This window comes from Miniopterus schreibersii (assembly GCF_964146895.1).
Source record: "Miniopterus schreibersii genome assembly, chromosome: 4".
Classification (NCBI taxonomy): Eukaryota; Metazoa; Chordata; class Mammalia; order Chiroptera; family Miniopteridae; genus Miniopterus; species Miniopterus schreibersii.
The window spans coordinates 55,410,486-55,987,201 of NC_138105.1; the positions used below are offsets into that span (position 1 = coordinate 55,410,486).

The following is a 576,716-nucleotide window of genomic DNA, read 5'->3' on the forward strand; positions in this document are numbered from 1 at the left end:
AAAGGCTACATACTATATGATTCTAGTTATATAGATCATGAAATGGAAAAATTACAGAAATGGGAACAGCTAGTGGTTGCTAGAGCTTAGGGATAGTCTGAGGGTGAAGGGTGTGGAATCAGGTTAAGTAGGAGAAAGGGGTAGTCAGGAGAGGGTGAGGGAGGTGGTTATAAAAAGACAGTAAGAGCCCTGGCCAGTTTGGCTCAGTGGTTAGAGCATCAGCCTGTGGACTGAAGGGTCCTGGGTTCAATTGCAGCCAAGGGCACGTACCTCGGTTGCAGGCTCGATCCCCAGCCCGTCGGGGTGCGAGCAGCAGGCAACCAACCTATGTGTCTCTCTCACATGGATGTTTCTCTCTCTCTCTCTCTCTCTCTCTCTCTCTCCCCCCTTCCCACTCTGTCTGAAAAGCAATGGAAAAAATATCCTCAAATGAGGATTAAAAAAAAAAAAAAAAGACAAGAGGATTCTTGATGATAATAGAACTGTTCTGTATCTTGACTATGGTGGTGGATATACAATCCTACACATGCAATTAAACTTCAGAGAAGTAAATACAAGTGAATGCATGTGAAACTAATAAAGTCTGAACAATAGATTATATTTATATCAATTTCTGAGTTCTGATACTGTACTATACTTCAATTATGCAAGATGTTCCCATTTGGGAAACCAGGTAAAGGCTATATGAGATATCTGTATTATTTTTTACATTACTTTTTCATTTGGGATATAATTGATATTTTAGGAATAGGTATACAATATAATGGTTTAATATTTGCATATAGTGTGAAATGATCACCACAACAAGTCTCGTTAACATCCATCACCACACATAGTTACAACTTTTTTCCTGTGATGGAAACTTATAAGACTTATTATCTTAGCAACTTTTAACGATGCAATACAGTATTATCAACTATAGTCACCACGCATTTTCACAGTCACATTATGAATTCTCTATTACATACACTTGCCTTATGCTTCTGTAAGGATAGGCTATCTCTGTCCATACAAGCCATGCAGATGATGTTACACATGTTGAATACACAGGCGAAGATGATGATGACACAAAAACATATCCTACAGTTCTTGCTGTACAGTTATTATTACACAAAGACACACATACACAGCATCACATGACTGTAGAGCAGGATGGTTATTTGCATCGTCAAGTGGAAGTGGATCATCATAGAAGTCTTCATCTTTGTTTTTGTCACATTGAGTAGGCTGGGGGGGGGGGGGTCTTACTGGCCCTGCAGCGGCAGAAGAGAAAGAGGAGGAAGAGGTGGCAGGGGAGGTGGGGGAGGCAGGCACACTCAGTGTAACTTTCTGGAAATACATCTTATTTTCTGTCTGACTTTTTTGCTTTTTCATTTTTCTAAAACTGTTTTTATATACTACCAATCCTGCTTCCACCATTTGTTTCAGTGCCCATATCCAGAAGGGCCCATGTTGTAAAAGAAGTCAAAGCTGTCTTGAATAATCACAATCCTCCTGCATAATTGCCTGACGTCAATTTGTTTTCTGGCTCCACTTCTTTTTTTTCTTTTTTTAACCCTCACCCGAGGATATTTTTTCCTTGCTTTTTAGAGAGAGTGGAAGGGAGAGAGAGAGATCGATGGGAGAGAGACACATCGATTGGTTGCCTTGTGCATGTGCCCCGACCAGGGCCAGGGATCGAGCCTGCAACCGAAGTATGTGCCCTTGGCTGGAATCGAACCCCAGACCCTTCAGTCTGCAGGCTGACGCGCTAACCACTGAGCCAAACCGGCTAGGGCTAGCTCCACGTCTTCTCTGTCTTCTTCCTCATCATGTGGCACTGATTCGAAAGCACTCTTCTCGATCAAGTCTTCTTCTGTTAATTCCTCTGGTATGATGTCTATCAGCTCTTGAATTTCTCCAAGGTCCATATCTTTAAACCCTTTACCAGCAGCACCTTTTTTGCCATATCCACAGTCTCTTTCCTAATTTCCTTGATTGGTTCTGTCATATTTTATGATAGTAAATAATAAAACAGACAAGTATTTACATATATTTTATGCATTCATGACATACATAACCTTCTCTTAATTTTTTTGGTATTCTAGGCTACATGGTTCATCTGCTAGTTTTTTCAAATTGTGACAAATCTCAAAAACAATATGCAATGTATTTATTGAAAAAATCCACGTGTAAGTGGACCCACACAGTTCAAACCCAATGTTCAAGGGTTAAACGTATGCATAAACTATTACATAAAATGCATATGTGTGTGCAAAAGGATTGACAGATGCATAGATTTAACATAAAGAGACACCAATGGTATGTATATTAAACCGACTTTATTTCTTTGTAGTTTTTAAGCCACTTATATACAATTTAAATCAAGCCAAATCCTTGGCTACATTTAATTTTCAAACATCAGAGAATGTATACAAAAACTCTCATTTATAATTTTAAATTAGTTGTTTAAGATTATTGGGAGACACTATTTTAATGGCCATGTATCTAAGCCATGTAACCACATTTAGGTCAGTTAGAGAGAATATATTTTAACTTCAGGATAGTGTAATCATTTATTTTAATAGGCTTTTTGCAAACTATGACATTCAGGAAAAAAATGTTGGGAATGTAATGTTTGTTTAAGTCTCACAGAGTAAAAATTGTTTTTCAGTCACATACACAGTCCTTGCATTTCCTCAATCTGAAATTAGCTGAGACATAAGCACTATTACTCAACTATATAAAGAAACCAAAGCTCAGAAATATTAAGTAATTTGACGGTATTCATGAGAGCACATGGCAGGGTTGATCACTCTGACGCCAAAGCGCTTGCTGCTTCTACTCGATCACGTATGTATTCCTGACAGAAAGCATGAAAATCATAAAATATGACTTGAAAATTCCTGTGGAAATATTTTAAATGGTTTGGGTAGACTTTTTTTTTCAGACTTTCTTAAGTTTTTCAGAAAAGGTTTTACTCAGTTGTTCAAATGCTAAGACCACATCGTCTTCTTCATCTTCACACAGTTCACGCAAGGAAACACTGCAAAGAAAAACAAACGTAGATGAAGCACCCATTTTAGAGGAGTCAGTATTATAAGGAGGGATTTCCCCAGGTAGGCTGAATTAATAAAATCTCACTACATGATGAAATGTTAGCAAAATATGAAGACTAATGATGAGAAGCATATTCACCTCAAAAACCGTGCACAAAAAACAAAAATAATAAGACAACTAGCAGTCTATTACTATGGCCCATGTCTATTACTAAGAGGATTTTAAAGCCACCAAATTCCATGTAACCTGCTCCCTACTCTCTTCAATAGCAGCCACACAAATTCCCTTTCTTTTCTACACGTCTCCTGCGCAGCCACAGGCAACTACCTCTATAAAGAGCAAAATATTCCTTCCTTTACTAGATGTGTGAGAAAGTAAAGAAAACATGGTGTGGTAAACAGAATAATGGCCCTCCAAAGATATCCACATTGTAATCCCCAGAAATTTATGAATTTGTTTGGTTATATGGCAAAGGAGAATAAAGGTTGTAGATAAAACTGAAGCTGATAATCAGCTGACCTTGAGATGGGAACATTGCGCTGGATTATCTCCGTAGGCCCAATGTAGTCTCAAAGGTCCTTATTAGTAGAAGAGGGAGGTAGAGGAGAATTAATGCCGGAGAGATGCAATGTGAGACTCTACCTCCCAATGCTGGCTTTGAACATAGAAGGGGGCCATGACTGAGGTAATGCCAGCAGCCTCTAGAAGCTGGAATAAATAAAAAAACAGATTGTCTGAAAGCCTCCAGAAAGAAATGCAAGCCTGCCTATACCTTGATTTTAGCTCGTGAGACCCATTTTGAACTTCTGACCCCAGAATTGTAAGAATAAATTTGTGTTGGTTTAAACCACTAAGTTTGTGGTAGTTTGTTACAGCAGCAATGAGAAATTAATATACAGGTGACGAGAGAGGAGATTCAAGAATGAACACTGTGGCTGAGCTGATCAAGAACTGAAAACAACTGAGATCAGATTTTTCTCACCCTTCTATAATCATATCTACTTTAGTTTCACTAGAATTCCACTTTTTTCCTAGTGTCTTCATTGACCTACCAAAATGAATGACCAGATCTATAGTTACAACTTTGAATTTCCTCCTAGTCACAGACCCATAATTATGACTACTGGACATTTCCACCTGAATATCCCACAGGTATCACAGCACACTATTTTTGGTTGTCAGTCCCCAAATCTCTTCTGCACTCCTGTGTTTCCTATGTATCATTAACTAAAATAGAAACCTTGGTATCTTCACCAACTGTATTGACAATTTCTTTGAATTCTATGTTTAATTTTTATTTTACTTAAGTATAGTTGGTATACAATATTATATTAGTTTTAGGTGTTCAATATAGTGATTTGACATTTATATTCCTTACAATGTGACCACCACACTAAGTCTAGTAATCATCTATCATTATGCAAACTTACCACAATATAGTTGACTCTACTCTTATTTCTTTCACCCAACATGCCACATCCCCCATTCCTCTCCCCTCTGGCAATCATCAGTTTGATCTCTGTTTCTACGAGTCTGTTTTTGTTTTTTGTGTTTTTTTATTCCACTCTCTCATCAGTATTTCTCTAACCACTCTTCTTCAACTTTACTTCTACTTCCTTAGTTCCGACCCTCACTCATTCTCACCTGTATGACTGCTATAGCCTTTGAGTGTCTACCATATACATAAATCATACATATTCTGTCACAGACATAAACCATAGACTCATCACACTCATTCTTACGCATTGCCTACACATTGCTCAAAACAGTAAGCTCAAACTCCATAATGTAATGAAGACCCTTCCCAATACATATTCAAATTGCTTTTAAAGCTGTTTTAAGCAGCTCAGCATCTTCCCCATCCTTATCACAGCCCCCATCTTCTACATGCCACCATACTGAGCTTGAAGCCTATGCCTGACACATCAGGCCCTTTCTCATTTCTGTCCTTTGAAAACACTATTCCCTCTGTCCCATCCTTTAAGACTTAGTCAAAATATTACTTTATTTGAGAATCATTTTCTGAATTCATGGGAGTGTGGGTCACCTTCTATCCATCATCCCAGCACTTAGTACCTTTGTAATGTCTAAAAGTCAGTTTTGTCTCACTATACTGTAAGATTTTTTAAAGCAGGAATAGATATAATAATTCTCTATATCTCAAATGTTTAGACTACACCCCAAACCAATAATATTCCAATACTTTTATAGAAATTAATGAATGAGTGATTTTCCTCGGCTCAACCTTTGAGACAGCTCCAAAGTCTCTGAAGTTTCTTGGGCTGCTCTGGAGACTCTAATGTGGATCACCATGAACACTTAAGGAATACTCAATCTGGAGCAGTTCCTTCTGCTTCACCACCCTAAAAGTTTCATTCTCCATATAAAAAGTCCAAACATGTCTGATTAATTTCAGATAAAAGAAATAAAATGACCTGATTAGCAAAAAACCCATAATGAAGGGATTCATGGAGAATCATATGTACGTATGTGTACAATTTTTAAAGTAAGTGACAGAAAAGGGAACCTTCATAAAGTATTAAAGTACATGCAGATTGGAGGCTTTAGGAAGATGAATATTTAACCAGGCAACACTAGATGGTCCTAAGGATGGACCTTTTAGTGGAGCCTAAGAATGGGGGGTATCCACACAAAATTTGGAATTACTTGGGTCCCCACTGGGCTCTGTTAAAGATGAAAAAAGAAGCCAGCATGAAAGATCAGAGTTGGATGAGGCCTGGAGAAGACACTAGATAAAGCAAGAGTCAATAATATGTAAGTGGATATAAACCAGAAACCTGATGGAGCCCTAAAGCGCCTTCTGGAGTATCATGTATCTGACTTACACTGATTATGGAAACTGAGATAAGGGGATTATTGAGGCTTTGGAATATTGCTGCCTGTTAGTGCACAGGGCCTGGGGCTGAGGGTGGCCTGGATGATACTTTATGTCAAATGGATTTTGGAATTAACTCTAATGTAGAAATAATTAAACAGGATGTTGAGAAGTTCTGCAAAGTTTTGGGGAATTGAAATGTACCTAAAAGGTTCAATGACACCTTTAAGTATGAGTTCAACATTTTTCAAATTACCACTAAATTATTGGAAAATTCAAAATCAGTATTTAAAATATATAACAAACCTGATAGATTGAATGGTGAGTGAAAAATCTTTCAACAACTCATAAGCGTCTCCTTCATTCATCCTAAACAAAACAATATTTAGAAAATCAATGGTGTAAAAACATTAAAGAACTTATTTCATATTGAAATGTTACATTTGTCAATAACAATGGATTACTTTTGTAAACCAAGACATATTTACAGGAATCATTTCTGCCACAGACTCCCAGTGGATGATTTAATCTGTGGGAAATTCAAGGGTCACAAGTAACAGAGCCACAGATGACCAATAAACACTGGATGTTGACCATCTTGGGAGAAAACCAAAGCAGGAAAATGAAGCTCAAGAGGGTGAGTGACAGAGAATCAGAAAGGAAGAATCAAATAAATTATTTACTAATATCAAAACTGTTTTATTCACAATAGTGAATCATATTTTTTTAAATGATCAATATTTCTCAAGAGTGTTAGAAGTTTTAAATGCTTTAATCCAATAAGGACTGTTCAACTTTTCATGTAAAATGACCACTGAATTCTAGTCGGTGTGACAGAATGCTATTCCCCACATCTGTGTGCTCAGTGCCAGGGCCAATTTTCCTGTTACTTGGTAAACTCAAGAGGATGTATTCCTGCTTACTATTTTTAAAAATAGTTTCCCTGCCAAAGAGCTAAAGCAATTGTCATTTTTTTCATTCCTCAGATGTCTCAATTATATACTTTCTATATAGTTCTCTCATAATGTAGAGCATGGTATCATTTGTTATTGTTACTCAGTTTTAAAATATCTAATAATGAATAAATAGGATACTTGATAAGTAAAAATATATTTGTATGTGACAATATTTATATCTGTAGAGTAAATCTTTATGTCAAGTGAGTCAGCATAGTCCCAAGATTTGGCTGCAACAAATAAAAATAACAAAGAAATTTTATTTTCTATTGCCATTAGTCTGTGTAAGAATAAAATTCCAGTGTGTTTAGCAGAATTAACCTGTACTTGAAACTGTAAAAAGGCTTTACCCTAAAATTCATTAAGTTCACTGATTTAATATACAGATATGGAGACAGAGGATCAACATAGAGATGGAGATGGATATAGAGATAGAAACAGAGGTAGAGATAGAGATGGAAGAGAGATATAAGCTGATGGAAGAGAGATATAAGCCATGCACATGGATGTGGACATAGAGACAGCGATGTATATGGAGACAAATAAAACACACCTGTTGTCCTGGGCTAATCCTACCAATGAACCATGTTTATAGAAATCAAGTGCATAAGCATTAAGCGGCATTCGTCTTCCTTGGCTATCAAACTTGTGTGGCCAAAGCAAAGGAGCCTGAGCGTGACTGATACCGACGGTGCGCAGAATGACCTGAAGAAATAGAATTTTCCTTAACTTGTTATTTATGCATAAAGAAAGTTTGTAATTTCTCACATTGTGCTTTTCAGTTACTTCCTTCAACCAACATTTCTAAAGCACACTGTTTTGGTGAGGGAAGAGTGTGTTTCACACACCGGGGCGGTGCCATCCTAAGCAGCCTAGAGATGGCTTGGCTCCACCTATGAACATTATTGCCTCACAGCCTACTGATGGCAATTTCAACCATCCAGCCTAGACTACAGCAAGACTCACCAGGAAAGGAAAGCTAATTTAAAATTTTATGCCCAGCCAGGCATGGCTCAGTGGTTGAGCTTGGGCCTAGGATCCAGAAGATTGCGGTTCGATTCCCAGGCAGGGCACATGCCCGGGTTGCGGGCTCCATCCCCAGTCGGGGGCCTGCAGGAGGCAGCCGATCAATGACTCTCTCTCATCATTGATGTTTCTATCTCTCTCCCTCTCCCTTCCTCTCTCTGAAATCAATAAAGATATATTTAAAAAATAAATAAATAATATAATATAAAATAAAAATTTTATCATTATCCCAATTGGTACAAGAGAAATATCTTTATAAACACAGGATCAGGGAGTTGGTATCTTGTTTGTCTCAGGAGGAGAGTTCAACTGAACCATGCTAACAATTTTTACCATCCAATTATCAGAATAAAAAGGAAGGGGAGAAGGAAGGAGGGAAGAAAAGAAGGAAACTAAGAAAAGGAAGGAAGCAAATCAAGAGTTTCCCCATGTCTGCTCTTTTTTTGAAAACTACACTTTGCGGGGCCAACAGGAACTCTAGTACATTGCTAATGAGAGTGTAAATTGGTACAACTTCATTCTAAAATGACTTGGGAATACCTTGGAAATTACTATTAGTAACATCTCTTGTGTTATTTTTACTCCATAATGATCCAGAAAATCATTTGGACCCTGAAGATCCAGAAAATTTATACTTAAAGGAAACTGTTCCACATGTGTACCAGATGTTCACCTTGACCCCGTGAATTATAAAGACTAGAAACAAACACGAACACTTATTAACAGGAGAACAGATCAACAGGTTGTTTTACTTTCGCACTATGAAATATTATGAAGTAGTAAAAATAAAATAGAACTGCATGTCACAACAGGAATGAATCTTATGGGCATAGTGCTGGGTGTAAAAAAGCAACTTCCAGGAGACCACAGTAAGTATTTCTTCACTTTCTATAAAATTCAAAAGCAGCAAAAATGAAATGTGATTTTTGGAATCTGACATTTTTAAAGAATAAAAACACAATGTTTAGGGCAGTTGGTATCATGGGGAAAGAGGAGAGAGATAAGTGAATGAAATAGAGGAGGATGCCCAGCCAGGTGTGGCTCAGTGGTTGAGTGTCGACCTAGCATCCAGGAGATCGGGGTTCGATTTCCCGGTCAGGGCACATGCCCGGGTTGCGGGCTCCATCCCCAGTCGGGGGTGTGCAAGAGGCAGCTGATCAATGACTCTCACCATTGATGTTTCTATCTCTCTCCCTTCCTCTCTCTAAAATCCATAAATAAAATATTTAATAAAAAAAAAAAGAAATGGAGGAGCACATGGGTGTTCTTATTAGTTTTATGCCTTATAGCTTATCTATACACCATTTAAAGATATGTATGTATGCATATTTAGTGTTGCACTAGAATGTAACAAACAATATAGCAAAATATATTTTAAGAGATTATAACTTACACTAGTAAAGTAAATTTGTATAAAGCGACTTGGAAAAGGCAAAGGGCATGTTACCATCAAGCAGTACTCTGGAAATATTCACAAGAGCAAAATGCTTCAAAATAAATGAAACAGACCCACCCCCTTTCCTCTAGCATATCAAGAACAACTATGAGTCTCAATCACTACATGCCTTGTACCTAAAAGGTCACTGCTAACTGATGGTGGCTGCATGGCAGTAAGACATAGACATTATATCCTATTATAAATGTATCAGTGCCTCTACAAAAACCATGGAAACACTCATACATGGAAAGGAAACAAAAGTGAATGGTACATACTGTCTATAAGTTGAATTAACTGCATGATAAAAGGGAAATTATAATACTTAACAATATCTTTTTTTCAATGTGAAAGAAAATTATTTGTAATTTTTTGTGATCATACAAATAAAATACAGGGGGGAAAAAACCTTCATAAAATTATTGGTCTTATAAGCTAAAGTGCACTCCTTTATTATTTCTATGCTAGAAATCCTCATTTTTTTTTTTTTTTTAATGTTTAGGTTTTCTTTCCTTTTTTTAATATATCTTTATTGATTTCAGAGGAAGGGAGAGGGAGAGAGAGAGATAGAAACATCAATGATGAGAGAGTCATTGATCAAGCCCGCAACCCAGGCATGTGCCCTGACTGGGAATCGAACCCTGATCGCCTAGATCCTAGGCCGATGCTCAACCGCTGAGCCACACCCGGCTGGGTGAAATCCTTATTCTTTAAGGGCAGTTTATTATAAGACCCTACTCAGTTAGGGAAAAGCTCTACAGAGCTATCCACTTAGAGCTTCACACAGGATCTGGAGCAGAGGTCTCCAATTTGTTCTGTTTTTTTTAGTTGTTCTTTTGCCTTGGACACCACTTCCTTTATTTTTTATTTTCTTTTTCTTTTTTTAAATATATCTTTATTGATTTCAGAGAGAGGAAGGGAGAGGGAGAGAGAGAGATAGAAACATCAATAGTGAGAGAGTTGTCATTGATCAGCTGCCTCCCGCACGCCCCTGACTGGGAATGGAGCCCACAGCCCGGGCATGTGCCCTGACTGGGAATCGAACCGAGATCTCCTGGATCCTAGGTCGAAGTTCAACCGCTGAGCCACGCCTGGCCGGGCTATTTTATTTTTCAATTACAGTTTACATTCAATATTATTTTATATTAGTTTCAGGTGTACAGCACAGTGATTAGACAATCATATACTTCACAGTGTTCCCTTGATATTTCCAGTATCCACCTGTCACCATGCACAGTTATTACAATATTATCGACTACATTCCCTATGGTGTACTTTATATCCCATAATGATTTTGTAACTACCAATTTGTACTTCTCAGTCTCTTCACCTATTTCACCTATTTCACCTGGTCCCCTAACCCTGTCCAATTTGTTTTTAAATCATGTTCCTTATCAATAAAAAGTTTCTTTCTTGCCTCTTTTTCCATAAATGCTTTATTCTCATTATATAAAACAAATAGTTTCCCCAACTTACTAGGGTACATTTCCTTGGGGTTTTAAAATGTACAGAGCAGTAACAAATGACACATTTGCTTTCCTATTGAGAAAGTGAATGACTTTAAAAATTAAGTCAAAAAGTCTTTAAAAAATTAGGTAGTTTCCAATTATTTGAATTCAACAAAATTGAAGATGGATCTAATCAAGTTGTTAATTAAGAGAACATTAAAATATATTTTGATAATAGACTGTTAAGTGATTTGGGGAATACAAGTCAAGATTTTAGAAGAATTGTGTATTATTGTTTTAACAAAAGCTATTCCATTTCCACTACTTATTTAAATAAGGGTCCTCAGAATTCAAGTTTAGATTTGATGCTGAAACCCTGCCTCATTTGGAAAATAAGTAAATATTTATTCATAGTTACATGGACTAATTAAAAAAGAAATAGCCCCATTCATATCATTTATATATATACATTTCTAATACAATATTACTTTAGTTTTAGTAATTACTTCTCAAAATTTGTATTACATTTATTTGAGTTTTTGTGATCAACTGAAAATAACCATTAAATTTGAAATGGCATACTAATTGAGCTAAGAAATAGGATAGATTAGGTGACTTCATTAGGGTGAAAGTTGGAAACTATATCATTAGAAATTATTTAAATGTATGATAAAAGTGTATGTGTCCATTTAAAATGCATGTGGGTCTATAGTTTTTAAAAATTATTTTAAGTAACACTAGACTATTTTACATGATAGAGGACTATCTAATTTTGGAATCGAACAGAGCTGAGACATCAGTGTCATTCCATAATGTAACAAAACTTTTCTTTCTCAAAATTTGTATGAAGATATAAATTAAATTTCTGAAAGTTTATTCCAACATTCAAATGAATTATTCAGCATATTCCAAGTGTGTCAAGTTCTTTGTACCCCATTTTGGACATCAGCAATCCAGACTATACGTGGGACTTACAGCATCTATAGCAATACTGGGAGAGCCTGAAGGTAGCTTTATGTGCTTTTTTCACAGCAAGACTCTGTCTGTGTCCCCTAGTCTTCAAAGATGGAAGAAAGGTGGTGGTCTTGGAAGTTTTATACAGCGGAGCAGGGTCCCCCAGGCCAATACTGAGAAACAAATGATACTGGCCCCAAGATATCCTGTTGATACACCCGGATTTTTTTTTCAGTTTGGAAAATTTAAAGTCCTTTTTAAGCTGCCTGGAAGTATAACTCCTTTTTATTTTCTTTCTTAAAGACCACTTATTTATAAACCCCATTTTCTACTTACATGGTTTGGAGTTTCTGGTTGAAGCAAATCACCATCAGAGTTCCCAGAGAGACAAACAAATGGAGAAATAGCGACTCTTCCTTCCTTGCAGCTCATCAAGTGAGACACAAGTTGGGAGTCTTCACATTCTTTACCTGTGAAATCTGGTCATAATAGGTTGGGATAGATTCATTTTTAAAAATTAGCCAAATTATCAAGCCTTATGTACCTGCTCTAGAGCATGCAACCTTCCAGGATCTACATCATATGGAGACTAAGATATATCACATAAAGTGAGTAGCACATCTTGGCTACTATTGAATATATTCAATAAATGTTAGCTATTAAAATTATTATCTATTATAATAATATTATAATAATACTAATATAAAATTTTGTTTTATATTTTAGTCGCTTTTATCTATAGGCAATAAAAGAATAAATTTAAATTGTGTGATCTTTTAACACAGAATTATTGTTATTACCTTGGTATTTTTTTCCACCAAACTCAGACTTGGCCTCAAAATCTTTCTAGACAGGGTGTTCCAAGTAACCACTATCAGTGGGTTTGGAAATGGCATATGAGAAGAAATATTTTTTCTATTCCTACTCTTACAAAGTACCAGATCATGCATTCAAAATTGGCTCTAATTTGTAATGGAGGCAAGATATTCACACACTCCTACTTTGCCATGGTGCTCCACTGTTATTATCTGCTTTCGTTCATGTTGTTTCCCATTTGAATAAGGGTCAGGAAGCTACAAGCTCCACCTCCCTAACATTTTCAATTGAGGATGATAGGATATAACGTAACCAGGAAATTACTACCCACTTCTCAATCCATTTCCTTTATCCCAGTAATCTATTTCCTCTCCTCTTTACTTTCCCCTAGAAGAGTTCCATTTAATAGCTTATGAAAAACAATAGCAAAGATTAATAGTGTCTGCCTATGTGCTACACACAGTTTTAAGATGTTCATATATATTAACTTAATTATTTAAACCTCACTCAAACTAAGTTATCTGTTGAGAAAGTTGAGACATGGATATGGAATCATTTGTCCAAGGACTCACTGCTAATAAGTAGCAGAGCCAAAGTTTGGACCCAGGTATGTGCTTAGAGTCGATGTTCATGAACACTATGCATATTTCCTCTCAAGAAAAAAGGTAACAGAACAGTCTCTAGTTTCTCTTCATCTCATATAGGTCCTTACTCCATTTCCAAGCTTGACTCAAAAGCAACCTTTAGTCAAGATGGTTTATAAATGACTATTGAGTTTCATTCTCCATTGCCCCTTTAACTTCTAAAAATCAGTTTCTCTCTTTGGAAAGCAGAAGGAATCCCCTCATTCTAAGATGGTCTGATATTTTCAGGGCACTGTTCTTCTTGGATAAAACACACTCAGGCAAGACTACTGATGCTTTAAATTGTTCCACAATGAAGATAAGATATACTTACTTATTTTTGACAGTGGGAGTTCATATTCCTGTTTCATATCAGCCAATTTGGAAACAATTAGTAGGAAGGAGGCAAAGTCCTCTGTAACGTGCATGTTATACTTGTGTAAAGCAGCATTAAAATCCTCAGGTAGATCCTCAAGGAACACCTAAATCATCAAGGAGATCATCAAGGAGATCATCAAGAACTCCAAATGGCCAAATATTGTTCAGAGCGATCTATATAATTTCCTTGCAAACTGAAACTTTGGAAGAAGGGCAAAGCACATTGCAATATAATTCTACAGTTATCTATTTATTTAATAATATAATGTTTTGTTTCTTCATCTATGAAATAAGGGAAAATTCAGTTTTGTTTCTATTTGCATTTAAAAACACCAATAACTTTACTCCTAAAAATGTGCTTTTATACTACTTAATCAAAACTACCTTTTAAGTAAAAGCATGGCTTCAAATGGCATTAGACCTGCAAATAGTTCAAAAAAATCTAGTGCTACATTTGGAGACCAAGCAACAATACAATATATACTAGCATGCCTGGAATAAACCTTACTTGTTTGTGAGTGTTATTGAAACCTCACTGGATTCATTTTATTAATATTTTGTTAATCACTCTACCACATTACAATATTAGAACTAATAAACAAAAATCAACCAAGTTGCAGGATATAAAATCAACATTAAAAAATCAGTTGTGTTCCTATACACTTAGTATCTGAAAAGGAAATTAAGGCAATCTCATTCACAACAGCATCAAAAAGAATAAAATACTTATGAATAAGTTTAACCAAGGAGGTGAAACATCTCCACATTGAAAAGTATAAAATGCTGATGAAAGAAGTTACAGCAGACATGAAAATGGAAAGACATGGCATGTTCATGTATTGGAACAATGAATACTGTTATGATGGCAATACTTCCCAAACTGATCTGCAGATTCAATGCAATTCCTAACAAAATCTTAATGGCATTTTTCACAGAAGTAGAAAAAACAATCATAAATTCATATGGAATCACTAAAGATCCTGTTCTTCTTGAGAAAGAAAAACAAAGCTGGAGGCATCACACTTCCAGTTTTCGGAAGACATTACACAGCTAAAGTAATTAAAACAGTCTGGTACCAGCATCATGACTGACATATAGATCAATGTAACAGAACAGAGAGTCCAGAATCAAATCCATGGATATATAGTCAATAGATCTTTAATAAGGGTGCCAAGAACACACAATGGGGAAAGGAGAGTATCTTCAACAAGTGGTGTTGGCAAAACTTGATATACACATGTAAAAGAATGAAATTGGACCCTTACCATATACTGTACATAAAAATAAACTCAAAATGAATTAAAGACTTAAATGTAAAATCTGAAACTGCAAAACTTGTAGAAGAAAATATAGGGATATTGGTCTTAGCAGTGATTTTTTTGATATAACACCAAAAGTGTAGGCAACAAAAATGAAAATAAACAAATAGGACTATATCAAACTAAAAAGCTCTGTATAGAAAAGGAAATAATCAACAAAGTGAAAAGGTATTTCTGGAATGGGAGAAAATATTCTAAACTATCTACATAACAAGGGCAAAGGACTTGAATAGACATTGCTCCAAAGAAGGCATACAAACAGCCACCTATTTATTATATTCATTATATTATATATTAAAGTTGCTCAGCATCATTAATCATAAGAGAAATTCAGATCAAAACCACAATGAGATAACCTCATATCTGTTAGGATGGCTATTACCAAAAAAAAAAAAAAAAAGTTAAGGATGTAGAAAAATCAGAACTGTTGTTGAACTGTTGTTGGGAATATAAATTGGTACAGTCACTATGGGAAATATATGGATGTTTCTTCAAAAATTAAAAATAGACCTATCATATGATCTAACAATCTCATTTCTGAGTATATATCCAAAGGAATTGAAATCAGGATCTTGAATAGATATCTTTCATCCCTATGTTTGCTGCAACATTATTCACAATAGTCAAGCAACCCAAATGTCCATCAGCAGATGAACAGATAAGATCAAGCGGTACATACATACACTAGAATATCATTCAGTCTTTAATTAAAGGAAATCTTACCATTTACAACAACATAGATGAACCTAGAGGACATATGCTAAGTAAAATAAGCCAATCACGAAAGGTCAAATGCTGTATGATTTCATTTATTAAAATAATCATTCATTGAAGTAGAGAATAGAATGCTAGTTGCAAGGGGCTGGGTGGAAAAGGAAATGGGAACTGTTTTTCATTGTATATAAAGTTTCTATTATACAAGATAAATAAATTCTAGATATCTGTCGTACAACACAGTACCTGGAGTTAACAATACAGTATAGTATACTCTAAAATACATTAAGAGGATAAATCTCATGTTGTATTCCTATCAAAAAAAACAAACCAAAGAAACTACAAGGAAATTTTTGGAGGTGACAGATATGTTTAGTACCTAGGTTATGGTGATGATATCATGAGTGTATGTATATTTCATATTTTCAAATTCATTAAAGTCCATTAATTATTTGGTGAAATTCTCCATCCTTTCACCACTGTTATCTATCTCTTCCCCTATTTTCTTGAACATATTAATCGTACTCAAAGTCCTTTCATGTTAACTCCAGTATCTGGATCATCTGTGTGTCTATTACTATTGCCTGCTTTTTTTCCTGCTAAGTTTATATATTCTTGCTTTCCGAGCTTTTTTTAGTTTTGAGGATTTGGGGAGGGGTTGTTGCACGAGAAAATGTTTATAGAAGAACATGAAAGGCTTTAACTTATGTTATCTTCCACCAGAATGAGTTCCCCCACTTTTCTGTTTGACCAAGTGAGTGAAGATGTGATCACCTCAGTCCAAGTATAGCTTGAAGTGGGTTGGTCCTGTTTTCCAGTTTTAATATGTCTCAGTCTATATCTGATTTATCTCTGTTCTTACGTCATGGTCCTCCTATGAGTTTAGTATGTGGATGGTGGATATCAGTCTTCTCGGCCCTAAAAGACTGCAAAAAGTCCACCTCTTTCCTAACTTACTTTTATATCTTCCAGCCCTAAATGGCTTCAAATATGTCTTGAAGGGGATACAAACCTATAAATAAATGCAGACCCTTCCCTCCAATGGGTTTTTATTTAATAAATGCTATAAAACTACAAGAAATTTGGTGTAGTGCCCCAACATTACTGGTACCCAGTAAATGTTCTATGGTTAAAACTCACTAAATCTCTCAAGTTTCTAGTCTGTCACTCCAACCCCATGTGATAACTAATAGTGTTATTGGTTGATTATTTTGTTTTGTGTGTGTATGTTTTGTTTGTTTATTTTATCGCATAGCAGAGGTTCTCTGCATATGCTAAGTACAATTTTCAACCCATTTCCAGAATAGGTAAATTATTTGGGAGAAAAACCATAGATGGAAATTCCTATCACACCTTGGGTAAGCTCTTGCCATTTTATCATTTTAGCCAACATAATCCTCATTTCATTCATAGCTCTCTGTTGCAATAGGACTGATGGCCACCTACTATATCCTATCTGAAAGTACACAAATTTACAATAATCTTTCAGGAAAAAAGAGAGAGACAGGAGGCCTCCACTCAAAATCTTCTTTTATTTGTATCTTTTTTATGATGACCTTCTTTGTAAGAATAGAGATACTAAATTTTCTTTTATAAGTTAAATATAAATTTATTTATACAAAAAATTAAATAGTAGTTCAAGAATGTACATGTGATTATAAAAATGTGAAGATGATATAGTTCAATACCTAAAGTTGTGTTCACTGGTCTAGAGAACATTCTGTGAGGGCTAAGATTTGTAATTGGACATTAGAGGTTAGACAATATAGATGAACTCTTCTCTTTTTGTTCCTTGTCACCTTTTACTAAGGTTATCTGGTATAACCAGCCTATCCCACTTTCTCAGATTCTAGTGGAGTACATTAGTACTAATATTTAATGTTGATTTAATGATAGGAAATCATGATCAAAGAAAATGTTGCAATTAAAATTGTAAAAGGGTTTTCCTGCTTTTAGTCTATGTGAGTCAAGAGATGATTTCTTAGAAACTATTCTAATATTTTTTCAGTAAAGACATTAAAGCTCATAACATATAGGGTGGGACAGAAGTAGGTTTACAGTTGTGTGTACACAAAATACAGTTTATCCTTGTATTATTATTTATTAATTATTGTAACCTACATTTTTGTTGTTGTTAAACCTTACCCAAGGACTTTTTCCACTGATTTTTAGAGAGAGTGGATGGGAGGAAGGGGAAGATATGGAGAGAGAGGGAGGGAGAGAGAGAGAGAGAGAGAGAGAGAGAGAGAGAGAGAGAGAGAAGGAGAGAGAGAGAAACATCAATGTGACAGAAACACATTGATTAGTTGCCTCCCGCATGCTCCCTGATCAGGCGGGATTGACACTGCACCACAGGTATGTGCCCTTGACCAGGAATTGAACTTGAGACACTTTGGTGTGAGGGCTGATGCTCTAACCAGTGAGAACACTGGTCAGCTCTCTAAACCTACTTTTGCCCCACCTTGTATACTTCCTGTCCACAGCCCTACCTCAAGGTAAAAAATATCCTAAAAGAACTATAGCTTCAACAATGGGAACTATTAGTTTATTTAATGTATAATTACTTACATTTTGTCTTTAGCCACTAAATGCTATAATTTGGCATTTTAAAATAGAAAACATGAGCAAATTTTTTTATTCTATTTTTCCTCAAGGCATTTAATCTTTTGATAGATTTATAAGGGGAAATTTATGAATTACAGGTTAAGAACAACAATGATTACAGAAAGAACAAATTATTAGTATATAAAACAAATGAATCCTACATTTAATAAAATTCTGCTGTTGAATCATTTGTAGTGGAATTTATTGATCTTGATTTTTTAGTGTTATCAGAATCATAAATTTTACCTTTGATTGATAAAACTTGACATTAGCATCTTGAAACTTTGCTGGAATATATCTTCTTCCAAATAGATGTGCTAACACTAACACAAGCTCTTCCATAACATCTTGAGAAAAATATTTTGAGCCTACATAAAACAAAGTAGTTTGTTAACAAATGTAAACAATATGTTAATCTCATATTTAATGTTTAAACTGAATATTACTTTGCATTTCATTTCATGTAAACTAAAACTTTTTGGCAAATATAGCAACTAAGGAACGACTCTATCTGCTGGCAGTTTTACATCTGTGTCTTCTTTGTCATCCTTGCTACTCCCATTCTACTTGTGACCTCAGTTATTCCAAACACAAATTACTTATCTCCTTACCTGGATTCTCCCCTCTTTAGTCTATGATCAGTTTTACTAAAGCATTGTATGATCACATCTTTCACCTATTCAACAATCTCCGATTATATCTCAATGTATCATAAACACAATCCAATCTCCTTAGCCTAGCATTTAAGGCTTTACAAAATTCAGCCCACAAATAACCTCTCCCTACCTTGTCTTCCTGCCACTCATATTAAGATATGGTCAACTTGACTTACTCTCTACCCATCACACACATGAGAATTCTGTTGTAGTGGTTTAAGAGGTGCTACATTTTATAACTTGGGCTCTAGAGTCAGACTACTTACGTTTGAATCTTGGCTCTGACACTAAAATTTTGTGACTCTGGCAATTTATTTAACTTCTCTGTGTCTCAATTTCCTCATTTAAAAATAGTGATAGCCATATTATCTGCCTTATAAAGTTACCAAATTTTCTATCTCTGTGTTTGTGACCACATACACCGCCCTCTCCACATACACTCACAGCAATAAACACAGACTGCAGAGCCTGTTGCCTGAAATTATTTCTCCTTTTGCAGAGCTTTTGGAAAGACAGAGTTTCTCGAGTATCCTTGTTTCACAAAACAATGCATGTTCAGAACATAGTGACTAGAACTATTGTGCAAAATAGAGTATTTCTATCAAATCATGATAGAAGATAAAGTAACGTTATAAAAGGCAGACTTCACCAGGCATTAGGAACTCTAAAAAATTGTAAGGACAAAGTGGGAAACATTTCTCCCAGGGACACTGTTTAAGGGATCTATTTAATTATAAAAATAAAAAACTCTGTTAAATGTAATATTACATGGGCATTGCAAATGGAGTTAACAAAAATTTACATAATATTGGTAAAAACATATTTAGGGGAAAACAAGAACTCATCTGAATATTATCTTGTATTTTCTTGGTAGAAAAATATTCCTGAAATGCTAACTTCACTACAGCTTCTGTTGCTAATTTTAGACTATACACAGAAACATCAAGCTTACCTTTATGGGTTGGCTGACAGAGATCATGGAAAAGGCCACTTACAAGAAAATTGACAAAAACAAAATTAGAAGGCTCATGATAATGCAAGTGTGCTGCAAGTCCAGCAAACCCCATCGGGTTAGCTTCCTGATCTAAATAGCCCTAAAGAACAAAAATAATCTATTAGTTTGATTCAACTTACCATATATATTAATCAGTAAGTAATATGTTAAGTGCTAGTTTAAAACAGTAAAATAAGAGAGATTGATAATCATTACCTGGCCCAATTTTGATAATTATATCAATTATAAATAATGTTAATCATTTAATATTTCTAAAGTCTACAATTAGTTCAGCATGGTAAGAAACAGAGATAGTACCAATCTTATTTCACAAAAAGATGAAGTACAATCATACCTCTTTCACCAGGAACTGCAAAGAAAATAAGAAGTAAAGTTTTAACATCTCCATGGCTCTGGGTTGTTTGAAGGACAGCAACGAATGCTTTAGCACTGACAGCACCTTTCAAGAAGAATACTTCACGTTACACCATGTCAGTGATTCAAAATACATTTGTAAATGATCATATAGGTGTAATGTAATTTTTTAAATTGTTCTGTATATTATGTTTTGACATCTTAAAAAACCATTCTGGCTGGGGAAAGACTACCCCTCCCAGGGCTGGTGAACACAGAAAGATAACAACTTGCCTAAAAGTATGGATATCCTATGCAAACCAGCCCTACTCAAGTTTATACCCCCAACTAATCCCTTGCCTAACTATCACACACCAAGCCAATATTCCTCTTGCCCTACGTCGCCCCAGAGCCAGAGCCAGACTCCAGGAACCTAGAGGCATTTACATAGCCCAAAGTTCTCTGGAATTATTCAAATTAGCAAAGCCTAAAGTGTTTACTCTGACCTGTCTTGCCTTTCCTTTGGAAATTCACATAAAGGCAGTGGCCTAAACTTAGCCCCTGCTCCTGCTGTCCGCCTCCTGACCACCCTGGTGTGTTTTGTATGTAGCCCTGCGTGGCACGCTGTGCCTCCTGTCTCTAGGACTTTAAGAATAATACTTTGCTTTTCTGAGTCTCTCCTTTGTCTCCCGCTGTGTGGTTTTGTTAGCAAAGGTAGACAGCTAGGTATCTACAAAGGAGAAGGGAGTAAAACTGGAGAAGCCTCATCAACTAGGAAGCTACAGCTTCCAGACACTCCAGGGGACAGCCGCATCTTCTCCCAAAGGGATGCTCATCCTGACCATGGAGAAAAGATCAGTTTTCCAATCTCCACGGGGGACAACTGGCCCATTTTTGCCAGATTACCAGGAAGGGGTAAACAATAAGGGGGAAATTCCTTTGCTGGGTGCATTAGCAGTAGAAGTCAAATGATGAGGCAGAACTATGAGGCATGTGCAGCAGGAGCAAGAATGGTGACCATATGGGGAGGAGTCTAACCTGAGAAAATCTGAGGAAAGGGTTGGGTAGGATAAGGGCACGAACACCCGGAAGATCCAGGAAAGGACTGGATCGGGGAGGGCCCAGCACAGCCTCAGGAAAACCCAGGAAGCAGGCTGGACAGTCTGAAAGACAGCCTGCTTGTTTCCCAAACCAAGAAAATACATGGACGGTCAGCAGGACCTTGGGGCAGCTGCTACTAGAGCCTGCCTGCCCTCTACATTCCCAAGGGCATATTACCTCTTTTAACCCTAATAAATCTTGCCACTATGCTTAAATTTCCACACCTGTGTCCCTGAAATTGTTTTCTCGTGACATCGCAAGAGCCCATTTCCTCTGGCAATAGCCTCACCTGACTGACCATCACATAAAAGAATATAAAATATGATAGATATTACCCATATCTATTATATCACACATACCAGCACTATATAAGATTCAGTTAGATTCCATATTATTTGTTTTACCATGTTCTTACATGGCAGATCTGTCCTTTCACAAACAGAACACATAAAACAGAATCATCAGAAAGGAAAGATATTGCCAAATAATCTGATAATAAATGCAAATCGAGTTTAAAATGTTATAGCTCTTGGGTTGTTCTGGAAGAAAATAAGAAACTGTATTATTCCATGTCCTATAGTATTGTACAATATACAGAGTGGAGGGGTCCCTTTCACACTACATATTCACAAAGGTGAAAATAAATTTATTTAATTATGAATTTTAAATCTCTCATTTTGGATTGCACACAAAATATCTGGGGGAAAAAACCTTCAGGAAATTTATAACTATATTCTAAAGTCCAATTTAATATAAATATAAAATGGTGTTTATAAACCAAATGCAAAAAAAAACCCCAAGCCCCAAAAAACAAATGCACATATATGCCTAGAAAAATGACTTTAGCCTGGCCGGGCGTGGCTCAGTGGTTGAGCGTGGATCTAGGATCCAGGCAATCAGGGTTCGATTCCTGGTCAGGGCACATGCCCGGGTTGCGGGCTCGATCAATGACTCTCTCATCATTGATGTTTCTATCTTTCTCTCTCCCTCTCCTTTCCACTCTCTGAAATCAATAAAGATATATTAAAAAAAAAAAAAAAAAAAGACTTTAAAATGACCATGGGGAAAGCCTGGGGTGGAATGGATGTGGGGTGGAGAGGATCACAGGTGATAAAAAGGGGACATCTATAATATTCTCAACAATAAAGAAACATTAAAAAAATAATAAAAAATAAATAAATAAATACATAAATAAATAAATAAAATGACCAAAATGATAATGTAATTGTCTTTGAATAGTAGAACTAGGTATAGGTGTTTTTTTTTTCTTTCAACTTTCTTCATTATCCAAATATTATTGGATGAACTTGGGTTAATTTGTATAAAAAGTAATCTTTTATTACAAAATCATAAAAACAAATCTTTTTGTTTCTTATGGTGGAAACAGGAGTCTAACCCAGGTCTTTTAAATCCATAGCCAGCACCCCTTAACTACTACAGAACAATGTCTATCACATGAAAATCATAATCTTGGGTGATTTCCAGCCACAAAGCTTATGATTGGTAGAAGAGACAAACAAAACTAATAGACCCTCCACTCCCAATTCTACATTATTCAAGATAGTACAAAGCATTAAAGACTGATGAAACGGAAAGTTATTGCTCTGGACTTCTAAGAGAACAGCAGCCCTGACAGCAGTCAGGCTAGCAATGAACGCTCTGCCTTAGAAAATATCAAGCACAGTACCTTTGCCTGGGCGTCCTCTGGGTCATCTCCCTTCGAAGCCAGGAGCATGAGTCGCAGAACCAGGGTTATGTTGAAGGGAAACTGTCCTCTCAGCTCAGGAACATTGGATTTTATGAGTTTTTCTATTTTGGGCAATGGAATATCAAAGAAATATACATCTCCCAGCAGGTCTTGACCTCGTCTTCCAGCACGTCCAGACATCTGGAAACAGAATAACAGTGTAAAATAACAGTGTAAAACTTACTTAAATATGTTTAACATCACGTTTAGAATCAAGCCAGTTGGGTTGGAACAAGGAAATTGAGCCTATGTACCACCATTAAGTAACTGAAAGTAAAATCCAATGATGTAGCCCTTAGGAAATTTACCAAAGCTGAGACAGAGCTAAAAACAGACATTTATCATTATTATATACTTATTTCATGTCAAAAACTGTGCTAGATGTTTGCATAATATATAGAAGAAACAAAATGCAACAAGAAAAAAGACTAGACGCTCGCTCATTTCAAATTTATTTACAGTCTAACTTATACCAATTCTCTGTCTTCTTCTCTCCCCATCCCTGCTCTTTTCTCTCTCACTCTCTCTCTCACAGACAAGTTTGTTGACTTACAAGTCACCATAAAAACTGGGCACAAATTGAAAATATATGAGTGAGATAAAAGACAGAAATACTACTTGTAAAAAAGCAAGTTAAGAACATACTCTTTATAGAAGTTATATTACTTCTGCATTTTAAGTGCTTAAAACATGCTAAGTCCTTGAAACATCTTCTATACAAACCTCACAACTATATGAGGTAAATCTAATCATTACCCCCATTTTACAATGCAGAAACTGGGACGTGGGGAATATACGAAACTTGCCCATAGGCAAACAACCAGGATGTTGCTTGGGACATCCAGGATTCAAATCCTGACATTTTGACTCCCAAGTTCATTATCTGAAATATCTGAACACCCTGGCTGCAGAGCCCTAAGTATGAGACTCTCAAAGTTGATATGGGAGGAGAGTTTATGTATAGCATAGAAGCAGGAGGAGAAGCTAAAAGACGGGGCTTGGTACAGTGGGGGAAACAAGGAACAAGGGCTATAGGGAGATTAGAAGTGTTTAGAGAGGAAGGGAGGTGGGGCACTTTGATAAAAACTTGAATGTTGGCTGATATATCTAAATTTGATGCCTCCAGCAAAAATATGCATCCAATGTTCCTGAGCAGGGAAACCGTCTGAAGACAAACTACACCACATACAGGACATATTTGAGTAAGGAGAAGTGAAAGTTAGGAAAAGTGTTTGAATAATACAAGGTGAAGAATGTCTGATGAACGATGGTGGAAAATAAATTGCAAGGCAAAAATTAAATACCATTATAGGAGACTAAGGAAATGGGCTTGGTAATTGATTTGTATCAGCAGCAAAGAAGAAAGAAGCATTAAAGATAGCTGCACAGAACAAAATCATGTGTACAGTCAATGAGCAAGTAAATGCTCACGGAGCACCTTCAATGTGTCTCTTCCCTGTACATCAATTCATTTAATTCCTGCAAATGCTATGAAATAGTAATTATCATTCTTATTCTGGAGATAAGAAGGATCAGGCAGTTTGCATGTCTCACCCGAGGTCATATATCTGGTTATGATGGTCACGTAATCCCAAATTCATGAGCTTTTGGTTATACTACAGCTAAAACTGGCAGTCAGGCATGAAGACATGTCATGGTGCGCTAGCCCATAAATTGCAGCATGTTTGTAAACTAAAGGCTAATTTTTATTTATTTTATTTTTTACTATCTTATGGCCATATTTTAGTAATGCCATAGAGAATTAATGCATATCACAATACCTGTCTGTAATTTAAAGCATCGAGATAGATAGAGTTTTGAGCAAAAACCACAGATTTGCAAGGCATATTGATTCCTAAAGCAAGTGTCCCGGTAGCTGTCACCACCTAGAAAGAGAATAAAACAATTACCTCACAAAATAGGATTTCTAAAAAATGCCATGTAGTTACGGAACTTTGAACTTCAATGAAACCACAGTGGTGTTCTTGCTATTTCACAAAAACATCAAGCACATTCCCAGTTCAGGGCCATCGTACTGGTCACTTTTGGCTGGGCACATGACATTTTTTTCCAAATAGTCTTTCATCTGGTTTATTCAGTTCTCTGCTCAAATGTAAAGGGAAATGCATGGCCTACAATATTCAAAATAACTATCCTTGTCATCATTATTTCTCTCCCTATCCTACAATGTTTCTCTTCATAGCATTAATGACTAACTCGAGCAATATTATTTGTTTACTTGTCCTGCACCAGACTTCCCAAGCCCCATCTAGCACTATATCCCTACACTGAGGACCTGCACAGGAGAAGTATTTCTTTAACAAATGACTAAAAGGGAAGGGGAATTTCCCTATGAGAAGGTAACAATGTTTTTACAAACCCTGGGCAACTGCCTACTTCATCACTACAATTTATTTGTGAAGGTTATTTCTAAGGCAATAACATACCCAAATAATAAGAGGAAAGTGAAGTTCCATTTCTTCCCTGAATTGCCATAACTGACCAGGAAAATTGTAGAGCAAACTTTAAAGTTTACTACACAATCCACTTTTGCTTATTTTTTCATATTATGCTTGATATTTCTAATTGCCCTCTCTTTCCCTTTGTATTGATTATCAAATGTGCCATGGTTAATGTTAATGCTTAAGTATATGAGGCAATTTTCTCTAATTATTCTGTAACAGAGATCTATATGTATGTTTAAATGCAACAAAGTATTAATAAAAATGAAAAAAGTAAGAATACTAAATTTAGAATATAACTAGATAAAATACCTTTTTAAAAATGTGTTCTTTTTAAAACTATCACTATTTCTTCATCACTTTTCTATCAGGATCTAGCAACTACTATTTAACAGGTACTATTTTAGACACAGGATATACTGATCAAAATAACTGTGCCTCTTTCCCTCAATTCATAATCATGCAGAACATTTTTGTCCCCAGTTATTGACTTTTAAAATAAATCAATAGCCCTAGCTAGTATTGCTCAATGATTAGAGGATCGGCCTGCCCACCAAAGGGTCTCGGGTTTGATTCCAGTCAAGGTTCGATCCTGGCCTGGTCTGGGTTCATGCTGGAGGCAACTAATTGATGTATCTCTTTCACATTGATGTTTCTCATTCTCTCCCTCCCCCCCCCTTTCCCCCTTCCACCTTCCACTCTCATTAAAGAATCAATGGGAAAAAAATACCCTTGGGTGAAGATAAAAAATAAAATAAAGATAAAAAAATAAAATAAATAAATAACTTGTTATTGTTAAAGAGAAAAGCTAAGGAAAGTTGTTAATGCTATATTTTGGAGTTTTTTTCCAATTACAAATTTGCCCTTTAATTATGGTGTCAGATTTTCCTCACATTTATTTATTAATATTAAAAGATACTACCCAGAGTAGGAAAATCAATTTCAAACTCAATCTTTCTCTCTCTCTTTCAGTCTCTCTCTCTGTCAGTCTCTCTCTCTCTCTCAACACACACATATAAATGTAAAGTACATCATATAAAAAATTAATATGAATAATTTGAAAAGTGGTCTATTTTTAAATATTGTTAAAGATCTAAATTACTAGGCAATTATACAAACCCTCTTTGTGAATTTATCCATACTGTCCCCATGCATCTTCATGGGACATAAATAAAACATAACAACAGTTTGGTTTGCAAGCTATTTCAGGAAATCTTCCTCTTGTCCACTATCAGTAATAAGAGAGAGCATTTAGGAGTGACACATCTAAGAACTCTGCCAAGATATGCACTGGGCCAGCAGGAAGTGACACATTCTTGCTCTTTTTTTAGCTAACTTGAGAAAAGATCTGATTAAAGCACTATCAAAAATGTTGTCCAAGCTCATGAGAGAATGTCTATAGCTAAAATTATATGAACAGCTGACAAAATTCCCTAGACACTATGAATGAAAAAGGAAGGGGTTGTTCTAAGATCAGCATAGGCAATTTAATTATAGAAATATTTGGAAAAGTATCTTTTTAGGGACTATTTTAACTTCATGAAAGAGATAAACTGAATGATAAATTTCAAACCTTCTCCCTCAATTTAATGAGATGGGTCATATCAAGGGTTACTTAAAAAGACATAACTGGATGAGAAAAAAAGCGGTTATTTCCCACTTTTCATGGGTATTCAGTTGTATGTAGGCACAGCTTCAAATTTAAGAATGAAAATATTTACCTACCCTAATATATCCTTTCCTAAAAAGAATTTCAACTAACTGTTTTTCTTTGGCGTTCAAACATCTGTGATGATATCCGATACCCCTTTCTGCCAAATCCTTCAGTTCTGCACCTTTTCTTGAGAATTTTACTCGATCAAACACCATCTGCAAAAACTGAAAGAAGCAAGAGTTTTAAGTATTTTGATAATTTTTATCTAATTTTCATTTAAATCAATAAAAAGTGTTAAATGAAAATAGCAGGCATATCATGCAATAACTTGGCTACATGATGCAACTGTTTGAAAATGACTCAACATGAGTACAAAGAACATTTTATGGCAGTCACAGTAACTATAGGACACATTTCCAAATCTCTGAGCAGAAAATCTTACACTGTTTCACCCCACCCCCACCCCCCTACTGCTTCAGGGGTGGGAAGTACTGACAAAGCGGTAGATGAAAGACTCAGGGGATGCGTGAATGCGTGACCTGCTCCTGCCTGAGAGAGGTCAGCTCTCTAGTGGAGTCCTAGGAGTTCTCAGGGAGGGAGGGAGGGAGAGAGAGATCCCAAAAGACCAGGTTCCTTACCCTATATGGTCTAGGAATGCTTACTTCTCACTGTAAATTGGTCACAAATGGCCTTAAAACTATTTATGCCCTAAGGAGGAAATCCGCTTGTGTACAGAGCTATATATACAAAGATAAACATTGCTTATGATGAGAAAAAGAATCCCTAAAGCACTTTAGTTGTATAGTCAGTCATCCATACAATAGGATCTATTAAAAATAATGATGTAAATACATGGTTCTTAAAAAGGAAGAGACCATGTAGTTTACAGAAGAATGTATACAATGGAATAGATATACATACACTGTATAAATATCCATACTTTTTGTGCGTATGTATTTGTGTGTAGTCACAAATAAAACATACAAAAGGTTCATCTGGTAGAGCAATGATTAATTCTGATTGATGGCATTGCTTCTATTGTTCCTAATTTGTCTACCAAAACAATGAATTATTTTATTTTTAAAAATGTTTTAAAGAAGAAATGGCATACCACTTGTAGATATTTTAATGCTTTTAGGTGGAATATTTTGATTATAATATAAAAAGCCTCTGATTTTGAGAGATTCTGCGTATATTATTTAAAGTATACTGGGCCACAGGTACCCAAATATTTATATGAGGCATGTAAGACTGAAGTCCAGAATTCAAGCTGTGAAAAAGGTTATCACAGAAACAAATCATGGAAAGGCAGGCACTCTCAGGGGTTAATGTTAACAAACAAGAAATAATCTATAGATCCTAATCCTGTCCTTTTTAGACATGTCCTGCAGAGCCCTTAAGAATTATGTATAGCCAGGAGGTCATACACAGAGATACTTAATCTGGTAGAGATTTCTTTTAGTTATTACTTTCCACACAGTCTGTCACTGAGAAGTAATGGATGGTGAGTGACATAATTTCCTAGAGAACTGTTTCATTGGAAGTGCTCACCTTGGAATCCACTGTTTTTCGGTCAGCATATGTGAACTCCTGAGGGATTTCCAGGTTCTTCTCTAGACTCTTGAGTAGATTATCATGTTCAGCTTCGTATATTAGGCTTTTATCCATTTTTCTGGACTTCTTCTGTTTTTTTTCATCTCTGTTCATAAAAATAAATTTTAAGTAAATGATAGCATTGTAATTAACCCAGTTATTAATTAATTAACAGGAAGGGAGAAGGGGGAAGGCCAGGTAATATAGGCATGCCATTTGTGCCAGGAAGCTGCAGTTTAACATTCTTCAGGCCTATTCCCTGCAGAGCAGTGAGGGAAGGGACTGGATAATAGATGCGTGCCCAGTAAGGTCTGGGTGGCATGGGAAGGTGCTTACTTATCAGTCACACCTGGGAGCTAGTCATTGGCCAGAATAGGCTAGAATAGGTAGGCATGGCCACTGCAAGGGTGCGAAATCTGAGATACTTAACTCCTAAACAAAGGGAGTTCCCGCTCTTGGCTCTCTTGTTGCGGGGGCACAGTCCCCTGCATTTGCCCACATAGCTCTTGGACATGTGGTCCCCGTACAATGGACTAATGGATGACAACTAGCCTGATGCTCTGCCAGACTGAACTCCACCATGGAATGGAAACTTTGCTTTTAGCTCTGCTGAACCCCCAACTGCACCTTTTCCAGGGAAATGGGACTTTAGAAACCAAGGGATATAATTTCACGTGAATAAACCTTTCTACCACATCTCATTCTCCCGTGCAAGTCTTAGAAAATTCTTTTTCTCAAGATATTGTAAGAACCCCACTTCCACGAGCAGCGGAGAAATTCCACCTGCACAATTCTCCGATGACATAACGAATAGTTAGATTTGACCACTATATGAAGCCCAAAACTTCCCAAATCTTCCTTATGACCCAGATATTCACTCCGATATATATCTGCACTATCCTGACTCAATCATCATCCTCTAATGTACTCCTCATTGGCCTTTGAAATTTGTTGTCCCTATCAAAAAATTTGCTGAATGTACCCATATTTTCTCTGAATGTTTCCTTCCCTCTTTCTAAAAGGAGCCTCTTGCCAAACCCACTTCTTCTACATGACCCCGCGCCCCCTTGCTAAAGTGGTCTATTTGCTAGTGATGATCATTTTCTTTCTCAGCCTTCACAGCGCTAGGCTTGTAGGTAAGGTAGGTGTCCTTGCTCCGCACTGCCAACTGTAGGCCATTCTCCTTCTCTCCTTGTGGTGGATGCTACAGCTGCTATGAGTTTGGTTGCTAAGGGCTCTTGGCTGCTCCATTCCCTAGAGAACTGCCCTCGATTGACAAGTCTCCTGGAAATTCCTGGAAGGTTATAACCTCTCTTGGTAATGGGGAAGTGGCCCACAGCCAGTGACGGACTAATAGGATGTACAAAAGTCAGCCACCTTTGACTCATATTGGGACAGTTCTATGGTGCCCCCAGATCTCTCTGTTGGACCCGGCTCAGGAAATATCTAGCAAAACCCACACCCTGGCTAATCTTCTTCACCTTCCCTCTTTTGCTCGCCTCACTTTTTCACAGTCCCTCGTGAGCACACCACTTCAATAAATCTCTTACACAGATACTCCCCTCAGCGGGTGCTACTGGGGACTCTGACCTACGCCATCACTCCATGAGCCCTGGTTTAGATAACTCTGTGACATCAGGCTGAATTATCCTTTACTCCAGGGTAATAGCCTTTTAGAGATACCCAGATCGCTTATCCTTCCTTAGATTTTTTGGTTTGTCTCTTACCTGTGCACATAAGACAACTCCAAATATGAGGAGATGGGTTCACTTGTACACCATCATCAAATGTTCTCACTTCCAAGTAACATTACCCTTAACCCAGGAGAGAAGGCCAAGACTCTGGAAAGGCCCGGCCCTAATGTTTGTGGAGTGTGGAACGAGTACTAATGGAGGCCCATTATAAGTTTCAAATCAAGGTTATAAACTGTCAAATAATACAGCCCATCCTCCTACCTTGACAAATATAGCTCCATAACAACTTGGAATTTAAAAGGGTGAGAGGGAGCTCCAGGTGACATGCCTTCTAAGCTCCACTGACACAGTTTTATGGGGACGGACACAGATGGAGGAGGCCCAGAGAGGCGCTCTCCAAAGCACAGGGCCCAGGGCAGGGCCCCCACACACTCTCAGTAGAATGATGAGGCTAAACAAGGCGTTAAAACATTCTTTATATTTTTATAGCTTCAATTATTTGTCAGTAATTCAACTTGAAAATGGTGGCTTCCAGCGACCTGAAGAAAAGTTGCCTAATCAGGAGTTCAGCTAATGAAAAGGCTGACACCTCCTATGGTGTCTCTGTCTGGACGTCCTAAGCAAGGAAGAAGGCAGACAGCATGGAGTGTGAGATGATTTAATCAGTTTGGTATTAGCAAGATCCTTGGTTCGCTAGAGGGCTCTGGGGCCCAAGAACGATCTCTGTAAGGAAGGCGTGATGAGCATCTAAACCAGACAGTGACTAAAGGTGGAGAAGATAATGAAGAGAATAAAGATTTTGGACAGGAGGTGTCAGAATTAGACACCGAGAACAAGAAAGAGGAGTCAAAAGAGCAAAGTTCTACCATGCATAAAATTGGCATTTTAATCCACTCTCAAGCTCAGTCTTTGCTACTTACTGTGCTGGTACCTCAGTGACACTTCTATGATGTGGCCCAAAGCACTGTGGGTAGACTGTTTAAGCCTTCTAAGGACTGACTGAGAGGAAGTCACTGGGTATCAAAGAGGGGCTTCTTTTGAAAAATGATCATGTCAGGTATATAGTCTAACTATACTCCAGGCTGTGATCCTGCCTTTCCCAAGCCCTCAAGGACACTGATCCGTGCGACTTAGAAATATATAAGTATCATTGCCATTTATCTTCACCCTGTTCTCTCACCTAAATTTACCTAATTGGCAAACACGCCCAAACAATAACTAGAACTTCTTTGTAACACCTGCAACGTATGTTGCCTACTGGGACTTGTGAAGTACTTTCACCTTTCCACCGCCACTTGGCTTAGTTAAACGCTTACATTATCCTCTGCTTCTCAATGGATTTTTTGACCTTCTGCAGTTTGTTAGCCATGTCATAGGCTTCTTTATCGGCGCTGGGGGGCCTTTCTCTCTCTTGTTTCGTCTTCAAAAAACTGCTCGCACTTAGGGCACTCTTCTCCACATCTCCTAACTTGAATCTGGAAACAAACGAAGAGAATGTTTGCCTTGAAAATAATACGTAACGACAATGCAGTCATAGTTCCATCTACTGCGATCATCCTGTCATAGACCTACTGAGTTTTTAACATCCATCTTTATCAGTTTTATCCTAAATAGGTGCAGAAGGTGTACTGGGTCAGCAGACTCCCTAGTAACTAGCTACCTTATAACACGTAAGAAGTTGGCCTCTGTGGCCCCTCTGGGCGACAGCAATGAGAGCCCGTGGAAACTTCTCCTGTGCAGTCGTCAGACACTCCAGAGGCAAGGGACAGAAGACAATGCATTTTCTCTATTTATATGTGGAAGAGTGATGCCTCCTTACCCTCATGAAAAATGAGGGGGGAAAATTTTTAAACAAAAAATTTTTGCTATTTTATTTATTTTTATTGTTGTTGTAGTTCTTGTATTTAATTGTACTGATCTTTAGGTCTACCCATAACAGAGTCAAAGGCTCCTACTATTAAGTAAATATTTTTAAGTTCAGATTCCTTGATAGCCAAATCTTTTGTGAATTTTAGTGCCTTCTTTGTTTTTTTCCAGTTTTATCGAGGTATAATTGACATACAACATTGTATAAGTTTGAGATATAAAACACTATGACTTGATACATGTATACATAGCAAAATGACCACAATTAGATTAGTTCACACATCCATCACCTTACAGTTACCCTGTGTGTGCACACATGTGCGTGTGGTAAGAATATTTAAGATCTACTCTTAGCAACTTTGAAGTACACAATATAGTATTGTTAACTACAGTCACCATGCGGAGCACTAGATCTCCAGAACATATTCATCTTATCGCAGGAAGTTTGCACCTTTGATCACATCTTCTCATTTCTTTTCCATCACTCCACCCCACCCCTTCCCTAGTCCCTCACCATCATTAATCTACTCTCTTTTTCTAGGAGTTGGGCTTTTTTAGGTTCCACATAGAAGTGAGATCATACAGTAAAATTTTGCTCTTTTAGGCAGGATGGAGAGAATCTTAGGTTCTAGAATCTTAGTTTCTTCCCTGAACTTCTAGAATGTCACTACTTCTGTCCAGAGAGCAGATGAACCCCAGAGGCTGCTGGCCTTTACAATCCACAAATGAATCAAGGGTCTGGGCTTTATATCTTTTGAAATGTAAATGCCAAGGGAGATAGTGGTCCAGACTTCCTGGCACTTTGGTATTTAAACTAGACACTAGTCCCCTTGTAGCCATTTGGCCCATTCAGACCTGAACAATTAACTAGGCAAACTGCTACAGATGAAATTCTCCTGTGTGTGAAGAGGACAATGTTTCTAGGGCAAGTAAAACCAACATTCTTTACCTTCATATCACATACATTGCTCTGTTTCAGGCAGCTACGGCTTTTGACAAGAAGACTGAAACATACTCACTTAAGATTTCTTCCCTGATAATGCTTTATTAGAAAAATGCCAGGAAGAAGCCAACAGGCATTATCGCTATACTAACCACGGCTCATCATAGGTTGGGTCTACACAGTAAAGTTTTTCAAATGTGAATTGTAAGACAAAGGGCTTTTCTAAAGTCTTTACAGAACTAGCCTGAAGAGGAAATATTAGCTGGTGGAGAGTAAATAAATCGATACACTGGTGAAGGAGGGATTAAGAAAGTGGCAGTCTATGCCACATGGCAAGACATTTCATGTAGTAGACAAAATAATAAATACAGTAAACATTATCCTGACTATTGTTAGACGCTATTCTAAATGTCTTAAATATATGAACTCATTTAGTACAACGTCTCTATGAGGAAGGCACTATGATGACCCCTATTTTTCACATGAGAAAATGGAGACATAAAGAGATTAAGTGACCTGCTCAAAATCCCACAGCGTGTACGCAGCAGAGCCTGGCCTCCAAGCCGATGTTCTTCACCTTGACATTATGGTGCTTCTCTTTTTACATAAATACAAGCTACTGTGATCTGGGCACATATTGTGTATTAAGCAATGTCCTTTTCATCATAGTACTTCATTTCTTATAATGGATCACTTGGAAATAATTTTTCCTCTTAAATCTCTCTGATAACCTATACAGAACAAATGTGATCTAGAGATTGGACCTTAGCCAATAATATGTTAAAGTACTGAGTGATTTCATAATTTATTTTTATTTAATTCTCGCCCGACCCTATGTATTATTTTTATCATCTCATTTTGCAAACGAGGAAACTAAGGCTCCAAGCTATTAAGGAACTGTCTAGAAGTGACAGAGCGAAGAGGGAGCCGAGGTAAGCTCCAGACTTGGGCCTGACCATGAAGAATGTGCTCTTAAGCACATGCTAATACTACCACTAAATACTAACCATGCTCCATGCATTTTTTCCCCCCAGAAACCAGAGTGGAGAAGGTTGACAGGTATGCTACTATATGAAAAGCTCCCAGAGGTACAGACTGAGCCCTGACAAAGCCTCGAATTTGCTGACGGCCTCGACTTAGGACTAAATAAAACTGTACAAGACCAAGTGGTACCGTTGTCATTAACCTAGTTATTAATAACTGGAAAGGAGCAAAGGGAAGGCCAAATATTAGAGGCATGTCAATTGTGCAGCTTTGCCAGGAAGCTGCAGTTTAACATTCCCCAGGGAGCCACCAGTCTATTCCCAGCAGATCTCTGGGGGAAGGAACTGGACAGGGGAAAAAGAGATGCATGTCCAGCAAAGTTGGGGGACAGGGGAACCAGAGGGGTGCTTGTGTCCATCACACCTGGTAACAGAGGTCATTGGCCAGAATGGGCATGGCCACTGCAAGGGTGGGAAGATTTGGAATATTTAATCCTTTAAACAAAGAAGTTCACTCTCTTGGTTTGCTCCCTTGGCCTCTCTCGGTTCTCTTGGGACTCTAGGTGCAGGCGGCACACTCCCTTGGCTCCCCTGCACTCGCCCACGTGGCCCACAGCCATGCGGACCCCACACAATGGACTGATGGACAGCAACTAGCCTGATGCTAAACTGGACCCAGTCCCAACATGGAACGGAAATTCTGGACACTGGCTTTGCTTCTACAATATCTCAGCACTGGTGAAGAAAGCAATACCCCACTTTCACCAATAACACAAGGATTTACACAGTATGCCTTTTAGAGATCCTAAAATTCCATAAAGATGTGCCAAGATTCAGGTCCTCAAGCAGAATTAAACCTTTGATGTTTTTGTGAAATACTGTACTTTCAAATATTTTAATTTTGTATATCTATATAAATAATGAATCCAGCTACTTTTGGATTTCTATTTTGCAATTAGGCTTTTAGAAATATCCCAAAGGTACTGAATTATGTTTGTTTCTAACTAAAACCTGTAGCCATGTTTGAAAGTAAAGTACGTGAGCTTGTAACTTCTTGGTGGTTCAAATTTTTATTTTTCTTGTCTCTATAACAAAGGTAAAGGAACAATTTAATTGCATTCTCCAAATGCAACTATACATTCAATTATCATCATTATTTTAAATACACATCACCAATTATGATTCATTACTATATGTCTGTTTATGTGTGAACAAACTTCATTAAACTTTGCCAGCTGAGCAAGATTCTGTAGCCTTATTTATCTAAAGCTCCCATGGCTTAAAGTAGTTTGAAATTGTCTAAAGTAAATAAAACATTCTATTCTGATCCCAAAATGTATGATCAATATGCAGGATATAGTGTTATTTAATTAATAAATTATACTTTGGTATAATTTATACTTTATCAAAACTAGACTATTATATTCAATTTTAAGCTGTTTCATGCTATAGCAATATAACATTTATCCAAGTATCAGTGCTTGCAAGTTATAGTTCTCGTAACTATAAATTAAAAACAATAAAAATATCCCACCAATAAATATTCTAGCTCCTTGTAAGGATGTTTTAATTTTGTGGGATACTTGTGCACATAAACATTCAATTTGTTTTGCAAAGAACCTAGGTATTTACTAAACTTAGGTATTTACTCAACCCAGGTATTTAACAAGATCTAGATAAAAATACAACAGTAAAAAGAAAACAAGAAATGGAGAAGGGAACTAAATAAAGGTAACTTTTAATAGCACAAGTAAAAATATTTTATTAATTATTAACCTAGAGAGGTATGTTTTTAAATATTCATTCTGATAACAAATGGGCCCCCAAAATAGTAATGAATATTATATTACAACAGTAAAGTTACTAAAACTTTCCTCAACTTAAAGTAATGAGTATAATACCAATTACAAATAACAACAATTTATTTTAAATGACTTATACCCAATAAATTTAATTTAAAATTACATATTAAAAACATGACTTACAAAAAAAATAGCGCTGGTAACTTCTCCATTTCCCTTAGCTTTTCAACAAGAAGTGGAAACATTTTTATCATGTTTTCTGAACTAGAAGCCGGACTGGGATTAAGATTCATCAGGACCATTTTGGCCTGCAGCAATAAAGAAAGAAATAATTTGTTTGAAGTTCTGCATAATAATGAAAGGAATTATTATTTTTGACTAAAATATTTTCATTGCTGTCTAATCTATGTTGCTATGATTCTTTAAAATGACATATGATAAAAATAATAATAATTAATTATATATATTATAAACTTTTGCAAAAAACCCTCAAAGAAATACACAAATCAATACACTAGAGAACAAAATGATAGACAGTAACATATATGTACACAGGCATATGTGCAATACAACACGCAATTTTTTAAGGCAACACAAATCAGTCAGGTTAGTAAATGATGCTGGTTTCACTATGACAGAAGGTGGGGTGAAACTGTTTTTCTCCATGTCACATAGAAAAATCATTTCCAAATACATTTTAAAGACTTTTAATGACAAAATAAGCAGAAGAAAAATGTAAGTAAATTAGCCCTGGCCTGGTGGCCCAGTTGCTTGGAGCAGCGTCCCCTACACCAAAAGGTTATGGGTTCAATTCCCAGTCAGGGCACATACCTAAGTTGTGGTTTGATCCCTCTCATATCGATGTTTTTCTCTCTCTTTGTTTCGTCCTCTCTCTCAAAAATCAATTAAAACAAAAAAACACACACAAAAAACCCCACATGTCATCGGATGAAGATTAAAAAAAAAAAAAAGGTAAATTATATGTTTATAATTTAACAGAAGAATGGGGGAAGATAATCTAAGTTAAAATATAATAGAAAAAAAATCACACGAGAAAAGTGTAACATATGTCACTCCCCCAAATCAGAAACTTCAATATATGGCAATAAAGCAAACTTCAAACTATAAAGACCAGCGACTTACTTTAAATATGCATAACTTATATGACCTTGGGTGGTTTTATTATACAAATATGTTATACAAATTAAAATTAAAATCATTAAAAATGTCCAAGACAAAAAACAAACAACAGAGTAAAATATTCTTCTCAGCTACTATTAATTGTGACTCCAATATCTATATTGCCACAGCACCAAGAATACTCTGTGGATAGTGACACCTCTGTTCTTATGTTATAACACCTATCAGGAACTAGTAGACTTTGGCACATATTTTAGGAGGCACAAAGAATGAGACAAAGACCAATTTCCTTTCTCTATTTTTATTCTATCTCAGAATCACTAAACTTCATGTTCAGCTTAAAATCCTAAAATGAAAGTTAAAGATAAAAAAGAAACACAGACAATAGTAATGACTGAACAATGCAACTCAAGAACACAAAGAAGATAGCATGCTTCACCAAAAATATGTATGAAAATTACCTCCTCTACATTGCCATTTTTAATCCAACTTGTAAATTCTGCCTTTAAGCTCTCTTCGTACTTTCTAGCATCCATCTTCTTAATGACTATTTTATTCTTAAAGTGAATGAAGTTCTCTGGACAAAACTCCTTAAAAGAAATACCACAACATTAGATAAAATCATGCAAGAAAATCCAAAGATGTTTCTCAATTATGCATTTCATTAACAGAATTACAAACTTCTCAAAAGCACAGGCTGTTGAAGTTTCCCCCCCCCATAGTTTCTAGTACATAAACCTAATTAAATGAAAGAACTATTCAAAGAAAAAATGCAAAGCCAAATAGATGAAAACAGTAAGCAACTAGGGCACAGAGGGAGAAGGGGAGTGCAATGAAAGGAAATGGAGGTTTATAAATCCAAGATGGAAAAGGGCACTAAAATATCTCAGAAAATAAAAGAACAAATATTTTCAGGAATTCAGTGACATTCCATCTCATTGAAGTAAAACATTTAATGTTAGAAAGAAGAATGTCTGAGAAGGGGCAGTTATATTTCATCTTTTTTTTTTTTTTTAATATGTCTTTACTGATTTTGGAGAGAGGAAGGGAGAGGGAGAGAGAGAGAGAGAAACATCAATGATGAGAGTCATTGATCGGCTGCCTCCTGCACTCCCCCGCCTAGGGATCCAGCCTGCAACCCGGGCATGTGCCCTGACCGGGAATCAAAAGGCAATCATAGATGGATGCTCAACCACCTATCAGTTGCAAGTGATTAGAAAGGGTAAGAGTTTGTCTTTCTGAACAGCAATGTTACCACCTACTATAGTAGAATTCAAATTAATTGCATAATTATTATTTACCTGGGCCCTGGGCCAACTTTCCCAGAATTCAACCATGGCATCATAAAGCTGGATGGTTTCTCGAGGTGAAAGGGTAAGATCAGAAGGGAATCCATATCTTTCAATCTACAATTAAAATAAAATTGATATTTTTTATATTCCTTTTATCTTATGTTCAAATCTTTGCCTTGTAATCACTATCATGAACCCAAAGACATTGGAAATAACACTTAGCTAAAATGTTCAAATGCCGATAAGTGCTAAATGCAAACAAGATACTAGCCAAGAGTGTTCCTGATTTACTGAAATAAAAGGGGGGGGAAGGCCTCACAAAAGTTTTTGTATTATTTTCTAAGACGTTTTAATTCACATCAGAGTACTAGGAAGCTAAAATATTTGTGGACTCAGTTTGGACAAAAAAAACAACAAGACCTCTACCCAGCAGCTGAAACTGAAATTGGTTTAACTATGAACATGATTATTTGCTTTGAGTACCAACCCAGGCTAAAAATGGCCAAGTTGATTGGCTTAAGTTCTAAGATCAGAGCTGAGTCTACTTTAAAATGAAGCTTATCAGAGCCCAGATATAAACCCATGCCTCTATAGTCAATTAATAGTTGACAAAGGGCTAAAAATAGTATATTCGATAAATGGTGTTGGGAATATTGGACAGATACGTACAAAAAATAAAAATAAAACTTGACCACCTTCTTATACCATACACAAGAAAAAACTAAAAACGGATTAAAGACTTAAATAACAGACTTGAAACCATAAAAATGCTAGAAGAAAACATAGGCAGTAAAATCTCGGACATTTCTCAAAGCAATATTTTTTTCTGATATATCTCTTCAGGAAAGGGAAACAAAAGAAAAAATAAACAAATGGGACTACATCAAACTAAAGAGTTTTTGCACAGCAAAGGAAACCATCAACAAAATGAAAAGACAACCCATTAAATGGGAGAACATACTTGCAAATTATACATCTGATAAGGGTTTAATATTCAAAATTTATAAAGAACTTATACGACGCAACACCAGAAAAACAAACAATCCAATTAAAAAATGAGCAAGGGACCTGAACAGACACTCCTCCAAAGAGGACTTAGAGATGACCAAAAACATATGAAAAGATGTTCTATGTCACTAATCATCAGAGAAATGCAAATTAAAACCACAATGAGGTATTACCTCACATCTGTCAGAATGGCTATTATTGATAAATCAACAAACTACAAGTGCTGGTGAGGGTGTGGAGAAAAGGGAACCCCTATGCGCTGCTGGTGGGAATGCAGACTGGTACAGTCACTGTGGAAAGCAGTATGGAGGTTCCTCAAAACTCCATAAAAATGGACCTGCCTTACGACCCAGCAATTCCACTTGTGGGAATTTATCCAAAGAAATCCAAAACAGTAATGCAAAAAAATATATGAACCCCTATGTTCATTGCAGCCTTATTTACAAAAGCCAATATTTAGAAGCAGCCCAAGTGCCCACCAGTAGATGAGTGGATAAAAAAGCTGTGGTGTATTTACACAGTGGAATACTACGAGGCAGTAAAAAAGAAATAATACCTTTTGCGACAGCATGGATGCTCCTGGAGAGCATTATGTTAAGTGAAATAAGCCAGTCAGAGAAAGACAACTACCATATGATTTCATTCATACGTGGAATCTAATGAACAAAATGAACTAACAAGCAAAATAGAGACTTATAGATAGAAAACAGGCTGACAGCTGTCAGGGTGGTGGGAGGGGTAGAGGGATAGAGCAAAAAAGAGAAAAAACTCATGGACATGGACAACAATGTGGTGATTCCTGGGGGAGGGGTGGGGGAGATGGAGGAGGGTATGGGGAGATAAATGGTGATGGATAGAGACTTGACTTGGGGTGGTGAACACACAATACAATGTACAGATGATATATTGCAGAATTGTGCACCTGAAACTTGCATAATTTTGTTAACCAGTGTCACCCCAATAAATTCAAAAAATAAAAATAAGGCTATCAGATCACTTTTAAGACACTAAGGACACTTCTCAGGTCACTGACTTAGTTCTACTTTAAGCCTTCTGGATATGTACACCATTAATTTTTCCACAAATATTTTAAAAGTATAAATAAAAAAATTCCTGCTCTTAAAAAGTTTGCATTGTAGTATTTTCTACTGGTTTCAACCACTATTGCTATGACTTAATTGCCTGTGGGACCATGATACCCAAGATGTTGACAGGTATTCAAAAGAAAAGGGGGGACATCAGTAATAGGGTCAACGATAAAAATAAAACAATTTTTAAATAAAATAAAAACGTAAGCCCCTTCCAAAAAAAAATGAAAAAAGAAAAGGAGGGGTTGTGTTTTCACAAGTGTCTTAATCAAAGAACTTACATGCATATATGCATGACCCATGCACACAGACAATAATGTGGAGAAGGCCTGGGGAGGATGCCAGGTGGACAGGATAAATGGGAATAAAAGGGGACATCTGTAAGACTTTCAACAATAAAGATAAATTTTAAAAAACGAAAAAAGAAATATACTTCAATATTTTGCATTGGAAAAGTTAAATCCCAAAGAAGGGACTATAGCATGCAGATTTCTCCAAAATTATTTGAAAATAGGATACTTGTTTTTGTAAATAGCTGTTAACATGTTATGAAATTCAGGTTTGGAAGCTCTGGGCTAAAAATGCCATTTCAAATATAACATGGTTGAAAAAATATTGTTTGGTAGAATGGAAAGCTGGTAGATTTTGAATTAGATCTAGTTCTAATTCCACCTATAAATGCTAGTTTCTCGTCCATACACAGGAATTAAAATATCTGTACTCCCACCTTTCACACTGTAGTAAAATCAGACAGGATAAATGTATCAGCACATGTTTTTAAACTTTTAAAAGTAGCAAATAAATAAATCCTGAAGATCTAATGTACACTATAATGATTATAGACAACAATACTGTATTATAAACATCAAACATGCTAAGAGATGAGATCTAATCATTCCCACCACAAAAAGAAATGATAATTACCGTGACTTGACTGAGGTTTTAGCTAAGGCTGCAATGACAATTACACTGCAATATATAAATGAATCAAATCAACATGTTGTACACCTTAAATTTACACAGTTTTATATGTAAATATATTACTACCCAAAAGTGGTAACTTATTTTGTCTAAATTAAAATAAAAACATAAAATAAATCCAAGAATGATCATAACTTTCAAGATTTAAATCTATTGTGGTCACTAGAGTGCTCATGATTGCTTAAATCTCTTAGCCTTGTACAAAAGTCTGAGTTTCCTCATTTCTAAATGAAGGACAATTCTGCCTATGACATAGATTTGTTGTAGGAATTAAGTTAAATAATATATGGAATAGGCCTAGTAAAATACCTAGCACATAGTTGATCCCTCAACTGTGAATGTGATTGATTAATCAACTTATGGTTCTTAATTTTAAAAATCATTTTACCAATTCTATGGCCATAGGCTGGGAACTGAATTTGGTTGTTTTCCATCATAAAATAACTAATGAGCTGGCAGACACTGAGCCAGTCTAGAAAAGGAAGAAAAGGTTGAGAAATAAAAGGTCATTGTGTATTACAGAACTGTACACTTGTAACTTATATAATGTTATGCACCAATGTCACTGTGCAAATTTAATTCTTTTTTTTAATCATAGACTTGGGTCATTCTTCACTGATAAACACATAGTACTGTACCATGATGTTATTTTTGCAAATCACATTGCCTCTAACTCTATTGGTGATGGTAAACATTGATCCAGGCTGAACAGAGCGAGGCGACAGTTCTTTCAAGGACTTCCTGGAGCTAGGAGCCGCTCCAGGAGCCAGCAGCTGTTCCTGTGTGGCATAATTGGTGGCAAAGGCCAAACTCTGCTCTGCCAGAAGCAAGCCTGATATGGATTGAAGGCAATCTCTCACCTCAGCTGGATTAAGGTCAGCTCACTCATTCTGCCCCACACCTTCCCTTGCGAAACCACTTCTATGGCAGAGCTATAGAGGAAACAACCAAGGTGCATGGTTCTTCTCCCTATGTTGCCACGATTTATTATGCTTTTTCTTGCCACTCAGTTCTTTCTGAAGTACAATACGCAATAATTTGCTCATTTGGAAGGTTCTACTTGCTTTTTATCACTGCTACTTTAGGAAGCACAGTATATAAACACATGCTCCATACACAGCTGTCCAACATAGTTAATAAGGTCTAAGCCTTATTCCTGTTGCAAAGGTTTAGAAGTCTTAAGGAGATTCATTCAGCAGCATGACCTTTGCAGAAGTCATATGGGGTCAGAGCACACGGTAGCAGTTCCACTGCTTTCCAGTTATTCTATTAATAGCTACTGAAAATAGAGGAAAGGCACTTGAACCAAAATGCCAAGCTTGTCTAGTACTCCAAACCCCTGGACTCATTGCCACTTCAAGATAACCTGCCTTGAACCATCTTACCCAAAATAAATCATTTTAAAAAATACTATGCTATTTTTAAAATGTCAGGTAATGATGGGGGGAAAGAAAAAAGAGAAAGAAATCTTTTATTATTTATGTGTGGCTTGTCATCTATATTCTAGTTTTGGGGTCTGAGTGAGGTTACTGAAATGTTGTCAGTATTTCTCTTTTGCAACACAAAAGAGAAACATTCATAATAAAATCCAATTAGAAAATCACTGTCCTTAGGATTCATTCAGTTGCTGTTAGAAGTCATTGCATCACAGCCCAAATGCTATATGGTGATTCTCATACATTCCCTCATTCAGGTAGTTGTTCAATAGACCATTCAGAACACTGGGCTACACAGAGCTGGGATGGCCATTCTTGGGAAGCAGATGAGAGAGTAGGCTCTGAAATCAATCTGAGATTGCACCCCAGCCCCACCACTTAGTGTAACAGTGAGTTATTTAGTTGAATTATCTATGCTTCACCTTCCTCATATGTAAAATGGGAATATTAATATGGCTAAAATTGTTGTGATTGTTAAAAGAGAGAAAATACATAAAATTTTTAGTAATTGCTTGATTTAGGCTGGCTGTCTTTATTTAACATAAAGTTATTGAACACTTTTATATACATAGCAACTTATTAGGAACTCTAAGGACACAAAAATCTGTCTTCAAGGAGTTATTCTAGTAAGATGATGAAGACATGCATTGTAAACAACTTTAGCAGCAAGCTGGCCATGATTATTGTCATATAAGAAATACAGAGAAGGTGCTATGGAGAGATTACATCCAGCTAAGAAAGTCACAGGATTCTAAAGTGATTTCACATTAGAAGAGTCATAAAAGATAAACAGGTTCTAGACAACTGTCATTTGGCATCTGGGGTGAAATATTCCAGGAACAATGTAAATCATGAGGACATCTAGGAAAGATACATCAAGTGGCTGAACAGAAAGGACTTTGGAGTCAGGTCATAGGAGACCTTGGAAGCCAAGCTAGGAGATGTGCATTTAGCCATTTCCAAAGGAAAGCCACTAAAGACTTAGCAAAATCAGAATTATCTTTATAACTTATTTGTCTAAATTAGCTTTGTGGATCTAGAAATACCATGTACGCAGAACATGGAACTAATTCCTATGACATCTAAAGTTTTATGTGCCTTAAAAATTGTCACATTACAAGGCTTCATAAGACAACAAAATTTAGAATATATTTAATTTGCCAGGTCTTGGAAGGAAGACAAGCTAGTTATCACTTTGAGAAGCAACCAGAGCTTGAATAGTTCATTCCAGGGAATAGGATGAGAAAGGAAGAAAATGATGCAACAAAAATTAAGAAATCGTCCCCCACCCAAATCCTAGTGCCCCAAATGAAGTCCTCTTAAGACCTCCATTTTATTGCTTCACTACCAAAAAAACCATGTTGTGATTAGTGAGTTAGTGAAAAGTCTCTTTTCCTTGTTTAACTTAATTCATGGTGCTCAGATTCTCACATGTGCTAGGTATTGTCCACATGTATTTGTTGCTGCACTAAGAGAAGAATTAGTTTCAGAGAAGTGGATAGATAGACATGGGCACTAGAAGAAAGAAAATAGGCAAAGACAATGTCTAAGAATAAATAAAATTAACCAAAATAGTTCAGGTTAAAAATTTCAGTCATTTTTTAGATTTGTGGATGCAGACACCACTGAGGAACCAATAAAAACTAAAGTTAAATATCTGTTATACAGTATCTATACCTCGATTCTGGTAAGTATCAATGAGGCATCTTTTCAACTGTGATATATACTTTATATCACTCAGACCAAATATGGCTGAAGTATTACTTACGTGATCTGTCGTGAGTGCGGCACAGGGGTGAAAATGATGAAAACAAATGTCACCGTGCCTTACTGAACATATATGCTTCTCTAAGTCATTGTATCTCTCTCCATAGAGCACTACGAATGAAGGGCAAGAATATCCAAGTAAACGAACACACAGTGGCTGGAATAATTTTACAGTAAAGAAAGAAACTCGCATGAATACATCGGACATACCAAGTCTAACTTTATATGACTGCTTCCTTTGAAAGTAGTCTTTGTGAAAATTGCCGCGATGGCCATCAGTTCTTTTAGAAGAAATATTTTTTTCTATTATATTGTCTGCTTGTTTCCAGTACCGTTTTACTGTTTGTAGCCACCTTAAAAAATAAATTTGCATATTATTTAGGCAGAACATGAAACTACTTTCTGTGACATAAAATATTTTTAATAAAGAAAAATGTCATGTGCTTTAAAAATTGTACTTAAGGGAATAGGACCTGAAACCTGACAAATTGAGACTGAATCCCAAGCTCCTTACTACTGGCTATGACTCTTGTTATATCACTTAATTTCTCTATGCCTATTTCCTACTTTTTAAAATGGAAATAATAATAGTAGTGTTGGAAATTCTATTTAATATTAGTAATAGAAGTAGTAAGTCGTAAGGGTTGTTGGCATTTAAAATAAATTGATCCATGCAAAACACTTGGCACAGTACCTGGTACATTGCAGTCTTTGCTCTAATTGTTATTATTAGTGGGCAAAAGAATAGCCCCAAGACAAAATGATATGGGGCTTTCAACTACTGAGGCTTTGCTATCTTTCTACAAAGTGGGACAATATAAGAAATCCCAACGTCCATGAGACTGTGTCATTCCATTTTATTTTTATTTCTTGATGAAGGACAAAAAAAGGAACATAAATGAATTAGTTCTGGGGAACATTTTTGAGGTGTGGGGAAATTTCTTATTCAATTGCAGATCTGGCTGGGAGAGTCCCTGATTTTCCCTTATAGAGTGTGGCCTAGATCAGCACTTGCCAGGAGGTGCTAGAGAGACTCTTTCCATAAATACCCTAAGATAAGTTAACAAATTCACCAGAAAGTTATGAAATATTTCAGAACCCATATAGAAAGTCTGATATTCAAACGTTCAAAATAGATAACCATTCTATCCAAACTGCAACCTAATGCCTACTCAGTGAGACGTTCAGGGTTGCTTATTGTAGCCGAAAGAGCCAGAAAGGGACATCGAATCATGACAAGGAGATGTTCCCAAACTTCGGCTCCAATTTCTCCACCAAGACAATGGACCTATTAAGGACAAAAAATTTTCCATTAAAAAGTTAATTTAAAAATAGCACATGAAAATAAGACATGGAAGTCTGAATTGTCATACGTAGTTTCCTGTTACCTTTAAAAAACAGTGCCAAATTTATATAAATACTGTCAAATTCAGGCAATAAAAAACCTTGACACAAATTTTCCCTAATCCCCATAACAAATTCATCAGTAATTCCTCTCTATCTTACTTTCAAAAATTTATTTGGGATCTATGCATTTCTCTCCATGCCTACGGGCAGTCAGGTCACCATGACATCTCCGCAGCACTACCACAATAGCCTCTTGATTATACTCCTAGGCCCCCCTTCCTGCCCCTCACATTGCAGCCGAAACGATGCCTCTAAAAGAGAAATTAGAGTAGGCCATCTCCCTAATTAACTCCCTTCAATATCTTCCCATTACATATGGAACAAAAAGAACCTCCTTAACAAGGTGGATAATGCCGATCATACTCTGGCCCCTGCTTGTCTCTCTAGCTTCATCTCAAGCCCCTCTTACCCATCTTGCTCCCAACTTTGCTCCAGACGTACCGGCCTTTTCTTTATTCCTTGAACAGAACTTTCCTACTCCAGAGCTTTCACATGTTTGTTCCTTCTGCTTAAAAAGCTATTACTCCCTCTATTCAACCTGTTTAGAGTTCAGCTTAATGTCACCCTATTAGAAAGACTTTTCCAACTGTCCACTCCAGAGTTGTCCTCCTACCGCCTCCCTGCCATTATTACAGTTGTGACAGCCCCCTCTTTTTCTTCCCAACATGAACCAATGTGAGCCGGCATAGTCATCTGTGTGCTTAATTGTTTAATTCCCTTTTGTCAGTTACTCTTGTGACTTTAGACCTGGGCATCCCCAGCACCAATAGTGCCTGGTATTGTGGAGGCACTCCTTAAATATTTGCTGAATAAACAAATGAATGTATCTTGACCAAATAAAACAAGTTGAACTAGATTTAGTGAAGATTCTCAAGTGTGGTCCCCTTTAAGCAGATTAAAGTATGGCACCTGGCAATCAACTGGAAAGGACTTATCATCAGAACCAGATAATTAAAAAACGTTTTTCCACTGCCCATTTGTCTTTTCCCTGGTCAGATAATATACCACTCTGCTGAATATGAACTTTGTGCTTTGTACTAGATAGCACATTTTCCTGACCCTACCAGACTAGATATTAGGCTTCAAAACCTTTCAGCTTTACCCTTATATAAAACTATCATATCATTTCATAGTTTTGAGGTTCAAGTACAATTCAAAGTTCTAGATTACAGGGATGAAATTGTCAGATATTTTTTGAACAGAAATATTCAAGGCCCTTATGATGCAATACACACATATTAATCAAAAGCACAGCCTGATTGGTGTCTCCAAATTTACAACAGGAAAAGTTAAGTTAAATACAGATATCATCTTTCTCCCCTTTAAGTTGAAATTTCCTTGGAGCAATAGAATATATCCTTTTATAAAGTTTTAAGTTTTTTTGAATAAATATTTCTAATAATAATGCTATAAAAATTTTCTAAATATCTTCCATTTGCCCCTATAAATTTCCATTGTTTTCTACCCTGGTCTCTATGCCAAGTAAACCAGCCTATAGAGACTACTTCAAAAGGGCTTCATTACTCCCTAGTTTCTTTGTATTTGGCCAATGGAGAGAGCTTTGGCAAAAGGTTACCTTGAGCTGGCTATGTCCTTCAACTAAGGTAATTGCTCCTTACAATGTGGCCAACTCAATAATAATCTCCTTTCGGGTCTCAGTAACTGCTTCTTTGCCTTGTCCCTTTGAATCTAGGGGTAAGCTTCTAGCTCTAACTTATTGCACTAGTCTTAATAGTGTCTCTCCTACACACTTTTGGAAAATACTCTTCTTGACTTTATTTTTAAGTGTGCCACTTGTTTTCAGCTGGGACCATGACTGATAAGATAATTTATGTAAGTAACATCTTGGTTAGAGGCCAACTTCTTTGCTTTAGGGATTAAAAATTTAATTTTGACCTCTCTGTTCAAAATTTTTGCCATGGTGGTTATTTCTGCTCCTCTGAAATTGTAGTCACCAAGGACAGGTTCCTCTCCCATACAGTGCTCTGCAGCATACACTGATATACTTTATTGAGTCGCAACAGGAAAATGAAGCCAAAAGATTGCTTAGGATTCACTGGGAAAACCATTCAGAAGGAAGTTCCTTCCCAACCTGAACTCTATATAAAGGGACAAATATCCTGAAGTACCAAAGATCTTCATTATATGTTGATGTACACTAGGAAATTAACCCAGAGAAGTAATACCAAACCTACCTCATCGAATATAACATATCTGATCCTTTTCACCCATCTTTGGCGATGAGGAGCTAACAGCAGAATTTCAAGGCAGGCAGGCACTGTAATAAGTACCTAAAAATAAGAACATTGTATAAACAAACGTTTTGAGCATTTAATATGTACAAACATAGTTATAAGAATACAAGGGAGAGAGTTATAGCTCCTGGATGTACCAGCTGATAAACAGGATACGGTATTGCTTCTGAGAGTATTTCATTAACAGTGTGGTGTATCGGTTGGAACCTTATGAAACTGCAATTTTACAGTCAAAATGGTAAATTGTTGGAATTTAAATTTAAATTCTTCTTTATAAGTATATGAAGTAATACAAGTAGAAAAAGTTAATTGCCACAAGTTTATTTCTTCAATATTTAACCTAAGATACAGTTTAGGTTAAAAAATGTTTATGAAGAATCAATAGCTGTGGATGTGGGATGAAGTAGGGAGAAGCTAAACTTCAAAACAGGCCTGATGAAGTCTTAACCAACCTGGCTCAAAGTTCTGGAGTGAATATTGGCTGTCAGAGCAACTCCACATGAAGCCCAAATGGCCCAGTGTTTATACCCCCACCTAGCTCAGTCACAGGATACGAACTATGCAGGCAGAACCGGGGGGAACGGACAGCTGGCATTTGTCTAGACCACATTCCCACATCTGGGCAGCAAGGTCATCCTTGAAAGGTGATCTGGGCGGTACATCTCCATGTCTGTCATGCTATGCTCTATAATCATGTTTTCACCTTTTGTTTAGTCTTAATTGTTTATCTATGAGTTTAATAAGGAGGAAAACTGTCTATAGTTTACTTAACACCTAACTTTCTAACCATAATACAACATTTAAAAGCTACAATGAGCATCATACTCATCAAGAAAAGTAAGAGAATCCTACTTATCAAGAAAAAGTAATTCTAATTGGAAATTGGTGTTTGTTAATTTTTTCATAACATTGGGTTTTTCAGGTGATTTTGAATCAAGTTATAAACCAAGATGATGCAATGACCTATAACTAAAATCTGAAATCAAAATGTAAGTGTCCTCCTATTATCTCCATTCTTTGGAATGAAACAATATTAGATTTTCTCAAAGCCATTTCATCTTTTGTAAATTCAATAAACTTATTTCCATAAGGCCTTGAGAAGATGTTGAATTTCTGGTGAAAAAGACATATAAGTACGATTATATAATATGATAACAAAGCATTAATTTATATATCCTACCTGACAGTTCAGGGCATCATGACGATAATCCCTTGTAAAAACACCACATAAACATTCACCCTTTGGCATATTTTTGGTATAACGACTCTGAACAGTTGCTGCCACTTGATTAACAAGGGCCTAATTGACAAGGAAAGAGGTTCATTAATCTCATAATAAAGCACAGGTAAAATCTCAGAGAACAACAGGAGCTGTAAAAAGATATATCCTGCTACGAGTGTAGAAAGCTTAATAACTCCTTTCTTATACGCATCTACTCTAAAGACACTAATGCGCTCTCTTTAATATATTTTACTAAGCGTGTGAACCTCATTGATAAACCTCAACATAAAGTACAATGGGGGAAAATGGCTTCATTCGAAGGCAAAAACGGAAAATGCTGCTCACACATCAAGAAAAAAAAAGCAGTTGATATCTGAATGACAGAGGTTTACAGATACTTGTGAGTCTGCTATAGAAGAAAGGTCAAGTGGGGAATTGTCAAGGTCACTTTGTGATTCTTATAGTTGGGGACGTCCCCCAGACATCTTAGGTTTGAATATAGACATTAATAAGTAAAGCCACGCTCTGGATCAGCCACGTAGCCTGGTCAGTAGAATCAGTGTGTGGAAACCTCTGAACATCTCTCTATTTCACACTTTATGCCAAAATAAATAAATAAATAAAACAGATTAACATGTACATTTTAAAACATAAGCATAAAAATAATAGAAATACACATTTCATATATTTTATATATTTGAGCACACATGGAAAAGCTAAATGAAAATATTGGTAGACAGGACTATACAAAGACATTAGCAAAATATTGTTATGATTAATATGGCCATAATATATTAAAAAGACAAAATGGTAATTAAAAGTATATTCATTCTAATTTAAAGAGAAATAGTATACTAACTATACAAAGTTCTGATAAATTAATAAAAAGACATTGCTTTCCCCTCCCAAAAAAGAAAAATGGGCAAATGCATCCATAAGTGGTTCATGAACAAAGAAATATCAATACCCAAAAATCACACAAAAAGGGGCCCAAATCACTAGTAATCACAAAAATGCTAATTTAAAAATGAGATAAAAGTTTTCACCTATCAGTATGGCCAAAACTTTTTATTTATTTTTTATTTTTATTTATTTATTTTTTTAAATATATCTTTATTGGTTTCAGAGAGAGGAAGGGAGAGGGGAGAGAGAGATAAAAACATCAATGACGAGAGAGTCATTGGTTGAGCCCGCAACCCGGGTATGTGCCCTGACCGGAATTGAACCCCGATTGCCTGGATCCTAAGTCAACGCTCAACCGCTGAGCCACGCCTGGCTGGGCGTCCAAAACTTTTTAAATGATTATAGGAACATTGGAAAATATGAGAAAATGTACACTACCACATACTGCAAGTAGGAATAAAAATAGATTTAAACTTTTAAAAGAGTAATTTGGCAATATGTATTGTGTTGACTTACCACTTCCACTTCTAGTCAGCTTAATTTTTCTTGACATATTTTATTAACTTCCAACAATGAGCACTTATTGCTTTCGTAAACATGAAAAACAAAAAAACCCTAAAAATAATAAAATAAAATAAAATAAAATACCAGCCCCAGCCAGGTGGCCCAGTTGGTTAGAGCATACCCTGTCCACCAAAAGGTTTCGGATTAATTCCTGGTCAGGGCACATACCTCCGTTGTGGGTTTAATCCCCGGTCAGAGTGAGGAAGCAACTGGTGGATATAGTTTCTCTCTCTCTCTTCCCCTCTCTCATTCTCTCTCTCTCCCCCCTTCTTCTCAAAAATAAATAATAAATAAATAAAAATAAAGTGCTAATTTCAACTAATATATTGGTCAATTTGGTTCTGAATATAACCACTGTGTATTTTCCTAGAAAATAAAATAGAGTCTGAATTCACACTAATCCACAGAATTAAAGTTACCCCAACTAAATTTGCCTTTTTGCTGACTGGTCACAAGTATACACGTTTCCGCGTCCAAACGTTGCTGACTGGTCACGAGATAACTCATGTCTGCACTTACATTAACTTAAGCAATTTTAAACACCTTGCTAACCAAAGTAGCTGGCCACATGGGTGAGTTCTGACTCAAAACAGCCAGTCAGCAATCTGTTAATTGTAATCACATTTAAAACAAAGGGTTGTGAATGAGAATTGGCAAGCTTACACTTCCTGCAAATCAAACTTTCTCCTAAATGACAAAAATCATACTTTCTGTTTTTAATTTCAACATTATGAGTTCTAAGCATAAAAGAAATATGACACAACAACCTGGCTTGAGAAATGGGGCAGTCACTAAGGCCCAACAGCAGTTTAAATATATCCTATAAACTCTGCAGAGGCCCTAGCATGTTAAGTGACTCAGCATTGCCCAGCCAAGTGTGTGCACTTCTCTCAATTTAAGCACAATGCTGAATGACAAGATCACAAGACCGGACTTTTTCCTCACAATGGTGCTAAGGAAAATATTATTTGGCCTCTGAAACTAAAACAGAGAAAATGCAGGTTAAAATAAGTTAAATCATGGAAACAGAGAACAGATTTAGTTACCAGAGGCAGGGGTGGGAGTTGGACGAAGGTGGGCAAAAGGTGTACACTTTCAGATGAATGACAAATGCGTTCTGGGGCTGCAATGCACAGCATGGGGACCACAGTCAGCAATACTGTACTGTATACTTGAAAGTTTCCAAGAGAGTAGATCTTAAACGTTTACATCACAAGAAAAAAATTGTAACTATTCGAGACGATGGACGTTAACTAAACTTATTGTGGTCATCATTTCACAACATATACGTATGTCAAATCATTATGCGGTCTGTCAATTATATCTCAATAAAACTGGAAAAGGAGTAAATGAAAAGTGAAACAGATTCACATGACTATCTGCATTATTTTAAAAGAAGAGGTTCAGGAATGAAGCGCAACTGAAAGTCACTTGAGCACTAACCTTTGTTGGTGAGACATACACAACCACCCCTTCATTGCTCTCCTTCAGCACTTTCTCCATGCAGTAGTAGGAAGCATAGGTTTTGCCTGAGGACGTTGGGGCAACAATCACAGCTGATTCATTATTGTCCACAACATCTAGGAGCTCTCGCTGCAGGGTTCAGAGCACCATTTGGGTCAATAATGTGAAGAGCGTGTTACCAAAACAAATACATTAATATGCCTTCAGTATAATTTTCTGAACCTCAAGAGGAAACTGGGAGTTGCAAACACATAAAGGGATGATAGAAAAATCTGAAGAATTCATGATATTCTCCCAGAAGAGAGAACTATTATGCTTTTCAGCAACCAGAGGTGTGTTTTTGTGTGAAAAATGAGGAATGGGTCTGAATAAAATATCTTGTTATTGAAAAGACTTTTTGTCTAATTATTTGTCATTGATTAAGTGCAGAATGGTTTTGAGAAATCCTATTCTAAGAAGTAGCCAATATATATTTTATGATGGTGAGAAAGTAGCTGAGGAGAAAAAAAAAATCAATTATTCATTATTTTATTACTTATCTTCTAATTTCTCTAAGGAATAATGCCGGGTACCTACTTTGGAGGGCATGTGGGATCTTTATCCCTTCAGCCAATACTTTTATTCATCAAAATAATGACTACCCAAAGAATCATAAGTCCGTACGATGGGAGGTATGTGAAAAAAATCCAGAGTCCCAATCTGCACATTCTCTTAATTTAGGTCCACTCTGGGCCACACCTCAGAGTGAAAGGAGCATCAAAAGAATTGCAATGTCTGTGGGATCAATGAAGAGTACTTGGCTGCCTTGTGTCCTGCACTGAAGTAAGCACTGGTTCTCCTGCTCCTGAAAAAGAGGCAGGAATTTTTTTAAGATACCCCCACCATCAATGTAAGAAAGATGAAGTAATATCAAACATGACCAACCAAAGTGGTATGAAGCTAGAGATCAATTACACAAAGTGGAAAATTCACACATATGGAAAGATTAAACAACATGTTACTCAACAACCAATGGATCAAAGAATAAATCCAAAGAAAAATTTAAAAAATACTTAGAGACAAATGAAAATAGAAATCTAACATACCAAATTCATGGGATATAGCAAAAGCAGTTCTAAGAGGGAAGTATGTAGCAATAATGACTCCATACAAAAATTGCTAGAACTAATAAATGAATTAAGTTGCAGGACACAAAAATCAATACACAAAAATCTGTTGCATTTCTGTATACTAACAACAAATTATTAGACAGAGAAATTAAGATAACAAAAGAACAAAATACTGAAAAATAAATTTAACCAAGAAGGAGAAATATCTGGACACTTACAACTACAAGGCATTCATGAAAAAAATTGAAGAACACACAAATAAATGTAAAGATATTCAATGCTTATAGATTGGAAGAATTAATATTGTTAAAATGTTCATATTACCCAAAGCAATCTACAAATTCCATTGTCAAAATTACAGTGGTATTTTTCACAGAAATAAAATATACAATCTTAAAATTTGTATGCAACCACAAAGGACCCTGAAGCAACCTTGAGAAAGAACATAGCTGGAGGCATCATGCTCCTTTTTTTCAAACTATATTACAAAGCTATAGGGATCAAAAGAGTACGACATTGGCAGAATAACACATAGGTCAGTGGACCAGAATGGAGAGCCCAAGAATAAACCCATGCATATATGGTCTATGAATTTATGACAAAGGAGTCAAGAATGTACAATGTACAATGGGGAAAGGACAGTCTCTTCCATAAATGGCGTTGGGAAAACCAGACAGCCATATGCAAAAGACTGAAATTGAATCAGTATCTTTCACTGTACACAAAAAATGAACTCAAAATGAATTAAAGACTTAAATGTAAGACCTAAAACCATAAAATTCCTTGAAGAAAACATAGGTGTTAAACTCTTTGATATAGGACTTGGCAATGATTTTCTAAATCTGACACCAAAAATAGTCAACAAAAGCAAATTAAGTCAGACCACATAAAACTAAAAAGTTGCACAGCAAAGGAAACCATCAACAAAATGAAAAGGCAATCTACCGAATGGGAGAAAATATTTGCAAATTATATATCTGATAAGGGGTTAATATCCAAAATAACAAAGAAATCATACAACTTAATAGAAAAAAGCAAACAATCCAATTACAAAATGGGCAGAGAATCTGAATAGACATTTTTCAAAAGAGACTTACAGATGGCCAACAGATACATGAAGAAAATTTCAACATCATCAATGATCAGGGCAATACAAATCAAAACTACAGTGAATATCTCCTCACACCTGTTAGAATGACTATTAAAAAAAAGACAACAGCCTGGCCAGGCGTGGCTCAGTGGCTGAGCATTGACCTAGGATCCAGGAGATCACGGTTCAATTCTGGGCTAGGGCACATGCCCAGGTTGCAGACTCAATCCCCAGTTGGGGGCATGCAGGAGGCAGCAGATCAATGACAACTCTCTCTTCATTGATGTTTCTCTGTCTCTCTCTCCCTCTCCCTCCTTTTCTCTGAAGTTAATAAAGATATATTTTTTAAAAAGACAAGAAAAAAAAGACAACAAATAACATGTATTGGCGAGAATGTGGAGAAAAGGAAACCTTTCTGCTGTGTTGGTTAGAATGTATATTTATGCAGCCACTATGAAAAACTGCATGGAAGTTTCTTAAAAATTAAAAATACAACTATCCTATGATCCAGCAATTCCACTTCTGGGTATTTACTGGAAAAAAACAATAACACTAACTCGACAAGATATACGCACTCCCATGTTCATTGCAGCATTACTTCCAACAGCCAAGAGATAAAAATAAACTTTAAGTGTCTATCAATGATTAAGTGGATAAAAAAATTGTTATATATATATATATATGCACATAAATATGTATATACACAATAGAATATTATTCAGCCATAAAAAATGAAATCTAGCCATTTGCAGCTTCATGGATAGACCTTGAGACATTATGCTTAGTAACATAAGTCAGTCAGAGAAAAATAAATACTGTATTCTCTCTCTCATATGTGGAATCTAAAAAAAGAAAGAAAGAAAAACAAAAACAAAAACCTAAGCTCAGATTGTTGGTTGCCAAAGAACCAGAGATGGGGTGTGAGGAATTGGACAAAAATGGGTGAAGGGGGTATTAAAAATAAGTTAATTTAAAATAAATGAATAAAAACCACTACAAGGAAAAAAAATGGAGCCCCACAATTATGATTAGCATTAGATTGGCCTATATCAGAAGGAACCATGGGAGATTAAACTTTCTTGGTGTATCAGAGCATAATATGTACTACTATCTAGGCTCTGAATGTGAAATCTCTGTGTCAGGGAAAAAATGCCTAAACACAAAAATGTAAACCTAAAGTCATTATTCCAGGAAAACTGTATGTCACTGGGAGGTAGGCCTGGGTCTTGGGGCTGACTGCAGTATTGGTGCTGAATAAAGTCTCTCAGCTCATTCTGAATTCTTCTGATTCTCCAAAGCAAAGTCCTTGGGCCACACTCCTTAGAGATAAAGTTTTTCATTTTGGTGCTAAGTTTAAAAAAAAATCAACACTGAATTGTTCCAGAAAGAAAATGCTATATAAAATAAATGTTTCTGATATCTTCCTCAAAATAAAACAAACAAAAAATGAAGTCAGATTCTGAATAGGACTGTCCATTAGATTGAACCTATGTAATTGCACTTTTGTAGGTAAATATGTTCAATTTATCAGTAATTTTATATGGTTCAATCTATGCAGAAACACATTTCATTCTAAATTTTAGATCCATAAATATTAATTTTACCTTTATTTATAGAATTGGCTACTATGATGACAGATGAGGCATGTAAGTATATAAACAATTACCTATACAGTTTAAGCTAGCAAATTTCTCTGTGCACATTTATATATTTGCATATGAAATCCTACTGACACGGGGAAAACATGGAGACGCTGCTCCATAATGATACAACTGGATGACACACAACTTCAAAAATATGCATGTGAATTCATCAGAGTACACCCAAGGAAACGGTCTATTAGTAAAAAAGGAATGGAATGAAAATTTCACTTTCTTTAAGTTGAAAAACAGTCTACATTTGACATTTCCAATGACAAATAATTTTAATGATATGATTCAATACTAAGAAGTTAATAGCTAAGATCTGGAGACAGCACAAGTGCTCATCAGTAGATGAGTGGATAAAAAAGAAGCAGTTCATTTACACCAAGGAATACTATGCAGCTGTAAAAAAGAAGGATCTATTATTCCCTCTGAGACAGCATGGAGGGATCTGGAGATTATTACGCTAAGCAAAATAAGCCAGTCAGAGAAATACAAATATCACATGATCTTACTTATATGTGGAATCTAATGAACAAAATAAACTGACGAATAAAATAGAACTAGAGGCATGGAAACATAGAGCAAACTGACGAATCTCAGAGGGAAGGGGATGGGGGTATTGGGAAGAGATTAACCGAAGAATTTATATGCATATATGCATTGACCAGGGACACTGACAATAGGGTGGTAAAGGCCTGGGGCAGGGAGGGAACTGAGTGGAGGGGGTCAATAAAGGGGACATTTGTAATACTCTCAACAATAAAGATTAAAAAAGATAAAATTTTTAAAAAGAAGTTACCAATGAATATAAATTGTAGAGGCACAATAATGAGAAGCTCCTGAGATCACTCATATTTAATAATAAAATACAAAAATGTCTGTTTCATTCGATCATTACCTGCCATGTGTCAGGAATAAAATCCTGAACTCTGGTATCTGGATCTTTTCTCTCATCTCGTATCAAATAATGGCCCATGTGTTGTAGCTGAAACCGAGCCGGCCCAATGCCAATTGAATAATTATTCTTTTTCTTTTTCTCCTTTCTGCCATCTCCTGCAACCTGTATTATTTTGAAAGTGATTTTAAATTATATCATTTAAATAATTAAAATGCTTATTACTAGCACTTTTTTTGAGACAATTATTTTACCACTTTTTAAATTTTGTAATATATTTACTGACGTCATTTACCACCTAATCATCACCTTAACTATGAGTAAATTAGCAGACATCAAAATTTTCAAATATCCAGTACAGTGTTTACAGTTACAATCTGATATATTTAAAGACGATTGAAGAATCATGATATAGTGTTTAAATTTTTTGCTAGAATTATGCATAGGATTAGTTTTAAGGGTCTGCAGAGATTATCTGGCATTTAATGTTTGTCCAGACAAGCACTTGTACAAGCTTTCTAATTCTAGATTACTTCAAATGTGGGCAGCTGGATTAATAATAATGATTATGAATTCAGAGTAAATATTTTCAGTTAAAAAAATCTAGAAGAGGTGACTGTATTTGCAAGACACTTAATGTATACCTAATAATTACTCTATTAAAATAGAGCTATTCTGAAAACATTACCTCAACTGGATATACAGAACTTCCCAACTCATCAAATCCTAAATAGTTAAGGCATCTGGCTATGAGTTGCCGATCTGCCTCTTGCAAGAGTTCTGGGTATTTTTCCATCAAGGAGTGGATCCTTTTCATCATTTGAACAGCTATACTTAAATCTTTTGTGGTTTCACCTTGGCAAAGAACAATAAAGTTGTTATAAAGATCACCAAAAATAATAATTTTTTTATTATCCAAGAGTAGTCATCCAGGCTATCAATCTGACCTAATTAAATTCACTCTTACTTAACATTAATGGAGGTTTTGGAACACAAAGTACTAAATAAAATAATGTGTAACTATACACACTTCATCATCTCCATGGGTAATTGATTTGGAGAAAAAGAAAAATCTTGTAGATCATGAAAGAAATAAGATCATTAAAGCTCAAGTTTATACAAGTTCTGGGGAACAACAAATATTTTCTCCACCTATTATTTTCATGCTTTCTCTATTATGTTGAATGAAAAATATTCTGATGATTTAAAATATCTGGTTAAAAACTTAGCAACATTTATTGAGATCTACTGTTGACCATAGATAAGTATTTGGCATAATTAGAGCCTCTCAATTCAATCAGCCTAATACAACTGCTAACACAGGCTTTGCTAATTTCTCTTTATTTATTTACAGTCATATATGTATAACCTTTTTATTCCTCCTCACTGCTAATCTTTCCATACTTAACATCTAAGGCTGTTTTTTCATTTCACCTGTCTTCCAATCTATCTGTACTTAGCAAACATTATCAAACACCTGCTAAATGCTATGAGAAGCTACAAAAGAAATTGAGTACAGAATTCTTAGCTTCCAGGAGAATAAGCCACTGTGAATTCTCATCTCTCTTAGTAACACTCAGCTTAGATCTTGATACAACATGTTGTTGGTTCAGGAGAAACACATAAGCCAAGTCTTAGGCCTTTCACAGTAATGGAATCCACAGTGTAAGGATGACCTTGCTAGAGCAGATTGAAGTTAGCAGAGTGAGAGTGTGGAAAAAAGACCGTGGTGACCACGTGTTAAATGGATTCAAGTGTGAAAAAGCTCAAGACTGACCTCAACTAGGTTTACTCAGAATTGTCAGTTTGGAGGTATGGCACGCCATCATTTCACCTCCTATCAATTTTCATATCTCTACCTAGTCTTATTTCTCCTTTATCTTCCTGTTCCTGCCTGTTCTTTTCTTTTCCACTCTACTATAGAAATTGTAAAGTAGAGTGCATGGAACCACAGCAACTTCTGGAAGAACTCAGCATGATAACAAACATGACCCCAGTTTCACCCAGAAAGAAAATGTTTATACTTCAGATCTCAAAGATGAATGACAGATTCTCCCAAGGTGCCTCAACTTCTTTCTGGGTTCCCTTAACCATTCCCACAACTTTGTAAGTAATTTTTTCAAACCTCTCTTTGTGATTTAATTTCAATTTGCTCATGAATGCGCTGAATATATGCTACTGGGACCCTGTCTGAGATTTTGTGGATGACTGATAAAACAGAGGTAAGAATACTTGGAGGAATTTTGTAAGGACAAAATCAGATAATGCATCTAAGGCTTCGAACACAAATTTCTAGTTAATGAGCAACAGCTATCATCATTCTATTTTTTTATTAATTCTCCAATTCATCAAAATAAAAAACATAGAATCACATACCTTTTCCTTGGCTTCTACAATGTTCTTTCCATGCTTTCAAGCAGGCAGTTAACCCTGCCACTTCAACTCGGTATTTCACCAAGTTACTTTTACATAATTTCAAAAAATCTTCCAGGTTCTGTATTCCAGAGTTTAAATTCTTTTTCATTTCCTCTTCAATGGAATATGACAGAACATTCCATTTATTTTCTTCTTTTTGTTCTTCCTTGGCAAATAACCTCTTCTTATTCTCTCTAGTAATTATTTCAGCCTTTGTCTCCTGCCCAATAAGGAAAGAAACATATCATGAATCAAGTTGGAAACATTCCCAGATGATATTTCATGAATGAGACAATATTTTTAAGTGTATATTGATTATTTTGACCATAATCCCATTCTTGAATAAGCACAATTTTACTCTGTGTCTGTTACTTAAAATTAAAGCCTCTTTTAATTGAAAACTTATGACAATTTAATTTAATGAGCATAAAGACTCTAGATAATTGTATAGGTTTCTGAGTGGCCTGTATTATAAATCAAAGATTAAATATGACAAGATCAAAAACACCAGGTCATTATTTTTTCATGTCTCCATGCACTGGTTCCTGCAGCTGTCTCTAGAATTACCTCTTCCATTCCTCCACGGTCACCTCTCTACCGCCTACTTGTCCTTCAAGATAGTTCCTATATGAAGCCTTTCCTAACTCTCTTCCTAGGCACTATCAAAGCACTATTCACATGTTTTATAGCTGTGATTTCACTTGTCATACTTCCTCTCTAGATTAATTTCCTTAAAACTGTACACATGAAAGTTGTCTGTATGTCCCAAGCCAAAATATTTAGTTCATAATGTTTGACTGAATGAAGAAAAAGAAAGGAAATGAAGGAAAGGAGTGGATAGAAAAAACAACATTAAGTACAACTGATTTGCTCTATCCAGCTACACATTTCCTATTGACTTAAACACAATATGGAGCCACATTTACCAATCTGGTTTATTAATATACAAAGGCAAGCTAGAAAATTGTTGTATTCATAAGAGAATTGTTACATATCTTCCACTCTTCTAGTCAGTCATGAAATTAATATCTAAACTTTGCCTATAATGAAGTCAATTTTAGTTGCTATCACTTTCTCGGTGTTTCATTCTAATCAATAAATACTGAAGTTTCCCAGTGTTTCAGTCTTCCAAATGTATTGTCTTGGGTTAACTCAGCATAGTTTTATCTCAGCAGGACAAGGATGACCCTTAGCTCTTTGCCATGGAAAATGCTTTTATCTTGAATATGCAGAAGAGCACACTTCTATAGTGCTAAGGGTGTTCAGTTCCCATTTAATTGTTAGATTATTTAATTCCTAACAATGCAGAAGAATAAAGCATGAAATTTTTTTCAGTCTTTATAACTTGTACTATGTAATGAGGATTTTTGCAAACTTAACATTTTATAACCTCTCCCAAAAAAATGCAGAAGAAACATCTTGATAGCCCTAAATGAAATAGGAAAAGCTGTACTTGGATGATCTCCTAACATTAAAACTGGCTATAAAAAAAAGGTCATCACGACAAAGAGAAAAATAATGACCACCTAGTTGGGCTTGGGGAAACTGTTTTTTCACTATAAGAATAAATGCCCCTATTTCTTCATGGACTTCCTTTTTCAATTTCAGCTTTGCTGAGGCACATTTGGTAAATAAAATTGTAAGATATTTAAAGTGTACATCATGATGATTGATATATATACATTTTGGAAGGATTCCCCACATTAAGTCAATTTACCCATTCATCACTTTCTTTCTTTTTCCTTCCTTCCTTATTTATTTATTTATTTATTTATTTATTTATTTATTTATATTTATTTTTGGTGAGATCATTTAACATCTACTCTCTTAGCAAATTTCAATGATACAATACAGTTGCTATCAACTATAGTCACCATGTTTTAAATTAGCTCCTCCAACATTATTTCTTTTAGAGCTGAAAGTTTGTACTTTTTACTAACCTCTCCCGATTTCCTCCAACTCCCAGCCCCTGGCAACTTTTCTGCTGTTTCTAGCAGTTTGACTTTTTTTTTTTTTTTTAGATTTCACATATAAGAATTGTTTGTTCTATGTCTGAAAAATGCCATTTGTATTTTGATAGTGATTACACTGATTCTGTAGATTGTTTTTGGTAGTATGGACATTTTAGCAATACTAATTCTTCTACTTCATAAGCATGGAACATCTTTCCATTTCTTTGTTTCTTCTTTAGTTTCTTCAGTGTCTTATAATTTACCTCCTTGGTTAAATTTATTTCTCAGCATTTTATTTTTTATTAAGTCCTAACCCAAGGATATGATTTTTCATTGATTTTTTAGAGAAAGAGAAGATGGGAGAAGTAGAGAAGAAGGAGGGAGAGAGAAAGAGAGAGAGAGAGAGAGAGGTGAGAAACTTAGATCAGTTGTTTCCTGTATGCACCCCAACTGAGGATCAAACCCACAACCTAGGAATATGCCCTGACCAGGAATGGAACCCACAACCTTTTGGTGTATGGGATGACACTCCAACCAACTGAACAACCCAGCCAGGGCACTATTGTATTCTTTTTAATGAAATTGTAAATGGGACTGTTTTCTTAATTTCTCTTTCTGATAGTTCATTATTAGTGTACAGAAATGTAAGATTTTTGTACATTGATTTGTACCTGCAACTTTACTGAATTTATTTATTGATTCTAACCGTTTTTTTGGTGGAGTCTTTAGGGTTTTTACATATACTATCATATCATTTGCAAAGAGAGACAGTTTTAGTTTTTTTCTTTTCATTTGGGATGCCTTTTACTTCTTTTTCTTGCCCAATTGTTCTAGCTGGGACTTGGACTTCCAGTACTATTTTGAATAAAAGTGGAAAGAGTGGGCTTTCAGTCTTATTCCTGATCTTAGAGAAAAAGCTTCCAGGTTTCTACCTTTACCACTACACAACGGCCTTCTTTCTCTCTTATTATAGTCTTTGACTTAAAGTCTATTTTCTCTAGTATAAGTACAAATACCCTGTTTTCTTTTGGTTTCCATTCACATAGGGTACCTTTTTCCATCCTTGTACTTTTAGTCTGTGTGTATCCTTAAACAGAAGTGAGTCTCTTGTAGGCAGCATGTAGTTGGGTCTTTTGCTATTATTCATTCAGTCAGTCTATGTCTTTTGATTGGATAATTCAGTCCATTTACCTTTAAAATAATTATTGACAGGTACTGACTTATAATTACCATTTTGTTAATTCTTTTTTCTGGCTGATTTTATAATTCCTTTGTTTTTTTCTTCTCTTTGTCTCTTCTTCTGTGATTCAGTAATTTTCTATAGTGGTATGCTTAGACTTCTTTCTCTTTTGTCTGTGTATTGCAGGTTTTAGCTTTGTGGTTACCGTTTGGCTAATGCAAAACATGTTGCATTTATTTACATTATTATATTATCTACCTGGAGCAGACCAGAGGGAGAATATAGAGATGAGAAGACTAACCACAAGGTAGCAGCATTTAAAGTATGAAAATTGGATTCTTTCAGGGAAAGAATGGGAGATGGGTGTTTTAGTCGGCTGCCTCTGGCTGAGTCCTGGTAGGGCTAGCTAGGCAAATACGGTGCAAGCCTGTTAAGAACTATGTCTTCGTTTTGTATAATCTTTTTTTTTTAAATATATCTTTATTGACTTCAGAGAAAGGAAAGGAGGGGGAGAAAGAGAGAGAGATAGAAACATCAATGATGAGAGAGTCATTGATCAAGCCCACAACCGGGCATGTGCCCTGACCGGGAATCGAACCCTGATCGCCTGGATCCTAGGTCGATGCTCAACTGCTGAGCCATGCCCAGCCAGGCTGTTTTGCATAATTTATGGGTCTTGTGGAAGCAAGCCCCACTGGCATTCAGAGTAGATGTTTTGGGGGCCCATTAAAAGTTGGGGTACTAAATGTCGGATCCAAACTCTTCCCTTCTGAGGGAGAGATGAGAACTGTGAGTTCCTTCTTAATTTTACTATGTCTCTGTGCCAGGGGGTTGGGTTTACTGCAAGAGTATGTCTCAACTTCTTCCTGTTTTGTTAGTTGTTTTTTTTCATTCACCAAACGTGTAGGAGTCATTCATCTAGTTTCTGGATTTCCTTCAGTAGGAAGTTTAAAAGGAATAACTAAGCTAGCTATAAATTCACCATGTCCATGGGAGGAGGTGAGTTCAGGAACCTCTTATATTGCCACCTTGAACCAGAACTCCCAAAGGGCTACATACATTTTAACTGTTACCTCAACGTTTCTATATCGAAGCCTTTAGTCGCTTAATATCTTATTTTTTTAAAAAGATATATTTTATCATGTATAGATATGCAGGTTAGAATATCTTAGCAAGTAAATAAAATAATAGGTGATCATATGGGAAAAAACTATCAGAGACTCAACAAATATCAGCTTAAGAAGAGACAAAAAAAGTAAAATATTTTGATAGAATTTATAGACCGTACATTCTTTTTGCTCTTGCGTTCACTGAAATTCTTCTTTGGCTTGGTATCTTGAGTTACAATGATTTTGGAAGAGACTGATTCTAATGAACTTCCATAAAATCGTTGAAAAACATGATACTTTTGCACAGATTTAAGATAATAAGGATCTCTAGATTTTTCTGAAAAAGAAAAGAGACTTAACTGCAACACAACTACATTTATTCAATAGCATTCTCACGACTTATTCACATCATCCTACTCAAACACGCACTTTCCTGTTTTGTTTGGAACAGTAATTTACTGTTCAAGTTTGTTAAAGAGGGAAACTTTAACTCAGACTATCTCTTGTCTAAAGAATAATTCCTTACTTTAGTTAAAGGATATGACAAAGCACTCCTTCATTGTCTACCTCTCAAAACAAATATCAGGATGCCATAAAGAATTACAGATTCTGGGCATTTCCTCTGCCATGTGCTCTGTGAATAAAGTTAAGAAGAGGAAGTTAAAGGCAGAGTCAAAAAGATATCCATTTAGGATATTCTGGCTTTTTGCATCACTTGATTGAAAAATCATTACTCCAGGCCATAGCCACAGAGTCAAGAGCTTAGCAGCTGAGAAAAACTTGCACTATGGTAAAATCCAATAACAAAGGAAATCTTAACAATCAAGATGTGACTTACTTCCTTACCCAAGAAAAACTACAATACTCACTTAAAGGGAATAACTAAGCTAGTTAATTTTTCTGCTTCTATCTACTTATATCAAATCAAACCACTTTGAAGGATGTTAATGGTTAATCTAAAAGATCCCGTCGAATCTTGCAAGATCTTGGTAGCTGTTTGTATGAACAGGCTGATAAGCATGCTTATTGTGCACACTCTTAGATTCTTCTCAAAGGAAGTTTTGTCAACTTGAAGGAGGGTGGGAGTGAGCACAGGGTTAGACAAAGATGAAATGAAGACAAGGAATGAACCAAAGACACCAGATCCCTAATTCAATCTCTGGTGATCCACTGTTAGTAGTTTCATGGGCCTCTTTTTGCAGTTCCTACCATCCTAAGCATGAAGGCAGATAAAATGCTAGCACTTGTTTACACACAGTCAACTGGGTGGCATGAAAGCAGCTGCAATTGGCTGAAAGACTATGGCCTCATTATTTCTGACATCAAGGAATACACTGATTTCTTCGACTACAAACTATCTTTGCTTAAGACAGCTTCTCATTTTTGTTTGACAAATGCCATATTTGTGTACTTCCTCCTAAGACACCTGCATACCTAAGTATATGTGACTGTTAGTAAATGAAATGGGACTTTTTCATTATCATCTTTACTGACATTCACCTAAATATCTTCTAGACTAGTCTTATTCAAGAAATATAATTTGTGGTACATAATATGCTAATATTTCATTATGAGATAAAAGGCAGAGAGTGAAATTGATTTTAATTGATTTCACCAGTGTCACACAGCTCACCGTCAAACTGGCACTTTGTCCTGTCATAGTCATCACTAAGCGGTCTGTGCGAATGCCAGTGTACAAGTTCATCAAATTCCTTATGTTTAACCAGGGAAGTTATGACAGGATCATCCCTATGAGATAAAAAGAAATATATTCATATTTTAAAGTACATGCTTTCAAATGTGACATAACACAGATTATACTTTGTAATAATATTTTTATAAATCATAGCCCCCTTTTGCTCTTTCTGATATGATATAAATGGTTGAACACAAAAAGCAGTTTTTTAGAGGCTCAATAACACAGAATCTACTCCATGTTTTAAACAGTCCCATCAACATCAACAAATATTAGTTAATTCATTAATTAAAAACATGCAGCTGGAGTAATTTTACTCTAAGATTAAAACCATGTTGATTTTCACCTAGTATCAATCAAAGGACATTGATAAATTTGATATTAAACTCATTATGTATTACAAACATGTATTATATCTAATATATTCTAATCTGTTACATTTCAAAGAATCTTTAATGATTAATTCTTCCATTCGACACAAGTGTTTATAGATGCACTTATGGCCCTATACCTCTTCAAGAAAGGCAAATCTTTCAAAATGTCTCCAGTGAATTTATCAACCACCTCAGATGACACTGGAATAAAACCCAAATTGGGTATCTTTTCCTTGGAGGTGTCTGTGAACAAATAAAATGTTAAGACAAGGTCAAATGTGAAACTTTCATACAGGACTATTACACATTATTTTCTAAAACTTTACATTAAAAAACATTTTTCATTGATCTTATTTATATTTATCAAATTCCTGCTCTTCCTATAAAACTATTTCCCACATTAAAACATTCTGGAAAACAGCAGAGTATTAAAAAATAGACACCATTTAAGTAGGTAGGTAGGTAGGTAGGCAGATAGATATCATACATATTACATATGTCATATATAAGATAGTTGACTAATAAAAGCTTTTATTTAGCATCTGGTTCATAATTCTAGGTAACCTGCCATTGCTCTGCCCGTTACCCCTTGGTGTTCACTGTTTCTATCTTTGCCCAATACCTTCCTACTACAAGCTCTACAACTCTCTGCCTGAGCACTATTTATCTTACAGCCCACGCGGAGCACTGCTAAGAATTTAATGCTCCAGAGACAGCCCTCAGTCAAAGACTGAGATTCCCAGGACAATTTACCTGCAGTTGCCCACAGTGGAAGCCTCTCAGTAACTTGTCCTGCATTTCCTTTTCTTATCTTCCTTACCTAATCTCACCTCCACCTTATTTGATCTTTCTGGGATCAACAGACTACTTGCACTTGAGTTTCTCTCTGGTGGAATTTACCCTGACAGAAGGAAAGAGGGGAGATATATATATTCTTTCTCCATATTATGAAAAATATCCTTATATCAATACACCCTAAATTCTCAGTAGGTTTTCTTCTCATATTCCTTCTGGGATCATTTTCTCCTTCCTGAAATTCATCATGGAGAAATATCTTCAGTGATGCCTTGATAAGGGGTAAATCAGTTTTGTATTTCTGAAAATACCCACATTACTCCTTCATTCTTAAATTATATTTTAAGAGTTATATATAATGTTGCTCTATTCTGACTTCTATTATTATTATTGCAAAAGTCTATTATTATACTTTGTTCTTTCATAAGATATTTATTTTTTATATTCTACAGTTTTACTCTCTTGTGTCTAGTGAGTATATCTGTCTAAGAGTGTGACTATGCACATGTTTAATCTATTCCACTTGGGATTCATAATACATCCTGAATGTGTAAAGTCTTGTCTTTCATCAGTGCAGGCAAATGCCCAACCTTGGTCTCTTCAATTACTGCCCAACCCACATTGGCCCAATCTCTCCAAATGAATGAAAGGTTGATTTCTTCATTCTATCCTTCATATATATACATATATATATGTATGTATATGTATATATGTGTGTGTGTGTATATATATACTGTGTGTGTGTGTTTATACACACACACACACACATATATATATATTTTATTTTTTTTAAATCCTCACCTGAGGACATGCTTATTGATTTTGGAGAAAGTGGAAGAGAGAGAGAAAGGTGTACAATGTGATAATCTCTATTTTGGTGTCTTTCTCTTGATCAATTTCTAGTTCACAAATTCTCTTTAGCAATATCCAATCAGCTTCTTAACTCATCTGTTGATAATACTTTCATTTCTGCAAATTTGGTTATTTTAAAATGTAAATGATGTCTGATAGTATTTTGTTATTTTCTCATATTTCAAATCTCCTATTTTATTTCTTGAAGCATTTTTAAACATATGTATAGTATTTCACATTTGATAATTACAAAACCTGAAGTTCTTAAGAGTTCTAGTTCTTTAGCTTATTGTTTCTCTTAAAGCTTATTTCCTTTGTTGTTTTATAAATTTGTATTTGCACTAATATTTGGCAGAAAATCCTGTAAAACCAGGGTTTATGTTATGTTCCTCTACAGAGAATTTGCCAGACTGCTTTGATCACTCAAAGTTAATTTGTGGCTTAGAGTTGTCTTGGCCCTGCTAATAGAGTAAACTGGAACCCCAGATTCTTGGGAGGGCAGATCAATAACCAGAAGCTCTCAGAGTGATTTACTTGGCATTACCCAGAGAGCAGGCTCTTTCTTTACTTTTGGCCCCTGGGATTTCTCTTTTGTTTTTTCTTGTTTTGGGTTTCTGGGTTTTGTGGGTTTGTTTGAGCTTAGCTATAACTATATAAAAAGATATTTGGTATCTCTTATCCAGCAATTCAATGGTTGCCCACAAGAGATTATCACTTGATCTATACTGCCAAATTGATGAAAATGGAAGTCACATATATCTCACTTTTTTTTTTTTTAATCACAGCATTAGTTACAAGCAAAACATATAAGACTTCAAAGCTATAATCATAGCACAATACCCTGATGATATGACAATAAAAGTCATTTATTATTTAATTGTACAGTGCCAGAAAATTATTTGTACTTGCAGCATTTAGTTAGTGGTACTTTCAAAACATTATCAGAGAAATGATGCTTTATTTCAGATTAATTTAGAGATTTATTATCTTTGATTGGTAATGGATTCTTTTCAAGAAAATTAAGTTTTGTTGTTCTCAGAGGAAATGGCTTTCCAACATCAAACTTTCTGACCACCTTTGATACAGCATTCCAGAGATATTCATAATCCTTCATAATGGCATTTCCCAAATCCAAATGTAGGCCTAAGTAATCATTAAAAATACTAAATGTTAAAAGGCATTCACACCTATGCAGAAACACACATTTTGACTAAATTCATAGAGCTCTTAAATACTTGTCAAACAGTAAAATTTTCAGTGGGTTCCCCACTGCACCTAAATGAAAATGGTCCCTAGTGTTGACTAGGAGATTGTAGATTTAAAATGTTATCTTGTTTTCCTAGTTTATAACTAAGTATTAAAACTGTAACTATCTTAACTAACAATAACAGATGGTGAACATCTAATTATCATTTAAGCTAATAAAAAATGTTAGGTCACACATAACTTTACAACCAATAAAACTAAATAAAAACTATGGTTTTTCATAAAATTTATAGAGGATTGCTAAACTTATATGCAGCCAACTCATTTCAATGCTTGCAATATGAAAGAATCAAATCCTAGGGGTCAAAGAAGCTTCAATAATTCCCAGTTGTAGTTCTCTTAAAATGTTTATTTTTTACTCCTAAGAAGCAACAGATAAGTTATTCTAAGAAAGTAACTCAAAGGAAGTAAAACAAATTAGATATGACAAATGCCTAAATCAGCTGTATCTTTTGAAAAATATTCCCTAAATATCTAATAGTAGTAGATGATTACATTAGAGTAAATATTATGGAACAATGTTATGCATATATTTAAATGAAAAATTCAATTGTTAAATTAACATTATTTTTTCAAAAATATCTGTGGCATAATATTAAAAGAAGTTCTAAAATACAATGCTCACTTTAAGTGCAACTAAATAAAACATATACATGTGTAAGCAACGATTGGAAGGAGATTGCTATGTTATATATTGGAAAAACAGGAAAATGATTTTTGAAGTTTTAAATTCTTTATATTGTTTATCTCTGAATGAAAGTATAATTATTACAATGTACTAAGGTAGTACCTTGAACATTTTCATTTTCGTAGTAAAAAGCAACATTCTTCAACAAAAGCTCATCACTTAAGTCGCAAAGGTGAATTAAATTCAGGTTCCAAAATTCAAAAATGTTTATGCTATTTAGGATGAAATATTCACACCACTTTTTCTGAAAATTGGAAATAAAACTAAGTTATTGACAATTTCTATATTAGCAATAAGCTATAATATGACTTTAAAAATATCTATAATCCAACTGACAGGCAAGTTGGCAGGACTAGCCCGACCGGGTGTGGCTCAGCTGTTGAGCATCGACCTAGGATCCAGGTGATCCGGATTCGATTCCCGGTCAGGGCACATGCCCGGGTTGTGGGCTCGGTCCCCAGTAGGGGGCCTGCAGGAGGCAGCCGATCAATGACTCTCTCATCATTGATGTTTCTATCTCTCTTTCTCTCCCTCTCCCTTCTTCTCTCTGAAATCAATAAAGATACATTTAAAAAACAAATAAACAAACAAACAAATTGGCAGGACTCTTTCCAATTCTTATTAGTGTAAGCCATTTCAATCTGGGTATTTATGAATAATTTATACCTTAAAAGATGAAAGAATAAAATAAAATTAAACTGTCCAAAAAATGTACTCAGTGTAGTTCTTTATTCTGAAGCAGAGAAATCCATATTTGACTCTTAATACCATTTTTTTCTCACACAGATATAGCCCCAAGGCTTCAGAAATATTTTTGCTTTCATATGTGCTTCTGTTCTTTACATAGGTTTTAAAGTTTTCCAATTTTACTTTCAGGTCAAAAGAGCATAAAAATAAAGAGCATTTGATTGTTCAGGGATCTAGAAGATGCTGAATCCTACAAACTCAAAGATTCTCAACTATCTACACTGATGTGCACCTCCCAGTTTTATGATATGAGGCTATCTCCCCACCTGACACAGACAGAATGTCTTCACTGACCACATTTGGTTCAGAGGAGTGTAGACATGAGGAAGCAAGCTCAGCAAGTGAGAGCCTAGTCATCCTCTCAGGCAATACCAGCGTTTGGGGAGTTCAGTTCAAAGGAGGAAAATCGAGGCTTCTCGCCCCAGACTCCCTTAATGATAAAACATAAACGCTTTCCAAACATGAACAATTTATCTATATTGATGTGGAACTTTAACCCAGCATTATCCATGGGCAATCTGCACGTTATTTTAAATTTTCTGAAGTCACGGTAAAAAAAAAAGTTAATATTAATTTAACCCAGCATATCCAAAATATTTTTGTTTTAACATAAAAATGTTGATAGAATAGTTTACATACTAAATTTTTGAAATCTGGTATTTCTTTTAAATATACAACGCACCTCAATTCAAACTACCCACATTTCAAGTGCTGAGAACGCTGTGGCTATGGAACAGCCTAGCTCTAACCAAACGAGTTAGGGAAGCTGCTCAAGATTCAGGATGAAGTCAGAAATAGCAAAGAACCAGGGACCTCCTGCTTGAGTATAGTTTTTTCTACAAATCGAGTCAAGGGCCCAATAACAACATCCATGACGGACATATACGACTGAAAAATTCCCATCACCTAGTGACCTGGTAAGCTGTGTACGGTACACTGTCCTGAATTTGTAACGGTGCAGCACTGCAGCGTAAGGCGTTACTGTGTGTGCCCACCTCAGTCCATCAGTGATAACGCCGTCGGCCGGTAATCCCTGGGATGCTCATTTGGGCCTGTAAGCTTCCCACAGACATCTCCCCTTTCCAAACCACTGTTCCAACTGGCCCGACCCTTGTGGTTCTTACTGTGATTGCAAGACACCCTTCAAAGATAATTATTAGGAAACTTTGGAGAAAGAAAGAGTTTATTACTTAAGCGCCCTGGAGTATACAAAGCAGGTTGTTGGAATTAGAAAGCGATTGAGTGAGGCCATTAAACTTTTCAAGCCCCCAAAGGGCTGACATTGTTCTTATATAAATCTATTTTTGAAGGCAACTGCGGTTTTTATATAGATGAAACAGTTGAAACAAAAAATAAGTAAACTAATAAAGAACAGATTTACCATTTTTAGGAGAGTCTGAATGTCCTTAATCCAACGGGAAGTGATGAATCTAATACAAGCTCTTTGGGAAAGAGGTAAGTGGAGTAGAAGAACCACACTGAGACAATGCAGTTTACACAAATCTTCCATCCATTGCAGACTTAAGCAATTATTTTCCACCTGAATAAAATAGAGAAGGTAAGCCAGAGAACAGCTGGCGGTGAGATACACATGCAGCTCCCCGGAGGTCGGCGGCACATTGGGCTGTGCAGGAATCACATTCTCCATTCGACGTTTTTCAGAAAGTCCTTTTCTTCCTACATAAACTTGACTGAGTTTATACTGACTGAGGTAAGGGGGACAGGGAACGGACAGTTCAATAGCAGTTAACCTAAAACATTTTTCAGTATTTTTAGTTAAGCCAGTTTTTACACGAGCTGACCAAGCAGTTAATGAAGTCATGAGCCCACAGGACTCAGTGCTGATAGAGGCACATTAAATGCTCTATTCCGTCCAATGCATCATATTTTAAAAGTTATATTGAAAATTACCAGAGTGAGGAAACCAGGACATTTCTAAAACACCCAATCAGAAAAAGCGTTAAGTGGGCACATTTAATATGCTAGGACAAAGGCCTCATAGCCATCTTCAAATGTTACAAGACTAAGACTTGTTTCAGAGTAACTCCAAAGGGCCAAATAGGGCCTAATGTTAGAAGTTCCAGAGAGACACATTTGGTTTAGTATTGTTTTTCTGAAGACAATTGAAAATGGCATGCCTAATCATGTACAAATATTTTACTAAGAATATATTCAAGCAGATATTGAAAAGCTGAATATTATATAGAGGATGCTAGATAAAAGATGATGAGCCCTGCTCATTTCTAAAATTGTAGAACAGAGACAAACTTCATTTTTCCTTAATATGAATGTTTAGCCAAGAATCCTCCAGCATTCCAATTGTATACAAAATAGTATGTGTACGAATATGTGTGTCTGAGAGGGGGTGTCTATGTGCGTGTGCAACTATATAGGGATGACTATTTCGTTGAGAGAAAACCCATATTGGTCAACATATTGTTAATAAAATCTACCAACCATCAAAAAGGTTAAGATTTTTAGGATCTCTCCAGCTAGGATGGCACTAAGACACTACAGCAGGAATATTCTTTCAAAGTACAGTTTGGTATTGTGGAACTTGAACCAGACAGACCCAGGTTCAATCCACATTGCTCTTTAATACCTTTGTTTTGAGGAATGTTACCTGGAATATCTGAGCCTCAGTGTTCTCATATGTGAAATAGGGATACTAATACCACCTCCCTTGAAATGCTGTTGTGAGAATTTAACTGCATGAGGCATATAAAGAACCCCAAACATTGCAACATTGTAAGCCAAGGGTGGGGAACCTTTTTTCTGCCAAGGGCCATTTAGATACTTATAACATCATTTGCAGGCCATAAAAAATTATCAACTTAAATATTAGCTATGAAAAAAGCTCCTAGATTTATTGAATTTTGAGTCCCGCCCGCATTTGCCTTGGCAGGGACAGACCAAATTATTTCTCAGGCTGTATAAGGCCCACGGGCCAGATGTTCCCCATCCCTATAAATGTAAGCTCTCACCAAGAGCTAATTTTCTTTCTCATTTCCCCTTCCTCTGGATGGTTGGACAAATTTGATTAAATATGTACTAAGGGAAGCATCTGCATAGAAAAACACTACATCTTATAACAGCACAATGAGTGTTTTTTGTAAACAAATTCCTAGACTTTGTTTACAAAAAACAAAGTTTTGGAAGTTTATATAAATAAATTAGGGAAATAAACGAATACCAAATGGAAGACATAGTAGATGAAAATAAATAAACTTTGAAAAGCTGAGAGCAATGGTGTTTCACAATGAAGTTATTACAGTCACACCTGTTGGATGTTATTTTCCTCGTCAGAGGTAGTCTTCTTCTTTTCTAAAAAGCGATGGTACATTCTCAAGGACAACGAGCATGAAGTAACGCAAAGAACACGCCGAATGTCAGATCCTTCTGGCCAGAGCTGCTTAAGTAGGGAAATAGTTTCACATGCCTATCACAGAAGGAAATTGTAAAATGTCATGATATTTACAAAAATATTTTTATTCACAAGTGATCTTACTAGAAGAAATCATACAGAAAAGAAAAATAGATAAGGCCACATAAAACTATAAATATTTCTTTTAAAAACCATAAATATTTTTAGCATTTGCCCCAACTCAAGACTTCATAGTGAGCAAAGAGAGATTGAGAAAAACTGCAGAAAACAAAGGAGAAATATTAGTGAAAAGTAAATTGGAAGAACCACTAGAATTAAATCTTCCCTCAATCTGAAAATACTGCCCTCTGTCTGAAATACAATAAAAGTCATCAAGCAGAATAGAGCACAGACTACAGAAAACAAATTTCAAACTCTGCAGAACTTAAAGCATCAGGTGGCATATAAAAGAGCCAAGGATGTGATTTAAAGAGAGAGGCTCAGTTTATAAGGACAAATATGACTTAAAAGGATAGGACCTACTTACAGAATAGGAACTACTTAAAGGAACAACTTTCTAAAAATATAGCTCTGAGAGAGAAAATAAAGCTAAAAGGAAGAAAGAAGCATTCTATCGCAATTAAGTGGTGAAGGGGACCAGGGGACAAGCAGAATACATAGGGCGCTGGAAGATAAAAGAAAACCACAGAATCCTGGGACTCACAACCCCTCACAGTCCCCACTAACATTGCCTTGACTCTGCTAGGCTGACAGAAAGGGGCATCATTAAATTAAATTATTAATTAGGACTCTTGTAACACACCTCAATATCATAAAAATGAAGAAAAGGAAAGGAAGCACATAGGAAACTATTGCAAACAATGACAGCAGGAACAAAATTCCACACAAATTAACTAAGGAAAATCTCATTATCACCACCAAAATAACAACAACAATAATGATCACAAGTGTAAAGCAGAAGAGATATATGAATCTATATTTTAAATATGACTAAAGAAAAATTATCTTTATTCAGGAACTCATAAACCAGAAACAGAATTCGAAAGAAAGGAGAAAGTGAACAAAATAATTAATTTAATTCACAAAAATAACCTTAGAAAAGGCAAAGCTATGTCAGAAATGAAGAATAAATTACAAAGTGCCCAAAGAAGAGTAACCTCAATAAAAATTTAATAAGAGGAACTGAAGAAAGGTAAGAAAACAACATATGACATTTAAAAAGTAAAAAAGGCCAGAAAGAAAAGTAGTAGAAATGAAAGAAGCAAAGATGGAACAATATTTGTATTATCAGACACCTTAAAAATTAAAACAATAAAACAGGTTAATCATGAAAATGATAATGTAAGAAAACCCACCACAGGCAACAGGTGGGTGCTAAGGGATGGTGAAAAACAACCAACCAAATATAACCCTCATAAACCAAAGAGTAAAACATAAAATAAGAAAACAGAAGATAAATTAAAAATACACTAAATAAACATGTAAAGGGAAAATAACCATTGAAACAAGAAATTGTTTAAGTCATAAAAGCCTACTTCGAAACTTTTATGCAAAGAAATTTGAAACATAAATGAAGTGAAAATATTCTCATAAGAACAAATTACTAAAATTGACCCCATTAGAGTTAGTAAGCTATAAATTTCCCCTCTCAGGACTGCTTTTGTGCTGTGTCCCATATGTTTTGGGTTGTTGTGTTATTTGGTAAGCTTAAAGATACCAATTTCCGTAGAGAGAGAAAAAAAAACACAGAGAAAATTATTAAGAAACTACCCCACAAAAGAGCAACAGGCCCATATGGCTTTACGGGAAAATTCTAGCAAGACTTCAAAGACCAGAGAATCCTAATGATCTATAAATCATTTCAGAATATGAAGCATGTATAACACTGATACCTAACCAAATAAATACAATGGACAAAAAGAAAACTTTAGAAAAGTACCCTTCAAGCATACTGGTACAAATCTTATAAACAAAATATTAGCAAACAGAACCCAACATCATATTAAGGAAATAATACACCATGACCAAATGGGATCTAAATATAAAACAACAACAACATGAATTAATTTAACTCAGCAGGAATGCAGTGTTGGTTCAATATTAAAAACCCATTGATATCAAAATACCATATTAATAAATCTAAGGGAATAAATCATGATAGTATCCACACTTTTAATACACATTCATGATAAAAATACTAAAAATATATAAGTTGAGGGCTACATTTATATATACATATAGAAATTTATTAAATGATAAAGGTGGCATCTGAAATCACTTGGATAAAGACTGACTTTTTAGTACATGACAGTATAACTTTGAAAAAGATAAAAATTATATGTATATCTCACACTGTACACAAGAATAAATTCCAAATGGATTAGGGATCTAAATGTTAAAATATATATATAACTATACGAGGAAACCTCAGGCAAATTCCTCTTTAACCTTGATGTGTGTAGGGAAAGGTTATTTAACAGTGACCAAAATCTAGAGACTACAACAACAAAAATAGGTTAATCAGATATGAAATATTTTTTTAAATGTACATGACAAAAAACACCATAAACAAAGTCAAAAGTAAAAAGACAACTGACAAATCGGAAGAAAATACTCATAAAATATATCACACTTAAAAACTGAAAGACAAAAAATTGATATAAGCCTTTTAGAAAAAAAATTGACAACCTAATTAGGCTACATATACACTTAAGTTTTGACTCATGGATCCCATTTCTGAAATCTACTCTGAAGATACACCTCCAATAATACAAAATTACATACACATGTGGTTATTCATTACATCATTGATTGTAATTGCAAAATGTCGGAAACAGGATGGATCTATAATAGGAATGGTTAAAGAAACCATAGTGCATCCACACAAGGGAGTACTATGCAGCTATATAACAATGAGGAAGATATCTATAAACTGCTTTAAAAATGATTTCTAAGACATGCCGTTAAATGCAAAAAGAAAAATACTAAAAAAATACCTATAATATGCTATCCTTTAAGAAAGGAGGGGATTGCCCTGACTGGTGTTGCTCAGTGGTTAGAGCACCGGCCCAAAGTACCAAAGGGTCTCGGGTTCAATTCCCAGTCAAGGGTGCATACCTGGGGTGCAGGTTCAATCCCGGCCCCAGTCAGGGTGCATGCGGGTGGCAACCAATCGATGCGTCCCTCTCACATCGATGTTTCTCTCTCTCTCCCTTCCTCTCTCTCCTCCTCCTCTCTCTGAAATCAGTAAACATGTCCTCTGGTAAGGATAAAAACAAAACAAAACCAAACAAAAAACAACAGATGGGGAGCTTGTAAAAGAACACAGGTGCAAACCTGAAGGAGTTCCTAATGTTCAAACCTGGAACAATTTGAGCACCAAAATAATTATAACAGTGGACTTAAACCTATAATATAAACTAGATATCCATTAATCCATACTGACATAAACAAACAAGTAAATGGCAGAGGTAGAGCAACTCTTCCTCACAGAATTCTAGTTAATAAATGTAGAATGAAAGAGTGAAATAGAAAATAACAATAGGTAAAAACATCAGTAATAACTATTACAAAGGCCACTGGTAGGTTCTAAAATTAACTGGCAAAAGCTTGAGAAGAAACAGGATTTGCACAGTCGGAAAGAGTAACTTTACAGTGGAGAAAGCTGGCAGGCACCAGCGTAATCCATGCTAAGACATATCAACATTATGAACCCTTTGATACGCTGCAGAGGACACAACATCAATTCAGTGGCATTCTTGACAAAACACATAACCTCACTCCAATGACAAAACATCAGACAAGCCCAAATTGAGGGACATAAACAAAATAACTGATCAATACTTTTCAAAGATGTCAAGATTATGATAGACAAGGAAAGAAAAAATATATTAGTGGGAAAGTAAGTGAAATTCAACTAAGGTCTGAAGCTTAATAGTATTATTCTGATGTTAATTTTCTGGTTTTGATCAATGTACTATGGTTACATAAGATGTAAACATTAGGGGAAGCTGTTTGAGAGGTATATGGGAATTTTTAAAAATAATTAAACAATTAGTTCAAATAAAAGGTTTTTTTTAAATAAGTTTCAGTACCTCTTCAGTCATACCGTTCCACCTTAAATTTCCAAAAAGAGGTTCCAATGCCAAAACTCTACATTCTTCCAATTGTTCAGTCAGGGCTTTATAAGCATTCTCAATCTTCCTTTTATTCTGTAAAAGGAAAACAACTATCAAAAATAAAATATCTCCTTTCTGATATAGAAAAATCAGATATTGAAGATATAATTATTATAATGTATTTCTAAGCAAAAAAATTTTACACTAATGTAATTATAGATCATCAACACTGCTTTTAAAGCCTACCAGCAGCATTATTTTGTCTTTGCCAAATAAATTTTTGTCTGGGAACTTAGTGCATTTAATTTTTTTAACAACCTTATGAAGGTATAATTATCATAACATAAAATTCACTCATTTCAGGGTACAATTCTATGGTTTTTGGAAAATTTACAGAGTTGTGCAACTATTATGATAGTCTAATTTTACAACATTTCCAACATCTCAAAAAGAAATATTGTGTCCATTTAATGCATTCTATTTTATTATGAAAAATTTCAAACATACACATAAATAAAGAATAGCATAACTTCCTCCCAGGTACCTATCATTCAGCAAAGGACCATAGCAACATACGTTGCAGTTTTATTTGCATATCATGCAATCTTCAAATTGATAAATAAAATAATATTTTTAAGGTGATTGTTTAATAAATTAGAAAATAAGCCTGGCCAGCTTGGCTCAGCAGTTGAGCATCAACCTATGATCCAGGAGATCGAGGTTCGATTCCCGGTCAGGGCACATGCCTGGGTTGAGGGCTCGATCTCCAGCAGGGGGCGTGCAAGAGGCAGCCGATCAATGACTCTCTCATCATTGATGTTTCTCTCTCTCTCTCTCCCTCTCCCTTCCTCTCTCTGAAATCAATAAAAATATATTTCAAAAAAAATAATAATAATAAAAGAAAAGAAAGAAAATAATTTTATCAAAATTAAAATCCTCCATTAAGCCCTGGCCCATGTAGCTCAGTTGGTCAAGCATCGTCCCATGCACCGAAAGGTCACTGGTTCGATTCCCGGTCAGGGTATATGCCTGGGTTTCGGGCTCAATCCCCAGTGGGGGGGGGGGGTGCAGGAGGCAGCTAATGAATGTTTCTCACATCAATGTTTCTCTCTCTCTCCCTCACCTTTCTTCTCTCTCTAAAATCAATAAAAACATATTTTTAAAAATTCCTCTTCAACAAGAGATTGGGAAGAATGTTTGTAGGGCACTCTTTAAACCCAGCTTCCAAAATTGCTCTAACAGAATAAAATGAGATCAATTGATTACAGTACCTCCTTCCCATACAAAAATGAATCCCAGGACTTCTCTGCTCACAGTACACAACTAGAGTTTAATGACTGGAGTTCTAACTAAAGTAAAATAAACTATCTTATCAGATTCTATGATAACCACCTGGTGTCTCCAAAACCATGAGGGGGATGTGTGACACTATTTTCAATCAGTAAAAAGTTAACTGACTCAAAAATCATATAGAAATATCTTCATATTCAGAATTCACTTAAATAGTGAAAATTAAACAGAAATTAGATTTCTTTATAAAATCAGTACACATTTATGACTCCCAAGAGTTCAATATAGTAATTCTCAAATATCCTAATACAACAAAATAATAAGATCATGCAATCAAAATTCTAAATACTTTTAAATTCCATTAATGATTTAATGTTAAGAAATAAACATATTTCAGTTATTTTCCTTTGTCATCAACCTTCTCCATGATTTTCTTATTAAAATCTACTGTTTTAACTATCATTTTGCTAATATGTCTCAGCAACGGAGGCATGTATTTTACCTCCTGTTTAATGCATTGCTGACCTTCATTAACTCAAAGGCAGTATACCACACAGTAATTACACAAAAAAAGGCTGGAGGCAGACTGCCTCTTTGCAAATCCATACTCTGTTGTTAATTTGGTGTTGATGTTGAGCAGATTGCTTATTCAAGTATCTATTTCCTTATCTGCAAAACATAGATGATAACTAACACCTACCCTACAGGGTGTTGTGAGGGTTAAATAAAATGGTTCATGGGGAGAACCAAGCACTATTGTTATGACAGTAAGTGCTCAATAAAAGGCTACATTTGTACTATTATTATTATTATTAATGTTCTTTTCCTCTCTGTTAAATCTATGATAATTCCCATAGAAGAGGTAAAAAAAGAACTGAGTCAAGTAATTTAGGAAATGAAATAAAATTATAGAATTTTGAAATAAGTTACCTGCTTGAAAAACACTTGGTTACTGTACTTGCTTGGCATAAAGTACGCATAAAGGCGAAGAATGTTAGATGCTTGCCCTGAGGAAAGCACAGCATTGACCTTCATCGCCCAAGACTGAATGATTAAAAAGTTGAAAAGATGTGTCTGTAAATCGTTCAAGCCTTCATCTGCAACTATCAGGAAATATGGGTAACTCTCATCCAAAAAACTTTTCCATTCTTGTGATAAGCATCCAGAAAATTCTGTTCGAACATCAAGGGTTTTATTACGCTGAAGATGAAGAATTAAAGCAGTTCTCAAAGAAAGAAGTTCGGGGAAGTTGAAATATGCACACTCAGCATCCTGTGTGGGAGGGGCAAAGTATGTTATTTTGAAATTATAATTTAGTAGTTCTCAGTTTAGTTGATAAACACATATCATTAAAGTCATTAAAGGAATAGGTTCCAACACATTTCTGTTCTGTTTTATAATAAGGGAATAGACCTTTCAATCCTGACTGTCCTTTCATAAATACATGCCATAAACCACAACTTGGATTTAAATCCGTGTATCCATTTTAAGCAGGAACACAATATTCAGGATTTATCACACTTTCCCTTCCCACTCTAACGCTTTTCCTTTCCAATTTCATCGCAAAAGGAAAAAAAGGCACAAAAATATGTCAAAGCAAATGGTGGATATAAATTATCCAGGAAAAGGAAGCTACGGGGACCACTTTGTTTGAGAGGACTGCCCCAGGTCACTGTGACCCTCCTGAAGCAGCAGGGTTTTTATCAACAGACCAAACTTAGTGCAATAAACTGACTGTGAGCCTTAGGCTAGTCTGCAGTGTTCAAAAATCTAACAATGATGTGAATTGCAAAATGACTGAACAAACATACACCCAAATCCTTGAGATTAACATGCTGGTTACCTTCAGGGATAGGATGAGGAAGGAAGGGGTGGTAGTGGTTATACATATCTGTATTTGAAATTGTTAAAATTTTATTAATTATATTCATAATTAAAAAAATAGCACACCAAATATATTCCCTTGGAGGTATTTACTATACAGCAAATAACTTAAAACAAGCAGCATTAGTGAGTTTGACATTCTCCTGGGATCAAATAAATTGACCGCTGAGTTTTGAAGACTAGAATCCAGACATCAATTAGACCACTGTTCAGGAGATTTATCATACTCTTTCATGATCCTGTGTGTCCTTACAGTAAAGTATCATTATTGTGAATAAAATATAATCTTAACTGTGATCATTTCTGAATACTGGGATTATGGGGAATTGTTTTCTGTTCTTCCTTTTAACTTTTCTAAATATTTATAGATAAATTTCAATTTGCAATAAGAAACAACTTTTATAGCAGAATAAACTTTACTTTCAGTTCTCAAATCATAGAAAAGAGCTCAACTGTCACATGGTACCTTGAAGAAAACTATGGAAAATTGTCCTCCTTTACTAATGAGATCCACAAGATAGCGTTCAACCAGATAGAAGAAGTGGAGCTCCTGCCCCTGCTTTAACGATTTCTCACATATGCACATGACAAGCAGTGAATCTCCATCAATCAGGAAAAATTCAGATTCAACAAAATCATTGAATATACTGGAATATCTAAAATGAAAACAGTAAAAACAAAATTACATGTAAATTAAATAAGGTCCAGAAAAAGGCAGCAGCCTTGATATATTAGCTCAGTATCACTATCATCAATAGCTGAATTTACTGAGTAATTATTTTATGTCAGGCTCAATGCTAAAACATTTCAAATATATCCATATATATGATTACCTTTCATAAAAAGAAGGCAGGATCAGTCCATTCTATAGAGAAGGGAACTTAGGCTCAAAGTGATAGGGAAAATAACCTAAGGCCATATGGTAAAATCTAGATTGGACTCAGGAATTGAACACCCATATTCTGAATATAGACCTGTATTACATTTCCTTCCTGCTTAATCAATCTCATTCCTTTATAAAACAATGGGTTCATTGATAGATTCAGACAAAGAATGCAAGAAAAACCTGTTTCCATTCACCATCAAATAGCTCTAAAAGTTCTGTGTTACATAATCTATATACAACTATATATAGGGTGTCACCAAAAAATGTATATACACTTTAACAGCTGATAACTCACTTAATTTTCATTCCTTTTCAGGTTTAACTGATTTGAAATAATGTGAAAAGCCCAGACTAAGCTTTGCACAAAGAAAATTTATCCTAAAGTGCCACTAGACTTTTTTTTACGGGGATATATATAAAAGATAAAGTTTCTGGTACAAAACCAGCAACAGTCAACAAATTGAGGGAACACAAATACTGAACGAAATGATTCTTGATGCGTGCAATTCCATTGCTTCGCGTTATCAGTAGTGCCTGGACCAGAATGGTCATCACTATGAAAACAGGCATTGACAAAAAAAATGATTCATTTATGTAGATTCTTTAAATTTTGAAAACAGACTGTATCTTAATAAACACTGATTTCATAATCATTCAAAGTGTGTATACATTTTTTGTGACACCCTATACATATTTAATATACTATAATATATACTAAGATAGATGACAAGATCAATAAATAAATATCACTTTAAGGTTAAATAGATGTATAGGAATATAATATAGAATTTTACATCTCTTTATTAACACATTACTCACTCAGCTTTTGGCATTTCACTCAAAATTAACTGTGAAATTTCCTCTAAAAACATCATATATTCTTCTGAACCTAAAAAAAAGAAGAAAGAAAAAAGAGAAAGAAAGAAAGAAAGAAAGAAAGAAAGAAAGAAAGAAAGAAAGAAAGAAAGAAAGAAAGAAAGAAAGAAAGAAAGAAAGAAGAGAGAGGGAGAGGGAGAGAGAGGAAGGAAGGGAGAGAAAGAAAGAAAATGGGTTATTTTCAATCAATATTTTTTTTAAAGAAAAAAACAGAAATAAAGCTATTTTAATTCTATTAAAACTGCAACATACACAATCAGTTTTATAAGTTATGAATATTTTAAATTAAAAATTACCCATTCTTGCTGCCACCTGTCCTCCAACTTCATATAGTGAATATGCTTTACTTGGGTAGCTTTAAGTGGCAGTTATTAATGAAAATGGCAGACCTACAAAAAAGAAAAGAAAAATTAGAAATTTATTTATTCCATCAACAAATAGTATTAAATGACTACTGTGTATTAAACAAAATCTACAGCACTGGGAATACAAGAACAGAAAAAAGTCAACATGCTGTCAGTTCTCATGAAGCTCAAAATCTTTGAGGAAAGACAAATATTATTCATAATCATATAAAGAGTGGAAAATAAAAAATGTGAAAAAGTCAAAGGGGTCAGAAGATGTGAGGGCTGCAGCATTTCAGGCCAAGAGAATGCTTGAATACCATGTGCAAAAGCCCTGTGGCCTGACAAAGTGTGGATGGAACTAGGTACTGAAAAGAAGTCAGCCAGGCTGGCGTGGAGAGAGTGAGGGAAGAGTTAGCTGTGCTAGAGAGCACTACATAAATACAAGGGCACTCAAAGCCTTGAGGGCATGTTTTTGATCCTAAAATCCACTGATAGATTTTAAGCAGGTAGTATTATAATTAGGGTTGTACTTTGAAAGATTACACTGGGTACAGTACAGAGAATAGATAGGATGGAAGCATAGACCCAGTTAGTAGAGGAGAGAGAAAGCCACTGTTTAGAAGAGTCATGATAGTAGTTTGATCTAACAGAGCTTGATGGTAGTTTAAAGCACATACCGATGTTAAATATTTAGAAGGTGAGTTTGACAAGAGATGGTTAAGAAGCAGGTTATGGATGGAGAAGGGAGAGTGAGGGTTGTCAGGATAACTCCCTAGGATTCTACCTGATGCAACAGGACGGATAACTAGGCCATTCCCTAGGCAGGAAACCCTGGAACAAGGTCACATCTCAGGGAAAGACCATGAGTTCCTCTGTAGTCAACCTGAGTTTGACTTGCTTTTGAGACGTAACACAGAAATATCACGTAAGTACATAAATATACAGTTCTAGAAGTCAAACATAAGGTCTGGGCTAGACCTGAATATGTAATTTGAATACTATGATAAGTGAGTCCAGTGATGTAGATACATCTACTTGACCAGAAAGACACAGTATCATGCAAGAAAAGAAAATGACTGAAAATTTAGTTTTGCAGACCATTAATATTTAATAAATATTGAGAGAGGAGGAAGAGCCTGCAAAGGTAACTGAGAAAAAACTACGAAAGTGGCAGAAGAAAATGTACTTGAGCATTTTGTCCCAGAAAACAAATATTAGGGCTTTTCTCAAATATGCACACAGTGTGTTAGAGCCATGAAACTTAATGATAGATGATAGATGATAGATAGATAGATGGATGATAGATATTATATGACATTATGGTAAGGTACACATTGATATTAAATATTAAACTAATAATGCAGGAAAGTACATGGCTGTAAAAATGAGTATATTTGAAGAAAGAAGAAATTACTGTGGGCTGGAATGTTTCGGAGACCACAGAGACAGGGGCAGAAGCATGGTCTCTCACTCAACCAGGTATTCCATCATTTTTCAGACACACAGAGCATCTACCCCTCACCAAGCATTGTACTTGCTGCAACTTATCCAAACATGCTGAAATATGGTCCCCTTACCTTACAACCTGGTAAGGGTTTAAAGATAATTAAATCAAACAGTATCATGTGCTGAGTGATTGAGCAGAAATGGCACAAGAAGCCATCAGAGAATTGAAAAGTTCCTCAATCAACTAGAGTGGTCAGGGTCCTGTGATCTGAGGTTTCAAGGACACATTGAAAAGATGATGAATTTTAGCATGTTGGGGAAGGTGAGAGAGACAGAAGATCACATTGCAAGTAGCAAAACAGCACTGGTTTAATGCACAGAGATGTGAAACATGACAAGTTTGAGCTTCCACAGGTCACTCTACATGGCCTAACACCGGGTAACTTGATTGTAGATGAAAATTAGATAAGGACCAGATTATGAGGATCTTTTGCCCAAAGAAGAAGTTTAGGCATTTTCCTAAAAACTCTCTGCCATCCATTTCATGCAGTCCTCAACCTCACTAATTGCGCATTTGCCATACTGTCTTTCTTCAGTTCTCCAAGTGGTACTCGCTCAAAAGGAAAAGTAAGTCAGTGAGAACCAAGTATGAAAGAGAAAATTAACCCCAATACGTTAAAGGGGAATATGACAATAAAGGGAAACTTCAGAAAAGATAATGCCAGGTTCTACAAGATTAAAAACAGTTAATTCATAAGTCCCCAGATGTTCAGTGCCCTTCATGCCTCAGGAATTTTTTATGGTACTCCTAGGAAAAAATAAACATCTAATAGTTCATTTGTTAAGTCATTAGCTCCAAACAAATTAATAAGTCCTAACAACCTCATTTGAAAACATTTATAATACACGTAAATTGAGAGAATACAGTTTTTAAAATTAAATAACAATTACTAATGAAATATGCATGCCTGTTGGACACTGTACAACTTTTCAACGACAGCCATAGTGGCAGAATAACACCCTCCTTAATTTGACAGCTAAAGCATTCCGTAGCCTCCTGCCTACTCTCCTCTCACACATCCTATTGGAAACTTTCCCTGTTAAATTTTGCACCAAACTCATATCTGCCTTAACATTTACACAGAATGTACAATCATATGCCTAGCTCGCTCTCATTTAAGGAAGAGGCATGATAGGGGAAATAAAACCAGCTACTTACCATAATAACTGCTAAATGAATATGTATTTTAAAAACTTAGAATCACTAGACATTTGAGGGGAGGGAAATGAGAAGCCAGATGAATAAACATAATTCAAGGACAAAATGGTCCTTTAAAAAGCCCTAATTAGAGTTCTCAATAATCACAACGATATTATCTAATAAAATAACAGGCTGTTACAGCAAAAAACTAAATGCTCATAAAAATTTTAAATATCATTTCAGAAAAAATTCACATATAGAACAATAAAATGGACATGCTAAAATCTCAAGTTAGTGATGTAGGGGTGAAAAATCTAGAAAATTTCGCCCAGCTGGTGTGGTTCCCCGAACCTGTGAACCCGGAGGTCAGGGTTGGATTCCTGGTCAGGGCACATGCCCGAAGCCTCGATCCCCGGCAGGGGGCGTGCAGGAGGCAGCCCATCAATGGCTCTCATCATTGATGCTTCTGTCTCTCTCTCATTCTTCCTTCCTCTCTCTCTGAAATCAATAAACACATGTCTTTTAAAATCTAGAAAATTTCTTATAGAGGACAGAAGGAAAAAACAAAGAGAGGGAAAAGAAAAAATACTAAGAAATATAGAGAATAAACCAAAAGGTTTTAAATACATCTCATAGCAATCCCAGTAGGAGAGAACTAAGATTCCAAAATGGAGCGGGGATAAAAAATAATCAAAGGTATAATAAAGTAATATAATAGTATTAAGCCAGCGTTAAAGAAAAGTATACTTTTTTTTTAGGTTTTATAAAAGTTATTTTCTTTCATTTTTTCATCACCATTTATCCCCTCGATGCCCTGTCACCTCCCCCACTCCCCTCCCCCACTCCCCTCCCCCCAACCACCACACTTTTGTCCATGCCCCCATGAGTTTTTCTTTTTTTTTTCTTTTTTGCTCAATCCGTCTACCGCCCCCCCCCCCCAGAGCTGTTTGCCTGCTCTCTATCTATGGGTCTGATTGAAAAGATTTTTACAAATACTGAGCAGAAATAAGGACAAAAGAGAAAACCACACTTAGACACAGCTCATTGCAGAGCTCCAAGAATAAAGAAAAAGACAAGCATGTGCTACAAAAATTGTTAAGTCAAAGAAACCACATGTGAAATGGTTGAAGGCATGAGAACTGCTGGCAGACTGCCTGGGTTTTATTCCTAGTGATGAAACATACTATAGTTTTATAAACTCAGGCAAGTTATTTACTCTATGTCTCAGTTTACTGTCAATAAAATTGGGATTGGGATGGACGGTAATCTTACTCTCCGCTGGTTGTAATTCCAAGTTATTTAAATGTATGAGCTGATGGATACTTATTGATTAAAATAGTGCCTGGCACACAGTTAGAACTCATTAAAATGAGCAGTATTATTGGATGTTTTAATAAAAGAAAATAATGTTTTCAAAGTTCTGAGAGGAAATTAATCTGAATTTAGAATTCTGTATCCAGGCATTCAATCTATTGAGAGGGCAAGTATTACTAGACATCTAAGAAGTCATAAATTTCACCAAAATAATTGTATTTAAAGAGATAGTATAGAAAACTGAAAAAAAAATCAAGAATGAGACAATCAAAAAGCAGTAAAACTATGGATGATCCAGAAGAATTAAAGGGAGCTATAAAGAAAAATAAGTGTATCTATATTTTTTAAAAATGCATGTTAACTAAACTTTTTGTGGTAATCGTTTCACAATATATGTAAATCAAACCATTAAGCTGTAAGCCGTAAACTGATACAATGATGTATGTGAACTATTTCCCCTTAAATGCTGGCGAGGAGATGGAGAAACTGGATCACTCGTACACTGTTGGTTGGAATGCAAAATGGTACACACACTCTGGTAAACAGTTTGGCAGCTTTTTACAAAGCTAAACCAGCTACTGCCATACAAACCAGCAATTGCCTTCCGAAGCATATATGTCTGAAAAAAATGGAGACACGTTCACACAAAATCCTGAGCACAAATGCTCATAGCAAATTTATTTATAATTGCCCCAAAGTGTAAACAACCCAGATAATTTTCAAAGTGTGAATGGTTAAACAAACTGGTATATTTGTACCATGGATTATTCCTCAACAATTAAAAAAAAAAAAAAAGTGGACTACTGATGAATACAACAAGTGAGGTGAATCTCCAAAGAATTTTAATGAGTGAAAAGAAAAAAAATCCCAAAAGAATATAAACTGTATGATTCTATTTATATAATAGTCTTGAAATGTCAAAATTATAGAAATAGAGCCACTATGTTATGTTTCTGCACCACTAGAAATGCTGTTCTTCTATTGATGTAACTGTTCCTCTTCTCTTTCTCATAAATACCTTTGCCTTTGTTTCCTACTCAGAATATTATTTGGGCTTCTGCCTAAATCAATTCTTCCCTAATAGCTCTTCTTACTGATCTCAAATAAATTCTGGTTTCCTGTCACTTTGAAAGGTCTTTTATTTTTAGGTTAACAGTATCAATTTCTATTGGTAGTCTTAATGATCTAGTGCTACATTTCCCAAATATATAGATTGCTTCTACAATGCCTCCCAAAGACTCTCACCCCCTCCTTAACCTCTGGCAACCACTAATGTGTACAGAATCATAATTTTCTAACTATTATTTACTGGTTTCCCATTTTTTGGCTCGACAGAGAAACAAATCACAAGAATGAAAGTCATAAAATACTATAAATTATGATTAACCCTAACAATATAAAAATAACATAGCCAAATTGTGAAGTTCAGAAGGGGATGAATAGTAGAAAAAGAAGAGTATATACTAAGTTCCTCATTTTTCCTAACAAAAAGTCTATAGGTGGCATCTAAAGGTAATATATCAAAAATTAAGGATTTTTGAAATCAAGAAGTTAACATGCCTTTCATATAACTACTGCACCATTGGGTTACCAAAAATAAAAATGGGAAATTTCATTTCCAATAGTTGGAGGGAATCCAGCAAATACAGAGATGGAATAATAGAATATCACCATTTTACAACTCTTAAAGAATTACTAGATCTTGGCATTTTCAGGTGATAGCAGAAAAATATGCAGGCAAATATCTGCTTCCGTAGAGAATAACTAACTGCACCATTGTTGAAATACTCTAGAAGAAAAAAAAAATTAAACCTGAATTTGATCAAAGCTCTAGCAGCAATGACAAAACATTTAGAAGACAGTACATGTTAAAAGATATCAGGAGAACTAGAAGAATCTCTACAAGACCAAGGGGGTGGGGCATTATTAACAAATAAATTACAAGAGGATGAAAGAGGTTATAACAAATTTGGAGACATCATCATCCAATCACAGCAGTGTCATCACTTTATTTGCATTCTGATTTCAACAGTCTCTAAAAGGAAGAGAAGGGAAGGGGGGGAAGAGAGAGAAACTGTGGATTATGTATTAGAGGGGGAACGGTGGAGCCATCTGATGGAAGGGGTCAAGTTCCTGAAACACTGTCTGGAGAAGAGCTGACCAGCCATGGGGGCTCCCTGACTCCAGCGGCCCTGGTCCACCGGCCCACACAGTGTCCTCTCCTGAGTCTGGGCAGGACCTGTGAATTTAATGGGACAGCCTCTCCCATGGTTAGTTTACATTATGTAAGACTCTTGCCGCAGCAGATAGGAGACAGATTCTCCTGCTGGCTTCTTAAGACATAAACCACCCTGTTGTGAGAGGGCCACATGGCTAGGACCTGAGGGTGGAATCTAAAGGTTGAGAGTAATGACCCCCCCCCCCCCCAACAGCCTGCAAGAAAAGAGGAAGCCTCAATCCCAGGGCTGTAAGGCCCTGGATACTTCCAACAACCTGCATGAGCCCCCAGAGCCTTGGTGAGATGGCAGCCCCAGCAGACACCTTTATTTCAACCTGGTGAGATGCCAGGACTTCCGATCCACGGGCACTATAAAATAATACATTTCTATTGACGTAAGCCACTAAATTTGTGGTCATTTGTAATGCATCATGAGAAAGCTAATGCATACCCCTTGACCACGAATATGCTTTTAACTTTTTACGTAAGAAAGAAATTCTTGCTGCGGTAAGCCCCTGCTATTTAAGGATGCATAGGAACCACCTGGGAGATCTTACTAAGATGTAAACTCTAATATTCTGATTCTGCAAGTTTGGAGTTGGGCCCGAGATTCTGCCCAGAGGAAGAAGCTTCTTGCCGCCGCCCATGGCCAACGTCCAGGCTTTTTTGGCTGTGACGTCTCTTGGTTGTCCTCAATACCTCGATTTTCAACTGCCTGACACTCCGCGCCCCTTCAGACTCCAGCCTCCGCGCCCGGCTCAGGTGTCCCTTCCTTCCGCCTCTCCCACCCCTCATCCCAGCGCCCGCGGGGGGGCGCAGCGCAGCGGTCCCGCAGCTCCCCGCACCCGCGCCGCGCCCCGCAGCGGCTCCCCGGCCGCCTCCGCTGGGTCCGAGACCTGGAGCCCCGGGGGACACAGCCTCGGCCCCGGGTCCCGTCCCAGAGGCACCCTTCACCTGGAAAGGCACAGCGCCCCAGCCCTGCATCGGCCGCCAGAGCATCACCCATGCCTCACCCCGGACTCCGCGGGACTGGGACTCGGACCCGGACCCGGACCCGCCGCGCGCGCACAGCCTCCGACGGCGCGCGCACGGGCAGGGAGCGGCCGCGAGGGGACGCGCGGAGCCCGGCGCAGCTCGGGCGGGAGACTGCGGGAGACTGCGCGGAGCCGCCCGCGCGCCTTTATCCGCTGCCGGGGAGTTTCGGTTTCCTTTCTCGCTGGGCGGCCTGTGAAGTAAGTTTCGTTTCTCAGGGGCACGAACAGGAAGACAGACTTAGGATCTCTCCCCTCAGTCTGCGCCGCGCGAAAGAGGGAGCGGGGGCAAGTTATACATTAAATAGGGGGAGAGGGAACTTATGCCTAAAATAGAGGGAGGTGATGCCTAAAGTAGAGGGAGGTGATGCCTAAAATAGAGGGAGGTATGCATAAAATAGAGGGAGCTATGCATAAAATAGAGGGAGGTGATGCCTAAAATAGAGGGAGTTATGCATAAAATAAAGGGAGCTATGCATAAAATAGAGGGAGGTATGCATAAAATAGAGGGAGCTATGCCTAAAATAGAGGGAGGTGATGCCTAAAATAGAGGGAGGTGATGCAGAGAAATCTGGGACACCTAAGCAAGGTAAAATCAAGTAAAGATGGGATTTAGAAACAGATGAAATAGGAGACACCGGAATCTGAAATTTCACAGTCAGGTGGGGGTGTGGCTGCTCCACCTTTATCCAAAAAGAAAAAAACAAAGCAAAAAAACACGGACATAACAGTACATGAACTTGGAGTTTCTACTATGAGAAGCTGATAATTACTGTTCTGTGTGAACTATGTTTGGAACTTTCATGGGCCAAGAAACACCATTAAAAAGTAAATTGAAAATGCAACACGCTCCCTTTTATTGATGCCATGTCCACTTCCTTTCTGCCTGTTGATGGTTGCAATTTGGGTTTCAACCGTAGCCTCGAAAGTTTCCTAGTGTGCTTCATTTCATGAATGCTATAAATGTACAAATATATGAGAATTCCAGCAAGTGGGAGGTGGGAACAGCAGTGAATTTTGAGTAGTCTTAGCGATAGTGGGAAGCCACAGCCGCGGTGTCTGCAGAAATGGTAAGAGCAGAGGTACAGGCCCTGATCCGCAGGAAAAACAGAGAACGGAGAACACAGCGAATGACATACTGGCTGGTGATAAATCGGAGAAACAAGTTGTTTGTTACTGGGTTTTTTTAGTTAATTCTCGCCAGAGGATGTTTTTTCCATTGATTTTTTGAGAGTGGAAGGGAGGGAGGAGGAGAGAGAAAGAGAGAAGGAGGGAGGTATGGATGTGAGAGAGATACTTGGATTGGTTGCTTCCCTCAGGCTCCGGGACCATGGCAGTGGATTGAACTGCAAGCCTGATACGTGCCCTTAACCTTGACCAGGAATCGAACCCATGACCCTTGGGTGAGCTGGCCAATGCACTAACCACTTAGCCATACTGGCCAAGGCAGAGAGTCAAGTTGTTAAAGAAGGTGGGGTTGGAGAGGATGGCCATTTTCCATATCTTATCAGGCTTTCATTTATTTATTTGCAAAGTTGTGGTACGATTGTTGATGATGAAGTTGAGAAAGGAAATAAAGGAACTTGGAACTTGACACAGGGCTGGACTAAAGTTACACTGTGTTGATACCCATCCCTCACAAACATCTCTAATGTGCTTGCCTGTGGTAAGCTGAGTAATGCCCTCCCACACCCTCCAGCCAATAAGTTAGTGTCCTAATTCCTGGAACCTGTGGACATGTTAGTTTTCATATCAAAAGGTACTTTGCAGAATAAACCAAATTAAGAATTTGAGATGAATCCATTACGATGGATTTCCCAAGCGGGCTCAAAGGGTCTTTATAAGAGGGTGGCAGGAGCAAAGGGTCAGAGGAGGTAATGTGATGACAGAAGCAGTCAGTGACAGAATGTGATGAGTTTGAAGATGGAGGACGGGGCCACAAGGTAAGGAGTCAAGTGGTCTCTAGAAGCTGGCAACGGCAAGGAAACAGATTCTCTTGTAGAGCTTCTAGAAGGAATGAGCCCTGTTGATATCTTGACTTCAGCCGAGTGAGATTGATTTTGGACTTCTGACCTTCCGAACTGTAAGAGTAAGTTTGTGTTGTTTTAAGACACTGAATTTGTTGTAATTGCAGCAAAAGGAAACTAATACACTATTGTAAACTAATAGAGAAAACTAATAAAATTTTTGCTAGCGGCAAATAATAAAAAGTAGCAATTTCATGATAGCTGTGCTATTATTTTTGTCATTTTATAGATGAAACAAATGAGGCTTAGAGGGATAACACAACTAGTGAATGGTGCCAAGATTCAAAACTGGTCTAACCCAAAGTCTATACCTATAATCTTTTCTATTTCATGATCTCAGACAAATGCTTCACATTCTATAACTGAAAGTCACTAACGGACAAGTAAACTTGTTTTGCTTTCTTTTTTGTTAAATTATTGAGATGCTAATTTTTTAGTGTACATAATGTTTATGCTTGTTTTTCAATTTTTAGTGACAAGTGAAAACTCAATAAACCTTGACCCAGTCTTTTTCAATTTCTCACCCCACTGTATTTAACCAACACACAAAAGCTCTAGTTTAGATCTCTTTTCCATTTCAACAACCTAATCTCATGAGCACACCCTGGAGTTTGTCCAAATCTTGATAACCACAAATTCTATTTCTTTTCAGACCCTTCCCTTTTACTTGCTACGCTTCAGCCTCTGGGGATTCCTGAATGTTTTTCTTATCAGAATGACAGCTGTGAGTCAACAATTCAACCTTCACCTAATTAACATGTTGAACCACTTGAGCTTATAGACTGTCCTCTACGTTTTTGCCTGCAATTTGATCATTTGGATCAATTCTTTTTTCCCCTCTCCCTTCCTCTTCCTCCCCCTCCCTTCCTCCTTCTTCCTCTGAACACTGAGAGAAATGACCCTACCTGGCTTGTGTCCCATTTAACTATTTAAAATGCATCTGATATGTTTTTCCCCCCAAGCCTTTGAAATAGTTTATAATAATGGTTACAACCCTATATAACTATATTCACTTCAAGTCCTTTCTAATTGCAGAAGGTCTCTTTTTTCAGTTCTCTCTTAATTTTATGATAACTCCATATAACATCCTTATTTGGAGTTGGAGAAGACTAAGCCAGACACCACCCACACCCAACATAACTTCCTATGATCCGGATTTGGCTCCCTCCTCAAGCATCTCAGTCTGTTGTTCTTCAGTAGGTTGCATCTTCAACTTCACCCTGTCAGTGAAAATGTACTGTTCATTCCACTGACAGCCTCAAGTCACTTCCGTTTTAAAACACTAACAAAAAGGACCCCCTGCTCTATTTCACCCCTGCTCTTTTTGGCACAGTACCCTTTAGTGGTCTACACCCATACTCTACACTTTTTCACCGTACTCCAAATCCTCAGGCCCCTTTGTCCAGATCTTCTGTGAAACTGTTCTGTCAAAGATCACCAATGATGCCCCGTGGCTGGCATGGCTCAGTTGGTTGAGCATTGTCTCATGCACCAAAAGGTCACTGGTGTCCGCGCACACAGCCAGTTGTAGACTTGATCCCTAGTAGGGAGTGTGCAGGAGGCAGCCAATCAGTGTTTCTCTCTCTCCCTCCCTCTCCCTTCCTCTCTCTCTTAAATCAATAGAAACATACTTTTTTTTAAAAGGTCACCAGTGATGATCCAGGGATTGATCTCTGCAAGCAATGCTTGTTAGGTCTATGATCTGTTTACTTCTCTCTAAACTGCCTGAGAGACTTTTAAAAATCTCTCTCTTTTCTAACAAGCCTCTTCTCCCTTGGTTTCAGATACAGTATTCTTTTTAAATCTATTTCTCTTCCTACCTTCTCTATCAGCATTAATGGAACATCATACAACAAGTGATCAAATTAGAAGCCTGGGAAACTTTGTTCACTTCCCTTAAATCCCAGTGAACTTGAATTCCTAACACTTACGGAAATCTAGAATCTCTTCTCTCTATATTTATTTATTTATTTATTTATTTATTTATTTATTTATTTATTTATGTATTTATTTATTAAAGTTATCTTTATTGTTGAAAATATTACCCGTGTCTCATTTTTCCTCCCAATTGACCCCCTCCACCTCACTCCCACCTCCTCCCCAGGCCTTTACCCCATTATTGACTGTGTCCATGGGTTATGCTTATATGCATATAACTTCTTTGGTTAATCTCTTCCCACCCTTTAACCCCCTTCCCTCTTTCCTCTGGAATATGATCGTCTGTTGCATGTGTCAATGTCTTTGGATCTATTAGTTCGTCGGATTCTTTTGTTCATTAGCTTCTTCTTAAAGAAGACCCTTCAACATTTCCTGTAGTGCTGGTCTGGTGGTGATGAACTCCTTTACCTTTTTCTTATCTGTGAAACTCTTTATCTGACCTTCAGTTCTAAATGATAGCTTTGCTGGGTAGAGCAATCTTGGTTGTAGTTCCATGTGTTTCATCACCTTGAGTATTTCTTGCCACTCCCTTCTGGCCTGCAAGTCTGTTGAGAAATCAGCAGACAGTGGTATGGGTGCTCCCTTGTAGGTAACTAATTGCTTTTCTCTTGCTGCTTTTAAGATTCTCTCTTTGTCTTTAACCTCTGGCACTTTAATTATGATGTGTCTTGCTGTGGGCCTCTTTGGGTTCCTCTTCTTTGGGACCCTCTGTGCTTCCTGGACTTGTAAGTCTTTCTTTCCCTGGGTAGGAGAAGTTTTCTGTAATTATTTTTTCAAATAGGTTTTCAATTTCTTGGTCTCTTTCTTCCCCTTCTGGGACGCCAATAATACTAATGTTGGGCCTCTTGAAATGGTCCCAGAGGCTCCTTATACTATCTTCATATTTCTGGATTCTTTTTTCTCTTTGCTCTTCTGGTTTTTTGTTTCCTCATGTTCCAAATTGATGATTTGATTCTCAGCGTCCTCTACTCTCCTGTTGATGCCCTGTAAATTAGTCTTCATTTCAGTTCATGTAGCCTTCATTTCAAATTGGTACTTTATTAGGTCATCGATTTTTTCAGTTGTTTTCATAATACTCTTACTGATATGGTTGAGCATCCTTATAAACAAAATTCTGAACTCTGTATCTGTTAGCTTGCTTGAATCTATTTCACTTAGTTCCTCTTCTAGAGATTTCTTCTGTTCTTTCCTTTGTGACATGTTTCTTTGCCTCCACCTTTTGGCTGCTTCCAGGTGTTTGTTTCTATGTATTAGGTAGAGCTGCTATGTCTCCTGGAATTTGTAGAGTGGCTTTTTGTAGTAGGTGTCCTGTAGGGTCCAGTGGCTCAGCCTCCCCTGTCATCTGAGCTGGGCCTTCTAAGTGCTCCCCTGTATGGGCTGTGTGCACTGTCCTGTTGTAGTTGAGCCTTGGTTGCTTTTGGTGTCACAGGGAGGAATTAACCCCCCAGCCAATCAGCTGTGAGGACCAGCTGCAACTACAGCCAAAGAACTGCTGTGCTGGAGACACCCCTATGGAGCAGGATTTACTTCCGTGGGGCTTTGGTGTTCACCAAGTGAGCCCCTTGAGTGTGTCACTCATGGATGTGGTGGGGTTGTAATCCAGCGTGGCCAAGTCTGACTACCAGGTGCACTGTCTCTGCAGCCTCCCGGGAGGTGCAAAATCAGCCTCTGCCAGTGCCTTGCCCAGGGCCACTCAGCCTGAGCTACACAGCAAACCGTAGTTGGCTGCTACTTGTGCTGGGCTTGGAGGAGCCCAGGAGAGGCCAAGCTATGAGCCAATGCAGCTGCCGCTAGTGCCAGGCCTGGGGCCGCTTATCAAGCCCTATGGGGCCCGCTGCTGCTTGTTTGAGAGATTTTAGGAAAGTCCTAAGCATGGGGCTCAAGAGGCCACTTGCACAGAAAAGCCCCTGGAAATGGCCTGGATGAGCCTGCAGGTGGGGAGGGGCGTGGCCTCCGGGAATCACGGGGCGGGGCCAAAGGTGTGAGTCAAGTGCTGGCGATTCAATCATGGCGCCTGCCTGCCGGCTGTGTGCGGGGAGGACTCGCCAAAGGAGCAATGGCCTCTGCCAGCCCTTCTGCCTGGGAGGAAGCGGCCCCTCCACCTCTCGCCCGGATCTCAGGCAGGTTAGTTCCTCCCCGAGTGTCCCGGGTCCTTTCAGGCTGCTGCCCGGCGCTGGGCTCAGAGGGAGCGTCCGAGTGAGTCCGTGCCGGGCCCTTTAGGAGGAGCTGCTGGGGCTCCCGCAGCCTCAGCGAACCTCAGGGACAGTCCCCGCTGGTTTCACAGCCCGGAGTTGTGGGGACGTCTCTTCCAGGCCCTGGAGCCCTGGGCTGGGGGCCCAATGTGGGGCAGGGACCCCTCACTCCTCTGGGGAACCTCCGCCGCCGAGATGCCCTCCCGGGTTTCAACTGCGGCAGCAGGTGTGAGCCCTCGGCCGCGTCTCCCTAATTTAGCCCTGATCCGCCCGTGTCTCCGCCCCTCCTACCGGTCTCGGTGTTTCTTCAGGTCCCTGGTTGTGGGGCTTCTGTTCAGCCAGATCTCAGGAGGCTCTGAGTGACGGTGGTTCTGTATTTTAGTTGTAATTTTGATGTGGTTGCGGGAGGCGGCGGGTGCAGCTGTTACCTACGCCGCCATCTTGATTCCTCTCCCTTTTTTTAAGGGATGGAGCAAGTGTCACCATTTGTCATGTGGATTACTGTAACAGCCTATTCCCTTCCTGACTTCAGTCTATCCCTCTATGCCATTGTCCACTCTGCTGCCAGGGTTACACTTTAGCATGTAAAACTGAGCATGTCAAGTCCGTTAAAAGACACTTAGACAACTTCCTCATTGCTTCTGCATTAAATCTACCTATTAGCATTTCCTCTCTTTTTAGAACCCTCCAACTATCTAATATGCCTCCTTTTACCCCATTGGTGAGGGAATGATTCCTGCCCTAGAATTATGGGGACACCTGATGCTGAACTGATATGATTTACAGCAGTTTATTAGTCACATATACCCATAGCCCAGGGCAAGCGGAGCCTGAAAACCATGCAGGGCCACACAGGGCTTTAACTAGGGAGCAAAGTGAACAAATGGGACTGTGGGAAACAGACTTTGTAATAACTAGATGGTGGGGTGACTCCAGGATTGAGCAGGATGGCTCGGGATTTCATCGAGGTACTTAGAATGGTGCACAATTGAAAATTAATGAATGGTTTATTTCTGGAATTTTCTTTTTAATTTTTTGGTCCACAGTTGACCATGGGTAACTGAAACCACAGAAAGTGAAACCACAGATAAGGGGAGACTACTGTACTAGTCATTTATATAATAGCAAATTATTTAGCTGCTGCTGGAACCAATAATTTTAATAACATTGAGTATTGGGTATGAGGGCCTTAATGGGGTCCACAGCATTAAGGTTGTGATAATCCACTGTGAAGAGCCATTCATTCATTTCAGGTTTAGAAACGTGCCGAAGTGGACTGTTAAATGAAGAAGCAGTGAGAAAAATCACCCCCTCATTCATTAGGTCATATGTAATTTAGGTCTTATGGTTAAATTCTGGAAAGTTATTTGTCAAGAGTGTAGCAATCTAGTATTATACTGTTTTGTTTTGTTGCTTTTTCTCTGATTATGATTTAATGGTTGTTTCAGAAGCTTACTCAGCATGTAGCTTTGTAAGGCATTTCAATATGACTTGTTTTTCCAGATATAATAGATTTTTTAAAGCCAAGATTGTTCACCACACTATTGTCTGTGTCCATGGGTTATGCATATATGCATGTAAGTTCTTTGGTTAATCTCTTAGGGTGTGGCAGCTGGGTGGAGGAGGTCAATGGTGGGCGGGAAGGGGAGACATCTGTAAACTTTCAACAATAAAGATAAATTTGAAAAATAAATAAAAAATAAAGCCAAGATTGTTGCATGCTTTCTAAAAACCATAAAACCAACATCTTTCATTACAAAAAGAGTTCATTCTCTACTAAATTTGTTTAGGTTTGAATTGTATGATCATAACCACAATATTAAATTTACAAATCATAAATAAACATATGGTATTAATAAATTTATATGAATACCCATGGAAAAGTAATTATGTCAGCAATAATTTATTTACCTCTTCATCCTGAAAAAACAAAACATTCAAATGAAATCACAGATGCACAAGGGAGGAGGATGTGAGGGTGCATGGAGGTGGGCAAAGATGGGAGGAAAGGGGGACACCTGCAATAATGTCAACCTTAAAAAGGTTTGATAAAAAAAAGAGAGAAAGAAAAATCACAGATGCAGGTATAAAATTAAAATGAGCACACTGGGTCTGTGATATTTCTGCCACAGGCTTTTCAACACCTGCTGATTAGCCAATGAGAGAAAACGTAACAGGCTGAAGATATGCCAGTTCTGTGAAAATTCTTTCTCAAAATAGTGCTGCGTACATTGCTAGTCCTACAGAAGTAGACAGTGAACAGGCCTCAGAATTTTGTGTGGCATAGCAACTGTCTTCAACTGTTGGCATTTTAAAAATATTTACATCCCACTTTGGTCCAACAGCTGATTTCCTCCTTTACTGTACTCTTCCTTCCTTTCTGTTTGCCCAGGGAGTGGCAGCACGCCCTCCCACGTTTGACTTTCTGTTTTCTCTGATAAGCAGCTTCTGAAATTGATAGGCGGCTGTTCCTAGTTATCGGGCAGTGACCACTTCACTTGCAAGTCTGGCAGTCCCTTGCTAAGTATCTTTATGAAGCATGCATGCAAAATGCAAACTTTAAGAGAAACAAAAGGCTGTGAGTTTTGTGTGAGTTCAAATAAGTCTCAAAGTCATTTTTAGATATCCAATTATTTTGTTAGAATGGCCTTTCCCCTCTAGTGAACAAAATAATAAAAAAATAAACTGTCTCATTCAGTCAAGCCTTTATTCCTCATTATATCAACTCAGTTTAAAACATTAATATCTTCAGCCATAAAAAATGCTTACATTTTTAATAATTCATTCATATTATAAATACAAATGATTTCTTATTCTTTCCACTATCATTCTATAAGGAGTTTTTCTAGGCTATTATAAACATTTCATAAACATCGCTTTCTGTGACCACTTTAAAATTCCACACGTTTACTTAACCATTGGAGATTTAGATTGTTACCAATTTTTTGCTATTATAGATAATGGTGGGGTAAACATGATATCATATATGTCCTCAGAGAAGAGTAGGATAGGACAGGTCAAAGGATATGAACTTTTTAAAGCAGATGCTAAACCACTTATAAATAGATCTAAAGATTTGGAAATTCACAGACAAGAGCTGGCCTGGAGTAGAAGACACTTTGTTTCAGGGCTTTAAAATCATTGAGAGTCATTTTTAATGGTCTGAATAAAAACATAGTAGGTTTGCCTGTATTGCTTTAAGCCTCTAAGTTCCGGAGTGATTTGCTTGCTATCTAACGATGCATAACTGATTCACATTTTGATTTAGGATTTGTGGAGTGGAGCACATCCCAGTGTAGCTGTAGAACCAGGGGGTTGGAGATAAATAGAGGTGAAGATATACAGCTATAAGCAGGCCAAACAAATACAAAGCAATATGCCAGAGTGTGGAATAAATAGGCAAACGTGTGCTGAGGTCATCCAGGATAATTATGGGGGGACTTGGGGTGAAGAAGAAAACCAAGACTCCATCTAGATCCAAAGTGTTGATTAAATGAGGTAGAGTGGAGGGTGATCCACCAACCCAAATGGCAAGAGCTTCAAAAGAGCAGGACTTTTTATAAGAAGAAGAAATAATTATTTGGAAGCTGGACTGGGACCCTGTGAAAGGCCACTGACGCCACTTTTCAACCTCAGATACACCTGGGAATGGGTTCTGTTGGTAAATGTGAACGTGCTTGGTAAACTTGCTTTCACTGTACTACTTTGGGTGAGGTATGATGCAGACAAATGCAGACCAAGAGAGAGACGGAAAGAGTTTCACAGTTGTTATTCACAGTTTCCCAGGGAGGGTCCCTCAGAGGAAGCATCAGGGTCAAAGAGCAGGCAGAAAAAGGACTGTGGGCACCAGCCTTGTTTTTGGTTTCCCTGGGAAGGAATTCGTGAGGGAGGGTAAGCAGATTTATGACTGTCTAATTTGAATAACTTAAGTGGGCTCTGGGGTACAGGGACTGCCCCTGGTTGTCTGGTACCTAGCCCTGGGGCAATTAGTGTGAGCGTATAGTAGCCTGGAGTGTGAGAGCCCAATATAGGAGGTGGTTGCTGGTATAGACTTAAAGGGTTGACCAGCTTCTAGCCAGAGCCTCAAAACTGAGTAATATTTTATTAAAGAAAATATTAAAATAAGTGCACGTTTCCCAGCACACACATGGAGATGGGGTTGTAAAGTTTACCTGGAATTTCCAAAAGTCATTGCCCGAGTGCATAGTTTGGGGTGGGACAGGGTGGTGATGGTGGGACTCTTTACCATGTACTATTAATTCAACAATAAAACATTTACAAACATTGGTGTGATGGTGGATTTATATAGTTATAGGTCTATTAAAAATTAGCATTTGTTTTATTTGAAAATCAATAATACTTTGCTCATGTGGTATTATTCACCATTTACCTGATTAATCTTGATATTTCATTCCCTAACACACCACCACCATGGTTTTCCAAATGCTAACATTTTTATATATTTGCATCATATCTTGTAGAAGAAATAAAATCACAGGTACATCTGGAATTCTTATCCTTCCCTCTCTAACCCAATGTCCCCAGAACACATCCCATGATTCACCTGCTGGCCTCTGGGCTTGGTGTCTTAGGTCTGAAGTTTTGCTGGTTTTGTTTTTCTTTTTTTTTTTCTTTTTTACATATTCATGAACATTGTTATTTTTATTTTTTTTAAGTTTCTTTATCTTTATTGTTGAGAATATTACAGATGTCCCCTTTTTACCCCCATTGATCCCCTCCACCCCATATCCATTCCACCCCCAGGCTTTCCCCATACCAATGTCTGTGTCCACGGATTATGCGTATAAACATGTAAGTTCTTTGATTAATCTCTTCCCACCTCCATCCCCCACCCCACCTTCCCTCTGAGATCCCTCTGTCTGTTCCATGCTTTTATGTCTCTGGATCCACTTTGGTCCTCAGTTTATTTTGTTTATTATATTCCACATATGAGTGAGATCATGTGGTATTTGTCTTTCTCTGACTGGCTTATTTCACTTAGCATAATACTCTCCAGTTCCCTCCATGCTGCGCCAAAGGATAAAATATCCTCCTTTTTTACAGCTGCATAGTACTCCATGGTGTAATTGGGCCACAGCTTTTTTATCCACTCATCTACTGATGGGCACTTGGGCTGTTTCCAGGTTTTAGCTATTGTGAATTGTGCTGCTATGAACATAGGGGTGCCTAAGTTCTTTCTGATTGGTGTTTCGGGTTCCTTAGGATATATTCCTAGCAGTGGGATCACTGGGTCAAATGGCAGCTCCATTTTTAATCTTTTGAGGAAACTCCATACTGTTTTCCACAGTGGCTGCACCAGTCTGCATTCCCACCAGCAGTGCACTAGGGTGCCCTTTCTCCACACCCTCGCCAGCACTTGTAGTTCGCTGACTTGTTGATGGAGCCATTCTGACAGGTGTGAAGTGATACCTCACTGTGGTTTTAATTTACATCTCTCTGATGATTAGTGACGTTAAGCATTTTTTCATTTGCCTCTTAGCCGCTTGTATGTCCTCTTTGGAGAAGTGTCTATTTTGGTCCTTTGCCCATTTTTTAATTGGATTGTTTGTCTTCCTTTTGTTTTTCTAGAGAAAAATGGGAATGGGAAAGTAGAGTCCAACTGCTCCATAGGGATACTTTTGACTCAGTTTTCAGCTCCTATCTCAACCCCAAATGTACCTATAGTTTGCCAATTAAAAGCATTTGCAAAGAAGCAGCTGGTGCCTTTAATTCCTGCATCTCTCTGGCCCTCTGCGGGACTGCTTGCTTCTCATCAGCATCTCTTTCTGAAGGGGTCTAAGTTCTGACCTTCTCTGCTCTCTAATTTAGTTAGACCACTGCTTCATCTGTTTATCATTTTCCAACATTTTGCTGATTTCTGGTATCTTCTACCATCTCCTACCCCAATCTCTGTCCTTTTAGGTTTGTACGACTATATTTGGTGATTTTGCTTTCATTTGGAGAAGAAAGGTAATAGGAATATTATAGTCTTTCCAAATTTGATAACACATAAGATGTGTAATTGAAAGCAGGCTATATTGGTGTTATCAATCACAAAAGGGTTAACTGTATTTATGGAGCCCACTTGTGTAAAGATTGGAAATTGTGGATTATACTTACAAAGGATTTAAAAAAAAAATAACTCACTATAATAACTCAATTGAGACACTAGTGTAGGTAACTTGTTATATTAATTCATGAAATTTATATATTTGTTTTTCAAAACATTAAAACTTACTACAAAAAACTACATATGGCCTCTGGCTTCCAGTTCAATCAAAACATTAACAGTATAACACATCGTGTTTTTTTAAGTCATACTGCACTCGTTATAGGTTGGGTCCACCCAAGAAATTTTTAGAGCATTACTTGTGAGGCCATAGATTTACTACCATGTTCAGAAAGCAGGCTTTGAAAACGAATGTTTAGCTGATCAAGATTAAATCAGTGCCTTGGAAAAATAAAGACTAGGAAAATCATATGTTAATTATATCTCAATTTTAAAAAGGAGGAAAGTCACAGTCTAATGTACATAGTAAGAAAATTTGGTATGTAAGCAAGGCAAAAATAATAATAGCCAACAATTACAAAATGCTTTACCAAGTTCCAGGCACTGTTCTATGTTGCTGAACTATATTAACTCATTTAATCCCCACTGTTACCTTATAAAGAAGGTAGTATTATCTCTGTGTTGTAGATGAGGAAATAGATTTCAAAGGAAACTTAAAAACTCATCCAGGGTCACACAGTCTAGTGACTGGTTGGTTTGGGACCAGAACCCAGGCAACTCCATTCCAGAGGCCATGTTTGTTTGTTTGTTTGTTTATCTCCATACTAAATTTGCCTCCCTGTTCATAGCAATACAAGTTAATATATTGCTGGTTGCAAATGACATCTTACATAATGGCATTAAATGTGTTTATCCTACTGCTTTAAAGCAACAAACAAACCAACTTAGGTCAGCTAGAAATAATTTCAGGACTCCTATCATATTACTGTGCACTGTGAATCTCTAAGAATATAGCACTACAATTCTCCCCAACTTATTCGAAGGAATTCTTATTTTAAAAAATACCTATTACTGTTTCATAGAAGATTAGAAATACCGAGCTAAATGAGACACTCCAAACACAGTTTAGAAGAATTGATGTTTGGTGCAGCAGAAAGTGTAGCATAGTTGGAGTTCTAATCACGGCTCTAATGACTAACTCCCCAGGTTTGGGTTTTGTTCGACTATGAGAATGACAGAACTCGCACTCTTTTCTTTCAGGATTGCGGTGAGATTCAAAGAAGTTAAATATATTAGGATTTTATTTTTATACTATGCTATGCAACATAAAGTATCATCATTTAACAATGTATCAGCCAGCTAGATAGTAAACACTATATTCAGACTGGTAAATGTGTACATTGGATTTTGTATACCATAAATTATTTATTATAGGTGGTCACGTTGTCTTTCTATGAATGAGAGTATCCCTCACTTAAGGAATTGGTTTTATAAGAATTATCAAGTTCTTACTGACTTTATGCTTCTATTTTGGTTTATAGAATAATAGTGATGCAATTTACAAAGTGTCTCTTATCCTTTTATAAGTGCTTCCGTTTCCTCTTCTTTAAAATGGAAATAACGATTCCTATGCCACAGATTTGTTATGAGGATTGAATGAGATAATGTACATAATTCACTATTAAAATAGCTGGTGCTTTCTTAGTACCCCCTGTAAAGTTGATTATCAACTTACAGATATTGTTTTTCAGCTTACCAACTCTGTGTATCACTAAAAGGCAAAGGAAACTCACCTGTTCTCCTCGACACATGTAATTAGCTGATATGACTTAAAACGACCTAAGTCAGTGATTTCCAACTGGTGTACCACAAGGATTTTAAAAACATGCAATACCTGACTATTAATACCTGACAATTAAGTTAGGGACACTGACCTCTTTTCCCTTAGATTGTCAAATTTAAAAAATGACAAGAGCCAACACAACAATAGCTGTCCATTGTGAATTAATCAAAATTATGCCTATTTTTTTTGTCAGATAGGCAAAAAATTTATTTTTTGGTGTGCCAGAGAAACTTAGTGATTAGCTTATGAGTGCTGTGGGATGAAAATAATTGAAAATCGCTAACCTAGGTAATATAAAAGATGATATAGGAAAATGCTAAATCAAAGATCATTGGTTTCTACTACATCTTCATTCATAAACAATCATAATTCTACATGGATTTTTTGCAAAAATCAAAATGAAATAAAATAGATAAATAAATAATGAGTCAAAGCCATAGGTGCTGGTGAGCATATATCTGAACCAAGTGGAAAGAGGCTGAGAGCAGTTCTCTCCAGGACGGCCTGGTGCTCACGGCCTCTCAGGGAGCCTAGCAGCTGTTCCTTGATGGCAGATAATTCGAGGTGAAGACTGTGCAGCTCTTCTCTTTGCCCAGGAACAAGCCACATGTGGGTTGTAGGCAATATGTTACCACAGCTGGATTAAGAACAGCTCATCCATCCTGTCCCAACCCTTCCTTTCTGAAATGATTTCCATGATAGAATAACAGAGAGGACCACCACTGGCTGTTCCCTTTCATGCTTCTCTTGCTGCCTCAGTTTAACCTGCTTCCCCTCATGATTGAGCAATTTCAGTTTAATCTTATGTAAATCTTATGTAAATGCACACCTCAGAAACTTAATCACAGTTGTCTAAACATTTTTTAAAGTGTAAGTCTCTGTATCTATCCCTGGGCACAATGTAAAAGAGTCCAAATTTAAGAAGACTCGTACAACAGCATAGCCATGCCGAAATCATTTGGGGTCAGAGTACCCTGTAGTAGATGTGTTGCTTTCCAGTTACTCCATTAATAGCTACTGAGAACAGAGGAAGGGACTAGTCCCAAAATGATAATCTTGTCAAGTACTCCTAGCCACTACATTCACAGCTGATTAAAGACAATCCATTTGGAACTATCCTATGCAGAGTAAACCATAAAAAAAAAAAATTATAAAATGCTATACAATTAGAAAATGACTGGGAATTCTATAATAAAATGTCAAAAATTATTTTTAAATGATGGGTCTTAATCATATATCTATTCTCTAGGCCAAGAATTGGTGAATAGAGACACATGAGGGCAGGACTATGTTCTACAGCATTTGGTTTGGGTCAGTACAAAGCAAATGAAAAGTTTTTCGAAGTCAAATAAAATTCTAGTTGAAAACCTCCATGACACAGAATAACTTCAGCCGGGTTTTACACACCCCTGATCATTACAGCTCACAGTTGATGAAGTCATTTCCTTTCAGTCACTCACTCAGGCATTCAATCTACAAATCACTCAGTGTAACAGGTAGTTAAGAGCATTAGGCCTGAGGAGATTAAAGACGATGGTGGACTGAGTGGAAGCTACACTGACACTCTCCTGGGACCAAATTGGAATTACAACTAAAATATGGAAAAACCATCCTGAATAATCAACTGCAACTGAAGACGAGCTGGAGAGCACCCTCATAGCCAAGGAGGAAAAGTGGAGACCACAGAGACTGGTAGGAAGTGCGGAGGCATAAGAGGGCTGGCTGGGCTCCCACAGGCAGCAGGTGAAGGTCTGGAGAGAGATCTCAGCTGGGGGGATTCCCACTGAGGACTCTGGGGTCTAAACCCCAGGCTGGGCTCCCCAGCCAAGAGCACCAGACCTGAGAAAAGTGCCCACATAACATCTGGCTGTGAAAAGCTGCCAGGTTTCTGTCTGCCAGGGAGAGAGGGCTGGAACTGCAGGCACCCTCTTAAAGAGCCAACACACAAAGTTTTGGATGCAGTCACTTACCTTGGGCTCCAGCAGAGGGAGGGCAGAGTGGACTGGAGCTCTGTGAGGAGAACCTAGAGTTGTGGGCCCTGGAGATTGAGATCAGAAGGTGCCCCTCTGGATTCCTGCACCCAGTCATTCCCCCATACTGCAGAGGACATCTTTCTTAGGCAAAAAATTTGCTGCTTTTGCCTGAAGGGGGAAGCAATTGCCCAACCCTGCTGGAAAACCCAGGGGAGTTTCTATAGCTGGATGCTGGTTAACAGACTGACAACAACCAGCCACCCCACCTTGTGGAGTTTCTACAGCCTGAGGCTCATTGAGAGAATCAGATTAATCAGCTTGCAGCCAGAGGCAGACTTCAAAGTGTTTTGAGTCTTTGACTGATCTGCTTCTGGACCTGGGCCTTGGAAAAGCAGACTTTGGTGTGCATCTTGGTCCTATCCAAACACACCCAGCCCCAGCAGAGGGGACCTCAAGCCAAGGGTTGTCGATAGCTCCAAACAGGGTACTCAGGGCCAATTATGAACTGCATCTGACATTGGCCTGCACCTAAGACTGTCCAAAAAGACTGAGAGTCCTAGAAGATCTACATAATACATAGAAACAAACCCAAATGGGCAGCCAAAATGGGGAGACAAAAAAAAAAAAAAAAGCCCCAAATGAAAGAACAAGAGAAGTCTCCAGAAAAAAAGCTAAGTGAAATGGAGATAAGCAATCTATCAGATACAGAGTTCAGAATACTGATTGTTAGCATGCTCAACAGCATGGGAAAAGCTATAGAAACTATGAAGGAAATTAAGAATGACATAGCAGAAATAAAGAATACATTGGAAGGAATAAACAGCAGATTAGAGGAAGCTGAGGACAGGATCATCAAATTAAAAGACAAGGTAGAAAAAAATCATTCAATCAGAGATCCAAAAAGAAAAAATAATTAAAATACAGGACAGTTTAAGGGAGCTGTGGGGCAATATGAAATATAACAATATTCACATCATAGGAGTGCCAGAAGAGGTCGAAAGTAAGCAAGGGTTGGAGGACCTGTTTGAAGAAATAATGGCAGAAAACTTTCCTAACCTGGTGAAGGAAAAAGTCACACAGTTCAGGAGACACAGAGAATCCCAAGCAAGAAGAATCCAAAGAGACCCATGCCCAGACACGTCATAATTAAAATGCCAAGAATTCAAGACAAAGCTTAAAGGCAGCAAGAGAAAAGCAATCTGTAACCTACAAAGGAGCTCCCATAAGGCTGTCAACTGACTTCTCATCGGAAACTCTATTGGCCAGAAGGGAATGGCATGAAGTATTCAAGATAATGAAAAGCAAGGATCTGAAACCAAGACTACTCTATCCAGCAAGACTATCATTCAAGATTGATGGTGAAATAAAGAGCTTCCCAGACAAAAAAAAGGCTAAAGGAGTTTATCACTACCAAACCAGTATTGCAGGAAATGTTAAAGGAACTGCTATAATTAGAAGTAGAAATAGAGAGAAAGAGAAACATAGACATATAGAATTAAAATGACAATAGATAAGTATGTATTAATAATAACCTTAAATGTAAATGGATCAAATGCTCCAATAAAAAGACATAGGGTGGCTGAATGGATAAGGAAACATGACCCAAATATATGCTGTCTACAAGAGACCCACCTCAAAACAAAAGACTCACACAAGATGAGAGTGAAGGAATGAAAAGAAATTTTCCACGCAAATAGAAATGAAAAAAAAGCTGGGGTAGTCTTATAAGACATATAAGACAAAATAGTCTTATACTCATATAAGACAAAATAGACTTCAAACTGAAGACCACTATGAGAGACAAGAAAGGTCACTACATAATACTAAAGGGATCGATCCAACAAGAAGATATAACTCTGATAAACAGATAAGCACCCAATATAGGAGCACCTACATTTATAAAAAAAAAACTTTTAAAGGACTTTAAGGGAGAGATGGACAGCAAGACAGTCATACTAGGGGACTTTAACACCCCACTGATTTCACTGGATAGGTCTTCCAGACCAAAAAATCAACAATGCAACAGTGACCCTAAATGACACACTGCATCAGTTGGATTTAATTGACATTTATAGAACATTCTGCCCCAAAGCTGCAGAATATACATTCTTCTCAAGTGCACATCAGTAGATGAGTGGGTAAAAAACTGTGGTGTATTTACACCATGGAATACTACGCAGCTGTAAAAAAAAAAAAAGAAGGAACATTTATCCTTTGGGACAGCACAGAAGGAGCTGGAGAGTATTATGCTTAGTGAAATAAGCCAGAGAAAGACAAGTACCACATGATCTCACTCATATGTGGAATGTAATAAACAAAATAAAATGATGAACAAAATAGATCCAGAGACATAGAAGCATGGAATAGATTGAGGGATCTCAGAGGGATGGGGGGGGGAGAGGGGGGGAAGTGGGTGGGGAGAGATTAACCAAAGAACTTATATGTCTATAAGCATAACCCATGGACACAGACATTGTTATGGGGAAGGCCTGGGAGTGGGGTGGATGCGGGGTGGAGCAGATCAATGGGGTAAAAATGGGACATCTGTAATACTTTCAACAATAAAGATAAATTTTAAAAAAATAAAAGAGCATTAGGCCTTGGGGTCAGACCATCTGAATTTATATCTGAGCCCGACAATTACTACCTATGAGTCCTCGGCCTACTTAACCCTCTCTCTTTCTCTTTCCTCATCTATAAACTATGAATAATCACTGTATTTATTATAAAGACATTGAGAAGGTACAAAGAGAAATACATATAAATGCTTAGCAAGTGTCTTCCACGTAGTTAAATGCTCAACATATGTTGGTCATTGTCATTCCACACATAATTATCGAGCAGCTTTCAGATCTAAGGCCCTATGAGCTAGCTAGAAAGCTTAAATTATTTGCCCATGGTTCTATAGCTAATAAATGGTCTCTAATTCCACCTACCTTTGCCAAAGCACAATATCTGTATCTATTGAATTATTTTATATAAGTGCTTTAAATGCTACAGTGTTAGTGCTCTACCCCAAAGCACAGAAGATTTAATTTTGATTTCTTTTGTTGCTGAAATTGATACCATTGTAATAACCTGGTTATCATTTAATAGAAAAGGAGTGAAAGGAGAAACCAAAAGATATAGGCATGTCATTTACACAGCTTTGCCAAAAAGCTGCATTTAACATTCCCCAAGTCTGTTCCCCACTCATTAATGGGGAAGGAACTAGACAAGCAATTTAGGCACATGCCCAGTAAGGTCTGAGTGAGGTGGGAGGCTAATTGCCTGTCAGTCACACCTGGAAACACCTAATTGGCCAGGATGGGTGTGGCCACTGCAAACTCAAGTAATCTAACTATATAAACTTCCAGACAAAAGAACTCCTCCCTTCTTCTCGCTCACTGGCCCTCTTGGGAGCCCTGCTGCAGGGGGCTGCGCTGTACCCACATGGTGCACAGCCATGTTGGGCTCCACACATGGACTGATAAACTTTAATCTGGCCTGAATGCTGAACCACACCAGCTGCAACATGGAACAGAAACTCTGGATGCTGGCCCTCTTTCTAGCTCTGCTGAATTCCCAGCTGCCCCTCTTTCAGTACTGGTTTGGGGGAAATGGGACATTGCAACCCGAGGAATGTAAGTCTACACCAATAAAACCTGCTTCCACATTCCATCGTCGCGTGAGAGCCTCAGAAAATTCATTTTCTGAAGATATCTTAAGAGCCTGATTCCCACTCATATCTTGGAAGTCTGGCCCTTTAATTTCTCCGGAGTCAAAATGGGTCCAACAAGTTCTTAATGTAAAGACAGACTCTTGTTGTTTTGTCTTTCAATGATACAGATTTATCAGGTGGGGTTTCCCTAGATGTTCCCCACCTTTCACCCCAAAGCACATATACAACACACATAGGCAAACTCTACTACAAATTGATACCTGGCTCTCTTTCACTTTAACAATCTATTCCCACAGCTCCACCCTGCACTGTATTCAGAAACTTGAGAATCATAAACTCCATTTCCACTTTTCAGAGCCCTCTCCTTTCTGGCAGACTCTTGGCCTCCTGGCAGCCTCCTGCTTTTGTCTCCCTAGGTTCATCTGCATGAGCAGTCACTTAATCTTTCTCATTAACACTCTCAACTACTTCAACCACTGACTTTCCTCTGTATCTACCCTACAGTTTTGTAACCTGGATCAATTAAACAATCCTTTTCCTGTGCCATAAAATTGTCTAATATTTATCACCTCCAATGTGTTGCTTTTGACCACCTTTCCCTATTTCTTTTATAGTGGCCCTGAAAACTCTACATCATTTTACTGTTCTCTTCAATCCCTTCAGCATGGATATTTGCTATTTCAAAGAGAATCATCTCAACTGCCTGATACCACCTATATCATTACTTATAGCCTACATGGACTATTTGCTGCTCCATAAACAATACAACAAACCCCCTTTGATTTGGATTTGATTACCTCCAGCTTCCTGAACAAGCTCACCCCATTTTTTCTTTAATTTCCTATATCATTAACCTTTTCCTGTCTACCAATGTGGTAGGCTAAATAATGGTCTCCCCAAAATGCCCATGTCCTAATCCTCAGATTTGTGAATATGTCACCTTACAAAGTAAAAAGAACTTTATAGATGTGATTAAGCTGAGACTCTTGAGATGGGGGGATTACCTTGGCTTATCTATGTGGAACTGTTTAATCATAAGGGTCCTTATAAGAGGGAAGAACTGTTAAGCAAAAGGAACAAGGACTTGATTTGGGAAATTCTCAGCCTATCCAGATTGCAAAAGATACTAAAATTAGAAGATTCACTGCCAGGAAATCATTCTGGCAAGTAAGCCAAGAGTATGGTTGGACAACCTCTTGCTAGTCCCTCAAAAAATTCAAAATGTAAGAGTAATTACACAGAGTGCTTATGAAGAGATTAAGAATGTGGCTCATGAATCCCTTCAGGCTTCTCGGCAAAAATCAGGAATATAAATGGAATTTTCAAGAAAGACTCTTATCCAATCAAGTGGATCAATGTGACTACATAGGAGATCCATAAGAAATGAAAGAAGGCTGTAGGATTCCCCAAAATCTACAAAGAAAAAGTCTGTTAAACTACTCAGCTGCAAACATGTACTACCTTTTCCCAGAACTACAAAGGATTACTCCCAAGCCTTGAAATCTAATGGAGTTTGCTTTGCAAAATTTCAAAATTTCTTGGGACCAGTGACACGTTTTTTTCCTTCTATTTCCTTCCTTCTTGAAAAAGTATGTCTATGACTGGTATGTCCCATTATTGTATTTTAGGAGCAGATAACTTGTTTTCTAGGTCTAAAGATACACACAGATGGAGAGGAATTTTGCCTCAGGATGATTCATTCATACCTTAAGTTTCAACCATACCTGATCTAAATAATTTAGATGATGATATTTGTGACTTTTGATCTGATGAGATTTAGATGGAAGTTTAGACTTGAGTTGATACTGTAATGGGTTGAGGCTTTGGGGGAATTGGGAATGGAGTAAATATATTTTGCATATGAAATAGATGTGTATCATTGGGGACACAGAGAGAACTGTGGTAGACAAATAAGTGGCCCCCAATGATGTCCATATTTTAATCCCCAGAACCTGTGAATATTACCTTACATGGCAAAAGAAAATTTCCGTATGTGATTAATTTAAAGATTTTGAGATTGTGGATTATCCTTGATTATCCCAATGTAATCTCAAGAATCCTTATAAGAGAGGCACGGGGTCAGAAAGGAGAAAGGATGCTATGTTACTGACTTATAGATGGAACAGGGTGCTGCAAGCCAAGTAATCCAGGCATCTTCCAGAATCCAGAAAAGGGAAGAAAACATATTTCTCCTCTTAAAGGCCCCAGAAGTAATGCAGCCCTGCTAACACCTTGATTTTAGAGTTTTGACTTCCAAAATTGTAAGGGAACAAATTTGTGTGTTTTGAGCCACTAAGTTTGTGGTAATTTATTACAAAGGCAACAGAAATCCAACACAACTGGCATTTAAAATCCTTTCCACTAAAATATTCAAGTCACTTCCATCTTTAAAACAATAAAAAGAGTGAACGTCTGCCATTTTTCATCTCTTCCTTTTCAATATGATATCTTGTAGGGGTATACACTCATCACTTCCACTTCTTACCCTTCATACTCCTAAAGATGATTAATCTGGTCTACCTTTAGACCAGAATCTGCCCTGCAGCTCATCTGCCAAATATCACCAATGATGATCTATTGATTGCCTAATCCAAGCAACACTGTTTAGTCCTTGACTGATTGACCTCTTTTGAGATTTTTTACTAGTCTCTCCTTTTGAAAGGTACTCTTCTCCCTTGATTTCAGCTACATTATTCTTTTCCAAATCTACTTTTCTTCTTATGTTCCTAATCATGACTAACAACACCATCATGTTTCTAACTGCCCAAGTAAGAAACCTGGAAGCCACTGTTGATTCCTCACTTCCCTCAATCCTCAGTAAATTCTAGCTCGTGACATATCTAAATTCTTTTTTTATGTCACCTCTTTCACTGACTAGAATGAGCTTCATGTTTTGCCATCTGGTTTATTGCAATGACCTATTTACTTCCTGGCTCCAGCTGGTTCTCTCTGTTCCATTTTCTACTCTACTGCCAGAGTAATTTCTCTAATATGTAAACCTAATCATGTCACTCCCTGGTTTAAAATCCATTAACATTTCTTCATGGCTTTCAGATTAGAACTGCCTATTCATATTTCATCTCTTTTTAGATCTCCCAAACATCATAGCTTCATGATGACAAATAAGTATTTTAATTCAGATGACCTATCTAACAACAATCCCACCACATATTAGCTTCAATATAATGGATAAGTTAGTTAACTAGCCTCAATTTTTCATCTATGAAATGCAAGTAATATGACCTAACTCACAGCATTGTTAAAGGATTAAATGAATTAGTTTTTGTAAAGAGGCCAAGTGCAAAGCAATAGGATGAACGTATCATCATCATCATCATCATCATCATCATCATCATCGGGAAATGCTGGGAACCCTGAACGGAGCACTAGAAAACATATCCTTCTCTAAGTTACAAGTCTTAAAAGTCTTATGGTGAGTGATAACAATATTATCAAACAAATTGTACTCAAACGCCATATTTTCTAGTCATTCCTTTCTAGTCCTATACTAAACATGTTCTGATAGCTTTTGTAACAATTTGCTTTTGAAACAAAATTAAGTCAAGATAGTTTAATATATTTTAGGATTATAATGTCAAATATATATCTTCTATGTCCCAGGTACTTTTTATACAGTGAGGATGCAAAAGTAGACAAAATACAAAACTCCTTCTTCAGAGCCTGCATTCTAGAGGAGAATGTAAACAATACTAAAAGAAGTAAAAAGAACATTGTGTTAAAGATAACCATTAGAAAAAAATACACAAAGAAGAGGGAATATGAAATACAGTATTGCAGGAAAAAGAAAATTCTAGATAGGATAACCAGGGAAAGCCCCACCAACAAGGTGACTTTTTGACTGATGATCTGAGGAAGTGATGGGCCCTGCTATTCTGTTCTCTGGTAGATCCCACGGGTGACTGAGATATGGCAAAGCCCTGAGGTAGAGGGAGCCGCATGGGTTCAAGGAACAGCAGAAAGCTCTGTTTGGCTGAAGCTCAAAGACTAGGGTAAGAATGGGAGAACATTAAATCACAAAGATAAAGTGAGGAGGCAGTTTATGTGTGACCCCTGAGACCTAAAAAGGACTTTGGCTTTTACTCTGAATACAACAGGAATGTATGGCATGATAAATATGTTGGTAATTTTGGCCTTATTTAAAATTTTAATGAAAATTTGAATAATTCATATACACGTTTCTTTTGCTTTGAATAATATTTTTAAATCAAGAAATAAAATTTAGTATAAAAAGAGTATAACACTATATTCCTTAAGTGTTTGATAATCTAACACTTTATGCTTTTTCTTTGTTTTTTTCCCCCTCTAATACATTGTTCTAATAGCTTTTGTGACAATTTGCTTTTGAAACAAAATTCAGTCAAGATAGTTTAATATATTTTAGGATTATAATGTCAACAACATTTCTTTGAAAAGTTCATTCTATATCATATTCATTTAGGTTTCAGTTGTGTAATCATTCATACAATATTCAGTTTTTAAATCATAAATAAGCATGGTATTAACTAATGCATATGCTATATCTATGGAAAAGCAATTACCTATAAATGTTGTAAGTAATCTGGTTAGCCTTTCTCCTGCAGAAAGACTCCTTGATTCAGAAACAATACACTCCAGTGAAACTACAGCCACAGTTCCAGAAGTTAGATGAGAGCACTGGGTCTGCAATATTTCTGTCACAGGCGTTTTCAACACCTGTTGATCAGTCAATCAGAGGAAACCTCTGGGGCTGAAGATATGCCAGCTCTGTGAAAATTCCTTCCCAAAATAGCAATAGCTGAGCAAATCGCTAGGCCAACAGAAGTAGACGATGGACTGATCTCAGGATTTTGTGTGGCGGGCAACTGTCTTCCATGGTTGGCATTTTTTCAATGTTTAAATCCTTCTTTGGTCCAACAGCTGATTTCCTCCTTTACTGCATTCTTCTTTCATTTCTCTTTTCCCAGGGAGTGACATCCACATCATTCCACATTTGACTTTCTTTGGTCAGCAGCTTCTGAAATTGTTATACAGCTGTCCCCAGTTGTCTGGCAGTAACCACTCCACTTGCAGGTTTGATCTTTCCTAAGTATCTCCATGAGGCATGTAAAATGCAGACTTTAAGAGAAACAAAAGGCTATGAGTTTTGATTTAGGTCAAATAAGTCTCAAAGATATTTTTAAATATACAATTATTTTGGAAGATTTGCCTTTCCCTTCTAATGGGAAAACAAAAACAAAAAATCACAAATGGCCTCATACAGTTTAGTGACATCTTCATACTTTTAAAAATATCAAACCAACTCCATTTAAACCATTAACTTTCAGCCATGCAACGATTAAGTTTTTTTTAAGTTATATTCAAACTAACACTATTGGTTTCCTTCCTATTTCCCTTAGCACAAGATAATGAGCTTTTTTCTATGCTAATATAAACACCGGAAAGACACTTTTTATGACTACTTCAAAATTCCACGCATTTACTCAGTCATTCCATAACTTGTATTTAAGTTGCTTCAATTTTTGGCTATTTTAAATAATGTGGAATTGAATAGGTTTTTACACAAGGCTTTTCCTGTAGTAAGGATTATGTCCTCAGAGCAGATCTAGGATAGAGTAGGTCAAAGGATATGACATTTTAAAGTTAGCCAGACGAAGATGAATGCTCACATGAAGAATGTGTCCACCTATAAGTGGGTCTTATGATTTGCAAATTAGCAGGCAATAGCTGACCCACAGTAGTGGAAACCTTGTTTAATATATTAAAATCAATGAAGTTTATTTCAGTTCTCTGAATTGAAACATACTGAATTCAAAATTGCTTTAATTAATTATTCTCTATTTTGTACCTGAAGGACTTCAAACAATGTTACTCTCTAGTAAGTTTGTCATTCAAGAAAGGATTGTGAAAGATCAAAATGACTTTAGGCTCATTGTGTGGTAATTTTTTGGGCAGGTTCATATTTTTACAGTAAGGGTAATGCAAGCACAACAAATTTCAAATACAAAAAGGAAAATAATTGAAAGTTTTCTTTAATCTTATGGATATAATAACTCATATACAACGTGCTTATTTCATTTAACAGTACATTTAGGGTATGTTTTCCATATCACTTCTTATAATACTATATTAGAAAGTACATTTTAAAAATTATTAATATTAATAAGGACTTTTCACTTTAAGGAGTGAAAAGAGTAATAGTCAAGCCCTGGCTGGGTGGCTAAGTTGGTTGTGGTGTCGTCCCATACACCAATAGGTTGTGGATTTGATTTCCAGTCAGGGCACAAACACAGGTTGCACCAGGTTTGACCCTGGCTGGGGCACGTATGGGAGGCAACTCATCAGTTTATCTCTCACATCAGTGTTTCTCTTTTTCTTCCTCTCTCTCTAAAATCAATCAAAAAAATTTCCTCGAGTGAGGATAAATTTTTTAAAAGAGTAATAGTCAAGATGCCATTTCCCTCTCTGATGCCATTTTTCAAAGTAGCAATACAACATCCACCTTTGAGTAAAGCCTTCCACCCAACCCTATTCACATCCCCAATCAGAGTGCATTTGCTCTCCCAGATTAGCCACTTTTACCTTCCAGGAAAACTTTAAGCTTCTTAATTCATATTCCAGGAAAAAGAAATTAGACATACATAACAATATGTAGATTTAATTATACATACCTATATATGATGATGTTACACACACAGTTATGTATAATACTCTTATCCTAATCTTATCTAGTCTCATAAGTGCATACTCATTTACTAATTCCTACCCCTCCCCCCCCAATTTGTGTGAGCCTAAAGAACTTCTATTTTGCTTTGAAGTATATGAAGTGAAACAGGGATCCAGTTTTTTAAGGTCAGTGGAATTGAATGAGGCCAAGAAATAGACCAAAATATATGTAGTTTATTTAACATATGGTGCCATTTCAATGTAATGTTCTTCCTATACAAGCATAAGATGTAATTTCATTTAATTCATGATTCCATTTCTTGTTTTTCCTCCATAAGGAATTGTTAATACTTAAGTGCTACTTCTCCTCCAATAATAATTGTGTGAATAAATGTGTGTATGAATACACATGCACACAGAAACACATATACTTTAATATATCTTAATATCATTGTAAGGTAGAACCCATCTCTTCCCATCCCACAAAGATGGAAATTGACAGTAGATGTTAAAGTTTGTCCAAAGACTCATTAATAATCTATGGAGAAAGCCATATAGCTTTTCTCTTTTGACTTATTAATATGGCAAATTAAGTATTAGATCTCTTGATGTTAATTAAGCCAACCTTTATTACTTGGATACAACTCAATTGTTCATGATGTATTCTTTTTTTAATATACTGTTGACTTCTATTTACTAATAATTTTTCCAGACTTTATATTACTATTCAAAACAGAAGTTGGTATGTTTCTCCTTTTATTCAATTTGATATCCATGTTATTCTGTCTTTGTAAAGAAATGTTAAACTTATTCTGCTTAAATTCAATAAAACCTGCTTTTGAAATTAATGTGACTGGCTCTTAAACCCAGAGGAATAAAACTTTTCTACAATTGCCCGGCCGGGCGTGGCTCAGCTGTTGAGCATCGACCTAGGATCCAGGTGATCGGGGTTCGATTCCCGGTCAGGGCACGTGCCCGGGTTGTGGGCTCAATCAATGACTCTTTCATCATTGATGTTTCTGTCTCTCTTTCTCCCTCTCCTTTCCTCTCTCTGAAATCAATAAAGATATATTTTAAAAACAACAACAACAAACTTTTCTACAATTGAGCCCTATAAGCCAAATTGAAAATAAGATGATTTCTGATTAAGAGTCATAATACCTAACTGTGCTCAAAATACCCATATTTAAACACGGGTTATGGAATCTATTCTCAGACAACTTCAACTCTACTTTTATTACTGTTGTGGTAAAATCATTTTTGTGCACATACACAAATTGGCAAACATCCCAAGCAGCAGAAGCATGTGATCCAGAGGCCACCCACTAGCTTGGGCTACACATGTGCAGCAGATATAACCACAGTTCATAAAATATAGCTCATGAGGGACAAATCTGAAGTTTACTGCTACATGCAAGTGGATATAACCAGTTTAATCAAACAAGTCTTTGGGGCATACCTGATTCTGTCATGTCTCCAAGCCAGATACAAAGTAAGAGGGAAAAGTAGGAAGACTGGCCATGATTTGAAAGACACGTATTGCCAGATGGGCCATTAAAGTGGCTCATTAGGACAATTCTGTAAGCATTTATGCCTCTATTTTTAGGGTTTTTTCTTTCTTTTTTTAAATTGAATTTACTGGAGTAACATTGGTTTGCAAAACCATACAGGTTTCAAGTGTACAACTCAATAAAACATCATCTGTACATTGTATCATGCACCCATCACCCCAAGCAAAGTCTTTTTCCATCCCTTCCCCCACCTTTCCTACCTCCACCTAACCCCCACCCCCCTTTCCCTCTGGCTATCATTACACTGTTGTCTGTGTCTGTGTTACTTATATATGTTTTTCTTGATCAGATTTTTCAGTTACTATTTTATTTAGTGCCCTCTGATCCCTGTTTGTTGGTAGACCATGCCAGGAATAGAGGGAAAAGAAAAAATATTCAGAAAGGGAGTTATTAGGCCAGCTCCTTGAGATTCAGAATATTTTCAGGGCTTCCTGGACCACCACCAGGGAGAAAAGATCAAAGAAGGATAAATGAGCAAGTCTGTACACTCCTTTTTATACTGCTTTGATCAAAAAAGCTTTGATGACTTGTACCTATTATTTGTCTGAACAACCAGAATTCTCATCATCTAAAAGGTAAACCAGTGCACCAAAATATACTATGTCTTTAATAAAATATACTATAAGGCAAACTAATAGATAATATGAAAATAGAGTGATCTATAGCCTGGTAGTCTCGATGAAAAAGAAGAATCAGTGTAGTCATAGAGTAATGAGATGTTTGAGTTTGCAATTTTGAAAATGGAGCATGCTATAGGAGCAGGTCTAAGTGGCCATTGGAATAAATGTGTGGTAAATAGCTTCTGACATGACCACCAACGATCTTGCCAACTGATACTCATGCCCCTGTGAAGTCTCCTCCCCCATTGAATAGTGCTGACCCTGTGTAACCAAGGAATATTGCAGAAAAATGGAATGCGATCTTCAAGTCTGGGTCATAAAAGACATTGTGGCTTGTGACTTGCTCTTGTTTGAATCACTCACTCTGGAAAAATCTAGCTGCCATGATGTGAGAAGACTCAAGCAGTGATATGAAGAAGTCCATAAGGCTCCTGCCAACAACAGCACTAAATTTCTAGGCACAGGAGTGAGCCACCTTGAAAGGAGATCCTCCAGTCCCAGCCTTGCTTTCAGATGAAAGAAGCTGTGGACAACATCTTGACATCTCATGATACCCTGATCCAGAATCACCCAGCTAAGATCCTACTGGATTCCTGGCACACAGAAATAATGTTTATTGTTTTAAGACATTAATTTTTAAAATAATTTTTTATAAAACAGTAGGTAACTAATACATGATCTGAGGGATGGAGCAGGTCCATTTATGTCACCTGTAAGAAGAATGGAAATAAAGATTACTACAAATAAGCAGCTCAAAGGACCAAAATGCCAAGGTGTGGAGTATAGACAAATAGATTCTCACATCACCCAGGATACTGGAAGCACTTGGCATGAGGAGACTCAAGAACCCACTAGATCCAAAGTCTTGAGAAAGAGTGAATGGAGGATGGGCAGCTGAAACATAAGCAATTCAAAGGAGCAGAAATTTTTATAAGAGTAAGTAATCATTTGGAAGATGAACTGAGACCCAGTGAAGGGATCACTGACCTTACTTCCTAACCTTGGATGCACAAAAACCGGCTCTAGGGGTAGGAGGGAAAATGCATAACAAACTGTAATACTGCGCTAATTTCATCTTTAATAGCAATTGGACCTTGTTATAATAACCTAAGAGCCTTGGCCAAGAAACTTTTCTAAGGAAAATAACTTGTTTTTCAGATTCTTATATTTTTTAAACAAGCATGGTTTGCTGCACTGCTCACAATATACAAGAAAAGTCGCATTTCTTTATCTTTTTGAATAAAACTGTATCTAGCTTTAAGGCCTTTCTCAGGACCACAGGCTATTTTTTTTTCTTCTTTTTTCTTCTTACAACTTTTATCAATTTCCTGGTAATTTAGCAAGACTTGGGAACCAGGCATTCCAGAGAAATATGGGAGACGCCTCCTTCTAGTCAGGCCAAATAATCACCATAAGATTCATTGTGAGGTTTCTTGCTCTAACCCCACGGCCCACTAGAAAGTAGAGGTGCCCACCTCTTTCACTGCAGCTCCCAAGGCCATGATGCTTAATGCCCAGCACCAGGCATCTTTGCCCAGACCCTGCTCAGTGTCATGGCCAATTACAAAACCCTCCGCTCCTCTGTCCTTCCTGGTTCCAAGAACCGCATTCTCTCCCAGGCTGGAACCAGCTTCGTCCTGTAGAACCACCAGCTCCCATCTCCAACAGATAATCCAATATGATTTCAATCATACATACAAATCAATGTCACATGCTACTTTCAATTTTTTATTTCTATAAAAGGTATCAATTTTCTCCTGTAACAAAAGAACACTAAAGATAGTAAAACTTGGCTGCATTTCCTGGAAAGAGAAAGGGGAAATGTATTTTCATTCATTTGTGGAAGACACAACCACAAAAATGGATGAGTTACTAATGTCAAGAATATTTATCTTCCTGGGAATGTTTTAGTAAGAGAAAATATCAGCATGAGTGCACATGTCCTCATGACACAATTTAGGTGAGGTTGTAAAATGAACCTGGGATTTACAAGTTATTGCCTGGATGCAGTCTGGTCCAGAGGGGGGAGAAAAATAAACCTGATGGCTCCTACATAATTTTCCATTAATACAACAATGAAATCTGTTATAACATTGAGATGAATGTTGAGTCATATGCTTAGCATTTATTTATCTTAAATTTAATAATGATAATATATTCATTATATATGGTATTTTTAACCACTTGTCTAGTTAATCTCAGCAATGCTGTCCATAACAAAGGTAATATCATGGAGAGGTTACAACATATTTATTCCTATAATCTCTTCCACATTTATTTTGGCTTAAGATGCAACAGATGTTCTTGTTTAATTTTTGATTATGGCATTTTTAAACAAAAAATACATAGATATTAATATAACAGACATTCACAACAATACCAAGATGTATCAAATGTTACTATATTTCCATATTCCCATCATTACCATTTTTTAGAAATACAGCACTAGATACAGTTGAAGCCTCTGGTCCCTTCCCTGATCCAGGTCCCAGAAACTTCTTCCAGGGCCTCATCTTTTTCATCTTCTGTGTTCTTTAGATTAGAAACTGGAATGACTATAATGGTATTATCTAAACAAAGGAAGATGCAGCACTTCATTTTCAAGTGAACTTAACAGGAAGGTTTTGTGTGATTATTTTCTGCCCCTTAGATTTGGCTCTGCTGCCTGACCTGTTCTTGTCACAGCTACTTGTTATTTGAAAGTTCAAAATGTTAGAGTATGTTACCATGAGATTCTACAGAATAATAAAATGGTTGTGAACAATTTCTCACAACTGTAAGAGGGTCCATAGTTGTCCTGAATAATACTCATTCAACATTTATTTATTTCTTCAACAAATATTTGTTGGATGCTCATGATGTGATAGACATTGGGCTAAGAACTCAGTGTTGCAATGTGTATAAAATTCATTCCCTGTATCTTTGTCTATTTAATCCTACTATGAACTATGTCTTTAATACACATCATAGTCATATAATAATGTTTCATTAACAACTTGAAGTAAGAGAACAGTGGACTCTGCACTCAATTTGACAGGTGGCTAAATTTTTAATAGTTGCTGGATTTACTATTTTAAGATAATCTATAAAATGACTAAAAGTTAAGTGTACTGAGCAGAAGATTATAGTAAGAAGAGCATTCCTTATGAGTGTCACTTTTTCTCCTTAGAATCACTTACCATATTTCTAATTGATTAAGAATATGTTAAAAAGAAAGGTGATGAATTTCAGCCACAAAGTCAGTGTGTAGAGAAATAAGTGCAAATCCTGTGTTTATTAGATCCATAAAAAAAATTCTTTCTACACTAAGCCCCTTCAATGTCTAAGAACCCAGCCCTCAGGCCTGGGGTTGCCTCCCAGCTCACTGCTGGAATTCCTGATGGTGGCAGTCTGAGGAAACATGAGTTCAGTTACCAAATATAGTTGAGTGGAGTAAGAGGACAGATGCGATTCTGAGGCCACAGTTGCCTCAAAGTGACCACGAACCAAGCAGTCTGTAATGAATAGGCAAGGCCAACCTCCGCTCCCCCAGAAAAGAGGAAACACTCATCTGAACTACATCACCTTTTTGGAGTCTTCAAAGTAACCAAGGATTGAAAAGGTCTGTAAGATATATCTTAATATACTAACTTGTAGGGCAACACTTGTTAATTTTTTTCAAAAAGCTAAAACTATAATAGTAGTTTGCCTGAAGGTATAATACTACTCAGAAGGTGCCTTGATTTTCCTTTTCTTTGGAGAGGCAAAGTAATGGGAGTGTTGTCGTCTTTTCAAAAACAGAATATATAAGATTTATCTCATGCTTTATTTCTACCTATGCTGTCAAATAACTGCATTTTCTATTATTAATCTTAAGCATGCTAAATTGCTGCTACCAATTCCAAAAGGATTAAAGGTAGTTATGGAACCAACATTTGTCAAGATTGTGTATGTTTTGTTTTACAGAAAATAAGAATGAAGTTAATCTGAACCTCACCCATATTTAAGCTAACTACTGATGGCTTAAATGATATACTTTAGGTTTTAGTAACATTTTAAGTTGTTAATTACACTTTTAAAGGATTTCTTTTTAATCTCTTGACAGAGTAATAGCAGAAATTTAAAATTATATCTATGCATAAAATTCACACACTTTCCTAAAAAGATAAAACTTACTAAGGGAAACTGCATCCCAGTTAAATTTAAACATCACAGTATAATTTTATAACATGTTGTTTTAAGTTACACATGAAATAGTCTTGAAGCCAATACATGAGGTTAATACGAAATGATTCGAGGCTCATATTGCTTTTTCAGATTTGCTAAAAATACTAATTGCCTTTTAGTATAAATAATGTGAATACATATAGAGCACTTTACCTGACAATATAATATTTTCAAAATCTATTCAATCATGTATGTGCAGAAATTCAGTTCTTATTACTCGTACTTGATAAATACACTTTCCAATATTTTCTCCTCAAAGAAATAATGTGAAGGTTTACCTCAATTATTCGGATTTTAAAAATCCGAGTAGAGCCTATTTGACAAATTATTGCTAACGGTAGACAAAGCCTAAGAGATTTATCAAGCCAACAATTTCGTAAATGCGTGATTAGATATTCCTAGAAAACAAATTAGTTCTCTCACATTCTAGCATCCGGTATGGATTAGGGTCTGTATCCTGGTGACTCTATGCCAGTTCTCTGTCTGAGCTTCTCTGTTTTATTGCTAAAACTGAGGATTAAAAAAGGTCCTATAGCAGACTTCACAACAGAGTAAGATCTAAATTACACTGGACAATTACAATCGCTTAGATTTCTTTACCTCATTTTTTAAAAATGTAGAGAGGAAACATTAATCAGGTTTCAAAATAAATGTGGCATGTTCTTAAAGATATACCAACTGAAATCTTCCAAGACAAGAGCCTCCACTCCATTAAGGGTATCAAAGGCTATCATGATAACAGCTCCAGTCAGGAATTCAGGTCATCTAAAGTTCATGGCGTGTCCTGTTAAATTCCAGCAAAGAAAACAGACATTGAGTAAAACAGCTCTGACTGTAATTAGTAACTCTTAAATCGTATTAGAAAATATAGAAACAAATTTAGTAAATAGGTTTTGAATTTAGGTGAGAGGAATGAAGCCCTGAATGAGGACAGTGGAAATGGAAATGGATGATTTAGAAGTAAAAATCTAGGTATTTGCAACTGATTCAATATGGTGGATAAAGATGATAATATGAAGAAGCTCCCAGGAATAACTCCAGATATTCTCTCTGTAAAATACTTTATGAGGCATTCATTGAGCTATTATATTATGCCCCTGAAATTGAGATAAAATATACTGTTTGGAGGGTATTGAAAACTGTAGAATAAATATGACATATCTTCCTGTAATAACAATTTACTTAAAGATTAATGAAAAAAGAAACCCACATGCATTATTAAGAAATAAATTACAAAATTGTGCATTTATTGCATCAAATAAGATTTTAGAAATTTTTCATGTTTGACTTTTGCTCTATAGGGCCCTTAGTGAAAGGAACATTACAAAGAAAAGAAAAGAGGAAGGAAGGAAGGAAGGAAGGAAGGAAGGAAGGAAGGAAGGAAGGAAGGAAGGAAGGAAGGGAGGGAGGGAGGGAGGGAGGGAGGGAGGGAGGGAGGGAGGGAGGGAGGGAAAGGAAAGGAGGGGAAGGGGAGAAGGAAGTAAAAAAGGAAGGAGGGAGGGAAGGAATAAAGACAATTTAGGTGATACAAACAAACACTTTATGAAGCAATCTCTTTTTGGAAAACTGTCAAATAGGGCAAAAGGCAGGAAGCTTTCATAGGATAAAAAATAAAGGACATGGAAGAGAAAATTAGAAAAGCTATGATTGGCTTGGGCCACCTATTTGGGGTGAGAGGGAACAAGAAGGTCAGTGTAGAGCCCCGGTGGCCGAGCATTTGGGGACTGGCTGACTGGGTAGACTGTGTTTCTGGTCAAGCAGAGCATTTACAAGGACACAAGGATTATCTACGTTACAGTTTGCTGATGTAGCATCACCGGCAAGAGTAGCTCCATCTTGGGCCTAGAAAGTTATTTCAGCAAAAGGAAGAAATTTCGACTAGAGACGGCCTGCAATTCCAAAACACGAAGGGAAAAAAATGTTTTAAAGTTTCCAACTTTGGTTTTCATAGTTTAGGTTTTATTTTTAAATATTTTTAGTATTGAATCATTGTACCAACAGTTTTTACTACTATTTTAGTTACTCTTTGAATATGAAAATAAATAAAAATACTAAATTTAAATTTTAAAATCAGTCATGATTTTAACTTTTTTTAAAAATCAAATAATAATGTGAAATAAGCAACAAAAGATTCCCCTAAATGTCCCACCCCTCAACCCTGTCCCTGTCTAAGCCCTACCACAGAGGTAATAAACATTCATTGTTTGGTGCATGTTCTTCCAACCGTTTTCCTGTATTTATTCCTAACCATATATACATTTTTAAATGCTTATTGAAACATTACTGTCTAGATTCTTTAAACTGCCTGGTCGATGTGGTATGGGATATTGTGTGATCCTTGGTGCCTGTCAGCTTTTTTGTAACATCAAACATTTTTTCTTTTATAATTGTCAACATCTCCACAAAGTATTTCATAAGCAGATGGCAAAAATCCCCACTTATCTAAATTCTTAAGTAAATATCCTTAATATTCCCAATGGGAAAAGAAAACTTTGTGGTTAAATGCACATTTCCAACCCTAAGTCCACCATTCCCTGACGGTTCAACTTTGGCCAAATAATAGAACATTTTTATGCTATACTTTGGGCAATAGGAATAATAAAAATAAAAATAATGTCTACCCCATCAGTTATTCTGAGAATCAAACAATTTATTATATGAAAGCAGGCAATTCATAATTTGGAAGATATTGTATAGTAAGTCCTCAGGGAGGCTAGCTTATATTGTTGGTAACTGAGTTCTTTCTACTAGACAGCTATTTCTTGTGCATACTCTTATCTTCCCCAAGTTTCTCCCAACTCAGGGAAATAGTATACATTTCAACAGCCTATAGTGTGCCCTGCCTCCCAGAGGGCATGGCCCACAGTATATTTTCACTGACAAAAGAGGATTATCCTGAATATCATAGATCTGATTTTTATAATTATCTTCAAAAGTCACCTACTCTAAAAACAAATGTTATTCATCATTTCAAAATTTGCCCATCTTTTCTAGTATTTGTATATTTGCACATGTATGTGAATTTTATAAATTTATATGGTATATTACATATTCAGGAATTCAAAATTAAATGTTTTTCCCAAATACTAGGATAATAATGCCAAGACAATTTGTGATAAAAATTTCATGTCATCATGTATGATATGCATACCAAATATAAAATATCCAGTGAAAACTTACATGTCCTATATTTCATAGTAGAACTTGAGTCCAATAAAATTCAGATGATGTTAACATAGGGAGAAGTTGTGAAAATCACTTAAAATTACAATTAGAAATACTGTATAAATTAAGTGGCATAAAACGCCTTAAGAATTAATAAAATATGTACAGTGACTTAACAAAATAGGTGACTGTTAAAGTTTACATTTGAAAGCAATATTTGCTTGGGTTAAGCCAAGATACTGATAAGCTACCTGTTGAAGGTCAAAGTAGGAGGGAATCTGAACTGCCTCAGAGTATTTACTGACCCTCCCAAACCTTTGCTTCACTACTTGTTTGCAGGGAATATAGTCAATTATATCATAATAACTTTATATAGCAATGGATAGTACTAGACCTGTGGTGATCACATCGTAAGGTACACAAATGTTGAATGGCTATGTTATACACCTGAAACTAATATAATATTGTATGTTAACTGTACTTAAAAAAAAGATTGAGCTTAGCATTATGCATAAATGTCAAAATTCACCTACAATAATTTGCCTTCAGAACAGCATGACACATGCAACTGCCTCCATGATACCACTTGAGAGACCCTACAGCAGGTGTAATTCTCAACACCAAGAACCAAATACCAGTTATATTTTTCTCCACCATCTGCCATGATTCTGGCACTGTGCTAAACACTAGCCGTACAATGACTGTCAGCTGCAGCTCTTGTTTTCAGGATTTTCACAAAAGGAGAAAGGGTTCTCTAAACTCATATTTATAATTTAGTAAGATGAATGCTATAATAAATACTGGGCAAGTGTCATTTTCTGAAGAAGGAGAGAATTCATACTTACTTGGGAATCATAGAAAGCACCAAAAAGAAGTGAAATTACTACTTTTCAAGGATGAACTGGGATTTGAAACACAGAAACAGAAGGGAAGGACAAGAGAAACAGTATGTGCAAAGCACGCGGACATGAAAGAACATGCCATGTTCAAGGCATGCTGAGCAGGCCAGTGAGGCGTGACTGCAGGGTGGGTGGGAATGACGATGGAGCAGGAGGCCTGAGAGCTCACATCGGAGCAGACTGCCCTGAGGCACGCACGTAACCTGCATACGATGCTCCAGACCTTCTCTCATCAGCCCGGGGGATCATCGGCGGAAAAAATACTAAAGGAGTGGCATGACCAAATTTGTAAATATGATCATTCCTGCCATCTTAGATCTCCTATAGCTATTTGTTTAAACTATTTTAATAGCAATTATCATGTTTGTCCTGTGTTTAAGTCATTTTTACTCTTGTCTAATCCTTCTAATCTCTCCTACTGGGTAACAACATCATTAAAGGAGACGAAGGATACCTGGCTCACCTTTGCCCTCTTGGAAGCCTCCCTTCCACGTAGTAAGTGATAAAACAGTTATTCAATTGAGTTCGTGTCTCACTTATCATTCCAGGAAGGGCAAATGGGAGAAAGAAAGAATGACTATAAAATGAGCAGGGCCAAATAAGAGCCATTTCTCCCATAGAGAAGAAGCTAGAACTACACAAATTTTAAGAAAGTAGAAAATAGTTGTGGTTTATGAGAGTTTTAGGGGAAGTGACAATTAGGCCAAATTATTAATGATGGAGATGAAGAAGAAGACACAAAGGAGAAAAGACTGAGAAAGAAGTTTCCAAGCAATTCAAATTCCTTAAGAGAAGATGATAGGGGGATGTGCAGAAAAGACTTAAAGATGTAGGTGAGCCCGGCCGGGCGTGGCTCAGCGGTTGAGCATCGACCTAGGATCCAGGAGACTGCGGTTCGATTCCCAGTCAGGGCACATGCCCGGGTCGTGGGCTAGATCTTCAGTAGGGGGCGTGCAGGGGGCAGCCGATCAATGACTCATCATTGATGTTTCTATCTCTCTCTCTCCTTCTCCCTTCTTCTCTCTGAAATCAATAAAGATATATGTTTTTTTAAATTTAAAAAAAGTTGTAGGAAAATATTCCTCAAAATTTCAAAATCTTACCATTCTACTTGCTGAAATGGAACACTTTAATGTTTTTGGCATTTACCTCTCTTCCTCTTTACTCATTAAAGACTGTATAATTAGTTCTTTTTAATGTATTTCATTTTGGCGTCTGTCACACCAGCATAGAATTGCCAAAAGCACTGTTTGAAATAAAACACGAAATCTCAGGGAAATAATGATGATGTTTGCAGTTGTATTTCTTTTGATTACAACCTTTTTACTTCGGGGTGTTGACTGACACGGAAATCTCTGAAGCATACTTTTCCAGTGAGTTTGGGCCACCTGGAAACCTCCCTTGTTCATCAACGTTGAAGGAGCACTTTCCCTAGAAGACGTGCATGTTCTAGCAGCAATAACTGGGTTGTAAATTAAACCCGAACGATATATGCCATAGAGCTATTATTTTCTTTTTCACCATGCAAGCAGTTTTAAAGCTACACCTAATCCTGACAACTGGATCCCGTCAGATGGCACCTCTTTAAAACCAAAATATAAGTTAATAAGCAGGTGATTTAATCTGCCTCCGGCAAACACTTCCTACTTAAAAAAAAAAGAACTGGAAATTGCTTCATCATTCAGAAGTTTGCTTTAAGCATCCTCATACAATGTTTTGGGTGAAGTTTTAAAATGTATCATATTATCTTCACTTTAACTAAATATAATTAAATTAGTAGCAGAACTCTGATTTCTGCTCCACAGTTTTATTAATCTGATACGTTGCTTAGGATGCTCAGTTGTTGAAACTATAATATAATGGCAGTAAAGTGTATGGTCAAGATCATGAGCTCTGGAGTCATGGGCTGGGTTTGAATCATGGCTCCCTTATGTTTCCTGCCTCAGTTTCCTTTTTTCTAAACTGGGGCGTGGTGTGAGAATTTGAAATGAAATCATCTACATAATGGTTCTTGGCACAATGCCTGCCTCACGGTGAGCTGTGCGTCGTTAGCCATTGCTGTTATCACGGTCATCGTTGGTAGTGCGTATGTGTGTCATATGAATTCATTAAGAAGCCATTAGCCCTGAAACAAGTCCCTGCACCCCATCCTAATGCTGTCCACTGTGTACCTTAGTAGCAAGCATTCCATGCTGTGGTCCAGCTGCACTGACTCGCCTCCTTTCTATGAGCTTCTCCAGAGTCAACCGCACTTGCAATCTATACTCTTTCCTTCCATAATTTCTCAGCATATCTGGAATCTGGTTTATATCTTTGTCGCATACACCAAAACTGCTATTGCCAATTATGCTAAATTTCCGAGTTGCTAAATCAAAAGCGCACACCCTCCTTCATGGGTCGTTTCCATGACACCCCACTCTCCTGGTTTCCTCCTAACTCCCTGGAGGATTCTTTCCTTTTTCTCTCTTGATGACCTTATCCACTCCCATGCTTATGGTGCCACCTATGGGCTAATAATCCCCAAACGAGCTCTGCTTTCCCTTCTCTGGGCTGTGGACCACTATCTCAAATTGCCTTCCAGACATCAGCAGCAGAGGTCCCAGAGTTCCCTCAGATGCAAAAAGTGCAAGTCAAAATTAAGCTTTTTTTTTTCCTCTCAAAACTTGCTCCCTCACTTGTGTTAATTGGGTTAATGGCACCATCCATCCCATTGTTTGAATAAGTAATCTATAATCCTGCCTTTGCGTCATCTCATTTAATCAATCGTCAATTTCTGTTCTTTCTATCATCTACCCAAAGGTTCAGTTCACTGTTTTCCACCTCAGTGTCACTTGTTCACACTTCTATCATCTTTTTTTTTAAATCTACTGTCCATTGTGCACCTTAGTAACAAGCAACGCAAACATTCTTTGGTCCACTTGAGTGCAAAGAGATTTATTAATAGGAGTTGTGGCAACCCACAGAATGAAGCCAGGTGTCTATGAAGAGGCAAAACCACAATAAGAACTATGCCAGAGAAGGGGCCCTGTGTGGCTATCCCTGTGCTGCAGCTGAATAGTTCACACCACAGCTTCCATCTCCAGCGCGGGATACTCCCCTGCATAGCTACCACTGCTGCCCTGAACACTCCATGGTCTGCCTCTTCTGTCACTGTCCATGTCCAGCTGTCAGAATGGTTTCACCATGGACCCTGCTTCCAAGTCCAAAATGGATGCATCTAATTGCCAAGTCCAGGCCACGTGCCAAGATTTGTGCCCAGGCTCCAAGATGCTGGGAAAGCAAATATTTGGATGTTTTATATCCCAATATGATAAGTAAACTCAGTTCTCACTGAGGCTCATAATATGAGGAATTAGCCAAAACTAAGAAGGAGCTTCAGAAATGGGCAACCAAAAATGAAACAATGAGAAACACACATAACCCCTAACTTCTATAGAAGCCTTCTCAGTGACTTTCCTCTTTCATCCTGACTCATCCCCTGACTGTCCCCAACCCAGGCTGCAATCAGTAATATCTCTAAATTGCAACTCTGGGATGTTTCTCACTTACTTAACAGCCTTCTTTTGTCTCCCAACTGCACATAAGATAAAATGCAAGCTCTTGGAATGGCCTCAGGCCCTCTCTGACCCCACTCCTGTTTTCTAAAGTTTATCTATTTTCCCCATCTCCGGATGGATTTCTGTTGAATGGAAACTCTCTGAGTTACCTGAGTCCGGCTGACTTTCACGGGGATGTAAGACTTTGTACAGTGATGTGCTGCATAAAAGCATTTTGATCATTGACAGACCGCATATGAGATGGTGGTCCCATAGGACTATAATGGAGTTAAAAAATGTTTATCGCCTAGTGATGACCTATGCTGTCGCTGTCGTAAAGTCCTAGTGTTGCAGCCAGCGTAAGGCATTACTGCTTTTTGCAAATCTCAGACAATTGATAGTAACCAGCTAGAAATGCCTGGGGCACTCACCTGGGCTCCATAAACTTCCCACAGACATCTCTTCTTTCCAAGCTGATGTTACAACTGGCCCAAGCCTGTGATTCTTATTATGATTGCAAGACACCCTTCTGTGATAACTATTAGGAAAGTAGGAAGGGAAAAAGAGTTCATGACTTACAGGGGCACAGAGCCAGTTCTTAACTAGGAGGGCGTGGAGGGAGCATGCTTTGAGGGTAGGGGCCTAGAATTGGATGGGCTCTCTTTATTTGTGACTTTAAAACATAAGAGCAAGAATTTAAAGTGTGGGAAGGAGAAAAAGTAAAAACAAGCAACCCAAACAGTTATCGAAATCAACCAACATCCGAAACAAAGGAGCCACTGTCACAGGAGGCACCCTGGCTTTTTACCTACTCCTGCAACAGCTGTTTATTCCAGATAGCCTTTGTTGAGGCAAATGCCTCTTGAAAAGGATGACTCTTTGAGGACAAAGGCATCCTCAGTGACTTCCACAAGTATACATACAGGTTTTCCCCAAAAAATGTATACACACTTTAACAGCTGATAGCTCAATTTTGAAAATGAAATGTATTTTAAAACACACTGCCTTTATAATTATTCAGTGTGTGTATACATTTTTGGGTGGACATCATATACAAGGAAAGGTCTGCTTCTTTAACAACTTTTAATGGAACATCAAGAAACATCACAAACATGTGATTCATCAAGGAGCCCGCACCAAATAAAACTGAACAAGAGTCTTGGAGGTTGGTGGAAGAGGACTGCCTCATGGCAGTGTACTGTGTGGCATGGTGGACACCAATCTTCATGGCAGCAGGCTCTCAGTGGGAAAATCAGAAATTTTCAAGGCATGGATGGAACTTCACCGACCTCCTCAATAACACAGGGTCACCTTGGTGCTGTGCCTGGAGTGAAAACTCCCCAGCTAAGTATTGACATGGCCTTTTCTATCTCATGCTGGACTCAAGACCAAATCACCTTCCTATATTTACTACTTACACACTGGTGCTGACTGCATGTAGTATTGCATCGCTGCTGAGGAAGAGAAAAAGCTCCAGGACGCGGTGCACAACCTGCTGCAAACCAACAGGACCCCAGAGCTGCAGACGCTGGAAAGCAAAGTCATGACCTCCCCAGATGTGCTATGCAAAGAAGGGATCAAGGTGCGCAGCTCATCATCTGCTCCCAGGGATCCTTTGTATCCAAAGTGTGCTGCAGCTACAACGTCTCTGAGACTGGGCACTTTGCCACCACCCAGTGGACAAGTACGTACTTCCAGATGGCCAAGGAAATGAAGCCTTACCTTATAGCTAAGCCATTTTCCATGGAGAAATTACGAGATTGCACAAGCAGAAGCAAAAAGGGAAAATAGCCCCACTCTTCATACCATCTTGGACCTTCTGGATGAGCTCAGGGATACAGAGCTTCAGCAGGAGAGGCAGCTTCTGGAGGCCAGCCTCCACTCCTCTGGCAGCCACCATAGCAACAACGCCACGGCAGGTGGGAAGAAAAGGCCTTGAAGGAAAGAGCTGCAGGTGGAGACCTCGGACAGGTGGCGTCAGATCTACCAGCACTTGTCGTACCTGTCCACGGCCGTACAGAATGAAACTGTGGTGTCCTGCCAGGAGTGTGCTCCGCTCCCTGTTGTCCCTTCTAGATGCTAACATAGCACTTTGTTCTTTGCTCATCACGGCACTTGACGTGCTAAATTATATATGTGTATTACTTATTTGTATCTTTTACAGACTATTAAGTTCAATGAGGGCAGAAACCTTGTTTTTTCCAAATTATATCCCGGTGCCTAGCATGCTGAGTGGCATGTCCTAGATACTCCATAAATATACATTTTGAATGGGGAATTCTCTTCTATGTAGTATATCTATCCCTGAGTCTGTTTCAAAAGTTAGTCACTTCAGAATGAAAGGTATTGTTTCCATTGTCTACCTGGACTTTCAGCATAACCTACTCCAGGTGTCGTTAACACAAAATTGTTAGATAGGACAAGGATCTCAAGGTCTGAGCCATTCTTACTAAATGCTATTCTTGCTAAATGTTAAAATGTAGCCCAGTATTTGCAGACCAGCTGTAAACAGGATAAGCTTGACAGGAACACAACCTGATAAGTGTAGACAACTGCAAAAAGAAGAAATCAACATGTAATTGACCAAATATTGTATATAAGCAATGGCTAAGACTCCCTTGGGGAGGTAGAGCTTTGGGTATGAACCTCCTGTCTCCTTTACTTGCTGCAAGAAAATAAAAATACCTTGTGACAACCACATCTTGATTTTTAATAGAGCACTCCAAGTGGTGAACCCCTTGAGTTGGTAATAAAATGTTCCCCAAGCTCTATCAGCACTGAGTTCAATACAAAAAGTGAACTAAAACTAAACATATTCAAATATTCGAAATACACTGAATATAGCTATTCTCCATATATGGGCTACATTTAAAGAATTATTGAGCAATCAGAATGGTTCCCTCCTGGAGTACAGGCTAAACAAAGGATTTAGAGTAATGTTTGGGTTGATAAAGATGGGACAATGACAAGACCACGCTAGAGGATTTGTAAGATTTACTTGGACAACAGGGGGGAATATGGCTCAGTAGGTAGAGCAGGACTAGAATGTAGAGAATCTCATAATTCAGGCTCAACAAAGTGAGTAATCTCTCTAAGAGAACATCTAAGACACAAGTGTAACCTTCAACTAAAGAAAATAGGGTGGGTTCCTATTGAGCTTTAGGATCTCTGGTTACAAATCTTCTGTTGAATTAGCAGATTCTGTGGATCACCACATCCTATGTGGCAGCAGATTCTTGAGGTGCATTTCTGGAACTCTCTACATAATGCTTTTTGAGATTAGAGACTTTCAGGGGTGAGAAAATGCAAGCTAGCTCTTTGGGCTCATATGAGAGAAAATAACATTTCAATTAAAAGAAAATCTCATTACTCTAGGCAGAATCCCTAGATGGGAAACTGCTTGTAAACAAGCAGCTCAATTCTGTCCTCATAAGACATACTTACCTTCCAGAGAATGAATGTGTCACCAAGTTTACTCCTGATCCAACTTATAAAGTTGAGCTTCACAAGACCCAGCAAGCCTCCTTTATTGACTTCCAGACTCAATTGTGAGGCAAAATCACTTAAGATGTTTTCTAGATCTTTTTTTAAAGAATAGTTTATTAATTTTTAGAGAGAGGGAGGGAGAAGAGAGAAACATTGATGCAACATCAATTGGCTGCCTCCTGTACGGCCCCTGCAAGGAACTGACCCCACAACTTGAGCATGTACCCTAACTGGGAATTGAACTAGCAACCTCTTGGTGCACAGGATGGCACCTAACCAACTGAACCACACCGGCCAGAGCAAGTTTTCTAGATCTTCCCTTTATCATTCTATGAGCAATATATAGAAAAAAAGCAGCACACTTAGAGAGTCACTGGCTCACAATATTTAGTTCAAAATGCAGTGGAATTTAAATTGATGCCCAATTGTTTGGCAGATAATGAAACACCTTTTCTTTAATGCTGGTAATATTCCTATATAAATGTCCTATTCAGGGCACATAGTTATCTCACACGTCTATGAAGTTTAGATAAGGCTCTCATAGCAACCAAGTTCTTTTCCCTTTCCTTTGACACCCTATCCAAATTCTAGATTATTTGTATATTATTTGTTTAATGTATTCTCCACTCCCCCCTCTTTATCTCACCACATGACTTTTACTTCCTTAAACATAAGGATCGTGTCAACAGTCTGGACCAAAAGTCTACAAACTTCAGCCACTATGCCAAAGCCATCCTGCCATATGTTTTTGCATGGCCTGCAAACTAAGAATATTTTTACAATTGTCAACTGCTGTAAAAAATCAAATTCAAAAGAAAAATAATGTGTTTGACATGTAAAACATATAAAATTCAAATATCAGTGTCCATAAAGTTTTGTTGGCACACAGACATGCTTGTTTACTTATGTATTTCTGTGGTTGGTTTGATGTTCCAATGGCAAATTTGAGTAAATATGATAGAGACCATATAGCCCACAGTCAAAAGTATTTACTATCTGGCCTTTTATAAAATAGTTGCCAATCTCGGTCTAGAGCATGACTTACACCTCTAGCATCTGAAACCTTGTAAGTGATTATTAACTATGTTTTTAAATTAACCTGTTGAATGAATATGAATGAACATGGCTGGACACAAGAAAGAATGAGACAATAAGGTTTCAGGTAGTTCATTGAAAGCTTAAAACAAATGAAGATTGGAATCAAAACATATTTTGTGGTTATTTTATAAGCAAGGTCAGATTTATTAAAAATATCAATAAGGTACTAATTACATAACATTAATGAAATTAGAGCTTTCATAAGGTGTTTTGGGTAGAGGGAAGGGAAGGAGGCTCTGAGAAGGGCAGAATGCCCTGCCACACCCATAGTCACTGAGTGCCTACTCCAGATATCTTTTTTAATTATTCAGTGCTGGTTAGTAACATATTTAATATCCACTCACAGGGCAAATATTAAATTAATATGAAAATTCAAGTATACTTAATGCTTCTTCCAACTCATATAATAGATAAAAAATTTTTTTTTTAAAGTACAATTGAGCCCTAGCCAGTTTGGCTCAGTGGTTGGAGCCTCAGCCAGCGGACTGAAGGGTCCAGGGTTCAATTCCGGCCCAGGGCACCTTCCTCAGTTGCAGGCTTGATCTATGGGACAGGATGGGTGTGGGAGGCAACCAATCGATGTGCCTCTCTCACGTCAGTGTTTCTCTCTCTCCCACTCTCTGAAAAGCAATAAAAAAAAACAAAAACCTCGGGTAAGGATTGAAAAAAAAAAAAAAGTACAGTTGACCCTTGAACAGGGGGGCTTTGGGAGCCAACACCCCTCCCTCCTCCTTTGGAGCTGAGAATTCATGTATAACTTTTGACTTCCCCAAAACTTAACTACAGTTGGCCCTTTGCAGCTTGGGACTCAGCCAATCATGGATAGAAAACAGTCTTTTCCAATCTGTAGTTGCCAATCTGCATCTGGCAATCTGCAGTTGGGAACGTGAAAAAGCTGTTTTCCACCATAGGTTTGTTCAATCCGCAGATGTGAAACTGAGAATAGGTAGAGCAGGCCGTTTTTACTAAAAGAAAAAAATATACAGTTCAAACCTGTGTCGTTCAAGGGCCAACTATATACCTGTTGACCTTAATGTTTCTCCCAATCTGTAAATTAGTAGTATTAGGGTAATACACACACACACACACACACACACACACACACACACACACACTCACACACACACACACACTCACACACACACACACACAGTGCTGCTCATAGCAATTCTGTTTGTGTTGTCTTTCAGAACAGAAATAAACTGATTTCCAGCGCCTCTAGCTTTCCTGTTGAAAGCAGACAGAGTGTATGAAGACCATTCAAGTATGTCAGAGACCTCCTCCCATGACTCCTTCTATGATTCCCTATCAGACATGCAGGAAGAAAGCAAAAATGCTGACTTCTTTCCCGAGCTATCTGCTTTTCTCAGCCAGGAAGAGATAAACAAGAGCCTCGACCTGGCCCGGAGAGCTATAGCCACGTCCGAGACAGAAGATTTTGACTCAGAAAAGGAGATCTCACAGATTTTCAACACCTGTCCTGTCAGCCTCTGTGAAAACCCTTCCTGTAAGGAGACCAAACCGGGTGAGCCAACCTCCTCCGGAAGGCCGCCGGACAACAGGCCCGAAGAACAGCCCGAGTGCATCTCCTCGCCGGGTTCAAAGAGGAAACCTGGCCTCTCACCCCTCCTTGCCAGACCCAGCTACATCCGGAGCCTCCGAAAGGCTGAGAAACGCGGAGCCAAAACTCCCACCACACCTGGAAAGCCCAAAGCGGCGTGTCCAGGTAAGGCTGGCCCCCAGAGCCAGCTGTGTGACAAGGCAGCTAATTTCATCGAGGAGCTGACATCCATATTTAGAGAAGCAGCAAAGCCAAGAAACAGAAGCGCAGATGGGGAATCCTCGTCGCCAGACAGCGGGTACCTGTCCCCTAAAAGTCAGCCGTCAGGCCTGAGGAGCGCCTCAGCCAGCCAGAGCCCCACCGGAGACCAACAAGAAATGCAAGCGGAGGGCAAGCTGCCCGAGGCCGGGCGCCGCTGCCAGGCGGCCCAGGACGGGGCAGTGCCAGGCGGCAGCATCTCTCGGCCGCAGCCCCAGAACACCCTCCACTTCCCCTCGGCCCCTCGGTTCATCCAGAAGCTGCGGAGCCAAGAAGTGGCAGAAGGAAGCAGAGTTTATTTGGAGTGTAGAGTCACTGGAAACCCACCTCCTCGAGTCAGGTAAAAAAAAATTTAATTACGAATTATCAAATGATTTGTGTTGAGTTTGGGTTTTGCTTTGAGGTGGGAGAAGAGATTTCCTCTATAGTTAGCCCTCTGGAGCCTGAAGTAGTGTTTTCAAGTACCTGCAAGGCGAAAGCATCCCAGAATTGCAAATGCTAGTTGACCTTCTTGTCCCTGGTGGGATATATTTGTTGTCATGAACCACCTAATACTGGGTGTACTGTAGGAGCTCCAGTCCTGGGGGCACCGTGCTGTTCTTCGCTAGTCTGAAAAAAGCCACAGGGGGGGACCAGAGGGGAAAGACATAGCCTTTATTACGTACATCTGGGGAAGACAGGATGGCGGCTGGCAGCTGGCCTGTAGGGGGTTTTCGCACTCAGGGGGCTGGGCTAGGGGCTTATCTAGCAGAGAAAAGAGGGAGAGGGAGAGAGGGAGGGAGCGGTGCTGGGAAAGGCCCGTGCGCAGGCCAAGGACAGAGAGCCTGGTGAAGCTTGTTAGCCATCAAGGACGTGGGAAACACTTGTGTCTGTGCTGCTCTGCTCCTCGTGGCCGCTGGCCAGGCAGACATCGCTCCGCTGACTGGGAGGAGGAACCGGGCTATATCCTCATATGACCCTACACGGTGGGAAGGCAAAGGACCAGACAGGCACAGAGGAGTGCAAACAGGTTGTTATGGTGGACTCCGGAATTAATAACAGCCAGGGAAACTTAAAATGCGCAACTGAGTTATTCAAAGTACTGTGAAAAGTGTGTGCCTAATTTGAATATGAGTTGCTGAAGGCGGCTGAAAGCGTGGCTAAAACTAGAAGCTGCCTGGCAGCACACGGACGAAAGGCACAGGTGTGCCCAGGCCAACCACAAGGATGGCCACCAGATAGATAATTTGGTCTAAGGCCCGGGCGCACTCGGCGCATAGTCACCGAAGGTAAGCACACCCACAAGCCTCCCACGCTGAGCAGCCAAAGGGCGCGGACTTTCCTACCAAAAGTCAACCCAAGTGGGAGCGCTACAGGTCTGCCACTCAGGCACCGGCCGCAGCCACGGGCATGGGGAGCCAAAGAGTAACAATGACATGAGTGTGTACTTAGTTGGAGTCAACAAACACATCACCATGGCCGTTACAATTTCTATAGATTCTTCCTCCTTAATTGCAGAGTTTATACTTTCTGTGCCAAAGGTTAAGAGCAGGGACCCTGGAGTCAGACTGCAGGGTTTCCCGTCACGGCCCCACCTTTGTACCAAGTAGGCAAGTTACTCTGTGACCCAGTTTCTTCACCTGTGAAATGGAAATCATAATGATACTGCCCTCGTTCTACTTTATGAAGACTAAATAAAATAACATGTGAAAGAGTAAAACAAGGCCTTGTGCCTAGTGACTGCTACATCAGCATCACCTATTATTCTTCTTCTTCAGGTTTTAATTTCATATGCCAAAATGAAAATAACATTTCAAGTCAGGATTATACTATTAAAAAAACAAGCCGTTCATTTAGAAAGTTTTGCTTTTATTAATGAAACATGTTTTACCTAAATTATGTAGATATAAAAGAGCAAATTCAAAATTATGAAATTTGGAGAAATGATAAAGTACATCATTGGCTACAAAACACTGGTACTTTTTATTAATACAGAATTTCACAAACTTTACCCATCACCTTATATCCATTAACACACACTTTGCTAGAGTTGGTTTTTTTAGTTGGACGAATCATTGTTCATAAGCATGGAGTAAGCATTAGCATTACTGACTAAAAAGTGGTGTAATTAGAGGCAGGGAATTTTTTTCCCAACCAATTCATTCAACTAATTCACCTTAAGTCAGTTTATACAGTAATTTTACTATATTTCTTTTAGAAACTGACAGCAGGGGGCAGTAATAAACTTCTTAATGGGTTTATTCAATTAAATATAGCATCCTAAATTCTGTCATCTTAATAGCTATCTTTTCCATAAATACTTTTTCTTGTAGTTTTGCCTATAATAGAAATAAAATTGAGTCTTTCTTTTGGATTCTATTTAAATTTTTTTAAACCCATTAATCTTGGAAACAAATCATTCTTCATTAGAAATATAGTCACATGTTACTCAAACAGTTCCACAGGTTATCAAACTACATAGGGCTCCACTTACATTTACCTGCAAAATAGGCCCCTTCTAAATGTATTACTGTGGCAAGTAAGTATACCATACCCCTTCAAAACTGACAAAAATCTATTTAACATCAAATAATTAATTCAACTGAACCAAAGTTCACTTAACCATTTGGTAATTTGTGGGGCCACCAAATTCATGCTTCTGCCTCTTTTTCTTTATGGAAACAGGGAGGTGTTAATTTAATTAATAGCTACAGAATTATTAACAACTTTTCTCTGGTCATCTCTCTGTTCACCAAAGCCCATTAGCAATGTTCATAAGTCATCACAAGTTGTGGCCTTCTTGAGTAATTAAGTCTTTGATGAGAATGCTCCATTGTTTAAATGACCATAGTTACCTGGTCATTTTTGTATCTTTTTTATTTTGGATTTTGGGGGGGAGGGGGGGTTTGGGTTAATTTTGTTTGTTTTTTTGAGGGGCAAAGTAAATGGGTATTGGATTCTGTTAATTTCTGTTCTAAAGATCCTGGTCCTTGCCTGGCTGGCTTGGCTCAGCAGTAGAGCATTAACCCATGATCCAGGAGATTGAAGTCTGATTCCCTCCCAGTCAGGGCACATGCCTGGGTTTCGGGCTGGACCCCCGGTAGGGGATGGGTGCAGGAGGCAGCCGATCAATGACTCTCTCTCATCATTGATGTTTCTATCTCTCCCCCTCTCCCTTTCCCTCTCTGAAATCAATAAAGATATATTTTTTTAAAAAAAGATTTTGGTCCACTCTGCCATGGATTGGTAAGTGTACCAAATGTATAAGAACATTCACTGAGCTCCTTTTCCACATGAGACATATGACAGTCTAAAGAGAAAATAGTCTTTTAGGGAAATTTTATATAAGAAAGAAAACCTTTAATAAAGAGTTCCCTGCACTGGGACATTTTAGAACTTGACTCATACTGACGAGTCCAGGGGACTCAGAAGCAGAGATTAGGTGGACCTATTGATTGGTAGGCCACCTACATAGGTCCAGAAGCAGGTGACAGAACTTGTGGGGAGAGGCCTCTATAAGCAGAGGCCCAGCAGACACCAGCTGGTAAGTGTAGGGACATTCAGTGTCGAGGAGTTGGCAGCTAGCTGTACAGGAGGTGAGTGGGATGTGGTACAGTTGCCAATGGTAAGATCCCGACTTACTTAAAAGTAATGTACCACAGAAAAATATGGAAGCAGGTATCAGGTTCCAGATACAGGGGACTGGAGCACAGGGAGAAAATTCTACCTTTTAAGAACTTAGGTTAGGAAAAGGCAAGGCTACTTACTGCTTCACAAGGACAAAAGGACAGAGCAGGAAGTAGAGACTTGGACATGATTACATGAGGTAGGACTTTAGTGACTAAACTTGTGCTGGGTTCCGAACAGGGAAACAAATTGCTGGACTGACAAGGCTGGGCTACTATGCTGCTGGATTGGAGCTTCTTAAATTTGGCCTAAATAGAAAGCATTTGGCCTGGGAACCTGGATATAGTGAAACTTACAGATGTAGATGAAGTAGCCCCAGCTAAAGGAAGGATTGATGGGAACAGTAGTATCAAAGCCAGGCCAGTAATTTCAAGACATTTCTACTTTATGTATACTCACTACTCCTTCCCACAAACGTATAACTGGTACAATATACCAGTTGTCACCATAAATAGGAATGAAAAAGTTCTATATTCCTCCCCTATTCTTGCACAGTTCCAACAAAAACTCAACCAAAGAGAGAAAAGTTGATGGAGGAAAGCTTATGTGTAATAAGTGAAGTCATATACAATTTAGATAATACTCAGTTACATACAATTTAGACACTACTCAAATTATATGCAAATTATTTGTTGACAATTTGAATTATTACATTAAATTTTTAATAGTCAGAATTTCCTGGCTGGCCGGCTTGACTCAGTGGTTCAACATTGACCTATGAACCAGGAGGTCATGGTTCGATTCCCAGTCAGGGCACATGCCCAGGTTTTGGGATTAATCCCCAGTGGGGGATGTGCAGCATTCAGCTGATCAATAACTCTCTCTCATCATTGATGTTTCTATCTCTCTCCCTCTCCCCTCCTCTCTCTGAAATCAATAAAAACATATTTTTTTTAAAAAAAAAAAAGAAAAAAACACCCATTCTTTGCAGTAAAAATGGAATCCAGCAATATAGTCCAAGGATGTTTAATATTCTAAGTATAATTATTCATATCTAATTGTAACATGCCTATTAAGTCATCATTATTAGCCTAGGGAAGTTTCAATTAATGTATATAATTAAAAGCAATTAAATTCTTTCTTTTTATAATCAAAACTTGGCATCTCCAATGCCTCCAATTAGTTAACGTTAGTGAGACTTTGATCTTTCACCAAAAGCCAAAGCAAAATGATTAGCCGTATCAAAACTGCAATGCTGTCTGTAGAAAATTCCACCTCCCCAAAAGAAAATAGAAATATAAGCAGGTTGCCGATTCACTTCTCTTACTAAGGATATGTGGAATATCCCACTTATTGCCCTTTGGTTTAGGAAAATGTAATAATAGTGCCACCAGCTAGTAGGTTATGAGTGCACATGCAGTGCTTGTAACACTAAGAATTGGGTGGCTCAGCCCAGGAGTTTTGTTTTGTTAAATAATATTGTCAACAATGAGATACCAGATAGTTCTATTAGATTACCAATGTGAAAATTGACAATACAAATGTTGTTATTGCACATGAAATGTAAATAGGTACAAACAATTTGGGGAACAATTTTGTAATACACAATAAAGTTAAAGATGTACATCTCCTAAACTTTCAGGTAATACCCAATTGCCTACTTGAATATCAAACAGATATATCAGATTTAATATATCTAAAACTGAACTTCTGATTCTCCTCTTCTCCAATAACCTTCTCTTTCTAAGTCTTACCCATGTCAACAAATGACAGTCCTCCATCCAGCTTCCAACTGTTCAAGGAAAAAAACCCTGGAATCATCTTCAACTCCTCCTTTTCTCACACCTCACATCATCCAATCCATCCAGCTAATCCATGTGGCTCTACCTCTGATATATCCAGAATCAGACCACTTCTCACCACCTCCACTAATGAGGCTCTGGTCCAAGCCACTGTGATCTTTCTCTTGGACATTTGCATTCCTTCCTCATCTGTCTCCTTGTTTCCATCCTTGCTCATCACAGTCTATATAGCACCCCGGCACGATTCTTTTTCATGCAATTGTGATCAGAACACAGTGCAAAGCTACCCAGTGCCTTCTCATCTCAGAGTAAAATCTATAGTCCTTAGAGGCATTGCTAAGGCCCATCTCTCTGACTTCATTTCCTACTACTCGCTCACCCCTGTTCGTCCGCTCCAGCCACAATGGTGGCCTTGCTGTGCTCCAACATGCCAGGCGTGCTCCTGTCTCTGGGCTCATGCACTTGCTCTTTCCCCTACTTGGAATGTTCTTCCCCTGAATAGATGCAGGATCGGATTCTTCATCTCCTTCACGTCCCTCCTTAAATGTCACCTTCAGAGTATAGCCTTCCATAACCACCCTGTGTAAAAGAACAGGTCCTGCCCACTCCACTGTCCATTCCACTCTCCGGCTTTGTTTTTCTCCATAGAATTTACCTGATACATACTATATTCTACTTGTTTGATTTTTTTTGGTATTGTCTGACTCCCTCGGTAGAATATAAATTCCTTGAGTATAAGGATTTCCATGGGATTCTTACTGTTGTGTCCCCTAGGCCTAGAATGATGCCTGGAGTGTAATAGGTGCTCCATAAATATTCATTGAATAAATAAATGAATAACTTCCACTCCTAGGTATATACCTGGAAGAAATTTTTGTTCATGTGTACAAGGGTACATGTATAAGAATGTTCATAGCATTGTTTCAAAAAACCTGGAAAGAACCTAAACATTCATCAAAAAGAAAATAGGTCTCTTTGAGAGAGCGATTTCATTTCCTTTGGATGTATAACCAGAAGTGGGATTGCTGGATCATATGGTAGTCCTATTTTTAATTTTTTGAGGAAACTTCATACTGAGTTCCATAGTAGCTGCACCAATTTACATTTTTACCCAAATATTAAGATACTATTATAAAGTGTTCACTTTATTGTTTATTGTCATCAATTTGGTATAAACTCCCTACACCCTACCTTCTCAAACACCTTTGAATCTGTTTCCTTTCTTGAAAACCTACATCCTACAATTCTCTTTTGTGTTGCTAAAAATTCACAATGGTATAGAGCTTATCGAAAGAGCACACTTCAACATTATAGGCTAACCAAAAAAATCTATAAAGAACACAATATATCTTAAATGGTGTTTCTGACCCTATTTGGACAGTGAGTCCTTCATTTGTATCTCGAGGTCAAAGTCGTGGCTGCCATGGAATATAGTGGGATACTTTCCCCTTGTTTCTGTCTATTGTCATTCTCTAGAAACTTTTACCTCACTTGGCTCTCTGTTCCTTCACTGCAGGGGATGGGATCGAAGCCAAAGAAAAGTCATTCCTTTCCATCTCTGCCCCTCCCACCTACGACTAATTATCTCCCCATCTTCTCTTTCTAAACCTCAAAACTGTGAAGGTGGATTACAGTCAATTTAAAAAGCCTTCCAAAAAATCAAATCTCTTTGATTCTTGTTTCCTTGTTGCTTTTTAAATGGTTTAGCATTTTTCCTGAGTTTACTTGGTGGTTCTTTGTCAAATATTTGCTAAAGCCATAACAAACTGATGAACAAAATAGATTCAGTGACACAGAGGCATGGGACAGACTGATGAATCTCAGTGGGAAGGTGGGGGTGGGTGGGTGGGTGGGGAGAGATTAACCAGAGAATTTATATGCATGTGTGCATAACCCAGGGACACAGACAATAGTGTGGTGGAGGCCTGGGGGGTGGGGAGGTGGGGGCAGGTACAGAGTGGAAGGGGTCAATAGGGGAAAATGGGGACATCTGCAATACTTTGAACAATTGGGGAAAAAAAAGTGATTCCCCAACACTTTAGCCACTCCCTGGGTTTGTATTCTAATAATTACAGCAGGAAGAAAACTAAAAATAATTTAAGTAACAAATGCAGGCTTTCCCCTCAGCTAGATTAAACTGGCTTTGATTTGTATTTTCTTCCTAAGTATTATATCAAACAGCTAAGCTCTCAGAAGGAAAATAATATGCTTTTTGCAAGTTTAATTTATTGTTATGCAAACTACTGTGAACCAGTTGTTTTGAAAGAATTTGACTCTGAAGTTTCAGATACTTTCACAGTCAAAACTACTCAATGTCACAAATCTTTTCTGTTGAGTTAGTTACTTTTAAGTACTTCTTAACATGTTTCTTCATTTGCCTTGGGGCAGTACCGCATTACGGATCACTGAATGTGTTTAGGCATAATTACAGCAATTTAGGAACTCCACTTAGACGTTGAATTCTTTTGGTGGTTACAAGGAGTTACTTTATAATACCTCTGTACCCAGTACAATTATAAGTCTGAAATCTGATACAGCTTACCATGCTGACCAAGATGCAGAAAGTTCCCACAGTTGGTGTATTCAAATGATGTGTAGCAATAGAAATTATTTTTTCCTGTTTAATTTTCATTTGAGCCAAGAAATAGTGTCATATTTAATATCTGCTGGAATAGGAGTAAACTGCTAGCCACCTGAGCACCGCTAGCGGAAACCCAATCAAAGCCTTTCCTGGAAGAAAGATTGCTAATTGCAAGTGGAAACTTTGCCCTCTTGGTTATGAGTTCTAACAGCGAAGTCTGGTTCCGTACAACAGCATGTGGTAAATTAGGCCACAGGAACGGTTTCCAATCACTGGTTATACAATCCACATGTGGGCCAGGAAACTCAAATAAAAGTACACTAAGGAATAAGGATTTTTTTTCCTAAGGCGACGGCTCTTAGCCTTGGTTGCTGGAATTGGAGAGGTATTTTCTAATGGAAAAAGGGAAAACAAGTATAGGGGAAAGGATTTCCAAATAATAGAGAAGAATTTTCAAGGAAGGAAAAGGAGGTGGGGAGAGAAGGAAGGTGGAAGAGAAAGGGAAAGAGAAGTAGAGAGGAAGGAAGGAAGGAAGGAAGGAAGGAAGGAAGGAAGGAAGGAAGGAAGGAAGGAAGGAAGGAAGGAAGGAAGGAGGGAGGAAGAAAAACCACATTTGCAGATAATTGGCAAAGAGATCTTCAAAATCATTTTTACCATGAAAGAAGGTGTCACAGATCAATTGCACTAGCAGAGAATGTTCCCACTGTGCTTATGCACAGAGAGGGCGATATATAAGTGTAGTTGGGGTCTAGGGAGATGAGGCGGAAACGTTGCAGTTTCAGTTTTGGATTTTGAACCAAAGGACGGAGACTGAGAATTTTCCACATCATTATCCGAACTTGGTTTTGGTGAAGGGGCCCAAGTGGACCGAACCAGCAAGCTTTCTAGAGCAATACTGCTACTGAAGTATTAGTCACAAATAAGAGGCTTGATCAAGTGTAAGAGCTCAGCTAGGCCTAGTCACACTTGTCTAGGGGCCTTGTCATCCCCTAATGAAGAGACTTTGACAGTTGACACCAGAAACTTAACTGTAGCAGTATGTCTGTGCAGTCATGGAGCAGAATTATACATATAACTAACCTGTAGGAAGTTTATGCTAAAATGTCACTTCCTTTCTTCTCAACCCTGAGCTGATTATTCTAAAGTCATCAGTTAAAATAATTCCTCTTTATTTTTCTTACAGAGCTACGGAAGTTAAAATCTGGGGAAAGTTATTGTCATTCTCCTAGTAATGATAGATATAATAATATTAATAGCCACCATTTCTTGAGTACTTAGCATGTGCCAGACATTCTTCAAAGATGTTTCCATTTATAAACTCACTTATTCCTAGAGGTAGATCCTACCATATTTCTTGGATTCTAAGAGTTCACCCTTTAGTAAAGAGCATTTTACAGTCGCTGTCAGACCACTGTCATGATGTGGTTTTCATTGCCTGTGCACATCCAGATTTGGTCAGAACTGTTTATTTTGTCATTTTGGTTGAGTTATTACACTATTGGTACTACATGCTGTTTTTTCTTTCTTAATGGTTCATTAAAAAATGGTGTCATGCTGGGCCAGTGTGGCTCAATGGTTGAGCGTCGACCCATGCACCAAGAGGTGCTGGTTCGATTCCCCGTCAGGGCACATGTTCAGGTTGCAGGCTCAATCCCCAGTAGGGGGCGTGCAGGAGGCAGCTGATCCATGTTTCTTTCTCATCTTTGCTTCTATCTCTCTACCCCTCTCCCTTCTTCTCTCTCTCTAAAAATAAAATCAATAAATAAAACCATATTTATTTAAAAAATGGTGTTATGTAGTCAGTGGCATGTTAGAGTCAATAAATGGAGTATTATTGTCTCCATTTGTTTTTAAAAAAGGAACTAAGGCATGAATTGTTTAGGAAAATTGCCCAATTGTCCACTACACTATACTGCCAAACAAAACCAAGTGGGGTGCACAGGCTTTCTTACAGAATGGTGCTCCAACAGAAAATTAGGGTGATCCCCAGCTTACCCTTACAAACACCTAAGGCAGTAGTCGTATTTCTCTAAAAGCAAAATGCCCACGAATGACTTCCTTCCATTGCCCCATGCAATGTTAGGAAAATCTGGAAAAGAAAAGAGCCATGCTCAATGATTTACTGGCCCGTGTGAGAAAACCTTGCACTGCGCACACGCCCAGCCCACTCTGCCGTGTTGATGTGAGGGAGAGCCAGCATCTTTATTAGCAGGAACGATCTCCTTTGATGTGGCTTGTGAGGGCATGGACTGCAACTTCCACTATCAAAGCCACTTAGCCAGGTCTCTTTCTTTCTCTCGTAAACAGAGCCGTAATCCCAAGCAGAACATAATAGATATGATTTGTGATCTAGTATGGTACCATTTAATTTTTATGTTTGGTGGCCAGCATTTTAATTAAGAATGTGTTGTCATATGTTGGCCAGAATCCTGATACATGCGATCATTCCATACTCCAAGAACACGGGCAAAACCCGTGCTGCCTGAAAGAAAGGGGGAGCGGGCCCAGCAACACCAACAACATGTTAGTTCAATCAATTTCTGATAGACCTTTTCTACAAAAGGCCATTATAAAATACAATACAGGAAGGTTGGCTTTTACAGAATAAAGTATTTTAACTTTGAAAAAGCAGCTATTTAAGAGGGAAGTATTAGTATTGAAGAAATCAAATTGACTTTTGGACGATATCTAGGATGAGTGTCATTATTGCATTAAAAGCCCATGTGCACATCAAAATAACAGATATTCCTCAGCCCAGCGTCACTAACACTCAGCAGGAGCCATGCTGTGTGATGAAGGTAGGGAGGCAGGTGTTACATGTGTAGTCAGGGCAGGGGGTGCTCAACAAAAACGACATCTTACCTCAGGTTGGGGTTAGTTCCATTTAGAGGAAATAGGTGCTGCCTAATAGTACATGCTCCTTTCCACAAATATCTTGACCAACTCGTTTGTATCCCAGGTTTTAATATTAGAGATAAAAAAAATTAATTGGAGGTTTCTAGAGCATACGATTTAAAGACCCCGTTTGTTTTTACTATTTGTTGCTGCAGCATGCCAATATGCTACCTCAAGTTAGAGATGCCATCACTTTTAGTTTAAACAACTGAAATTCCACAGAAAACCAACAGTAAATCACTTTAGTACAAGAAATGTTGTGTGTTTGGATTGTTTTGTTTTGTTTTTTTTCAATTTCTAACAGGCCATGAAGGTAGAATGATGAATCCATTAATAAGATGTGCCTATCCTACTCCAAATCAAAGTAACTTTACTACCACTGTATAATATATAATATATACCTATAATACTTACATTGCCAATTTATTTTTCTCTTTTTGTTAATTAAATTTATTGGGGTGACACTGGTTAATAAGATCATATAGGTTTCAAGCATGCATTTCTATGATACGTGATCTGTATATTGCATTGTGTGCCCACCCCCCAAAGTCAAATCATCTTCCATCACCATATATTTGGCTTCCTTTACTACAGTCCCCCACCCCCTTCCTTCTGGTAACCACCACACTGTTGTCTGTGTTTATGAGTTTCAGTTTTATATCCCACAAATGAGTGAAATCATATGGTTCTTAGCTTTTTCTTATTGACTTATTTCACTTAGTGTACTCTCCTCAACATCAATCCATGTTTTTGCAAATGGCAGTATTTCTTTTTTTCTTATGGCTGAGCAGTATTCCATTATATATATGTACCACATCTTCTTTATTCAATCATCTATCAAAGGACACATCGGTTGTTTCCATGTCTTGGCCAGCATGAATAATACTGCAATGAACATAGGGGTGCATATATCTTTGCAAATAAATGTTTTCAAGTTGTTCAGATAGATACCCAGAAGAAGGATTGCTGGGTCATAGGATAACTCTATTCTTAATTTTTTGAGGAACTGCCATACTGTTTTCCATAGTGGCTGTACCAGTTTACATTCATTAGCAGTGAATGAGGGCTCTTTTTTCTCCACAACCTCTCCAACACTTGTTATTACTTGTCTTGTTGATAATAGCCATTCTAACAGGTGTGAAGTGGTATCTCATTGTAACTTTGATTTGTATTTGCCTAATAACTAGTGAAGTTGAACATCTTTTTATATATCTGTTGGCCTTTTGTATGTCTTGGGAGAAGTGTCTGTTTAGGTCCTCTGCCCATTTTTTAATTGGATTGTTTGTTTGGTGTTGAGTTGAATGAGTTATTTATATATTTTGGATATTAATGCCTTGTTGGAGCTATTGTTTGCAAATATCATCTCCCATTTGGTTGATTACTTTTTTGTATGGTTGGTGGTTTATTTTGCTGTGTAGAAGCTTTTCAGTTTGATATAGTCCCATTCATTTATTTTTGCCTTTACTTCCTTTGCCTTTGGGGTCAGATTCATAAAATCTTCTCTAAGACCAAGGTCCATAAGTTTAGTACCTATGTTTTCTTCTATGTAATTTTTTGTTTCAGATCTTATATTTAGGTCTTTGATCCATTTTGAGTTAATTTTTATACATGGGAACAAATTGTGATCTAGTTTCATTCTTTTGCATGTGGCTTTCCAATTTTCCCAGCACCATCTATTGAAGAGGCTTTCTTTTATCCATTGTGTTTTTGGCTCCTTTGTCAAAAATTATTTGCCCATATACATGTGTTTTTATTTGTGGGCTCTCACGTCTGTTCCATTGGTCTGTGTGTCTGTTTTTCTGCCAATATCCTGCTGTTTTGGTTATCGTAGCACTGTAGTACACTTTGAAGTCAGGTAGTGTGGTACCTCTGGCTTCATTATTTTTTCTCTGGATTGCTTTGCTATTCATGGTCTTTTGCAATTTCATACAAATCTAAATCTAATGATTTTTTTCCTATTTCTTTACAAAAATGGCATTAGAATTTTGATGAGATTGTGCTAAATCGCTATATTGCTTTGGGTAATTTAAAATTTCATATTGACCTTGTCCCTTTCATGTGTAAATCTTAAAATCTTTTTTAAATTTATCTTTATTGTTGAAAGTATTACACATGTCCCCCTTTTTCCCCCCATTGATCCCCTTCACCCTGCATCCGCCCTCCCCCCAAGCCTTCCTGATACTATTGTCTGTGTCCATGGGTTATGCATTTATGCATATAAGTTCTTTGGTTAATCTCTCCCCACCCACCCACCCCCACCTTCCCTCTGAGATTCATCAGTCTGTTCCATGCTTCTAAGTCTCTGGATCTATTTTGTTCATCAGTTTATTTTGTTCATTATATTCCACATATGTAAATCTTAAAATTTTAACATTTATTCATCTAATATGGTCTGTAAAATGGCTTTAGCTCTTTGGAGTTTAAAGGTGTGTCTTCAAACAAGAACTAGAAAAAAACCTGTTGTCTTCCAGCACAAAGGTCAGCTTCCCACTCACACCTCATGAGCTCACAAAGCCATGTTTTTCTCAGAACATAAGACTAGCTCTTAGCTACCTACAATTCAGAATGTACTATGTGGTCTCAGCAGATTCTTGACTCCATGGGGTCTTCCTCAAGTTCTCCACTGTCACACATGTGTTTCTTCTCTTCTCCTTTTGATGGTTGTCTGGCTTTCAGATTTTGACAAATCAGGAAAAGATCAAACCCAGCCAAAACCTGTCTTTCATTAGTTTGCTCTGGTTGAAATGTTAAATTTTCTCGCACCCATGGATTAAGAGTAAATTATGATCCAAACTGAAAGATGAGTTGGGTTCATCTCTCTCACTCATATCCACATTGAGGATCAGTTCTTTTTCACTCACCACACTGAGTGCTATCTTTTGCCCTCTTGCCTCACTTTCATCTAGGAAGCCTGCTTACCCTTCAGATGGACTTATAGAAACACAACTTAGTTTGCCTTTTAGCATTCCAACATAATGCCATACCTGTACTAATGACCTCTGCTTAATGCCCACGGGATGATGGGTGACAAGTATTAGATATTATCCGAAGCTCTTGGCATGTAGAATATTTCTCAAACCCTCACCTTCATGGCTATGTTTAGTCAACCAAATGCTTGAAGTCAGGGGTTAAAAAATTACAGAGAGGCAAATGAAGGCTCAAAACAGAGAATCAGAAAGAGGCCAGGTGAAGGATTAGAAGCAGATGGCCTCAGAAACTGTTCCAAGAAGAAATGAGAAAAGGCAGAGCTAGAGATAGTTGAGTGCTAGAGACCATCACCACAGCCATACACCAAATTAGATCTCCAGGGAAAATAAGTTAACATGCAAGAGTCTCTTGCTTTGCTGACCAGTTGTGGAATTTGTCTCAGCTGTTTATAAGGAAATAGTTGTTTGCTCACCACATTTATGCGACAACAATCCTAAGGTGACTTGAGTCATTGCTGAAAAGAGTAATGTTCACGGGTGGCTTCCTTATGACTTAACAGTATAGGCATGGAAGGAAATGAAGACAGTACCTCCTTTGGGTTCCCTATGCCTTCACAAAGTTTTCTTAATGGATCAGAAAAGAAACGTGCAAATATTCCTTTGGACCAGGCTGATACAAGATTGTATTAAAGCTATGAAAATACAAGTATTTAAATATGAGTTTGCTCTTGAAACTTTTGCTGCCCCCCCCCCATATCCTCTGACTGGTTATCTTTCATGAGCCCCAATGGATCCTCTCTCCACTCTTCTCCATCCACCTCTCTTGCCCATGGAAGCTCACCTAGGTGGACCACAACAGATTTCTTCAGGCTCTGGTTGGGTTCTGCCCCCAGGGAACCCTGGTAGATCAGAATAAAGAAGGAGAGGAATTCAGGATACTTAGTCCCCTACCTTCATTCTTGGTTTGTCTTGTCTCCAACCATCAAATGAAGTTCTTCTCTCAACATGATACTCTCTTCTGTGTTCAGGAAGCTGCTTCCTCCCTTGGTGCTGCAGGCTTAGGGTGGTAACAATCTGCTTTATAGCCACAGGTAACGCATTGTCGCTGTGGGTTACTTATACCCCAGCACCACCTTTGGATCTCCTTCTGTCATGGAACCCTCCTTGTGTTGTCTGATATTTACTGCATCCTCTCTTTCTATCTGAGACTACAGCATCCTTCTTCTGATTGCCTATATCTATGTAGAGAGATGACCCAAAATTCTTATAACCTATATGTGGCATCATGCCCAATTCCTAAATGCTTTACCCTGAAATCGTTAAGAAAAATTCCAGATTACTCACAGGCAAGTTATCCAGCTTGGAAATTATTTTTCCAGCTCTATGTTCCCTTTTACTTCTTATTGTTTGCTTTTAGGCTTTTTAAGTAAACTTCAACTTCAGTTCTGATGTTTGGTAAAAGAATCACATTGATGTGAAGGTGGAAAACACATTTTATGTCATTGGTGGAATTTCCTTATTTATGCATTCTCTGTTAGTGAGAAAAATAATAAATAACACTTAATTGAGCATGATATATGCCTGGTGTTTTCCTAAGGACCTTATATCCATTCTCTCATCCAGTCCTCATGAGAGCCCTTCAGGGTGAGCTCTATTATTACTGTACAGTATCACCACTTTACATGGCAGAAAACTGAGGATCAAAGAGGTGAAGTGAAGTGCCCAAAGACATGCCTTTGGTTAGTGGTATATCGGGGATCATTGGTACATTATGTATTTGAAGTGGTGTTTTGCATTTTTTAAAATGATGCATAAAAAACAGTCCAAAACTCAGTGACTTCAAACAATTTTTATTATTTTTATTCACTTACTAGTCTATTTGAGGACTGACTACCACAGGTGTATTCTCAGGCATTTTTTGCATGTCTATTACGTGGACTGAGTAGACTCTAATGAGAATCCAGGACACAGGATACCACGGGGTAAGGGTGAGAAGGGTGGTAAAACAGGGTCATAGTTTGGATTAGAAGTCAAAATGGAGGTAGGCAGAGGGGTCCAAATTAATGGTAAGGAGGACATGCCCAGCCTATGAATCAGGGGTACCTTTAAGAATTGTACTCTGCACACAGACTGAAAGTAAAGGAATGGAAAAAGATATTTCATGAAAATGGAAACCAAAATAAAGTTGAGCTAGCAATAGTTATCTCAGACAAAAGAGACTTTAAAACAAAGACTATAACAAGAGATAAGAAAGGACCCAACAATTCTACTTCTGGCTATTTATCTGAAGAAACCCAAAGCACTACATTGAAAAGGCATATACATCCATATGTTCATTGCAGCATTATTTACAATAGGCAAGATATGGAAGCTAAGTGTCCATCACAGATGAATGGGTAAAGAAGTGGTGCATGTATATACAATGAAATATGACTCAGCCATAAAAAAAATTTTTTTTAAACCTCCCTATCTGCAACAACATGGATGGATCTAGAGGGTATTGTGCTGAGTGAAATAAGTCAGACAGGGAAAGACAAATACCATATGATTTCACTTATATGTGGAATCTTAAGAAATAGAAAAAATAGAACAAGCTGACCTAAAACAGGCCCAGCAGTACAGAGAACATTTCGGTGGTTGCCAGATGAAAAGGGGCTTGGGGAGATGGATAAAAGAAGTGAAGGGATTAAGAAGTACAAATTGGTAGTTACAGAATAGTCATGGGGCTGTAACATATAGCACAGGGAATATAGTGAATAATATTCTGATAACTGTGTGGTGCCAGGTGGGTACTAGATTTATTAGGGTGAGCACTTCATAAGTTATACAAATAACTCATCACTGGGTTGTATACCTGAAAGTAATATAATATTGTACATCAACTGTAATTGAAAAATTAAAAATTATTAAAATTTTAAAAAGGAAAAGACAAAAATAAAGAATTGTGCTCTCTGCCCTTCAAAGCTTGGCTCCCTTCCTCAGTCATGTAACCTACAGCATAGTGTGAGCACAGGTGTGAGGGCCAGAAGAAGGAGAGCAGGACATCACACAGTTGAGAAGGGCATGGCCTCCTCAGACCCTCACTGAGCTGCATATCCAAGTCACAGATGGAAAAGCCATAGCCAGTTTTCCCCTCCAAAATATTAAGCTGGCAAATTGCTGCATTTAACTTGTGTCTCTTTTATTAAAACTAGGGAATAATCATTTACTATGAAAAAAATTTTTTGAGACATTTCATTTTCAAAAACTAAGATCTGATTCAACAACAGCTTCTCTAGTAGGAGGTCTCAAAGGACAGTAGAAGACTATTATAAATTCAAATAAAGCAGGTGTAATTTTAAATCACATAATTATACACAAAAGTACTCAATATTGACATTTTGTTTTGCAGAATGCAAACCAGATTAAATTAATGAAACGAAATGTTGTAAGACATCAAAGCAAAATATATACCTTCTTCACCTAAAATATTAGTTCAAACATTTCTTTTCATTTCACAGTATGTGTAAATTTTGAACTAGTTTTATATTTTTCAACCAGGCTTCCCCCACTCTAGATGGTACACATTTTTAAAATATTTTATCTCATAAACCCGCTGTATTCCTCAGGTCCTGTGTAGGAATTATTGCACACTGAGATAGTTGGAATAAATCCTTCAGGACAATTTACAATCCAAAATAGTGAATGTATATAATTGACCGAAATGGAATAACAGTAGCTAACTCTAATTTATCCACTGCAACTGGCAACAGAGAAAGAGAATTCATAAGATCTCAAAGACTGGAAGTACAGCATTTTTTTTTTAAATTTTCTTTTTGTTTAAAATATTACAGATGTCCCCTTTTCTCCCCAATGACCCGTTCCACCCCATCCCATCCCTCTCCCCACCATTGTCCGTGTCCTTGGGTTGTGCATATATGCTTATGAATTCTTTGATTGCTCTCTCCCCCTCCACCCACCCGCCCTCCTCCATCCCTCTGACATTCTTCAGTCTCATCTATGGGAAGTACAGCATTTTACCTGATAATCTCAACCTTCTCACTAAACTAAATATGTCACTGTAAGTGGGTTCTCTGCCCTTTCTCTTTCATGTTATTGAATGTTTATTGCATGAATTTGGAATATGTTATTCATATAATGAATATTTATGGAATATTCTCCAAAGGTAGAGTTATGCCAGGTGTCAGAGGGCTCAGTGCTTGGGTCCATCATTTCAGGAAACCTGGAATCGCAGGAGGGAGACAGACAACACAGTTATTTGTAATTGAAATTTCCTGTCTCTCAAGATAGGGATATAACTGTTGCCTGCTCTTGCCAATTTATGGATTGTGGAAGTTCAAAATATATCCTAGGATTTCTTCCATTTCCTTCCTCGCCTTCTGGGCTCCTGTTCCCGTACGTGCTGCTTCTGTGCTGCACTGAGTGGACTCAGATGTGTAAGTGCAGCATCTCTTTAAGTTTCACATTTAAATTTTTTAATTTGCATTTGTGAGCCTAATGAACTTCACAGAAAATGGTGTGAAAAGAAACAGATGAGAGATCAGGAATGCCCACAATATATGTGAGCTAAGAAGGCAAATAATCTGGGGAGACATGCATGTGCACCCGTAACAATCAAGGACCACCATGCCTAGTCCTTGCCTCTCCCCATCTTGTTCTCACGTCTCTCCCCAACCCACCTCCACTTCTTCAGCCTTCCCTTCTCTCTTGGATAGCAATAGAAGTTCCAAATTATTTTTCTTCTAATAGACAGGGCAGCATTCCCCTCCTCTGTAGTCTTGGAATCATCTCACACCTAGATATTTCCAACAGAGAATTATCTCCATGAAAGAAATTCTTGTGCAAACTATAAATAATTTTTAAAAATATTCTCCCTCTTATCACATATCCCTAATTCAAGGCATGGATAAAAAGGGAAATAATATAGTCTATTATTAGTGATTGCTTATAGTAGCAAGATTTATTGATTTTATATGTATATGAATATGTATGAATATATGAATATGTATAATTGTGGGATACGTGATGATTTTTGTAACACTATTTGGTAATAAAGCCATTTTAAAGTAACAAACAACATTGCTTAAAAAGACGAATATAATTTTTAAGCTGATGATGATGAATCCCAAATCCATGGTTAGGCCCAGAATCTTATGATAATTTTGCTTAAACAAATTACATGGACAAGTGGCTGCCTTCAAATCTCAGGAGTGTATACTCCAGGTATGGATGTAATTCGTCTTAAAGCAGAGGAATGATAAAGTACCAATGTTTCAATCTGGAGCAAAGCTGCTAAGTCAGAAGGAGTGAATGACTGGATGTGACACTGGGTAATGCCAGTCACATATCTTCTGCCTCGGTTCTAATGAACTTGGCTTAAGAAACTCATGCTATAAAATTTATAAATAAATCAAAACGGCCAGATCACACGTAAGGAAAAAAATTATGAATGCTGATGGAAAACCCTCCCTTAGATTGATGCTAATGCAATGCAGATACAAGGCAGATACAAATGCTGTCTTCATAAAGATGATGGCTGTCAGGTGGACAGAAACAGCTGCCCTCCTGAAGGCATGTTAAACAGAAAATCACTCTGTCCTTGGAGTAAATTTTTTCCTGCCTTGACAGTATGGGGTTGGGGGTAGGGTGTCTTATGGGGGAAACTTCCCATCCACAGGCCCTACTCCTATTAAAAAAAAATCACAAGGAAATAAGATCTTTGCTACAGCAGAGGAAACATAACACATTATTTATACCAGCCATCCTAGGTCTTGATTCATAAATATGATCTAACTACCAAAAATCACCAGGTGTTATAGGAAAATAAATAGCATAAAAGGACTTTGCTTCTCTCTCTTTGTCAGGATGAACAAATAGAACTGATCCCATGAAGAAGCCAAGGTATCTTAAGAAAAAGTTTAAAAGAGAAGGTTTGGGTTTGTTTTGTTGTTTTTTTTACTCCTATTTAACATCAGGAAGATATAGTGTTGATAAAATAAAAATGTGTTGTTTTGGGTGGGGGGAGAACAGGACATAGTGAAATTTAAAATAGAACTTTGAAAATAAAAATTTTAGTGGATAGTCTGAATAATCAAAGGAGAGGGCTAATTATCTCATATAGAAAGGAAAGTTTCTATGAGGTTTCTTAGAATGTAGATCACAAAGAAAAAGAGATGAAAAATATGGGGAAAGGATAGAGACTTAAGGGAGATTTGTGAGGCCAAATAGAATTCCATAAGGGGAAAACAGAGATAATGGAGGGGAAGGAAATCATTGAAAGAAATAATAGGAGAAGATTAGTCTTTGCTGAAGAAATGCAGGCATCTTCAGACAGAATTTGTCTGGGCAGAATAAATGTTAAAGGACTTACAGAGCTCTTCATTAAATATCAAGATGAAGAGAAAATTCTAAATGCTTCTAAGCATCAAAATGGGTCACACAAATGAAGAGTCAGACAAACACCTGACATTTCAACACAAGTACTCAACCCGTGAGGACAATAATGCAGATCATATTTGTGTGCATATGTTTCAGAATAATGTCTGGAGGACATACGTCAACCTTTCAGGAGTTCAGGAAAGTAGAAGGGGAGACTCACTTTTTCCTTTCTACTCTGCTATTGTTTAAATTTTTAAAATGATATTTTATTATCTTTATAATTAAATTATTTAAAAAGAAAATATTAAGTCTGGCAGCAGTGAGTAGAAATAATTGCCAGGGAAAGAGACTAGAGGCTGTTAATTCAATTAGAAGGTTATTACAATAGTTTCCAGAAACTGAGGGAGAAAAAAGCTATAGCAATAGAAATGAGAAGCCAGGCTCAAGGAACATTTTGAAGATACATTTGATGATTTTGTGAGTTATGGAAATTAAGACTATAAGAGAAAGAAATGATAAAGGGGATTCCTGAAACTCCTAGCCTGAATGACTAGGTGAATGATTATGTCATTCAGATAGGAAAGACCAAAAGAGGAATAGATTTATTTTTGATGTTAGGGAAAAGGTGATAGATAATATGTTTATTTTGATTTTGAGCTGCAGGTAGAGAATACACATAAAATGTCTTGACTGTGATCTGAAATAGAGGCCGGAGCTTGGGAGGGATGTCCGGTGTAGACATAGCTGGGCCATGGGATGAGTGGACAAGAGACAAAGATTGATGACTGATCCTTGTGGGAAGCCCTGCATTTAGGGCAGCTGACAGAAGCCAGTGTCACCTGACAAGGAGTGTTCAGAGAGGAAAAGGAATCTGGAGAGTTCAATATCACAGCTAAAGAAAGACATCTTCAACAAAGGGGGGAGGGTTTGCCACAGCAAAAGATACAAGAAAGAAGAGTAGAAATGCAAGTTTTGGCAACTGACAATGTCATTCTCTTTGAGAAAGTTCAGGTTAATAAATATTTGAATGATCAAATGATTTTACATAATATATTACATGTCTCATCATGTTGTTGAAATATAGGAATCTCTTCATTACTGAGGTCTTTTAACAACTTAAGAAAGACAAGGGTAGAAATTTCTTTCCAGGTAATGCATTAACTAGATTTCTGGAGGAAAGCTGACATCAGAGGGTCAGGATGGATTTCCATGGTTCTAAGCTGAGTTCGAACTATATATCTGGGAATGCCAATTCCAAGTAGAAGAGTGGGACTGATGCCAGGGCCCAGCGACCAAAGCCAATAGGAGTAAGACCAGAGCCTGAGAAAGGACAGAGACTATGAGGACTCCAAGAGCACAGGTGTCAGCCCCAGAGTCCATCAGAGGACATTTCAACTGCCTGCCATATGTTTTTGAAAATAATTGCCTTTCTTTAACCACTTCTTCTCTGTCTTATTAAAGCCAACAGGCAAATGGGTTGTCATCTGATAATATTTCCCAAAAAGAAAGTTTTAATCATTTATATTCCCAAGATCTATGACCTACAAAAAAAAATCCATATGGAGAAGACTGATACTTTTCTAATGTGTATTATGATGAAAGAGAACCAGCATCTCAAATGGTGTAATAGGGGAGGCGGTTCCCTCACAGTTTTTAGCTCTTTACATCTTCCACTGAACACATCCTCTCTTCCAAACTTCTCTAGTACATATTGCTAACTTCAGATGCCTGGTTCTAATCACTTACTACCTTTGTATTGTCATCTTTCTAACCACATACATTTTATCTTCCTCTCTGTGGTGTAAGATCCACTCACACCATTCGTGCCTTAGTCTCCTTTTAATTCTCTACATGTCCCAGAACAGTGTCTAAAACATTAATAGTTCCTTTCATGCTCATTAATTGTCATTTGTTACATTACTCAAAGATAATGACTGCTGAGGGTTATTTATATTATATCCTTATGTAGATTTTTATACTTTTAAAAGCACTTTAATGTACATAAGATATTTTGATTTTTCAAAATTTTTCTTAAATGGGAAAGTTTATTACCAGTCAATAGGTGGGTAAACTGAAGTTCAAGAAAATCAATGATTTTCCAAAAGATTCAGTGTTACAGCTAGAATCCAGATGTCTTGATTCTTAATTGGGTTCTCCTTCTACTATCAGAACTGCTATTTATTTTCTGTAATGACTGAGATTCAGAGAACTAAACCTACATATCCTAGGCCAGAGGTTCTCAGGTAGTGCTGGAAGGGGTGGGGAACAGCATTGGAGTGTGTATGCATATATCATTCATCATTCTCCAAGAAATGTTTGAAAATGTACAGGGTTATCACATTGCGGGTATCACAGTAGATAGAAAATGATGCTTGTGGCATTTAGTGTTAAACATCTTGCAATACTAGAGACAGCACAGTGAGAATTAACCCGTCTGAATACCAACTGACCCCCAATTGGGCAACTCAGCAAGTTGAGGCAAACTAAGGGTATTTTAGTCATCTCTTTAAACAACTGATAAATAATCTTCCCTTAGTATAGCTATACCAAGAATCTACAAAACAATCATTTAAAACTTTTTGCCATTATTCTTTAAAAGAAAGAAAGAAAACATATGAATGGCAAGTGTCCAAAAATTAGTCTTAGGAGGTAACTGAGCAAAAGCAGAAATCTGGGCTCATGTTCTTTCTACATAAAAATACAGCTATTACATCATCGCATAAAAAAATCATATAAGCAACATGGTGTGTAATGTACAACAAGATTTAAAGAATTCCAAGGTGCCTGTTAGAAACCTCACTTAATAAACTGTAATTTTTCAGTCACTCTTTACTTGTCTTAATTCAAAGAGTTAAGTAGGAGTGTCCTGAATCTTAAAGTGACAACCTTTCTGTTCCTCTTCTTTCAAGTATCAGCTTTAATAATCAAATCACCCCAGAGCTAGGACCCTCTCATGCTTCTCAGGGCTTCCACTGAAGACTCCTGATTCATCCTTTAGCCCAAATGGATTCCCTTTGACCTTTCAGCAAAACAAAATGAGCGCAAATGACATGCTAAGGAAGCCTCTTTCTCTCAGATTGCAACAAGTTCTGTAACGAGTTTCCCCCCAAACTCTGTAAAGAAGATAAAGCTCTCTTGGCATTTAAGGCATTAATGAACCACTCACTTTATTCCCTCTCCCATTACCTCCCCCATATTACCTTTGAAAATATTTAGCATTGAAAAAAATTTCCTAGACCTTAACATTTACAAGTTATCTTGACTAGAGACACATTTCTTAAAATGCTATGCCTGTGGGGTACTTGTTACGTTGTTTAGGTGGAGAATATAAAACTGAGGAAGATTTCAGGAACAACAACCAAAAAAACCCCAGTCCTCACCTATAGTGTTTTAATTATGACAACAAACAAATGTTTTAAACCATAAATAATAAAATCTTTTCAAATATTGAAGCAATCCTTAGCATAATTGTCACTTAACAATTCTAAGAATGTGTTAATTTGTTTTCTGCTCAACTGGTACACTGGAGCAAATTGTTTACCTGCCATGTTTTATAAGCTAACATGCATCACTTTGTATTTCCAATTAAATCCCGATTAAGAAACCTTATAATTATCTCAGATCAAGCAGCCAAGGATAGAAATACCTCATATTGAATCATACTCACAGTAATAATGAGACCCTCAAGGTTTGGCATTTATATTTACCTCAGATAGGCGTCCAAAAATTGTGATGATTATCCAAACTCTCCAAACATCTTGAGTCTGCAAAATTTGGCTGGCAATCTTGTGGGAACAAGGGGTTTTTTTTGCAAAAGCCCAGTATGTCTGCTTCAAATCCTGGCTCAAAGTCAGACTCCAAAAGCAGATGAAAATAAGAGAGAAAATTTTATCTAAATATTTGAAAGCTTCACAATGGGTGAAGATTCATGGGAAGGAAAAGTTTATTTTCTTTAAAACCAGTTCAACAAAATTTATACCTATTGCTACACTCACATTTAACCTGTTACTAATGTCATAAATTGGACACTCTCCCAGTTAAAGTGAGAATAACCATTCAGGAGACTTTCTGTGTGGTATTTTATATTCTTGGATCCTTTCCCCCATTTTAACACACAAGAGTGGCAACACAAAACAAGCTGTTTTTATTTCTATTGTTCTAGTATATAGACATTATAAGTAAACACTTAGCAAAGTATTTCCTTAAGCAAGTAGGGTATTAAGTTAAAGGAAAAAATCTGAGTTGAAACAAAGTGGAAGTTATGGGTAATGTATATAATTATAAATTGTGCCTCGTGATTGGAAGAATAAGGTCAGTTATTCTGAGTAAGTTCACAATCCCTTTTTTCCACCTAGAATACAGTAAAATATTTGACATCCTTGCTTTTAAAATGAAAAGGTAAGCATAAAAAGAGAGTCTAAAGATGTAATAGAATGAGAAGTGAGTGGCTAAAGTCATGACATTCCAAGTTCAGATTTGTTTTAAATTTCAATAAAAATATGAAAATAATTTAATTTAATTAATTAGCCCTAGACACTAATGGTTTTTGGTTTGTTGTTTTTTTCTAGATTAATTTATGTTACCGTTCTCCCGGTACTCATTCCGTTTAGCTTGTTCTCACTCTCTGGAACAGGGGCCACCATGCAAAGTTGAACATAAAATCAATCTTGGTTTCAGATTAAATTGCAAATTACACTGGGAATACTTTTGGAATAATTCCGGGTCTTGGGGGTAAGGGGGTGGGTGGAGGGAATCTTCCCAACTCTAAAGTCCCTCCTTAGTCTTTGCAGCAATCCCAATTTTTGGAAGCTATGATTTCATGCTCACATTGTTTGGAACTTAGCACTTCCCCCACCCCTACAATAAATGATTAATCTTATGGACTATAGAAAACAGACATTTTCCACAGATCTAGATAAGGTTATAATGTGTAATAGAGCTAGCTTCCAGAACTATAACTTGGGATTTAGTTTTTAAACATCCTAACGGCAGACCTAATTTTACTTTAATCTTCATAGCAGCTGTGCTATCCCATTTTACAAGTGAGGAAAACTGAGGCTCAGAGATATTAAATGACTTTCCACAGTTTATCAGCTAGAAAATTATAAAATCTAAGTTCAAATCTAAGTTTTCAGCCCCCAAGTCATGTTGTTTCACTGTTGCTGTTTAAATTAGGATTCATTGGAATACCTAAGGTTCTGCAAAGGCCTCTCACAATTTCTTTCCATAGTTGCCCAGCCAGCGTGGCTCAGTGGTTGAGCGTCGACCTATGAACCAGAAGGTCACGGTCTGATTCCCGGTCCGGGCACATGCCCAGGTTGCGGGCTCCATCCCCAGTCGGGGGCATGCAGGAGGCAGCCGATCAGTGACTCTCTCTCTCTCTCCCCCTTCCTCTCTCTGAAATCAATAAAAACATATTTTTAAAAAAACTTTCCATAGTTAATTTACGTGAAATGCAGCATTCAGTCTCATCACCAAATTGCTCAGAATAACCTTTGTTGTCCTTTTTGATTCCCTGGTGATTCCTCTGACCTGAAACACAGCTGCAATACTCAGATTTGTCATACTTTTTATGAAAGAAACCATACTGTACTCCAAGAATCTTAATGGCACCTAAAGCTAAAAAAGAACATTAATTGTGACACTATCATGACCAGGTCACTCCAATCTTGGTGCTGGAACATGAGCCCTTATGATTTTCTCCTTAGCAGATGCTTTAGCTGGTTTCCATGAAGCCTTTGCACAATTACTGACGATAATAGGCTGCTACTATCAGGTTTCTTCTCAACTTTTCACTTTCACAGGCGGAGTCTCCAAAGATAAATTACAGACAAGCTTAAGAGATCAGAAAGGCTTTCACATCATAAGAGTGGGTAATTAAGTTTGATTTGTGTCTGTTACAGTAATTTTGCCTTTCTCCAGGCTTCCTTCTCTGCTTCTGATACACAAAGCTGCAGAAATCATCTCACACCCTTCATGTTCTTAGAGGTTGCCCTAATGACGGTTTTGTCCTGAAATGGGCTTTAAAGTAAAGCGTCATGCCGAATGGTGACAATTCTACTTCAGCTAGACAGGAGCCTGAGTGCTGGCTAAAGTGACAAGAGCTATTAAAAATGAGTTTCAGTCCTTCTTTACGTTGTCCATTTTTGACAGACAAGCAGAAGGTATGTTTGTGTTTGTTTTTACATTCTTCCTTCCCTTTTTGTTTTATGTCTTCCTGTTTTATGTTTTAGTGACTCATTGGCATCGAAAGATGATACACAAATTCCTCCCTAGCCAAGAAACGTTGTGGGTATTATTAACAAAAGTTCCCCAAAAAGGTGTGGAAAGGAGAAACTTTGTTTAGGCGCACAGCTCGCCACCCGGGAGATGCAGCCTCTGGTGGAAGCAAAGTGTGCTTCACCCAGACCAAGGGGAGGCTCTTTTATAAGGTTTCCACCCAAGTACCCAATTTGGTCCGTTTTATGCAAATGCGGTTTGCAAATCATGCAGTTCTGACTGGTTTGTCCAGATGCAAGTGAGGATACAATCGTGCAGTTCTGACTGGATGGGACATTGGTCTAAAGACAAAACCAAGAGCTCCCTTAGTGGCTGACTCAGGTGCAGAAGCGCTGTACAGGAGGTGAAAAGCTTAGCCTGTGGCTTTTCCCATCACGCAGAGTGCGTGCGAGGCCTGTCAGCACAGGCCACTAGACTCTAGTGATGAGTTTGGGCTCAGTGAACCACAAGAAGCCCGTTTTGACAGATATATTTCTTCTGGGTTCACAGTATTGCACATTCTACTATATCTCCAATGACTCTCTGAGCCCCTCCCTGAACAGAAAGAGTTTCCAGGAGGTGGGAAGAGAAAAATCACTTGTTGCTGGAATGATAAAGGGCCATTTTGCACCATAACATTATTGAATTAACTGCAACGAGCTGGAGTTTTGTTTGGCATTGCTTTGCACCCCACCCCAGCCTTCATCTCCCGTTACATTTTTGTGAAAAGACTCTAGATATACTTTAAATTGGTTGACTTATCTTGGAAACTGTAGTTTGCCTCAGAATTCCCTAGCGGCAGTTTGTTTCAATGAAATTTATACTTAAAAGAAAACAATGGAAAATATACAAACACACTGCACTGTTTATGCAGATATGTTGACTCATTGTTACTTAGGACTCACTAAGCTGAGCAGTTGATTCTTTAATTCAGCAGGACTTAAGAAGGAGATAAATATTCAGGGAGGCAACTACATTCCTTCTTCATCCACTTGTATGCTATTTAGGTTTTTATAGTTTTTCTTTATTTTTGCTCTTCTCTCATGTGAATTGTTCAGACAACAGCATTCCCAAGAACAAAATCCAGACTCCTCTCTTAGAAAAATGTCTTCTCTTCATTGTCTCATTAGTTGTGATTCAAATTTTGTTGTAAACTAAAAGATCTTGGAATTGAATTTTTATGTATTTTATTCTCTCACACACATTTTATAGTATATATTGTCTTTAAAGAAATACAAGCTGTTTGATTACCTAATTCATTTGCTGCAAAATGTTAAAAAGGGACCCTTTAATCAACAGATTTCATTGATCAACTACTATGTGTAGACACTCTTCAGGGTGCCTGGAAGATAGCAGTGAACAAAACAAAATTTCTGCCCTCTGGAGCTGACATTTTAGTTACAGGAGTGAGAGGGAAATGGTGGTGGATATAATATATGCTCGAATTCTTAAGCTCATAAAACCATCACACTCGCAGGTATACACACAGATACACACACTCTTTTTCTAAAATGTATTTTTATTGATTTCAGAGAAAGAGAGAGAATCATCAATAACGAGAGAGTCATTGACTGGCTGCCTCTGCAGGCCCCCTCCTGGGGACTGAGCCCCCATCCTGGGCATGTGCCTGACCGGAATTGAACCGTGATCACCTGGATCATAGGTCAATGCTCAACCGCGGAGCTACGCTGGCCAGGCCACACATACACCTTTAAGATTATACTGTTATCCATATTTTACAAATGAGAAAACTGAGGCACAGAGAGAGTAAATATTGTGTCCTGCATCACACAGGCTGTGCACGACAAGGCCAGGATTCTACCCCAGGGAGTTTGGCTCTGGAGTTTGTGCTTTCATACTGAATAAAACTGTCCTTCCCTGATGAACCCCACTGTGTCAGGTTTTTAGCGACATAGAATATCTTTAAGCAGTTTATTCAGAGCTCTCACCTGAGAAACCATTCTTTTACCTATCTTGACACATCACGTCGGACGTAATCCAGCAGTTTCTATAAATAAAGAAAATAAACTCATGACTGTGTAAAGCTACTTCTTTTTATTTTATATATGGAAAACTTAGGCAGAAACCAACCTTGGGTATGTAACGTTCACATTCTCAGAAAAGTCTGGACTTTTATAACAGCCTCCCAACTTGCATCATTGCCCCAGACACGGCCTGACCGGGACTCTGGCTACAGCCTTGGAATTTATTAGCAGCACAGGGTGGTCATTTTTTTTCTCATCTGGAAAATACAGAGATAAAAATACCTCTGGGATTCTTTTGCATATCAAATAAGAATTCATAGGTTTTATTCAAATAGTTAAGCAAAAGGACTTTGTACTCTGCACAAGGGGAGGTAAACGCTTTCATGCATCCTGAACACATTCACTAAGTCACGGACAAATGCAGCTTCACTCTTTCACCTGTCTTCAGGACCCAGGACCAGGGCCAGAAAGCCTGCACCAGCCCCCTCCACTCGCCTGCCTCCTCGGACCTCTCCTGCCTACCATTTTCACATTGCGTAATTATACAGTATTTTGTTCTACTAAGATTCTGTGCTGCATCTACTGAAATAGATCCTAAATCCTTGTGAGCTGACGTTACCTCTGGAAGCCTGGTACTGAAGAGCCCCTGGAGCTGTCAGCTAGGACTCAGTTCCCAGCTCCACCATTTACCAGCCATGTGACACAGAGAAGGTCACTTGCTCTGTCTGTGCCTCATCTTCCTCATTTGTAAAATAGAGCTGATAGTATTGTTGAGAGGAATAAACGAGTTAATAGATGAAAAAGCGATCAGGATGACACATGAGTCACAGTAGGTGCTATGTAAATCTTCTTTTTCTTCTTTTTTATAACACCTTCCTTCTCCACAGAGTCTTCTCTCCATTGTCCGGGGGCTATAGTTGAGTTTAGCTGAACTAAGGAGCAAGACGTGCTACTAAGTGGAGCATCTAGTTTAGTGTAGAAACCATGATTTCAGGAAGTTTTCTTACTCTGCCTCTGCTGCTGTTACAAGGAATCGACATTTCCACAGCCCTAATAAGGTTGATTAAGTGAACTAAAGCATTAATTTTATTAATCATTGTATATGGAACCTATTACACTGTGTCCCCCGAGCCTGAGCCGTTATTTGAGGGGTGCCTTCCCACACCCAGCCCGATGGGGAAGGGTACCCTGCCCCTCCCACCTTTCAGGCAGCCTTGACAAATAATAAGTCTGCAGATTGCATTTGTCAGTCAGCCCTAAAAGAAAAGAGACTCTCCTTGTTATTACCAGGACACTGTTAACCTTGCTAACCTTGCTGATCCAGCTAACCTTGCTCTCTGAGATCCCCAGGGCTAGAGGGCACAGGTTACTTCACACTTAGGGGGCTGTTAGGGCCCAAACACCATACATGTGCCTTTAAATGACCATCACTCAGCTTGGGTAGAGGCCAGCATTATCTGGATAAATTCAAGTCTGATTTCTTAGATTCAGCTACTCCAGTCTGGACAATTAGGCGAATTCTCTCAGTCATTGAGAAGAAAGCAGATGGTGGTTTCCAGAAACAACCCGAATTCAGGCTGGAACTAATTTCCCCATGAGCTTTTTTCCCCCCATCCTCTCTGGTTTCCAAAACTCAAATTCCTTACCTAGTCTGTCTCTAAAGCCTGAGTGCCCAGCTATCAACGACTATTTTTTTTACTTTCTTTTAACTAAACTCAAGATTATTCAATTTCTTTTTCTCTTTTGCTTCTTCCAGCTAATGTGTAGCACATTGTGTACAAACTAATGCTCACCTTCCTCACTGTTTTAGTCTGAGCCTTTTGTTAACCCTGTTTCCACGTCTGCCCTAGATCCATTCCATACGCACAACGTTGCACTGTTCTTCCCCTATCTCAAAGGTGATATTGTTATAATGGCCAGTATTCATTTATAATGACAAGGCAGCTGAGTTTACATAATACGCACTTTCTACATTCAAGAAGAATAGTTTCTATTCATATATGATTATGGAGGGAAAGATGGAATGATTCCTCACACAGCAATTTTAAATGATTTAATTATTTTAGTTAAAATAAGTGCTAGGAAGATGCCCTTAGTTCAGGCCCATCATTTTCCTGAATTAACAGAAAAATAGAATGCTACTTAAATGCACAATTCCATCCTAGGATGAAAACTTAAAGTGGGCCTTTTGTTTAACTGAGCATCTTAATGGTTGTACAGGCACAGGTTGGCTGGAACTGAGCTTGAGAGTAAGGAACCGAGGAAGGTGGATTGCTGTAGGTAGTAATCTGAAAAACATGTGGAATTTCTGCAGGAAATCTGAGAGGAAATGAATGCAGAACAAAAGTGAGAGGGCAGAGCAGCCAGTAAGAGTGCTGAGAACATATCAGCAGACAGAAAGAAATTCCCAGGAGCAGGAGGGCCAACCAAAAAATAATAATAATAAAGAAGGGGGATGTCTGCTTTTCAGTTTAAAATTTTTATTGTTCATGTTCCACAAACCTTTCTTGTCTCCCCAAATTATCAGTAAAACCTCTTAGCACCCAAAAGCCTTGTGTGAATGGAATTCTATGGAAACCAGAACAAGAAGCCTAGATAGCTGGGTCCGTAAAGAGTACAATAGGTTCGTATAATCCAGGCAGGATATTGTAATTTTTAAAAAATATATCTTTATTGATTTCAGAGAGAGGAAAGGAGGAGAGAGAGAGACAGAAACATCAATGATGAGAGAGTCATTGATCGGCTGCCTCCTGCATGCCCCCGACTGGGGATCGAGCCCGCAACCCGGGCATGTGCCCTGACCGGGAATCAAACCCCAATCGCCTGGATCCTAGGTTGACACTCAACCGCTGAGCCACGCCTGGCCGGGCAGGACAATGTAATTTAAATTTAAAGAAGCAGGAGCATAGGACCAGAGAATTTAAGCCCCAGCAAATTCACAGAGGTTTCTCAAGGTCCTTAAACCCCCTATAGGTCCTGGAAGGGGAGGAGGCAGCCCAATGTGACGTGGGGTTTGAGGATGCCAGCTGACACGTGGACGACCGTGGTCACCCTCCTTCAAACCAGGGTCAGTTTGTCACTATCCCCTTAAGATGTGATGGCTAAGCCATAGTACAAAATCCCAAATGGTTTACTTCGGGCACAGAGAACACAGGGCCCTTCTCATTTCCTGGACTGTACTATACTTCTATCGATGCTGCAAAAGCAACCTGCACTTACATCACCTGTTTCATCTCAGAGCCAGAGATGCTGCTTCCTGGGAACAAGCGAGGTTCCCTCGTCTTCTCCCAAGTCTGCACTAAAGAATTTTATTTTATAATCTCAATCTAGGACCTTGTATTTTCTCTATTAAATTTCATCTTTGGGGTTTTCTTGGCCAGCATTCCCACCTGGTGGAATATTTTGGGGTCCTAATTCTGTTGCCCCTTGAGTCACCTGCAGATGTGACCCATAGGCCTTCACCCTGCAAGGAGTTAGTTGTAAGGTGCTGTGGAAAAAGGAAAGGAGTAGGAATCTCAAGCCCTGGATTGTCCGCCCATATTTACCACTCACTGGGTGTCCTAGGAGCTGGGCCAGTTGCTTAACCTTTCTGAACTTCAGTTTCCCCACTTATAAAATAGAAAAACCAATCTCTGGCAAATTTGACTCGGATCATTACGAAAGTCAAGAGGTATGTGTGTGTGTCTGTGTACACACACTTGCAAACTCAGCTTTTTAAACTAAGATAATTGTTATGTAAATGTCTGTATCATTGACATGCTTAGCATCCCTGTATTCTGTGAGGACAGGATGACCCTGTCAACAAGGCCTCGAAGAGTGTAGAGCCTGCTGGGACACCCACGACCGTATCTCCTTCCCGGTGAACACTTGACACATACAGTGATGCCGCGTTTGCTCCTTGAGCATCTACTATGTACCAGACCGAATGCACCGGGTGCTTAATGTACAAAAACTAATGAGATACAACAACTATCTTATCTGAAGCTGCTGATGAGAAGTTCTATAAGATGACAGGGGAGTGGGGAGCTCGGCCACTAAGAGCTAACCTTTACAATCATTGCTCTACTTTAAAGAGGGAAAGGGCTATTTTTCTGCTCTTATCAGATAAAAAAAGAGGAAAAGGTTCATTTCCTTTTTACTCAGGAAAAAGGGAAAAGTGAAAAGGCTTGAATGTGCTCAGCAGATCTTACTCTTTTTGATCAATCTTTGTCTTCTCCTGTACACAGAGAAAAGAAGCAGTCGGTGGAGATGATCTTTTCGAGGACTCATTTCTTTCCAGTGATTAGTTTGATTTAAAGAGATTCCCTGAGATTGAGTCTCAGAAATGTTAGATAAAGTCCTGATCAGTGATTCCAACCCCCAAAGGTTCCTAGTGAAATGGTCTGGGTGACCCCTGGGCATCCTCGGGGAAATGTGATGTGTAGTCCCAGCTGGAATCACTGTCTGAGATACTGAAGCCCCAGCAAACCTTTAAATGGAAAGCTCTATGGAGGGGGGTCCCATGATATAATAAAGGGCAACAAATATACAAGAAGTTTCTTATAAAACTAATTTACATGATGGTTGGTTTTAAAGTTTCTTTGAAATTATTACCTTAAATATTTTTATTCGTGCAATTCACTTTTTAAATACAATTTGGGGACAGTGATAAGTAAATGAAAGTTCCTTTTAAAGCTTAAGGAGAGGGTAACTACCTCAGAAAAGACACCCACCTTCTGTGTGTTTCATTAAACTGCCACATAGTATCCCTTTCGAGTGATGAATTTTCTCCTTTTACAAAGGTTTTACTGTAGTAATTAAAATTGTCAAGTGATTGTGATGTCACACCCCTAAAATAAAAAGTCAGTGCTGCAGCCTCTGAACCAAAAGCATAAGAGCAGTCAATGGAAAACAGATGTTCATCCTGGTGGGTGTTCAAAACCATTCTTTAAAAAAAAATCAGATGTCTCTGTATAAGAGCTTGTACAGTCTCAAAACACAGGCTTAAGCTAACAGTTTAAATATTTAAATGTTCACCTATTTGATATGCTAATGTTAAGTAAACAACATATTGTTAAAATCAACTACTTAATTAATTGATCTTTTCCACCTATTCTATGGATTTTTTTTAAACATCTAGCACCACAGGATCTTGACATATTTAACACAGGATCTCCTTCTCATTAAAGACTTCACCCAACTATTTCCAAAAAAGGAGAGTGGTATTCCATTTCTAGGGAAAATATATCTCACAATTTATTTCAGTATTTTGGTGAGAAATGCAAAACCAAAGATATCCATCAAATGGTTATTCTGTTTTAGAGAAGGTAACTATTAGACATCTGTGGCCATTCATTGGAGGAAAAATATGCGTGTTGGGATTTAAAAAAAACAACACACTTTCTAACACTAAGAAAACCAAGAGATTTTTAAATATCTTATTTTTAAGTAGCAGTTGGCAAAAGACAATGAAATTCTATCCCCAAAACGAAGTTGCTGATGATAATCTATTTATGTAGAATTACATTATTTACAAAACACTTTCATACATGTATTTCTCCCAATATCCTTGTGTAATCATTTTATAAATAGAGAATATAAATCTGAGTAATTAAAGAACTTATCTGTTAACCATAGAGAATACAAGACATTGAGGATAAAACCCAGGCTCATTTCTCTCGAAACACAGTGTCATTCCTCTGGTATCAAAACATCTTATTAAAGGCCTAAGATGAATGTGGGCCTAGGATTCAAGAGGGGTGGGGGAGAGGGCATAGATGATGGAAGGGAAAGAGGAGGTCCACAGGGATACTCCTAACTTAAAAAGGATGGCTTTCCCATGTCTGAGTCAGCGTGAAACTATAAAATCTTCATCAAAATAGAAAATGAAAACAAAGAAAAACATAAAATCCATACTCCAATCACATCATTTAATGGAGAGATTTACCAAATCCAAGCCATCTGAGCTCCCACAAATGTACAAATATTTTAGTTATTATAGTTCTATGTTCTTCTGGGACAAAATAGAATAAAACCCTATAAAACTCACAGGGAAAGCCAAATGTGGAACTGAAGCAAAATTGGCTTCTTTGGCAAAATGACAAAACACAGTAAGTCCCTAGAACCAATCTGGACTCCAAGCGAGAGATATTTATGAGCTTCTAAAGAGCCACTAGTAGAGTCTCTCTGTGCCAGACACTCACCTGGACTTCTGGGTTCACATTCATCACTCACTATGTAGTACACTCTTCTGTAACTTTACTAATCACACTGGGCTCTCAAAATCACATATTTGCTATGCAAGCAAATTATTCTCATTTATAGGGGGTCAGTATTTTTGTCTGCTTAGAGGCACAAGTCATGAATTCTTCACATATTAATTTGGCTTTGATTTTCAGTTAGATACTCTGTCCCAAATACATGTTCTTTCATTAAACTAATGTTTAATCTACATGCCACCATTGTGTTGTGGAATAAATGGTTTATAACAACGTATCTTGTTATCAATGCTAATGCACACATTTTGAATTAATGGAGAATTTGCCAGTACTGGTATGTAGCTGCTACAAACTTCTCAAATGCTTCAGCAAGTTTTACATTTTATAAGTCTGGTGACAAAAGCTTAGAGTTATCTATGCACTATAACTTGTGACTTTGTTACATATTACAAATTTTTGTACCTCTTATAGACTTATTGCAAACATGTTTTCCAAAAGGTTATGCATAGATATTCTTATACTGGCCTGTATAGGAGAAAGTCGATTATTGCATTCTTGCCTGAACTGGATAATCTATTTTTTTTCCAATCTCTGTTAATTTAATGATAAACATAAATCTATTTTTATTTGCATTCTTGAATATTAATTACATTTTAAAATGTTTGTCATCTTTTGATTTTTTTTTTTCTTTTGTGAATTGTTTGCTTGTGTTCTTGGCCCATCATTTCAGCAATTAAAAGAAACTTCAGGCTAAAATTAGGAAACTATTAGCTATATTTTTAACTTGCTTAAGAACTGGCAATGTGACCTCATTAATAAGAAAGATTCCATGAGTGTACCTCATAATTACAAACTTGGGAGTCACACTTTCTTGTGTGCAAGCAGTAGAATTCTTGAGTACCATGTACATTAGTTAAAAGAAATAGAGTAAAGTTTCAAAAATACTAACTATGGCTGACTAATTTGTTATCTACCCTTTGGAGGGGGAGATATGCATATGGATGAAAGTAAAACTGAAGACGAGTTTGTTAAGATTTTCAAAGGGTCCTGAATAAGAATAGTTTTGTTTTTTCATTGTTTTCTTTTGTTTTAATTGAATCAGGAAGCTGCGAGACACATTTGTAACTTGCTAAAAAAAAAAAAAAACCAATCATACGTATCCTACATTTAAAGCAGTCTATCCACAGACAATGAACTGATTTGGAGGTGGGGAACCAAGGACACGTTTACATTAAGTGAAGTAGAATTAGACAGCAGTGTTCTCCTATGACCAGTGCTCGAAATGTATGTTTTTAATATTGTAACAATGATTTGGAAAAGGAAGTATGCCGTGGCATTTCCAATTTGCAGATAACATTAAGCTCCTATGAGTTTTCTTTTTGAGTGGGGAGGAGTTGAGAAGTTTGCTTTTTGAGCAAACTGTTTGCTTTTTGAGTTGGCAGAAAAGAGGCAAGCAGATTAAAGTGTGGACAAGTGGGAGATTATGTGTTTAAGGAAGTTTCCTACAAAATAAGGAATCACTGGAACTTTATACCAGGGGTATCTTACACCACCTATTTGGTACATGAGCTCTGAATACAAACTGGCTAGCAAAAAATTCATCCAGCCGGGTAGCTCAGTTGGTTGGAGTGTCATCTAGTACACCAAAAGGTTGTGGGTTCAGTTCCCGGTCAGGGCACATACCTAGGTTTTGGGATTAATTCCTGGTTAGGGTGTGTATGAGAGGCAACCAATCAATGCTTCTCTCTCACATTGATATTTCTCTCTCTCTCTCTCTCTCTCTCTCAAATCAATAAACATATCCTCTGGTGAAGATTAAAAAAATCCATCCAATTCATTACCTTAGTTTTCCTGTTTGGAAACTCAGTGACAAACATTAGCCTTGCTAGTACAAGATCACAGCACATCTAGAAAGCTGTGGAAATCTTGAGAGAAATTTTAAAAGCTAATAATCATTATGTATTTAACACACGTTAGATATCATGCTAATACCTTGCATGTTGTGTGGAATTATTAAAGCCACACAACATCTTTAGGAGGTCAGTCTCTAGTATCATTGGCCCATTTTAAAGATGTGAACATTGAGTCTCAGAGACATTAAGTGATAACACTCAAGCTTACCCACCAGTAAGTGAGGAATTTGGAATTGAAACCAGTCGAAGAGCCTATCCTTTACTGCCCCCATATGTGATGAAAGGAAAAACCATTTCCATGAAGGGACTTAAAGGGACTGTGAAGAGGGCAAGTCCATCTGGAAAGAAAGCGTCACATAAGGGCTCTTATAAAAATCTACAAAAAGTAGGGATGGACAAAGTTAAGGCAAATAGAGTGTACTAACTCTAAAAGGAGGTAATTCCTTTATGAGAGTCATTAAGGTAAGCGAAAACGGTGCTTGCCTCTAGGTAGCATGATTTCGAGTGATTTTTTTGTATATGTTTCTATAGTTTTAATTATATGCAATGAGATACATTTATCATGAGAAAAACCTTAACAATGAAAATACTTCGTTTCTTTTTCTGGAGTCCAGTCTTCTAGTGAGTTGTATAAGATAAGGCAAAACAAATATCTTTATTTCGGGTTTCCCCATTTCTTGTCACTTCGCTGAGTTGAACTTGATGCACCCTAAAGGCCTGCGCGATTTGCTAAGCGGATGTATGTGGATGCTGCTGAGGAGCAGAGCACAGGGAAAGGAACTGCGGAATGCGAAGGCCGCTGAAGCTGCTCCAGGGGGTGGGAGCCTGCGGGACACCCGCAGCAGGTCGCACCGTTTCCGTGACCCACGAGGAGGGAGATAAGCTGGATCTGCTTCGTGAGGAGGGGACGTGCGGCTGGGGCTGGAGCCGCTTCGCCCAGGCCTGTGCACGTGGGCCAGCCTTCTGCCGACTCCGACTGCTGGGAAAACTTGCTTCCCCCTGGGTTTCTTCCAGAGCAGCCACAAGGCAATGTTCAATTTTTTTTTAGAAGTCTGGATCTGACTATTAGAAGGAAGGATTCAATATTAGCAGATCAATCATCCCTCTCTCTGCTTTCTGTTATACAATTAAGTCAGGGGGCGAGGAGGGTCGCCACGAGAGCAAGCAGGCCAGCTGTTCCATTTCTAAACAGACCTGCCAAGTGTAACAGATTCGAAAACAGATGCAGTTCATTCCAAGGCAGTTGATTTAATCCTTCATTATCCATCGACGTATTCAGCATCATGGCCTGTCTTGACACCTTATTAATAATTTATTCCAAAGCTTAGCCCTGTAGAGTACAGTGGTTAAGAGCTATGTGTTAAGAAACCCGGTCAAAAAGACGGGATCGGTTCCAGGCTCAGATGCAAACTGGTCACGGGACGTAAGACACATTATTTAACCTTCTCAGACCTCCGTTTCCTTTCTTGTAAAGTGTAGATGGAACAACCTTAAAGGCCAGTACTACAGATTCAAGAGAAACTGCTTAGAAAACCTCTTAGGAGAGTTCCTAATACATATTATGTGCTCATAAATGATGGTTCATATTTTTAGTACTTCTTAAAGTAGGGAGCTTCCAAGAGAGTGAAGTATTTTCCATCTTCTGTTCACATACATTTTCCATTCCTCAAAAAATGGGCTTTCTGGATGGAGAATTCCTGGATGAGAGAAAGCAGAGCGCAGCAGGATGCTTCCAATGTGTGCAAATTAATCTCTTGGTAGCATGAGTTGAAAAAGCCAAAAATATCTGTCCCACACACAAGCTTGAAACCCTTACCCTCTGCTATTCTTTAGGCATGTAAATCGTATCTAAGAGGAAGATCATTGTTAATATCAGACTTCACATCCTATTTGAAAGTAGCTTAACAAAAATGATCCGGGAAAGTGCAGAAATTTGTGCTGGAGAGAAAGTAGCGCTTGGAAAAGTGCTAAGGTTTGGGCCACTCCCTTGATGCTCTCTTGCGCCTAAAGTGTAAGGTGCTCCATGCTCCTTTGTGACTAAGGTGCAAAGTCTTAAAGAAGTGAGCCGCTCCTTCCCATAGTTTGCAGCCCTGTCTAATTCCTTGCACAGATTAGAAGTCATCCTCATGGGGGAAGCACTGATGCTCAGTGGGCTCTCAACTCCTATTTCCATTTGCTATTTGTTCACCATATGCTGCCCTATAAAGTCCCATGTATTGAGGATGTTCCAGTAGCTCTAAGTTCATGCCAAAACAGAAATACTGTCAAACTCTATTTTTTTGTGTGTTTCTCTATATGAGTGCTAACCTTTAAAACCTATAGCCATTAAACATATCCATTCATTCATTCTCGACACAACCAACATGTTGAACTAGCACGCCACAGAAAGGGAGCAAATCTCAATGTATTCATCTCTTCCGCTGTCCCTTTAAGTTTATTCCATTGTTCCGAGTCATCTTCTCTTTTCCCTGGATGCAGTGTCCACTCTTAAATAAGACTCCCTACATTCGCTGGAACTCACAAGCACAGCTGCCATGAGTAATAGAAATGCTGAATCCCAGGGGAGGTGAGAGAGCAGGATAGTCCCCAGTTGGCTAGGTGGCTTTGCTCTCGCTGGAGCTGTGATGGCTAAAGTCAGCCCTTTATCTCCTTGGGCACGTGTGTGAGCTCCACAGAGTTTTTCTGCGGAGCCCCTCTTCTCCAGTTCCAGCGACCTGCCAGAGGCACTCTCATTCCCAACGGCTATCTGTGACTCCCCTGTCCCCTGCAAAGCAGTGCTTCGTCTCCAGCCCCTTTCAGACGAGGTCCCCTCTCATGCCTCCAAGCTGCCCTGCTGGGCCTACCGCAGCTCTGCCCTCTGTCCCGCATGTACATGCTCCGTATCCCTGGCTCCGCAAACTGGGAGGGAAAACATATCAGCTCTTCCCTGACTCCTCCATTCACAGGGATCCAGAGCTTCTCTCTCTGCAAAATTTTCTAGCACAGAATAAACCCCAGTCCACAGTACGCTTCAGTTTCCTCGGGCACAGTTAAGCACCAATCCTCTGTGTATCCCAAAGGCAAGGGACACATGTCAGAGTTCCAGGGGTGGCCCTTCCCCCATCACCGGGCTCCTGGTTTGGAGGCAGCACCCTCTCTCAACCCCCTCACAAAGCAGGGCATGCTTGGCAACAGTGGTCTCCAAATGAACCTCCTGACCAGTTTTTCCTTTCTCTCCAAACTCTGACCACTGTGTATCTCTTTCATAACCTCAAGGGCTCAAGACTCTGAAAACTAGTTCTTAATTATTTTCTTTGAAAACCCACATGTGTGGATTTGTCTCTCACACACATGGGACCCTGACATCTTCCACACTTGTGCTCCAGTTGAAGCAGAGGCCGGAAGAGCCCCATTCTAACATCCTGTTACATAAGTGAAAATGGAATTTCTCTGGAATGGTCTTTACTGTCATGGTGCCAGGAGTTCATCATAGTCAGCGTTACAAAGGAAATACCAAAGGAAGCAATAATGATCTGCCACTTATTGTAAAGCATGACCTAGGTGTGTCTGCCTTTTGTGTTTACAAAATGACAAGGTTAACATTGTAATGTAATTTTCCACATAGCGATTGAAATCGCAGGCTGAGGTTACTACAGGACTAAGGTTAGCATGGTGAGACTATCCACATAATTTAATTTATCTAAAATAGCTCCTTGTAGTTCCGACGTGACACTAGAAATTCCCCCTTTAACTCACCCGGAATCACAAATGCCTTTGGCAACAAAAGCAGAAATATTTTCTTAGGAAGAATGCAGTAAAGTGCAAAGGAACCCTGGATTTTTAGCCATAACAAGCTTTTCACAACATTTTATATTTGCCCACAGAATATCTGCCTTCAGGTGATTTTCATATGAAGTCTTTAATCTCTAAGAGCTCAAATTAGTTTAACAAGTTAGCCAGCCAATGCCATAGCAAGACTACAAAAAAAATGGAGAAGTTCACCTTTGCTGAAAAGAGGGGTCTTTAAGTGAACAGAGCATGGGGTATTGACCCAACCTTTCCGATCAATGATTCAAAAACTGTTTTCTTTTGAAATGGGTAAAGTGTGACCTAACCTTGACACTGGATTTTGATCATTAGACAATAGAATTTATCAAAATTCAAACATAGTTGAAATATTTTAAGATAACATGTTTAAATATGCATGTTTCTAACGAACGAACGTTATTGTAGTGATAACAGCCACTTTTAGAGAAACTTGAGTCTCTTAAATAAAGCGATATATAAACTGACGAATGTTACCTACTTATTAAAGAAATATTAGAGTCCATGTGAAATTTAAATGGCAATATATTTTTATAAATATTTTTACACATTTTTACAATCTTTACACATTTCAACATATATTTCGTCTATAAAAGTTACCCTCAAAATACAGGTTCAGGTGGAATATGAAGGGGTGTGATTATCAATACAGTTACTTCATGACGGGCATGAACTCAAACAGATGAAAGAATATTCCTGCTGAGGACCAATAACTAGATTTGCAGCTGGCTTTGAAGCAAAGTAGTTAAGGTGTCCGAAATGCACTGCATGACCTAAAACACAATCCCCTCTCCTCTACAAAGCCATTCACTTGCTCTCCACAATGACACCCATCCCCTTACACAATCCTTTAAGCATGAAGTCCTTCTCATCCAGTAAAACTGCAGCTGGAAAGGAGGCAGACAGTAGAAAATACTAGCTCTGTACACAATGTTGACAGTGTAATCTGAAACTACTCAGCAATTTCTAGCGTCAGGTTCACACATAATTTGAAACAGACACATTACTTTTGAAACGTTCTCTAAAAGTTTTACCTCAACTGGAAGACAAAGAGTACAATTATCAGGAAAAGAAATTCTTCTGAGTAATCAAAATGAATTAAATGATAGTAAAATAATGTAAGTGATTCCTAGTACCTCCCCAGGTAGTATCTGTCCCCGTAGTACCTGTTTCTGTGATTGAGCCATCGAGGGATCAGAGAAGAATCTCATTAAACCATTCAGACATTCATGTAACCACCACATATTGAGTATCTAACAAGTGCCAGGTACTATATTAAAAACTAGGTATATTAACATTATGGAAAGCAGATCCAATCTTATCCTCACAGAACTTTAACCCTTAAATATATTTTCACAGAAAGCTGATTTGCCGTTTGGATGGCCATGCTAGAAATGGACAAAGATTGTATTCTATTGAAAAATGGTAACACACAAAAATATTCTAGCCTAAGTAGGCTGTTGATTATTTTGCTTGTTAATTATTTGTGTCCACTTGATTGGGCTTGGGGAGGCCCAGATAGCTGGTAAAACATTATTTCTGGATGTGTCTGTGAGATTGTTTCCAGGAGAGATTAGCATTTGAGTCAGTAGACTGAGTGCAAAAGATCCAATCGGCTCAGGGCCAGAGTAGAACAAACACGTGGAGGAAGGGTGAATTCTCTCTCTCTCTTCTTGAGCTGGGACATTCATCTTCTCCTGCCTCGGGACATGGGACTTCTTGGTTCTCAAGCCTTGGATCCCAGGATGACACCAACATATCACTCCACCCTTCAGCCTCCAATAGGTAGTTCTAGGCTCCCCTGGTTCTCAGACCTTCATTCTTGGGTTGAATTATACAACCAACTTTCTTTGTTCTCCAGATTGCACACAGTACATCGGCATACTGTGGCCTATCTCAGCGTCAATAATCGCATGAGCCAATTCCCATAATTAATTTCCACATATGTATGTTCTATTCATTCTTTTTCTCTGGAGACCCCTGACTACTAGATACAGAATGCTAGAGTCTGAATGTTTATGTTCTCTCAAAATTCATATGTTGAAAAGTTAATGGCCAAGGTATTAAGATGTGGGGTTTTTGAGGACTTGATTAGGTCATGAAGGCAAAGTCCTCAAGCATGGAATAAATGTCACTATTAAAGAAACCCCAGAGAGATCTCTTTCCTGTCCACCATGTAAAGATACAGAGAGAAATCTGAAGTCTGCAACCTGGAAGAGGGCTCTCACCAGAATCTGGCCATGCTGCCACCCTGATCTTGGACTTCCAGCCTCCAGAACTTTATTTCTCATAAAGTTTATTATGAGAAATAAACTTCTGTTCTATATAAGCCGAAGTCTGTGGTATTTTGTTATAACAGCCCGAACTGACTAAGACAGTTATGATTCATTTGCTTTACAAAGCAGTGTTACTTGCAATAGCAGAGGAAGCACCATCAGTAGAAAAGTAAGAAAACACATCTGCAGTTGAGGGGGAGGCATTTCAGATGCCAGTTAATCTGCCCTGGAGCCAGGAAGATGATAGTGAGATCCATGCAGGCCCTGCTGAGGACCCAGTCCTGTAGGGTCCTGTGTCCCTAGGCCTCCCTAAATACAGTCTGAGATGAGCCAGTAAAGCTCATGCCAACTCTGGAATCCTTTTTCCCAAAGTTGCCACAGACAGGTGCTGGAAAAGGCTACTCATAAATAAGCAGGCCACCTGGTAAGAGATGATAACTCTTTTTCAGTTAGGAAAAGAAAGTCCAAAACATATTCATAAACTTCTTTCTTATGTAAAAGTTTCATTCATGCCAATGATTCACAGATTATTCAGTGTTATTATTTTTCCAAGCCCTTAAAAGGGATTACCAAAGTTTACCTTTACTTGGACTAGAGGAGATCCCATCCATTGTTTTTTGGAAGGACTAGTCCATCCGAAATGAAATCAGTGTTGAAGTTCAACATATATGTACTTAACTATTTTTCAGGAGAAATGTTAGTGCAAAGAATAAAAGCTACCATAACTCCCTCCTTCCATTATTCAACAGACATTTCCACATCATAGCAACATTTAAATTACGTGTCTTTGATCAGCACTTTAGACTTTACATACCACTTTTGCAGACATTGCCTAAGCACTTACTCTCTTTACAACTGATTTATTATTTTATAGATGAAAAAACTAAGACTCAGAAAAGTAAAAAGACTGGGTCTTTTATTTAGATAATAAAATAAACAAGAGCTCAAACTCAGAACTTCTAACTTCAAGATTCTTTTCCACTCTATCAAACTACCCCCCAGTGTATGCTAAGAACCTTCTTCCTATAGTCACTAAATATCTGTTCAGTGTGTTTCATGTTTCTGACACTGTACTAGGTGATTATATATATATATATATATATATATATATATATATATATATATATTCTCTAAACATCACAATACTTAAAGTAGAAAACAAAGGCATAGGAGTTAAAGTAATGCCTGAATTCATTTAACCATCCATCCATCATTAAAGGGGACTTAGAGATGCGTCAGTGTTCTGGGTATTAGGGATATAATTATGAACAAGGTAAGTTCCTGCCTTCAGGTAGTTTATGTTCTGGCAAGAGGAACAAGAGAGTAAATAAATAAACAAATAAGTAATATAACTTCAAATGGTGTTAAGTGCTTGAGAAAGATCGAGGATGCAGGCTAGAGAGTAACCAGAACACCATTGGAGGTAGGTCCTGAAATGGACCTAGAGTGGCATGTGTGAAGAGCAGAAAGGCCAGCATGGCTAGAGCATGGACAGAACCAAACCGTATGGGGCCTGAGCCATGGAAAGGAGCTGGCTCTTGTTTAATTGCAATGGAAAGCCACTACGTGATTGTAAGAGAGGAAATGACTAAGCTTTGTTTTCAGAAGATACATGTGGCTCCAATGCCCTTTGTGCAGAATGAACTGGAGAGTGTGTGCAAGGAGAGAGATGGGTTCAACAGGAAAATAGGAGTGGCTTGTTGGAGTCACGGAAATGGTGGAAAGAAGTAGAATTTACTATCTATTTTTGGAGGTAGAGCTGGAAAAACATTCTGACAGATTGGTTGTGGGAACTGAGAAACGGAGGAATGAAAGAAAATTTGAGGATTGTTCAGTTGAGTGCTTAGTGGGTCTATTAACCGAAATGGGAACAACTGGTGGATGGAAAGGCTTCACAGGTAGGCGATTGAGAAGAGGGTTGGAATCGATTTCTGTTTCAGATGTGTTAAGTTGGAGAGCCTATCAGTTACCTGATTACTGATCTCAAAACAGTTGGATATAAGAATCTGGAGCTCAGTGGAAAAGATGGAGATAAAAGGTTGGAAAGTGGCATATATAGAGACATTTAAAGCCATGGAACCACATTAATCCGACCTGCTAGAAAATGAAATAAAATAGCACCTGAGGGTCTTATTGACGTAAGAAACATCTAAACTTGTAGAGAACTTTATGAGTTTATTTGAGCCAAACTGACAACATATGCCAGGGAGCAAGATCTCAAATGCTCCAGAGGACAACAGTTTTTCAGCTGCTTTTATTTATTTGAAATTAAGGAGGGAACATAAGGAAGATTACATAAAGGTGGTAGAAAGCAAAGCGGGGATCAGATTGTAGGATAGTTAAGATCATGTGCTTTCTTAGGGGCGGTTATACCTTGCAGAGGTATTACTACTGGCCATCTCAAAGGTGTTAACCTGGATGCACAAGCACAGTGGACAGGGTTTGCTTAAAAACCCTTCACTATAGAAGTTATGTGCCTGGGGCATGACTACCCACCATGACCTGCCCAGTTAGGAATTTATGATTTATTACATCAGTCTCTTTTGGTCTACAGTCTCTATTAATTAAAGGACACATAAATTATAATCTGAGGCGTCATGTTATCATTCAGATATCTTTCACCACCCATCTCAATGGCTAAAGCCAAGTCTCAATACAACTGAGCACATTGAGAAACTCCCAAAATATCACATATGAAACTATTAATTTCCCCCCTCAGGTTTTGTTTATGTTGGTAATTTTAATATATGTCTTTTAAATGAATATATATTTTGAGGTCTGAAGTTTTAGCAAGAAAAACTACACATCCTCAGCTAAAGTGCTTGTAAGGAAGTGGTGGGGTTCCCCATTTATAGATATAATACATTATAAAAATTTTGCCTAATGCGATGTCAATTACAAACTAAGGTCTTCCAGCAACTAGGCTCTCTCTTACAGCCTCTCTTTCCCAACGTGCTGATTTTCAGTCTCTGTTCAATAGAAGCAAAGGAACTGTGAGGCAATTCTAGAAGTGCTATGAAAGAAAACTTGTCTGGGCCTCACTAGGTTGGGGAGGGTGAAAGCTCCATTCTGAGCCTAGCTGTCCTTTGCTATGACATTATCATAGTTCACACTATTCAAATGTGACTCACGGAGAATTCTCTCAACATTTACTGAGATACCTGAATTAGCATTTCCAGGTCTCTTGTTTAAATGTTAATAAAGCCAGTATTTCTTAGTAAGGTGAGATTAGATAAAGCCATATGTAGATTCCAACATAACCAGTGTTACAACTGAGGTGACCTCTTCTCCCTCAGTCTGCTCTCAGTTCTCACATTTAATCTCTTTATAATTCTTTCTGTAAAAATATAACTGCTTATCATTCTATTCGTTTGTCTATATTCATAGAAGAATATGAGGAGTTTCTATAGCATAAAACTGTGCTTTAGGCACAGATAGAAATACAAATGAAATAGACTGCTCTTCACCTGGCCGGCATGGCTCAGGGTTGAGCCTTGACCCATGAACTGGTCAGGGCACATGCCCAGGTTGTGGGCTTGGTCCCCAGTAGGTGGCATGCTGGAAGCAGCAGATCAATGTTTCCCTCTCTCTAAAAATCAATACACTGCTCTTCAAGAGCTTATTAGAAAAGATGAAATAATCTAAAATTGTGGGTAGGGGAAATAAGATATTAACTGTATATGGCCAATAAAGGATATACAACACCTATTAAAATTCTAGACAGAGACTAATGATAGAAATCTGTGGAGAAATTCAGAGTTTGGGGACTGAATCTAGAAATGGAAATAAATGAAAACAACAGCCTAGATCACAATTTGTACTACACATTCTAAATTAATCTAAGATTCCAAGGTAATTTATGTAATTATTAACTTTAGGACTGCATCTTCATGTTTTTAGAGAAAATCCCTGCAGATTAAAATTAAGCCATAAGTCTCTAGGTTGATCAAAAGCAGAACCATCCTCATTATTTTTGCTCCAAAAAAGAAGCCACATATTTTCCTAAAGTCAATATTATATTACCCTTGAGAAAACTTTAATCCTTTACTTTGTTTCTGACCAAGCTGCCACCAACATAAGCAACTATTCCAGCTCAAACTCATGTTCATGAAACAAATATTTATTGGTCACTGTATGCCAGCTAGACATTGCAATGGGCTCTGAGGACATAGCAGGGGACATTTAAAGCCAGTTCCTGCCCTTTGCAAACATGTGATGAGTGCTACAAAAAAGGGAAACCTGAGTGCTGTGGCAATATAGAGCAAGGGGACAGACAATGCATCGCCAAAGCTGAGCCCTGGAGGAGGCTTAGGGATGAGTCAGGAGAAGCAAGGAAGGACCAAGAGAAGCATAAGCATAAAAGCTGGAGGTGAGAAAGATACTGTGCATTCATTCATCCAAGACCAATCAAACTTGATGGAAACAGGGTGAGCTCCAGAGAGAGGGGCAGGGTGAGCCTGGAGAGGCAGGGTGGCCAGTTCTCACGTCATCTGGACAGCAAGGGAAAGCCATGAAGGACTCGAGCAGGAAAGCAAGCCTTCAGGCTGATGCTCTGGAAAGACCCTTCCTAGACACAAGAGTTTGTTGTTTCATAGCATTTCTAGTTTGTTGCTGATCATGTATTTTACCTTGTCATCGTCACCCCACTTCATGGGAAAAAAGAAAAGCTCATTGAAAAGAATCTGTTTTGAATTGGGGGGAAGATACCTGTCATAATCAAAAAGTTGATTCCTTTTCATATTTTTGTATGCTCCATGAAATTTTATAGCCTTGAGAAAATGTTGTCTTCTAAATCTCACCAAATAATGCTGGTATCTGTTGAAAAATTAGTGTGTTTTGTGTTATATAGTGCTTTTTTTTTTTCTTTCTTTCTTAAAATACCCATAGAATTTTTGACTTATCCTGTGACCAAACTCTGGACACAAAGGGGCATTTTGATTATAATAGTGTGAAATAGATCAGAGATAACGTAAGAGAAAGGATATGGCCTCTTAGCATTTAGCTAATCTCTTTGGCGATCATTCAACAGAAAATTCTCTCTGGGAGTGCTTGGAGTATCAGTTACTAAAAAGTAATATATTTTTAGAAACGCCAACTTCAGCTCACACTCTTTTCTAGATTTAGACCATGTTATAAGGAATAAAATTCTTCCAGTTTTTATGGGGAAACACCTATAATTACCAATTCTAAGTACTTACATTTTGGAAATTGTATTGATTCCATGTGTCTGTTCAATAGACATATTGCTTCTTAGCATGTTTCTTCTCACAGTAACATAAGGAATATCAATCTCCTTATTTTCTTCTAGCCTTAGTTTCAATGAAAATAGATACTGAATTAAAGTGCTGAGCAAAAAAATCTGTATATTGATATAAACAGTGGGATCATTTGTGTGTGGTTTTGTTTTGTTTTTTTGTTAATCCCCACCAGAGGACATTTTTTTTCCATTGCTTTTCAGAGAGACTGGAAAGGATTGGAAGGGAGGGAGGGGGAGAGAGACAGAGAGAAAGATCGATGTGAGAGAGACACATGGGCTGGTTGCCTCCCGCACTCATCCAGCCCTTGACCGTGGAGATGGGGAGCGAACCCGCAACCCAGGTACATGCCTTTGCCCAGGAATCAAACCCTTGACCCATAGGTCCTCGGGCCGATGCTCTGACCACTGAGCAACACCGGCCAGGGCTATGCGTGTGTTTTTTACGGGCACAAAATGAAGGGTCTCCACATAGCTTAGAATGCTTGGCTCAGCAGAGATCAGCAAATGCCCCGAGGTTGGGGATTCGCCAGGTTTTTCCTTCAAAACATCTTGTCTTAATTGGGAAGGCAACACAGAAAAACAACGGGAATCGCATTCTGCAGTACCCTTCCTAGTGATGACCATGACTCCCTCCCTTGCCCTGTCAGTTGTCTATTGTAGAAATAAACAAAGCTTAGTAGCATCACGTGGTCCTCATATGTTTGAGTTCAAGAAATTATTTATTTTAGATGCCAAAAACATCACCTGTTGGGTTGTCCATGGAGGCTCTTTTCAATTACCTAAAAATGTTATCATTTTAATTTTGAAAAATACTCAAGATGAAAGTTGAAATTCCTCGGTCTTAGTACAGAATTTAAAGCACCATGGTCCCTTCTGGTTCTATGAGAAATTTTGTCAATCTATTATTATAAATCTATTATTTTATTAGTTTTTATTTCTATTAATAACCAATAAGCAAATATATAGCCAAAAAATATATTGTGCTTTACTTAACTAGCAATAAAGAGCAAATTAGAGGTACACAGAGAACTAAAAAGCACCCGACTTGTTAAGATAAGTAATTTATTCCGTTTTTTTCTTAGTATTTGGCACATGAAAACCATTACTAAAAATTATTTTTTAAAGGCATATCTAATATGCTTGTTTTCATGTGCCTCTGTTCATTACATGAAGTTAAATTCAGGATCTAAACAGTCCTCACTTCACACGATCCCACAAAAATGCACTCACACTCAGTATAAGTTGAAAAAAAAATGGCAGGGTGTTTCTCTAAATACAAAAAGAGAAACATCTGCCTTTGAATTTCTTTTAAATCCTGCCTAAATTGGCATGTGCTTTACATTAGTCCTGTATTGTTCAAACTTGCATACAGATGTGTGCATTATGTATGCTCACACAGTTTGGTGATAGACTATGTGTATATATACCATATCCAAACTGCTTCACTTGAAATTAGGGGAAATTTTCCTAATGTAAACCTCCACTAAGAAATTTTTTAAAATTATATGTGTGTGTGTGTGCATAAAAAGGCACCATGTGCTGCTTTAATTATATTTTAATGGGTTCTCAGAGCTAGGGTGGATGAATTATTCTTTTATATTTCAGGTATAGTGTCCTTTTAAATATATATGTATATTTAAGCATGGTCTTTTTAGATGTGCATTCCCAAAAGGGGAAAGTCTTAAAAAATAATAATAATAAGGCCATCTCTTGGTTTACTTTTTGCGACAGCTGTTAGAATTTGGAGAGTGGCAGAGAAACGTCCATAGCAATCCTACAGTTGGTCACACACCAAAAAATGTCTCTTTTACCTTCATTTGTGAGCATCTTATCAGCAAACGCATTAACTCAAACAATAACCACTCTTATCTGCAAAGGCCAGGTTCAGGCTTATTAGTGAAATGAATTGGCAGCCACCCCTCTCCACATAGCAACTGGGCAAATATTGTCCCAGCCGCTGAGTGACCAATGAGAGTTCAGACAGTGCTGTCGAATCTTTTCAATACAAGTAGTGTTAGTGTGAACAACCTCTCTTTCACTCTCTCATTTAATCTTTACCGTTTCGGGAGCGTGATCTCATCTACCGACTGTAAATACTTGGGGACTTTTATGAAGGGAAAGTATTACAAAGTGCTGAAGTTTGCTTCAAGGACAACTTAGGTAGGCACTTCAGTTTAATTATTAGCAATTTGTATATGTTGTGGTATTTGAAAAGTACTGTAGTGTGAGTACATTCATTACGGATAGTATTTCTAAAGGTCTGTGTATAAATGAATAACAATGGTGGTTTTTATCATAGGAGAAAGTTCTAGAATAACTAAAATTTAGCAGACTGCATGTTTTCTGATCCCTTAATGAATGAACTAGTTCTGAGACACTAGCAGAATGGACACTCTGGAACCAGTTAGCGTGGCATCTGGTGAATCAAAGGCAGACTTGACCCACACTGCTTTGTAACCGAAACTTTGTGTAAATTGACCACACCCTTCATTAATTCATCTGCTGCCAAGCTGTTCTATTGCAGAAGAGAAGATTTAATAAAAATTGTGAAGTGAGAGTAACTGCAGAGATGAGCTTTTTAAAAATATGGTTGGAGACTGGTTTCTTTTTGCAATTCGAAAGGAAATGTCACAGATTTGGATCCATACAGTGCAACATTGACCATGTTTCCTGTGTCTTTCCTTCTACTTGTGCTTTGTGTCTTGTTTTATGGTGCTGGCAAGCATGGAAACCTCTGCCTCTTGTGTAAATGTATATTGCTGTAATTCAACAGAGAATTAGGGCTTCAAATTACTTCCTCTGGGTACAATAACCTTGGTTGTTTACTGAGTGCAAAGTAAACAACTTGCTTTAATGTCAAAGGTTTTAATGCAGTGTGTTACAGGGTTTATGAACAGAAAAAAATGTTCAATAATTGTCTCTCTGTTCAACTGATGGGTTTTATTTCAAACCAAATTGATACTGTCTTTATAAATGCTGAGATGTTTGGCTTTTGTTTTTAGCCCCAAAGAAAATTCCCACAAATGCAAACTCATTCTGGCCACCTAAGAATTTTGTCATAGATTCAGGATGCTTTCTTTCCCCTGTGGGTTTTGAAACTTGGCCACATGGTATTTTTAAGTTGGCAGAGTAATACCTTCTAGACAGGGCTTTAGGACTCTGCTTAATTGAGTACAGCAGGTTAACAAAAGTGCCAGTGTTCCTTAAAAACAAAACCAAAATGCTCTGTGGACCTACAGCTAATGCTAAATATTAGATTAAATTGCCAATTGCATTTTTCCATGTTTATCTTCTGAGATAGGAATAAAATTAAAGTGTGTTACCATAGCAGCATCTGTAACATTTTATGAGACAAAAGATCCTTTTTTTCCACACAAAGATCCAAGCCAGAAGCATTATCCATTAAGGGAAGCAAATAAGGCTAGAGGGACATATTTTTTACAGTCATATTATGGAAATACGAAAGATCCAATGTCCTGAGGTCAGATTGTGGAACACAGCTGTTCACATTCATTTTTTTGTCCTGGATTGACACTCTTGGTGAATTTCTGAATATTGATCAGTTCTTACCCTCCAACATACCTAAAATTGAAAAAGTTTTCTCCCATCTGCATTTCCTCTCAAATCACATTTTAGGGGTAACAAGGAGGTGAATATAAATGTCTGTAGGCTTTATACCTGAGTCGGTTTTGTAATCTTGATCTTTACTCTCTGGATCTTTTTTATTTTTTTATTTTAGCCCTAGTCTTTTATAATGACGGCAGGGTAGACATCTTCAAACACTTGGGATTGTGACTTGATCTGGCACTTCATCCCCTCCATCCTTACCTTCCTTCCCATTCATTTACCATTTCTCCTTTCTTCCATTTTTCACCACGGCTGCCTCTTTTTCTTCTACTCATTTCCTCCGTGGCACACGCTCTAAACACTTACCAGCCAATTCACCTGTTTATTCTATCTGTGAATCTGTGAACTATCTAAGTAGAAGAGATTCTAACTGGATCCATTTTATAACTAAGAGAACTATTTTTTTCTAAGTTTGAGCGCAGTCTCCAAGTTAATCAAATTCATCCACTTCAAGAGATGATTTGCTACAATACACGCAAGGTTAATGTTTATATAACTTTTCAACCCATTAGTAGTTTTAAGGTATATCTAAGGAAAACATTTCATGACAGTCCTTGGCTTCCCTCTAAATTCTAGTTGACTCCTAAAATATAAGTTACTTTTCATAGACCCAGAATTTTGAAGACTATACAGGACACGCCACTCAGTTTTCTGAATTCTCCTTGTCATCTATTGACAATTTCTAGCATTCTTTGTAAGTATGGTTTTGCGGGGCAGAACGAAAAATACTTTGAAGCAAATTTTTTGTCATGTACAACATCATCCTTCAAAAACTGCTTGCCGAGTGAATTGCTAAGCCAAAGGGTCTTAAAGTTTCCTCTGCACACTTTAAACCTGGACAGAAGTTGATGTTCTGAATAATTCTGTTGCCTCTTCAGAGTACTGCAGACAACTGGCTGAGTTAGAGACTTTTTGCACATGAGCATCGTCAGTGCCAGCCTGTGTAATTACTCGGGGAAATATTTGTTGAGGGAGAAAATCAGTAAATAAAGTAACAAGCAACTGAATATTTATACTGCCTCATAAAACCTCCTATATAGTACACCCATGTTCACAAGAGCATTACTCATAAGAACCAAAAGGTCGAAGCAGCCCAAGTATCCATTGACAAATGAATAGATAAACAAAATGTGGTATATACACATAGTGGAATATTATTCATCCATAAAAAGAAGGAAATTCTGACATGCTGCAGCACGGATAAACCTTGAAGATTTTAGGCTAAGTGAAGTAAGCTGGTCACAAAAGGATAAATACTGTATAATTCTACTTATAGGAGGTACCTAGAGTAGTCAGTTCACCGAAACAGAAATAGAATAATGGCTGCTGGACCTGGGGAAGGGGAGAATGGGGCAGCATTGTTAAATGGCTATAGAGTTTCCATTTTGGAAGATGAAATGTTCTGGAGATAGTGGTGATTGTTGAACAACAATGTGAATGTACTTAATGCCACTGGTAAATTTTTCATTATGTACAACCAACCTTTGAACAACCTGGGGGTTAAGGGTGCTGACCCACCTGCCCTGCGCCATTGAAAATCCACACATAACTTTTGCTTCCCCAAAAACTTAACTAGTAATAGCCCGATAATACAGTCAATTAACACATATTTTGTATGTAGTACACACATACATATATTATATACTGTATTCTTACAATAGAGTAAGCTAGAGAAGAAATGTTATTAAGAAAATCATAGGAAAGAGAAAATACATTTATAGTATTTATTGGAAAAAAATGCACGTGTAAATGGACCCATGCAGCTCAAGCCCATGCTGTTCAAGGGTCAACTGTATATTTTAGTAAAAATATTAAAAACCTTATATACCAAAAGAAATATTTCATTCATGTTCAGGAGAACACATTCTACGTACATTATGTTAACTTGGGGAATAGGCTTGGCCCTCATAAAACCTGAAATAATAGAATCCTAAAGCATGAGGAAAAATACACTGCTTACTGAGAAATAGACATCCTGTCCTTCTTGATGCAACTCTCAGAGCAGTGGACACAACTCTCTCTCTACTTGCCTGTGAAGCCCCCCACTGCATTTGTCCCTTTCCCCAGTTCATCATCACCGCCATTAGAATCATCAGTTTTGGACATCACTGTTGAACATTTACTATGTTCCAAGCACTCCAAGAAGAATTTCACATACACAATCTAACTTAATCTCCCAGACAGTCCAGGGAAGTAGATATTTGCTAGCTTTAAAAACTAAGACTCAGAGAGGGTAATTATCCAAGATGACATGTTGATTAAATAGGAAACCTGGGGTACAGATTCAGGTCTGTCTCCCTTCAAAGGCCAGGATCTTAATTACTTTTCCATAGTGATATAAAAATATTAAGAGGACTCTCCACCATTTGATTTGCCCTGGTTTCTTGAACCCTTCCAGAACATGTGGATGTCCAATAGTCCTCTCAAACTCAATTAGTCCAAAATTGAACACGATTTGACATCCTACTTCCCAATGTCTTCCTCATACTTTCACAGGAGTCATGCTCTCGTTCCTTCACTGCCTACTTCATCACCAGTGCCTATTGGCATAACCTCCAAATCTAATCACTCCACTGCTCAGCATGGTACAAGCCATCATCTTCTTCCCTGGACATCAGCAGCTACCTTCTGAATAATAGCTCTTCTTTTGTATTCCATGTGATCAGAGTGATCTTTTAAAAATATAAATATGATCATGACATTAGCTTGCTTGTAACCCACCAGAAGCTTTTTATTGCATTTAGAACAAAAGCCACCATCCTTAATATGGTCTACAAGTAAATCTAGCACCTACCCACCTCTCCAACCTGATCTAACACTCTTTTTCTCATCTGACTCCTATAGCTATGATCTGAGTAAACTGAATTTCTATTTCTTTTTTAAAAAATCAGGTCCTTTTTAATTAATTAACTTTTAAAATTTATCTTTATTGTTTAAAATATTATAGATGTCCCCTTTTCCCCCCATTGCCCACTTCTACCCCACTCCCACCCCCCAGGCCTTCACCACACTATTGTCTGTGTCCATGGGTTATGCATATAAGTTCTTTAGTTAATTTCTCCCCACCCACTCCCGCCTTCCCTCTGAGATCCCTCAGTCTGTTCCATGCTTCTATGTCTCTGGATCTATTTTGTTCATCAGTTTATTTTGTTTATTAGACTCCACACATGAGTGGGTTCATGTGATACTTGTCTTTCTCTGACTGGCTTATTCACTTAACATAATACTCCCCAGATCCCTCCGTGCTGTCTCAAAGGATAAGAGATCCTTGTTTTTTACAGCTGCATAGTATTCCATGGTGTAAATGTACCACAGCTTTTTTATCCACTCATCTGATGGGCACTGGGCTGTTTTCATTTCCAAGCATAGGAAATCACAGGGCCTGTGCAGTTATAGTTTCCTCTACCTGGAATGACTTCTAAAGCCCATATCTTCTCATGATCATAGGTCCCAGCTCAAAGGCCAGCTCTGAACACTCTAGCTAAAGATTCCTTCTCCCACCCCATTTCTTCCCATCCCGTTGCCTTGTTTTGTTAATTGTATATCATTCATTGCTACCTGAGATTATTTCTTTATTTCACTGTGTATATGTTTAACTATCCATCTCCCACCACTAGACCTTTAGCTCCTTAGTAACTGGGAGTCTGTCTGTCTTTTCCAATGCTGTATCCCCAGGGCCTAAAACAGCACCTAAAGTAGAGTATGAATGAATGAATGAATGAATGAATGAATGAATGAATGAATGAATGAATGAATGAAAGAATGAATGAATGAATGGCTAAGAAGATTGATGGTCTTGTAAGTAAATATAACCCAAACACCCTTCTGGCTTTTATCAGGGGGGAAAAGGACAATAGAAGGATGAGTGCTATGATCAAAGAATGCAAAGAATTCTAAGAGAACATGGGAAGTTGGAGAGGAACTATGTTAGAGAGGGCTCCCTGGAGAAAGTCATGCTTATAGAAGGCCCTCTTTCCTAACCTCTGTTCACTTGGTAATAAGAAAACGTAAGAGTACCCTTCTTAAAATGTATGAAGCAGCACCACATCATTGGTGTGGAATATAAACCCTGATACTATGCCTCTAAGTGCTGAGACTACTAACATAACCATCATCACTATGCTCATTTATCCTTGGAATATAACCTCTTACTTTTGGATCTTTTAGTGAAAAGAGAAACAATTTCTGGGAAACATCTCTCTTTTTTGCAAGGTTTATCCTTAGCTTGCCAGGAGCTCTGCATTTTTGGATGCTCTGTGCCACATCTTGCTTTCTGACTCTTATTGGTATTGTCATGGTGCTTAATTAAGCATAGTGCTGGCATAAACAATATAGTTGTGGAATGCTGGAGATAATAAGAAGGGTATGTTGAGAAGCATCCGACATTCATTGGATCCTTTAAAATATGACTTTTATAAAAACTTCCAAAGTCAGAGATATTTCATTTTTTTTTGGAAAAATCATTTTGAATCACCTGAGTCACTTTTTACCCCTAGTGAGAACAGTAACTGATTGTAAATAACTCTGTCTTAGAAGACGCTTACATGGATGTCCTCTCTACATTTTGTCACTGTTCAGCCTCCTCCTGTTCAGTTTACAGTAGCTTCTTCCTGGTCTTTCTACTTACTATTCTCACCTTCCTCAAATCCATCTTCAAACTTAGCCAGTGGTTATAAGGACCCTTTCATGCCTCCATTATACAACGCATCGTATTGTAGTGAAATTATTTAGCTGTTATGTTTGTCTCTCTAATAGACTATGCTCCTTGAGGGAAGAAACTGCCTTTTTGCCTTTGAATTCTTAGTATACACTATCACCTGACTCACAGTAGGCACTTAATAATCAGCCGCATGATGAAGCATTCCCCTACACCTTCCCGTCATCAGCTCTCCCCTTTCAGTAAACAGGCAGAAGGAATATTTAGTACCCACTCTTTTGTCCTGAATTTGAGTAGGAGTTTGGCAGTGTTTCAAAGCAGAACTTATTAGATACTACAGAGAACTCATAATATGATGGCTTTGTCAACAGTTGCTCTGAAGACTCAGGAGGAAAAAAAAACTAAAGTAAAAGATTAAAGCTGGAAAAATTCCTCAGGCGTAGAATGTATTTATCACTCTCTGACTCAGAAATGGAGATCAGCATTCATCAGGGTTTTATTACCTATCTTTTCACAATTGTTATATCTGCTATTATTTTAATATCAGGGATTAAAGGCTTACTTAGCCCTTGAGATGCTAGTTAATGCCTCTTAATCACCATGACTGCAGAACAGGTATCTGCCCCTAGCTGACTATCCGTCTTGAGTTAACGTAATGATCGCTTGTCATTAGGTGTGTTTAAGAAAAAGGTAGGTTACAGCAGTGGATCCCTCACTTTAAGCATGCATCAGAATCAAGTGGAGGCTCATTAAAACACAGATCATTGGTGCCCCACCCTACCGCATCCCCCAGGTTTCTGATTGACTAGTTTCGGGTTGAGGCTTAAGAATTTGCATTTCTGACAAGTTCCTAAGTGGTGCTGCTGCTGGTCCAGAAACCACCCTTTCACTACCCTGGTGTACCACGCTTCTCTAACTTTACCGTACCTATGAATCTCCCGGGCATCTAGTTAATATGCAGATTTTGCTCCATTGGGTCTGGGGTAGGATCTGAGATTCTGCATTTCTACAAAGCACCCAAGTCATGCCATTGCTATTGGTCTGATTTTGAGAAGTTCTTTCCTGGCTGCTGGTTAGAACCATCTGAAAAGTTTAAAAACCATTGCTGTCCAGATCCTGCCACAAGATTCTGTTCCAATAAACCTACACGGGGGCCCAGGAATCTGTATTTTTAATGAGCAACCCCAGATGACTCTATTACTGACTATCTATGGTCCATATTTGGAGGAAATGTGCTTGCAGCAATAATCAATCGGCAACATTCTATTTCTCTGTGGTACATAAAATAATTGGTATATAAAATATGGAGGGCCTTACTTTTTATGAAATTCAGTATATTAATTTTAAATGATTGAAGAAATACAAATAAACTGGCCTTATCAACTTTTTAGTATAGTTTAATTCAGATTTTTCTTATATGAGGAAGTTTTAAAATACATCAAAGGTATTTGCAAATTTCCTTCCCTTTCTACAGAAAAAGGTGTTTGTTGTGCTGGGGACAGGAGTAGAGAGTAGAGAAGCAATTTGCAAAAAGGGAGAGAGGCACTGTTGATCTTTGCGAAAGACATTCAGTTCCAGGGACTCTTGGAGGACACCAGATGAGAGAAGGGAGGAAGGGAAGTAAAAAGAGAAAGCCAGCAGCCGAGGAGACGGACAATAGAAGAGAAAAGCAAAGAGCTGAGGCAGCTACCTGAGAAGCAGAACTGTGGGAAGAGGGGAGACGTGAGTGAGGAAGTCTAGGAATGTGTACAAGGCACTGTGACCTCCTGGAGAAACTTTTAGAAAGACCCAACTACTTTTAAAAGTTCCCGGAGCTTAATGCGAGCTTCCTTTGGGTACAGCACATACTGAGACAAGATGGTCTGGGCTGTTCGTGAACAACTCGTTCATTTGAAATTTAAATATAACATTTGTTTGCTCTACATTATCTCCTGGGGTAGACAGTTTCCCTGGACATATGCCCTCCATTAATTTAGGGCTTCAGAAAAGCAATTCTGAATTAAATAGCTTTTACAAAAGCATTTCCAAAATTAGTGTTTTAGATAATGAGTGTGGGAAATGTTTATGGATATGGAGGCGGGGAAAGAACATACATAGATGATAGATGATTGGCAGATAGATTCCTAAGGTTATGGGGGGGGGGGGCTATGATTAAAAAAAAAGCTGTTCATATTTTTAAACTCAGGATTTCCCAAACTCATTTGAACAGAAAAAAGTCTTGGAGGCACACCCATTAACATTTGGTGAAAGACTGTCCTGTAGAATTCCAGTTGGTCCCTCTGTATGTGTTCATTTCAAGTTTTAACTAACTGCTAGAAGTTTTCTATTTTTCAACTAGAGAAAGGGTTTTTCATAGGGAAAAAAGCATATGGAGACCAGAGAAAGGGATACAGGAAAAATAAAAATAGGCTTCGGCTCTCTGCTTTCACCTGAGGCAGACCTTGCTTTCAGTCCTTAGGAAGACCCGTCAACTCTCTCACACTGGGAGGTCAAGGAAATCTACACGGTGTTGGTCACACCATGTAGAGTCCAACTGATCGAAGGTTACATAATCTCCCTGAGCACCATGTTGTACCTTCATATAATGCAAGTAAGAATGATGTCTCCCCAGAGGGACGTTGTGAATATGAAATGAAATTCTGTATTGAAGCGCACAGTAAGTAAGCAATGACCGTCAGCTATCATTACTATCAAAAGCAATCAATGGCTAAGTTTCAGTCTATGAACGTTTGAGAAATTGAACTTGAAAACTATGGGAATACTCAAGTATTGCAGCAATTCCTTTAAAAGTAGGTAATACATATATGCATGAGTAGATGTAAATCAACATATATTGAGGTAGGTAAACATGCATATAATATTGAGTAGTTAAAATGGAAATGGTCTAGGTCAGTGTTCCTAAGATAATTATTTAGAGGAAAAATGATAAAGAAAACACCAGCATCATGTTGATACCCCCATTGCGAAGATGAACCTTGGTTAGTTAAGAAGGCTTTTTTTATCACATCAAAATTTTTTTCAAAATAATTTCTTACATGATATTTAAAATATAATTGTGTGCTACACTCATTTGTGCCTCTAACCTAAGCCAGTGCCTGTGCACAGAAGACTTTCCACTCTTACCTGAATGATTTTATACTACCTGTTTCCAGTACTTCACCCTTCACTGAAAGCCGTGAAGGACTGGGGCAGATGACTAGAGTTGGTAATAAAATAACAATAAATACAATAAAAATGATGAGAGTTGATAATAAAAGAGTAAACAGCATACTCATTAGGAAACTTTCTCATTTTTCCTCCCTGATAGGACTATAAGTCTCTTCTATATATTTCAGCCCTAGTATATTTATCCTATAACCTAAAGAATAAGAGAAAAGACCAAGTAGGATATTCTGCTATGTGTAGGCTGTGTGTAAAGTGAGATTTCACTTATAGTTATGTAAAGGCTGTGCCAAGTAAAGATCATATGTCATCTCTAGCTTACTTATCTTATCCCACTCCAATGTGATTTTGCAGAATCTGAAACCATTACATGTGAACATTATGGAAAAATTTGCCCTAGATTATGTAGTGCCTTAAAACCCTCAAGTTTTTTCACCTCTTTTCTTCAAGTTTAATTTATAGCAATTAATGTTAATAAATTCCGATCTCCACACCTCATAAGTATCCCTCTGCTGGACTTCTATAACATTATTGTCTAGGTTGATTTGGAACAGATGCCAAATAATGAAGGTGAAAGCTTTACTGGATCTCTCCCATCAAGCAAATATAATTTTAAAGAGACATGTTCATGAATGATCTTTCTTGGATCTCAACAAAAAATAATTTTGTATATTTTTATCTTTCCATTTCGATTTCAGCTTAAGCCTTCATTATAACGTGTTCACACTCTTAATTGGTATGATTTGCTTAATGAAAAGTGGGCTACATAAAATAAATGTCATTTTTAAAGGATCTAAAGAATTGTTTTCTATCTTAATTACCAAGCATGTCAGAAACATTGTTTAAATGTCTTCGATTTTAATCTTTGGTTTGTTTCTGCTATCCAAAAATGAGTAAACTTTAGGAACACCCAGCTGTGTTTCTGAATAGAACATTCAAATGTGAACCATGTGTGACGGAAAATTCTCTCATGGCGAATATGGGTAGACCTGATGGGGAGTGTTCGATGGAAAGTTATTGTATATTTTCATTCATTCATTTAACAAACATTTATTCTCATCCAGGGACTGGGAATATGGTGGTGAGCAAAATATTCCCTTTACAAGGAAACACACACACACACCAAGAAAAGTACACATTTTCCACTGGAGCTTTTCCCTATTAACCATTTTATACCAGTTTCAAATAACCGTGAAAAGTTTTACTATAATGAAAATTCAAATGAATTAATACAATAGAAATTCTAATTGACAAGAATACATGTTTGCTTTAGAAAAAAAATCTATTTGATAACAGAGGTAACAGTGTCTCCAATATATTGAGAAGCTGCTTAAAGATGTAAGGGTCACAGGATATACTGTCTGTGATGCATAATAAAAATACTTCCAAGTTGAAAGCACATTCCAAGTGGTTTCATAACTATTACCTGGTTTAGTTCTCACAACAACCTTGGGTTTGTGTTCGAGGATAAGTAGAATACGTGAGTGTATGTGAAAGTGTAAGAATGTGTTATGTGCATGGGTGTGTGTGCCAGTGTAAGAAGGGGGGGGGGACACGACATTATTAACCCATTTTATGGATGAGGACATTAGAGGTGTGACTAACAGAGGAACTTCCGTTGTGCTGGCAGGTCCCAGAAAAAGAGTTGAAAACAGGCTTGTGCTTTTACTCCTGCTTCTCTCCACTAACCCAACACCTCTAAGATTATTTATGAAGGAAGGATTAGACAAGTCGCCTAGATAATAATGACCACAAGTGAAAGCATCCTTCCATAGAAGAGAAAAGGGAGAGGGACTGGAAATCCAGTCCCCGGTGGGCAGGAGTCTTGTGTGCCCCTGGCCTGCACATTTTAATTCTGAGGGTTCAGGGCCAGTCTGATGTGCAGCCTGTTATTTTCTGAGGCACCAGCTGAGGGAGCATGTGGACATATAACTGATGAAAATCTCCCTGGCGGGGGGTAGGACCAAGCAGCCTACTACCCACAACTTACATGAGCCAAGTTTTCAGAACAATGGAAGAGTTGACTTGCAGAATCCGCTTAGCACGCTTAGGAGACCAGATTTGTGGTTTCCACACAATTGACATACTATTTTAAAATGTTGGATCTAAGGTCCTTTACATAGCAGAATGTCAGGAAAATAGCATTGGCTAAATAAACTCCTTTCCCTGAAACCCTATAGAGTAATTCTGTTAACTATTGTAGGTCTAGCCACTCTAAAGCTGTGTTTCGGTATTAATAATTGGCTTATATTCTGGTAATTTTGTTTGAAATTGAGAAGAAACTTCTTTGACAATTTTTGGTTTAGCCCAAGTAAGGAGCACTTTAAGATAGCTATATCTATATATATAGTAAACTACATTTCTCCTGGTCTTCAGGAGACCTGAAAAAAAAAAAAGAATGGCTTTCTATCCAAGCAATAATTATCAGTGTTCTATTTCCATTACCACCAAAAAGAAAGCTGAGCTTCTACTCCCTTTATTCTAGTATTCCCCAAACTTATAGCAAACCACTGGAGACTAGAAATGTCCCAAATGTATATAGAATTCTCATCTGAAGGATACAAAGCACATTTTTTAACACACTTCACCAGACCTCATAACTGAGCCTCAACTTGAGTTTTCATCACCCAGCACAGCCCAGAATGGACCATTGCCTAGAATCTGGCCCCAATTACCTTTGCCCTAGCTGACTATTAATTTAAGAATTGGAAGAAGGGGGGCAAGTCTCTACCTTTACTTTAGAACTGGTAAAACTGAGGTAGCCAGACATTTATAGACTTGCCAGGCTAAAATGTAAGTTGGATCGATTTCCAAGTATGGATTAGAATCTAGCATTAGATTCTAATTATATATCCAATTTCTGGTCATCAGCCAGCCCAGTGTTCCTCGCAGCAGAGTTTATTGCTTCCTGGGTTCAAAGGGGTAATGCTTTTGAGGGCAATTTGGGCATCTGCAGAGCAGGCCTGATTTAAACACTAGGCATCTTTCAAACCCTGATATAAGTAATCATCAGTTCCATCTCTCAGTTTTCCATTAAAGCTTTTGCAGACTTTAAGGATATTTTCTTCTGGATTTCCTTGTAAAAAAATTAAAGTTCCCTCAATGCAAGGGGATATGACCAAGAACACCTTGTGATAAAATGGTGAGTTAGATGAAAAGTGCAGCATCCTGGGCAGTGTCCGTGTAGAGCGGTGCCTCTCAATGGGAGGGGGATTTTGTCCCCTAGGAGACATTTGTCAATGTCTGTAGACATTTTTGGTTGTCACAATGGGGTGGGGGTGGGGGGAGATACTACTGGCATCTAGACGGCAGAGACCAGAGATGGTGCTTAAACCTCCTGTGATGCACTGAAAAGCTTTCCAAACAAAGACTCATCCAGCCCAAAATGTTAATAGTGCTGAGTCTGAGAAACCCTGGTGTGTAGATAAAACAAATAATCTGCTAACCTTTCAAATGATGGCAGCTGGAAATGTCTTCAAGAGTCTAGGAATTTGGAAAGTTCGGGAGTCATGACAGTACATCCCCGAAGGAGAAAGTTTTTGAAGGCCATGTAGGTAGCATCCGGTCAAATCACTGCATCAAATTTGAAATGGTTTTTACCTTTTACTTAGTTTGTCAGAACACACCCCTTTGCCCTTGAAGAACAGGAACCGCTTACATCATTCAGTAGCAGCCCTGCTTGGCCGCAGCAGCAGACAGCTCACCAGATTTGCCAGGAAGGCCTGCCCAGCGCTGGCCCTGCCAGGGGCTGCTGAGTGCAGGGAGGCTTCGGCGCTAGGGAGAGTGGACGTGAAGGCCATGACCAGGGACGGTTTAGCCGATTCCTCCCAACTTTTCCATTTTCCCTCAGACCTTGCGCATGCCAAGGCTAACCCTGGCCAGCTGCTCTCTGTCCTATTCGACTTGTCCTCTGGTGCACTCATCCCTAAGCAGCCGTACTGAGGAGTGGGAACTGCACCCCCTCCCCCCATTTCCCACCACTCAGGAATCTCCTATGGATACTGAGTTGGGGGGCTCTCCTGCCATTCTCAGTTGCCAAAGAACAGAGGTCACCGCTGGCCCAGTGGAGCTCAGATGACTCATTAGAAGGCAATGGAAAGCATATAAAAGCTGTGTGAGGAGAGATTCCAAAGGCAAGGGGGGACTACCAGGGGGAGACAAGGGGGAGGGGGGGAGGGCTGTGAGGATAGTCACGGGAAGTTAGTGTCCTGCTGCCTTTCTCCAGGACCAAATTCACTTAGTCAGAAACTTGGCTGAGTCGCTCTTCGGATGAGTCTGGTGCTGCCTGGCCCTGCTGGATCTGGGTCAGTGCAGTGCGGTCTGAGAATGCTGTGCGGTGTCCACATTCCTCTCAGAGGGTGAGCTCATGCGTTTGTGCAACTCTGACTCACTGATTTGCTTTATACTCCGTGATCCGTTCCCAGTTTCCTCCCAGGATCACTGGTAGCCCTGGGAGTTTGGATCTGTGAAAAATGCCTAGAGCCAAACCTCTTAAGCTATAAAACTGGCTCATTCCAAAAATCTTCAAAGGCAAAAAAATATTGGTCAGGGAAAGACAGGAGCCTCTTAAAGCCTCTGTGCCTACCTCGTGAACCCAGATGGGTTGCCTGAAGATATTTATGGAGAAAAGGAACTAGTTCCCTATAGCATTTTGTTTTGTTTTGTTTTGTTTTTATAGCAGACTCGGGTTAATAATTCTTCTCAAGTTACTTCCCTAAATTAATTTTTAAAATGTAGGATGAACATGACGTTTTAGGGAACAAGCCTTGTTCAATCTCTACCAAAAAAACACAAACACCTTCAAGTAAAATTTCCCTTCAGCCCATTTCGTCTTTCAGGTATTCCCTTCTACAAAATGCCCAATTTACAACCTTACATAGAATTCAGTTCTCAATTTGAGTAAGTTCAACACTTGAAGTCAGAGTTTCTGTCAAACTCGAGATGACGGGACAAACCCGAGTAAAACCAGCTGTTGTCAAACACACACACACACACACACACACACACACACACACACACACACGGGCTCCCAGAACTGGCTCCCTGGGCAGGGAAAGAAAGTTCGCATCTTCTGTAAAGAGCTTGAATGCGCTGTGATTCGTTAGCCGTGATTGAGATGCAAGATACATTGTGCTTCTAGAAAAGCTGTCGCTCTGATCCGCGCCTGATCTAGTGGGACAGCCGCGTCATCCCACTGCAGGCTGGGCCCCGCCAGCTTGTTCCCTGGGGGCGCAACAGGTGTGGCCCAAGCTCCAGTCTAGGTAGGAGAGCTCAGGGACAGCCCAGGTGCTTCAGGAAGCGCCAGGATGAGATCAGAAGTTGGCCCGAATCCCTCTGAGTCAGAATTCTGAGTCGGTTTTTTTATAGGCGATTCCTTATTCATTTCCTCCCGTGCCTCCCCCTGCCTGTGCTCCTCTGTCAAGCCATGAGACCTTCTTTCCTGGAAATCCCAGCCCACTGTCCCCCCAGTCCTCCCCATCGCCAAATAGATGTTGCTGAGCCGATTTCTTCACATTTGAAAGCACAGAGTGAGGGTAACCAGTTGACACTTCTTTTCACAACTGACACTCTATACCAAAGATAGGAAAGAGAAGTTTAGGGAGTTATTAAGGATGAGAAGCTTAGTTGCTAAATATGTTGTCATACAGATCTTCGCTGAGCCTTCTTGCAACGGAGAGAATGGAGCCTAATGGGCCCCTCTGCTTGATGCCATGCCCGAGAAAGACGTCAACCCTTGAAGATTTCTTAAAATCCTGGGCTGCCTTTGCTCTCGGGATCTTCGTTTGCTTCTGTCCTTCCTGCATGTTGCTGCCTCTGTGTGACCCCATGTCCACCTGAGTGTAAAACCCAGCCCCTCACCAGTTTTTACAAGGAAGTCCATTTGCACTGAATGTCACACGACAGAATTTTCTGAAGCCTCTGGGACAAGCAAACTTAGCTCCAAGTTCTTTCTCCAGCTTGACCAGACGTCTTAACCCCTCCAAACAAGTTTTAAGGTCAGCTGACCTGTGTATATCTTGAATTTTTCCAACAAATAGTTCTCTTCCTCGGAGAAATTCTGACACCAGTCAGTATCACACTGTTACAATGCCATCAGGAACCCACAAGGATTACACCGGGCTTCTGTATGTGAACGGCACACTGCTACTTCATGTCATCTATTCAACAATCAAACATTAAGTGCTTTCTAAGTATCAGGACGAATCGTCTTGAATTCTGTTTTTCTGGTAGGAGTGAGGAATGATCCCTGGTGACTAGGAGCAGGATGTGCAAGGGGCTGGCTGGGGTGTAGGAGACGTTGGTAGCACACTGTAGTCTAACTGATACCGAAGCAAACCTATACTCCAGTGCAGGGCAGGCACCCTGAAGTGAGCAGAGGGGTGACACAGGTGATGAAGAGCATTGTCTGTTCACTACGCAAACCCCAGCTTCTTTCTCAGAGTTACTGCAACGTCTCCTCCCACACAGTGGCATTAGGGAGATTTAATAATGCTGTGAGTCTGCATCAAGATCCCCAGAGCATAGGTTTCTATAGCATAGGTGATGGGTTCAAATCCCAGCAAGCCAAAGGCTCACCATTTAATTCTAACTGGATCCTCACCTGCTCAACGACAGTATTTACCAGTTTATGAAGAGAAGATTATACTGTCTTCCTACAACATTGACATGGGAATTAGAGATGTAGGTGTATAGCACAGCCTAGGGGATAACAGACATTCAGGAAAAGGCAGTCACAATTTCTACTACTGCAGATCTTCCTCATCACCAGCGCAGTCTTACACACACACACACACAAAATTACCTCCAATGTTGAGCTTAACCTGAGAAATTCACTCAATAATATCAACCCTACATTTATGCGTGTGTACTTCTATTTCTATGTAATATTGGTGTATCTCAAAAACTGGTTATGTCATGCTAAGATGTGCCTCAAAAGCCGATTGTTAGAAAAGGAGCACACAATTGAACGAACTGACCTGTTCCTAAAAGTCAGGGGCTCCACTGCACGAAGATCGCCACATTACAGAAAAAAAAAAAGTTAAAATGCTTTACTTGATTTTACCATTTGACATCGACTCTTCTTTTGTTGTGGCTCATCCTTGGATACCAAATCACTATTGTAGAGGTAGCAATTTGAGGTATTAAAAAAAACACTTATCTTTTTCCATATCGTGTGCCTTTTCTAACTTAGTCTGATCTCTTTAGAAGCCAAGGTGTAAAGAATAGAGCCATTGTACTGTATGAGGCAATGAGCCCTACAGGACCCAACTTGAAGAGGAATCTAGGTCACTGTCCTGACAGATTTGAGCTTTAAAATTTACAAGACACCTACATGTCTAGAACCACGCCAAATAGTCACATGAATCAAGGTTTTACTTCTGAGATTTACAGTTGAAAAAATAGTCAACTATGCAAAAATTGCTCCAAGAGACAATGAAGTGTGACACACAGTAAAACTACGATTCCTGAATCATGTTGCCTATAAATTTTATTTTATAGGCTCCATTGGATATTTTTAAAATCATGATATATGTTTTTTAAATGTTTATGTTTAATTAAATCTAATACTCTCGTAAGGTTTTCCCTCTTCGCTCTTAAAATTCTCATCTCTTTTACTAAACCTTTTTTCAACAACAGTTAGAGGTTCTTTCAAAATAGTGGGCTATTCACACCACCTTCCCTCTGCTGAGACTGTTCTAATTAAAGGGAGTAAGAGAAACCCCTCAGGTTACTCTTCCTACTCAGTATATGTCTATTCAGCCAAGAAAAGTACCTTGTTTAACAAAGAGATTACCAGTCACCAGGCAAAAGGAAGGGAAGTGGTACAGGTGAAACCATGGATAATCAAAAGTTTAGATTTGAAATTCACACCAAATGCACATGTGCTCTTCCATGCGCGGCTGCTCCCAGCCGGGTCTCTCTCGGCAAGTTACCAGCTACCCGGAAAGTGAAGGGGGGGAGGCCAGAAGGCAGGGGGACCCCAAAAGCAAGTTGGTTACCCAGAAATAATTAAAATGGAAGTGTGCATGTCTCCTGAAATAGAATACAAGCAGTGATTTTTAAAAGTAGTATATTGCCATTTACTTGTCAGTTGTTTGGAATCAGAATACATTCCCATTAGAAATGTTACAAAGCAGGCACACCACAAAATCCTAACAATTTTTTGTGTGTACTCTACGCATGTCTCCTTTCATCTCATCTTATTTCATCTCATTTGAGATGAAAAAATAGAAGAAAACAATGCTGTTACAATGAGAGTCCCTAAACATTTTTAAGATATAAAAATGGTTGTTTAATTATGATTCTTCATAAATCATGTGCTTGTGGAAAGACGTGGCATAAGATGAGTTTCTGGAGGCTCGTAGGAAGGAATCATCCACCAGTGTAGAGTCAGAGCGTGGGCATCAATGGGCCTTGGTTTACGTGTGTCATTATTGGCTCTCTCGCATTTGTCAGTTGCGATTAGGAAACTCTTGGAGTAACAAATTAAATAATAAGAAGTAGAGGTGATAGGGAAAGGGGCTGTTTGTTTTTAAAAACTGGGCAAGCTTTGAAATAGAGAGGGAAGGGAAGGAGATGCTTAATGATGATGTAAGTGGAAGCAGAAAAGACTCGGGTGAAATTCGCCTGTGAGTTACTAAACAAAGGCTAGAAAAAGCACGTGGGCACAGGCAAGGCATGTGAAAACTTCGAAAAAGGGAAGGGCAATTCCTTATCCAGGTCCCCACGTGATACCATCATTCTTGGCTGATTAGTTACTCAAAGCAGATGTGTGGAAGGAGAGGCAGCGTCCTAAAAAATATTCGCACATCAGATGTTTGTAACAGGGGATGTGAATCTCTTCGACAGGCTGTATAGAACTGAACGGAGCCAGCATCTGCAATCAAACCAACTTGAATTTGAATTCTGGCTCTGTTTTGTGACCTTGGACAGATGGTCTACCCTCTCTGTTTCTCAGCTGGGACATGTTACAGACAAGCATACAGTGTGTTCTTGCGAGGATTTTATATACAGCTGGTGTTGACTAGACATTCAATAGCTGACACTTAGTAGGCTTCTGAAATCCGCCAGGGATGCCTTACAGGTTATGTGTCCAGTGATACGTCCATGGTGTTTGAACCTATACCAGACTCAGTAGATATTTTTAACCTGTGGTATATTTCAATAGACAGTAGATCAAGACCAGAATAAACATAAGTAACTCCGTGTGGGATTGTCTGAGTTGCTATAGAAATTTTGCTGGGCTTATGACTTTGAGAAGGAATCCCAATTAGTAGAATCTGCTTAGAGAGTTATGTATTCCAAGTAAATGAATTATCTCTTTTACAGCTAACGGTCCATGCATTTGAACTAGTTGCTGTGGGGCGCTTTTTTTCCAAGTGAATGATAAATCATCAAAAGGCCGTGGATTTGATAAATTGACTAGATGTCAATAAAGGCCCCAAATGAGTCTTTTTCTGTCTGTGACCTCCATGAGGATGAGAGGTGGTGGGGCCTGAGGTTATCTGCTCTCTTCATTGAATCAATAATTTGGTTTCTTTAACAATATCTGTCAGTGCTCATGTCTAGAACCAATTAAGTATCAGGCTATTGTAACTTTCCCAGCTTGGCTCTATTTAGGCAAATGTGGAAGAGTAAGTGAGAAGCTTACACTTCCAAGCACAGTGATTTATTGAGAAGATCTGTGCTACATAACCAGCAGATGGGATGACGCCAGAAGCACATGGTAGGGCGGCCTCCTGGGCTCTCCTCTCCGCTACCAGATCCCATCACTTACTATAAATGTTTAAAAGGCTCTGAAGCCTTTGTCCAAGATGTTTATTATGTATAATTATATAAATGAATGTTTATTAAAGTAAGTGTATTGTCATGTTAATGACAAAATCCTGCCTTTCTATAAATGTTAGCAGTTTTCACTTAATGTCAAGTGTGGTTGGTTGTATTGCAGTAAATGTGTTAACCCATTTATAGTGAAGCAAGACAGTGTGTCCAGATTCCTGTGGCAATGTCTTTGGAGCATGAGCCTGAGGATGGATGTAGACTCAGTCATGAAAGCGAGGGATCTGAGAAACCTAAGAATAAAATCTGCCCACAGCGCCTGTCTTTGCCTACTCACAGAGCGGTCTACTTCCCATTATCACCGAAACAACACATACCACATATCTGTCGTTATAAATGTACCTGTCATAAGATAAGATTTTTTGGTGGTTTGGGTATACTGTTCCATCTTCCATTTAAATCATATTTATAGATTTTAAGCACATTCCATAAAAATGTCCTGAGTACCTAGTATGTGCCAAATCCCATGCAGGGTTTTGTGGATTTAAAGATGAATGAGAGACACTCTTACATACAAAAAACTCATGGTCCCGTGGAGCAGAAATACGCACAGTACACATTACATTGTAATACATCTTAAGTGCTATAGGGATAGTGTGAAACATATGCTATAAGAGAGTGATTAATTACTCCTTGGGAATCCAGAAAAGTCTCATTGAGGTGCCATTTGATGTGGACCTGAAAGGTGAGAATTAGCTTGTCAGGCAGCTGAGAAACTAAGGTTTGTCTTCCCAAGGGAGGCCTTTGAATGAACAGAATGTGTTTCCATGTGGGGCACTCTTGTCTTTTGTTTGAGGTTGGTGTTGTTCACTCATCAAAATCTATACAGAGATAAGAGCCTGGGAGGTGACCTTTGGACATTTCTGTCCAGGGGGAATAAAGGTGGGGCACTTCCTCTGGAGGATAGCAGCTCTGGTAGCTTAGGGTTATACTTTCAAAGTCACTTCTTGGCAATGAAAATGCAAGTTTTTGGGCCTATTCTCTCTTCAAGTGCAGAGTAACTTACCTTGTAGAGAAAGGAAAGGGGAGAAATTACCCAGAATCTTTGATTTCTAAGAAAAAACATTTAACCATCTCTCTGCCTACAGAAAGTAAACCAAAGTATCTAGGTTTCTGAAGTTTATTAAATTATACTTATTTAACATTATAAGTATTTAATTGAGTCAACCCATATCTAAGCCTTAATATATTGAATGTAGAACTTTTACTGTCTTCAAAATGACGCGGTCAATCAGTAAGTCTGATAAAATTAAATGTTTTTGAATGAGATAAAAAAAATTATACCATAGGCAAAATTAAAGACCAAAACCAACTGAGAAAAAAATTTGCAGCATGATTGACAGAGTGAAGAACTGTGCTATACCCAGAGTTCTCGCAGATAAATAAATAAATAAATAAAGACAGGTAATTGATAGGCAAAGGTAATAAACAGGGAATTCTATAGAAAATAATCATACAAAAATGCTCAACTTAACTCATAATTATAGAAATATAAATTAGAACAGCTATGATGTACCCTCTATGACTTACCAGATTGGCAAGCATAAAAATTTTAATACTACCTGGTTTTGGCAACAGCCTGGGGAAACAGGCTGCCTCATAAACTCAGGGGTGGATTCCATATTTGTGCCTGAGGCTCATACAATTTTGGAAGACTTTTAAGAAAAACAATACACTATTAAGTATGACCTTGAATTTTCGCTTAGAATGAGAAAAATTCAAATGAATTATAAATGTTTAAAAGATAACAAATACCACAAACATTGCAAAATCCAGAAAAATAACATATTTGTAAGTATTAATGCCCTGCATACCTCTATAATACCTTTATACCTGCATGTTAAGAAATATGTTTTTGTTGATTTTAGAGAAAGAGGAAGGGAGAGGGAGAAAGAGAGAAAAACATCAATGTAAGAAAGACAAATTGATAAGTCGCCTCCCTCACGAACCCCGACCCTGGAATGAACCAGCAACCCCGGGCCTGTGCCCTGACCCAGAATGAACTGGTGACCTCTGGGTGTATGGGCCACGCTCAACCACCTGAGCCACACTGGCCAGGGCTATACCTGCATTTTTGATGGCATACTTTCTGATTATCATGTCATGTCATGTGAAAATTTTATAACATTTTATACAGAGAATGGAAATATAAGCCACAGTTTATCAAAATTTAAAAAATTTTGATAGTTTAGGAGTTTTAGATTCGCAATTTATTGGAAATATGTATGTTTTTAAAATAACTATCAAATTTGGAAAACAATCTAAAAAGTTTCTTTCACGTGATTTGTAATATTTCAAGGAATGTCAACTGTTGCATAGTGACTAATGAACCTTAAAGACTCTGAATTGATGGCACTCCCCTTAGTAGCTGATGTCCTCATCGTGGTGGTGTAATTTGAGCTTTATGCTATTGTTTTCCATGCTAGTATTTCCTCTCAAATAGACAGGGAATTGAATCATTTTCAATGTATTAGCATGATTCACTCTTCTTCATAAATATGATTATCAAATAAGCCAAGAGCCTATTCATTATTTCTACTTAAAAATGTATTGTGTTATTTTAATGAATTACTGCTTAAGTGACTTGAACTTCCTAAACAACTCACTTCTTTATGTCAAAATAACTTCTATTGGATTCTAATTAGCTCATTGTACATACTCCTCAGCACACCCTATGGTGAAAGTAGAAATTCCAATCGTGTATTTGGAGGACAAGTTGGCAATGTTTACCAAAACTTAGAATCACATATTCTTTGACCCAACACTTTCACTTCTAGTAATTCATTCTATAGATAGACTCTCACAAATGAACAAAACTTTATGTACAAGAATGTTCCTTGAAACATTGTTTGTAACAAGGAAAAAAATGGAAACACTCTATTAATAGAGGACTAGTAAAGTTAGTTATGGATATCCATACTGTGATATGTTATGTGGCTATTAAAAAATAATTTAAGAATAATTTATATACATATATATGATATTTAAATTATATTTTAAATGAAAAAAGTACATTGTAAAATAGTATATATAGTCCAGCCATAATTCATTTTATACATAATTATATTTATGTAGAAAATTTCTGGGCAGGCACAAATCATACTATTTACAGTTGCTACTTCTAGAGATTGGACTTCTACTTATAAATATTTGTATATTTTAATATTATTCCCTCCTCTTTTATAACAAAATGTTTTGTTTTTATAATAAAAATATTTAAAACTGCTGCTCAAAAACTATTTCTGTGACTTCTCATGCATAAATGACTACTTTCTTTAGACTCATCTTTTTAAAACATTAAATTAAAGGGTCTGCCCTAGAGAAACTTTGCTTGCAAATGACCTACACCATTCTTAACTATTCTCTTTTATTTTGAGCTTTGTTTCTTATTACTCTGTATTAATCTCATTCTTGTGACCAGAACTTTAGTACAAAAGTAAACCCAAAGTTTTGGGGGATTTCTTGAATAATGCCTTAGTTAGTAGAATAAAGTATCATGATAATTGGGTGATTAGAACTATTTGAGGTATTTTGTTCTGAAATCAGAGCAGTCATTATTTTATAGGGGATATAAAGACATGTTAGCCTTTAAGTGGTTCTAATAGGGTCCAAGAGAGTAGGAGATTCTAGTCATCTCAGAAAAGACTGATGGGTATATTCTAGGGCACTTGCAAGAGTGTCTGCCTTAAAAAGGAAAAAGTAACTCATAAAGGATATAACACCTATGATGCGATGGCAGCTTTGCCTGGGGAGAGGGGAGCGTGCAGGCTTGCTCATGAGCAGTTATTAGCATACTTACCCAAATGATGCAAGGATATTAAGAAATCAGTGATTTATTACTATTTCCTTGTGTCTCAATGTTTTCTCTTCTGCAAGTTTGGATTTGCCATAGGCCTTTTAAAAAATAATCGTAGCCAGTTACAACATAGGTACCAAAAAATCTGCTTTTGATAAATCATTTATTTTAAAACAATGTGTCTGTAGTCTGACAGAATCAAAGAGACTGAGTGGCTTGTTTCAGAGCAAAACTCTTCTTTCACTATTACAGTACAATTGATACACAATATTATATGAGTTTCAGATGTGCAATCTAGCCATTTAACATTTATATACCTTACAAAGTGATCACCACAATAAGTCTAGTACCCATTTGTCACCATACAAAGTTATTACGAGGCTACTGACTATATTCCCTGTGCTGTACATTACATCCCTGTGACTTATTTAATTTATAGCTGGAGGTTTGTACCCATTTACCATTCCCCCACCTCCCTCTGCTCTAGCAACCATCAGTTTATTCTCTATATCTATGAGTCTGTTCCTGTTTTGTTTGTTCATTTGTTTAGTCTTTTAGAGTCCACAGATAAATGAAATCATGATATTTGCTCTTTGGGCATGAATGGCCTGCAGGTAACAAGACTAGCTGTTGATCACTTTGGTCCAGAAAACCTTTAGGGCATTAGCTCCATCCATATAGTTATTAAAAAGCAACAATTCTTAAACTTCACATGCATAAGAACACCATAAACAGCTAGTTAGAAAGAACCAGCCACCACTGTGTGATGCAGGACCACACTGAGAAACCTGCCTGAGAGCTGAGGTCTGCTCTGGAGAAAGGCTACAGGCACAAAGCCTTATCTCTTATTCCTTTCCTTGAGCAAGCCCAACCCTCTGCTTCCTGATTTGTAAAAATAGAAATAAAACGCATCGACTGGTAGACTGGTATGCTAACATGCTTAGGTTAGCTCAAGTAATAGAGGTTTAACACACGTACACATTAGGGGCTGTAAAAGAAAGCAAGGCCTCAGCAGTTGCCCAGCCTGGTTTGAAGAAGTGGGAATGCATTTCTTGCTGGAAAAGAATATGCCAGGGGCTCTACAGCCCAGCAGTAGCTCTCTCCTTGTGTTTCATGGTGCAACTTCTGCTTTCCATTGACCATCTTTCTGAGTCTCTCTACTTCGATGCCCTTCTGCCCTCTTTCCTTTGTAACTGTGTGCCTCCCACTGAATCAAACCAAGACAGGAGGGGACAATCAGGTAGGACAACCACAGCCTAGAATAGAGCCTGTAGATGTCAATGTTTGGGTCAGCAATTGGTCTAAGCAGTTAGGGCAACACTGGTAGAGTCATAAGGTACAAAGCATAACAACTAAGCATTGAAAACCCTTCAAAATGAGGTTTTGGAAGGGACAGATAGTTGTCAAAAGAGGACAGTGTACATGCCTGGCAAGCACATTGTAGGCCACTCATTCACTTGGCCACTCAACTATTTGTTGCATCTTTACTAGCACAGAGCCTCTGACCTCAAGGAGCTCAACAGGTACATAAACAAGCATCACCCACTGTGAACACTGCCGTAAGAGAAATGTGCCCGAGTCCATGGGAACCCAGAGGAGCAGGGACTCCAGAAGGCTTTCTGTAGGATGTGAATTTTGAGCCAAGCTCCACCAATCAGGCTAAGTAAAGTGGGAAGGGAACCCACATAGAAGTCCTACCAGGAGTGCAGGCACCAGTGGCTTTACCCCAGTGTTGGCTGAGCTCCAGTAATGCTGCTCAGCCTGTCCTCACCTGTCTTCAGTGTACTCTGTGTCCAGACTCCTTTTCAGCCATTTCAGATGCTGTAAGGGAGATAAAAATACAAATTACCTTGAAAACTAAGGGACTATTATTATCTAAGGAACTGCAGAAAAATGTGGTTCCTAGAGGGCAGCTTAGGGGAGAAATGTACCCAAATGAATTAAAACTATGCAGTGATATCCCAGGCATGGATTAACTACTCTAAATAGAAATCCTACTCCTATCAAGTCCACATTTATTTCTAATTTTGGCCTGATGTGGAGAATCCTTGAAAGAGCCTGTACAACCCAGTGCCATCTGGAAACGTCCAGTGTTTATTAACATTTTAATAGCCCAATTAAACATTCTTGGCCTGGCTAAGTTACAATTCAAAATGTCTCAGGATTTATTTTCCTGATTAAAAAAATACAGCAGTTTTTTTCTTTACCTAAGAATGTTTATCTAGGAATCTTTATATCCTGCAGTATTTTTAAGGCTATTGATTTGCTCCTGAGTAGTCTTGAAGAGGTGTAATCAAATCTCCTTCAGATGAAAATATGTCCAGTTAATTATGAAGGTATAATTTTATCAATAACATTTTATTTCACCTTATCAATAACTACAGGAAAGAACTATTCCTAAAAATACAAAAAACTATATTTCCAGTAAGTATGAATGTATTATCTGTCAATAACATTTTATTATATCATATCAATGATTATAAGAAAGAACTATTTTTCAAAATACAAAAAATCTACATCATAGCTCTAAGTTTGTTCATTATGTTTTGCTCAGGACATTTCTTATTTTTATAGTAACCCTCAGTTTACAAGGGATTTTCACTAGGTGTAGGGACAGGGATTATTCCCTTTTTAAAAATGAGGCAAGTAAGTTTCAAAAAGTTAACTGACTTGCCCAGTGTTGTGTAGCTGATAAATTCAACCCTTCTCAAAATGTCCACAGAATGCAAAAAAAAAAAAGAAAAAAGATCTATAGTCAAAGTAGTTTGGGAAATGTTGAAATAAACAAAGCTAAACAGTTGTTGTTTTTTTAATTGCAGACATTTCAGAGAAAGTTTATATGCTAATGTGCTTTGTAAATGTCCAACAAGAGAGAGAGAGTCTGCAGCATTTCCTAAACACAGGTAAACATGAGATCTTTTATATCCAGAAGTATCTTATGGGATGAGCTATGAAACATAATCTGGTAAATTCTACCCTACATCAGACTCTTTGTTTTAACCCTCCCATAAGAATCTAGTTGGTGAGTTGTGATGAGTAACAATGAGAGGAAAAGGTAACCGAGCCTGACTAGTGCTATAGTGATAGAGGGGTAGACAATAACCTCAGGGGCACTACAGACAATAAGAGGGACAAAGAGACACTGACAATCACAAGCAAATTTCTCTCTTGATCAAGAGTAGTCACAGGGACTGAGAGCAAACCATCCATCCATGATCTTTATTTTGTTGAGATCTAATTTAATTTAAACCAGGTAGGAAACCAATCAAAGAAGGTGTCTTGATTTACCTTAAGAAACAACCAAATTGCCTTGGCTGGCTCACTTGGTTGGGTGTCGTCCCGTGAACCAAAAGGTCGCCGGTTTGATTCCTGGGCACATGCCCGCGTTGTGGGCTCAATGCTCGATCCCTGGTAGGGGGTATGCAGGAGACAGCTGATCGATGTTTCGCTCTCACATAGATGTTTCTCTCTCTCTCCCTCCCTCCCTTCCCCTCTCTCTAAAAATCAATTTTTAAAAAGAAGAAACAACCAACTTCTAGATAAATCTCATACAAATCTTATAAATGGAAAACTTAGCATGGCCAGTTTAACAATAAGCTTAACAATCTGAAAAAAAATGACATAATAATGTCTGAATTTCAACATCTCTAGACATAACAAAAAAGGACAGTTACATTAGCAGACTAGCAATGCTTGATTAAGGCACAGAGAAATTGAAAGAACAAAGAGCATATTTGTATAAAGTGTAAGTTTATTATGTTGCAATAGGAATATTAAAAGGGCATGTGATTTAATAGTGAACAGGTTGAATAAAAGGCACTCCTCTGAGAATTCCTGTCATGAAGTACTGGAAAAAACTTTACTGGGAAAATGCTTGCTACCTAATAATGTCATTGGTGACTCATCTGAAATTCAGACATGGGCCTAATGAGGCTCTGAGAGAATGCCTGGCAGATTCAGTCCTATTCAGTGTTGCAAACAGGATAAGAAACCAAAGTTCTCAACTGATACAGTTTTCTACAACGTTCTGTTATTTTGCTTTGTGTTGTTTTTAACTGAAATCCTTGCAGTTGCATGCCTTCTGAAACAGAATTAGTTTTTGTTGAAAAGTGCTCCTCCAGTTCAAAATAATCTCACCTTTGCTTTCACTTGGGCCCTGTGTTCTCAGCAGAGATTCTTAAGCCTGGCTGCCCATTAGATTCACTTGGGAGATTTAACAAGTCCCCATGCCCAACGGCTGTCCTGGACTAGGCAGACAGAATCTCTGGGAATGGAATCTATATTTCTTAAAAGTTTGTTAGGTGATTCAAAATAGAAGTCAAAAGCCTCCAAACACTGTTGTTACATTCATGACTAGTGACTGAGTAGGCTGTCTAGTGTCTAACGAGTGATCCAAAAATTCAAAGAACTAAGCATGAAGAAAACACTCCCAGCCAACAGTTAGCATACAGTCGGTTGCTTGGGAACCAGCACGTGGGACACCAGAAAACAGTCCAATGTTTGAGGCAAGGGACCCTGAGTGCTATAATAAATGTTAGTGAGGAGAATCCAAGAAAATGACCCACAGACTAGGCAAGGGAGCCTAAACCAAGGATGAGCAATGCAGAACTTTCTGGAGATGGGCTGGGTACATCTGGGAGCCCACAATGAGCATTTTTTCTCCACCTCGTCTCTGTAGCTGCTACCACCTACACTCTTAACACCACCTTTACCCCCCAAAATAACATAACATTGTTTTCTTCTCATAAAAAATTTAGATAGCATAAAGTACATGAAGGAGGAATTCCTGCCACCAGAGGAATTTACTGTTCATATTTTGGTTTTCAGACTTTTTGCTAAGCAAATATACATATAGGTTTTTATACATTTTTAAAAAAATATATCTTTATTGATTTCAGAGAAAGGAAGGGAGAAGGAGAGAGAGGGATAGAAACATCAATGCTGAGAGAGTCATTGATCGGCTGCGAGCCCGCAACCCGGGCATGTGCCCTGACCGGGAATCAAACCCCAATCGCCTGGATCCTAGGTCGATGCTCAACCACTGAGCCACGCCCGGCAGGGCCAAGGTTTTTATACATTTTTGAAAGTTTATTCACACTCAATATGAGTTTTTTTCCTGCAAAAATTAAATAACCAACTATGGAAGATTCTTATATTCCAAAGTTTTAATAATTATAGTAAAAGCGACAATTGATAATATTGATTGAGGCCAGGCACTGTTCTGAGTGCTTTGCATGTATTACTGGCACATTTAATTATGACAGATCTGTAAGGCTGATAAAATTATCATCTCCATGTTATAGCTGAGAAAGCAGGAAGTTTAAGTAACTTGTCCAGGGTGACAAAGCTAGCATAATCCAGTCGAGAGGCTGGGTCAAGTTGTCACCCATTCCTCTATAATACTAATGATTTGTGAATGTTATCAAAGAACTATCTTGGTTTCAAGAAACAGAGCAAAAGTAAAACATTATTATTAGGGTAAGAGAACCCAAAGACAAGGATGTCACTGAGCTTCAGAAACAAATGAAAACGAGAAACCCTACACCCTCAGGATCCTACCGCTCTGTCTCCCTTGCTTCGCTGACATCTTCCTCTGTCTCCCAGGCCACGGGGTTGAAAATATAGCCTCCCAAGTTTGCATGTTATAAGTCCTACCACTTGAAGAGTTGGCTCCTTCTCCAAATGTGTCCTCTCCACAATTCTAGAGAGGAGGCTCTGCGGTCCATCTGCCACATGCCCATCCTTAAGGTAACTCACTAGCTGTGGCCATAGAGCAAGATCCCATTGCATCTATCAATACATGGTCTGGAAGGAGAGATCCTTGAGCAGACAACTAGGGGGTTCATTGCCGTGAGTAGCTACATGCTTTATAACTAAAGTTATAACTAAAATTGCACGATTTTTCAGAGGCATGAATCTGAAGCATACCCGTAGCAAGCCTCATCACTCATCTAATGAGCCCACATCTGCATCTCAAGATGGTTTCATCTTCTCCTCTCAAATGCTATAATGTTCGTGAAGCACTATAGTGTTAGTCTTCATGAGCCTGAGACTTCATGACTTATAGCAGCATGATATTGCTTCCCAAAGAGACACAGATTCATGTCTGAAATCCTTGAAATACACTATAAGTGCTTCCTGAAGTGTCTTGAAGTAGCTAAGAGGAGGAGTTACATAGTTTAATACACATCAAAATTTCTTTAAAATTTTTCATTAGTGTTTCTCTTCTCCCCCACCCTCACCCCAGTCCCTTCGTTCCCTTAGCCTTTCTCCCATATCCAGAGTTCTTTGGCTGTTGTTGGTATTGGTGTTGTTTTGGTTTCATTCATTTGGGGGTTTTTTTCTGTGTCAAATTCACCTGAAAAGAATCACTGGCATTTTTTGGTATCTCTCATTTTTCTCCAACCACTACTCAGGTCAGTACAATAGCCATAGGGTAGTAGATGAGGAAGGGGAAAATCAAGAAATACTTCTTGCCTTACCAAGTTTTGTCTTCCTGAAATCAATACAGTGTTGTACAATGAAGGAGCCATCCGCACGAGGCACCCAGGGTTTGTTCCAGTCCACGCCTCAACACCCACTTCCTTCCTGTCTTCTGATGAGCTGAGTAAAATTCTTTGCGAGGCACTTGAGAATAAAGCTGGGGAATCTAGACTAATCCTGAAGTTAAATATTCAGCAGCAAGACTGTCATATCTGTCTCCCATTTGCTAATACCTAGGGTTTAATCTTTGACCAGTTTGTGACCAATCCTGGAAGCAAATCCTGGAAGCTATCTATGACTGAATGCTAGGTGACTCTGGCTGGACCCTTGGTCATCTGTGACCAGGCCCTTGCTGGTCTGGATCTGATAACAACATCAAACTGAGTATTTTCTAGTTCTCAGGTTTACTCTAAGAGCTGTAGCCCAAACTCTGCCACGTGACCTTGTTTCTCTGAGGATTGCCACAGTTGCCTCTTTCTCTTTCTTTTCTCTAATGAGCTCCGTCAACAATGAAAGTTCAGGTCATTCCACCAGTTTGTGGTGAAGTCTAAGCTTGTTCAAGAACTCTTGGCTATAAATCACTCCCCACTGACCTGAATTGGTCGCCTCTGATCCTATAAATTGTGTTCCATCATATCTTGGAAGTAGGACCCTTCTCTCTCTCCCTTTCCTGCTAATGTATGACAAAAAAAACAGAGCACAAAAACAAAAGTCCCTCAACATCAAAATGACATCACTCTCAACTTCACATATATATTTTTCAGGACTATCAGATTATCTATATCTAAAGTTGAGGCCTGTGAAGTCTTATTCTATGACCTAGTCCAAATGACACATGCTGCAGGCTACATTTAGCTTCTAGCTTTTATCTATTTTGAAGTTTTGCCTTTCCAGCACCATTTCAACACACAGTTTCCTGGGACATGATCTAATGCTCTTTACAAATTTTTCTAGTTTCTGGTGGTACATGGCCTTTGCCAGTGGTTTCAAAGGCTGCTTGGTTCTTTATCCTGCTAGAAGAGTTCAGAGGATGCAGTTCCCATTAATGAAGTCAGATACATACACCAGCCCAAATACCCACCACCCACTTCTTCTCCACTTCCCGAAACGGCTCAGTTTTGTAAAGAAATAAGGTGTCTGCTTTAGGCTGCTATAACAAATAACCATAGACTGGGTGGCTTAAACAACAGATGTTTATTTCTTAGAGTTTTAGAGGCTGGAAGTTTAAGATCAGGGTTCAAGTGTGGTCATTTCCTACAGAGAACCCCTTCCTAGTTTGTAGACAGGTGTCTTTTTGCTGTGTCCTTCCTCACATGGAGCTGAGAACATAAAAGAGAGGAGGCAAGTGCTCTCCTTTCTCTTCTTATATGGACATTAATCCCATCATGAAGGTTGCACCTTTATGACCAAAGGCCCCATCTTCAAATGTCATGACATTGGGATTAGGTCAACATATGGATTTTAGAGGGGCACAAACATTCCACAGCTGTGTCTTTAAAATCTGGGTTAAAAAAAAAAAAAAAAGTGAACAGCTTATGATGTCTAAGACCATCTCTTCTAATTAAGGGAACTCAAATGCCACCATCTACATGTTGTGGTTCCCATGGTCCATCCAGACTCAGTATACAATTTCTCCCACAGTGGTAACTCTGATCCTAGAGAAATCTCCACGGTTTTATCTGATTTGAGGATGACACTCCAAGAACCATAAGGCTTGTGTCATGTTGACCTTCCACTCTTTTCCTCCATGTTTTCAATAGCTGAACAATGGTGAAAGCATTTCTTGGCTGCATTCTGTGTCATGATTTTATCCAAGGTGCAGCTGCGCATTATTCTTTGGGTCCAATATCCAAGGCATTTGCCCCCAAAATGTAAGCTGAATTAAACCAGATTGCCTTGCACCTGCTTTGAAGACTGTCTCAACATGGTAGCCCATCCAAGAGAAACAGAAATGTGTCACCCAAAATATCTTCATGAAGAAAATATTTTTCTGTTTTATTACAAGCTCTTAAGGGATAGAGTGGAGGGGTCTGCACGGTGCTTCAGAGCTGAGCTCAACTTTCTGGAAGTCTTCTCCTAGGGCCTTGGCGCCAAACAGCACAGTACATAATTACCCTTAGAGGAAGGAGGTGTGAAAGAAAGATGAATGCTTATACTTTAGGATTGGTGTCTCTGAAACCATGGAATTAAAAAAAGCTTTCTATACTATCCCCATATAGTATTCAGAATTACCAGGCTTATGTCATGAAGAAGTCCATCTTGCTCATGTAATTGCTGAAAGTTGTGCTTCTTGAATGTCTTTTCCTTGCCAGCTTCCTTTGGTAACAAGTGGGGAATAATGAAAATATTCTGAGATGTCATAACAGAAAAACTAATTTCTAATGGCACTCTAAAATGCATTGCCTGCATGTACATCTCTCAAACACCTATTTGTATCTGTCCTTCTCCGGTGACCAATTATCCTGGTTTTGATTAGGATGGAGGGGTTTCTTGAGACACAGGACACTCAATGCTGAAAGCAAGAAAGTTTAGGGCAAATCCTGTTGAGTTGGTCACTCTAGTTTCATGCCCAATATGAATAGAGACCCTGAAATATTGCTAAGAAATGTCTTGACTGAGGCACCACATGTTTTCAATGGCTGTGCTGAATTAAAGAGCATAGACCATAATTCTTTTCAGAACTCCCCCAGCCCAATATCCTGCCCCAGCCCTCATCTTTACCTACCCACATCATCTTTTGCTCATCTTTTGGATGTGTGTCAACACTCTCTACAGTTAATTGTGCTACATCCTGTATTCCAGATAACACTGCCAGAAATCGATGCAGGGTTTAGATTTTGGCCGCAAGGGTCTGGTTGTGAAACGTACATATTTATGTTTGAGAGGAAAGTGGTAGAGAGAAGAATCCTACCTCCTTTGGCTGGTTTGTGGAGTGAGCTCAGTACTACACTTTCAGATTTAAAGTAATTAGAAATAATGAGCCTCTGGGATTACCCCAAGTCTTCCAGGAGATAGAGAGTATGCCCCAAGTCATGCTGGCTATGAAGACTAGAACTCATTATGGATAAAAGTGGAAGAATTAGATTAAACTAATTCATGGGCATGAGTCCAAAGATCATTGAAAAACATGGTAGTGGTGCCACATAAATAACACATGGATCCAAAAGAGTCGTGCCAACATTGTGAGAAGAAACTTGATTCGTAGAGCTCCAATCCAGCTGCCCTCAAGACCTAATAGTGTTATTCTTCTGGTTTGTAGCTGGGAATCTATTTAAAGGCTGGAGAATTTGGTTTCGGCTGTTCTTTCTCTGCTTAAGTCATGTCATAAGTAATGTCCATCAGATGTAAATCTGTCTGTGTGGATGGCGCCTTGACTCTAGCAGAGAATCTCCAGTCTAATGAAGAAAATGAAAAGTCTCTTTACCTCTTGGCTGGGTTCCTGCCTCTTGTTGTCTCTTTTTTTCTACCATGTAAGCATTACATTGGTCTTAATCATTTTTTCTTAAAAGCCCTGGACTTTACGATTATTAAAAAAGACACTGTGGACTCTGTTGCTCATTTTTTAAAAGTAATAATAGCAATAAATTAATGGGAGGCCCATGATAGTGACAGTGCTGCCCTAGGGAGAGCCCTGAAGCCCAAAACAACAGCCTCCAGACCAACAGAGGGAGAGAGCGTCTGCTCTGGCTGGCTGCTAGATGGGTTTTGCCAAAGATTTCTTCTTCTCTGGAAATTGCTCATATGTGTCTCATACATGTGTGAAGTAGCTTTCTCCAACTGGAAAACCATAAAGAAGCAATAAACAAATGGAACTCTGGTGAAAACCCCTTTAGAAGTATCATGCATGCTTTTTATTGCATGCACAATTGTTTATTAAATGGTCTCATTTTGCTTTTGCTCTTGTATAGTGAACTCTCATTGCTATCCACACTCCCAGATGTGGTTGGGCCCCTATGTTGTCCACTAACTTGGGTATATCTTTCACTATTTAAAAAAAAAAAAAATCATAAGAAAAGAACCAAATACTGAAAAAGGAGCCAAAAATACAATGAAATGAAATAAATCCTAATTAGAAAGGCTCGTCTTCTTTCCAAAAGCATGTGTTTCTCCACAGCCCTGCACGGTAGACCACATGAGTTGGGACTGCCATTTCAATGAGCCGCTTGAATTGTCCAAAACTGAATACATGAGTAAAAAGCAACAGCAGTGATATTGTCAATAGGCTGTAAGTATTTAAAACACGATGGCAGCAAGATTCTTCAAATGTGAGGAATAGCTGGAGCCAATAATCATGAGTGCATGGATATGACGAAGCTGATTAATTAGGGTAACGCGATGAAAGAAATAGGCTAAGAGAATGAAATAAACTGCTATATGTAGGGTCTGGTTCTCATTTCTTGCAATGCATGCCTCTTTTGAGTACTTTTCCCCTCATTCCTAGGGAAGATGCTAAGTTAAAAAAAAAAAAAAACTTTCATAAAACATTACTTTTAAAATTTATATAAAATACATTAAGGATAGAAATCATATTCTGTTTCAGTTTCACACACTTTTGATCCAAACATCATGAAAATAAATATATAATTTTTATTTTTTTTAAAGCCCCATCGTGGCCTATACCACAAAGGGCTCGGATATCAGGAAAGGAAAAAATGATTTATCTTCATTACCATCTATCCACACATACTCTTGGCAATCATGAAGACATTCTCCTTACAGTTTCACAAGGAAAATAATAGAACTTGGGGTCTGAGTGTCAGGATCTGGCCTGAGTCCATTTAGTGGCAAAAGGAATTCTTGAGTACTGACATTACATTTCAACGGGGCACAAAGAGACTGGATTTACACTCCTTCTTGGATTAGGTTTTATTTTTATATTCATTCTCTCTAGATAATCAAAAGCAGCTCCACCAATGGCAGGTGGGACGTGTAGCAATGTTAGTGATCCTCAGGATGAAATTCAGAGATGTCTGAGATGACATCTGAAAGACCAAGTGGCTGCACCCACCCCCACCCAGCCAAAGGGGGTGCTTGTGATTCCTCTCGCATTACCTTTGAGGTGTCAGTCACCACAGCGATGAATGTCGGTTGTTCTGAATCCCACCAGTGACTCACTCTGAAAAATACATCAATAGTTTTAAATAATCACTGCCTTGTGGTCAAACAGGGGAACAGTATTCCAGTCAATTTATGAGGTCTCTGCCTTTAAGTTATGGATGAAGAGTTTGTTGCTAGCTGGGGAAGATTATTTATGATGTGATTGTTAAAGAAGGAATGATGGCGTGACCATCCCCCCCCCCCCCCCCCCGTCCTTGGGTTTTGATGAGTACCATAGTGTTTTTTTGCCTAGTCTTCATGTATTCCTTTTGGCTGTGAGTTTAAGCTGGGTTGTATTGCAAGGAGTCAACCTTAATTTTGTGACCAAAGAACCTAACCATGAATATCTTGCCTTCACTTTGTATATACCTCTCTAATCTGTTTTATTTTAAATCATGTGGAGAAGGGATTCTAATAACTACATACATCTTTTGAGATGGTTAAGGCTATTTTCATTTCAGTTCTAAAGATAAAAAATATCCACATTAGATCATTTTTAAAGAATAAATTCTAAATTTGAAAAACATCCAAAATTCATCCAGAGTAGGGTGGTTAACAGAATTGAAAAAATAGTTTGTTGAGCTCACCCTTTTCATAAAAAAAAAGAAAAGAATTTACTTGCTTTTCTTTCAGTTGGGAAACTCCACTGTGGCTACTGGAGACGCAGGTTAGATAATGCATATAATTTTACAGATTTCATCACACTCTCTCTTCTCTCCTCGTTTCTAACTGGAACCTTACATGGTATTTCTCAAGAGGCTGGTGAGTCCCTAACCATTTGCTTCAAAATCACCTGAGGGGACAGGTAGGCTGCCTGAGAAAAATCAGGATTACTGGGCCTTCCCGAATCTACTGAACCGGAATTTTTAACAGTGGCTCCAAGAATCTGAATGTTTAGCAAGCTTCCCAGGTAATTTTTTAAGACCCTAAAATTTTGGGAATGACTGCTATGGGATGTCATAAAAGATTCTAGAACGAAAACTGTGGTGATATTGCTGATTGCTTGCCCCAAAGCAAGTTCTCCCCCATTCCTCAGGTAGTAGAACCCCTGAGTTTAGGCAAGTGCCCGGCTCCCAACCCCTGGCTGGGCCCATTGTACTAAGTCCAGACCACCACAGAGATGGATACAAGCAGAAGTGCTACGGGCACCTTAAAAGACAGCTGACACATGCGCTTTGTCTTTCTTAACTGCTTCCTCCTTCCTGGATGAATAGGGACATGATGGATGACTGGCACTCAAGCAGCCACTTTCGAAATGAGGTCACTTATGCATTAGGGCAGGAGAGCAAATAGCAAGGTGGAAGGAGCCCTGAATCCCTGTCAATCATGATGCTGCTGTAACAGAACCAAACATTCTACCTAGTGTTACGTCCCTTTTACATGACCAAGAAATGTCTGTCTAGTGTAATTTGTAAGTCACTCATTTTTTACTTTTGTTTTGTTTTTAGTGGAGAGGTGGGTAGGGTAGATGTTATATGCGGCTGCACCAATTCTTAAATGATACAGACACCAGGAGAAACAGTCTGCTTTCGCTTCCATAATCCTAGACCTGGTCATTGCCTGCCGGTAGATGAGCTGACTTCTTAAGCAAGCAGTCCACTGTGGAGAAATGGGGATTGGAGACGGGTTCCCTCACTTTCGGATTCAGAGCATAAGCAGCTCCTGAGTCACCAGAGCAGGACTGGGGCTGATCCAGGGATGGGGGAATCCGCAACCTTGTGCCATCTGTCAGAGTTCAAGAAAGAGTATCGTGAGAGGACTAGGAGTGAACAGCACAGGAAGAGTCAGGCTCCCTGGGTCTGAAGAGGGGCCTCTCACTCATTTCTCATGTGCTTTTCAGCAAGGTACCCAACTTATTCAAACTTTAGTGTCCTGTGCTATAAAATGAGGGTACTTCTATAACCAACCTTACAAGGTCATTGTGGGAATTAAATGATATAAATAAAGTCTGGAATATCAATAATCACTTCTCTCAATAAAGGATAACTATTATGATTGTTACTAAAGCTATACAGGCCATACTCTTAGAGGTATTACAAGTAATCCGCAAGAATAGTATGTCAGTGCATCTCAAAAATCTTTCAGTTACACACCCATCCTGAAATAATTTTGAAAGGTCAGCCATTTTCAAATATTAGGAGGAGATACAGAAATCCCTTCTAAATATGGGAAATGTGCATGGCAGGGGGCCCATACTCACTTTGTTATGGTTTGGGGCTCTTCAATAATATCAGGGGTTAAACATGCTACTTGCCACCTCTGCCCAGCCATGAGAATGAGTTCTTTCCTCCAAGGTAAACACTGGCTACTAGGAACTAGGTATTTGTTTATTCCTGAGCTTCACTCCTGCTTGATATCTCAGCTGCCACATCTGTTAAGTTTTTATAAATCCTTGAATATGTTTCTTTCACATGGCTGTGCTTCAGGTTCATTATCAGATTTCTGGAAGGCAACAATAATTGTTATCAGACTCTTAATACAACATCCAACATATCTGGATGCTTAGTACACTATGTACAGTTTTTTATGAGGTGGATGCCCATCCATGACCAGACCCTGACTGCTCCTTTCTTTTTGAGCAGCTACTATGTGTCAGGTCTGTGTTAGATGTTGACCTACAGATATGAACATGCTCATGGAGCCCACACTTCTGCATGAGAGTCGCTGGACACAAAGGCACAGCATATCTTTGATAGGTGGTGGGAAAGCAGAGTGCGATGATGGAAGAAGACCTTCTGAGGAGAGAGATGACTTAACACATTGTATGCGGGAAACGTATTTATACATTTTACGTTGACTGGTAGTAGAGCGCGCGATAAAAACTACCTGCAAACAATGTTAAGAGCTAAGACTTGAAGGGTAGGTAGAAACAGATGGGAAAAGCGTTGATATGGGCCAGGAGCCAAAAGAAAACAAGCAGGCCCTGACCAGGTAGCTCAGTTGTTTAGAGAATTATCCCAACACTCCAAGGTTGTGGGTTTTATCTCTGGTCAGGGCCCATACAAGAATCAACCAATGAGTACATAAATAAGTAGAATAACAAATTGATGCCTCTCTCTCTCCTTCTCTCCCTCTCTCTCTCTCAAATCAACACTCCCCCCCCCCAAAAAAAAAACAGAGGCAAAGAGAAAAGAAAAATAGAAAGAAAAATAGGAATGCAGAGGAAGATGGTGGTGGAGTTGGAGAAATAAGCAGCAGCCACATCAGGCATGTCCCATGGAGCATTTAAATGACTTTTGCTTTTAATCTAATCTCAATGGGCAGCCACATAATTGTTTTAAATAAGTTAATGACCTAACTCCATCTGCATGTTAAGATGATGACACCTGCTGTTGTGGGGATAACCAGTCAGGAGGCTCTTCTGTTGTCTGGGCTAGAAAGAATGGTGGCTTAGACTGGGCTGGCAACGGTAGAGTTAGAGAAGTTTGGGGTTGGCTATTTCCCACACTTTGGTGGGGCTCATCAATAAAACCATCTCAGCTCTATGGTGCCTTAACAGTGAAGGATGAGAGCGACTAAGGAATCTGTATAATTTATAACAAGCTCTGGGGTTACCTCACACATACACAATGTTTGAGAAGTCTGATTAGGATTGAACAGACACTTCTGAATCTTATTGCTACGAGATTCCTTGAAAGAACAGAATCCAGGAGTCTGGGTTCACCCCAGGACTAGTCTTCTGAAAGCATTCAAAAACACCAGCTATAACTGTAACCAAAGTTAGTCTTAAACAAAAACATGTTGCTCCATAATGGAAAATATAGTTCTCCTGACCAACGATCAGCAGAATGTGCTCCTTAAGCTTTTCCAGTGATAGTGATGAGTTTGTGCAAATCCGTCCACACATTTTCTTGACTCATGGTGTAAATGTTCAAGACTAGCGGATAAAACATACAGCCTGCTGCCATGGAACAGAAATTAACTGAATCCGAGCCACAAACCACCCCAGCTCCAAGTTAACAGTGCAGTCAACAGGCTTGATTAATGATACTTAATTTTATTTATTCATTTTTTTTGCATTAATGGCCGTTCCAAAAAAAATTGTCCTCCTTGGGCAAAAAACCAGGGAACCCAACCAAAAAGATGTCTAAATTGTACTGCTTGATGAAAAAAGTAAGCCACAGAGTAATAAAGATAGTACAATGTTATGCCATGGTCAGATTTGCATTTGCTAGATAACTCTGGGGCCATGTGGAAGCTGGCTCAGGGGACAGGGCCTGGCACAGGCACACACCAAACCCAGGCTGGGCAGCCTCCCTGCACACCATGACCGTCTCCCATCTCAGGAACAGGCGGCACCCTTGTTAAGAGAGGAGTCCAGACTTTAGGTGCACGCCCTGACTAACCTGTGGATACAGAATTTTGGTCATAATGAAATGACACGGTGTGTGCAAAAGCTATAGGTAATAAGAACTCAGTAAATATTATTTCCCTCCCACCTCTTTTTAAATAAAGTAATATAATATTCTACACTAGTGATTCTCAAAATACATTTTGAAGTTCATTTCCATCAAAGCATTGAGGATACTGCTCTCACATACAAATCCCTGGTCCCTGCCCTGACCCTCTGGAGACAAGTGGTGGGGCCCGGGAATCTGCATTTTACACAGACCCGTTCGATTCTGATGCACACAACTTGAGAACCACATTTCAGACTAGCAGATAAAACTTAACTATTCTGCAGCTGTTTCAAATGCATATGGGTTTGTTTTGTTTTGTTTTTTTTTCTATTCCCCGGCCATTGATCAACCTCTGAAAGTGTAGGCCTGGGCCTTCCATCATATAATCCAGCAGAGGCTGGATTCAATAAACAATGAATAAACAGTTGATTGATCGAATGGCATGCAAATCACATCATAACATGCAACTTCTCTCATCGTTAATGAAAATATTCAAGACTTGTAGTTTATCCACTGTTGTCATCGTCCTACAGATCCTTATCTGAAGCTTATTTCTGAGGAGAGGGAGGAAGTCCCCAGCCTCTAGGTAGCGAGCTGTGAAACCCACACACCTGCGATAAACACCCCAACACAAACCAGAAGGAGAAAGGCAGGCCCGTGGCTCCAATTTTCGACTCCTTAGCCTCTACCTTCCACCCTCCACCCCAGGCCTGATATTCTGGTACTAGAACCTTTTCTCTTGTTTACTCACTTTATGCTTTACTGTTTATGGAAACATGCCTTTTTATCTGGAGCTCAGGTCCAAGTTTAGCATTTGTGCAAAGACTGTATTTCCACACTTCCTTGTTTGGGTGTGCAAATCCCTCTCCCACGTGTGTGAGAATCCCATAACAAGTGGTGAAAGGTAGGGCTCTTTTCCCCACTTGCCAACCTCTCTCTTGGCAAGTGTGACCCCAGGGGTCCATCATTTCATTAAGTGGCAGGTGAGCTGCCTGGGCTGTGAATTCCAGTGACCTGTGACCCACCTTTGCTTCTCAGAAGCTTCTCGTCCTGATTGTATGTAGGGACAAGAGGCTGTGTGAATCTACCATGAAAGCCTTGTGCAGGCAAAAGAGGGCGATTCCTCAGGTCTGCAAACACATGCTTCATCCATTTGACTTATATGGGCACCCTAGGGCTTTTATTTGGGCCAAAGAGTGGAAGCCAAGCTTTCATTGTAAACAGATGGTGCTGCTAACAAAAAAAAATTAAAAATCCTTCCAGTCACTCTCCCACACTAGAGACCCGAAGAAAGATTCTGCTTTAAAAGCAAACAAACAAAACTATCACACACTCTCTCCTCATACTCCATAGGCTCTAGGTTAACACACACACACACACACACACACACACACTCTCTCTCTCTCTCTCTCTCTCTCTCTCTCTCTCTCTCACAAACAGACAAAAGCTGGTCTCCATTCCTGCCTTTCTCCCTACTTCCCCATCCTCTCCCCATGCCAAATTCGACATTCCTTTGGTGTAGATACTATAAATATAAAATGAATAAACTCAATCCCAAATCACGAGGGGGCTTTTCTTTGCATGACCACAACATAAGCATTTGTCCATCATTTGGGGATTTTTATGAAGCCTCTAAGAATGTTCAGAATTTCAGTCTTGCTCAAACAATGTCTTGCTTGTCGGCGTGATTCAGATGTTGAATCTTGGGACAACTCGGGAATTTCTGGTTAGAAGAAAACATAATCCTGAGGTGTCTCAATGCGAAAGATTTCCACGTATTTCCCCCCTTTGCCTTCTTTCTCTCAGCTCAGAAAGAGAAATGTGGACATTCTAATGTTTCCTTTAACATGAAGCCATTTGAAGTTGATCGTAATCACCCTGTCCCTAACACCAAAAGGAAAGTAACATTATCAGGCAGTAACTAGGTCCTGACTTGAATTTCTCCATTAGGTAGCATCTTGTTCCATAACCACTTTATGCTTTTAAATCTGAATATCATTGATAACAATCTCCTGACAGATCATCTGGATTCCTGAGATGTTCTTTTTGACACTGGAGGCTTCTCTGGTCACAGTGCCTGGGGGCAGGACCACACTCAAACTGTCTGAGAGAGATGTGGATCTCTTTTATTATTAATGTTTCCCCAGAAAAGCAGATTTGGTGATTTCCCTAAGTAAACTCTAGTGTTTCAACAATGTTAGCATTTTCAGAAGAGAGTTAAACCTACTTTACTTATTATTTTTTGAAACTCTGTCCTTTGGGCCATAGAAAACGTTTCTCTTCACATCAAAGTCTTTTCATAGTGCACCAGAAAGCTGAATTGTCTACTTGTGTAAGAAATCTTGAGGAAATAATTTCTTGAGAAGCCTTACTCCAATCTCTCCCAGCTGTTTAATGGGGATACCTGCTCTCAAACTTGGTATTATTGGGAGCATTATTGGGAGATCGTGTGTCATACTGCCCAAGTAGAATATCATTTGTATCACTACTGAAATAATCATTCTAAAGCTGAATCTGGAAGTAGTTGCTTAAATTTACCCTATTATAGAAATCACAGGGACTCCTAAAAAAAATGCTGTAAATACAAGCCTAAACAATAGATATATTTTGTTCATGAAATAGTGTGAAAGCAAACTAGGCGTTAGGATTTCACAGAGCACCAGGAAAAATATTCTCTCTCTGAAGATGGAGGACTCACGTGAGAGCAATATCAAAAAGCAATAGCCATTGTTTTGCAACAATGCCTGGCACAGGAACCAGGTGAGCAAGGATGGAGGCAGTGAACTACATCGCAGAATGAGATCCTGTATGTAGAGACACATGCAGATCAAAGTGATTCAGAAAGCCTGAGTGTGAAAGAAGAGACATACCAGGCAAAGGGAACTGAAAATAAAGTAAGGTTGTGACCTTATTATCAGATAAGGAGGAATTTAAACCAACAGATAAATTAAAAAAAGGATACTTGTAATGTTAAATGATAAAACTCAAAATGAAGCTATAACTATTATGAATACATAGTCACTAAGTAACATACAGCTAGCTGTCTTATAAAGCAGAAATTACAGAAGAATAATATAAAGCAAGGGAAAATATATAGAAATGAAAACTCTCTCAATCCATGACAAGTCAAGATAAAATAGCTGAAGTATAAAGAAGACATAAATAACATAATTAATAATGAGATATATATTATTCAACTCTATACCCTGAAAGTATAGACAGCCACATGTTTTCAAGTAGCCAAGAGACATACATGAAAATTGACTATAAATTAGGCCACAAAGAAAAAGTCAATAAATTTCAAAAGATAGAAATGTTGATCACAATGCAATAAAACAAAAATGTTTTTTATCAAAATCTCAACTAGGAATATCAATGCAAAAATTCTAATTAAAATATTAGCAAATATTATCAACCAGCACATTTTTAAAAAATTTCCATGATCCAATATAACTTATTTCAGGAATGCAAGGGCAGTTCATTGTTAAGGAATTTATCATATTCCATCAAATTAATAGATCTAAGGAGGAAAATCATGTGGTCATTTCTAAAAATACTTAAAAAAAAAAAAAAAAAGCATTTGGACAAAAGCCAATAGTCATATTTGACCCAAGAAAAAAGTCCTCAATAAAATGATGATAACAATATTTTCTTTGCATAATAAAATATATCATTCCCAGGCCAAAGTCCATACCATGCCTATTGGGGAAACACTGGAGGTTTTGCCACTAAAATCAAACATAAGGCAAGAACACCCACTATCATTACTGTTATTTATCATTGTACTAGACCTAATAGATAATGAAATTAGAAAAAAAATGTATAAAAATCTGAAAGCAGAAAGTTAATCTTTATTTTCAGATATTATTACATGGTTAGAAGTAAAAGATACTTGAGAACTATCTATAAACAATAAGATAATTTAGTAAAATAAAATGGTACAAAATGAATACACTGTAATTATTTCATTATATCCAGCAAGGAAATGTGATGAAAAAAAAAGACCCCGTTTAAATAGCAATACAAAGATAAAATAGTTAGGAATGAATGCAACAATAAATCTGCAAGACACTTACGAAGAAAACTGTAGAACATTCCTGAAGGCCACAAAATAAGATTTAAACAAATGAAGAGATCTACCTTTTTCTTGGCTAGGAAAACTTGACAACATTAAGATGTTGATCCTTCATTAATTATCTAAATTTAATTCTAATTTTAAAAATAGTAATAGGGATTTCTGTTGTTATTATTGTTTATTTACTCTGACATTCATAAGGAAAAACAGGAAACTCTCAGAGAGAAGAGCAATGAAAGAATTAGGCCAACAAGTTATTAACATTAAAAGCCTCAAAAATTAAAACAGTGTAGTAGAGGTACTTAAACTAAGAGATCAACCAAGGAAACAAGAAAATGTCCAGAAATAGACCCAACTCTATACAGGAAGTTAATACATGTTAAAAATGGCATCTCAAAACAGCAGATAAAAGACTGCTGTTATAAAGTGGTAGTATGCCAAAGCACAGGCCACAGAAGCAAAAATAGACAAACGGAACTACAGAAAACTTGGAAAACTGTGCATCAAAATCCAGAGTGAAAAGCCAATCTAAGGATTTGAAGAAAATATTTGCAAATCATATATCTGATAAGGAGGTAATACCATAATATATACATGATTCTTACAACCCAACAACAAAACCCAAAAATAACCCAATTAAAAAATGGGCAAAGGACTTAAATATACATTTCTCCAAAGACGATATTCAAGAGGACAACAAGCATATGAAAAGATGTTTAACACCACTAATCATTAGAGAAATTCAAATCAAAAGCACAATGGAATATCATTTCACACCCATTAGGATAGCCACTATCAAAAAAACAAACCAAAACAACAACAAAAACAGAAAATAAAAAGTGTTGGCAAGGATGTAGAGAAATTGGAACCCATGTGCACTATTGGTGGGAATGTAAAATGGTGCAGCTGCTATAGAAAACAGCATAGAGGTTCCTCAACAAAATAAAAAATAGACATATCATGTAATGCATCAGTAGCACTTCTGCATATACACCCAAAATACTTTAAAGTAGGATCTCATATAGATATCTGGTCACCCATTTTCATAGCAGCGTTATTCACAATAGTCAAGAGGTATAAGCAATTCAGATGTCCATCCACAGATGAAGGGATAAAGGAAATATGGTATATTTCCTCCATACAATGGGGGATTATTCAGAAGAAAATCCTGTCAGGTGCCACAACACGGAGGGATCTTGATGATAAATTTTATGTTATGTATTTAAAAAAATTTTTTTTTAAAAAGTGTTCATGGGGTAAGTGGATCATTAATTGGAACAAAACAAAGCAGGATACATACCTTAATGCCTTATAAACTAAACAAGGGTTAAATACAAATGGACCAAATATTTAAATGTAAAAAAATAAAATCTCAAGAGCATATGGTATAGGAAAGGCATTTCTATATACTTTTGATAAATTCAGAGACTTTTGCATGCCCACAGAATACCATAAGCATAGTCAAAAACCAAATAACAAAATGAGAAAACAACCTGTAGCTCACAATACAAAGGGATAATTATATTAATATATATGGAGTTTCAAGAACTCTATAAAGAAAAAGGTCAAGAACCCAGTAGAATATGGGGAAAGTAAATAAACAGAGAGGCCACAACAAAGTAAATAGAACTGGCCCTTAAACATATAAAAATGTTGCTCCACCTCACTCAGTATCAGAGAAATACAAGTCAGACTATCCTGAGACATCATTTTCACCTATCAGATTGGCAGAAACCCAGAAATTTGATTGCACACTCTGTTGGCAAGGCCTCGGGGGAAGCAAGCACTAGCCAGCATTGTTAGTGGGAGTGTCAATGGGTTTAGCCCTTTGAAGGGCAGTTTGGCTATATCTATCAAAATTAGAAACGCAGAATCCAGGAATCCCACTGTGGAATTAATGCCATAGACATACTTACACACGTGTAAAATGTTATATGTGGAAATCTGTAACATGAATAGCACATTATTGGAAAGAACCCAAACGTCTATCAGTGGGGTTCTGATTAAATAAATTGTGGTGCATTTATCCAAGGAAATGGATATAGTTCTACGTATAGTATTTTTAAGAAATAAAGAAGAGCAAGAATTTATATTTGCAGGTACGTGTCTAAAGTAACCTGGAAATCTGCAGAAAACACTCATATCAGCGGTTACCTTCGAGGAGATATATGGACTAGGCCTATGGGAAAGAGTGGTAGGAAGGGGGCTGCAGTGTATATATACCTCTATTTATTTAAACTATGTGAATGTGTCACTTATTCAAAACATTCAGTTATACAAACACAAAGGCTGCTGTCATGGTCTTCAGACAGAAAGACCCTAATTCAGTAGTTCTGAGTAGAGCCCAGGAAATCTGCATTTTCAGCAAGCTCCCCTCTTCACCCTCTGAGATGAGTGCCCCATAGACCACACACATTGTCACCGCTCCCTCTCCTGACCCAAGAAACTCTACAGGATATTCAGTATTGGGATAGTTCTCATTTGGAGCACAAGCAAACGGACAGGACATAGAAACAAAAAGCAGAGTTTCCAGGAACATTTGGATGCCCCGATAGCTGCCACCCAAAAGGTCTCCTCGCGTAAACGATGTTGAAGGACGGCAGAAACTTCATGTATCCCTTTAGTCTCATCTGCACAAGCAAACAGGCCCACTGAAGGGAGTGTCCTCTTTGACTAAGACATTTGATATGTTGGCTATCTCAACTAAGTTTCACACTTCAAAAATGTTCACAGTTTTAGCAAAGGCTGTTGAAGGGGCTGCTCAGGTTTCTGTGCTCATGATAACCATCACATACTGAACCCCTGGCCCCAATTTTTCCTTCTGCTTTTGCCTGGGCATTTTAATCAATAAAATGTTTCTGCTAATTCGCAGAGGAAAGATTGTTCTAACACGCCTTCCTGGAGATGAGAAAGGTGGTTAGGATCTGAAATGTATCTTAGAGAGACCCACCCAACAAGGCCACCCTGAAAAACAGTGATGCCTTTCAGATGAACCAAAGTACTTGACTCTGCTATCTGGTGAGTCTAGTAAAACTCTACAAATGAAGTGCAGAATTACAAAATAAAAGGACCTAATGGCATACAAGAAGAGACTGCACCTGCCAAACTCAGAGTATTTTCACTTAAAAAGCCGAACTCATCCTTACCAACTTTACATTGAATTCCCCAAAGAAAGGGGGGGGGGATTTAATAACAGAAAAAAATCGAATATTTCATGATCCACCACTTCTCTTCAGGATGAAAAAAAAAATGAACTAAAGATAGATATATAGTAAACTCTCAACATTTCATTTTCATTTCAAAAAATTATTTTACACTCTATTTTGGACCTCCCAACATAATTCTATTTCTGGAACACACGTTCTGGTATGGTTCCTGATTGACCTCAAGAATGTGTCATGCCTCTGACATTTTATATGCTACATTAAAATTAATAGCTTCATTGGGTCCCTTATGAGTCTCTTCTTTAAGTTTCCAAATACAATCCCGGGTTTCTGTTTCCCAGGCTGACCATTGGCAAGTAGTGCTGTGACTCCAAGACAGTGAACAATGGAAGGTGTGGAATGACCTTTCAAAATGCTCAAAAATTAGGTCCTGTCTGCTAATTAGTTATAGTTAGCAAGCAGGTGAGTGTTTGTTAAATGGTCGGTCCTGTTTCTCACATTGTTTCTGCATCGTACCTGTGCGGTCACTGAGTCACTACGACATAACGCTGCTAAGTGCGCCCGTTCATCTCCCGGCGAGTCGCAGTCTTGGGTCTCTTCCTAGATGCTGGTGGAAAGACTTGATTAATCGCAAACTTAATCATGTTCAACATTAAAAAAAGAACAAAAACCAGATTTATGCTTGGCATTCCTTTCCCTGGGGGCTTCGTGTGTAATGTGGTAATTAATGTACAGCTTTGCAGTAAGGCAGCCCCAGGGAAGCGACGTAATTCACGAGAAGTAATGGGGATGGAGAGTGTCACTGAAAGAGACCCCGCTGGGGAGGGTGTACACGGAAGGTGAAGATGGGCACTTATTTCTTTTATAACGTGCACACTCACTGCTGGTCTCCGTCTGGGTTTCCCCCCCAAGGTCGACTCCATGCGCGGAAGGTCTTTGAAGAAATGCTCAGGCCCCAGCCGCCCGGGCTTTGGGGAGCGTGGGCGGCACTAGCCTATTTCCTTCTCGGCGGGCGAGCGCAATTCCGCAAAGCAGGAGCCTCTTAAGCGTGATAAGAGCTGGGCGCGCGGGCAGCGGGTCTCCCTCGGCCCCCTCTCTGTTATTCCTGGCAGTCGCGGCCGTCCCCCCAGGACACACCCTCGCCCCTCCCCCGCAGCCCCTCCCCGCAGCCCCGCGCGCACGAGGCCCCTGGCGGCCGGCGGGACGCGGCGCACTCGGGGCGGCTGCAGCGGGGCCGCCTGCGCTGCCGGCCGCCAGGAGGCTTCCCGGGAGCCCGCGGACGCGAGCGCGTCCTCACCGCCCGCGAGGGGCTGGGCTTCTGGCCGCCGCGCCGCGCCGCGCCGCCGGCTCCCCGTCTCCGCCGCCTTCTGCAAACTAGATTGAATTCGGAGCCCTGCAGCTGCAAGCCGGGGATAGCTTGAGACCCGAAAGCCCCCCCCCCCGCCCCCCGAGAGGACCTGCTTTAGGGGCAGAGGGTGCTCCCAGCTCAGCCGGTAAGTGAGAGCATGAAGTGTATGTAGCGGTGCAGGAAATAAAGCTTTGCCGCGTTTCTGGGCAGTGGCAGGCCGGTACTCCTGTGACGCGCACCGTGCCCGGTGTTCACGGGCTCAGAAGCCCGTCCGCAGCCGCGGTTTTTCCTAATCCATCCCCTGGCCGCGCTCAGGGGGCAGGGTGGTGCGTCCCGCGCCGCGCGACTTCTCTGTTGTTAGAGTTGCGGTGGGGGAGGGGAGAGAGGCGTGAGGTTGAGTTTCTCCCCCCCTTTGATCCCATTTTTGAAAATAAGATACTTGGAGAGAAGCCTCTCTTTCCGGCGTTTCTGTGCCTGGAGCGGTTCGCGCCAGGTTGGTTTGCACTCTTTCCGCCTTTGTGATCCGCTCCGTCCTGGTTGGAGTGGAAGGAAACTTGCACAGAGCGAGCAAGGCTCTGACAGCCTGATTGCTACTTAGTGGCTGGATGAGTTTGAGCTGGAAACCCTTTAATGGCAGGTTTTGGTGATTTTCCCCATGACAGTTCTGGGCGTTTTCACACCTGTTGCTCTTCAATGCCTGAAAGGTGTGTGTGTGTCTGTGTGTGTGTGTTTTGTTGGGTTTTACTTGATGGCAGTCCTTTGTCTAACAAATTCAATTGCTCCATTCTCCTTCTCGTGTTCTTCTGAAACCCTTTGGATGGGGTCCCTGTCTTCGTTAGCATTCAGCTGGCTACGGTCCTGGGGAACAAGTGGCAGGCAGAATACAATAGGGAAGAATGCTTTCCTGATGACGCGCCTACCATGGGAAGACTAAGCTGAAAAACTGACATTCTCCACTCGTTTTTATGGAAAGCATGCTGTCACTGTTTTATAAAGATTCAGTTCTTGAAATTAGCCAATCTGGAGGTAACCAGCAGGAATTTTAAAGAGAGATTTCCCCCAATTTACCTGCACAACAAACATAAAGACCCTGACACGTGAGCTCCGCAAGGATGCTTAAGTCACCTCTCACCTGACAGCAGATGGTCTGCTGATGAAGGGAGCGGGGTTATGTGGTGTGTGGCGAGGGCCAAAGGGGAGGACCACCTGAGAAAGGGACTGAAGTTTGTTTTCAACTTTCTAATGATGAAGACAATCATCAGGATCCTGGAATGTACTTTAACATCCCGGTAGGTTAAGTTGAATTCCTGTCCACATGCTGAAAAAGGCTTTCAATAGCCCTTCTCACACTTCCAAGTGGAGCCAGTGGAATGCTTGTTTATTTCTGTTGCTGATACATCCATGGGAAATCTCTGCTGAACCCAGCAATTTAAAAAAGCAAGTCCTAGCTTATAATTGCCCACATAATGGCAAACAGGTTATTTCCAGTAACCCAAGAGTCTTGCGTTTTCTCCGACCATGGCTTTAGAGGTAGGTGAAGATATGACGAGCGTGCGTTTGAGCTTTGCCCTCACTCCAACTGAAATGGAAAGTTATCCTGAGGTGTCTGATGAAAAAGATTATTGCCAGATACGTTACCAGGCTATAAAATAACATGTTTCTGAAAAGATTATAGGCGCTAGACATTAGTGTCTCTAGCCACTGTGTAATTCTTCATTGTTCCTTTAGGGATGAGACCTGCTTTGATGGCCATAGGTTTTTCCTTTGCTGGTTGCTCATTGTGTGGTTTTGCTGGTTGGTTGTTTTTTTCCCCCTTCGCTCAGGTGAAATCACAGACTGGAATTAGCAGCCATGATCGTTGGCTGGGGCTAAAATTAGAAAAGTCCACGGGACTTTTCAGGCATATCCTTGTTATCTCAAAGAAGATTCTTTGACTCCTTTCAAACTTCCACTTTAGTAGTTCTTGTAAGCTGATGCTTAAGGATTCTTTAAGATAGCATTTAAATTTGGAGAGTTTTTTCCCTTGAGCTTTAATTGTACTTTACCAATGCACACTGAACTTTCTCTGAGGAGTCTAAAGGCACCCCCAATACATTTACCATCCCTTCTAAGGGTATATACTTAACTCTTTGACCTGTTCTTTTAAAAAAAAATAAACAAAAGTTCCAAAGGCACTTGCAAAATACAAGACTTGGTCCTCTGATGCGATGGCAGATGGCAGTCACATGAGCTTTGTTTATGCCCGGGACAACCTTGGTGTCTCTTAAATTAATCATGAATTGAATAATTGATTTCTCCCACCTTCAGCGGCACTTAATTTCCAGCTATAAATTTAAAGATAGGTTGCTTATTGAGGTCTAGTTCACTTGGAAATCCTTTCAAAGCCTATCAAATGATTTTACAGCTGGGTCAAATCTCATCATAACACACATTATAAAATGCAGTGACATAAACTTTGAGCTCGTCTGGCTTTCCTATTTCGAGGATGGGCTTCTCTGACCTTCCTACTTGCTGGTCACCTCCAAAGATGGTGAGTCTGATGGATACAATGGGTTTCTGTAAATGTAATTAAACGTGTCTCTGCCAGCTGCCTGTGGTATTCGTGAATGTTTTCATAAGAAAAGCTGTTCTTCGGCTTTATCTGCCCACTGTGGTTTGTGGCATGTTGTGCTGTTCTGCAGCCGTTGCAGTTTTTTCCTGAATGATTGAGCTATGATGTCATGTGCTATCTCAGTGCGGAACCCTTTTGGGGCTTTGCTGGGGTCTGTGTGCCTGTGCGGAGGGAGTGGAAGCTCCCTCTAAGCACTCTTGGTAGCGACTCCCCGTCTACTCCAGCACATTCCATTGCCTGGAGACCAAAGCCACCAAATGATTTGCGGTCAGTGATTTGGGGCTGGTTAGCGATGATTTAAAAGGAAGGTTATGGGCACATGAAGTGTAGGGTAAAGAAAATATATTTTACTACTTTATTGAGACCACATGGCTCCAAGTTGAACTTTTTTTTTTTTAACATGGAAATTGTTGGCTGAACTGGCTCACAGTATCCCCCCCTCCCTTTTATTTCTTTTTTTATTGCTTAGCGAGAACAGCTATATTCTCTATTTATGGTAGGCTTGACCTCACCATTATTTCTGAAATTTGAAACATTTTTTTATGCTTAAGAAAACAGGGAAAAGTACGATTTCCCTATTGTGCTCTTCAAGGGCCAAAGAACATTGTCAGAGAATAGACTCAACTCACCAATAACTGAAAGAAGGCTATCCCCCGCCAAACTTGGGGAGGCACTGGTTATGAAAGAGATACCTCATTGTACCAGAGGGTCACAGATTATCAGTATGGCATTATGGATTCATGTCTCTTGATGAATGGAGAGAAGATTTTCCCACCTCCTGAGGACCATTATACCGTGATTAATAATGAGGCCAGATGAAACATGATTGATATTTTCCACTGCATTAATACTGATGGTGGGGTTCAGAGCCCAGTGGTCTCTTGGGCCCACACTTCCTTTGTGAGTCTAAGCTGCCATCTTCTGCCTCTCCTATGTGGACTACCACAAATTAGCACAGTAAACCACCTATTACCACTAAACATCTTCCCAAATCTCTGTCCAGCATGAACTTCAACTACCTATTATCACTTTACTTTGTGGTTCAGGCTCATCCTATTTCAGTCTTCAGTGTACATGCTGTAGACTAATAATTCGTTACAAGCTATCAAGTAGCCATCGCCAGTGTCCAGTTTGGTATTATGAAACTGGTTCGAGAAGCTACAGGGAAAGCTAGCTCACGAATGTACCCCGTCCCTTGGAAGCTATCAGCCTGAGGTCTGAGGGCCAAAACCGTGACGTCATGGAAGGCTGCTTGAGAGATCCCCAACAAGTCCTCAAAGTTGCTGGTCTCTAATCCATCTGAGCCATTCTGGAGTCCCACAGTGTGAGTCTGTGTATATCCAGGGGTTTAAAGGAAAGCATGTGGAGATCAAATTAGTGTGATGGCTTATGAGAAAGTCTTAAACTATAGAATTGGAAAAATGTCAAGAAGGCAGCATTGTAGGATGGAAATTGAGTTACACTGGAATTGGGGATCCTGGTTTTGCCACAGGGTGACTCTGAATAAGCTACTTAATAGTGCAGCATTGTTGATAAGCGATTACATTTGCCTTGTTTTTTGTAAATATAATGCCATAGTATCCACAGAACCGCACTAGGAAGCACGTAGAGTATGTAGTATTATTTCCATTTTACAAGTATGGAAACTGAAGCTCTAGAGGTTAATGACTTCCTCAAGGTCGCTCAGCATGTGGCTGGTTGAGTTTGGCCTCAGATCCAGAACTTCTAACTTCAAATCCCATGTTCTTTCCACTGTAGCAAGCAGCCTCCACAGCTCTTCACCTCTATGGACTTCACTCTCCTTATTTGCAAAAATGAGACATTTGGCTCAGAATATATATCAGTCCATTCCAGTTTAAAAGTCTATGTCTGATGAATCACTGGCTGGAAGGGATTTTAAGAAATTACTTAGTCATATTCCATGCTTCTAGCAGGACTCTGTTTTGAAAAGAAAATGTCAGCCCTTTAAAATTTTTTAATAATCCCAGAGCAGGAAAGGGTCCGGGAGAGTGTCTGAGCACATTCTGGGGTGAGAAAGAAAAAAGAAGCTACAATGTCTGTGCTTGGCAGGGAGAGCCATTCTCTAGGCTCAGAAGCAGTGACTCTTGCCTCACTAGAAGTGTCTGGTCCTGGGGTCAATATCTAAAGGAGGAGAAGAGAGTCCCAGGCATGCTTTGCTGGTTGGAAAGGAATTCTGTGAGGAGAGATCAGAGAGACGGTTACTTGGCTGTGAGGAAAAAGCGAAGCGACTCAGTAATGATTTTAATGTTTATTAAGGGCTCCTGGAGAGAGAGAGGACTACAGATCAGTGGTAATGGTTCTATTTAAAGACACAAACAGAAGAATCCTCTTCATTCAGTAAGTGTGACAAAAGGAAAGCTGTGCTAATCTGGTTGTGACTTTGCTTGTATTCACGGGGTTGGCAGCACACTGGGGTTGGGAGAGGAGGCTTGGGGTCTAGCAACCTTTCAAGGTCAAGGGACTGTTCATGGACAACTGCCAGCAGTCAGACCAAAGTACAAGTTCAGTCTCATGTTATTCGGGTAACTTGGTTATAATTTTAAAATGCCAGTCCTTCTCCCAAGTTCTTCCTTTTTCTCTCCCATGAACTAGATGTTCAGAAAAAGCAATGAATGAAGCCAGAAGACTTAAGCCACTACCACAGCTCTACAACTTACTGACTGAGGTTGGACAAGGCATTATCCCCTCTAAGCCTCAATGTCTCATCTTTGAAATGGGGCAGTAATAATACCTACTTCAAAGTCAAATATTCCTGAGGATCAGATGGAGGAACATAGGTGAACATGTTATGAGAAACTTAGTTTGGATCATTAGTAAGTAGTAGTAGTCCAGTTTCAGGCCCTTTCTATAAACCATAAGGTCATGGAAGTTTCTTTTTAGTCTGCCTTAATTCCATTCCCAGGCCCAAATCAGAATTACAGCAGCATTTATGTACATGCTCGCTATTATCAGGCGCATAATCATGTTTAATGCTCATAAAAATAACCACGAGGTAGATCTAGTATCCCCATTTTACTGTCTGGAACTTATTTCTAACAAGGATAAGCATCTGGCCCAAGATCACGTGGGTGATGAGTAGCAGAAGCAAAATGGAAACCGAGTCTGTCTCACTTCAAAGCCGTTGTGCTTTCAGATCTTCAGGTCTCTGAAGAATTGGAGCATCTCCTACCTGAATACAGACCCATCCTCTTGGTTTTGGCTTGCTGTTAATCTTCTGGCAGTCCCTTGAGTGGCCTCCTTGGCTGTTGAGTCTAGACCAGGTCCTAGGGCTTGGCTGGGTCCTTAGCTAAGGCTTCATCTTCATCAGCTTGTCCCACCGTCTTCTCTCCTTTCCCTGTCCTCATTCCTGGGTAGCTTATTGGCACCCCTCAAGCTCCTCTTCCACTCCAGGCATATTCCTTCTCAGGAATATCCTGCGTTCTCTGCTCCACCTCTCTCTCAGAGCCAGGTAACTCCCTACAAGGGGAATAGCTCTCCACAGTTTGTTCCACCCCAACCCATGGCATCAGCCCATCAAGCCCAGACCAGATGCCACCCCACTCCCACCCCCCAGCATGTTTACTGTTGTTGCTTTATTGGAAGGAAAACTTTTACATGTTAAATACAGTCACCTTATTACTCTTGAATATTACAGAATGTGACTTTTTAGAGCTGAGAAAGACCTTGGGCATCATCTGGTCTGTTACCTTTATTTTAAAGATGCAGAAACTAAGGACCAGAGAAGTCAACTGCCTGTTTCAAATCACAGCTCTTAGCTGGAACTGGGGCTGATTCCAAATTCAGTCAGTATTGTCTTTCCTTTCAACTTTCAGAATAGTTTAAAGAAGCATTTGTCACATCCACATCTTTCAGTCTGGTGTGGCCCCTGAATCAGTGTTTGGAAAGGAGTCTTTCTCTTGCCACCAGAGCCTGTTTAAGCTCTTTTTTTTTCTTTTTTTAACATTCATCACAATTTTTTTTTTTTCTTTCCTTAATATACATCCTTTCTACTGAACTTAAGCCTATTTACTCCTCAGCATAATACAAACAAAAAGTGGTGACTCTCAACTCTAATTCATGGACTAGAAGAGTTAAGTCTCCCCTTAGCTCTCTTTCTCTCTAGGTTAAATAATACCAGATTTTTTTTTCTCATAGTTATTGTCCTCCAACAATTTCATCATCTTTATTTCTGTTGTTGAACTATTTCCAAGTACTCCATGCCTCTCAAACTGTGAAGTCCAGAACTGGACAAAGCAGTCTCATAAAGGTCTGATAAAGTGACGATTACCTCACAGTTCCTTCAAGCTGTGCTTCATTCCGTTCGTGCAGCCAACTTTCACGCTCATGTTTTAACTGACCGCCGGACCTCATTGGATTGTTTTCAGATTATTATCCTCATTTGGCTGGACCTTGCTTAGCCCGCATTTGTGATAATGATCATTTCCTCCATGTATCATCCAGAACGTTTCCTATTGAGCTGTTTTTTGTTCCCGACTACTTCTCCAATTCATCAGCTCACTTGGGACTCTAATCCTGTTCTTCCTCCTCTTAATTCTTAACCCCAGCTACTGTCCCAAGTAGCTTAGCACATTAAAAGTCCCTGGAATTCACCCGTAGAGGAGCAGACCCCTGAGACTTCTGGCCCCTCAAAGCTCTTCTGCCTCACGACTCCAGGATTCAAAAAGCAAGCAGTCCAACTCCCGGTGCTGGCGCTCAAACTGACCACCAGACAGAGTTATAAGTGCTGGAGAAAGTACAAGATCATTGGAGAACCTTCCAGGAGACACATAGCTAAGGGCTATAACACTGGGCTGTCCTGAGACAGCGAACCAAGCCCAGATCTGTTGTAGGTACAATGGTGGTAGTCTCCAAGATTTCACTCTGGCCTCAAAAACGTGATAATTACAAACATTTGCATTCACACACCCCTTTGATCTTCATTAACTTAACCAACCCTTATGGCAAAATACAATATCCCTATTTTACAGATGAAGAAACTAAGGTCCAATGAGGTCAAGTGACTGCCAAGATCATACAGCCAAGAAGAGAACTCAAGTTTTCTGTTTTTAAATTCCTTGCACTTTACCATATTTCAGTGGTTTTAAAACCTTAGATTTTCTAAAAATCCCATGGTGGGGTGGAGTGCTTGTTAGAAATACAAATCCTCCAAGTTATATTGATTCATGAAGCCTGAGTGGAGCCTTGGAACCTGCATTTTAATAAGTACCTCAGAGGGTTCTTGTCAGATGATCATACTTGAAGAAACCCTCTCTTACACTAACTGTTCCAGAACAGACTCTTTAATTGCAGCACGTCTGCCTTTGCCCAATGACAGAGCTGACACACAAAAACCAGCCACAGACCCCTAATCCAGATAGTTGTTTGATGGCTCCCTGCTTACTCTGGGCCCATGGCCATGGCTCTCAGAACCTGCTACCCAGCCCTCGTCCAATCCTACTGGGGGCCCCTTCATTTTGCCAACCTGTTTGACTCCCCTCTTTTGAGTACTCTGTCTTGGCTCCCCACTCAGCTCTTGGATAAGCTCTGGGCCCTGATTTTGTCTGTATGGCTCCAGATCAAAAGCCTGTCTTCTCCAGGCCTTTCCAGATGTAATCATATAATGGACCTGAACCATGAATCCAGAGGGAATCTGGTGACTCTCCAGGAGGTCTTTATCTGAGAAGCCTTTGAATCACATGCACTCCAGCTGGGTACTGTTTATAATCTCTGAGGGAAAGGTTCATGGCCAGTCCCCTCAAAGAGAGACGTGAACCACGATGTGAACCACTCAGCAAAGCTCACAATTGAAATGTGAAAACCTGTCTCCTCCACTAGCCCAAGAGATGACTAGAGAATGTGCAGTGCAGTCAACATTAATTGGTCACCCACAGTGCACAGGCGCCGTGCTGGCTCCTTCCCATGAGTTGTGTCGTGTTACCCTCTCATTGATAAGAAGCTCATCCAGGAAGGTTATACCCGGTGCCCATTCCCATCTCAGGGCACTTAGAGATTATGTGTTCAATGAATTAAAAATACTGAGCCCTTCTACATAGAAGTCACTTCAGTCTTTCAGGCTCATCAAATATGTGAGGTCTCTGGCTAGGTTGCTTTATGCATGTTTTATGGAGTAGAAAGTACAGTCCTGAAGAAAATAGCTTCTGGGGTCAGAGCAGACTGTGGTTGAAATCGAGTGGTTGAAAATTTACATGGATCCCAATTGGACTCCCAGTCTTGGTAGACCTGTTCCACTCGCTGCCTCTTTTAGATTCTTTTTTCAAGTGCAGGCATCTTCTACACAATAGGCTTGATGCTTCTGCACTTCTTAAGAAACATATCCAGAGTGTGATGATGGGACAGGTGACAATAACACACTTTGAAACAGCAAGTAACGTAGTGTGAAGAAACCACATTTCCCCCCCTACCTTGGCCTCTGCTATCTCGTGATGTCCTGAAGAGAGAGTTCCCAGCATAGGCCTCCTGAGTGATTGTCAGATGTATACCTTGCCTTATCTTTAGCAGATGTGAGAGCTCTTTGAGAAGAGGGGCTGGAGGGACAGGGATGTTTGGAGCCCTGTTGGTGTGAGCCTTAGAACATTGTCCATGCAAGCAAGCTTAGGTTTTGCTGAAATAAGCGCTTACCTTGTATGTTACAACTTGGCAAGTGACGGAATAATACTAATGTTAAATGACTTGTCAGAGGATCTCAGAGCATTATGTCAAGATTTTACGCCCCCATCCTTAATTAGGTCAAGTTAAACTAAAAAGGAAACACAGTCTGGTTTGCTAACCACAGTGGAAGTATTGCTTTCGGGTGGAATTCCTATCCAGATTGCGTCGTCTGACTTCAGGATAATATGCAGGAAACAATTTGGGGCTTTTCTTTCTTTGGGTTTTGATATTTAAGCTGTGAGGATCTTGCAATCCAGAAGCTGGCATTTGTAGTGTTAACAGTTATCACAGCTAGCTAGCCAAACCATCCCTGTTTAACATCTTGCTGCTGTTTATCAAATATGAGCGCACAATATGCTGTGTATGATTTCCAATACACATGTGCTAGTTATTACTACCAATGTGAATATCTGCTGAGCCATTAATCAAGGTACCCAATACACCCTGCCGGTGCACTGTGAAACTCTATCTGTTGAAAAAGCAGAATTCCCCTCCACAAATGAGCACTCTTAAGAAAGCAGACTGGTTAAGAGTGTCTGAAGCCGCAGAGTGACACATAAGTGAACCCCATTTATAGATCATGGGTGATCTCACGAAACCCAGGAAATATGAGCAGAGTTCTACATGTTGGTTTCCCATGAAGATCCTCACTTTAATAGTGATAGTTAGCTCTGATTGGGAGCTACTTTATATTCATTTTCTCCTTTAATCTAATGATCCCATGACACAGGTACGATTATTATCTCCATTTTCCAGATGAGGAAACTGAAGCTCAGAGAGGCTAAGTTCATGGAGGGCATGACGGAGCCAGGGCTCAAGCCTAAGTGTGTCTGGTGCCAGAGGCCATGCTTTCTGGAGGCCATTCTTCTTTCAAAACCATTTGGTGGCCTGGCTGGTCCAGTGGTTGAGCATCCACCTATGATCCAGAAGATCGAAGTTTGATTCCCGGTCAGGGCATGTGCCTGGTGTGCAAGCTTGATCCCCTGCAGGGGTGGCTTTAGGAGGTGGCCGATCAATGACCCTCTCACATCATTGATGTATCTATCTCTCTCTCCCTCTCCCTTCCTCTCTCTGAAATCAATAAAGATATTTTTCATTTAAAAAAACAAAAACAAAACATTTGGTGCATACAGAGAGGGAAGTGGTTAAGTAATTACTCCCATTTGTTTCAAATGACAGACTGGAGCTCTTTGGATGTTAATGTGTTTTAAACATTTGTTGAGCATTGATTTGTCTGAATGGTTTAGATAGGCTGGGTCGCTGAATTCTCCCAATAAGCAAATAATATAGATTAGGGTATCCCTATTTTTCTAGAGAGTAACCTCTTGTTCTCTCCCATCACCCAGCATTGTCCTCGTAGCCACATATGTTATATTTTCCTTAACTAAACTGGGAGTGTCTGAAATTTCATGAAAATAGCGTATGCACTAGAAGCAGACAGATTTCTTTCCTAATTCTGGCTGTTATGCGATACATCAGTATTCAGATTACTTAGCCTCTCTCACCCTCAGTATCCTGAGCTATAACATGGAGGCAATAGCACCTACCTCTAAATGCTGCTGTAAAGATTAAGTGAGACGAAGCTGTGGTATGTATGCCATAGCACCTGACGTGTATTGTTAGTAGTGTCCTTTAAATGTTAGCTGAGTCCCTCTTGTCAGCTCTTCACATCTTTCTCTGTATTAGTAAGTTGTGCTTAGTATCAGGCATGATAATGAATTTGTGTACCGAGGTGTGCCGTTCACAGTGCGGCTTATAGGGGGCAGTACTGAGCAGTGGTTAAGAGATTGATCCCTTGAAGCCGACTGATGACATTGAAATCCCTGCTCCGCCATTTCCTGTGTGACCTTAACCACCCTGGGCCTCAGTTTCCTCTTCTTTAAAATGGGTCTAACAGTAGTACTTCTCTCATGGAGTACTGAATTAGTTAATATGTAATAAGCACTTAGAAAATACCCGGCACAGAGTGAGCACTCATTAAATGTGAGCTGCCATTATTATTATTACCACCTGTTATCACTGTGGCCTCTTGTAAGCTTCTCTGAAATAATTGGTTATGTTTAGCTGTGCAGAGTGAGACCATGAAACAGATTTTCTCCGTGCAAATGGGGCTGCTCACAGGGGGCTCGTGAGAGACTGAGTGCTGACCTTGGCCCCATTAGCACCGTTCTCTAACCAGCCCAGGCACGGGGCTATAATGAGGATTATTGAAGTAACATATGGAAAACTCTTATAGTTAGCTCTTGGGAGAGGAAAAAGGCACTAAATAAATACAAGGAATTATTAAAAACTAGGAGACGACCTCACAGGGATGCTGAGCCTTGTATGCTATTTGCTATTCTAAGAAGAAACTGGGGCAGGAAGCCAACTTCATCACCAGGTGGCAAAGTGGTCTCCTGGCTGCTGTTCAAAGGACGGCAACATGTAGCTTCACCTAAGCAGATCCCAGGCCATCCGCCACCTCTTCCTGACTGCAGGCAGCTCCCCTTTCCCACACAGACTTGGGAAGGCGGAGCAGGGCCAGGGTCCCCTGCCAGATGCTGCGCCTGCCCCTCCTCCCCCTGGATCACATTGCTGAGGGGCTCGCTTCGGGAGAGCTGGGAGGTGGTACTCTAAGTTAGAACCCACCCAGCAGAATGCTGATGGTGAATTCTCTTTGATACCAGACTCGGGGCCACCAGCCATCTGCTTCCACAGCAGGACTCCAGCCCTGCTCAGGCCAAGCCCAGGGCTTCACTGCCAAGCTTTGACAAGTGTGTGGAGAGCACAGGGCTGTGTAATTTTGGAGATAGCAGTCCATCAGTCCCTATTTACAACGCTACCACCCACCCCTAAAACATTCTTCTCTCCGGAACAATCCTAACACCAAAATGAAATATACTTAAAGTGGTCTCCAGGTGTCACTTGTGAAATGGTGTAGATGAGGCTTCCAAGAATGAATCAAGATCTGGCCCACAGCCACCACATAGCCTAAGGCCTCTGGTTCCCCCTTGATATCAGTGGCATAAGATTAATTTCCATGGCTCCAAGCAATGGCTATAGAAACAGTCTGTTTCTCTTTGCCACGAAATAAATAGTAATGTTAGCTGTGATGTCTTACATTGTAGTCTCAGAAGGTAAAGTTGACAGCTGTGTAAGTCTCATCATTCAGGAATATAACACTTTATGACATGGAACCCTTATTTATACTTTTCTGGTAACAATACAATTTAAAATACAGATAATTTCTCCACATATTGGTATAAGTATGAGAGGATTTCAGTCCTCAAAACTACTAAAAAATTTAAGGTATTTATGTTACTAGCACATAAAACAATATTTATGCATAAACTATTATGAAAACATAGTCTGCCCTCTCAATTTGCATAGCAAAAATAGTTTGGGAAAGAAAAAACAAAATTGAAAAGTCCACCACTCAAAAGACAAAATAGTATTACCTCTCTCTTGCGTGCCCTCCTTTCTTCAACTGGCTTCAAAGTGCTACCTTCACCCGGCTGCCGTGGCTCAGCGGTTGAGCATCAACCTAGGATCCAGGAGATTTCAGTTCGATTCCTGGTCAGGGCACATGCCCGGGCTGTGGGCTTGATCCCCAATAGGGGGCGTGCAGGAGGCAGCTGATCAATGACTCTCTCTCATTGATGTTTCTCTCTTTCTCTCCCTCTCCCTTCCTCTCTCTGAAATCAATAAAGACATTTAAAAAAAAATAAAAGTGCTACCCTCATCATCAAATATGAAAAAAACTGAAGACTTCAGTAGCCCTTTAGACCTAGAAGTACTGAAAAAGGTAAAGATTAGAATTCAGATTTTTTTCTCTGACATGTAAAATTTTCTAAGGGTCTGATGAGCTTAGTAAAGTTCTTCAGGAGCATTTGGCTGACTGTATTGACTGCCATGCAAAATAGAGTCTCTGGAACATTTATTACAATGGAATCTATTTTTCTTATTCATGCTTTTTTTTCCCCTTCAGAGTTCAGGATTAGTTATTAAAATATTTACAGGGGGAAAGAAAAAGATATTTCTAAGGCTGCTAGGAAGACAAATCATAATAGTAGATCCCAACAGGAATAAGCCTATGTGTGAGATGACCTCTTGAGTGGGGGCCGGGGAGGGACATGTGCTCTCAAAAGTAGTCAGAAAAAAAGCCCAGGCAGGTTTTCAGAGTCCCCTCCATGTAACCACAATATTCCAGTGCACCCCTCGAGTTTCAGAACTCCCATGTATTTAATACTTATTTTTAAGAAAGGAATTTCTTTTTTACCCAAATTGCATACTTAGGACAAGGCTACATCACTTCCCCCTTTTTTTCCCTGCCCCTTTCCACCCACTAAGGTCCTTCATTCCCTTGGGGTCGCTGACAGCTTCTGAAGGTGCTTTGACATGAGCTCACTCCTGGTTTTTGGTTTGTGTGCTGCTTGTAAAGGACAGAAATGCTTCGGGGAGTACCACAGGCAGGCCTTACCCAATAGCCCAACAAGCTACTTTCCCTCTGCTTTCCCTCTTCACCGGAGCCCTCCCAACACTGCAGACAAAGGAGAATGCTGAACAGCGCAACAGCTACTAGAGAAATGCTTATAATGTAGTAGTAGCCTCGATTTTGAAATCTGTCTGTACGCATTAGCGACAGCTGTTTTCTAGCTTGAGAGAGAAGAATTAGAAATCTCTGACATAACGGAGGGAGAAAATGGGCCATTTCACTGTAGAGATAGATTTGAATGATATATTCAGTCATAAGTGAAAGTTTCTTGGGTCCTTATGGATATAAATTAATATGAGAGAATGCTCTCAGGAAAGAAAGTGTAAATTCTATTGGCCTGGAAGGTGAGGCATTTGCTAGTTAGTCCTAAGAAATCTAACAAGGAAAAGGAACCTCTCTGGAGATAGGTGATATTAAGAAGCTCGTTATTAGAGTATCTCCAGACAGGTATACTTTTGCATCAAGCATCTGCTTTCAGGCTCTTTTTATTTTCTGATATCTTGACTCTTACACAATCTTGGTAAAACACACACACAAAACCACTGTACTCTCGTAGCCTGGAATGACCCCACCCTTCCACAACTACCCTATCTCATGGAGCTCCGGTCACTCGTACCGTGCTCTGTTTTCTTTATGGCATTGCCCTATCTGAAGTGATATTATTTATGTGGTAGTTTAAGTTCTTATGACCTCTCTTCCCCACTGGAGTAAAGCTGCATGGGAGTGGGCGCATCATGGTCCTCTCCTACAGGGCCAGGTCTTCATTGGGCTTCTTAATTAGCTTCTCTGTTCTCCCAGCAAGATTTTCAAGAACCAGCCTCATGGGTTCTGGGAGGAGAGAGCTCACATTCCTTTGAAGCCCGCGAGAATCACTTCATGGTTAAAAGCGATTCTGTTCTTGGGACACGGACTCAGCAGAGCCAGGAACTTTCCTATAAGCCGTTGCTTGGTCGTTAAGGAAACACAACAGAATACAACCCTAACATGTCACATTCTACAGATCCTCATTTATGATACTGTGATAGTTTTCACCCGCTACCCGGAGCAAGATGAGATCATCCCTGGCTGGTGTGAATTTTATTTTAAGCATCTCTTTGCATCGATAGACCTAGGTTTGGGAGTAAGCACTTCAGTGTGTAAGACGGTATACCAACATTTGTTTTCTTTAATTGGGTCCATTTCGTTCTTAGTGTGACCATGATTTTAGAAGGTATGCAGTGGCCCTCCTAGCAGTGGGAAGCGTCATAGACAGATAAAAGAATAAAGGCAAATATTACAAACCCATTCATTTATAACCCAGGTCCGGTGGGGGGACTCTCAAATAGGAGAAAATATAGAAGGCTGATATTTAGTTGCCTACATCCAAAGTCAGAGACTTTTCTGAATTGCTCTGGGCGCCCTGCCATGGACTCTTCCCTTGGCTTGTGTAAGGAAGTACAACAGCCGGCTCACCTTTTTGAGTAAAATACATCAAGCCCCAAACCAAAGGTTAGACACACATCACCTTGTTTAACCCCCCTACTAACCTTATGAGGGTAGTACAAATAAAATATGGGTCGAAAGACCCCAGTAGTTAATGAATTATGAAATAATGCAAGCCTCTTTGAGTAGGGCACACAATTGCCCTAAAAGCTATATCTTTCTTTTCAACTTTTAAAATGCTGCATAGAATGGGTATGCTATATTGTCCTGTTTTTCTTTAGGTTTCTGCTTTGTACATTTTAATAAGTTGAACATGTATGAAGAAATATTTGCTGGTGGTAAAATAAAAAAAAAAAAAAAATGTATACAGAAAGCTCCCCAATGAAATGTGAATGTTCTCTATCTTCCTCAACATCAAGCCCTCCTCTCCGTGTAGCTTAAAAGTGACAAGTTTCTCGTATAACCTTCCAGAAGTCTACTGTTCCATTCTATGCTGCTGTGGTTTTACTGGGTTATATGTTTTTGACAGCTTTATGTAACATTATTTTTAAAGACTGCATACTATCTCCATAATTATTGGATACCATTCATCAAATCGCCATTTCCTCTTTGATGGACATTGAGGGCAAGATGAGTGTTTTCCTATTACTTTAGTAAAAAAAGTGCTAACATGAACGTCCTTGTACATATGTGTCATATGTCTCTGTGCCCTCGTGGGAGCCTATCGAAGTGCTGGGTCAAATGCATGTATATTCTAAATGTTGGTGTTGCCAAATTCTCTTCTTAAGAGGTTACACCGATTCATGTTCCCATTTTAGTTACAACAAATTTCAGTATGTGGGAGTGCTGGCTTATATTTTAAATGTTTTCATTTCCCTTTTAGATGTTTATATAGCTCCCCATTGGAAAAGTCCTGCACCCACCCTCCGCTACCACCTCAGCTAAAGAAGCCCACATACCTTACACATGTCATATGTGTGTAATAATATTGCAAAGTACAACCATGCTTTCCACATATTTCTTTCTCCTTCGTGGAAAGTATGTACATTCTAATGATGTTATTTGCTAATAATAAAAATGTGCTTAAACAAGTGGTTTTGTAAAGATGAAGTGATACAATCCAAACTTTGCAAAATCAGATCCTGTCCCCCAAGAGGGTGGAGGGAATGCCTTTTCAAGAACATGACTTAACTTAGCTAATTGCAATTTAAAGATTAATGTGAGAAGGCAAAGGGTGCAAGAGTGAAGTCAATTTTTCCTGAAGTTAGGAATAAATCTGTAAATTCTGGTTGTATGAATCGCTGAAAAATTATTGTGCGGGGATCAATAAATCACTTCTAAAATAGTGTTAGAACACTGTTCCATCTCCTCAGTATACTAGTTACAATTACATTATTAGGCTCCAGAGTGTTGGGCAAACTGCTCTTTTAGCTTTTAACACTGCAGTAAATGACCTGGCAACAGATGTAACGTTTTCTTTGTAATGTCTAAGGTTAACTCTTTAGCCACCGGCTAGAAAATCTTTCTCATCTCACCAGCTTTTTAGAGCTATGAAGTCCTTTAATTTTTAGTCACGTACAAATCATAAGGATGCTTTACAGGAAGAAGAGGTGGGGGAAGAGGGAGAGCTTTGTACGCTTCTTTCCAGCAACATGAGAACAAAAAAATGTGAGGTCAAGATTATGATATCTGCATTCTACCTACATTGATCAAAAATACCCATTTTGCATCTTACTCAGAGTAACTTTTGAACAGAAGTGAATGGCTAAAAATAGTGATTCTGCACAACAAGCTGAAGGGCTGGTTTTCCATTATTATTTATTTATTTTTGTAATACCCAAGGATCTGTTTATTGATTTATTTTTTAAGAGAGAGGAAGGAAGAGAGAGAAACACAGATGTAAAAGAGAAACACCGATTGGTTGCCTTCTGTATGGGCCACAGGCGGGGATTGAACCTGCAACCTAGGTTATGTGTCCTGACCCAGGATGAAACCTGCGACCTTTTGGTGCATGGGGCGACGCGCCAACCTACTGAGCCACCTGGCCGGGGCATCCATTAGTTGTTAGTTTTCCCCTCAGTGCTGGGATTAGACAATACCTGAGAGGGTAGAAGCAGATTAAACACTCTGCACCGAAGCTGGGAGGCCAGGACCTGCTCCAGAGGCTTGGCTCTGAGGGTTGAAATGTCGAGGGACAGATGTAGCTGTGTAGACGCCCACATAGCATGTCGGTGGCAGGGAGGTCCCTCTGTAGAGAAAAGTGCTGCTTTGTCTCAGCAGATGCTTTGATGGGTGAGCCAGTCTGAAGCAGGAATCATGATTTTCTTTTACTCCTTAGGTGGTATGTGATTTTTTTTCTCCAAGAAAAAAATATTGAAAAATAGGAAGTGAAAAATTGGGGAAAGGGTGGAGAATTCAGGAAACTATCAAAATACATGTATAAAATGATTTTCATAACAATTATTCTTTAGTTAAATGATAGAAAAATTTTAAATCTTTTTAAAGCTCTCAAATGTGCTTTTGAAATATCAAAGTACACCTCATTGGATTTGAACTTTAGCACGTGTTTTCCTAACGCGCATTTTCAAAGTGAGAGAGGTTCTACATTAATGAAATACGACCAAAATATGAACCTCAGAAAGAAGAACTGGAAACTTTAGTACAAAGCAAGTTAGTAATAAATAATAATGAATTTGGAGAGCTTTTCCTATTTTTCTTTTTATTTATCCCCACTTACCCCCTCTGCGGCCTCTTCCATGTCCACCTGCTACCCTCCCCAGTCACCACATCGTTGTCCATGCCCATGTTCTCTCTTTTTCTTTTTTGCTCAATCCCTCCAGCTCTCCAACACCCCTCTCCCCTCCAGCTCTTTTCTACTAGAGGAAATACCCTGTCACATAACTGACTCAAGTTTTTGTATATAATTTTAAAAGTATATTTTGTAATGCAAACTGTTTGCAAACATGGAAACATTGCAGCATTTTGTGTGCTGAATATAAGCTTCATTTAACAGCTAATGCATCCCCAATGAACTATCCTAATTGAAAAGCCCCTGGAAATCTCCAGAGTTATCTTGATTGAATTAGGCTAATCTAGAGAACGAATCCTAATAGGATTGTGCCATTCTTTAGTGTTCAGGGCACCAGGCGTTCGGTGTTTCGTCCCACTTGCAGGCATCAGCTGTCATTGTTTGCTAAAAGAAATAGCACCAGCCCTCATAGTCTCTCAACCATCTAGTTCTTGAATTCTCTGTACAAGATCTCTGCCATCTGTTCCTCTATCTTCAATAAATCTAGTAACAAGGAGCTCAGTGCCCCATTCCAATTGAATCCATCTTTGGGCATATGGAATAATTTTAGCTGTAAGAAACCTCAGAGAAGATCCTCCAAAATTGACCTGACATAGTGCCCATGCAAATACAGGGTGTCCCCCAAAAATGTGTACACACAATGTCTATAGCTTCTATTACATTTTGAAAAAAATGTATTTTAATAAACACTGCCTTTGGAATTATTGAAAGTGTATATACATTTTTGGGGGCACCCTATATTTTTAAGCCTGGGCATAACCTGGAAAAACTGTGGACCAATGGAACATTAAATTTGGAGGGAGACTATGATCATTCTTGCCCCCCCCCCCCAATTGAGAGAGTTTGAGTGTGAGTTAGCATGTATAGATAGCATGGATTCCTCCACCTTTTTCTACCACTGGGTAATTTTTTATTTCCCCAGCATCCATAAATTGCCAGAATGAGTAGATAGTGATGAAAAGCTTTCACACAATGTACATAGGCTGGTTAGGATAAAGTGAGCTGTGTTGGCTCTCTTTCTTGTCACAAGCGGGTCTCAGGAGCACCAAGAGAGGTGTGGCCGAGGCAGAGACCATGTGCTCTAGATGTCCTGATATACACGTACTGGGCTCAGAATTAGAATGCTGCTTCACAAGACAAATTTTGACTATATTGTCCTTTCCCTGCACAGCAAATCTATGTAGACATGATCCTCAGTGACATTTTTAGATGCAAAAACCCCACATTTTTATTTACGCAACCAAAGTAACTATTATAACTTCCTGTAACTAGTAAATTGCATACGTTAGAGCCTTTGCCCTTCCCTGGTACCTGCACCACGTAATAGTTTTAGAGAGTTTTTTGTTTTATCTTTTGCAAAGTTTTTATGTGCCTCTGGAGCCAATTTTTAAAACTTGTGTCTTGTGTGATCACAGGGGCATTCAGGATATATGGAATGATGGAATGTAGCCAGGTGGAAGGTACTCTGATTGTCATCAAAAAGGAGAGCTTTTTCATCATGAAAATCCATATTTTTTCAAAGAAAAAGATTTAAGTCTGTATCTAATCATACCATGAATTTTAACACTTAAAAAAATCTAATCCATTGGAATGAAAAATCAGCCTGGGGTAATTTGCTCTGAGAAACCAACTGAAATGAGACATGCCGTTTTATTTGTTACTCAGATTGCCAAATATGACAAGGTATAATTAGCCCTGACTTCCTGCTCGCGCTCAGACACCTGAGCCCCTCCCCGCTCCAGCCGCAGCTCCGCGCCCGGGATCTGAGGGGACGCAGTGGAGGCAGCTTGCATGAGAAATGGCTCACTTTCCTACACATTCAAAAGTATGTATTTGATCCAAATTGTCGGGAGGAAGAAGACAGGTACAATTTAGAGGAGTACCTGTGTGGCTAGAATCAGGTAGCTGCAAAGCAGCATTTGCAGAATCTTTGAGACTCTTTCAGGAACTTGGCTCAAGGAGCATGTCAGATGTTAAATCCAGGTATGTGTATAAATAGGTACGTGGTGTGGTGATTGTGTGTGTGAGTGTGTGAGTATAAAATACTGCTCAACATTTTTGATGAAGGCATTCGCTGTTTAGTTGATAGGATAGTTGGTACAGGGCCCCTGAGTGCTACCTGCTAACAATATAGTTCCTTCTGCACCTCACTTTTCATTGTCTAATGAAGAGAGAGCCCCCCACCCCTGCACATACAGTGGATACTTCATTTATTATAGCTCCCCTTGGAAAGCTGACCTCTAAAGGGAGACTTCTAGAAGGAACTCAAAATCAAAGCAGGGAAATGCATTCGGGAAAGGGGGTGGCTTTGACGCGAGTTAGCAGGGTTTACAATTTAACTTTGCTTGCACTCAGGGCAGTTTTCGGTGTTTGTCTTGGGGTTGCTCAGAGATCACACTGGCCACGTTTGATCTAATGACACTTATCGTTAGACAAGACTAGAGCCAGAATACTGTGCGAGGAGGCCAGTGAGCCCTCCCTAACCCTGGGCCAAGATACCCACCAGATTTGAGAAGCTGACCCTGCCCTCCTTGCCTGGAGCGGCTGAGCTCGGCTGGACTGCTGGGGCCTGACCGAGTGCAGTCCTAGCTGAAGGCTCCTTTGGAGAGATAAAGACAGAGATGCAAAGCCCTTTGACTTCTAAAGTTTCAGCTGTCTCAGAAAGAGGGGTATTTCCCCCTCATTCGCTATCTGACTAATAAACGAGGAAAACTTGTAGATGAAACCTCCTTTACATTGATTTCGGGGAAGGATGTTCCACTGCTGAGGACATAGTTGTATTCAGTGTAATTGCTCACCCAATGCAAGGAAATAATGACTGGGCTTCCTAGGAGTCCACACGCGAACTGTTTTACATGGGTTCCTGTAATTCTGTAGACTTGACGGTACCGAGAGGGCCTGGAGCCCCATGCCCTACTTTGGTGGTAGCCGTTTTGGATTTCATAATTCCCAGGTAATTATGGTATTTTGGTGGACAAGTTCCAAAAGCATAGAAGATTGACACAGCAGTGTCTAATAAAACATCTCCCGTTTTATCCCCTGTGGAATGTAATCCAAGTTATAACAATGGCTAATAACTACCTGCCCTGACTGTAGCAGCAAAATAGCTGAATGCGCACCTCTAGCTGTTTTATGTGTGCAGTTCCTCACTCTCAGGCTGTCTGTTTAATCCGTTCTTTCCCCCCAACGCTTTGAAGGCTTGCAAACGTTCAGTACAAATTTTCACAGTACAGGTAACTTTGAAGTGTGACTTGTCGGGTCATGCTGACTTGTTTTTGTGTTTGCATAGAGGACTGGTGAGGGTGAATCTATTTTTTTAACTAACAGGTGTAACTTGAGAATTTGTGAATGAGTGACAGGGGGGTTGGGACCCCTTTCTGACCCCCCCCCCCCCAATATAATGTGAAATTTGCTTTTGTCTACTCATGAGAATAAACTGCATTTGCAGAGCAGGAAAATATCCACTAAAACCAAAATCACAATTTCAAGTTGCTCTTTGTGATGAAGTATAAATAGGACAACTACACATCCTGGTGTGCCTGGAACAATCCCCGTGGGTCCCTGTAATTATTAATGGTAGCCTGTTTCACTCTCAGAAATGTTCTGACTTGGACATTTAATAGATGGACCGTATTCTGTATGGTCACCCAGAGCATTTTCCAAAAGGGGAATTAAAAAAAATCAGTAAATTCATGTTCCATGGCAAAATGGCAGCTTGCCCACCCCCCAAAAAAATTCTTAGAGTTGACAGTCAAGGATACATGGGATGTTAGCACTCAGCATTTCACATTGATTCCTGCCTAAGAAAATAATATTTAGACATAGGCATGGAGAATATATTTCAACTCAGGTGCCAACTCTAACCAACGAGCAGGGGCTGCCGGGAGCACCTTCCGAAAGGACTCTGAAACCAAATCTGAGGCAAGTGGGAACGAGGGCTTCGCCCTATTACTAATGTTTGTCATGAGCACAGGAAGAGGTCGTTGTAAAATGTAGGCCAGGTATTAAATGATACTATTGTTGAGTTAGATGGGATGTTGTGATATCCTTTAACCCAGTGTTTTCCAAACCGTATTCCACAGAACACTGGTCCTTCAGCGTGATTCTCAAATTATCTGTTCCGTGGTCCAGTAAGACGGAGACTGATGCCTACCATTGTCTCTCTTGGAAATTCAGTACAAACTTCTAAAAAGTTCTTTAGAAAAGACAGATGTTTAATTTTGTTTAACCCAGTGAATGAGTGCTCCCTGAACCTAACTGGCCACAGAACCCTTTTTCAGTGGTATCTCTCAACTTGCTGCAGAACTACTTTCTTGGGACACATATGAGATAACTACCCAAAGAAGGAAACTCAAGCCTCAGAAGAAAACTACAGGTTCCCATTCAGTTTAGCTGATCTATACCAGGCGAAACCAGAACCCAGGACTGCCGACTCTCCCAATCCTAGATCCTTTCTCCTACATCACCAATGTGGAAAATATTAGGAGCAATTGAAGAGTTTAACAGCATCTGGCAACACAAATAGTGTAGATTTCTGTTGCTTGTTTTCATAGTTGTATTTTAGGGATAGTGACTGAATATCTGCATGCTCATAATGTCCAAACATAAAGCTACCTCTCTCATGGTCCCTACAAAACAAGACAAAATCATTTCTGAAGTTTAGTTTTATCCAGGCTGCCCGCCCTCTTCTATTTTATCTTTCTTTCTTAGAAGATAAAATGATTATTAGAGGAGAGAATTGCTAGACATGAGACTCTCGTTTGGGATAAAAATCTATTTTATCATTTCCTGGGCTTTGAATTTCTAAAAGTCATCTATTTATTGGTCTCTTTTGGACCATGAGGTTAAAGTACATCTGTCTTCCACACAAATTTAGCTATTGGTCTTTGGGTTCAGCAGTCATGAAATTATAGCCACAGTAAACTTAGACAAGAACTAATTTCACTTTGGTCTGCCTATTAATCCACATGACAGAATAAACATGGTGTGCCTTGTGGTTAATATGAACATATGTAAAAAATTAAGAAATCTTTGGTGACAAGACAAAAAATGCTCCATGGAAATTAATTGATGTTTAATTGCGGATGTATGAAACGCGATATTTACAGATGGCCTGACTTGGAGTTAGGCATAAACAAAATTCATCTTGGGCTTAAGTTGCCGGTTTTATTTTGGTGGCTCTCCAGTTCATGGCAGGGCCCTGCCATTCCTTTGGGGGAAAGGAACACCTGGAAAATATAACCATTGCGGAACTATTGATGTTTTCCCCCCCCTCCCCTTTAGTTTTGTTATAATAACATTAAAGAAGCTGGTTCCTTTAGTTTTTGTCAAGCATGCAGTTCCATGAAGCCATGTGGCTGTTTGCATTTTGGGAGAAGGGGCAGCTGCAGGCTAAACTTGCCATCCTGCAATCATTGACATCCTTTTGAAGATAAATTTTCCTGGGAAGTACAAATCAGTGGAGTTGTGGAGCAAAAATAGACAGACATCTTTCAACTTCACTTTGTTTCCCCTTGAGCATAAGGAAACTGACTTATAAGAGAAAATAAAAACTCGACTGTTTTTAAAGGTTTTTATTTTAAAGCACCTCGTTGTTTCTATTAAGTGACTTCTAAGATTTACTGTTTCCTTAGCTGAGTTGGAGACTATCAGCCAAGACTCATTGATGAAGCTTTATAATGTTTATAAGTCGGATTTGTTCATTTTAAAAGCCACATGTTTAAAATGCAAGGCACAGAGAATTCCCATGATACATAGTTGTGGTTCAGAAAAAAGTAAAGATACCAAAAGAAACTGTCAGTCATGAAATCTTTATTTCCTTTTAAGTGGTAGAATAAGAATAGATATTATTTAGTCAACGTGTAAGCCAAACGATGCCATATGTGATTTTTTAAAACATAAACTGTAAGTATAGTACACTGGACAGTATATATTATACTTTGCCAGTGGATTAGTTCCTCTTATTTGAGCAGTTGACTTTATTTCCATAAAAATCAACAATATTGCCCTGTCTTGGAGAACCAGAGCGTTCTGAGCTCTCCCAGATGTATACCCCAACTCCAGTATACAGTTCTGAGCCCTGTTGCTAGTTGCCAGGGTCATAAGAGAAGAAAATAGGAAGGCCACATCAGGGAGGAAAATTTTCTTACACTACCCAAGAATGGAAATTATTGGTCGTTTTCAAAGACAGCCACTTGCTCAAAAGCAGCTGGGATCCCCCTGATTTTAGTTTTCCTTTAACCTCCTTTGATCTCTAACAGTCAATACAGCCACTCTCCCCCAGTAGCTGGCCTCAGACCAAGTCAGAGGCTCCATTCAACCTCACCTTGAAATGTAGAATGTGAACAATTAAATACAGGGTGGGGCAAAAGTAGATTTACTGTGGTAAGGTTTATTCTTGTATTACTTTTTAAATTAATTATTGTATTATTTTCCATACAAATAACTGTAAACCTACTTTTGCCCCACCCTGTACTGAACTTTTCTATGTAAAATACATTCTTGAATTTCAGTTCTACCACATCCTCTTGGTGCCTTGAATTTTTGGCACTATCTCATTTTTAGGCTAGAATGTTTGAAAAATCCTGGGGGGGGGGGCGGGGTCCACTATGCATTAAGTATATATTTTAAACAATGTTGATTTCCCAGCACAGAAATAGAAAGAAATGTGCGGTCTTACAGAACTTTAAATGCTATAATTCTTTTTCTCTATGTGTTAGAATCTTTTGTGAATTGAAAGCAAAAATTCAAGACGCTTGAAGTCCATTACATTATCCCCTCTCTAAGAGAAATTGATCTTAACCTTTATCCAAAGCAAACGTAATCTATAAGTATAAAACAATAACCTTTTTTTTTTAAATCCTCAACTGGAGATATTTGTCCATTGTTTTTCAGAAAGAGTGGAGAGAGAGAGAGAGAGAAGGAATCATTGATGTGAGAGAGACACATCAATTGGTTGCCTCTCGAATGCTCCCAACCGGGGCTGGGGACCGAGCCTGCAACCAGGGTACGTGCCCTTGACCAGAATTGAACCCGAGCCCCTCCAGTTCGCAGGCCGACACTCTAACCACTAAGCCAAACCAGCTAGGGCAACAATAACCAGTTTTTAAAGAGTTTTTTTAAGCAGTACATGCTTCCAAATGTGATGGGATAACCCAAGCTCAGACATGAAGTGTAGTCAGCATTTCCTCATGTCTCTAACCGAGTTTTCATCTCTATTTACCCCACCAGTAGTCTCATGAAGTAGGAAACCCAGCCTAGCTGTCATCTGTACCCCCAGTTAGTTCCTTGGATTGGAATCGAGTGCAGGAAGCCCCTCGATGAATAAATAAACGTTTGTTTGGTTGGATGAATGAATTTGACTACATCTCCTAACCCTTGTACATTTTATTTCCGACTTAATGCAAGATTATTTTCATACCCTGTTGACTGCCTTGCAGTCTGACAACCAGCCTAACTCGTGATACTTTTGAATGGGGATTTACCACACATGCTAATTTTTTAGGGTTTCCTTCTCAGCGCCCCGGCAGGCGGCAGTTACGTAGCTGATGAGTAGCTCCCCCAGAGATGAGGGAGGAAGAGTCGGTAAAGGCTGTTCAGACTTGTTCCTCTCCATAGGAAAAAGCTGGGTGGAAGGCGGAGCAGCAAGTCCTGAGGAGAGTGCAGTTTTGAAGATTATCTGGATTGAATTGTCCATATTCTGCTTTTTCGTTTCTGTAGATAAATAAAAATGTAATGAAAACTACATTACATGGTGGTTGAGAAATAAAATAAGACCATATTCATAAAGTGCATAGCAGATGATAGGCATTCAATAAATATTAATTCTCTTTCCCTTAATTTGAATTTTATATCAGTCCTTAAGAACTGTCATTGTTCCCAAATTTTGTGTCATCTCCTCATTTTATGAGATTATACTTATGTATTTGAACATTTTATAGTGGCAAACTAGAAGTATGATTGAAGGTGAAATTTACCAGAGGTACAGAATGCAGACGTAGAGGAATGGATTTGGATTTTCCAAAATGCTACCGAGTGTCCTACCCACTAGATAAATGGCTTCCAGGTATTACAAATGGAATGGAAAAAAAAAAAAAAAAAGTCCGGGTGTGTCTTCAAGTGGAATTTTACCTAAGGAGACTCTCTCTTAGCCACATTACATGCTTGCACATGCTCCCGCTCAACCAAACCCTCTTTTCCACTCTCAGCTCATCATAAATAGAAACAGCTTTCAAGATATGGAGGAAAGATAAAAGGTGTTTTCTAGAAAGAGACCAAGGGAACATGGCAAACGTGTTTCATTGCGGACATTCAGTCTCACCAGGAACAACGTTCTGATTAATTAGTGGCATCTGCCACAGGCCAGGGGAAGGGGACCTTGCCTGCGCCACGGGTTTACCAAGCCCGTACTTAGTCCCATTTTGTGTGCTTTACATTTTAGCTTGTCATGCCAGTATTGCTTTTCCTAAGTTGCACTAGCAGTAAGAATTTAGGAAAAATTCAGGAGGTCAAAATTTAATCAGAAGATCTGACTTTTACTTCTTTCAAGAATATCAAATATTTTGAGTCCTTTGCCAGGACGCCAATAGAATGATGACCTCTAAGAAATTTAACAAAACAAACATGATGGTCATACGTCTCATCTATCTACCTTGTGGTGTCAAAACTTCAAAATTCTAGGATGCTCTTAGGTTAGATAAGAAGGTGATTTGGTTTTGATCTGCTACATAAACAGTGGACAAGGCTGACTTTCTCTTCTGATATGTGCATTAAATTATATAGAGCTTCATTTTATGCTTTTTAAGTGCAATTCATTTTGAGTAGATGAGAGGAGATAAACTCTCCATATACATCTTAAGGAGAAACTACAATAGTTATTATTAAGCTGTTTATTAAGCTCTTTGTCTATAAGCTTATTCTTTTCTGATTAGTTCAGTATTTTAATGGTAGGTTTTGAGTTAATTTTTGTGTATGGTGACAGATCTTGAGAATATCATGCTAAGCAAAATAAGTCAGATGGAAAAAGTCAAGAATCATATGACCTCACTCGTGTGTGGGATATAAAACTGAAAGCAGCAGATGAACAAATAAGACAAACAAAAACTGATAGACACAGAAAGCATATGGTGGTTACCAGAGGAAAATTGGGGGGGGGGGGGAGAGGTAGTGAAGGGAAAAAGGGGTTGAATATATGGTGACAGAAGATTTGACTTTGGGTGGTCAACACAGTGCAATATATAGATAAAGCATCATAGAACTGCACAGCTGTAACCTATATAATTTAATTAACCAATGTTACCCCAATAAGTTGAATAAAAAATTTTTAATGTAGGTTTTATTATTATTCAGGAATGGTGAGGCCAGCAGATCAGGAGATGATTGCCACTGAAAGATTGTTACAGTTCCCAAGAGTAGGGAGCATGCTATACTGGTGGAGGTGGGGGTGGGGATAGGGGTGGGGGCACACAGGGAAGCTTCAGAGTTGGTCAGGAGGCAGAGGGGGCGAATTGAAAGATAGGCAGGAGCCTTTATTGTGGTTTCCTTGGGAAGGAATGGATGAAGCAGTGTAAACAGACTTAGGATTGGCCAGTCTGAATAATTTCAGTGGGCTCTGGAGTGTAGAGCTGTCTCTAGTTGCTACCTGGAGTGATTAAGAGAGGAGATTAATGGCCCTGAGTGTGAGAGCCCCATAGAGGAGGTGGTAGTGATGTGGCTCTGGGTTAGTTAGTTTTCAAATGAAAGGAGTGCTTGAAGGAGAGTCATTTATTATAGCTAAGAACTGGCCATTCCTGGGAAGGGCCCCTTTGCTAGGCCATTACTAGCTCCAATGTGCAAATGGTTCCAATCACAAATTAAACACACATTTATCTAAATATTGGCCGGGAACCATGCTGCCCTTTTTGTTGCTAAAGGGAGTCTACCATCTAAATATTTGCAGTTTTTTTCCCTCCTCCTCTTGAGTCACACCCTATCTTACTACAGTTTAACAACACATAACTGATCACTTGACAGGTACTTCCATCAATGACAGTCTGACTTTCCCTGACAGTGTCAAAGCAATATAATGACTCATGTTAATTATTATACTTACCACCTAATTTGGACAAATTTAGTCTTTTCTGTCCATTATGTCTTCTATGTGTTACAATCTGAGATGCTGTTTAAATTTTATTCAGAGAGTTGGAGAACAGAAACCATGAGTGTTTAAAAAGCAAAAAAACAGGTCAGCCTAGAAGTTCGTAAGCACCAACTATTTCACCCTATGCAAGTGCTGAAGACATAATGAACCGTTTCAGGAGACTAAATAGATGTGGTAGACTGTAGCAGAAAATGCATTTGTTGCCTTAATCTTTCTGCCAGTATTAAAATATATTTCAAGTATTTTATTGTGCTTACTAATTATTTTCTTCAACCTTACGCTTATAATTTCTCAGATTATAATTTATCTTAATTCATATTTTTAAAACTACAGTTTCCATGGGATAAATATGCTAGAAAAGCATTCTGCAGCTACACATGGGATGTTAGTAGATGCTAAATGAGAAAGAATATCATGGTCAAATAAGTAAATGCTAGATTAGACAATGTTAAGTTCTTTTTGCAGGACTTTTCAGGGACTTTGATAAGAAAATGTGAATTGCAAACATCAAGGACTGATATATAATACATAACCTCTTCCAAATCTCATAGGCCACAGATCCTTCACAATTTTTTATTCATAATGGAAAGCATATTCTAAAGGAATGAGTGGCAGACAGTGTTTGTAAAGCATCAATTACATGCAGTATACTATGGATCAATAAAAAAAGTTTAAAAAATGCATTTTTCTGCAATGTAGGAGTCAATTTTTTAGATGGGAAAATCAGGCATAAATGCAATAGACCTTAAATAATGGTGTAAGGAAACAACACAGAAGATACCCTGGAATGATATATCATCAACTGTCAAATGAATAATGCTAACGGTTTTTTTAGTACAGAGGTGGGATAAACAAAGAAACAGAACACAATTTTCCATACACTTATGTACAAGGGACCAGAGGTACAAAACACATAAAATGTGGTTGCTATGTTAAAGAGGTGAATAACCTAGATGGAGAGCCACTGTGTGAAACAAGTTAGTGTGATCCGAACATAATAGAACAGAGCTTCTTAACCTTTACATGCACATGCAATACCAGGGGGATCTGCACTGAGTCGGTAGATTTAGGTTGAGGGTCAGAGTCTGCATTTCTAACAAGCTCCCAAATGATGCTGATGCTCCTCAAAGTGTGATCCTTGGACCAGAGGCAAGAAGTTAGGGCAGGAGTTGGCCAACTTTTTCTATAAAGCCCAGATAGTAAATAATTTAGGATTTGTGGGCCATACAGTCTTTTACAACTACTCAGCTTTGTTGTCATAATGCAAAAGCAGCCATAGACAATATGTAAATGAATGAGCATGGTTGTGTTCAAAAAAAATTTATAGATCCTGAAATTTGAGCTTTATACAGTTCTCTATGTCACAAATATACTTTTTAAAAAATGTTTTCAAACATTAAAAAATACAGAAACGATTTCTTAGCTCGTGGGCCATGCAGAAACAGGCAGTGGACCTACAGCAGGCTGTAAGTCCGCAGAGCTGGGAGTTAGGGGTCGAGCTGTACACTCCCGTGGAGAGCCGACGGAGGTTTCCCTGTGAAGCACGACTGGCCAAAGCAACTAGCCTTTCTCTCTTTTAAACCTTTATTTCATTTTTTTTCATGCTTCCTTTTTTCTTTAATAACTGGTTTATATATTTTTTATGAAAGATGAAAAATTCTAGTTGACAATATAGACAGACAAACCCCTCAACTAGTTTCAGAGTTTACCAGGCATTCTTTCTATCACCTGCAGCATGCAGCGCAGGGCCTTCCACGTAGAAGGTGCCCGGCACGTGGGTGTTTGGTTACATTTAATCTGTCAAATGAGTCTTTCCCATGGCAGTGAGGAGGGGATTAATGTAGAGTGTAAGGAGAGAATTCCAAAGAGGGCGATGTGTCAGGAACAATAAATCCGTGCAAATATTTGACGGAAAGAGAGGATTAGTATAGAAAATGATAGAAAATAAAATCAGGGCTAAGTTATACGGAATGCCTCAATACAGGTCTGAAGTTTAAGGAGTGATGTGTGCACGGACGAGTTTCAAGAACTTTAATCTGATACATGATATAGAAAGGATTCATAATTTACTGGAGATGAAGAGGTCAATGAAAAATTTAAGATCAATTAAAATTTAAGCCATAGTTCTCATGGGTGAAGAGCTGGACTCTGACTGGGGAAGGAGTAGAGAAAGGAAGGAACTGAAAGATAGCTCCAGGCTGGAATGTTCTCCAAGGCTTGAGAAAACAAAGGAAACCACAAAATACCCCAGAAGCAAGAAATACTGCTCTTCTCAATTGTCTCAAATGAATGTAATATACATTGCATTGTATAGCATGCTCAGTTGGCTGGGTTTTGTTTTGTTTCTTGAAAAGTATTTTAATTCCCCAAATCATATCTGTTCTTTTGTTAGTATCCCATATTTATTTTTAATACAATTTCTGGAGTTAATGCCAGAGTTAATAATCAGAAGTATTAGCAAACAGACTTGCTTTGTTAACATTATTTTCAGATTAAGTATAGACACATACCTATATTATGCTATCAAAATACAGAAAAAGTTAGTCTTCAGAGCCATATTTTCACAAAAGGGTATACCAAGTCCAACAAATTTTCTAGAAGATTAGACTCAGAGGAAATCTCCAAGTGCTAATTAAGAGCTAAATGGACAATACAGTTCCAGAGACCTCAATCCTTTTAGTTGTAAGTGGCACATTCCTACATATTTCTTTAAAAATAAATCACATTTGGCTGCGGGTGGGGGAGGAGGTTGGGGCTTCATAGTTTTTGTAAAACTCCTGTTGAGAGTTTGAGGTGCTGGGGGAATAAAGGAAAGAGTGTGAGAGAGAACCTGTGTTAAAATAGTCTGGCAGCTTGCAGCCTCCCACACCAAGGTTCTGGTTGTTTGGGAAAGGAAAAGTGCTGACCAGCAAGAATGAATTACAACTGCTCCATTTCCCTAGTTGTAGAAGCCAAGCGGTCTGCTAGAAAGGTTTGTAAATATCGGAAATGTGGAAGGCATTAAATTTGTTATTGCTCAGCTGATCAGAAGTCTTAGGGTCAATGAAAATATCGCTGCCTCTGATTTTTTTTTAACACGATGATTAGTTTCCCTTGATATGTTAGATATTTTGAGCATAACATTTGTATTACTTTCATATTTTTCTTTAGATAAGAATAATAGATAAAACTGTAATAAATGTAAGAGTCATTTATTATAAAACATTTTGTAAGACACTTTGAATTTCTGTTCCTTTTCTTCTGTAACTTGCAGTGGTCTTTCCAAGCTTGACAATGTTGCTTATTTCCAGCTTGATAAAATGTACAGGATGCTTTACAAACAAAACCTATGGGGAATTGTCTAGCCATTCGTTTCATGGTCTAAAATGCAGAGTTTCCGTCAGTAATACGGACACAGATCTTGTTTGATCAAACAAGCATCTGATTACAGAGCATCCAGCCTTTCACTGCTGCTTCATTATTTTAAGCATCACCGTTTCCTTTCTTTCTCTCTCTCCTGTCCCCGACCTGCGTTTGGCCTGCAGATGGTTCTGTGAGGGGAAGGAGCTGCGCAACACTCCCGATATTCAGATCCACGGCGAGGGCGGGGCCCTCCATACCCTGGTCATAGCAGAAGCCTTTGAAGACGACACAGGTCGTTACACCTGTCTGGCTACGAACCCCAGTGGCTCAGACACAACTTCGGCCGAGGTGTTCATTGAAGGTAAGGAGAGGTGAGCGGCCCAGGAGCGTGAGTGCTCCAGCGGCTTCAGCACCAGGAGGGCTTCGCTGAGAAGACGCTTTCCCCATGCAAGCAGCAGAGTGGTGCTGGGATTCAAAACCCATTTCTCCTGAACACTTGATAAGTAAATCAAACAGTTCTGACACTTAGGCATGCATCGACCATGTCTGAGGTCAACACTGGTTCCTTGTAATTTGAAACATTTCAGCTACATTAACAAATTTATTTAAAATGTAAAGTACCCGATTTATTATTGTTTTCTCTAGTGAAAAAAGAATGGAATCATGTTGAAATACTGTAGCTGTCAACCAAAGTTATATTCTAAATTACTTAGGAAATCATGAGAATAAGTGAATGTTTTAAATATTCTTATTTTGGTTACATTCTAGAGTTTTTCCCCTTTTAAGACTGTTGACTAAAGAGGGGCAGGCAGAGAATTTTTTGACAAGACTCAGCCTGCAGAGAATTAGAAAACTTGGTTATCAAAGCATATAGTTTTACATTACCATTGCATTTTGATCCATGCCAATAATTTAAGTTGGGAGTGTTTTAAGCACCACAATGTTATGTCGTCCCTAAATCCATAAATCAGTATGTAACCTTATTAATTGGTTGCTTTTCAAAATAGTAGTTAAAATATAGAAAGAAAACTCAATTCCTGTACCTTATTCTCCATCTTTTTACTACCGTGAACTGTTTAATACCACGAGATTTCTTCATTATTTAAAGCAGAAGAGAGCAGGATGTGAGCCATCACTTCTAGCTCCTTCAAGAACTGACGATTTAGCTTTAGAGGGAACTGTTACCACTCGCTGAAAGTGTATGCCTTTATGTCTAATAAAAGGCTCCTCTGCATTATCTTTGAAAGCAACCATCTGTGAGCTCCTCGAGAGACCTTGTCCTGTTAATAAAAACATTCTGTATATAGCAGTAACTAATACTTACATGGGACTTATAAATGCACACGTAATATACCTACATAACCATTTAAACTTCGCTGTAAGCCTATGAGGTATTATTAGTATTCCCTTTTCACAGATGAGTGAACTGAGACCCACAGAGGTTAGAGGGACTCATTCAAAGTTACACAAGGATTTAAACCCCGGCAGTGTCTTCCCAGGGCCCATATTCTTAACCACTATGTCATACACATATTGAGGTGCTGAAGTCATAGAAAAGAAATGATGAAGGTTTTTCGAATTTAAGTTAGCAGTAAGTATTAGTCATGGGCATCCTGTGTAGAAAACTTCTCGAAGTGCTTTAGAATGTAATAAAGGGCACTTAAAATCCCATTAAAAATCTGTTTGTTAATGATGATCAGATTTGTCTCTCAAATCCAAGCCCAGATAGAGCACCTTAAAATTAAACGCCTAGTTTGCTTTCAGCACTGCAGGACATGTGGTGAATTTTAGCGTGCATTGCGTCTCTGCTACAAGTGTTAAATGAACTCACATTAATTTAAGTCAGAGCCTACCAACTCAGTTCAGCCAGCACTTCCTAAGGCCCTACTATGTGGGAGACAGTGCAGGTACAAATACGATTAAGACACAGTCCCTTATATCGAACAGCAGAGATGGGCACGTTACAGGAAAAACAGAATACAAAATATTAAGTGATATTTTATTATTATTATTTTAATTCTCACCTGGTGATATTTTTTCCATCGCTTGTCAGAGAAAGTGGAAAGCGGGGGAGGGAGAGAGAGGGAGGGAGGGAGAGGGAGAGGGAGGGGGAGGGAGAAACATCAATGTGAGAGAGAGACATCTATTGGTTGCTTCCCCCACACAGCCCAACCGAGCTATCAGCTGTTCAAGTGTATATACATTTGGGGGGACACCCTGTATATAACGTATTCTCACTTTTCATATGAAAAAGGAAGAATGTCTCTACCTCTGAAATCAGTTTCAGTATCTAATCCTGGTAGACCCAAAACATTCACAATGTGGTCTTTAATTGTATTTAATTAAATTTGGTTCTTTCATGTAGAAGCTTCTGACCCACCAGCCCTCTTCTGCCTCTGAAATCATCTGGAAGAGCTACTCGATGGGGGAAAGATCCACCCCTAGTTCTATATGCCATGTGTGTTTCACACCCTGGACTTCAACAAGGACAGTGGATTTTTTTTCCAGTGCACAGTTTTCCACATAATAACACTGAACTTACTTAGCCAGCCTGCTGTTGGGCATCTGTGACTTCAGATAGAGTGTGAACAGGATAAAGAAGCTGGACAGAGTTAGAATGAAGTGCCATTAGGAGTCAGTCTGCTAGGCCTAATATAAAACACTAGCTCATTGGCCTTGTGAAATGTGAATAATAATTTAAAAAAGAAAACCCTGAGAGATTTCGGTATATTTTTATCCCTGAGAACAAGACCTTTAGATAAATTCTTAGGCTCTTATGACTAAAAGTAAGAAATTTTTATATTTTACTTATCCAGCGCTAAATTAGACTCTGTCATGTCTCTATCGAGTTGTTTCCTAAAGCACATTGTTGTTAATGGGTCAGTATGGTCACTGTTAGCAGTGTGGCCTTTATTCTAAATAACCTCACAAACCATGGAGGGTTTAAACTGAAAAGTCACGTTAGCTGATTTATACAGGGTGGGGCAAAAGTAGGTTTATTTTAAAATATGTTAATGTAAAATAATACATGTTTATAGAAAAACATGAGGACACAAAACAGTTTATTCTTGTATTCCTACTTATTAATTATTGTGTTATTTGCCTTACAAACAACCATAAACCTACTCCCCCCCCCCCCATGTTTTTAAACGTTGGTTTGACTCCTAGCGGGAGACCAGTGGGCAGCCTGTTGCGCAGCTCAGAGGAGAAATGACGGTGCTTCAGGAGGAGCCTGTAGGTGGAGGCGGGGAGAGTCGGCGTCCTCTGGGTTAAGAATCCAGAGGTAGATTCCCAGAGCCGTGAGGGGGACTCGATGAGGGGATGAGAGGAATCCGGGAGCTCCAGGGATTTCTCCTTTACCGTTTGTGTGGACAGTGTTGCCATCTCTGAAATGGGGAAGGCTGGGGAGAAAGAGGCTTAGGGGACACAGGGAAGGCAATATCTGCTTTGAACATGCCAAGTTTGAAATTCCTATTTAGATGGCCAAGTGGATATCTGCTTTCATGAAGACGTCTTAGTTCCTGAAGCTGTGTGATTGACATCTAATTTGTTTTCACTCAGAAATTACCGCTTTTTAAAAAATCATGGGAGATATCAGATTGACAGAAATAAAAACAATTAAAACATAGCGATTTCATGAGTATGGGGAAATGGGCATTTTGATATGTTGCTATGTTATACACCTTTCTGGTGAGATGTCTCAAAATGGAAATAATATATCCATTAATAGTGGAATAATAAAATTATGGTGACTCCATGCAAATGAGTTTGAAGCAGCCACTAGAAAATTATAAAGGTACATATTTATGATATATGTATTAAGCATGGGGAAGACAGTAACTGCAGTATGACAGCATTATCATCTTTTAAATATATATTTTATTATTTTTCTGTGTGCACAGGCATAAATTTTAGAAGGATGTGCTCCAAAGTATCTGGGGGGTGGAATTCCAAATGATTTTTTCTTTAATTTTTGCTATTGTGCATTTTATGATTTTTTTTTTCCTGCAAGGCCGTATTAAATTGGGTGAGTTTTAAAAATGGAAAGGGAACACCTTTGAAAGTCAAGACAGGAGGCTCGTTTTTTGTGACACTCGTCCTGCCCTTTATCCCAAGAGTAGAGCAGAGATACCTTCACTCTGCGTGGGAGGCAGCACAGACACGGTCAGCATTTAAGCAGGTAAATATCTGATACACAGACAGATAGTAACTGCAAGGGCAGGAACCTGTGCCTCCTTCAGATTGCAGTCTGCATAAAGTGCTGAACGTGATGGTTTGATAAATACAGAGAAAAATGTTAACCTGAGACAGGCATGGTGTTTCCAGACCAGCAGGTGCAAAGCAGATGACTAAAGGGAGAAGACAGAAGGGGAGAGGACTGCCCCGAGGGGAGGGGAGGGAGCTTGCTGGCACAGATGGGGAGATTTGATCTGCTACCATCTGCAGGAGCTGCTCCGACACCTGAGACAGAAGGTGACATTGAGATTTCACAAGGGTTGGACAGGTGTGCAAAACCTAGCGAATGTATTCTCAGGGGACACCAACCTTTTTGGTCCTTGACTTTGCTCTGAAAATCAGCTGGAAAAAGGTAGCAAAAAAGAATGAAAATGCCTTTCTAAATAGAGGTAATCAGAGGGGATGTTTTAAAAAAGGAGCTAAATACTTGGAGTTATAGGAGAATCAGCTATTTCTCTCCCCAATTTCAGACCATTTTGAGAGTGTCTATGATAAGTCCCATAGGACTTTTGCCAGCCCTCTCCTTAACACTCATGATTCTGGTAAAAATTCCCTCTCTCAGTTTCCATGACTTTCTGATAACTGAGTCTACTGTTTTTCTCTGTTTCCCTGCTCAGCTTCTCCCACCTCCTCATCATGGTTCAAACTTTCTCTTTGCCACCTATTGTAGATGTTTGCTGTTTGTTTTGCTCTGTTTTTCCCCCGCTCCTCCCTCGGTTGGTCCTGCAGTTAATTTCCCAGCCACCACTCAGTGCCTAGATACAAAGTCCAACCGCGTTGGCCCTGGTGTTCCACCCTGTGTTTCTAGACTTGCCTCCCACCATTGCCCCACCTCCCCCAAGACGCTGCTCTTCTCTAGCTGCACAGTCTACTTCCTGGCCCCAAACAAGCTTTGCATTTCCTTGGTCCCATTCATTCATTCATCCTGCCAAAAGTTCAAGGCCTGCCAGGAGCAAGGCATGAAGCTGAGCCCTCGGGGGAATACAGGCACAGCTCGTGGAGGTCAGATGGAATGGGGCACGTCACCGCAGCTTCCTAGTGATGAGACCCTGTGCAAGTTACCTAACCTCTTACTTCTTACTGTAATATAACACCTCTTAGTGAGTTTCATTATTATAATAATTAAATGCTATGAGGTGCCTAGCAGACTGCCGGGTAAATAAGTACTCAAAAATTGGCAGTTCCTTTCCTAACACAACCTCAGTTATCAAAGGCCTTATAATTTTCTAGCAGATGCAATGTTGTAAGTGATGAGAGTGATATAAACAGGAACGCTAGGAGTTCAGAGAAGACAGCACAGAAAAATCACTGGGCTGATCTTAAAAGATAGAATATCAAGAAAAGACTGGGTAGGCATTTCCTACAAGAATGGATACTATACCTAAAGATACGGTCATGGGAAAACACCAAGAAGGAAAAGCCCTTACCAACCATGGATGTTCATTTCTGTTCACCCTACCTAATATTGCTCCCACTGCATTCTCCTGTTCCCAACACCCTACCCTGCTTTGTTTTTTTCATTTCGCTCACCACCATACCATGTATTTATTTACCTTGTCTATCATGTATGTTCTCAGAAGAATGTAATCTCTGCAAAGGCAGGGTGTGTGTGTGTGTGTGTGTGGTATTCCCATTACCTGGCAGGATATACACCAGGGGGCATGTTCAACACTCTGGGCCGGGGTTATGTGATGTGGAAGTTCAGGAGGCTCTAGAAGATAGGAAGATTAATCTGACACAGGCTGAAGACAAATTTGAGAGGGAGGGAGATGGGAAGACCAGATAAGACTCTATCATGGTAGTCCAGGAACTAGGTGAAGAAAGCCTACACTAGGTGGTAGCTATAGATATAAATAGGAAGAGACAGCAAACATTCCAGCAGTTACCTAAACATGATTGTTTCAACATCAATAAAAGGCTGTAAAAGAGTATTACAGTCATGGGAAGGAACACTAGGCAGCCATCCAAGAGAATTAAGTAAATGTAACTATTCAAAAGGTATTCATAGGCAAAAATAACTGATTGCAAAGAGTACATATAGTGTGATTCCATTTGTATAAATATGTACATAAATATATATATGTTGATACATTAAATTTATCTGAAAAACACACACCAGATTGTTAACATACGCAGAATGGCATTGGGGAAGGTACCAAAGGTTTTTTACTACAATATCACACAATTTTATGCTATTTGTTGTTGTTTTTCTATAAACATGTATTATTTTACATTAAAATATTTTAAAAGAAATAATTTAAATAACTCAAGTTATGTAAAGGAAATATCTAGAATATACTTCTAACCACAGTTATTTTAAATGTCACCTAAAATCTCTTGTCATAAAACACACAGCATTAAAATGTAAGTACAGTATGCATTTTAACTAAAAATATGACCCTTAATTTAGAAACACTAATGAGACAAATGAACTTGGGAAGGCATGGTCCAAAATCAGAGACCCTTTTATTCAAGAATGAAGCCACTGTCAGGTTCTAGTTTATCCAAGAGTCAGAAAGTATTTCCTAATTAACGAGTAATGAGGACATTAATAATCCACACCATGAAATCTGGGAGAAGGTTAAAGTTTAAAACCATGAATGTTTTGCCCACAGACACACTCAAATTTATTTCATATTTTATAGGCCATTTAAAAGTATGATTAAGATGGCCAAAGAGATAAAAATGAAATTAATAAAGAAATCTGGCATTAAAAACATGTTGCTTTGAAGAAAGCTTTTCATAGTAGTTCTTTCTTAAAAATAATGATTTTCTGAAGACACAGACCAAGTGAAAATGGTCTGAACCATTTTCTATTTCAAAACAAGGCTCTAGCCATAGCTGGTTTGGCTCAGTGGTGAGAGCGCTGGTCCACGAACTGAAGGGTCTCGGGTTTGATTCTGGTCAAGGGCACCAATCCATATGTCTCTCTCACATCGATGTTCCTCTCTCACTCTTTTTCTCTCTCTCTCTTCCCTCCCCCCAACTCTCTCTGAAAAGCAATGGAAAAAATATCCTCAGGTGGAGATTAAAAAATAATAATAATAATAAATAAGACTATATGTTATTGTTTTGAAATAAAGAATATTACTCTTTGAAGCAATTATAGATACTGCTTACATCTTAACTTTATTATTATTTTTAACTCTTTTAGGCGCCAGTTCAACAGATTCTGACAGTGAAAGTTTAGCTTTCATATCGAAACCTGGAGCTATGCCACAGTAAGTGCCTCTGGTTTCATCAGTTCTATAGCAGTGAATGTCAGCAGAATTGTTGGGGTAGGAAGCCACACGTGTTGTGTTTTCAAGGAAACAGTCAACTGTTGTCAATCAAAGATCAAATACTTGAACTTGGAACATAATTTTTAACTTATGAATTTGAACTTTGAAGTCTGCATTTCATCATCAATATGCCAAAATCTAACCATATATAATGTTAGTTTCAAAGACAACTAACCAGTTATAAATTTATGAAAAGAACAGTCATGTTGAGAGAGAATTTATTAAATCGCTACTAAAAGTAAGTGAGGATCAATGTATTTATATAAGTTGGAAAATATCTCATTAGGCCAGCAATGTGTTTCCATTTAAATAAAGTCTATTTCTAGTTAGATCTTGTCATGAAAATCTCACAATTTAGTTCTTCCTACAAAGATGTATGGATTGTTAGTAAAATGTTAATATCTTAATTATTTTGCAAAAATTAAATAAAATCTGCCAGAATTTTGTAGAAAACTCTGTGACTATTAAGACTCTGTTAATAAGTTATCTTGATCTGCTGGTATATACATAACAATTATGCTTATTCAGCATCAAATAGTCACCAAATATAAATGCTAAAGGGACTTTAATAAGATCATATATGTACTCTACCACCTCTCATTTCAGAGAAGACTCAAGTTTAGTGAAGTTACATGACTGGCTTGGGATTCCACAGCCAATGACTTAATAAAACTGGGTCTAGAAACCAATTCTTTACCTTTGTCCACACCTCAGTAACTCTTATGCACTAAAAAAAGATAAAAATTTCAAGGCACTCTCAACTTCACAAAATTAGAACCAGAACAAAGAACAGCTGCTAGACTTAAAATAAACAACCAAAACTTTGAATTAAATATAGAACCCTAACCCCAAAGATTTCAAATATCTTCTTACTGCTAAAGATTAGACTTTTTCTAAGTATTTTCTATTCTCTTAGGATTTTCACGTTCAGTACCTTAGCTTCACTGATAATGGCTATTTTTCTTTTACCCGTGTGTTTATTATGCTAATATCTGTAAGGTTCATTCTGTGCATATACTGGCCACGGCTATTCTAACCGGTCCTATTTCTGAAGCATTTAACCGCTAAAGTGGATTAAGTACACACACACACACACAAAACAAAACAACTGGGCCATTCTGTGGAAATGCTTTAAAGAATAATTGCTGCTTTAGAATAATTCTGACAGAGCACTTGCCTCCCTATTTTCCAGAGCTCAGAAGAAAACAACTTCCGTTTCCCTGACCATAGGATCATCGTCTCCAAAGGCAGGAGTGACCACAGCTGTGATCCAGCCGTTGTCTGTCCCTGTTCAACAGGTAAGTGTGCCTCGGACCAGACCCACAGGGACTGAAATTCACCAGCAGACTTCTTGGTTTAAAGAATATAGCTTTAATTTTACTAGCCTACTCCCTTGAAATAATTTCTAAGTCGAAATACAACTGGGAGAAAAGAAAATGGTAGGTAAAGTTCTTCCGTTTAATCCACTAAAAATAATCTTGAATCAAAGCCACACCACCAGTCAGTCAACATCTGTATTTCCTTTGGGAACTTCCCTTTTTCACAGCCAATAATCTGGTAAAATATCTGTTTTATCTATGACTAGTTGATTATTCCCCCACACATGTGCTCTCTTCCATTTAGCCAAATTTATTATCTCATCTAAACAAATGAGAAGACAAGAGAAGTCTACATACCAACGAAACTATTCTCATCCTCTAAACACCAAACAGATAATAAAAAGAATTAAAGTTCCTTGACTTCGCCATGCATTTTTATCTTGCTTTTATTTTGCTGTAAGGCTACTTTACCCAAGAAAGAACAACAATATTAACTACTGGAAAGAAACTGCCGTGAGTTTACTTTGCAAACACAAACAAAACGAATTTTTTTAAGTAATAATATTAAGATATAAATATCTCTAAATCAAATACATGCTCCTGTGCCTTTGTGCTGTGATGAGTATCTTTAAATACAACACACACAAAAGGCTTCCCCAGCACCCTTGAACTGTAAACTCATCCCTTATTGTATGTTTTGTGAGCATTACCACGCCCTCTCTCTATCGAGCACTCGTAGATATTTTAGTAATTATAGGTGTGTGTCATATACTCTGTGATATGTAGAATATGCAGACAGTAGAGAAAATACATTTGAGTTCATAAACATGAGAAGAACCAACCAGTATGAGTTACTTGGAGGTGGCATATATAGTAGGTATTTCCTTTAAACCCCTAAGCTAGAATGGAATTTATAGAAATATTTCTGATTAAATCAGTGGATTTCTTTTTGATGTTTGATATTTATGTACTGATAAGTAATGGATGCTTAGCACTGTGCAAGGCTTTTCACAACAGAAAAAAATACATACCACCAGCTCCATTCCCAATTTATAAACTGTGCGTGGGAAACGGGAAATACACACGTGAAACACATCCCGAATGCGGTGGACTGTTTTAAGATGTAACACAGAAGCCTAAAAGCAGGAAGACACACATGCATCCAGATGTGTAAATATCATAATAATGTCAGCAGTACATGTTTGAAAATGTATCTTTATTAGCAGTACATTTTTTAAATGGTTTACATTTTACAGGAGCACTGAATGGAAGGTAATATATCGCATTTGTACAGTTGGGAGAATGAAGTGCTCAGAGAAACTCCATTGCTTTATTGTAGGCAAGGTGACCTAAAGGTTAACGCCCTGGGTTCATACGGCCTGGGTTTGAATGCCAGTTCTACCACGTACTACCTAAAGGACCCTGAACAAGTAATATAACCTTTCTATGCCTTTTTATTTTTTCATCTGTAAAATGAAGATAATGTCATATATCTCAAAGGATTATCACAAGGATTCATTGAGCTAATTTCCATATAACACTTAGAACAATGCCTGGCACAGACTAAATACTGGATCAGTGTTCAGATATTCTCTGGACATAAAAAGACAGTGAAAAGTGAGACCCAGGCCTTCTGAATAAATAACAACCCTACATAAAGTCTTACAAGGATAGTGAATAAGACTCATTACCACCACCCTAGCATCTCTGCCACTCTGCCAACATTTTTTGATGATGTCCTGTGGCATATGTGGACACATAATATCAGATCACTACCACCTTAGGTTAAAAAACTAGTAACCACCTATATAGAAGTGAAGAAACCCAGAGCATTTGAAAATACATGACTGTACACAAAGAAATATTTTCCATTCACTACTCGGAAATCCTTATATTTTTCCCAAAGTGAGTATCATTCAGAAAGTGTTTCAGCACCTTTGTTTTCTGCACATCAAGGGAAAAAAAAGAATATATTCCTTTTTTCTTCCTTTCCTCTAATCCCTACCTATATCAAAAAAGAACACAAGTTAAAAATAAGATCGATTGATGTTTGATCATTTATCCCCCACTGCCAGTAACTTGTACTTTTTCTTCAATGAATCCAGACTATATTAGAAAAATAAAATATAATGTCTGGGAGAGCTTTTAAAAAGACTCCTATGGAAGTCCCCCCCACAGAAACCCGTTTGGTAAGAGCATTTAAAAGTTCGGGATCCCCAAGGAGCCAGGGGACTTTTGTCTTGAATATCCTTTTGAACAGAGAAGAGTAACAGATGTGCGGTGAGGAAGCAGACAGTGTCTGTGCTGTAAGAGCAGATCAACAGAATGATATATGGAGAGACTTTCATTCACTCGGTTCATTCATGTGCAGCGACCTTAATAATGAGAGGTTTCTTTAGCCCATCTTTTCAGCCGTTTATATATTTAGAATCTGATCCATGTGTCTCTGCTTTTCCAGGTTCACAGTCCAACGTCGTATCTCTGCAGACCCGATGGAACCACTTCTGCCTACTTTCCTCCTGTTTTTACAAAGGTCTGACATCTGCAAGTCTCATTCTCTGTATTTGCTTTGGTGCTTAAGTTCCACTCACATGTGGCTTTGTGTAGCAGCCTTTAAAAAGTAAAGGAACAGATCAGTAGATTGGTCATTGTGGCTACCTTTGGGACTCGGTAGATATTTATTGAACGATGGCTATGTGACTGTAATCTCGTGAAGGGTCGGAGAAATGTGGACATGGTCAGTGGCCAGATAGAGGTCCAAGTAGAGTGGGAAAGCCAAGACAGACAAAATAAGACAAAATTCTGTCTAGCATATTGCTTGGGAAAACCAGCAAGCTTTATAGAAATGTTACAAAAATGACTGATTTTCAGTTTGTTCTAAGGTGGTGTTTTGCATTGCCAAGCTCAATGACATTCATTTCATCAGACAACTGCTCAACTCAAAAATGGTTCCACATAGCATTTCTTCACCCTCCCCCCCCCCCCCCCACCTTAAATGGAAAGATAACACCATGCCTGTGGAGTGGTAAATTGTAAAGAAGGCATGGCTTCCAGAGTAATCTATAAATGTAATGCAAATTTAGCTGAAATTCCAGTGAGTTTCTTGTATTTATTTGTTTAATACTGAATTTGGCAATTTGATTCTAAAAGTTTAGCAGAAGAAAAAAATAGCTATAAATAGCCAAGACACTCCTATAGAAGAAAAATAAGGTGGTGTTAGGGAAGGGGTGGGATTTGTCCTCTGAGACATCACAACTTCCTAAATGGGTACTATTAGGATCCTGTGGAGCTGGCACAGGCCAGACAATTTGACGAGTGGTCAGAATAGAGCCCACTCCAGTACCTGCAGAAACCTGCAGACCGCTGTGTAAAGAATGGATTCTTCAGCAGAGGTGAAAAATATTGAATTAGATTTTTCCCTTACACTTTTCACAAAACTCAGTTCCAGGTAAACTAAAGACAAATGGGACAAGCAAATCTATAAAACTTCTCTGAGGCTGTAGAGAACATTTTCATTTTCTTCGTGTAAGGAGTGATTTTTTTCCTCCTAAGCCAGCCTGTACCCAGCTTTATTAAAATTTTTTTCATAAACAGACCATTTACTGTAGGACACGGACAACAAATGATAATAGCTGGCAACAACTTTGAAAAAGTCCTCTCCTGGATAAACTACCAAAAAAAAAAAAGGTCGTATAAACCAATGTCCCTGTAAACAGCCAATGAAGTTGTCCTTTGACACTCAGAGCAGGAAACGTTTGCAGAGGGGTAGACGTTCACATTTATATGTAGCCTAAGAGCTTCCCACAAGCTGCTTTACGAGGCCATCACCAGAAAGTCCATGTTCCCTAATGTATTATTATTGCCTGGGACACAGTTGATTTGGGGGGTGTCAGGGCCCAACACACCTCTTGGTTTAAGCAAACAAAGTCCATGCTGGTGGCATCAGGGGAAGAAAGGAGATTGTAAGAGTTTGCTTTCCTTCGCCACAGTGGCCTGGTGTGTGGAAATGCTACAGAATTCCTCCTGGGCCCTGGGAGAAATCCTCCAACACTAGACACAAAACCGTGTTTTGTGCAGTCCAGGCCCTGAGACATAGACGTTCTATTAGTGGTGTTTCCCCCTTTCCCAAAAGAGAACCATGCAGCATTCTATGTTCGCTTAATGAAAAGAAAAGAAAAACAAAATTCTACATTTTTATTAAGGTTGATTTTTTAAAACTCTCAAACTGTAGAGTGGCGGGAAGCTCAGAGCACCCCTCCCTGGGCATCTCCAGGGACTCCACTTCCCGCGTCTGGACTGTGGACCATCTGTTTTCTGCACCGTAGTTTCCTTCCTCATTTGTATCTGCTTTTCTTTCCCTTTCCCCCTTTCCCCCTTTCCCTTTGTGCAGTGTCTCTCCCTGCTTTGCAGGGTTCCTCATGGGCCTGGGCTGTGATGATCGGAGAGGCAGGTTTAGAAAATAAATCTCCCTATCTCTGTAACTCAAGCTGGCCTTTGTTTTGTTGACTGTAGCATCTTCTTTGGCCTTTCCCTTGGGCATGATGGTTGGCAGTGGATGGCAGGTGGGTTTTGCCAGCTGAAGGGGGGCAGCTCCTTCTATTTTCCTGTACTACTCTGGGAAATGTTCCCCGGTTTCACAGCCAGAGCCTCTGCCTGCGGGCCACTGGGCTTAGCTGAAGCCACAGAACTGGTGTGGGCTGTGGGACTGTGAGTAGCAGGGACACACGTGAGGCCAGGAGAGAAACTAGGTCCTTGTGGCATTTCTTCCCAAATAGTTAGACCCCTCTAAGGAATCACAGTACCTCGTGGATTTGATGTATGTCCAGTGGTGCCCTATATGGACCCTAAACACCCAGGGAACCCAAATTCTACCCTGAATGGAAGATCCAGATTGCCAAGTGCAACTTCTAAAGGTTGGCTCTCTGTCTCCCTCAGGGCTCCTCTTTACGTTCCTGCAAGTTCTCCTAATGGCTAACTATGTTTAGCTGGGGTTTTTGCCAAGATAAAAACGTTTGCTCCAGGAGGAGCCAAATTGTAATCTTGGAATAACTATGGCGTTTTGACTGCCTAAGGTCTTTGGCATCCACCCGTTTCCTACATCTCTGACTTTCTAATGTTCGAACAACACACACAATCCTAGGAATAAATCAGCGTCTCCTTTGGTGTCCGTGAGCTCACACATGAAAAATATTTGTGTACCGTTTGTAATCTACCGTGAATGGCTTCCTGGACAAGCCTAGAAGCATGTAATAATTAATCCACACAAGCTGAGCCCCATGAGCGACATTTTCCTGCTATGATCCACTCAATTAGCTCTTTCTGGACCCAATCAGAAAGTAAAAGTTAATTTAAAACCAGAGATTTTCTACAATTAAAAATCAGGTAAGAGAAAGAATGCAATCAGACATAGTTAATAATCTTAACATTTTCACTTGAAGACATACTTAACCACCAAAATGCTTATCCAATGCCTTCTCAGATGTCACATTAGACTTTTTCAGTTCTTTTGCCAACAGCATGACTTTTAGAATTTCCATAGCGCTTTAGCACCAAAGACCATTTGCTACAGGATATGTTTTTCCCAGCACACGATTTGTTGTGTTTTTAGATAATTTAAAAACAAAACAAAACCAAAACAAACAAAAAACCAAAACACACACTTCCTAATGTGACTTTGTTTGCTTTTGGTCTATGTATAGGTGAATTACTTTATTGTATTTGAATTATATTAAGGGTTCTGCGTACCCTATTTCAGAGTCAATGCTCCTATAGTCAGAAGTTTAAATAGTCAAAAATGTAAGTAGTCCCCATTGCTAAGTAACACTGGCGGAGAAAGGTTGAGAAGGGGACATATGTAAGGGAAATACTAATCTTTTGATATTTAATAACACATCTAAAAGCTGTACCTCTTTGTATCTATGAAGACAAGTTAATTTCTAATCTGTTGGATTGTAAAAATTTATTGGTCTGGAGTTGGAGTGGGGGGAGAGCAGCAAGGGGAATAGCAAGCAGGGAGGAAATGCAGATCAAGAAAAGGGCCGCATTTTTAAAATTTTTACTCAGCACGTCAAAATGAGAAAATACCAGAAACCCCAATCTTAATAAACCTGACACAGGGAACCAGTTGGGGGGGCGGTACATGAAAAGGCTGGAGTATGGGACAACAAATGTGTGTCTTTTTTTTCATCCTGTCTGGTTTTCATAGGAATCTGCATTCATATGGTGTGTAATTGTTTTAAGAAGTTTGCATTCCACCAGCTTACTCTTAAATGTAGATAAAGAAAGGCAACAGCTGTTACTGTAAAATTCCGTAAGTACAAAAAGAGGCAATATGTTTGCAGGCAGGTGCAGCGTTTCTGCAGGCCCAGTGGTAAGCCCCGCTCATTTCATTACACGGCGATTATGACAAGCTGGCGACAACGAACGGGTTTCAAGGTGTTTATCTTCATCTGAGTCAGCGATCCTTCTTTTATGATGCCAGTTTTGCTTTCTCTCTCTCTCTCTCTCTCTCTCTCTCTCTCTCTCTCTGAGATTTGGAAGTTTTATTCTCTGTTGTGAGATCGTGTAAGAACACACCAAAGCCTGATGGGCAGTGTGTTTCTTGAATTCCAGGAACTGCAAAACATCGCGGCGTCTGAGGGCCAGGTGGTGGTGCTGGAGTGCCGGGTTCGAGGAGCACCCCCTCTGCAGGTCAAGTGGTTCCGACAAGGGAGTGAAATCCAGGACTCCCCAGACTTCCGAATTCTACAGAAAAGTAAGGGAAGCTGCCCCTTCTCCCAAATCCAACCATCGTCTCCTCTCAGGCTTCAGGAAAAGCAACAAGGGTTTAGCCATTTGGATGAATTGATTTCTGTTTTCAAAGAGGCCTACAAGCTCCTATAAGACCTCCTGGGCACTGCAGTTTAAGTAACTCCCTAGTACTCCCTAGTGTAAGCTGTTACTGGGATTCGAGTTTTTGTATTTGTAGAAATAGAAATTGATCTATCGCTTGATCGCTTTGGTGTTAGGGAGTTTGTCTGACATTTCGGCAGACATGCCCTAGACAAGGCAGTAGGAAAAGAGAGGTAGGTTTATTATTAATGGAACCCTATTCTAATACAACATTTTTATTTACTTTTTTCCTCATGTGGCAAACAGAACCCAGATCTACCGCTGAACCTGGTAAGAAGCTTTTTCTTTTCTTTTTTCCTTTGGTAATGTATCTTTGGGGTTTCAATAGTTCTTTGTTTCTGTTTCAAAGCCATAAGCAGTTCCCTGGAAATGTGAAACCCCCTTAAAGACAATATCTTCTTTATCGTGGGGTCTGTACACTGCATTTTACATCAACTTCTTTATTAGTAAAACATTAAGTTCCATTCAGACAAGAAGGTCAAGCTCAGTGACTTAAGGCTTTTTAAAATATAGTCTTTTATACTCCAAAAGCCAACCAAGCTAATGATGAAAAAACATCCTCCTAAAATTCCAGTAGACGAGAGCAGTCTGCTGCATACTTCTGCTGACCAAAGCCCACGAGCAACCAGACTCCCCGGCGTAGAGATGTGTCTCGCATGAGAGTAGCCCCAAGATAGAAGCAACACTGACTGCCAGGCATTTCTCATTTATGTGCCCCAAGCCGTAAAATTTTATTACCCTACAAGCAGGAAGAAAGTCATCTTAACCTAGCATCTCGCTTAATTACCGGGTCATTTGACCTCATCAGAGTGCTATGTTAACCAGAAGCATTGGGTCCAACTTTTCTGTTGCCTCAAACTTTTTATATATTTTCATCTCCTCATGGACTGAAATGATGTTTATAAAGGGAACAAAAATGTTTGTCTGGGTAGTTCATTCTCCTTGGGACCACTTTCTTTTATTTTCCCCATCGGCAGGCAGTCACTGCTTTTACTTTTTGCCAAAAGGTAGACAATCAGATGTGTGCCTCTCCTTCAGTATCAAGCAGAGCCTCCCTGCCATGTGTCCCTCAGGAGCCTAGACCTGGCTCTGTCCCTTCTTTGAGACCTTGAAGGTTTTCTGTGGGCTACTGCAGCTCAGTCCTGAACCCCTCACTTCTGAGTATTGGGTCATTGAAAGTGGCGTGTGATTCTGTTAAGATCCAGAGTTTAAGGGATGCTGAGTAGCATCCTTAGGGAACAGCTGGAGTTGATCTGGTACCTTGTTGTCATGCGTCACAACTAGAGCATGCCACCCGACTGAATGTGTCAGTCACCACATCAAATACTGTAGTCACATTCCAAGCCATGGAAATACACAGTTTTGTGTTTTCTCTGTGATACATCTTTGTATAAAATGGCATAATGCTCCCTGATACATGGAACTTCTGAGACTCAGTCTACTGCCTGAGATAATATGGAAATCCTAGAGGGAGTTAGGGCATGTCTTTTGCATTTAGAGAGAGGGGGGGGGGAGAGAAATAGGCAGCAAATATCTCTTTTATCTGTAAGAATGTTTATATGAACAAATCCATGGAACAATTTATGTCTTCTGGTGCTTTATGTACAAATAGAGCTAAAATCTTGGGTCAAAAATTCTAAAAACAAGGATTAAGACTGCTTTTGATGTTGCAGTTTTGAATTCGGAGTGAATTCATGCGACTTGCTTTCAGCATGGTGTTCACCATTGTCCTTGCCTCAGACGCGGCGACAATTTATGAAATGTCTGCCATGATCTGTGCTCGAAAAGCATAAACTAACCATCATCCAAAAGTTCAAAACACTTGTTAGAAACTGCATAGTTTAGTTTTTGAGTATGTACATGTTTGAAAGTCAAAAACACTCAATATACTGGCTAAGCAGGAATAAATTTGGGTGAGGAGAGAGAATAGAAGCATCTCCTACCACCCCCTCCTCCATCCTGTGCTCCCTTACTTCACACCACATATACTCCTGTTTTGGTTATGGTTTGCTGTTTTGCTTCTAGAATATAGTTTTGATCATGAATTCTTTAATAAAATTAGTCCTCAGTAGCTTCCTGGAATAATATGACCACTAGAGCTTACCAAAATGCATTTTGGTTAAACGTGGCAAGATCATGAAGAAAGCTATGGAAGACCTTCCTTTTAAACCACGTGCCCTAATAGTATATTAAACAGTCTTTCCTCCCCATGTTCATGGAACTCGCTTTTCTTTTCCCCTTTGTTAGATCTGAAAGCATTTCAGAAAACAGGCTCCTCCATTCCAACCACAATAATAGCATTGCTGCAAACAACTGTTTCTTGGTAGAGAAATATTTTAAGCAAATCTGTCCATACAATAAAAAAAATATATATATACTGTAGGAGCTATTAAAAACAAACGCAACTAGTTTTCCCTCACCTTAGATAATTTTGCCACAATTATATTTACCACTCACTATTAGAATTGCTCCTTTCTCTTGTATCGTGGGCATTAAAATGTTCTGCTTCAGGAAACCTGCGGCTGGCATGTAGTGTTAAATCCATGATCACGTTTTTCAAACACCAACAAAAAAACTTTAAACCCATGATTGACTCTCCAGCGACTCTTTATGTGAGTTGTTATAAGAGCCTCAGAAGAAGCAAATGTTGAAACGTGTTTGTATTTAAACAATGTTTTGGCGTGCCTGACAAAACTAGGTATGACTATGATTCTTTTACTAGTAGCCAAATGTTTTCCTTACATTGACCTTGTAGTTGACCATTGGCATTGCCGAGGGAAAACAAAATACATATTGAACTGTTTATTTTCCTTAAATGACCTGATTGACTGTTACATCCAGTAGCCCACTGAACTGTTCCCCTGTATAAGATACACATAGGAACTGGCTTCCCCGATTGTTGTTCTTTAGCCGCAGTTATGTGGAAAGGGGAAAAACAGACGTGACTGCGATGCATCTGAGGCAAGAGATAAATTTTATAGGACTAGGTCAGTGATGTTTTCCAAATGCTAAAACACAAATAGTCTTTGAAATTCAGGAACATATTTAAGCATTCGGATTTTATTACCCTCTCTTCTCTTCCTCTGACACATCACTCTTGCTCTCTCCTCGATCGCAGGCGTTCAGTCTCTCTCTCTCTCGCTCTATCTCCCCCCTTCCTCTTCCCCCCTTATTTATGTGTAAGATGTTTTAAAGCTCTAGAAATAAAATTGAAATTCACTAGTACCTGGATGTAGCCCCACTAGGGATTAGATATTTAGATAAAGAAAGAACTAGCAAATTCCCTCCCAGTGCATTTGTGTGCAACTGAAACAGGTTTTTCTTGTCACTACTGTGTTGCATCTGTCTTATATGTTTTACACCCCCTTTTCTGTCTAGACAGAAGTCAACTTGCATCACAAATCTTTTCAGACTGTTTTGGGAATTAATAGCTAGTCAGCTTACTTAAGACCAACATCCGTTTGTCATATTACCTGCTCTGGGCTTCTTCTTTGACATTCTGACTTTTCACTGATTGGATCCTTCGTAGACTAGTCTGGGGGGATGGTGTGGGCAGGGAGCACAGAAGACTCTTTTGACAGCTGTTAATACTCAGGCCCTTACTCAGCTGTCTGAAAACAACCACAGACTATATTGAGTTACTTTTATAGCATTGTCTAACAGCATGCAAATTGAAAATACAAAAAAGTATCTCACTGGTTGGGGAATTACACATATGAAAGTATGGTGTCTCCTGCTCTCAATGTGAATCTCCGCTAACCAGTGCGACCCATCATTCTGGCTCTCGTGTTTTCAAGATGTTTTGATTCTGTGATTCAGAATGTGAAGTAAATTATATTTTGATAAATGTACTCAGGTGCTGAGTTGCAGGATGTTTGTTGAGAGTCCAGTGGATTGTACACAGTGAAAAACTTAATTCAAATCCAGGTTAACATGGTGGATTAAACAAAAGTGGGCTTTGTAAAAACTTTGGTTCCCAAACTGTGTGACAGGGTGCCCTGGGATGCCACGCCGAACTGATGGAGGGGCTGTAAGATTTGAAATTTCTCATGCGAACACATGATACTCGATATCTGATAGATATAACTACTAGTTTGAAATAGTTCAGAGTTTCAGCGTTAGATCACTACGTTCTTTCCTATGACATCATACCTTTGTAAAACTGAGATTGTTTTTATATGTATGTGGTAAAAAGTAAGTACCACATGAAAATCAGTGTAGAACGTGAAGTGAGGCTACCTGTGTTCATTCTGATTCGCAGAAGGTGGTGCAGAATTCAACACATTCACACACCTATTAGAAAGTAATTGTGGTTATTTAGGAATAAAATAATAAGCATTTTCTTTCAATTTATGTGTCCTTTTTTTTTCAAACAGTAACTAACTTTTTAAGACCTAAATACTTAAGTTCTCTGAAGATAACTACTTAAAAAATGAATCTATTAGGTATATATTTTGCTTTGGGACACCTAAAACCATTGCAGAGACACTTAGCATTCCATGAACCAAGAAATTTTGGTTAAATCTCTGGGGAGAGATGAGAAAGGCCCATGTGAGTGTGTACCAAAAAGAAAATTGAGAGACTCTTAGAATTTTAAATTCCGAATGCTCCTACCTCCAGTCTTCTTTCTGCATACCCTTCTAGAAGGCTGGCATGGCAACTCTTTCTCTCCTGGCAGAGACTGAAAGACTCTTTTCTGGGCAATTAAACATCCCAAGAGAAAAAAAAAGATCTATACATAATGGTATGGGAGTTTCTCCAGAAAAGAGGCCATGTAGATTATGCTAATGGGAAGGCCAAAGCTCCTCTCTCGAGCTCAGAGCTTCTAAGCAACTCCTAACCATCTCAGATCAGAAAAGTGAAAGACATCTGGAGAAATCTCTATTTTAGACAATATAGAAGAAAACAAGCAATGCTTCTCTCCTCAGACAGACTAGAAAATCAGAGCATCTAAGAATAAAAATAAAAAGCAATAAGAAGGGAGGAGGAAGGGAGAAACGTTTACAAAACAAAAAGTTCTTAGAATGAAAAAGTTGGTTAAAAAAAAAAAAAAAAGTAGAGGAAATGTACCACAGAGTAAACCAAAAAGACTGAGAGAAGCGTTATAAGAGAAAAGGTGAGAATGTTAGAGACACAAGAGAACCTGCCAGATAGACTAGACATGCATAATTGAGATTCCAGGAGAGAACAAAGAAGGGGGGTGATTGTTGATGAAATATTTTATTTTAAATTCCCCAAACTGAAGGATATCAGTTTCCAGATTGAAAGGAAAATAAATTCACAGCAGTGTGCATTGTTGTGAATTCAGAGTATCCAGGCCAAGGAGATGATTCTGCCAGTGTCCAGGGAGAAAACATGAAGGCATATACATACTAACAAGATCAGGATGCCTTAGGACTTCTCAGCGGTCATACTAGACACAAAGAGACAATTAAGCAAAACCTTCAAAATTATGAAGTAAAAGTAACTCTAAGAATTGTATACCCAGGGAAATCTATTCAATATGAAGATGTAGTCAAGATTTTTCAGTTTTGCAAGGTCTCTAAGACTTTCATCCACAACCCTTTATGTAGGGTGTGCTTCACCACAGCAAGAGAGTTCATCCGAAAAGAGCAAGGTGTGGGTATTGAAGCAGGAACTCAAGCGAGAGGCAAAGGGAACCTCCAGGAGGGTAGTAGCTGTATGTCAGGAATGGGGGACAAGCCCAGATTGGATCAGTGTGACTCAAGAGACAGATACATGCTGGCTTTCATCACTAAGAGCTCATTGCCACTGCTCCGTGTTTTGCCCTGGTGACAGAATGGTAGGGTGGTAAGCCTGAGCCAAATTCTTGCCTCTGCTTGGCCTGGCCTGCTTTCCCCTCCATACTCTGCCTCCTGGATCAGCTGTGATCACTGAACACAAGTGTTCTGATTTGATCTGGTGTTGAGATCTGGGAGTTGGCCATGTTGAACTTAAAAATAAGTATGGAGATACCCACGCCACCAACTCCTGCCCACACTTAATCCCACCAGGTGTCCCCATTGAGCTTTATATTTCCCAGGACTCACTCGTGACCTTGCCCACTGATTACCTCTGTGGGGCTTTTGTAAACAGGGAAGTTGAAGCCAGTTTTATGCCCCTAGGTAGTTCCTGGGCACTTTTTTCTAACAGGGAGAGGTTTGCCTTTTCTTTGTACAAGAAGATTTATGCTTGTTACTCAAATTTTTTTTAAACTAACACATTTTTAAAGAATATATACATATGGTAAACACGTAAAGAAAATCAAAGAAATGGTGATCTCAGAAGGAGAATAAGGGCCCTGGCAGGTGTGGCTCAGTCGGTTGGAGCGTCATGCCACAGGCCGAAAGGTTGCGGGTTTGGCCCCCAGTCGGGGTGCATTCAGGAAGCAACTTATCAATGTTTCTCACATCAAAGTTCCTCTCTCCCTCTCCCTATCCTCAAGTGAGGATTTTTAAAAAAAAGGGGGGGGTGAGCTTGGGGAGACATACAGGGAACTTCTAAAGTATTGGTAATACTTTATTTCTTAGACTTGATGAGCCCACAGGGACTCATTCCATGATGATTCCTTAAACTATACATTTAAAATATACTTCTCTATATATGATATAGTTCACAATCTTTAAAAAAATCTTTATAAAAATTTATACAAGCCTTACATTTAATCACACGGAATTTCATGTTGTTGATTTTAGCTCAAAGTTCTGTGTTATCAGTTATGTTAGCCAAACCATGTGATTTAGAAGGTAAAAGCTGGATTTCTCTTTAGTTAGGCTGGACCCCTCTGCCCCCACAGAAAAAGCTATGAAGGAAGGGATTTATGAAAATGTCCCTTTATTACCCAAGGAAACTAGTAATATCCTTGCTGCCTCATCTTTTTATGTAAATTCAGGGTTGACTTCTGGGAGAGATTGATGTGATTAAGTAATTTTTAGGTAACTATAAAAAACAATTTATCACCAGCAACAAGTTTCCAATTTAGTATTTTATTATATGGCCTCAAATAAAAACCTTTCACTAGGGAAAATCGAATTAAAATGGATCACAATTATCATCATTAATAATTTTAAATTTTCCATTTAAGCTGGAGGCAGTTCTTTTAGTACAAATAAGTAAGCCTCTAACTCCCTGTATTTGATATAAGCAGTCATTTCCTGACTTCCATTCCTCACCAGAATGTATTTTACAGATGTGTTAGAGGTCTTTGTCTAAGTAAGATGCTACCAGATGAAAATTCAATATTACAACCTGGCTCATCTCATTTCCTCCTGGCTTTCTTCATGTTCATAATGTCAGAACCATACAAGCTATGATACTCCTTTCTATCAACAAAATATGAGCCTATTGTCACTTTTAGAAGACATTTTCCAAAAGAAGAAAAGCTAAACAACCTTTGGGACATTGGATTAAAATTTAATCTGGTAAAAATCACTGAGACATAGCAATGCGTGAAGATCACACAAAGAACATCTCAATGCTTTTTTATTTTTTCTTATGTTGTTCTGTAAGCTTGTAACCTTCTCTAGATATTCATTAATTCTGTACTTGCATATATTTTATTTTATGCAATTTCCTGAATATGCATATGAAACGAATTTTGTTCAGTCACATTTGAAACACGAAACTTGTGGGAAAATCAGTTTTATTGAGAATTTCTTTAGAAAACATATTTTGTAAAGCAAATGTTTACTCATCTTCCCCCCCCCCCCAATCTAAATTTCATTCATACATTTTTCAAAAATATTTATGGAGAGCCTGCTGTCTCTGTGATGCTGAGAGGACAGCCAGGAACAAAACAAGTGCCTTCTGTTCTCACAGAGGTTACACTCTAGTCAAGGAATTAGGAACTATTACACAATAAGGTATTTAATTATAGTTGTGATACACGTCTCCAAGGAAACTTTGTCATCCTCAGTGGATCTGACCAAGTCTAACCAAAAAAGGATTCTCTGAGAAAGTGATGTTGAGGTGGAAATGTGAAGCTGAGTAGCAGAGTGCCAAGGACTTGGGAGGAGAGCGTCAAGACTCAAAGGAATGTGGCTTCTCCAGGGGGTGGCCCAAGAGCCAGTGAGTCCGGAGCTCAGAGCAAAGGAAGGTGAGAGGCACAGAAGGAACCTAGCAAGGAACAGGGGCCTGGTCACTTAGGGCTTTATGGCCGCATGAAGGGTTTTTAATTTATCTTCAGAGCCATGGACGAGTGGAGAGGATGATAATATTTCATTCTCAAAGAGGACTCTGGATTAGAAGGGCAACTGTATATAAAGGCTTAGATTTTCTTAAAACAGCAAAACTAACAGGAAAAAATTGCAAAATTGTAGAAAGCATAAGAGGAACTCTACATGTTGTCAAGGTGTTCACTCCAGAACCACTTTATATTACCCCTGAAGAGGTTATCTTGTTTTTAAATGTAGGTTTCAAGACACAGAATCATGTCTGTCTTTATTACGAAAGCATTCTTAGTTATTGAACTGGCGATAGGCTTTTTGCTGAGTGTCTCCAGAAACACTGCCTTTTGAGTTGTAAATAGCTGAGAGAAGGCCTTTCCTGGGAAGATGGATGGTGTGGGGCTGGAGGCAGTGGCTGTCTGGGCAGGAAGCTCGGAGGTGCTGCTGAAAGCTGGGGAGGCTTCACCACTCTCAGCAGCATCTGCTAAGAGGTGACCTGCCTCTTCCTGAAGCCCATCTTTCAGAGGCCAGCAAGGATGTGAGGTTTTATTCCTCCCCACTACCACCAAATCTAATAAGATTGGGCTGTTCATTTCTTCTAATATCAGCATGTCCACTTTCCAATGCATGTTGAATGGCTTATGTTCTATCCTGGTGTGTTTTGTGTCTTAGAGGACACAGCCCATCATCTCCTGTACGGTTGAATTGCTAGTGAATTATTTGGAAAGTGAGAGTAATTAAAATGTTCAGATTCAGGAAACTCCTTGTTTCCCATGTTAAATCTCTCATTACTTCATTTTACATTGGATTCCTGTGTCCTAGACTAGGGGGGAAAAAGCATACTTGTGGGAGGCAGGATGCCTGCTTCAGCATTTTGACTTTGACATTAATTAACCAAGACCTTGTGAGAATCACTTTGGACCTCACCTGAAGAAAGGAGGGATTTGGGCTAGTCAGTCTCTAAAATCCTTTATGGTATTAATCTAAGTTTTATTTACCCTTCTCTGGCTAAGTACACTTTTAACTCATTCTGTAACCTTATGCATTCATTTTTAAAAGACCCACTCTCTTGTAACTTTCCAGATACATCTCACTTTCTAAATGATTGATCTTATGTGAAGCTCCAACCTGAATTATTTCCATACTTTCTATCTTCTGTTGAAAAGCCAAGAACTGTGTACAGTACAGTAAAAAAAAAACAAAAACCCACAAGATTCCCTCATGCTCTGTTATTCCATTGTTTTCCCTCTATTTAGTGACCTTTTAACCAAATAATAATTGTATATTTTAAATGTATTTAAAATTGTATATTTTAAATGTCAAACCTTTACCTGAAAACCCTTTTCTTTATTTTTTTAAAAATTAAATTTACTGAGGTAATATTGGTTAACATTTTATAAATTTCAGGTGTACAATATTTTAATTCAAAATTTGTATACTCTATTGCATGCTCAACCTCCAAAGTCTAGATTCCTTCTGTTGCCATGTGTTTGACCCCTCTACCCTCCCCCATCCCTCTTCCTCTGTTAACCACCATTCTGTTTTCCGTATCTATGAGTTTCTTGTTTGTTTTGTTCATTTGTTCATACGAGTGAAATCATATGGGTTTGGCTCTTTTTCTGGGTGATTTATTTCACTTAGCGTAATACTCTCAAGATCTATGTTACTGCAAAGGGCAGTATTTCATCTTTTTTTATGGCTGAGTCATGTTCCAGTGTATGTATGTACCACACCTTCTTTATTCATTCATCCGTCAGTGGACACGTCAGTTGTTGCCCTGTCTTGGCTGTTCTAAATAGTGCTGCAGTGAACATAGGGATGCAGATATCTTTATGAATTAGTGTTTTCATATTTTTTGGAAAAACTCTTTTCTTAATGTGCCAAATACCTAGATTCACTGATATTTCTTGAGCCAGGGACTGTGCTAGATCCTATAGGGACCCATGAAAGTGGATGGTAACCACCATTATTTTAAAATAAGGTAGAATACAAAATAGTAGAGTACACTTTATATAATAAGTTTACTGTTTTGTGGAGTTTTTCTGGGGACTCTGGTTTACTCCCACATCCCAAAGATGTGCATGTGACGTGAATTGGCGGGTCTCCGTTGTCCCAGTCTGAGTGAGTGTATGCGTGGGTGTGAGTGTCCCTGTGATGGAGGGGCATCCTGTCCAGGGTGGGTTCCTGTCTGGTTCCCTGAGTTGCTGGGAGAGGCTCTGGCCACCCATGACCCCATACTGGAGTAAGCAGGTTGAAAGATAGTGATCTTACATGTTTTTTCTTCATCTTTCTTTTTTCTTTTTAAAATTTATCTTTATTATTGAAAGTATTATAGATGTCCCCCTTTTTCCACCATTGATCCCCTCCACCCTGCATCTTTCCCCCCCAGGCCTTCCCCACAGTGTTGTCTGTGTCCATGGGTTATGCATATACTGTATACATATAAGTTCTTTGATTAATCTCTCCCCACCCACTCCCCCACCTCCGCCTTCCCACCGAGATCCCTCGGTCTGTTCCATGCTTCTATGTCTCTGGATTTATTTTGTTCCTCAGTCCATTTTGTTTATTAGATTCCACGTAATGAGTGAGATCATGTAAAACTGAATCAGGAAGAGTCAGAATATATAGCTCACATTTACTTCAATGTTTACTATAGAAGTGTTTTGGGTATTTAGAAGCTTGGTGATGTTTTTGTGACTAGAAATATGCCATAGGAACTTAGCTCTTGTTTAAATCAATTAGCCTATGGTAAACTGGTTTTGTTATGTGTTTTTTCACTTAAAGTCTCCACCTATAGATGATGTTAAGTGAGGGCATTGACCAACATAATCATCTTTAGTTTACTGGTATAATATAGACAATTATTCAATTTAAAAATGGTTAATAAACTCTAGATCTAGCTTTTTAATGGTAACAGCTCACATTTACTGGCTGCAAAGCATTTTCTGTGTCCAGGCAGACATAGAAACATGTGTTATAAGCACAATGTATATCGTATCACAAGAATAGATAGGTGGTTGTTAGGAGTGTGGAGTCTGGATCCTCACTAGGTTTGAGTTCTGATTTTATCACTTATAAGCTATGTGATGTTGGGCAAATCAATTAGCCTAATTGTGCTATAAAATGGGCTGATGATAAACATAACTCATAAGGTTGACATGAGAATTAAAGCCAAATTAATCTATGTTTAGAGCTGGTAACAGTGCCTAGTGCCTGATAAGGGCTCCCTGGCTGTTTGTTAGCTGTTGTCACTGTCGTCATCATCGTCCCTCACAGGCACCCTGTGGTGGTTAATTTAATGAGTCATTACTAATGCAAACCCTGCAAGGTAGGTTCTATTATTGTCTCAATTTTACAGATAAGAACATTGCCATCTGGGGAGGTTGACCAGATTCACAGAGTCAAGACGTGTGGCAGGTCCCTAGCAACTGGTTCTAGAGTCTGGGCATTTCATGCTGCATAACACTGCCACATGGTGTAACAGTAGCTCCCAGAATAATTGTCCGCAGGTCAAACATTTACATATTATGTTCTTGTCCTCATGTCAGAGAGGCTCGATTTCCCCCACTAATTGCTTTTCAGTTGAGCAGAAGTAAGAGTCAGTAGCAGGAAGAACTTCCCCATACAATCAACTAGGCAGGAAGAGAATAGAGCTGGCATCTCCTGAGCATCTTCCACATGCGAAGCGCAGAGACTCACACTTTGCAAACATCTTGTTTCATCTTAACAGCCATCCCCCTGGGTATACGTTACCCCATCTTACAGATGAGGCAACCAAAGCTGATCTTGCTTGAAATCACAAAGAATGGGTCTGACTCCAAACCTTTTCCCTCTGGCCTAACCTGCTAAATTGAATGTAAAGAGAGTCTATTGTGAACTATTTTCTAAAGCAATTCTTCAATAATCATTATCTAATTTGCTTGTTTAAGAAAGGCAGAGGGTCTGACTTGAAAGTGATTTCATGGTTTCACCCTGGTGAGGTGTGTTCTCTACTCTTCTTTCCTCCAGAGGAGATCTGTACCCTCGTCATCGCTGAGACTTTCCCTGAAGACGCAGGGATCTTTACCTGCTCGGCAAGAAATGATTACGGCTCAGTAACCAGCACTGCGCAGCTGGTGGTCACCTCAGGTATGTGAGGAGTAAGAAATGATGGGTTCTGCCCCCCAGCACTCAGTTGGTGTGCCACAGCGGAAAGAACTGTCCCGGGAGGAGAGCTCAGTCCTTAGGAATGCTCGCTGCCACTCCGGGGGTGATCCTGATGGCCAGTATTTCAGAGGCAAACAGAAGGCTTTGGGGGAGGGGGAGTGAAAGTGGAGATGAAAAAGGAAAAGATAATGATAATGTATCAACCGAACACATGCAGGGCTATTTTTTAAATCATGCAGTTTTGGTCTTGGAAACGATGGAGCTGGCTTCCTAACATCCTCATGCTAAGCCTGAATCATGCTCACATCAGAGGCCACCTGGGGATGGGAGGCGCTGTCACTATGCTCAGCAGCCCCAACATGAGAGGAGACACTTGTACAAATAAATCAGTGTTTAGTCCACGATTGAAACTTCTGAAAAAGTAGTATAAGATAAACCTAGCAGAATTCAGAGAAACTGTAATATCTTAGATATCTAGTTTCACTAATAGTAACTGACATGAGACACTAAAGCAATATACTGTTAAAATCAGTATTCAAAACTATCTGGATATTTTTTTAATTCAGAAGTTTACCGCTAGTGAAGACAACGTGAAACAGCTTTTTCCTTTATTTTAGCTTCAGTTTGCTCTTTTCTGCTATAACTGATTTGCTATACCTTATTTTTATTTCTTCATCTCTGTTATTTATTTTATAGTAATTTTTAAAATATCTCTTTGACAAAGCCTGCCACATAGTGCACATGATAGGGAATCAATAAATGGGGTTTGGGGCTGAATGAGAGATGGAGAGCGCAACAAATTGCACTTTGATTTCTTTGGAAGACGGAGCTTGGTGCTAGGGGGCAGCAGAGGCACAACCAAGACTGGGTTAGGGAGCTTAGTGTGGGAATTGTTACTGTGTCTTTATCTTAAGAAATGTGGATGCTCAGGCAGAGCTGATGAGCCTCAAAATTACTTCCCTAAAGTGCCCCAAATTCCTGCTCTGTGGTGAGTTTTGGCACCCAGTTCTATCAATTACAGTTGAGCATCATCTTTAAAATAACAGACTGACCAATCTCTGAGGGAAGGTGGGGGAGGAGGCAGGAAGAGATTAACCAAAGAATTTATATGCATAACCCATGGACGCAGACAATAGTGTGGTGAAGGCCTGGGGGCGTGGAGCGGGGAGGAGGGAGGTCAATGGGGGAAATAAGGGGGACATCCGTAATACTTTAAATAAACAAGATTAATCATCATAATAATAAATTTAAAACAGAAAAATAAAAACAGAAAAAATAAATAAAGGCACCTGAGGGAATTGAAAGCTAAAAGAGAAAAAAGAAAGAAAGGAAGGAGGGAAGGAAAGGGGAGGGGAAGGGGGAAGAAGAAGGGAGGGGGGATGGGAAGGGGAAGGGAAAGGGAAAAAAAGAAAAGAAAGGAAGGAAGAAACGTAAAAGTTCACCGTCATGAGTGAGCAGTTGATTGAGTGAGTGCTATAAGTGTGCCGGATTGGAGCTACAGAGTGGGGCGGATCCCAGTATTTTGATTCTGAGTTGGCTTGAGGACTGTGCCGTCAGATGGCCACAGCAGTTGTTCAGTACTCCAACAGTGTGACCCAACCTCTAGACTCAAAGCCTGTGTGGCAAAAATTGGCATTTTTATCTGGGGTAAATCTACTATAAGCCAAACATAATAAATACTTCTGAACTATCCTTCGTTCACCTTGGTTAGCACTTTTGAGTGCATTCCAGGAGCTCTGCTGGGCTCTGGGCAAAGTGAGAAATCCAAGGAAGACATGACCTTACCTCAAGACACATTCAGTTTATTGAGGGTAACAAATAAAAAAAAAAAAAATTGTGTGTATGCGTGTGTGTGTGTGCTCGCGCGTGCTGAGTTATAGCTGTGGCAATCATCTGAACTGGAAAAAAAATTATGAGATCATAAGACATTTCCCTTAGGCTCCAAAGCTTTATTTAGCTTTAAATAGAATGAATATTCATTGCTGATCCCATAAAACCTTTAGAGCTTGAGCTAATATCAGTAAAGCTCAGATAGGATGTTCAGTCGGATCCATGGCTGAAATGTGAGGACAAGGCATTATTAATTGGTACTGTTTGTACTGTCATTTTTTAACTAAGATCTGTCTTGAGCTCTTACTTGAAATTTGTTAATGAATAGGTAGCTGGCTTCCCACTTGTGGGCCATTCAGGAAATGAAACACGTAGCAGTCACCCAAACAAGCTGGAAAGAACCAAGCCCTCCAGCTGGCGTGGCTTCTGCGTCAGATGCGAGCAGCACAGCTACCTCTTCTGTAAGAACAGGGTACAAGGGATCCTCAGACGATCCATAACAGTGTGAAAATAACTGCTGAATAAGTGTCATTGTATAATTTGGTTCCCTCTCTTTCCCCTTCCTTAGCCAACACTGAAAACTGTAACTATGACTCCACGGGCGAATCCAACAATGATCATTTCCAGCACTTTCCACCTCCCCCTCCGATCTTGGAGACAAGTCCCTTTGAGTTGGCTTCAAAGAAATCAGCTGAGATGCAGCAGGTGAAGAGCCCCGAGCTGGGACACGGCACGGCCGCCCTTCAGATGCAGCTCAATTCTGCGGAGAGGGACACGGACGGCGTGCGTCCCAGCCACGGCCTGAACGGGCTGATGAACGGCAAGGCTGACGGCAGTCAGTCTCCTCCAGCACCAGCTGTCCTGCTGTCGCCCACCAAGGAGCCTCCGCCTCTGCTTGCCAAGCCGAAACTGTGAGTATTTCTGCATGGTTTTATAGTACTTTCCATACCCCTGCTAAATTGCCTCTCTGATCAGCGACAGCTTTTTGCCTGGACTCAGCTAGGTGGCACGTTGCCCCTTCTGCAGGCAAGCCATCCCTGGCCGACGTGACTTTGCTACCAAGTGGGGTCTTTGAAAAAATACAAAAGATACCTAAAAAGAAAGAAGGTAAATGAGAAGCTTGGTTACCTCTGCCCTTTGCTAAAAGCTGTAACTGCTTTCAGCTGTGAAAATATCTGTGCTCTGCGTCGCCTTCCAATGTACAGCAAGGATGTGGCCGCTCCCCAGAGGTGACGGGCAGGGGGATCTACTTTGAGCTCTCTATTAAAAGCATTTCCCAATGTTTTAAATGTAAGAATCAGTAAGGAAATCTGATATAGATAAGCACAGGAAGACTAAAAGCTGAGGATGGAAACTCATTGTACAGAACCTGGGGAGGGGAATGACACCAGAGATAACCAGGCTTGTCAGGAAGGAGAGCACCCTTCACAACACGACCTCCTAGGCTTTGGAATTCCATGTGACTGCCCGTTTTCACAAATACCAGCTTCATACTTTATTTCCACTATTTTCTTAGGGTGATAAACCTCGCATGAGCTGTTTCCATTGGCACTCCATAGCGGAGAGTTGTTATGAATGGAGCCATTGCAATGTCCGAGAGAGGCAGAAATCAGTTCCCTCCTAAGGTTCTATCATAGCATAACAGACCTTGAATTACTGCCCTGATAGAGGTCGGTGGAAAGGTCAGAGTCGTATAAAATGTATACATACTCGATGAGGTCACATTTCCTTGGGAATGAATGCGCCGGGATCTAGGAAAGCCCCTTAGATTTTCCCATGATGTCTGATGTTTTTGATTTGGGGCAGGAAAGATGACTTCAGGATAGGAGTTATTTGTTTCTCTGATACCGAACAGTCTCTTTTCTCTGTCACCAGCTCGTTTGTTAGAATATCTTATATATTTGCACATCACTTTATTGTTTACCAAGTGATTTCATGAACATTATTAGACTAATGAAATAAATCAGCCAAATGAACACCTTAAGTTAACAAATGGGCAGACAATTTTATAAAAATAGACTTCTGGGCAATCTTGTGTTATTGCAGTTTCAAAAATCTGTCTACGCATTTAATTCTTATATGCCACCCGGGCTCCGTTTTCAGGCAGTAGGGCTACTTGTTTTGTATACAGTAGTGTGAAAGGTGCCAGGTGAACATTTAATACCTATGCTCCAACTCCACTGAGACTCTGAACAGGTAAAATGAGGTCAAAAGTGGCAGTCTTAAAAGAGATTTACACTCATATGGCTTCAACCCATAAAATTAATTGCCACTGCTGACCTTTTGTATCTTTGCATTTTGAATATGTATTTGCAGTGCTTTTAATGAAACAAGGGACCTGTTCTCCTGGGGAAGAAAGGGTGAATGTTGCTTAATGACTAAGACTTGACTGTGCTCTTGATTAAGTGACCTGTATCCACCGTAATGGCTGTCATAAATTAGATGTAAATCACAGGAGAGCAATGGAGGAGCTGTTAACAGGCATTTCAGTCCTCCTTATCTCAGGAGTTTCAACAGCTCCTCTGCTTTTAGCTCCGCTTTATGGTGATGCTAGTGTGCATATTGGGGGGTTGGGGCATGTCTGCAAAACACAGACAGAACAATCCTGTGGTTATTAAGAGGATGAGTAGCTTAAGCACAAGTTTGAAGAGTGACATCATGATTTGCTTATTAGTCAGATATTCAATATAAAATAAGATATAGGAAAAACAGACTTTAGTGCTTGAGATCCATATAAAGGGGGTACTTACTCTTGCCTTCATGAGGAAATTTAGGGAAAGGCAGAGCACCTAATCACAAAACCTGGTAGCTTAGAAGTAACATTTACTGGTACCAGGTTTTACCACTGTTTTCTTTTTTCAAATCTTTAGGCATTTAAGTGTATCCTTAGAGCATCATTTAGCAATTTTCATATTGTATGCCTGCCATTTTCTAGGTAGAAAATCGTATGTGATGAAACTTTAAAATATATATTAATTGTAAAATTTACTTAGGATTTATACTACTTTATTGGCTTTTGTTTCCATTACAAAGTAAATGCACTTTGATGTGACAATTTAAACAATACCGAAGTAATTAAAGAAAAAGTTAGCTCTCATTGCTTCTCCCCTTGCAAGCTACCCTCTTGGAGTAACTGACTTTACTGCTTTAGTCTGAGGTCTTCCACTCCTTTCTCTATTATCACGGTCTTTTCTGAAAACGTTTGCTCATTGTTTTAAAAGAGGAATGTTGTTGAATGACATCTGCCAATCATTTAGGATGGCATCTAAGTTATTGGTAATGAATGACTGTAGGTAACTGCCAAGTAAAATTCTTTCACACGTCTTTTTATTTCTTTTTATACATTGGGGGGAAATGAGACTTTGCCTCTTATGGTTGTCAATGAAAAACTGTGGATTGCTCTAATCTTTTCTCATTAGCCTACGATTTTATTTCCCTTCCTAAAAGGAGAGGTTTATAACTTGGGAATTTATGACATTTCATTCATCTGAATCATTTGTAACCAAACAAATAGGAAACAATTAGGAGGGGGCAAATAATAGGAATTAAAATATTGATTCTTGCAATAAGTTAACCTGAAAAATGGTGTTTGATTTCTCAGATTCCTGAAAAAAGAACATTTTTTAGAAAGAAAATCTCTTTGTATTTTTTCTCTCTCAAATAGCTCCAATACTGATCATGGAAAGGGGAAAAAAAAGAAAAAGACTAAAATGAAATGATAGAAATGTCACAAATTCCTTTCTCTAACAAGGTCCAGCTATCACCTTCTATTGTCCAACAGAAATCCTTACCAATGGCCTTGTAACCTTCCCAGACTCCAGCTGGGTCTGTCATACCTGTCCTGAGGGTGAGTTCCTGGCTCAGTATCAAGAAGGCATCTACTTTAGTTTCTGCATCTCCAAGCATCTTTGTCCCTGACACTGTCCCTCAAGCATAGTTAAACATAATTACATGTGGGCCGCTTGACAAGTGTCAGTGCCATGCACACTGGGTTTGAGGAATGCCTACCACTTGCTGTGGGACCAGAAGTGCACTTAGACACTGCACAGGAGAAAATGCATAAGTAAGAGTTATTTATGTGACTAACACAATCTCCTGTTACAGTGCAGAGACAAGAAGCAACCGGTACTTAAATCAGACTTCTTATCAGAGGAAAAGAGAAAGGAACAAACATAAACCCAACTTATGAACTATTTGTTCTATTATTTGCCTTGTTTGGAGTGCACCAAATAAGTCTGGTGCCTCCCACTCTCTATAAATCTTGCCTGAAGGTTCAAAAGAAATATTTTTTCAGTTAGGGCTCGCTGCGTGAATAGGAAACAAAATCCCTGCTTTTCTTAATTATAAACTCATTCATACTGTGTTATTAGGGATTTTATGTGTCACCCCCGTCCAGTTCTTTACTTTGTAGCCAAAGTAAAGCTACATCTTCATAATAATAAACATAACAAGCACAGTAATAATGCTCTGTGTAAAATCACAGACGTGTACTTGCCCTGCACATGCGGGGGTGAGAAACGATGTGTTTAAGAGACAGGAGAGAAGGAAATAGCAAACTGTATCGCCCTCCTTATCAGTGACTTAGCTGGGCCGGGCTCACTATATTTGGAAGTTCTTTATGGTTTCCTCCGTGCTCCTGGACACAAATTTAAGCACGAGTTGTTCCCTTGCCTGGAATGTTCTACTCCCTGGAATGTTCTGCTACTAATGGCTGCCTCCTCCTCGCTTGCAACTCTCAGCTTAATGCCACCGCCTTTCCTGGCCACCCAACCTAAAGCAGCCGCCCAGCCATTCTCCAATAAATCAGCCTCTTTAATTACCCCATGGCAGGTAATTCTCATAGTTTCTCACTTACCTGCTTGTCAGTTTGCCTATTGTCTTCCCCCACTATTATAATATAAGCTTTTTGAGAGTAGGGGCCTTGGCTGTTTGTTCACTGCCCTTTCTCCAGGGCCTAGACCAGGGCCTGACAAAAGGAATGATCAGAAGCATTTTGCATGAATGAAGCAAGAGCAGATCAAGGAGGAAGAAGAGAAAGTTCTCCCACATCTAGAGCAACCCCATTTGTTCCGCTTAACTTCGAGCCTCGATTTACCTCACCAGTCCCACCGTTTTCCCACTCACAATACTTTTAAGATTGATATTGTTTATCTCATGAACTAAATGAATATGAAAGAATTAAATAAGAATCCCATGGGGAGGCGGGGGGGGGTGCAAGGAGCCTAATATATGGTGATGGAAGAAGATTTGACTTCGGGTGGTGGGCACACAGTGTAATATACAGATCTCATATCATAGAAGCCTACACCCGAAACCTATAGGATCCTATTACTGTCACCCCAATCCATTTAACTTTTTTACAAAATGGGGAAAAAAGAATCCCTTGGGATAGAAAAGTTTGTCCAACCAAGTTACTTAATTTGGGAACTCTTTCAGCTCCTTCCTCATGTCTCCTCTGTTCTCATTTGATTAACATCTTACTTTAAAACATTGTGGAGAAAATGAGATTATTTGGAAGGTCTAGGAGGACGTTTTCACTCTCTAGTACGGACTTGCAATGTCAGTTGGCCACAGTACAATCAAACTATTTCAAGGTGTGTGTACTTGACATGTTAACACCCCCATCAGATGCCAGACTTTTGATGAAGGGCTGAGAGCTTCTGTGCTACTCCCTTCCTGTCCTGTTTATGTTGGACGGCTGCTCAGCCTCCAGCGTGTGACTTGGTCAGTGTAACTCAGAAAGTGGAACATTTTTCCGTCCTTTAACCTCTACTAGTTAGGGTTCAAGTTTTCACTCTATTACTGTTTGACATTAGAAAACACATGGTTTCCTGGGTTCTCTTCTAGTATAAACCTTACCTGGTAGATTTAAATACACATACACACAAGCGTAAAGGCAAAAAGATGCTAAGGCAAACAATTTGGGGCAAAATAAGTAACAAAGGTCAAAGAAATGTCACCATCAAGCAGTTGTAAAGAAGTCCTTAAATGTACGTAAATGTATTTAAATAACTAGCACACTTTTTATTCTCTCACTGTTAATTGAGCATCTGCCAAGTGTTGGGTGATACTGGGTGCTAAGGACCCAAAGATGAAAGAGACAAAAGCATTATCTTTGAATAGTTTGTAATCCAGTGACGTCTAAGATCATTTTGGCAAGAATATACACATAAAATTCTACACACCCTTTAACATCACACAATTTTGTAGAAAGGCCAGTTCCTAAATTAGATTTGGTGCAATCCAATTGCCTTGTCTTCCCATTTTAATGTTTGGAAGATTAGCCATTCTGCTCCTGATCCAGAAAACTTAGACACCAGCTCCCATTTCTCGTTAAATGATTTTTATTATCTGCAGAGTCTAGTCAAATATCAAAGCAATTTAGTAGCAGTGAAAGTGGAAAGTATGGAACCAGAGGGGCCTTCAAAATAATATTAGGGCAAAAAGTCATTTTGTGTGTTTTTTTTAAATTTTTTACTACAAAATCACACATACACACACAAACGACACTCCCCAAACACATTGGAGAATGATAACTAAGGAATGTAGGCACAGTTATGGTCTCCGTCCCAATGCGCCTGGCTGTGTGGATATGGGCTCTTCATAAATATAATAGATGAGTTTGCATTAACAGTGTTGGTGTTGGATCACTTGGAAAACAACCCCTCCCTAAAGTGGAAAGTCCAATCAAGGAACTTCCTGAAGTATGAAACTTTTAACTAAGGATGTATTCTTCCTCATGCTTTTTTCATGTAAATATTGGCTCTGTCACTGTGTCACATTCTTAGTTATTAGGATAATAGTGCTTTGCTATGCTAGTCTCTTGGTGAATATAATGTATTAATTACATTTCCAGAAGAAAGCTGAGTCCTTGTTTTTATGGTTAATAGTCTTATGTGGTGTCTCAAGTATAGTTAGAAATACTTACAGGAACCCTATGTACATTGGAAGTGGTACTCAACCATCCGTAAGAGATACCATAGGCACATCTCAAATATCTGGTGCTTTCTGTGAACATGTACATGATAGGTCAATATTTCTTCCACATTTACATCTCATTTTGCCTAAATAAGTATGGGAGTGCCTTTGGTGATTATAAGGTAAGTTGAGAAATGTGGTTTCTGCTGAGTAAGGACCTTTTATTTTTAGGGGAAGAGGGGCTCAGCTCAGAGATAAGATGGAGCCACATTTGAACAGTGTGCTCAGAGGTAATGTTATGGATACGATGTCAGAATATTAACAGTTTAGTGTTAAGCCAGAAATACTAGAATCAAAATATGTGCAGCTTAACAATAACTATGAAAAAAATCAATAGAAGACTTTAACCAATTAAAATGAGTATTATACATTTAGAAGGAAATACACCAAAATGTTATCTGTGGTTTTCTGAGTGGTAGGACTTTGAGCAGATTATAGTTTCTGTTTAACTAGTCCCTCATTTTCCAACTTTTCAACAATAATGTTTATCACTTTTATAATGACAAAGTATTATTTTAAAAGAAGTAAATACTTTTGACCCCTCTCTTTCACCCTTCCTCTTCCATAAAACCTCAGCTCATGTTGCTTGCTCTTCATTCTGGATGCTCCCTGCTAGAAACAACAGTAACCAAGCTCAGTTTTGAGCGCAGTAGGAAGCAGAACGTCCTGGCGCTGGATGCCTCACCCTCTCTCGGAGCTCCTCTCTTGCCCTGGAAGCCAGGGCCTTCAGGATTCCATCTGGGTTTTTAGGACCCATGCTAGAAAGCCCTCCCTAGAAAAAGGCCCTGTACTCCAAAATGACTTTGCTCCCCAACAGACACTCTCCTTTAGCACCCCCTCCCCCGCCCCCCGCCAACCAAAACTTCCATTCCTTCAATTTCGCGTCTCAGGTGTTAGGATAAAAGTGATATGGATAAGGTGATGTTTTATTTTAAAGCCAAAAATAAGCCGGATATTTACAAAACCAATATTTAATGTATAATCCATACAAGGCCTTCCACAGAAAGGATGAAAACCTTCCCTTAGAAACAGTGGGGAAGGAGAAAAGATATGGTGAAGGAAAATTGAAGTTCTGATTTATAGAACAATATTACCCATCAATTATGTGATGGAGGCATCTGCCTTGGCAGGAAGGATAGTTGTGGTAACTGTGAGGTTACGAAGAGTAAAAAAGGCTGAAGAGAACTAGGAGAAATTAAGAAATACTAAGAAAGGCATCATGTACTTCCTAGCAATCTTGAGAACCCACTTGAAATTAGAGAGTGAAAACTCATATTCGATTCCGTGAACGAGCATGGTTTCATGACTTTATTTCAGCCACGGTCAGCACTCGGAAGAGAGAAACAAAGGACATACATAGTTGGTGGTACTGGCAAAGTGAGGATGCTGTATTTAATTTGTAGATCATGAGACATATCACTGAAATCAGCCCCCACGCAGTGTAGGGTCCGAGAGAGAAGCAGATTAAACCAGATTAGGATTTAAGGGGAAAAGAGACTGGACTCAAGAAAATGGGAGGCATCAAGAAAACAGAAGTTACACCAACAAGGTAAATGACTCAAAGGGAGTGTGAGATAGAAAAATACAAAAGGGGAACATTAGGTGATCAGAGTGAGGACTCTGAAAGTTCAAGATCTAAAGACAGAACTCCTTCCAAGTGATAAAGGGATTTAAGATATCTGTTCGGATGGACAGTTTAAGTGGAAGCGAAGGTCACAGGAACTGTGAAGTCAAGATGTTAAAGGGAACATTAACATGGATGACTGCCAAAGTGGATGGGAGGAAACTAAATGCTAGGTACTATACAGACATTGAGAAAAATGAGGAAATACCAAGGTGGTTGGCGACAAGCAGGGAAGAGTGATTATAGGTGGGGCGCACAGGCTTCAAAAAGAAGCAGACATGGAGTGATGCTGGCAAAAGTGTTCCAGGAGCAGCTTTGGGAAGCAAAGAGCACACGGAACCCTCCGGTGCAGAGAAGATCTTGATGGGTTTAGTAACCTCACAGGGAAAATCAGATCACAGTTAAGGGCAAAAGCACTTCCAGTGGAAGAGTTTGGGGAAGTGGGAATATTGATTAGAAACAGTTAAGGAATCTCATGGATGATGAAAGGGATCGAGACAAGGGACACTAAGGGATGGTTGGGGAGGGAAGAACTGGAAGGGCTGTAGGGGAGATAAGGCGAGAGAACAGGAATGTCATCCTCGGGATCGCTTGCTGTCATTTCATGAAGAGCCACTAATTGTATTCATCTTTGGAGCTGATAGAGCCATTTCCAGTGTAATTCATACTTCTTTTTTAGCCCCCTCTTGATTTCAGTTATATTTCAGCACCATGATCCACTTTGTAGTTACTAACCTCTCCTATTGAAGTAAGACCTTGAGTTGGGTTTTTATTGACCAAGGCTAGTTCTATATTTGTGTATTTTGAAACAATTCTTCTCAACTAATGAATCTGTAATCCCTATATGTTGATTTTCACTGCATGTCTACAACTGTTACTACTAGAGGATTTATGTCTGTCTCCTGCAGGCTGAAGTACATTAGGTTGCCAGTTTTCTACCATTGATTCGTTTTTTTCTGTGAATGTGTAAGTTTTCCATTCAAGCTAATATATCACCTAATGGTGAGAACATTTGTACAAGGAGGTTTATTTTAGTTGGTTTCGATTACATGTGCAAAAGCAGACTGTTCATTTTCTCAACAAACCTAAGAATGACGGTTTCCTTGCTTGACTAAAGTTGTCATTACAGACCTTGCGGATAACACTGGAGCCGATGTCGTTTTTTGAAAATCTTTTCCATGTGTGGCAAGGAATTAGATATTCTTTCATTTTGTTTTAAGAATAATGCACATGTTAAGTTAATTCAGTAAAATATGTAGGTTCTGTGAAACTGTAGATTTTTATTTCCATGGCTGGATAAATCACATACAAATTTGAGCATACAGATTCGCTTCGTTATTCAAAAGGACATTTTACATTCATTGCAGTCAGAGCCTCAAACTTGGCTCTACCAGTTTCATGTTTTCTAACCTCTGTTTCCTGCTAGGATAACACTGGCTCCTCCGTTTACCGAGGCAATTGTGAAAATACACATTGATTATTGAGGTTTTTTGATGATGCTCAGAGGCATTGCCTTAGTAAATAAGTCCATTTATTTAACTTGTATATCTACATTCTTTCTGTGTTTGCTAGGGTTCACTACTCTACCCCATCTCTACTCAGAAACCTTGAAAATGCATTTGCTCTGTGACCTGCTCCATTTCTTGAGGTCTGTTTCTCTTTTTTTAAATTTAAGTGTAATGATGTATGTGGCCACAGTAGGTAGCATTTGAGGGACTCCAGCTGTGAGCCTCCTGAAATGAAACCAGTAAAACCAATGAATCACTTAAAATACTATCTAAATATTTTTACTTCACTCTATTATGTCAGGAATCAAAAGGAGTAGGTGCAGCTATCTGGTACTCTTTCTCCTCAAAGGAGTTTATAAATAGGTCAAATATAGGTAATTATATGCCTCAGCTATAATTTCAAACTTTCTGCTTTTCTAGTAATTGCCATTAAATGTGAAGGTTGTGAAAGATTTCTGGAAAGACCACAAATATGTTCTTGTCCTTGTTTCTTTTTTTGTTGAAATAGTTCATACGCCATCTGGTTTCAAGGATGTATCATTAAGTGCAATAATGTCTTCTGTAGAAAAAAAAAAAAAAGGCCATAAAAGACGGCCTAAGTGCAATGCAGAGCAAAGTAAAAAATGTCTTTTTCTCCATAGTTTCAAAAATAGAGTTTGTAGCTTGGACCTCCAAAGTGGTTAAGCCCCGGTGGGGGGAGGCGGGGAGAAGGCGGGGGTTGGTTGTTAATTTCTTGCTCCAGGTGATTGTTTTCATGTCTGGTGCCCTCTTTTCCTTCATAGCCTTTGCTTTCTTCAGAGGATCCTCTACATCAGATGGGAAATGCTCACATTTATCTTGACTCCCTCACAAAGCAGCCTTCCACATGCAGGAGAGCACTGCTCGGGGTGAAACATTCTAGAATCACAGCAAGTTTCACTCCACGTTGGCTCTAATTATTCTACCTCTAAAAGCAGGATTATATTTGGTTTTGTCATTACTCAAACTTGCTGATACTAAACAGCTGCCTACTGGAAAGAACTATAATCACGACTTTTTTTATTTTTACCAAAAACTGGCAGAGAGTTTTCTAAAAGCGATCAGATGGCTCCTGAACGACCTGTCACTTGAAAAGTTTATTTACGCAGAGAACCGTTGTCCCCATTTGCATTTTGTTGTTTTGCTTTATAACAGGGCCCCAAAAACTGCCTTTAGAAAGTGCCTTTCTGTTTTATACTCTTGGTGTTAGAAGTAAGCAATCTAAGTGGACTGAAATTCTTACTAAAATTGGAAGTGAAATGGAACAAGGAAGAGGTGTATTTTAAATGTTGTCTACGCTCTTGGTGCTTTTGGTCAGGACAGAGGACACAAGCCGAAACTGACTCTAGAGTTGGCCTTGGTGCTGCACAGGGCGTTTGCTCGCCTCCGACGCTTCACCTAATCAGCCCTTTCCTCCTACGGGGAGTACCTTGGAATGGATGAAATGCAGGCAGGCCTCGGCTCGGATCCAGCTCAGGCCCCAAACATATAAACCTGGATTTGGGTAGAAGTAGGAGGGCGCTAGGGGTCCATGCCAGCCAGGAGGGATCGAAGACATCTGTCAATGTGGTGTGCTCTTGGGAGGCCATCCTGCAAGGCCCAGCCCATGTCACGGGGCCAGAAAGGAGGTTGGCCTGTTAGACTGATTGCCATTTTCATAAGAGCTTGAACTCTGAAAAGTGACCAAAAGTCATACCAACTTTGTGGATGTCCAGAGATGGATAAATTAAAATTTTGGATTTATCTCTTTCTCCCAGATCCTTATCCATCTGAATTATGCACACTGAGTAGTCTAGAATAAATTAATTTCACATGATATGAGAAAATAACCATACTTTTCTTGCTGACTGCATTCCACTTGGTTATGAGCAGTGTGTCAGCTATAAATCCCAGATTGAGAGGTCATTTCGCCCTCTTAGTGTCAAACTTCCCCCTTGGTCTATTTCCACATGAAATTTATAAGAGTCAATAGCTCTTATTCTAGGAAACAAACTGCTTATTCCTGGGTTCCTGTTGAATTTAGCATGCACTTCAGTATATTGTTGAAAGGTGAAGCAGGATTATCATGGAATTTACAGAAATTGGAAAAAAACCCCGCTACACACAGTCATTAGCCAAGAGCGTTCACCTTGCTCCGGGCACTCCGCGCCTGACCAAGGCAAGTAACAGGCTGGATGCTTGTTCTCGGGGAAGCAGTGACTGTCATCCTGCGGGAGAGGAAGCAGACATGACGCACGTCTTCTCCTTCAGAAAGTCTTACTGCTCTTCATGTAACTTGTGTAACTCTTCATGTTTCACATTCGTGTGGCATTTTAAAATAAGGAATTACTTAAGTCACACCCAAAAATTATTTTAAAGACTTTGTACAAGTACAAATAATCAGTGTTAATTATTGAAATAGTTAGCAAAGATGCTGTGAGGCATTGACTCTTATTTCCCCAGTCGTGAGTTTCTGTTGCACTGAACTATGTATATCCGTGTCGGGTCTTGTTGGGGCCGTCAGTACAGCTAGTGAGCATCTTCATCATTTTCTTAAACATTGGTTTTCTCATGACATTTTCCTGCTGTGCAAGGAGCGCCCCTGAAACGCAGATCTCCCACCCTGTGTTCCCCCACTTTCTGCTCCATTCTCGGCCAGCTCCTCTCCGGGCTCGATGCACAGCTGTTTCCCTAGGATTCCCTTCTCCATCCTGGGAGCGCTTTTCACTTTTTTTACCCTGGTTGCCCTGACTTCTAAGTGCCATGTATTTGCTCTTTTGTTTTAGTCTCTCATTTGCCAGAAGCACACCTTCCAGTGACTTTCAAAGACAGAGTGCAGGACAGACAGTTCCTAGACCCTGCTTGTCTGAAAAAGTCTTGAATCTCTCCTCACACCGAATCGACAGTTTGGCTGGATTTGGAATTATAGACTTGTCCTAAACATTTTGAAGGAATTACTTCAGATTCTTCTGGTTTCTAATATTATTGTAGGGGAGTCCAGTGCCTATCTGGTTTCCGGTCCTTTGCATATGACCTATTTTTTTTTTTCATTCTGAAAATACATAGAATATTTTCTTTGTATCCTCAGGTTTCTGAGACTTCGTGATATGTAATACTTTCAGACATTGCAGAGGTTAGTTACAACAGGCTTTTTAGATCTAACAACTCATGGGTATACAGTCTGGGAAATTTTTTTACGTTTTTAAATTTTCTCTGTTCTCTTTTTCTGAAATTTGTGTTGTTATGATCTCAGAACACCTACCCGATGTTCTGATTTTTTTTTTCTTGTCTATTTTATTGTGCTTTCTGTAGACCTCTTCCCCTTTGTCTTCCAAACATTCTGCTGAATTTATTTCTGTTATATTTTTCATTTTCCAAGGCTTTTTTCTCATTCCCTAAAATTTTTATGGCATTCTATTCTGTATCATGAATGCAGTTGTGTCCTTTATCTCTTTACAGGTATTAATCATTGGAGGGCTTTTTTTGGAGGGGGGTTGTTATCATTGTTCTAATTTAGCTTTGTTTCCCCTTTCCTTGCATTTTCTCTATTCTTTCAAGTTCCTTTTTTGCTTTGTATTTATTTGGGCTAAATTTCATGCTTGAAGCTTTTATAAAAAGCTGGCACCAAAAAGTTGACTGAAAACTGTATGATGGATTGGGATTTGTTAGCTAGTAGATGTCACCTTATGATTAAAAAAGGACCCCCAAGTGCTAGTATCTACAAGTCTTTTTGGGGGGTTAATCGGTTTCTTCATCGGAAAAGATTCTCAGTCTCCCTTCTTGGACAAGGGCAGATGGGACAGATACATGCTGGGCAGACAACATTCAGGAGCTGAGCAGGGAGAGGGGGATTTCATCATTTAGTAGATACACTCATTTAATTACTTATTCCCATTTTCAGTCTTTTCTTGCACCGCCATTCTGCTGTACCAGGTGTTTCTGGATCTGAAACTATGCTGGCTCCACATCCCCATAATAGAAGCTTCCTTCCTGTCTCTTTGAGGTGGGGGAGGAATGGTTGACTAGCTACCAAGGAGTTGGGGAGTGGAGCTGGCTGACCTCCTACAAACTTTCAGCCAGTCCTTTCATATTCAGCCTGATCCCTCCCTCCCAAGTTCAGAGGAATCTAGTGGTCAAGTTTTCAGTTGCTCAAATTAGCTTCCTTCCTGCCGTCAGTGACAACTCATCCATTCACTGTTTATTCTAAAGAATATACAGTTTTTCACTCCTTTACTCTAGATTTTTATTTTTTAGGATTTAAGAAAAAAACAAAAATAAATGCATTCATTCAACCCACCATGTTTAAGTAAATGCCAGTTTGTGACTTTAGAGCTTGTTTTTAAAGGAAGATGCTTTCCAGGCCAAGAAAGCTGTATAGGACAGAGATAGACCCTATACCACCCTCAAGTTAGGTGACCTTGGATAAGCTTCTCAGTGCCCCTAAGTCTCAGCTAGTGCTTCAGTGAAAGGGAACTATGACAGCTCCTACTTCACAGGGTTGTGGTCACATGAAATAATGTGCTAGCACAGAGCATGCCTCAGAACCACGTACTCAACTGATATTGCCTATGGTTGCTTTTGTTATTACTAAGAGAATGTTAACCGTGTGCCCTTAGATGCTTGACTACCCGTATAGAAGGGTTCTGAAATAAATAACTTGCAAAATACTACAAGTGAATTTTTCCCATGTTATTCTCCTTTCTTCTTCCTCTATATTAAAAACGTGCTGAGGAAAATGACCTATATTTATGGAAAATCACTGACCAATTGGGAGAAGCTTTTGTTTTCATCTAAATCACCCTATTATTCCTGGAAATTACATTTAATGAACTCTAGTGAGCTAAGTATCAGAAATGGGGGTAGTGCTGATGATAGGCTAAGACACTAGGCTGCAAAATATTGCTAGACAGCTTGTTCTGTGCAAGCGTATATGTGTAGTCATGCAGAAAACTGCTAATAGACCCATGGAAGGAGCATTTTTGAGACATGCTATACAATGATGCTAAAGACTGAACATTCATTAACTCATTCAAATGAGTTGTCTCATTTTCTGCTTTGAAAAAAGAAACAAAGCATTTTATTTTAATAACCAACTGAGATGTCACTGGGGAGGTGTTTTTAAATTCCCCAGGGCCTATATACATCTCTTTCTGTAACAAAGAAAGGTGTGAAGTAAAATATACCTAGAATTTCCATCTAAGTCTCTGGCATTGGAGAATTCCCTACTCTGTAATGTCATGGGTACAAAGAGTTTCCAAAGAATTTCTGACACACTTCTGGTCAATTCTATTGAAGCTCCCACTTTCCCTTTTCCTCTCCTATGATCATGTAATGGATTGACATAGAGTCAGTGCTAAAGTGTAAATAACTTAAAAAACAAATCTAGAGATAATTTAGAGAAGGCTTAAACCATTATATGCAGGAGAAATTTAATATGTATTGTTTGGGATGAGGCTAGAACAACCTGAATTGACAAGAAATCAAGTCGTCTTTTCTTGTTGAAAACCAATCACTCCTCTAACTCTTGTCTGCTTGTGGGTCATTAGAGTTCAGAACAATGCAGGACCTCTTGGAAATGTTATTTAAGGCAGGGAACATTAAGGCCAGGGAAAACACAGGAAAACAGTATCTCACTCCTACACAATCAGCATACCCACTGAGTTCCAAAGATGGGTCAAAACAATTGAGTACTCTCTCATTAACAGCCAAACCATCCATTCCATAAAGGCCGTCAAGAAGCCCTCCTCTCCCCACCCTAACTGTTCTTGCTTCCCCCCCTTGCTCTCCCCCCCCCCCATCCTGGCCCTCACTCCCTTCAGTTCTTTTAGTACTTCCTTCAGGCAATATTTCCCCCAGGCCACCAGTGAGAAGGAAGTAGAGTTTTAGAAGAGACTCCTCACTTTCCTGTGAGAAAGAAGACCTCTCTATTACTCATATTAACCGTCTATTATAGTGAAATTAAAATGCATTGTTTTATTAACCAAGTCTGTCTCTTTTCTTCATCTAATCCTTTCATTTCTAGTATATTGTGACCAGAATTGGGGTGTCAGAAAGATATTGGGGGTGGGGGCCACAAACTCATTCATACTTTAAAATTCCTTTTCTCTAATTGAAAAAAAAATGTCTGTCTGTTCCTTTGTTTAATTTTAATTGAGTACTGTTGCTTTGGGTTCTTCTAGTAGACTGCTTCATTGTCTATACAATCAAGAATCATGTTGGTGAAAACCACGTGAAGGGTGTTTTTTTGTTTTGTTTCGGTTTTTGTTTTTTGGATGGGAGCAATAGGTTTTAGCTTTGGGTCTATGTCCCTGATGGTTTCTGGAAGTGTGTCTTTTGGGAAAGTGGACATTAAGTCATCATTTTTTATTCTGACTTTCTCTTTCCCTGTTCCTCTACCTCCCACATTTGCAAATTACTTTTATTACCACCATGTGAAAAGTAAAGTTACTCCTACTAATAGCTGAACAGTTTACTAATGTTCCATGGGTTAACCCAAACTTTACCAAATAGAGATAGCAGAGAAAGACCCAGAAACTCTCTAATGATATGGTATCAGTGGAATGAGCTCTGCTATGGAAAGTCTCATCGCATTTTAATTTGACTCCATTCATTGACTCCATTTTTTTTTTTTTCATTTTCCCTTTCTCAAAAATGGCATTTTGTGAGTACAAAATATTTGCCTTTTTAAATACACCCCTTAATTTTGCTATCTATACATACTTAAGCAAAACACACACACACACACACACACACAGCGTATATGTGTATTGGCAGCCCAGGCCTGTTTCAGGAGCTCAGAGAACTCAGGGTACAGTTGGAGTCTCTTGACCCTCCTTTCATGGTTATCAGATGACTGCAACCATTCAAATACCAAGTCCTCACACCAGTCTCCAGAACAGGAAGGATGGGGCAGAGGCAATGTTTTGTGAGGCTCTGTTTATTTTATTCTGAAGAAAATCCTTTCCAGCAGACTTTCCCTTAAGTGTCATTGACCACAACTGTATCTTGGGTCCATTTTTAGTTCCAAGAAAGGATGGGAAAGTGAGTATCTGGCAAAGGGGAGTGGGATCACATGACTGGCTGAAACCAGTCATAACATTCTTGGGGCTTGCAGAGAGCTCAATATTTTTAGGATATCCATCCATTATCTTAAAAAAAAAAAATCAGAATTCAACCTAGGTGTAGCAGGATGGCTGTTAAAAGCTAACAAGCAGTAGACTATCATTTGCCACAACATGTTTTAAAACATTCACAAAGCTTGGCTCTCAAGTTCATTCTTTCAATTACTAGTGACCTCAGTGTCAGAAATGTGCTGACAATTATGATGAAGAGACAGGGAGAGAAAAGCAGACCATTAGAGGAAATAGCAGTGGGGGGAGGTGAATGGTTACTAGCATGAAGTGGGAAATGTTCAGATAGAAAAGGAGCTCAATCTGATTGTGTGTAACAGAGTGGAGAGGAATTGTCTGTGTGTATTCTTCTAAAATTTAGTTTTTTCAGAAGGCAACTTTAGGCCCTGGCTGGGTGGCTCAGCTGGTCGGAGCATCATCCCATACACCAAAAGGGGCAGGTTCAGTCCTTGGTTGGGGTGCATGCAAGAGGCAACCAATCAGCGTTTCTCTCTCACATGGATTTTTTTTTTTTCTCTCTTTCTCTCTCACCCCCTACCTCTCTCTCTTAACAACGACAACAAAAAAATCAATAAAAACAAATCCTTGTGTGAGGATTAAAAGAAAAAAAGGCAACTTTAGGTACCTTTTACAGCACAACTAGAATATGCAAAGTGATGACCATGTTTACAATATTGGCTATATAAGATTTTATGCCTGCTAAATAGAATACCCATTTTTGTTCCCTTGTCTTTTAAACACCCAGATTTTATCTGACCTGTTAAGTGACTGGGTCTAAAACATCGAGTGTGCTTATCAATAATCCTCAAAATGGTGGACTGGAGGCTAATTAACAAGATGCTCAAATCTCTAAGATTGTTGATGTAAAACATTTGGTGTCTTCCTTTTTTAAAAGTTGTATGCAAGTACCAGTATTTTTGAGTGCCAGATGGAGAAGACATCTGTAGAGTGAGAAACTAAAGCAAACACATTTGCAAGATTAAGGCAAATTAAAAGAAAATTATTGGCTATATCAGTAACAAGGACTTCGGAAAAGATACTCTCTTTGTACAGCATGCTCATTTTACTTAATGGATCACACAAATAGCAGATGCCAATTTCTCTCCTAAGACAATTTTCTCTGTTAACCAGGTGCCCTTCAGTAAAACGAAAGCACACTGCTTTGTTTTCCCTGCACTCTTTTCTACATTCTTCAGCGAGATTCTGGTTCTTTCCACTAACATGGGGCAGCTTTGTCAGTCTCTAGATATACACCTAGATTTACAAAGAACCTGTTTGGTAGAACTCTTTGTTCCCTGTGTCTACAGTGACCTCTTAGTCATAAAACAGACCCAGGCCATACGAGAGAAAGAAGGGATAATTCAGCGTATGCTCCGAAGCCTTCGAAAGAGCGTAGGCGGCTGGAAGTGGAGTGGTGTCGCGGTGGCTCAAGCCGCGCCCCGCATGCGGAGCAGGCCGGCTGCAGGCGGCAGCGGCTGGGCCCGTGCGTGGCCCGGTGCGTTTCCCGGACTATGAAGTTGGCTTGCAGGGGACGCGCCAGTGAATTCCAAGCGCGGAAAGAATCTGACCACTCTTTTTCATTTTTAAACCGCATTACCTTTGTCCTGTTCCTCAGCTTTCAAGGCCATTTCACTTTGCATTGTTCATTGATTTGTGGCCAGAAACGGATTTGGAAAAGGAGAACTTAAAACTTGTTATTAGTCAGGGTTTGGAATCAATTATGCTTCCAGAGTCATTTTCTATAACTAAGTTCTTATTCTCAAAAGACACATTTAGAACAATGACCCGACCATGGGGGTGGGGGTGGGGTGTTACTTTAAGAGTGCAAGGTGACCGAGGGAGCGCCGGTGGAAGACAGAGTACATACGTGAAACTTGTATGTGGCGTGTATCATGAACAGCCCACGTGGTTGGTCATTTTAATTTTCTTTCTTTAATATGAGTTCTCCTTACCTTCCATTCCTACTGCCCCCACTCTGTTGTAGGCCTGGACATCTCATTTCCAAGTAAACCCACAACATCTAAACTGATCTCTCTGCCTCCACCTTCTCCCCACGTTAATTCTTTTTAACCCCACATGTTCACAGCTACTCCGACTAATAGCAGATCAATTCCTTTAGTTTCCATCATTTTACTTTTATATGTGCATATATAACACTTAGAATATTACAGGTTGCAAATGACAACTTTAATAATTATAATAGCTATTGAGCAAAGAGTTTCAATTATAAAACTTTCTTAGGAAACAAGTAGGAGACTTTCAAGCACAAAGTCCAGGCAGGGAAAATGGCCCATTTTTATGATAATATAGAAGCTTTGGGTCTCCCCACAACACATGTTAAAGGCATTACCAGAAACAAGCCATTGCCCAGGATGGGTGTACCCGCCTACTGTGTTCATTTCTGTTTCACATCTACTTTATTACCGCTGTGAGTGGAATTCTTCCCTTGTCCCTTGGCTTCAGACTTGTGGCATTTACTGAAGTTGTCTCTTCCCTGATTTAGCAGAGATCATTGTTTCTTTTTAAAACAACTCTTGATTTCTAGGTTGCATGGGGTTGCTTAGATAAACAACAGACAGCATAACAATCCATTGCTTCCTCTTCATTACCAAGTCCGTAGGAACTTGTAAAACATGGTGCGTGACCTTTTCAACGATGGTTGAGCATACTGTATAAAAACTATTTGTAAATTTTGTCGTGCTACTAGGGACATATCTCAGTCATCATCAGATGGTCTCAAACCCTCGGAAACATTCTAAACGTTGTTCTTAAAAATTATAAGAGAAGAAAAATAGCGACAAGACTCTCTACCCTCTACCTGATCACTCTTCCAGTTCCTTGCCAATGCACTTTTTAAAAAAAGTAAACCTGTTTAATCTCTTCAATCTAATCTTATAATTTTGACTTTTGGATAGCATATCTTAAAAAATACACTCAAAGTCTAATTGTAGTTGTCTATACTTGAGTTAATGATGACTTTTATCTCCCCAAATTTCATTGTGCTATGATTTTTTTTCGGAGCTGGAATTGACAGATACTAAGCTTCTTAGTCAACCTAGCAGGTGCTTTTAGGATAATTGAGCATGAGACTACCGGAAGGAACCATGAAAAGCTAGAGTCAGAGCTGGTGATAGGGAAAGTTCTTTTGAAAGATGGAAAATGTTAAGTTCAAGAGTTTAAGCCAAAAGAGCTAGCCAAATTGTGTAGCAAAACAAAAAACAAACAAAAAACTCGGCAAGACTCCGCCAACTGTACTTCTCTTTGAATAGCTAGCCATTCAAGTACCAGTTATATGAAGTTGATATAAAATCCTCCCATTCCAACTACTCATGAACTTGAGAACAGAGAATGACAGCGACTACAAATGAGTCTAAGAAAACAGGCTGAAGGCCATTAAAATCTTTTGAAAACGTTCTGTGACATCTGTTTTACATTTTGCTACTCTGTTTAATTAACTTCAGTCTTACAGAATTGCAAAAATCTTATTTGCTCAAAATAGTATCTTGAAGGAAGTGACCTTTATTTAATAGAGAAGAATGTTAAGTGTAATATGGGCTTGATTAACTTCATCCCAAGTTTAAAATGTTTCCACTGGCTTCAAGATCTTCTCCTCTGTGCAGCTCATTTCTGTACAACCAGATCAGACTCTGGGTGGTGGAGAGCTCTGACCCAGTTGGTGCATTGTCATATTTCGAAGACACCAAAAATGGAAGAAATTTTAAAGAGAATAGTGACAGTTCGGAAAACTATTCTTATTTGTTTTCATCTCTATTATTTGAGGTTGCTGGCTTCTGAGCTAGCGATGAAGTCAAGTTCTGAGAAAGATTCCTTCCTTATATTTGTGTGTGTGTGTGTAATCTTTTTGATAAAAATAATTGTCTTGAGAGAGAAAGTGAGAAAAAAAGAGTAATATAGCCTATAAAAACCTGGAATGCCAGTGCCTCTTTGGCCGAGCTTCAGTGGTCCTAGGAAGCTCATATTGGGCAAATCTTTGAGGGCAAACAGGAACACTGTGGAGCAGAGGAAGAGGGAGAGAGCCAGACTTAGTCACCAGCTGACTTTATGGTCCTGTATGGCAGAGCACATGAAAGCCCGGTGCCCCGAGATCAGGACACAAAGGCAAGTGGCTTTATTTCAACGTGTCCTGGCTCCTCTAGAGAAAGCCTGGGCTTCTGGCTTCCAAAGTGGACGTGCCCTGGCAGCCAGCTGCCTTTGCTCTTATTGCCCAGCAGGCTAACATGCTCAGCTGCTGTGTGGTTTCTGAGAAAGCCATGTGGATGGCGCTAGACCTGATTTTTTCTTTTCAGAGGAATTACCGGGTTTTAGTTAACCACTTTTTACAAAGAGATGGTGACTTCTCTGCTCCAGCATAGCAATCGTTGCTGGTTCCTCCATCCCTCTTGACTTCTCTACCCCATTTCTCTTGCCCACACCTGTCTTCCTTATTTGACCTAGGCTGGTTCCACTCTCCCATCTCCTGCTTTTGCTTAACCCTCAAAGGAGGTGACCTTAGCTGTCTGACCTCTGGCTCAATATTGAAGCCAAACTTGACCTGGAGAAGGAAAAGACATATTCAAAAGAAGTCACTTGGAGGAGAAGACTGTGTTTGTTTCAACTATCATGGTAGTGTTAAGATGTTCTCTGATAAATAAGTCATTTGCCTAGAAGGCCAAATACATGACATTCAGAGGACAAGAACAGCTTCTGCTTGAGGAACATACCTGACCCAGGAGTTCTTTTTCTTAAGTTATTCTGGTGTTCCAGATACTAACTTACTAAGATCGGCTATGGCTTAAGAAAGTCAATAATAGGAGGTTTTGAATTTTTCGTTATTTCCAAAGATCTAGTGTTGCACAGGAAAACTGAAATGATTGGTTTATTTGCTTTTAGTGTAGTCATATTAATTCATTATGGTAACCCGACATATGCTGGTCGTAAGCTGTGGTTTATAGTTATATCACCCCTGTTTAGCACTCTATGAGAAAACAATTTAAATAATTTATTGCATGCAGTTGGAGTTCGGTTAAACTATAAAGAATGCCTTGGCAACGCATTCCCTCCTTTCCATCTCAGTGATTCGGGTTCCCTCCCTGGAGCTCCAGCCTCCCCACCTGCTCTTACCCATTTGCCCGACGACCGCTTCCATGCGAATAGCATGCTCTGCCCTCCAGGAGACACAGATGATTCCGATGTCCTCTGTCCCCCCCCCCCCCCGCCACTGAGGACTTCCCCTGTGATAACCCTCTAACAGCTGTCTCCCTCGCAGACTCTTGCCTCCTTTGTCAGGTAAAGACTTTCACGACGCTGTTTCTTACCCTCTAGCTAGGCAGCCCCGTGAAAGGCCCTCCTTTCCTCAGAGTCCCACTCAGCTTGTCATGACAGATCCTGCAGTTTTGTTCAGTTCCTGATAAGGGAGCAGTGCCATGATCTCAGGTCTACAAGTAGCTCACAGGTAAGCTTAGGACTTGGATGGGAGCTGGTCCCCCAGTCTCTGCTGTAGGTGGAGTTTGAGTGAGGTTGCTGACTGGGCCTTTTAACTTGCTGTTCTTGTTTATTCTCTGCTTGTTTGTTTGTTCAGGGCTGGCATGGAGCCTAAAAATAAAAGCTTGCTGGCAGCTTGACTTTCACTGTGATTCAGTTTTGCAATCTTTTCAAAACACCCTTCAGGAGACCTTCACTTATCTGTGGACATCTCCTGGGTCTTCCAAAACAAACACAGCATAAATCGGGGGAATTTGGAAATTTCCAAATTGTATCATATGGGAACTTGCTTCCTTTGTCTGAGAAGTCTTTGCTCCGGATAGAGGGGAATCCCAGAGGGAAAAGTAAGTACGAAAGCTTGGTGGGGTTCCCTGCCCTTGCTCTCCCTGGAGGAGGGGGCGGGGGAGGGCAAAGTAACCTGATGTCAGAAGCCAGGGAAGGCCTCTCCTCTGTGAAAGCTCGCAACCCAGAGGACCCCACTCTGAGGAGTCACCTCTGTCATGGACTGTTTCCTGACAATCAGCAGTTCCCTTTCCAGATAACTGAGGAGAAAGACTAACCTCTCCCTGGTGAGGGTCGTGTCTAATTAAAGTTCCAGAGCCTGCACCTCCAGGAAGGGGCTCCCGCTAAGGAATGAGTCCTGGGGGCCCTCTTTCCTTTCTGCTTCTGTTTATTGTACTGGGTCAGCTGGTTGGGAATATGGACCAGTGAAATGAAAGTATTCCCGCAGCAGTCAGCTCACTTTTCTCTGGACCATGGTCAGTCGGCAGGGTACCTGCAGAACAGCCCACCACAGTCTTCAGGTTACAGACAGACTCCAGGGTGCAGAACAGAACAAAGCAGAGCCAAGATAGGCCTCGGGAGGAACGACTCCACAAACTCAGGGTCTTCCAGCTGTGGACCAGAGGATTCATAAAATTTTAAAGCTAAGGGGAACCTCGGGGGTCATTTGTTCCAGCCCCTCCATTTTTCCAGGAAACAAGATGACCCCAGAACTTAAATGACCTGGCAGATGTGGTCTTATGGCGGGGTAGAGAGGACAGTAGAGGCTTTGGGGTCAGGGATCAGCATGAATGTTCATTCTACCTCAGTATTCTGTCAGTGACCTTGAATAAGTCATTCACCCTCTTTAAGCTTTAGTCTTATCTATAAAATGATGTGATAATAGCACTTATGGAACTGTTGAGATGATTGCATTACAGAAAATACATGGAAAGAACTTAGCATAATGCCTCGTACTCAATAAGTTACTAAAAATTGATATTTATCATCATCATCATTATGATCACCACCACCACCACCACCACCACCATCACCATCAAAGCCAGAGCCCAGGACCCAAGTTTTCTGGTTCAACATTTCTTTTGAGTCACCTCCATATATTGTTAATACTGCATTTGGTAGCCCATTCTATATTAAAGTACAAACAGTGTTTAGAGACTACAGACACTGGGCAAATAATGATGCATTCTTTGAAAAAAAAAAAAAAAAAGATGTAACACTTAAAGAGAGAATCAGGATAATATAATAACCTAAATTTTAGATTATGTTTCCCTATTTATATTTTAATGTCCTTTTAGCAACACATTTTCTAATGTATTAAGAAATGTATATTAAAAAGAGTTTTTTCCTGCTTACTATTTTCACTCCTTTCTATCCTGGTACTTTCACAGTGAACCTTTTTAATTGAATACAGCCCACTTAGAAAATTCTGAGTGAGATTGCTTGGGTAGGAAATGCATTATCCACGTGAGAACTGCTCATGCTCTTTTGCATGTGAACTAAGCAATCCCAAGAAACTGGTTACCTTTGAGGAAATGCATAGTTCTGTGAGCTCAAGAGAAGAGAAGGGTTGTATGAAACTTTTCCAAATTAACTTTTTTGCTGCTGTATGTGCTCAGGAACAATGAGTTTGATCCTTCAGATTTGTTCATTAAGTTTTGCCCTATCATAAGTACACTAAGTTTAGGAAATCATGGATCCCAAATTAAATCTGATTTGTGCCCCTACCTCATGCTGGCCCACGAAATGCCCATGCTTCCATCTCTTTTTCTCTCCTTTCACCAGCTTGGATCAAGTCTCCTAGTCTGTCACCATTTCCCATTTTTCTTTCTTTACCCTTTAAGCATAAAGTATGCCTTTGTGAAGTCTGAAAAGCCTTCTTGGATTATCAGATTACCCTAATCAAATTATTCCCTTCATCAAGATTTGGAACTCTTGCGTTGGCCATAAAACCTGAGAAAGAAAACCCCTGTGACACAAAATATGAAACCTTAGGGGCAAAGACAGTGTTTTATTCTTCATGTTTCCCTAGCATTAGCACAATGCTTAGCCCAGAGTACATTTCAATAAATATTTGAAAATTTATGAGTATTATAACAATTCTTTTCCCAGGACAGAAAAACATTATGAACCTTGGATCTTGTGAAAGTTATTATTTTTAATGGATTAGAGATTAACTCCCAGGATTAATAAACTGTAATACATCCAGATAATGGAATATTATTCAGTGCTAAAATGAAATGAGCTTATCAAGCCATGAAATGATATGGAGGAAACCTAAATGTATATTACTATGTGTGAGAAGCCAATCTGAAAAGGCTGCATACTGTATGATTCCAACTCTGTGACATTCTGGAAAGGGTGAAACTATGGAGAGAGTAAAAAGGTCAGTGATTGCCAGGGGTTATGGGAGAGGGAGAGGTGAATGAGCACCGAGGACTTCTCGGGCAGAGGAGCTACTCTGTAGGATACTATACTGATGATGGATACATATCATCACACATTTGACCAAACCCATAGAATGTAGTGACATAAACTGTGAACTCTCAGTAATAAGAATATGTTAATGTAGGTTCATCATTTATAAAAACTGTAGCACTTTGGTGGGGAATGTTGATAACGGGGAGGCTTTGCATGTGTGGGGGCAGGGAAATCTCAGTACCCTCTGCTTAATTTTGCTGTGAACCTAACACTGCTCTAAAAAAAAAAAAAAAAAACCTGTTAAAAAAAATTAAGAAGAAATAAGTTAGTATATAGAAAGGTAAAAAAATATGAAAATACTAAGAATTTTAAAGATTCTGCCTAGAAGAGAAAAACAATCATAAGAGGTTGAGACAGTAGTAGAATGGCTGAGAATTCATTAATGAAAATGGTATAGGAGTAGCATCTAAAAAAAAAAGGCACTTGGCATTTCTCTGAGAAATCTGCATGATCAAATAACCGTACTCAGGTTGGAGATGTCTCCACAAAAAGCCATTTATACCTGGGAGCCAGCCATAAAGTACCTGGGCTAAAGTAGAGTTCCTCTGATAAATAGAGACTTTGGAGGTAAGATGGGAAGTGAAACAGATTTTAGATCAGTTGCCTCAGTGTATAGATAAAGGCACACAGCAGGCACTTAGTAACAGAGAGCTGTTGTTACTGTGTATTTATCTTCTGTATCCTGAGGTTTCTCACACCTTACAGTATGGTAGGGTTGGTGTTGCACTCTAGCCGGCCAGACAAGTGGACAGATCAGCTGTTACCACAGAGGCACATGGGAGCGGACGTGTCAGGACACTACCCCAAGGTAGAGACTTTGGGTAAGGATGTTTTACCTTAGTTTGAGGGTAATTTGCATCCTTGTGTAAAAGCATGTCTAATTCTCAGCAAGATCCTAGACATTGAGAGAGGACATTAAAGGATGCATAGCCTAGTTCTAATTGCAGGTATTATTAAGAGTAAAAATGTACATAGAGTGAGCATATTTTCAAGTCACAAATTCAGACACATGTTAGGACGGTGAGATAGCATATTTGAAACTACAGCTATCCAAGGACATACAGGCTCTATGGTCAGCACATGTAAAGAAGACAGGGAAACGTAATTGTATTAGAAACAAGCCAAGCAAAGCTTTCTGTAAAGCTGTGGGATAAAGAGCTGCAAGGGCCTGCTGGTCATATTGTCTGTCCCTCTAGTTTCAGGGAGGCCAAGCTACTTTCCCAAGCTAAAATTCACCTTTTTATTAGAGGCATTTAGAGAATATTAACATCTTGTGGTTGAGATACTGTAAATATCATCAAAGGAATCCCAACATTTTGAAGGATTATAACTGCTAGAATGAGAATAATTATTTTTGTGACTCATATTTTGTCCCTATTTTGCTAGTATTCCAGTTACTACCAAGTCACAACTCAAATATTGGGAAAAGTCTGATACCTCTTATCAGCTCCCATCTCATATTCCCATTGTGTTCCATTTTCTGAATGTATTTGTCATTGTTTCCTCAGAAGAGAGAAATACAGATGAAGGATGAAGGGACAGGAGAAAATGTTTGTACAATGTTGATAACAAAGGCTGCAGCATTTTAGATAATATATTTGAAAAGTACATATTGTAAACCTATTCTTTGGAGATGTGAATTGCCACAGAAATGTTTAGAAAATAAATTAGTATAGATCATTGTTTTTCAAAATGTGGTCCCCCCTAACATCAGTATCAGCCAGGACCTTGTGGGAAATGCAGATTCTCAGGCCTACCCCAACTCTAGTGAATCAGAAACTCTGGCTGTGGGAAACAGCAGTCTGTAGTTTAACAAACTTGCCAGGTGATTATTAGCCACTGGTATAAATAAATCACTCAGATAAGCAGTTGATTTAGAAGATAGTTCTGAACAATATGGAGCAAATACATCAAGATTTTCACACACAGAAAAGGCTTTCTTGATTTCTGCAGTGTATTAGTTTTCTATTGCTGTGGAACAATTTGCCTCTAAGTTAGTGGCTTAAAGCAGCACATATTTATCATCTCACAGTTTCCATAGGTCAGGCGTCCAAGCACAGGTCAGCTGGGTCGTCTGCCGAGCTGCAATCTAGGAGACACCTGGGCAGCATCCTCATTTGAAGGCTCAGTGGGGAAGAATTGCTTCCAAACTCTTTCAGGTTGTTGCCAGAGCTCATTTTTCTTTCAGTAGCAGGACTGAGGGCCCCAGTTTGTTGCTCATCATTGGATGGAGTCTGCCCTCACTACTTAGAGGCTGCCTGAAATTTCCTCCATGTGGCTGTCACCCAGTTCACAGTGTGGCAGTTTGCATCTTCAGAGCTCTCAGGGCCAGCAGGGGAGTCTCTCTCTAGACTGCTAAGACAGAGTCATATGTAAGGTAACATAATCATGACAGTGACATCCCACCACCTTTACCATAACCTGTAATTTAATCAAGTGAATGACTTTCTAGCACTTTTTCCATTTTCTGTTGGTTACAAACAATTCATAAGTTCGGCCTGCACTCAAGAGCAGGGGTGTGTGACTTGCAGTTCACCTTAGGGTAGGTATGGCCACCACATATAGAAATTATAACTTTTTAAACAAAATTAACCACAATTTATTTAGTGTTACTTTTTCATTTAAAATGAAGACATATCTTTTTCAAGAAGCAGTAATAATCTAGTAGCTACCTGTAATCTTAGCAGTTGAAGTCAAAGATTAATTTATTTTCCAACAAGAAGAAAAATTCAGTGAGGTTAAAAACATTATCCTATTTAGCTGGCTTTGACGTAAACACTTCTTCCTCTGGCCTCCTATACCCATCACCGAGTCATTCTTGAGGGCCCCACTCAAATATCTTCTCTCCACAAATATTTCCTGATGCTTCTAACTGGAACTCTTTTCCTTTTAATCCCCACAGTATCACTGTACTTTACAGTTATTTGGGTAGACCATTTCTCTCTCCTGTGTACAGGCCTGCGTCATTTTTTTCTGTATCATTAAAGCCTCGGTCAGTAGCTAGAGGTAAGGGAAACTCACCAAATAGATGTTACAGTAATGAGATCATATTTTACATCTTTGGAGCCACCCAAGCAGCACCATATATACTAATATTAAGGTTTGTTGAATTATAAAAGCAATTAATTAATATTAGGAGTTTTGACTTATAAAATCTACTTGGTGTAAATCATCGCATTAGGGGAGTAATATCTTGTAGTAGCAGCTTTGAAATCAGATACCCCTGAGCTCCAGTCCTGGCTTCTCCAGTTTAATGACTGTGTGTGGCTTTGGGCACAATACTTACTGTCTCTAAACCTTGCTTTTCTTAATTTAGTCACCGCTTAATAAATATCAAGCCATTATTCACATCAAGTTGGAAGCATTAAAATTTTTTTGACAGCACCGGCACAGTTCGCACAGGAGCAAGGACTCAAGAATTTCAGCTCCACTTTGGAAGGAGAGCATGCACGTGTATCCTGTTCGTTTGGGCAGAGAGTAACCTGCTGTCAAACAGACTAACTAGACACTGTATTATTCCTACTGTCATTTATAAATATTCTCCATCTTTGCTGGTGATTTTAGTGGTTAGAAGAGTAGAGAAAAGGGAGGGTGGAGTGACAGGACCTAGGAGGCCTGTTTTCATCGGTAGCGTGGGAAGGCCGGTCGTGTTCACAGAACTGAGGGAGATGAAATAAGCAAAGTTTCCTAAACAGTGCTCCGAGGGTCACCCAGAACATCACCGGCCGCTTGCAGCGAGCCGGGCTGGCGCGGTCGCCGGTCCGGGCTCCGTGCAACGCCAGGCCCCACCGCGTTAGCCTGCAGCCTTGCCGAGTGTAGGAGTTCGCAAGGTCAGGTCCCAACTTAACAGTTGATTGCTCGAGTACCATGCTGGAGTTATTTTCATTGCTTGCAGTAATCTAATCAGTTCTCATAACTTTCTTAATAAAAAGGCAAATGTTACTGTGCCTTTGCCCGGGATGGAGGATGGTTTCCTTGGCCAAGTTCATGTGTGAGGCTGTGGGTACTAAGATGATTCTGAATGTGTACCTTTTAAAACTCTGTTATACAGTTTGTGCTCTGAGATAGTCCTTCCCTATTTTTTTATTTCCTGTTTTCACATGATAGATCTATTTAGACATTTTTCAGTGATCCCTGATAACTATTCAATGACTATGTTAGCATCAGCGTCTATATGCTTGGAAACTATGGTAATAATTGTTTTCCCATTTATATCTACTGGTGACCTCCATAATTAATTTTTAGTGACCATCAAACTTACTTAAATTCCCAGTGTATATTGGTTGTTATTGCTTCCAGCATCGAATATCTTCTCTTAAAGTGTAAATAATTATAAAATATTTTAGAGGAGAAAGTTAGAGAGGGAGAAGGGTAAGTGAGAAGAGGAGGGATCCGAAGAGAAAGACACAGTCTTGATTTGTGACGAAAGCTTTCATCAGGGTACAAAACCCCTAAAATATTCTAATAGTGTCTTTATGCAACAATGGGACAGCTGAGCAAACAAGAGAGAGTTTTGACAGATCTCAGTTGAAATTAAGTATATTCTCATCACTTATCCTTGGAGGACATGTAACACCACTTATTGTTATTTTAAGCCAGTAAGTTTTAGGGTACTGTGTTATACAGCAAATATGTATTATACAGCATATATAACCTAGTAAAGAATAATACACATAGTTTAAAGGAAAGAAAAAGTCAGAAACTTTAGGATTTAAAATTCCAAAGCTTTTTGTTTTTGTTGTTTAATAAGAATTCTGCCCCCTTGAATGTTTAGAGCCTATAGTAATTGTCCTTGCATAGATTTAAGAAGGATGCACCCATGTTTTTCTTCATTGTTTAGAGGAAACTGAGATGTATGCCAAAACCTATAAGAAATCACTGCTAATCTATATTTGAGAAGCTTCATCCACTACTAACTATTTTTTTATGGCAAATTATCAGTGTTGTTCCGTTCTGTGTTTTTACAGTTTTAGTCACCCCTGTTTAGTTAAGATTATTACATGTGAGTGTACCTTTTAGTTTACCTTTTTTGGTCATATGGTGTATTTCATAAGCCTAAGGTAATGATTAGATTTATGTTCATTCAAATGGGTCGATCTGAATGCAAATTCCTCAGTGCTGTGCAGTAAAATTACTATTGATGAGTTCCAGAACAAATCTGAGATAAGATCAAAATTGTGGTTTTACAAATATTGCTTTCCAAATACTGTTAAATTATGCTGACTATTATTTTCCATTCTGGCCCTTCTTAAGCTTGTTACATTGCGATGACTTTTATATGGGAACAGTCTGAAGAAAAACAGTTGTATGACTTTAGATAGAATCAAAAGTAAAGATTCAATCGAAATATCACAGGGTATCTCAGAGTAAAGTGTTTTATTCTCACCTCCCTGTCTCAGTCCCATCATTCTCTTTAATGTTTGCTATCAGTCATTCAGCCTTCGTTCAGCATGCACTACAAATGTTCGGGGGATGCCTCTGGTGCATGATTCACTGCTCCAATGTGCTAAGCACTCCTCTCAGCAGAGAAGATAGAACAGTGACCAAGACGGGCTCCACCCTCATGGAGCTTAAATTTTAGTCTGAGAGACAGTCAGTAGATAAACAAATACCAAACAGTATAATTTTGAATATTGTTGAGTATACGAACAAAAACGCATTCTAACCGGTGTGAGGTGGTGTATCATTATAGTTTTGATTTGCATTTCCCTGATAGCTAGTGAAGTGGAGCATCTTTGCACACATCTGTTGGCCATTTGTGTGTCGTCTTGGGAGAAATGTCTGTTCAGGTCCTCTGCCCATGTTTTAATTGGATTGTTTTTTGTTGTTGAGTTGTCTTAGTTCTTTATATGTTTTGGCTATTAATTCCTTATCCGAGGTATCGTTTGCAAGTATCTTCTCCCAATCGGTTCTATATAATTTTATTAACCAATGTCACTCCAGTAAATTTTATAAAAATTTAAATCCCATAATTTTAAAATAATTTTGGAACCCTTGTTCTTATTAAAAGAAAATGAAAAACACAACAGGATAAAGACATAGAGAATGATACTGAGAAAGAACATTTTAGATAGAGGGTCAGGCAAGTGAAATTTGAGCAAAGACTTGAGTGATACAAAAAGAGCAAACCATGCAAAGATCTGGAGGAAGAACATTTTCAGCAAAGAAAGATCAAATTTAAAAGTCCTGGAGTGCAAGAATCTTGATGTGTAGGAGCTTAGAGTAAGAGAAGTTAGAGAAAGGTGATCTGAGTGGGCATAGCGTGATGGGAAAGAGATGAAAGATGAAATTAGAGAAATAAACAGAAAACTTATGGGCCAGGATAAGGGGCTTGGTGTTTGTTCAAAGTATGTTGGGAAACTACAGGAAAATTTTAAGCAAGGAAGTTATATGATCAAATTATATTTTTAAAATATCTCTCTGGCAACTGCATGGAGAATGGGCTGGACGTAGGAAGGAAAAAAAGCAAGATCACTTGGCAGGTTAATGTCGTTTGGGCAAAAAATTACAGTGGCTTGTGTGGGTGATGGTAGTTAGTAGAGGGCATAAAAAGTGATGGGGATTGAGGATATATATGATAGGGTTTTCTGATGAATAATATTTGGGATGTAAGGGAAAGAAAGTCAAGGATGACTCCTGGGTTTGGGTCTGAGAACTGGGTGAAAGACGGTATTTATGGACATGGTGAACAGTAAGGGAGGAACAGTGTGGAAGATAGAAGGGAATTAAGAGTTCTGTCCTGGCCACGTTAAGTTTGAGGTGTTATTACAGATTTCTGCTTGGTAATGTCAAGTAGGCAGTTGTAAATACAGATCACAAAGATGTTGAACTAGATCTCTAAATTTAAGAGACACCACCAAAGAGATAGTATTAGGGCCATGAGACATTTTGTTTTCTCTTGACAGAGTGAATGTAAATGGAAAGGAGGCCCGGGCGTTGGACCCTGAAGCACTCCAACAGAGAGGTCTGGAAGGGAATGAGAAGAAATGCCAGTCAGATAGAGGAAAGCCAAGAGAGTAGGGTGCCAAATGAGGGAAGCGTTTCAAGAAGAAATGAGTGTTCGGTTCTGTCAGTGCTGCTGAGTAGTCTTAAAAAATAAATGAGGACTGAGAATTATCTTTTGGGTTTGGCGAGACAGAGGTCCTGGTTGACTTTAGCGAGAGATGCATCCATGAAGTGACTCAAAGACTTGAGTGAGGTAAGAACATAGACCCAGCGAAGTCATACAAATCATGTAATACCTGACTGGAAATGTTGATTTCCTCAGGTTTCTTATCTGCAAGGTGAGAGGTTTTCGATGACTTCTAAACTCCAGCGTATTTTTTCCAAGTGAAAGAAATATCTTGCGGTAAAAGCTGGAAGGCCAGCCTGCCAAAAGAATCTACTGCATTGCTAATGGCCTATATATGATAGTGTCACCATTGCCTAGGGGTTGTATTAGCATCATTTGCATCAGATGCCCGTTGATTGATTTGGAATAATTAATATAAACGTAAAGAAATTATTTGAATATTTTATGAAAACAGCTTACATTCATTATTTTGCTTACAGCCATTTTTGCCATTCAAATAAGTATTGTGATCTTTTTCTGATGGGGGGAAATAAGTCTTGAAACAGATCTGTGTCTGTTTGTAATTAGACCTCAGAGCCCCCTCTTTCTCCTGCGGCCAAACGGACACAACAGTTAGGTGTGTGGCCAGTGACCTCTGGCCTGTCGTAGGTGCTGATGGCAGTGATGACTAAAAGTGAGAATAAGAACAGTAGCAATCATAACTGATCTTATCATACTACTTTAGAATATATAACGCCTTTTCACAAAACTTAATTTAAGCATATGGGCCATTTATTTATTTATTTTAATCCTCACCTGAGGATATTTTTTCCATTGCTTTTCAGAGACAGTGGAAGACAGAGAGAGAGAGAGAAACATCGATGTGACACATCAATTGGTTGCCTCCCGCTCGCACCCCAACCTGGGCCGGAGATTGAGCCTGCAACCAGGGTACCTTGGCCATGATCAAACCCGGGACCCTTCAGTCCGCAGGCCGACACTCTAACCACTGAGCAAGACTGGCCGGGACAGCATATGGACCATTTAAAATGCTTTTTCACATACATTAAATTATCTAAGTCTGACAGCATTGGGCATGGCTCAGCAATCCTGATGACTTTTTCATGACTTTACCTTATTACAAAAAAACACATTTGCAACTCATATCTCAGGCTCCAGAACTGTTGCTTTGGAGAAGGTTTGAATAAGTATCTGAAACTGTTGGCTGAGAGATAGATCTAACTCGAATTTCTGAAGCTGCTACCAGAATGCTTTTCCCATGCGAATCAAAACTGGATGTGAAATATTACCTGTTCTCTCGCTCTTGTCTTCCTTTCAGTGTCTCCACTTTCTCAGCAGTGAGCCCGGGTCAGGCAGCCTTTGTAGAGAACCCCCGCTTAGGTCTCTGCGTCCCATACATTACATTCACAAGTCACATCATGCGTCTCAGGCGTGTAAACTCTTCAGCATGAATCATGCAAACTTGGTGAACCATAAACCTCTCCCCGTGGACATGAAGCTGTTGGTATTTTAGTCTGCTTGGAAACAGTCTGAGAAACATTAAACCCAGCTTTTTTGAGGTTAGTCCAAATTATTTTTTTAGACGAGAGAAAAAAAATATTATGTCTCCTAAGGAAACTTGTAACCACGAACAGTAAATTTAAAAGGTTTTAAATGGGTTTTTTCCCCCTCCCACATGCCCTCCTTGTGCATAGTTTAAATCCCTAGTTTCTCTCACCAAAAAAAATAAATGCTGGACTGCAGATCAGTGGGCTAGGCCTGTGCAAATGTATTTCTTAGATTAAATGTATGTTGTGTTATCCTGGCCTCACCAATCTTATCCTTTTTCCAGTTCTCCAGTTCAGTCATCCACTAAGTACTCATAGGTAGTAGGCTTTTAAAATTCATATGCAGAAAAGCCCCTTTGTTTATAAGGAATGAACTAAACTTGCTGTATTTGGTGGGAAGGGAGATGATCCTCAACTCACCTATTTAAGGTAATGAGTCACTTCCTGCTTTAAACAGTAGACTTTTCCAGGTTAACTCAATCTCTGTAGGTACTCAGTCCCGAAGAACCCCTACGCAGCCATCCTTTCCTTCTTTCTGTGAGGCAGGAGGAAACTGTTAACCACAGGAAGGCCATGTAATACGCGGCTGCCGGGTAAGAGGCCTCTGGTCTAACCTGGCTTCCACAGAGATGACTTTCCCCTCTGTGTGCACTGTCTGGGTGTCAGCCTCTGTCCCTGTTGCAAACCTCCTCTGCCTTCCAGCCTCGGACTCTACATATCCTTTGCACCCCTCATCATGACTCCAGGATCTTCAGAATCTTTGGCCCTCTCATTTCATATCCCCTGGAACATCTGGAAGCCTGACTCTCCCTTGTGCCGTGCTCTGGCCGTGGGCACTGGGAGCCCAGCGGAGGACCTGCACCCACCGATCCCCTCTGCTGCTCTGCTCTGACTTCCTCCTTTGGGCCTGAGGATCAGTGACCTACTTTCAAGTACCAAATTGCTCTATGGGGCCTTTCTGATTTTGGATTCCCCCTCAACCTACCTGAGGTTTCCATCTCTTTCATTCTCCTCTTCCCTGCCCTCATGAGTCCTAGGGAGTAGTGGGTCCTGGTCACCTGAAAAATGACCCAAGCTGCAAATGAACCATAGTCTCATTCCCTCTCAGTTTCTTCAGAAAAATATTCTGCCAGCCAGAAAGGATTTTTACTAGCCCCCTCTGCGGAGAAATGTGACCCCCTACACCAGGCCTAACATCTGCCTCACTCATGAGCATGTTGGAAAATTCTTTGGCCTCAGTGTCCCCAGATTGGGTCTGGATATTCATTACCCGGCTGTGGGAGACCAAGAAAAGACTTCTTTTTCCCCCTTCAGATTCCCTGGTTCTGAACATTGAAAACTAGAACACTCGTGCCTATTGTTTTTCTGATAACTTTAAAAATCTGTTTCAAAAGTCAGAATTGAGTCATGATTTTTTTCTGTTTCTTTTGTCCACTGAGTCTTGCCCTTCCTGAGAAGTGTGGCTCGAGCTCAGTAGGACTTGCCAAGGAGGAAAAATGTGCCACATAATGTTTAGAATATTATCTGATGCATTTTTATTTTCTTTTAACCAAAGTCATTCTTTTAACCAAAGAATTGATTGGAAGTCCAGGGGTTCACAAAAGTTGAGCTTGAACCTAGACCTGCCTCTCAGGAGTTCTTTCCTCTCATTTCTGAGGCAATTATACATTCGAACACTGCTGGGTAGGAAGAAATGTTTTTACTTTTTCATATGGAAAAATTATAGGACACACATTTCCATGGAATATGTTTTTCCCACAACCCTTTCCAAAGACTTTGTCTTTGGCATTCAAGCAGCAGCATTTCTCCAACTGGAAGTTTCACCAGTGAGTCCCCTGGGTTCCCGTGCTCCTCAGTAGGGATGCTCTTGAGTCTCTGCTTTATCCTCGCATAAATCTTTGAGATCCTTTCTCTCCAGTTAAAACCATGTCCTCTTGATTTCCATGAATTACAGTATCGTACGTGGCACTTTTCTTTGTAAGGTAGCTGGGAAATGCCTGAGTGTCTGCAGAGGAACATGGTATTCTTCTTGTCTCTCCCATCACCCTGGACCCGTGAAGGGCTGGAGGTCCAGGCACTCTTTCCTAATGAACCATGTGTAGGCTCTATTATTTTGTAATGCTCTTTTATTCCAGTCTCTAAAATTCTTATTTCACTATGATTTTTGTTTTTTAGGGAAGATAAAGGCAAGTTTAATTTTTGATTCATTAAGAATTCATTTCATAATAGTTATAAACATTGTGAGATAACTTGAGACTCAAGTACATATACATACAAACTGATTATTTTAAATTGCTTCACAATATCACTAATATTTATTGAACATTTATACATTATTGAACTTAAAACATAAAAATGCCATTCTTGACACAAAGATTTTGATATATATTTAATCTCATAGCTTGAAATCCATCATTATTACATTGTTTTAATAGATAAAATCAGTTATTTCAATATATATTCATGGAATTTAGACCCAATTTTCAGACACTATGGTGTACCGATATGTACCAATCAGATTGGTATCCACCATTTTTTGGTTCTTTGATTCTCTCAGGAACCCTATAAAGTACATGATATTATCTCCTTTTCGCTTAGGAGGAAACATGAGAGCCATCACGGGGCCTCAGGTCACACATGGAGTGAGGGCTAGAGTAAGATTTGAAGCCACATCTCACTCTTTTAGGCGACACTGCATTCAAAAGGTTTAAATACATGGGAAGTAGGGGACAGACTTTTCTTTAAGAGAAATGAACTCTACTCAGCGTCCTTTGGGTCAGGGGTGATCAGGCCTCTCACAGGTCTTTGCCTCTCCCTCTCCCTGAAGATTAGCCACAAAGCCTCAGAGCTCTGTCCTGAATTCACATCCATGACGTTCTCTGATATTCTCACAGACGGTGACTGACAGCAGTCCTATTGTGGGGAAAATAGAGATACCACAAATTTTCCCTTTAAGGAATATATTTACTATATATCTTTTTATAAACACAGCACTTTGTAAATAGTAAGTGCTCAATGAATTCAGGGTAGGGCAAAAGTAGGTTTACAGTTGTGAGTATGCAAAACACAGAGTTTATTCATGTATTACCATTTATTAATTATTGCATTATTTTCCATACGAACAACTGCAAACCTATGTTTGCCCCACCTTGTATCTGTGAATGAATTAATAGAGGAGTGGGTGACTAACTCTTGTTACTTGACCTAGAACAATGTGATTTAATATAAGACCAATTCTTTCTATCATTTTCCTATAGGCGATTTATTTTGATATTACACATATTTAATATAAAATATATTTTATAAATATATGTTCTCTAGGCTAGAAACCTCTCTCTGTACCTTAGCCCTTAGGAATATTTTATAATTTTTTTCCTTTGGATCAAAATATCCCCCTCAGAATGTTCAACCCCAGTTCTTTCTAGCTGACTTCCAGGTATCAGGAAAAAAGATTCCTCCCAGGCTTCTCATACCATCCCATTGACCTGAATCAAGCTGCACCATCTCTGACCAAATTGTCCTTCTCTCTGACATGCTTTTTGGGTTCCCACATCTCTCCTGTCCTCCAGCATCTGTGAACACCACCCCTCTCGTGTCTTCTCATTGCCCTCCTCTTGGTCAGAGCAGGCTCACAGTTTACTTCATATCACGCCTCACTTTTGCATCTGATAACTCTTCTTCATGTGGGACACGTGTCCATACGCTGTCCAGTATGTAATTTCCAATATAAATTAGAAAGGCCATTCTTCGCAGTAGGCAGGCTCCCTTCCAGGTCCCCTTTGATAGTGTGGTGGTGAACAGGACTGGGAGTCAGAAAGCTGGTTTGAATCCCATCTCCAGCACTTAATAACTTTGACTTGGGCGAGTTATTTTAATCATCTGAAAAGTGAGGATACAAATAGTGATGAATAAATGAGATAATATATGTAAAACACACAGCACAATGTTTGACAGGTGGGAAATATTCAGTGGTAGTTATAAAGTAGTCACGGGGATGTAAAGGACAGCATACGGAATATAGTCAATAATATCCTGACAACTATGTATGGTGTCAGGTGGGTACTGGAATTATCAGGATGATCACTTCATAAGGACATGAGCATCTAACCACTATGCTGTTGAAACTAATATAAAATAATATTGAATGTCCACTGTAATGAAAAATAAAATAAAACAAATTTTAAAAATTCATAAATAGAAGCGGTGATGATGATGAAGGTAGAAGAGATAATTGATTGAAATAGCCAGTAGCCACCTTGTGAAGCATTAGAGCTTGGCCCTGAGGAAATGAGGTTAGAAATGGCCCCATTTTAATTGGGAAAAGGAATGCAAGGATAGTAGTGTACTAGAAATTTCATCCAAAGAGAGCCCAAGGTAATGCAAGTAAGAATGGTTACTCAGGGACATAAAATGACCTCAAAGTGAAGATATCATATCCCAGTAGCACCAATTGAACAATTTTGTCTCAGATTAATTTGGCCACATGTCCATGGACATTAAGTGTGGAGCCAGCTTACACTGTGAAAGTGGGTTCCGGTTTTGTAGGTCAGTGACCCTGTACCACAGATCTTAATCTCTTTCCCAAAGAACAGACATACCAGGAGCCAGAAAGTAGCTTTTAATTAATGAATTTGTCATCTCCAGTGCACTGGTAATGAGGGAAATCCTGTACTGTACATTCTTTTCAATGTAGATTCAGGATCTGGATATGCAACTAGTGAGGTAAGCAATTCAGCCCTTTTCCTATGATTGTGAGCCAAATAAATGGCCAAATTACTAATGGGTGTGTGGATTTTTTTAAGTGTGGTAGGTGAGGGTGAGAGGAGAGGAGGGTGAGTCTTTTCTTGGCATGGACCAAAATGAATGAAAATGCTTTGAGTGTTTTTATAATCTGTTCTGTGACGATTTCCAGGTGGCATCCTGCCATCACTCAGGGCACACCCATATGGACACAATCCCTTTCTGTAGGAATATCGCAATTTCTAGTTGGCAGAGTAGGGACCAAAAGCAAAAAGACATTTTCTCCCCACCCAACACACCCCTGCCAAATGTGAGGTGTGGGAGTGAGGTACCACTGTAATAATACCGATAGTACCCATGACGGGTCCTGTTAAGAAAGTGGGAAACTACTAAGAAGTTTCCTCCACCTTCTTGTATACCAGCCACTATTCCTATGTTCCTAGTCTTCTCTTTACTGAGTATTAGAGCTCTGTTTAACACAACCCTAATCCTCAAGTTATTTCCAAAATTCAAATTTCAGCAGCGTAGACTTGAAAGCAGTCTGCGAGATCATCTATTCCAACATCCTGCCCATCACAGACGTTCCCTGGGAGCACCCTCACAGGTGGTCATCCAGCTTGTGCTTTGACACATCCAGAGACTAGGAACCCACTTCCTGAGAAAGGCGAGCCATTGTTGGGCATCTGTAGTGGCTGAGAGGCCGCATGACGGCTGGGGCTTGGGGAAGAGAATATTGGACTTGGAGGCATGAGAATTCTTTTGGCCCTGTTCTTCCACTGACCCACTGAATGGTCTTGGAGATAAGTCACTGTACCTGAAAATGAGTCCCTTTTGTCAACTATGAGGCTGTTGGATATGGTCCCACTCACTTCTAGCCATAACATTGTGATTTAGACTTGTTTTTCTTGTGTCCAGCCAAAACTGCCCTCCCCGTAACTTCCAGCTGTTGGTATTAGTTCTGACCTTGAGAACTGTGAAGGATGAGTCTTATCTCTCATTGATATGGCAAATTACCAAGTATTTGAAGGTGGATACAATGACCCCCCCTAAGTTATCCCTTCTTCAGGGTAAATATCTCAAGATATCATAGATCTTCCTTTCATGACTCAGCTTTCAGACATCCTCTGCATTCTGACAGTCCTCTTCTTGACAAACTCAATTTCAGCCTTTAAATTGTGGCCCCCAGAACTAGATGTTATACTTCGGAACCAATCTGAAGAAAATGGGAAGTATTGGGACTATACCAACCGTCTTACTTGTACTTAATCTAGATCCTGTGCTTTTTTAGTTAAATCTGCATTTACTTTAGGTGTTTCAGCCACTTGGCACAGACTGTGTTTGTGGTCAACCAAAGCCACTGGGTTCTTTCCACATGAACTACTCTTCAGTCCATTCTCCCCAATTCATTACATATATGTTTAATGATCTTCCCCTTTTTAGTATACAAGTAACATATATTCCCAGTAATGTAAAAAAATTAAAAGTAGCCTTAAAATAGCAGTACCCAGAGATTACATTAACTTTTCTTATATTAATACGTATAAATTATTTTTTACAAAAATATTAGCATGTATGGTTTTCCTTATTGCTGATGTTTGTGTCACTCTTTGTCTCTGATTTTATCATATCACCTGCTCCTGAATTTCCCCATACCCACAGCAGAAAACCTTAGTCCAAGACTGATTTTCACCCTACAACAACCCATCTTCCCAGGCTTGTCTGCAACCATTGTCCAGCAGTTACTGTACCCAACATGGTTCAGACTTCCACACATGCTGTGATCTCCTAGAATCTTTCTCATCTTCCCCATTTGTCCTTTTGGAAAACTCCTATTCATCCTTCAAGACACAGCTCAAATATTACCTCCTCTATGAAGTGAGCCTGACTTCTTCTCCCTTCCCCGTTCCATGAGGACTCACCCTTCCCTTATATGTATCTCTGTTGATCAATGACATAGCTCTTTTACACATGACAAGTACATACAGTAGTCCCTCCTTCTCTGCGGTTTCACTTTCTGCAATTTCAGTTACCTACCCATGGTCAACTACAGTTCGAAATAATAATTGGAAGAGTCCAAATATAAAGAATTACAAGTTTTAAATTACACGTCATTCTAAACAAGGTGATGAAATCTCACACCATCCCAGTGCGTCCTGCCCCCTGATGTGAATCATCCCTTTGTCCAGCTTATCCATGCTGTGTAAGCTCCCCTCCTGATAGTCACTCAGTAGTCATCTCAGTTATCAGACAAACTGTCCTGGAATCATGTGCGTGTTTGTGTTTTAAGTCACCCTTATTTTACTTAATAATGACCCCTTAATAAGTGCAAGAGTAGTGATGCTGGCATTCAGATAAGAGTAGCTATAAAGTGCTTCCTTTAAGTCAGAGGTGGGGAACCTTTTTTCAGCCAAGGGCCATTTGGATATTTATAACATCATTCTCGGGCCATACAAAATTATCAACTTAAAAATTAACTATGAAAAAAGCCTCCTAGATTTATTGAATTTCAAGTCCTGCCTGCAGTTGCCTTGGCAGGGCCAGACCAAATTATTTCGTGGCTACGGCCTGTGGGCTGGACGTTCCCCACCCCCTGCTTGAAGTTGAAAGTTCTCAACTTAATAAGGAAAGAAAAAAATCATGTGCTGAGGTTGCTAAAATTTATGATAAAGATGAATCTTCTATCCTTGAAATTGTGAAGAAGGAAAAATAAATTTGTACTAGTTTTGTTGGTGCATCTCACACTACAAAAGTTATGGCCTCAGTGCATGATAAGAGCTCAGTTAAGATGGAAAAGGCATTAAATCTCTGGGTGGAAGACATGAACAGAGAAAGACCACATTTATGTAACTTTTACTACAGTATACTGTTACAGTTCCTCTTAGTTATTGTTGATTATTGTTGTTAATCTCTTACTGTGCCTAATTTTTAAATTAAACTTTAGATCATAGGTATGTATGTTTGTGAAAAATATAGAGTTTGGTACTATCTACGATATCAGGTATTTACTGAGGGTCTTAGAATGCATCTTCAGTGGATAAGGGGGGACAACTCTTGTTTAATGTGCCTGGCCATGATCACACCCTATCCTGGCAGCCACATATCAGTAGACAACGTCTAAACTGTGGCATCTGAAAACTGTGTCATAGAAGGAAGGGCTAAGATAGCTCGTCTATCTGAGATGGCTCCAAGGACACTTTGCTCTAAGACATGGCAGATTGGATATTGGAATAAAGGTCAAGGTTAAGGGTAGAAGAAAGATATATTCTATTAATGGACTCAGGACAATAGGTTTCAAAAATGTTTCTTACAAATGTTTATACTCTTGTGTATTCATGATTCAGATGCATACAGCCTATTTATTAAAATTGTTCTTATTAGGAAAGTGTAACATAGACTCAATTTTTGGAGAGCACAGACTAAATTAATATAAAAATAAGTCCAGCCAAGGCAGCTCACTTGAAGCGTATGTGTTTTGTTTGAATGTGTATTGGTGACTTTTCCAGTGAAGAACATCTATTTTAGCCCAGTCAATTATTAAAAATGAGCTGTTCTCCTTGCTTATATAAATCATACTTTCAGGCACACTTAATCCTGGAAGAGTGTGCATGTGCACATGCCTGCTCACGAGCACGAATCTGGAGACATTCATTAAAACTGTCCTTCCACTGACATTGAAAAATTTGCTTTGTCTGTGTAAGCTCCCATCTTTCTGGAGAGAGAGAAAGGATTGGGAATTGCAGGCTTGAATCCCTCAAAGGGCAAAACACGTAGGGTTAAGATTGAGCGTGGAGCCTGGGGACTCTCCCTCAGTCTGTGAGAGGCAGGGCCTGGCTGGTTTCAAAGCAACCGCCCAGAATTCAGCTGTGGGCCTGCGTTGCCCTTTTGAACTCCTCCTGCCTGCTCCAGTCCTGGTGTCTACTCTATCACAGGTCCCAGGGCAGTTTCTGCTCCAGACTGTCTGAGGAGCCTCGGAGAGGAAACCTTTTAAGTCTGCTTTTCTCAAGAATGCTAAACCTGCAAAACTTGGCCAGACGTAGCGTTGGGTCTCCCTCCGTGGTGACTCAGAGATCTCAAGGAGAGCAGGGAAATCTGGAGGAACACTAACAGAGGGCAGAAGGGATGAAATTTGTGCTTCCATTGAGTGGGTGATATTTTTCATTTCAAAACCTGATGTGAAATCTTGCTGGTTTTTAGTTATCTACAGGCTGAGAACATAAACACTGCTATTAATATATTTTATCTCTCCCAAATGAGGCCCTGCACAGATTTCCTTCTATGTGCAAAGCTTTCGGCAGCGTCCATATGAAACACAGGCAGGCATCCAAAGTGTGCTCTTGCTTTATTTGAAGTTAAATGGCACTATCTCTGTGGGAGACAGAGGGCAGGGGTCAGGGAAGAGGGTCACAGATGGAGGTCAAGGATGACCAGGGAAAGAGAGAAATTAACAAATTGGCGAACCAATCACAGTGGTTCTATCACTACGTGTACTCAGCATATACCCCTGAACCAGCTGTTTAAAATTATGCCCTTTCTGCTAATATTCAGATTCACATTACCCACAAGCTTAGCGCAAGGATTTGGCACAATTTCAAAGGTTCGGTTGCCAGTTAGAACAAAGAAGGCTGGATCCCTTCAGGTGGGGGCCATGTCCTGCGCTTCTTGCTTGCCCTGGCTCTGAAACCAGTGCGGGACTACAGGAGATTCACAGTCAGTCACAGTCGAGCTGCACACCCCAGCGGCTCTCCAGCACTGCCTGCCGAGTTGACAGGTTCTTACAGAGAGCCTGAGACAGAGTGCCTCCTAGCTGCCCCAGGAGAAGCAGAGCGCTCAGCTTGGCTTCTCACCTTCCTGAGAAGGAAGTGTCCCCGGTTTTCACAGAGCACTGTTTTTTTCTATACTTTTCTGCCAACTTTTTCCATTGAAGTGGGTCTTTCTACTATTTCCCAGATCAGGTGTTTCTCTACGACTTTCCATGAACATTTCCAAAGTTCTACAGAAACCCCTTTTCCTATAAACTCGGTTATAACCAGAGCTGCAGGAACCAATAAACAGGTTCCTAAAAATCAAAACTTAGTCTCTGAAACCAATAATGCAAATAGATATTCCTGCAGAGGTCTTAGAAATCTCTCCTCAAAAACACAAGTGGTATTGCATTGGAACTATGTGATAAGCGTACCCCTTTGGCATGCATTTGCATGAATCCCTAGACATAAGTATGTAAAATACTATAAAAACAAAAATGTGTGACTACCCCATACTGCAGAGGTATTCAAACCTAATATTCAAAGCATGGCACTTATGACATATTTTATAGGCCTCATTAGAACACAATGCACTTATTTTCTCTTTAACTGAACATCAAAACCTTATACTTGCTCATAGCCTGAAAGAAACAACGAGTCTCACTACTGTTGGTCCTTCTTACTCAGTAGTTGCTCAGTACTGTCTCTCCCCAGGAGTAATACAAGGCATGCACCCAGACATTCACACATGACAAACATCTCTTCCTTCTCCAAGGATCACCATGCCCAGCATTGGCCCTCCTGTAAACACTGAATCAGTATCCTGCAATTCAGTTCTTACCAGCGGGATTGTTCCTTACTCTGGACCCTGTCTACACGTGTTCTCAGCCATCACCCCCAAATGTACCCAGTTGGGTTTCTCTACCATCTGGTTCCATCTGAGCCACCCTCCTTTGCTCTACCAACTCCCTTGGCTGTAGCTTGGGTGGGCTCTGCCCATAGAGAAGGCTGTCCCTGGCTGCTTTGAAGTTTCACTCATCAGCCTGTCCCCAGTATCCACTTCCTGTCCCTGGAAGCTGAGAAAGCCACTGTAGTAGCATGCCATTGACACTGAGCATGCTAATCAGGACAGACTCCCTGAAGTGGTATTTAGGATACACTGGGCGTGGGAAGGAAAGCAGTATATATATTTTTGTAAAAGAAACACATTTCGCATTAATAATCAAACCATTTTGCTGATACTAGAAATATCAGCACAGGCATAGTCTCTCAGTTTGTGGTTGGTTAACATATAGACTCTCTTCTTTGGGACAATATTATTAATAGTATTTAGGGTATTCCAAGTCTACAACCCTCACAAAAGCCCTGTGAGGCAGCCCTGTTTTGTGTGTGTGTGTGTGTGTGTGTTTTAATGGTTTTTTAAAATGTTTTTATTGATTTCAGAGAGAGGAAGGGAGAAGGAGAGAGATATACAGACATCAATGATGAGGGAGAGCCATTGATTGGCTGCCTCCTGCACACCCCCGACTAGGGATCGAGCTCACAACGTGGGCATGTGCCCTGACCGGGAACCGAACCATGACCTCCAGGTACACTCAACCACTGAGCAACACCGGCCGGGCGAGGCAGCCCTATTTGTATCTCCTCTTTACAGATAAGGAAACAGAGACACAGACGGGTAATAGCTCACATAAGGTGACAGAGTGAACAGGGAACAGAGTGAGGCTGTCGAGCTTCAGAATCTAGGCTCCTGACACCTTGCAGTGCTGCTGAGTCAGCTCCAAAGTGGTTCCACACAAAGGACGTTCACCATTTTTTCCCTCTTCCAGTTTTCATATTATCTCTGCTCTTATTTTTATTTTAATTTTACACTTCTATGTATTTTTCAAGTCTCTCTCTTTGTAAAATGGGGCTGATAATTGCTGAACATCCTCAAAAAAAGCACGAACAGCAATAGACCGATGATGCCCAAGACTGAAATGACCACACTCAGCCAGGGACACAGGGTCCTGGGGCTAAGATTGGCTCTTGTCTGTAGAAGCTTTTGAGTTGAGAGCCTGTGTATAGAGAGTTCCTATGTCTGTGCACGACACACGCCCATAGTGCAAACACCCCAATGGAGGCAGACTTCTTAAACGCAGGAAACACGCATTCCCTTCATCTGTGTATTTCCAGGACCTAGCACTAGCAGGTCTCAATAAATGTACTGCATGCATTAATCAGAAGAATTGATAAAAGACCAATAAGTGCCATACCAAAAAGAAGATGAAGAAAGGAAAGAAGGAGGGGAGGGATAGGTGGTGGGTAGGCCTCTCTATTTGGAGTGTGCACTCGTGTGTGTGTCATGAACTTACATTACTCCTCAGCAGTCATTGTTTAAGGCATCCTGGCTTGTCTTTTGCTCTATGACATTCTCTTAAGAATTTCTAGTATAAGGGGATCATTTGAAAATAACAGTAACAAATGAAATTAGTATTGCTCAATATCCAAGGACCAGAAATTGTTGCCTTAAAGGAAAGAACTGTTTATAAAGCCACCCATACGTGATTTGAAAACCTGCTCCTGCCCCCCGTCCATCAAAGTGCCAGTGTCTAAAGAAGCCCAAAATGAAAACATATTCTAAATGGATTTCCTGGCAGGAGCTTCTAGAGCAGGTTTTTATCACACCAAGCCCCAGAAATAGGCTGGGATATAATAAAGTGTTTTGTGTGTTTTTTAAATCATGTTCCTTTAGTTAACTACTAAGATTTGAAGTTTATAAATTTAAAAACTAAGTTGTAATAAGAAGTAGCATGCTTACTGCATGTCAGGCATTGTCTCATTTAATTCTCACAACAGTTTCCCACCATTGTAAGTCACTACCTTAAAATGGGGAAACTGAGGCAGACAGACAAGTACATGTGAAAGTGTCTGCAGAATAACATAGGAACCCACATAAGCAGACTCTAGAACCTGGGCTGGAAACTGCCACCATAGACTGCCCCGTAATGAATTTCATCGAGGATCGGCCAAGACCGGCTGACCTTTTGCCCCTTGCCTCTCTTTCTTATTAATGTCTGTTTCTTAGTTTCAATGGCATCTGCTGAGCCCCACCCTGCCTCCCCACCCACCCCACTGCCTGTCTCCCACTCAAGTCCTAAAGGTCACAGGTACACACCCAATTTCAGATAGCATTTAGTTAGCTTCCCCTCTAACGTTTAGGAAATGTTCATTAAATGCTCCAGCCCTTTAACAAGTCTATTTAACCTCATTTTCAATTTATCCACATATCATTTCAATTTCCTTTTCCTCAGTATTGTATAGCCCTGGGAATAGAGTTGGAAATGTGCCTATCGTAAGCTGAGTCACATTTTACATGTCTCTTCCTCTCTAGCTGCTATTTTCTTACCTATTTTTTTAGGATTCAAAAAAAATCTTTTTATTGCAAAATAAAACACAAATATAGAAAACCACAGAAAACAAATATATGGCTTAATAATTATAAAATACAGTTTATTATATAATTTGTATGTATAATGGATTCATGTATAATGAAGGAATAGAAAGCGAGCGCCATGTATCACCCCCCAAGTCAACAAATAGAACTTTGCCACTTGCCCAGGAAGCTCCTTCCATGTGATCGCCCCAATTCCCTGCCATCCTGCAAAGTTATTACATTATTTTAACTTATAGTAGCAGCCTGGTAGATTGTTTTCTTTTTGGATGATTTTTTAACATTTTTTGTGTTTTTAATTGAAATACAGTAAGTAGCACATATTTAATGGGTACAATTTGACAAGTTTTGACATATGTATGTTCCGCTGGAATCATTACTACAGCCAAGAGAGCAAATATGTCCATCATTCTCAGAAAAAGTTTCTTCCTGCCTGGCTGGTGTGGCTCAGCAGTTGAGCATTGAACCATGAACCTGGAGATCACTGTTCGATTCTAGTCTGGGCACTTGCCCAGGGTTTCAGGCTCGATCCCCTGTAGGAGGCATGTGATAGGCAGCCGATTGATGATTCTCTCTCATCACTGATTTTTCTAGATCTCTCTCCCTCTCCCTTCCTCTCTCTGAAATCAGTAAAACTTTTTTTTTTTTTTTAAAGGGAAATTTGTAAAAAAAAAAAAAAGAGTTTCTTCCTACCCCTTGGTCATCCCCTCCTTCTGCTACCTGATCCTTCCAGGTAACCACTGATCTGCTGTCTATCACTATACATTCATTTGTGTTTTCTAGAGATTTATATAAATGGAATCATACAATATTTACTCTTTTTCTTGTCTGCTTTCACTCAGCATAATTATTGTAAAATTCATCCATGTTGCTTTGCATGTATATAGTTTATTTCTCTTGATTGATAAATAAGATTCCATTCCATATATATACACATATATGACTTGTATTATATACCTATACATATGATATATATACTATATATCATGTGTGGTAGATCTATACATATGATATATATCACAATTTGTTTATGCATTCAGTTGATAAATTATTTAAATTGTTTCCAATTCTTATTGTTAACAAAGCTGCTTATGTACAGGTATTTGATGGACTTATGCTTTCCTCTTGGATAAAAGCCTAGGAATTTGTACACCTAAGTTATATGCTAGGTGATGTTTAACATTTTTTAAAACTACCAACTTGTTTTCCAAAATGGTACATCATTTTACTTTCCCACCATCAGTGTATGAGAGGTCAATTCTTTCACATCCTAGCCAGCATTTGGTATGATCAGTGTTCTCAATTTTAACTGTTTTAATAGGTATGTACTGTATTTCATTGTGGTTTTAATTTGTATTTCCCTGATAACCAATGATTAGAGCATCTTTTCATGTGCTTATTTGCTGTCTGTATGTCTTTCTTAGTGAAGCAGCTGTTCAAATCTTTTGCCTACTTTTGTTAAGATTTTTAAATTGATTTTTAGAGAGAGAGGCAGGGAGAGAAACGTCAGTGTGAGATCAAAACATCAACTGGCTGCCCCTACACGCCCCCTACTGGGAATCGAACCAGCAACCTTTTGGTGCACAGGACAGTGCCCAACCAGCTGAGCCACACTGGCCAGGGCTCTTTTGCCTATTTTTAATTGTGTTGTTTTCTTATTATTAAGTTTATTATATTATTTATATATTCTGGATACAAATCCTTTATCAGATATATGCCTTGCAAATATTTTCTCCTTGCTTGTAGATTGTCTTTTAATTCTCTCAACAGTGACAATTGAAGTTTGAAATTTTAACTTTGTCAAAATGATCTGTTATGGATCATGCTTTTGATGTTATATCTAAGAAATTCTTGCCTAATCTAAATTCAGAAAGATGTTTTCCTGTTTTCTTCCAGGCATACATATTATAGTTTTATGTTACAGGTTTAGACTGATGGTCTATTTTAAATTAATTTTGGTATATGATATGAGGTATAGATTGAAGTGTTCATTTTGTATATGGACAGCCAGTTGTTTCAGCCTCATTTTTAAAAAAGATTATCCTTGCCCCAGCCAGTTTTGCTCAGTGGTTAGATTGTCAGCCAGCTGACTGAAGGGTCCAAGGTTCGATTCCAGCCAAGGCCATGTACCCATCATGTTCTTTTCAAGTTTCTTCTACAATTCTTCATTTTGGTATAGATTTTGCTCTGCCTCCTTGTCTTCATTTCTAATGAACTGTAAATTCTTCCTATACTTTTGTTAGTCTGTCTGTCACAGTATTTCTTTTCCCCCTTTTGCACAGAGCAGAACCTCGCCATACTAACCCCCCGGCACACCAAGTTATCTTTGACAGTAAGTCCCTGGCTGATCCAGTCTTGCTCTCTGACGATTTTAGTCTACCATTTCCTACTCCTCACTTACCTTTATGGAATATTACAGATTAGATAAATAGTTTTTTATTTCTTAAGATCTGTATTCCTCATAATATAATTATCCCGTTTCATAGCTCTGGGAGTTTTTTCTTTACATAAAATTGTCCAGTAATCTCTCTTACCCTCCCTTGTGCTTTTCCCTTTCTATATCCAGTTATTATAAAATTATTGGCTATGGACAAACCCCGTGGTTAGCTGTGAGAATGGCCTGCAGGTTAGTGCCAAAGATGACATATGTAGTGTGCACACATACACATGCACATGTGTGTACATATGTATGTATATATTGTTTAAAAAGAGCCATAGACAAGAGTCTACACTTGACAACATTAAGTGAACATTTTTAAAAATGCTAACATGCTGATACGTACTTAACCGAGAAAAAGAGTGGCAGATACTTGTTGACTTGTTTCAGTTCTTGTGATGACACAGTGGTTGAATGTGATGTCTGAGCAGAAAGGCAGCTTGTCCTCAGGGCCTTTCATAACTTTAGTGAGCAGTAAAAATTTGGAAAGTTCCTGGACTCTGGTTATAAATGCAGCAGGTTTGTGGTGGTTGTGCAGTATGATACTTGAGAAGCTTTAGTGAGTGTTTAGAATGATCATCCCTTCATTTCCCATCTCCGCTCAATGCTTGGCGGAGCCCAGTTAAGCCCATGGGGCAGGGCAGCTGAGGAATGGCCGATGGAGAACCACGCTCTCCCTGGGCTGTTACTACTGCAGGTGATTAGCAGGGCCGGTGCAGTAGCCAGAGTAATCAACACGTGGTGTAGGGTCACAGGCAAGAGGCCCAGCACAGCACACCCGGTGACATGATGACAGGAAGTCTGGGAGCAAATGCTGTTAGGAACTTTGAGGGAGTTGAGCCAGCTGTCAGCATGGAAGAAACCAGTCAGCATGGAAGAAACCTGTAGCAGGCACTGGAGACCCAGACACCGGGCAGTGAGCAGAGTGAGAACTCCTGAGGACTGTGAGGGACTATTAGGATCACACTGTCATAGGAGAACTGGACTGGTTACTAGGCAGGTTCCTAGGAGAGGGATTCAGAAATGAAGGGTCACGGTAGACAGTTCAGGCCTACAGCTGTGGTTCCCAGAAGCCAAGAATGAAACAGAACCAAAAAAAGTTCAATTACAAACTTAAAATGATTTCATCACTATATTGAAAATATGTGATTTTAGTTTATCACCTGACTGCTTTGCATTATTGCTTATGATTAATGAGAAGGCCTGCTCTCCCTGACATTGCTTTGATGAAAGAACAAGCAAACAAAAACCCACTCTTGCACCCATTAGAGCTCAATGCTGTCTCTACCTGCTTTCTCAAACCAGGTATAAATGGTTGGGGGTTATCTGATTTTGTTACCCATGTCTCTTCTTGCCTCCATCAGCATGGAAAATCTGGGCAACAACAAGCAGACTGCTGACAGTCACTGAGACTTAACAGTTTTGTACAACTGTGTGAAACATTCAAAGATGTGAATTACCGTGGGACGCTGAGGTTCAAGAGAAACTATAAAAAGCAAAAAACTTGTGAATGTGCACTATCTTGGCCACTCTTTTTGAGTGGACTGCAACTGTGTTGTGATGCAGAGCAAATTATGTTTACTCTGATTTTGATCCCAAACTATAGGTAGATGCTTAATTTGAGAAGTGTACAGGTAGGGTCAGGAAATTAATCTGTGGCAAATACTAAACTCTGTCCTCGTGGTGTGAAACTAGCAATAGACAGTACATAAATAAATGTGTATGACTTTGTTCCATAAAACTTTATCTACAAACACTGGTAGTGGCACAAGTTTGGACCACAGGTCATAGTTTATTGGCCCTTGGTCTAATGAAAACAAAACAGCATTGCTACCCACAAATATATATAACATGCTCTTCTCATTGAACAGAGAAAAGTGTATATTCATTGTAGCTGCAAAAAGCAAAAGACACTTTTAGGTCACTTTTATTCTATTTTCTTGAATAATGGCAATACTTACCGTTTTGGTTTACTTAAATAGCAATTAATGAGTACCAGCTATATTTTTACTTAGTATTAGAGGAAGATGAAAGAATATTTTGCTGACCGCGGACCTTCAGGAGCTTCTAGTATAGTTGGGAAATATGACAGTTAAGTAATTTGCAAGCAGTAGCTCAGACATCACACGGAGAGTGAGTCAGGGTGACTTTCAAAGAAGGAAAGGACTAAAGTGAACTGGAGCAACTGGGCCTTCATGGGGAGGTGTGGCTCTGATGGGCCCTAGAGACCAGCACATATCTGTAAAGTGGGGAGAGAGGCAGAGAAGAGCATTTTGGACAAGAGATGATGAGACCAGGAGGAGCATGAACAAGCACTATACATTCAGATAAAACACCAATTAATATTTAAAGTAAAGCAAGGTAATCAGACCAGTGCGGGCAAGGTGACCATGCTGTCGCCTCGTGTCCTTCGTCCGTAAGATGAGGGTAATAACAGTAGTTTCCTTATAGGACTGTTAGGAAGACTTAAGAAGTTAATATTTGTAAAATACCTATACTAGTTCCTGACACATAGTAAATGTTATGTATTTGTGAGATACATAAATGCTGGAGGTGGTGATATGATTGGTTGAGAAGGTGTGATAAGATGATATAAGACTGAGAACAGAGTAATTTTCCAAAAACATTCGGTCATGTAGTTACATAGTCAAGAATCTGCCGGGTCCACTACTGTCAGGACAATGGCCAGACTCCTCCAGGAGGTGTCTGTGGGTGTCCCTTGATCCTTAATGAGCATTAAGGAAGTAAGTGAGGAATGAATGTTCGAGGTAGATCACAGGTTCCGGCATCCGGTGCCCCTGAAGGTGTTAGGAAACCAAGCAGGAGAGTTATTTCATGGGACAAAACGAGGACCGATTTTGCACGTGTTGTTAAGAGGTATTCATGGAAACACCCAAGGGGCACCGGCCTGAAGGCGGAGGGCTGCCTGAGCTGGGGCTGAGTTTTGAGGCTGGGGAACCATCGGCACAGAGGCGACCACCTAAATGTTGAGAGGAGGGAACTGGGTCAAGGGAAACATCAGGGCAGTGAGTCTTGAACTTGACACACTCCTCAGTCTAATTTGGAAGAAATAAACCGCTGCTATCAACCCAAATTGGGGGAAGGGGCCGCGGATGCAGGGATCCCCGCCTCCCCCTTGCTGTGAAGGTGGGCAAGGGGCAGTTCCTTGGCAGGCCGGGGCGTGAGGCTGTGGCGCGCACGGTAGTCTCTGTGAGCAGGCCTTTCCAGCCTGGAGCGGGCCCGCAGAGCTGCAGACGGTGCTGCCGCTGAGCTCTGCTCAGTCCGGTCCCGGGATACCTGTGGGGTTTTCTTCCCTGCCTCGGAGAAGTGGCTTCCCCGGGACTTGGCAGGGAGGCGGGTCTGAGCAGCGCGTCTGGCTGTGGGTGCATTCCAGCCCATGATGATGGCCCAGACATTTTCCTTTTTATGAAGCCCCAGCTTCTTTTTTTTTAATTTTTTTTTTTTTTTTTTGAGAAAGGTTGTCACAAGTGAAATATAAAGGAGCCCTGGCTGTGTCTCATTAATTTTCAGTTAAGCTGTTAGTATGGAGCGGGGCAGCCGCCTGGTGAATCAGTTGGCTGCCAGTGGGATTCCACTTGAACAAGGGGGGCTGTATGCTCCCAGGCGCCAGCTATGCGCGTGAATGTGAGGGCGAGGGGCTCCGTGCAAAAGATGAAAGTGAGTCCCGGTCCTGGCCTCGGCCTCGGCCTCGGCCTCCGGTTCCAAGTTGGTGACTTGGCTGGAACAAACTGCACATCATCAGACCCTTATCTTCTCTGCAAACATGTTTGGATTACATACCGAATAAATCCAGTGCGAATCTATTTTTCATGCTGATGCACTCAAAGACTTTCAGTGTTAGGCCAAAACAATGAGCCCTGAACTGTGGTGAGGAACTGGAACAATTACTCTTTGATCTAAAGGTTCCCCATACTCTGGGAAGCAGTCCGGTAACTCCTTGGAAATCCGGCAGGAGTCTTCTGGAAGTTCCCATGTTTGCTTTAGGGATGAACCCGTTTCCCTCTTCATCCCCAAATCCCACTCCTAGCTTGGGAGATCGGACAGCTGTGTGTCTGACAGCATAGCACCCCCTCCCCCCCTGCTGGTAGGGAGGACACCCTGTAAAGCATTTCAGCCTCAGATCTGAAGTCCTTTCATCTCCAAGGGAGAGGACAACATGACTGAAAGATTTAGGGAGAGAGGGAAGAGTCAATTCTAATAAATTGTAGAGATTTATGTGGAATTTTAAGACCAGTTTAACAAGATAGTTGAAGTAGCTTCAGAGAGCCACATAGAAAAATGCCTGGAGTGGGAGAGATAACATCACGATTCACATGAATATTTTGGACAATGGAATACTGGGTAGCCAATAAAAATGATCAAAGTAGTATGGTATGCCCGGCCGGCATGGCTCAGTCGTGGGGTGTCAACCCATGAACCAGGAGACCAAGGTTTGATTCCGGGTCCAGGCACATGTCCAGGTTGTGGACTCGATCCCCAGTGGGGGGCGTGCAGGAGGCAGCCGATCAATGACTCGCTCTCATCATTGATGTTTCTATCTCTCTCTCCTTCTCCTTTTCTCTCTCTGAAATCAATAAAAACATATTTTTTTAAAAGATAGTATGGTAGAAGTATACGGATTGGCACAGAAATATATTCACCAATATTTGAACATTTGAAAAACAGATTATACTATTAAGTACAATCCAATTTTAATTTTAGAATATTGCATGCACACATTTGTATGGTCAGCAAAAAGAAAAAAAGACTGGGTGGGTAGACAACAAAATTATAACCACTTGTCTCTGGGTAGTGGTATTGCAGGCAGTTTTCGTTTGCCTTTTGAAGCCTTTAAAAATTAACTTGTATAACTTTAAAATTATAATATAAAATTCACTATCTTCTCCTGAAGCAGGAAAAGCAACTTAATGGATTGAGAACATGGAAAGGTTTGTCCTGCAACCTGTAATAGGGTCCCAAAGCAAGATGGAGGCATCCCAGGGAAGTTAGCATTTGAGAATCTTTTCCTAAAGTCCGTATATCAAGCTAATTATCTCTCAGTCTCTCTGGCTCACTTTATTTCCATCCATCCATCCAAGTCTCTATTATGTGTATCCCATTAAACTCTTTTTTTTTAGAAGATGAGAGATAATGTTTCTAAAAGTCAGAAAAATGTTTACCCTTTGCCCCATGGTTTTCTTTTCCCCAGTCAGAGAATTAAATAAGTTGCCTTCCAGTTCATTCATGACCTTATTTATTCATTTTTCACAAATATTGATTAATAACCTATGATGAGCTAGATATTATGCTGCATGGTAGGAATTCGAAGATTAAGTGGCTAGAATATTTTTCATTGTTCAGCTTCTCCATTGGATTGTCTTTTATGTGCTCCTCTTGAGCCCAAGAGGTCAAGAGAGACCAACTACAGGCTTGATGCCTAATAGCTGCAGTTTCTCCGGAAGTACTATAAAAGTTACCTTAACATTTAGTATTTTTTCAAGAGGGGAAGGGAAATATAATTAAAATTAGTGAGACTGTCAGAACTTGTGGTAATGCCCTGGCCAGTGTGGCTCAGTTGGTTGAGCGTTGTCCCAGGCACTAAAAGTTGCTGCTTCCGTTCCCAGTCAGGGCACACGCCCAGGTTTCAGGTTCGATTATTGGTTGGGGTTTGTACCAGAGGCAACCAATCGATGTTTCTCTCTCTCTTTCTCCCTCTCTCTCTTGATCTCTCTAAAATCAATAAAATATATATATATATAATATATTTTTTAAAACTTGTGCTAATATAGGAGCCAATAACCACATGTGACTATTTTAATTTAAATTAATGTAAATTAAATTAAAATTTCAATTGCTCAGTCACCCTAGCCACTTTTCAAGGACTGAATAGCCATGTGCGGCTAATGGCTACAGTATTAGATGGTACAGATTTAGGACATTTACAGCATCTCCAAAAGTTCTCTTGGACAGAGCTGGTCTACACTTAGTTGATGAGAACACTTGTATATAAGGAGGCATTTCTCACAATTTTTCTCTTAATTTATTAAGAATTCAGATGTTTGTTGGTAGTTAACTACCTTTTTATTGCTCTAAGCTTTCTAATAAGTTTTTGGGAATTTCAGTATTTCTTTGCACTTGGTCCAAAGAGCAGCCATCAAAGGGCCAAATCAATCCATTCACACATTTATGTATGTGTATATGCATTTGGTTAAGAATTAACTTAAAATGATTGTAAATGAGATTTGAGATCTGCTAAAACAACAAAAAAGTTTGTATACCTTTATTTAAAACATGTTCAGTAATGTTAAACTGTTAAGCTATAACTACCCTGACTTAAGTAGCTAGCTTTCACTGGGTTTTGCTGTATAGCAAACAATCCCAAAAATTTTAGTGACAGCAAATATTGCTCATTCCCATAGAGAGATGGTGAAATCACCTGATTCCTACTTTTCATTTAAGCAGCAACCCAAAAAGGAAATCACAAGCCAGGAATTTTCCAAATTCCTAAATTGTAAGGAATTTTCTTTACAATTACATTGAACTGGATCTTCCTTAGGAAAATGTCTAGAAAAGCAGAATATGTAACAATTATTATCCTACCTTCTTTGTGCTTAACTGCAGCATTACTTCTTTAAGTAGAAAATTTGTCTGTTTTCCAATGTGGAAAAAAAATGATGTCCACAAAAAAGTGTAGGGAATATAAATGTTCAGTTTAAGAAATAATTATGAAGTGAGGATCTATATTCTTTTAAAATGTGTTATTATTCATATGTGGTGAAGCCAACAAATCTGGAGATGACCTCTGTTGAAGAGAGTTTGTTACACACAGATCCCAAGAGGAGGGACATGCAATGCAGGGCCTCAGGGGAAAGCACAAGGACTGGTCAGGAGGCAGAGGGAACCAGGGAGAAATGGGGGTATGGGTCTTTATTTTGGTTTCCTTGAGAAGGAACAGGCAAGGCAAGGTAAGCAGGCTTAGTATTGGCTAGTCTGAGCAATTCCATCAGGCTTTGTGGCATAAGGGCTGCTCTAGTTTTCTGCTAGCTGACTCTGGGGTGGTTAGGACAGGGGACTAATGGCCATGAGTGTGAGAGCCCTGTAGAGGAGGTGCTGGTGATGTGGCTCTGGATTAGTTTTCTTATAAAAGGCATCTCATTTATTAACTCTAGGAATTGGCTAGCCCTGGGAAGGGCAGTCTCTCCAGGGTCAGCAGGGCCCTAGATGTCAAGCTATCAGAAATACAGAAAATAAAAAGGCTTGATTACCTCACCAAACAAGATATACAGAGGGCAGGTAAGCATATGAAAAGGCATTCAACATCATAGATCATTGTTTGCAAAAATTAAACAACAATGAAATACCACTACATACCCATTAGAATGGTCAAAATCCAAAACACTGACAACGCCAAGTGCTGGTGAGGATGTGGAGCAGTAGGATTCTCTCTCATTGCTGGTGGCTTTTATTTTCCTTTCAAGGGTTTTAAAAATTAACTTGTATAATTTTTAAATTATTATGCAAAATACACTACTTTCCATGAAGTAAAAACACTATCTGTCCTTGAGGAGGCATGATTTTTGAAATATGTTTAAATTATATTTATCCTATTATTGATGGGTAGCTCCAGGCTAAGGGTAAAAATCATATTTGCCCTTTCCTTCCCAAGATGAGTTTTGATTTAAAGGAGGAACTATTCAAATAAATACCCAATGCAGTAAGTTGTATTTTGAGGATCAAAGAACTCTTTAAATATTTGATGAAAACCGTGGACACTTACATCTGAAAATGCACATTTGCACATAGATGCAATTTTGTGCACGATTTCAGAGAATACAAGGCCTTTGCACTACAGCAGAGATTTGGGCCTGGGCATAACTGGTATCTATTAAGGTAAATATGATTGAATTAAGATACCTGCGGAGGTTTTTCATGATCTTAGCTTTCTTCTCGCACCTCATATTACATCACAGAGCAGAAGCTGCCTTTTAGGACCTGACTCCTCAAAGTTACCACACTCCTGTTTTAGAATAAAAGTTTCTTCAGAACAGGGTTGCTTAAGGGGAAAAAAAAATCATAAGACTAACTTTACATGATACTGAATGAATTGAGGAAAACTATTAGAATTAACCAAGGAATACTGCTAAATGAAAAAAATTTTTCTGGAGCCCTTACCCCATTTCTGAGTCTCCCTTATGGTCCTTCTGCTTTCCCTCACCTACCCCAAATGTTGGAATCCTTCAGGTTCACCTGAGATCTCTCCATTCCAAGAAGCTTTCCTATGTCCTTCAACTCAAACCTTTCCATCATCAAATTGTTCCATAAAAATAACCCAAACAGAAGAGAGAGGTGATCCCTTATACCCCAGGAACTCTAGGGACAGAGTTTAAAGTGGTCTACTACAATGAAAGAATTCTCCAAAATATGTCTGTGTATGTGTATCCAGCATAAAAAATATATATCTTTAATCTTATTATTCTAAAATTTATACTGGGAGGCATAGTTTTAAAGGTACCTATTAGTGCAGAAATATATATGTAATTTGTAAGTAAGTAAAAATAAATATGTAGAATGGAGACAAGTGCTTTAACTATATATTAGTTAAATTGTTTAACTTTCCCTCCTGCTTCTTTTTATCCCATTCCAATCATAGTGTCAGAAAGGAGAGTCTGTGATCTTTAAGTGAGATGGCCTGGGTTTGAATCCTGACCCTGCCACTCACTAGCATGGCTGGAGACTACTTCACCTCTCTCTGAGCATCAGCTTGCCCACTCATAAAAAGTAGGTGGCAAAGTACTTATGTAATGGAGTTGGCAGGGTTAAAAGTGTGACATGTTCAAGAGCATGCTGACGTTCTGTGCAGCCAGGACACGGCCAACTAGCCTTACCCTTCCTCACCCATAAACTCTCGCTCTCGTTCCATTCTTCCTCTGCACTGGATGAAATCCCAGAAGAACCCCTAGCCTTTTTATTAGCTTTAGATAGAAATTTTCTCATCAGAAACTAAAGCATTCTTATTGTAGTAATTAAAATCCTGTCTGGTACAACAGTCCACACTCAGGTCCCATCCTACATAAAACTTCCCCCCAACCCCCCCTCTCACAGGATCCCAAGAAAGGCCTGGATCTGCCTGGGGCTTCTACAGGCGGGAGGGGCAGGGTTGGCCTCCTCTCCCTGACTCTCCTCCCTCACCTCCTTCCCAACTTTCTAGCTGCTGTTGCTCCTCTAGATGTGGGTGGCCCCTCTTCTCCAGGCCTCAGCCTCAGGGCTGCTAGGGGCCCGCACCCCCACTTGCCTTCCCAGTTGGGTTTCCTCGCTCAGTCAGACAGTCCTTTGGTGCGGAGTTCCTTTTATAAAGACTCAGGCAGGCTCCCTCCCGGGCCCCACTTGCCCCACTTGGCCTGAAGGGGAACTCATAGGTGCCTGACCTGCTTGACCCTCTCCTGCAGCAACTTGAAATTCCTTGAAGACAGGAAATGCAACCGGTCCCTCTCCCTGGGCAGAAGTCTGAAGACACCCACACACCCACCAGCCTTTGGCAGCCTCAATCCCAGTCTTTCATTAGCTGGAGGGGCTAATTAGTGGCTGTCTTCACTTTCCCTACAAAAATGTAACTAAGGGGAGATATCATTTTGCTTGTGATTTTGACCTGTTCATATCTATGAAGCTTTTGAATATTTTTCTCTCTCAGAAAAATGGCTTATCTTGAAAAAGACAAAGTCTGGGGGCGGGGGGGAGGGGGGGGAAGAGAAATCAAATGCCTTTCAGATATTTCTGAATGAGTGTATGCTTGTTTTGAAATGCCTGTATCTGTACTACACTAATCCTCTCTTGGACATCTAACCTTCTTTACCAAATACTGTGTAGCAATATCTTTGTGACGCATCTAAACTCTTGGTTTATTTGGACCACCCAGACAACCTAACAGGATAAACAGCTACTCATCTGTTCATCACCATCCTTTCCAGGAAATTGTTTAATTCCTAATAAAGAAGTTTATCAGATCACCCTGAGTTAATGTTACTTTGGGATAACATCATAATCAAGGAAATTTTAGGCACTTTCACCTTGGAAAAGAGCGGGTGCCTTAGGGAAAAGAAACTAGATGTGTGAGCATTGGATCGGTATTTCAAATATATATTCTCAGCCTTCTTTGGAGAGCAGGTTTGGGAGAAGTGGCAGCGATACAGATAGAATTGCTAGTTTCCATAGCGAGGGGAAGCTACTCCTCGAGTTCACTCACAATAATAAAAAGTTAATTAAAAAAATCGGAGACTAAATTAACAACTGAACACACAGTCAAATTCCAGATTTAGATGCAATAGGATTGTTCTGTTGTTTTCCTGAGAGCTCTATGGAACCCCCTTCACACCCTCCTAATTACAGAGCACATTTCCTCTATATAATCATCACAAATTTGGTAAATCTCTTGTAGAATTTTTCAACATAATGAGTTAGGGAACTTTCCTTCTGATCTCAGTCTGGCTATTTTTCTTGAGTTCAATGTCATAAAATTAGAACCAATGACACTTTTGTTGAGGGTGTCAAAATCAGAGTTGTACACAAATAAGCCCACCTTATCTTTATGGAAAGGGTGTCAGTCACCTACTTTGTCACTACCCTAATTGAGTCAAAAGTCAGGCATTTGTAATTTAAGGCACTGTGGGGTGTGTTCCAGAATATTCTCTAGTATTAATAGATTTTTAAAAGTATACTTCTAAATATTGTGCTTCTCCAGACAGGGAACCTTTTAATTAGCTAAGTGGTCCCCCCACCCTGCCCCATGTAAAAGGTAAACTCCTGTGAATAAAAGTGTTGTTAGAAGAAATTTAAATTAGTAAAAGCTTAAATATCAAGGTTTTCTTTAAAAATCAAAGTTGGTTTAGAACTTACAAATTTGCAACGCCATTTTCTTAATTGCTGAAATACAGTAAAATTCATTTATTTCTTAGAAAAAAAGCTTCTTATGACAATATCTACTATAGATAGAATATAGATATGGATTTGCAGAAACTGAAAGTACAAAGAGGAAATTACAAATTTCCTGCAACCTACCTCTATAGAGGTATTAACTTTCAGGTATCACTATTAACTTTTTAAATGCATTTTAAATGAGACCATAGAATAGACTGATTGGTTGATTGGTTGGTTAGTTGGTTGGTTGGTTGATTGGTTGGTTGGTTGATTTTATGCTACTAAATTACACATAGTAAATATCTGCTGAAATGTTTTAAGCTTTAAAAGTCTACATATTTTGACTTATTTGCTAGAACTGTAATACTTAAAGTAACTCATTGCTGTCCCTTGTTCATCAAACTTGAAATAAACTTATTCATCTGTGAAAGAGTGAGAGAAATCATAGCTCCTCACACAGCTAAATTGTTCAGTAGAAAATGTGGAAGGAGGAAGAGAAAAAACTCTTGTCCTTTGCTTAACCCAGGGTAGTCAATTGATTGAAAGATAGGCAAAGCCTCTTCAAAATAATTTCTAACACAAATTATTTAAGTCATACTATACCTACTTACTTTGAACTTGTATGCAAATTTCTTATCGCTTGTGCTATCGTTTATTTAGGTGATGAATTTGGAAATATTGTTTGGAATTCAAGTCCTATTGCTTGAAGGAAGATTGAGCACATTTTAATTCAATGCAGTCCTGTACTAAACAGTATTTTGTGTCTATGGGAAAAGCACATGTGGAATAATTGAAAATCAGCACATCTGTTTGATAGATGGATTCCTGAAAGAACATATATAAATAAATTTTGGTATATCTGATACTATTTTCCCACTAAATTACTCTGGTAATTTATCTTAAACATTATATTATTTTTCCTCAAGGCACAAAATTTTAAAAATACATTACCCATGGGTAGCTACTATAACTATTTCCTGTGCATATTTCTAAAAACTGTCCATGAATTTACAAGCATTTTTATAGTATGTGCGTGAGTGTGCATTCACACATTTTATAGAGTACCCACGGGGACATTCCCTGCATGAGGGCCATGACACATACAAAGTCTTACTTCTCAAGAGAATTAACAGATTGACATTGCGTTGTCCCTGTCAGAAGCAGGCTACATATCTGCAGTAAAGGAAGAAAGTATAAAACATTTGCTTTAAAAGTTCCTCCCTTTATAAATAATACCTGCTAACTTTTGTGCTTCTGTTTTTAAAATGAATTTCTTCTTTGCACCATATACAAAACTTCATTGCAGGTGGATTAAACAAGACATGAAAGGGAAAGTTTGATAAGTTTCAAATACACAAATAAAAAAACTTCTGATCATCAAAAGACACCATAAAGAGAGTAAAAAGACAAGCCATGGAGTGGAAAATATTTTCAACTCATATAATCAACACTGGACCTCTACTGGAATATATAGACTGCAAAATAAAGAACTACAAATAAGTAAAGAGCTCCTGCCCTAGCCAGTTTGGCTCACTGGATAGAGCATCAGCCTGCAGATTGAATAGTCCCAGGTTCAATTCTGGCCAAGGGCACGGCATGTACCTTGGTTGCGGCCTTGATCCCTGGCCCCTGTCAGGGCACGAATGGGAGGCAACCAACCCATGTGTCTCTCTCACATCTCTCTCCCTCTCCCACTCCCTCTCCCACTCTCTCTCCCTCCCCCTCGCCCTCCCCCTCCCCCTCTCTCTCTGAAAAGCAATGGAAAAAATATCCTTGTGTGAAGATTAAAAAGAAAAAAAAAAGAACTCCCTCAAATTAGGGCGAAAGATTTGAACAGCCACTTCAACAAAGAGGGAATTCACGTGGCCGATAAACATGAAAAGATGTTCGGCCTCATAGTAATAAAGAAATTATGAATTAAAACAACAAAGAGATCCCATACTCCCACCTCATTGGCAAAAAATTTAAAAGTCTGACAAGTTCTGGCAAAGATATTTCATATACTGCCGGTGGGAGTAAATTGGTAAAAACCACATTGGAGAGGAGTGTGGTATCATTTAATAAGCTCAGTGTTATACAAACCCTGTGACCTAGCAGTTCCATTCTTAAGCATATTCCTCAATGCACCCAGGGGCATGGGCCAGGATGCACATGGCAGCCCTGCTCATAATAGTCAAATACTGGAAACATCTCCAGAAGTCCATCAACAGTACAACACGTGAGGAAGTTGTGCTGGAGCCATTCAATTAAATATTATTTAGCAATTAAAGTAAATGGACTCTAGCTAGACAAAAACAATGTGGATAGATCTTACAAACATATTGAAGGTCGAGAGAAGCGAGACAAAGAATATATACAGTGTATTCCACATAAATAAAGCTAAAAAGGAAGGAGGAACAGAGGCTAGTGTTCAGAGATGCATAGGTGAGTAGTAAAACTATAAAGAAAACCAAGTGTGAAGACAATCACGCAAGTCAGGATAGTGGTTACTGAGGGGGCCCGGGGTCTGATGGGGAAGGCGCACAGGGTCCTCTGCAGTGCCTGCCCTGTCCTATTTTTTTACCTAGGCAGGGGTTACATGAGCATTTGCTTTATAACTTTTTAAGCTGTAAATGCTTTTTTAAAATACATGCAGATAAAAAAAAAATTTTTTTAAGCATTAAAAGACAGAAGGAGAGAGCTGCCTCCAAATATCCCAGATGAAGTAGACTACACTAAGGATTTGCACCCCAAGGAAAGTAATAAAGGGGTCAGAATGCCCCTCCTTTGTCTTTCTCAGCACCCAGTGCTGAGGCGCTGCTGGCTCTCTAGGCAAACCCTCTGCGGCCACCCACATGAACACCGCCAGCTGGGAAACAGGTCCACTGGAGCAAATGAAACCTCACTGCTTCAAGTGAGGGCAGGAGCAGCCTGGGTAATGTCTAGGTAATACTTGGCAATGCCTTTGTCCTATTGATTTGTCGAGTTCTAATTGTAAAAGAATTGGGGAAAGAAATCTAGCTCTGTGCCCATGAAGAAGACATGGATTTTTTATTTTATTTTATTTTATTTTAATTTTATTTTATTTTATTTTTTATGTTATGTTTTATTTTATTTTATTTTATTTTGGGCCACCAGCTAGCACCCTCAGCACAATGTCTTTATTCCCTCTGTCCATTCACCATTTCGGAAGTGTAGATAGCCTACCAAAGTGGGGGTTACCTATTAGGAATTCTCTGTTAATGGGGAAACTACTGCTTTACTTATCTGTGCCATAAATACCACAAGGTCTGAATTCTAGATTCTCTCAAGAGTTAATTGCTCGAGCAACACAGAGAACAAAAACTATCTAACAGAAAGGATCTATACAAAGAATGTCCCTGCCCTATGAAACTGCTTTCTGGCTCATCCAGAAATAGGAACTTTACTCTGGTTGATAAATGCTCGGGGAATTTTTTAAATTTTCTTTTAGGATCTCTCGCGGTGGCCATGACTGTGAGGGTTTAAAGAACAGCTTCTGGGCCCGGGTTGTTAGAGGGAGCATTCCCTTGACCTTGGCTTGGTGAGAGGACTCCAGCGCCGCCTCTGCTGTCTGTGGGCTTCACTTACGCCCCGTGTGCGACCGAGGGCTGCTTGTTTAGAGTTGTTTTTCCTGTGGCTAAAGGATTCTGTGCATGCTGTTCTGGCAGGTCTGTGCTGGTATTAGCCTGTAGTCTTTTTTCTTTTGCATTTACTATAGATAGCTTTACAGTTGTAAATAGGTTTGAATTTTTTTTTTCTTCAATCCTCACCTGAGGATATTTTTTCCATTACTTTTCGGTGGGGGGGGGGGGGGGGGAGGGACAGAGAAAGAGAAAGAGAGAAACATCGATGTGAGAAAGACACTGCAATTCGTTGCCTCCCACATGCACCAGACCGGGGCGAGATGGAGTGTTCAACCAAGGTACGTGCCCTTGATCAGAATCGAACCTGTGACCCTTCAGTCCACAGGCTGACACTCTAACCACTGAACCAAACTGGCCAGATCAATAGATTCGAGTATTTATTTATTTATTTATTTATTTATTTATTTATTATCTATCTCAATTCACTTTTTTATTATTTTTATTTTTTAAATTTATCTTTATTGTTGAAAGTATTACAAATGTCTCCTTTTTCCCCCATTGATTCCCTGTATCCGTTCCCCGCCCCCCCCCCCCCCCCAGTCTTCACCACACTATTGTCTGTGTCCTTGGGTTATGCATATATGCATATAAGTTCTTAGGTTAATCTGTCCCCACACACACCCCCCCACCACCCCCCACCCCCCACCCCTGCCTTTCCTCTGAGATTTGTCAGTCTGTTCCATGCTTCTATGTCTCTGGATCTATTTTGTTCACTAGATTCCACATATGAATGAGATCATGTGCTACTTGTCTTTCCCTGACTGGCTTATTTCACTTAGCATAATTCTCTCCAGATCCTACCATGCTGTCTCAAAGGGTAAGGGATCCTTCGTTTTTACAGCTCATAGTATTCCATTGTGTAAATGTCCGAGAAGATGCTTGATATGATTTCAGTCTTCTTGAACTTGTAGAGACTTGTTTTGTGTCCTAACATGTGGTCTCTCTTTGAGAATGTCCATGTGCACTTGAGGAGAATGCATATTCTGCAGCTTTGGGGTGAAATGTTCTGTAAATGTCAATTAAATCCATCTCACTAGTGTGTCATTTAGAATCACTCTTAGGTTCGAATTTTTAAATTATCACTTGCTGTGCTGGGCACAATGTATGTTAATCACATACATATTGCTCTTGAGAGTATTGCCCAAAATAGCACCAGGTAGAAAATTATCCTTCCAATTTTTTTTTTTTTATAAAAGTAAAAAAAGGTGTGTTCTTTGTAAAGCAAACTGAAAATATATTCACTCAGAAACTAACATGAACACTTTACAACTCAGTAAGGAAGCCCTGGGATGTTTCCCCAAATATTTGTCCAAAAGTTGGTAGAAACCAGAAACCAGCTAGTTTATCACCTATCTAGTAATATCTGGATTCTAGCCTGAGGGTCTACAAATAGATGTTTTTCAGGACAATCTTCATAGTTTCAAGACCGTTATCTTTTACTGCATAGCAACTTAAACAAATTCTGCAGTAGTAATCAAAGTCCCCTCTCCTTGTAAGATTTTATGGCTCTGGTCACCTGCGACACTTCTGGTTTATGGCGATGACAAATGTGGATGCAGAGCCATAGAACCAAATGTCCCCGCTTTAATTTATTGGGATAGCAGCCCTGGGCAGCAATGGTTAAACAGTCACTAATATCTCTTTTCAGAGGCATGTACCCACACCTGCCCTGTTATTAAATAAGCATATAAATTAGTTTTGCTATTGGGTAAATATTATATGTATGTTCCACAACATCAAATCTATGTCAGTGCTTTAAAAGGAATTGTTCTTTTCATCACAAGAGTTATACAGGATAAATATGGGTAGATGTGAAGGAAAAAGACCAGGAGTTGCTCATTTTATCTTGAGTTTCCAAACTGAGAACATTAACCAAGTTTAGGTGGGAGGCTAAATTCCTCCTGCTGTGCATTTAAAGGGTTAGTGTTCAGCAGGTCCACAAGCCTTTTTTGGTCTGTAGGCTGAGTCTCTAACAGGGTGTGTAGTAAGCAACTTTTCCGCTAAGGAATGTGAGATTTGAGGACAGCTTTGTGTGAAGGGAGAGAGAGGCTTGAGCTCAGGTACCATTTGGAAGGAAATATAAAAATGAGAGCAGGAAAAATTAAAATATTTAGGGGATTTCTTTTCTCCTATTTTAGGCCTGAAGCACTCGCTCTCCTTTTCTCAGGCCAGGCCCATGTTTAAACTTGCCTTAATTTCCTTTAGGGTTATGTTCCAACTGATTTTCACTGCTCTAAGCATGCTAGGCTCCTGCAGAAATTCATGCCTGTGCACATAGTTTTCCCCGAAATTGGAATGACCTTGCCAACTCCCCCTTAAACTCCAACTTACTCATCCTTTTGGGGTAGCTCAAAAAGACCTTTGTGAACTGGGAAGCCTCCCTCTGCTCCCCTCTTACTTACAGAGCTCATTGTTTTAGTCTTATCTGGTTAACTTAACATCCTGGTTAAGGTTAAGTTATAGCATTTGGCACCTTATAATTCTAGGTCATAGTTTACCTCTGTTTTCCTATCCAAAGGTGAGATCCTTGAAAGCAGGGACTTTATCTCATTTATCATATTTGTTTCTCTTGTACCTGGCCCAGTGTCCAGCACAACATAATAGATACTCAATAAATTCAAAATCAGGCTGCTATTCATTTATTGCTGTTTGCTCCTGGTTGAGTAAAAATTTAATGTAGATGGTCTCCCCCAAACTGGGAGAACTGGTCATTTAACATGGATAATTTTTATCAAGCAGCTGTTCTATTTGAGGAATAAAAAAAGTTAAGATATGTGTTATTTTTCTGGAGCTTACAATGTATGTGAGTTGACAAGATGTCTGTGTGTGTGTCCATGTATACGTCCATACACAGTTCCACTTGTTCTTTCAATAAATACATATCGATTGCCCACCTTACACTGTGAGCTGCCCTAGGCACTCCCATGTGAGATCAAGACACATCCTGTGGTGCCCAACCTCAACACTTAAACATCAGTGCAGTGCACGTGTAATCTGGAAAAAAAAATGAGTAAGACAATGTTTCGATAAGCAGAGAGAAGGGAGCTTACTTAACAAGAGGGGAGAACAGCACAAGTAAGTTAGAAGTTAAAAAATGAACATGGAATTTACAAGGGGCAGGGAAGAAACTGACAAGACTTCAGGTTGTCTGGAGAGGTTTGGGGGCCAGTAACAAGCTGTGAGAACCAAAATTTTACTTAGTGCTGCAAGAATTTGAGAGCTGTGACAAACTTCGGCAAGGTGAGTGACATTTAATTGAAGTTGATTCAACAAACTCTTGTCGATTTCTGATGGTATAGAAAGTACCATGCAAGGTGCTGTGACACATTCAGAGATTGTTTCTTTTTTTAAAGAGACACTTGAGATTTTTAAGAGTTTACAAACCAATGAGAAAAACAGAACATATGATATGACTATTATATACTGCAATAAGCCCATGAGAATATAAGGGAAAACTTATTAATTCCTTTTGAGAAGATCTGAGAAGACTTTATAAAGAGGTGGCATTTTGAGCTCTGTGTTGAAAATTGAGTCGATGCATACGAGGAAGCACATCCAGATAAATTGAACATTAAAATGCTGAGGATTTTAAGTTTTTGCAACGGAGAACAACTAAGGGCTTGGAATGAGGAAATGAAAAGATTTGTCTTATTGTTTTAAACATGGTATTATTTTTATTTCCTATATCTACTAAGTTCAATATTGGAAGTGTTTGTAGGTCTGTTTCTTCTGTTATTTGTGCTTGTTCTTGCTCATGGTACCTTATTTCCATGTGACCTTGGTCATGTTGTTTAGTTTTATTTTTTTCCCCTGTAAGCCACTGTTTTCTTTGGAAAATTGTTTGTGAGAATTCCTGGAGGCCTGGGATGAAGGTGCCTTCAACTAGAGAAAAGTTGTTCTGCCCGGCAGGCATCTAAAGAAATCACCAGTCTGGAACTGTTTTAAACTTCATTCAAGGCCTGAGGGTTGTTTTGTTTCTTCTTCGTTTTTTTTTTTTTTTTTTAATCATCCTGATGATGGCCATCTGGGTTGTAAATATGGAAGAAAAAAAAAAAAAAAAAAAAAGGGTCACCTGTAGTTTAAGCTTCTCCAGACTGTTTTTCTTCCTCTGTCCTTCTGAATGCCAAGGGAACTTCCTTTGTCATGGCCTGGCACAGGTGTGTGGCTAGACAGTTTTAATGTCCGGTTCCCCGTCACTGAGGGCCTTCTGGTGAAGGGGTCTCAACTTCATGGGGAAGGGTCTTTGATTATTACACTCCTCATGTCAGGCCAGCTTTGGGTTTTTTCTTCTGTCTTATTGTCATGAGGCCATGAAAACTAAAAGCTCATTCTCTAGCTTCTGGAACATTCCCTTGGGGTAAAACAGCTTGAAGTGCTCCACTTTTTATTTAAATTTCTCCTTATAAAACCTTCTTGACAGTATTTCAGTATCTGAAGAAAATGATTTTTGGAATTTATCACGCATTCCTTTGTTGTTTTCAGTGGAAGATCAAGATACCTAGCCAGCCCTATTATGTGAAACAGAAGTTCTGAAATGAGATGTGTATTTTCGGGAACTGGCTTTGTAGAGGACCTATTGGAGAGACAAGTTAGGAGGTGATTATAATGGTGCAGATGACAAGCAATGGGGATCTGAACCAAGGCACTTGGAGTAGAATCAAGGGAAGGAGAAGTTCAGTTTTGGACCTATGGTCAAGGTGCTGGTGGGCATGCTGGTGGACATATTGAATATGTGGTTGGAAGGATGTTTCTGGAACTCAGAAGAGAGGCTGAGACTAAACACATATTTTAGCCCTCCACCTAGACAATGATTTAAGCCATGGGATGGGAGAAATACCCTCATGAGAGTTTGTAGAGTAGAAGAGAGGAAGATTGAAGGCAGACGTTTGAGAAATGCCTACTTTTAAGGGTCTGACATAGGAAAAAGTGAAACCAATGAACAAACCTGAGTAGGAGTGGTCAAAGCAGTAGAAAAAGGGACAGGAAGAACAGTGTTGTGGCATACAGTGGAGGCCAGCCTCTGAGGGAGGCAGGGTCCTTCTTAAGGGGGATGATTAAACAGGGAAGCCCTAAGAAGAGGCTCTTGGATTGGGTGCTTCAGAGGACTTCCTCAGGCCAGTTGGCGTGCAATGCAAGGGGGGAAAGCAAGATGAGAAGGGCTTGAGAAGAAAATAGAAAAGGAAGATGTAAAGAGTGGGAGGAGAGCCTATGCTTTTAAAACACTTGGTGATGAAAGGAAAGAGGAAAAAATGGTGCCTTAGTGATCAAGAAAGGTCCCTGGAGCATGGTCTTAGGGTAAGAGAAAATTGTAAGGAGCCCGTTGACAAGAGGAAGAGAGTTGAGGGTTGAAAATTCAAGAGAGCAAAAGTGTGATAGCTGGATGTGGGCCCTGGAGGAGACTGGGAGGCCTGGCACCTGGAACGCAAGTTGAGGCTTGGATAGCATTTCCCCTCCAAAGTTAAAGGTTGAAGACAGAAAACTTGGGTGATCACAGGTCAGATGATGGAGATACCTTGGATAAAACAGGTGGTGAGAGGTGGGAAGAGAATGGGAGAGGAAAGCAACGTTTATTACAGTGAGTTGGGGTTTTTTTAATTCTCACCCAAGGACATGTTTTTATTTATTTTAGAGAGAGAGGAAGAGGGGGAAGAGGGGCGGAGAGAGAAAGAGAGAGAAGCACCCATCAGTTGCCTCTTTTACACACCCCGAACAGGGATCAAACCCAAAACCTGGGCTTGTGCCCTGACCGGCAGTTGAACCCACAACCTTTCGATGTATGGGATGATACTCCAACCATCTGAACCACACCGGCCAGGGCACAGTGAATCTTTTAAAGAAGCAATTTTGTACCCAAAAAAAAAAAAAAGTTTATGAGAGCAACCAAAAGAGGCAGAATTGCCTGGATTTTCAATTCAGCTAATATGAAAAGTAATGTGACATCCCAAACATATATATATATATATATTTTTTTTTTAAATGTTCTTATTGATTTTTAGAGAGCAAGGAAGGCATCTTTGATCGGCTGCCTCCTGCATGCCCCCTTCTGAGGATCAAGCCCACAACCCAGGCATGTGCCCTGACTGGGAACAGAGCCATGACCTCTTGGTTCCTAGGTCAACGTTCAACCACTGAGCCACACTGACAGGGCCCAAACATATTTTCTAGGATGCCTTTCATATCTTCTTGCTTGATCTTTTCCCGGTACTCCTGTAGTGCCTATTGTCGTGTTCAACACATTCCCCTTTCCTTCTCTCCTATAGAAGCAATGTAGCAATTATCTGTTTTAGAGTGCAGTTGCCTCAACTGGGAAGGGAAGATAAATATCTTGATCTACCTTTTTCATCAGTAAACAGGGAAGAATTTTTTCAACAACTAGGTATTCAAAAACTGTTTATTGAATTGAGAAGAAAGAATATTTAGACTATTAAGGCTTCAAGGAGAAGAGAATATGTTCAGCTTCTAGTGTTCAAGGTGTGAAATGGACGCATGAAAACCAGTTAGAAATATTGGATGAAGGTGACAGTCCTACCCTAATCTGCTTGCTGAAAATCTGTTGAATGAGATGAGAAAGGTGGTTGCTATAGAGTTATTTCAGGAAGTTTATTAGACAAGTAGACATCAAAGAGTGGAAAAGTATTTTAATAATAGAGAGGGAAGAGCATGAGAGGAGAGTGGTTATGATGACAGATGAGAAACATGTCAATAAATTACTCTATAAAATTCTTCTTGTTCTCTTAGATTGGTAAGACAAAGACTAGACTTAGGTTCAGAGAAAAACTAACCTCAGGCTATGGCCTGAAGCCAATTAAAGAGCCAAGCAAGGATTCCTCCTGACCCTCTTTGTCCAATTCTCACCTCCTTAGAAATATGTCAGTACAGACCACTAGTAAGGGGTATCCAGGACTTGCTGAGAATCCCTGCCCTCTATTTGCCATTTCGCAAAAGTGGTTCACCTAACTCCGTTTGTCAGCGCACTGTGTACATAAAAATGTCTCCCTTGAGCCTCTTCTGGTTAATCATAGATTCTGTCAGGTAGAGAGCTGATTGGCCTGGAGAAACAAGCAGGGCAGCATCTATGGAACAGAGTTGGCAGAAATTTCAGCAAGGAAGCATCCAGGATGCGATCTGAGTCATGGCCAGATGTCAGGGAAAATACATTTCCATCACACTGCTGGTAATAATTTCAGTTACAGCCTCTCTCCTGCCTGCTAGTTGGCAAAGATTTTCCATTTCAGGGGAGATCTCTGCAGCCCTTCCTATTAGACGTTTAATGAGAAGACATTATGTTATGAGCATGTTATATTCACAATTAGGTCTCCTTGATGAGTATTTAGGTTCAGAGTGAAATCTGAGTAATCAGCTTTCAATTTATACTTGTTTGCTTAAAGTTGTATAATCAAGAGTATGTGTGTTTCTTTTTGCATTTGAAAGAAATGTGGGAAGCATATGGCAAGCATTTTCCTTCTTTCCCCATCAAAACCTGGAATATAAATATGGGTGTGGAAATTAGACCAAGGCCTATAAACTGCACTGCTTCCCCACCCCCACACGCATACTCTGATGGGGCTTTCAGAAAGCATGCGGGGCTGGCGCGGAGAGACCTCCTCAAAGGCAGAGAGATGGGGAATGCTGCTACAGAGATACTCATCGTTCCTGGAGTTCTTTTGGTGTGGGTTTTTTTTTTTCTTTTAAAAAAAAATATATATTTTTTAATTGGAATCTCCTGTCTCATGTTTGAAGGTCTAAATGATGCATTTTCTTCTTAAAATATAACTCCAATTAAAGATTCAAGCCTGTGGAAGTTACAGGAAAAAATGACACGATGAAAATATTATTCATTTCATTGGACTCATAGAACTTAATTTGTCTTCTCACCTCCAGGTGAGGGCTCTCCCTGCTACATCAGGCTCCCAACACTTTCCTTGGTGCACAGGGGAGGCGAAAGAAGGACTTGTTCAGAGAATCCTTCGCTGCTTCACAGCAAGGTGGTTACAATCTACTTAAAATGGAAAAAAATTAATAGCATAATCAGATATATTTTAAATGGTAGGCTTGATGTGTATAGTATTTTGACTCCCCTATATTTATAAAAAAACTCTTTCAGCTTTTAAAAGCTATGGTCATGATCAAAGAATGTGTGCATCAGAAACCTTCCCCCCATCCCTGAGCTCCACATCACTGTGGAGCCCCCCAGCATCCCTCGTGTCTCTGAGCCAGGGGTTGCGATGAGATGTAAGGGACTCTCAAGGATGGGCCCTAGAAAGCACCCAGCTCAAGTCAGCTCTGACTTCCGTAGGGAGAGCATGGGATAAAACAACAACAACAAAAAGGCATTTGGAGCCTGTCAATAATAAGTTTTGCCAGCATTTTTGAGAAGTGTCAAATCAGTCTCAGAAAGTAATGATCCCAAGAACACTAAGAGAAAAGTTGAGTCTCAATCAGCCGAAATTTCTAGCTGAATTTTGGAATCACCAGTGTGAAGACCACAAACAAAAAATATAAGAACAGATAATGTTTCTCCTCCTAAGAGCTTAGGTTTTTGGAGTTGGGGAACTTGTTTTAATTTATAATTCCTGATATTTTTCACTAAGAACTCAGATTTCAAATCCCTCAACTCATGTACCAAACTTGTCTACCAGCAAAGCAGGAGCAATAGGGGAGGGGGGTCAAAATTCAATATGTAACAGCTTATACGGTCTCTCTTAAGCAAATACACAATTTCTGCTGGGCTTTTTGTGAATGTTGAGCTCTCTCCACAGTGGGAATTCTGATTTAAAGCGATGCCTGCATTTTAGAGATGTGGAAAGTAAGTTTCATAGGGATGAAATGACTTCCTCAAAACTGGCAAGAGTGCGCAGGTCTCCAAGCCCAGTCTTGGGCTGGTCTCTGGACGCCAGTGGTTCCCCAGGATTCCTCCCAGAACACTGGGCTGGAAGTGAACAGGGATGTCTTTCCCAGTCATGGTAGAATTTTATCAATTTTAAATTTTTCTCCCATAAAACAATGAATCTTTAAATCTTTTAGTGACCGCCACCACTTTTCTTGTCAGTAACAAGACAGATGCGCAAATGCAGACATTAATTTGAAAAACTCAGAAACAGGCTTCCGCAGATTGCTTTGTCCTGGGCATGTGCGTGACTGTGCTTCAGTGTTGCAGGCAGACCATGTCCTTTGTTCTAGCAGAATCGCTTGGTATTCCTAAGATAGAATTAAGTAGAACAGCGTCACAACTTCCACGTGCTCTAAATCTTGGACAGGTTTGAACTCACAAGCCGTGTTATAAGGCTCGTCTAGATTCCTTGAAGTTTCCACCAGTGGAAACTATTGAAGGTATATTTATAATTTATGCCCTGCGTATACCCAAGAAGGATTTAGGACGTCTACCAACAAGAATTCATCCAAGCCAGCCTGAAGGTTTGCTAAATAGAAGAGGGCAGTAAGTACACTCTGGGAATTCTGTAAGCCGAATGCTATTTCCACAGTGGTCACCATGGTGAACACAAATAAGCAAAATTCACTGGAATGGCAACAAGGAAGGGGGAGAATGTGCTTTCTATAGAATTCGTTGTGTTCCTTGTAACAACCAGAGTGGCAACTGTAAAAAGGTTGGTCTCAGCGTCTAGCCCAGCGACTGACAAGTAGCAGGGCTTCGATGATTAGCACAGTGGACAAAGGGGTGTTCGGGCTCTTTTCAGTGGATAACCAGAAATAATGTTAAGTGATAGGATATCCTGTATGCTTATATTACTTACCTTTGGAAACGAGCTCTGATTCTGTTTCAGAGCACGTGTTGGGAACACACCGTGGCTAGTTAATCGCAAAGGGCACGTCTGGGAAAATAGCTCATTCCTAATTTCTCAGTCGAGTTAGACAAGAGCTAATTGCAAAAGGATTAAAACCTTCAAAACTGCTTTGTTCGGCTTATTGTTTCAGGGTTCCCTTTGGAGTGTAGATGATGTGTTTATTTGACATAATAAATACCACCGTCCGCTTTGTTCCAGGAACCAAAAGGCTATGTGCTTGCCCAAGGAATTTCTCAGTTGTTTATATGTAAAGGAAACACTGCTCTGTTTTATTGGATGGGGCCTCGCAACTTCTTTCTTAAATAGGGAATGCAGAGAGCTGGCTTTCTCCACACACATCTGAGCAGAGGAACCAGAGAATACCCTTCTGCACTCCAATGCCTGGCAGTTTTCAACTCCAGAGAGCAAGTGAGCAATAATTTCTGAAAGGAGTGTGTTCTTCACTTAGGGACCCGGCACTTTTCTTTGTGTGATCAGAGTACCCATTTGGGCCTATGTTATATGTTTCTCAAAATATTAGATGGGAGTATTCTGGCATGTACCACAGATTGGGGAAAGTTGGAAACAAAATAAAACCACTCTATCGGCCAAATTTAAGTGCCAGAACACTGAGGGATAATATAACCACAAATTAGGCAGCCTGGAGTGTTTTGAGGGTTTTTTGTTTGTTTGTTTTTGTTTGTTTGTTTTTAAATATATACCCTACCATATGAAGAGGGCAGTTGGGTGAAATACATGCTTTGCTGTGACTTAGAGTGTATGCAACAGAGCAGCCTTTTCAAATAGCTGTAAGTTCTCTGCTCCCTTATGATTTCCAAAAGGTACTCCTTAAATGGGCATAACTAATGGTTGATTGGCAAGTGAACAACAGAGAAGGCTGAGTCAGAGTGACCTGCTGGAGCCAGCCTGTGTGTGGTGTGTGGTGTGTGTGTGTGTGTGTGTGTAGGAAAGGAGGCGCACTGGGCAAGGGGTGGGGGTGAAAAGAGGCTTGCAAGCTTAGCAGAATGTTTGAATAAGACAAAGAATACTTCCAGCGACCAAATAAGGAAGTCAGGCACTGAAGGATTTCAGAATAGCAGCATGTCAGAAATTCGAGGCCATCTGGGAGAGTAAAAATAAGCAAAGAAAAATGTCAAAGGATTTTTGTTTCACTTGCTTGCGCAAAACATATAGGGGAAATCGTTTCTTTGGGCTTTAAGCAGGGGTGAGAACTACAAATTGTCTCTCTCCCTTGCTGTTGGCTTTCTGTAGACATGTGTCTGAAGCAATGTTTAGAAACTCTTTGAACAGCTGAAATAATAAGCATTCTCTTGTTAAACATGGAAAAATGCAAGTTGTACATTAGAAGCACTGCGGCATTCCTTTTATGTATAATTTATGAAACTTTTAGCCAAAGATGATGAAAAGTTTCCAAGAGGCCACAAAAATATCTTGGATCCCATTTTCAGACATGCCCTGAGCAATGAGTTATAATCGTATCCTTTGAGGAAAAGCTTACTCTTAACAAATTAGTTAAATGTCCATTAGGCATACTGCTAATTTAAATATGTTGCTAGTTACTAAAGAAGATGTCAAAGGAGGCAGATTCCGTAGAGAAGCTCTCAGTGCCTGTTTTGTTCTTCTCAATCTCATCTCCCAAACTCTCTCCCATGGTAAATAATATTTGTTAGCAATAATATGAATTAACCCAGATTTTATTTTGATCCTTTTTTTGTAGTATGGGTGGAGGAGCACAGAGGTTTAGAGAAAGAATTTCAGGATACTCCTAAACATAGTTAGAAACAGCTTTTTGTACCGCAAAACCATGATACAGAAATGATTGCCATTAACCAAGAAATCAATTTATTTATGCTCACAGCTAGGAATAGATTCACCCAGGGTCAGAAATTTTTAAACCCTCAATAACTTTAAGTTGTTGGCAGCTTTCAGGCAGGCAAGTGGATGGGCCTCCCCTTCTGCTCCTACGCCATATACAGAATTGGACAGCCCATACTTGAATCAGAAACTGCCGGACACTAATGTAAATAGATTTGAATAGAGAGCTGACTGGAGGGCCTAAGAAGGGGACATCATAGTGCACAAGGATGGACACTGCATTAAGGTGATCTCAGAATGCAGTACATGTGGGCTTCAGAAATAATTGCCCCCTTGGCCCTGGTTGGATAGCTCGGTTGGTTAGAGTGTTGTCCCAATATGCCAAGGTTTCAGGTTCGATCCCTGGTCAGGGCACATGCAAGAATCAACAATGAATGCATAAGTAAGTGGTACAACAAATCAGTGTCTGTCTCTCCCCCCCGAAATCAATAAATAAAAAATAATCACCCCCTTAAATTTAGATATAAGCTCTATTTAATAAGCCAACTTTATAAACCCTCTTCAGGAAGCTGTTAACCTTATGAGAAAATGTTTATCATCACTAACAAAAATTGAATTTTTTTAAGAAAACAATTTAGCAATAAATGTCAAAAGTTATATAGATAGTATTTAATCCCAAAAATCATATTTTTCAGTATTTGCCCTGAGGAAATAATTCAAAAGATGGAAAAAATGTTTAAGCCTGGAGATCATTTTGTACAGTTTCAATAGTAAGAAAGACACCTAATAGCCAAAGAACACACAGAATGTTAATTCTCTTGTCTCAATTAATGGAATATGATGCAGCCACTAAAACTAGGGATGATTGCCCGGCCAGGCGTGGCTCAGAGGTTGAGCGTTGACCTAAGATCCAGGCGATCGGGGTTCAATTCCTGATCAGGGCACATGCCCGGGTTGCGGGCTCCATCCCTAGTCGGGGGAGTGCAGGAGGCAGCTGATCAGTGACTCTCATCATTGATGTTTCTCTCTCTCTCTTCCTCTCCTTCCCTCTCTCTGAAATCAAGATATATTTAAAAACAAACAAACAAACGAACTAAAAACTAGGGATGATTAAGACTATGAAGGCAAAAACAGTCATGATAAATAATATAATGATGCTGAAAGTTAGCTTGTAGAATTACAGGTGTTACCCTTCGAAGACTGGGAAAGAACATAAGAAAATACTAGTGTTAGCATACTATGAATGTGGATACATTTTTGTTGCCATTATTACTTTATGTTTTCATAATAAACACCTTTTAAAAAGACATGAGAAAGCAGAGGCAGTTTCTAGGGTATGAAAGAACTGAGGCTTTGGAGCTGGTCTGTGCAGCAAATGTAGTGCTCTGTTTGCGTCGTTACTGATACTGGAGCGGATTTGGACTTGGGGCGTCAGAGCTCTGCTTTCCTGGTCAGTCACTTGCATAATAACAAAGCTCGCTGTAGTTCTCCCAGGAAAACAAGGTGTAGCTGCAGAGGCTCCCAGACTATTTCTGTGTGATCTTTCCAGATTAATGTGAGGGCAGCAGAGGCCAGCAGAGTCAGCCCAGGATCCAGGAGCCTCACCAGCACTGCCCTGATTTAAAGAGGAGAAGCGAGAGAGCGCCCACCCGGGGATCTGCCCCTCAGAGCGCCCAGCAGCATCTGGTCCCCGCCTTGCTGTCCAGAGCTCAGAATTGTAACCTCAGCCCTCAGCGAGAGCAGTCCATTTAATCTTTCAGTACTTCAGTTTGGATGGTCCCTCTGCTACTGAAAATAATTGTAAAGACTTCCACATAAATCAGCTCTGCACATAAATCAGCTCCTTTGAATTGTTCAAGTTATTTGAAACTTAGGTCAATGCACAAATTATTTACAAACCTAGGTGTCAAAAATCAGAGAAACAAATAAATATATCTTTATGAAATTTTCTCTGATGGTTAATAATAACTAATAATTGTAGATGTTAGATGTACTCTCATCCAACCCCTATAATGTAGATTTGAAAAATGAGACACAGGACTCGAAGTGAATTGTAAAGGATCTCACGGTGAGTTAGTGGCGGAGGCAACTCCTTTGTTGAATATAGTGTTTAAGTTCCCCAATGGATGTTTTTCTGTCATATATCTAGGTATTGCCCTTCCTTTCTCCCTCCCCTCCTGTGGTGCATTTAAATAGCACTTCCTTCAGTCTTGTTTTGATAGACTAAGGGTTTGAAGAGTTGTAATCCATATTATTGACTTAGTCAAGGTGATACCTTAACAGTTTGCTTCATCCAGTTACTTATTTAGACTATAAACTCCTTGATGGCACCATGTGGTCGTGCTTTTCAGTAATAACAATAGAAATCTAGAATTTGCGAAGCTTATTGGCAGCAATACCACGGCACTGTACCAAGTCATTTGCATCTCATCTCATCCTCACAGCAGCCCTACGAGGTGTGGAGTATTACTGTTTCCATTTTACACAGGAGGAAATTGAGGCACAGAGAGGGTAAATTAATTGCCCAAAACACACCCAACAAATGACAAAATTGGGATTCAGACCCAAAACATGCACTCTTAAATATGAAGTCGTACTACTTCATCGATGTGTAGTGAAACCTCGCGAGGATGCATTTAATGCATCACAGGTAGATGACAATTCTCTTGAAAATGTCAAAAAGTAGGAGAAAGAACTTCCACTTAAACTGAGAAAAAATAATGGGCTTCAACATATCCGAGCCAGGTATCCAAGTGGTAATTTTGTCAGTTTCAATTTGAGAATGATCATTGCAGAGACAGCTCCAAAACTTACCCACATAAATAAAAATTGGAGGCAGACATATACACTTTGAAATATTAAATGTAATATCAATGAAGGAATCTGATGATACTATTCTTACGTACTGTGCGGATCTCAGTTAAAATTGTTGAATAGCGAATGTCTCTATTTTCTTGGATTATGGGTTATGCCACATCAGTAGAAAAAAAGATTTGGCAGGTCAAATGCTCTGCTTGTCCATGACATCTAAGCTCCAAACAAAGCAGACATAAAGCTAGACCCACAATTGTCGACTCTAGCTCACAGGATGGGGGCGCAGGTCCAGGCGGGCAGCCTTTCTGCCGCTGCTGTGGCTTTCTCACATCTTCAGCTGTCTAGGGTATTAAGATTAATCTCCATATAAAGGAATAAATGGAAGGAATTCTTTCATTCCATCTCCTTCCCCAAACTAGTGGAAAATGGACCAAATTGCTTCATCTCAAATTAAATTTCTGTATTTGCAGCTATACGTCTATGAGCTAAATAGTGTTAAAGGGGAAACTAAAAATGAAAGTCCTAAAGCAGACCCTCGGCCAGACAACATCTGGTGAATTGAGTTGATTGTGAGTTTGTTTGTACCTTAAAACAATGGGATACTAAGTTCTTTTGGTCACTGTATCCCCTTTGGTAAAATATTTTGTGTATATACATGTATGTACATGTGTATATATGTATATATACCCCTATATGTATGTGTAAAATTCAGACATATATTATGTATTATAAAATATACACAAGATAGAAAAGTTTAAAGCTAAGATAAGGAGAGGTTTTAGTTGGTTTTTTTCCCCTCACTTTTCAATGGATTGTCATTGAAGACTGTTGCTCTGTGTAATAGCCCAACACCCATTTGAAGAGTTGCTATTAAAGTCCTACACCCAGGTCAGAGTGGGTAACCTTCGGTCTGATTCCAGAACCATCTAGCTGAAGAAAAACTTAGTGATCATGCCGTCCATCCCCTCCATTGAACAGATGAGGAGACCATGAGATTAAGGGACTTTTGCCTAAAGACCTCATTTCCAAGGGGACTCAGAACTTGATGAGATCTTTCATATATTTCAAGCCTGGTATACTTGAACTGAGAGGGTATCTTACGTGTTCTCGCCACACACACACAAATTGTAACTCTGTGAAGTTATGGATATGTTAATTTGCTTGATTATGGTAATAATTACACAGGTATACTTATATCAATACACATTGTACACCTTAAATGTATACAATTTTTATTTGTCAATCATACTTTTAAAAAGCCGGAAAAATCCAAGCTTAGGAATTGTTTTACCAAATAGAGGTGTTCTTTTGGTCGCAAAGATGCTCTCGTCTTCCCAAGAACAAGTTGGAATTGAAAAAGAACTCTTTAGGAATTTAAAAAGGGCAAAGTAGAGCATTTTGCCGATGAGGTTGAAGGACAGCAGGGTCAGTAGACGCTCAGGGAGAGGCGGTGTCTAAACGAGAGTGGGTGACCAGGGGCGTATCTGGGGCTGCATTCTGGATCAGAATCTCATGTTCCCACGTCGCAGCCTCCAACCTGTCGCTAACTCATTGTACAGACACGAAGAAGCCCAACTTCAAGTGCTTCAGGGATCTGTGTCAAGCCTTTTAAGGGTATCCAAATGAATTAACTATTGTGCTTCACCTACGCTCCAGTCATTTACTCTCAGTGGGCAGTTTTATTTTCCCAGATGTTCAGTTTGTTCACAAGGGAGTTATCAGTAATTAACTCATAAAAGAAATGTCCAAATGAATGAACAACTGCAGAACACCTGTTGTTAACAGCTGATTTTTGTCTCCTCGCTGAAATTATAATAAAGAGCTAGAGAATATGAGACCTGGTTTTCTTCTTTTAAAAATTGTTGACACCTACAGATTTAGGCTCGCACCGAAAACAACTGTGAATAGAGAAACTAGATGGTAAAGCTTGTCTTTATATCTAACAAAAGTGTCAAGAGTTCAGACAAACGTCAGCTACCTAAGATTAGGGCTGTGTTGTGACTGTTGTGGGCCCCAGGCACTTTTGTCTTTGTGGGTTCCTTTGTTCATTAAAAAAGGATTGTAATTTACAACTGCATTTTAGTATGAGGATGAATAAAATCCAACCTGGATTCATTATTACATAGTTATCATGATAATATTCATTTATATTCATTGTTCTTCCTTCTGAGCATACAAACATTTAAAATTTCTGCCAAAAGTGTTGTGGGCACCAGCTCTGTTCCCGCTGTGCCTATAGATGGCTCTGCTTAAGATGGGCAAAGATGCTTCATAAACCACAACTGGCCTCATCGTTTTTTCTCTCAGTGTCATACTGAATGTTGCTAGCCCCCTTGAACTTTTTTCTGTTTTTGTTGATGTTTGTCTCTGAGCAACAGGGGCCCTGCTCAAGGATCCCTTTCTCCCGAAGTAATGCCACTGGGCCTAGATAAGCTAGTGGGTGCCCCAAGCCAGCAAGCCCTGTGGGATTGAAAACTTTACTTTCTAAATCTTACATTTTTCCACTTGGGTGAGAAATTACATTTTAAAAACTGGTGCTCAGTAGGGCTGCTCAGGTAGGGTCTTTCAGCCATAGCTTGATGACCACGGGGCAGGTAAGAGAATCCGAAACGAATTTCTCGGTGATGCCAAAAGACTGTGCCTTTGTTCTCGAAAATGGAGTCAATTGTCAGACCAGTTTATCCATCTCTGGGACATGAGGTTTTGTTAAGTGTCATACAGTGGGCAAACAAACAAGGGAACAATGACACCAAAGTGATGTCAGGCTTAACTTGTTCCACCTACAAATGATGGTGGAACAATGATGTTACCGCCTGTGAGCTAATGAACTAAATGCAACAATGGGCTGAAACGTGTACATACCCGTTGCTAATAAATCAATCTGTACTGTGGCTTTTGTAAAAACCTAGATAGTGATTTGCAGAGGGCTTGGTTTTAAGGAGGCAGGGCTGAATTTAGTTTTTATTTCTAGTCGCTGTCTTTCTTCTTTCTTCCATTGAAAACTTTACTTTCTGAATCTTTCTTTGTCAACTTGGCTAAAAAATTACATTTTTAAAACTGGTGCTCAGCTCTGATTTCCTTCACTGTAGTCTTCTCTCTTTGAACTCTACTATCTGCCACAATTCATTACACATTACAAAGGACATGGTCATTTTGAAAACATTTATAGGCCACTAGTCTTTTTGAATATCACAGATTGAACCAAAGTTTAATTTGAAGAGTCTCTTGATTTCCCAGAAAGGGATCAAATTACCTCAAAATTAGTTAACTCTTTCTAAGATTACTAAAAACAAAGAGACAAATATAATATACTGATATAAGAATAATCTCAATTCTTTGGAACAATGGGAATATTTTTTACATCTAATGGAATCTTAGGTAAACATCCTAGTTTTTTTTCTCCTGAAATCTAGTACTTCATTGTGTCAGTGGCAGCATAGTATACTCATTTAATGAGCCCATAACAGGTAGTATCAATATTATTGTCAGTTGTTTTAACTGTCAGTCATGTAAACTATATATCACATAAGTTAATTCACTTAACTACTGTTACCAATTATTTTGTCTTATGGCTCTTAAGTTCTATATCTAGGGAATTTTCCAATGTAAAATCTATCATTAAATTTGTTTTTAAAGAAAATTTAATTGGAATATATGACTTCCTTGTATTGTCTCTCTCTCCTCCTTTCTTTTCCATACCAGAGTCTAGGCTTGCATATTTTATTGTGTCAAAGACATATACTGTAAAATAATCTCAACAATTCTCTTGGTAGTTGGATATCTTTGCTAGAAAACCTTTACTTGCAACACCCCGGCAACCCTCTATGTGTTTCCCTAATGCAAAAAACTAAGTACTTCAGATAACATGATCCATTAATCTGAACCAGAGGACATCCATTTATTAATTCAAGGGAATGGATGCTCAAGTTTAGGATGTGAAGGATATGGTAGAGGGAAGGTTTCAGGGTTAGGGAAAACAGGCCCAATTCCCTTTTTCCTGCCAATGCAGTTTCCTATCTGTATCCTGTTGAAGTCCATGATTTCCTTTCTATTTAAATCATCGTTCTGAGAAAGGGACCACAACACGTATAGCAGCTCTATTACCAAGGGAGTTTTACTTCCTATATTTCTGGGAGCAGCAATAGGATAATAGCTGACCTGTGTGTTCTGGAAGCATTCAAATGAATCTATATGAAGTGCAACACAAGGTTCCTTGTTATGGTATCCCCAAAGGTAATAATATTAAGAGAATCAGCCCAGGAAGTTATGTGTCATCTCACCCATAACTTCATAAATTGCCATTGGAATTAATATAAATGGAAAGCTGTGTAATCCTAAACTGATGATGTCATAGTAGTCCATTATCGGTCACTATATTTATAAGACACAAGCTTAAAGTTTTTGTTGTGCAGGGTAAGGTTAAACTAACCAGTCAGTGCGTAACAGTATTTCACCATTTACTCACATACAAAGGCAAATTCCTGCTTGTAACTATGCCTTTTCAGTAATGCACATGGAATCTGTGGATGATTCCATCAGAGCCCGCATAACTCATTTGATTTGGAAAAGGATACTTAATAATGAGTCAGATTCTTCTGTGGGTGAAGCAGGACATGTTTAGAAGCTGCCTTAACTATTTCAGGTCAAGCAAACATTTTTGTGCACAGTAAAACCTTGCAATAATGAATTACTGATTTGCTCATGGAGATCTTAGAATCCTGAGATTGTTAATGGACTTTGCATAACAAATTATTGGGGTGACGGTGGTTAATAAGATTATGTAGGTTTTGAGTGTACAAGTCTATGGTACATCATCTGCATATTACATCATGTGCCCACCACCCAGCGTCGTCTTCTGTCACCATGTATTTGAGCCCCTTTCCCCTTTATTCCCCCACCCCCTCTTCCCTCCGGTAACCGCCTTGCTGTTGTCTGTGTCTATGAGTTTTCGTTTGCTTGGGTTTTTTTGTTTGTTCCTTTGTTGCTTTCAGTTTTATATCCCACACATGAGTGAAATCATACGGTTCTTAACTTTTTCTGGCTGACTTATTTCCCTTAGCACGATATTCTCAAGATCCATCCACGTTGTCACAAATGGCAGTATTTCATCTTTTCTTATGGCTGAGTAGTATTCCGTTGTATATATGTACTTTTTTACTCCAAATTTATAATCCCTGGCATTTGGGTTCTGGAGTTAACAAGTTACGTTATTGTCCCTTCACCTAACAGTTCTGTGTCCTTGGGTAAGTTACCCAACCCTTCTGTGCTCGCTGTCTTCTTCCATGAAGGGGACACGATGGTGACAGCCATGCTTCCCCAGGGCCTGCAGTCAGGTAAGATGGGCGCATGCATGTGAAGTGAGCGGCGGAGCGTCCGCAGAGTAAAGTTCAGATTATTTTTCACTCTGTTTCTAACTAAATACTGTGTTTTGTTATAAACAAACAAATAAACAAACAAACAAACAAATAAATAAATAAATAATCCCGAGCCCCTTTAAGTATATAAATGGACACGGTAAAAGGGAAAGAAAACTAGCCCCCACCTGCCACATACCAAACAGTGTGTTAGGTGCTGCACCTCAGCATTTCGCTTTCTCTTCTCAGCAGCCGTCCAAGGTAAGCCTTTCCCCCCATTTTATAGATAAGAAAACAGAAGCTCTGTGAGCGTAAGGTCAAGGAAACAGGTTGCGATGGACCCCAGTCTGTCTGGTTCCAGAGCCCAGGCCCTTTTCAGGACACCCTTCCTCTAGGCACCCCCGCAGGCCCCTGCCAGCTCCGATTCCCTGATTCCTCTGCATTTGTCTGGGTCAGGGCTTACTTTGCTCTCACAAACTCAGTCTGTTCCTTTGTTTACAATTTCATGGTTTTTCTTTACATTCCACAACTGCAGACCTTCTGCTTGTCATGTTCCCTCTGCACGGTATTTTATGTCCTCTGAGTTCTAGTCACATTTACACAAGTACAAACAGTTCCATTTTCTTTTTTTTAATCCTTTCTCCCTTCTCTTAATAAAAAGTTATGTACAAACCAGAGCCAGAAAGTGATCTTGGCCATGGGATACATTAACTTGGTTTTTATGTTGAAAGTATAAATTGTCCTTGGAGGTTTGCCTGTCCCTCCTCCCCTAATAGTCTGGATTCATGATCAAATAATGCACAGAGCTTAGCCTCTTGAGAAGACCCACATTTTTGCTTTTAAAGGTGTCTTACTTTTGCTATAATAACTTGGTAGTTGTTGCTATAGAAAGAAATGTCCCATATAAAATGCTGCAATTAATGACAAAGAGTCAAATTCAGAGTGGTCCAAGACTTTTGAAAAGTGCTCATTAAAAAGAAACAAATAAAAGCTGGTCTTAAATATTCTGCTCTCAGAAACATTTTGCCCGGAATAATATTAGTTGGATCCAATATCAGGTAGAATCTGTAATTGTTATTTTTCTAGTCTCGTTCTTGTTTGCTGAATATGGTTGGTGCCCTTGCAAATGTAATATCAAGACCATTTAACCAGGATTCTGTACCTTTAAAAAATACAGCAAGAGGTAAATCAACAAGTTTTTAAACTAATATCAAAGCACCAGAAATGAACGGAAGTAGACTCTTATACCAAATTGATATTAGAACATCTGTTATGTACACCAAAGATCACTCTGAGGAAATACGTAGCAACAGCCCCTAATAGAGGGTGTGCCAACCCAAAAGCCAAGAATCTTCTAAGAAAATCACAAGTTTTTGGTAATTTTCATTAAAATAGTGTTTTAAGCAAAATGCCTTTTACGGCTACATGCAAATAAAATGAAAATACAGATTTTGGATTTAGTTTGTATATTAGAAAAGTATAGTTGGGCAAAGTATACTTGTGATGGTAGCTTTTCTAATGGACACTTGGCGAGATGACATTTATTTGAATTGCTAACACTGTCCACTTTATACAGTAGCACTGCCTCCGGTGAGTGTTTTTGAGGTAGGTGCTGTGTAGTACCTGCCAGCAATCACGTCTCTATAGCTGTATGTCTGTACCTGTCTGTGTTCAGTGAATGCCATTTGTTTTCAGTTGCCCTTTTTTTTTTTAACCACCTGTGTTTCACTCTTCATTTGTGAGAGAGAATATGAAAAGGAGAGTAAAGGAATGATTTAAAGGATTACCTTCACACATTACACGCTCCTCCATAAACAACTAGAAAATTGGCAAGTTACATCATCTCAAATTCAATTGGTACATATGACACTATAGGTTAGTGAGCCAAAGCGCGTAATGGCGAAGCTAGTGGTGGATGTTCTAAAACAGCCCCTCTGCCAGGCTCCTCCAGTGAGGCCAGAGGGACCCCACGGGCCCAGCCCCTGGTACATGTGTTCACCAAACCTCTCATCTTACCTCAAAGCCTCAGAACTCTACGTTTTAGCCGAGGAAGGAGAAAGAGCGAGCAATCTGCAGAGGAGGGTCTTGATCAGAAATCTGCAGAGTACCCAGAGGATGGAGTGTTTCTTTCTCAGGCTTGGCAGAAGTTCCTGTCAGTGCTCTACTGATAAGAATCTTCCCAGTTCTGGGACTCGCCCAAGCAACAGCTAAGATGAAGCCTTGCCTCCCGTGTTTCACGCCTACATCTTTAAGAGTTGAAAGCATTATTCTAATAGTGTTTTGCACCAGTTCCTTAAGTCTTCCTGGATTTGAGCTCTGAGAAGTGAAAACTGGTCCCCACGAATGCTTCTTTATGGGCTGCGGGGGTAGGAATAAGGCAGAGATGGCAGATCTGAGGGGTCACCCTTCTTTTGCTGCCTCTCGAGAGTAAAGAAATTGGGATGTTTTCTGGCAGTTAATCAACTCTGCTAGTCTGTTCCACCCCAGACACACTCCCATGCTATGTAAACACTTGAGGCGGCAGTAGCTCGTGCTTCTCTGTTTTATTCTTTTTGTGCTCATGTTGACAATGGATTTCTAAGTCATAAAACCGCAAAATTTAAGAAGTGTAACTTTAAAATTCATTAAATGAATTCCATTGTTTTGGAAACAAGGAAACTCCAGAGTTCCACAGTTAATGACACAGACCACTAAGTCCTAACTCATTTTATTTTATTAAAATTTATTTTAATTTAAGTATAGTTGGTATACAGCCTTATATTGGTTATACTAATTTCAGGTGCACAATGTAGTGATTCAACATTTTGATACCTTAAAATGTTATCAGCCCACTAATTCTAGCAATCGTCTGTCACCATGTAAACTTATCACAATATTGTTGACTATATTCCCCTTCCCCTTTTCACCCATCCTTTACCCCTCCTTTCTGGTAACCATCCCTTTGGTGCCTGTTTCTATGAGTCTGTTTTTTGTTTGGTTTGGTTTGGTTTGTTTTTAGACTCCACATATAAATGAAACCATATGGTATTTGTCTTTCTCTAACTTATATAATTTAGCGTAATACCCTCCAGATCCATCTATGTTGTTGCAAATGGCAACATTTCATTTTTATTGCTGCATAATATTCCATTTTGTGTGTATGTGTGTGTATCCCATATTCTTTATGCATTCATCTATTAATGGACACCTAGGTTGCTTCCATACCTTGATAACTGTAAATAATGCTGCAGTAAACTAGAGGCATGCATATCTTTTTTAAATTAGTGTTCTCGTTTCCTTTGGATAAATACCCAGAAATGGAATTGCCAGGCCGTGTGGTATATTTTTAGGACTCTTTCTTCAGTGTTACACTGCAGTCTGGGAAAACCCTGTGATGCACCAAGTGCTACCTTTCTGCTGCCCACATTTAACACAGAAATGAGCCAACTAAAAATTCAAAGATGGGCAAAGTTAAACAGTGACATACTAAGTTTTTTTACTTATCACCATCTCAAAAATTGAAAAGATGATAATGCCTTATATTATGCCTGGTTAAAAAAAAGTAGGTTACAGAATCATATGTAAATAATGATCTAATCTATGTTTTAAATATATGTTTAAATACATATACAAAAGTCGGGAAGAGCAGGCTGTTAGTGTTAACAATGTTTATCTTCTGAGGGTAGAATTACAGAGAGACATCCACTTTGGAGTTACTGTTTGAATATTTTACAGACATAATTTTAAGCTAAAAATCAATAAAGCTATTTCAGAAAGAGAGGGTCAGCTGTGAACCTAGAAACCCTACTGATATTAATGATGAAGGTGAGGATGAAATTACTAGACTATTTAAAAGTAGTCTACTAGCTGTTCAAATCTAGTTGGCATTTACTTGGTGACCATCATGCAGAAAGGGCTGGCACAGCAATAGGTGTTCATAAATGTTAGGTATTAGAGTTCATTCATTCACTCACGAATTTGTTTTATTGACAGATACTGTGTGTAAAAGAGATTTGGTCCCAGTGGTCAAGGAGCACACACTGTGGTGGGATGAACAGGACAGAAATGACTGTGATACAGTGTGATAACCCAACCACTGGAGGATTATTCACAGAGTGAGGGGTGTCCTTCACTGAGTGTGCGAAAGGAAGACGTTGCTGATCTGGACTTAGGGTTAAGCCCACATAGTTCACAAGTTTTACACAGGAATCTAATTTTGGAATCAATGAGTCAATTTCTTCCTTTAAAACACTTCTATAGAAATCCCCATTGTAGTAAGTCAAAACAAGTGACTCAGAGCCTCTAGTAGTTTATGTCAGAAGAATGGGAGATAAGGACAGCGTTCCTAAGACGCTGCTAAATCAGAATGCTACACTTCTTACCCTAAGGGCTCCTGAATTCAGTTACTCATTTATACACGGACCAGAGTAAACTAATTAATGGAAATCTAGAAATTATCCTTTCTCTTTCTTAGTTAAAAAAAAAAGGGAAGTGTACCAAATGATTACTTGTGCTTTTCCACTTAAGTGCTGCATTCTGCATGATACCTGCAAATCCTCAGCGCCTAGGTTTAATGGGAGCAGCCCACAGGAGCTGGACCTTCCCCCATCCCAGCCCCCATCTCCTCCCCCCATCCCCTCCCCCCACCCCCTCCCCCCCGCCCCCGCCCCCACCCCGCCCCGCCTTGCCTCGCCCAGCCTCGCCCCGCCTGTCATTCCTTCGGGACGGCTTCCATTCCACCCTGAGCTTTCCTTCAGTACTTTGTCTCCAGTGCTGCCCCGGAGTCAGATTTACTGGACACGACTTCTTAGGCTATGGAGGGAAAAACACCATAAACAACACAATCACAACTCATCCTAACGTGCAACCAACGTCTCTATTGGTCTAGAAAAAAAAGTTAAATGCATTCCCGTTATCTAGTTTTGAAAGTTGAGGGGAAGCCCAATTCATCACTTGGCGGCCCGGGAAGGGGGCTTGAGACCAGGAAAGATGCGGAGGGAGGGCTGGGTTAGGAGGCGGAGGCGGGGAAGCCGGCGCTAAGCGGGCGCCGGAGGCCGAGCCACGCCTCCTCTCCTCCGCCCGCCGGCCTCCGCGCGCTGAGACTCTTATTTTGAAGGACCAGAGGCACGAGCTTTGGGAGAGTCACTGAGTCACGGCGCGGGGTATATAGCCCGGTGCCGGCCCGCCGCGCGGCCCCAGGCTGCGCGACCCGATCGGGAGCCACCGGCGAGGCCCTGGGACCAGAGGTAGGCTGGGGACTCGGACCCTCGGCCAGTGGAAAAGGGTGAATGAAAGGGAGTGGAGGGTGCCGGGTGGCCGGAGAGTTGGGGGTGGGAGGGCTTTAGCTGGGGAAGAGTGGAGGGGTGGGGGAGAAACTTGTGAATGCAGTTTCCACCCTCCAGTGGTCCCCGGGCTGAGCTCGCTCCCTCCCCTTGCCGGGTCTGCACTATCGCCACTGAAAGCTGAGCTCCAGATGGGAATTTTGTATCCTAACAGCGTGGGGACTGGGGATGCTTTGCCGCCGCGACTGGTCCCTCCCGCCCTGCTCGCTTTCCCGAGCGCAGTCCTCCCTGAATCGCGGCCCCTCTCCTCGGGGAGTCAGACCTGGCTTGGGAGGGGGGAGAGCGCGGGGCTGGCAGAGCCGGGGGTGGGGGGAGATGATCTCATTCCCTGGCAGCTGGTGGGAAAAGGAGGGATCCATCCATCCCGAGCCAAGCCTGGGCACGGCCCCCCGCCCCTCTCCAGCCCCATCCTCATTTCTTTAGGAAGAGGTCACCCCACCTTGGCGCCATTCGGGGAAAGTGTGTTACGTGTAACTTGGGGGACTCCGGCCGGCACCGAGTAGGTGTGCGTCCCGGGCTTGCTGCTCAGCTCCGCGCGGTCGTGGCTGCGGCTTTGTTAGCGGCTCCGGCGCGGCTGCGGCTTCAGCAGCCGACGGAAAGGATCCTGAACAGTCCGCCGGGCCCCTCTGGGATGCTGTGTTCCCAAACCTGGAGCGCGGGACGGGGTGGGGGCTGGCCCCTGCAGGAAGCGGACCTCGCCCCGAGGCGGGGGCTTCTCTCCATTGCTTTAACATTGGGGGGCGCATCTGTCCGGAATGGTGAGTGGTCCAAGACTCCAGAACAGAGTTAGATTTATTGAGCCTGGAGCGAGGCTGGTACTTTTGCACTCGCCGGGGACTAAAGGGGGGGGGGGGGCAGTGGGTCGCCCTGGGCGCGGGCATCTCCGCACCCTCCAGAGCCGGGTCTGGCTTTCGGGGGCCTGGACTCGCCGAGCCCTGTTACTGGTTTGCAGGCTGCAGGCGAAGCCCCGGGACCGCTCGCTGCACTCGCTCGTCAGCCCCGAGTGTTCAGCAGTCCCGCGCTAGCCGGGTCTACATTGTGATTCGCAGCCACACAGAGCTAGCCTGAGAAAGGCAGAAAGGGGCAGGCCCAAGTTTCTGATGCATGGAAACAGTACATTCTTGAGTAACCAGCCTTCGAAAAGCTACGCTCCCCACCAGTCCCACCCCACTCCAGTCCTTCAGGCTCTTCGGTGGCCTTTCCAACTCTGGAAACTGCTAAGTTTTGCCTTTAAGGATAGTTTCTTGGTTTGTGTGCTGAAGGCTCCTGTCAGAACGGTCTCAATAACTGCCACTAAGGGAAAACTGGCCAGTTGGGTTGTCCGGACAGTTTGGTTTGGTTGCTTCGACCTCAGTGAAAAGGCATCAGCTTTTTTACATCTCCAAGGAAAGAGGATATTCTTTTTCTCAAGACCTGGCTGACTTTGATTCAGTGATAAGAGGTTTGAGGGACGTTTTCTTCCTAATCTGTTTATATGGATTGATACACGAGATAGTCTGAAGCATCTGTACCGCTGTGCCTCACAGTGATTGTAAGAGTTCTACCTTAAGAGAGAGGAAGTTAAGTGGTTAGTACCTCCTTGAACAATGTGTGATGAATAGGCAAGAGCTATATAACCAACAAATTTTTCAACTTTTAAGCTTTACTTTTTACTTATTCTGTTCATTATATATATAAAATAAAATTTATTCAATATTTATTCTACTTTTTTGTCTTTAGAGTAAGCATCGGGATGGGTTTTCCCAGTGCCCACACCACATCCATTAATAGGGAACTAGACGTGCAACACATAACAAAATATGCGAACACCCTGACCATCTCTTTGGATGTGTGAAAACTTGAGGCTCTGCATGAAGAGCTTGGGTAGGTGGTTGAAAATAATGTGGCTTTATTTTTTGTGACTGTTGAAATCCATGAATCATAGAATTCTGACAGCTGGTATGATAACACCTGCTTTAAGTGGTGTGATAACTGAATGCTCAGTCTGTCCCAGGTGCGAACACTGACTTTGTAAACAATAGATCGCTGTCCTAGTTAGAGTAGCCCTGGTATGCTTCAGTGTATCCTGTGGGCTCTAGTGTTTAGTTGACTTCTCAAACTGTTTAAGATAGAATAAAAGGTGCACATGACTTACCATATGGCATTGTGGTTGATGTTTAAAACTTGACTGTAGAACAGTTACAGGATTTGTACTACTTTTGAGGATAGTTGCTTTTTCCCCCCCTAAAACATATTTTCCCTGGACTGTAGGAAATCTTATATTCTACTATATTTGAAACAACTATACAGTACTGAATTATAACACATTACCTGGAAATTATCAAGGAGTCTACACTGCTCAAGGTGCTAAAGTCATTATTTCAAGAGGCATTTATTCATTTGTTCAAACAATTACTGTTGAAACAATTATTGGTTTCCGTCCCCACCCCCACTCCTGCTTTCCAGATTATTTTCACAATTTTTGAGAACTGTAAAATTATGTGTTATACATTGTCTTTCCTTTTTGTATATTTCCAAAGGAACAATTTCATATCAAAATGTGTTATACTCTTACAGTATTTATTTCAAAAGATCCAGATAAACATTGGGTAAGTTCACTATACTTCTAAAATTACCTACTATTTAATATCTTGCAAAATAATTCTCTCATTCAAGTAAATGGGGAGAGGGGATAGATGCTAAATATATACTTTAAAAATTAAAGATATATTAAAAGAGCCCTAAACTCCTCTTTGAAAGCGTTCCCAGTACATTATACTTATTAGCTCATTGTAATAATATTGCAATGCAGAACAAGAAATGGAACTCTACTAGATTTTAAAGAAAGGTGTAGGGAAAATAAAAATTTTGCCCAGGATCATAATAAAACTGAGGCACTAGGCTCGGCCTAGTTCTGTGTCCCAGGTTTTTGGCCCTAGAAAATCTCTGAGAGTTTACACTAATACAAGGGATTTTTAAATTTTTTACAGGGATGCCCTGTATCAGATTTTGCCAAAGGATAAATGAACAATGGTAGATGAGAAACGTTTCATCTAAGGAGACTTTATGAGTGAAAAGCAGTAGCCCATTCTTGTAGGAGAGGCATGGAGATAAAATGGAAGTAAGGCAAGCCTGAGGTGGCGGAGAGGAGAAACACCATTCTGAAACCAGTGGTATGCACAGCTTTCTGCCCACCCCCATGGACTGTTAAAGACACAGATCTCTTCCTGAGCAGTAAATCTTAGCTGCCTTATTGGTTATGCACTCTAGGGTTAACCGTAATTGTTAATATAAGCTATTCCAGTTAGGTGAGCCTCTCTTACTTGTGTATTTTGGATAATGACTACAAGGAAACAAACCGAAGATGTGGAGTGGTTAGTTAATGCCAGTTCTGAGTCTCCCACTGAATGTGTGTTGGCCCCACTGCCAAAACCCCACCGCTAGGGTAAGCTAAGAGGGCGATTTGCAGTTTGGCATGGACTTCTGGGAGGCAGAAAGGCTTATTTGATGGGAAATAAGCCTGAGGAGACGCTGCCATTTGTAGACAAGGTGTGTCAGCCAGAAGAAATGAGCAAATGACCATTTTCTGGTTTCTGTTGGCAAAACTTTGCAATGTTTTTTCCATATAGAAGCATTAAAAATAGATTCATAGGAAGAGGCACAAAACCAAGTAAAAGGAATAGACACTGAAGTTTTACCAAGGGAAGGAAGAGCAGAGCTAACCTTTGTTAACTAGTTATCACTAACCGGGCTCTGCTGGGTGTGTCACAGTCTTTACCATCAACCTTGAGTTCTCACAAATGCTCTGAGGTAGGCCCACCGCGTTTCGGGTGTCATAGAAACGAAGCACCCCTGGACCACCATCCATAAGAATCTGAAGCTTGGTCCCCCTTTTCGAAACATCTGTGATGCCTTTGAGAAACTGTCAAACCTGCTGAGAATTGGCCAGCAGCTCTCCGCTTTCAGACAGGTTGGATTCTCAATGTGGATTTGTGAACTGGCTGTTGGGAACTCGGGACCCGCTTTCTCATTGGAAACTATGGCACACTCCGTGGTTCGGTTCCCAGCACAGTCCAGAAGTTGTAGCTGAAGTATTCTGTTTTATTAATAGTACCTTAGAATTGAGCCACTATATTTAACATGTTTTTTGTGGGAAAATGCACTCAGAGCTCCAACTTGATTTTTTTTTTTAATGGTTTTTAATCCCAGCAACAATGGCAAAAAGGACCCCGCCTTCTCTTTTTCCATTTAAACCCTGCAGGGAAAATAAAGGTACACAGAGATACATTTCCTTTCATACTCCCCTTATGCTAACAGAGACCTCACCCGGGTCCTACAGAGCTCTGGGGAGGGCATCCCAGCAGTAGGGGGCTTCCTAGCAACAGGGGGGAAAGAAAAGAGAGGAAAAAGGACATGGGAAACACATGTAGCCCTGTTGTCAGTCAGCTGTGGGACCTATTTTGGATAGCCAAGGCATGGAAGCTGCCTGTCCATTGTCATTATTTCCTTACTGAACATAATTTTTGCTATAGAACCTCGACTTAGACATCAGCAGTACTTAGTTGTATTTTGTTTTGTTTTTAAGTCAAAGAGTTAGGTTTTATTTTTTTTATTATTTATTTATTTTTTATATATCTTTATTGATTTCAGAGAGAGGAAAGGAGAGGGAGAGAGAGAGATAGAAACATCAATGTTGAGAGAGTCATTGATCAAGCCTGCAACCGGACACGTGCCCTGACCGGGAATCGAACCCTGATCGCCTGGATCCTAGGTCGACGCTCAACCGCTGAGCCACGCCCGGCCGGGCCAAGGAGTTAGGTTTTAAATGGAATCTTTAGTAATAGAAGGAAAGCAAACTTGCAGGCATTTTATTTTTCTTTCTGATGCCAGTCCACAAAATTCCCAAGCAAGTACCTATTTGGGAGTGGACAGTCTTCAGGTAAACTTGGGTGTATAATTATAGTCTAAATAACCATATAATAAATACCATTTGTTGAACACTTACTTTGTATCAGAAAATGTTTAACACACTCTTGTCAGTTAACTCTCACCACAATCCCACGTAGTGAGTTCTGGCAGCACCCACCCCTTAAAAAGGAGGAAAGTGAGATTCTGAGACGGTAAGTGATCAGCCCAGAGTCACATAGATCAGCAGTGGCCAGGCTGGGGCCTCATTAACACAGCAGATATTGCTGGGCAAGCCCTGTGCCCTAGATACTGGCTAAGGCTCCGGGAATAAAGTTAGTGACCTAGGGAGACGAATATGCACAAATCCTTGCCTTCGTGGAGCTTATATTCCAGTGGTAGGAGACAAACTGTAAACAGAATAAACATCCTGTGCTTCCAACGGAATTATGTGCTATGGGGAGAAATAAAGCTAGGGAGGAGCTGGAGAATTCCGGGGTAGAGGCCAGGATATGGTCAGGGAGGCAGAAAATCAGGCTGACAAGTGGCCGTGAGTCAGCAGGAGGAGTCCGTGAGTATGTGCTTAGACACCGTTGCTTCTCGCAGCAAACCGTTTTATTCTGTAACACTAGGCACTCGAGTAGGCACCATCATCAGTCACTGTCTCCTCCAGCAAGGGACCGGGAGCTGTCGAAGAGCCACAGGGGAAGGGCTTGAACTTGTCTATCCAGAGGTCAGGAAAGGCTGATGGGGACAGTTGTGGGAGGGACATCCTTGAGATGCTGGGTGCTCGGCCTCAGCACCTGAGCGTGGAAGGCAGCGCCTGGGGCCACGGTGCAGGGAGTGGATAGAAGAGGCGGTGGGAGCCCGTGGAAGTTCTCCACTGCTTGCTTCTGTTTTCTCGGTGAAATACGAAGGGAGCCATCAGCTGAGAGTGAGTGAGGGAAGTTTCAGGAGAGAGAAGGTGTGAAACAGTCACCAGGACAGGAGACGCCTGGATCTAGCTGGTGATGGACACTCTCCGGGCCTGCCCGAGGTTGAATTCTGACTCGACATCCACAGTTCATTGGACCTCAGAGGTCTGTAATCTCATTTATCTCTTGAGAAGAGGGACTGTCGTACTATTCTTTCTTTATTTGTCACCTATATGGAGCAAAGCCCAGCGCTTAGTAGATGTATGATTAGAGTTTGCTGAGTGACTACTATAATAAACTTCACACACATTTGACCAGAAATTTCATTTAAAATTTTCTATCTTGATCATCACGTTAATCTCTCCCTACTCTGAAATGCTCTGACACTTAATAGTCCCTTAAACAGCGCCTGAACACAAGTTTATTCTGTTGCTTGTTATTTCACTGAGTTGACCTCATCTCTCTAATATTAAGATTGAATTCTTTTAGACTATGAAACAACTCTTAATTGTATGCTCTTTTGTATTACTCTCCAGTGACTACCTAAATCAAACCTCGTTCCTCCCAGGTTATGCCTTTGTTGAAGACAACAAAGATGTCTTCTGCTTCTACTTTGTCATGCCTGGTGGGTTAGCCCCTGGGAAACAGGGAAACCAGTTTGGGTGGTTAGAAGAATGCAGGAAATAGATACTAAGTTAGTGGCAAACGAGCTAAACGAAGTGGTTGGGTCCTGGGGATGGTTAGAAGGTAGAATTAACTGCACTTGGCATTGATGGCATGTGAAGGGTGAGGGAGGGGGTTGCCTCAACCATTACTCTCAGGATCCTGCCGGGTGGGGGGGATAGCACTGCCATTTATAAAGGTCGGACAGGAGGTGGAGGACACCTGAAGGCAAGGCAAATTTGGTTTTGAACATACCAAGTGGAGGTGTCTAGGAGGCAATTAGAAATCTAAGTCTGATATTCTGGGAGGAGATCAGAGTGAGAGACAGTGATTTGGGAATGATCCTCACCAGTGGTTAATTAAAGCCTTGGGAGAAAATGGCATTGCCCCCAAAGAGAGCAGAAAGTCACAAAAAATGATGCTCAGTGTCTGACTGTGGCATAAAGATCCTCTCATTTGACTAAGCTATAATCTTGCAAAACCTGCCCAATGACAATATTGAAGTAAAGCATTTCCCAGGAAAACCACAAATGTACTAATTCAGAACTGGAGTTGAAAAAATGTGTGGTTTTTCTTGGTAGAGCCTCATGTTTTTATGTGTCTTCATAACTATAAATGGCTGTATTTATATGAAAGGTGACATGTGGATTTTTAAAAAGATCTATTTTAGGTACTTATTAAGAGACAAAATTCGTCCAAATGTGCTCACATGTCACACCATTGTGTTATGTAACTGAATGTTTGAGCACAGACTGTCCACACCAGCAACTATAAATCTGCCCAGGCAAGTGACTGCAAGATACCCAGGGACAGTAGATAAGGAGTTTGGACCTCGCCTCTCCAAAGCTTTTATTTGCAAGAGAGAGGTACATAAGAATTTGCAAACCTCCCTCAAAGGCAGAAAAATCATCTAGGGATAGGACGGCAGTGGTCCAAGTCCAAGCATTCCTTGGCCCTTCTTCTTACACAAGCAGCAGGAGCTGTCAGTTTGCAAACACACAAAATTATTCCGTTTAATATCAGTTTGTCTTCTGCTTTCCCAGAACTGTTCAGCAGAGTGATAGATGCTCAGGGAAGCCACCAGATGTGTGAAGCTGCCAGATTTTTTTCCCCCGTGGAGGTCACCTTCCTTGCTTCAGGGTACAAGTAAATGATAGAATTTGAAAAGTTAACTTAGAATTATTTTATAGTGAGAGATTTAGAAAAGTCTAAATCTAGGCCCATTGCAAGCATATGAAGGCTGAGACATGTGAAATCCAATGCTATTTATGAAGGCCAAGTCTTATTCATTTAAAAATACTAGGACCTTTCCTGCATCCTAGTAGGGGAGGTGGGTAGGGCAGGTGTGGTGCCTTTATCTCCCCTCCATAGATTTTAAAAACCTATTGAAGAGTGGTTGTGACTTTCCAAGGGGCGGTTATCGTAGGACTTGGATCTCCTGGCTCCAACTGTGTTTTTCTTTTCAGCCCACATAGCATCTGTCCTCTGAGATGCAGGGTGATATTACCACTTGAAAATGTGCACCAAGGGCACCTGCAGAATTTCCCTAAAGCCTAAGCCCAGGTGGCAAATCTGGCAGTCAGATTGAGAACACTGATTGCAAGTTCAGGAGGAAAGTTTTTAAGGGTGAATGCTAAATGTTTAAAATCCCAAAGACCAGTTTCCTTGAGAAAGGAATGCCCATGGAAGAATCTGGTTGGGTTACCCGGGGACTACACAGTGGCACTTTCTGCAACTTGGCTACCTGCCCTGGGCTGGCGTCTGAGTGGCTGTAACTGTGTTGCAGGGACTCGGGCTGCTGTGTGTCTCTTCCTTCTGTGAATGTTTCTATAATGTCAGTAGCTCCCAGGCAGGCCCAGTGTGGCTTCTACAGTCTGCTTGGAGCTCAGTCTTGCCATGTGTTTATTTTCTTTCTAACCCTGTCATTTTGATTGTCTGCTTATTAAGCCAAATACAAATCTGAAAATGAAAGGGAAGGATAATCACATTGGACTCTTAAATGTTTGCTCAGTGTTATTGTGGTTTTTATAGTTGTTTCATTTTACTATAGTGTTCTTACATCTACAATTAGGATATATTTCAAAATCACGTTGATAGTGCATGATCTCACAGCCTGTGTCGTAAAACAATTATTGGTTTATATAAACAAAATAATTATGTAGCATTCACAGAGTAATCCAGCTACATTATTAATATTCAGTCATTTGAATAATTAGCAAAGAATATGATGAGGACTGAATATCTTAAGACAAACTGAATCTTGGGTACGGTTCTTTTACATAATAGCTTTTGGATTCTCTTCTGACTTTGAGATAATCAGCCCATCCTTCATCACTGTGCTTTAGGTCTGGTTTCAAACTCAGTGTCCCTTCTGCAACTTTCATTTTAAAACAATCTATTTTATTGGCAATAGGCATCAACTAAAATTATGAATCAGGGAAAGACTGAGGGCATCCTAGCTCTTAGCAGTCAGGTTAAAGGTTAAAGCATTATGAAACCACAGGATCTGACCGAACCTGTGGGTCATCGTCAGGCAAGGTTAGCATACACCTGGTGGTGTTTTTCTTGGCAACCCAGAAAAATGCATGTTGGTGGAGATATCTTGAGTTAATGGTGTAGGTATCTTGAGTTTACAAATGCATCAGTGACTTTCAGGCATGCTTTTTGCTGCCTTCTTTTTATTTTCCGAACCAGCTGAAGAAGTGGCTGTCACCCCAAGCCTATCTTCTTGATGGGCTACTAGTTATGGCTCGGGCAGTCCACAGACAGCTGTCTCTTCCCAGACAACCCATATTGCCCCTGGGTCTCTGTTGGCTTCTCATAAAATAAAGAGGCTAGATGAAAGGGGGTTAAATAGCCTTCTCAGCTGTAATGTCCCAGTGCCACGTACGAAGAGAAATAAAAGGCATTCCCATCTAATTCCATCTACTTCTTTCCTCCTCATCTTCTTCCATGGGATGTTTGGTTGAAACACTTGAGAAGTTGATGACCTTAGGGAATTTGATTCCCTAGTCTTGGAGAAGTAGAAAGATGTATCTCAGACATCTAGTCTGAGTAAGTGCCACATTCTAATTCAAATTATAAGTCTGTGCATTATCAGTAAAACTATATGAGAAATAAAGCTTCACAAAAGTCCCAAGTGCCCGTTACCCCCCAAAGTGATGATGGGGTGATTAAACAAATGTGTAGTTGTGTATGTATCCGAGTATACAAGTCCCAGGGAAATACATAGTGTCATGTAACCCAGTTCTAATTTCTAAGCATGACTCCCTCGGCTTTCCCAGACAGGAATTCTAAATGCGGTAAGGTTTACTACTGGCGGGCCGTGTCGCATAGATGAAGACTGCTCTGCAAACCTTTTGGAATTCTTTATGCTAATTTGTATTTCAGAAGACGGTACCTTTGGACATACTGTAATTTGGGAAACATGGGATAATTAATGAGTTGGTGTGACCCCTAAGCTAGAGTAACAGGAAAAAGTTCAGCTTGTAAAAAGCACAGGCTCCACCTGGTCAAGAGTTTATCTTCTCTGTTTAGCTCACGTTAGAGAAAGGTTTACATAGTTTGAAAAGAACATTTCAGTTTACTTTGATTTTCCATGATCTCAGTTCTTAGATCTCAGGATAGACACATGTAATATCATATTTATGTGCTGTAAGAGCTATGTTGACATAATGCTGTGGCCATAGTTGTAGCCCATTATTCCAGGTAATAGTGATGCTATAATCAGAAAATCTTCCCATTGTGCAGTGGTTCTGAAGTGTACATTGGTAAATCCTTTTGCTGTTTTAATGGCCAAGGAGGTTCATCGCATGCATTCGAGGCCTTCCATATTAGGCTTTTGGAATCACACAAGGTATTTCAGAAAAATGGAAACTAATTCTGTGGGGCAAGCAGCATAAAGAATTCAGTCAAATGATGTCATCCAAGGGTAGCAAGTCCATACCTGAAAACCTGGCAGCAGCTTACCCATACCAGGCCACCTGAGACATTTCCTGGGCTGGAAGCAATGTTACGGAAATTGAACTTACCTGCCAAATTTACCACACCTTGCCAAAATATGGGTACCTCTCATATTGCCTCGAGTGATTACACCTTTACTTTTTTTTTCTTTTTTTAACAACTTTTGTGAAAGTGAAGGAGGAATCAGTAATGCTTGTAGCAGATTAGAGAAGGGCAGTGTAGGTGTGCTCCCCCTGCCCATGAAAATGGGGTTTATAACTGTGCATTTACTGTGGGTTATTACCCATGAGAAAAGTAATGTATCTGATTGTTCAAATCAAAGAGCTTCGACAAAGAGCTCTAGTTTGGTTTGGTTTGGTTTTAGGTCACAATTCCTCCAGCAAACAATTACTAGATCACCTTTAAATATTAGCAATCATGACTGACCATGTCTGGAAATAAAGGTGGCTCTCGATGGATCTTTCTTTATACCCAAGTCCAAATGAATTGCGTTATTTGTTTTTCAATACTGTTAATTTTCAGTGTTTTTATATACATCCTATGTTAATTCTTCTAGCAGTCCTGTGAGATCATTGTTTATCCTTTAAAAAATTATATGCATATCTGCTTTCCAAAAGGAAAAAGTGAGCCCTGAGAAGCTCAAGCATTTCTGAGAGGCCAGGCAGCACAGAACTCATGTCGAGCTTTTCCGAATTCTAGTCTCCCGTTAAACCCATACGCCCTCAGTGTACAAGACTTTGGGATTTCCGTGGTATCCTTTAAGCCATGGAAATAGAATTTTATCTAAGATTTATTAGAATATATGAGGTGAAAGAAAGTTGTGCAACAGGAAATTGAACTATAATATCCCACAGCATATCTTCCCTGCCAACTTCCTCATAAACAGAGAATGAATTCCAAATATTAAAACGTTACTGTTGGGGTATGACATACTTGAAAATCTTTCCATATGCTTTCAAAAGCTAGCAGACCAATCCAGCATCATTCATTTACTCCGCAGATGCCTGGGCAGTGTGTTCTGTGCTTAGTGTTTCCCTGCGTGGAGAAGAGGTTGGCCAGGCCCTCGCGTGCGCTGGAGAAGGGGAGAGCCCCACAGCAGAAGGGATCGATTGGGAGGGGAGAGCCCACAGCAGAAGGGATCGGTTGGGAGGGGAGAGCCCACAGCAGAAGGGATCGGTTGGGAGGGGAGAGCCCCTCAGCAGAAGGGATCGGTTGGGAGGGGAGAGCCCACAGCAGAAGGGATCAGTTGGGCCTGCGGCTGCAGCAGACACAAAGCCCTCGGGTGGCGGTGGAGGGGAAGCTTCAGCAGACAGCCAAGGCCTGATGGTGGAGAAGTTTGACAAAGTTGAAGCTGGGCAGGGGAGGGGAGTTCGGCTGCATGTCCAAAGGCCCAGAGGTTGTATGTCTTTGAGGATGGTGGGCAGCTTATGTGACTGGTGCGGAGGGAGGTGAGGAGGGCGTGACCAGGCTGTGAAAGGCCTTGCTTGTCACACCCTGAGTGTACTGGAAAACATGCAAATAGCTTTTTCCATGAAGGGATACATTCATAAGTTGATCAGAATGTTTCATATCTGTCCATATAAGAAGCCTTTTGATTTTAAAATCCATCAGTGTGATTGATATGCCTATGCCTTATCCATAGGTTCCATCTCTGTGGTAAGAAATCTTTCTAGATGCTGCAAAAAAAAGGCATCTTACGGCTTATTTATTACTTCTTACTAATACCTTTGTTCTTTTTCATAACATCATCTGATTTTGATTACCTGTTAGACAGGCTGTTATGAGTTTATAAGACTCCAAACTCATAAAATTTCTTTAAAAAGAAAGATTTATCATACAAAGAACTGAAATTGTCAAGACTAAGAAAGTGTTGGTGAGAAGTAGAGCCACAGTTTTAAATATTAATGTAATATGTGCTGCCAAAGGACTTGAGAGTAGCCTGTATTAAAGTCTTGCTGATCTTTATACCATTGATTTGTTTAACAAGCCCCCTTCTCAATTGTTAGTGAAGAACTCTCACAGGCAACACAGATTTCAAATTAATGTGGTCTGAATGAATGAGGCTTTTCTTCCTCTGGTTTGAGAGCAAATAGATGTTCCAAAATCACTGTTTTTGCTCCCCTTTCTTTCCCTTAGTAATAGCCTAAGAGAAGATACTAAATTATCTTCTCTAACATGAATTCAACTGCTAATGCTGTAACTTCATCTCCTAAAACACCATGAACTAGGTGTATCACAACTGATTGGTGAAAAGTCTCTAGTTACACAATCATCCTGATAAATCTGGTTATCTCTTCTTGAAACACAAGTTCCATAACCTACTTTCTTCCTCCTTGCCAACAAATTCACTCTCCTATCATGTATATGTAAATATTATCTTGTACCTTTGTTCAATTTACATCCACCCCACACTTTCCTATTTTCATTCTTAGATATGAGATCTAGAATAGAAAATATATTGGAAGTGCGCTGTAGGTCCACCACATACAGTTAAAGTGAAGGTTCAGGTTTGTGTGTCATTCGTTTTCACATCTGCTTTTATAACTTGGATAACTGAGAGCTAAATTTGTCTGTTTGATATGTGTAATTTAAGCAGCTATGGGCACCTGGTGATTATCAAACACTTAAGGCTTTAAATAGCATATAAGACATCAGTGTCAATACCAGTAACATCTGATCAAGAGTTTCCTTTGCAAGACGAGAAAGAGGTGGAATTATTTTGCAATTGTCTTGTATGAATTTTAAACACCAGTTATGTGAGGGAGAGTAGGAATGGTGCATAAAAGGTCACCAGGGAACAATCCTTGTGGTATTTTGCAGCTTGCTGCTTACAGGTGATAGGTAAAGAGCCTGTATGCCATGGTAGTGGAGTTAACAGAAAGAAAATATATTTTCAGTAATTAAGGTGACCGATTATCATTCAAACTCATGTAAGTTAAAATCTAACCAGAGTAGGATAGTGGGTCCTCTAATTGCAAGTTTATGCCTAATAAAGAACATTCTGGAAAGCAGTCGTTCTAAAAAAGCATGGTCCTCACACCAGTATTATCAACATCACCTGGGATATTGTTAGAAATTAAAATTTTGGGGCCCCATCCCAGACCTACTGAATCAGAAATTCTGAGGAGGGACTCAGCAATCTGTGCTCTTTCAAACTCTCCAGATAATTCTGAGGTCCAATAGAGGTTTGCGAACCACTGCTATAAAGGAATTTGTTGTCCCTTAAATAAGTAAGATTTGAAAGTAATGATATACCACCCTGGCCGGGTAGCTCAGTTGGTTGGAGCATCTCCCTGATACAACAAGGTTGTGGGTTTAATCCCCAGTCAGGGCACATACAAGAATCAACCAGTAAGTGCATGAATGGGTGGAGCAGGAAATCCATGTCTCTCTCTCTGTCTCAAATTAATGAAGTTTTTTAAAAGTAATGATATACCAATTCCAGGACATTCATTTTTTACCCACTTCTAGAAATAAGCAGTACAGTTGACCCTTGAACAATGTGGGAGTTAGGGGTGCCGACCCCCTGCACAGTCAAAAATCCATGTATAACTTTTGATTGCCCCAAAACTTAACTACTAATAGCCTACTCTTGACTAGAAACAATGCCAAAAACATAAACCAATAACATAAACAGCTGATTGACATACATTTTGTATGTTATATGTATTACATACTATACTTGTACAGTAAAAGTAAGCTAGAGGAAGAAGTGTTATTAACAAAAGCATAAGGAAAATACATTTACTGTATTTATTAAAATTCGCATATAAGTGGGCCCGTACACTTCAAACCCATGTTCAAGGGTCAACTATAGTATCATTTATGGCTAGCAATGTTACCAAGAAAAAAATGTTAATATGAGACCAAAGCAAAACATAGCTTTAACACTTGTTAATGAAGAAAAAGCTTGAGATTCCTGAACTAGCCAAGAGGGGACTAGATTTGAGAGCTGCCCCCATTTTCCATTCTGGTTTTAAAGCTTCTTAATTAAATTGAACTGAAAGTTCGGTTGGAAAAAGACTGGAAATGGTTGTCTGTTCTTTCCTCCTTTTTTCAGATAGTCATAATATCTTTTTGAGGGCAGCTTGGCTCACATACCTTTTGACCCAAGAATTTCTAGACATTTTTTCCACCAAAAACTCAAAAAAAGTATGCAAGTTGTACAAAGGATCTTCATCGCTACACCTTTTGTACTAATGAGTCCTTATAGAGATCACGTCTGTCGTTAATTGAGAGTGGTATGTCTGTACTATGGAATACGACAAGGCCATTAAAAAGCATGGAGTAGAGCTGTTCAGATATGGGAGGGCATCCATGCCGTGTGTTGGAAGATTTAAAATAACCACAGCGGGGAAATGCATATGCTTGACTGAATTTTTCCAACCCAAACTATAAACATATGTGTGTTATATCTATTTATATTTGCATGGTAAAGGTTCTAGAAAGATAGCTCTCAAACATTAACAGTGATTTTCCTGGGGAGTAGGGATTACATGAAAATGGGTGGTTATGGGGAAGAATTTTCACATCGACTTTATTATCTTAGAACTTTAACTTTCTTCCACTCCAGTTTCCCACAATGAATAACTTATTCCTTTTGAAAAAAAGATTAGGAAGAAACTAAGTCCCAGGAATATTACAAGCCAGCTAGTAACAGTGGCGCTAACTGCCGTACTCTGATCTTCTATTTCCCAGTCAGTGTTATTTGGGATTATTTTCGTTTCCAGTAAAAGTTGCTCAGGATTTTCTAGAATTAGGATCTAACCTCCTCTACTCGTTTTACGTGTGAGGAAACTGAGCCCAGAAGGGCTAAGTGACTGGACATGGGCCCTCTCAGACCGTGACAGAGAAAGCTGGGTGGAGGCCTTCTGTCCCCTCCCCTGGCCAAGTGAAAGTGGTTCAGGCCGAAAGCAGGCTTCATGCTCTCAGTCCAGGGTCACTCATGCATACGTGAGCCCGCCACTTTGTTTTTTCCTTGGGCTTATCCTCAATGGGTTCTAAGACTAATAATGCTAATAATTGCAGTGTAAATGTGTGTAAGTTAGAGATTGAATGGACTAATCATTGTGGTCTGTGACCGGAGACCAGAGCTATTGAGCAAGAGCCATTCTTCACTGCCTTTCAACCCAGCAAGCAGGCCATACGGACTGGGCACAGTTCTACTCAGAATTATTTTCTCTCGCTCTTTCTTTTTTTTTTGTCCCCTTAAAAGAAGGCTTCTCACACCATCACTGACCATAGAATAATTTGAGGAAAATATAAATACACTCAGTCTCTGAAAGCAAAAAGTCAGGATAGTTGTCACACTTAAAACTGAGCTCTGAGCTCTAAGAATGGGTAGAATTCAAGCCTTCAGCATAGAGTGGACTTTTGTTCTGCACCATAAATAGTTGAAAGCAAAGGCTTAGAGTCACTCACTCTAAATCATAGTCTTTTGCCAGGTAATGAGAATATTCAACTTTATGAATATATGTATTTCATTTTGGGACTTTACCAATGTCAGAAACTACTTGGAGCTCTGATTTCAGGAAAGAAAGAAAGAATTTCAAGACATTCATTCACCACCACGCTGTTTTGTAGTGTGATTACTTCTAAGTTCACTGCAGACACAAGTGAGATCCCCCCTAACAGGCAACAGAATAAGAGTGCTGCTCACACTCAGTGGAGAGGGGGAGGTTGTTTTGCAACGCTCCCTGCCGGGTATGAGAATTTTTCCTTAACACAGAATATACTGATTCAATCCTCGGCATGAGAGCCACTCACATCGAGACATAAATTAGGCCTCGCGTGTTGCAACATTCTCGAACACGTTAGCATTCCAACTGGGTCCGCCAGTTGACTTTTGTCTTTATCTCTCCTTGGAAACTGATAGCATCTGAGGAGGAGATAAGCTGCCCCTGGAGAACTGAGCTGTAATGGGTCCCAGACCTCGGGATGCCCATTGTGCAAGCGATTCTTTTGAAGACTCCGGGTTATGTTAAGTGCTTGGGATGTTTTGCTGTTGTTTGCTTTTCAAGAAGCCAGATCAGATTTTCTTCACTGTATAAACTCCAGAAGGGGAGAGGTGTACATTTTTAAGGTGATCTCCCCAATGCTCTGGCAGACTTTCCTTGTGAAGGGAAAGGAGAAAGGAAGAGACTGTATATTTTGGCGCGTGGCAGTTTTTGTAGTAACAATGCACTCATTGACAAACCTGTAGAGAACTTGATGGCTGCTCTTAAAAGTCTGAGTTGAATTCTCTACTAGATTCTGAGAGACCTTAGAAAGGATTTCAGCACAACCAAGCTGAATGCTCAGTGTTTATCAATATTGAAGGAAAAGTGAAAGGAAACTGCAGTTTCTCAAAAACCAGGTTCAACTTCAACTTTAGAAATCTCATTGGTATGTATTGCTTGGCCATTAATAAAAAAGTTTTTATTGATTTTAGAGAGAGGACGGGAGAAGGAATAGAGAGATAGAAACATTGATGAGAGAAAAACATCAATCTGCCACCTCCGATACAGTCCCTGCTGGGAGACCGAGGCCACAACCCCGGCATGTGCCCTGACCGGGAATTGAACCAGTGACCTCTTGGTTCATGAATCAGCGCTTAACCACTGAGCCACACCAGCCTGGCTGTTTGCCCATATATATTTATTTTTTTTTTGGTAATCCTCACCCAAGGATATTTTTTTCCATTGCTTTTCAGAGAGAGAGTGGAAGGGGGGGAGAGAGAGAGAAACATTGATGTGACAGAGACACATCGATTGGTTGCCTTCCGTATGCCCCCCGACCTGGCCCAGGATCAAGCCTATAACAGAGGTACGTGCCCTTGGTCAGAATCAAACCTGGGACCCTTCAATCTGCAGGTCGACTCTCTAACCGCTGAGCCAAACCGGCTCGGGCTGTTTGCCCATTTTTAAAGAGAGAAACACTGAAGCTTGGAGAGATTAAGTAACTGGCAGTATTGAGATTCAGACCACGTGTGGCTGATCTTATCATGCTGTACACAGTAAGATGAGAATGCTAACCCAACCCCAGCTCTACGCCCTCTTCTCACCCTCATATCCCCACCAGAAAAAGAGATCCCGGAGTATACTTTTTCTCTTTTATTATGGATGCATATGAATGAATTAGGTAAAATTTGGTGTCATAAAACACAACGAATAAACTCCTAACCAGTTGTTCAGTGTATTTGTTTAATTATAAAATGCAATCAACTCCCCTAATCCTCCCTCGTACTTGAAAAATACTAAGACATGAAGGCTATGACTACAAAGAACACGTTTTTGTCTGAGGGTAGAGCCAGGAAGCTTAATTTGCTTAGTTCCTGAAGTTTAGTGACCTGCCGGAACCTGAGTGGGGGGAGGAAGCTTGTGAGGCCTGCAGCCTGCATGTATCCAGCCTCCTGAGCGAGAGGCCTTCCTTCTGAAGCCTGCCTCCCGGAGGGAACCGGTGCTCTCCCTCCAGCCCCCACTCCCACCAAGAATTCAAAAGATGAGAGGAAAACATGTCCCTGATTATAAAATGGCGTGTTTTAATATGGTGTATCTGGGCGTGCACTGTTAAACTCCCCCATAAAGTCCTCTAAAAGATGACAATTCTTCACATTCCAAATCTGCTTGTAAGGCCCGGAAAATGTAGCCCACTGTTGAGAAAGTCGATGTCGCTTTGCCACTTCTGTAATTTCTAATGATATAATTACTAATTCTGTTGTTAGTAACATGTTCTTCTGGGTCTAGCTCAGAAGTAGCCAGTGTTGGACAAAACATGCATTTCTAACTCCGGCTTAACATGAATGTCCCCAGATCCTATCACAGTACCTGGTATATATTGTGGGCAGGCAAGAAAAATTTGCTGAATGAATCAATCTGGCCGGAGCATCACTGAGGCAGAGGCCAGTGGGGCCAAGTCAGCCGGGCAGCGTATGCACCGTTGCCTGCAGTCTCTTGTCTCTTGTCTCTGTCTCAGTTGTTACACCCTCTCCCTTCCTCCCTGGTGTCTCACACTACCATTCATGCTCTACTTTGGAGACTGCTGACCTTTCTCCGCCTCCAGAACATGTCTTTCTCTTATACTCCCACACGTTAGCAGTGACCTATGTGTGTAAGACGAAAGAAAGAGGCGGGATAAAACTTTATTTGGCAAGTTAATAGGACAGTCATCCGATCTCTTGTGAAATTTTTGAGTTCATTTCAAACCTTTTTGTAACGAAAGACTTACACCTTAGCACTCTAATGAGTAATTTATCAAAAACCATGATAGAAGTTAAAAAAAAAAAAGCAACTAGGACTCTCTTACCCCCATTGGGTGAGCACCCTGAATAGTAGGTGATTCTAGCGAAATAACTCCGTTAGACCAGCCCACCACATTCGTGTGTCCTGGAAACATGTTACGGTCTCTGGACAATGGAGGCAAAAGTCGCCATTAAGGGCAGAGAAAGGGAGTCCAGTCAATTCTAGTGACACGTATGCCAGCTTGGTCACCAGAGCTTAGCTCTTGCTGACAGTGGAATTGATTTGGAAACCACCTACCCTCCTGAGTGAGCTTGACCTGGAGAAGCCGCCCAGCAAGGCTGGAGAAATGGAGAGGCCAGAGACACAGTGTCCACCATCCCCCACCGTGCCACCTGACCAGGCACGCCAAAGCTCCACATCAGACACAGTGCTGCAGAAGTTTAAAGCTGAATACATTAAATTGTATAGTGAAGAAATATGGGGATGAATCGGGGATGAATCCCATTGCTTTAATGCAGTTAAACAGTCTTACTTCTGTTTTAGGCCACATACCACTTGCTGGCTTTCGGGGGCTTGGTGAAGGCGAGCGCCATTGTCTGTTCTGTTCAGTTCTAGATTCCTAGCACCGAGCTTAGTGGGCAAGAGGCAGAATGAAAACAATAAAAGGACCATCCCCCAAAGTCAGTAGTAGGTACACGAATTGTTTGTATTTGCTCTTTAAGCTTGAATTTTGGTTATTTTGAAAGGTCATTAAATTTTCCCCTGGGCCATAATAAATAGATGTATTCTGTTCTGTGGACTGTTAGATAAATTAAGTGGCCACTATTTCTCCTAATTCCCTGTAATGTTTTCTGGCTGTAGATATCAAGAAATCTACATACTGTATTTAGAATATTTATGTTTGACTCACGAGTAGATAGTAAGCAAATAGTAAGACTTGGGGCTGGAATCGCCTTTTTTTCTGCCTTACTTATTGTTGGTAATATTAATTGTTCATTCACTGTTAAACTTTGCAAAAAAAAGTCGTTTACTTTTGGGGATTAGTAAAATCAGTGTTCATCAATCTAGTCTTTTGGGGAGAAACAGAATAGACCACATTGCTATGTGAAGGGAGAGGAGTCACAGCCGCCAGTGGCAGGAAAGTGAGAGGTGAGGTAGCAGCAGCTAAGAGAACTGAATTATATGAGCATCTCACATAGTAACTTTTTATTTAATGCAGCGTAATTCCTAGCTTTTCCCACGCATGTGCAGAGATGGTTTTGTTTTTTTGTTTCTTCAGTAGAAATGTTGGCCTTAAAAGTGTGGTCTAGGTTATTTTCCAATGCTGATAAAGTCAGGAGGAGCCACTGGGAGAAGTTCACACAGATGCCAGGCGTCCCCCCACCAGCCTGTGCTTATTTCTGTCTGTTGTCACACTGCCTCTTGGGACCCCTGAGGGTCTGGGTAGGTGGAACCTCAGAGACTGGATAGAAGACTTGTAGTGAGTGCTCTTGTGGCAAATGCGTGAACAAAACGTGCCGAGACCTCTGAGGACTGGAAACTGAAGGCCCTCGTCCAGTTTGGAGGCATGCAGAAGGGGCCTTCCCCCTGGGAGTGATGCTGACATCTGAAGGATGAATGGGGGGGGGGGGTGTTAAGTCAGGAGGCACCAATCACAGGTGGAAGAGTGGGGCTGACACTCGGACTGCAGGGCCAGTGAGACAGCAAGGGGAGCCTCGGGCCAGTCGACCAGGCCTGTTGGGCCAGGGGAAGGAATTCGGAATATATCCCAAGAGCAAAAGGAAGCTACTGGGGGCCAGTGAGTGAGAGTCACAAGATTAGATGTGCAATTTGAAAAAAAAAAAAATCTCTGGGCTGCCTGAATAGAACACCATGTGGGAGATGTCTAGGAGAGAGAAAGGCAGGTGATGGACAGGCAGGGATGACACCTGGGGCTCTGACGGGTGGAGTGGGGGGAGCTGTATCAGTGAAGGTGCCATTTACTAAGGAGGAAAAGAGGATTAGAACAGCAAATAACAGAGCACACCTCTGTGCCAAGCACGGTTCTCATTCAGTCTTTATAACAGCCCTATTACATAGGCTCTGTTATTGTTCCATTACACAGGTTACAAAACTGAGTTACAGAAAGATCGTCAGAGATCACACAGCTAGCAGGTACTGGAGAGAACTTACATATACGTGTTTGAGAGAGGGGAGGGAAGCATATGTGCAAAGCAGGACGGTGTCTGGCACTTCCTAAGTATTCAAGAAATGTTAGCTGCCACTGCCTCTTCTGATTCACTGACTCACCCATTCATTCGTGGACTGTGTGCTAAACTTTAGAGAATATATTGGGGAATAAAACAGATGTGGACCCTGCCCTTATAGAGACTGCAGCCTAGGGGAGGAAGCAGACAATAAATGAACGGTTATCTTGCCTGGGCAGGCTGGCCAGGGATGGGAGGATGGCCTAGGACCCTTAGACTGAAATGTTAGCATTCTGGCTCTTGCACAAATCTTGGATGGACATAAAGAGGAAAATACACATTGTTGACTAAGCCAAAAAAATGTTTCCCAGATGTTCTCTGAGGTTCCACAGGCACCCCCAGTGCGTTAGGTCAGAAACAGGCTCTGTGCCAGTTTTATAGGTGGGGAAGCTGAGGATCCAGAAAGAGGAGACAGCAGCTCAGCAGTGTCAGCCTGGGTTCCTGGCCTGGCCGCTCCTGTGTCCCTCAGGTACAGCTGCTTTGGACTTAAGGTGGTAGGAAATGGCCCAAGTCTGACGGCCTCCCCACAGGTTGAATCAGCTCCCCGTTCTCTACTATATATAGTAAAGAACTTACATAAGATGCTATTTAAAAAAAGACGACAGAGAGGAAAAGAGAATGCCAGCTGAATTTTTTCCACTAAAGCTCATTTTTAACAGATGTGTTTTCTCTGTTTCTATAATGACAACGTACTGAGGGACAGCTCCCCAGGTCAGGGGAAGCGGCCAGTTCGTTGCTTGTGGAGATGCAGTTGTGTCCCTCGGTGCTGAGCAGAACGGGGTCCGTGGTGAACACGACCATACTGTTGTTTACCTTGATATTTAACGTTTCTCTCCTCCCCTGCTTCCAGAGTCCCGGTGACTGGAAAAGAGCCTCTGTGAGGAAGAATGAAAGCATTGCTAAAATGATTTAAACTAAACTTTACAATATATTTGGGGTAATGTTGAAAAGGAATGTTCTAAGTTCAACAAATGAGTGATTAACATAACTGTTAGGTCCATTGTAAGATAAACACTTCAAATTACAGTTAGCGATTTTTTTAAAATTAAGGCCGCCTCATTCCATCTAATCCCTTACTCGCTAGAACCCACTGAGGCACAAATCTTGTTAATTTTGTAAACCGGTTTATCTCCACATTATGTGACCTTGACCTTATATAGTAGGAGTGGAAGACCATACGTTCCCTCTTTCCCGGGACTGTCAGTTTGCCTGCGGTCCGAGAGTTCTATCCAGTTCGACACTTGTCCCAGACAAAAGGGTCCGCACATGGACACTAAATTAGGGTCATCCTGAGTATGAGTTGCTAACACTCACTGAAGGTTTGCTCAAGCTGTGCTTCCTTCACACTTCATATGTCATAACTTACTTCGTCTTCACAGCCAGCGAGGCCAGTGCTATTATAACCCCCATTTAAGGATGAGGGAACAGGCTCAGGGACACTCACCCAGCAATTTAAACACAGGCAGTGCACCTCCAGAGTCTGCACGCCCGTGGAGTACCCCGGGACCTTTAATCCAAATCCAGGGACAGGTGTGTGGGTACAGTTCCCAGAAGATGGAAGGGCCCGTTAGACTGGAAAGCACTTGAGGCTCATCAGTGGTATTTCCCAGTGTGGGGGTGCCGGGCCCTCTGTGGAAACAGTGAGGACCGCCCACCATCCACTTTAAGTTGTCCTGAGTGCAAGAGATTCAGGTGTATTTGTTTTTCTTTCCTTTGAAAAAAAAAACATAAAAGTTGAAAGAAAAGAGTTCAGCAGCAGGCTAGGGTTTGAAGCATAAACTTGGGACTATTAGAACCACCCTCCCTCCTTTACGGGCCAGTGTCCTTCCCTCCACAGTCTTCTCTCGTAGCCATTCCTCACCCTCCACATTTCCACGAACATGTGATTATTGTGATTTTGTTCGTGAACCAAAGCAGAAAATGAGGCCTAAGTGAGTAGTTTCTTATTTCCTGCCTGCCCCAAGTAGCCCACTCAACTCATTGCATCCAAGGATTGTTTTTTTATAAATTAATCACTTTAGAATGTAGTATTAGCTTCACCACTACATTGCACCATTGTGGGCTTTAGATTTAGGACATTTTTTTCAGCTCTTTTATTTCCCATGAAAATAGTCCTTATGTCAAGATGAAAGAAGGGTAAAATACTACGTAGAATCAGCAAACTGATGAATAACCCTTTTTGTGTTCATGGAAAAGTGATTGTTTAAAGAAGAGGTTTGCTTTGATCGATTTTTATTTTACACATACATTTTAACTTCATAAATCTTACCTTTCACACCAAGAAGTCTAGATTAGTTAGCATGTTTGTGGGGGTTTTTTGCAAACAAGTTTATTATGCAACACTTTAAAATATGACTTTATTTTATTTTTTCCAATTTGAGATATAATTGACATAATGTCGTATTAGTGTAAGGTGTATAATGTAACAATTATATATATGTGTGTATAAAATGTCTATCAAAATGATCACAATAAGTTTAGTTAACATCTATCACCTCACATAGTTAAAATTTTTTTTATTGTGATGACAACTTTTAGGATTTACTCCTTTAGCAACTTTCAAATATACAGTACAACACTGTTAACTATAGTCATCATATTGTACATTATATCCCCAGGACTTATTTATCTTATAACTGGAAGTTTGTACCTTTTGACCCCCTTCACCCGTTTTTCCCTCCCTCCCACTCCAACCTCTGGCAACCACCAGTCAATTCTTTGTTTTTTATGAGTTTGGTTTTTTTAAGATTCCATAAAGAAGTGAAATCATATGTATTTCTCTTTTATTTCACTTAGCATAATGCCTTCAAAGGTCATCCATGTTGTACAAATGGCAAGATTTCCTTCATTTTTGTTGCTGAATAATATTCCATTATGTGTGTGTTTGAGGGGGGAGCATACACGCACACACACACACACACACACCCCCCCACATTTCTCTGTTCATTTGTCCACAGGTTTCCATGTCTTGGTTATTATAAAGAATGCTGCAGTGAACATGGGGGTGCATATATCTTTTCCAGGTAGTGCCTCTCATTTTCTTTGGATAAATACTCGGAGGTAGAATTGCTGAATCATACGGTAGTTCTATTTTTAACTTTTTGAGGAACCTCCATACTGTTTTCCATACTGGCTGCACCAATTTACATTCTTGCCAACAGCGCACAAGGGCTCCCTTTTCTCCCCTCCGTCACTAACACTTGTTATTTCTTGTCTTCTTGATGATAGCCATTCTCAGAGGCGTGAGGTGATATCTCATTGTGGTTTGATTTACATTTCCCTGAAGATTAGTGGTACTGAGCACACTTTCACGTACCTGTTGGCCATCTGTATGTCTTCTTTGGAAAAATGTCTATTCACTTCCTCAGCCCACTTTTTAAATGCGATTGTTGTTTCTCATGTAATTGAGTTGTATGAGTTTTTAATATATTTTGGTTATTAACCCCTTATCAGATACATGACTTGAAAATATTTTCTCCTGTTCAGTAGGTAGCCTTCTCACTTTGTTGATGGTTTCCTCTGCTGTGTAGAAGCTTCTTAGTTAGGTAGTTCTGGTTTATTTTTGCTTTTTGCTTCCAGATTTACATGTTACTATGGTAATATCTCAGAGCAAAACTGATAACCCAAAATTGTCTAACAAATTAAACATCACATTGAGGAATGTTTCAGGGGAGAGAAGGAGGAGTCTTTCTTAGTAGCTTATTAACTTCTATATCATCTTAAGATCAATCAGATGTAAAAATTATTGGTCAGACCAATATTGCCATTGCAATAAATCAAGAGTCTAAGAATTTCTCACATCTCCTGCTTCTGTTCACCATAACACAGGCATCTATCAAAACATACTTAGAAAGCAAACTTTTGAGGAATATTAAATGTGATTTCTTAAATGTACCTTCAGCAGGAAACATTAAATGTGTCTTCTTAATGCTTTCCTAATGGTGCTACTGTTTGGGGAATTAAAATATCATTGTTAAAATGAGCCTGTGCCTTGCCGGGCGAGGCTCAGCGGTCAAACATCGACCTGTGATCCAGGAGATCACAGTTTGGTTCCTGTTCAGGGCACATGCCCGGGTTGTGGGCTCGATCCCCAGTGGGGGGCGTGCAGGAGGCAGCTGATCAATGACTCTCTCTCATCATTGATGTTTCTATCTTTCTTTCCCTCTCCTTTCCTCTCTCTGAAACCAATAAAGATATAGTTTTTAAAAAAAATAAAATAAAATGAGCCTATATGTCACCCACATTTCTCCTGGTGTATAGCAGCCTCCCTGATTAGAGCAGCTCCCTGTCTAGAGTTGCTCATTGAGAATTAAACTCTGATTATTTAGAGCAAAATGTCACGTTTAAAGAAGCTTTCCTAATTAGGAAGAGTGATGTAATGGCCATGGAGGGGGCCAGGTTCCCTTTGCTGGTTTTATTTATATTAGCTGAATTCCAGGGGAAAATGAGCTACGAAACACGAGGATTGCCAACTATATTTAGCCAAACTGAGTCAGTAATACCAGGAGGCATTTTTTCTAAGTTATGCACTCGTCAGTGTATTCTAAGATGTTTCTCCAGGCACCTTGTTTTTATAAAGGTTGAGCAAGCATAAGTAATGCTTCTATTAACATTTTACCTTCTGCTTTGAGGATGAAGAAAGTATCTGCTGCAGTCTCTCTTTTAACTTGTAAGATTTTCTCTGAGATCATGATTTTTGGGCCAAAAGATAGATACTCAATGATAATACGATGGTTCAGAAGATTGTATTTACTTTTCAGGGTATACTTTAGCAAGGAGGCAGTAGGAACTGAGAGTAATCTTGTATAAATAAGATAATATGTGTTGAAGAGCCATGCTCTACCCACTGTCTGGCACTGCTCATTCTAGCTGCTCTCCAATCCCCTAAACTTACTCTAAACATAGTAACAACCTGTACATCTTAAGCAGGCTATTGTTTTTGTACTTTTCCATTAAGACTTTCATTCACAGGCTTTTATAAACTGAAGAGAAAAATCTAATTTGTACCCTTATTTAAACATAAAACCTTGGCTCCGTAACTTGTTTTTTCCCTCTTTTGTTGACATATTATGTCATTTTTGTTTTGCTCTAATGCATGACCCAAAGCTTATACTGTATTTCACGTGAGAGAAAATTCAAAGTCCCCTCCCCCCCAGAGCCTGCTGGCCTTCGCTTTCGCCTCCGCTTCTTCCCGGGACTGGCACCCATGCTTGCAGCAGCTGGGACCGGCTCCCTCTCTAGCCTTGGCCTTGCAGTGATGGAGCAGGCAGGCCGCTGGGGGAGCGCAGTCTCCCCGTGTCGCTCGAGGAGAATGTCCTGCCGGAGATGACGGGGTGCTCTCCTGCACCGCGACGAGGAGACTGAGGGTGCCCCAAGCCGGCCCCCGTGTGTGAATGCCATAGGACAGTGGGACAGTTGGAGAAACACAATCAGAGCATGGTTTCTGGTACTGCTTGCTGGGAAGTCAGCAAGTAAGGGAGGAAACGGAACAGAACTTTTGGCCACCGTCGTGGGCAAGTCCCTCGCCACCGCCCCAGAGACCGGGTCCTCGGATCCCGAGGCTCTGCCTGCGAGTGCGGCTCAGCCGGGCCCCTAGGGCAGTGGCCAGTAGGATGACAAGACAGTGACCCCTGGAGATGGGAGGGAACTTTTAGAGCCAGCCAGGCCTCCGGGAGCTTTGTCTAGTAGAAAAATAATGTGAATCAAAAATACCGGCCACAATAGGCAGTTTTAACTTACTAGCAGTCACATTAGAAAGGAAAAATAAGTAGCCCTGATCAGTTTGGCTCGGTGGCTAGAGTGTCGGCCCCGCGGACACTGAAGGGTCCCAGGCTTGATTCCAGCCACGGGCACGTACCTGGGTTGCAGGCTCGATCTCGGCCCTGGTTGGGGCAAGTGTGGGAAGCAGCCAATCGATGTGTCTCTCTCACATCAATGTTTCTCTCTCTCTCTCTCTCTCTTTCTTTGAAAAGCAATGGAAAAAAAATCCTCAGGCAAGGATTAAAAAAAAATAGGTGAAATTAATTTTAATAATATATTTTATTTAACCCACTATATTAAAAATAGTTTCAACATGTAAGTAATGTAAACATATTAATGACATCGTTTTATGCTCTCTTTGTACTAAGTCTTCACCCTCTGGTATGTGTTTTACACTTACAGAGCATCTGAACTTGGACCAGCCCTGTTTCAAGGGCTCAGCAGCCGCAGGTGGCTGGCAGCTGTCATAATTGGGCAGCACAGGTCTAGGGGTACATACCAAAGGTATATACCAACCTTTATGCTCCAAACCAGTGTAGCAGAAATAATGCGAAATACTCTAAATGGTCATCACATCTGGAAGCTGCTGCTGAATTTGTGGGATCAAACCATAGAGCCGAAATAAGAACTATGTGTCCTAGTAGTAGACACACGGTTCATTCAGTGGAGAAGTGTCTGTTGAGTACCTACTGTGTGCTGGGGCCCACTCTAGTACCTAAACCACAGCCTTGTACAGCTGGAGAGAAAAGGTGCCCTCCCTTAAGGCGCTTACCTCCCAGAGCTGGAGTGGGGAGGGCTGGGCATTCGGGCAGAAAGTATTAAAACAGATACGTAAGTGCAATAATTTCAATGAGAAATGCTCTGAAGAAATAAAACAGGGTAATGAGGTAAAGCCAGACAGGAGTGTTCTTGCTCATGTACATAGTAAATGAGTTGTTTAGGAAGTGAAGGGGGCTGTGGTGTGAGAAATGCTTTCAGCTCAGCTGTAGACAGACACTTCCTCTAATTATCAAAATGACTAGAGATTCTCATGTTTTTCTTTAAGTGAGAATTTCATTATTTAAAAACACCAATACCCAAGGAAATGGAGGCAACCAAAGAACCTGGTTTCTATGTACTGCAAATAATATTTTGGTACCAGGCCCCCGATTACATCTCTCCCCCAGGATATAATAGCCAACATAGCTAAGATATGAAGCATGGCCTAAATAATACACAGACGGATAGCTTAGGAAATATTTTTTTGTTTTAACTGAGGCAAACAAATTTAAAAAAATTTTTTTTTTTTCAAATCTAATTACTTCCAAAGAATTTGGTGCTTGACCAGTAAATGCTGTCAAAAGTGTAGGACTACACTGAATAATCTAATACATGTATTGAATATGAAAGTTTTGTGTTTAAAAAAAATCTTGATTTAAAGATCAGTAGGACTATCATATATGGGGTGGGCAAAGGTAGATTTACAGTTGTTCGTGTGGAAAATAATACAATGATTAATAAATAATACAAGAATTGCCCTAGTGGGTTTGGCTCAGCTGTTGGAGCATCAGCCTGCAGACTGAAGGGTCCTGGGTTTGATTCCAGCCTAGGGCATGTACCTTGGTTGCAGGCTCGATCCTGGTCCTGGTTGGGGCCCGTGTGGGAGGCAACCGTTCAATCTCTCTCTCCCCCCCTCTCCCCTTCCCCTTCCCCCTCCCCTTCCCCCCTCTCTCCTCCTCCCTCCCCTCCCCCTTCCCCCTCCCCTTCCCCCTCCCCTTCCCCCCTCTCTCCTCCTCCCTCCCCTCCCCCTCCCTCTCCTCCTTCCCCTCCCTTCCTTTCACTCTCTCTGAAAAGCAATAATATTTTTAAAAAGAATAAACTCTGTTTCGCATACTCACAGCTGTAAATCTCCTTTTGCCAGCCCTGTGGTGTGTATCTATGCTTATTAAGTGTGGGCTAGCTTGGTAGGAAACACAAGAAGTGGTCGCAGTATTCGGTTGATGCTGGGGAGGGAAATTGGATTGGGAGCAAGAAAGTATGAGATGAAGACATGTTTTTCAAGATATCTTTTTTTGTATCTTTTGCCTTTTAAAGGGCACAAGTTTTAATTTTAACGAAGTCCAATTTATCAACTTTTTTTTCTTTTATAGATCATATATTTGGTGTCTTATCTAAGAAATCTTTGCCTAACTTATAGTCACAAAGATTTTCCTATGTTGTCTTCTTGAAATTTTATAGTTTCAAGTTCATATTTAAGTTGAAGCTTCATACAAGTGAATTTTTGTATAAGATGTGAGTTGTGGGTTGAGGTTCATTTTTTGGTATATGAAAATCCAATAGGATTTTTGTTTTGCATTTCCTATCACATGCACTTTTAGAAATAGAATTTAATTTCCAAAGAGATAAAAAGAAATATTGTATAGAAATGTCTGCACTTACTGGTTATAATTTTAAGTTCAGTTTTTTATACAAAGGTTTGTTATGACTACTGTACTGATTTTCAAGAACTATCATTGTTCTTTAATTCTCTAAGCCAAAAAAGTTGAATTCTGTTGGTCAAAAGATTACATTGATGCCTTTTCAACCCATTTCATAATCAAAATGATGCTAGTATTATGGGATAAGAAACTAAAAATGTTACATGCCATTTGTCAGGGTAGATTTGAACTAAGTATTTAGATCAGCTGAATGAAAGTGTATAAAGGTGTATTTTCTATCTTCAGGAGAGGGTAGGGATACTGGAAATGAAAGGGTATAGATAAATTTGCATTTACTAGAACAGGAGATGATAGAGAGGAACTCTTCCATTTCCCTAGGTAGGGAATGAGGCCCTGCCACCAAAGGCACATATTGAGTTGTCAATAGATGGTCCACAGATTGCCTCCCAAGAGGAAGTGTGTCTAGTTAATGATTTTATTTTGTTGCGTTGAGTCAACCTGAGGCCACCCACACCTTCTCTGCCCTTTACCAGAGTTGGGACCAACCTCTCCAGATACATGCTGAACAAATGACTGTTGGCTTGAGGATGCACTAATATCTAAGGTTCTTTCAGACCATTAAAATGCATGAATAATGTATATTGGAGGAGAGCTATCCATTCGTCCTACTCAAGTTTAGGACCATTTGAGTGATAAACTGAGGCATCAGAGAGAGAGAGATCCTAGCCTCAGATATGTACTGGGGAGAACTAGAGGGGAAAGGAACGTGTCGCTGGGCCAAGTTAGCTTGCTAATACTTCACGCTTGAGTGCAGTGGCTCACCTACCCATCCCAGGCAGCACTGTACGGCTCCAGGGGCAGGCCCTACCTCCAAAGATGGGGAGAAGAAAAAACACCTTCTCCCTGGGAGCAGCACATCCAAAGCAAGCAGAGGAAGGAAGGGCTGACCTGAGCATGCCCAGACCCACCGCCCATCCCCACCAAGAGGGGAGGGTCAGTACAGGCCAGGAATGCTCCTCTCCTAGAAGTCCCTCCACGTGGAAACACAGTGAAGGATAGGGTGCCCCTCTCCTTCAGTGTTAAGTGTCCTACTGATACTACATAGTAATACTTTTTGAAGTTGATAGCATGATGCTCGTGAAAGGAGGGAGGGAAGTTTCGTCTATTAAGTCATTAACCTATACCATAAATTACTTTAATGTCTTCTAGCTCATTTTGACATTTTTTAAAATTCTGTGGATCTTTAATTTACCCTTATGATATATTTTAGAGATCGACAAATGTCCACAGCAGGAAAAAAATCACTAATAAATTCATAACGTTGGTGCCTCTATACTTATAACTATTACATTAATCCTGTCTTATTCAGAAGGCATTGACAACAAAAATACCAATGTTGGTTCCCTGGTATGAATGGTTTGTGCTTCTGAGATTACAAATATGCTTTTCTTTACCGGTGGACACAATCCAGGCAGAGCATACTTCAAAGGTCAGGTTAGGAATCCAAGTGTAGTTCAATATACTTTGTATTGTTTTTACCCAGTACTAATAACCTTAGACAATAATTTCATCATTTTTAAACTTGAAAATATGCATCATGCTGAGTTGTTCGTATGGATATGCTCACACATCCACACACGCGAATGACATGGCTGTGTTCCTGACACATGTAACTGTTGGACAGCCGGTGCTACGTTATTCCTAAGCAAAGGCTCACTCCTCGCTCTGCAGGAGGAAGTAGCCCTTGTCGGGACCTGACTGATACATAGCTTTCCTGGAACATAGATTTCCTTTGTTCTTTAGAATGGTTACCCGTCATTCTTGTTAGAAATGACTTTTGGTTTAGCCGTTAGTGAAAGCCAGAAGTTCGTACCTTGATGTCTTTATCGGAGAGGCTAAGAGCAGAAAGACCTAGTTATTAATTTAAGCTCTGTCATTGGCTTCCTGTGCGGCACTTGGACAGACTTTCCTATTACCCTGCTGGACACCATGATCCAGGTGCTTCCATCTGTACCTTTCATGAACCTCCTGTACATGTCATCCCAGATACCGTGCCCACGCAAGTGGCTTTTTCCATGATTTGCTTTATATTTTAAAAAGAACAATCCTATCCAGGTGTATATACTGTTATTTGTTTTATATTTTAAAAAGAACAACCCGATCCAGCTGTATATACTACCTCCCTAAAAGGAAGACCACCTAACGTATAGTCATAAAAACCCAATGTGGTATACAATAAATTTTGTTAATTACATAGTTTGGAAAAGATGAATGAAATACAGTAAAATATGCCCCATTACGTCCGTACATACTATAAAGTGTTCTTTCAAAAGGCATTTCAAGATGTCGCATGGTTTTTATCATATTGGCAATGGACATAAACACTATATTAGAAAAGACTCCATTTGGTAGAGTGCCGGGTGAACGAGTCGAAAATACAGAGTCATATATAACCGTGTTGGAGACTTCATGTAGCTATGATAAGTTTCTGTCCATTTTTTCCTTAAGAGTAATTGCATTGAAATAATTGGGCTGTTTTATCTAAGAATTATTTTAGTGGTTTCAGCATTTCTCGGGGAGGGACCCCGGTTTGTCACAGTTGTGAGACGCGTTTGGATGGCCTTCGTTCACCGCTGGAAGGATTAGAGCTGCCTCCTGGGGGAGAGGTCGGCGCTGTCGTTGCTGCCCCGTCTCATCCTCCCGCCTCTAAGGAATGTCAGAGTCAGTTGGTCAAAAGCTAAGAAGGTCAGAGCCATTTAAAATTTACAGTTCTTTTTCACGGTCACAAGTCTCTTAATTCATGCTGCTAAGCTACATCCCTCGAGCTTGCCAAAATGCATTTTTGAGGTGGTGGTTTTTTTCTCAGGAACTTTTTCCCTCTTTGGATGGAAGGTTAAAATTGGAGCCTTGCGAGCGGGCGAGGCGAGGCCCGCGTTCACACTATGGGACCCTTGGCTGTGTATCTTGGCCATTAACATCAAACTAGCAGTGGGCGACCTTGATGAGGAAATAAAGTACTCTGAGCACCCAGGTCCAAGTGTGCATTCCTTTCATCATTTACTCTGCGAGATTGAAATATGTAGAAAATGTTATTGGCAGCTTTTTATTTATTCAGAAATGCTGTTTAGCTCTTCAGTGATAGGTCGATGTTAATAGAAGCCTAAAGAGGCATCTTTATAAATCAGTGTTGCTCATCGGCATGTGGAAGATACATTTTTTCAAAAAATTCCAGTACATTTAAGTGATGAAGTCTCTCAAGAGATAGACTAACATAACTTAATAATGTTCAGATGTCCAATACTGAAAGACTACATAGTGGATTTTATAACTTGGTGGAACTTTAAAACATATTTAAAGGGACTATTTAAAAATAGTCCAACTTTCTGTTTCACGGATATGAAGAAACATGGGGCTCTCTTTGTCCAGGCCACACAAATAATTGGTGGCACGATCACTAATGGCAGGGACAGCGCTAAGTGCCCCATTGGCGGGAGATGCTAAAAAGGGCTGTCTGATTTCAGAAAAAAAGCCATTTTTAAGAGCTTAGTTCCAATTGCTTAGGACGTGGTTCTTCTCTTATTTCTTTATTTTTTCTACGATGAGCATCTTTTTTTAAAAAGGAGAGTGAAGGACAGAACAATAAGTATGTGGAAATTCTATGCCAAGGAACCCCATGGTAGTGTTTATTACTATTACATGACATGCCTCTTGAATCTTCTCAAAAATTTAGATTCACTCTTAACTTGCAAAGTGTGCACCAAGCATGTCTAACAATTAGTCTCGTTTTCCTGCCCCTGCACTGCATTTCCGGCCTTCGGTGTGTGGCTGTAACTAGACGCTGTTTAGTTAGTAGAGACCAAGCATTTAACAGTTGCTCGGTGTCGTGTACGCTGGTTGACAATGCAGATACTGAAATAAGAAATTCTGGGGGGCAAATTTAATCTCTTCGTTTCAAAACCAACTCTTTCAAGTTGCTTGTATATTCATATAGTTTCTCCAGTAAATATAAGTTTGCAAAGTTTAGTATATGGATCATAAACGTTACTTACCTAAAATTATATCAATGAAATGCCTTCGGGACACAGCCAGGTTGTTTCTATATGTAGCTATATTGAGCTCCACCGCAATGTCAGTGTCCCAGGAGCAAAGAAACAAAGAGGAAAGGAGTGACAGAGTTACAGCTAGTCTTGGGTGGGACCTGCATTAGAAAGGTCCTCTGTGGCTGAAGAAAGCACAGTGCCCGTAGAAGTGCTGGTCAAGTCCTGCTGCCTCGAGTAGAGGTACCATATGTAGTAGTCATGAGCCAGACCTCAATTTAAACCCCATCTGCACTGCTTCCAGCTGTGTAACCTTCAGAAACTTAGTGTATCTTTGTGCCTAGGTTTCCGCATCTATAAAATGGAGATAATAAAAGAGGCCTATCTCCTAGGGTTTTATAAAGATTAAATGAGTTAATATAGATGAAGCGTGTATAAGGGTGTTCGGTGCAGAGCAAGTGCTCAGGAATAGTGAGCTGTTGTCATTAGCAGCAGTGTTAGTGATGCTGGTGGTGCTGGTGGTGGGAGTTGGCAGTGATAGTCATGACTGATGACATTCTTTGGAGGAGAGCCTCCCCGGGTGACTTCAAATGCAGGGAACGGTTGTGCTCAGGCTTCCAGACTATTGAGTTGCTAAGACAGTAACACTATGTCTTCCTTTATGGTGTGACTTTCTTTAAAATATAAGCTTCAGGAATTGTATGTTTTAAGAATTATATGTTTATAATTTATGTTTTAAGAATTGTATATATTTGAACGATTATATAATTTTTATATGCACAAGGTTAAAAAATATTCAAAGTATAAGTAGAGATTACTATAAAATACAAATATAAGTCTTCCTCCATCTCATTCTAGTCTCACTCTCCAGAGATAAACACTTTTAACTACAGCGGTGCCTCGGTTTCCGAATGTGATCCGTTCTGGAGACCTTCCGAGCTCTGAAACGTTCGAAAACCGAGGGACCCACAGCCGGCAGCTGGGCCTCAGGGTCTTGCCCTCAGCGGAAGCCATGGGGCATGTTCAGCTTCCGAGGCGTGTTCGAAAACTGAAGCATTTACTGCCGGGTTCACGGCGTTCGTAACCCGAAATGTTCTTCAACAAAGACTTTCGAAAATCGAAGCACCATTGTATTTGTTTTTAGTCTTTCTGGTGGTGTCTCACTTTATGAACAGTCTCTGTATTCATCCATTCAGTGATTCATCCACTTCAGATAGTGCTATTAGATTAATTTTTAATATTCTTAACCAGCAAGATGTTCTTGTCAGGCCTTTGGCACTAACAAGCTGGTAATTCTGTGCAGTTACTTAATCTCTCTGTTTCTTTTTCTGTGTCTATGAAATGAGGAAATTGGATGGGTTGGTCTCCAAGGCCACTTTCTCAGAAGTGTGAGAGAGCATTTAAGCTAACTTAAGAAAGAAAAAAAACACAAAACACCTGTGGAGAGGAGAGAGACCAGCTATTTTGTACCTGAAATTCAGAGATGAACCTGATCTGAGGGTTAGACCTGGACCAGGTGCTAAGGCAACACCTCCGTTTTAACTGTCCCCCTCCTTGTCTGTTATCTCTCCGGGTGGCTTCAGTTTTTATGTGTGCACTGGTTTCCTTTTTGCAGGGTCTTCCTTCCATGGCCATCAGCAGCTCTGGGGGATTTATCCTTATAGTTAGTGGTCGAAGAACAAAGAGTCACACTTCCCTGTCGTCTTCAGTGTACAAAAGCCCTGATTGGCCTGGCCTTACCTGGACTACAGGGTGGGGCAACAATAGTTTTATGGTTGTGGGTGCTTGAAACATAGAGTTAATAAAGCTATTTTAATAATCATAACCTGCATGTCTTTTTCCACAGAACAACTGTAAACCTACTTCTGTCCCACCCTGTATTTATCCTTTCTGGATTTGCCCAAGCCATACAATGACTAGCTAGTCCTGGGTCACATCTGACCCTGTGACCAAGGGTTGGGGACTTGTGATTGGCAGACCCATGAGGAATAGGGTAGAAGCAGATCTTATAGAAAGGGAAGAATGTTTTCACCAGACAAAGGGAACAATGATAGGTGGTAGAAACAGATGTCTACTCCTCTTAGAGTTTCGAGCAACTGTGATTTTAAGGAGAAGCTCATTCAATTCTCCACTTACTACTGAGTCATTACTTGCTTTATAAATGCATACTGCCAAGACACCAACCAGTGCCTCCATTCTCCTTCCAGCAATAAAGCCTGACCTTCACCTACACGTTCTTTAACTTCCTATCAGCAGTTGAGAACTGGCCATATTTTCGCAACAACTTGAACAACAAGTCCAGACATCCAGACATCAATGCTTCAGATTCCAGCCCCAGCACCGACGGTCAATGCTGCCTTGTTAGTAACACTCTATTAGGTCTTTATGACCTGCTACACAATGGGCACACAGGGAAACCATTTCCTCTTTCTGCCCAGGGACCCACTTTGTTATCTCAGGATACAGTCTCTGCTTTGAAAAAGTGGCCATAGAACATTGCAGTGATGGGAAGAATGGGCCCCCAAAAGCAAAGAATTGCCTGGAGATGACTCAAGTTCTCAGCACAGTACTGAAAATATCCCAGAGGCATTTTTCCTCAAGGTAAACACAAACTTGGGGCATTTTTGACTGATAACCAAATAAAATGGAAAATGGGCGCTGGTACAGGGTGAGCTGCCTGGAACCCGATGGAGTGCCTCCCGGATGCCAAATTAGGAACTGTGCTACCAGGTTCACAAACACTGATTTGGGGGATGGGAGTTTCATATCTTGGGTACTGAAAAGCCAGAAGTATAAGTACTGTCAATATTATAAAAGAGCTCTGCTTGTTTCCCTTTCCCATACTCCACATAAAAGGGTGCCTGGCAATCTCCTCACAGGTGTTTAGTGACATCTGTGTGCAAAGCACAGTGGGAATCACCAAGAAGACACACAGACCACGAGCCTGGAACTGTGAGACCTGGCTGTGGGTGTGATAATGTCACTGCCAAACCCTGACGGAGCCAGACCAGCCTTGTGGGCTGGAGCAGTGTGGAGGGAGGAGCTGCTAGATCTTATTAGGAAGGGCTTTGAGAAGAGATGGAGGTTGAAAGGGGCACAGAAGGGTGAAAACAACCTCGGTGGGTGGAGAGGAATTGGTGGGGGTGGGCTTCCAAAAGAGGGCAGTACATGAAAAAAGGCCAAGAGGAAGGAAAACCCAGTGAGACTAATTTGGAAGGGAAAAGTGGAGACAGAGTAGTAGCTGGAGATAAGAATGTTAGGGCTGCCTTGGGCCAAATATTGGGAATCTTCAAATATCAGACATTACTAGGGGGAGAAATTAGACTGGAGTGAGAGACTGTTTTAGACATGCTAAGTTTGAGGTGGAGTAGCATGTTTATCTTTGATGGAAATAGGTAATAAAAAAAAGAAATACAGTTACTGTAATAAGAATGGAGTTTTGAGGGATCATAAAGGGCGAAGTTGATATTGAAGATGAGCACAGTTGTTTCCATGTATGTAGCAGATGTTAGAACCTGAGTTTCTTCTTATTTTGTACCATTTTTTGTTTATATAGCATTTTATGTTGTTTTGCTTTAATTTTTTTTTTTGGGGGGGGGGGCTGTTTATGACCCAACTTGAACAATGCAGTGAAATTCTTCTTTACCTCAAGGTATTGTGAAGCCAAAAATAGATCTGGGCTGAGATTGGACTTAGTGGTACAAAGTGTGGTTTGTAGGTTATGGTTGTTACTGTTCCAACAAATAAGTATAATTTAAAAATTATTTAGAAGTAAAGTAAATGTTTTGCTGAGACCAAAAAAAAAAAAAAAAATGGAATTCAAGGCTGAGGACTGGGTTAGAGACAGAGATTAGGGAATGAGGGTGATGCTGTTGATCCTTGTACCAAGGGAACAAAAAGAACGTGGCTTGTGCGGCCGGTCTGGCTCAGTGGTTGAGCATCGACCTATGATCCAGGAGATAGAGGTTCGATTCCCAGTTAGAGCACATGCCCAGGTTGCGGGCTCGATCCCCAGTAGGCGACATGCAGGAGGCAGCCGATCAATGACTCTCTCATCATTGATGTTTCTCTCTCTCTTCCTTTCTCTGAAATCAATAAAAATAAATTTAAAAAATGCTTCTTTAAAAAAAAAAAGAGAAAAAAAAAGAACGTGACTTTATCTGTGCAAGATTTCCAGACTCCCTTAGAAAACACAGCTGTGTGACACCGAGTGCCGTATAGCAGACTGGGATGGCTAGCTTCGTAATAAGATGCAGTAGTATTTATTGAGCATCTTACAGGTGAACAGAGAAGGAAATCATGAAGATGAAATGTCTGAAAGGTGTAGAGAAGTGAGAATATTGTTATTTTATTCTTTCAGTAGAATAAAGCCATCAGGTGGGTAGTAATGGTTGTTACTTTTGGGCGATATGACACTTTGCCCTTAGTAATAATTCATTCTTATAAATACAAACTACGCACCACTGTTTTAGAGATACTCAATTCAGCAAACAAACTAAAATGGAAATGACACAGAAGGGATGGAACAAGTCTCTCAATGATAAAATGGAAATTTGAGGAAACATTAACCAAATGAAACCCTAAAATGTGCAAATTCTCTATTTCATTGTAAGACTGAAAGTTGAGTATTTGTCCATCTTTCCTACCCCCACCCCGATTCTTTAAAATCTCAGAGAAATTTTGTGCTTAAGACCTTAAGTTCCTCAACATCTCTCTCAGGTGGCTTTTCTGTGGTGTTCCAGTTAGAAATGAGATCACTGATTTTGCCTCAAGCATTGCCTGTTCTCCTGATTGAAGAACAGGCCTTTCTTTGAAAATGTACTTCATCTATGTTAAGAATTAATACCAAACATTTTTAGTTGGGAATGCCATATTCCTTCCTTTTCATGTCCACTAAATGAGCGTAGTTTTCACAAGAATCAGCAGCTAATATCTTCCTGCTATTTTCACTGGCCTGTGTGGCAACAGAAATGAAAATTATTTAAGGCATTTAACTGTGATGTGGAGCTGATGCTTTTAGGACCTGACCTCACATTCCTCCCCCAGAAAAGGCTAAGATTGAAATGCTGGAGCTCCACGTCACTCGGCCTCATCAGGCTTATCAAGACTGTAAACACCATCAAAGCCTGGCCCTTATCGCATGCTATTTATGTTGGGATACACATCCTTTTCTTTGGGTGGGGCGGCCAGTGCTTTGGACCACGTCCTGCCACCTTCACAAGACCAGATGACCATCCCCCCCACGGAGTGCTGGGTCTCCACGGACCTCCCAAGGGAGAACTCTCTGCATCTGGCAGGTTGGCTGCAGGGTTCAAGTTCCTACGAACCGCTCCTGCTGGCATTGGCCTTTGTCGGAACATGTCTCCCAACCTCTCTCTCCCTGTTCCTTGTGCTCCATGAGAGACACAGCCGTCCTTTGAGAGTCCAGAGACTTTCCCAGGAGGACTATGACTTGGTCAGCAGTTGCTCCCTCTCTTTCTCATGGCACATGGAATGACTTCAAATAGAGATCAACTTGATGTATCAAGACATAAAGAGCTACTGTTCTTCTGTAGCGAAGCCAAATGCGGTTCTTACTCTTAAGTGGAAGAGACGGGCCTTTCTAAAAAGAGACCCAAGGCGTGTGCTCATTTCACTTCTTCCTCGAACCCTCCTGTGTAATTAAGTGCACTCAGTCCTGGCTCTGTCTAGAGTCAGCATGGTTTACAAAAGGCTCAGAATGAACTAAAGATCAAAGAAATGGTCTTTTGTAAAGAAACCTATGGCATTTTGCAATACATGTTAAACTCACATTCCCGAAGTGGTCAGTTTTAATTCCATTTTAACATTCTCGTGTTTATGGTACTTTGTAGAAAATCCAGGTCTACCGCTGCCCTCTCCCCCAACCTTCTGGGGACTGTATTTAAATTCGTAGTTATTTTTGTACGTATAACCTCCCCTAAACCCAATGTGAACATTTTCATTTGTCTTATATTAACCTATTTTTATTGTGTAAATGATTGTTCCCAAGATTGTGGTTTCTGTACCTTTTACTGGGGGGGGGGGGGGGGGGGGCAGTAGTAACTTAGTTCTAAACCAGGCAAGTTGTTAGGTCGCGGACCTAGTTTCTGTGACATGAAGGCATACATGGAAGCGTCAGTAATAGAACAAGACAACTGACATAATCAAGTCGTAGATGGGAACTGTAATGAGTGCAGCCTGGGCTGAAGCCCTTGTAGGAGTCTCATATTCTATAAGTCCTCAGAATTAATATATCGAGCTCTCATACGTAAGATCCTGAGCTAATCCCAGTCAGAGAGGAACATGCTGTGGGAACACACAGCAGTTTGTCGCCTAATTAATTACCTTCATTTTGAAAATTCTTAAAATGCCCTAGTCCTTCTAGGGCCCTCTGTGATAGGACTGCCCTGTGGACTGCGCCTGGTGAGCGCTGCAGGGTATAGAAATTGCAGCCAGAAATTAGCATCGGTGTTGTCATCGACGGTGATGTGTCTGCCGTCGTTAGTGTTGGGTTGGGTGTTGTGAGGATGCCGAAATGTCACAGTCCCTGCCTTCAAAGTGCCATAAGTAGCAGGACCAGAGGAGCTCGTGGTTCAGAGCGTACAGTTTCGCAACTCTTCATCCTGCAGGGGCCTCTGTGTCACACAATAAAAAATGAGAGAGAATATATAAACCAACAGCATATTTATTCTGCAAGCACAGTGTTTTCCAGCTTTGTGATCCCAGGAGCTTCCCCAGATGATTATAAATGCTCCCTCTTTATTTGTATGGGCAGGGGATGACTTGCTTCTTGCCATCCAGACATTGCTCCAGAGAGACACACTGGGAATTTCCAATTTACATAAAAGTTGTTTTCCAGAAGTTTACTTTCACATCCTTTATTTTGAGCTTGGGCGGCAGTTTCCCGGAGGAAAAATGATATGCAGGAACAGCGACTAACATTTCATTAAGTCTTTTTTCTTGACTGAGCACTTTGGAGAGAATGATGTAGCGCGAGGCTTTGGAGCAAACCAGGTTCTGCCCTTAGACAGGTTACTCGACCTCGCTAATCTATGGGGAATTTTAAAAATGAGGCTAATGACACCAACACCCCAGGGTTGTAAATGAGTCAGCCCAGTGCCAGGAACATGATAAGCGCTGTCCCTCGCCTCCCACCCTCCATGGCGGTGTGAGTGGAAGGCTGAGGAGCAGCTGCTAGGCCAGCCGTCTTAGCTGGTCTGGCCACTCAACCCCATCTCTAGTTCCCTATGTCCCCACGTGGCTCGGCTATTGTCCTTGCCAGCAACATGCGTGCAGGGCAGAGGAACAGATGAGGAAAATCCCCCTAGTAAGGAGAGCATTATCTCCATTTTTAAACCTCCGTTTTGTAAAGTAACCAGGATGGATGGGTCGTCTCTTCTGCTCTGGAACATTTATTGAGCTCCTACTATGCCCCAGGCAGCGTGCTCACTGAATCCTCGCAGTCACCCGCGGTTAGGAGCTGGCGGAGTTGTGTTCCAAGCCAGTACCATCCAACTGCCATGAGTCCAGCCTTTCTCTCCTGTACACACTGCCGCTTGGCTGGTTACTGTCTCCGAGACTGCTTTAATCTCGTGGCAGGAGAGATTACTGAATTGGAAATTAAATTGGGTTCTACATCTGTCTATCAAACCTGAGTTTTTGCTACATCTGACTATCTGTAAAACTGTTCTTGTTAAAAGCTGTGTCCAAACCATTGTGGGGCGTGGGGGAGACAGGTGGGGAGAGGGGTCTTGATCTTCTGTGATGTAGGAGGAAAACGCATTGAGTAAGTATTTACATATTCCCTTCCTGAGCTGCCAAGACTCTCTCTCATGGTGGCCCCATTTCACCCTAAAGAGAATCAAGTTTGAAGTCAGATATTCTTGAATATATTCTTAAATATGTAAATATTTAAAACCTCGACTGATGATTCAGACACTAAATAAAGGCCCTGGTTGCTATGGCTGCAAGGAAGCATTGAGAGTTAAATCCTTAGGAGGGAAAGATGACCTTCTAAAAATCATATTGAAGGTCAGGGTTCTTTTTACTTCTGTTTTAAAGTTTTTTTTCCAATTACAGTTGACATTCAATATTATATAATTTCAGGTGTACAGCATAGTGGCTGGACATTTCTATAACTCATGAAGCAATGCCCCACAAGAGTCTAGTACAAGGTCAGGATTCTTTTCTGTGGACATGTCTGGTGTAGGGAAAGGAGCCAGGGACAGACTGGTCTAACCTGGCTCAGGCAGATAATGCTCTGTGACCTTAAGCAGGTTACTTAAAATTCCTTTCCCATTTGTAAAGGGACTGTGACAGGTGCATGACAAAAATCCAGACATCTCATTTCCCCAAGTATTGAAAACTTTACAGTTGAAGGAGGGGTAAGAGTAGGGAACTTCTTAGTCCTTTTGAATTGGGGGTGTGGTGGTGAAAGCGGGGAAGAGCTGGGCGGGGTTTGAGGGAGTAGGTGTGCAAAACTGAACACTTTAACTATGACACTCTATAAGTGTTGTAGTTGCAACTAGGGCTGTCTGGAACTCTTAACCTAAATTTTCAACCTTTACCCAGTATTTCCAAGAAGTTCAGTTCAGTTTTACTTTATTTCATTTTCAGAGAAAAGGAAAGCAGAAAAAAATGGAGAAACCAAAAAAGTGATGGATTTATATAATAAATAACTTTTAAGTAACTCCCAAAGGTTATAGGTAATCTCTTTCTGGTACCTTTCATTCCCTTTGCCTTTTTATCTCCATAAAATCAACTTTTACCAAAAAAAAAAAAAAAACACCAAAAAACTTACTGAGGATGGAGAAAACAATTTAGGATTGTGCATCTCATCATCTCAGAATCCAGCTGTCAGGTCCATTTAATTCAAGTATTTTTTAAATGATGATTCGCACAGAAATCAAGTCAGACCCTTGACGATTCAAAATAACTGTTTTGCTCTCCCTTCGCCCACCCCTCAAATTCCTTGAATACTGTATTCCTCACCCAGTGCAAAATGGGGGGACTGGAAACCCTAACAGAGCTCCTCCTTGCATTGCACACTGGTAGCTAAAGCACTGGGATGCCTACTCATTTCCTGTGAAATGCTGCATCAGTACTTTCTTGAACTGTCACTTACAACTAAAAGTAGCATCTCAGCTGCTTTGAGCTCGCTTGGGTTAGCACACTTGGTGGTTCTTTTTACTGCCCGAATGAGTAGGCTGGACCCCATAAGGAAAGTTAGAACCAGTCTCGTGGTGGTCTGGGCTTGCCTGCTCTGGCTTTTTTGAAGACTGGCTTCTCAGGAGCCACTCCCTAATCCTGGGTAGAGGACTCCTCACACCACATACAAGGTATGACATGATGTTTGCAGCAGCTATTTGCTGATGTCAGACCAAGCTTAAAATACCTGAAAACACAGCTGAGGGTCTGGCTCTTGTGAGCCCAGGCTGGCCCAGAGTAGGGGCGCGGTGGCTTTGAGGAGGACCACACAGACCATTCCCAGCCCAGTGCACAGGGCAGGTGAATGCTGATGATGAACATTCCAGCAATAGTATGCTTTTTGCCATAGCTAGGAATCAAGAAGGACATGGGAAAGGCAGGGAGATCAGAAAGGAGCATTTGGGGGTTCAGAATGAGAGCGCTGGATGATGTTTCTTAGAGCTGGTGGGTGGTTTTTATGAGTTCTATTCCTGGGCCAGTTCTGAACACAGGAGCACATGTGCTGGACAGTCTACCCTAACCACACAGACATCTGGACTTAGGCATTCTGGTGAATTCCAGCAATGGCGTGTATGCTTTGAAAATGCTAAGAGCAAGTTCCATAGGACCCAGAGTCTTTGGTGGTGGAACTTTTGACGCTCTGCAAGGATTAAGTATAGAGAACCATCTTCTCTCAATACTTTTCAGTTCCCAAAAAAATGTTCCTTGCTCTGTCTTTTCATGGATTTAAGCGTAACCACTTTACTGGATGAGTACAGAAAGCAAATAGAAGACACAGGAAGGAATATAGAACTTTTTTGCTGATGTTCCCGTAGCTAATGATACTTGGTAACAGACCTATGTACCTTGACCAGCAACTTCAATTCCTGTTATTGCTTTGAATTTATAAAAGCTTGATTTTGAAGATTAAATACTTATAGATACGAAAGATTTTTAGTTTTAAAAGGTTTAAAGTTGGGCCCTGGCCAGTGTGGCTCAGTTGGCCCAGTGTACCCAAAGGTTCCCCATCAGGGCACATTGGGGGTTTCAGGCTCCATCCCCAGTAAGGGGCATGCAGGAGGCAGTCAATTAGTGTTTCGCTCTCACATCGATGTTTTTCTCTCTCCTCCCTTCCTCTCTTTCTAAAATAAATAAATAAAAAGGTTTAAGGGTGGGAGCATAGCTTTTTGCCTATCTGTGGAACCTGGCCTGTGTTACTGGCTGGTTGTAGTGCCACCTTCTGTTGAAGTTTGTTTTGACAGCATTGGTCACTGCAGTGAATGAAGGAAAACATCTGGTATGCAAAATTCAGTTCAACAGGAAAGCTTCTGAGTAAAATAGAGTAAGATTTTAGCTCATTGCTAAACATTAAAATTCAAAAGTTAGCTTAAAATTTTAATTCAAAAATTAAAATTCAATCTCTTCTCGGTGGAAAGTACTTGGGGAATTAAACTTGCGTTATTAAAAAATTAATAATTTGTTACCGCTTATTAAACACTTGCATGTGTTTTAGACATGGCACAAAATATTAGTATCAGTCCTTATTAAGGTTTGTATAAAAAAATGGCATTTCAGGTTACTACTAAAATTTCAGGTATAGTAAATGTTGCATACTTTTAGGGAACCAATGCAGAAATTGAAGTGGATCTAACCTCCAAAATCAGCCTGTTGTGTTTATCCAAGGCAGAGCTGACAGCAGGAAGTAGGCAAACTGGACTAACCTAAATCTGCCAAAAATAACTCAACTGTGTGTGTGTTTTTTTCTTTTTTCACTTTCTCATTCTGGTAGAATTTTTTTTTCCAAAAACTGGCTACGAATGCGAGGACTGAGACTCATGTCTCAAGTTTTTCTTCTAATACTTCCGCTTCTATGAAAATGAAACTCGGCTCCTGGAAGTCAGAATTTCCATCACGGCCTGTAAACTGGCTGGGATCGTTAGGTAAAGCCTAAGTCAGACCTGGAGCGCGCGGGCCACGCTGCATGGCCGCCGCGCGTTGCCCAGAGTCCGCTGCGGGCGGCCGCGCCGGGCTGGTGCCCTGGCCCCGCGCACCGGGCGCAGCGCGGCCCGCAGGCCCGGGGCGTTGCAGGCCCGCGAGTACCCTCGCCGCGCCGAGGGACCCTCCTCCTGGTGCCCTCTCTGAAGGTGTCGCTTCTCTCTCTTCCCAGGGACCCTCTGAAAATCCAGCAGCTGCAGCACCAAATCCGCCTGGAGCAGGAGGCCAGCGTGCGGCACCTGGTGACCAGCGCCCCGCGCAGCGCGCCCCCCTCGCCGCCCTTCCCACCGCCGCCCGCCTTCCCCGAGCTGGCGGCCTGCGCTTCACCCACGGCCCCGGAGCCCATGAGCGCGCTCGCCTCCCGCGCCGCCCCCGCCATGCAGTCCTCCGGCTCCTTCAACTACGCGCGCCCCAAGCAGTTCATCGCCGCGCAGAACCTCGGCCCCGCGTCCAGCCAAGGCACGCCGGCCTCCAGCCCCAGCTCCTCCAGCCTCCCGTCGCCCATGTCCCCCACCCCGAAGCATTTTGGCCGAGCGCCCGCGCCACCCTTTGCGCAGCCCTTCGGCACGGAGGCCGAGGTCCCGTGGTGTCCATCGTCGCCGTCGCCCCCGCCGCCGCCGCCCCCGGTCTTCAGCCCCACCGCGGCCTTCCCGGTGCCCGACGTGTTCCCGCTGCCGCCGCCGCCGCCGCCGCTCCCGAGCTCGGCGCCCGCCTCGCACTGCGCCTCCCCCGCCGCCCGCTTCGGCCACAGCCAGACGCCCGCCGCCTTCCTCAGCGCCCTGCTGCCCTCACAGCCGCAGCCTGTCGCCGTCAACGCCCTGGGCCTGCCCAAGGGCGTCACCCCCGCGTGAGTGACCCCCCCCACCTGAGGTCGCCTCGCCCCTTCCACACACCCGCGTCAAAGCGCGCGCGCCCGTTGAAGCTGCAGCCCAGGGGTGCCCTTGTAACAGTTTTACATACTTCACCCAGTTTTTAAATTCTTATCACAGCAACGTTACCAAGCTGTTCTTGGATAGAACAAGCCGATCGACCGTTGCTAAGACCAACACTTTTTCTTCTGCATTCAATAATGCGAGATCTTCTCAGAAACTACCCAAAATCTAAGCAGTGCTCTTAAATTTGATGGTGGCCTCAGCTACGGTAATTTCCTGAGCGTAGTGCAGTCCACTTATGTTCTCTCATTTGATACCCTTCTAAGGGATAGGATTGCCTCGCCTACAACTGAAGATTCCAGTAGTTCAACAGTTTGCCCAGAGTCACACAGCCACCGAACTGAGATTTGAACCCATGCCTCTCTGAGGCCAAATCCATGCTCATACCACCAAACTACGTATCTTAATATTTCAGATTAATATTACAGTAGAGGTGGAGGGGCTTGGTTATTAAGTATACCCTTAATGTTTTTGAACGATCTAAATTAACAGAATTAGAAGCCTTTACATTTATGTAGTGATTGATTGGAAGTGGGGGGTGGGGGCGTGTACATATCTTTATGTTGTTGATACACATAAGTGAGGGCGTGTGCAACCTAGTGAAGAAACGGTGGTGCCAGTTTTCCCCAGCCAACGGTGATATCGTGGGAGGTGACATGGATCTAGAAAATCTATGAAGATAAGTAAGATGACGCCTACAAAAGTACAGTAAAGCCTTCAAAAGAACCATAGTACAGGTGTTCGGCATGTCTTGTTGAAGAGTAAATTGTGTTAAAGCTAGCACACGTCATTTTACTAAAGAGTTCCGAAATAAGTACGCGCTGGCAGAGGTCAAGCCAGTTCCCTATCTCAACTCTTCCTGTTGAAATCCTACTTCGGAGTCTGCCAGAATCCCGATATTGCTCAGAAAGAAAAGGAGGAAACCCCACTAAAGAATAAAAATGAGGCCTTAGAGTGCAGGTTATTTTTATCTACATGGAAGAATTTCCCATTCTGGGATGTCCTAAGCCACCTTAGAGTGAGCATCGCTGTGCCTGACTGACGTGGTGTGTCCAGGAGCTTCAGTCAGCCGTGTCTTGTTTTGTTAGGCACCTTCTAAATGTTCAGGACATGAATTCTAAGTTTAAAGTCTGGCTTCTTCTCAAATCTCTCCTGGAAAAAGTTCAGTCAAATGAACACATAAGTGGAATAAAGGAGGGGCCTGTATCATAATGATGTGATAATGGGCTTCTATTGAAAGTTGAGTCAGTCAAATTGCCTGAGAAAACCTTTCTCCCCTGCTTCTCTGAGTTTTTATTTGGCTGCTAGGAAATGAAATATGATGTTGCTACAAAGACGCTAACTGTTAGGTTCAAAACGTGGGAGTTTGTTGCATGACACTTTATCATCTCTTCCTATGAAATGGTACCAAATCTTGCTTCCTAGGAAGATAAGTACTCTGTAAATAATTTAATATTCCTCACGTAGGATTGGATCAAAGATTAGTGTATCAGGCATTGGGGGGTCATGCCTTTTATCATCCTAAGGAGAAACAGTGGTGTATTCTGATCTTGGACTTTGAAATTCTCTTAAGAAGATAAGCAATTTTCAGAGTTTACTTCGAGTAATAGAAGCACTTGCTTCTAATCAGCATGTATCACAGTTGCTCATTTTATGGAGTCAAAATATTTGATAATTGTTACCGCAAGAGCCCAGTACTTCCTGCCATTTCTTTAAAGTTAATGGAGAAGGTATGCTGATGTTGTGGCTATACTAAACTGTACCCTCAGATAGTTAGGTGCTGTGACACTGGAGATAAGTGGCAATACCAGGCAGCAGATGTTTAGCTCTGTGCCAGCCTAACAAGCCATCATTACGTGGTTATCCTTTGTCTTCAAGAAGTTTTCCTATTGCTGAATCGCACACTTGAATTCTTTCTTTGGGTCTGATACATGTGACTTTTAGAACATTTTTCTCTCCGGCATAATGTGGGATCCCTTGCTTGCATTCTGAATGAAAAACAAAAAGGTAGCTACTTATCCGTGATGATAATCCACATAATTTGCCAAAGACCGAGTGCCCCTTTCAGGGCTGCCATGACTCACTGGCATCCGTGAACTTGGAGGAACTGCCAAATTCTTGTCAAATGAATCTTTTTAATTACTTTCATTTATATTTCATTGGTTACCTGTGGTCATGGTGACAGCAAATTCAGTGTCACTTGTGTTATTCCTCTAATTGGATGGTTCTGTCGAATGTGTGTGTCAAATTGCAGTAAATAGATTGATGACACATGACTCAGTGAAGTAGAAATACATTCCATTTTTATTTTTTTGCCTGCTTTGTTTTACCAAAATCTTAGGTATAAATTGCAGACATCTGTTTTCTTAGTCATCAGTTGCATGCTAGCTGTTTCAGTCTGCCTGCCTGGGCAGCATTGTCCTTGTTAAAGAATAGGCTGGCTGTTTACTCACTGTCTAAATAGTTTGCGGAGATAAGGTTCTGTTTCTCAAATGTCTGGGTAGCAGAGGTCAAGGCAGGGAGCAAAGGCCATGGCTGCCGGTGATAAACCGCGGTCAGGAAGACGAGTGACGGTGAGAGGCCTGGAAGCAGCGGTCTTCGCCTGCTGGCTGATGGCGGCTTGGGGAACTTCTGCACACGTTGTTCCTCGGGTACCTTTCTTCCTTCAGACTCATACATTCTTCTCCAGGGTCACTGGGGTCACTAGCAGAGAAAGTACTGCCCTTCTCAAAGCTGCTGACAGACACACGTGTTCAGGTGACTAAATCTCTCAGATGGAGGCAGGAGGAGAACGTGCCTTAGAAAGAAATCTGTTTGCACTTTTATCAAATGAATGTATTCTACTCCCCTCACAACTGCTGATAGTTTTATGGCTTCCATTGCTGTAACCCCACTCTTCTACGAAACACAGTAAGAATCCCTAAGAGGTGGCGGGATCCAGAGGAGTGAGGAATGCCACCTGAAGACACGGCAGGAGTCCTGTCTGCTGGTCTCTGAGCGGCTGCACCAGGCTCCAGGTGAATCACTTCAGATCCATCCCCGAGAACCCGACTGGCGCTGTATTTTTTGCTCACCTTGACAGTCTTGGAATCTGTTCTCATAAGGGGGTGCCACATGGCCAAAGCGCTACACGGTTATACACTCCTTGTTGCCTCTCATAGAAGTAGGGCTTTGGTTTGAAATGTTTCTCAAAAGTAAAAGCATGTCTCAATGAGAGCTTTTATTCTGTGGGCACTGGGCCCTTTATAGACTTCATCTCATTGTCTCTCTCTTCTACCTCATTTATAAGAAACAGGTGGGTGGGAACACTGTCCTTATTCAAGGTGAGAGGCACCAAGAGGTGAAGGGATTTCCCAGGGTTCTGGGATAAGCTTAAGCAAGGAGGGTATTCATTAGATCTAGTGACCCTCCCTGGTTTATCTCTAATACACCCAGTGTCTGATACCTCTTAATTAAAAAAAACCGCTGCAGACCAACAAAACAGAATTGCCCGAGTCTTAAGGAAGAGTTTGTAAACAGATTCAGATGCACTTCAAACAGTTTTCAAGTCAAGACAGTGGTTAGATAGTAACTAACAGAAAAGACAAAAGCCGCATTGGACCTTGCAGACATTATCTCATGGCTCCTGCCTTTCTCCTGTCCTACAGGAAGCAGGTGGGTGGGGGCCCTATTATTCCCCATTAGAGGCAGAGGCCTGAGGGGGTTGGGGGCTGTCCCAGGGTCTGGTCATTGGGCTCATTAGCATCCTGTGCCATAGGGGATTCTACACAGAGTTGCATCCAATCCTGGGCAAGTATTTCCCAGCAAACTAGTAGGAGAAGTCTCAGGGTCTGCTGTGACTAGTGACAGTTAAGCTGAAATGTCTGTTCATAATGAGACCTGCTCAGTCACAGATGGCTCTATACTGAGCTGTATGGGGTTAGCAAATAGGTGTAGGTATGTGAGTTTATCCTTTAGCGAACCCAAAAAGTAATGTGAGGAGAAGCTAGTGTTAGTATAAAGTGATCTATTTTCCTTAAGTGGAAGCTTCAGGTACTCACTGCACTCTAACAGCTTTGGCTTTTGAAAAACTCAGTATGTGTATCTTGGGCTCTTTTATATATTAATTCACATATTACATTCTTGAACGTGACGGATAGAGAAATGCCAGCATGTTAATGATTTTGTTCACTCTGGATTTTTGTGGAATTTTGTTACCATTAGGTATTACTGACTATGAGAGGACTATAAGTAGTTAAAAAAATTTCACTAGTTGCTAGACAGGCTCATGACCTCTTAAAAATCAGTGTTGGACTCTGGAGATTTGAGTTCCTGAAATACACAGACCCAGTTGACCTAGACTAGTATATTGAGGGGAGGATGCTCTCAAGATTATTCAGAAGTCAAGGGAGGGGAAGCCTCCTGGGATTTGGGGGTAGTTGAATCCGGAAGATCTTACCTCCCAGATGCTTGTGTATATGCTTGAGAGGTTTTTGCCCCCAGCCCCATGAGTATTATTTTTAAACGGTAAGTGACTTGCTGTAGGAGCCAGAGTAAACAGTCCTGCTTTCCGCACAGTTGGGCTGGGTGTGAGCACACTGAGGGATCTGGTGTGGGAGGCTGCGATGGATCATTTACTGCTCGAGGTTTGCTTCTGATGTGGATTTTGTGAAGGGTGCTGGTTTGGAATAAGCATGTTGTTTGTTAATTGTGCAAACCATCTCTCTGTCACTCCTCTTTATTTCCTAACAAGTTGTTGCTCTTCATTTATCAAAAGTAGGTGCCATTTGGGGGAACAAACCACAACCATTTTACATTAAACTCCAACACAGAGTTAGTTTTATAGGAAAACAAACCCATTTACCAAAACTTTGCCTCAAAAACATATAACTACTTTTCTTTCCTGGTGCCTCCCCCTTCCAAACACTCCATTTTGGTTTCTAACCCAGACCTTATAAACTAACCCCTTAACTCTTACTCAGTTTTCAACACAATTTCCTAAAGTATTTTCTGACTTACATTAGTCCAGATAAAATACTCTCTGGAGAAAAAAAAAGGTTCCATATTAAAACAAGTATAAGAAACACTGCAACCTGCACCCCCGTGCCTCCTTCCTCAGGGCTCGCAAGCCGTCAGCCCTGCCTGTCGTTCCAGCCATGGGCCCGCACAGCTGGCACCTTCCTGTCACTTGGGCCTCAGCTGTAGTGTCAGCTGCTCAGACGTGGGATTAACTGCACTAACACAGTCACCTCCTCCCACTCCTGTCCCTTCGCAGTGCTCACCACCTCTTGATATGTCCTGCCTTCCATCCATTCTCTCCTTCCCCTCCCCCCCCGTAGAATATAATCCTTGTTAGTGACTTAGTTTCATTAGACACTGTATTCTTTTTTTTCTTCTTTTTTTTAAAAATATATCTTTACTGATTTCAGAGAGAGGAAAGGAGAGGGAGAGAGAGAGAGAAACATCAATGATGAGAGAGTCATGGATCGGCCGCCTCCTGCACGCTCCCGACTGGGGATCGAGCCCGCAACCCGGGCATGTGCCCTGACCGGGAATCGAACCCCGGTCGCCTGGATCCTAGGTTGACGCTCAACTGCTGAGCCACGCCCGGCCGGGCTAGACACTGTATTCTTAGAACAGAGTTGCACACTGAAAAGCCCATCAGTAAAGGTTATTTCCACATTTTTTGGAAACTCTGGCCCAGAGTTCCTGCCATCTTTTTTACCTCCTTTCCTCTTTCATTCCATTTCCCTCGGCCAGTCTTGTCTCCGGGAGTCACTTCCACGCTGGGTAGTTTCTGTGAGCCTGTCTACACATTAATTACCTCATGTAGTTCCCCAGTAATGCTCTGAGATTCATGCTACTAATACCTACATTTTACAGAGAGGGAAACTGAGGCACATAGCCATTAGGGAACTAGCCCAAGCCACGCAGCGTTTAAGTGGTAAAAAGAGATCCTGACCTCTGTGCCATTGGTCGTGCTGACTCTGAATCCTTCCTCTCCGTCTGTCTGTCAGCATCCCCCTCATCTCCAGATCGTAGGTGGCTCCTCTCGCGGGCTCTCTGCACTGTCGTAGCCAGCAGTCCTCTCCACTTCTGCTCGCTCCCGCTGCCCCTGGAGCTGCTGCCACAGAGTTGCCTTCATTTATTCTCCAACTTGATCACTAACCTCTTGTGGTCAAGGACCATCCTTGAGGACTTGGCTGTCTCCTCCGCATCACATGGTGTTGAGACCGTACTGATGAAGCTAGGTGCTCAAGAAATATTTGTGCAGTGACTGTTAGACATTTAAAAATCTTTCAACTGATCGGTTTTTATTTCAGTGTTAATTGCTCAGAATCAAGGAAATACATGTACCTTAAATTTCTGTAAGTAAAGCAAAGTACTATCTTAAAAAATAGCGGGAAACAGGGATCATCAGCCCTTCTAATGCTGGTGACCTTCACATGCTTAGGGAATCAGCTTGTTGAAAGAAACAGAATGATCAGGGTTTGTATTTGAATCAAAGAGTAGTTTTCACTGTACTGTGGATTTATGAAATACCTGGGTGGCAGGACCCCATCCTGAAGTGCATGTCCTCTGCATGTGCTGTCCGAGAGCACTTGTCCTAAGTCCTCAGATCCCCTGAAAGAGTCAGGTGTACTGAGAAATGCTTCGTAAGCAACAGGACTTTTTCAGTAGTAAATAGGTGTGTACTTGTTCAAAAGAACTTGCGGCTGTCCTGTAAAACACAGTCCCCTACCTCTCTAGTTCAGGTGCTCTGCCCGCCCCTCACAGTCGCTTTGGGCCCTTTAGTGCTCATCTGTGCAGAGCACAGCTCTCGCGGCGTCTGCCTGTGGACACACGGGGAAGCCTCCTGTCCTCGGAGGATGTCATAGTTGTGCAACTGGTTACGTTGTCAGGTGTAAAGTGCCAATGGGAACCCATATGTTCCCAGCAGAGCTGATGTGCAGTGAGCTGGCTGTCTTTCGTACTAGCTTTCAGGTGACTTCAGAACCTAGCTCTTCTAGTCCTCAGATATAAAGCTGTAGTCAGAAGCAATGAAGAGCTTTATTTCCAAAACTGAGTAATAATTTTACTTGTTCTGAGCGTGACTTGTTATATGTGGTTTGGTTTCACACGGCTCTGGCACAGATTTTCTTGCCTGAGGAGAGAGGGAGCCTAGAGAGAGGTCAGAAGTGGAGACAGACAGTGCACTCGTTCACTCATTCGGTCTGTTCGACAAGCACTGTGATGAACAAGAGAGGCATGAGAGACAGTGAAACAGAACATAGGATGCTAGTGTGTGATGGGGTTATGAAGAAAACAAACATGGTCCAGTGGCCAATGGGGTTGACTTAGTCAGGGTCCCCCTTTCCGAGGAGACATTAGACTGAAGCCTGAAGGCTGGTGACATTGCCCCGGGAAAAAGAGTAAGGAGAGAGGCTCTAGGCTTAGGAAAGTTGGCAAACTGTGTGCATTTTTGTTTAAGGGTTGCATGGTACTAAAAATTGAGGTTATAAATCATAAGTCCTATGGACCTTGCTATTAATATGTCTCAAGTTCATTGCCCAGCTCCTTAAAAATCTAGATCCATTCCCAGGATACAATTTAAAGTTTGACTAACCACTCTGATACTACTAACACAGGATATGATATTTTATTTCTTTAATTTGTTTTTTTAAAAACCTATGTCTAACATCATCCTATTGAACTTCAAAGGCAAATGACTAGAAAGGAAGGACCTGGAAAAGCTATCAGAGTTTTTCCATTGTAGGTAACAGAAGACTCAACTACCAGATTAAATGCATAAGATTTATTGTTTTACATAACAAGTGTGGGGTCAGGCAGTTCCATGGTACATTAACACAGTGTCCCCAAAATAATCAGGGACCCAGGCTCTTCTTTACAAGCTGTCGTCATTGGCATGTCGTGAGCTCTCCCCTCCTGGTCACGCCGTGGATGCAGCGGTTTGGGACATTACACTTTTGCCACAGTGGTAGCCCGTGAAAGAAGAGGGACATTTCTTCCTCTGTGTTTCTCTTTAGAGATGGGGAGTTTTTAACTGGAGCTCTGCACCCTCTCTCTACCACCTCCATTCTCCTGATATCATTGGCCAGGGCTCCATCACAGGCTTCTGGCTCATTACTGTCCAGGGGATTGAGACCACTCAGATTAATCACCCCTGAGTTTGGAGAGAGGTGGGGATCACCTTTTCCAAGCACATTGAAAGATGAACACCCAACAAATTAAGAGGGAGTTCAGCAAGGAAACGAGGGGGAGTGCACAGGAGGAGGGAATGGTTGCTGGGAAGAGCAGGAGGGACCTCAGGAGGAGATGGTACAGGTATTCCATTTCTCCTGGATCTTTGCCCACAGCCTTGTGAGAAATAGGAAGCAAATTGCTTAAGGCATCAACAAAAGTGGATTCCCCAGCCATCGAGCCCCCAGCACCAGTGCCCCCAGCTCACATGGCCCAGGGCACTGTCGCTGATCGTGAAGAGAAAGGGTCTGGCCCCTCACCTATCCTGACAGCCCCGGGCTCTGCGGGAGGTTGAGGAAGTTCGGCGTAGCAGGAGGCGCAGTCTTCCCAGGGTCCTGTAATATAGGACACCCTGTCCCATACCACGGGCCTTCCCTAGTCAAGGTAGGACAGGCGGGAAGGTAACAAACTTAGTTTCTGCTTAGAGTGGGCTAAGCACTGTTGTTGAATGAATTCCTTATGGAGGATCAGAAGGATTGAATTTATGAACGTATGAAAGAAAGATGTTCTCTTTCAAATCCCTTCAAGAGTCACATGTGGTATATGTTTTTATTCCTGCTCATAAGAAATGTTAAGAAAGTGGCTCAAAGTCACAAACCTAACACAAGGCAGAGCCAGATTTTAAGCCTAGGTCTGATTACAAATCACATCATATTTTCACTTTACATGGCTGCCTCCCCAGAGCTGAAACGCAGGCCTTCCCTATCCTTGGCAATTACCTAACCACAGCGGCACATTCCCCTAAGGTATCTGAACTTCCTCCGAAAACTGGTTCCAATTAGTGTTACCTGAACACTGACTCCAGCATTCATGGTTCTTTCCATAATTAGTTGGAACAGCTGTAGCATTAAAAAAGGAGAGGGAAGAGACACGGTCACACATTGCACCCTTTGTTGGACTTGAATGTTTGATGTGGATTTATGTGCCCGGCAATGGACTATACCGCCTCGTGCTTTTGTCCCGCAGGGGATTTCCCAAGAAGGCCAACAGGACTGCGAGGATAGCCTCTGACGAGGAGATCCAAGGCACAAAGGACGCTGTCATTCAAGACCTGGAACGAAAACTTCGGTTCAAGGAGGACCTGCTGAACAACGGCCAGCCGGTATGGAGACGGGCCCGGGCTTGGCGTGGTAGCTCCCCTCGCTTCACTGAAACCTAGGTTCTTAAGCTTTGTCCACAGAATTGACTTTATTACCCCTGAATCTCAACATCCTCTTAGTGTTATCCCTTGAATCTGGGGAAAAGGGACAGAGTGACATGGCTTCCTTCTGTGAGTCCCGAAACTGTTCTTGGAGGCAAGATAGCAAGTTGGAGACACAGGAAGGGCGGCTGGTTCTAAGGCCTGGAGTAGGACAGAGGCAGAACTGTGACGTGGGGAAAGAGCAAACCCTCGAGAGGGTGGGGCTGGGGACAGGCGAGGGAGAAGCTGAGCCCGAGAGCCCCTGTATCTACCCCAAAGCAGGGAACTGGCATTCAAGTGCCGGAACTGGGATTCCGACGGTACTGCTCTACACAAATGGTATCTTTACTAAGGAAATCGTCGCCCGCGTCCGGTTCTGTTCTCCTAGGACGATTACTAGACACTGACTCAGTAATCTGAAAGAGTAAGGCCCGTTTCACAGTCATTTTGTTGTTAATCTTCACACAAGGATATTTTTTCCATTGATTTTTAGAGAGAGTGGAAGAGAGGAAGGGTCGGGGAGAGAAACATCCATTCTAGAGAGACATTCTAAAGAGACATGTCGATTGGTTGCCTCCCAAACACGTGGCCTGGGGGGGGGTCAGGGTCCCACCTGCAACCCGGGTTCATGCCCATAACCAGGAATTGAACCCAAGATCCCTTGGGTGTGCTGGCCGGTGCTCTAACCACTGAACCACACCAGACAGGGCTGGTTCACAATCTTGTTCTAGTTTGTCAGCAAGAGAACTAAACTCAAGAAAAAAATAATTATGTTTGAAGGCTCCTGAATTGTATAGTAGAAAAAGAGATCTGGTTAAAAAATACACACACACATATATATGATGTTCTTTCCACTGGACTTAAATGTTTCCTCATCAGCTGTTTGGTTTTTGTTTTTCACTGACCCTTTTCTTATCACATCAGAATATTTTAAGGGGACAGGAAAAGCAAGTCTAGCAAATAAGATTTCTGGGGTAAAGGAAAGGAGCCTTTGTGTGTCTTTATTATGGAATTAGCACCAGAAAAATTTGCTTGGCCCTTAAGTACAAGAGGAAAAGGGCCCCTTGGTGTAAAGTCTCCCTCTCAGACACCATTTTCAGAGTAGAAAGCTCTCTATGCCAACTGTTTTCTAGGAATTTTAATGATCAAGCATTGACAAAATGGGAGAATAGACCATGTTTGATTAGAAAGGTTGGGAATAGAGAAAGGTGTTGAATGCTGATATTAGGGCATCCTAATCTGAGTTCAGGAAGACGAAAATTCTAATGACATCTTGTGTTAGTTACTCATTTCACCGAGAATAGGAGATTTTCACAAAGGGAAATGTTTTCTCCCTGAAATGAGTGTGTGTGTGCGTGTACATACTCTGAAAGTTTTCTCTGGTTCTGTCAACTGAAGCCTTTGGAAAATTAAAACAAGTGCTTATGGGAACTTTTTCAGGCCAGGTAAGGAAAGGCATCTCTCCAGTTTTTCTGTTTCTTTTTTCCTTTTTGGTGGTTTAAATATTCCTTATGGACTAAAGTTCTCTTTGTTAAAGTTAAGACTTCTAAGCTATTATGACATACTATATATATTATATGTATATAGTATTCTTATTTATATGTCTTTTAGATAGATAATCTGTTTTGCAGTGAATGACATTTACAATAAGTTCCATACATTCTCACATTGGAGAGTCTAAAAGGATAGGAAAAGTAAGGTTTCCCCTTTTAGAAAGTGGGACCCTCAAACAACTTTTGCCTTATGTTACATATTATTGGCTTCCAGAGACAGAGCTTGTGTATCCACATGGCATAGTGTTTAGAAACAAAACTGTGAAGTCAGCTTCTGATGTTGCCAGAGCATTCCAGTGAAGGACTAGATAGCAAATGGGTATTTCTGCTTATTAGGAGCAGAGTGGAAATCACTCCAGTCCTCCCTTAGATGTTGATACAGTTCTCCATGGAAACAGTAGGAAAGCTTTGAAGGGAGCAGAATTCATTGTTTTTTTTTTTTTTTAAAGAACCATGAGAAAATTAATGTATATAACAACATACTGGACCGAAACACTCCGTGACTACCTCTTCTTGTCTTCTGCCCCTTCTTTACTAAAGGAGATAATCTGAACTTCAGGGCTGGCTGTCATTTGGCACTTGACTTGTTTCCATTCCCGCTTTCAGCTGGGACTGGAACCAGCGATTACTGGAAATTATAAATTTACCCAGCATATTTTTCTAATTAGAGAGTTTCCAATAGACTGTGTATCTATATTCAGAAGTTTATCTGAAATAATTTCGGTAGTCTTTTTTTAGGTTCCGCCTTACTAATCATCCTCTTTTCAATCAAATAGTTTATAAAATGCCCTATGGGGAAAATTGTCTTTTAAATTTCATCCCAGACCTGTAGTTGTAAGGCATTTTAGAACCAACACTCCAGAGCAGGAATCAGCCCAACAGACAGAATAAAAATGTGGGCATTTCTTTTGTATGAGAATGGCCCAGCAGAAATGGTTTTGGCCACATCCAGAAGTGCTGGTTGCGAGATGTGAAAACATGACCACCTTCCTTGCTTGACAGGCGAGCAGTTTTCCTCTGAGTAGAATCCTGAGTGATGGTTATGAGCATTAGAGTGTCTTTCGTAGTCTTTTACCAACTCACCCGTGTGCAGTCATTCTTCGTGGCTTATTCTACTTGCCTCCAACACCTATGTTACACAGCAACCTAGAGAAATGCTCTTAAAAGGGAGACCCCCGTCACTGCCAGGTAGTCTAAATCTTTATCGTTAAGGATAAATTTACAACACACTCTTCCTGTGTGGTTTCTGCCTTGTTACTTATTTTACTCACCTTGAATTTGTGCTCTGTCAGTTGGTGGCTCTCAAGATTAGTTGGCCCATCTCCCAGCACTGGGTTAGGCCCCTGGCACCAGAAGGGGAGATGAAAGGCAGGACAACTGAAGTGAGGGAAGGAAACAGAGTCCTTTGACATGCAGGTATTTAAAGGTGGAGAGTTACGGAAAACACCAAAACTCGTTTGTTTGGGGTTTTTCATTCTTTCGCATGAGGCAGTATACAACTGTGGCTTTTCTAACTTTGTGTTTCTTGTGATTCAATCTGTATAGAAGCTAACGTATGAAGAAAGAATGGCCCGTCGATTACTAGGTGCTGACAGTGCAACTGTCTTTAACATTCAGGAGCCAGAAGAGGAAACCGCTAACCAGGTACGTGTTCCTCTCAACTCCTTAGAAAAATAACAATTACTATGTCTCCTCTCCCCATACTCTTTACAGACACTATTCTTGGGATTGGCTCTGTGGAAAGTACAGGGCAGGTCAAAGAAAAACATCTTATTTGTATTTATTGAGCCCACGCTGTGTGCCAGACAGTGTATTAAATGAAGCATAGAATTATTTCAGTGAAATCTGTTCTTTTTACCTTCTTATTGATCAGTTTATTCTCCTTTCAAGTATCTGTTTTTCCTGTCCTGTGCTTCCGTGCAAAAATAGCTTTGTGTGGAGTAACTTATTTTCCCTAAAATTGTTTGAAATACCTAGTGACTATTTCCAGTTACATTTTTAATATCTAGTCAAAGTAAATATCTGTGTACAGAAAAACTATGTCTTTATTTTCCTTCACTTATACAGTTATAAATCACTAATCAGCAGAAAACCTAAAATGCTGTTTTTGTTCTCCTGCCACTACCAAAAAAAGTCAGTTCATGGATTTGATGTAAGCCATTTTTTAATCTCCACTGCTTCTGTTTCCAGATGTAGTCTCCATATTAAAGTTTTTAAAAACAAGTTTAAAAGATCAGGTAAACTCTTTCTTGTGTCTATTGAGAAATGAATCTGAAAGTTTTTCTGTTAAATACAGCTACCGCAAAAATCTCCCTTAAAAAAAACTAGAAATCTTGCTAGTTTCTTATTATTTCTATTATTAGTCTTCACTTCTTTTTTTCTGCCATTACAGGAAATTGGGTCTCCTCATGCTTCTGTAGGGAGTCCTCTGGATGGTCAAAAGGTTAAGCTTCCACCTTTCTTCTCTTTCCAGTCTTTCACTGTTTCTTATGTTCTGCCTTGTTTGCTGCCATGTATGAATTATAAACACTATGACAAGGTCTATTTTCATTTAATGTCAGATGAACAGAATTCCTGCAGTGTGATTTTTCTTATCACTTACTACACACTGGAATTTGATTGTCATTACTGGATACACTGAACTTTAAATTGTAAAAAGTTTTCTCATTATAACTCTAGGAAAAAGTGCTAAATCTTTAATAGTAATTAGACAAAACAACTCATGTATTTTTTGCAGTTTTATTCATAATATTTCTTCTCTCAAGCCAACAAACTTTTTTTAAAGGTCAAATAACTTTTTTCAGAGAAAATCTAGTTAAAACAATCTTTTACTTACCATTTGAGTAGAAAATGTTTTATAACAGGCTGCCTTGTCTTCACTGTACTTTGTAAGCCAGCGAGCGACTGTAGCATCCACTGTAATCACCATAGGAAGATGGCGGGGCCTTTGCTTTGCTTTTGCTTTTTGAACCAACATTTCATTGCACTCTTTTTTTTTTTTTTTTTAAACAATCCTATTTTTTATCCTATTTTTCTTTTAAAGAGAGTGGAAAATAGTTCCTAATGGAGTCCAGAGGCTATGTGGCTGAGGATTGTTTTGAGTGAAAAAAAAAAAACCATGGTGCCACTTTTTCCATTTTTCGATAAAATGCTCCGCAGCACTGCAGCTGCCGGCCACCTGCACTGCCACTGCCCTTTTGGAGACATGCGCCCCCCTGCGTCAGCTTTCACCCACAGGGAGAAACCAGTGTTCCATCATGCTTATTTTTATGAACAGTTTAGGGAAATCTAGCCATTGCCTTTCTCTCTGTCCCCCCCCCCCCCCAAAAAAAGAGACATTCATATTCATAGTTTTGGGTTTTGTTTTTTGGAGGAAGAGAATTTGAAATATCGTATATACTTACTTCCAGATGTTTTCTGTTTCATATGCGACTGAAGTGGACTCAGACTTGATTTTGGGCTCTGTGATAAAAATATCACTGTTCTTCTAAGGGCCTTAAGTGGAGAGGGGATGAGACTCAGGACACACTGTACCACGAGGGGTTGAGGTTGTTAACATGATCTTGCTCTGTTTGCTACAGGAATACAAAGTCTCCAGCTGTGAACAGAGACTCATCAGTGAAATTGAATACAGGCTGGAAAGGTCTCCTGTGGACGAATCAGGCGATGAAGTTCACTATGGGGACGTGCCTGTGGAAAATGGAGCGGCACCATTCTTTGAGATGAAGCTGAAACACTACAAGATCTTCGAGGGAATGCCTGTAACTTTCACATGCAGAGTGACTGGGAGCCCAAAGCCAAAAGTGAGCTAAAAATATGCCTTTTTAAGAGTCTTATTTTCTGAGGGGGGGGAAGAGTTTAGCTTCCAAAATACAGCACATATGGTAGGAAAGAGCTACAGACCACCTTTCTCAATATCCATGACGTAAAATATCTGAATAACTGTAAGTTCAGGGCCAGCTTCAAGAGACCTTGGAAATCAATAAGGGTGGAACGGGGTGTAGTTTGGATTTAAAGAATAGAATAGGAATAGGAATAGACAATTGAATGGACAAGGAGCTTTTCATACACCTACATCATTTACTTATGTGATGTCATCATTGCCACTCCCAAATTGCAAATGACTAAACTGAGCTCAGTGAGGCTAATTAACTTTCCCAAGGTAGAGAGCAGGTGAGTGGCCAGGCTTGAACAGGAACCCCGTGCCCGGTACAATACAGAAAAGGATGCTTTCCACTAATTACAAAACTTCAGATCTTAAATCTACAAAACTTCCTACATTTACAAAGGGGATGGGGATGGGAATACTGTTGAGAATGCAAAAATGAAAGGAACATCTGGTACTCAGGAGGGCTAGGCTAACCTAGCTGGGATCTCTCCCTTACAGGTATGTAGAAATGCGGGTAAAGAGTTGTCCTGTCTCTAATGGGAGACTAGAATAACTGCTCAGTAGCCCAGCAAAGCAATAACAAGATTACACTTTTCCCTAGAGCTTGAGAGAAAAGAATTTTTTTTTTTAAAAATACACCCATGATAAACTAAAACTTCAGTTTACACTGTCACATGATAAAGAGCCAAAAGCCGAGAATTTAAAATCTTTAGGTTTCTGGTAGAAGCAAGCAAAAATTATTTTGCCCCATAGACACTTTCCCAATTTGGGGCATATCAGACTTCTATAGAATAGGAGGGAGGAAAAATGAGTTCCCAGTAAACACAAACCCATATGAGGAAATAAACAAGAAACAGGAAAATAAAAGTCAAGTGCCCAATATGGAACAGTCTCATAAAATAACTGTTCAAAATGATTGAGGCAATTTTTAAGGAAATAGAAAGTTTAAGAAAGAATAGGACAGTGCCAAAGACAAGGCAAATTTGTAAAATAAGCACATAGAAATAAAAAATACACTCACCGAAATGAAAAGCTTAACAGTGGTAGAAAAGAGCTGAAATGAGAATCGGTGGAATGGAAGGAAGGAAAGTTGTAGGACCGTACCTGAACCTTCGGTGTGTTAATGCTCTGTATATGTTGTTCTGTTTTCTCAATAAGGTAAGTTTTACTGCCATATTCTTTCCTTAAAACCAAATTCCAACCCTATAGTCAGAAAAAGATGGGGGAGGGGGGAATGCCTTCAAGTTCCAAACCCATATCCACTCCCTAATAAAATGAGACTTAAGCAAACTGTTATTAGAGAAAACATCTTTATTATGTCCTTGGCATAATTTTGATAATTGCTGTGTATTCACAAACATGATACCAAATGCATGTATTAAAAATAAACTTGCAGCTTATGAATGAAACCCAGTAAGAAACATATTCACAAAAAGATCCCACATTATTTTAAACTTTATTCAGTGCTTAAGATTACTCATGTTGTTCTAAGATTGTTGATTCCTTCTCTTAAACGATACGATGTTCAACTTGAAGATAGGCTGTTCATAACGTAACTGTCTCTCTAGTCCAGCCTGAAGTGTCCCAGAGCTTTGGGAGCCCCTCCTTCCTCCCCCCTCTTCCCTCCTTTCCGCATTGCCCTTCTTTTTCTTGCCTCCCTGGCTCATTGAAGAACTGTTTTTCCTGCATGACATATAAATTATATTACGATTATTAAAGTATGAAACATTCATTGTTTTAAAAATACATCCTTTTTTTGGCTTATGTTTAAAAAAATTTATTATACCCTTGACATGCTTGTTCTGAGACATGGGAAGACTGAAATGAATTTCTCATTCACTCTGTTTTCATTTCTCACTCCTTCCCCTCCCCTCTCCCATTAGCAGTCTTGGTAAAATTTTATAACTGTTTCTTATCATTTGAAAGTTGTATTCCAAGTATAATGGAGGTGAAAAACATGATTAAGGGAAAGAAATGATTCTGAAGAACTGGCACAGTAGCAGAATGCAAAAGTAATTGTATTACTAATCACAGCTTCCTTGTTCCATCAATTATGAAACCACTAAGAGTATAATTATGAAGTATGCTTTATATAATTTAATTTTTTAGGACTAAAAGTTATTAGTCTAGTTGATTAATTTTTAGGTTCTGGAGACTAAAAATATAGTTTCTGTAAATTTGGAGCTAATTGAAAAAGAGGCTGGAAAAGTTACAGCAGTCCGACCCTGGTTATTATGCACTTACTTATTAGTGCTGTTTCAGGCCTTTTCCTACCTTAGAAATGGACATTTCAAAACGATTTTTCAGATTCGAAGGCTTTCACAGGGAGTTGAATTTGAACTGAGACCATAGTGTGGTCTCAATTTGCATATTGATTCATATTAAGGAAAAAGTTCATTTTAAAAACTGAAGGCTCTAAAGGAGTCGAAATCTGTTAGGAATCTGTTAGGAATGCTTTTGGTTGCAAGGAACAAAACTGACAACAAAGAACTTACTGTGGGTTAAAAGCAGAGATTTATTTCCTCCCCTACCACTAAGTCTGGAGGTGGACTGGTGTAAGCATTAATTCAGCATGTCAGTCATATCAGGGCTGCTGGCAGTGTCACTCATGACGGGGGCCCCATCTTTCAACTGTGTAGTTCAGCAACTAAATAAAAAATCATAAGAGGGGTCCATTGACCAGTAGTTTTGTTTAAAGGTAAGGGAAGGAAGGGGGATCTACAGAAGATCCCCCTTCTGTAGGTCACCCTTCCTGACAATTTAAAAACGTTTTTATGTAGTTAAGATTAATTTTTACTCTATTTTTCACATTTAATTTTCTACCAACCTAAGTTAAAGTATTATTTGAAAATTATTACATTTAAATACTATTGTGTTTTCTGTAACATAATGGGAGGAGCTGGCATACTTTCAACCATTGATCGTACGCTCCTGATCCAGGATTAAAGCAACAGAGTTCCACCCACCACCAACCCTAACTGTTGCCTCCCTCCTCACCACCCTGTTTTGTGTAACACAGTTCAGTGGAATGATTAGAGTTTTGGGTCTGTTTTCTCTAAAATAACCTTTCTACCTTCACTTTATAAGTAATACATTTTAATAGAGTACATTTGAAATAAGCAAAAAGAAAAATAATCAGTTAACATTCAATATAAAGTCCTCATATAATGTGACTGTAAATACCTACTTACATACATATTTTTAAAAGTAAAAGGAGGATATATAATGTTTAAAAACTAAAATAGAATTAAATTTGCTTGTTACCTACTTTTTTTACTCAAAACTCAATTGCCTATTCAGATGTTCTGGTTAACATCTTAACGTGAAAACTCAGAGCAAGAGCAGGTCTGCAGACTACACAGTTATTATTTATCAGTACCCCAAGCAGAGTAGTACTACACACATCCTTAATGTTAAATCTTGTTTCCTTTCACAGATCTATTGGTTTAAAGATGGAAAGCAGATCTCTCCAAAGAATGATCACTACATCATTCAAAGAGATCTTGACGGGACGTGCTCTCTCCACACCGCGGCCTCCACCCTAGACGATGATGGGAACTACACAATTATGGCGGCAAACCCTCAGGTGAAGAGGGGTATATATAGGTCTTGCTTCATTTCTGTGTACAGCTGACCCTTGAACAACATAGGTTTGTACGCACATGTCCGCTTATATGTGGGTTTTTTCAGTAAATACTGTAAATTTATTTTCTCTTCTTTATGATTTTCTTAATAACATTTTATTTTCTCTAGCTTACTGTTTTGTAAGAATACAGTATATAATACAGATAACATACAAAATATATGTTAACTATGTTATCAGTAAGGCTTCCAGTGAACCAGTGGCTATTAGTTTTGGGGAGACAAAAGTTATATGCAGATTTTCGACTGCGGGGGTCAGCATCCCTAACCACCACATTGTTCAGGGGTCAGCTGTCCAGTGCTTACAGGCATTTATTTGAACAGAGGAACTGTTTAATTAAAAGGTACAATCATACCTCTTTGACGCAAAACTATTTTTCCAATTTCTACACCATCTCAGTTTGTGGGGATAGAAAAATTCTTTTTCTTATGAGTATTTACTCATTCCACCAGGGGTTTTTCTAGATGAATAATTCTGGTGCAGGTGTGCATTCTTTCCACAAGTACTATTGAGGGCCTAATGTGTACACCTATGACAGGTGATGGGCTTGCAGTGGTGGGAAAGACAAAGTCCCAACACAGGAAATAAGCCAGTATACAAAATAAGTAAAAAAATAAATATCATTTCAGAAAGGATTAAGTCTATGAAGTAAAAAAAAGGAGGAAAGGATGAGATGAGTTGTATGTGCTATAGTAGAAAACAAAAACGTATTTAAAAGCAATATACACACACTTAAATCAATGGAATTTAAATAATATAAGTGTAAATCATAATTCTGATAGTGCCCATATACAAGAGTCCCTCTAATCTGTAGGTTCACTTTCCATGGTTTTAGTTACCAGTGGTCAACTGCAGTCCAAAAATATTAAATGGAAAATTTCAGAAATAATTCATAAGTTTTAAATTTCACGCCATTCGGAGCAGCGCAATGAAATCTTGTGCGGTCCTGCCCAGGACATAAATCATCCCTTTGTCCGGCACAATAAGGTATTTAGAGAGAGAGAAAGAGATCACATTCATATAACTTGTATTATAGTGTATTGTTGTAATTGTTCTATTTTATTATTAGTTGTCACTAATTGCTTACTGTGCCTAATTTATAAATTAAGCATTACCATAGGTGTGGATGTAGAGGAAAAGCAGTATACATAGTGTTTGGTATTAACCTCGGTTTCTGGCATCCCCTGGAGGTCTTGGAAGGGATCCCCTGTAGATAAGGGGGAGGGACTACTATAGCATTCAGGATTTTTTATTTGTTTCCACTCAAATGTTTTTTCTTGTTTTTGCCCTTAGATTTAGGATTTTAAAAAAATCAATTGACTACTTAGAATTTAATAGGCAGCTACCGGGGTATCATGTTACCATTCCAAAATTGCAAATTCTTTTTTATTGAATATGTTATATATTTTAGGCACTATGCCAGGTAGGGGACACAAAAATGGGTAAGAAGTGACTTTGTACCTTACGAATTCATTGTGTGATAGGATAATTTTACAAAGTCTGCAGAAGTCATGTAAATAACATGCTTTTTTTTTTTTTTTTTTAAAGGGGAAGCTAAAATTAACAGTTTTATTATGTAACTGATGAAGGTTGTCCTGGACTTTTTTTTTTTTTTACATATATTTTTATTGATTTCAGAGAGAAGAAGGGAGAGGGAGAGAGAGTGTTGAAACATCAATGATGAGAGAGTTGTCATTGATCAGCTGCCTCCTGCACACCCCCTGCTGGGGATCGAACTACAATCTCCTGGATCCTGGGTCGATGCTCAGCTGCTGAGCCACGCCCAGCTGGGTGTCCTGGACATTTTCTAAAATCTGTGATCTATTTATATCATTCCATATTTCCTTTGAAGGAAATATGAAGTGTTAGAAAATGACACAAATAATTTTAGCAAAGTTTACAAATTTTTAAGCTTGTTCAGTGTTCCTCCTACCTGATATACATTTCTTCAGTAATATTAAGATTAGAATGAACCTCAAATACAGCGGTGCCTCAGTTTTCAAACATCTCCGTTGACCAACATTTCAGTTTACAAACGCCGTGAACCCAGCAGTAAATGCTTCGGTTTTCGAACACACCTCGGAAGTTGAACATGCCAAGCGGCTTCCGCTGAGGGCAAGATCCTGAGGCCCAGCTATCGCCTGCTGATCCCTCGGTTTTCAAATGTTTCAGAACTCAAATGGTCTTTTGGAATGGATCACATTTGAAAACCGAGGCACCACTGTAATCCACCAAAAATTAGGTTGTGACAGAGCACAGCAAACTCTTCGGTGTCAGTGGGTGGTTTCCACATTAGTGCACTTTCTTGAAGTTCTAATGTTTTAATCAATGGATACATGACCATCACTTTGCAAAATAGTCAAAATCACAACCTTTACTTAAAAAGTTACATGTTAATGTTTATTTGTGTTCACATTTGGTGTATTGGAGGGAACAAAAGTGGAGCCTGCTTTTTTTTCTTACTGTATTTTCAGTATACTTCCTTGACTTATTAACAAATTTCAATTTTCCGTTCTCTGCCTATTTAAAAGTGGAGAATTTCACAAAATCTAAAATTTTTCTTCCTGTTGGGTTCTTTATTCCTCTTTCCCCTAGAAAGGCTGGGATATATTATGGAGACAGAATTAACTGTGTTCCTTAAACACAACAGTACTGGGATCCTGCTGTTGATTTTTAGGCATTTTTCCCTGGCAAATGTTTTAAGCTGTTTTTGGAGTAAGCAATTTTATAGAACAAAAGAGCAAAGATGTAAAACTGTGATTACGAGTCTGCTTCTAGTCCTCTTAAAATTATACTGATGAATTTTTACATGTAGAAAAGTTGTGAAGGGGAAGGTCTCACTCACTGTGCAGGGCCAGTGACAGTGTGCAGAGTTGAAGGGAGCAGCCTGGACTCAAGGGTTAGTGGTCTCTGAGCGCTTAAACTATTTACAAACTGTGATGGGTCACTAGATAAAAGAGGGCTGCTGGAGATCCCTGTTGGAAACACAGAAATGGAGGAAGGGATTGAAATCAAGAGGCAGACAGTCTAGAACTGCAGAACAGTACTGATGGTACTGACGGTGTAGTGCAGAATTCAGAGCAACAAGGACCTGAGCAACAAGCAGACCAGAGTTAGATTTCTAGCCCTGCCACTCCTGACCTGTGTGACCTTTAGCAAGTCACTTAACCTCTCTGTTCCTATTCATCTATGAAATGATAATAATATGGGCTTCAATAATACATGTAAAACACTCAGTTTACCTGGCACATTACTGTGCTTTCAATAAATGCTAGTTATTGTCATTATTTTAATTCAAAGACACCCAATAACCTGTCTTAGAGCAGCAGCCCAAAGAGCTGGCAGAAGCCTGAGGAGACAGGATGTAAACGGTTAGTTATGTGTCTAGGTGTCCCGCTCCCACAGTACTGTGAGATAGTAAGCAAATCAGTTTGGGATGGGATTTCTACCCAAAATGCTGCTGGTGTGTGGTCTCCTGACCTCCTGGCTTTTCCTTTTTACCACCCCCATGGGAAAGGAGTGAGGCAGCAGACGCGGCTGGGCCACAGCTGCAGGCCTGGGTGGAGGGAGCTGAGACTACGGCACCAGCACCGCTGACAGCTGCTCTCTGCTCCCAGCGCCCTCAGGGCCAGGAGCCCAAGGAGAGGCCACTGCCCTCCTGGCCACACGGAGCTCTGCTGTGTGCCAGGCCCGGGAGGAGCCCACGGTTAACCCTCGCTGCTTCTCCGACTCTGCTTCCCTTTGAAGAGAAGGCAGAGAAAGAAGTGGACCCGTGTACATGAGGTAGCCACAGGCCCAGCCCCTCACAGAATAGCCATGAGTAAGCAAACAGCAACATGACTGCTCTGAGGGAGCACGAGTCACAGAACCCAGAGGGCAGAGCAAGCAGGTCCCCAGGGTGCCGCTCTCTCCCAGTTAGTGGGCCTGCCCATTATTCTAAGCAAGAGGGTGGCGCTAAAAACCTCCTTTCCTACCTAAATGACCAAAGGCAGGCATAGGAGGGAAAACTCAGGAAGAGTGTCTGAGGAAATCCTAAAAGTGGGCATTTAGGACTGAAATTGAAATTGTTGTGAGAGAATATTTATAGCACTTGGTAATAGCCAATCACTATTCCAAGTTTCTGAGCATGTTGCCTGATTGATTTCAATTTCAAAAGTAAAACTCCTTTTCCATCTTAGGGTCTTCAGTGGCAGTTATGTCCGGGTTTAGCTTCACTACCAGTTAGAAAAACAAAGCGGTATTTATACCATGACAAGTGGCAGACCGTTTTTCTACCTAACCCTTGCATAAGTTATCATTTGTTGCTTTGGGAATACTGTAATAGAAATGTTTAACAGTATCATAATCTCAACTTTATATCTCTTATTGTATACTAAAGTATTTTGCCCTTCTTATAATTTGTGAATAAAACATGATTTAAAAGAAGCATGACATAGTAGGCACTGAAAAAAATTCAAAAGTAAAAACTGAATTTTTCAAAATACGTATTAATCCCAAAAGCATAACATGTAGTCAACAGAAAACTGAAATTGACTCCCTGCTTCCCTGATGCCCTGTGGTTATCTTAAAATTTTTTCACATTTTAAAAGTATCTGGGTTTGAAAGAGAGACAACTACGCCTATTTTTCCTGGTACACTGTAGCCTACATGTGTGAAATGACCAAGGGAGAGAGGAAAAGGCTGGAGTGGAAAAATTGGTGCAGTAGTGAAACACAGCAGAGCTTCCCTGCGCAGTGGAAAATAATTACTGAAAGCAGCCAAGAGAGAAAGGGTGCGAACCAAAGAAAGAGGAAAACACTAAAGTTCAGCAGAGTATTTTATAGACTATTTTTCCACCTGGGTCAACCTTTGGGGAATAAGAAATACATTAGGCATTGCTGACTACATCCAAATTCTACTTGGGATAGAACACACAGCCCTAAACATACACCAAACTGTGCATCACACTCGATGTGTGTCGCTCAGGCAATTCATAGGAGACCAAAGCGGCCCCATAGTTTAGTGAGATATGAGTGATTGTGCAGTGTTACACCAAACTGAATGCCAAAATGAGGATCACAAATACAATTTACTTTAGACTGTAATCCTGTCTTTAAGGCACAGCTAAATCTAAACATGAATGTTTTACTTTGTTTTGCTGTGTTGCTAAGTTACTCTGTATTGCACTTGGATTTTGGAATGGCTGTTTTGCAGTTTGATGTTTCCTCACATTGCATTATGTATACAGTGGCAAGCTTTTATGAAGATCTGTGTGCCACAAGTTACATTTCATAAGCTAGGAAATATAAATGTTATTTCCATACTATATAAATAATTGGCCTTACATGAGGCATCAAACAGTCTTTACAAGCTGGATGTTTAATACAGAATCACTTTAAGAATTCAGCTTATTACTTGTACTGTAGCTTTAAACTCTGTGGATTTGTTTGGAATAGAAAAGTAGCACACAGCTGAGTTAAATTTAAAAAGATAGTTTGTTGATTGTGTTTTGTTTTAGCATTATAAGGTTGCTTCACTCATTTCAAGCTTCGCTTTAAACATTTACTTCCATTATTACTTCATGTGTTAATAATAAAGCAGAAAGAAATGAGAAAGTTAACAGCAAATGCAGCAGCATTAATGTGCCCAGAGCCTACTAATTATGATGATTACTAGGGTTAATTGGCACATTAGTGTGATTACAATTACTTAATGCTAATATTGTATGATCTTCCTCATAAGTAACACGTTCAGACTTAAAAGCCTGCACTTTCCATTGTGCACACTGGAGGCATCTTTTCGAAAGTGCTTCATTAAATTCTTGATTTTTCCCCCAAATTCAGATGTCAAAATTATACATCTTATTAGTTTGGATGTTCTTTAAATGTTCCTGGTCATTAATTGATTAGTAACAGATACAGTGGGGCAAAAATAGGTTTACAGTTCATACAGAAAATAATACAATGATTAATAAATAATAACACAAGAATAAACTGTTTCGAGTACTCACAACTGTAAACCTACTTTTGGTTAACAACTGTTAACCAATACTATATTATCAAACTAATAATTCTGCCCCCCAAAGACCAGACCTTTTCCCTTGATGTTCAGAAGTGAAGCATGATGTAGGAGTAAAAAGGTGACAGATGTTTACACTCCTTTTTCTTGAATTTGGGAACTTAAGGAAATATCTCTGGCAGTATTTGTGCATATGGGTCTAAGAAGTAGCAGTGAAAATCTTGAAAACATTGTAGAAATGTGTAATGTTTAAAGTAGTATGCCACTTTTTTTGAACAGAGGAGAGGAGGCGGGACTTATCCTAAGCATTGTCAAATGGTTAGAGCGGAGCAGGATATCTTTCACCTTATGCCTCAGATGCAGCCCTCGCATAAACAAACACCTTGAATATACCTGTGTGCTTGGCACCTTCAAGCACCAGCGGAAGCTAAAAAGGTTGATCTACTCTCCACATATTCTGCTTCCTGTGCTAAGATTATTTTGTTTTTTCCTCTAGAGTAAATTACATCCTAATAAGAAAGAGAGAGGGAAGGGGAAAGAGGAAAAGAGACAGAGAGAGGGAAAGAACTCCATTACATGGAGAAAAAATTGTATTTAACAAAACAGTTCTAAGAGATGCTTCATATCCATTTGGTTTTTGTTATTATATCTATATTCAGTGCTGAAATAACTTAACATTTTGAGCATTGAGTATATACAAAATACAGTAGCAAGTATTTTACACCTGTTGACTCATTTAATCTTCATAAGAGCCCATGAGGGATTAACAACCCATAAGGGATTAACTTATGATTCTGTTTTACAGTAAGAAAACTTACTTAGGCAGTTGTTACCTACCTGAAGTCACTCAATTATAAAGGACAGAACTGATTCACAAACCCAGACTGACTCCAGAGCTAGGGAGTGTCATACGAAGGTGTCTGGGGCTCATCCCAGCATTAAGAGCACTGATGGGCAGGGGAGGCATTGGTTAAAAGAGGTATTTGAAAGAATCCAAAAAAGAAAGATAAGAGCAGAAAGATTAGATGAAGTTCATTTTCAGATTTCAAGCTAGCTTAGGGAATCACAAGTGTTTGCCAGGAACTCGGCATAGGAGAATTTGTATGATGTGGCCTGAACTTCAGCTACAATTAATCTAAGTTAGAAATAATTCCCCTTCATAATGTCATACTTCATGTCTCCTTGGAAATTTTCAGGAAAGGCAGTGTTTGAACTGTGACCCTGACAGCAAATATTGTGAGTGCTAGAAGAATGTACATATCTGATGGTATAAAGACTACTTGGGAGTATTTCTTATGACCCCCTCTTTCTGTTTGGTAATTCCCGATTCTCCTCCTGTCCGTATTACATTCCTACGTGCCTTTTCTGAGTGGTCATGGCCCTTGAGAAGTCCAGGCTCTGGGAAGATCTGGTGAGCCCCACTAGCTGGGTCCCTGCCCCTCACTGCATCCTGCTGTGGGGTTTTTCCTCCGTTCCCTCTACCAGTGTCCTCTCCCTCATCCCAGCCCACTACTCTCAGGTGGAACTCAGAAAGCAGTTCTTCAGACCACACAGAGCACCTTGCCCCTGCTACCTGTCTAACTGGCAACTTGGAATGAAAATGGGAGTCAATGGTAAATTTCATTTTGATGATGAAGGCACATGGGGACTGCTCTTCCACCCTGAGCCCAAATTCCCTAGTCTAATCGATAATAAACTGGCTTCTTGTTTCGCCTTCCTTGCTGCTCCCCTTTGGCCACTGTCAGAATCTGTAAGTATATCTGCTCATTTTCCTGGGAGATGAGAAGAGAAAGTAGAGGAGAAAATCCTCTATTTTGCTGCTCTGCTTATAACAGTGAGGAACAAAATTAGGAGAAGGGGCTAAAACAAAAAGCCAAAGTGACAGTGGGTGATTCATTCATGTCACCTGGGTCTTGTAAATACTGTTTTTGTCTACCCATATGACAGCTTTTATGAGATTTGCAGTTGTCAAATTTAGAGATGAAATACAGCTTTTCATTAAGTAGGCCCTTATCATATGACCACATACTGTAGGTACTTAACTGCTTCTGGTCTTTGAAATGTGTTCGCTGCACGCAGACAGGGCGCCCTGTACCCAGTCTGCTCTCCTGTCATCCCTGTGCATACTTACTTCATAATGCTCATTTTACCATGCTGCCACCTCTTTTAATGTATGGTTTTTGGAAGAGATACTACTAACATTCAATAAATATATTACTGAGAAGATCTGACAGAAAACTAAAATCATCTAGTTTGATTTCAAAATTAGCTACAACCAGTAGCTATTTGACCACAAAAATGGAATCATGACCAGACAGGATGTCCTGCTGCTGTATTTTACAACCCGGCTTCCTGTGCTAGGCAGACCTCACCAGATCTCGATTAATTCAGCGAGACTGTCATTTTAAATGCCATCCTAGATAAAACAGTAAAGCTTGTTTAACTCTGGGAAAGTACGTTTCTGAGAGGGGTTGGTGTCCTTACTAATATGACACATTGATTTGCTAATAATGTCTTATGGAGAACATGTTAGTTATTTTGCATAGCAACTAATTCCTTTCCCCGATGTCTCCGGCAGGGCCGCGTCAGCTGTACTGGACGGCTAATGGTACAGGCTGTCAACCAAAGAGGTCGCAGTCCCCGCTCTCCCTCGGGCCTTCCTCATGTCAGGAGGTATTTGAGATGTTCCTTTCCTTAAGCATTACTATTATTTTACTGCTGTAAGTTCAACTGTCTTAGGATCACGGTGACCATAAAGGCAGCGTAGTTTGGAGACAATGTGAGTATAACTGTCAAGTGCATACAGTGCATGGCTCCTTGATTAGGCTCCTCTGCAATTCAGAAAGGGGGGGAGCAAACATTTCTTAGGGAGCGGGTGTATTCAGCCCGCTCAGATACTCCATCACTAGTGTGTCAAATAGGGCCCACTTTTACATGAAGAAATCAAACCCTGGCACCTTTAAATAGCAGGCACATTGACGAAAATATGAGTAAATGCTACACAAATATTCAAAACCAAGAGCTGTATGGATTGACCATTATAAACTATTGTCACTAGGTTTCTTAAAATCAGCTAGCTTGCTAATGTTCCTTTTTCATTTTTCAGATACTTCGTTCAAAAGTTTATTTTAGACCATAACCTTATAGGTAATATTTTTCATATTTTAAATACTCAACAAATATCTGCTAACCATTGAGAATGCTTTCTACTCCTAGTAGCCCTGAGTTTATGCAAGGATGCTGATGGAATAGTGATGGGCAGGGATGGGGGAAGGATATTGCTTCTTAGTAACACATTTGCACTTAAAAAAGAGTATGTTAAGTCAGCCAGCCTGTCATCTCGGGTTCCTATTTAGATATTTTATAGACAGGGCATGTTCAAATAGTCCTGACAGTAAAATAGAGGCCACACATGCAAACACCTTTGATGGAGAGAACAAAAACTAAACTAGGCTCACAGAAGGCACCAGGAAGAACTGAGTGAGCACCAAACAAGTGGTGTGTCTGGACCCACAGAGCCCTTTGTTCATTTGGAAGACTGTTCTGGCACCTAAGCAAGTACAAATGTAATTCTGACTTGTTTGTGGCAACATCTGCTCACAGGATCCTAGGCCTGTATCTATGGCTGTAAACACACACATTTAGTAGCACATCCATTCTCTTGAATTATTTTCTTCTGCTTTTTTTATGGTCTTCAGTATAGTTAAGCTTTCCCATGTGCCACTGTTTTCTAGAAAAGCACTTTGTTCAAAAATTAGATCTGTACTTGTATAGAGTAAACTATATTAAAAAGTTGATAATCAGCCTATTATACCAATCTTCTGTCTGTTCTACTCTTTTTCTAGTTAAGTGTTTTTAAACTTATCTTCTAATGATTACAGGCAGAATTTGCATTCAGCATCTTGCTCTTTTCTTCTTAAGTCTTCCCTGCCAGTACTTTAAACTTGTATTGCTCTTAAAGATGCCTCTGGCAACATACAAGAGAGATGCACAAAATCTGGGAGATTTCCACAATTTTATTTAAAAGTAAAAAAAAAAAAGTATCTTTAGGTAAGTGGATAACCGATGTAAAAGAAAACCTTAAAATGCAATTTGTTTTCCTGGTTAATATGAAAAGGAATTTTGATTAGAAAGATATTAAGTTTCTATAAAATAATAAACTTCTAATTTCCGATACATTTAAAATCACAGTGGAAAGCTACAGTAATTTCTGTTGAAAAAGACTTGGTAATAAATAAATGAGCAACAGCTGCTGCTATTTCTCATACAGCTTTACAAATATTTATTTAGGAAAAAACATTAATACAGAATACTCCATTTTCTCCCATTTCCCCTTTTATGATTTATACTAGTTTTAAGGATTAGGAGAGCAGAATTGTTTAAGATGTGCAATTAGCAGACTATTAAATTTATAATAAACTTCCAAATGAAACAAGATTTTGCTTTGCTGACTTTTTTTTACGTAAACCTTGGGGATAGAAGTCACGCAAGGGTATTATATTATTACCCCATGTATTTTTTAAAAAAAAACAAAACAGATGACTAAGAGCGTGGAAATAACTACTGTCTATCATCTATCTTGTTCTAAGGCCTCGTTCTAGGTCAAGGGACAGTGGAGATGAAAATGAACCAATCCAGGAGCGGTTCTTCAGACCTCACTTCTTGCAGGCTCCTGGAAACCTGACTGTGCAAGAAGGAAAACTCTGCAGAATGGATTGCAAAGTAAGAGTTTGTTATTGTCTATAAATCTGTTGTGTTTGTTCTCCCCTCACTGCCATTTCTCTTTAGTTTCTTTTGGGGAAGTTTATAAAGTATACATCTTTAATATGTGTTCCAGCTTGAGAGAGGAAAACAATCAGCGAAATATACAGGATGTTTATATACTGTTTTAAATCATGCTTTTCCTTTACTTTCAAATGATTATTGACTATGTTTACTTAGAACCCTATATACCACATTCCAGAAAGTCAGTGGAAGGTTTTATCCTTTTTTTTCATTTTGTTGAAGTAAAAAATGTATTAGTCAGTCACATGTCCTAATCATTAATTAGCTGAGCTTCACTCTTTATTCATAAAAATTTTATATGCATGTACTACTCTGATTTTGTTCCTCCCCTGTTTTATTTCTGAGAGAAGTGAGAGTGACAGCCTTGTTCCACCCATTTTACAGCAGGGCTTGTGAACTCAGGGAGGTCAGAGTTCATTGCATGTGTGAACTCTGAAATAGCACACATGGTGTGCGTGATAAAGCTTTCATCAATTTCTCAAAAGAGCTTAAGGCCAAAAATGTTTAAAAACCACTGCTCTGAAAAACTTTTTGATTGTTTGCCCCATTACTTATTGATCTTAAATATGGTTAAGGTTTTTAAAAATTATTTGGGCTCCCTCTGCTGGTTTTCTTTGGGATTGCAAAGCACAAATACTGGTTTAGAGGATTTGGGCATTGTTTTTACAAAAGTAAATCTGGGCTTGTAGAAATAAAAGGATCTATTTAAATTATGACCTGATTATAATAACCTTAAATTCCTGAGATCAGGCTTTCTTTACTTATGCAACCAAGACTGGGGTTAGAAAAGGTGTAGTCGAATCAAGCATTTTCTCTTTGCCTTAAAGTGAATAGCTCTCTCCACTGGCACAGGTATGTGGTGAGTTAGGTGGGTTGAGAGTACACAGTGCTTTAGGCCTGTCCTACTAAACATACTGTGCCCTCCGCAATGCATGGTCCTGCTGGTCTGGGTTCTAACGTAGTACAGTGGGAACAAGCAGTGCCACTTTATTTCTACACTTGGGAAGGCCTAGAACCTGACCAGAAGTATCCACTGCCTCTTTCTACATTCCACTTCCAGTGACCTGACAGGTAAAGCAGTGTATGTGGAGATCTGGGGGAGAGTAGGGGGACAGATGGGAGAACATAAGAGCTTGACCCTCTCACAAACCATGCTGCCCAACTACTGCTGTTTGCTTCCAAAATCTCATCCTTTTGACCAGTAACTTAAATGTACTTAATATTTTTCCTTTAAATTCTCTAGACCTTTGTGACATGTCAGGGGGGACATCCTTTAGGTAGTATAAATGAGCAGCAGGAACGGAATTTGAGTTCTCTGGCTGATTTTGGTAGAGCTCAAAATCAGAAAAATTGTTTTGCAGTCCAACTGACATCTTTTTGTATGTAATTTCCCACTAGTAAATGTGGGGTGGGTAAAAGGGCCGTCCTCATTGGTGCTTTTCTCCCCATTCAAAACCAAAGGCAAAGCTATGAAGAGCTGACAGATGGCAGCCTTCCCTACCCTTCACAACCTGTTATTAGCAATTAAATGTGCTCTTGTCTGATCTCTGGTCAATACAACTGTCATGGTCTCAAGATTTTGTGATGCTAATTTGTTGATATGGCTTTCTGGGTAATTTCATATTGTTCTTGTTAGTTTCAAGGATTATCAAATAATAGTAATAGCCCTACTTGCTGATGGATGCATTAACTAATGTCTCCAGAGCTATGGCAACTCTGCTGAGAAGCTTCACAGGGTATAAATGCCAGCTGAGTATCTGTGATGGTTGGACATTTTTTTGTTAGAGCTCAGGGCCCGATGCTGACATCATCCCAGTCATCTTTATAACCCTAGGTGAGGTAAGATAAGTTTTTTTAATCCCCATTTCACTTTTCTCTAGGTTACTCTGTAACAAATATTTAAACATGAGCCCACAAGTGCTTTGGAAGCCACTGAAAGGTTTTAAGCAAAAGAGTAACCTGAGCTGATACTAAAAACCATCTTTTGTACTACGAAAGGAGGAACTTATGCTGATTTCTTAGCTACTGATTTCATTGTTTTAATATTAGAGAAGTTTATATGCATTTTCTTTCTGGTTTAGGTCAGTGGGTTACCAACCCCCGATCTAAGCTGGCAACTAGATGGAAAGCCAATCCGCCCTGACAGTGCTCACAAGATGCTCGTGCGTGAGAACGGGGTGCACTCTCTGATTATAGAGCCAGTCACATCACGAGATGCCGGCATCTACACGTGTATAGCCACTAACCGAGCAGGACAGAACTCATTCAGCCTGGAGCTTGTGGTTGCAGGTAGGCTCAGCTGTGAATCCTCTCTCTCTCCAAGAACAGCCATCAGATTTAGAAATGTGAACTAATCTTACACCAGTAACCAATACGGAAAATAAATCAAACTGCTGAAAAAATAGATCATATCATCAAAATAGCCAATTAGGGCATGTTCTAAAGCTTAGCAAATCAGAAACATTCATTTTTCTTCAGTATTTACCTTTTCTTTCTCACTAGCTTGGCTGAGAGAGAGAAGGATTTTGTTTTTACCGGGTCATCCTACTTGTGTGGGGGGGCCCTCGGTGTTACATACAGAGAGGGCAATAAATAGCAGCAAGGACTCCAAAAACCAAACTTGGTGTATAAGAATTTGCTTAGGCATAAAGTTCTACAGATATACCTACCTTTTAAAGTAATGTAATATACACTGATTTCAAATCCAAAATTTAAAACCTTTCATTACCCCCAATGTCATCGTCAACTTAAACTAGGGTTTGCTTTTTAACTGATTATACTGTCAGGTAAACTGTAAAAATATTGTTATGTTAAGTCATACCCTTAGATAAGGACAGTCTATTTATGGAAAGGTTTATAACATCCTTAGGAGTTGAACATAAGTAAAAAAGATTCTGATATCTGTTCTCTTAAAAAAAGAAAATGTTTTTTCTCATCCTACCTCTACTAGCAAAGCGCCTCACATACAGTGTCTCATTTAGTCCTCACAACAGCCCTATAAGATAATTAGAGCAAATTAATTTTCGTCCTGTTAGGGATGTGGAAATTAGATTGACTCGCCCAGGGTCCCATTAGTCAGCTGAGGGCCAGTCTCCCAAGGCCTGTTGACTCCTAGTGCTCTTCCAAACACTGAGAGCCACTGAGCTCTTTCAGGAAGCAGAGTAGCAGTGAATATGTGGACTGTGGTGCTACGGGTTAGCCACGCTTTAGTTCTGTGGACAGTGTTCATTACTACTACACACTAGGATTGATTTCACTCATTCCTCTAACTATCCCTCATCAGACTAAAACCATTTGGTTTTCTCCTGTTTAATGTGCCATCTGTCCTCAGGACTGACCCTTGAGGTCCGAGAGACATCTCCGTTAGAGGATGGCAGTGCATGGTAATTGGAAGCAAAGTCTTTGTCATCAGATCTCGCTTCCAATCCCAGCTCTCGTTTACTAGCTGTGTCCTTTGGCAAATAAATAACATCTCTGCAATTTCATTTCCCCATATGAAAAATGGGGAACATCATAATGCCTCACCTGTTTTATAAGGATTACATCTGTGAGGCTCTGCATCACTGGTACCCTGCATAATGCTCCCCAGTGGTAACTGCTGTTCTTCCTGGTGAGTTGCTATGACATTGAGACACTTTTTATACACTTTATACTTCAAAACTGGAACCCAGAGGGAATACTAAGTAGGGTCTGTTCCCACATCCCCCAAAATAGACTAGGTCAAGTAACCATGTAAAGCCCAATAAAACACAACTCTGCGTAATTCAGTCTTAGATAGTCGTGGGTATTTGAAATGTTCAGGTAGAGTATCTGTCCCTTCACCTGTCTCTCCCTTGGCTGCTTTGTTTTGATATATTTGTCACTCCTGAGGACAGGAAATGGTAGAGAAAGACATGCATCCTCAAATTCATTATTGGTAGCTCAGAAGAAAATAACTAAACCTTAGTTTTTCTCTGAAGTTGTTTCCACCTCAGATCCAAGAAAACAATTTCCCCATGGATGGTGACATTAGAGTGTTATTAACAGTCAGTTCTGGTTTTTTCAGACTAATGAAGTTATCCTTTTATATGGCTTCCTTCCTTCAAGGTGATAAAGTTGTCCTTTTATAGCCCTTAGAAGAATACAAATTGGAATCTATAATTTATAGGTAATGATTTAAAGCTGCCATGTTTAGATAAAGCTGCCTCTCCTTTATTTTTCTCTGTTTAAATCCTATGGTACTTCTCACTTAAGCCAGGACTTACAAAGTTTCAGAATCTTCATAGCAAACATTTCAGATAGCAGGGAGAGGGTTCCAAGTGGAGCTGATTCCTAGAAACACATGTCCCCCTCAGCACCACTAGGTGGCAGTGGTTGGAAGGGCTGTGCCTGCATATTCACAGAATTAGCACCGCAGCCGGCCCAGATGCCAGCAGTGACAGAAGTCTCGGGCAGTCTGTCAGACAGGCATTGTGTGGAGCAGATGGCCGACGGACTGTGTGGGCCTGTCAGACTTGAATTAACGGAGGAAACAAATGAGTGGAATGAAGCATAGTCACCTTTCTTGGTGAAATAATAATTTGGAGAAAGGACTAGCATACGTGACAAATAGTATCATAAACTAAACGATCTGTTTAAGCAATATTCCAAAAAGCTTTTGAATTCTTTGTAGTGCTCCTTTCATCTATCACTGACAGATCATTCATGTCGTGTTTTCTTAGCTAAAGAAGCACACAAACCCCCTGTGTTTCTCGAGAAGCTGCAAAACACTGGCGTTGCTGATGGGTACCCAGTGCGACTGGAATGCCGTGTTTCCGGAGTGCCACCACCTCAGATATTTTGGAAGAAAGAAAATGAATCACTCACTCACAGCACTGACCGAGTGAGGTGAGAATACAGTGACTTGGCCTAATCTTAATGATACGTGAAAACACAGTTTACAGAGCATGAAAATCTGTGTAAGAGTCATGCTACTGATGATATCAAAGGCAAAGATCACTCTCTACCCTAATCTGTGATTAAGCCTGTAGAAGAGAAGTGATGAACACATTCTAACTTAATCTTGTGATTTTCTTGTGTGTGTTTATATCTAAAAGAAAAGACGAAATCTTTTGCTGCAATGGTGATAAGAGAAGCTATTCAGTGGTTTGGTAAAGGCAAAGCCTTAACTAGAAATTAAGTGCACAGATTTATTCAACCTCTTGGCGTCTGCCCTTCTCTCCCATTAACTTTAATGGGGCCAGCAGCCTCTCCAGAATGAGGACGACCCTATTATCGCCTGCCTGCACTATTCTGTTTCTAATGATCTAATTAAAAATGATGCTTCATGTCCAAAGCCACTTCTTAAAAATTTAGAACCCTAATGGCCTTATCCTTTCCTCCAGCATGCACCAGGATAATCATGGCTACATCTGCCTGCTCATTCAGGGAGCCACAAAAGAAGACGCCGGGTGGTACACAGTGTCAGCCAAGAATGAAGCGGGGATTGTATCCTGCACTGCCAGGCTGGACGTTTATAGTGAGTGCCACTCCATCTTATTGCATTTATTCATTACATTAGGAAAATCAGACGTCTGGACAGCAAACCACATTACGGCTATTTAATCTTATAAACTTGAGTGGGGTTTTTTCTGCCAAAAATTTCATATTGCTCTTTCTCTTTCTATTTATAGTTTCTCAACATTAATAGTGAACTACACCAGGAGAACAAATACCCAAGTATCATGCAGGAACTTTGCATTATTAGCAAAATATGCATGTTGATTTCTCTTATGTTGGCTAGTCAGTTGTGGCTTCCTTACCTAAGCATCCTTAGGCATTAACAGTAGGCAAAAGCATAACCATGTTTTTTTCACATTATTCTTGTTACTGTGTTTTGCAAATGACTGCCTTTATATTATAATCCTATCACAGTGTCTTACTGCACTCTAAATGTGTGTACCATTGATCCTGGAATGCATACTTCTGTGGCTTAGTGCTTTTCTCATTAATATATCTTAAGCAGCTGAACAATAGGTTTGTGATTGTTTTTGTATTTGTGTACATGCGTCCTAAATTTAAAGAAAATCATTTTGAATTTACAAACTAGTACAACATTATGTGATCTATTGACATAGAGAAAACCACCAGAAAAAATTAAGAACATGTCTCTTCTTGAATAAAAAATAACTTTGTGACATTTTTCAGAAACTGAGTGACCTCAACCTTCCCTACTGCCCAGCTCCTTTCTATTGATTAGTGTTAAAAGATCCATCCAGGATACAAAACTACTCTAAATATTGTGGCATTTATACATTATGAACTCTGAAAATTAAAAAAGAGGAGGGAGATGAATTAGGAAACCTGGAGACTGTTTCAAAGGATTCCCTGTGCAATAGCAAATATTTACTGTCAAATGAACTACACTTTGTCTTTATTATCTAGCTGTTCTAGTCCCAATAATCTGTAGACAGTAAATCTGAAACATGAGTAAAATGTGAAACTGTACTTAAATTTTAGAATTTCCACCATGGATGTGTTCAGTCTTTCATAAAGAACAAGTGCCTGGTGTATATCAAAGACATTATGTGTGTGAAACATCTGAGGGCTTTCCAGCAATCTTGGTTAAAATTTTTTTTTTTTTGTAGCCCAGTGGCATCAGCAGCCACAGAGCACCAAGCCAAAAAAAGTACGCCCCTCAGCCAGTCGCTACGCAGCACTTTCGGACCAGGGACTAGACATCAAAGCAGCGTTCCAACCTGAAGCCAATCCATCTCACCTGACACTGAATGCCGGCTTGGTGGAAAGTGAGGACCTGTGATCCGACATTCTTGTTAAAGCTGAAACACTGAAACAGCCTTGACCAGCATATGCCTTTGTCACATTATGTAAAAGGCAAAAACATACCTTTGACTGTAAGAAATTTAAAAAACCAAAATAATATTTTTCTTACTTGATATACCAAACTAAGAGTTTCAGTAGGTGATACTAATAGAAATGTACACATTGCACAGAACAACTCTTGAATTGATGTGATTAAAGTGGTCTGAAATGCCAAAATACTAAAGGAAAGCAACCAATTGTTCAAAGGTAACCACAATTCATATTATCATAAGAGCCTTTAAACACTAGTTTTAGGTGCTATAGGGCATGATAGTGCGGAATGCTTAACATGAGGCAACTGTACCACAAATACTAGAATGATTCTGAAGTGACAGTGTATTCAGACAGCTACAGTGAACCAAGTGCAATATGTAAGGGTGAAAAAGGAGGAAAGAAATCCAAGTTGATGCCTTGTCTTTGCAAACTGTTCTATATTAAATCATAAGGAGGGAATTACTTCCCTTAAATTTTAATACTATCAAGTATTTTTTAACAAGGGTAATACCTTAGTTCCTTTTTCTCTTTATGTGTTTTATTTTCTTTTCATGCTACCTAGGTAGAAAGCTTATTTACAAACCATATTAAAAGGCTAATTTAAATATAAATAATATAAAGTATTCTGAATAGAACAGAAATATATACAGTCCATTCCAGGGAAGGCGTCCAAATAACCAAAGCGTTCAGAATTTGGAGGAAACAAAGGTCTGAAAGAAGTAGGGAGAAGAAGGAAGGAAAAGGTACCAGCATACTTACATTGTATTCATTTAGATAAAAGTAGAAGGGGCAAGAGACATGGTAAAGGCCAGGCTTTTCTTGAAAATTAATCTAACATGTAGGTGAAAAAACAGCCATTCACGAGTTAGGGAATCTAGGGTTAGCTGGAAGTTGGAGCACATGTGCTATGGAAATCGTAGTGTGTCTTAAGTTTGTGTAGTAGTTGAAGATTTTAGATGTTTAGAGCAAGTTGACAATGGACTGAGACTGCAAGATTGGCGTAAATGAGACATTGCCTGTAGCATCTAGTCTACCTGAGGGAAATGGACACTTAAGAGAGACAAAAACAGGTTTATTTTTTTCAATGGCACCAAGACATGGTGAAATTTATCAGTTCACATCCCTGCTCCCATGAAGCCTTGCTTTAAGAAGGTGCTGCATTCTGAGGAGTTTGTAAAGGCACCTCAGCAAAGACTGATTTTTAAATGCATTTGATTCTGCATCAGCTAGACTGTTGATTCTGACCAGACTTGATGGTTTTAAGTCGGAACCAATAAATATTAAAAAGAAAAAATAATTTGGCCTAATACTATAAAACATGAGGCTTTAATGGTACTTTGCTATGAAAAGAAAACACTGTATTCCTTATGCAAATCACGTATACTTTTCATTATTTATAATAAAAACGATGAACTCTCTTAGCTCAGTTACTCAATTCAATACATAGTATTTTTTAAAGTACTTTTATATCTGTGTAACACCCCATATATTTCATATTACTGCTTCACATGTACAGCTTTCTACTTCTTCGTAAGAACACCAACCAACCAGGTTTTAAATGATTAATAGGCTGAGCACTGGGTGGCAGATGTTCTATGCAGTGGTACAGCTTCTTTGACCACATTTATATGCATTACTAATATGGAATTTAAGATACCATACTAAGTCCCTCAAGGACCTACCTATATTGTAGTACTATGACTTATGTCATATCTTACTTGCCAAATTTTTCTGAATGTGACTTTTTGCTAATTTGCTGGGTTTGGGATTAAGTAGCATTATTTTGCCACCTTTTATGTTGTATTTATAAAAAAATAGTACTATCATACTACTTTGGGTTGTTGTGCTGGTGTAATGTGGATTTAACATCAATAAATATTTAACAAGTTATAGTTGCAATTTTGTGAAGCAAAGTATTCAGTCATTTTAGTTTTCTATTGCTGCGGTAACAAATTAGTACAGAGGTTTAAAACAATACTCATTTCTTAGCTCACAGATCTGTAGGTCAGAAGTTTAGGCATGATATGGCTAGATTCTCTGCTCAGGGTCTTAAAAGGCTAAAATCAGTTATGTTCACTAAACTCTGTTCTCATCTGGAATTCAAGATCCTCTTCCAAGCTTAAGTTGCTATGACAGAATTCAGTTCTCGCAGCTGTAGGTCAGGAGTCTCACTTAGTCTGTCAGCTGGGGGCCACTCAACTCCTACAGGCCACCTGTACTCCTTACCATCTTCAAAATCAGCAATGAGAATCTCCCTCCAGACAAATCCCTGTCACTCTTTGACTCTCTTGGCAACAGGGGCCCAATCCCTTTAAAGGGATCATATGATCAGGTCAAGCCCACTCAGATAATCCCTCTTAAAATCAGTGCATGTGGGACATAATTACATATGCAAAATTGCTTCAAAGCAACTTGTGTTTGACTGCATGACTGAGAGGTGTGTGTATACTGGGAAGTGGGGGACAATGGGAACCATCTTAGAATTCTGAAAACAGTTTATTTTATGTGTGAAAATAACACTGGTTCATGTGATGGCCTAGGCAGAAGTATTCTGTGACTACATATCTGTGACTACATACCATATCCCCTCCCCTAGAAATTAAATATAGCCCGGCCGGGCATGGCTCAGCGGTTGAGTATCGACCTGGGATCCAGGAGATCTTGAACATACCAAGTCTACAAGTACCTACAGAACAGTTTCCTCTGAAAGAAACCAAATCTAGCTGAGTGACTCACATACATTGGTCAAAAAACACACTGAATCAGAAAGGAGAGGCTGAGGCACAATCTTGCCAAAAACCAACAGCATATTTCACAGATCTAGAACAAACATTTCAAAAATTTATATGGAACCAAAAAAGACCCCGAATAGCTGCAGCCATCTTGAAAAAAAGAATAGAGTGGGAGGGATCACGTTGCTGGACATCAAACTGTACTACAAAACCATTGTAATCAAAACGGCCTGGTATTGGTACAACAACAGACATATAGATCAGTGGAACAGAACAGAGTCCTCAGAAATAGGCCCACGCCATTATGGTCAATTAATATTTGACAAAGGAGGCAAGAGCATACATTGGAGTAAAGACAGTCTCTTCAATAAGTGGTGCTGGGAAAATTGGACAGATACATGCAAAAAAATGAAACTAGACCACCAACTTTTACCATACACAAAAATAAACTGAAAATGGATAAAAGACTTAAACGTAAGTCATGAAACCATAAAAATCCTGGAAGAAAACATAGGCAGTAAAGTCACAGACATCCCACGTAGCAGAATTTTCACTGATACATCTCTTAGGGCTAGAGAAACAAGGAAAAACAAACATATGGGACTACATCAAACTAAAGTTTCTGCACAGCAAAAGAAAACAGCCTCAAAATACAAAGTCTGGGAAAACATTTGCCAAGGATGTATCTGATAAGGGGCTAATTTCCAAAGTGTACAAAGAATTCATACTACTCAGCAAGAGGAAGACAAACAACCCAATTAAGAAATGGGCAAAGGACCTGAATAGACACTTCTCCAAACAGGACATACAGATGGCCAAGAGACACATGAGAAAATGCTCAGCGTCAATAATCATCAGAGAGATGCAAATTAAAACCACAATGAGGTATCACTTCACACCTGCCAGAATGGCTACCATCAACAAATCAACAAATGACATGTGCTGGCGAGGGTGTGGAGAAAGGGGAACCCTAGTACACTGCTGGTGGGGATGCAGACTGGTGCAGCCACTATGGAAAACAGTATGGAGGTTCCTCAAAAAATTAAAAATGGAGCTGCCTTTTGACCTACTGATCCCACTTCTAGGAATGTATCCTAAGAATCTTGAAACACTTATCAGAAAGAATATATGCACCCCTATGTTCAAAGCAGCTCAATTTACAATAGCTAAGATCTGGAACTAGTCCAAGTGCCCATCAGTAGATGACTGGATAAAAAACTGTGGGACATTTACACCATGGAATACTACGCAGCTGTAAATAAGAAGGTTCTTGTACCCTTGGGACAGTATGGATGCACCTGGAGAATATTATGCTAAGTGAAATAAGCCAGGCAGAGAAAGACAAACATCACATGATCTCACTTATATGTGGAATCTAAAGAACTTAATAAACTGATGAACAGAATAGATTCAATGACATGGAAGCATAGATCAGACTGACAAAGGTCAGTGGGAGGGAGGAGGGTGGGTGGAGAGGGAGAGAGTAACCAAAGAATTTATATGCATATATGCACAACCCAAGGACACGGACAATGGTAGGGATGGGGACTGGGAAAAGGGGTGGGACGGGGTGGAATGGGTCATTGGGGAGATAAAGGGACATTTGCAATATTTTAAATAAAAAATATATACATAAAAAATTAATTAATTTTTTAAAAAAGACATCTATATGCTGTCAACAAGAGACTGTTCAGATGTAAAGACACAAAAACTAAAAGTGAAGGGATGAAAAAAAAATATTCCGTGCAAATGAAAACCAACAGAAGGCTGGGATAGCTATACCTATATCAGACAAAATAAACTTTACCCCAAAGACTATAATAAGACAAAGAAGGTCATTATATGACGATAAAGGAGTCAGTCCAACAAGAAAATGTAACATTTGTAAATATGTATGCTCATAAATATGCAAAGCAAATAGTGACAGACCTAAAGCCAGAAATACACAGCTATACAATAATAGTAGGGAACTTTAACACCCCACTTTCAGCAATGAATAGATCATCCAGATAGAAAATTAATAAGTAAACAATTGCCTTAAACTACAGGTTAGACCAGATGGACTTAATAGACACTAAATGAACATTCCATCCAAAAACAACATTATACACATTCTTCTCACACACACATGAAACATTCTCCTGAGTGGTTCCTACATTAGGCCACCTAGCAAGTCAAGTTTCTCTCTGATCACAATGATATGAAACTATAAATCAATTACAAGAAAACTGGAAAAAGCAAAATATGTGGAAATTAAACAACATGCGACTGAACAACTAATGTGTCAAAGAAAAATTCAAAAGAGAAATCAAAAAATACCTTGGGACAAATGAAAATAGAAATACAACATACTAAAACTCACTGGAGGCAGCAAAAACACTTCTAAGAGGGAAGTTGATAGTGATAAATGACTACGTCAAGAAAAAAAAAATCTCAAACAACCTAACCTTACACCTCAAGGAACTAGAAAAAAAACAAACTAAGACCAAAGTTAGTTAAAGAAATAAAAAATATCAGAGCAAGCTGTTTTTTAAAAGATAAACAAAATAAACTTTAGCTAGACTAAGAGAAATATCAGAAATAAAAGAGATGTTAAAACTGATAAATACAAAGGATCATAAGATTACTATGAACAATTATATGTCAACAAATTGGATAACTTAAAAGAAATGGATAAATTCCTAGAAACAACGTACCAAGACTGAACCATAAAATAGAAAGTCTGAAAAGACCAATTAATAATAAGGAGATTGAATTAATAGTCAAAAACCTCTCAACAAACAAAAGTCCAGATGGCTTCACAGGTGAAGTCTACCAAACACTTGAAAAAATTAATACAAATCCTACTCAATCTTTTTCAAAAAATAGAAGATGAGGGAACACTTCCAAAGTCATTTTACAAGGGCAGCATTATCCTGATACCCGAATCAGACAAGGACACCAAAGAAAAGAAAACTGCTAGCCAATATCCTTGATGAACATAGATGCAAAAATCATCAACAGAATATTAGCAAATCAAATTCAATAACACATTAAAAGAATAATACGCCATGTTCCAGTGGAAATTTATTCCAGAACACAAGGATGATTCAACATCCGCAAATCAATGGACTATACCGTGTTAACAAAAGGAAAGATAAAAACCTCATTATCTCAACAGACGGAGAAAAAGCTTTTGACAAAACTCAACACCCATTTATGATAAGAAAACTCAACAATGTGAGTACAGAGGGAACATACCTCAACACAATGAAGACTAAGTACAACAAGCCCACAGCTAACGTCATACTCAACAGCGAAAAGCTAAAAGCTTTTCCTCTAAGACAGGGACATGACAAAGATGCCCACTCCCACCACTTTTCTTCTCTGAGCGATAAGAAAAAACATAAAATGCATCTACATCACAAAGGACGAAAGTAAAACTGTGACTATTTGCAGGTGATGTGATATTATATATATAAAACCCTAAAGACTACACCACAAAATTATTAGAACTAATCAACAAATTCAGTGAAGTTTCAAGATACAAAATCAATATACAAAAATCAGTTGTTTTTCTATACACGAATAACAAAATATCAGACAGAAATTAACAATCCCATTTACAATTGCATAAAAAAGAATACCTAAAAAATAAATTTAACCAAAAAGGTAAAAGACCTATACACTGAAAACTATAAGGCACTGATAAAAAAAAAATTGAAGACACAAACAGATATTCCATGCTTTCTAACAAATTGGAAGAATTAACATTGTTAAAATGTCAATACTACCCAAAGCAATCTACAAATTCCAAGACAGGAAATTGGTAAATTACCCAGTGTTTCTGCATAGGCTAACAGGATATTTACACAGCTGGGAAGGGTTTGGGATTAGTGATGTTGAGAACACAGAAAACTAAATAAATGAACAAACAATACGATTATGAATTCCAGGGAAAACAAAATATTGTGCAGAAAAAGAAAAGTAACTGTAAAATACTACACAGCTCAACTATGAAGAGCATTTACATAATTACAATAATGTAATTGCTGTCTGTGACAAAAGTATAGTGGAGGATAGGAGAATGAGAAGTGTGCTTGTCAAGGAAAACTAAATCTTCATCTTCCTTAGTGGGAAGTTGATATAAAATGGCTAATTCTGAAAAACAAGAAATATGTTAATTAGAAATAAAGAGATTAATACCAAACGAATCAGAGGTTGAAGTGATTCTCTCTGAGGAACAGGAAATGATTCTCCAAATTCCATTACTGTACAAGTTACATAAAAACTACATTTAGCCCTGGCAGGGTTGCTCAGTTTGGTTGGAACATAATCCCATGCACCAAAACGTTTTGGGTTCCATTCCTGATCAGGGTACGTACCTGGGTTGTGGGTTCGATCCCTGACAGGCCACATATGGAAGACAACTAATCGATATTTCTCACTTCTCCCTCTCCATCCCTCCCTCTCTCTCTCCCTCTCCATCCCTCCCTCTCTCTCTTCTTCTCCCTCCCTCTCTCCCTCCTTCCCTTCCTCTCTCTAAACATATACTCAGGTGAGGATTAAAAAAAGTCAAATTTATATACTAAACTATAAAAATGATACTGCTGGCACTGTCAATGGTTAATACTCTTTCAAAGATGGCAGAATGTATTTTATGCCATTATGGTTTTCTCTTCAATTGCTTTCACATTTCTCACTCACAAGACTGTTACACTATTTCCCAGTTGTAGAAAATTGAAAAGCAGAACCACTGTGGGAGGTAGCACTCCCAAGTATTCTGCGGGAATATATCCCCAGCTCCTGCCCACCCTCACTATGGATGGAGGGTTAACCAGCCTGAGAACTGACATGTGTATGAATGTCAAGATAATGGTCAAGGCAGACCATGGAGCAGGGGCCAAGAGCATAAAAGCTGCCCACCGTGGAATAGTAATGGCCACAAGGATTTGTCTGCGCTCAGTACAACAGAGCCACAGGGAAAGGTATGATTAAAATGAGTCACAGTCTGGAAAGCCATGGGAAAGTAGCATGGTGGCTGGCCAGTTCCCTAACAGCCTAAGGGCACATATATTTACTTCTAACTGACCCCTTAAATAAGGGGAGTTAAGGTGTCTGATGTAAATAATTCAATCCACACAGCAGCACTGCTTTTAGAACAAGCTTTCACTCTCTGAGATATGCTCAGAGATATACATCAGAGTCAACATTTTGTGAATAAACCAGAAATCATACTGCTCATAACACACATGTTTTAGATCAAGATCAACAGATGAAAAAAGGACTTGAAAAATAAAGCTCAGAAAGCACATTAATAAAAGTAGAAAATACTAGAGTACAATACATAATGCTTCCAGCACTAGGAGGACTCCAGATACAATGTACCAGAAGCATTCCTAACAGGAATGGAAATAACTTTTACTAAGCACATACTCTGTGCAAAATAAACAAACAAAACAGGAACAGACTCATAGATGCAGAGATCAGACTGACTGTTGCTAGGAAGATGGGGCGTTGGGGGCTGGGTGAAAAGGTGAAGGGATTAAGAAATACAAATTGGAAGTCACAAAATGGTCACAAGCATGTAAAATACAATATGTGGAGTACAGTCAATAATATTATAATAACTATTACAGTGCCAGGTGGTACTTAAAATATCAAGGGGACCACTTTATAAAGTTTATGATTGTCTAACCACTATGCTGTATAACTGAAACTAATACAAAATAATTCTGAATGTAAACTGTAATTATAAAATTTAAAATTTAAATAAAATTTAAAAAAAAACAACAAGCCCAGCTGGGTGTGGCTCAGTGGTTGAGCACGACCTAGGATCGGGGGGGGGGGGGGGGGGGAAGGGGAACAGTCAAATAAATAGAATAAAAAATAAAGTTACAACTGATATAACAGAAATACAAAGGATCGTAAAAGTATACTATGAAAGAATATACACCACCAAATCAGACAACCTAAAGTAAATAAATTCTTAGAATCATACTACCTTCCTATACTGAAACATAAATAGAAAATCTGGATAGATCACTAGTAAGAAAACCGAAACAGTAATCAAAAACCGAACAGAAAACTAAAGTCCAGTACCAGACGGCTTCACAGGTGAATTCTACCAACCATTCAGAGATGCAATACCTATCCTTCTCAAACTCCTCCAAAAAATTAATGAGGAAGAAAATGCTTCCTAACTCATTTTACAAGGCCAACATTACCCTAACACCAAAACTAGGAAAGGACAACACATACAAATTAAAACACTAAAGGCCAATATCTCTGATGCACATCAATGCAAAGTCTCCAAAAAATATTAACAAATCAAAAACAACAGTGCATTAAAAGAATCACATACCATGATCAGGTGGGATTTATCCCAGTGACGTAAAAATGGTTCAACATCTGCTAGTCAATGTGACATGCCACGTTAACAAAATGAAGGGTGAAATCATACAATCATCTCAATAGATGGAGAAAAAGCATTTGACAAGATATAATAACCGTTTACAATTTTAAAACTCTGAATAAAATGGGTAAGAAAAGTACTTCAACATAATAAAGGCCATATATGACAAACTCACAGCTAACATTATACTCAACGGTTAAAAACTAAACGTTTTTTCTCTAAGATCAGCAATAAGACAAGGATTCACATTCTCACCATTTTTATTCTACATACTACTGAAGTCCTAGACAGTGCAACTAAGCAGAAAAAATAAATAAATAAATAGCATCCAAACTAGAAAGGAATACATAAAACTGTTATATTTGCAGATGACATGGTTTTTATATAGAAAACTGTAATGTCCCCACCAAAACACTATTAGAAATAATACATGAAGCCAGTCAGGTTGCAGGATAAAAAAACCAACGTACAAATAACTATTGTGTTTCTAATATACTAACTACTATCAGAAAAAGAAATTAAAAAAATACAATCCCATTTGCAATCACAACTAAAAGAATAAAATACCTAGAAATAAACTAAACAAAGGAGGTGAAACCTTTACACTGAAAACTACAACACTGCTGAAAGAAATTGAAAATACACAAAAAATGAAGATATTCTGTGCTCAGAAATTAACATTGTTAACATGTACACGTTACCTAAAGCAATCTACAGACTCAATGCAATCCTTACCAAAATCCCAACAGCATTTTTCACAGAAATAGAACAAAAACTCCTAAAACTTCTATGGAACCACAAAAGACCCGGAACAGCCAAAGCAATCCTGAAGGGGGGGGGGAGGGGCTGCAGGTATTACACTCCCTAATTTCAAACTATACTACAAAGCTATAGTAATCAAAACAGTACGGTATTGGAAGAAAAAGACACAGAAACCAATGGCACAGAATTGAGAGCCCAGAAGTAAACCCACACATACATGAACAAGTCACAACAAAGAAGCCAAGAACATACAATAGGGAAAAAAAGTTCTTCAAGAAAAGGTGGGCAACTGACAGTCTCGTGCAAAAGAATGAAACTCAACCACTTTCTTATACCATAAATGGAGACAAGACTTCAATGTAAAACCTGATACCATAAAACTCCTAGAAGAAAACATAGGCAGTAAGCTCCTTGCGTCAGTCTTGGTGATTTTTTAAATTTAACACCAAAAGCAAAAGCAACAAAAGCAAAAATAAGCAAGTGTGAATACATCAAACAAAAAGCTTCTGCACAGCAAAGAAAACCATGAACAAAATGAAAAGGAAACCTACTGAATAAAAGATCTGTAAATCATGTATCTGATAAGGGGTTAATACCTAAAATACATAAAGAACTCATACAACTATATAGAAAAAAAAAAATTTTTAAATGGCCGAGCCAGTGTTGCTCAGTGGTTGAGCATCTGAGCACAGACCCATCAACCAAGAGGTCATAAGATTGATTCCCGGTCAGGAAACATGCCTGGGTTGCAGGCTAGACCCCCAGTAGGGGGCATGCAGGAGGCAGCCGATCAATGTTTCTCTCATTGATGTTTCTCTTTCTCCCTCTCCCTTCCTCTCTAAAATCAATAAAAACATATTTTTTTTAAAAAATGGGCAGAGGTTATGATTAGACATTTTTCCAAATAAGGCAGCCAACAGGTACATGAAACGTTCCGGAACATTACTAATCAAAAAAATTCAAATCAAAGCTATAGTAAGATATCCCCTTCCACGCATCGAAATGACTAATATCAAAAAGACAAGAAATCATTATAGCCAAGGATGCAGTAAATAGAGAACCCTTGTGCACTGTTGGTGTGAATGTAAATTAGGGCAGTCATTCTGGAAAACAGTATGGAAGTTCCTCAAGAAATTTAAAAAATAACTACAATATATGATTCAGCAATTCTACTTTAGGATTTCATTCAAATAAAATGAAAACACTAACTCAAAAAGATATACGCACCTCTATGTTCACTACAACATTACTTACGAGAGACAAGATATGGGAGCAACCTAAATGTCCACTGATAGATGAATGGATAATGTGATATACACGGAATATTATTATATATATGGAATATTATATATATTGTGTGTATATACATATACAATGGAATATTATGCAGCCATAAAAAAGAATGAAATCTTGCTATTTGTGACTACATGGTTAGACCTTGAGGGCATTGTCCTAAGTGAAATAAGTCAGACATAGAAAAACAAATACCATATAATCTCACCCACACATGAAATCTTTAAAAAAAAAAAACACCTGAGCTCACCCGGCATGGCTCAGCGGTTGAGCATCAACCTATGATCCAGGAGATCTCAGTTTGATTTCCACTCAGGGCACATGCCAGGGTTGTGGGCTTGATCCCCTGTAAGAGGCATGCAGGAGGCAGGCGATCAATGACTCTCTCATCATTGATGTGTCTATCTCTCTCTCCCCCTCTTCCTTCCTCTCTCTGAAATCAATAAAGATATTTTTTTAAAAAACAAAAAACAAAACAACACCTGAGCTCATAGATACAGAGAACAGATTGGTGTTTGCCAGAGAAAAGGAGTGGTGGTAGGTGAAATGGGTGAAGGGGGTCAAAAGGTACAAACGTTCAGTTATAAAATAAATAATTCCTGGGGATGTAATGTATTAGCCCACTAACTATACTTAACAATAATGTGTTCTATTTCTGAAATTTTTTAAAGAGTTGATCTCTGAAGACAAGAAAAAAACTTTTTTAACTTTATGTGCTGGTAGATGTTAAGTAGACTTACTGTGGTGATCATTTCCCAATATACACAAACACTGTATTATGTTGAACACCCAAAACCAACAGGATATTGTATATGTCATTATATCTCTAAAAAAACACAAAGTACTTAGGGATAGAATTAACAAATTTGTGAGCAATGTGTATGCTGAAAACGACAACAACCTGCTTAAAGACCAAATTAAATAAAGATAGAGGTATTTATGCAGTTAAAAGTGAAATTAATATAAAAGCCTCCTATATGTAAAGAAGGATATTTCAAAGATAAATTCTAAAGTAATTTTAAGGAATCAGCAAACTTAATTTAAAACATAGATTTGCCTTTATTACTTTTTATTTTTATTTACTTTGCATTTATTTACTATATCCTATTCATGCTTTTGCACTCACTTTCAATGTAAAATTACGTCTGTTTATATAAAATAATGTTCAGCTCCAATAAAACTGTAAAAGAATTACTTTTTAAAATGCAGTAAATATTTAAAACATTTTTAAGTAATAATCAACATGCAGCCTGTCACACTAAAATATCACACTATTCCTCACAAAATGGTTCAATGTAAAATAGACGTGGCCTGATATTTTACATTCAGTTTGTATTTTTATCTCTATTCTCCGGCAAATATTCTCTTTTAAGGCTAATGCTTTTGTTCCTTGTAAAGACATCGAATCCATTGTTGCTGCATATTTATCATTTATGATTGCTCATAAGTAATTGTTTACTAAAATTTTAGGGTAAGAATCATATTAAAAATACTCTTAACTTTTAAAATGTCATTATTTTTTATACTATTTTTAAGTAGTTTGTTATACTGAGAGTTTTATGGATTGAGGAAAACACTTTCACTTCCTAAATTGATGAGATCAATTTAGCAGCTATTTAAACCTTAAGATAAGGGTTAACGCTCATCATCAATGAGAATTTCTATACAACAGATCAACTGCACCACCCTTAGATTTGTAGACTATTTTGCCCAGCAGCTCAATCAGGGGTAATGCCACTGGGGAAAAAACCCTATAAATTCATGTCTGTATAAAACCAATTCTGTTTTTTATTCAACCTGCATAAAAACGTGATCATCCAAGGCATATGAAAAAGAATACAATGTTTAATTTTAGCAGGTTGCTAAAATACTGACAACTAACCAATGCCCTGTAAATACTCTTATTTTGGCCATGGCCCACAAGGTTAACTTCTAGAGAATTCAGCCTGATATAATAAAATAACTCATGAAAATTAAACTTTATAAGTTTTTCCACTTTTGAGACAAAATATATAAATTAAGGTAATACCTGTTTATAGCACTTGAAAAATGTCTACATACTAACATTGCCACAGTCTATAAGGTACATAACATTTAGAAAACACAGTTGGTCAAATACTGTTTTCAGATATGTACATATAGAGACAGAAATCCACATTGGTAGCATGAATAGGTCTGATTAGCAAATATCACTCATGTAGATGATGTAGAATCAAGTGTGCCCTTGATTCTAATTACCATTATACGCAAGACATCTGTAAATTATATCGTGAGCTGCAATCCCCCATCCACTACCAGAACATGCCCTGTAATATATGGTGATTCTAAGAGAAACACAACTGCACGTGCCACATCAATAGGTTCTCCGAATCTCCCAAGGGGGATACTTTTCTTTAAATGTTCTTCTTTCAAGTCTTTTGTCATATCTGTATGAACAAATCCTAAAAGAGAAATGTTTATTTAGTAGCAAAGGGTAGAACTAAGACATTGGCTCAATTTCAAATAAAAATAAATTTGCTCCAGAAAATTTGAGGTTACTAATAAACCGTTTAGGAAATACAGTTTGCTAGCAATCAAGCCTACATTTTTATTCAACTTAACTCAATGCACATTTATTGAACACTAAAATCTTTGATTCCCAAATATTTGGCCCAACTCATACCACAATGTAAGTGGGTACATATAAACATGAATAAAATTTCTGTTCCTCAGGGAACATATAACTTATGGAGGAACTGGTCACTTGCACCCCTAATTCTAATGTAAGAAAGTCCAGTGAATATCCTTATAGAGGTATGCACAAAGTACTCCAGAATTCATTAATTTTCACTTGAGTTGGGTAGAGGGGTGGATGGTAGGGTAGAGGGAAGGAAGGCATCACAAAGGTGGTCCCATGGACCAGTCAGGCACTATGACAAAAATTAGTTCCATTTGCTGTAACTAGGACAGCTGATGACATTAGAAAGGCCAGTATTTCCAACATTCATATAAGAAGAAACTTTCAGTCATATCCAATTCTGATACAAGTATACAGAGAAAAGTAAAATTTTAACATGGCATTGGTGTATGCAGTAAAGCTTGCAGGGAACATGTTCTAAACCATAAAGTTATGTAGTATAAAGTGTTATGTAATACAGTAAGCAACTAGTCCTAAGTGACTCATATTATACATATATGCCAAAAGGACTATAGATTTATTAATAAAATCTTGTGATTAATCTGAGACATACAAATACATACTCCCAATAAAATACTTAACTTATATCATCAGTATTCACTATTCAATAATTTAAGCTTCAAAAAAGAAAGCAAATAAGTAGTCCTCATAAAAGGAACAATAATTAGAAAAATATTAAAAAGTTTTATGGTCATAAAAAATAATGGATTAAGAGTTAGACATAACATGTGAAGTACAAGTTTAATGTGCAATCTCAAAAACACAGTCTCCTGGGAGATTAAAGACAGCAGTGGACTGAGTGGAAGCTACACTGACACTCTCCCAGGACCAAACTAGAATTACAACTAAAATACAGAAAAACCATCCTGAATAATCAACTGCAACTGAAGATGAGCTGGAGAGCACCCTCATAACCAAGGAGGAAAAGTGGAGACCAAATAGAGCTGGTAGGAAGTGTGGAGGCATAAGAGGGCTGGCTGAGCTCCCACAGGCAGCAGCTGAAGGTCCGGAGGGATATCTCAGCTGTGGGGGGTTCCCACTGAGGATTCTGGGGCCTCAATCCCAGGCTGGGCTTCCCAGCCAAGAGCACCAAAACTGACGTTATGTGGTACCCATATAACATCTGGCTGTGAAAAGCAGCTGGGTTTCTGTCTGCCAGGGAGAGAGAGCTAGAAATGCAGGCACCCTCTTAAAGAACCAACGCACAAAGTTTCATGTGCAGCCACTCACCCTGGGCTCCAACAGAGGGAGGGAGGAGTGGACTGAAGCTGTGTGAGGAAAATCTAGGGTTGTGGGCTTTGGAGATAGAGCTCAGAGGGCACCCCTCTGGATTGCTGTACCAAGTCATTCCCCCATTCTGCAGAGGCACACAGTTACCTTCCAAGCAGCTTTTGCCTGAGGGGGAAGCAATTATCCTACCCTGCTGGAAAACCTCTCACCCTACCCCACAGTTTCTACAGCCTGAGGCTCATTAAGAGAATCAGATTAATCAGCCTGCAGGCAGAGGCAGACTTCAGGGTGCTGAGTCTTTGCCTGATCTGCTTCTGGACCAAAGTAGATTTTGGTGTGCATCTTGGTCCTGTCCAAACACACACAGTCACAACAGGGGGGACCTCAAGCCATGGGATGTTGATAGCTCCAAACAGCGTACTTAAGGCCAGTCACAAACAGCATCTGACATTGGCCTGCACCAGAGACTGTTCAAAAACACTGAGAGTCCTAGTAGGCCTACCTAATACATAGAAACAAACCCAAATAGGCAGCCAAACTGGGGAGACAAAAAAAAAAACCCCAAATGAAAGAACAAGAGAAGTCCCCAGAAAAAGAGCTAAATGAAATGGAGATAAGCAATCTAACAGATATAGAGTTCAGAATATTGACTGCAAGGATGCTCAACAGCATGAAAAAAGATGTGGAAACTTTGAAGGAAATTAAGAATAACATAGCAGAAATAAAGAAGACATTGGGAGGAATAAACAGCAGATTAGAGGAAGCTGAGGATTAGATCAGTGAATTAGAAGACAGGGTAGAAAAAGTCACTCAGTCAGAGATCCAAAAAGAAAAAACAATTAAAAACAAGAGGACAGTCTAAGGGAGCTGTGGGACAATATGAAACGTAACAATATTCGCATCACAGGAATGCCAGAGAGGTCGAAAGTAAGCAAGGAGTAGAGAAACTGTTGGCAAAAAACTTCCCTAACCTGGTGAAGGAAAAAGTCACACAAGTTCAGGAGGCACAGAGTCCCAAGCAAGAACCCAAAGAGGCCCACACCCAGACACATCATAATTAAAATGCCAAATATTCAAGACAAAGAGAGAATATTAAAGGCAGCAAGAGAAAAGCAATCTGTTACCTACAAAGCAGCCCCCATAAGGCTGTCAGCTGACTTATCAGAAACTCTACAAGCCAGAAGGGAATGGCATGAAGTATTCAAGGTAATACAAAACAAGAATCTGAAACCAAGACTACTCTATCCAGCAAAGCTACCATTCAAAATAGATGGTGAAATAAAGAGCTTCCCAGACAAAATAGGGCTAAAGGAGTTTATCACCGCCAAACCAGCATTGCAGAAAATGTTACAGGGACTGTTGTAATTAGAAGTAGAAATAGAAGCACTGTAAGAAATGTTAAAGGGAATGCTGTAACAATAAGAAGAAACAGAGAGGGAAACTTAGGCATAAAGAATTATAATGGCAATAAATAAGGACCTATCAATAATAACCTTAACAACTTTAAGGGAGAGATCAACAGCAATACAGTCATAGTTGTGGACTTTAATACCCATCTGACTTCACTGGATAGATCTTCCAGATAAAAAAGTCAACACAAAAACAGTGACTCTAAATGGCACACTAGATCACATGGATTTAATTGATATTTATAGGACATTTCACCCCAAAGCTGCAGAATATACATTCCTCTCAAGTGCACATGGGTCATTCTCAAAGACAGACCACATATTAGGACACAAAACCAGTCTCTACAAGCTCAAGAAGACTGAAATCATATCAAGCATCTCAGATCACAATGGCATGAAATTAGAAATCAACTACACTAAACACACTCAAAAACATTCAAACACATGGAGGCTAAATAACATGTTATTAAACAATTAATGGGTTACCAATAAGCTCAAGAAAGAAATCAAAAACTTCCTGGAAACAAATGAAAATGAACACACAACAACCCAAAAGCTATGGGACACAGCAAAGGCAGTCCTAAAAGGGAAGTTCATAGCACTGCAGGCCTACCTCAAAATGCAGGAAAAATTTTTAGTAAACTATCTAACCCTACAACTTAAAGAATTAGAAAGCTCCCCTGTGAAGCTGTCTGGAACAGGGCTCTTGTTTGCTGGGAGTTTTTTTGTTGCTGCTTCAATTTCATCAGTTGTTATGAGCCTATTCAGGTTTTCTGATTCTTCCTCATTCGGTTTTACATAATGTCACTCAGATGTGGAATCTAATAAACAAACTAGACTGAAGAACAAAATAGATTCAGAGACATAGAAGCATGAACAGACTGATGAATTTCAGTGGGAAGGCAGAGGTGGGGGAGTGGGTGGGGGGAGATTAACCAAAGAACTTATATGCCTAACCCAAGAACACAAACAATAGTGTGGTAAAGGCCTGGGCAGGGTGGGGCAGATGTGGGGTGGAGGGGATCAATGGGGAGAAAAAGGGGGATATCTGTAATACTTTCAACAATAAAGATAAATTTAAAAAAAAAGAACAAGTTGAATAAATCATGATACATCCACAAAATAGAACAATATATAGGTATTAAAATGATTCTACTGAAAGATATTTAAGAGAAAACATTTGTATAGTTAAACAGTTTACAAACGAGCCATACTAGTATTAGAAGGTACACATTTAGTTATAAAATAAATAATGACTGCAATGTCCAGCATGGCGACTATAGATAATACTGTATTGTACATTGTACATTTGAATGTAGCTAAGAGAGTAGACCTTAAAAATTCTTATCACAAGAAAAAAATTTTTAATTATGTATGGGGACAAATGTTGTTTACTATACTTACTGTGATTATTTCTCAATATATACAAATATGGAATAGCAATGTTGTATACCTAAAAGTAATGTAATGTTGTATGTTCATTTTACCTCAAAAATATATAAATTTAAAGAAACAAAAAAATACTTATACTACTAACTCTATATATGTACCAAAATATTAACAGTGATTATAATTAGATACTAGAATTACAAATAATGGTTATTTTTCTTCTTCGTATTTGTCTGTACTTTCCTAAATGTCTACAACAGATATATATTATTTTTGTATTTAGATTAAAAATTATAGAAAAAGATGCACAGTACTAACTTCAGATTATCTATAATGAGGGCCTGGAATAAAATAACAAGTTTATAGTTCTGTGATTCATTGAGAGATTACATTATGAAATACAATCTCCTCTACCATAAAATCTTACCACATTCATTTAAAAAGTCAGCAAAGTTTCCCTCATTCCCTTTCATCTTTAAGAACAATGAGATGGCCAGAAGAAATGCAAGAATAAAAGCAGCAGCTGACACAGATAATGATAAAACTGGATAACCAGCCTTGGCATAATTTTAAGTGAACTGGAAATGAAGCTTCCTCTACACTGAAGAGTCAATAATCAGTGGACAATCCAGTCATCTCAAGAACTATCGTTGGGCTCCCTGATATCCAAAGTTCAATGTCCTTGGGCACGCTTATTTTCAAAGATGCCTCAGAGAGTGTATTAGAAAGAAGAATTCACCTCACACGTTAAAGAAGTTGAATGAATTAAAATTACGAGTGTAACATTTAAAGCTTGTTTCTTCCCAGAGTTCATGACGCAATTATCCTTTAATCTAAGGTCATTCTGAATTCAAGAAAAATTGGCATAAAATATTTCCCCACTTACTTTCAAATGTCACTATCAAACTCTCAAGTTAGTCAAAGTAGTTTTATATATGGCAAACAAAATTGGGGAAATTACTACCTGACTTCAAGACCACAATGCTACATAATCAAGACAGTATGGTATTGGTGAAGGGATACACATATAGGAGATCAGTGGAACTGAAGAAAGAACCCACTCAAGGCTATGAAGAAAGGAAAGGCCTGCAGCAAATGCTGCTGAACAACACATATGGAAAACATTTTATTTTTATTTTTATTTTTTTAAAATATATCTTTATTGATTTCAGAGAGAGGAAAGGAAAGGGAGAGAGATAGAAACATCAATGATGAGAGAGTCATTGATGGAGCCCGCAACCCGGGCATGTGCCCTGACCGGGAATCAAACCCCGATCGCCTGGATCCTGGAAAACATATTTTTAAAGCAATGTACCCATTACAGTTTCAATTTATCAAATACTGTTTCATATTTTCCAATCAGTAAGATGTATCCATGATGAGTAATTTATTTCATATTTACGGTAGTATCAAAGCTTACCAACTAATTGATCTTTAAAAAATTAGTAGCTCTGTCCGGCTAATTCCATTGGTTAGAGCATCGTCCAGTACACCAACAAGCTGCAAGTTCAATTCCCGTTCAGGGCATATACCTAGGTTGCAGGCATGTACAGGAGGCAACCGATCCATGTTTTTCTTTCACATAGTTGTTCGTCTCTCTCTCTCTCTCTCTCTCTCTCTAAAGCAATAAAAACCTATGCTCGGGTGAGAATTAAAACAAATCAGTAATATTAGGCAGTGGCCCTGGCTGGTGTGGCCCAGTTTGTTGGGGCATCATCACTTACACCAAAAAAGGCTGTGGGTTAAAATCCAGGTCAGGGCACATACCAAGGATGCACATTCAGTCCCTGCTCAGGGTGGGTAGGGGAGGCAACCGATCCACGTTTCTCTCTCACATGGATGTTTCTTTCTCTTTCTCTTTCTCTCTCTCTCCTCCACGCCCCACTCTCTCTAACCAATAAATACATATCCTCAGGTGGGAATTTTTAAAAAATAAAAATAATAGTAATAATATCAGGCAGTGAATGACAGCCTGGTTTGTTATTTTCCTTGCCCCTGCTTTTCCTGTTATGATTTGCTTTTCAATTATGTTCCTTAATTGGAAGCTCGATTTGAAGGTGACCAGAAAACTGACATGAAAAGATACTTATTTGTTAATTCTGATATTTGTCAGGTCTATTAAGAGATCTGGTGAAGAATCTGATTATAATTACTATAGAAAATAAAGTTAATAAGTAACCCACAGAATCATTATAATTGTACTTTTTCAACTTATACTTTGCCTCTGACCAATGAAGCATGTTTCTACTGTGAAACCTACTTATATGCAGCCAATAAAATGTAATAAAGGTCACCTTATTAAACGACCACATTTTTAGCAACAGGCTTTTGTGTGTGGTATAAATTGCAGTGGAAAGATCTTTAGAAAAGGTTATACATACAAACACACTTCCATAAGACTCATAAAACTTCCCTTTGTATACAAACTGGATTCCCACTATTTAGCCTGTTGCCTTGACAACTAATTCACTCTAACAAAATTAAGCATTCATTCTTCAGCGTTTCCATAGCACCATACATGTATCTTTATATTCATCAGATGCCATTGCAATTATTTGTTCATGTGTCTGGCTTTCCCACTGTACTTAGCTCCTTGTGGCAGAAGTATCTTACTCATTTTTGTACTTTTGGAACCTAACACAGCCTTTGCACATAGGAGACACTACAGTAAGGAAGTGTGCTGAATGACTGATTATGAGTTAAGAACACCTGCATTACCTCTAAACCATCAGCTTTTAAATCACTATGACCTGGAATTAACTCTTCATTACCCACACCACTGCAATCGCTAAGAGAAAAGGAAGGAAATGCATGCAGTCCCAAACCACAAAAATCTATTCTCCATATGGATAAACTAGGCTAACACTAAAATCAATCACACTGCACAAAGCACACACAAACAGAAAGCAGTGCCAGGATGACAGTGCAACTTTTGGATTATCCTGTTTTGGTTTGGTTTTGAAAAATGGATGTACTGTATCGAAACCAGAGTCTATCAAATGTTTATGGACTGGAATGCTTGAATTGAGCCGGTCTCTGTGACTAAACAATGAGTTGGGATGAAGGCACTTGATACAGCAAAAGGGCTATCAGACATTTGACCATCCCCTGATCCCTGCTGGTTCAACATCAGTGTCAAAGGGAACACCAACTCTAGCGCCCAAGCTGCAGCCATTAGTGGCTTGAAATGAAAAGGTGGCAAAGTCTACTTTGCCTGCTCTTTCTTACAACCAATAAACTACACAAAATGTCTTTTCTTAATATAGGTAATCAATTCTTAAATACCTGTAGTAAGCTAGCACAAAATTCCATGGCTAACTGGCAGAGGTAGATGAAAACACTCACATTATTCAAAAGCGAGTAAATATCAAACCAAAATTTCTATCACACCATCTAATGAGTGATAATGGTAGATTCAAATTTTAGCACCTTTTTATTACCCTCTTAATGACCTCAGGCAATTTTATGAACTATTAACTTGGCAAAGGCGAATAATATAAAGATGAAAGTTACAAAATCGGATACTTGCACATAGTTTCAGCAGAACATATTAGCAAAAGGACAAAAAGACCTAAAAAGCTTCTAATGATACAAATCTAAGGAACCATTACTTTTAAGCTTACCTTAGCTAGAAATCAAAAGATAAAGCTTTTAGTAAGAGTCCTGACATAAACCTTTAGGGAGTCACTGCCCCCTAGGTCCCAGTCTTCTAAACTGTAAAAATGACTGGAATAAATGATATACAACATCCTTTCCACCTCACAGTTTTCCAAAATTAAAACTTAAAGATTTTAAAGAAAATAGAAGGTACAGGGAATTGTTTTCTAGTCACCAGTTCACTCTTTGATTCTTTACACAATCATTTTAGAGCTATTCTGCCCAGATGTCCATCTATGAGTACCGTTAATAGGCCAATTAGTGGCTCCCTTCTCTATGAACCAAAAAAAAATGAAGAGTTCTTTTAGCCTGCAGGAACCTATACTATACTTCTGGTCATTATGTTTTAATATTTTCCAATTACCACTTACTAACAAACCAACGTAATTGGTTTTATGTCCCATTTAATCCATCAATATTTTCAAGTAATGTGGAATACCCAGAGTCAGCATAATAAATAAAAGGAACAAGTGCACAAAAATGGTCCTCTGGACTTCTTAAAGGGGATCTGATTTCTGTGTACTCAAATCACACTTGTTTTGTCTTACAGGTGAATTGCCTCTCAGATGGCTTGGTTTTTCCTGCATGTTTAACAAGAACATAAGTGTTCCTGATAGATTCCCTACAGGAAGGCAGCTCTATGGTAAGTTGCCCACTGTGACTTCTATTTTGAAAATTCATTAAACAGCCACCTCTCTAACAATCTTCACTGTTGGCCACTCCCAATATGTCTGATTTTAGAAGCCTCCTGCATATGGAATACAACTTGTTCATGCCAGAGTACAAGTGTTCTCATTTCTATTGTGATGCACTACCACTTTCCTCCCTCGTGACATTACACAACGAGCTTCCACTTGGTCATTAAACAGGCAACTACTGCTAAAATCATTATAACATCTTATTACTTCATGGAGTTTCTTTTTAAAATATCTTTCTTGCCTCTAAATTTTTCTTTGTGTTGAATTTGAAACACAAACCTTGGCTAGCTCTCTGGGGTACAATGAGGTCCAATGAAAGGTATCTTGTCTACTTGGAAAAGAAACATTATATGACCTCTGGCAACTCTTTTTCTGAACAAATACTGACTTTCTGGAGTAATCAGTAGATCAGTTAGTGCACATGACTGCTTTGTGAAATGTGCAAACAATATCACCTACACAGCCTTGTTTATTTCCTCTGAATTGCACTCTTAAAAGCATATTGTATTATAGAGCTATTCAGATATTTTAAATAAAAAGATATATTATATTCACACACAGAGACATACACACACTTGAAGTTCTTACATTCTTAATTTATAACTGATTTTTAAATGAGACGTTTCTTTTGTGATTTTAGTTTGGGAGTTATCATTCAGTAAAATATGCAACGTGGTTTATGCAAACAAAACAGCCGGGCATTACTGTTGGCCTCCTCCGTGAGGGTGGTGCACAGCCTGGCAGTGTGGCCGTGGAAGTCCTGTCAGGACGTAAGCAGGCCCTCCTGCATTTCACTGCTCAAGAGTTTAGTAACACTGCAGATTCCGGGTTCCTGGGCCAATAGGCTGATGAGCACTTAATGATGCTGATGTACTTACAGTCTTTGCAATTGTTGTATAAAGCCATAAGCATACATAAATTATGTTTAAAAATAAATAAGAAATTTTCACTAACCTGGTGCAACTACATTCACTCTAATTTTCTTTCCTGCTACTTCTTTAGCAAGAGCTCGTGAAAATCCAACCAATCCTGCTTTACTGGCACTGTACACAGACTGACCAGCATTGCCTTTTAAACCAATAATACTTCCTAAAAAAAAAAAAAAAAAAAAAGCAAATCCAAACCAACTTAATGGGGTTATTTGCATATGCAGATAACTTATACTAAACAAATAAGATACAAATCATTTTACCTTGTCCTTTGCTAAAATTAGGAATTCTGACCATTGTCCCTTGACTGGTAAGAGCCTGAATCTGCTCCAGATACACAGAAAACAGGATTTGGAAGATGCTTACTTGAAACCTCAATGCCAAAAAGGGTTTGAGAATTGATCCGTTAAGTGAAAGAAACCTACTCTCCTCTCTGAATGGGTCACATGGTGAAAACTGCACAGTAGGAAAGGGTGAAACCGGGAAAGCTCAGATAGTGGCTCATTAATTTTACAGTTCTACAACACAGACATAAGGAAGCATTCATTTCAGCCTAAGAATAGTCCACCTGATGATAAATCTCACTAAATTTGAATTACTGTCCATCTAAACACTGAAAAGCATCAATTACTAACTTTTGGTGAAACTGCAATTTAGTTACCTTCAGTGATGTATTATAACTTGCATTGCCTACTAAAGATTCTTGGGTGGCCTCATTTATATGAATATGAAAGAACAACTCATAATTCAAATATCAACTGTAAGCAAATAAATTCATGCAAAACATAAATGGAGAGGTAATTTTCTGCACCAGTGACCTATCCTTATGATATGAAATTAATCGAGAACCTCACAAAATTTTTGGAAAGTAATTTTATTTTAGAAAACATTCCAAATGCAATTTATGTTACAATCAACAAGTCCAATATTAAAATGTTTATCTACATTATATGTTAATAACTAAGGGTGAGAACGGTGAAGCACAGAAAGAAAGAAAACAGATAGCAGACAGGGAAATGCAGATGGACAGAGCAAGGAGGACTTGGAAGAAAGAGGAACAGGGAGAAACACACAAAAAAAGAAAAATATGGGCATGAAAAATGGCCAAAGGAAGTTTTAAAAGCTCTGGTTCATGCCACATAATACTTTTCTTCTCTTCAAACAGGGTAACTTTGGAAATACCATCAATTTTCTACAAGTTTAAAGTGGTCCTTTCTATAAGATTCTCTTAATTTAAACTATCTATTTTTATTTACTGTTAGTACATTTCTAAAGGTTTGCATGTATACAAGGGAATGACAAGGGCTTTTTAAATATATCTGAAAGGTAGATATTTTAGAGTTAAACAAATACACCCCTCCTCATTGGCTCATATATACAGGCCGGTACACCACCAGCTTACAAGAACTTAACATTATTACCTGGCTGTGTTAGAAAGTAAAGGTCGACTCATTTACTATCTTTTATAAGAAAATTGATCTCTTATATTCTTAAGGATAAATGTCAAAAATGTTCTAATGCTTATTAGCACATTATTCTTCTCTCGTCTCAATTTCCAAAAAGAAAAGCCCTACATCTGGAATGGAAAGCCATTTCCTAAATTAAAAAGCACAGGGTCATTTACTTCAATGAAGAAGTATCCCCCTTTTGTGGCTTTTTAAGTTATCACCACCTAAAATTAAACAGCAGATTGGACGCCGCTATGTTCAAATTACCAAACTGAAATAAAATTTCAAGCCATTTTGCAATTTAGGTCTAAAGTCAGAAGAACTAAAGATCACAGGTTGCTTATATCCATGCTAAAAAACTGAGAAAGTCACTCTCTTAAGAAAGCTTCCTCTTAACCTCTGTACTTGATTAATCAGTGACCCAGGCAGCTGCTCTAGACATCATTTTTAGCCCCCAATATATAAAATTTTTCAATTCCTTCTCTGTATTTTAAAAACTAGGTGTCATGTAAAAATCAGGATGTTCAATTTCTCTTAAAAAATCAAAATAGCTGGCAAAACTGGGACCCCATTTGTGCATAGCAACATTCTACTGGATTAAGCAAAGGTTGCTCCTGCTATTCTAATGGCCTCTGGACACCAAAGCTGGGTCTTTGTCACTCATCACATGGCTTGTGCTGTCATTTTTCTTTTTCTTTTTCCTTTTTTTAATATATCTTTATTGATTTCAAAGAGAGGAAAGGAGAGGGAGAGAGAGAGAAACATCAATGATGAGAGAGTGGTCATTGATCAGCTGCCTCTTGCACGTGCCCCACCAGGGATCAAGCTCCCAACAAGGGCATGTGTCCTGTTCGGGAATCGAACCTCCATCTCCTGGACCATAGGTCAATGCTCACCACTGAGCCACGCCCAGCTGGGCCAATCATTTTTCTTATACTTGGTGATGTCAACTCATTTATCACCTACTTGACCACTCTAAGGATGTGAATTTGTGATTCCTGTTTTACCCATTAATCAATTAATCAAGTCCTTTTTCCACAGATAATAAAATGACACATTTCATCCAAGTTTCACCCATGAGAAAATTCCAATTTAGCCAAGTAAATATTTTTATGGTACTAAAAAATAATCATTAATTCACAAAGGTGAAGACTCACCTACATTCACAATAGACCCTCTCTTTTGCTGAATCATAGTTTTCATGGCAGCTCTGCAGGTCAGCATGGAACCCAAAAGGTTAGTATGAAGCTGAGACATCATATCTTCAGTTTTTGTTCTTACTAAAAGGCTATCCCTAAATTAAATAAAACAAAATAAAAAGCATGCAAATTAAAAATTGTGTAAAACAAAAAACATCAAGAAATACGTAACATTTTTACTGAGAATAGAAGTGCTTCATATCTGAGCTAGAATACCTAGAAAGTCCCATTTTAAACTTGGTTTCAGAGGCACTAAAATAACTGATAAGCCAGAAAGGATCCACTTGGAAGCCACCTTCCTACCCCCTCAGGTACAGTGGCAAATATTCCTAACTGTGAGAAGTGGTGCCATGTAGCCAAAATAGCCTGAATTAACTGAGCAATTGCCATGCTAAGCCTTCCTTGTTTAGCAAGAAAATTAATATATTTTTCTAAATACTTGGTCCCAAACTCATCAAAAAAAAAAAGAATACCCATTGTGACTCCATTAATGTTAAGTTCATGAAGTGACAAAATTTATGTATGATGACAGAAGTCAGAATCGTAGTTAAGCATAAGGAATTATTAACTGGGAAGAAACTGAGAGAGCTTTCTGAAGTGCTGAAAAAGTTCTGCAGCTCAACATGAATGTTGATTATAATGTTAAAACTGATCGAACTGTACCCTTATTGTATTATCTCAAAATAAAAGACTGCATGGATTCACAGATCAAATTTTAAAATACGGTTTTTAATTCCAATTAGAAGTAAAACAACTTAATTGTCACATCAACTCATACTAATCAAAGACATATTAAGGAAAAAATGACATTAGAAATATACTTAAATTTGGAACCAACCTGTTAATTCCAGCTGCATTTACCAAGAAGTTAACAGGGCCTAAATTTTTCTCCATCTCTTCAAATGTATTCTGAACGTCATGTTCATTGGCAACGTCACATCTAAATGCCAAATGACCACCTACACAACAAAGATTAGAATTACTTATAACTTATAACTGGAACTTAAAATTTTTATCTAGTAACATTTGTTAAGCATCTGCTATGAACTAGGCCTGTGCTAATCTAGAACCTAGAGATAAAAGATGATGTCATGGGTTCCTCCTCTAGTGGAGTTCAGTCTAATAAAACTGGGATGGGGGCCAGTGGGGAACAAGGAGAAATAAAGTGACACTACAGAATGTAAATCCTAAAACTTGCTTTTCAATCAACAAAAAGTGGGGAAAGGGCATTTTTGGGGCTCATAATGCTTTGTAAAATTCACCCTATAATACTTATAGCTTTGACACTGACTCCATCTACTCAACTCAAAACTCTTCTGGGTTTCATATTCTTTTTTTGAAATGTATGTCTAATTCTGTTAGATTTTTGTCCAGTTGTTTTCCTGGTCCTCCCCTGAGCATAAACTCTAGGATTTCATTTTTCTTTTTCACTATGACACATATATTATTATATGTCTACTGTTCAAGCCTGACCATTAGGAGAGAGAAGACAAAACAGGTAGCTGTAAAAATACTGAAACTGCAAACCATGAAAAAAAACTTTTTACTAAAAGCAACTGTTGTTTATCCTTTACTAAAAGTACCCCCTTAAGCCTTTAAAAACCGTAAATCACTGGGAAGTCACACTTTCTGAGTGTAAACCACTCATGGAACAAGAATCAAAGAAATGAAAGGCCTAAAACCATCCTGTGGCTCCCTCTTGGCTTTCACCTGAGGAGCTGTTGGGTCCACAACCACCCTTGAAAGGTCAACCAACAGTTTTCATCTGGTCCAGCAAACATTGGTGGCTTGCAGTGACTCCATACAGACCACCACTTTTTCGCTCCTTTGTCAAAGTAACATAATGGCAACGAATCTGAGCAAGAAGCATTCACTGAAATTCTCTCTAGTCTATTACTTATAAGGTCCCTAGCAACCCAAGTCCAAAACTCCCATTTTGGTAGGAGCAGTCACAGAAGCGGGAACTTGGCAGCCTACAAACCACAGTGACCACAAGCCTCTGCCAAACCACAACCAACCAGTGAGAACACCTGTACACTCTCCGGACTCCCCCTCCCGTCCAAAAAAGTCTCCACCCCCTCCCGGGTGGTGACTGCCCATTAGGCTCACTCCACCTAGACCCAAGTGGTTTTCAATAAATCTGTTTTAAACTCTCAACAAGCCCCGTACATTCTCTCCCTTGGCAAATCCCCCTAACATAACTTATGTGGGTTTTTTCTTTTAGACAGTCTAATATTCTCCTAAGCCATGTAACCAATTAGGGTGAACCCATAAGTAATGTTAAAGGTTACAGCCACCAGCTGCATCCCCAGGCCTCTATTTCCCCCCAGTGCCTCCCTGATAGTAAACGAGGTGCATCTGTCCATCCCAGCAATTAAACAAAAGGCAGCATGTTAATATCTTTCAAACATCCTATTTCTCCCTACCATCAAGAGACTTAAATTCGCAAAACAAGTTACTGATCCAGTATTAAACAGGAAAAAAATGAGGGTTAAATGGAATTAAAAGGAATTTGTCAGAACAAATCTCAAATGCCCACTTGTAAAAGTCACCAAAAGAATTTAACAACTAAGTGCCTATGCAACCGTTTTGCGGGTCCACACACAGCCTGTTATGCCCGACACCCCCTAAGCTTCCTGCCTCCAGGGCGCCCGCGATCCTGCCCCAGGGGCTGAGCCCTTTGCCCCACATAAAAAGTGAACTGTTGTGAGGCTCTGTTCTTCCAGACGCCACGACAAAGCAGCTCCTCCAGGCTGGCACTAGGGAGGTGGGTGCTTAATGGGCCCTCACGAGACGGCTAAGCCTCAAAGGAAAGCCCTGGGCCGCCCTGGCAGGCAGCCCGGCAGGCGGCGGGCAGTTCTGCGGGCACAGGACGGCGGCGGGGCGGTCTCCGCACAGCCCGCAGCACAGCTCGGGACCAGCCCCTGCACGAGGGCAGCTGCATTTGCTGAACTTCAGAGCCCTCAACAAACGGGGAGACTCAAGGCGCGTGGACCGCAGCCACGCAACTGGACCACTGCAGCTCGATACCTACTGCCGAGGTCACCGGCGGCGGCCCTGGCCACGTCCAGATTTCTGGCGATGACGGCCAGCCGGTAGCCCTTCTGGGCCATTAACTGGGCCACTGCCCTGCCAATGCCCCGGGAGCCTCCAAAAACAGCGCAGACTTTGTCCATCTTGGACCAGGAACTCGCACGCTTGGAGGAAAGAAGGCTAGGAGTGCCGGCCCCTTTCCAGATTCGCGACCTTTAAACCACCGCCGCTCTAATTAAAGGAGGAAAAAAAAAAAAGCCAACTGCCGCGAGAAAAAGTAGGCGCCCCACCCCTCCTCCTGCCGCGGGACTCTGACCATCCCGGAGGCCCGGACGGGCTCTGAGAGCAAAGCGTCAGCACGTAGACGTCCGCGCGCACCGGCTCCCAAGCGCCGCGCCCGTAGAGGACCGGGCGCCAATGACGTAACGCGGCCAAGGACTGGCTGAGAAGGGGCTGCACTGCATGCTGGGACTTGTAGTTTTGGGACAGGAGGGAACGAGGCGTGGGCGAGCTGCTCAAGCGTGCTCCACAGCCCTAGGCACCTGGCGGGGGAGAGACAGGGTTGTGGCTCAGAATTAGAGCGCTGATGACCAACCACTCCAGTTTACCTGGAAGTAATGGGGTTATTTAGACGCTGGACTTTTCGTTTTAAAATCAGGGCAATCCCCATTAAACGGAAACAGGTTGATCACCATAGAACCCAGAATATACGCAATTATAAGTGGATCTTCCATTGGGGTGAGGGCTGCTGGTGCCCCCAAACCCCAGCGTTGTCACAGGGTCAATTGTACACTATTCGCGGAGTTCCAGTGTCTGCCTTTCATCCAGTGTTTGTCTTTGGCTGGGGAATAGATGCCCTACCTGTTGAAGAAGTGGCCCCCAAGTGTCAGACTCATACCAAAAGCTCTCCTACTTGTCCCTTCCCCCAAGTTGCCACAGAAATGGGCCTCACCCTAGCTGAACGTTACTAGTCATCTCAAAGGATGCTGCAAAGACAGATGCCCTGTCAAGGACACCATATAATAGGAGCTCAAGAAATGTTAATTGAATGATTGAATATTCTTGCAGGACTCCTAAAACAAGCATCAGCTGCTGCAAACAAAAAGAAGTTCCTGCAATTCTAAAGACATGTGCTGAGTACTCTGAGAGTTAATAAAAAGTTGAGCATTTGTTACAATTATACAGTAAAAAATGAAGCGTTTCTTGATGTAATATCATTAGAGATGAAGTGTAAACCATAGCCCCTACTACTTAAACACACACACACAGCCTGGGACAACAGGACTAAATACACATGAAACACTAGCAAGTAGTCCAAAATCATAAAGTGAAAAATTATATTAACACAAAAAATCAGAGAAACGGGAGAAGAAAGAAGAATGCATGGAAAAGCTGGATTTGAGAGCTGGATGCAGAATAAAAGGAGAAGAGAGAAAAAACTAAGTCAATTGAGCATTATTTTTTAAATATTATTTTTATTCTACCTAGATTCAAAAGGGATTTGAAATGACTTGCAAAAATTCATGAGTAAAACCTCATGCCCATTAGGATGGCTACTATTAAAAAGAAAGTAAGTGTTGGTGAGGGTGTGGAGAAATTGGAACTCTTGTGCACTATTGTTGGGACTGTAAACTGTTGCTTTGGAAAACAGTATAGTGGTTCCTCAAAAAATAAAAATAGAGCTACCATATAATCCAGCAATTCCACTTCTGGGTATATACTCAAAAGAATTGAAAGCAAGGTCTTCAAGTGATATTTGCATACCCATGTTCATAGCAGCGTTATTCACATTGGCTAAATCATACATGAGCAAAGCAAGGAGGGTGGGCCAGGTACAGATGTCACCAGGGTGAAAAGCCCCACATAAATAGCAATGGACAATTTTGTAGGGTGGGATCTCATCCCCAAGGTGACCTTTCCTCACCTAACATATTGCTGGTCATTGGGTTTATACCCTCTGACCTTTCCTCCCTAGAGGTAATTTCTAGGCCTCAGTTGTATCTCAGCTCCAGGCCCAGAAAAGCAGCAAAGCCAGATAAGCAATACCATGGCTAACCTCAGGACCAGCTACACTGGATAATGACCCCCTGCCCCGCTGCTGACCAATCAATCAGTGCAGACCACAACCCTGAAAGGACACACCTGGAGAGCTGATGAATATTCTATTCTTCCCCTGGGACCGCCCCTAAAATCTCTACCCTTAAAACCCTTAAGCCAGAGGACCCAGAGTGCTCTCCCCCTCCCCCCCAGGAGGACACCCTACCTTTCCCCTGCCCTTCCTCCTCTGTTTCCCCTTCCTCCCAGGCACCTCACTTTTACCTTCCTCACTCCTAAGCTCTAAGGGCCCTTCCTTTGCCTCTATAACTCGTTTCCTCAGCCCATTTCATCTATGAATTATTTTACTACCTCTGAGATTTTCTAAATAAATGTTTTCACGTAGTTTGAGCCTTGGCTCTGAATTCTTTCCTAGCCAAAACTCGAGTACCAAGGTTGCTAAACCCAGGTCTGGTCTGACCCCATCGGTCTAACACCTCGTGCCGGTCCCACCACCCCCAACAGAAGCAACCTAAATAACCATCCAGGTAAGTTAGATGAGAAAAATGTCACACACACACATACACACACACACACACACACACACACACACACACAGATATCATTCAGCCTTAAAAAGTAAGGAAATTCTGCAATATGCTACAACATGAACGAAACTTGAGAACACTATGCTAAATGATATTAACCAGTTACAAGAAAGATGAATACTATATGATTCCACTTACATGAGGTACTTAGTGAAAATCATAGAGAAAGGAGAGGTTGGGGGAAGAGGAATGGGGTATTACTGTTTAATGGGTATGATGTTTCATCTTTGCAAATATGAAGAGAGTTCTGGAAAGTGATGGTGGTGATGATTGCCAACAATATAGATGCACTTGATACTACTGAGCTGTACACTTAAAAATGGTTAAGGCAATCAATTTTATGTTAAGTGTATTTTACTACAATTTTAAAAATTATAGGAGGGGGAAACCCCAGCAACACAAATATTAACATTGACAACAAGAATACTGAATTCAGTTTAAGGTTTCTTAATGGGATTGGATTTTATCCCTAAAGTGTCTATACTAATACTGTCATTTAAATATGTGATTTAAAAGCACTTTAAATATTTTTTCTCTAAGGAGTTATACCACAAATGATACCAGCTTGTTTGGAAATTGCCTTGTTTTTATAATCTATTTAATTTTTCTTTTAATTATATAAAACATTGATATGGTTCTTAAGTATGAACCACAAAACAGTACATTCAGAAAGTATAGCTTTCATCCATGTCCTTGTTTCCACTGTTCTTCCTACCACTATAAACTGCTGATTTTGTTAATTTTTAAAGTTATCCTTCCATTTTTCTTTTTGAAAATATTAGAAAATGCACATATCTATCCTGTTTCACCCTCTTTCTTATGCAAAATGTTGTATGCTGCAAATATTGTTCTACACCTCGATTTTTTTAGGGGACCACTCTCAACCCCCAAGGCCTGAACAATAGCATGAGGTCAGAGGAAAAGTTACACAAGTCAAGCCATAAGAATATATTCAGTATTAAAGAAGAGATGCATATGTGATTCTGATTTTCCTAGTGGCCAAAGCAACTAAGGAAACATGATTAGTTACAAGTAATAATAATTATAAGAAACACATACACCTGTACAGGGGAGAGATCTGAGTGAAATTTCCTCCTCGAGATCCTCATAAAGGACACAGGAAGCATTATAGTGGACTTAGCTGTCATGAAAAACTATATAACACTATTTTAATAGCATCAATTTTTGTAAGCAGAGGACAACACTCCAAAGCAGTCTTTACTAAAAGCAAATACAATAGAAAGTTAAACAATAGAAGCAAACATTTAGACACAAGAGTGACTCTTTCTGTATCTGAAACAATGAGGAGATAAACTAGTTATGGGAAGGTTGGGATGGTGCTGGTTATAGTAAACTTTAAAGGAGATGAAGCATTAAATAGGGAGGCACTTTAACCCCTTAAGTTACAAGAGAAAAGCTGCATTTAAGGACAAATAGTCTAGCAGCGCTATCAGGATGGGCTGGACCAAATTGGTCTAAGCCTCTCTCTGGCTATCCACTCATATGACCAATATGTGGGTCAGCCTAAAGGCCAATTGTATTCCTGGCACCCAGTATCTCAGGGCAAACCAGAGAGGTTCAATCTTTGTGGACAACTCTGTTGATTTCAATAGGAAAAGGGTTATATTTTTCCTACAACTGTTATTTTAGCAAAATGCATGGTTTTTTAGATCTATCCCATCAACCTCAAAGATCATTAACACACAATGTGAGGTGACATCCAAACTTCTCAAATTCTTCCAATTTTTCCCACTGTGTATCTACAGTAATGGTTAGGTTGCGCTTTTTTTTTCTTTTTCTCCCCAACACATACTTCAGTGTAAACTCGAGACTATTATTTATTTATGTTTCCCCTCAATGCAACACCACTGCCACCCTGGGTGAGAATACACTCGTCACAGCACATCCACCGTTAGCCAGGTGTGCTGGCAGGGGAGGTCCCCTGGCCCCTTGCTAGTGAGCTGAGAGGCTGTAAATTACACTGGGTCTGCTGTCCCCAGCAGGGCAGCAGAGAGAGCCATTAGGACAGTCCACCTTCAGTCTTCTCTTCCCTTCTCACTGCGCGAGTCACTTCTCTGATAATATTTTGACTGTATTCTCCACTTTTCTTTAATGTAAACCCACAAAAGACTATATTCTTTCTTGACTCTGATAACCAGAGGCACATGAGAAAATTTCTTATGTATAAAACTGGTAGCCAAATTTTTAAATATACATACTTTGTAGTATTTTTTCTTTGTACAAAAGGACTACCATTTAATTGCAAAAGGAATTTTAGAAAAAACAGTATTTTTAAATATAAAAAATAAACTGAAAGCGTTGTATACTTTAAATGGGTAAATTATAGGGTATGTGCACTATATCTCAATAAAGCTGTTATTTAAAACACTAATTTAGCCTTGGGCTTAGTCTCCTGCACCAAAAGGTTGCCAGTTCCATTCATACCTGGTCAGGGCACAGGCCTGGGTTGCAGGCTCGATACACAGTAGAGGGTGTGGGGAGGCAGATGGTGGATATTACCCTCTCCCATAGCTCTTTCTGTCTCTCCCTCTCTCTCTCCTCTCTTTTCCTCTCTCTCTAAAATTAAAAAAATAAGAAATATATAAAAAATAATTGAAAGCCCACTGTCCTAGTAGATGAAGTCAGAAACTGCAGCTAATAGTAAATGGGTTGTACCTTTCACAGATATTTTTGTCATAAATTAAGATTTATAATCCCCAAGAATCCTAACCTATAGGAAAACTTATTTATAAGAAATGAGTAACCCACAGTACCCAGACTGCTTGTGGCCCATCTGGCTGCTCAGTGTAGCCCATGCTCTCTCTCACTGCAAGAAAAAAGATCAGAATGTCACCTCACTGTGACTGCGCAGATACAACCTCTGTGTTGCAAAAGCAGGTTGGTTTTCTTGACATTCCTCATTCCAATCTGCTGGGTAATCTCAGTTGTAAGGAATGCACATTTTAGCATTTACAAAAGCTTATTGCACTTTGAATGAAAAGTGTCTGTGGGCACTTTCCGTTTGTTGAATTGCATTCATGCCAAAGGGGCTGCCCAAGGAGACCTCCCAAACCTACCACCATCCTGCACTCGATGCCTGAAGCAAAATCCTACCCTCTCTCACACGATCCACATCCACTGCACAAAACTCTGCTGATTCTCCTTCCTAAGTATCACTCCAGCCTATACTCTCTCCTCAAATCCCATTGCCCAACCCTTGTTCAGGCCTTGGAACCTGGACGGCTAGTGCAGCTGGTCTGCTGGCTCCTATCGGCCCTCAACACCACCACCAGAGGGCTCCTTCTAAACTACAAATCTGATCCTGTCACTCCCTGAAGAACACCTGCAATAAACAACAACAAAACTACCCATCGAGCCCAGGGGTAAGCAGGGTCCTCCCTGATCTAGTTACCTCTCCAGTCTCCTCCGCTGACAACTTCTCCCTGCCCTTGCAGTTCCCTGAGGTGCCATGGTCTTTTACACCCCCAGGCCTTTCCAAACAAACACCACCTTCTTAACCTCTAAAGCTCTTGCTGCTTCCTGTGGAATCATAGTTCTTCCAGTGCGAGCCCTTTCTGACCCATGGCAGGACACGCTCATGCCCTCCTTTACCCCCCTTACCTTGTATATGTTTTCAAGTCTGCCTTTCATGACAGGATCCTGACTCCAGGAACCAAGGAATTTTAGGAAGACAGTGAATAGGCCTCCAGGGATTTGTGAACAGAGAGCTGAATGCAAAATCTCGCATTCATTATAAATGAGGAATTTCTGGAGAGAGGAACCACTTCTTTCATCGGGTTCTCCAGAGGAACAGTCTGTACTAAATTGCGAACTCTTTGAATGCAGGCACATTAATTTTTGCTTCCCTGTTTATAGCACAGTTCCTAGGTCTTGCAAATACTAAATGCATTAGCTAATGGATGAATAAATGAGTGAATGAAATAACTCATTTAAAAGGAATTTATTGCTATGGACAAGAACCAGTGTTGGATATGGCTATTATTAAAATAGGCCTGGTTCCTGTTTTCTTTGGGGAAATAATCTGGCAAGGAAGAAAGATGTTAAACAATTAATCATGCAATTACTATTTAAATGCAATAGTGAGAGGCCTAAATAGGAGAAGTTCAGGTTACTAGGAGAGGGTATGGCTGGGGGCTTTCATCCAATGTGGGGTCTCAGGTCAGAGAAGGCTTCTTTTAGGATGTAACATTCATAAAGTAAATGAATAATAACTAAGGAATATTATAAAGAATAACTACAGTTATTACCCATTGATATGCTACAGGGTTAGCTGGAAGATAACACAATTTATACATAAAGAAAAAAAAATCCTAATTTAAAAATTCACTTTTAATGATCAAAAAGTTCATTAGTCAAAGTAGGGTTAGTATTACTCCTAGATGAGATCACCTAGCTTGGACATTTCATCAGAAAGTGCCATGAAAGAGTATAATGCCTGAAATTTCATGAAACCCCTTTTTTTATCTGCCAAGATTTTTCTAGTGGTATGAGGCCAGATCAAGCCCTCTGTGTAGTATGTCTGCCAAGCCACACATAGGAGAACTCAGTGTTCCCAAAATTAGCTCTGGCCTCAGTCCTCGGATCCCATCCTCCTACCACTTCATTTCCACCTCTTTGTTTCTTCAGCACCTTCCCTGCTCTGCCCTTCTGGCTGTACTGTCTCACTTGACTCTCAATTCACCTGCTGTGTTTCCCAGACTTAAGTGAGCCTTTCTCATCCTGATGTGTCACTCCTCAGTCTGACAGATCTGTTTCAGAGGCCCTGACATGGCTCTGGGGCATCTCACCTCCTCCACAGACTCCTACTGGCACCCTTGACTGCATTTGGGTTCTGCACATTCTGACTCTTCCAAGTTCACCTGGGAAAGCCAGAATCTACACCGTGTGGTTTTAGTATTTGAAACTGAACTGAAATGTAAGGGCTTCTGCATTTCTAGATTGCACATACGTGACTGTGGGGACCTCATTTTAATGATCACTGCTTTTTGTTTCTTATCTGTAGGCTACAGAGACCCACCCCTCAGTTTGGATTTTGGTTACATATTTATGCAGAGTAGAAAACTTGGGCCTACCAGACATGCACAAAAAATTTTACTCAAAGTAGGTCTCCAGTTGGGATTCATATGTATGGACTGAACTGTCCCCCCAAGATTCATGTTGAAGCTCTAACCCTCAATGTGACTGCATTTGGAATAGAGCCTTTAAGGAGGCAATTATAATTAAATGAAATCATAAGAGCTGTCTTAGTCCATTTTGGTTCCTAAAACAAAATACCAGAGACTGAATGGCTTATTAACAACAAATTTATTTCTCACAGTTCTGGAGACTGGGAAGTCCAAGACCAGGTCACTAACAGATTCAGTGTCTGGTGAGGATGCTCTTCCTGGTTCATAGACAGCCGTCTTCTCACTATAACCTCGCACTGCAGAAGTAGAGGGGGCAAAGGAGCTCTCTGAGGTCTCTTTTTTATAAGAGCACTAATCCCATTCATAGGGCTCCGCCCTCAGGCCCTAATTACTCCCAAAAGCCCCACTTCCTAATATCATCACACTAGGGGGTAGGATTTCAACATGTGGATTGGGAGCCACAAACATTCATCTACACAGTAAGGGTGAGGCCCTGCTTGCATAGGACTTGTGTCCTTATAAGAAGAGGAAGAGATATCAGAGCTCTTTCTTTTTCTTTCTCCCTGTGTGCACACAGAGGAAAGGCCATGTGAGGACACAGCGAGAAGGCAGCCACCTGTAAGACAGGAGGAAAGATCTCCCCAGATACAATGCATGATGGCATCTTGACCTTGGACTTCCAGACCACAGAACTACGAGAAAATAAATAAGCCACCCAGTGTGTGGGATTTTGTTATGGCAGCTCCAGCAGACTAATACATTATGACTGTTTGCTTTCTTCTCTACTACAACCAAGCTGCGGAGCACAGCTGGATATCATGCACTGCTGCTGATCATGTGAGTTGAGTTGGGAAGAGATATGTTACCATGAGAACTGCTTCAGGACAAATGTATGAAGATTATGAATCTCACCCTCCTCATTTGCCCATCGCTCACAGACATCCAAACTCCTAAGGTCTCTCTCCTATTCTCTTGCCAAAGCTTACTTTCAGGGAGGACTTTAAAATTCATTCCCTTTAAGTGTAAATAATAAAACAGCAGGAAGCATTAAGTCTCTTAGGGACATGTGAATTTAACAGAGAGCCAGCTGTTAAGAGAATGAAGATCTAATAGTGAAGTATCACCTACATTTACCTATCCAAAAACACAAGTCTCTTGTGAGCTCAGGAATATCACCAACACCAGACACATCCCTGGAGCTCACATGTAGTGAAAGAAACAATACATGAGTAGCTTATAATGCAGTGTGATGAAGGTATAATATAAATGTGGACAAAGAGCTATAGGAGCACAAACTTGGGGCAGGTAATGAGGGGTGTGTGTGTGTTCATACATCTATATATGTGAATACATATACATACATATAAAATATATACTCTTGTATTATAGGTATGTCTATTATAGGCATATGTACATTATATATGTGTATATATGTACCTATATGTGCATATGTGTGACTCTGTGTATGTGTAAAAGGCTTTACTGAGATAACGGCTACTGCTCATTGGATACTTGAATACCACATACCAAGTACACTATTTACATGTGTTTAATCCTCACAACAAACTATAATGTAGAAAAATATTTCTCATGTTTGCAAACAAGGAAACCAAAGCACAGAGAAGTTAAACTGTCCAAGATCACACAACCAGTAAGGGGCAGGACTGGGATTTCCACCCCCGGCAGTATAGCTATAGAGCATGCTCTCGTAGCCAGTACAGTACAGTGCCTCCCTCTGATCCTACAGGAGCCCTGAAAGTCTAGCACACACACATGAAGCCATATCTGGAAACAGCCTTAAGGCAGTTGTAACTGTAGTTGAGATTCTTCTGGCTGCAAAGAAGAGAGGCCCACTAAAGCAATTCAGATCCCCAGGGATGGCTATATAGGACTTCACATCAATAAGAAGCAAGCTGGGGCCCCAAGGGAAATGGAAGTGGTCATTGGGAAGCTTCAGGCTCCACGGCAGCACATTTCTCTGCATCCTTCTTGCTCTGAGGCCACAAGATCCCTCTTTTCTGCTCTCTTCTATTCTAAATTCCTACTTCTCCCTGCAGAGTCACTTTATTACTCATCAACATGCCGGTAATTGAAAACTGCCGCTCTAGCACCATAAGACTCTTCAGTTCAAGTGGCTAAACCCTGTTTCTCTGTTCAAAACGGGATCAGATTTGTCATGACCAGGTGGTGCATTAAGAGGGATGCTGTGTGAGTTGGGAGCTCAAAGAATTAAGGTGCGACCATAGACAAACACCCCTGCCACAGGGGCTCAGAGTGGAAGGCCATTATTAATGGAGACATGGGTTAGGCAGGTACTCAACAGTAGGTCAGATAAAACCATACAAGATCATAGGTGATCTTTGCTAAAAATAAGCAAATTTGTTTTAAATGCAAAATGTACATTGTTTAATGTCCTTAACAGACTACTATCCTTTATTTTTCTTTTGAAAGTAGCTGAGCTCAATGCTCCATGAAATCTGTAAATGTTTTGTTCCAAGTAAGTAGTAGTGGGTCCCAGAACACATGTAACATAAAATATAAAACAAAAAGAGGTGATAATATCTGAAGAGAGGTATATGAATTATTTTTAAGTGAACAGGTGCCAATACTATAAGGTGTAAGAATCAGTCCCCTCTGGAAAGTAATATCAAAATTTGCTGAAGTTAGGGCACTAGGGAGTTAGGAAACAAATATTTACGGGTCCTTACATAACCTATAAGTAGAAAAAAAATGGGTAATTCATCTTATTTTTTAAAATGACATATTAATTTGCCTTGCTAATTTATAAGGCTAACTCCTAAACCATATATGGTAATTTAAAATAAATGAGTATAAAATGGATTATCCTTAACCAAAATTATGGAAATTATCTGGTTTTTCTTCTGCTGACTAGAGATGGAAAAATCTGTTGAAAACAATTTGTTTAGAAGGTGACAAACATGAATGTTTTTCAGTCAAAACACTTAGTCTGCTATTCTAGGCAAGACTCTATAAATAAATATGCAATTGGCAATAGAGCATGGTGTTTAACTAGAGATAGATTATCTGTGTTTGATCTTGACTGTACCATAAGCTATTGAATAAGTTACTAAAGTCTCTGGGTTAAAATTTCTTTATCAGCAAACTGGGGAAAATGATATTCACATCAGATTATTTAAGCGTAACATGATTTGATCCTATACAAAGCACTTAGCACAATGCTGTCACTTCAGAATTACTAAAAACTAGTAGGACTTTATTTCATTTCATGTGCACTGAGAACCATGGTTTAGTAATCATTATTTAGAGCCTTGTCTCGTATCATTCTTCTGATTTCTCATTTAAAAAGCTTTCTAACAAAAAATAAATAAATAAAAAGCATTCTTTTCCTCTGGTTTTTTTTTTTTTTTCCCTTCGGATATCTATTACTTCCTGCATCTCAGACAGGGTGCTAGGTACTTTATATGTGAATTCCTTTGATTTATATTCACAACAGCCTTGGATAGGGAAATATCATAATCCCCATTTTACACACAGGGAAAGTGAGGCTGGTGGGGGTTAATGTAACTTGCTCATAGGCACACAGCTAATAAGTGGTGAAGTGTGACGAGGGGCTTCAGTCATTGTCTTCGTTACTAGAGCTGTGTTCTTTCCACCTCACAAATGAACAGAGATAGTACAAAGTTTTCCTTCTTAGCCACATGAGCTTACATTTTCAGATGCATTTTGTTTTCATAGAAAAGACAAAAATAAAAGTGTGAAAAGTAGACAGAAATGGAACAAAAATGCAAAAGTAGTCTGTGATTCACTGTGAAATGGATGTTTTAAGGGAGCTGCCTATAAAGTTTTATGAAGGACCTAGAAGGTCTCTCAGATCCAGGGAAAGAGGAAATGAGGAACACCAGGCTTGTTTCTGGGCACAAGAAAAATGTCTGCTGCCTAAGTCACAACCTACAATAATCAAAGGTTTTCATGGTACATGGCTGACATGCCGTGTATCTTCATCCCAGGGGAGAGTTTCCAGAAGTTGATTTTCCAGATTTATAGAACACAACTTCTGAGTGGTCACTGTAGCAACTGTGATGTTTTTCCTGCTTCTTCTGGCTGAACCAGTGACAAGTCACATCACTAATCCTGCAGTTTATTACCAAGTGTCATCGTTTCATGTTGGAAACCTCTCTGGAGGGTTTGGTGCTGTTCTCGTGGGTTGATTATTTGAGATTTATGACCTGAAACACCAAACTGCATTTTTAATCTGTCATCAGAGCAGATTATCAGAAACAGAAATGACAAGACTTAACATATACTTTTTCATGCCAAAAACTAATAGCAAAACTGCAACGTATGTCACCACAAAGTAAACATGATGTATTCATGAGTGGGTTTTCTGCTCTCACGAATAATTATAGGTTCCTTCTTACTAAAAACAAATTATTTTTATTTCCCTTAAGAAGATTATGATTAATTGTACAACATCACACTTGTCTTTAATTGAATAGATTTCCTGCTTTCCTCTGGATTAATGGTGTATTCTATGTCATTAAGTAGGTGAAACCCAAAGAAGGAAATCTGCCTCTTCAGGACTAAAGCTGGGATGGTAATGGCTACTATGCAAATATACACGATGGTCGACAAGTTTCGTTCTTTGTTAAAGTAACCTATGGAAAACTGTCTTATAGTTCTAAGTCTGTTTAGACTGCTATAACAAAATACTACAGACTGGATATCTTATAAACAAACAAAAAAAATTACTTTTCACAGTTCTGGAGGCAGGAAGTTCAAGATCAAGGGGCCAGGAACTTAATCTTGAAGGTTGGGTGACAACCCCCTTTACAGGTTCATATCCAGCAAGTTTTTGCTGTGTTCTCACATGGTGCAAAAGCCAAGGGAGCTCTGTGGGTCCCTTTGATAAAAGCATTAATCCTATTGATGAGGGTTCCACCCTTATAACCTAAGCAGAGCACAAAGGCCTAACCTGCTCATGCCCTCACATCAGGCATTAGAAATTCAATATATGAACTGGGGACATGAGAGGGAACACAAATATTCAGACCATAGCAAGTTTCAATATTACTTTATTGGAAGTATACTGATATCACCCAAATCTCACCTAAAAGGACACGGGACATAGACATTTTCTTAGTAAAACACAAAAGATAATCCAAGAAAAGTTGTCATCTTTAATTGTTGGCATAAGAAAGTCTTGACGAAGTGGACCACGAAAGAGGCCTTAACCTCCTCTCCTCTGTTCACGCTGTGCCTGGTCTGCAAACAGTGGGTGAGAACACTTACGAAGAGTGGTGCCGGGGCCCCAGGAGGCCAGCACCCTTCTTCAGAACCAGAGCCACCCTACACAAGGTGCAGGAGAAGACAGAGCACCTCCAGGTGCTGGGAGCTACAGCCATTGAATACAGGCTCCAAAATGGCATCCGTGAAACCATCCTGCGTCTCAAGCAAGGGCACACCAAAATGTGGGTGCTCACAGGGGACAAGCCAGAGACCACAGAGAGTACTGGCTTTGCCTGACAGCTGCTGAGGACATGCTCGTTCTGGAGAGGAAGATAGTTCGAACCCTAGAGACCTACTGGCAGAGCAACAAAACCTGCCACAGATCGAGGTGGCTGTGGTCAAAAACAGAGAGTTTCTGGACAAGCTGCTGCTGTCCTAGAGCAAGAGACCCAGTAGCAGGTCGAAAATGTGAATGTGGATGAGTAAGAGTCCTGTCAGGAGCTGGGTAAGCAGAGGACAGACTTCCTGTAGGCCAGGTGCATCTCTCTGATGTGGCAGGCCCTTAGGATCCAGGTGAAAAGCACAGTTGGTGCCACAGAACAAGGACTCCAACACCCATGAGCCTGCCCCAAAGTGTGTCAGGAGCAGGTCTTCATGGAATGGCAAGGTCAGGTGTGTGAGGAACCTGAAAGTCAGATGCACCACTTTAAGGGGCGCCTAAAGTGGTAGAGAAGAAATAAATACTCCCCAAACAGTGGCAACATTGTGCTACACGGTTGTAGGATCAAGAATACAGACACCAGCTACAGAACAATCATCTAAGCCAGTTATAACACAAAGATCATGAGGAACTGTGGCAAGGTCCATCTGAAAAGAAGCAGGGTAGACAGTCTGCTGAACAGTCTGGTGATCCTGACCTTCATGTCCCTGGTGCTGATCTCTATGGCCTTGACCTTGGGTTTCTGAGATAAGGTGATGAAATTCAAGGCCATGCAAGCACCACTATGTGTCTGTGAAGCACATGTACAGTGTGACCACAGAGCCTTTCCTCATCTCCTGGGGCTTCCCCATCCTGCAGAGCATCACTGTGCTCATAGCCATGTTCATCATAGATAAATTCATCTATCTGGGAAATAGCATCTTCAACTCGGACATGTGGATAAACTATGAGCCATAGGACATAGTTCCTAAACTTCACAGCACCAGCCTCAACAACCCGCTGGGCCAGGTGGAGTATATCTTCTCAGTCAAGACAGGCATGCTCACACAGGACATCATGACTTCAAGAAGTGCTCCATCAATGCCATTGTCTACTGCACAGATGAGGAGGCGGCCCTATGTTAAAGAGAACACCCACCTCTGCAACAAATGTGCTGATGGGAAGCTGCTCTCCCAAAACGTGAAGCTCCTGAGCCATGGGCACAGCAACAAGGACAGGATAGTGCTGGAGTTCTGGCGCCTGCTGGCCATCTGCTCCACAGTGATGGTGCAGGAGAAAGACAACCAGCTGTAGTACTAAGCAACTTCCCCTGATAAGCAGGTGCTGGTAACAGAAGCCTCAGATTTCGGTAATGTGTACCTGGTGCACACACAGGACAGGATCAAAGGTGAGGGAGCAGGGGGAGGAGTGGGTTTAACAGGTGTCCTCACCATGATGGCTTCAACAGCATCTGAAAGCAGACGTCAGTGCTGATCTGAAACCCCGACAGCTACATTTACCTCTACCCCAAAGGCACAGACTCTATCATATTTTTTTAATATTGTGAGAAAGACTTGACAGAGTGGACAACAAAAGAGGCCTTACTCCTTTACAAAGGAATCACTGAGCAGGCTGTGCCAGGCCTGTAAAGAAAGTAGATGAGGACAAGCTCCAGGAATGGTGCCAGGGGAACGAGGCGGCCAGCATCCTTGAGAACCAGTGCTGTGCCCTGCACCAGGTGTACAAGGAGATGGAGCAGGACCTCCAGCGGCGGGAAACCACAGTCATTAAGCACAGGCTCCAGGACAGCGTCCGTGAAACCATCCTGAGTCTCAAGCAAGGGCACACCAAAATGTGGATGCTCACAAGGGACAAGCCAGAGACAGCAGAGAGTATTGGCTTTGCCTGACAGCTGCTGTCCGAGGACGTGCCCGTTCTGGAGAGGAAGACAGTTCAGACCCTAGAGGCCTACTGGCAGAGCAACAAAACCTGCCACAGGTCGAGGTGGCTGTGGTCATTAACAGAGAGTTTCTGGACAAGCTGCTGCTGTCACAGAGCAAGAAGCCCCAGGCACTGGTCCAAAATGTGAATGTGGATTAGCAAGAGTACTGTCAGGAACTGGGTGAGCAGAGGACAGACTTCCTGCAGCCAGGCACATCTCTCTGACGTGGTAGGCCCTTGGGATCCAGGTGAAGAGCACAAAATTGTAGCTGTAGAACGAGAACTCCAACACCTACAAGACAGCCCCAAGGTGCAACAGGAGAGGGCCTTCGTGGAGCTGTCAAGGTCAGGTGTGTGAGGAAACCAAAAGTCAGATGCACCACTTTACATGGCACCTGAAGCAGGAGGGAAGAAATACTCCCCAGACAGTGGCAACATCCTACCTGAATGTAGGTTCGGAAACACTGTCACCTGCTACAAAATCATCATCTAAGCCAGTTCTGACACAAAAATCATGAGGAACTGTGGCAAGGTCCAACTGAAGAGAACCAAGGTAGACAGTCTGATGAACAGGTGGGTGATCCTGACCTTAATGTCTCTGGGGATGATCTCTATGGCCTACACCTTGGGCTTCAGGGACAAAGTGATGAAATTCAGGTTGTGCAAGCAACACTAAGTGTCTGAGAAACACACGTACAGTGTGACCACTGAGTCATTCCTCATTTTCTGGGGCTTCCCCATCCTGCACAGCATCATAGTGCCCATGGCCATGTTCACCATAGATGAATTCATCTATCTGGGGAATAGTGCCTTCATCAACTCGGACATGCGGATAGACTACCTGCCCCAAAACATGGCTGCCAAAGCTGGCAGCACCAACCTCAACAACCCAGCGGGCCAGGTAGAGTATATCTCAGAGAAGACAGGCATGGTCACATAGCACATTATGACTTCAAGAAGTGCAGCATCAATGGTATTGTCTACTGCCCAGATGAGTTAGAGGCCCTACATTAAGGAGACCCCTACATCTGGAACAAATTTGCCTTTTTGAAGCTGCTCTTCTAAATCCAAGGCTTCTGAGTGATTCACACGCAACAAGGACAGGATGTTGCAGGAGTGCTGGCACCTGCTGGCCATCTGCCACACAGTGATGGTGCAGGAGAAAGATGGTTGTAGTACCAGGGCAGCTTTTCCTGATGAAAAGGTGCTGGTCACAGAAGCCCTGGCATTTCAGCTATGTTCTCATGGCATGCCTGCAGGACAGCATGGCAGTGATGTAGATGGGGGAGGAGTGTGTACCAGGTTCTGGCCACGATGTCTTCAACAGCTTTGAGGGTGGAAGTCAGTGCTGGTCTAAAACCCTGACAGCTCCACCTATCTCTACACCAAAGGCGCAGACACTGTCATCTTTGATTGCTTTTGTGAGAAAGACTCGACAGAGTGGACCAGCACCTGGGGTTCCACAGAAGACGTCTTAACAACCCATGAATATGCTGTGCCAGGCTTGCAAAAGAGTTTAGGACATGCATCAGGAGTGGTACCGGAAGTACCATGCAGCCAGCATCCTTCTTCAGAACCAGGGCCACACCCTGCACAAGATATAGGAGGAGATAGAACAGAACCTCCAGTGGCTGGGAGCCGCAGCTATTAAACACAGGCTCCAGGATGGCATCCCAGATACCATCCAGTCTCTCAAGCAAGGGAACATCAAAGTGTGGGTGCTCACAGGGGATAAGCCAGAGACAGCAGGGAATATCGGCTTTGCCTGACAGCTGCTGTCCGAGGACGTGCCCGTTCTGGAGAGGAAGATAGTTCGAACCCTAGAGACCTACTGGCAGAGCAACAAAACCTGCCACAGGTCGAGGTGGCTGTGGTCATTAACAGAGAGTTTCTGGACAAGCTGCTGCTGTCCTAGAGCAAGAGACCCAGTAGCCGGTCCACAATGTGAATGTGGATGAGGAAGAGTCCTGTCAGGAGCTGGGTGAGCAGAGGACAGACTTCCTGCAGGCCAGGTGCATCTCTCTGATGTGGCAGGCCCTTAGGATCCAGGTGAAAAGCACGGTTGGTGCCACAGAACAAGGACTCCAACACCCATGAGACAGCCCCAAGGTGCAACAGGAGAGGGCCGTCGTGGAACTGGCAAGGTCAGGTGTGTGAGGAACCTAAAAGTCAGATGCACCACTTTATAGGGCACCTGAAGTGGTAGGAAAAAGATATCCCCTAACAGTGGCATCATCCTGCTACATGGCTGTAGGATCCAGAACATAGACAACTGCTATAAAATGGTCATCTATGTCAGTTTTGAAACAGAAATCTTGAGGAGCTGTGGCAAAGTCCATCTGAAAACAAAACAAGATTGATCGTCCACGGAACAGTCTGGTGATCCTGACCTTCATGTCCCTTATGCTGATTTCTATGGCCTTGACCTTGAACTTGAGACAAGCTGACAAAATTCAAGGTCATGCAAGCAACACTATATGTCTGTGAAGCACATGTACAGTGTGACCACAGAGTCTTTCCTCATCTCCTGTGGCTTCCCCATCCTGCACAGCAAGAGTCACGGTGCCCATAGCCATGTACATCATATACGATTTATCTATATGGGGAATAGCATCTTCATCAACACGGACACGCAGATAAACTATGAGCCCTAGGACATGGCCGCCAAACCCCACTGCACCAGCCTCAATAACCAGCTAGGCCACGTGGAGTACATCTTCTTGGTTAAGACAGACATGCCCACACAGGACATCATGACTTCAAAAAGTTCTGCATCAATGCCATTGTCTACCACACAGATGAGAAGGCCGCCCTATGTTAAGGAGAATACCTACCTCTGGAACAAATGTGCTGATGGGAAGCTGCTCTTCCAAAGTGTCAGGCTTCTAAGCAATGTGCACAGCAACAAGGACAGGAAGGTGCTGGAGTTCTGGCACCTGCTGGCCATCTGCTACAAAATGATAGTGCAGGAGAAAGACAACCATCTGTAGTACTGGGCAATTTCCTTGCTGAGCAGGTGCTGGTAACTGAGACCCCAAAATTTCGGCTATATGCTCCTAGCACACATGCAAGACAGCATCATAGTGATAAAGCTGAAGGAAGAAAAGGCAGACCAGGTCTTGGCCATAATGGACTTCAAAAGCATCTGAAATCAGATGTCCATGTTGGTCAGAAAACCTGACACCTCCATCTACCACTTCACAAAAGGCACAGGCACTGTCTCTCATCTTGGATTGGTTCTGTGAGAAAGGCTTGACAGAGTGAACCACAAAGAGGCCTTAACTTCATTTTCAGAGCAGACCCTGCTCACACTGTGCCAGGCCTGCAAAAAGGTGGATGAGACATGTACAAGGAGTGGCCCTAGTAACAACAGGAGGCCAGCATGCTTTTTCAGAACCGGGGCCACTGTCTACAACAGGTGTATGAGGAGATGGAGCACAACCACCAGCGGCTGGGAGCCACAGCTATTGAATACAGGCTCCAAAATGGCATCTGTGAAACCATCCTGAGTCTCAAGCAAGGGCACACCAAAATGTGGGTGCTCACAAGGGACAAGCCAGAGACAGCAGAGAGTATTGGCTTTGCCTGACAGCTGCTGTCCGAGGACGTGCCCGTTCTGGAGAGGAAGACAGTTCAGACCCTAGAGGCCTACTGGCAGAGCAACAAAACCTGCCACAGGTCGAGGTGGCTGTGGTCATTAACAGAGAGTTTCTGGACAAGCTGCTGCTGTCACAGAGCAAGAAGCCCCAGGCACTGGTCCAAAATGTGAATGTGGATTAGCAAGAGTACTGTCAGGAACTGGGTGAGCAGAGGACAGACTTCCTGCAGCCAGGCACATCTCTCTGACGTGGTAGGCCCTTGGGATCCAGGTGAAGAGCACAAAATTGTAGCTGTAGAACGAGAACTCCAACACCTACAAGACAGCCCCAAGGTGCAACAGGAGAGGGCCTTCGTGGAGCTGTCAAGGTCAGGTGTGTGAGGAAACCAAAAGTCAGATGCACCACTTTACATGGCACCTGAAGCAGGAGGGAAGAAATACTCCCCAGACAGTGGCAACATCCTACCTGAATGTAGGTTCGGAAACACTGTCACCTGCTACAAAATCATCATCTAAGCCAGTTCTGACACAAAGATCATGAGGAACTGTGGCAAGGTCCAACTGAAGAGAACCAAGGTAGACAGTCTGATGAACAGGTGGGTGATCCTGACATTAAATCCCTGATGCTGATATCTATGGCCTTGACTGTGGGTTTCTGGGACAAGGTGACAAAATTCAAAGTCGTGCAAACACCACCATGCACTGAGTCATTCCTCATTTTCTGGGCCTTCCCCATCCTGCAGTGTCATGGTACCCACGGCCATGTTGACCATAGATGAATTCATCTATCTGGGGAATAGTGCCTTCATCAACTCGGACATGCGGATAGACTACCTGCCCCAAAACATGGCTGCCAAAGCTGGCAGCACCAACCTCAACAACCCAGCGGGCCAGGTAGAGTATATCTCAGAGAAGACAGGCATGGTCACATAGCACATTATGACTTCAAGAAGTACAGCATCAATGGTATTGTCTACTGCCCAGATGAGTTAGAGGCCCTACATTAAGGAGACCCCTACATCTGGAACAAATTTGCCTTTTTGAAGCTGCTCTTCTAAATCCAAGGCTTCTGAGTGATTCGCGCACAACAAGGACAGGATGTTGCAGGAGTGCTGGCACCTGCTGGCCATCTGCCACACAGTGATGGTGCAGGAGAAAGATGGTTGTAGTACCAGGGCAGCTTTTCCTGATGAAAAGGCGCTGGTCACAGAAGCCCTGGCATTTCAACTATGTTCTCGTGGCATGCCTGCAGGACAGCATGGCAGTGATGTAGATGGGGGAGGAGTGTGTACCAGGTTCTGGCCATTATGTCTTCAACAGCTTTGAGGGTGGAAGTCAGCGCTGGTCTAAAACCTCAGCAGCTCCATCTATCTCTACACTAAAGACGCAGCCACTGTCTGTCATCTTTTATTGTTTTTGTGAGAAAGACTTGACAGAGTGGACACATAAGAGGTCTTAACAACTCCTTTGCAGAGCAAACCCTGAGCATGCGCTGCCAGGCCTGGAAAGGGGTGGATAAGGACATGCACCAGGAGTGGTGCCAGCAGTACCAGGTGGCCAGTATCTTCTTCAGAACTGTGGCAAGGTATAGGAGGAAACAGCAGATCCTCCAGCTGCTCGGAGCCACAGTCATTAAACACAGGCTCCAGGGTGGCATCCTTGACATCATCCAGTGTCTCAAGGAATAAAACTGATACCAAAGTGTGGGTCATCACAGGAGGTAAGCCAGAGATAGCAGAGAATATCGGCTTTGCCTGCCAGCTACTGTCCAAGGACAAGTTCTTTCTGGAAGAGGAGAAGATAGTTCTGACACTTCAGGCCTACTGGGAGAGCAACAAAACCTGTCATATATCAAGTTGGATTTGGTCATTAACAGAGACAAGCTGGACAAGCTGCTGCTATCCCTGCACAAGGAGCCCCAAGGCACCATCCAAAATGTGAATGTGGACATGGAGGAGTCCCGGCATGAGCCAGGTGAGCACACAGACAGACTTCCAGCAGACCAGGTACATTCTCTCTTTGTGGCAGTCCCTCAGGATCCAGCTAAAGAGCATGTGTTTGGTGCTGCAGAACAAGGTCTCCAACACTCATGTGATAGCCCTGAGTTGTGGCGGGATAAGCCTTCGTACATCTAACAAGGTCAGATGTGTGAGGAACACAAAAGTCAGATGCATCACTTTATGGGGTGCCTAAAGTGCTTGGCAAAAAGTACTGCCCAGACAGTGACAACATCCTCTTACATAGTTGTAGGATGTGGAACAGAATACCTGCTACAGAACAATTATCTAAGCCAGTTTTGACACAAAGATCGTGAGGAACTGTGGCATGGTCCATTGAGAACCAACATAGACTGTCTGATGCATAGGCTGGTAACGCTAACCTTCATGTCCCTGGTGCTGATCTCTCTGGCCTTGACCTTGGGCTTCTGGTACAAGGTCATGAAATTCAATGCCATGCAAGCAGTACTATGTGTCTGAGAAGCACATGTACAGTGTGGCCACAGAGTCCTTCCTCACCTTCTGGCATTTATCCTCCTATTCACGAGTCATGGTGCCCATAGCCATGTTCATCACAGACAAATTCATCTATCTGGGAAATAGCACCTTCATCAACTCGGACATGTGGATAAACTATGAGCCATAGGACATGGCTGCGAAACCCCACAGCACCAGCCTCAACAACCCGCTGGGCCAGGTTGAGTACATCTTCTCAGAGAAGACAGGCACATTAACACAGCACGTCATGACCCTCTGGAAGTGCTGCATCAATGCCATTGTCTACCACCCATATGAGGAGGAGGCTCTATGTTAAGGAAGACACCTACCTCTACAACAAATGTGCCAATGGGAAGCTGCTCTCCCAAATCATGAGGTTCCTAAGTGATGTGCACAGCAACAAGGACAAGATGGTGCTGGAGTTCTGCTGCCTGCTGGCCATCTGACATAGCATAATGGTGTAGGAGAAAGACAACCAGCTGTAGTACCTGCAGGTTCTCCTAATGAGGTGCTAGTCAAAGATGCCTCCTAGTTTCTGCTACATGCCTATGGCATGCACACAATATAGCATCACGGTGATGGAGCTGGGGACAAAGCAGGTGTACCAGGTTCTGCCATGATGGCTTCAACAGCATCCTAAAGTGGATGTATGTGCTCATCTGAAAGCCTGACAGCTCCATCTACCTCTACACCAAAGGCACAGACACTGACTATAAACTTGACAGAGTGGACCACCAAAGTGGCCCAAACCTAAGTGGAGCAGATCCTGCTCATTCTGTGCCTGGCCTGTAAAAAGGTGGATGAGTACAAGCATGGGCTTGCACCAGGGACAACAGGAGGCCAGCATCCTTTTTCAGGTGTAGGAGGTGCCTTGTACCAGGTGTAGGAGGAGATGGAGCAAAACCGCCTGCAGCCATTAAACTCAGGCTCCATGATGGAGTCCTTGAAACCCTCCAGTGTATGGTACTCATAAGAGACAAGCCAAAAACAGCCAAGAATTTTGGCTTTGCCTGACAGCTGCTGTCCAAGGACATGCCCATTCTGAAGATGATAGAAATAATTCAGACCCTGAAGGCCTACTGGGAGAGCAATAAAATCTTCCACAGTTCAAGACAGCTGTGGTCATTAACGGAGAGTTTCTGGACAAGCTGCTGCTGTCACAGAGCAAGGAGCGCTGGGCAAGATCCCTGAGATGTGGCCAGAGCAGGATTCTGTGGTACTGGCCTCAAGGTGTCAAGTGGTCATGTGTTGATGGGTGATGGCTAATCAGAAGACCTTGATTGTGGCACTGGTTAAGAAATACCAGAACCTGGCCATTGAACAGGTCTCCAACGACATCAACATGATCAAGGCTGCAGACATCAATGTAGGGCTGGTGGGCCAGGAGGGCTTGCAGGCAGTGCAGTATAGAGACTGCATGCTGACCCAGTTCTGCTTCCTGAGGCAACTGCTGCTGGTGCACATGGGTTGGTCCTACATGTGAGTCTGCAAGTTCCTATGCTACTTCATTTAGAAGATGCTGGGCAACATGATGATTCAGATGTGGTTTGTTTTCTACAGTGGCTTCACTTCCCAGCCTCTGTATGAAGGTTGGCTCCTGGTGCTTTTCAACCTGCTGTACACCATCTTCCCGGTTCTGTACCTTGGGCTCTTCAAGCAGGACATAAGTACCAAGCAGACACTAGAGCTGCCTAAGCTGTACATCACCAGTCAGACAGATGAGCTCTTCAACTACTGGGTCTTCCTCCAAACCATTGCCCATGGCACAGCAACTTCCCTGGTTAACTTCTTTGCGACCCTGTGGATCAGCCATGACACAGCAGGGCCCCTCAGTGACTACCAGTCTTTTGTTGTGGTAGTCGACCCATCAAGCCTGCTGTCTATTCTGATGGAGGTCATCATCATCATTAAGTATTGGATGGTCCTATCTGTGCTGGCCATTTTCTTCAGCCTCTGCTTCTACATTGTTATAATTTGGGCCTGCCAAAGCTTTTGGCTCTTCACAATCTCCCCCAAGACCTTCCTGTTTCTGTATGCTGACGGAAACATGCTGTCCCACCCCTCCATCCTGCTGGTGATCCTGCTAAATGTGTCATTAAACCCCCTACCCGTACTGATCTTGGGTGTTATTTACCAAGTCCTCAAGGAGTCACACCCCAAGGAGGAGGAGGAAGAGATCCAACTGAGGAGATCACCGGGGAGCCTTTGCCGTACCTACACTGGGAGTCGTGTGCCCAGTGCTCCAGCTATGCTTTTGCCCACAGGGAAGGCTACACAGACATCACGCAGGGCACAACTGTGTGGAGGTGAGCAGGGGTCAACAATGACATGCTGGCGGATCACACAATCCCATCTGATGAAGAACTGGCCCCAAGCATCAATAAGTCATGCTCGTACTAGAGGAAGATGTTTCCCTTGAAGAAGAAGAGGCACCAAGACCAGGGGAAGGCGTCCAGCAAAAAACATGCAGCCGGCATCTGCAATGAGCTCCTCCTTGACTGTGGAGGAGCAGTTCTCTTTTATTAAAAACATGGCTCTCTCGCAATTGGTTCTTTCCACAAGAAATTGCCAATGAAGCAGGCAAGGCCATATTCTCCCAAGATTCTACCACCAACCAAGAAGAGGCCACTGTCCTCCAGAAAAAGCCAGATGACACTTTCTGAGAGCAAGCCACTGCCTTCAGGCTAGTCATCTCTAAAGAACTAGCCAGCATCTCTGGAGGCGGTGTCCTTTTGAAAGACTCTGCTGTCCCGGAAGAGCTGGCCATTCATCTGGCAAAAGGAGTCACAGTCCTGGATGGATCGCTCAGTGGTTAGAGCATTGTCCTGTCCACTAAAAGGTTGCAGATGGGTTCAATTCCCAGTCAGGGCACACACCTAAGTTGTGAGTTTTATCCCCAGTCAGGGCAGGTACGAGAGGCAACCGATCGAAGTTTCTCTCTCACGTTGATGTTTCTCTCTCTCTCTCTCTCTCTTTCTCTCTCTCTCCCTCTCACTCTTTCTGTTTCTCTCAGTCTCTCTACCTTCTTCTCTCTCTAAAAATCAATAAAAACATACCCTTGTGTGAGGATTTTAAAAACAAGGAAGGAGGGCACCAATTTCCAGGTCCGACACCACTCTGCCACCAAATGGAAGAGAATGGTCCACAAATGAAGAGCCAACGGATATGGAGCCCTCGTCCTTGGAGAGGTAGCCGTCACCCATGAAGTGGCTGCCAATGCCCAGTGGGAAATAAGTTACACCTGTTCTGGCGGGGCAGCCACCCAGCATGGGGAGGAACAGTGATGGCCCAGGCTCAGGAAATGTCAACCAGTAAACAGGAGGCATTCGCCCAAAGACAAGAGCTTCACATCCTTTCCTTTTACTAATATACCAGGGTCTCTCTGACCCCAGGGCTCCTTGAAGCTCAAAAATAAATAAATAAATAAATAAATAAATAAATAAATAAATAAATAAATAAATAAATAAAAAATAAAGTGGTCTGGAATGCTAAAATGCTAAAGGAAACCAACCGTTCAAAGGTAACCACAATTCATATTATCAAAAGTGCCTTTAGGCACTAGTTTTAAATACTACATGGCATGATAGTGCGGAATGCTTAACATGAGGCAACTGTACCACAAATACTAGAATGATTCTAAAGTGACAGTGTATTCAGACAGCTACAGTGAACCAAGTGCAATATGTAAGGATGAAAAAGGAGGAAAGAAATCCAAGTTAATGCCTTGTCTTTGCAAACTGTTCTATATTAAATCATAAGGAGGGAATTACTTCCCTTAAATTTTAATACTATCAAGAGCTTTCTAACAAGGATAATACCTTAGTTCTTCACCTTTTTTGTGTGTGTTTTATTTTCTTTTCATGCTACCTAGGCAGAAAGCTTATTTACAAACCATATCAAAAGGCCAATTTACTAGCCCAGTGACTATAGTTAACAATAATATATTCTATTTCTGAAAATTGCTAAAAGAATTGATCTTAAAAGTTTTCATCACAAGAAAAAAAGTTTTATAACTATGTTGGTGATGGATATTCAGTAGACTTACTGTAGTGATCATTTCCCAATATATACAGATACAGTATGTTAAATACCTGAAACTAATAGAATGTTGTACATGTCATTACATCTCTAAAAATACATGAAGTATTTAGGAATAGAATTAACATATTTGTGAGCAATGTGTATGCTGAAAACTACAACAACTTGCTTAAAGATCACACTAAATAAAGACAGAGGGCCCTAGCCCTCTGTGGTTAGAGCATCAGCCCTCAAACTGAAGAGGCCCGGGCTCAATTCCGGCCAAGGGCATGTACCTCAGTTGCAGGCTTAATCCCCAGCCCAGACTGGGGCGAGTGCAGGAGGCAACCAATTGATGTGCCTCTCTCACATCGATATTTCTCTCTCTCTCTCCCCCTTCTACTCTCTCTCTCCCACTTCCACTTTCTCTGAAAAGCAATGGAAAAAATATCCTCAGGTGAAGATTAAAAATAATAATAAAAAAATAAAGCCCAGTTGAGCGTGGCTCAGCGTTTGAGCATCAACTTAGGATCCAGGAGATCACAGCTCAATTCATGGTCAGGGCACATGCCCAGGTTGCAGGCTTGATCCCTGGTTGGGGGCATCCAGGCAGCTGATCAATGACAACTCTAATCATTGATGTTTTTCTCTTTCTCTCTCCCTCTCCCTTCCTCTCTCTGAAATCAATAAAGATATATTTTTTAAAAAATGAATGACACAGAATATATATATTAAAAATAAATAAAGACAGAGGTATTTACCCTGAATATAAAGGAAACTTAAAAATTATTAAATATTTTAGCATCTTTTTCAAATTAGGGTAGTGGTACGATTTCTCAATTTGCACGTATTTCCATTTTGAAAACCTGGGAAAATGTTTCAGCAACATAAGGCAAAACTCTTGTATATCCAGAATAGTCTCCCTTTATTCTACATAAGAGAAGCATATAAATTAAATGACCTTCTTTGCACCTATTATTGCCCCCCCATATAATTTATAATGTATAATTTTATCTCTAGAAAGCAGTTAAAAACTATCTCATAAGCTGAATATGGATAAAAGTATGAAAAGGAGCAAAAATGTTAAAACCTTCCATGCAAAAATTATAATACATTGGCTTTAAGCACAAACCATTTTTTAAAAAATGCTAAACACAATTTGGATTATAGGCTCATATTTGTCACATAGTAGCCACAGATTAGACTTATTGTTAAGAATTCATTGAATTTCTTGAACCTCTGAACATAAGCAACAGCTGGCAACTTTTTTCAGCAAGTATTAAATGACAAATTCTACCAGATTAGTGGAAGTGGGTGGAAAATTCATCTGGAATGGAACAGTGAAAGCTTATTTTACCAATTTCAAGATTTCTCCTCATATTACACCAACAGCTTGATATGGGCTGGGGAACAGGGTGGAAGAGTTAAAAGGGTTATATTTCTTAAAGTGTAAATACACATTTAAAGTTTAAACCTACCAGTGTCATCAGTTCCATGAAATACATTGCTTTCTTCCTAATCACCAGTCAAATCAGCCTCACTGATACTTTCAGAACACGAGGTGTCCAGAGAAAGGAATTCAAGCCTGAGCGGATGTCAAAATAAAGAAGTGCAGGGAGCCAAAGGCCTGCAGGTGAGACAGCATTAGAAAAATGGTCTGCTCTGTCTGCATAAACTCTCCTAGCATAGAAGCATCATTACCACATTTGAAACCATCTTTAATGCTGCATTTCTTATATGTGCCTGGAATTCCTAGTGCCTGATAAATTCTGTAAATTACCATGCTTTCATTTAGTAGACAATTTGATTAATCATATTAATTTTATTCACACTTAATGGACTTTCTCACATCCTAAAAAGACTCCTGTATGTAAAGAAGGCTATTTTAAAGAAATATTCTAAAGTAATTTTAAGGAATCAGCAATCTTAATTTAAAACATAGATTTGCCTTTATTACTTTTTATTTTATTTCATTGTATTACTTTGAATTTATTTACTATATTCTATTCATGCTTTGCACTGACTTTCAATGTAAAATTACATCTGTTTATATAAAATAATGTTCAGCTCCAATAAAACTGTAAAAGGATTACTTTTTAAAATGCAGTAAGTATTTAAAACATTTTTAAGTAATAAAAATCAACATGCAGCCTGTCACATTAAAATATCACACTATTCCTCACAAAATAGTTCAATGCAAAATAGATGTGGCCTGATATTTTACATTCAGTTTGTGTTTTTATCTCTATTCTCAGGCAAACATTTTAAGACTAATGCTTTTGTTCCTTGTAAAGACATCGAATCCATTGTTGCTGCATATTTATCATTTATGATTGCTCAAAAGTAATTGTTTGCTAAAATTTTAGGGTAAGAATTATATTAAAAATGCTCTTAACTTTTAAAATGTCATTATTTTTTATACTATTTTTAAGTAGTTTGTTATACTGAGAGTTTTATGGATTAAGGAAAACACTTTCACTTCCTAAATTGATGAGATCAATTTAGCAGCTATTTAAACCTTAAGATAAGGGTTAACGCTCATCATCAATGAGAATTTCTATACAACGGATCAACTGCACCACCCTTAGATTTGTAGACTATTTTGCCCAGCAGCTCAATCAGGGGTAATGCCACTGGGGAAAAAAACACCACCAGACTCTAAATTCATGTCTGTATAAAACCAATTCTGGGTTTTTTTCAACCTGTATAAAAACGTGATCATCCGAGGCATATGAAAAAGAATACAATGTTTAATTTTATCAGGTTGCTAAAATACTGACAACTAACCAATGCCCTGTAAATACTCTTATTTTGGCCATGGCCCACAAGGTTAACTTCTAGAGAATTCAGCCTGATATAATAAAATAACTCATGAAAATTAAACTTTATAAGTTTTTCCACTTTTGAGACAAAATATATAAATTAAGGTAATACCTGTTTATAGCACTTGAAAAATGTCTATATACCAACATCGCCACAGTCTATAAGGTACATAACATTTAGAAAACACAGTTGGTCAAATATTGTTCTTTTCAGATATATACATATAAAGATGGAAATCCACATTTGTGGCATGAATAGGTTTGATGAGCAACTATCACTCATGTAGATATAATTGTCTAATCAGCTAAGTGTGCCCTTGATTCTAATTACCATTATACCTGAGTCATCTATAAATTATATCGTGAGCTGCAATCCCCCATCCACTACCAGAACATGCCCTGTAATATATGGTGATTCTAAGAGAAACACAACTGCATGTGCCACATCAGCAGTTTCTCTGAATCTCCCAATGGCGATATTTTTCTTTAAATGTTCTTCTTTCAAGTCTTTTGTCATATCTCTATGAACAAATCCTAAAAGAGAAATGTTTATTTAGTAGCAAAGGGTAGACACTAAGACATTGGCTCAATTTCAAATAAAAATAAATTTGCTCCAGAAAATTTGAGGTTACTAATAAACCGTTTAGGAAATACAGTTTGCTAGCAATCAAGCCTACATTTTTATTCAACTTAACTCAATGCACATTTATTGAACACTAAAATCTTTGATTCTCAAATATTTGGCCCAACTCATACCACAATGTAAGTGGGTACATATAAACATGAATAAAAATTCTATTCCTTGGGGAACATATAACTTATGGAGGAAATAGTCACTTGTACCCTTAATTCTAATGTAAGAAAGTCCAGTGAATATCCTTATAGAGGTATGCACAAAGTACTCCAGAATTCATTAATTTTCACTTGAGTTGGGTAGAGGGGTGGATGGTAGGGTAGAGGGAAGGAAGGCATCACAAAGGTGGTCCCATGGACCAGTCAGGCACTATGACAAAAATTAGTTCCATTTGCTGTAACTAGGACAGCTGGTGATTAGAAAGGCCAGTATTTCCAACTTTCAGTCATATCCAATTCTGATACAAGTATACAGAGAAAAGTAAAATTTTAACATGGCATTGGTGTATGCAGTAAAGCTTGCAGGGAACATGTTCTAAAGCATAAAGTTATGTAGTATAACGTGTTATGTAATACAGTAAGCAACTAGTCCTAAGTGACTCATATTATACATATATGCCAAAAGGACTATAGATTTATTAATAAAATCTTGTGATTAATCTGAGACATACAAATACATACTCCCAATAAAATACTTAACTTATATCATCAGTATTCACTATTCAATAATTTAAGCTTCAAAAAAGAAAGCAAATAAGTAGTCGTCATAAAAGGAACAATAATTAGAAAAATATTAAAAAGTTTTATGGTCATAAAAAATAATGGATTAAGAGTTAGACATAACATGTGAAGTACAAGTTTAATGTGCAATCTCAAAAACACAGTCTCCTGGGAGATTAAAGACAGCGGTGGACTGAGTGGAAGCTATACTGACACTCTCCCAGGACCAAACTAGAATTACAACTAAAATACAGAAAAACCATCCTGAATAATCCACTGCAACTGAAGATGAGCTGGAGAGTACCCTCATAACCAAGGAGGAAAAGTGGAGACCAAATAGAGCTGGTAGGAAGTGTGGAGGCATAAGAGGGCTGGCTGAGCTCCCACAGGCAGCAGCTGAAGGTCCGGAGGGATATCTCAGCTGTGGGGGGTTCCCACTGAGGATTCTGGGGCCTCAATCCCAGGCTGGGCTTCCCAGCCAAGAGCACCAAAACTGACGTTATGTGGTACCCATATAACATCTGGCTGTGAAAAGCAGCTGGGTTTCTGTCTGCCAGGGAGAGAGAGCTAGAAATGCAGGCACCCTCTTAAAGAACCAACGCACAAAGTTTCATGTGCAGCCACTCACCCTGGGCTCCAACAGAGGGAGGGAGGAGTGGACTGAAGCTGTGTGAGGAAAATCTAGGGTTGTGGGCTTTGGAGATAGAGCTCAGAGGGCACCCCTCTGGATTGCTGTACCAAGTCATTCCCCCATTCTGCAGAGGCACACAGTTACCTTCCAAGCAGCTTTTGCCTGAGGGGGAAGCAATTATCCTACCCTGCTGGAAAACCTCTCACCCTACCCCACAGTTTCTACAGCCTGAGGCTCATTAAGAGAATCAGATTAATCAGCCTGCAGGCAGAGGCAGACTTCAGGGTGCTGAGTCTTTGCCTGATCTGCTTCTGGACCAAAGTAGATTTTGGTGTGCATCTTGGTCCTGTCCAAACACACACAGTCACAACAGGGGGGACCTCAAGCCATGGGATGTTGATAGCTCCAAACAGCGTACTTAAGGCCAGTCACAAACAGCATCTGACATTGGCCTGCACCAGAGACTGTTCAAAAACACTGAGAGTCCTAGTAGGCCTACCTAATACATAGAAACAAACCCAAATAGGCAGCCAAACTGGGGAGACAAAAAAAAAAAACCCCAAATGAAAGAACAAGAGAAGTCCCCAGAAAAAGAGCTAAATGAAATGGAGATAAGCAATCTAACAGATATAGAGTTTAGAATACTGATTGTAAGGATGCTCAACAGCATGAAAAAAGATATGGAAACTACGAAGGAAATTAAGAATGACATAGCAGAAATAAAGAATACATTGGAAGGAATAAACAGCAGATTAGAGGAAGCTGAGGATTAGATCAGTGAATTAGAAGACAGGGTAGAAAATATCACTCAATCAGAGATCTAAAAAGAAAAAACAATTAATAAACAGGAGGACAGTCTAAGGGAGCTGTGGGACAACATGAAACACTCCAACCAACTAAGCCACACCCGACCGGGCTGAGCTGGGTTTTTTTGTTTGGTTTGGTTTTTGTTTAATCCCATCATATTTTTCACCCAGCTCCCCAAATCCCTCCCCTCTGACAGCTATCATCCTGGTCTCTGTATCTATCAGTGTATTTCTATTTTGTTTGTTAGTTCATTTTGTTCATTAGATTCCCCATATTAGTAAAATCACATGGTACTTGTCTTTTTCTGCTACCTGGCTTATTTCATTTAGCATAATATACTCCAGGTCCGCCCATGCTCTCACAAAGGGTAAGAGTTCTTTATTTTTTACAGTCAAGTAGTATTCCATTGTTACCACATTTATTTAAAAAGTCAGCAAAGTTTCCCTCATTCCCTTTCATCTTTAAGAACAATGAGATGGCCAGAAGGAATGCAAGAATAAAAGCAGCAGCTGACACAGATAATGATAAAACTGGATAACCAGCCTTGGCATAATTTTAAGCGAACTGGAAATGAAGCTTCCTCTACACTGAAGAGTCAATAATCAGTGGACAATCCAGTCATCTCAAGAAGAACTATCGCTGGGCTCCCTGATATCCAAAGTTCAATGTCTTTGGGCACGCTTATTTTCAAAGATGCCTCAGAGAGTGTATTAGAAAGAAGAATTCACCTCACACGTTAAAGAAGTTGAATGAATTAAAATTACGAGTGTAACATTTAAAGCTTGTTTCTTCCCAGAGTTCATGACGCAATTATCCTTTAATCTAAGGTCATTTTGAATTCAAGAAAAATTGGCATAAAATATTTCCCCACCTACTCTCAAACTCTCAGCAATAAATAAATAAATAAATAAATAAATAAATAATTTATTTTAATCTTAATAAACTATAAGATCTCAATAAACTATAGTAAAAATGATTTATTGAGAGACCTTGCAACTATGATTGACAAATTCTAGTCTCAACTTCTAATTCGCTCTGGTGATTTCTTCTCGAGGGCAGTATTTTGTGGTAAAAAGACCACTACCTTAGGACACATTATTAAACTACATTGTGTTCCCTACTCTGCTCACACTATCAAAGAAAGTTATAACCTGAGGAAAGTCATGTACTCTCTAAAACTAGGTGGCTGTTTCTGTGTGATAAAATCAGTGAAGTAGATTGAAAATGATAGATCACTGAGATTTCTTTTAGCTCTACGAAACTATGATTTAAAAATTGAAACTATGTCTCCATTAAGTAGTCTCCATGGCTTCCTTACTTGAAGTTTACATAGGAAGGGAGATTAGGCAGTGAGACAGGTTCAAAGACAATCTCAATGAGGTGGAGAAGCCTCTTGCACATGGAGATACAGACTGTGAGAGCAGACTGTGATCCTCCAAAAACAACCAACTAAGCCAGATACATGGAACAGATAAAGACTAATATCTCAAAGCTTTAGATGCAGTTGCTCAGCAGTACAGCCTGGATTCAGCTCGGCTGTGGTCCGTGTCCAAGTTAGATTAGATTTGTAAATGAGGGAAACAGGTGCCCTCTGAGTCCAGCAATGATTATAAGAATCTAGAAATAGGATCATGAAGTTCAGGCACAAGCCTCACATGAAGATTCTTCCTCCACTGCTCAAGCTTGGGAAGCAAGAGAATTATTTCACGAGGGGAATTATACCACAGCCTCTACCCAAACCAGTAGTTGGAATGACAAACCTCATGGGACAGAAGCTATTCATCACTGACCTCTACACTAAAGCCTAAAATAAAGTAAGCATCAGAGACCAAGTTGAAAGCAATGAATTCACCAATACTGGCTTTTCCTCTTTGATTATGATGTTTGATAGGGACAGCAACATGTCCAAAGACCCAATTATCTGCAACTTTTTTTTTAACAGACTTACACTTTTAGGCCAGCTTTAGGTTTATAAATAAAATAAAGGAGGAAGTAGAAAGAGTTCCTAAATACCACCCCCTATCACATTGAGCCTCTTCCAACCTCGATTTTCCTCGACATCTTGCCTTAGTATGTACATTTGATGAACCAATACGGATATGTTATTATCAAGTCTATAGTTAAAATTAGGATTCATCCTTTGGGTTGTACATTCTATTTTCACAAATGCAAAACATCTACCTGCAGCTTTATAAAATTCGTATCTTCCCCCCAATTTACCAGAAATCAAATAAAAAATGTGAAGCTAGTCTCTAATGATAAATTACTTCAACACTACCGAATTTCAATGTCATTTTATGCTACAGCACATGAACCACATAATCCTCACCTATACATATATTCACAGGGCACTACATATCAACAGTCTTTTGGATTCTATGTAAGACCTGAGCAGAGGTATCTCAGTAGCTCTAAAACATTCCACACACCCATGTTCGCATTGCTTTTCAGTTTGTGCTCCCTCTCCTTAGCCCCACAAACTCTCTTCCATGTCATTCTTTTCACTTGTAATGTTCCAGAAATTAGCTCCTCGTTTTTTACCACATACATATTTACAATGCCTTTCAAACTGGGCTTTACAAACTACCAGTAGGTGCCACTATCCAACAAACGGTGTTAGTACTGATTACCTGTTGCACAGTTAGAGGTTTCCAGCTGGCTACTGAAATGACATGCACTTAGCCAACTTAGAACAGGATACTGCTACTTTTAATTCTGTATACTATGACACACACGTCATTACTTTTTATAAAATAGAAACTCTTTAGGAACAGGGACGCTCCTGCTCATAAAAGCAAGTGTATGCTTCTTTTCCAATGAGAATTTAATGTGATAAATGAAATGTATTTTCTTTATGCATTCCTGGCTAGCTCTATAGTATAAATAAATAACATCTCATTTCTATATATTACTTGGCACTATTTTAGTATTGAGCATTTTTTTTACACAGTAGAGACTTTATATTTAAATAAGACACCAGAATATTAGCCTACCACCAGTATTAACAATTATGTGATGTGCACTACTTGATATACATACTAGTTCGGAAGTCCATTCTCTGGTATAAGTCTCTAGGACCTAGAAAGAATTATAATAATCCCAGACACTTTTTTAAGGCAGAAGAAACAAGGCTGTTGACAAAAACTCGACCAAGATTTTAATCAGAACAAATATGTATGACTTAATATTATGTTTGTAAAAATGTAAAAGGAAGCAGTGTGCAAAAATCAACTCCACACCAAACAGCCCATAAGAGCACCTAGGATAATGTCTGTTTTGAGTAGCTGCCAAGTTTATGCAAGCATTTGTCCACAAGGTTTTCTCCACATAGTTTACATAAAAGCTATTCAACTTAAAAAAAAAAAAAAAGGAGGGGGCAAAACACTTAAGGTACCCTAACAAATAAATACAATACTATATTATTTGTGAAAATTTTAAATGCATATACCCTTTGAGCCTTAACAGTTTCATTCCCAGGATTACAGTCATATACTTGCATATGTGGAAAATAAATTACATGCAAGTATTGTCACTGCATTATTAGTTGTAATGGCAAAAGATCAGACACAACCTAAATGTCCATCAAGAGGCAACAGGTTAAATAAATTATGGTACACCCATAAAACAGAAATTATGGTCTTTTAACTAGACATTAAAAGTGAGGCAGCAATCACAAAAGATGTTGCATGATTTCACTTACATGAACTGTCCAGAATAGAGAAATCTATAGTGGCAGAAAGATTAGTGGTTGCCAGAAGCCAGGGCATTGGAAAGAAATGGGGAGTAAATGCTAATGGCTACAGGGCTTCTTTTGGGATGATAAAAATGTTCAAAATGTATTATGGTGGGAACAGAACAATTGTAAGACTATACTAATACCACTGTGTCCTATACTTTAAGTGGGTGGGCTGTATGCTGTGTGAATTATATTTCCCTAAAGCTGTTATTTAAAAAGTGAAGCAGCACTATATGGAATAATACGGAATCAGTTCCAAGATATATTGGTCTATAAATAAAGCAAGGTACAGAACATTGTGAATAGTATGACTCAATTTGTGTGTGTTTTTATTTTTTTTATTTTTTATTTTTAAATATATCTTTATTGATTTCAGAGAAAGGAAAGGAGGGGGAGAGAGACAGACAGAAACATCAATGATGACAGAGTCAATGATCGAGCCCGCAACCCGGGCATGTGCCCTGACCGGGAATCGAACCCCAATCGCCTGGATGCTAGGTCGATGCTCAACCCCTGAGCCACACCCGGCCGGGCTGTTTTTTTAAAAATACACAATTTATTTGCTTGTATATGAAAAACAGAAGAAACTAACATTGTGTTGTTTTGAGGAAAGGAACTAGAAGAGCAGAGGAGAGAAGACTCACTCTTCCTTTAGGTCTTTTGAATTTTATACCATGTTTGTACTATCTATGGAAAACACATACCCATTATTGTTTCAATTTATCAAATACTGTTTTCATATATTCAATATTTTCCAATCAGTAAGATTTATCAATGATGAGTAATTTATTTTATATTTAAAGTAATATCAAAGTTTAGCAACTAACTGATCTTTAAAAAAAATTAATAGCTCTGGCCAGATCACTCAATTGGTTGGAGCTTCATCTGGTACACTATAGGGTTGCAGGTTCAATTCCTGGTCAGGGCACACATCTAAGCGGCGGGTTAGATCACTGGTCAAGGCACGTATGGAAGGCAACCAATCAATGTTTCTCTCTCTTTCTCAAAATCAATAAAAACATATCCTCTGGTAAGGATTAAAAAAAAAGAAAAAAGAAATCAATAATATCAGGCAGTGAATGACAGCCTGGTTTGCTATTTTCCTTGCCCCTGCTTTTCCTGTTATGATTTGCTTTTCAATTATGTTCCTTAATTGGAAGCTCAGTTTGAAGGTGACCAGAAAAACTGACATGAAAAGATACTTATTTGTTAATTCTGATATTTGTCAGGTCTATTAAGAGATCTGGTGAAGAATCTGATTATAATTACTATAGAAAATAAAGTTAATAAGTAACCCATAGAATCATTATAATTGTACTTTTTCAACTTATACTTTGCCTCTGACCAATGAAGCATGTTCGTACTGTGAAACCTACTTATATGCAGCCAATAAAATGTAATAAAGGTCACCTTATTAAATGACCACATTTTTAGCAACAGGCTTTTGTGTGTGGTATAAATTGCAGTGGAAAGATCTTCAGAAAAGGTTATACATACAAACACACTTCCATAAGACTCATAAAACTTCCCTTTGTATACAAACTGGATTCCCACTATTTAGCCTGTTGCCTTGACAACTAATTCACTCTAACAAAATTAAGCATTCATTCTTCAGCGTTTCCATAGCACCATACATGTATCTTTATATTCATCAGATGCCATTGCAATTATTTGTTCATGTGTCTGGCTTTCCCACTGTACTTAGCTCCTTGTGGCAGAAGTATCTTACTCATTTTTGTACTTTTGGAACCTAACACAGCCTTTGCACATAGGAGACACTACAGTAAGGAAGTGTGCTGAATGACTGATTATGAGTTAAGAACACCTGCATTACCTCTAAACCATCAGCTTTTAAATCACTATGACCTGGAATTAACTCTTCATTACCCACACCACTGCAATCGCTAAGAGAAAAGGAAGGAAATGCATGCAGTCCCAAACCACAAAAATCTATTCTCCATATGGATAAACTAGGCTAACACTAAAATCAATCACACTGCACAAAGCACACACAAACAGAAAGCAGTGCCAGGATGACAGTGCAACTTTTGGATTATCCTGTTTTGGTTTGGTTTTGAAAAATGGATGTACTGTATCGAAACCAGAGTCTATCAAATGTTCATGGACTGGAATGCTTGAATTGAGCCGGTCTCTGTGACTAAACAATGAGTTGGGATGAAGGCACTTGATACAGCAAAAGGGCTATCAGACATTTGACCATCCCCTAATCCCTGCTGGTTCAACATCAGTGTCAAAGGGAACACCAACTCTAGCGCCCAAGCTGCAGCCATTAGTGACTTGAAATGAAAAGGTGGCAAAAGTCTACTTTGCCTGCTCTTTCTTACAACCAATAAACTACAGAAAATGTCTTTTCTTAATACAGGTAATCAATTCTTAAATACCTGTAGTAAGCTAGCACAAAATTCCATGGCTAACTGGCAGAGGTAGATGAAAACACTCATATTATTCAAAAGCAAGTAAATATCAAACCAAAATTTCTATCACACCATCTAATGAGTGATAATGGTAGATTCAAATTTTAGCACCTTTTTATTACCCTCTTAATGACCTCAGGCAATTTTATCAACTAGTAATTTGGCAAAAGGCAAATAATATAAAGATGAAAGTTACAAAATTGGATACTTGCACATAGTTTCAACAGAACATATCAGCAAAAGGACAAAAAGATCTAAAAGGTTGCTAATGATACAAAGGAAATCTAAGGGATCATTACTTTTAAGCTTACCTTAGCTAGACATCAAAAGATAAAGCTTTTAGTAAGAGTCCTGACATAAACCTTTAGGGAGTCACTGCCCCCTAGGTCCCAGTCTTCTAAACTGTAAAAATGACTGGAATAAATGATATACAACATCCTTTCCACCTCACAGTTTTCCAGAATTAAAACTTAAAGATTTTAAAGAAAATAGAAGGTACAGGGAATTGTTTTCTAGTCACCAGTTCACTCTTTGATTCTTTACACAATCATTTTAGAGCTATTCTACCCAGATGTCCATCTATGAGTACCGTTAATAGGCCAATTAGTGGCTCCCTTCTCTATGACCCCCCCAAAAAATGAAGAGTTTCTTTAGCCTGCAGCAACCTATACTATACGTCTGGTCATTATGTTTTAATATTTTCCAATTACCACTTACTAACAAACCAACGTAATTGGTTTTATGTCCCATTTAATCCATCAATATTTTCAAGTAATGTGGAATACCCAAAGTCAGCATAAAAAATAAAAGGAACAAGTGCACAAAAATGGTCCTCTAAACTTTTTTTAAAATATATATCTATATCTTTATTGAATTCAGAGAGAGGAAGGGAGAAGGAGAGAAAGAGATAGAAACATCAATGGTGAGAGCGATTGATCCACTTCATCCTGCACACCCCTGACCAGGGATCAATCTCCCAACTCAGGCTTATGCCCTGACCGGGAATCAAACCTCGATCTCCTGGATCATAGGTCAATGTTCAACCACTGAACCATGCTGGCCGGGTAGTCCTCTAGACTTCTCAAAGGTGCTCTGATTTCTGTGTCCTTAGCTCAAATCACACTTGTTTTGTCTTACAGGTGAATTGCCTCTCAGATGGCTTGGATTTTCCTGCATGTTTAACAAGAAAACAAGTGTTCCTGATAGATTCCCTACAGGAAGGCAGCTCTATGGTAAGTTGCCCACTGTGACTTCTATTTTGAAAATTCATTAAACAGCCACCTCTCTAACAATCTTCACTGTTGGCCACTCCCAATATGTCTGATTTTAGAAGCCTCCTGCATATGGAATACAACTTGTTCATGCCAGAGTACAAGTGTTCTCATTTCTATTGTGATGCACTACCACTTTCCTCCCTCATGACATTACACAACGAGCTTCCACTTGGTCATTAAACAGGCAACTACTGCTAAAATCATTATAACATCTTATTACTTCATGGAGTTTCTTTTTAAAATATCTTTCTTGCCTCTAAATTTTTCTTTGTGTTGAATTTGAAACACAAACCTTGGCTAGCTCTCTGGGGTACAATGAGGTCCAATGAAAGGTATCTTGTCTACTTGGAAAAGAAACATTATATGACCTCTGGCAACTCTTTTTCTGAACAAATACTGACTTTCTGGAGTAATCAGTAGATCAGTTAGTGCACATGACTGCTTTGTGAAATGTGCAAACAATATCACCTACACAGCCTTGTTTATTTCCTCTGAATTGCACTCTTAAAAGCATATTGTATTATAGAGCTATTCAGATATTTTAAATAAAAAGATATATTATATTCACACACAGAGACATACACACATTTGAAGTTCTTACATTCTTAATTTATAACTGATTTTTAAATGAGACGTTTCTTTTGTGATTTTAGTTTGGGAGTTATCATTCAGTAAAATATGCAACGTGGTTTATGCAAACAAAACAGCCGGGCATTACTGTTGGCCTCCTCCGTGAGGGTGGTGCACAGCCTGGCAGTGTGGCCGTGGAAGTCCTGTCAGGACGTAAGCAGGCCCTCCTGCATTTCACTGCTCAAGAGTTTAGTAACACTGCAGATTCCGGGTTCCTGGGCCAATACTCTGAGAAGCACTAATGATGCTGATGTACTTACAGTCTTTGCAATTATTCTATAAAGTCATAAGCATACATAAATTATGTTTAAAAAGAAAAAAGTTTTCACTGACCACTACAACTACATTCACTCTAATTTTCCTTCTTAGTATTTCTTTAGCAAGAGCTCGTGAAAATCCAACCAATCCTCCTTTACTGGCACTGTACACAGACTGACCAGCATTGCCTTTTAAACCAATAATACTTCCTAAAAAAAAAAAAAATGAAAGCAAATACAAACCAACTTCATGGGGTTATTTGCATATGCAGATAACTTATACTAAACAAATAAGATACAAATCATTTTACCTTGTCCTTTGCTAAAATTAGGAATTCTAACTATTGTCCCTTGACTGGTAAGAGCCTGAATCTGCTCCAGATACACAGAAAACAGGATTTGGAAGTTGCTTACTTGAAACCTCAATGCCAAAAAGGGTTTGAGAATTGATCCGTTAAGTGAAAGAAACCTACTCTCCTCTCTGAATGGGTCACATGGTGAAAACTGCACAGTACTGATAAAGGCTTCTAGTAGGAAGGGGTGAAACCGGGAAAGCTCAGATAGTGGCTCATTAATTTTACGGTTCTACAACACAGACATAAGGAAGCATTCATTTCAGCCTAAGAATAGTTCACCTGATGATAAATCTCACTAAATTTGAATTACTGTCCATCTAAACACTGAAAAGCATCAATTACTAACTTTTGGTGAAACTGCAATTTAGTTACCTTCAGGGATGTATTATAACTTGCATTGCCTACTAAAGATTCTTGGGTGGCCTCATTTATATGAATATGAAAGGACAACTCATAATTCAAATATCAACTGTAAGCAAATAAATTCATGCAAAACATAAGTGGAGAGGTAATTTTCTGCACCAGTGACCTATCCTTATGGTACGAAATTAATCGAGAACCTCAAAAAATTTTTGAAAAAAGTAATTTTATTTTAGAAAACATTCCAAAGCTTTTTATATTATAATCAACAAGTCCAATATTAAAATGTTTATCTACATTATATGTTAATAACAAATGATGCCCTGGCCAGTGTTGCTCAGTGGTAGAGTGTTGACTCTGGTACCAAAGGGTTACAGGTTTGATTCCCCATCAAGAACACTTACCTGGGTTGCCAATTCACTCCCTGCCCCCAGCCAGGTAGCAAGCAGGAGGCAATCAGTTGATGTGTCTCTCTCCCATAGATGTTTCTCTCTTTCCTTCTCTCTCTCTCTGTACCTCCATTCCTCCCTCCTTCTCTCCCTTCCACTCTCTCTGAAAAGCAATGGAAAAAATATCCTCCAATGAGGATTTAAAAAATGAATGAAAAAAAACCCACAACAAATGATGAGAACGGTGAAGCACAGAAAGAAAGAAAACAGTAGACAGGGAAATGCAGATGGACAGAGCAAGGAGGACTTGGAAGAAAGAGGAACAGGGAGAAACACACAAAAGAAAGAAAAAGACGGGCATGGAAAAAGGGCCAAAGGAAGTTTTAAAAGCTGTGGTTCATGCCACATAATACTTTTTTTCTCTTCAAAAGGGGTAACTTTGGAAATACCATCAATTTTCTACAAGTTTAAAGTGGTCATTTCTGTAGTAAGATTCTCTTGATTTAAATTATCTATTTTTATTTACTGTTAGTACATTTCTAAAGGTTTGCATGTATACAAGGGAATAAAAAGGGTTTTTAAAATATATCTGAAAGGGAGATATTTTAGAGTTAAACGAATGCACTCCTCCATATTGGCTCATATACAGGCCGGTACACCACCAGCTTACAAGAACTTAACATTATTACCTGGCTGCATTAGAAAGTAAAGGTCGACTCATTTACTATCTTTTATAAGAAAACTGATCTCTTATATTCTTAAGGATAAATGTCAAAAATGTTCTAATGCTTATTAGCACATTATTCTTCTCTCATCTCAACTTCAAAAAAGAAAAACCCTACATCTGGCATGGAAAGCCATTTCCTAAATTAAAAAGCACAGGGTCATTTACTTCAATGAAGACGTATCCCCCTTTTGTGGCTTTTTAAGGTATCACCACCTAAAATTAAACAGCAGATTGGATGCTGCTCTTTTCAAATTACCAAACTGAAATAAAATTTCAAGCCATTTTGCAATTTAAGTCTAAAGTCAGAAGAACTAAAGATCACAGGTTACTTATATCCATGCTAAAAAACTGAAAAAGTCACTCTCTTAAGAAAGCATCCTCTTAACCTCTGTACTTGATTAATCAGTGATCCCGGCAGCTGCTCTAGACATCATTTTTAGCCCTCAATATATAAATTTTTTCAATTCCTTCTCTGTATTTTAAAAATTAGGTTTCACATAAAAATCAGGATGTTCAATTTCTCTTAAAAAAAATCAAAATAGCTGGCAAAACTGGGATCCCATTTGTGCATAGCAACATTCTACTGGATTTAAGCCATGTTGCTCCGGCCATTCTAATGGGCTCTGGACACCAAAGCTGGGTCTTATGTCCCTTATCACATGGCTTGTGCTGTCATTTTTCTAATACTTAGTGGTGTGAACTCATTTAACACCTACTTGACCACTCTAAGGATGTGAATTTGTGATTCCTGTTTTACCCATTAATCAATTAATCAAGTCCTTTTTCCACAGATAATAAAATGACACATTTCATCCAAGTTTCACCCATGAGAAAATTCCAATTTAGCCAAGTAAATATTTTTATGGTACTAAAAAATAATCATTAATTCACAAAGGTGAAGACTCACCTACATTCACAATAGACCCTCTCTTTTGCTGAATCATAGTTTTCATGGCAGCTCTGCAGGTCAGCATGGAACCCAAAAGGTTAGTATGAAGCTGAGACATCATATCTTCAGTTTTTGTTCTTACTAATAGGCTATCCCTAAATTAAATAAAACAAAATAAAAAGCATGCAAATTAAAAATTGTGTAAAACAAAAAACATCAAGAAATACGTAACATTTTTACTGAGCATAGAAGTGCTTCATATCTGAGCTAGAATACCTAGAAAGTCCCATTTTAAACTTGGTTTCAGAGGCACTAAAATAACTGATAAGCCAGAAAGGATCCACTTGGAAGCCACCTTCCTACCCCCTCAGGTACAGTGGCAAATATTCCTAACTGTGAGAAGTGGTGCCATGTAGCCAAAATAGCCTGAATTAACTGAGCAATTGCCATGCTAAGCATTCCTTGTTTAGCAAGAAAATTAACATATTTTTCTAAATACTTGGTCCCAAACTCATCATAAAAAAAAAAAATACCCATTGTGACTCCATTAATGTTAAGTTCATGAAGTGACAAAATTTATGTATGATGACAGAAGTCAGAATTGTAGTTAAGCATAAGGAACTAATAACTGGGAAGAAACTGAGAGAGCTTTCTGAAGTGCTGGAAAAGTTCTACAGCTCAACATGAATGTTGATTATAATGTTAAAACTGATCGAACTGTACCCTTATTGTATTATCTTAAAATAAAAGACTATGTATTCACAGATCAAATTTTAAAATACAGTTTTTAATTCCAATTAGAAGTAAAACAAGTTAACTGTCACATCAACTCATACTAATCAAAGACATATTATGAAAAAAATGACATTAGAAATATACTTAAATTTGGGACCAACCTGTTAATTCCAACTGCATTTACCAAGAAGTTAACAGGGCCTAAATTTTTCTCCATCTCTTCAAATATATTTTGAATGTCATATTCCTTGGCAACATAACATCTAAATGCCAAATGACCACCTACACAACAAAGGTTAGAATTACTTATAACTTGTAACTGGAACTTAAAATTTATCTAGTAACATTTGTTAAGCATCTACTATGAACTAGGCCTGTGCTAATCTAGAACCTAGAGATAAAAGATGATGTCATGGGTTCCTCCTCTCGTGGAGTTCAGTCTAATAAAACTGGGATGGGGGCCAGTGGGGAACAAGGAGAAATAAAGTGACACTACAAAATGTAAATCTTAAAACTTGTTTTTAATTAACAAAAAGTGGGAAGAGGGCACTTTTTGTGTTTATAATGTTTTGTAAAATTCATCTAATAATATTTATAGCTTTGACACTGACCCTATCTACTCAACTCAAAACTCTTCTGGGTTTCATAATCCTTTTTTGAAATGTATGTCTAATTCTGTTAGATTTTTGTCCATTTGTTTTCCTGGTCCTGCCCTGAGCATAAACTGTACGGTTTCTTTTTTCTTCACTATGGCACATGTATTGTTATTACTACTACTACTGTTATTCAAGCCTGTTGATTAGGAAAGATAAGACAGAACATATAGCTGTAAAAATGCTAGAACTACAAACCAAGAAAAAAAAACCCTTTTACTAAAAGTCACTGTTATTTAACTTTTTAATGTTTTTTCCAAATGTTTACATTAAACACACACACACAAAATTACACTTCAAAGAGCATTCTGTATTTAATAATATACCATTTTAACACTGTAAAATGTAGAATTTTAAAAAAATGCTTATTTTCTGGCTAACCTTGCCTAATAGTTAACACTAAAAGTACCCCCTGAAGCCTTTAAAAACTGTAAATCACTGGGAAGTCACACTTTCTGAGTGTAAACCGCTCATGGAACATGAATCAAAGAAATGAAAGGCCTAAAACCATCCTGTCTCACTCTTGACTTTCATCTGAGGAGCTCTTGGGTCCACAACCACCCTTGCAAGGTCAACCAACAGTTTTCTTCTGGTCCAGCAAACATTGGTGGCTTGCAGTGACTCCATATGGACCACTCCTTTTTCGCCCCTTTGTAAAAGTAACAATGGCAAGGAATCTGAGCAAGAAGCATTCCCTGACATTCTCCCTGGTCTATAACTTATGTTTTGCTTTTCTTTTAGAAAGCCTAATGTTCTCCTAACCTATGTAACCAATTAGGGTGAACCCCTAAGTAATGTTATTTTAAAGGTTACAGCTACCAGCTGCATCCCCAGGCCTCTATTTCCCCCCAATGCCTCCCTGATAGTAAACGAGGTGCATCTGTCCATCCTAGCAATTAAACAAACAGCATGTAAATATCTTTCAAGCATCCTATTTCTCCCTACCATCAAGAGACTTAAATTCGCAAAACAATGCAAAACAAGTTACTGATCCAGTATTAAACAGAAAAAATTGAGGGTTAAATGCAATTAAAAGGAATCTGGCAGAACAAATCTCAATTGCCCACTTGTGAAAGTCACCAAAAGAATTTAATAACTAATTAAGTGCTTATGGAGGTATTAAAGCAAACCAGGTACATCTCAAAACTGGCTGGTGCTCAGGTCTATGCAACAGTTTTGCGGGTCCACACACAGCCTGTTATGCCCGACACCCCCTAAGCTTCCTGCCTCCAGGGCGCCCGCGATCCTGCCCCAGGGGCTGAGCCCTTTGCCCCACATAAAAAGTGAACTGTTGTGAGGCTCTGTTCTTCCAGACGCCACGACAAAGCAGCTCCTCCAGGCTGGCACTAGGGAGGTGGGTGCTTAATGGGCCCTCACGAGACGGCTAAGCCTCAAAGGAAAGCCCTGGGCCGCCCTGGCAGGCAGCCCGGCAGGCGGCGGGCAGTTCTGCGGGCACAGGACGGCGGCGGGGCGGTCTCCGCACAGCCCGCAGCACAGCTCGGGACCAGCCCCTGCACGAGGGCAGCTGCATTTGCTGAACTTCAGAGCCCTCAACAAACGGGGAGACTCAAGGCGCGTGGACCGCAGCCACGCAACTGGACCACTGCAGCTCGACACCACCTAGGTCACCGGCGGCGGCCCTGGCCACGTCCAGATTTCTGGCGATGACGGCCAGCCGGTAGCCCTTCTGGGCCATTAACTGGGCCACTGCCCTGCCAATGCCCCGGGAGCCTCCAAAAACAGCGCAGACTTTGTCCATCTTGGACCGGTGAGTCGCAGACTTGGAGGAAAGCGGGCTAGGAGTGTGGCAGCCCCTTTTCTATACCACCGCCGCTCAAAAAAAAAAAAAAAAAAACAACTCAACCGCCGTTCAAAAAAAAAAGCTCAACCGCCGAGAAAAAAAGCCCAACCGCCTGGAATGGTAGCACCGTCTACCCCTCCTCCTGCCGCCGGATTCCGGCCCTCCGGGAGGCCTGGGGAAGAAGACTGAGGGGAAGGCGTCCGCGAGCCGACGTCAGCCGCGCGGGTCCCCAGGCGCCGGGCCACGAGGAGACGCCAGAGCGGACGAGCCAGGATGGCCAACGATTGGCCGAGGTGGGGCTGCACTGCATGCTGGGACTTGTAGTCTTGAGGCTGCAGGGGAAGAGGCGCGGGCGCGCTGCACCAAAGCGCTTGGGACCTAGGGGTCGAAATTAGAGCTGTGATGACCAACCACCCCACTTTGCCTGGTTGTTAAGACCCTGGACTTTTTGTTTTAAAATCTAGCCTGTCCCCATCATACCAAGATAAGTTGATCACCACAGTTAGTACCCAGAATATATGCAGTTATAGGTGGATGTTCCCTGGGGTGGGGGCTGCCAGTGTTCCTAACCCCAGTGTTGTTCAAGGGTCTGCTATACACTATTCGGAGTTCTAGTGTCTGCCTTTCATCCAGTATTTGTCTTTGGCTGGGGAATAGATGCCCTACCTGTTGAAGAAGTGGTTCCCAAATATCAGACTCATACCAAAAGCTATCTAGCCGACCTGTCCCGTCCCCAAGTGGCCAAGAAATGGGCCTCACCCCAGCTATACATTACCATTAATCTCAAAGGCAGATGCCCTGTCAAAAATTACATATAATAGGAACTCAAGAAATGTTAATTAAATGATTGAATGCTCTTGCAGGACTCATAAAACAAGCATCAGCTACTGCAAAGAAAAACAGATTCCAGCAATTCTGAAGGTATGTGCTGAGTACTCTTGAGAGTTAATAAGCTAAAAGTTGAGCATTTATTACCATTATACTGTAAAAGGGAAGCATTTCTTGATATAGTATCATTTCATTAGAGATAATTCAGGAAAGTGTAAAGTGTAAACCATAGTTCCTACTACTAAACACACACACACAACCTGAGACAACAGGACTAAGTACACATGAAACACTAGCAAGTAGAACAAAATCATAAAGTGCAAAAGTATATTAACACAAAAAAATCAGAGAAAAGGGAGAAGAAAGAAGAATGCATAGAAAAGCTGGATTTGAGGGCTGAATGCAGAATAAAAGAAAGGGAAGAGAAAAAACTCAGCAAATTAAGCATTCCTTTTTATATATTGTTTTTATTCCACCTAGATTCAAAAGGGATTTGAAATGACTTGCAAAAATTCATGAGCAAAACCTCATGCCCATTAGGATGGCTACTATTAAAAAGAAAGTAAGTGTTGGTGAGGGTGTGGAGAAATTGGAACTCCTGTGCACTGTTGTTGGGGCTGTAAACTGGCGCTTTGGAAAACAGTATGGTGGTTCCTCTAAAAATTAAAATAGAGCTACCATATAATCCAGCAATTCCATTTCTGGATTTCAAAAGAATTGAAAGCAAGGTATATTTGTATACCAGTGTTCATTGCAGTATTAGTCATAATAGCTAAATAGTGGAAGCAACTCAACTAACCACTGAGGGAAGATGGATAAGCAAAATCACACACACACACAGAGGAATATTATTCAGTTTTAAAAAGTAAGGAAAGTCTGCAATATGCTACAACACGGATGAACTTTGAGGACACTATACTAAATAAAATAAACCAGTCACAAGAAGGATGAATACTGTATGATCCCACTTATATGAGATATTTAGAGTAGTCAAAATCATAGAGAAAGGAGAGGACAGGGGAAGAGGAATAGAGAGTTATTATTTAATGAGTATGATATTTCAGTTTTGCAAGATGAAAAAAAGTTCTGGAGAGGGATGGTAGCAACGATTGCCTAATCCTAACCTTAACCCTACAATATGGATGTGCTTGAGACCACTGAGTTGTATAATTAAAAATAGTTAAGAAAGCCCTGCCGGGCATGGCTTAGAGGTTGAGCGTCCACCTAGGAGCCAGGCGATAGAGGTTGGATTCCCGGTCGGGCGCATGCCTGGGTTGCGGGCTTGATCCCCAGTCGAGGGCGTGCAGGGGGCAGCCGATCAATGACTCTCTCATCATTGATGTTTCTGTCTCTCTCTCTCCCTCTCCTTTCCTCTCTCTGAAGTCAATCAAGATATATTTTTTAAAAAAATTGTTAAGACAGTAAATTTTTTTTAATCTTTGCCCAAGGATATGCTCATTGATTTTAGAGAAACGAAAGGAAGATAGAGAGTAAGAAAGATTGATGCAAGAGAGAAACATCCATCGGCTGCCTCCTGCACGTGCCCCTACCGTGGATGGAACATACAACCTAGGTATGTGCCCCAACTGGAAATCGAACCCACAACCTCTCTGGTGCATGGGATGATGCTCTAACTAACCGAGCCACTCAGCCAGGGCAAGACATTACGTTTTATGTTATGTGTATTTTACCACAATTTTTAAAATGGGGGAAAGCCCAGCAATACAAATATTAACACTGACAATAAGAATACTGAATGCAGTTTAAAATTTCTAAATGGGATTGGGGTTTTCCCCAAAAATATCTATTATAATACCATCATTTAAATACTGTGATTGAAAAGCACTTTAAATATTTCTTATCTAAGGACTTATACAACAAACGATACCAGCTTATTTTCAATTTTTGGAAATTGCCTGAGCAAATGAGAACCGCAGCATCAGCCAACACCTTGACTTCAAGCCTGTGAGACATAAGCAGAGGATTCAGCTACACGGGGCCCAGATCCCTGAACCGTGGAAACTATTAGGTTAACAAATGTGTGTTGTCTTCAAAAACACATGAGGAAATGACTTTACAAGGCAGGGCACCACCCTCAACCCCCAAGGCCTGAACAATAGCATGAGGTCAGAGGAAAAGTTATACAAGTCAAGCCATAAGAATATATTCAATACTAAAGAAGAGATGTATATGTGATTCCACCTTTCCTAGTGGCCAAAGCAACTAAGGAAACATGATTGGTTACAAGTAATAATAACTATAGGAAACACATACACCTGTACAGGGGAGAGATCTGAGTGAAATTTCCTCCTCAAGATCCTCATAAAGGACACAGGAAGCATTATAGTGGACTTAGCATTATAGTGGACTTAGTTGTCATGAAAAACTATATAATGCTATTTTAATGGCATCGATTTTTGTAAGCAGAGGACAACACCCCAAAGCAGACTTTACTAAAAGCAAATACAATAGAAAGTTAAACAATAGAAACAAACATTCAGACACGAGTGACTCTTGGTGTATCTGAAACAACGAGGAAATGAACTAGTTATGGGAAAGTTGGGATGGTGCTGGTAAACTTTAAAGGAGATAAAGCATTAAATAGGGAGGCACTTTAACCCCTTAAGTTACAAGAGAAAAGCTGCATTTAAGGACAAATAGTCTAGCAGCGCTATCAGGATGGGCTGGACCAAATTGGTCTAAGCCTCTCTCTGGCTATCCACTCATATGCAATTTTGGAAAGAAAAATCTGTTTTATACAAATGACCAATATGTGGGTCAGCCTAAAGGCCAATTGTATTCCTGGCACCCAGTATCTCAGGGCAAACCAGAGAGGTTCAATCTTTGTGGACAACTCTGTTGATTTCAATAGGAAAAGGGTTATATTTTTCCTACAACTGTTATTTTAGCAAAATGCATGGTTTTTTAGATCTATCCCATCAACCTCAAAGATCATTAACACATAATGTGAGGTGACATCCAAACTTCTCAAATTCTTCCAATTTTTCCCACTGTGTATCTACAGTAATGGTTAGGTTGCGCTTTTTTTTTCTTTTTCTCCCCAACACATACTTCAGTGTAAACTCGAGACTATTATTTATTTATGTTTCCCCTCAATGCAACACCACTGCCACCCTGGGTGAGAATACACTCGTCACAGCACATCCACCGTTAGCCAGGTGTGCTGGCAGGGGAGGTCCCCTGGCCCCTTGCTAGTGAGCTGAGAGGCTGTAAATTACACTGGGTCTGCTGTCCCCAGCAGGGCAGCAGAGAGAGCCATTAGGACAGTCCACCTTCAGTCTTCTCTTCCCTTCTCACTGCGCGAGTCACTTCTCTGATAATATTTTGACTGTATTCTCCACTTTTCTTTAATGTAAACCCACAAAAGACTATATTCTTTCTTGACTCTGATAACCAGAGGCACATGAGAAAATTTCTTATGTATAAAACTGGTAGCCAAATTTTTAAATATACATACTTTGTAGTATTTTTTCTTTGTACAAAAGGACTACCATTTAATTGCAAAAGGAATTTTAGAAAAAACAGTATTTTTAAATATAAAAAATAAACTGAAAGCGTTGTATACTTTAAATGGGTAAATTATAGGGTATGTGCACTATATCTCAATAAAGCTGTTATTTAAAACACTAATTTAGCCTTGGGCTTAGTCTCCTGCACCAAAAGGTTGCCAGTTCCATTCATACCTGGTCAGGGCACAGGCCTGGGTTGCAGGCTCGATACACAGTAGAGGGTGTGGGGAGGCAGATGGTGGATATTACCCTCTCCCATAGCTCTTTCTCTGTCTCCCTCTCTCTCTCTCCTCTCTTTTCCTTTCTCTCTAAAATTAAAAAAATAAGAAATATATAAAAAAATAATTGAAAGCCCACTGTCCTAGTAGATGAAGTTGGAAACTGCAGTAATAGTAAATGGGTTGTACCTTTCACAGATATTTTTGTCATAAATTAAGATTTATAATCCCCAAGAATCCTAACCTATAGGAAAACTTATTTATAAGAAATGAGTAACCCACAGTACCCAGACTGCTTGTGGCCCATCTGGCTGCTCAGTGTAGCCCATGCTCTCTCTCACTGCAAGAAAAAAGATCAGAATGTCACCTCACTGTGACTGCGCAGATACAACCTCTGTGTTGCAAAAGCAGGTTGGTTTTCTTGACATTCCTCATTCCAATCTGCTGGGTAATCTCAGTTGTAAGGAATGCACATTTTAGCATTTACAAAAGCTTATTGCACTTTGAATGAAAAGTGTCTGTGGGCACTTTCCGTTTGTTGAATTGCATTCATGCCAAAGGGGCTGCCCAAGGAGACCTCCCAAACCTACCACCATCCTGCACTCGATGCCTGAAGCAAAATCCTACCCTCTCTCACACGATCCACATCCACTGCACAAAACTCTGCTGATTCTCCTTCCTAAGTATCACTCCAGCCTATACTCTCTCCTCAAATCCCATTGCCCAACCCTTGTTCAGGCCTTGGAACCTGGACGGCTAGTGCAGCTGGTCTGCTGGCTCCTATCGGCCCTCAACACCACCACCAGAGGGCTCCTTCTAAACTACAAATCTGATCCTGTCACTCCCTGAAGAACACCTGCAATAAACAACAACAAAACTACCCATCGAGCCCAGGGGTAAGCAGGGTCCTCCCTGATCTAGTTACCTCTCCAGTCTCCTCCGCTGACAACTTCTCCCTGCCCCTCACCCACCAAACTTCTTCCCAGTCACACATTCTCGCCTATACAAGGTGCTTGCAGTTCCCCGAGGTGCCATGGTCTTTTACACCCCCAGGCCTTTCCAAACAAACACCACCTTCTTAACCTCTAAAGCTCTCGCTTCTTCCTGTGGAATCATAGTTCTTCCAGTGCAAGCCCTTTCTGACCCATGGCAGGACATGCTCATGCCCTCCTTTACCCCCCTTACCTTGTATATGTTTTCAAGTCTGCCTTTCATGACAGGATCCTGACTCCAGGAACCAAGGAATTTTAGGAAGACAGTGAATAGGCCTCCAGGGATTTGTGAACAGAGAGCTCAATGCAAAATCTCGCATTCATTATAAATGAGGAATTTCTGGAGAGAGGAACCACTTCTTTCATCGGGTTCTCAAGAGGAACGGTCTGTACTAAATTGCGAACTCTGTGAATGCAGGCACATTAATTTTTGCTTCCCTGTTTATAGCACAGTTCCTAGGTCTTGCAAATACTAAATGCATTAGCTAATGGATGAATAAATGAGTGAATGAAATAACTCATTTAAAAGGAATTTATTGCTATGGACAAGAACCAGTGTTGGATATGGCTATTATTAAAATAGGCCTGGTTCCTGTTTTCTTTGGGGAAATAATCTGGCAAGGAAGAAAGATATTAAACAATTAATCATGCAATTACTATTTGAATGCAATAGTGAGAGGCCTAAATAGGAGAAGTTCAGGTTACTAGGAGAGGGTATGGCTGGGGGCTTTCATCCAATGTGGGGTCTCAGGTCAGAGAAGGCTTCTTTGAGGATGTAACATTCATAAAGTAAATGAATAATAACTAAGAAATATTATAAAGAATAACTATGTCTCCAGTTGGAATTCATTTGTATGGACTGAACTATGTCCCCTCAAGATGTACATGAGGGTGTGACTGTATTTGGAATAGAGCCTTTAAGGAGGCAATTATAATTAAATGAAGTCATAAGAGCTGTCTTAGTCCATTTTGGTTTCTAAAACAAAATATCAGAGACTGATTGGCTTATTAACAACAAATTTATTTCTCACAGTTCTGGAGACTGGATAGTCTAAGACCAGGTCACTGGCAGATTCAGTGTCTGGTGAGGATGCTCTTCCTGGTTCATAGCCATCATCTCACTAAAATCTGGCACTGCAAAGGAGTTCTCTGAGGTCTCTTTTATAATCCCATTCATAGGGCTCTGCCCTCAGGCCCTAATTACCTGCCAAAGGCCCCACCTCCTAATATCATCACACTAGGGGTTAGGATTTCAACATATGAATTGGGAGCCACAAATATTCATCTACACAGTAAGGGTGAGGCCCTGATCCCATAGGATTAGTGCCCTTATAAGAAGAGGAAGGGATGCCAGAGAGCTCTCTCTTTCTTTTTCTCTCCCCGTCTGCGTGCACATAGAAGAAAGGCCATGTGAGGACATAGCCAGAAGGCAGCCATCTGCAAGCCAGGAGGAAAGATCGCTCCAGATCTAAGCCATGACAGCATCTTTTTTGTGTTTTTTAAATCTTTTTTTTAACTTTACTTTTATTGTTGACACTATTACAGGTGACCCCATTCCTCTCCCCCCTTTGCCTACCTCTACCAGCCCCCGCTCCCTCTTCTCTCTGGCCATCACCACATTGTTGTCTGTGTCTATGACAATGTGTTCTTTGGCTAATCCCTTCACCTTATTTCATCCACTTTCCCCCTCTCTCCTCCCTCTGACATCTGTCAGTCTGTTTCATGTATCCATGCCTCCATTTCTATTTGTCAGTTTATTTTGTTCATTAGAAGTGAGGTCTCTGGTATTTATAAGTGAGGTCATATGGTATTTGTCTTTCTCTGGCTGGCTTATTTCACTTAGGATAATAATCTCCAGGTCTATCCATGTTGTTGTAAAAGGTAAGATTTCTGTTTTTTATGGCCATTTAGTATTCCATTGTGTAAATGTACCATAGCTTTTTTATCCATTCATCTACTGGTGTGCACTTGAGCTATTTCCAGATCTTGGCTGTTGTAAATAATGCTGCTATGAACACAGGGGTGCATATATCCCTTCAAATTGGTGTTTCAGGATTCTTAGGATATATTCCCAGAAGTGGGATCACTGGGTCAAAAAGAAGTTCCTTTTTTACTTTTTTGAGGAAACTCCATAGTGTTTTCCACAGGGGTTGTACCAGTCTGCATTCTCAACAGCAGTGTACTAGGGTCCCCTTTTCTCCACACCCTCCCCAGCACTTATTGTTTGTTGATTTATTGATAATAGTCATTCTGGCAGGTGTGAGGTGATAGATCATTGTGGTTTTAATTTTGGTTAAAATTTCTTTATCAGCAGTATGGGGAAAATGATATTCACATCAGGTTATTTAAGCATAAGATGATTTGACCTTATACAAAGCACTTAGCACAATGCTGTCACTTCAGAATTACTAATAACTAGTAGGTCTTTATTTCAATGGGAACTCTGGGCATGTGCCCTGAGAACCATGGTTTAGTAATCACTATTTAGAGCCTTGTCTCATATCCTTCTAAAAATATAAAAATTAAAAAACAAAATAAAAAACAAATATTAAAAGCATTCTTTTCCTCTGTTTTTTTTCTTCTGATACCTATTACTTCCTGTATCTCAGGGTGCTAGGTACTTGACATGTGAATTCCTTTGATTTATATGCACAACAGCCTTGGAAAGGGAAATATCATAATCCCCATTTTACACACAGGGAAAGTGAGGCTGGTGGGGGTTAATGTAACTTGCTCACAGACACACAGCTAATAAGTGCTGAAGCATGACCAGGTGCTTTGGTCATTGTTTTGGTTGCTAGAGCTGTGCTCCTTCCACCTCACAAATTAACAGAGATATTAAAAAGCTTTCCTTCATTGCCACATAAGCTTAACATTTCTGATGCATTCTACTTTAAATGGTCTTTACTAGATATCAGCAGATACACCAATATATAATTCTATGCATCATTTTCATATATATGTGTGCACTTATTTCCCTACTTAAAATATCTCATAATCACACAAAATCCAGATCTTTTATTCTCTATTCTTTTGTGCTCCTAATTCTTTTGTGTTCCCAATTAAGAGCAATTTAATGGCATACAGTCTCAAAATGGTGATAAGTGTAACTGTGACTCCAAGAGCAAGCTTAAAAACCATGGTATTAAGCCAAGCTAAAACACAAATATCAATAAAGATGTATAAAGCCTGGCTGGGCATGGCTCAGTGGTTGAGCATTGACTTAGGATCCAGGAGATCACGGTTCAAGTCCCGATCAAGGCACATGCCCGAGTTGAGGGCTCGATCCCCAGTTGGGGGTGTGCGGGAGGCAGCCAATCAATGACTCTCTCATTACTGATGTTTCTATCTTTCCCTCTCCCTTCCTCTCTCTGAAATCAATAAAGATATATTTTTTTAAAAAAGATATTTACTGTCTCATAGGAAAGACAAACTAAAGATGTGAAGAGTAAAGAAGTAGACAGAAATGGAACAAAAATGCAAAAGTAGTCTGTGATTCACTGTGAAATGGATGTTTTAAGGGAGCTGCCTATAAAGTTTTATGAAGGACCTAGAAGGTCCCTCAGATCCAGGGAAAGAGGAAATGAGGAACACCAGGCTTGTTTCTGGGCACAAGAAAAATGTTGGCTGCCTAAGTCACAACCTACAATAATCAAAGGTTTTCATGACACATGGCTGACATGCCGTGTATCTTCATCCCAGGGGAGAGTTTCCAGAAGTTGATTTTCCAGATTTATAGAACACAACTTCTGAGTGGTCACTGTAGCAACCGTGATGTTTTTCCTGCTTCTTCTGGCTGAACCAGTGACAAGTCACATCACTAATCCTGCAGTTTATTACCAAGTGTCATCGTCTCGTGTTGGAAACCTCTCTGGAGGGTTTGGTGCTGTTCTCGCAGGTTGATTAGTTGAGATTTATGACCTGAAACACCAAACTGCATTTTTAATCTGTCATCAGAGCAGATTATCAGAACCAGAAATGACAAGACTTAACATATACTTTTTCATGCCAAAGACTAACAGCAAAACTGCAATGTATGTCACCACAAAGTAAACATGATGTATTCATGAGTGGGTTTTCTGCTCTCATGAATAATTATAGGTTCCTTCTTACTAAAAACAAATTATTTTTATTTCCCTTAAGAAGATTATGATTAATTGTACAACATCACACTTGTCTTTAATTGAATAGATTTCCTGCTTTCCTCTGGATTAGTGGTGTATTCTATGTTATTAAATAGCTTGGGAAAACCCAAAGAAGGAAATCTGCCTCTTTAGGACTAAAGCTGGGATGGTAATGGCTACTATGCAAATATACACGATGGTCGACAAGTTTCGTTCTTTGTTAAAATGACCTATGACAAATTGTCTTATAGTACTGTCTAAATCTGTTTGAGCTGCAATAACAAAATAGCACAGACTGGGTATCCTATCAACAAAAGGAATTTATTTCTCACAGCCTGGAGGCAGGAAGTCCAAGATCAAGGTGCCAGTAACTTGGTTGGGTGAGGGCCCTCTTTCAGGCTCATAGCTCTTCACTCTGTTCTCACAAGGTGGAAGGGGCAAAGGAGCTCTGTGGGGTCTCTTTTATAAAAGCATTAATCCCATTGATGAGGGCTCTACCCTCATGACCTAAGCCTGTCCCAAAGGCCCCACCTCCTCATACCATCACATCAGGCATTGGAATTTCAATTTATGAACTGGGGACATGGGGTGCGGGACACAAATATTCAGACCATAGCAAGTTTCAATTCTAATTTATTAGAAGCGTACTCATGATCACCCACATCTCACCTAAGAAGACACTGGTCTTAGAAATTTTCTTAGGAAAACACAAAATGAAATCCAACAGGGATTAACATATGGTGGGCTAAGGCTTTGTAAAGATAAATTCCTAAGGTAGGGTTTCTCAACCTCAGCACTGCTGACATTTGAGGCTAGATAATTTTGTTGTGATGGCAGCTGGGCTGGGCAGTGTGGAATGTTTAGCAACATTTACCCACTAGATGCCAGGAGCACACACACCCCAGTTGAGACAACCAATCATATCTCCAGACATTGCCAAATGTCCCCTGGCAGGCAAAACCGCCCTGATTGAGAACCACTGCCCTAAATTATAGCACTCCTTCCTCGCCCCAAATCTAGAGGGCACTGTACCCAATTCTGCCAGTTGCTCCCCAATATCTGTAACCCTGTGATAATAATAGAACTCTAGCTCATCTTGTGGCTATCTAGAACAAAGACCCACTTCCCTACCTCCCTAGCAGCTAAAGGAGCAATGGCACAAAAGTTAGGTTAACAGTATTCAAGCAAAAACTATGCGGAGAACTTCCTAGTTATGCCCATAAAATAAAAGGAGTATTTCCTCCCAACCTACTTTCCCCTTCTCACTGGCTAGGTGTGGGCATGATGGTGAGAGCTAGCCGTACAGGACACAGGACTGAAGCCATCTGTTGAGGATGTCAGAGCAATAAGATGAAAGGCAGCTAGGTGATGTGGAGGAGGTGCCATAACAGTTCTGAGCCCGGAGAGGAAAGTAAACTTCTGTCTTGTTTAAACCACTGTTATATTGGAGTCTTTGTTACAGCAACTGGCATTTGCATCTCAACTAATACAGATCCCAACTACTATTGCATATACTAAGTTAAGAAGGCAGCAATTATAGGAGGCAAAACTAGGAGGAGCTTTCTTTGCCCCACTGAAATTTAAGGAAGGCTTTAACTAGGTCTTCATTCTTGATTGGAAAACAGTCCCTTTTGGCTCCAACACTACCACCAGGGAAATATTGAACAGTAGGGAGGATGCTGCTGGTTAGAGCGGCTAAATTAACACAGGTGATCAAACAGGAAGACAGTGTACAAGGGTGGTCCTTTCAGGCTTAAACTGAGATTCATGTCTAGGCAGGTGGGTGAGTCCCTCCCACAGTTGTCTATTTGCATGAGACGTGTTGCCTCTGAAAGGGCGTGCTAAGGCGTACTTCTGTGTGAGTATCAAGAAGGAGAGAACATATCCGTGGAAAGAATCGCCAGTGTCTGGTCACCTGTGCAGCCCCATGGACCAGGTCAGAACCAATGAAGAGTGAAAGGTGACAGGCCCAAGTGAGAAAACAGGTTCAGGAGGGGCTTCATGAGACACAGAGCACACAGTGTGGAAAGGGTGCACATGGTGAGATGATGCGTTGTCTCCCCAGTGTGGCAAGAATTGCAGCCCAGCTGCTGTGAGAGTTCTAGTTCCTCAATGGGGACAGAAAGGGGACCATGGCAGAGGCCTGAAGGAGCGCAGGGCCCTGTGGGCATCATTGTACCTCACTGGGACCTGCCAGAGAAGAATAGTGCTGAGCGGGACAGGACTTTGTTTATATGTACAAATGAGGTACCCCATGGTTATTACCCAGCAATACTCAAGGATTTGGGATATTGCAAGATGAGACCATGCGTCATCAGGTGAAGCCTTAAGGCTGGCCAACGGTGACTGTCCATGTCGACTGTCCCCCGCGGCAGACAATGGTCAGTGCCTGACATAACCAGCATTCCAAGACCCTTCTCCTTTCAACACTCCAGCCACAAGGGACTTGGGACAGTGTTCAGGGCAATGTGACAAAAACAGAAGACAGTAGTGATGTCCCTGGAAAACTATTTTCCTTCCTGATGCAAACACTGCCCGTTCTTTTTCCCCGTTTCCCAAAGGAATGTGGGCGTGACTCCTGAAGCAACAGCTGCCATCATCTTTGAGCCTCTGCAACCTCTGATTGCTGGACTTCTTGTCATAGAGCAAGCAGCCCCTTGTGCTAGCTGACTGTAGGTGGCTTTCTCTCAGCTGCAGCATTGCTAACTGGTAGGTGGCCACAGGCTGAGAAGGCCCAGGGAATTTTATACGAGAGGACACGTTGCTGCCAGCCCTCTTGAGAAAGTTGGCTAAGGCTCATGTACAAGCCAAGTATCTCTTTACACACACATTGCTCAGACTGCGTGCAGCTTTCGTGTGACTTTGTACCATGTCTTGATGTTCCTTTACTGATCTAAAAGAGTTTGATGCTGGCAAGGACACAGAAAAATAATCCCTCCCATACCGCTCATGGAAATACAAAATGGTACCGCCACTCTGGAAAATTTTTCAGTACAAACTAAACACTCACTTCCCATACAGCCTAGCACTCATACAGTCTTGGGCATTTATCCCAGAGAAATGAGAACTTACATTCACACACACACATCTGTACGTGAATGTTTATGGCAACTATCTTTGTAATAGCAAAACCTGGAAGCAACCCAAATGTCTTTCGAAGAGTGAATGGTTTAACCTGGAACATCCATACCATAGGATACTACTCAGCGGCGTAAAAGGATGAACCATTGATACCTGGATGGATCTCAAGGGCATTATGCTTAGCGATAGAGTCAGTCTCAAAAGGTTACCTACTGTGTGGTTGCCAGGGGTTTGGGACAGAGGAAAGTGGGAGGATGTGAATGTAAAGGAGTAGAATGAAGGAGTTTCCTTGCAGTGACTGCACAATTCCTCATCTTACTGTGGTGGTGGCTACAGATCTACACCTGGGCTCAGCCTATGTTGAACTATAAACACACACACACACACACACACACACACACACACACACACACACACACAACTGGCAGAAAGCTGAATAAGGTCTATAGTCTACTTGACAGTTTACTGGTTTTAATATTGCACTACAGTTATATACGATGCCACCATCAGGGGACAATGAAGAGCACAGGGACCTCTATGTATTTATTTTGCAGCTTTCGGTGAGTCTATAATTATTTCTAAGCAAAAAGCTTTTTTTTTTTTTAAAAAAAAAAAAATGTCAGTCTTAATAATCAGAAAAAATAAATAACTGACTCTCCAAAGTATCTTTTCTGAATGGAATCTATAGTTGTTTTCTTTAAAAATTTCTCATGTACTTTTAAGTTTGATAGGTTAAAATATTACAATTATAGAAAGAAAGAGAGAACAGCTTGGGGTAGGGAGGAAGAAAGCAGGAAACAATACATATCTTTTGGACTTAGAGATGAATGGTAAATAAAACAATGAAAGTATTTTCAAATTTTTAGTTAGAGAACTGAACTTCAGAGTGTTATTCAAGTATGAACAATAGGTCAAAAAATAAGATAACTATAGATAGAATGCCAATGTGAATTTTCAAGTCAATGGCATTGTTTTGGGAAACTCTTGATTCAATTACTTTTTATGGGCTAAAGAAAGACTCCCTGTCACCCACCACGCAATTCATCATTTTTCCGGCCTCTCTCAGGAAAAAACAAAAAATTAAAAAATTGTGACTATTAAGCAAGTTACACAAAAGCTGTATGTGCTTTCCCCAGAAAGATAAATTGTACATACTCACAAGCAGCAAAACAAGAAATGCTTGCAGATTCTAACACAAGCTCTCTTTGAGAAAAATAAAAGAGAAGCCGCCCATTGGGCCAGCCCCAGTCACCTCAAGTGAGGTGGTGAGTTATGACAGAATGTGCCCTTTACCCTTGATTGCTATCATGACCCTCATTTCTGTCTAGAGGGGGTAATAAAGGTGTCAGAAAGTTTTTCCTTTCAAAGTGGTCATCTAGTCATTCCTCGAAATAGCTGTAGATATAGATTAGGGGCAGGGGCAAAAATCTCAAAATCAAGTGAGAGTCCATATTGCTGTAACTTTTGAAAAAATTGCACTCCCAAGCAGCCAAAACAGGTGTGGCTATTATAAGAATGTTGTATAGCATTATCTTGGATAGAACATAGAGAACCCTATAGAAGAACTGGTCTCAGTCCCTGAGGTTCTGAGCTTCAGACCCCTTGCTTAATAAAAAGAACTAAAGTTAGCCTTACAGGGAAGGGAGGCATCCCTGATTCTGGCAAAGCCCTCATATATTTAGGAACTTTCACATTTTTATTTTTAGTTTTATATTTGATCTCTGGTAGTTGCAAACATGTATAGGCTTGGAAAATATTCTGGAAGCAAATCACACAAATTGAAAAATCACATATATCTTATCTCTGAACATAGCCCAGCAATGTCAGACACACAAACTTGTGACAAATATTGGCTGCTGAAAAAATACCTGAGTAAATGAAATTGAACATAAACTTCGAATTTCCACTCTAGGGATGGCTATATCATCAAATTCAAATTTCAATGGTAATTTTCAGAAAATGTAAGAAAATGTGCAATTCTAGAATCACAATTATTTGAAATTATTTATTAGAATTAAACTTTTTGGGAAAAGGAGAGCACCATTTGTGGGGTTTGTTTATTTGACATTCCATCTGTGGAAGAACAGCGTTTTTTTAGAAAAAGCAAAAAGCTGAATTATGGCACCAATTTTTAAGAGCCCAAGGTATCCAACTGTTGGGAGAGACTGAATCGGAGGAAGATTGTAATTGTGGCCATAATTCACAGTGTGCAAACTGGTCAATTCCTTTATCTTTAACAGTGGCTGCAGAAAATGTCAAAGCTCATTTTTTTTTTCTCTTCCGACTCCTATTTTGCTGTGTGACTCACATCCTCTAGTAACTCCTGGCTACTTGAAAGGCTTTCTGGGACATCCATTCCCCAGGACTCAATTTTCTCTATCAGATTGTTGCAAATAAATCTCATTTTATATCTCAGCTCATAACAACAGTGAAAACGCCTTACTGGGTCTCTGCTTTCTACTGCTGTGCTTAATGCTACCGCTGAGGACCTGGTCATCCTCCATGAGACACAGAAGATGAAACGCTATTTCCCTTCCCCTGCCCTTCAGCTCCAGGAACAACTGAGCAGTAAGGTAGTAAATCACCGTCGTAATTGTCTAGATAGATCTAGTCAACTGGCTTAATGAGACGGGAAGTAGGTTGCTGGGAAAGAGGAGTGACATTTTAACAAGACAACGCGAATCAAACTGTAATTTATCCTTCACAACACATTTAATTTTTCTGGAATGCTATCAGAAGCAAAGCCGCCCTTTTGAAGATGCCAAACCCTGCTTAACCCTTTCCAATCTCTTCATCAAATCAACAGAAGCACACAAAACATTTTTTTAACTCTTTTGAAAACAAATACTAGCAAAATGCTATTGTCCTCATTTTCGATGGTTCTGCGGCATTTGAGATTTAAAATGTTCCCTTTGAAAAGATAGCAGTTCGATTTTTCATTCTGCAAGACTTGGCAAATCCCATACTGGCACTTCCACGTTCTTCTGCTAAGGAAATGGATGGGACCTGAGCTTTCTGTTTACCATCTTCAAGCCTCATCAGATATTCTCAAACTTAAGAGGGCCCAGCACCCCAGAATCTGCACGGGGCTGCATTCAGATTTAGAAACAAATTTAAAGGCTTCTCAGGGCAGTGGTTTCTATGGCCACATCAGGAAGAGGGGTGATGGTATTCAGCCTGAAGGGGAAATGTAGAAAGAGCCATAGCAGCTTTGTATTGACATATTTCTGACCTCAATGTAAATTAAGGCTAAGTTTTTTTTATTTTTTATTTTATTTTTAAAATATATCTTTATTGATTTCAGAGAGAGGAGGGAGGGAGAGAGAGAGAAACATCAATGATGAGTCATTGATCGGCTGCCTCCTGCAGGCCCCCAACTGGGGATGGAGCCTGCAACCCTGCATGTGCCCTGACCAGGAATCGAACCCCAATCGCCTGGATCCTAGGTCGATGCTCAACCGATGAGCCACGCCTGGCTGGGCTAAATTTTTTTTAAATGGGACCAATGATGCTCCTCTTAGTTCTCTCTTTTTAATTTTTGAGGGACGAGCTTTACACAGGCTCCCTTTTAGCTTGAACCATTTATAGTTGAGGCTGCAACCCAAGCAGAGGCAGGTGTCTCTCATGCCTGCTTCTTTGTACTTCCTACCATTAGAGAATCCTTTTCCTTCATCCTATTATATTTCCATTCTTTTCCTTCATCCTAATGCCTATTTCCACCCTTCCTCTTTTCTCCCTCCTTCCCTCCTTCCTTCCCGCTTTAGATACCTCAGCTTCACAGAGACTCCTCCCTGTCCTCTTCGAATTGTGTGCTGGCCCTTGATTTAGATGTAATTCAAAAGTAGGGACTTCACATGGATCTTTTTGTTGAAATTTTATTGATACTTAAAAGCCCAAATTTCTGATGTGCTGTTGAAATTTTAAAGGACAGACTACCCTGTTGCTTGCACTAAAACATGCATCTCCCCGAAGCCTTTGATCTAAGCTAGAGGCGACCACTGTGGTGGAGCAGCCCACAGTGTCCAGAAAGGGGTGACTCTGGGATGCATGCTCAGCACACCCACTCCCTTAGCTGAAAATAGGTTTATTTGTGTATGATTTGGGCTTTGAAAAATTCAAACAACAAAGAAGTAGATAGACTAAGTAGTGTCTGTATCAGCCTTGTTCTCACCGATTTACTCTTCACAAGTACTCTATAGGTACTATTATTATCCCCAACTTACACCTGTGCAAATGGAGGCACAGAGAGGCTAAATATTTGCCCAGAAATGCACAGCCGGTCTCTGTTAGAACCAGGATATGAAACAGGCAGGCTGGCTCCAGAGCTCCCATCTATAACCATGACTGTACACAACCTCTATAGATGTGTGGGTATACAGGACAGAGTCAGGAGGTTTTTAAAAACATAACTGGGATAATACTGTACCCCCTATTCTGACATTTAAAAATCATTCTCGATTTTTATGGGGAATGACTGCTTAATGGGTATGGGGTTTCCTTTTGGAGTGATGAAAATATCCTGGGACTACAAAAGGGTGATAGTTGTATGACACTATGGCTGTCCTAAATGTCACTAAATTGCATACTTTAAAATGATTCATGGTGCCCGGCCGGCGTGGCTCAGAGGTTGAGCATCAACCTAGGATCCAGGAGATCAGGGTTCAATTCCTGGTCAGGGCACATGCCTGGGTTGCGGGCTGCACCCGATCAATGACTCTCTCATCACTGACGTTTCTATCTCTCTCTCTCCCCCTCCGCCTTTCCTCTCTCTGAAATCAATAAAGATATGTTTAAAAAAAAAAAAAGATTCATGGTTAATTTTAAGCTTTGTGAATTTTACATCAATTAAAAATATCAGCCCAGCTGGCACAGCTCAGCGGTTGAGCATCAGCCTATGATCCAGGAGCTCATGGTTCGATTCCCTGTCAGGGCACATGCCTGAGTTGCGGGCTCGATCCCCAGTAGGGGGCATGCAGGAGGCAGCCGATCAATGACTCTCTCATCATTGGTGTTTCTAACTCTCTCTCTCCCTCTCCCTTCCTCTCTCTGAAATCAATAAAAACATATTTAAAATATAAATAAGTAAACATAATGAAATATTAAATATACACACACATACACACACATCAGCTCTCAGCATCTTGGAGATCTTCCAATTGTATAATAATCAGTGTAGCCATTACCCTATTTGTAGACAACCAGGTTGTTTCCAAGTTTTTGCTATTACAAATCATACTTCAATAAAACCTCCTTGATCTTACCTATTTGCACACGTGTTTTTCTATAGGGCAGATTCCTTGAAGTGTAATTATTGAGTTGGAAGCTGCACCCGTTTTAAGTTTGACAGATACTGCCAAATTTCCCTCCAGAAAGATGTGTCAATGTAGTCTTATATGAGAACCACCACTGGAAGTAGATTTCTATATTGCAAAGCAGTTCTCTCTTCTTCAGGCCGGAGTCCTATGTGCTGTGTGTTGATCTCTGCAGCCACATAGTAAAATACAACATACCTTCTCCAGTTCCCACTTTGCTTTACTCTGTAAGTCAGACCTCAGGCAGGGCCTGCTGTGGCGCCTGTGCCCCTCCCATGGACTTACAATTGAAAGGCCCTTCTGTTTTCAGATCCTACGTCCACACATTCTACCTCAGTTCCATGCCTAGGTGAGCAATTTCACTGCTTCCCAAATACATTACACACACACACACACACACACACACATCCATTTCTACCAAACATCTCGCCACTTTTAGCTTATCCTGAAGGCCCTCTGGGGTCTGTGTCTGCTCAGCTGTCTTTCTATCATCTATCTATCTATCTATCTATCTATCTATCTATCTATCTATCTATCTATCTATCTATCTATCATCTATCTATCTATCATCTATCTATCTATCATCTATCTATCTATCTATCTATCTATCTATCTATCTATCTATCATCTATCTATCTATCTATCTATCTATCTATCTATCAATCATCTATCATCTATCTATCTATCTATCTATCTATCTATCTATCTATCTATCTATCTATCTATCTATCATCTCTTCCTCATAGGCCCCATTCTCTATTAGACAAACTCACCTGACTCTGACCTCTGAAAACTGGACCGTGACCTCCTTAAACCCTGGGAGCCACCTCTCCTCCCAGGGGGACTCATCGAGTCAATTTTCCCAAAGAAGGCTCTCACCCTAGGAGGGATTTTCACATCAGTTGCTAAAAATATACAGTATTCTGAACCTCATACCAAAATGTGTCAAGTCTTTTGCCCTGAAGGAAGGGTGTGCTGACTCCTCCTTGTTGGATAAGCACTCACCCTCCTCTTCTCACTCCCTTCCGCCCCTCCCCCCCCCCCCCCCCCCCACACACACAGACGGGAGATGTCTATTTCTCTAGCTCCTTACACTCGAGATCCTTCACTAACTCTCTGGCAGATTGTCCTTCATCAGGTTAATAACACCCACCCAGGATAAACTCATCGAATCGTTCTCAGCAGGTAAAGTGAGAAAATTGCTCTTCTTTGCTACCTTCCTTTGTGCTCCCCCTGTTTTCTCTGAATGCCTAACAATGCCCACTACGAAGGTCACATTTCCTTCTTCTCGGGCATCTAGAAGATTAAGGCCTACTCACCTTCTCCCACCGCTCACTTTGTCCTAAGAATAAAGTTAGTAAATAAACAGAAAAAAAGAAAAAGAAAAAGAAGTCTCTCAATCATCCACTTTAGGAAATACAGTGTCTTAGTTCTTTGTCTTTTCTTAGTAGGAGAGGGATTTTTTTTTTTTTTTTTTAATAGAAAGCATCCCAGGAAGTACATCTGTGGCAGAATCTTGCAAAAGTGATGTCTTCCAAGAATCCAATTATTCACACTTCTTATGACGTGAAATCTTTAACTCTCAAAGGTTTGGGTTTACCCTGCAGGGGCAAGCATCCAAAAAATGAGAGGCTGGAAGGAGTGAACGGTTTCCTAAGGGACAGGAGACACCTGCTACATTCGAATCCCCAGAAGCACAAAGGCTGTCCTCTAATTTTCTGAGAGCTAATTGTTCCAAGGCCCAGAGGGAACCTCCCTATAATCAATTTCTGCAGAGACTTCATTCCCTGGCAAGAATAGCCTTTCCCTTTAATTTATTTTTCTAGTGAGCTTAACCCATTTAATTCCATCTAATTCTTTAATGAGGCTCTGTTTTCCACATGGACTCTCACATTTAAAAAATATTGTCCATTTTTTGCCCTGACCAGTGTGGCTTAGTGGTCAGAACGTTGGCCCATGCACCAAAGGGTCACCGATTCAATTCCTGGTCAAGGACAGGTACCTGGGTTGCAGGTCTAATCCCTGGCCCGTCAGGGTGTGTATAGGAGGAAACCAGTCGATGTGTCTCTCTCACATCAATGTTTCTCTCTCTCTTCTCGCTCTCTCTCTCCCCTCCTTCCTCACTCCCTCCCACCCTTCCACTCTCTCTGAAGAGCAATGGAAAAAAATATTCTGGGGTGAGAATTAACAAATAAGTAAATAAATAAAATAATAAAAATATTGTCCATTTATCTTTTTTATTGATTTGAGAGAGGGAGGGAAGGAGAGAGAGAGAGAGACATTGACTTGTTGTTCCACTTATTTATGCATCTATTGGTTGCTTCTATATGTGCCCTGACCAGGAATCAAACCCACAACCTTGACTTATCGGGACAACGCTCCAACCAACTGAGCTACCTGGTCACAGCAAATCTGTTGTCCACTTCTATTCCATAAGATTGGTTGCCTTAACTCGAACTGTGCCTACACTATATCAAAATCAAAACAAACAAAAGCAAAAAACCCAAACAAAAGCAGCTCATTGATTTGGTCGGCACCCAGATAATGACTTAGGCTGATTGATTTACTGAACTACCTAGTGATTTGGTCGATGTGATTAGTTGATTTCTGTAAAACTATCAAACCATAGCAATAGCCACATTTCAGAAATAGTTTAAGCAATTTCTATGTTCTTATCCTTTAAAAGTTAGCAGAAATAAAGTTCCTCTGAATTTCAGAGGGGGGCAGTTCTGCCAACTCCTGATGAATATCATATGGCTGATAGTTGTGCAAAAATGCAATACAATGGAACATGTCATCCTGAACCAAGAAACTCATCAAAGAAGTACTGATAGCTTAATAACGCAGAAAAGAATCTCTGGAAATATATATATATATTGGGGATCCTGAGGAATTAATTTTTTGTTTACCTTGTTGAGAATTCTGGACTCATGTCTATGAATTTCAAATGGATTTCATGTTCGTATTGTATAAATGGCAAAGGCTAACGGGTTGATTTCTCGGTTTGATCTCTGAGAGTCTTCTTGGTAGTCTGCAGTGTGATCCTTGAATGAAAATCTAATTAGAAGCTGCCATTCTGGGCAGCAAGTGGACTCAGATGGGGTCCTGTATCAACTAGTAACGAGATTTCTTCTTTATATTCTAAAACATTGTATTCCAAGGTTATTATTCTTTATTCCAAAAAAAACGTAATTTAGATGATTTTTCATCAGTCCAGCTCCAATCCCTGGCTGTCCCAAGCCCTCTACCTCACATGCTACAACTTTCAGGGAAAGGCAGTTGCTTTAGGGTCAATGGCTGAAATAGAATGTCCTCTCCTCCTCCCATCTTTCCATCCTTACTATTTCCTGACCCCAAAACCAAGATGTACTCACACTTGTGTACACGCACACACACACACACACATCTCATTTTAAATTATTTTTTAAAAGTTGGCACTTTCTTCTTCATAGCCTTCTGTTAATTTCTCCCCTTTTGGTGGATTTTCAAACATAAACAATTATCAGAGTAGTTGAGTAGGGGAGAGACCTAAAAATCTGTTGGATATGATGACATATGAACCTTTAAAGAGCCTGCTCAGAATGAACACACTCATCTATCTGGACCTCAGTTTCCCCTCCTACAAAATGAGGGCAACTGTACCTGCCAGTGATTTGAGGAGGAAAAAGAGAGTGTTTCCAAAGTCTTTTTAAGCTTCAGTGTAAATGGTGCCAGCAAAGAACAAAGTATCTTTTTCCTTAGGGCAGAATAATTAAAACAAAATCTCCTGAGTCCCATCTCCACGCATGTCTCTCAAATTGATCATGCAGTGATTTTTAAGAACAGAGCAGCTCTGTGTCATTTATTTATAATCGCTTTTCACTGTTACAGTGGGGCATTCATACACATCACCTTTGGGCTCTGGGGAACTGTTCACATTCATTAGGGAAAGGAAACAGTCTTTCTTTCAAATAAGCAATTTGATTGCTTCAGGGATAGGTCTGTAATTACTGGAGCGCTGGGATATGTTATTGTTAATAAGATGACGACACCAGCCTTGCTCCAAATCAGAAGGGGTTCGGCTTCTTCTTCCAGAGACTGTAATTAAAAGGGGGTGGCGCTGGTTCCCTGTGCCCCGGGACAGGGCTGGCACCAGATTGGAGACACTAGGGCAGAGGGGCTTCCTCCCACTCTTGTCCTTTGTGAAGTAGGTGGCCCAAACAGAGCAGACATTAGCATATTGAGGTGGTCACGCTGCAAGAATTAACCTGAAAGCACAGAGTGAATCCCCCTGCTTATCTATACAGTGGGGAGGTCAAGGGTGTGACTTACACTCACATTAAAATAGTATACGATCATTAACTGTGGGAGCCTGACAAGCTTTTTAGAATTTTACTTTTCATATCCAGAGGCTACATCCGATTCTAACTGGAGTGGACAAATTCAGGAAGGTTTCATACTTGAAATTTGACAGAAACAAATGCGTGTCCTATTAGCAGTGGGTAATCTAGTTTTCTGGCCTTTGTTTTATCAATCCTTTCAATCATTTGTTCATTCAATCAGCTAAGCCCACAAGCATTTCTTCATTTCCTGTTCTCCTCCAAGCACAGCGCTTGGTCCTGGGACAAAGTGGTCCTCTGGCCCTTAAGGGAGTTCCTTACTGACCTGCGCCCTCCCCTCCGCTTCCTGTTATTATATCTGGGCTGTTAGCCTTTCACATTCACATTGAAAAAGCTTTTGCCATTTCCTCCTACTTTTTGCCCAGCCTTATAAAGTTACCAGCTGTAAAGAAAAAGGGTCAGACTGACATAAGAAAGCCTTGTGTTGCCCCCGCTTGCTAACCGAAACAACAGAAACAGCCCTGGCCGGTGTGGTTCAGTCGGTTGGAGCATCACCCAAGCACCAAAGAGTAGAGGTTCAATTCCCGGTCAGGGCACATACCCAGGTTGCAGGTTCAATCCCTGGTCGGGGCACATGCAGGAGGCAACGGGTGTTTCTCTCTCACATTGATGTTTCTGTTTCTCTCTCTCTCTCTCTCTCTCTCTCTCTCTCTCTCTCTCTCTCTCTCTCTCTCTCTCTCTCCCTCCCTCCCTCTCATTGAAAAACATACCCTTGGGTAAGGATTGAAAACAAACAAACAAACAAAAATACCAAAGTGCCGTTTGGAGGCCTTATATGTAGAACTAAGCCAGGAGAGCAGTTTTGTTTGGTTAGACTCGGTGGAGTTAGTTTTAGTGACAAAAAATGCAAGTAACCTATGAGGACAATTCAGCTGCGGCTATCTGAGGAAAAGTTTCCATTTTAGTGTGGAAAACGATCTGCTGGCGTGTGAGGATTTGGAATTGTTTTGCAAAGAGCAGATTCTTCAGTTGGTACCTCAGGGAAACTTTTCTATTAGAAAAAAAAATCAGTTTGGGTCTGGAAAGAGAGCATCCCATGCTCTGCAGTACGGACGCCTCTGCCCTTCGCGTTTAAAGAAGATGCTTCTCGTGCCATTCTACGTGCTCATAAATTGTCTCCACTTCAGTGACAATGGATCCTCTCTTATCTACAAGGTCCTAACTGATGCTCGTGGCCAGTGGCATACCCTGGGGAGATGGTGGACAAGGCTCTGAAGGGTAGCAGAATGTACCACCCCCAAAATCTGCTATTCTGATATATTTATTATTTTGAGCTGCAGGCATTTGTGAAACAGCAAATGCAGTTTGCTGAACTCCCCTTATCTGCCAAAAGACAGAGCCTCCAAAAGGAACTGTCATCAATTCCCTCCCAGGAGCTTTGTCAGCCAGGGAAGACTGTCACAGAAGAGACTAGAAGTTGACACCGCACCACAAAAAACGCCAGCCATCTATTCTTCTAAGGGCCTATTCATTTTTCCTAAAAATCAATTACTCTCCCCTAAGAACCCTGCATCCCCCTTCCCTGACATTATTAAGATGCTATTTAATTGTGAATTTTAAGCCAGCTTGAGGAGTTACTCATTTTTCCCTGGGCATTTTCCATGTGTACATGAGGTAAACATGGTAATAAACTTCCGTTTGTTTTTCTCGTTAATCTTTCTTTTATTACAGGAGTCTCATCTAAGAACTCAGAAAGGTAGGCAGAAACTTATCTTTCCTCCCCTACAGTCTAAAGTTAGGTTAGGTAGACTTTTTTGGTGGCAAGTAACAAAAACCAACTGAACTCGCCTTAAGTACAAAGAAGGAATTTGCTATAAGGATACAGAAGTGTGCCAAGGAGCTAAGGGCAGGAGTGTAGCCAGACCCTGGGGAAGTCTGGAATTAAGACAACTCATGGACAACAGTGTGGTGTTTGGGGGGGGGGGTAGAAGAGGGCTTAGAGGGGATAAATGGTGATGGAAAAAATAAAATTAAATAGATATACTCTTGGGCCCTCTTTCCTCTGCTTTTTCTGGGACATCTGCTACATTCTCTCAGGTTAGAGCCCGGCTTCCTCTGCCTCCGTTTCCATGAGGCTGAATAAGGCTGAACCACAGCTCATGAATTTATGTGGGGCTGGTCCAGTCATTAGCCGAGACTGGCTGGCCAGCTCTCCATTCCTACTTCTGCGAGGGAATTCGACTGATCCTGCTTGAACCAAGTGCTCACCTCTTGTTCAGTCATCTGAGGCCAGCGAGGCCACGTAACACAGGGCAAGTCACTCAGAGCCCACTTATGTGGGTCAGAAGCATTTCTCAGAGCAGGCGTAAGGGGTTGAGAGCTGAAATACTGAGTTTTGGTAAAGATAACCCCCCAAAAAGTGTCTCCAGGGTGGCCACCAAACTCTGGAAACACAGATAAATACATAATAAATGGTTTATTAATATTATATGATAAAATAATGTTTGTTTTCAGATGTTTAATTGCAAATTTTAAGCCACCTTCAGGAGTTATTCTTTTTCCCCTGGGCATCTCCCATGTGTACATGAGGTAAACATGTTAATAAACTTCTGTTTTTCTCGTTAATCTTTCTTTTATTATAGGAGTCTCACTCAAGAACTCAGAAAGTAGATGAAAAATTTTTTTATCTCCCCTACAGTTTAAAGTTAGGTTAGGAAGACTTTTTTGGTGGCCACGTTGTACTACAAGGCATGGAGCCTGTTGCCCCAGAATAAAAGGAAGCTACAGGGCATGAATCCGTAATGCTGTCATTAGCCTGGTCGTCCATTTATCTGAGTTAACCAGTCATAAATGCCCATGTGGATCATGGAAATAGATTCAGACATAATAAAGAGATAATTACTTCAGCTTTCTAGTTGCAACCAAATATCCTCTAGTTACAGAGAACACTTAGCAGGCTAATTAGTAGCATTCATTACTCCCCCTCAGTCCCCTAAGAATGACTCACGCTAAATCCTAAGTAATCCAAATCCTAGGGCTCTACATTCCAGCTCTCTATCCCTAGCTCATATGTTGATTTGCCATCCCCTCTGTTAGACTTTTAGCAGCCGTAGGATCCTGCCCAAGTAAAATAAATAAATAAATAGATAGATAAATAAATAAATAGATAAATAAATAAAATGTGGTCTCTCTAGTGTGGCTGCTTCAGTGTAGCTGGACAGCTTATGTGTCAGATAAGGACCTCCAGGGCATGTGTTGAGAGAAAGAGAAAGAGAGAGAACAGAGAAAGAGAGAAGAAAAGAAAGAGAGATGCCGTATCACCTTTTATGACCTGGCCTGGGCATCATATTTGCTGTACTGTTTGTTATAAGCAATGAGCTGAAGCTGCTCCATAGCTAAGGAGAGGGGAAGTAGACATTTCCTTTTGATGGGGAGAGGGGCAAAGAATTTGTGGACATACTTTTAAATGACTATAAGAAGTTTATTTTTCCTACACAAGAGGAAGTGAAAAGACAAATATCCCACGGCTGTTGCAGTGGCTCAAGAACCCAGGCTCTTTCCACCTTTCTTCTCAACGTCTTTAAGGACTTGGCTCAGCATATTACAGTCATATAATCAGTGCTGCATCTACAGACATCACATCTGAGGTCTAGTCAGATGAAGGCAGAATGCCATTTGTCCCCCAACCCTCAGTACCTTAGTTGCCTGAGCAGGAAAGAAAAAGCTTTCTTATATGCCACCCAGCTGACTTCCTCTTCCATTTATTGTCCAAAGTTATGTCACAGAGCTCTATCAAGAGCCCAGGTGAGCTGGGAGAGAGAGCTGACCTGTTAGATGTTGGAGTTGCTAATTCAAGCAACAAAGAGCCAAAATGAAAGCAACAGTGAAGGCTTAAGTCTCTTAGTGCAGCAGTGTCAGCAGGAGGTTAACCTGAGAAAGCACCGACTTCCCAGCTTCGTTTTCCCCGTGAACTGGTGCTCCACACCACTGGAGGGCAGGGTGGGTCAGCACGGACCTGGATTGTCTTACTTTTGAGGAGTTACTGCAGTTTTGTGGGCCTGTGGGGAAGGAGGAGTGTAAGGAGAGGGGCCAGGAGTGGAAAAGTACTGAGTCAGAGGGAAAAAATGTCTCCCAGGTTCCCCAGTGAGGAGACCCTCAAACAGGGGCCCCTGGGCTAGGAATGCAACTATGTATAAGAGCATGGCAAGCCAGGAGTCCTTCAGTCCCTGAGGTAACACCCCTTAGAGATTGCAACACACTGGCTGAGAACCGGTTCGGTGTCTGCAGACAGCTTGCTCCTGGGAGGTCTGCCAGGTAAAGCCTTTGGAACTGCCTGTGGTCAGGCCTGAAAAATTCAACAGAGGTTTTCAACCAGGAATCAGATTCCTAAGGCTTCAACTAGCTGCAAGAGAAATTGGGAAGCTAAAAGACCTTTATGGAGAAAAGCCTATAAACATTTTAAAGTCCCTTAAAAAGAGAGAGAAAGAGAAGCTGGGGAGTTGAGAATTTTTCTTTCTAGCCTCTCCAATAAAGGAAACGGCAAAGGTGGCCAGGAATGCGTATTGAATGAACAGGTTGACATTATCTGTCAAGAAGCATAAATTCCCGGAAAGAATGCTCAATTTCATTACAGATAATTGGATGTTTGATGATTCGACTTCAAATTTTTACAACATATTATAATGAGTATATGTAATAGATACCAAGTAGGAGAAAGAAAGAAAATGAGTTTGAGGAGAGAAAAGTCAGGGGGGGAACATGGGGAAGAGAGAAATGAGAGGAATGGGTAGGAACAAAGATGGATCCTCTGAAGCCGAGGACAGGAAGGGAGGTCAGTGACCTGGGAGTTCAGTTTCTCAAACTAGAGTTAAGTTGGTGCTGGTTGCATTTGACCTGTACAGTGTGACAGGTCCTCTTATGCCCTGTCCCTTCAGCTTGTCTCACAGCATCACAAAATTGGTTTGGCCTGGTTTTGGCAGTAGCACGATGACAACTCCCTTGTCAGAATAAAAATTTCATAATCCAAAATGAACCTTACCGTTTTCCAGACTCCTCTTTAAAGAGAAAGTTCTGAAAATGAATGCACTCTAGCTCCATATGTTTATTTACCACCCCCTCTGTTAGAATTTCAGCAGCTGTAGAATTATACTCATATAAAAATAAAAATAAAAATGAAATTTGTTCCTGTTAAATTCCTTTTGGTAACACTTAATTTTTTTCTGCCAAAGCCAAAGACGAATTAGCAATGACTTGGCAGCCAATTAAAATTCATGGTGAGCTATTCTGTGACCCTAGAGTCAGAAACAAATTTCCTATAAACCTTAAGAGAGTATCTCTCCAGGGTTTTTTGGGGGTGAGAAAACTTCATATCCTGCTCTCCGACCCTGGTCCCTTGTACAGGGTGATGACCAGCCGTGGTCCTGAGGCATTATTTGTAAAACCTCGAGACAACCCTTAATTCCCAGTTCAGTTATTTCTCTGAAATGTGGAGAGAAGATATGGGGCTACAGCTGCCGGTAAGTGATTCTCAGCTGCAATTCTATGTAAGCTGTAGGTCAAGAAGAGACATGAAGAAAGGGTTAGAGCAAAGCTTGTCTGTTTTCCACAGTTCTGAGATTTGATAGTTCCACTGAACTGAGAAAGGAGCCGAAGGATACCATTCCAGGTGCGCAGCAGGTGTGAAAAACATGCTGAAGTTGAAGTGAGTCTTCTTTTCCATGAGTCAGTGACACAATTGTATGGTTTAGGATCTGTAAATGAACCTATTCGGTGGAAAAATCTATTTCACAAATGTTTAGAACTTCCTATTCCAGCAGGATTAGAAAACTCTCAAATTCCTACTAGTTGACAAATCTTTTTTTGTTGATGGTCATTCCACTGAGGGAAAAAAAGCAATCTTTGACCTTCAGTCATTAAAAGGATGGAATATATGTATGCAACGTGTCTTTTTATGTCTCTGTATTTATATAAGAGCAAACACATTCAGACATGGAACAGCTGTGAAGATAATATGCCATTTCTGATACTATGCTGTCAAAGGGACAGAAGAAAAAGATTTATATAAAAATAAATGCAAATATAACTAACTAGTTAGCCAAGAGGGCAAAGGTAGGGGAGACACATTAACCTGATCTTCACAGTTGCTAAAAACCTGACAAGGAAAATATGAATTTTAACTAGCTTCCAAGCAATTGGTTATTCATGTGCGACACACACAAAAAAAACAAGGGAAACCTTCATTTTCCCTTTGTCAGTTTTAAACAGAGAGGCTGTCAATTCAGTAAGTGCAGCTACCAAACATGTTACCACTGGGACCATCCTACCAACATCTAGTCTCAATATGACATGGAGTGTGAGACCACTGGGCCACTATCCTCCCATCACATTTCGACCAGCCCCAGCCCCGTTATGGGCTATGCCTTTTTTGGGTAGCACTGTGCTCCTGGGCTCTGCCACAGCAAGGCATTTCCAGTAAAGACTGTGTGGGATGACATCCACTCTTTTAACAAGTACCCATTATGGACCCCTTCCTGGGCTACTGTCTGACTCCCTGAAGAATTAATGGGATTTTTTAGTCACATGTGTTTTTTCCAGTAACAGGCCTGGTGTTAATTTAGTTGAAGTCAATTTGACAAAAATTAGCAGTAGGTTAACACTAGGTGCCAGGGGACTCTGTGTCATGTACCACGTTTTCAAATATGATTTCTAAAGTGTTGTCAAACCATTGGCAATCCGGTAACAGTCACAGACATTCCCAGAAAGCCTTTGGGTGCTTAGGAAATGTGATAGGCAATAATTCATTTCATAAATATTTATTGAGTACCACCTGCTCTCAAGGAACTTACATTCTAGTAGGAAGAGATGGGTAATAACATGTAATCAAATAATTAGGATAAACAGCTTGAAGTTTCTATTACGAAGAATATGATATATGCTAATGGAAAAAAAAAAACTGTGCAGAGCCCGGCCAACGTGGCTCAGCAGTTGAGCATTGGCCTAGGATCCAGGAGATCGTGGTTCAATTCCCGGTCAGGGCACATGCCAGGGTTGTGGGTTCGATCCCCAGTTGGGGGCATGCAGAAGGCAGCTGATCAATGACTCTCTCTCATTATTGATGTTTCTATCTCTCTCTCCCTCTCCCTTCCTCTCTATGAAATCAATAAAATCTTTAAAAAAAAAACACAAAACTATGGAGAAGAGGTACGGAGCACCTTAAGATGCAGTGGTCAGGAAGGACCTCTCTTAGAAGGCATCTGACCTGAGCCCTGCATAATGAGGAGCGAGGTAAGCAAAGAAAACGTGGGAAGAATTTTCAGGTCAACTCCAAGGCCACAATATGCTTCTAGAGAAGTCAGCGATGTAAGCAGGAACCAGGTCCTAAGGCCACACTGCTCCTGATAGGGAGATGGCATTTTATTCTAATTGCAACTGGAAGTCCATGGAGTATTTTCAGCCAGGTTGTGATAAAACACTTTGCCCACTGTGTGGCAAAAAGACTCTGCAGAGCAAGAGTGGAAGCAAGGATTCTGCTGGGAGGTTTTGCAGCAGCCCAGGGAAGCTATGCCATCCTTCTTCACAAGTGAATAGGTCTCACACTGGAACCCTGGGAGAGCCTTACATGAATTGAATGCCTAGTGTGTGTTTGACTGGATGATTTTCAATCCATTACATTATACCCATAGAATATGGGGTTCCCCTGACCCAGAGCTGAAAATTCCTGAAGAATTTACTATGATCTATCTCCTCTGCGTGTATCCCTTTGAAAACAACAATAGGCATTTGAGAAATATCTGACTAGGGCTAATATCTGAGGCCATGAAACAGACAAGAGTTCACTGATAAAAATGTTTCTCACATCTTCATTCATGGCTGTATCTCTAGTACCCAGCTCAGAGGCTGACACATAAATATTTGTTGAAGGATTTAATATATTAGTCTAGTAAAATCTCAAGAAATGCCAGAAGTAAACATTAGTAATGCAGCACCCCAACCAGCTGAGCTAAGTAGCCTTGGCATTTGAAGACTGTTTTTGTAAAAGGGTGAGATGGACCCATATCTACTCCAACCTAGGTATGCCAGCACCCAAGGCCTATTGCTGCTCAAAGCCTCCTGAACTCCCTGACCATGCAGACTATTCTATCTCTAGCCCATCTCTTTGCCCCCCAAACCCTAATCCTCCAGGAAGACCCTGCGAACCAGCATCTCATTCCCACACAGCACCCTCCCTGTGGGTGCCAGGCCCTCAGCCTGCTTCCCAGCTGCCTTCCCCTCTGCCCTGCTTCCCACTCTGCACCAAAAACAGGGGAGCCTTTTGTGGGAGCAATCAAGCCCTAAATCATTATTTATATTTCTTGGAGTAAACTTAAGACTGAGAAAGGATTCTGGAATGACTACCCTGGGGACTAAAGCCCATCTGGAAACATGAATAATGTGAAATTTATCCCTCCATGGATCCCCCACAAGACCAATTACAATATCATCCTTCCCGGGAATTTCTGCCAATTTTTTATGGGGTCACCAGAAAGTTATATCTTAAGTGAAAACTGCAGAGGTTTATATAGGGGGCAGTTAACTGGTGGGGTGAGGTATGTGGAAGTAAACTACAGGAAACAGTGATACTCCACAGATGGACATGTGTGTAAATTTGGCTCTTCACCTCAGGAAGTGGAAGGGATTTCTTCATTCATCCGCAGACATTCACTGGGCGACTACCGTGCGCCCGGCACTTTCCTAGGCGCTGGAGAGAGAGCCATGAACAATACTAATGTTGCCCTGTGGAGCTGACATTTTAGCGGTGTGGGGAGACAGGCCATAAAAGGCCTTTTCTTTTGATTTTTGTTTTGTTTTGTTTTGAATGATGTGATTTATTGACATCAATGCAAAACAAGCTAACTCAGAGAGAGAGAGCAGCAGATAGCTCTGGTGGGAGGTGTTGGGAGGGATTGAGCAAAAAAGGGGAGAAAAAGAGAGAGAACTCATGGACATGGACAACAGTGTGGTGATTGGGGGCGGGGGGAGGAGGGCATAGAGGAAATAAATGGTAATGGAAAAAATAAAATTAGAAAACAACAACAAGCTAAGACTATAAGTTTATTTCACAGAAACACACATTGGTGCAGTTTCCTTCCTGGACGGGGTGTGCACTCAGATCATGAGACCTACTTTTCTTTATTGCTGAATTCCCAGTTTGGTGCTGTGATCACGGGAACAGAGGACATCGGCTTCAAACCCATGGCTGGTAACGCAGCATTGCTAGCAATGCTTGTTTCTTACGTCATCTCTCTCAGCTACATTCTCTTTCCAGTTTTGTTTTGTTTTGTTTTTTGGTGTTTTGTGTGGGGTTTTCTTTTCTGAGCTGCCACCTGATTGTGTACTTTCAATCTTCTCTCCTTTATCCCGAAGTGCTTCTTTCTCTTTTTCCATTTCTTCTTCTTTTTTTTTTTTTAAAAAAAAGGCCTCTCCTTTCTCAATGCGCTCCTTCTGCCTGCAGCACTCTTCTTGTGGCTGCAGCCCCTCTCTCTCCCAAAGTCTGCATTCTTGATCTCCTTCATAACCCCCTTCCCTCTCCCTGCAATCCCTGTCACTCTCATTTTAGGGATCTTAGGCTTTTCATCCATTAATTTGCTGGCAGAGCGCTAGGGCCATGGACAACTTGGCCCACGGTGCCTCATCATTCAGATTCTCTTTGTCTGATTTCTTGGCTTTTCCTCCTTTGCCCAATTATTTTTCAGGTTGATTTCTTCAGCTGCTGAATCTTCGGTTCATTCTCTCATTTGCCCCTGTTCATATATGGTACCAAAAGTCAACATGAGACAGACTCACCGACAATGTGAAGAAACCGGGTTTGCTGCTCCACTGCAGTTCAGGGTGAAATAGGTGCACTGCCTTACTTCTTGAGACGGTGTGACAGGATTGTATTCATTGTTTGAAAAGTCCTAGAATCGTGAGAGATTGGGCATTTAGGCGCTCCCTCATGCCTTTCTCCTTAAACTGCAAAGCTCAACAGAGAGGCATTTGGCAAAAGGCCTCTCTTGCTGAAGCAATCACCTGACAACGTGCGTGGGGCTGAGCCAGCCAGGTTCCCACTCAACTGGAGCGGTCTGCCTGGGCGAAGAGCATACATTATCATAAAATTGCAGAGCGGCTGCAATTTACCACCTCACAGCTAGAAATGATCTGCCTCCAAGGAAAAATGTCGGTGAGCGGTCATCGTCTTTAGTGTCGGTAGTTCTTAAATTTCAGTTTCTGAAAAATCGCTCGATGAGTCTATAATAGAGAGATCCCAGCTTCTTCCCCTAGAAATTCGGATTGGAAAGATCTGGGAAAGAGTTCAGGAATTTGACCCCCAGCCCTGCTGATTCCGCTTGCACGTGGTGCCACATTGGGAGAACCCCCATATTGCATTAACCAGAAGAGTGTGGATACAGCCCACCAGTTCCCCTCCCCCCAAAACGCAAAGCACCTTGGCCAGAATCTCATCCTTGGAAGGGAAGATGGCTGGGACAGTGTCCTTTACAGATGATAGCTAATTCCTTTCTCTCTTGCGCTCAGAAAATACTGTTTAGCAGCTACAGTGGACAAGCTAGGGTCTGCCACTGAAGGGAGGATGCCATGATGAATTAGCCTCAGTTGCTGCCCCCGGAGCATAAGCAGATCTTTATGGATGGCGGATGGAATGAACTGGGCTGAGCTCGTCTGGCACTGCACCTCGCTGGGTGCTCTCTACACATCCTGTTACTTTGTCCTTTCCAGTCCTTGTCTCCTTCAAGCCTTTACTGATCTGACTTTTTTTTTTTTTTTTTCAGGGAAACCTTATTGGCATTCTAAATCAAACTCAGCATGTCAAAAGCGAAACTTAATACTTCCCCAATCTGCTCTTCCCAGAGTCTTCCCCTATCTCAGTCAAGAGCAATTTCATTCTTCCAGTTCAAGACAATACTGGGGTCGAATTATTTCTACAGCACCCCATATCCATCACAAGTCCTGTTGGTCCTGCCTTTGAAGTAGATCCAGAACCCTATCACTTCTCCCCACCTCCATTGCTATCACCCTAATCCAAGCCACCATTCCCCCTTGCCTCAGTTATCGCAGCCATCTTCCAACTGCTCCCCCAGGGTCTACCTTCAGACTATTGCTGACCCAGCAGCCAGAGTGATCCTGTTAAAATCAAGTCACTTGTCTGTTCCAAACTGCCTATCCGTGTCACTCCAAATGAAAGCCGGAGTCCTCACAGTAACCTGACCTGCCTCACCGTCCTTACTACCCAGCTCTCTGCCTGCCCTGCCCCTCTCGCTTCTCCTGCCCACACCAGCATGGTCCTGCTTGTGACCCCCTTCATTCTTGCTGCTCTTGGAATTCTCTTCCTCTGTTTGTTCCATGGTTTTACTCATCACTATCTCTGCATCTTCGATTAACTATTGCTTTCTCAGGAGGCTTACCTAGACTCCCTGTCTAATATTTGAATACCTCTATTTATTTTTCCTATCCATTCTTGCGGCTTTACATAACATCTCCATATTTTCCAATTCTTTGTCTCGTTTCTTGTCTCTCCCCCCAAGGAGAACATGAGCTCCATAAAGGCAGGGATTTTTGTCTGTTGCTTCCTGCTGTATTCCGGGGCCTAGAACAGTGCCTGGTGTGTTCAATACTACTTTTTGAATAAATAAATGAGTTAAAGAATAAATGAATGAATAAAATTGCAACCCCTTGGCACTCTCTATCTCCTTCTCTCTGATTTATTTTCTCCATAGAACTCGTCCTCTATTATACTTTATAATTTACATATTTATTCTATGTTTATTTTTTCCCTACTAGAATATAAGTGCCATAGAGCCAGGATTTCTATCATGACCACTGTTGTATCTTTATCACCAAGAAGAGTACCTGCCTCTTTCTTATGCTTAATATATATTTATTGAATAAGTAAATTCTTGATATAAGAATTTATATTTTTACAGATTAAGAGATGGACTCTTAGGATAATTATGTAAATTAACCATGGTCATTTATACAACTAGCAAGTAGCAGAGTCAGAGTTACAATTTGGGTCTGTGCAACTTTCAACCTGTGCTCTCAGAATATACTTGTCTGGTCAAGAAAGCACTTGAGCTGGGTATTAAAGGATGGGTAGGAGTTGAGCAGAACAATTCCCTCTGCTGCAAAGTTATTTTCCTCTTTTTCTCCCTCTCCTTCACCTAGCTAACCATCGTAAAGAATTAACCATAATTTGGATGTCCCTTCCTCTAGAAAGCTGGCTCTGAACTCCATGCCTGAGTCTTGTCTTTCTTTGTCATAGTACTTCCTGCACAGCCTGGAATGCCAATTGCCTATTTATTCTTTTGTTTTCTCCACTAGGTTGTAAGGCCTGTGCAGGCATGGGTTATGTCTCTTGTTCACTGTTGTACTTTGAACATACCACAAGATCTCGTTCATATTAGGTGCCCCATGAAGGCTGGTTAGTTTAATGAAGGGAGGGAAGGTTCAGGCAGAGGAAGTAACTGAACATCACTCAGAGAATTACAGAGAACAAGTAGTGCTGTGTGCCTGGGGCAGAAGCTTCAGAGGGGTAAAAATGTGGGAAACATATAGAAAGGCGGGGATAGAAAAGATTATGAAAAACATTAAAGGTTCTGGATTTAAAAAAAAGAAAAGAAAAAAAGCTGGCCTTTGGTAAGCTATGGGAACCACTGAATCACTTTGAGAAGAATGGCATAAAATGCTCCTTTCAGAAGATTAATCTGATATTGATAATAGATTGAGAGGAGAAAGGAGAAAGGCAGAACCTGCTGTAAGAACCAAACCATAAAGGTGAAAAATATCTCCCCTTGAATGGCAGCAGTGGGACTGGAATGGAGTAAACAGATGTGAGAAACATTTTGAGGAAAGACTCAGGACTTAGTGAATCACTGGGTATTGAAGAAAAAGGCGACAGGGAATTGAGGCTGGCTCCAAGGCTTTGACTCAGTGTGGCTGGAAGACTGGCGGTGCCTTTAATGAAAAATTGGAGAAATTGAAGAGAGGACATAATCAGATGGAAAGAGAATGAGTTTAGCTTCAGGCATTTCAAGTTTGAACCATTTGCAGGCACTCTGGTAGAAATGATTTGAATTGGAAATTCGGGACTAGAATTCAGGAGCGCTGTCTCTCTATAAAGCTTTAAATACTCTAACCTCTGTCACAATAGGTGAAGTAACACTTGGCTTTCCAAGAGTTTTTCTGATGTAGACACTGAAAAGTTTTGAACATTATTTAAAGGGTTAATTTTCCAAAAATATTTAGGAATCCTTTCTTATTCAGTGGGGCAAGACCCTGCGTGGGTGGAGTGTACTATTTCATACCTATAGCCTTTCTAACCAGAGGGAGCTTGGCGTTTGGCCGGGATGAGCATTAACTCTGTGGACATTTGGAAAACTGGTGGAGAAAGATACACAATATAAATCTGATTAAATTTGTTCAAGTATTGAGACAAACACTATTGGCCATTTTTCTGGTTGGGGCAAGTTACTGGGTCCTCAGTGCTGTGCAAAACTCCAAAAGGTTCCATTGTTTGAAGACTCAAAGGAAGCTACTGTGTATAAATTAAGAATTAAACTTGTTTATGCTTTTCTATATACTAAAAATAGATATGCATGGGTTTTAATTCTATCTGCAATTTTTTTAAATATCTGATACATGTGAGACAAAATGTTAGTGTTTATTAAATCTGGATGGTGGATATTTGGTTATCTGTTATATGACTTTCTGCACTCTTCTGTGTGCTTGAAATACAGTAGCTCATAATTTGTTTTAAAAAACATTCAAAAAACAGATGTGCAAAACAGAGCAGAAGACTTAGGCAAGTCTGGGAAGATGACCTACACAAGCAAAGGAATGACCCCACTTTCCAAAGTTCCTGTGCTCTCTAAGAACAAAAGGCCATCATGTTGACCAGACTGTCAGGGGTCATGGGATAGAGAGGGAGGTAGTAATTCTTTTTTCAGGCTATGGGTCCCACAATGTCTATAATCGTCCTCTTGAGGTCAGCCACC

General features: G+C 39.8%; 4 protein-coding genes and 2 pseudogenes across 9 annotated transcripts; 3 read left to right on the top strand and 3 right to left on the bottom strand.

The window, feature by feature from the left end:
* Positions 1-2,300: 2,300 nt before the first annotated feature.
* Positions 2,301-90,518, bottom strand: LOC308556079 (putative ATP-dependent RNA helicase DDX60). The gene is made up of 37 exons (XM_081135130.1): positions 90,317-90,518; positions 83,074-83,166; positions 82,721-82,790; positions 81,482-81,671; positions 80,062-80,403; positions 77,818-77,934; positions 73,619-73,777; positions 71,720-71,878; positions 69,694-69,835; positions 66,128-66,233; positions 65,554-65,669; positions 64,100-64,257; positions 59,641-59,899; positions 57,953-58,119; positions 57,268-57,429; positions 52,504-52,653; positions 49,552-49,671; positions 48,312-48,407; positions 45,882-45,997; positions 44,920-45,062; positions 44,711-44,820; positions 38,439-38,543; positions 37,599-37,727; positions 36,181-36,305; positions 31,720-31,878; positions 28,668-28,815; positions 27,188-27,340; positions 24,782-24,886; positions 22,941-23,141; positions 20,154-20,258; positions 19,757-19,898; positions 18,395-18,516; positions 13,468-13,615; positions 12,031-12,173; positions 7,385-7,536; positions 6,182-6,244; positions 2,301-3,025 (listed from the first exon to the last, which is right to left on the bottom strand). The coding sequence occupies exons 2-37, from the start codon at positions 83,075-83,077 to the stop codon at positions 2,926-2,928; spliced, it is 4,986 nt and encodes a 1,661-aa protein (XP_080991256.1). The 5' UTR covers positions 83,078-83,166; positions 90,317-90,518; the 3' UTR covers positions 2,301-2,925.
* Positions 90,519-122,278: 31,760 nt separating this feature from the next.
* PALLD (palladin, cytoskeletal associated protein) lies at positions 122,279-468,221 on the top strand. 4 transcript variants are annotated; one of them, XM_081135630.1, is made up of 21 exons: positions 122,279-122,433; positions 136,413-137,381; positions 266,217-266,395; positions 273,425-273,491; positions 274,744-274,849; positions 277,329-277,403; positions 281,483-281,624; positions 282,008-282,031; positions 293,935-294,054; positions 296,471-296,813; positions 429,473-430,147; positions 439,419-439,554; positions 442,731-442,829; positions 444,767-444,988; positions 448,511-448,660; positions 457,293-457,387; positions 459,304-459,436; positions 461,581-461,788; positions 464,200-464,365; positions 464,863-464,996; positions 466,105-468,221. In XM_081135630.1, the coding sequence occupies exons 2-21, from the start codon at positions 136,489-136,491 to the stop codon at positions 466,275-466,277; spliced, it is 4,140 nt and encodes a 1,379-aa protein (XP_080991756.1). In that variant the 5' UTR covers positions 122,279-122,433; positions 136,413-136,488; the 3' UTR covers positions 466,278-468,221. The 4 variants fall into 4 exon arrangements, with proteins under 4 accessions (XP_080991756.1, XP_080991757.1, XP_080991758.1 ...); XM_081135631.1 differs by lacking the exons at positions 122,279-122,433; positions 136,413-137,381 and adding an exon at positions 234,434-234,714; XM_081135632.1 differs by lacking the exons at positions 122,279-122,433; positions 136,413-137,381; positions 266,217-266,395; ... (5 more) ...; positions 293,935-294,054; positions 296,471-296,813 and adding an exon at positions 384,778-384,920.
* A 9,987-nt stretch (positions 468,222-478,208) lies between these two features.
* On the bottom strand, positions 478,209-495,578 carry CBR4 (carbonyl reductase 4). Its single transcript, XM_081135634.1, has 5 exons — positions 495,185-495,578; positions 492,989-493,109; positions 492,109-492,245; positions 489,529-489,663; positions 478,209-479,955 (listed from the first exon to the last, which is right to left on the bottom strand). The coding sequence occupies exons 1-5, from the start codon at positions 495,324-495,326 to the stop codon at positions 479,777-479,779; spliced, it is 714 nt and encodes a 237-aa protein (XP_080991760.1). The 5' UTR covers positions 495,327-495,578; the 3' UTR covers positions 478,209-479,776.
* A 17,792-nt stretch (positions 495,579-513,370) lies between these two features.
* Positions 513,371-514,493, top strand: LOC308556256 (phospholipid-transporting ATPase IK pseudogene; annotated as a pseudogene). Its single transcript has one exon. The product of its transcript is annotated as a phospholipid-transporting ATPase IK pseudogene (transcript).
* Positions 514,494-517,671: 3,178 nt separating this feature from the next.
* Positions 517,672-518,813, top strand: LOC308556257 (phospholipid-transporting ATPase IK pseudogene; annotated as a pseudogene). Its single transcript has one exon. The product of its transcript is annotated as a phospholipid-transporting ATPase IK pseudogene (transcript).
* A 15,494-nt stretch (positions 518,814-534,307) lies between these two features.
* On the bottom strand, positions 534,308-540,266 carry LOC308556258 (3-oxoacyl-[acyl-carrier-protein] reductase-like; the record flags this gene model as incomplete). Its single annotated transcript, XM_081135427.1, has 5 exons — positions 540,055-540,266; positions 537,993-538,168; positions 537,115-537,251; positions 534,452-534,585; positions 534,308-534,394 (listed from the first exon to the last, which is right to left on the bottom strand). Exons 1-5 carry the CDS (start codon positions 540,241-540,243, stop codon positions 534,308-534,310), a joined length of 723 nt encoding a protein of 240 aa, XP_080991553.1. The 5' UTR covers positions 540,244-540,266.
* Between the last annotated feature and the right edge of the window lie 36,450 nt (positions 540,267-576,716).

Bases quoted from the DNA above. Each gene is read 5' to 3' on its own strand.
- CBR4 (XM_081135634.1), bottom strand. From the start codon at position 495,326: ATGGACAAAGTCTGCGCTGTTTTTGGAGGCTCCCGGGGCATTGGCAGG. The intron at 493,110-495,184 runs GTAGGTATCGAG...TTTGTTGTGTAG, and splicing joins CGCCGCCGGTGACCTCGGCA to GTGGTCATTTGGCATTTAGA. The intron at 479,956-489,528 runs GTTAGTGAAAAT...TTTCTCTTTTAG, and splicing joins AGTGAATGTAGTTGCACCAG to GATTTGTTCATACAGATATG.
- LOC308556079 (XM_081135130.1), bottom strand. The intron at 64,258-65,553 runs GTGAGCTGTGTG...TTTCTTTTTCAG, and splicing joins GACAAAGTGCCAGTTTGACG to AAAAATCTAGAGATCCTTAT. The intron at 49,672-52,503 runs GTTAGTGCTCAA...CTTGTCAATTAG, and splicing joins TGTATGTCTCACCAACAAAG to GCCCTTGTTAATCAAGTGGC.
- PALLD (XM_081135630.1), top strand. From the start codon at position 136,489: ATGTCAGAGACCTCCTCCCATGACTCCTTCTATGATTCCCTATCAGAC. The intron at 281,625-282,007 runs GTAAGGGAAGCT...TGTGGCAAACAG, and splicing joins CTTCCGAATTCTACAGAAAA to AACCCAGATCTACCGCTGAA. The intron at 464,997-466,104 runs GTGAGTGCCACT...TTTTTTTTGTAG, and splicing joins TGCCAGGCTGGACGTTTATA to CCCAGTGGCATCAGCAGCCA.